The following is a 507,125-nucleotide window of genomic DNA, read 5'->3' as shown; positions in this document are numbered from 1 at the left end:
GCCGCGAGGGGGACCGGGCGGTGGGACGGGGAGGGGACGGACGAGGTGGGTGCCGAGCCGAGGAACCAAGGAGGGGGTCTGGGCCGGGGGACCTGAGAAGGGGGTCGGGCGTGAGGGGGGCGGGGAGAGGAGGGAGCAGGGAACAGAGGAGGGGGCGGGGGAGGGGCCGGGCGATCAAGGAGTGGGCTGGGCTGGGGTCGGGCCGCGCGGACCGGGTGAGCTCGCCCGGGCGAGTCCGCAGGGCTTCTCTCTGGCCCGAGGAGGTGGCTTCCCCTTGCCGCCGATCCTGGGGTCCGGGCCGCCGTGGCCGGGGGCGGGGAGCTCAGTAGCGCCTCCCTGGTGGGTCGTCAGGACAGGCGGGGGCCTCCAGGGGGCGCCGAAATGCTGCCTGGGCGGTCGTGCAGGTGTGGAGGAAGCCCACGGGCCTTGGGTGGGCTCCACGCCCCACGCCTGTCCTCCTGCGGCCGCCCTGGGCAGCTCGACTTTGGGCGTCGGGCGGCATCTTGGATACCCCGTCTTCTCTTGAAGGCCTGGCATGCACCCTCTGGAGGTGTGGACTGTGCTGGGGCCAGCATGGAACCGGGCACCCTCTCCTCTGCTTATAGGCCACCCTCGTGACCAACCAGGGAGGCAGGAGCTGCAGCACCCCTACACTCCTAAGGGGGCGGTTTTAGGCACTGGGGATTGAGCAGTAAGGGATGGAGCCAGCATTTGAACCAGGCAGTCTGGGTCAAAGGGCCCTGCCGGGCCTGCACACCTAGGATGAGGACAGATTTCCCCTGAGGAGGCACGTCCTGGTCACAGGTAACAGAGGTGCGGCTCAGAGGCCTGCCAGGGTCCAGCCACCCTTTACTGCCCACTGGAGTATGTGTCTGGGCTGGGGGCTGCAGAGAGCAGCTAGGGGTCCCACAGCCCCAGGTTCTCATGGCCAGCCAGCCTGCAAGGGGAAGATGCTGGAGTATAAGCGGCCACCAGAGGGGAGGGGCCTGCAGGCTGGCAGGCAGGGAAGGCTGGCTGGAGGAAGCAGTCTTCCTCTTAGGGGCCTGGGAGGAAGCTGGAGGGGGGCAGGCAGCTGAGCCCTCCCCTCCCCTCCTGAGCAGGCCCAAGAAGAGGGGGGCTGCTGTTTTGAGCACTTTGCTGAGAGGCATCACCCTGGTGCCCCCGGATTCTCTTCCTCACCACCGTGCTCAGCTCTCCACAGGGGGGCCTTCCCTGACCCCCTGCTAAGTGCAGCACCCAGCCCAGCGAGGCTCCAGCCCTGCTCTCAGAGCATGTCCGCCCCCTCAGCAGATGGCGGAAGGGCAGGCCTGCGGCCTCGCTGCCCGTGCCTGGCACTGGGGAGCCACAGGTACAGGTCTGATCCTGCCAGCTCCCTGTGATTCACTCCTGCTGGGAGCCCAGGCCCTGTTCAGGCTGGGTACAGGGAATCAGGAGCCAGGATAGGGCAGAAGGTGGGGTGTGAGTTCTAGCCCCTCCCTTGGGCAAGCCGGGCCTGATCTCCCAGCCCGGTAGGGCTGATGGCAACAGGGCTACTGCTCTGAGGCTCCGAAAATGTGGATATGAAATGTCTTTGGAAATCTTGCACCAGCACCAGGCAGGGGGCTGGTAACACACTGCTGCACATGAGGAGGGATGCCAGGAAAGGGCCGGTGGGCAGGGACTCAGAAATGCCAGCCTCCCTGTGTGGCCTCTCCCTGTGGCCTCCCTGGGCTGGGCCCCTTCTGCCCTCCTCGGTTACTCAAACAGGATCCTTGAATGCCACACGTCAGCTCATACAATCCTGTAGCCAGGGGGGCGCCCAGAGAGGACTCAGGTCCCCTCCCCACCCCCACCCTCAGGGAGCTCTGTTGGGGAGGCAGCAGCATCAACTACAAAACACTGGTGGGGCTCCAAGGGACCCCCACCCTCCTCACTTGACAGACTCAAAGTCCATAGGCCAGGCCAGGGGACTCTCAGTGGCTGTTATAGGCTGCATTGTGACCCCCTAAAATTCACATGCTGAAGTCCTGACCCCCAGGACCTCAGAACGTGAGTGGAGTTGGAGATAGAGTCTTTACAGAGGTGATTAAGGTATAATGTGGCCTTGGGGGTAGGCCCCAATCCAGTTTGACAGGTAGCTTTATAAGAGAGGGGATTTGGACACGCAGAGCGACCATGGGTGATCGGGCACAGAGGGTCAAACACATGAAGAGGCAGCAAGAGAGCAGCCGTTTGCAAACCACAGAGAGAGGCCTCAGAGGAAAGCAACCTGCTGGCACCTTGATCTTGGACTTGCAGCCTCTCCGAACTAGAACTGAGGAAATGAATTTCTCTTGTTTCAGCCACCCAGTCTATGGCATTTTGCAGCCCTAGCCAACCACTACCGCGGCCTTCCACCCCAGGGGGCTGTAGTCCTTGGTTTGGCCGGGGAGGGGCCTGGCCAAGGCAGGACCACATGCTTAAACCAGACAGAGAAGTTATTGAAATAAAGGCCAAGTTTTCAGAAAACGTGCTTCCTGTACTTGAGCTGGATGGGGAGAGGGTTGGGCAGGGGGTCAGGCCCTACGTGAGGGCTGTGGGCCTGTGACTCTCAGCACAGAGCTGGGGGCATGGAATGAAAGAGGCGGCTTTGCCCCAGAGCAGCTGCTAGGCCCCTGCTGCACGCCAGGTCCTGGTGGGCCCGTCAGGAGCTGGCTGCAAAGGCAAATCAGCAGAACAGCCACCAAGAAGCTTCGGAAGGCTGGGGTGACTTGGCCGTCTGCGTTCAAAATGTGCTCCGGGCTCCCCTGCTGGCCTTCCAGCCCCCTCACCTCTCACCTTTTGCATGCCGGGCCCTGGCCAGATGCCCTTCCCGTGTGTCTGCCTGGGAAACCCCACCAGCCTTCTCCTCTAACGCGGCCGAATCCCTGGGCAGCTGGCTTCATGGGGTTTCCTCGGGGCTGCCCGTCCATGGCCTCATCTCCACCTGCGGCACCGCAGAACCTGTTGCTGTTCTGGTGTGTGCCCATTGCTGGCCATTCCTGCACGGGGCCGAGATGTGCCCTGGCAGCCGGCCGGGCCCGAGAGCACAGGCTCAGCCCAGCAGCCTGGAGCCCCGCTGGGTCAGCCCCTGTCCCGTCCCGTGTCCAGTCTGCGGGCTAGCGCTGCTCCCTGGTGGCCTGACTGCCCTACAGCCTGAACTGGCCAGCTGGTCTAGGCTGGACATCTTGCCCAGCATTGGCCACCGCCCCCTGGGCCACGCTGTGCCTGTCCAGGTTACCTCACATGCGGGCTGCCTGGACCCTGAGGTCCTGTCTAGGCCCACAGCATTGCCGCCCAACGCCCACAAGCATCCCGCCCACTGCGTCATCCCTGCCGGAGGCCCACTGGCTTCTCCTGCCCACAGAGCCCTGGCCGCTAATGGGGACCTGGCGCCGTCAGCACCTCCTGGCACCATCCCTTCCATGGCCTCTGACCTACTTTCTCTCTCTCCTGGGAGCCCCTGGCCGCGTTGACTGTGACAGCTCTGCTTATCTTCCCAGACTTCCTCCCCATGAAGTCAGCATCGGACTTGACATCACAATCCTGCTGGGTGGGGGTGGGAACACCTGCACCAGCTGCACACCGGCTGCCCGCAGCGCCGCCCTCTGCCCTCTGCCCTCCATCCTGCAAGAAGAGCTTCTAACTTCCCATCAAGTTTGACTGCCTGGAAGAAATATCCCAGGGAGAGTAAGCTGATAAGTTACAAAATGCACATCCCTGTGACCCAGACAGCAACCTCTGGAAGTAGGATTTATTTGCCCCGTTTTACACATGGAAAGACTGAGGCCCTCAAAACTAACCTGGCCTGTTCAAGTTCTACAGAAAGGTAACTAGCTCGGTGGGAGCCCCAGGGCCACACTGGTGTAGGAGAGTCCGAAATATGAGAACAGGGGGCACACAAGGGCAGCCTGCACCCCCAGCAGGTCCTGCCCCAGGCACTCCAGCCAGGCCACCCTCCGGGGCACACCAGACTGTCCTGCCTGACGTGCTCTTGTGGGCCCCATCCAGATTCCCAGAGGCTATACCGCAGAGGCTGGACCTGCCCACCCGGGAAAGCCCCGAGCCTGGGCTGGCATGGAGGGTGGCCCTCAAGGGTGGTGGCCAGAGGGTGGATCTGAGCTGGAAGGGCCAGTCGGGCACAGCCAGCGGAGAATAACACCACAGGTGGCCAAGGATCAGGGCTTCTCGCAGACCTGGGCACCGTGGGAGAAGTGCACCCAGGGGCGGGCCCGAAGGCCAGGATCAGGTTTGGTCTGCACCCCCTAGGCTCCCCAGGCCTGCTCGGGTGACCCGCCTGGGTCGGGTGCTGAGAGGATGCCTGGCATTGTGCTCCGCACCAGCTCATCTAATCTTCAAGGTGACACTGCTCTGCAAGTGAGAAGACCGTCCCAGTGAGGTTAGGACCTGGGCCAGGGTTATCCAGTAGTGGGGGATGGAGCAGGGAATGACACACAGGGCTGTGGGACCCCGAAGGCCGCCCTCGCACAGTCTGGCCGTCCTGTCGGCAACATCCTGGGTTTCTCTCCCCGTGGGGAGCAGGGCTGCCTTGTCTGGGGGATGCTGTTTGCTTAGCAGCAGACCGTGCTGGGGAAAAGGCCAGCTCCCGGGGGGTGAACTCTGCAGAGACTCCGCTCCCGTCTCCGCAGCTGGAGGAAAGCTGGCTGGCTGGCTGGGGTCCTCAGAGGCAGGGAGAGCTCAGTGAGGGCGGTGGGAGGGCCACCTGCACGTGAGCCTGCATCCCCAGGTCGGCAGCAGAGTCCACTTCTGGTTCATGCAGTACGGCCTTGACTCCTCGGGGGTGGGAGCTGCTGCAGTGTCCAGCCTTGGGGCCCCGGGGGAGGAGGACCCTGGGAGGTTCCCAGCCGGTGACATCTATGGCCCAGCATGCAGCCCGGCTGAGTGGCCTTTGGTCGGGTGCAGTGGGAAGTGGGGTGGGGAACACGTGACCCGGTGTCCAGGGCTGCCGGGGACATGGCGGAGGTGATGCTTGCACAGGAGAGCCGTCAACTATGGTCTTCAAGCGGATCAGGAGAGGCTGGATAGCATACCTGGCATGTGCATTTGCCTTTTGATATCCGAGGTCTGTAAAATATAAGAGGAAATTGCAAAGGCTTGGGAGACAGGTGATCTGATTCAGCCACAGGGTGGGGGAGGGCAACGGTAAGTTCCATGAACCGGGGACAGGAGGCAGGGGATGGGCCTGCACCCCGAGTAGAAGGAGAAAGCCTGCTTCTGCCAAACCCAGGCGAATGCAAATAACACCTTCTGGAGGAAAGACGATCTTAAAGATGAAGAATAAACAAACACAATCTGGGTTCAATCCAGAAGTTCTGCCGCACAAACAAAGAATCTACTATTGAGTCCAAAACAAAACCCAAAAAAACAAAGGGAAGAAGAATCAGTAGAAACAACATGCATTGCCAGCCCACCTTAGAGAATGATTGCCATCAGCTACTGCAGAACCAAGACAAACCCGGCAGTGATGGCTGGCCGGAGGACACCGTACGTGGAAGGACAGGTGGGAAGGAGACCAAATAAAAGGCGAGCTGGAGAGCTGCACCCTCGCACACACGGTTTGTGTAGCAGAAGACAGAAAACCAGGGAGGAGGAGGGCATGAACCATGAACTTAGGGCGCGGGGCTCAGGTCAGGGAATCTGGACCAGCTCTCTCCACCCCCTTGACAGATGGAGACACTGAGACCAGAGAGGGGCAGCAGCCTCTGAAGAAGTCCAGGAAAGCAGCCGTTCCTCTGACTCAGGCTCACTGAGCCCTACTGTGTGCCAGGTACTGGCAGGTGCAGGGACCCAACCCCCGGAGCAGAGCTGGGCAAGGGCTCCTGCACAAAGCTCCCTGTGGGCCTAAGGGGGAAGGATGAAGGTCTTAAGAGAGGCATGCCTTTCACAATTTGCAGAACTCAGCCAGGAAACAGAGGGAAGTCACAAAGCCCTGCAGTGGCATTGATGCCCACCTTTAATTGACAGCCTGCTCTGGGTCAGTCGGGACCCAGTTCACGGCATTCCTTGGAGAGAAAGCTAATTGCGCCCATTTTAGAGGTTCAGAGGGACAATCTGCCACTCGAGCTGGGAGTTGAGTGCTGCTTTATCTGAGCTAAAACATATGCACGGTCTGTTTCTAAAGGCAGACTCCCATATCAGGAATCAGAGAGTGCCTGTAAGATCTGTTTTTGTTACGGAAACATTCCAAAAATCCTCAAACAACCAAACCAAAAGATAAACAAGAACACTTTAAACCCTTTCTCAGATGCCTTAAAGTCCCAGGGCCCCCGGAGCTTTGTTTTCGTGTCTGGGGTGGGAGGCAGCTCAGGTCATTTGCTTGCCAGGCTGCCATTCAGGGTGAAGGTGAAGGGACTTGGGCAGACTGTCTAGGTTTAGGGAAATGTCTAAGTCCTGCATCTTATCTGCAGGACTCCTTACAGGAAACCGCTGTGATTTTAGGAGCTGAGATTAACAATTGCATCGAACCCTGTTAGAAGGATAAATACACCAGGGAAGGAAAGGGCTGTCCAACAAAACTCCTGGAACATGTTGATCTTCCAGCTTTCACTCAGCAGCCAGAGGGATCCTTTTTAAATGGAAATCCAGATTTCTTCCTAATTTCTCCCCTCTGCCCCCAGGACCCCCTGGCTCCTGCTCCTGGCTCAGCTCCCTGGGGCAACTGCTCTCTCATTTCTTGAACAGCCAAACATGACCCTACCTCTGGGCCTTTGCTCAGAACTTTCTCCTGACCCTGGACCCTCGACCCTCTGCTGGTTGCATGGCTCTGGTCTCCCTGCCTTCCAGCCTGCTTAAATGTCCAATGAGAGTGACTGTCCCATCTGCCCCCTCCCTTAGGCAAGCTCCATTCCCTGCCTCTCTATTTTTCATGAAGCATCTATCACCACCTGATGCTGTTCTAGATATTTCTGTGCTTGTTCATTTAAGGCCCATCGTCCACGCTGGGATGTGAGCTCCACAAGGCAAGGCTTCATGCTGGACCCCCAATGATTACATGTATATAAAATATGAGTACAGTCATGGAAACTATGTGTTGGTTGACCGTGGTTATGAAACTGTGCACCTCAAATTGGGACTTGAACCCACGTGGCTGGGACTCAGACCCGGCCAAAACCCACAGTCTTCCAACTGAGATCACACACCTGGTTTCAGGACTTAATGAAGCTCAGGTTCTTGATGTCTCATCGCAGAAAGAATTCAGTGAGAGACAAAGTGATAGGTAAGAAGTGGATTTATTTAGAGAGAAACACACACTCCACAGACAGAGTGTGGGCCATCTCAGAAGGTGAGAAAGGCACCAGGGTATGGGGTTGTCAGTTTTTATAGGGGTGGGTAATTTCACAGGCTAATGAGTGGGAGGAGTATTCCAACTATTTCTGGAAGGGGCAGGGATTTCCAGGAATCGGGCCACCGCCCACTTTTTGATCCTTAGGGTCACCTTAGAACTGTCATGGCGCCTGTGGGTGTGTCATTTAGCTGTGCTGATGTGTTACAATGAGCATATACCAAAGCTCAAGGTCTAGTGGAAGTCAACTTGTCCACCATCTTGGACCCATTTGGTTCTAATCAGTTTATGTCATGTCCTCAGGCTGTGTCATTCTTTCAAAGGTTGTGCCCTGCCCCCTTCCCTCCTGTTTCAGTTACACAAAGAGTCTTGGATGGATTGAAACACGGATCTCAAAGGTGTATCTCTGGCAGAGGCTGCTCTGGAAACAAAAGTGGAAAGGTTGAAGCTGGGGAGATCAACACCCTTCCCTCCCCTTGGGGCCCCTGGTGACCTGCTCTGCGGTCTAAGATCCTGCTGGAAGGACGACTCGGTGACATCCTCCCAGATCGTCCTGATTATTCGCTCCCCATTGTCATCATACCTCAATGACTTCTGATGGCATCTCCGTCACTCTGCATATTTGCCCATTTTGCCTTTCCACTAGACTGTGCCTCAGCCTGTTTACTACCCCCCTCCCCCGGGCACACTGGGAAAGCCAGTGTGGAGCCTGAGACCAAGGCTTGCGAGCAGGCGGTTTACTTGGGGGGAGAGGGCCTGGGCACAGGAGCAGGGGCCTGGGCATCGTGCAGGTTCCAGGAGCCCGGTGGGTTGAGCCTCAGGATTGGCCACCCCACTTTCACCCCCAGGGTCCCCCCCTGACCTTGGGTTTTGCATTTGCAAGAGTCTAGCCTTTTTTTTTTTTTCTTTTTTTTGGCCGTGCCACGTGTCTTGCAGGATCTGAGTTCCAGACCAGAGATCGAACCCGTGCCCCCTGCAGTGGAAGGACAGAGTCCCAACCACTGGACTGCCAGGGAAGTCCCTGGCCTTTTTCTTCTGGATGTGCCTGGTGTGAGAGAGGCCTGGGGCAGAAAGACAGCACCCAGCGCAGCTGAGCCTGGCGGGGGAGGGTTATTTGTCCTGCATCAGCTGGTGGCTGCATCTGCAGGAGTAAAAGATGGGTGGTGAGGCTATGAAGAGGCATGAGAGGTGATGGGCATAGACTGGGAGGCGGATGAGGCCAGGGGCCTTGTCCTTTTCATTTTTGTGTCCCTGGTGCCCAAACAGAGCCTGGCAAAGTGTAGGTATTCAATAAATATTTGCTGAATGAATGAATGAAAATGCAAGCCCAGGAAAGTCAATGGAGCGATTTCGATTTGAGACAAAATTGAGTTTAAATCAGGGGTTGTGTATAAGAATACTGACTGCAGCAGACATTAGGGCACAGTGGGGACTGGGGCACACCAGACAGCACCTTCCTGTCAAAAGGTGACAGGGCCCTTCAGCTCCATGTAGGAACATGAAGCTTCCAAGAGAAGCCAGAAATGCACATTTGTGTGTGCGTGTGTGTGTGCGTGTGTGTGTGTGTGTGTAACCTTGTGATTTTTAAATATTGGCAACTAATTCTGATCCAAAACATAAAACATTTGGCAGGACAACAAAGCCCGGATGCAGGCCAGGGACATTCAGAGACCAGCCCATTTGTGACAGCTAACTTAAAACCACAGAAGTTAAGCTAGATTTAAAAAGTCATTATTCAATGATAGAGATTGATGAGTACACAGCAGCAGTGAGTAGGTATATATGCCCCAAATGGGGGAGAGTAAACCATAAAGGAGAAGTTTCTAGAGAGGCAAGGAGAAAATAATGGATAGGAATGTACTACATGCACATGGATTCAGCTGGGATAGGAGCCAGAGCCAAATGGAGCCTTGGTGATCACACACACAGGCCCAGGCCCAAAGTCCAGGGTGCCAGGCTCCCCCCGGCTCCCCCCACCAATGGAAGCAGGAGGGAAGTGGAGCAGGCGGACAGCACGTGGGAGCCATAGCCCCAGGCGGGGGGGGGGGGTGGGGGAGAGGGGGAGAGTCTGGGTTAAGCAAAGCGTGGACAAAAAATGTTGCCTGCCCTATCAGTAAACAAAGGCTGTTGTGGCCATCAAGCCGCTCAGCCACTGCAGCCTCCCCGCCGTGGTACACCCTGAGGGCACTCAGGATGGAGAAAAACAGGACACTGGCCCCAGGTAGCTGAGGTGAAGATCAAAAGAGTGACTTCAATGAGCCCAGACTCTTGCGTCTTCCATACATAGAAAAGTGCTAAATTCATGAACTTAAGATGTCTGGTTTTCTTTAATCAGCAGTAATCTTTTGATGTTTGACTACCTTCATTTTTTGTTTTTGCTTTTTTGCAAAACCTCCTGTATATCCTGGCTCCTCCCTTACCTCTGTCCTTGGAACAGTCCCTCAGAGCTACCTGAGAGGCTGTCTTCTGGGCTTAAGTCCTCAGTAAGCCCACCGAATAAAACATAATTCTCAGCTTTTAGGTTGTCCTTTTTTTTTTTCTTCCCAGTGGACAAAAGTAACAGGGTCACGGGGGCCCAGAGAAAGTTGCTGGCTAGGGGTGGCTGGGCCCCGTCACACATCTAGGTCACATCCTATGGCCTAGCTTTGCTTTTTCAGTGACAGCTTCACTGAGATATAGTTCACATACATATAATTCACTGTTTATTAGCATATTTATCATAATCAATTTTAGGACATTTTCATCACCCGTAAAGAAACCTCTGTCGACCGAAGAAAATGCACAACCTAAAAGTCAGACATCAAAAGTCAGACATCAAAAGATTACTGCTAATTAAAGAAAACCAGACATCTTAAGTTAATGAATTTAGCACTTTTCTATGTACGGGAAGATACAAGAGTCTGGGCTCATTGAAATCACTCCTTTGATAGGCACCTTAGCTATCTAGGACCAGTGTCCTGTTTTTCTCCATCCTGACTCCCCTCAGGGTGCACCACGGGGGATGGGGTGGCTGAGAGCTTGGTGGCCACAGCATCCTGGTGACATTCTTTGTCCACACCTCCTACCCCTTAGCAGTCGCTTCCTTCCCTTCCCTACCCCCGGCCTTAGGCAAACACTAATCTACTTTCTGTCTCTTATGAATTTGCCTATTCTGGATATTTCATACAAATGGAATCATATAATATGTGGCCTTTTGTGACTGGCTTCTTTCACCTTGAGTAATGTTTTCAAGATTCATCATGTTGTAGCCTGTGTCGGTGCTCCATTCTTTTTTTTTTGGCTGCATTGGGTCTTTGTTGCTGCACGCAGGCTTTCTCTAGTTGCGGCGAGCGGGGGCTACTCTTTGTTGCAGTGCGTGGGCTTCTCATTGCGGTGGCTTCTCTTGTTGCAGAGCACGAGCTCTAGGTGCGCGGGCTTCAGTAGTTGTGGTTCGCGGGCTCTAGAGCGCAGGCTCAGTAGTTGTGGCACGTGGGTTCAGTAGTTGTGGCACGTGGGCTTAGTTGCTCTGCGGCATGTGGGATCTTCCTGGACCAGGGCTTGAAACCATGTCCTCTGCATTGGCAGGCAGATTCTTAACCACTGCACCACCAGGGAAGCCTGGTACTCCATTCTTTTTTTATGACAGACTAATATTCCGTTGTACGAACAGACCACATTTTGATTATTCACTCATCATATGATGGACATTTGGGTTGTTTCCACTCTTTCGCTGGCATGAATAGTGGTGCCATGAACATTCATGGACAAGCTTTTACGTGAATACGTTGTTACTTGTCTTGGGTACACACCTAGGCGTGGAATTGCTGGGTCACAAGGTAACTCTGTGCTTAACTGTGTGAGGATCCACCAGACCGTTTTCCACAGCGGCTGCACCATTTTATCCTCCCAGCAGGGGTCAAGGATTCCAGTTTCTGCAGGTCCTTGTCAACACTTGTTAATGCCTGCCTTTTTGATTATGGCCATCCTAGTGGGTGTGAAAGCATATCTCATCCTGGGTCAGCCTGGCTTTATCAGTAATAAAGCTGACAATTTGACCTCTGTTCGACTTCCGTGTCTTGTCTCTCACTTGGTTCAGAATGTGGGAGGGATGTTATTTACCAGCCCCCCAAATTCCATCCACCGCCTCTGTGCCCCATTGGGTCCAACGGCCCCCACCCTCCTTAGGGCCCACTGTCCCCAGTATAGACTCCTGCCTCAGCATCTGAAGACCTAGGTCCATTCATTTCTGTTTCTTCTCCTCCTGAATGAGCTCCTCCGGGGCAGAAACCCAATCCAATTGCCCAGTCTCTGGGGCCCAGTGAATAAATCTCTGGCCTTTCAAGTGCCATGGTTGACTGGTGATGTCTGCCACTGGTAGGGGAGGCGCAGCAGGACACATGTGTGAGGTCGTGTCGAGTCAGGTTCCCAGAAAGCGCCAGCTCCAGAGTCTGACGTTGGGCTCTGTAAAAAGGCTTTCACAAGACCACAGTCATCATGGCAGGATTGAGATCTGAAACAACCACCACATAAAGAATCATGGGCAAGCTGATCATCATACCTATGTTGACATTTCTCCAAAGAAGATTTGCAAATGACCAATGAACAGATGGAAAGATTCTCAATATCATTAGTCTTCAGAGAACTGTAAATGAAACCCACAATGAAATACCATGTTACATCTGCTAGGATGCTATCATTAAAAAATGGAAAATAACCAAGTGCTGGCGTGGATATGGAGAAACTGGAATCCCGTACACTGCTGGTGGGAATGTAAAATGGGGAAGCCACTGTGGAAAACAGTTTGGCTATTCCTCAGTAAGTTAAACATAGAGTTTCCATATGATCTGGCAATTATTTGAAAGTAGGGATGCAAACAGATACTTGTACACTTATGTTCATAGCAGCACTAATCACAATAGCCAAAAGGTGGAAATGACCCAAATGTACATCAGTAGATAAATGGATAAACAAAATGTGGCATACCTGTACCGTGGAATATTATTCAGCCATAAAAAGGACTGAAGTACTGATACAACATGGATGGGCCTTGAAAACATGCTAGGTGAAAGAAGCCAGACACAGAAGACCACATATTGTGTGATCCGTTGATATGAGATGTCCAGAAAAGGCAAATCCACAAGGAACATAAAATAGATGAGTGGTTGGCAGGGGCTGGGGAGGGGAGAATGGGGAGTCATTTCTGATGGGTCCAGGGTTTCCTTTTGGGGAAAATGCTCTGGGACTAGATAGAGGTGATAGTTGCCCAACATCGTGAAAGTCCTAGATGTCACTGAATCATACACTTTTAAAGGGTTAAAATGGTAAATTTCATGTTATGCGTTTTGTTTGTGTTGTGGTTTTTTTTTTTTTTTTTTGGCATGTGGGATCTTAGTTCCTCGACCAGGAATAGAACCCATGCCCCCTGCAATGGAAGTGTGGCGTCTTAACCACTGGACCAACAGGGAAGTCCCTGTTATGCATATTTGACCACAATTAAAACTGATTCCTCCTGCAGCTGCCCACACAGGAGAGTAGGGTGTCCCCAGCATGGCCGTGGCAGCAAAAGTAGAGACACATGGATTCCGGTCAAGGTGGTCAAAAGGCAGAAATGACGGGCGCGGTGATTGACAGGATGCGGGGGGGATGGAGACGGAAGGATCTAGGTTGACCATACCCTGTGTCTGGGTGGGTGGGTGCCTGTCACATGGGTGGGAGGACATGGGAGGAGCAGTTTGGACACAGCGATGTCTGTGGAACATCGGCAGGCAGCTGTGTGCGTGCGTCTGGGCTGGAGGTCGTGTCCAGACTCCTTGGTGAACAGATAGGAGTGGATCCGTGCGGTGCAAGAGAGAGGGGGCCAGGAGCAGGGGCCCCACGTCCTTGTGACTGGGGACAATGCTAGACTACGCCAACCACGCCGCCTCATTGCAGCAGGTGCCCCTTCCCCTCTTGGAAGGCTCCCTGCTGGGTGAGGACTTGTGTGGTCTCCCACCACAGGTGAGGGCGGGGTGGTGGAGGAGGAGCCCCTGAAGGAAACTGCGATGGCCCAACCAGAGAGGTGGGAGGGACTCAGGGTTGGGGTGGCCTCAGGGAACCCCAGGTGCACCTGTGCCAGCTCTGAGACTTTGCCCTTGCCTGCCCGGGCCTCAGATTTCGCATAGATATCACAGGGTAATGAGAGTAGAGCAAAGTGGCCCAGAACTCAGGGTTCAAATCCGCACTCTGCCGGGGAGGAGCTGCGAACCTTGGACTGGCTTTCTACACCTTGGCACTGACATTGGGCGGGTCATTCTCTGTGGTGGGGCTGCCCTGTGCACTGTAGCATGTTCAGCGTCTCTGGCTTCTACCCAGCAGAGACCAGGACCCACCCCGGTTGTGACAATCCAAAATGTCCAGACATTGCTAAATGTCACCCCCCTAGAGAACCACTGCCTTAGACAAATCACTTGATTTCTCAGTGCTTTGGTTTCTTCCTCTGCAAACGCAGATACTAAAGCCCACCTCCTGGGATGCGGTGAGGTTTAGGTAGTGTCATAAATGCAGAGGACGTGGCGCACCGTAAGGGCTCTGTGTCAGTTCAGGCAGTAAGAGGAAGCGCGAAGCGTCCGGCCCAGTGCTGGGGACACAGCGGGTGCTTCTTCTGGTGTGGTTTTGGCCACGGGTTTTGGAGGCTGGCTTTAGGGAAGGCGATGAGGAGCCCAAGGCCGCGCTGGGAGAAGCTCTTAGGAGTCACTTCTGAGCATTCCCGCCGCGATGGCCTGCATCCTGGGACATCAGACACTTGGGAGGTCCCAGCCTGGCTCTGCGGCCTGAATGGAGCGCCCATCCTGGGCCTCCTGCTGCGCCGCTGGCCCCAGCGGTGAGCTTTGAGGCTGGGAAGGAGCAGGCTTCCGTGGCTGCCAGGAGCCCCTGCCTCTCTCGCCTCGGAGCAGCCAGCCGCCAGCTCGGCCAGGAGCTCGCTCCGCAGAGCAGGCTTGCCAGGATCGTCTGTCCTGTCTGTTCCTGGTGACCAACCCCTCCCGGCCTGCCTGGCATGCCCTGGTTTTGGCACTCGACGCCCCACACCCTGGCAAATCTTTCCGTTTTAGGCGGGTGGCCACCCTGGGCTGTCCCGATCCGGGTTTCCCAGGCTTCCCCAGGCGTGGAGCTGCGCAGCTGGGCCCCTGGACCACTGAGCTCTCCAGCTGGGCTCACCTCAGGCGGCACTGGTTGGGTGACCTGGAGCAGAAATAGAACGGGCAGCGCCAATTAGCAGCTGCTCGTGAGCCAGGGGCCGGCATATCCACCAGAGCGGCCCTGAGGACAGACCCTGGAGGGTCATGGAAAATCCCACTCGCAATGTTCCTCCACTGGTGGGAGGGGCTGTGAGGATGTCCCCTCCCCTGGGAACACACCCAGCTTTGCCTCTTGCTTGTCCACAGGCCAAGGGCGAGAGCCTGGGGGCAGGGGAGGCACAGACCCCAGAGATCCTGATTCCATCACTTGGGGGTGGGATGGAGGTGAGATTCTGCATGTCCCACACACTCCCCAGGTGATCTGGATGCTGGTGGCCCTTGCACTGCCCGGCGAGTCGAGGTGGGGTCCCGCCTTGCTCTGTCCCACCCGGAGTCCGGGGTCCAGGCCCTGAACATGCTCTGCACCTGGGCCTGGGGGCCACCTGCTCACCACGCAGCCCTAGAGGCCGGCTGAGGAGCTCTGGCCTCTTGGACCCACAGCAGCTGGTGTGGGCAGAGACCCCTGGCTAGGGGCTGAGGGACCTCTTCTGTTCCAGGCTGCTCTGCCAGCTGCCCCGGTGACCTTGGGCCATTCCCATCACCTTTCCAGCCCACTGTCTTCTGTCCTTCCTCCCCTTTGGGGGACTGCTTCCTGTCAAGAGTGGAGGGGCAGCAGAAATGATGCTAGCTGGGGAGTCTGGGACGCTGGGGCTGAATCCAGCTCAGCCTTAGATATATCGCTGGTTTCTGGGCCTTGAGTTGCCCATCCACAAAGGGGGGTGCAGAAGTGAGGACTCAAAGGCACCTCCATCCCCCGGTCTCTGACAGTCCAAGGCTCCCAAGCTCATTCTTGGTCCCAGGCACACGGCCCTCTGTCTGCTGTTTTCTCTGTACCCTGTGACCTCCCTGGGAGCAGGTAGTAGGAAAGGGCTGAGGCCAGGTACACAGAGCTTGCCTTGTCTCCTGCTTACACTCTGCAGAAAAAAATTCACCCCTTCATTACCCTCTTCCTCTTCCAATAAGGAAACAGGCTGAGGCTGGCATGACCACGAGTCACAATGTGAATTCAGATCCATAGGAAGACGTTTAAAGGATGCTCCTTTGCCAGTCTGCCACCTCCCCCTCGGGGGCAAGTGGCCTGCCAGTCAGGGCCAGCTGATTTCCGACCCCCACTGGCCACCCTCACAGCCAGGGCAGGAATTCCCGGTGAGCTGCAGGCCTGGTTGTAGCCTGAGAGGAAAGTCAGTCTGGGTTGTAGTTGAGAAGTGGGAGGGGCTTCAGGGTCCTGTAAACTGATTTCTCCAGTGTTCACAGAGCACCTCCTGAGTGCTGGAGGCCCCACCCCGAGGCAGGCCCACCTGGGCCCCCAAACTGATCAAAATACCTGACGCTGGTGCGATGCTTGCCCCTCAAGGCAATTCCCCACGTGTTGTCTCCTTTGAAGAGCCTGTGTGGTTATCACGCCCATTTCACAGATGTGGAAGGTGAGGCCAGGAGAGGGGCTGGGATGTGTCCAGGTCACACGGGGTTGGGGCCACCTCTCTGGCCGCACACAGTGTGCGATGCCCATGACTCAGAGGGACACAGGAGATGAGGGGAGAGGAGCTGGGGGAGCTCTGGGGGCTCGGCAGGATGTGGGTCCTGGCGTCCAGGATGGCGGGGTGCCAGAGGGGGCCCGGGGGCAGGGTCAGGAAGGCGGGCGCCACCTCCGTGGGTGGTTAGAGTGAGGAAGCTCAGACAGATTCCTCCTCTGTGGGAGACACACCCAGTCTCTCTTCCCAATTTCTGCCCTTGGGTTCCTCATCCATCCCACCCGGGCGGCCTGTGGGTGCGGTGACTCAGGCCTGTCTCGGCTCCCACAGGCCCTGCCAGGCCACGGGCAGGACGCCCGGCCCAGGGGACGCAGGGTGTGGCCGAGGCAGGCAACCGTGGAGGAGCGTCTGGGGTCAGTGGCTGACAGCGGTGACCGAGGAAATGAGGAAGCAGGGGAGCGGGCAGGGAGGGGGCATGGTCGCACTTGGCCAGGCTTGACAGGCGCTCAGTACCCCGCCTTGGCCGGGAGCCCAGAGCGGGGATGCTGGGATGCAGGGCGATGTGGGCTGAGGGCCCAGCAGGCCGCCCTTCAGCAGCTCAGCAGCTCCCCTTCACTCTCCCTCCCTCCCTCCCCTCCCTCCCGCCCCCACTTCTTCCTTCCAACTCCCTCCCTTCTCCCTTGATCTTAAGAAGAACCCTGTGAGGCACGTGGGTGGGGATTATGACACCATTTCATAGACCGGGAAGGCGAGGCCAGAGCGAACTGGGACTTGCTCAGGCATCTTCCCCCCTCCCTCCCTTCCCTGTCCTACCAAGCCACCTCCTGCCCAAGGGGAGATGCTTCTCCTAGGCTGGACGCTGGTATTTATAAACCATGTAGCCTGGTTGGGGAGCAAGGGCTCTCCCTTTGAGCACATCCTGCCATGGCCAAGATTTACTGGGCCACGGAGAAAGGGATGAAAGTGTTCCAGGCCTTACGTAGCCCATCTGGGACGGGGGGGGGCATCAGAAAGCCCCCGAGTCCCCGCAGCCTGAGGGATGGGGACGGGGCGGAGCTGGCGTGCAGAGACAGCCTGCCACAGGAGCTCACAAATTGCAGCTAAGAGGGGCGCAGAGGAGGCACCGCAGGCGGCATTGGGACCCAGAGAGTGTCGCCGGGCCCATCAGCTGGGAGGGCGCCTGGCATCATGGACTCCTGCCAGAGACCCCTCTCTGCCCACCTTTGCTGGCCTGGGCTTCTGCCCTGCCGGCCACCACTCTCCACACGCTGCCTAGTGTTAAAGGCCGGGGTGGGCTGTGTCCAGCCTTGGGCTCCGGGGCTGCCCCTATGCCAGGGACACAGGGCAGCCTGCTGGACCTGGGAAGACGTGGAGGATTTTGGTAAGGGTGCCTGGAACTCTGTCCAGCCATCTCACTTCAGATATGGACGCATTCCTCCTGACCAGGGACCACCCCAAGCAGCCTCATAGGCTCCTTACTTCTGCCCCCGGCTTATCCCTGGCCTGCCGGGTGGCCCAAATCTTTACTTCATTCTGCGCCATCTAGAGATGGCTGGAAAATGCTGCACCGAGGAAATTAGCCTCCAGCAGAATCTCTTTGCTTCCCCGGGTCTGGGAAGATCTGGAGGCTGGGTGTGGAGGGGGAGGGATGGACGTGGGAAGCCAGGAGAGAGCTGGGAAGGACTGTGCCTGCTTTGCTCGAGGAGGTGGACCGGGGATTCCTGCACAGATGCCCACTCTGGGGCTGTCCCCTGGGGCTCCTCTCCTCCACCCCAGGTCTGGTCTGTGCCCTGCCCAGCCCTGCCCTGGAACATGCAGTGATGGAGGGACTGAAGTGTGCAGACGTCCCTTGGGTGGTGCCATAGGGTCACTTCACAGCAGCTGTGCCCTGGGGCTGCCTTCAGATCCATCACTAGTGAGCCTAACTGCCCCAGAAGGGCTGGTCCCCACCCCCCTGCGATGTCCCAGGGGGATCTGGCTGGGCAGCCACCGCCCTTCTCTGGAAGAACCAGTCACACCTGCAGGTCATCCAGGAAGCGGGAGGATGGGGAGGAATGGCCAGTGCAGACCCCACAGTGCATCCCTGAGCCTTGGGGCTTGTTGCTGGAATCACAGAACTGGGCGGATGAAGACTGGATTCCGGAATTTTAGTTTTGTTCTGGGCCGCTGAGCGTCTGGATGTAAAGGACAGCAACAACACTGCCCTGCTCCCAGTGCCCTCAGAGTGTTTTGTGCCTGTCCTGGCTAGGCTCCTCTCCTTCCGACTGCCTTTCCTCCCCGTGTATCTGATCAGATCGAAGTTTCTGGAGTGTAATGTTCACCCCAATCTTGGAGCTGGGAGGCAGACTCATCAGCCCTCCAGCCTCTCCCAGCCTCCGCCTTCCTCTGGGGGTGCGGGAGTGCTGGAGGGAGCGTCCTGCAGGGCGTCAGCCTCTCCACAGCCGTCCATTCAACCAGCAAATGTTCTGAGCAGCTGCAATGAGCAAGGCTGGGCTCAGACACTGCTTGGGGAACCGCGTCCTGACTGCACCTCTTTCGGAGAGATAGTGAGCAACCTAGGTGTGACACGGGAACCCTCCCACTGGCTGGAGCAGAGCAGGACAGCAGGGCAGGCAGGAGGGTGAAGGAGGTGTTTTTTTGCAGTTTAGCAGGATATAGGTGACATTTATTTTTGGCTATAAAGCATTACATAGAAATAGAGCAGTTTATAGCAGGGGACTTCCTACTTTATTTTCCCTATCGGTAAAAAAATTTGAACACAAATCCCAGTAGGTGCAGAGTAAGGCTACCCTCCTATACCAAGTGATTGCTTAAGGAATATCAGGCATCTAAGTCTCAGCTGGGCAGTGCAGGCGTTCTCCTGGCCACTGTGATTGGTTCAGGGATGGCGCCATCGGAGTGAAGCTCTGGGAAACAGAACTCTCTCTCACTCCCATGGCTGTGAACAAGGATGCCTGTTGCCCTGGTGGCTGCTGGCAGCCAAGTTGTGACTATGAGGGAAGCCAGCCTGAGACCAAGTCTGCCCACAGAGGGGGACAGAATCCAGACCACTGCAGAGAAATGGGTCTGCAGCCCGCAATGGACTGTGTCAAAAGCCTTTCTCATACCTGGACTTTCTAGGCACTGAACCAATCAATCCCCTTTAGTGTTTAAATCAGCTGAATTATGTTTTCTTCATCCGGAAACATCTTAACTGACCCAATGACCTTCTAGAATTTTTCTTTTGGGTCTACACGTTAAACTTTTCCCAATAAAACTTGTAACCTGACTCTCAACACTTAACAATAAATTGTGAACCTTGTTAAAAAAAATGAAGATGGATGTCACCATTTTTTTTTTTAATATCTCTACATTGGAATTTTATTAAGCAATAAAAAGGAAGGAACTACTGATACATGCTACAACATGAATAAACTTCAAAACCGTTATGTTCATTGAAAGGAGCCAGATGCAAAAGACTACATATTCTGTTTAAATGTAATGTTCGTAAAAGGCAAGTCTATAGATGCAGAAAGCAGATGAGTGGTTTCCTATTGTGGGCACAGTCATTGTTTTTTTTTTTTGGATGTCACCATTTTTAATGGTTGTACTGTGTTACACTGGTTGTCTCATAATTCATTTAACCCATTTCATTTGCAGTGGGACATTTAGATTGTTTCCAACTTTTTACTGTTTTCAGTAATGTTAGAGCATGTATGTATCTTCGTTCATTTGTCCAACAATTTCCTTAGGATAAATTCCTAGGAGAGTAGTTGGAGCATCAGAGCATATGTGCACTCACAGGGCTTTTGCTTCATCTTGTGAAATTGTACTTCGCCGATGGGACACCCACCTGTTTACACTCCCACCGACACCACTTCCTGGCACTGTGATCGACATTATCCTTTTTCATCTTTGCCGGTCTATTGATAAGTGGTATTTATTTTTTTACTTAAAAAACTACTAAAAAGTCCCATTTTCGGGTTTCCCTGGTGGCGCAGTAGTTAAGAATCCGCCTGCCAATGCAGGGGACACGGGTTCGAGCCCTGGTCCGGGAAGATCCCACATGCCGTGGAGCAACTAAGCCCGTGCGCCACAACTACTGAACCCGCGTGCCACAACTACTGAAGCCCGTGCGCCTAGAGCCCGTGCTCCACAACAAGAGGAGCCCGCGCACCGCAACGAAGAGTAGCTCCCGCTCGCCGCAACTAGAGAAAGCCCGTGCACAGCAACAAAGACCCAACGCAGCCAAAAAAAAAAAAAAGAAAGTCCCATTTTCATTTGTTCATTTACCACTTGTATTTCTTCTTTGAATATGTCCTTTGATGTATATATTTAAAATATATACTTAATTACGAAATCAGGCTGTTCCCCCTTGGGGTCTTCTACTTCCTCATTTATAAGATTTCCGTATATTAATACTGTATCAGACATGGCATATATTTTGTCCAATTAAAAATGTAATGACAAACCAAGCAGCATATTTAGGTCGTCAAATCAGTTTTTGTCAGATGGCCCCTGCCGTAGGTGGTGCTGGTAGGGCAGGAGGTGTTGAGGTCTCTCCCCAGCGCCCAGGCCACCCCTCCATGGCTAGCTACAAAGGAGCATGCTCACTGACCAGGCTGCTGTGGCATTTCCAGGCCACACAGATTGGTTCAGGGGTGGCAGGTAGGTGATCCAAGTGGGCCAGCAGAGGTGCCCTGTGACCCCGTGGAATGAGGCTCACAGTATGTTACAAAGCAGCTTACATAGTCTGGAGGCAGCGAGTGTTTATTCTTCACAGTGATTGGTTACAATTTTGTTAAATGAAAGGAACTGGTTAGTGGTTTCCTCATATCAATTTTGGGGAACAATTTAAGTTTCGCTTATGATTTGCAGAAGAATAAGCAAGAAGTGACCCAGGTCACGTTAGCCTCGCTTGTCTTGGAAAATAAGCTAAATTGAGCTTTGCTTGTGTGACTAAACTGGTTTTGTCTGCTCAGGGAATTTTCTGGTCTGGTCTCCGTTTGTGTATGATTGGAACACATGTATCCCGTGTGTGGGTCTCAGACGGTTCGATGCATCCACAGGAAACCGTGCACAGCCTTGCACTGGCCCAAGGGTCCCACTTTACAGCCGAGGAGGTGGTGGTAGTGAGCACACGGCCACCGGACCCACCGGTCCTACTACATGTTCCATGCCCCCCAGAGGCTGCGCCCTGACAGAGCGATGAAACTGGGGGTGCCGCCCTTCAAGCCGTGGTGTCTGCCCTGCATGGTGCCGCGGCCCCTCCAAGTGAAGGCGTGGGTGCAGGAGCCAGGGGTGGGAGCGGGGGGCCCCGACTGTCGTCACTCTCAGGGGAGTTTGTGTTCCCTGTTCTCACAATTCTGGCCTCTTCTAGAGGTCCCGAATCCCAGAGTGGGAACGCTTTCAGAAAAGGACACAGCGAGAGTCTCACTGAACTTTAAGTTCACTCACTTGGGGCTCCTTGTGCCAGGAAACTAGCAGGCAAGGAGAGGCGTCTCCGCCTCGCCATGGGGGAGGCAGGGGTGCTCCTGTGTGGTGAGGGCAGCACCTACATGAGCCACCGGGGTGTCTCTCTGACCAGCATTAATGGCATGTGGGCAAGTAGAGCAGCCACGGCCTGAGGAGGGCGCCATCAGTGACCAGCGGCTCCGAGGCCTCTAGGATGAGAGTCTGGATCACGCCAGCAGGTAGGTGACCTAGAACAGCAGAGGCGCTACCGGGTAGGGGCAGGGTTAGGGCTGGCAGCGGGAGGGCGTCTACAGCAGGTGATGGTGGAGGGACAGTCACTGCTGTGGCTCCAGGGTCACGTCGTCAACCTCCTCTTGGAAGTTTAACCAGAAAAGGGACCAACCAGAATCCTGGTGACGCCTTCCTAGCCGGTGAACTTACGTGAAGCCAGCAGATCTGCGTGGGGCAGAGGGCGGGCTGCGGCAGACGCGCTTGCGTCACACCGCCCAGACTCCTCCTGGAAGACCAAGGCTCTCATTCCCCTCAGTTGCTGGCAGCGTCGGCTGCTGATGGCTTGGAGGTAAGTCCCTCCTTGGGACCTGACCTCGGCAGAAGGCACTTCCTCTCCCAAGATTACGCACCTTCCCAGGGGGCAGCCCACATTCAGTGAGTCGTCCGTGCAGCTGTGCAAAGGCTCCACCCGCTCATCTCAACACATCTCTGGGGGCCATCCTTCGGGGTTGGCCCCATGTTCCACTGTAGCCCCTCCCAGTTTAACTTCTCCGCAGTAAGCCACCTGCATGGAAATATCTGTCTCACAATCTGCTTCCTGGGGAACCCAGTCTGCACCACAGATCTTGCCATCCTCAATCCCCACCTGTTAGGCAGCACCCGGTTTTCTCTTGTCTCCTGGCTTTGGCAACGACGTTCCCGGTTGCTTTTTTGTCCCGTCATAGCTACTCAACCTGAAACAATAGCTACAAACCTATCAGTGGACCTGACTCCTCCAAGCCTCAGTGCTGTTCCTTCATTGCTGCAGCATTTACGCTTGCCTTTTCCAAAAAGTGTTTGAGGTAGCTCAGTGCATAACAGAGTGAGAGTTCCGTAATTACATTTTCATGTATTATGAAACAATTTATACATGCAAAAAGTCACAAAGAATAAAACAAACACCTGGACACAGTCCATCTGCCTTAAGAAATAAAGCATAAAACAACTGAACTCTCTGTAAATTCCTCACCGATCAAAGTCCCCACCAACACCCAGAGGCAACCACACTCCTGAATTTAGCTTTTAGTATTCTTTTACTCTAAAAAAAGGGAATTAAGTGGTATCATACCACATGCATTCACATTCAACTTTTTTTCACTCAACATTGCTTGTGAAATCCATTCATGTTGACATGTAAGTAACTTATTCATTTTTACTGTCGTATAGCATTCTCCGGAAAACTATATGTAATTGATCAGTTTTCCCCAGGAGCAACATTGCAATGAACATTCCTGTCTTTGCACACAGGCGAGTCGCCCTAGGGTACACACCTGGCTTGTAGGGTATGTGCACCTTTAACTACAAGAAATTGCTAGATAGCTGTCCCAAGTTATTGAATTAATTCATGCTCCCACCAGCAGTGAATCGCTGCACTGACTTATGCACTGCTCATAAATCCACATCGTCATCAATTTTGGCACTGACAGATTTTTAAATTTTTTGTTAAGTGTGAAATGGTATGTCCTTGGTTTTTTTTTTTTTTTAATAGATGTATTTATTTTTATTTATTTATTTTTGGTTGCGTTGGGTCTTCGTTGCTGCACATGGGCTCTCTCTAGTTTCGGCGAGCGGGGGCTACTCTTCATTGTGGTGCGCGGGCTTCTCATTGTGGTGGCTTTTCTTGTTGCGGAGCACGGGTTCTAGGCGCACGGGCTTCAGTAGTCGTGGCACGCAGGCTCAGTAGTTGTGGCGCACAAGCTTAGTTGCTCTGCAGCATGTGGGATCTTCCTGGACCAGGGCTCGAACCCGTGTCCCCTGCATTGGCAGGCGGATTCTTCACCACTGTGCCACCAGGGAAGCCCACCTTGGTTTTTACATTAGCCTGAATCTCAGTGAAAGGAAGCCTCTTATGTTTGCTGCTCAGGTGAATAAAGGCTCACTCATTCACTCTCTGTGCTCATGCACACGTCCTGTTTGACTCCTGCATGGGTCCCGTTCCTCGACTCCCTCTGCAGGACTCCGGTTTTCACGCCTGGCCTTCTTCCAGATACTCCCTCACATCCATCTCTACCACACGCCCCCGCCTGAACCCATTTCTGGAGATTCTAACTTGACTTTGTTTTTTGATTACGTTGCTCTTGATGCTGACCTATGCCTGCCCACCGGTCCTGGGACTTCACCCTGGCCTGTCCTCCGCTGTGTAACCCCGTCTCCTCACCTGGAGACCAATATGTCCTCTAACCTAGTGCTTGGCTGAGGCCTGACATCTGACCTCAAACCCAACATGTCCTAAACCAACCATAAACCTGGCTGCAAGCAGGCTCACTGCTTGCTTTGAGGTTTCTGTCGGTGGTACTAGTAATCCTTTGCTCAGATAGCCTTGAAGCCTTCCAGTCAATCTTAGTTTCCCTGTAACTAACTCCCTCCCCTGAGACAGTAGACAGGAAAGCATTCGGTAAGTTACGGGGCGCAACCAAACCTAAGATGTTATAATTACATCCAATCAGTCGCTCGCTGACTGCTGTCAATCTTCCGTTTCTAAACTCTACTATCTTAGTTCCACTGCCACCCCCCTCACTGATTCTTGCAAGAAGCTAAATTGAGCTGGGGAAAATCCCCTGTCGGTAGGGCATCCCTGAGGCTGTCAGGAGCTGATCACTGAGGAAGACCTCTGGGGAGGCCCCGGGGCTGTACATTGGGAACAGATCCCTGGGGCCCTTCCTGAGCCCGGCTACGCAAGGATCCCAGGAGGCTTCCTGAGGCTGTGTCCAGGAAGGGGTCCCTAAGGATCCACTGAGGCTTTATCAGGACATCTCTGGAGATTCACTGAGGTCATGAAAGGACAGGATGCCGGGACAGTTCCTCAAGCTGTGCAGCATCGCAGCCCTGCGCGTCTACTGAGGTTCTGTCAGCAGGGGATCCCCAAGGACCCACTGTGATCACCTCAGGGAGATTCTGTGGCCGTGACAGAAGGGGATCCCTGGAGAGCTCCCATGGTTGTCATCCGTTTAACAAACGCTTACTGTGTTAGCTGTAGAAGCAGAAGACACAGGTCTCACCCGCCCAGCAGTATCTTGCAGTACCCTACGGGCTCCGTGGGAAGAAAGACAGGCGGTAAATGTTCCAGGGCGGGGACGAGGGCTGTGGGAAGTCTTTGCTATTACAAGACAGGATAGAAAACTCCGTGTCGCAAGGGATCTGAGAGAGCCACTCACCCTGCTCTGAGGGCCGGGGGTAGCCTTTACTGAGGCGCTGGTTGGCATACGACTGAGATAATACACGTAAAGTACCTAGCACAATACCCTGCGTACAGCAAGTACTACATCAATGTTACTCATCATAAGTGAGGAGGCACGGAAAACTTTAATCAGAAAATATCATCAAGAACTGGCACGCGTCTGTCAAGCGGCTCCCCAAAGCCGCACCGCGCTCCCGTCTGAAATGCCGGTACCTGACCTCTCAGGTTAGGTCTACCGCCGACAGAAATATAATGCAGCCACATACGTAATTTCTAATTTTCTGGTAGCTACTTTGAAAAAAAGGAGAAAGGGATGTGAAAGTAATTTTAGCAATACATTTATTGAATCCAATACACAAAATATTTTACTTCAACGTGTACCCAACATAAAAATCAGCGTCATCATTCCTTCTTTGGTACTTAAGTCCTGGGTGTATTTTACCAGCACGTTTCAAGCGCCGATAGCCGCCCGCGGCCAAGGCTCCGGGGGGGGGAACCTTCACGCTTCAGCCGAAGCCTGGGCCAACCCCCTTCTTCCCCGACCCACCTGCCCCCTCCCTGGGCCCCACCCCTGCTCCTCACAAGCCCCGACCACTTCCTTACGGTTCTCACCTCGCTGCACTGACTGCAGCGGTAAGTCAGCCACTTGGTATTTACCGATCCCTAGCAAGTGCGGGCGACAGACACCTCCTCGACCACCACCCGCAGCGGGGTGCTTTCGGTCTCCCCGTCGCCTCGCCCTCGGGTTAGGACCATTGTCCTGCCGCTTCGCGCAGTACGAGAACCCTGGGCCGAACACCAGGCCTAAGTAGTCCGCTTCCTCCGCGGCACCGCCCCTTAGACGCCTTTTAGTGACGTCAGGCTCCGCCGCGTCCGTCACGCACGCCTGGGTCGGAGGCGGGACTTCCGGCCTCGCAGAGGCACAACTTCCGGAGGGAGGCGGAAGAGCCTCTCGGCTCTACCCTCCGGGATCCCGGACCAGTGAGGGGCCACCCGGGGTACCGGAAAGGGCCGCCGGGGCGGGTTGGCCGCCCTCGGGGTGTCGGGGCTGCGGGTCTGAGGGATGAGGAGAGGCCATGGCCAGCGACGGGGCCAGGAAGCAGTTCTGGAAGCGCAGCAACAGCAAGGTCCCGGGCAGGTGGGTGTGACGGGGACCCGGGTCGGGGTCAGAGGTCAGAGGTCAGCTGGGCGCTTCGGCCCCCTGGGTGGAGTAGGGGGTCTGGGGAGGGGTGACCTGGGCTCTGAGGAGACTTCTCGGGGTGTCCTGGGGGTCGGATCGTGGGGTCTGGGAGGTGACAGTGGCTGCACGTAGGAGCGAGGCCAGAAAGGAGGAGGAGGAGCTGCCGGCAGGCTTGTCCTGAGACCGGCAGGCTCTCTTCTGCGAAACTCCTCGGCCCCCTGGGGAAGCTGCAAGGAACCCACTCGGCTCCAGCCGCGAGGAGTTGGTGGAGTGAGGAAAGTGGCCGGGGCAGTCTGCGCCCGCCCGCGAGCTCGGTTTCTGCAGGGGGCGTGGTGGTTTTGACCCACTTGATTGGCGTTCTCGTCTCTCCTGTGGGCTGCTGCTTTTGCCCTGGGCGAGGAAGAATACTTGAGGCTCCCTGTGGATTTCCATGTTTCCACTTTCTGGCCTCAAAGCCAACTCCTGTCTTGAGTCAGCAGCAGGAAGCAAATTTTTTTTTTTTTTTTTAGTTAAGTGCCTGCAGCGACCTGGGTGCACCCTGGAAGCTGTACAACTCCAAAGTCCTCCTCTGATTGATGTGTCACCCAGCCCAGCCAGGGCCCTAGGAAACATGGGAGACGTGACGGGCAAAACGCCTAGGATAAAATCAACTGCTGGTGAAAATAGATTAGAGATAAACAAACTACAAGATGTCTACACACTGTTCAGTTTGGAAACTAAAGTCTGAGATACTGAAAATTAAGAATTGTGGTCTTAACTCCAAGTAGAACCATTCATAAGCACAGTTTATTTGTAAGTGTTGCATAGTAAACACTGTTGTTTGAGTGATAGAATTGTAAACTTTGGAATGCACTGTGTCGAGTCAGAAAGGTTTAATTTTCAGAATGGTCTGGGAGTTAGCAGTATGAGTTTCTGACTGCTCAGAAAAGCGACTTTGGAGGGGGTCACTGAAGTTGGCCAGGCACCCTATTTTACTCCAGAGGACTGTGGGGTTTTTTTTTCCTTTAAATTTATTTATTTATTTATTTATATTTTATTTTCGGCTGTGTTGAGTCTTTGTTGCTGCGCACAGCCTTTCTCTAGTAGCGGTGAGAGGGGGCTCCTCTTCGTTGTGGTGTGTCGCTTCTCATTGCGGTGGCTTCTCTTGTTGTGGAGCACGGGCTCTAGGTGTGCGGGCTTCAGGAGTTGTGGCACGCGGGCTCAGTAGTTGTGGCTCGTGGGCTCTAGAGTGCAGGCTCAGCAGTTGTGGTGGACGGGCTTAGTAGTTGTGGCTCACGGGCTCTAGAGCGCAGGCTCAGTAGTTGTGGTGCACGGGTTTAGTTGCTCCTCGGCATGTGCGATCTTCCTGGACCAGGGCTCGAACCCGTGTCCCCTGCATTGGCAGGCGGATTCTTAGCCACTGTGCCACCAGGGAAGTCCTTAGGACTGTGCTTGATTGAAGAACAATGAGAGGTTTCATCAAAACCAATGTCAGGGTCCAGGATGATGTGAAAATTCTGGAATAGCAGAGCATAGGAGGTCCTAGCAGTGACAGGAACACATGCTCTAGAACACAGACTCCAAGGAAAGGAGCCACGTGGCAGTAGAACTTTGTGTGTTGTTTCTAGGTCTTGAGATTTTGGTTTCTCCTCCATCTAAATAGATTCTGATTCTTAACAACCAGCTGAGGTGTGAGAATAATCGAGCTCCTGTGTGTAGTTATAATGGTGAATAAACCTTTGGATTGATGACTATGTCTCTTGGGTATTTGTCCTTGTATTGGGTTCAATAGTGCCCCCGCCCCCCAATTCAGGTCCTCGGACCCTGTGAATGTGACCATATTTGGAAATAGGGTGTTTGCAGATGGAATCAAGTTAAAATGAGAAATGAGGTCACACTGGATTAGAGGGAGCCCTAGTCCAGTGACTGGCGTCCTTATAAGAAGAGGGAAATTTGCACACAGAGAGACAGACACAGGGAAGATGGCATGTGAAGATGGAGACAGACTGGAGTGATGCCTTTACAAACCAAGGCAGGCTGAGGATTCGTGGCAGCCAGTAGGAGCTAGGAGAGGCAGGGAAGGATCCTCTCCTAGAGCCTTTAGAGAGAGCATGGCCCTGCCGACACCTTGACTTTGGACTTGTAGCCTCCAGCACTGTGACAGGATAAATTTCTGTTGTCTTAAGCTGCTAAGTTTGTGGTACTTTGTTGTGACAGCCACAGGAAAACAATACTGTCCTCAACTTTCTTCTGTGAAATCCTGCATTCCCAAAGACAGCCTTGCTTTTTCCTTGGACTCCGATGCTGTGCCGTGCCTTAGGCATTTTTGAGAGCAGTTCCCGTGTGATAGTCCCAGACTTGGAGTGGAGTCTTGGAGGCCTCCTGGAGGCTGTCACTGCAGGGGGCAGGGCGAGGAGGAGAGGTCGGCTCGCCCGGAAAGGTTTGCACAGCCGCTGCGTGCCCCTCGCCTCCTGTGGCCTCGTCTCTGGCAGTGCTGCTGTTTCAGGTGACAGGAGGAGTTGCAAAGGTGTGCCCGTTTCCCTGTCAGTAGATGACCTCCCTGTGGTGACCACTGGCCGCATACCTGGTCTTTACCTACCCAAGCTCGGTGCTGTCAGATCCTAGCTGACTTCCAGCGGTCGTGCCAGCTCTTTTGAGTGGTTCCTGTGATTAACTTTTTTTGAGTGTGGGCCTCAACCCCGAGAAACTCAAAGGAGGAAGAATACACCCACCACAAAATATGGAACTGGTAAAGGCTCTTTTGTATAGCACAATCCTTTATAATTAGTAATTCCTTAGTAATAATTCTTATGACAGTAGTGGCTGCTATTCATCGAGCACTTACTATTTGCCAGGTGCTATTCCTGGCGCTCTGCAAGTGTTCGTGTCTCTGGTGTTTTAGAATTTACAAAACACACTCTGTCCTCCAAGCACACTCTGACACTCAATGAGGTAGGCTGGTTTAAAGCCCCTTGGTTGTTTTCCCCGAAATGCCATGCTGAGAAGCTTAAGTGTTTTTGCATGATGTCTAAGGCCCTTTATAACCTGAGCCCGCTCAATTCTTTAGCCCCCATCTCCCGCCCCTCCTTGCTTTGAGCTTTGCCTTCACTGGTGCTGATGGACTTGTAGGATCCTTGCTGTACCTGCTGTGTGATGCCTCTGTCAGTTTCATGCTTTCATAGCTGACCAGAATGTTCTTTTCCTCCCTTCCCTCTCCTTTGCCTGGCTTTTTATTTTTCTTATTTATTTATTAATTTTTTGGCCTCGCTGTGTGGCATGTGGGATCTTAGTTCCCCGACCAGGGATGGAACCCGTGCCCCTGCATTGTGAGCGCGGAGTCTTAACCACTGGACCTCCAGGGAAGTCCCTGCTGGGCTTACTTTTGAAAGATTTTTAAGAACTCGCCTCCAGTGTACCTCCTGGTCAGGGCTGGCCTGTTTTCATGCAGTCTGGACTAAAGTACCCCTTTGTGCGTCACACTCAGTGTTGGAAAGTGCCTGTCTTCTTCACCAGACGGTGAGCTCTGCATGTTTAGGGAGCGTGCCTTACTCATCTTTGCATTGTTACTGCCAAATCGATAAGTGATGGTTCATCCGAACTGTTTTCCAGATTAACCTGGAGAGACTGAGTGATTTGGCCAAGGGCTCACACTGCACGAGGTGGTCTTGCCGGTAGATCCCCCTATTCTGTGCACACCCTGGTCCTTACATTATGTGTTTGGCTGATGCTTTCTTAGAAACTTCTTCTCTGGATGAGGCAGGATGTGTGATATGGTGGAAAGACGTCTGACTGGGAATTGGGTGGTCCAGGTTTTAGCCATCGTTTTCTGTTAATCTCTCTGTGACCTTCACCTTCCTCGTATTGCCCCCAGGGCCATCAGTTTCTGCATGTGTAACCTAGGGAGTTGCATTAGACCTAAGTGGTTGTGACCTACAGGAGGATATGTGCTTGGCCTAACCCTGTTCTCTTAGACGAGAAGGAGAGAGGCCTCTTGGACCAGTTTTGAGAGTCTGATAATTTATTTATTCAGCAAATATTTATTTAACCCAGATTATGTGCCAGTAATGGTTCCAGGTGCTAGAGATGCATCAGTGAACAAAACAGACCAAAATCTGTGCTCTCACAGAGCTAACAGCAGAGTGGGAGAGGCAGAGAATAACTTAAGTTTTTTTTTTTTTTTTTTGGTTGCGCCTCACGGGTTGTGGGATCTTAGTCCCCGACCAGGGATCAGACCAGGGCCCTTGGCAGTGAAAGCACTGAGTCCTAATCACTGGACCACCAGGGAATCCCTCGAGAATAACTAAGTAGAGAGTTAACTGTCAGAAGGTGATGACTGCTATCAAAACAGAGCAGGGAAGCGGGATAGATCTTTCGGGGGCAGGTGCCGTGGGGAGAGTGTCCTGGTGATAAGATGACCAGGTAAGCTCTAACAGAGCAGGTGATATTTGAGCAAGATTTGTAGCAGGTGAGGGAACAGGCCTCCTGGGTGGCCGGGAAAGAGTCGTCCAGGCAGAGGGGTGAGCTCTTGCAAAGGCCCTGGTTCGGGGGCGATGCTGGTGTGTCTGAGGAGAAGCCCGGGGGGCCGGTGTGACCACTGCTGAGGCGGGGAGAGACTTGTGGGGCACGAGGCCTGAAAGGTGGGAGTGGTGGGCCTCATGGTCCCAGGAAAGACAGGGCCTCCCAGTCTTTTCTTCCGAGTGAAGGGGGAGCCTTTGGAGGATTATGGCAGCGGCATGCCCTGCCTTTGGTTTAGCAGGATTCCTTTGACTGCCCTGTTGTAGGTAGACTGGGGGGCCGAGAGGGCCAGGGTGGAAGCAGGGAGACCAGTTAGGAGGCTTTGCGAACATCCAGGTGAGAGGCGGTGGTGGTTTGATAAGAATGAGGAAGTTGATGATAGGAATCAGAAAAGTTCAGCCTCTGACTCTCTGGGCCTGTTCTTTCGTGGGCCATTGACTTGCTTGGCTCCCACGGGGCTGTGGCTTTCTGCAGTTGCACTTAGCGTTCTTGCTACACTTAACTTTAAATGCCAAGACGAAATCATAGCACACTGGGTGTGAGAACGCAGGCAGCCTTTCAGCGTGGATCCGACGCTTGCTATTTTAGCACGGCTCTGCCTGGCAGTGTGCTCTGCTGACAGCAGGGTAGGCGGGCCGCTGGGGCAGGTGAAGGGTGACATTTGTAAGTGCGGTGGCAGCAAGAAAGGCTGATGTCCACGTCCTCATCCTCAGAGCTTGTGACGTGTCAGTTCCACGGCAAAGGGGAATTACGTTGCAGATGGAATTAAGGTTGCCCGTCAGCTGCCCCTGAGATGGAGAGGTTGCCCTGGATTACCCGGTGGTGGAGAGGTTGCCCTGGATTACCCGGTGGTGGAGAGGTTGCCCTGGATTACCCGGTGGTGGAGAGGTTGCCCTGGATTACCCGGTGGTGGAGAGGTTGCCCTGGATTACCCGGTGGTGGAGAGGTTGCCCTGGATTACCCGGTGGTGGAGAGGTTGCCCTGGATTACCCGGTGGTGGAGAGGTTGCCCTGGATTACCCGGTGGTGGAGAGGTTGCCCTGGGTTACCCGGTGGTGGAGAGGTTGCCCTGGGTTACCCGGTGGGCCTGGGCAGTCACATCAGCTCTTGACAGTCTCCGAGATCGGACACAGGTGGCTCCGTCTGGTCTGCGCTTGCTGGCTCTGAAGATGGAGGAAGGGGCCCGGAGCCAGGGCGCCTGGTGGCCTCTAGGAGCGGGGAGCAGCCTGTGCTTTTGGTCAGCAGGAAGACGGGGACCTTGGTTCTGCGCCTGCTAGAAACTGAATTCTGCCAGTGCCCCGGATGAGCAGGAAGTGAATTCTCCCCAGGACCGCCTCCAGAATGGATGCAGCGGGCCGACCCCTGGACTTTAGCCTGGGAGACCCATGCCGGACCTCTGACCTCCAGAGTGTTAAGATGATGGGTGGGAATGTTCGAAGTCAGTAAGTCTGTTACAGCGGCTGCAAGAAAGCAGAGCCCTGCGGGGGAGGTGGAGGGGCGGGGAAGCGTGCCCGAGGGACGTTGGGTGGGGAAGGGGTCCTGCACTTGAGCGTGGGCCGGTACCTCGGCCAGTCTTCACGGGTGGGCTGGGCCCTCACTGGTGAGCTCTGCAAAGCGTGTTTAGTCGGAGGGGTCTTCTCTGTTCCGTGTCCTCTCGGGTCCAGGGGCCAAGTGGAGGCCCTGCTTCTCTTTCCTCAGAAGTTCTGAGCTGCTGCCCCACCTGCTCTCCTGTCTTGTGTTTTTATAGACCTGGCTTGTGTTCTTGCTGGTGCTTCTGGAGTGGCTGTTTGGAGTGTCTCTTTATTCCTAGTTTTCCCTGTCATGAGGAGCCCAGGAGTCCGTGCTCTGGCAGTGACTTTGTGTTTTGTCGGGGGGTGGGGGGGGGTCGGTCTGGTTGCCACCCGTGAGTGGAGATGGTCTTGCTGTGCTGAGCACCGTGGAAGCACCTGAAGGTGGGGTTTGGCTAAATACATAGTTTGTTTTACTTGTTTGCTTTCCAGTGGTCATGTTTCATGTTATGAAACACCTTTTATTTTGTCTGGAAACATTTTGAAAAAATTAATTTAAAATGAAGTCATTTTTTTCCCCTCTTAAATGTTTATCTAATGTTGCAAATCTGGACTCTTTTGGGTTAATTTTAGATGAGGACAAAAATGACTTAAAAAAAAAATCCCTGATGATTTTGGATTTGTTCTGTTTTTTTTAAAATTTAGTAAAATGAGAGCTGGAGGAGGTGTTTCACCCCCCTGAGTCCTGTGAAGGCAGGAGCAGAGGTTGGGGGTGGAAATGAACAGAACAGGCGCCGGGAGCCCTCGCCTCCGTTTTTCTGTTCCCACTGGAGGGGCCCCGCCTGGCCCGCGTACAGCTAGGACAAGGGCAGCGGCTCGGTGACCTGGGGCCAGGGCGTGACACCCGCCCCCGCTGGGCCTTCTCCCGCTCCTGGGCTTATCCGCTCCTCAGTGGAACGCGTGCAGCGTGAGGACTGGCCCCTGCGGGCCCTCTGGGTGCAGCGGGGGTCCCAGCCTTGGAGGGGCTGGGCTGCACGTGGGGGATGCCTCCGTGCTCGGCCCTGGGAGGGCAGACACGACCGACCGCCTGGTTCTCCCGCCGGGGGATTCCGGGGAGAGTGGCTGTGAACCACATCCGCGGGCAGGTGTTGGCTCTGCGCCCCAGGCGGGAGGTGGAGTCGCGGATGGAGATGGTGCTGGCCTTGTACCTGCGCCTGCTCATTGAGCACCTCCCTTGTTTCGCGCTCTTGACACACAGGTTCGGGCCAGCAGCAGCAGGAATGCTGAGGGGTCCTTTACAGACTTCACAGGCTGCAGCTGAGCTGGTGGTGGGCCTGGCCCGGGGCGGGGGGGTGGGACCCGGCTCCTTGCACACGGACTTCCTCTTTCCGGGTTCTCCAGAGGTGAGAGGGGCAGCTTCTAGGTTCACCCAGACGTTCCCCCCCTCACAGAGAGAGGCAGAGGGTCAGGAGGCCCAGAAGGGACGGGGCAGCCTGGGTTCTTCCCATTTCTGGGCTCCGTGCTACAGGGGACTTCTGTTTTGAGTGTCCCTGGTCCTTTTGTTCCCTCATTCTGATGCTGTTTCCTCTTTTGGGGGGAGTCACGAGGAAATCCCAGCCTGAGTGCTGAAGGTGGCGAAGGCGCATGTAGCTGTCGGGGAGTTCAGTTGCTTAGAACGGTGACGGGTTCTCTTACTGGGGTTATGCGGGCTCAGGGCTGAAGCTGCTGTGAGTGTTCCTAGCGCAGCTGGGCAGGGGGCCCTGCGGGTGCAGACCCCGCGGCAGCCCTCGCCTGTCTGCTGCTCTCCGCCCGAGGCCCCTCGGTGAGCGGTGAGCGCGCTGGCTTTGAACTCAAGCATGTTGGCGGAGGGCAGAGCCCTTTCTCTCCGCCGCCCTGTGCGTTTCTGGGCTCCTGACCGCATTAGCGCTCTGTTCCCCGTGGTCCATCCTCCCGGGGTCTGGAGTTCACCGGCACTGCCAGGGTGTTCCGGCCCGGGCATGGCCCGCCGTCTTCCTTCTCACCCGGGCTGCACACTCGAGCTTGGCCCGTGCTGCCGGGGCCAGACGGTGACACAGTTCTCAGATGTGCCCAGGGCCGCTCTCGCCCTGCTCCCTCACACAGCTCGCTGCAGGTTTGCCATGAGCCTTCTTTCCGTGAGCGTTTCTACTAGCCTCAAAGACAGAATGCCCTTGCTGGCGCTCAGGCTCACACGCAGCGAGACAAACGATGTTTGATGCCTGTCTTCCGGGTGGGCTCCTGATCCTCGGCCGAAAGCCCTCGGCAGGGTCAGAGGGCGTGGGCACAGTGCGCGTGGAGAGGCGGGGCGGAGGACGGGGTCTTGGAGAGGGGAGGGGTCCCTCGGCGTCACGGGACCTTGGAGGCGGGAGGCAGCTCCTAGGGGGCGCTCAGCACCTGCTTCTCTTGTCACGTGCGCGTGTTTGCAGGTGGCGAGGCCAGCCGGTTGGGTGGGAAGCAGAAGGGGTCTGGCCTTGCCATTACAGAATGCAGGAGGAAGAGAGCGCGGGAGACCTCCCGGCCCCCCAGTCTTCACCGCACTGTCTCCCTCCCGCCGTCTAGGGCGTGGGGATTGTCTTACGGGGCCGGTTACCGTCCTGGGGTGGCTAGTGCTACGGGTTAGTCTCAGACAGACCGGGGCTGCCGCCTCCTGCACCCCGTTTTGATTCCTTTAGAATTACTCCCTAGCTTGGGTTAGTTTCCTGTGCCAAAACCAGTCATGGAGCCACTACAGCATTTTATGTTCCAGCCACACGTGGGCTCATCAACCACCATGACTGTAAGTGGCTCTGACAGGGCCGGTCAGGCGTGGGACGCTGGGGGCTCCTCAGAGGGTGTTGCCTAGTTACGCCCACTTATGAGGGGATGTGCTCTAGCCTTTGGAACTTAACTCCTTCAGGTTTAAAATGCTTAATCATTCAAGTATTTGTGTAGTAAAGAAGGGAGCACTGAACTAATGAGAACCTACTGTATCGCACAGGGAACTCTACTCAGTGCTTTGTGGTGACCTAAATGGGAAGGAAATCCAAAAAAGAGTGGAGATATATATATGTATACATATAACGGATTCACTTTACTGTACAGCAGAAACTAATACAACATTGTAAAGCAACTATATGCCAATAAAAAGTAAAAAAAAAAAAAAGGGAGCACTGAATGTAGCAACAAGTATCTTGGGTTTTGGGATCGCTGTTCTTGGAGATTAAGTCACGGAAGGAGTGAGTGAAGGGGTCAGGAGGAGAGGGACGCTGGGGACAGCGGGTGGGTTTCAGGTGTCACAGATGGCCCAGGGAGAGAGCCAGGAGGCTGCCAGGGGCTGCACGAGGCGGGGCGCGCCTGTCGTGTTGTACCTGCGTGACTGCAGAGGGTCACGTCCTGTCTGGGGAGGTGGGTGTGAGGCATGGCAGTGGGGGCAAAGCTGATTTTTGTGACGGGCCCGTTAATGTGAGGTGGTGATTTGTGGCCGAGAGCCAGCAGCAGCTCGGCCTGGAGGCCGCTGTTTGAGTGTTTACTGGAGGTGCCCAGTAATGCCAGGAGAGAGCGCGGTTTCGCATGAACTGGGAAGCGAAAACTGGTGGAGCCCTGGGCTTCGGGACGCACGGAGGAGTCTGAGGAGCATCCAGATAGGCTGGCAGGAACTGGGAGAGAGGAGAAGGGGCTCAGTGCGGTGAGCCTGGGGCAAAGTCGACAGGAGAGGGGCTGGGGCGAGAAGCAGCAAGGAGGGGAGAGGTGGGGAAATGGGACCCGGTGACGGCCGGGCTGGCGGGGGTGGACTTTTCCATGTTAATTTCAAAAGACTCCTCCCCCCCTTATTCATACATTGTGCTTTTATGGAGATGTAGTTGACGTATTATATTACTTTCAGGTGTGCAACCTAAGGATTCGCTCTATGTACATATTGCAGAATGATCACAGGAAGTGTAGTTAGCGTCCGTCCCCACACAGTTACACGCTTGTTCCTTGTGATGAGAACTTATACGATTACAAGCAACCTTCGCATCTGCAGGGCAGTGTTATTAACTTCAGTCACCATGCTGTGCGTTACATCCCCAGGACTTATTTATCTTGTAAGTGGAAGTGTGTGCCTGTGGACCCCTTCACCCATTTTGCACCCTGCCCCACCTCTGGCAGCCACCAGTCTGTTCTCTGGGTCTGTGCGCTCCCACGTTGCTTTTTTCTTTTAATTGAAGTAGAGTTGATTTACAGTATTATATTCCACACATTGCTTTTTTCATGTGAGGGGGAAGTTTATTGTCAACATCCTTACTTCTAAGACCTGTCTGAAGAGCCATCCGTGAAGCAGCTTGCTGATTGGATCAGTAATTGCCCGTCTCCACTGGCTTCTCGGCCCCCAAGGAGTGTGACAGGAGACAAACTCCAGGCCCTCTTGCAGAGAGCTTGTGGCCCGGTGGGGAGAGCTCAGTAGGTGGCTGAGAGCTTGCGGGACGGGGCGAGCGTCACTGCCAGGTGGCGTAGCGTGGTGTTGACGGCGGGACAGCCCAGGAGCCCCTTTGCTCAGGGTCCTATAGGGCCACGTGTGTCTGCACTTGACTCTGTGGGCGGGACCATTTCAGATGATGCCGTGGGCGGGAGGCATGGTGGCATCGTTTACCGTCGTAATAATGGCGTTTCATACATTTTCCTCCAGAGTCCTCTAAAGTTAATTTCCTTGGAAAACTTACCCCTTCTGAACATATTTTATAAATCTGGGGAGCATCACTGTGGTTAGAACATGCCTAATGGTAAATCAGTTGCTAATTTAGTTCATCTTTCAGAAAACTGCTGGAGACATTGAGTGATGACTGTGCTTGGAGAGGTTGATGGGCTGTAAACTGAGTTACTACATGATTTGCCTGTTTACTTCATGTGTCTGAAATACAGGGAGGCAGTTAATCGTAAAGGTGGCCGTATAATTTTTCATGTATTTTATGATGCTTAGGACACCGCAGCTTGGATGTATTTCTTTTACTTTTATCTCCTCTCACTCTTTGCCGTTTCATTCATTGTTATTTTCACTCACTGCTCTTTAACCTTTAATGAAAAAAAAAAAAAAAAAGAAGCTCTTCTGGTGTTGTCCCATCAGTCTTTGTTTCAGAGCCAGGGCCTTGGTGTAGGTGGTCCAAGTTCAGACCAGAAAGAAGTTCTCTGGGATACACAGGAGAGAATCACCTTATTGTCAAACCCAGAGGCCTTGCGACATTGGGCTCTCCTTCCTCCTGCCTTCTTGGCTTCTGCTCTGTAACTTAGGCTCATTCCCTCCTTTCTCCTCCCACTTCAGTGCCTACCTGTATCCTAATGACTCTCCACCACGGCGGGAACAGCATCCCTGGCATCTTCGCAGCGCCAGCATCGGGCAGCCCCTGGAGCAGGTGCTCAGCCAGGGTGTGTCGAGTGACTCTAGTGGGGCAGCCTCGGGGTCGTCTGTGACTGGCTAAGATGTCACTGATTCGTGGTGCTCTCGGTGAAGGCCACGCCCCAGAGCTTGGCTGTCCACAAGTAGGCCCTCAGACAGACAGTCTTTGACTCTGAGTTTTTAAAAAGCTTTCCTGGGGGGCTTCGCTGGTGGCGCAGTGGTTAAGAATCCACCTGCCAATGCAGGGGACACGGGTTCGAGCCCTGGTCCGGGAAGATCCCACATGCCGCGGAGCAGCTAAGCCCGTGCGCCACAACTACTGAGCCTGCGCTCTAAAGCCCGTGAGCCACACCTACTGAGCCTGTGTGCCACAACTGTTGAAGCCCGCGTGCCTAGAACCCGTGCTCTGAAACAAGAGAAGCCACGCAATGAGAAGCCTGCGCACCGCAAGGAAGAGTAGCCCCCGCTCGCCGCAACTAGAGAAAGCCCGCACACAGCAACGAAGACACAACACAGCCAAATATAAATTAAAAAACAAAACAAAACAAAAAACATTCCTGGGGACTTCCCTGGCGGTCCAGTGGTTAAGACTCCACACGTCCACTGCAGGAGGCATGGGTTTGATCCCTGGTTGGGGAACTAAGATCCCGCATGCCGTGTGGCACGACCGAAAAAAAAAGCTTTCCTGACTGGTGTTGTGAAGGCAGCCTGGATAGAACCCGGAAGAGATGGTGTTGGTCCCCGGGGCCCATCTCTTTCTTTTGGGAGTTCCTGTATCTGCCCAGTGTCTCCAGCCTATCTTCATGTTGGGACCCCATCCTCCTAGGAGCGCTCTTCCCGGTTCTCTCTTTAAACCTTAGCTTTGCCCGTTCTTTGTCATCTTTCTTTCCCTTACCAGTGGGGGCGTTTTCTGTGCCTTCTGCAGAAGAGGTGACCTTTATGGGAACTCGGGGCTCTCGTGGGAGGCACTTCTAGTTGGGGGCCGCTTCGGGGCACATTGTGGGCGTCTCTCTGCCTGTTCCTTCCTGACCCGTCCTGTGCTGTCCTTTGTCTGGACCCAACCCTCTCACCGAGCTGGGAGCCTCTGTTACATCGCAGTGTTGGAAGCTGTGACGCCTTGTTAGTTCTCAGTCATTCTTCTTCCATCTGAGTCCTTCCCGGCTGCTCAGGCATGTGGTCATCAGGATATGTACAAATTGGGCCCAGAGGACACCGCTCATGGTCCATGCCATTGCCTACTGGTAACAAATTAGTCTTTCTTAAGTTTCGTTTTCTTAGTTTGGAGGATGATAAAAATGTCCGTCCTTTCCACATGAAGTATACTGAAATGTTCTGTGACGGTAGCAGTGCAGACTCTGTTATTTGGGGCGGGAGGGGTGGACTTGGACCTGTTTAAAGGTTTATCGACTGATGTTGGTCATCTGGGCGATGGGTGCTGAAGGTGTGCTTTTGCACCCTGAGCCTTCCCCCCATGCGCACCTGCTCCCCGGCACCTGGGCCAGGAGAGACTGGTCTGGTCCTTCCCCATCCTCGCTTCTCCCTAGCTCGCCCTCCCTCCCTCCCTCCCTCCCTCCTTCCTTCCTTCCTTCCTTCCTTCCTTCCTTCCTTCCTTTTAACACCTTTGTAGAGATATCATTTACGTAACATACATTTCACCCACTTAAAGTGTACAATTCAGTGTTTTTAGTGTATTCACCCAGTTGTACCACCATCACCACAGAGAGAGGCCCAGAACTCATAAGCAATGATTCCCCATTCCCTCTTTCCAGCCCCTGGCAACTGCTAACGTACCTTTCGTTTCTATAGATTTGCCTCTTCTGGATGTTTCATGTAAATTGAATTATATGTGTGGTCCTTTGTGATTAGCTTCTTTGACTGACTGTGACATTTTCAAGGGTCGTCCATGTTGGAGCATCTCTTCTTATGACCTAATAATGAATATTCCATTGTATGGATAGGCACATTTGATTTATCCATTCATCAGTTGATGGACATTTGGACTGTTTCCACATTTTGGCTGTTATGAATAATACAGTACAAGTTTTTTGGGTAGACATGTTTCCATTTCTCTTGGGTGTGTACCTAGGAGTGGAATCGCAGGGTCATGTGGTCAATGTTGGACCTTTTGAAGACCTGCCAGGCTGTTTTCCAGAGCGGCTGCACCCATTTTCACTCTCATCCACAGCGTGTGAGGGTTTCAGTTTCTCTGCATCCTCGCCAACACATATTATCTTTAAATTTTTGCCCCCCTCCTGGCTGTGAAGTGGTACCTAATTGTGATTTTTTTTTTTTTTTTAAATTTTTTGGTCGCGGCTTGCGGCATGCAGGATCTTAGTTCTTGACCAGGGATCAAACCCCTGCCCCCTGCAGTGGAAGTGCAGAGTCTTAACTGCTGGACTGCCAGGGAAGTCCCTCTAATTGTGATTTTGATTTGCGTTTCTGTGGTGGCTAATGACGGTGAGCCTTCTTTTTGAAAGATTTCTGTGTACAGTGTAGGAAGAATGGGGTCGGGGGAGACTTAGAGAAATGTGTCTTGGAGGAGCGCTCCAGGCACTGCATTCCCTGACCCTCTGAATGGCTGTGCCTGCAAACACCTCCCCTCTCAGAGCCAGAGCCATCTGTTTAAAACCCTAGAACACATTTCAGACTTTCAAGAAGGCACACAGGTGAATACAGGGCACGTAGACCACATCCACAGTTGATGCTGTCGTGTTCTTTTCCTGGGCCCAGCTGTTTACTCTCACTTCCCCTGATCGTCACGGTTCTGAATTTTGTGGTTACCCTGCATGCAGTAGGATTTTTGACCACTCATGTATGTACCCAAAAATGATATATTGTCTCATTTTTGCATTTAAAAAACTTCCTATAAGTGGTGTCATACTGTGTGTACTCAACGTTTCACTATTATGTTAATGAACTTTCCCCATCTTGAATCTGGTGGCTGAAGTTCCTTCATGTTTGCTGTGGTTGGTATGCCATTATATGCGTATGTTCTAGTTTGTTTATTCATTATTCAGTTGATAATGGACATCTAGATTTTTCTTAACATTTTTTCTCCTTGTGGTATTATGAACATTGCTGAACCTGTCTCCCTGTGTACTTGTGTAACTGTTTTTCCAGGGTGTGTAGCTGGCAGTGGAACTATGTCACGTGGATCTGCTTTTTGGAAGGACTCATTAGGGTTCAGTGAATTACTGTAGTGTTTTAAAACAGTACAATTTATAGAAAAGTTTATTGGTTAATATATTTTTTAAGGAAAGATTTCATTATTTGAAAGGAGGTATGTGTATTAGTTGCCATTTATTCTTTAAAAAGGGCTTTAGTTGAAGCCTGTTTTTCTCTTTCCCTATGCAAAACCGAATAAAAATGTAATTTTAATAAGATAAAATGAGGTTCCTTTTAGTCTGAGCTTGAACTTTGTTGGAACATTTTCTGCTCAGTAAACACAAGTGGTTTGCCCATGAAGAATTAATGAGTTTCCTGCTGTCCTGGGAGGGAAAGGCCTGCAGTATGTGATAATGTTGCAGACTTTTGTGAAAATGACATGCAAATAGTGGGCTGTAGACCAGACTGCCTGCTGGTTTTGAGCCATATTGAATACATTTGCGCATAATGGAAGAATGCAAATGTTCAAGGAAAGATAGATTGATAGTATTGGTAAATACTGTCTGTAGGTCACTGCAATATTCACACTGCTATTATATGGTTATCTCATTTCATACACATTCTTATTTCCATTTCCGGGATGAGGAAGGTAAAGCTCGGAACAATTACTTGGTTAACGCTCTTATCAGCTTTAAGCGTTGGGACTTGAACCCAGGCCTTTGGATTCTTAAAACTGGAAACTTTCTACCAAGGTCAGGGAGGCATCCATGGAAATTTCAGGAAAGGAACCACGACAGATGGGTGGTGCTTGACCTAGGCAGGCTGATACTTTTTTTTTTTTGGCCAAAAAAAAAAGAAAAAAGAAAAGAAAGCTCCTGGGTGTCACTGGGAAGTCTTGAAGGCTGCGGCCTGAGTCCCTCACGTGTCTAGCAGTTGGGCGCAGGCTGTCACCTGGGGCCCCCGCCAGCGCTGTTAGTTGTGGTGCCTACACGTACGTGCCCTCCACGTGGCTGGTGTGGGCTTCCTCACAGCATGGTGACCAGGAGAACCAAGTGGAAGCTGTATTGCCTTTTAAAAACGTTTCATCTTTACTGAGATTCACATATCATAATTCACCTATTTTAATTCACATACGCCACCATTCACTCATTTAAAGTGTAAAATTCAATGATATTATATTGTATTCAAAAAGTTGTATAACTCTCACCACAGTCAATTTTAGAACATGTTTATCATCTCAAAAAGAAACCCTGTACTCATTAGCGGTCACCCCGGCTTCCCACCCCCCACCCCAGGAAACCACTAATCTTCTTTCTGTCTCTATAGTATGATTTGTCCATTATAGACATTTCATATAAATGGAGTCATATAATAATGTGGGGATTTTTTGATGACTGGCTTCCTGTACTCAGCATAATGTTTTCAAGGTTCTTCATGTTGTAGCATGTATCAGCATTTCATTTTATAGCTGCGTAATATTCCATTTGATGGGTATACCACATTTTGTTTACCTATCCATCTAGGGTGCAGCTTTTTTCTTTGCATGTGGTTATCTAGTTGTCCCAGCACCATTTGTTGAAAGACAGTTCTTTCTCCAGTGAAGGGTCTTGGCACCATTAAAAAAAAAATCAATTGACTGTAAATGTGAGGAGTCTGGACTCTTAGTTCTATTCCGTTGATCTCTATGTTTATCCTTATGCCAGTACTATACTGACTTGATTACCGAATCTTTTAGTAAGTTTTGAAATCTGGAGAAGTGAGTCCTCCAACTTTGTTCTTTTTCAAGAGTGTTTTAACCTGGTCATTCTGGGTCTCTTGAGTTTCCATGTGAATTTCAGGGTCATCCTATCGATTTCTACGCAGAAGCTGCCTGGTATTTTGGTAGGGATTGCGTTGAGTCTGTAGTGAATTTAGAGAGTGCTGTAGTCTTAACAGTATTACGTCTTCTAATACAAACATGGGTATTTTCCCATTGATTTAGGTTTTCTTTAAATTCTTTCAATAGTAGTTTTTAGTTTTCAGAGTATAAGTTTTATACGTCTTTTGTTAATCTATTCCTAAACATATCATTCTTTTTGATGTTATTATAAGTGGAGTTGTTTTTTTAATTTCATTTTTGGATTGTTCATTGCGAATGGATAGAAATACAATTAATATTTGTATGTTCGTCTTGTATGTTGAGGCCTTGCTGAATTTTTTAGTTTCACTACTTTTTTAGTGAATTCTTTAGTATTTTCTGTATATAAGATTATATCATCTTGTTAATTTTACTTCTTCGTTTCTAATCTGGATGGCTTTTATTCTCATTCTTGCCTAATTGCCCTAAGACCTCCAGTACAATATTGAACAAAAGTGGTGAGAATGGACATCCTTGTCTTGTTCCTGATCTTAGGGGGAAAACATTCAGTCATTCACCTTAGGTATGATGTTAGATATGGGTTTTTTGTAGCTGTCTTTTATCAGGATGAGGACATTTCCTTCTATTACTAGTTTGTTGAGCATCTTTATCATGAAGGGGTGTTGAGTTTTGTCAGGTGCTTTTTCTGTGACTATTGAAATCATTGTGTGGTTTTGTCCTTTTTCCTATTGGCATTTTCAGGTTTTAAGCCAGCCTTGCATTCCTTGGATAAATCCTACTTGGTCGTGATGTATAATCCTTTTTTAATGTTGTTGGATTTGGTTTGCTAGTATTTTGTTGAGGAGTTTTGTGTGTATACTTACAGGAGATACCGGTCTGTAGTTTTTTTTTTTTTTTTTGGCCGCGCAGCTTGCAGGATCCTAGTTCCCTGACCAGGGATTGAACCCGGGGCCACGGCAGTGAAAGCGCTGAGTCTTAACTACTGGACCACCAGGGAATTCCCTGTAGTTTTCTTTTGTGATGTCCTTGTCTGCTTTTGGTATCAGGGTAATTCTGGCCTCAGAATGAGTTGGGAAGTGGGTGGGCTCCTGCTTTTCTCCCCTTTACCAGAACAGCTCTGCTTCTGCCTGTGCTGTGTTTCTCTGTAAAAATTCTTTTGAAAAGTTGGTTTACTGCTAAAACACCCCCCTTCACACACAAAATGAAACCTCACAGGACAACGAAACTGGAGCTACATGTGTTAACACTGACACACAAAAAAACCATCTTGAGAGAAAATAAAGCTGCAAAAAGATATATAAAGATGTGTCTATTATAAAATAATATTAACTTAATCTTTACAAACATGCAGAATAATATCATAGGTTGCCTAGAGATGCACAAGTCTGCAGTAAAGGTATAAACACTTGTGTGAGAATTTTAAATGTCAGATTCAGGTTGGTAGTTACCTCATAGGACAGTAGAATTGGGGAGGGTTTCACATCTATTATATGACAAAATGATAGGGTTTTTGTTTTTGTTTTTCCGGCCGTGCAGCGAGGCTTGCAGGGGCTTAGTTCCCAGACCAGGGATCGAACCTGGCCCCCACAGCAAAAGCACCAAGCCCTAACCAGGGACCGCCAGGGAAGCCCCCAAATGATAGGGTTTTGGATGGAGCTAAAGTGACACTGTGGTGTTTGTGTGGGTATTGATGTTCTAGGCGCTTTTAAGTTGGCCTTGCAACCTGCTAGCTGGGTGTGACCTTGGGCAGGCCACTTAAGCTTTCTGTCCCTCAGTTTCTCATAGCCATATCTGCCTGCTGGGTTGTGAGGATAAGAGGAACGAACACACTGAGTTTGGAATGATGCTAAATCTGTTCACCACGGCTGTTATGCTCTCTGTTTTATTGTCTGCCGTATCTCATGCTGAAGAGCAAACAGGAATCTGGAGCAGATTTGGAGGCTGTTGGGAAAGGCTGAAGCTGAACGGTTGGCACACAGTGGGGTGGGCATGGTGTTGTCCCTCCCCCTTCCTGTGTGTTTCTTGCCTTTGGGAGAAGCTCCTCCTCCAGGGCCCCTGCGGGCCCGACGTGACCGCCCTGTGGGCCTTGCCCACCGCAGAGGTGTCCTCACGGGGCAAGTGGAGGGTCACTGCCTTGCTTTCGGATCACAACAAGGACAGGCCTCTTCAGAGCCCCTCCCCTCCTCTGTGGAGTGAGGGCTGGCCTGGGGTCTTCAGGCCCCTCTGTCCTCCGGTGTCCCAGGACCTCGAGGGAAGGTCTGACCTGGCCCTGGCCTTCTGCTCACGCTAGTGACAGGCCACCAGCTGCGGCGTTCATTTCCCAACCATTTCACCCCCGCCCGTGCCTTCAGGGTCTTACCGTGTTGTTCTCTTTGCTTGGCATGTTCTGTCTACCTCACTCTTCCTCTTCATTTCATAGGTCTCAGTTTAAGGGATTTTTCCTCAAGGAACCTTCCTTGTTCCGTAAGACTGGGTTTAGGTACCCTTGTGGCATGTTATTGTAGGAATTCTCATGGGGCGTTATAATGCCCGTTCGGTTTTTGCTATTATAAGTAGACTGCAAGGTCCTTAAGAGTTTGGACTATAGTGTGCTCATCTGTGCCTGCCCAGCACCCATCATAACGCCCATCACAAAGTGGCATTGTCAAATGTTTGTTAAATTTTGCTGAGAAGTTTTAGGATGTAAAAAAGAACATTTTACCTGATTTAAATATTGTGCTGCAGGCACAGGAATGGAAAACTGAATAGAAACGGCATAGGAAACTGAAAAAATGACCTATATATAATAATTTAATGTATTATTAAAGATGATATCCTCAAACCAGTAGGGGAAAGGGTAGGTTGTTTAATAAATTGGAATAATAGGTTACTTTTTAAAGAAGTTTCCTACTAAGTAGTATATAGCAAAATAAAATAAATTTTAGGCGATTGAAAACACAGGTAAAAAATGAAACCACAGAAATACGAAACAAGCTCATATTTATGCAGTCTTAGGTGTTATGGACTTAGGAGTTATGTTTGTGTGCCCCCCCCCCCCAATTCATATGTTGAGATCCTAACCCCCAATGTGATGGTGTTAGGAAGTGGGGCCTTTGGGAGGTGATTATGTCATGAGGGTGGAGCCCTCATGAATGAGATTAGTGTCCTTATAAGAGAGACCCCAGAGGGCTCTCTCACCCATTCTGCCATGTGAGGATATAGGGAGAAGATGTCTGTCTGCACACCAGGAAGGGAGTTCTCCCCAGACACTAAAAGTGCAGATGCCTTGATCTTGGACTTCCCAGCCTGCATGACCATGAGGCTTTGTTTATAAGCTGCTCAGTGCATGGTATTTTTTATTATAGCACCCTGAATGGACTAGGGCAGTAGGGGTGGGCTTTTCCAAGTATAGTCCTCAAAGCAGAACCCTCCGTAAAGGATAAAAGTGTGATGACTTAACATAAACCTTTAAGCCTCCCACATACCAGGAAAACAGATTTGCTACCTGTATTTGTTTTCCATTGCTGCTGAAACAAATTACCACAAACCTCCTGGCTAATAACAACACACATTTATTATCTTACAGTTCTGGAGGTCAGAAGTCTGCACACAGGTCTCACTGGGCTAAAACCAAGGTGTTGGCAGGGCTTTCTGGAGCCTCTAGGGGAGAAACCATCTCCTTACCTCTCCAGCTTCTCAAGGCTACCTTGACTATGGCCTCCAGCTTCTCAAGGCTACCTTGACTATGGCCCCTTTCTGCATGTTCAAAGCCAGCCGTGCAGCCTCGCCCTGAGCCTTCCTCCATGGTCACGATCCGCCCCCCGACCACAGCCGGGGAGGTTTTCCACTTAAGGACTTGTGATTAGATTGAACCCACCTGAATAACGCAGGATGCTCTCCCAAGGTGTGTGCCCTTAGTCACATCTAGAAAGCCCCCTCTGCTGTGTTGTTACCGAGTCTAAGCTGGTACTGCTCGCCGCACAACAGGCCAGTTATCGAGAGAAAAGTTGTTGGGACAGGGAGTAGCGACTTTATTCAGAAAGCCAGCAGACCAAGAGGATGGTGGGCTCGTGCCCGAAAGAGCCAGCTTGCCTGAGTTAGAATTCAGGCTTCTTTTATACGAAAAGGGGAGGGGGTAAAGTCAAACACTTCCTGGTTCCCATCAGCCCCCAGAGAGGATGTGTTCATTTCTTCCTGCCTGCAGTCATTCACAGGTGGGCCTGGGCAGGAGGTTTCCTGTGAGCTAAACAAAGGTATTTTAGCTTAACGGCTCATTACCTGGGAGGCAGGGTTCCCAGAGATGGGCCACTATGTATAATTTAAGCTTATAGGCAACATCCCTTTAGTGATGAACTTGTGATAGAATACAAAAAGGTTCTTCCCTGTGACAGTGTGAGGTGACACATTCACAGGTGCTGGGATTGGTAGGTGACGTTTTTTGGGGCCCTTATTCTGCCCACCTCACTGCCTCAGTGACAAAGGAATCCTCTGTTTACAGAGAGGTTTTTACAAATCAGTGAGAAAAGGGTGAACAGCCCCTTAGAAAAATGGACAAAGGGTCTGAACAGGCAGTTTACAAAAAGAAGCGGCACAGATGAGCAAAATATGTTTCAAGATCGCTCAGCCTCCCCAGTAATCGAGAAGGTGCACAAGCAGCGTTGAGACCCCTTTTCTCCCATCAAATAGCAGTGATTCATGGTCCCTACTGTGGGCCCTTGAATAACACGGGTTTGAACCGCGTGGGTCCACTCACAAGCGGGTGTTTTTCAGGAGTAAATACTACAGCCCTGCACCACCTGGAGGGCTGAAGCTGTGCGCGCAGGACTGCAGGTAGGAGGAACCGTGGACACGGAGGGCCGACTGGAAGCAACGCTCGGATTTTCGACTGTGCGGCGGGTCGGTGCCCACACACCGCGCTGTTCAGGGGCCAGCCGTTTATACCTACAGTCCATACGGGCATCCTTTGTGTCCCAGGCCTGCCTTCTCTGGGACTTCATCCTCTAGAAGTTATATTTGTGTGAAAGTATTGTCCCCAGAGAAGTTTATTGCTGTTTTTATAATCACACACAATTTTAAACAAGTTAAATATCTCACGGTCAACACTGGTTAAACAAATTACCGTGTAACCATATGGTGGGACAGTGTGAAATTAGAGGGGAGATTGTCCAGGGAGGTGGTACTCATTAAGATTTGTAAAAAACTTACAAAACTTGAAAATAATTATAGATTTATGGGAGTTGCAGAGAAAGGTATGGGGAAATCCCACGTGCCCTCAGTATTGTTTTTAAATGTGCATAAGCTGCGTATATTTTTCGTGTGTATCACATAATATATATAAAGTAAATAAATAGATTTAAGTAAATTGAAGAACAGTAATATGGGGAAATAGTTGTGATACATTACTAAGTAAACAAGGTAGGATTTCATTCTGTTTTAAAAAGCTAAGAAGACTTCATCTGTATACTGAAGACCTGAGTGTCTGTGTTTGTCTTTACACACACGCACCCTGCGAGGCTCTGCGTCAGTGTCACGGTGGCTGTCTGTTCCACGTGGACCGCATCACTTAGGAGTCTGACTGCCCGTGGCGTCAACAAACAGGGGCTTGTTCATTTCATGCCATGAAGTCCGAGGTCCAAGGTCGGGCTGGCAGCTCTCAAACCTGCTGGAGACCCGCGCTCTCCCCATCTCCGCCGCCACCCCCCACCCCACTGCCCTTCTTCCAGGGAGGATTTATTTTTAACTCGTGTTTATTTCTCTCGGGGGCGGGATGGCTGAGGCACCTCTCGGCCTCATATGTGTGTTCCGGGCCAGAGGAAGGGGAAAGCTAAGGGCCAGGGGTGTGCCAGCTAAGCGTTTCTCCTTTGTCTCTTTCTGACCGCTGGCCCCGGGTCCCGCGGCCGCCCCTGGCTGGGCGTTGAGAGGAGGAAGGGGCCTGGGTGAGGTCGCTCCGCTGACCAGCGTGCCGGCGGGTTACTCTGTTTCCGTCTCTTTTCCAGATCTACTCTGATGAACACAGACTTTATAGTGAAACCATGAAGTCTTTTAACAAAATTATATTTCTCTTCTCTTTGTAATTCTGTATTCCATCTTTAGACAGAATGGTACCAGAGGAGAACTTCCCGACGGGCGTTTCGTGGTCAATCTTTTAGTCTGAGGGCAGAGGCTGCGGGAAGCCTCACCAACTCCCCTAGTCGATGCCCGAGGCTCTGTGGTGACACCCTTGGGGCCGTGGGTCCCTCAGTGAGGCCCGTTCGCGGGGAGGCTGAATGCCCTGCTTGTGTGCGGGGCGTGGGCTTGCACGGCGCCATTCATTCCTTCCAGACGCGCCCTCGGGACCCTGCGGTGGCCGGAGTTGCTCCCTCGGGCGCGGGTTCAAGGAGCTGGCCTTCTTCCTGAGTCAGTGGGGGGCTCCTGGGAAAGCCGAGGAGAAGCTAATTTGTTTTCCTTTCTTTCTGAATAGCATCCAGCATGTGTATGGCGCCCAGCACCCCCCATTTGATCCACTGTTACATGGCACGTAAGTGACGCCTCAAATCTCGCAAGGCTGTTCTCATCTCAGGCCAGGTTTTGGGGGGCTGTGGTGACCCCCCCCCCAGCTCCTTGGAATTCCCGAGGGGGAGGAAAGTGGCCTTTCACTCAGCCAACACGCATCAAGCAGTTGCTTTGTGTGAGGCGCTGCTGGCCTTGCATAGCCATCCTTGGAGGAGGGCGGACGTGGAAGCCACGGCCCAATGTGGGCAGCCTGTGCGGGGTCGAGGGCTGCCTGTGGGCCAGGGCGGGGCTGGCAAGTCTTTGTGAGCTTAGATCGGGAGACAGGCTTCTTAGAACACACCAAAAGCAACAACAGCAAAAGGATAAATTGGACGTCATCAAAATTAAAACCTTTTGTGCTTCAAAGGACACACCATCAAAAAAGTAGAAAACCCGCAAGAGAAATTTTTTGCAAACCATGTAGCTGATAAGGGTTAATTGACTTCCCCTGCTCTCTGCCCACCGCCCGCAGCTCGCTTGCCCGTGTCTGGGCTCCTCCAGCAGGGGCGGGTGTGGGGCAGGGGTGGCCCTGGAGGACCACACGTGTCGGATAAGCTCCCGACACTCGGTGGGGCCAGTGTTGTGTGTTGTCATGCTGTGGGCATCCTTGAAATTGTCCCGTGTCCAGGTCCACCTGCCAAGGGCCTGGGTCCCGCGAACAGTCTCTCCTGACCCACACCGCCAGCTGCTGCCTTAGGGGGTCTGCGGAGGTGTCGGGGTGAGAGAGTGTTTGTGGGTCAGCGGGGCAGGGCTGTGCACTATTGCTGGGCAGTGCTGTGTGTCCTCATACATTGGTCTGTGGGGCGAACACGCAGCGTGACTCTCCCAGAAAACCTCTCCTCCTTCCCTGTCACTGCATCCTGTGAGCTTTGTCTCATTCTGGATGTCTCTGCATCGTGTTTGCTTTTTCACTTCACTCTCGGCTCGCTTGTGTACCTTTTCACCTGGGGTCTCCTCTCTGACCGGTCTTGGGTGACCACGCTCAGCCCCCCGAGGCGCAAGTAAAAGCTGCCTTTGCTTTGCAGCTTGCTCAAGGCCACACCCAAGGTGCCGACCACGCCGGTGAAGGCCAAGCGAGTCAGCACCTTCCAGGAGTTTGAGAGCAACACCAGCGACGCCTGGGATGCTGGCGAGGATGACGACGAGCTCCTGGCCATGGCGGCCGAGAGCCTGAACACCGCGGTCGTCATGGAGACGGCCAACCGCGTCCTGCGCAACCACAGCCAGCGTCAGGGGTTCCACAAGCCGCCGGGGGCTCTGGGGCCCAAGCAGAAGCCAAAGCCTTCGGTGGAGCCTCCTTCCGTCCCGAGTGGTGACCTCCGGCTGGTGAAGTCTGTCAGCGAGAGCCACACGTCCTGTCCCGCAGGTGGGAGGCGAGGGCTGCAGATCTGGGGCCCATCTTCAGAAAGCGGGGCTGGAGGTCGCTCACCGGGGTGGGGAGGGCCCCATCCTCCCGCGCAGCTAGGGTCCCCGCCCTGGGGCTCCTAGACCCGAGCGGCAGGGGGCCTCCTGGGCAGCAGAGGCAGCACACTTTCTCTGGTCCTCCTGGCTGAGTGCATCTCCCCTGCAGATGGAGTGGCCGGCCGTGAGCTTTCGTGGGCTGCTTGGGGGACCCCGCCCTTGTCAGGACGCCCTGGCTGCTCCCGGGGGTGTTTCCAGGCCAGGGGCCGGGCCAGCTGCACGTTCTGGGGCTGGACCTCCCTCGGCCGCTTCTGGCGATTCCTTCCAGAACACAGACGCGTGGGCTCAGGGCCTGTAGGGGTGGGTGTCTGCTCTTGGGAATTGCCAGCTTTGAATTACAAACTCCGCCAGGGTAAGCTCACGTCTGCATCTCGTATCCACGTGCCTGGCACTGCCTTCGTCACTTGTGCTCTTTTTGGGTTGGAGGGGCTGAGATAGAAAACAGCACAGTTGTTTAACGAGCATCTGCGATGGGTGAGACACTGTCCTCTGGGCTCGGGCTGCCCCAGGGGACAAGCTGAATGGAAGTCCTTGCCCCGTGGAGTGTCCCTTCTGGCGAGGGGAACAGACAGCAGCCTACACACGAGGTGTGAGGAGGCACGAGGGCTTGAAGGTGGCAGGGGCCGGGGGTCAGAACGGAGGTGGGGAGCGGTCCCCAGAACAGGGTGGGGCCTGGGCTGTGGTCCTAAATCGGGCAGTCAGGGCACCCTCCCCGGGGAGGCAGCAGTGTTAAGGAGGTGAGGGGGTGATTGTGGGGGTCTGGGGGCAGGGGGGCAGCGGTGCGGCCGCACACCCTCTAATCCCTCTCCCCAGGGTCTCCTGGGGTTAGTGTGCTCGCCCCTTGCTTACAGATAAGAAAGTGAGATCATCACCGTAGCCTAAGGTTACCTGCTGGTAGTTGCAGAATTAGGTTTCATACTTAGGTCTAGTTTTCAAAAACGCTTTGCAGAAATTAACTTCTAAAATGTTACAGTCTTCTTAGGTGTGAATTATTTCATTTGATCAGTTTTTGTATTGGAATGTGAACTATTTTTCTTTAAAATAGAGTGAACTTTGAAGTATTAGAGCTTAAAAATGGAAGGACATCCAGTTAGGGCTTTTACAGGTTGATGGAAAATTCCTGTGACTCGTGACGGGCACTCTGACCACCTCCTGTGTGCCCGGGCTGGGCAGGTGTCCCCAGGCACCGAGTTCCTCCTGCTCGTGGGCTCTGCAGCTAATGCTGCAACCCTGCAAGCCACAGAGGCGGGACCACGTCCCGGTCCTCTTTGTTCTTCCTGGGCGTCCTGGGCAGTTAGGTAGATGCTGGTGATGTAACCCGAGCTGTCCTCAGGGCCTGCTGCCCATGGGGTGTGGCAGCCACGCCCATCCCTGCACAGGGATGCGGGATGGCCGGGGCCAGGGGCGGGGCCTCTGCCTCAGGTGAGAGACCTGTGAGGTCCATTTGACTTTACTGCTCCTGTGAGCAGCGCTTTGAAACTCTGAATGTCCTGGAACGTTCTACCGCGGGGCATGGTGCTTTTAGAGTGTGGCTTCTCCCGCGGTGTGGCTGTGTCTCTGCCAGCGTTTGTGCCACTGCCCGTCCCAATCGTGAGCCCGCATGGGGAGCAGATGTCACCGTGCGCGGCGCCCGCAGGGCCTCCCTGCTGCCGTCAGCTTTGCCCTTTGGCCCTGGGGAGATGGCGGCCTCAAACCTCAGTGGTGGTGGAGTGTGGGCTCGTAGGCTGGCTTCCCCGGGCCTTTACTTCACCTTCTGGCTGTCCATTTCTTAATGAACGTCTGAGACATCTGTTGCCTTTGTACCTGAAGTCAGAGGCACTTGGCTTGATTTCGGGTACCACTGGGTTAATGGCAAAGCGTGTCATTGGCTGGGAAGGGCTCAGTGGGCATCGGCCAGGCGAGGACTGTCCCCATAGCTGACCGTGACTCAGCCGCGAGCGGGTCTTGTATGGACACCAATGGGTGGCGGTTAAATCACACTCTCGGGGGCCCTGGAGGTGGGACGTTGACGTGTTTTCCACTCACGGTGACAGGAGGCCTGGTTGTAGACCTTACTGTTTCCTTGGGGGCCGCTGCTGTTGCTTTACCTTCCACATCCCACCAGCCCCACCTTCGAATGGGGCTCAGGGGCAAGTGGGGCCATTAGGGTCTGAATAAAGTCACACGGAGCATCTCTACGATCGCAGACAGATAAAAGCGAGCACGTTTATTCCGCGCTGCCGCGGGCCCCGTCCCTGCTCGGCGCCTCCTGCAGACTCCCGAGGCGCACAGGGAAGAGTAGGTTCCCCAGGAGGGAGGGGAGCTGAGTCCCGCCACCTCTGCCCTCCCCTCACCCCTCCAGCCTGTCCTCCCAGAGCCCCGAAGGGGGAGGTGCTCTCAGCGCTGCGCCACGTTTGCAGGCTTTTCTGGAAGCTTTACTGGGCCAGACTCTGCCCGGAGGCCTGGGCCATCTTGCTCCTCGGTACCCTGAGGGCCCCCTTGGGAGCCTTTCCCGTGCGTTTGGTGTAAAGCATGTCACCTCCCTTCTGGCAACTGCTGCCGGAAGCCAACGTTAGCGTGTTCACTCCACGTTTGCTCCTTGCCCCATTTCCTGGAGTTTAGTTTTTACTGTCCTTTTTTTTTTTTAATTGATTAATTTTTGGCTGCGTTGGATCCTCGTTGCTGTGCGCGGGCTTCTCATTGTGGTGTCTTCCCTTGTTGTGGAGCACGGGCTCTAGGTGCTCCGCGGCATGTGGGATCTTCCTGGACCAGGGCTTGAACCTGTGTCCCCTGCATTGGCAGGTGGATTCTTAAATACTGTGCCACCAGGGAAGCCCTTTACTTTAAATTTCAGTTTTGGAAGATGCGATTGCTCAATGGGATTTAGGCCCGGGGGTCTACAGCCTTTCAGGGCCTCTTGCTTGTGGGTCCCGTGCTGGTCCCTGGAGGCTCTTTGTCAAGTGACCTGAGGGCCCTCTGCTCTTTCCTTTGCCTGTCCCCAGTCCCGGGTGCTGGGTGCCGCGCACTGTGTCACTTCAGGCCCTCTTGTGGGTCCTTGTGGGTGGCCCTTCAGTCTGTCTCAGGTCAGTGGTGCCTGGGTGAGGGCTGGGCAAGCTTGCACTCTGGTGGCCCGTCGTCTCCACCTGCAGTGGGGGATCTAGCTTCCTTTGCTTTCTCTGGGTGACGGTCCCTGCCTGACCTCCCTCCTGGGGCTCGGGGAGACCTGGGACGTTCAGACAGTCCTCAGCACCTTCATGGGCTTCATCCTCCCTTCACGTGTGCCTTGGTGGCTTCCCTCCATGCCAGGCCCGGGTGACCCGTGCAGGCATCCTCCCCTCTGCCCGACACCAGCAGGTCCTCGGGACGCGTCACCCAGGCAGGCCCAGACCGCTGGCAGCCCTGACAGACCTGGTCTCCGGTTGTGTGGTTGTCAGTGTCTTGCTTTTCGTGGGGCGCGTCTGTTTCACTGGGGAGCGCCCCTCCACCAGGAGAGCCGGCGCGCTCCATGGGTGTGAGCTAGGTTCATTTTACCCCCAAGAAATCAGGTCCTCGCTGCTCATTGATGGCAGATCCACGGAGCGAGACCAGCGAGGCGTGTGTGAGGCCTCCTGAGTGGCGGGCGTGGGTGTGGGTGTGTCCGGAGCCTCATCTCTGTTCTTTCCCCCTCCCTCTGCAGGAAGCGCCAGCGACGCCGGCCCTCTGCAGAGGTCCCAGTCTCTCCCACACTCGGCGACCGTGGCACTGGGCGGGGTGCCCGAGCCCAGCACCCTCAGCAGCTCAGCCTTAAGTGAAAGAGAGGCCTCCCGGCTGGACAAGTTCAAACAGCTCCTTGCCGGCCCCAACACAGACCTCGGTGAGTCCCCCCGGGGGCGAGGCCACGCCAGCTGTGCCTCGTTTCTAAGGGGGTGCAGCTCGGAAGGCCAGTCTGCTGCCATTTAACGCACTTGCTCCCCGTGTAATTCACCTGGTGAGAGGTTGGTCTGTTGTGTTTCATGCCAGTGGGTCACTAAGACGAGAGCCGTTTGTCCTGAAAGTTTACTCTCGACGTGTTTATTAACGTGCTTCCTCTGGAATTCGATCAGCATTTTCTGATCTTTTCTCCTTAATGCCCAGTTGCACTCTTCTGGCTTCTTAGCACTTTCTTGGGGAGCTCTGCAGGGCCGGCCAGGTGGACGTCCTTGTTCTTCACGGCGGTCGTGGGGCCGGCGATCCGGGCCGGTGACGGACGTCCTGACCGCGGCTGGCTTTGCACCTTCCTGCAGGGCCCAGTGGGTGTGCGTAGAGTGTGAGCACTGCAGGGGGCAGGGGCAAGACAGGTCTTGGGTGGAGGGGCCAGCAGGGGACAGGACAGTCACAGGCGTGGTTCTCGCGGGTCACGATACCCGCTTGGACGCTCTGCAGCCAGGCTGAGGCGTGCTTGCTTTCAAGTTCTGCTGGAATTCCACTCAGATCTGTGTTCTTCTATTTATGGATCTCATCCCTGTTGAGTGCCACTCTGCACTGGGCATTCTGCCCGGTGCCGGAGCTTTCAGGAGGGTGGAGGTGGCTGTAGTCCCTCACAGTCGCGCTCGGCGGGCTGGGCGCCGCGGAGGGCAGTGCCCCGCGTGGCCAGCAGGTGGCGCGTGAGGCCCGCGGAGGGAGGCGGCCCAGGCCCAGGCCGAGCCTGCGGAAGCCAAAGCTGCGGGCCTGGCTCGTGAGGCGGGAGGAGGGCGGCCTTGGAAAGATCCTGAAGCTCGGGAGGTGCTGCTCCGGCCCGGGTGCCGTTCTCACCGTGGGTTTTTTCTTCTTAGTTTTGTTCAGTTTTTGCCTGCATGTGTTTCACAGTCTCACAGCACAGAGATTTGGGCCGGCTGTTCTTGGTAGGTGCAGAGGGGAGACAAGTCCTTTCCCTTCCCCAACTCCCCTTTCCCCCTTTGCCCGGTTCTGGGTGTCATTTTCCAGAGATGGTCTGCGCATATGTTGTGTTAAACTTTTTATTTCGATGTGATTTCAAATTTACAGAAAAGTTGCAAGAACAGCACGAGCGCCCCCATACGCTCCTTGCCCAGATTCACCAGTTGTTTACGTTTTGCCCCATTTCATCTGTGTGTGTGCGTGTGCTTACGTGCAGACATGCTTTTCCTGAACCGTTTGAGCCATCTGCCCTGCGAGTCTTCATTATTTACGAAGAACAAAGACACCCTCTCGATGTTGTCAGGATATCGTTGTCAAAGTCAGGAAATTAAACGTCCACGCGGCACTGCTCGCTACCGCACGGCCCACGTTCACATCCTGACGCTTGTCCCAGTAGCACCCGTGATACCTTTCTTCCTCGTCCAGAATCCACTGCAGGATCACGCGTGGCGTTCGGCTGCCACGTTTCTCTCTCGTCTCGTTAGCTGGAGTGACGCTCCGGCCTTGCCTTGTGGTCTTGGAAGAGCGTAGGCCCTCCTGAGTGGCTTGTTTCACGTTCCCCTGGTGAGATTTGGGCCGGCTGTTTTGGTAGGAGCAGCACTTAATTGATTTGCCTTCTCGGTCCCCGTAGCAGGAGGCCAGGGTGCTGGTTTGTCCTGAGGTCGATGAAGCCAACTCTGATCCCCGCTTCGGGGTGTCTGCCAGTTCTTCCCCCCAAAAGTTACTCACGCTCCTTTGGTGATTCAGAAGTGATTTGTAGAGAGGTACTTGGGTCTGTGTGTTGTTACATACGTTTCTTTCTTTCCTCTCCATACGAATGGTAACGCTGTTCTGCTCGCCTTTTAAATTTAACAATGTATTTCCCGATAGAACTAGGGAGAGGCTGTGGCCTCTGTGCGGGGTCGGCAGTGAGCCCGTCTGTCTGCGGCTGCCACGCCGGTTGTTAGCCGCCCCTCCCGAGGGGCCCTTAGGTTTTCCTGACTTGCTCTCATTACAGACGCAAGAGCTGTTCTTCCGACAGAAGAAGAACACCTGCTGCTCACCCTGACCTGACACTCCTGGGGCATCCCTGGCTGTGGGGAGCTCGGGGAGGGAGAGCTTGGGGGCCTCGGTGCGTGGAAGGCTCGTGCCCCGAGCCCGACGGAAGGGGACCGTGTGTGAGGAGCGGAGCGGTGCGGGGGCAGCGTCACCGGGGCGGCGAGGGTGGGGCTCCCGGGGCAGCTGCCTGCATGGCTTCCTCTCCGCGTGCCCGGGAGCGAGCCTGGTAGCCTCCGGGCCTCAGCCTGCTCGTTCACCTGCAGGTACAGCAGTGGCAGCACAGGTGCCCCCCGCTTTACACCACCTCGCTTTCACGGAAGACCTACTCAGTACCTGTTTTCCCTAACTGAAGGAAATCCGGAGAGGGTTTTTGCTTTCGTGAAAAAAAGTGAAAAGCGAAAATTGCGTTTTCACTTTACGCCGTTTGAGCTTATGAAAGATTTCATAGAAACACTCTACTTTCGGATAGTGGGGGGGAACCTGTACAGATTTTGCTGATAATATTGATACATATGAAGTTTTTAGGAGAGTGCCCAGCACTCAATAAACACTCGAAAAAAGTTAGTTATTTTACTTCTTCTGATTATTTTCATTTGCACTGGCCTGTTTATCCTCTACTTGATTTTTATAACATTGACATATGTGGCCACTTTATAGATGTTTTCTTGGTTACATTCAGCAGCTTCTAATGGTAGGTGGCAAGGAGATAGCTCGTGAAAACAAGATTGCCTGATGGGAACTGCAGTTCTGGGTCAGGATCTGAGCCCCCAGTTAGAATCTTCTAGTGGACTTTGTCATTGGAGTAACTTTTGAAAATAAAATCGTACTTAAAAATAAAGCTTTCAAGACTTGTGAGAAAATGAGTACATATGGATAGATTGAAAGGTTAAAAGAAAATCAAATTCTTTTGTTCGGTTGTGGGATTATGGTTTTTTTTCTTTCTTTAGAATTCTGTGTAAGTATCAACTCTAACACCAAAAAGAGAAAACCAAAGCTTTCAAAGTGAATTACTGTATTTGTATTTAGTGGCAAGAGAAAACACAGCCGGTAAATTGCCTGTTTTTATAAGGCAGTTAAGATAGCTTCGGAAGACAGTGGGATGTATTATCTTCACATTACGTAAAAGACGTAAGTGGCAAATATTTGCTCAGGTTGAAGGAGAAAATCGCTGACGTGAGCAGCGCCTGCCCACAGAAGCAGTCCTGCCTGCAGAACGTCGCTCCGTCCGTCAGAGCGCTGGTTTTCTTTGCTTGGCTTGTGCTCCCTTGTGGGGATGAGAGGAGCAAATAGAACTTAACAGCTCACTCCGCTCTTAGCATTGACTCAGTATTTACTTGTGCAAAGGCTGCCTGCTTTGAAGCCCAAGAAAGTGACACTTGGAGGCTTTCGTTGTGACCACGTGCGTCTGAACCGGCGTGTGAGTTGGCCATCGGCAAAACATGTGCATCCCGAGGCCTGCCGAGTGACCGCCTGGTGGCAGCCGGGCTCTGAGGTCGTCCGTGTGTGACACGCAGCCCTGGCGCTGGATATTCAGACACGAGCACAGAGGGAGTGAGGCCAGGTGCAAGGTCACGGTCCAGTTACCCCGTGAGCACCCGAGCTGGGCTTTAAGATGAAGAGCATGCCGGGAGACGGCTATGGGGAGAAGAGGGGTTTTTCGGGGGGCGGGGGGGCGGTGATATGGAGTTGTTCACTCAGGAAGCAAGGGTTTGAGTTCGATGTCCCTTCAGGGCCCGGGGCTGGAGGACAGCCCTGCCTGCAAGGGGCCCTGATGGCAGGAAGGGGAGGCTGTGCAGCCTGGGAGCCAGTGTGATAGGTGACTCAGCCTCCTGTCTCATCAGCCATCACGGGGGAGTTGGGCCTCCCCTGCAGGGTCCTTGTGACGTCGGAGGTGGTTGATGTGAGGTGCCCACGTAGTTCTTCATCCGGCCAGTGTTCGTAGAGCACCTGCTATTGCTGTAGGCGCTGGGGGTGAACCGGGAACAGCCCCCAGGGTCCCTGCACTCAGGAGCTGACGTTGAGCGTCGGGGACAGACAAGACAGACAGATGCACGCAGTCAGCACTCCAGGAACTGGCCGAAGGTAGTAGGCGCAGTGGAGAGAAAAACAGAGCTGCGGGGTAAAGGCTGGAGCTTCTGCGGAGTGAGCGCTCGGCGAGGATTCTTTAGAGCGAGGGCACGAGGGCACGAGGGCAGGCGTTGAAGACAGAGGAGCATCCCAGGGAGGGGCCAGGGGTGCAGAGGTCCTGCCCTGGGACGGGGCATCTGGGATGGACAGGGCCTGGTGGGGGAGGGGAGGGGAGGAGGGAGGCCGGCAGGGCAGCGAGGGGCAGGTCCGGAGGGCTGAGAAGGCCAGGAGGAGGCCCCCAGCTTTCTCTCTGCACAAAGCCTCTGGCAGGGCTGGAGCCAGGGGAGCGGAACAAGGCTACGCAGCAGTGGGGAGGTGCAGGGATGGGGGGACAGGGAGGAAATTGGGGGGGTCGACTGGGGGAGGGGATGCAGGGCGGGTCGGGTGGGCGTCGCCTGGTGGACGGGAAGCTGGTGGCCCAGGGAGAAGGGGCCACCAGGACTGTGTCAGCTGGAGCCCAGGGGCTGCGGGCGTAGGGGGACAGCTGATGGACACAAAACCGGGGCACGCCCAAGAACGGTGTTTTTTCCCTGGGTGGCAGAATCAGGTACTGGTGAAACAGAGCCAGGGGAGGCAGTGTATCCAAATAACTGCACACTTGCTGTGTTCCGGGTCCTCCCTCTGTGCGGGGCACCGTGCTCCCTATATGTTGACACGCGTGTGCACCGCCCCTCAACCCAGACACACCCGAAGCCTGCCCCCGGCAGCAGCCGGCCCCTGATCACAGCTGGGGAGGTTGAGCCCTGGTGCAGGAGGCCACCCTGCGGCCCCGCGGCGAGGGCAGGGCCGCTGCCGGCCGGGTCCCCGTTCCTCTGCTGAGGGCCTTGCTGGAGGACCGGGAGCGGACGGCGGGGCCTGGCTGTGGTGGCAGGGCTGCCGGCACCCCTGTTCCCGAAGGTCCGGGCGGTGGCCCGCCAGCGCCCAGCGTCAACCGTAGGGCCAGGCGCAGCCCCACAGCCTCGCCGCCGTGTCCCAGCCAGGGACAGTGGAGGTTGCGAGCGTGTGCGCCCGTGCGGGCTTGTCCTGCTGCCTTGTGAAAGGTGCGGGTGGTCCCAGAGGGGCGACAGAATGTGGGAGGGACAAGGTGGCAGCTCCGCTAACTCAGCCTTGCCTCTCCCTGGAGTGTCACTGGGGAGGACTCCCGCCAGGACGGCCACCCCGGGGGCCACTGGCAGCTGCCCAAGTGCAGAGACGCCAGGGAAGAGGAATCGAGGCCTCCTCGCGTGCAGTGTTCACGCTCCCCCGCCGCAGCGTGCCCGCGTCCCGATTCTCAGCGGAGGTGTGGGCAGCGTTCGGTTCTTTGCCCTGGTGGTGCCAGTTCAGCTGGACACGCTTCCTCAGATTCGCCCGGGCCCTGCCGCCAGCCGAGCTTCTGAAAGGTAATTGGAGTGTAAGAGGCGGGGCACCAGGGAGCCCGGCAGGGAGCCTCTGCAGCCTGGTTTTATCTCAGCTGTGTGGTTTGGGGAAAAAGTACTTTCCAGTGAAACAAACAGAGAAGCTTTAAAAGAGGGTTAATGAATTCACCACGCTGCCCGAGCCCTGCAGTCCCCGCCTGCAGCTCAGAACCAGAACCCTGGTGCACACAGTAGGGCCTGGCGCACACGAGGCACACATGCACCAGTGGGAGGAGTGAGCACATCTCAGGGTGAGCCGCGGCAGGATTCGGCTGGGGCCTTCTCCTCGGTTGCTGCGTCCCGTGGTCCCGGCTGTGGGTTGGCTGAGCCGCTCCTGTCAGGGAAGCACAGCCGAGGCCGACTGACTGAGCAGAGTGGGTGCAGCCTCCAGTCGGGGTGGGGAGTCTCCGTGAGGGGACAGGGAGGCCGGAGCCCACGGGGCCAGGCTCTTCTCCCCCACCTTCTTTCCCGCTTCTCCTGGATTGCCCCCAGTTTTGCTTCTCCCTGGTAGCATCTTCTCTGACGTCAGGGGGAACACTGGCAAAGCAGCTTTCGTTAAGAATGTGCACAAGCTCGTTTTCGAAGAAGTTCATCTGTCTTGAAAGGCAGGTTCTAGGTTGGACGTGTCGCCTGAGTTGACTTCCCAAGGCCCTCGCTCCTCCCCCCCGAACCTGTCACCGTTCGTGCCCCCATCTCTGCACAGCGGTGCCCCCTCCGGTGACTCGGGCCCAGCCCCCCCACCGTCTTCTCCTCCCTCCTCCCCACTCCCACCTCTGGGCTGTCACCAGGCCTCCTGCGCTCAGCACCTCCAGCCCACCGCCTGGTCCCTGCCACCGCCTCTCGCCTGATGGTGACAGCCCGTCCCCGCTGGCCCCCGTGCACCTGTGTCCGGCGTTGTGCTCTGCACAGCTGTCAGCAGTCCTTTGGAAATGAGATCCGGATCAGGTACCGTCAGAGCCATCTGGCGGCTCCATCTCAGAGAGTCAGCCGTCGGCCTGGTGACGCCCGAGAGGCCCAGCCTCCCACGACCTGCCTGTCCCCCTCCCATCGTCCCCTCACTCTGTTCTGCGGTCGTCGGGACGCAGCGGCACGTCCGTGCCTGGGCCTGTGCTCTGCCGTCCCTGTGCCTCGGCTTCCTGCATGACTCACTTCCTCCAGGCCTCTGCTCGAACAGACCCTCATCTTCAGGATCTCCCGCATCAGGCCCCCCCGACCCCAAACGCCTCCATGCCTTCACTCCCTCTCATCCTGCCGTGTTTTCCTCGGATCACCTGTCGCCCTCTGCCCCCGACCCCCGGAGGGAGACCTCGGTCTCTTTCTAGGGGTTGGCGGCGCCCAACGTGCGAGCTCAGGGCGGGCACGGGTGGCCGGGCACCAGTGAGATGTCTCCCCCTTACTTGGGTGGGCGCCGTCCTCCCGGTCTGGCTTTATTTTCTTCCTGTGGAAGTAATCACTCGGTAAGTAAGTATTCCTGACGCCCAAATGCAGCTCAACTGCAGCAGCACCCTCCCTGCAGCCGGGACCCTGGCACACGTGCGGACCCCGTGCTGCGCCGTCCCCGCGTCACTGACGCCCTGCCTCCCCCAGAGCCTCTGCCCGGCCCATGGGTGGCTGATGGCCCGAGCCCCCCCACGGAGGAGGGGACTCCGCACGGCTCCTCCCTCTGTGTCGCTCTCGCTGTAGGGTTTCCGCGACGATCGTTCACGGGATGTTATTGAAAGTGAGAGACGTGGGAAAAATAATAAAACCCACAAACCGCAATTGCCGCTGTGTACACTGGCTGAATTTATGACAGTGTGTTTTCTTCTCTCCTCTCATTACCTGTAATCGGTTCTCGCCGAGCCTTCGGAGCCCCCGGCAGAAGGGGCTCCCGGAGCTTGCTTTGTCTTCTGGGCTTCAGGACGGGAGTGTGAGAACTGCAGAAGACGCGCCAGTCCTGACTTCATCACATTGCCACTGCCAGTATCCTCATTTTTTGGGTGGCATTCGCACTGCTAGGTGTGGCATTTGAGCTACGTGTAGTTATCACTCGGCTTAAAATAAACCAAAGTGAATATGATTTGGTGAAAGTTAAGCATTTCATTGAATATCTCTGGTAGAGCAGATCTTCAGTTTAATTAGGAAACCTTTCAGGGGTCTTTCAGGTAACTTTCTCATGGATGATGATTTCCTGCGTATAATCGTAAAAGCAAATGTTAAAAAAAATGTTTGTACGTCTACTGTACAGTTTTAAAGGAGCAGTTTGAGAAATCAATCCGTTACACGTTTGTCTTTTTTCTCTAATGATTTTCTTTGTAGATCAGGACATGAAGTAACCAGCTGAATAATCATGAGACTGTGGTGTCTGTTTTCTGTCTGAGGGATGAGCGCGGAAAAGTGGGCAGAGCGTGTGGGAGTCCGCTCCCTGCCCTGCAGCCCTTTGTGCCTGTGACTCAGCTCTCAGGGTTGCGTCCGTCTCACCACCGGGCCGTGAGTTCCTCGTGGGCCGTGCTGTGAGTCACCGGTCTTCGTGTCCAGTGATGGGGGACAGGACCCGGCGCTCGCTCAGGAAGTGCTGGTGGGGTCCATCGGCCTGCTCTCTCCTGCCCCACGGCCCCTCAGTGCTCTTGGCCTCTGTGGTTCACCAGCTGAGGAGGGGGATTGGTTAGGATTCGTTTTGGCTGAAGGTATCAGAAAACCAGGCTCAGGGGCCTTTAGACAAATAGGGGTTTATTTTTCTCAGCAGGATGTCTGGAGGTAGGGAGCTATGGGCATTGATTTCATCAGGGATCTAAGCTCGTGGCCACAAGGTGGCAGTCATTGTCCTGTGTCAAAGCAAAGGGCAGTCACCATGGCATCTGTAGTCTTGTCAGGAAAGCAGTTTGACCAGAGCTGGGTCACGTGCCCCCTGCCTGGCTCCCGCCCCCCGAGCTGCAAGGGGCGCTGAGAAGGATCTCGTGGGCTCGGCCGTTGGCACTTTGGAATTGGGGTTCTGGTTACAGGGAAGAGGGAGGGGATGGATGTTGGGTGGACAGTCAGCTGTGTTTGCCACTCAGATAGGCACGTGTAAATCTGTCACCCCACCAGGTTTCCGGTTCCTTGAGGTAGGGACTGTCTTTCTTGTATTGTAGCACTTAACCCATGGCTGGTGTCTAGCACTGCCCCGACCACACCGTGGAGACCCAGAAATTGTTTGAATTGTGTTGAACTGTATACACAGTCTTGGGTGTGGAGGGAGCGAGTGAATGAACTTTGAATTTTCATAGTCCAAGACACAGCATTTAGAACGAGCCCTCCTGTGTCCTGTTTTTCCCCCCAAATGTAGCTCAGATTCCAAAGGACCACAAACCAACACATAGTCAGGTGTCTGGTCCTGGAAACTGCAAAGAAAATAATACTTTTAAATTAATTAATTAATCGATGCACAGATCCTATCTTGTGCATTCTGGAAATGCACATCCTGTAAAGTTGCCAGATGAAGCTAGAAAGAAGAGGGTTTTCTGAAGAAGGGAAGTTGGAAGAGATGGTGAGCAATTGGAATTCCCCGTAGGTGTGGAAGGATGCGGGCAACACAGCAGCAGGATTGTTTGACCTGTTTAGAATCAGATCAAGGGCTCTGGGACAGCGGTAGTGGTGACCTTGGTGGTAGTGATGGTGGTGGTGATGATGGTGGTGGTGATGGTGATGGTGGTGGTGGTGATGTTGGTGATGATGGTGGTGATGTTGGTGATGGTGGTAGTGGTGGTGGTGATGGTGGTGGGGGTAGTGGTGGTGATGGTGGTGGTGATGGTGGCTGGCTTTGACTGAGAGCTTACTCTGTGTCAGGTACATGGAAATACGTGGAATCCCTGAGAAGGGGCTCAGAGAGGCCGGGGCACAATGGCTGTCCACTTCACTTCACCCTCCTGGGTTCCTGTCATCTGTGTTTTCCAGGCAGAGGCCCTACTCACTCTGGTGCTTCTTCCTGGGGTGGTTTGGTTGCCCGTCTTCCTAGGAAAATCCCAGGAGCCAGAGTCAGCCGTGCTCCCTTGTTTGGTTACTTTCTTGTGCCGTCTGTCTGGTTGGCGCTTACAGGTAGGAAGGGAAGTTGCACGTGTTAAAGATGAGAAGCAAGAAAGTGGAGAAGAAAGAGGTCGGGTGCCGTTTTGACTTTGTCACTCCCAGGCCCTCTGTGATCCTCAAAGGGCCCGAGTTATCCCTTCCCGGGAGGGAAACACAGAAGTCACATGTGCAGGGGCGGTGGGGCAGGAGAGGCCAGACGTGCAGCCCCGTGTTTGCACGTCCTGGATCCCCGCTCTTGAACTGCCCTGAGGATGGGGCCCCTGACCGTGGCAGGTCAGGAGACTGTAAGCTGAGTCACGCGACAGGAGCAGATGTCTGCGACACGCTCAGGGGCCACGTGGAGGAGCGGGAGCCAGAGCTGCCTGGACAGGGTCGAGTCCTGGTCCCCACTGTGCTCCAGGAACGAGCGGCGGTTTACTTTTCACTTGACGGGCCCAGGGGCTGCGGTCACCTGCTCAGCTCGACCCTGCACTCATTTGAAAGCTTCACTCTGCAGGCCCACGAGTCCCTGGGGTGCAGGTGCTCACGGACGCCGTCTGAAATGGCCGGTCACCTGGCTGCAGGGCGTGCCGGTGGTTGTGGACCTCTGAGCCTGTGCCAAGGATTCTGCCCTGTGTGGCGCCGAGGCCCAAGGGCTGCTTCGCCCTGAGCGGGTTTCTAGTTTGAGCGTAGAAAGGGAGGAAGTGCATTATTGGTGTGGTAATGCCCTCGTCTTGGTCCATTCAGAATGCTGGAACAGAATACCGTGGGCTGGGCGGCTACAGCTGACATTTATTTCTCGTGGTTCTGGAGGCTGAGAAGTTCCGGGTCAAGGCACCGACGGCAGATTCCGTACCTGGTGAGGTTCACAGACGGCGCCTTCTTACTGTGCTCCAGCGGCCGAAGGGGCGAGGGAGCTCCCCGGGCCTCTTTATCAGCGCACTAATCCCATCCAGGGGGACCCCACCTTGTGATCTGAGCACCTCCTACAGCCCCCACCTCTGAACCGTCACCCTGGCAGTCGGGATTTAACATAGGCCCTTTGGGGACACAGACAGTCTACGGCAGCTTTCCTGCTCGCTGAGACGCAGCGCTGTGGTCACCGCACAGCACCACCCTGCCCTCCTCAGGGAGGAAGGCCTCTGTTTGTGAAGGTCTTCCCCACAGGTTTCCTCGCTGGTTCCGTGCTGCCCTAAGCGATCAGCAGAGCGGCCCCATTTTGCAGATGAGGAAACTGAGACTCAGAGGAGGAGGAGGGCCTGCCTGAGGGTAAGCCCACAGCAGCAGCAGCCCTGGGCTCCCTGCACGTTCTCTGCACTCACTGTACCAGGACACAGCAGTCCATTTTTAGAGATTTGGTGCAGGATTAGATCGCACGTGACCAAAATGAGAAAAAGGGAGAAATTCCTGATGAACAGAAGTGCAGGGCGTGGGAGATGAGAGGTCACTCGGGTTGGCCTCACAATGGGATGGGACACAGGAAGGAAGTTAGAGAAACAAGGAAGTGCTGGGTTTTGTGTCGGGAAGTGAAGAAAATCATCTTTATCCTGAATTTGCCATGAGGAGTGAAGCGCTGCCGGGTAAGGCTTTGGTTTTGGTTTTGCGCCAGGTCTTGAGATATTAATACAAACTGAGGCTTTCTGGTGAAATCTTAGACTGTGCTCAAACTGGTCCTAAGGGGAGAAAGTTCAGGCTTGCTTAAAGTGATTAAAAAAATGAAATGCCCTTTTTCTTAGGATAAGATAGTCTGAAAAAATTAGTTAAGGATGTCTTTTTAAATCCGTGTTTTAACCTATGTGTTGTTTTAGGTTCTAGAAGTAAGAACATTATAGAAAAGTCAGCAGCCATGATGGCCAGTCACCTTGCCCCCCATCTCTGGGCTCTTGGGGGACAGAGGACGGTGGAAAACAATCATGTGGGCTTTGGGGTGACATCAGGTCATGGCCATGCTTTGCCATTTACTGGCAGAGTGATCTGGGCAGTTTTTTTCCCCCAAACTTCCTTCTGCGTTAGTTTCCCCACCTGTAAAATGGGTCTAATGGTGCTTGCCTCCACCTGGCTTTGGGAAGCAGTCCCATGAGGAGTGGTCCGTGCAGTGCAGCAGGCTCGCCCTGGCGCTGGTGCGGGTCTCCATCACTGCCTTTCCCAGTGGAGCCTCCCCACCTCTCGCCGCAGTGGCAGCGAGGATGCAGATGCCACTTGTCACCCCGATCCAGTTAATATCACCTCATGCGCCTTTCCCACCTTGCTGCAGTCTTCATAACCATCATTTTTAATGGCTGTATAATGTTTTGAGAATGATCTTTATTTAAAATTGTTATTAAAATTGTGTATCTGTCTAAATCAACATTTAATTTATATGCTTAGTCAAAATCTAGACATATTTAACAGTATTCAAAATACGTACTATAAACGCACTAACAGAAACGTTGTTCCTTGAGATTCTGCAGGAGGGGGAGTTGTGAGAGCACTTAAAGTTTGGGAACTGGTTATGTTCATTCGTATTTTTTGTTTACTAGTTTTTTTTTAATCGAAAAAGCTACATCATGCAATGTTAAAAAATTCAAGTGGTCTCTAAGGGCTTACATAATGACAAATAAATCTCCGTCCCCAGGCCAGTGGCTCCCCTCCTGTTTCTTACCTCCGTTCATAAGTGCTCTGTGTTTATTCAAGTGACTGTATGGGTGGGTGTGTATACGTCGGCCCCCCAACCCCCGTTCTCCGTAAAATACAAATGGAAGCATATTAGTCTCATGGGCTTCTTTTCTCACTTTATACACGTTGGAGAGCCTGAGAATAGGTGATACTTAGCACAGTCATCATTTTATTCACTCGTGTCAACCTGGCATACAAATCATCAAACTCTCAAGTAAAATATTCTTTTTAAAAAAATTGAGGTGCAATTCACATAGCATGCAATGAACCATTTTTTTTTAACTATGTTTATTCTTTTTAAATTAAATTTATTTATTTATTTATTTTATTTATTTATTTTTGGCTGCGTTGGGTCTTCGTTGCTGCGCGTGGGCTTTCTCTAGTTGCGGCGAGCGAGGGCTACGCTTTGTTGCAGTGCGCGGGCTTCTCATTGTTGTGGCTTCTCTTGTTGCAGAGCACAGGCTCTAGGCGTGCGGACTTCAGTAGTTGTGGCACGTGGGCTCAGTAGTCGTGGCTCACGGGCTCTAGAGCGCAGGCTCAGTAGTTGTGGCGCAGGAGCTTAGTTGCTCCGCGGCATGTGGGATCTTCCTGGACCAGGGCTCGAACCCGTGTCCCCTGCATTGGCAGGCGGATTCTTAACCACTGCGCCACCAAGGAAGCCCTGCAATGAACCATTGTAACCTGCACAGATCAGTGGTAGTTGGTGCAGTCACAGTGTTGTGCAGTCACCTAAAATATTCTTAATGAAAACAGAACATCCTCATGACCCCGTAAAGAGAGAAATCTGCACCCCCACGTTCATTGCGGCATTGTTTGCAATAGCCAACACATGGAAACAACCTAGGTGTCTATCAGTGGATGAGTGGATAAAGAAGATGTGATACACACAGACGCGCGTGCACGGTGGGATATTATTCAACCATAAAAAGAATGAAATGTTGCCATTTGCAACAACACGGATGAACCTTGAGGGCATTATGCTAAGTGAAGTAAGTCAGAGAAAGACAAATACCATATGATCTCACTTACTTGTGGAATCTAAAACAAAAACAAAAACAACTGAGCTCACAGATGCGGAGAACAGATTGGTGGTTGCCAGAGGTGGGGGGGTTAGGGGGCAGGTGGAATGGGCAAAGGGGGTCAAAAGGAACAAGCTTCCAGTTGTAAAGTGATACTGTATTGCATATTTGAAAGCTGCTAAGAAGGTAGATCTTAAAAGTTCTCATCACAAGAAAAACACGTTTTGTAACTGTGTGGTGATGGGTGTTAATTAGACTTACTGTGGTGATCATTACCTTATATACCTGAAACTACTATAATATGCCAGTTACACCTCAGTCAAAAATATTCTTAATGCAAAAGAATTGCCAGACGGGAACAAAGACACAGACCTCCTAGAGAATGGACTTGAGGATACGGGGAGGGGGAACGGTAAAATGGGACAAAGTGAGAGAGTGGCATGGACATATATACACGACCAAATGTAAAACAGATAGCTAGTGGGAAGCAGCTGCATAGCACAGAGAGATCAGCTCGGTGCTTTGTGACCACCTAGAGGGGTGGGATAGGGAGAGTGGGAGGGAGGGAGACGCAAGAGGGAAGAGATACGGGGACATATGTATATGTATAACTGATTCACTTTGTTATAAAGCAGAAACTGACACACCATTGTAAAGCAATCATACTCCAATAAAAAAAAAGGAATTATCAGAAATTTAGTCATCAGGAGGTTTTTTTGGTTTTGTTTGTTTTTTGGTGTAACAGTAGTTACATAATTGGGGATTTTTTATGCGTATAATCAACTGAAGAGGTAGGTCTTCCCTTCACTCTTTGGGTTGCCCCTCTTCAGGTCTTCAGGTGTGCCCTGTGGTTTGACGTTATTCAATTACGGATTAAGTCACCTCCCAGAAAACATGATGCATCATGTCGTGTGTGTGCGTGTGGGCAGCAGGACCTTGGGAAGTCCCCTGGTGAGGGCTTTCCCCTTCCTGCTGCCCGAGAGCTGGTCCTACCAGGCGGGCGCTTCTGGAGCCCCGCCTGGGCCAGGTGCGGTGCCCGACTGCCTGCCCTGAGCCCGTGGAGCCGCCAGGGGCGGCCGTGGTCTTCCCATCTTACCGAGTCCCCGGTGGAAGTGGCTGAGTCAGAATGGATGGCCCGTCCTGACTGCAGGGTTCGTGTCCCTGCTGCTCCAACAAGCTGCCTCTGGTGGGGACGGGGGACTTAGGTGCGGAGCAGTGTTCTGGAAGGGTTGGAAAGGCAGTGTGTTCACTTGTCATGATGCTCTCCGGGGTCATCGCCGCGGGTGTGCGCACCACCTAAAAACTCTGTCCGGGTGCAGGACCAGAGAGGTGAAGCCCGCTCACGTCTCCCGAGGCTGTGGACACCTTGGTTGTGACCCTGTCCTTCTTTTCTTTGGGGCTTACGTGCTTTGTCCTTACCTCCTGTGCAGGTTAATGTTACTGCTGTCAGATCCGGCATTGTGAGTGTGCTCGGTGCACACTGCGGGGCGAAGTTTGTTGGAGCAGCCAGTGGTGTTGACCTTGCTCTGTGGTGTGTCCGGGCACTGGGCACGCCCGGGCCACTCGCTCCCTTCCCACTCATGTCCTTGCACGCCCGCCCCTGCAGCTGAGCCCCCTGGGCTCCTCGGTTGTCCCGTGGAGGGAGGGTTGACCTTAAGGAGGGGAGGCTTTACCCCCAGTTTGTCGCCAGGGGCTGGGGTGGGCTGCCGTGGTCATCTGCAACCGGCCTTGGTGGCTTTTGGCCTCGGGGAGCGTGGCTGAGCTAGGCTGTGGTCCAGGACACACCCGGGCACAGGGCAGCAGGCTGCTGGGGAGGAGACATGGCGAGTGGGGCTGGGCCCTGACAGCCGCAGCAGCAGCAGTGACGATAGCACAGTGACACCACGTCTGCCGAGGAGCAGAGCACACCGCGCGCGGGAGCCGTGCGCTGTCCCTGGAGTCGGGCGGCCGTGGCGTGGTCACCGTCTGTGGGCCTCCTGGCCAGCAGAGCCAGCGCTTGGAGCCAGCGGCGTCCGAGGGAGCTTGTCATCGTCCCGAGGCGGCTGCGCTGCAGGGACGAGGCTTCTTTGAAGATGCAGCGGTGGGAGAAGCCAGGGGTGCAGGCGGGGCCAGAGCTTGGCAGGTCGGGCAGCCGTGGGGCAGTGGGAGAGACACTGCGATGGGAAATCCCCTGGCCGCCCAGTGGTTAGCGCTTTCGCTGAGTTGGGGAACCACGATCCCGCAAGCCACTCGGCGAGTGGGGCACAGATGCTGAGATCTCGGGTTCACACCCTGCCTCTGCCGCCTTCACGCCTCTGGTCACTTGCTGCATCCTTGGTCTTGGTCTCCTCATCGGCAAGATCAAGGAGTCGGGCCGATGGCAGCAGAGGCCCGATAGCCTAGGACACAGTGACTCGTTCTGTGGGCGGGCGGGAGCCGCGAGGGTTTGGGGTCTGGGAGTGGAACGATCAGAGCCACACTTTGGGGAGGTTAATCTGGCCTCTTTTCCTTTGTGATAATCCCACTGAAGGGCTGCAGGTGACAACGTGTGGGTGACACTCTGAAGTGTGGCCGCGAGTGAATTAGCTGTGCTTTGAACCCAAGCTGTCTGGAGCTCCCCCGCGCGTTTGTGGGTCCCTTGCCCCCCTCCCTGGCCTGCTCTCTCCCGGGCACCGGCCCTTTCTTCTCTGCACACCCTGCGGTCACGGCCGGCTCAAGCCAGTGAGGCTGTTTGGAGCTGGCCGGTGGCGGGGAGCAGACCCGGACCGTCGCAGTCCCGAGGATCATGGGAGGCCCCATGCAGCTGGCCTGGGGGGCGTGTGGGCTCCTCGGCTCTCGCGGGTCCGCCGCTTTGTCGGACGCTGCGCCTCGATCTGCCTCCAGCGCCCTCCCCGCCTGGGTGAGCCTGCTTCCGTCTGCTGGGCCCACCCTCCCGGGAGCCTCTGCCCGCGGCCTGGGGGTGGCGCTGCGTCCTGCGTGCCTTTGTGAACCCGGCTTTCAGTGGACGTTGGTGAGGAAGGGCAGAGGCTCCCAGCGTTCTAGTTGAAAGATGCTGCCAGCTAGCTCAGTGCTCTGGGGTGGACTTCGTGATCCTTGTCTCATGACCTCCCACCACCGTTAAATTTAGGAACTACCATCAGTTTACATGAAAACGTTCCCTAATCCTTGTGAACTTAAATTTGCCTGTTTCAGCGTATTCCTTAGTTAGCATTTATCTTTTCTTGCTTTGGTTCCTTCCTTCCAAGTCAGTTTATGCTTTTTTGAGCCTCGCCGTTTTGCGTTTCTGCGGTGCGTGGTGCCTTCCGCATTATTGACGGACTCCGTCGTGTCGTGTCGTGTCGGGGCTGCCCGCGTGGTGATCACGTGGCCGCCACCGCATGTCGCTTCAGCATTGTGCGTCTCTCAGGCGCCCGAGGCCCTTGTGTATGCAGGTCACTGGGTTCCATTTGCTTGTCTCTTTAATGACTTTCTCGATCAGACCGTTAAATACTTTGCTAAAGTACACTCTTTTCTTCCATTTATTCGTGGTTATTTCCTCAATAAAATGCATATCGAGTTAGTAAGACATGAATTTCCTTATGTGTGCCAATCCTATCAGAAGTCATTAAAACTTTTCTAGATTTGGGCCTTCTGTACTTGAAAATTCCATCCCCATTACCTAAACCAAATATGAAAGTATAAAATCTATTTAGCAAAGTCATTTTTTGATCTTTCATATACAGGGTTTGCATGGCAGGAACACAGCCTTATCTTGTGGAATATTAACTTTATCTTTGATATTCTTAAGTATAATTTAAAATTACAAGTGTTCAGTGTTTAAAGTTTAGCACGTAGTGTGAATAATCATAAGAAAAACAATAGCATTGAATATTTTTTGATGCCCATCTTGTGCCATGTGTGGCGCTCAGTACTTTCTGTGAATTTTCTTGATCTCTTCTCACAACGACCCTGTGCGGTGGACACAACCTCCCAAGACCAGGGTCAGAGAGAATGATGAAAACCAGCTGTACACCTGCTGTCCTGGTAGCCCAGGGGGTTAAAAGAGCTTATCTTTGTGTCTTTTCGGGAGGGCCTTTATGAGTGTGTGTGTGTGTGTGTGTGTGTGTGTGTGTGTGTGTGTGTGTGTGTGGTCTTCCTTTTTATAGACTTGGGATCAAGCATGTACCTCTCTGTGCATCTCATGATTTTCACTTGTTATAAATGATGTCTTTCCCAAGATAGTAATGTTCTCTGAAAGCACGATTGTTAACGGCTGTGTAATAGTCATTAAAGTACAGCCATTTCTGCCATTTGCTCATTGGTGACACATTTCGTAAGCCATTCCCCTATTATTTGGGCATTTCAGTTGTTTTCAGTTCTGGTTTTGTTTTTTATTTATTGTTATGACTGACCCCAAGGAACACCCCCAATCATAGCTCTGCACACCTTCTGTGTTTCCTTAGCATAAATCCCGAGCCCGGACTTGGTATTAATGGAGGAGCACCGTCGGTCACTCGGGCGCCGTGTCCTCGCGCGTGACCCTTCGGTTCCCTGAGAGTCCTGTGTCGTTTGAGAGCCGCCGTTGACTTGATTACTCTTTGCCCTTTCGTTTCATCCACATCAGTGTTTTTGAATTGAAGTGCCCCGGGCACACAGTAATTTATTTGGACCCTTCTGATGCTATTTCACTCAGAGCCTGCCCTCCTGCCTTCCTTCTGTTGGATTTGCTTGGGTTTTGCTGCTCAAGCCTTTCTAGATTCCTCCTTGGCGGGTGGGCATTTTAACAAGGTTGCAGCCATTTCTTAGTCTCATCTATTCACTCTCTCCCTAAGTTATTCATTCTGTCATCCATTTGTTGATTCCTTCGTGTTTTTGGAGAGCGAGTTTCTTAAGCACCTGCCTCATACTGGGCACTGAGGATGCAAGAGGTATTGAGTAGTCTGCTCCTGGGCTTGTGGAGGGACCGAGACCAGTCGAGTGGGGGAAGGAGTCCCTGACCTTAGTTGGAGCGAAGGACGGAGGTGAGGGAGAGGCGCTGCCTGGACGGGGGAGTAGCAAGGTGTGGCTGGGCCGTGCTGTGTGTGCGCACCTGTGCGTGGGCCCCTGTGGGAGATGGAGCTTGGCAGGTGGGTCCGGCCGCAGCTGGGCGGGAGGGCTCTGGAGCGGCGAAGCAGTTTGGATGTTATCCTGAAGCTCGTGTCATTTCCCTGCTCGCAGTTCTTTCAAAATGTCCCCTTGGGAGAGTCTCCCACCTGTGGTCGGTCCCACCCCCCTCTCTGGCTGCGTTTCTCGCCACTTCCCGTCTCTGCACTTGAAGCTGGTGGCTCCGGTCCAGTCTGTCCCCTGGGCCTCCCAACCCCCTCTGCTCGGCCCGCGCCGGGGCCCCCTTCGCTCCCACACACGTTGGTTGCGAGGTGTCTCTGGGGACCCTGGGCTGAGTCCCCTAGGAATCACTGTGGCTCTGCTCAGGCCTGGCTCAGGGCCCTGCCTGGTGGTTTCTGGTCACCTGAAGAGCAGGCGCTACCTGCTGTGTGGTGTTCAGGGGTGGCGCCTTTATCTCAGCCAAAACCTGTTTTCAGGAAATTCCCCGCTGCGCCCTTCACCAAGTCACATTGCTGGTTTCCAGTGGGACTAGGTGACTACTGAGGGGGCTCGAAGGAGAATCCGTTCATCAGAAGTGAATCCAAGACTCACACCACCGTTACCAGATCAGAGTCTCCTGGGGCCTGTCGTGTCGGGCTCTGCTGTGGGCAGCCCCGTGGGGGGAGCCCGGTTAGTTCCCGGCCTTGAGGTGCGCACAGGTGAGGGGGCGACGCGGCAGGCGCCAGGCGGGCAGCCCAAGAGGGGTTCGGCCAGCCCTGGCTGCAGGTGAGCTGAGGGGGCCCGTGAGCTGGTCAGGCTGGCCTGGCAGAGGCCGCGGGGCTTGGACTGGCTTGAAGGGCTGGCGGGGGCTCAGGTCGGCGACGAAGGGGCCCCCGGGGCTCGGAGTGGCGTCAGCCTGGGTGCACGCACCAGTCACTGTCTCCTGGGGAGCTTTAAAAAAACACAACAAAACCAGTGCCTGACCTCGCCTCTGGCCGGGGCCTCGGAACCCTGGCTCGTAACCCCCGTCCTAGGGCGGAGGCAGCGGGAGTGCTCTGACGGTGTCTGGAGCCTTGCTGTGGGGCTCTGGCTACGCGAGGCTTTGGGAGGTCACGGGCAACGCCAGACCTCAGTAACTCACCATAGCCCGCAGTGTCGCCAGGCGAAGGTCTGCTGTAGCATAGAAGACCTTGTGATTCCATAAATAACACGTGCTTGTTAGGAAAACTTGGAAAATACAGAGGATCGCTGCAGACAGATCAGTACCTGCATCGTGTCTCACCAGCTGAACTGTGGTCCTGCTCTTCCTGTGGTCAGTGTCCCCTGCCTGCCACCTGCGGTCACGTGTGAAGGGTGGGTCCTCTCTGGAAGGTCCAGGGCCTGCCGTGAATTCTCGGGGTGCCGGGGCAGCAGCCACAGGGTTGGGGTGGAGACCGCAGCTGTCAGCTTGGCTTGGGTCCTGGCCACACCACTGACCACCATGTGACGCTGAGCTCGTGGAGAGGATTAAGTGAATTCACTTAAGTACAGCTCTCAGGTGCCTGGCATATAGACAGGACTCAGTAAATGTTAGCTGGGATACTTATTTTTATTCTCGTGGTCACTTCTGGCTCTGCTCTCCTGCTTTCTTCTGAATTCTTGATTTAATTCTATCAGTTAACTGTGCTTTTGGTCCAGGCACCTGCTGGGTGCCACCAACATACAAGGTGAAACGAGACCTGGTGCCGTGACTCAGGTGACATGGATAATGGTCTCGGGCAGCGCCACCCAAGGGGAAGATGTCCCTGTAGCCATGTCTGTGATTTCACATGTTCTTGTAGCCACACCGAGGACGTGCAAAGAAACAGGCGAAATTAATTCTAAGGATTTAGGGATTTCCCTGGCGGTCCAGTGGTTAAGACTTCGCCTTCCAATGCAGGGGGTGCGGGTTTGATCCCTGGTCGGGGAGCTAAGATCCCACATGCCTCGGGGCCAAAAAACCGAAACAGAAGCAGTATTGTAATGCTGCTTTTAAAGTCAATAAAGACTTTAAAAAAATATCTTAAAAAAAATAACTCTAAGGATTTAGTTATTATTCCAATATATACAAAGTATTATCTTAACATATTATAAATTCAATATGTAATCCGTATACAAGCTGTAGATAGTACCGTGGACTCATGTGTTGGTACCGCGTCGGTAGGAAATTCCTGGCGGCGAAGGGAATTTTTTCTTTTGGATTACGGATGTCCAGCAGTCGATTTTAAGTTATTTAGACAGTGACTGTGTTAACCCCCTGAGACTCCAGAGCTTCCGTTGGCTGCAGGTACAAATGCCTCATTTCCTAAGCCCTCCTTGGGTAATACTACTTTTGCCTAAATTTTGGCTTAGAAGGAGGCGGCGCCTTTCTCCCCCGGAGGTCAGATGTCTGACCCTGTTTCCCTGTGGCGGGTGTGGGTGCCTCTGCTCCCGCCCATCGCTGGCTCAGCGCAGGCCCCCTCACCCCCTCGCCGCCGCCCCGTGCGCACAGGCCATGCAGAAGGGCCGGCTCGGCTTTGCCTTCTCATCTGCCTCACGTCTCTGTCCTACTGGATGCTGGTAGCAGAAAGGAGACGTGGAGACATTTGTTTTCCACGTTGGCATAAATTATGCGGTACCTCCTTGCCAGGAAAGATCATGATGAGTTGGTTTTTTTTTTTTTTTTTAAGGAATTTTATTTATTTTTTGGCTGCATTGGGTCTTTGTTGCTGCACCCGGCTTTCTCTAGTTGCGGCGAGCAGGGGCTACTCTTCGTTGCAGTGCGCAGGCTTCTCATTGCGGTGGCTTCTCTTGTTGCGGAGCACGGGCTCTAGGCACGCGGGCTTCAGTAGTTGTGGCTCACGGGCTCTAGAGCGCAGGCTCAGTAGTTGTGGCGCACGGGCTTAGTTGCTCTGCGGCATGTGGGATCTTCCCGGACTAGGGCTCGAACCCGTGTCCCCTGCGTTGGCAGGCGGATTCTTAACCACTGTGCCACCAGGGAAGCCCCCGGACACATTCTTGAACAATTAAAATGCTAATCAGTGTCATTTCGGAATGGAAGAAGTACGATAATCAAGCATCATCTGGTAATGGAGTTACAGGAATGTCTCAGCCCACAGTCACTTGGTTGGTTGATTTCTCTAGCACGCTGGATGCTAAGGAGATTTATTAAAAAATAACAAACCACCCTGAAACGTAGTCATAGTCATTTCTGAGTTGGAGTTTCTCTTTTAAGGAGTTTCCTTAAGTCACTTGATGTGTGAGCTGCACACTGGGTTGATCTGCTTTCCTTTAATCTCTCCCGTGTAAGTGTCCAGCAGTGTCTAAGTGAGGAGGCCTCTCTCTGTCTTAAAGGCTCGTCCCCTCCCCCTGCTCAGCGATGCTCAGCTTTCCTGGGAGTGGAACCATCTGTGACATTTTCACGTGCAGACTGCAGTTGAAGGAGCCTAAAGCCTTTAGTTTCTTACTCCCCTGATCTTGTTAGTTACCACCAGGTTTGTTTATTGAGAGTCTGAGCCGGGCCCATCATGTGTGTAATCATATGTGTAATCCTCAGGGTTGCTCTTTCCTGCCTATAGGGAGGCTGTTGACAGCAATTTCCCGGGGCTGGGCAGCTGTGGGGAGGGGAGCCAGTGTTTTTCTGCTTCCAAGTGTCATACAGGTCGAGGCCGCGGTGTCCAGGATGGCTCCTGGCTCTCGGTTCGCGCTCAGGTAATTGTCGAACGAATAAATGGAAACGCACAGCCAGTTTCAGCTCTGCTTTCCATGTGTGCCTCTGTGTGTGTGAAAGATTAGCTCACCGTGAAACCTGTTTTTCTTCCTTTGCCAGAAAGCAATCAACAGAGACTCCTGCCTTCGTCGCGTTGTAGAGTTGATTGACATGGTTCTTTGTGCCTGGAAAGCAAATTATGTTAAAATGTTCCTCGAGATCTATTTATAAGTTACACGGTTCAGCAGCGCCGTTTGCTTAGAACTAGGTCCCGCCATGTTCTTCATGCACAACCGCTGCCACACAGGGGAGCGGGGCTCCCACGGACCTCGCCCCTGCCTGTCGGCCACTGGCCTCGGGGAGGTGGAGGGTGGGATCTGGTTCCTCACCCTCCGACGCCCCCTTCACGTGGAGGGGCCTGGTGTCCCCGCCCAGGGCCAGGGCAGGCTGTGATCGTGGGCTCGTGTGCAGCCTGGCTGTGCCGGGGTCGGAGTGGGTCTCTGTTCCTGCTGGGCCCTTGACGCTTGATGCCAGGGCCCTGAGAGAGCCTGGCTGAAGCGCCCTGGGGTCCCCGGGACAATAGGCCACTTGCTGCCGGGGCATCGGCAAAGGCTTCACTAGGTCTTGGCTGTCTTACCTGCACAGAACGTCCCAGCGGACGGCATGAGCAGAGTTAAAACGCCTGCAGTTCTTCATGCAAGTGGTGACGTAGGCTTACCCCCTTCGCTCCCCCGACAAAAAACCCCCATCCCCAGACAGTCATTAGGCCGTGTCCGATTCAGCAGGGCTGCCCCAGAAGATAGCAGCGCAGACTTCTCCTGTGCCTTCACTGGGATTAGGAGCACCTTGAGGGCAGGGCTGCCTGAGCCCCTGTGCCCTCCTGAAACATGGCACAGGCCTTCCTACAGCCAGCACTCAGGTTGTAGGTTTTTTTTTTTTTCCTGTTTCAGAGAATGTATGGAGTTGGAACACAGTTGTTGAGCGTGATTCTTCCCTTCTGATCCAGGACTAATAAATGTATGTAAAGGTGATAAAGTAAAAAAAAAAAAAAAAAAAAAAGGCAGCCTTGTGGTTTCTCCAGGAAGCAAGGTACAGGGTCGGGGGATGAAGAGGCCGGAAGCCTTTGAACGGCCTGCTGTTCTCTTAGGTGCTCACATTCTGCTTGTAGCAGCACCCTTTCTCCTGAGCGCTGCCCGGTCGCTGGGGAAATGTTTGTCTCCTGCATCTCTCTGTCCCACCGCCACTGTGCCAGTTCCGATTCTTACCCTCTCTGGCCTGGACCATTCTTGTGTTGTTTCCTCTGCCCACCCACCTGCCACATGTGGTCTGATGGCGACGCCCGTCTGCCTCTGTCAGCTTCCGCTTCAAAGCCTTTGATTGGCTGCTGTGGTTCAGGGGTAAAGTTCAGACTTCTTAGCCCGGGACACGAGGCCAGGCCCTTCCCTGTCTGGCCTTGGCCTGCCCTCTTGCCTTGTCATGGGCTGCTCTCTGCCACTCACTTCCTCTAGCCCATGGGATCGTCTCTGTCTTTGAATGTGCCACTCACACGCACACACATGTGCACACACAAGCCCTGATGTCTGGTGCACATGTCCTGCCTGCCAGGCCTGTTCTGAGTGCTTCATGTATCTAATTTCGTGCTTAAAACAACCTGCGTGGTGGGTACTATTATTGTTCCCTTTTAGCCGAGGAGCTGGAGGCACGGGAACGGCCGGCAGGGTCACTGAGGTCACGCCGTCACCAAGTTCCCTGACCAGGATTCGAGGCAGGACGGGTCCTGTCCTCGTGTGGCGTCCCCCGGCCCCCTCGGCCTCCCTGCTTCTGCTGACGCGGCTGGGCTCCCCCTGCCCCTCCTTGGCACCCCTGTGCCATCTCTGAGTCCCAGGGCAGATGGCAGCTCCCCTCTCATCCTGGTGGGATGCCTGTGCTGACAGCTCCTGGGTCTGGGCGGTGGCCCTGGGGGTAGGGCTGCATCCCGTGGGTTTCAGACCCCACCGTCTGCTCAGTGAGCAGGCACTTAGGCAGCCTGGGGGCATTCTGAGTTTCTCAAAATACTTGTGTTGGACTTCAGCGTCCCTGATGGCCTGGGAAGTGTGGGGACCTCGAGTAGAATGTTCCGTTGAGGCTTCTCTCTTCTGAGCTCCGTGACTTTCACGAAGTCGTCTCTGTTTTTGCCGCTGATCAGAGACGAAACTCTTATAACTGACTTCCCAGCATGGAGAGAGTACATCTACTTAACATGGCTGTCGAATTAATACTGCATCTGGAAAGCCAGGGAAAAGCCAGGTTAAGAGAGTCTTCCTGCATAATTTATGAGAGACTGAGTCATAAAATAAGCATTTACAATGGCCTGATTTGCCCAAGGTAGGGAGCGATAATGCAGCTATTGTTCACAGCCTCTGGCGTTTCTGTGCCTCCTAAGGTCTCCTGCCTCTTAGTCCCCTCCGTCGATTTCTGAGGTTATCTCAGCTTCTCTTTCCAAAGTTGGCTCTCTGACTGTTTGGGGATCAGAGCTTTGAAATTCAGTGATATGTGTGCAGACGGAAATGATGTTATGCAAACTGAATGTGTCGGTATTTCTAAATAATGAAATCTTAAAAAAAAAATCCTACAAATGAACAGATTCATTGCTAACCGTGCTGGGCACGGTGAACTGAGCGGGGGCTGCAAAGGAAAGTGAGACAGGCCCGTTGCCCGGGTGCTGCCAGCTGCTGGAGAGACAGGTTGTGTCCCTGACGGTATGAGCATGGTGCCCGCGGGAGGAAAGGGTCCAGGGGGGAGACGGTTTCCCGATAGCGGGGGGTACGGCAGAGCGGGTGGACAGCCTCTTTCCTGGGAGAAAATACTGCGAACCACGTATTTGGAGCTGTGCGAGGGCGTTGCGGGTGTCGGCACAGCTGCCCCGAAGGCGGGCACGGGTGCAGATGCTGGGGCGAGTGGCTGGGCCGGAGGCTGGCCCGTGTCCCCCCACCCGTCTCCCACCGCCCGGGCTCCAGAGGGCAGGCCCCCCTCTGTCACTGAACGACGAGCAGCCATTGCAGCTTCACCAGCAGCCCTCCCGTCTCCGAGGGCGAGAGGTCCCAGGGCTGCGGCGGGGCTGCGGCTCTGTGTGTCTCCCGCCCAGGCCCTGGTCTGGAAGCACAGAGTCCATCCAGGGCCGTTCTCCGGGCGGACAGCGGAAGCCAGGGGCTGGCGGAAACCCTGGGTGCCTCGTAAAGCTTTCGCCAGGTCACAGTGTGTCACACCCACCCGTGTTCCATCGGGCAGAGGCTAGCACACGGCCGAGGCCGGCCTCAGCGGACAGGAACACACAGCCCTTTGTAGGGAAGCTGTAGTAGAGCCTACCGGGCAGCCGGTTTACAGAGTTCAGGCAGCTATTCTGGCGGCGCGTGGAGGGCAGCGTGCAGGGCTGAGGCTGGACTCAGGGTGAGATAGGCGCTAGGGAGGAGGGCACGCGGACTTAGCGGTGTGGCAAAGAAGTACAAGACACGAGGGGTGTCTCGGAGGGCAGTGGCATCGCCAGGATGAGGGCACTGATGGAGCGAGGGCCCGCAGGGTCAGTAGCGTGGCCATGTTGCTGGTGTTTGGGGCCGGCTAGCTGGCAGTGACCTTGTCGGGCAGGAGGCCACCTGGGGAGGCACAGGTTGGGCAGGGCCGGTGTTTTGACACTGGGTGTGTGGTGCCGTGAGCCCTGAGGTGGGTGAGGCGGCCCAGCGTCACACATGGGGGTGAAGAGGAGGGGTCTGGCAGAGCCTGCCCCCGACCTGCTGCGTGGCGGGGGACATAGTTCAGGAGGCTCTGTAGAGCTTCTCATTTGATTTCCAGCAAATTCTCCAGAGTAGATTCTCTCGGCTACCATTTTGTTTAATAGTGGAGGGAACACAGAGATCAAGGAACTTGCCTCAAGGTCATCCAGCGAGCGAGGCCAAGCCTGCAGTTCAGCCCCCGTGCGTGCATGCCCCCTCCCGCGGGCCATTTTCCTTCTCAAGTAGGGCACTCCTAGTGTCCTCTGGTTGAAGATCATATCTAGTATATAATGAAATTTTGTTTTCTGCAGTTTTTCAAGTGAGTGCACACCCATGGTCTGATTGAGAAAGTAATTAGTATTCATATTAGAGCTCACCAAACAATCCCCTGGTATTTCAGCACCAACAGAGGAGCAAAGCAGCACTGTGTTTGTGATCTGTGATTTATAGCCGCCTGTGCCCAACGGGCTCTGGGCAGAAGGCTATAAATAAAATTAAAATAAATGGAAACAGTGCGCCTATAAATTGTGTTGCAGGAACCTCCAATTGCCTTTTAGAGGAAATCCCCAATAAAATGCTGTTTGGCAATTCGTTTGAAAGAGAAGGGGCCGTAGATCATTGTGGCAGAGTCAGTAAAGTGAAGGACAAGGCTGCATTGTTGGAATATTTTAAATATGAAAACGAGCTGACCCACTGATACTTGCCATTTGGCGTTGGCTACGTTGGGACGTCTCTGGCACGTCCTTGCTAATGGGGTGAAGGCTGTCAGTTGGAAGTGCAGGATGTTTGCAGGATGGGGATGCCAGTCAGTGTTTTTGTCATTCCGTTCCTTTTTCAAGTCACCTCCTGGATTGGGGTCATGGAGGCTGGTGGGGCTGCATTTGAGTAGAATGCAGGGAAGGGACCCACCTGGACACAGGTGCCCCGGGGCTGGGGGGCAGGTCCACAGAAGGAGCTGTGGGCTTGTGCACAGAGAAATCACTTGGTCTCTTTGAAGTCTTGCTGTGTTTCAATGAATGGTGTCTCAGTTACGACCTATGAAAAACGTTAAGTCTCTTTAAAAATAGGTTGTCCATTTTAAGAAAATATTTTAATAAAAGGTTGACTTTAAGAAAGTTGCCTTGATGTTTATTCTGCTGAAATAAGTTATAACTGTATTGTTAATTCCTGGATATCTGGTGCTAACAAGCTATTAAACAAGTCACGAAAGCGATTGGAGAACTCCTTTCTTGGGGAACAGAGAGAGACCTTCCCAGGCGAGCACTTCGATGCTGCGCCTTTTTTGTTCCTCCTGGGCTCCTGCTAAGCCGCATGGGGGTTTCTCTTCCAGGATGAGTTTAAGAGTCAGTGGAGGCCCAGAGAGAACAAAACACACAGGTGCTTTGAGACCTCGCCGAACTGAGAAGGGGTCCCGGAGGCTTGGCCAGGTTTGAGGATGGAGAGTGAATCTCAATTACGGCTGTGATTTGGAATGGTCAGGTTATTGGGAACATATACTCGTGTTAGTCTCACACTATCTCAATCTTATATATGTGCCAACTAGGCAGAATCTAGAATCCCTGCTTGCTGCGTGTAAAAGCACTTACGTGAACTTTTTTTTTTTTTTCCCCTTTGGCTGCTCAGCGCAACTTGCAGGATCTTAGTTCCCTGACCAGGGATCAAACCCGGGCCCCCCGGCAGTGAAAGCCTGGAATCCTAACCACTGGACCACCAGAGAAGTCCCACCACTTATGTGACTTTTAACTCAGTTGACCATACTTCTGAAAAGCTAAGTTGTTTAAACTTGAAGGTCACAGTTCAAGCCCCATTGTAAACACCCTTGAATTGTAGGCAGAGGACTCACAGGGAGACAGACCTGCCTGGGAGGGCTTGGAGACAGGGCCACGGAGACATGGCAGCTGCTAGGCCACCTTTGAGGTCCTGACAGCTTTTCAAGGTTGGCAGCTGGAAGTCAGCCTGGATTGCCAACTCCTTGCCCCTCGCTGAGTCCCACAGTGTGTTCCCATGCTGGGCCCCCAAGGCCTTGCCTACAGGGCTCTCAGCTCCCTGTCCTGTCCTCGGGACTTGACTCCTGGGTGAGATAAGGGTCAAGGAGCAAGTGGGAAAGGCTGAAAGTTCAGGGGAGGGAGGAGCGGTCTGGCTGAAGTGATCAGAACACTTTTTCACGGAGAAGGTGACAGCTGGGTAGAGAAGTTTGAGCTCCTGTAGGTGGAGACGGGGTGGTACTTCCGAAGAAGCATGCGGCTCCAGAGCAGTGAGCGGTCTGGTTCCTCTGGAGCCTGGCCTTTGGGCGAAACAGCAGCTGCAGGCTAAGGGGAGGAAGGCCTCCCTTCTCTGGGCTGAATCAGCTCGAGCCAGGGTGCAGGGACCTGCCAGAGGGAGGAATTGGGCTTCAGTCTCCACTTTACTCCCTCTGCCAGTGCCTTAACTTTTTAAAAAAAAAATATGTCACAGTCTTTTCCTTTTTATAAATTGAAGCATCAGGGACTTCCCCGGTGGTCCAGTGGTAGACTTTGTGCTCCCAATGCAGGGGGCCCAGGTTCGATCTCTGGTCAGGGAATTAGTTCCCGCATGCTGCAATGAAGACCCCATGTGCCACAACTAAGAAAGACCCGGTGCAGCCAAATAAATAAATATTAAAAATAAATAAATAAATTGAAGCATCATTGACCTACAACACTATGTTAGTTCCAGGCATACAGCATAGTGATTTGATATTTCTATACATTACAAAATGATCACCAAGGTAAGTCTAGGCACCATCTATCACTATACAGAGTTATTACAGTGTTTTTGACTGCATTCCCCATGCTGTACATTTTATCCCCGTGACTCAATTTATTTTATAACTGTAAGTTTGTACCTCTTGGTCTCCCTCACCTATTTCACTCCTCCTCACACCCCCTCCTCTCTGGCAACTACCTGTTTGTTCTCTGTCTGTTTCTGTTTTGTTATGTTTGTTCATTTGTTTTTTAGATTCCACATATAAGTGAAATCATGCAGTGTTTGTCTGGCTTATTTCACTAAGCACAATTCCCTCTAGGTCCATCCACATTGTTGCAAATGGCAGAATTTCATTCTTTTTTTATGGCTGAGTAGTATTCCATCGTGTATATAATATACCACATCTTCTTTATCCACTCATCTACTGATGGGCACTTAGGTTGCTCCCATGTCTCAGACGTTGTAAATAATGCTTCAGTGAACATGGGGTGCATGTATCTTTTCAAATTAGTATTTTTGTTTTGTTTGGAAAAATGCCCAGAAGTGGAATTGCTGGATCGTGTGGTTGTTCTATTTTTAATTTTTTGAGGAACCTCCACACTGTATCCCTTAGTGGATGTACCAAATTACATTCCCACCAACAGTGCATGAGGGTTCCCTTTTCTCCATATCCTCGCCAACACTTATTTGTTGTCTTTTTGATAATAGCCATTTCAACAGGCTTGAGGTGATATCTCATTGTGGTTTCAATTTGCATTTCCCTGGTGATTAGCAGTGTTAAGCATTTTTTCATGTGCCTGTTGACCCTCTGTATTTCATTTCTGGAAAAATGTCCCTTCAGGTTCTCTGTCCGTTTTGAGTTTATTTTTGTATATTTTATGAGAAAGTACTCCAGTTTTATTCTTTTTCATGTAGTTGTCCAGTTTTCCCAACACTGTTTATTGAAGAGGCTGCCTTTTCCCTATTGTATATTCTTGCCTCCTTTGCTGTGGTTTAATTGGCCATGTAAGTGTGGGTTTATTTCTGGGCTCTCTTTTCTGTTTCATTTACCTATGTGTCTGTTTTTGTGCCAGTACCATACTGCTTTGATTACTGTAGCTTTGTAGTATAGTTTGAAATCAGGGTGCATGATACCTTCAGCTTTGTTCTTCTTTCTCCAGATTGTTTTGGCTATTGGGGGTCTTTTGTATTTCCATACAAATTTAAAAATTATTTGTTCTAGTTCTGTGAAAAATGCCATTGGTATTTTGATAGGGATGGCATCGAATCTGTAGATTGACTTGGGGAATATGGTCATTTTAATGATACTAATTTTTCCAATCCATGAGCATGGTATATCTTTCCATTTGTTTGTGTTGTCTTCAGTTTATTTCATCAATATCTTATAGGTCTCCAAGTATAGGTCTTTTTTACCTCCTTGGTTAGCTTTATTCCTAGTTTTTTTTTTTTATGCAATTCTAAGTGGGATTGTTTCCTTAATTTCTCTTTCTTATAGTTTCTTGTTAGTGTATAGAAATACAACAGATTTTTGCATATTAATTTCGTATCCTGCAAGTTTACTGAATTCATTTATTAGTTCTAATAGTTTTTTGGTAGCATCTTTAGGGTTTTCTATATGGTATCATGTCATCGACAAATTGTGACAGTTTTACTTCTTCCTTTCTGACTTGGAGTCCTTTCCTTTTTTTTTTTTTTTTTTCCTTGTCTTACTGCTGTGGCTAGAAGCTTCAATACTGTGTTGAATGAAAGTGGCAAGAGTGGACATCCTTGTCTTGTTTCTCACCTTAGGGGAAATGCTTTCAACTTTTCATCACTGATTATGATGTTGGCTGTAGGTTTTTCGTAAATGGGCTTTATTATGTTGAGGTATGTTCCCTCTATACCTACTTTGTTGAGAGTTTTTATCATAAGTGGATGTTGAATTTTTTCAAAAGCTTTTCCGATTGATATGATTGTATGATTTTTATTCTTCAATTTGTTAATGTGGTATATCACATTTATTTGCAGATATTGAACCATCCTTGCATTCCTGGGATAAATCCCACTTGATCATGTTGTATGATTCTTTTAATATATTAGTTGAATTTTTTTTTTTTTTTGGCCACACCGCACAGCATGTGGGATCTTAGTTCCCCAGCCAGGGATTGAACCTGTGCCTCCTGCAGTGGAAGTGCAGATTCTTAAACACTGGACTGCTAGGGAAGTCCCTATCGGTTGAATTTGGTTTGCTATTATTTTGTTAAGGATTTTTGCATCTATGTTCATCAGTGATATTGGCCTGTAATTTTTCCTTTCTTTCTTTCTTTTTTTTTCTTTCTTTTTGTGGTGTCTTTGGTTTTGGTATCAGGGTGATGCTGGCCTCATGGAATGAGTTCAGAGGTATTCCTTCTTTAATTTTTTTGAATAGTTTGAGAAGGGTTGGTGTTAACTCTTCATTAAATGTTTGGAAGAATCCAACTGTGAAGCAGTCTGGTCCTGGACTTTTGTTTGTTGGGAGTTTTTTTCGATAACTGATTCAATTTCATTACTGGTAATCAGTCTATTCATATTTTCATTCTTTTTTTTTTTTTGGCTGTGTTGTGTCTTCATTGCTGCATGCAGGCTTCCTCTAGTTGCAGCAAATGGGGGCTACTCTTCATAGCAGTGCGTGGGCTTTCTCATTGTGGTGTCTTCTTTTGTTGCGGAGCACGAGCTCTAGGCACGCGGGCTTCAGTATTTGCAGCTCGTGGGCTCAGTAGTTGTGGTGCGCAGGCTCTAGGGCGTGTGGGCTTCAGGAGTTGTGGCGCGTGGGCTCAGTAGTTGTGGCTTGCGGGCTCTAGAGCACAGGCTCAGTAGCTGTGGTACACGGGTTTAGTTGCTTCGCGGCATGTGGTATCTTCCCAGACCAGGGATTGAACCTGTGTCCTCCGCACTGGCAGGCAGATCCTTAACCACTGCACCACCAGGGAAGTCCCTATTCATGTTTTCTATTTCTTCATAAATCAGTCCTGGGAGATTGTACATTTCCTGGAATTTATCTATTTCTTCTAGGTTATCTATTTCATTGGCATATAATTGTTCATAGTGATCTCTTATCCTTTTATTTCTGTGGTGTCAGTTGTAACTTCTCCTTCCTTTCTGATTTTATTTGGGCCCTATTTTTTTTTTTTCCTTGATGAGTCTTGCTAAAAGTTTATCAATTTTGTTTATCTTTTCAAGAACCAGCTCTTTAGTTTCACTGAATTTTTTTTTTTTTTTTTTTTGGTCACGCGTGTGGCTTGTAGGATCTCAGTTCCCCAACCAGGGATTGAACCCAGGCCACAGTGGTGAAAGTGCCAAATCCTAACCACTAGAGCACCAGGGAACTCCCTCACTGATCTTTTCTGTTGTTTTTTTTTTTAGTTTTTTTCTTATTTCATTTATTTCTACTCCGATCTTTTTTATTTCTTTTCTTCTACTAACTTAATAGGTTCGTGTGCAGGAATCCTTTCCTGAGCTGATGGGCAGCTTGGATGATCGTCTGTATGCCCAGGTTGGTGCCTGGACAACGTTGCTGGTGAATTGAGCAGCGATTGGGTCGTCTGGATGAGAAGGGGACTGAGTGTGGTGTGCGGCACATGCTTATGAGAAGATGGAAGGAGAGGACAGTGTGGTCGGGGCTAGGGTTTCTGGGGCCGCGGTGTCCTGGTCATCTCTGAGTGTCTGTAGGGCCTAGCGGATGCTGTGTGTGCCTGAGGCACTAGGTGGGAAATGCATTTCGTCCACCTGTTCAGTGTGGTGGCTCTGGATTTCAAGATATCCCTCTCTTCATGCTAACTCTGCAACTTGAGCACGTTCTTGACCTCCCCACACTTTAGTGTCCTTATTTATGAGATGGTCTGAGGGGTGTGGTGACTCAGGGCACAGGCGCGGGGCCAGTTCTGCTGGGTGGAGGAGATGGTGGGGGGCAGTAAAGATCGCTGACTTCTCTGCCTCAGTGTCCACATCTGTCGAGTGGCAGTAATGACACCTGTCTCCTCAGCTTGTTCTGAGCCTCAGTGCTCAGGCGTGCAGCAGCTCTCAGAACGGTTCCGGCACAGAGCAGCACTCGGTAAATGTTAGACGTTATCGTTATCATTATATGTGCTTTTATAGGAATGGTGATAACTACCTTGCAGAGATGAGGGCGGCAGTGGGTAGGAAGTGACTGGCACAGACGGTGCTCTGTGAGCTGTTCACCCTGGGATGCCACATGGTTGAGGCCCTTGGCTCTGCTGTAAAGCCGGCTTGCATGCTAACCACGTCCCGTTATCGAGCTGCCGAAAGGCATTCCCTTGTTACGTGTGCACAGAGGAGCGCACGGTGGCTGCAGCACACGTTGGGAACTGGGTCAGAGCTGGGGCGCCATTCATTCTACGGTTGACTCCTAGAGGCTTCTGGCAAGTTCTCTGTAGGGGGCCATATCATTTACCATCTGTTTTCAGGGTAAAGGGGTTACTATTAACAGCTAAAGAGGGGCACATGGGGAGTGAACCAGGCCAACTGGCCTGTCCAGCAGCCTGGTGGTCTGGGCCGAAGAAGGGCCGAGCCTCCTTTGTATTAAAGAAAGGAAATCGCATCTTGTTCCTAGATGATTCGCCCGGGAGAACCAATGCTGTGCCATAAGCAGTACCTTGCCCCACCCCGGGTCCCCAGGACGGCCCCTCACGTGTCAGTAAGGACAGGACAGCTGCTTTCCGTCCAGTCCTTCAGACAGACACACACGCTGCAGGCCGAGTCATGCCCGGTGAGCATTTGGGGAGGCGTCCAGAAACCCCAAGCCAGGTATCTGTGGGCTGTCCAGCCCTGACGGGGTCGCACAGCCTCTGTGTCTGGCCGTCACTTGCAGGACTGTGGGCCTGACGGGGTGGCCGGCCTCAGCGTGGGGTGACCGTGGAGACGCGCCGGGCCCTGTGTCCAAGGCTGTGGCCGGTGAGCCCCCTTGAACTGCTGCTGAGAACGGGACCCCCGGCCGCGTGCTTCCTCCTCCTCTTCTCTCCCCTCTTTTGAGAGGTTTATCAGCTTAGTTGTGACGAGGGGATGTGCACCTGTCAGGCCTCTGGGCGGCCCCATCTCCCTCCATTTATCCAGCCCCGGGCGTCGCGCAGGCACCTCCCCCGCGCCAGGTGGGGCGGCCGCGGTCACGAAGCTGGGGAGGGAGCCTTGTGGCGAACGGCTGTGCGGCGTGTGGTCAGGCGGGGCCCGCGCTGCGCCGTGAGCGCGGAGGTGGGACGCGGTGGGCGTGGGGCTGGGGCAGCTTGTGCGGGCCGGGGGTGGCCGGTCGGGAGCCCAGCACGGCCCGAGCGGAGTAGGCGGGGTGGGGCCGGGCGGTCCTGGACGGGGTCGCCGGGCACTGGGTTCTGCACGGCCCCGGTCGCGGGCACGACGAAGCCTCCCCACCCACCTGTGAGCTGAGCGTCGCGGTGGCTGACGGTCGAGCACAGCGAGGCCGGGCTGTGAATCCGAGCGACGTCGCGGGCGCGTGGCCCCCGCGTGGCTCCCGAGTGCAGAGCCGGAGAGCCGGGGCTGGGACAGCGGGCCCTGGACCGTCCCGGGGGCGCAGCACCTATGCGGCAGAGGACGTGTCGGGTAGGTGGTGTCGAAGGTCCCCTCCTGCAGTCAGGCCTTGACTCCCGGGTGCTTCCGCTCCGGAGCCGTCCGGGCAGCAGAGCCCCGTGTGGGCCCGGCGCCCGGGGCCCTGCGTCGCTGGTCTTGGATTCCCGCCTCTTCCGCGGGCACAGCTCCCTGGCGTCAGCGGAGAGCCGTGCTGGTGCGCTGACGGATGCCTTCCGGTTTTCTATTAGTGGAGAAAAGAGCATACAATGAGATATCAGGGTTTCTCATGAATTATTTCGGGAGAAGGACCCCACTTTCTCATCTGAGCTGCCTGGCACACGGGTGTACCTGACGCTGTTTCCAGTCTTGGACGTGGGTTCTGAATTCGTCTTTTGTTCCATTGAGAAGATTAAGGGCAATATTTGGTTGAAAAAATTTTAATGAGGCACCTAACGGAGCTATTATTCATTTTGAAACAAGTTGCTGGGGTTACCATAGTAATATTAAACCTTTTATTAAAGATTTTTCTTTTCAGTCTGCCGTCAGTTTTTGGTAAATGCTGATGGGGGAGCTGCAGATCCATGAACCTGGTGTCTGGAAAGAATTTTCTAGCTCTCTTGAGTTAAATCATTCAAGGAGTTTATGTTATAGGAACGTAAAGCTTATAAATCTAGTTTATCATATCTATCATTTAATTGTTCACGCAAGCCAGCTCTTCATGTAGCGGTTTACAGTAATCTCAGTGAAATAACAGTTTTGTGTCACAAAATGAATAATGCATGCAAAGAAATTGTTGAGCTCCTTAAAATCATTATGCTCGAAATATTAGGCTCTTTGATTTGGAAGTGATAGAATGATGATCGTGAACTAGTTGCAAGCTGGGGACGTCAGAGTCTGGCGTTCTCGTGGGCATCGGGTCGCCAGCGCCCGGGAAGAAGGTGTTGGCGCCGGGCCTTCCCCGGGAGGACCGTGCAGCTCGCTGCAGTCACAGTGCAGGCAGCAGCCCGCCGGAGAGCGGGCAAGGTGGGGCTGCGGGCTCTGGGAGGGCTGGGGTGCTGGTTTAGAGGAAGAAAGCTCTTTTTGAAAGATAAGATGCTTTTTAGGCCTCCGTCTGTCTGGGACAAGAAATAGGGGTCTTGCCTTTGGGTGCTGTTGCCGGGCAGACGCCGTGGAGTGGGCCACGAGGAGCCGGGGAGGGAGATCGTGCCTGGTGCTCTGCTCCCTCGCCGTTGCTCGTGTCTCTCAGCCACGCACACGTTCCACGGTGTGGCAGTGGCTGTCCCACTTGCGAGGTGAACGAGCGGTAGCTGCTGCGGTTTTTCGCGAGGATGACGTGCGGGGTGAGCTTGTCCTTAGCGCACCTCCATCCGCGTGGATGTTTCATCGGCCGCAGAGACACAGCCTCCCCACCCGAGCTTTGGGCCTGTGAGTAGATGCACTGCGGGGGATATTGGGGCCGGAGGAGGCAGTTCGTGGGGGGGTGGGGGGGGCACTCCGTTCCTCAGGAAACAGACTCGGCTCTCCAAGGTGGGAGTGTGGATCCATCACTGTCAGCAGGTTCGCGCCACCTCCACCTGCTCTCGCGCTCTAAAACAATTGTTATGAAAAATTTCAAACACACGCAGAGGTCAAGAGCACAGAACAGTGAAGCCGATCCACCTATCACCCAGATTCCGCAATGATCAAGATTCTGCCGTGATCGGCTCATCTGGCCCTTTTTTCTTTTCCTTCTTCCCCTTTGCTGTAGTATTTCAAAGCAAATCCCAGACATCATGTCATTTCACCTTTCTGTACTTCAGTATGCATTCCAAAAAGAAGAAAAACCTCCTGCGATTTTAAGCACATGGTGCTGGTGGAGAGGCCCTTCAGGAAGGCGTTTCCCTCCACCGACTCTGGCGTGGAGTCCACAGCCCGGGGCTGGATCTCGGGGGCATCAGCCTTCCCTGGGAGTCAATGACTCAAGTGATCTTTGGCTAATTGGATGGAAGGCCTCGCAGTTTGGAAAACCAGTTCTGTAGAGTCCCTCTCTCTGTTTGGGAGACCCTGGGTTGGGGGGGCCTGACGTGGAGACATTTGTTAGGTCTTATGGCTCCAGGCTTGACGTTCAGATTTCCGTGTGTGAGGACTATGGTAGATATTCTGGGACGCAGCGTGACTGGACCTGGGATGTCTGGTATGGGTCTAGAAGGCAGAGCACTTCTTTTGGGAGGAGCCTCAGTCCCTCAGGTGTGCACATCCACTGATGTCTGTAAGAGACCTCTGATAGGGCCTGAGGTGTTAGATGGGTTTGGTTGGTATGATTTGTCATCTCCCCCATTTCTGTTTTTCGGAGAGGTTTTTGTACCCTGGGAATTATTAGTGGAGGGCATTATGCTGCTGCTCTGCCTTTTCGTGGAACCTCTTCTCCTCCCACACCCCCTCCCCATTTTACACGACTCTAAGGAGATGCGGTGGCACGCTGATTTTTTCTGTGATCTTAAGTCATGCTCGCCGGGTTTGCTGATGGTGTTCAAGGTTTGTGCTTTTCCCAAGTAGGACTTTTGAGTCCTTCATTACAAGATGTACAAATGACACTGTACTCAAGGCGACCAAGCTCGCTGGTGCCCTGTGTTTTCAGAAGGGACCCCACTCACTCCGGGAGGGGGGGGGAAGTGGGGTTTGAAATGAAAAAAGGTTCAGTTCCAAATGGACATTTCTATATAAAACATTAAAAATATGTAAGGGCCTGTTCTAATAGCTCCTAGGGGAGTAATGAAAACTAGCAGAGCATGAAGGGGGTCTCTGCAGTACACACTCACGGGGAAGACCCCAAACCTCTGCCCTCAGTGGCTGTCCTTCCTGGGTGACAGTCCCATCTTAGGATGAGGAGACGGGAAACTAGTTGGGGGAGTGAATTTGCTCTAAGTTACCTGGCAATGCCTTTGCAGTGGGAAGTTTTTGCTCCTTAAGTGTGGCTCTGAAACATTTCCTTTGAATTCCGTTCTGCATCTTTCACCCTTCTCCCCAAAACCCCAGGGTAGGGAGGGGGTTCAGAAGAGCTCTTTAAGTATGCCAGTGGAACTTGTGGGCCGCTCGCCCCGGGCAGTATAAATCTCGCGGTAGAAGCTTGCCTTCAGGGACCCAGGAGAACAGGGAAGGAGGGCCTGCCTTTAGGAAGGCAATGAGTGCGGACCATCTGGAGTTGATTCTGGGCCCATAAATTGGTCTGTGATTAACTGCAGTGAGTTTTAAAGCAGGTTGTGTGTGAATTTTAAGCGCTCCCTTGCCGAGGCAGCTCCGACCTGGTCCTGGTTTCAGAGCAGGCCGTGGGGTCCTGGGAGCCCACAGTGGGCCCCTGGCCTTCAGCCTCCCCGTCGGCAGCTCGGGCAGACCCCTTAGGCTCCCTGGTACAGATATTTATCGCCTCTGCCTCAGTAGCAGGGGCTTTCAGTTGGCATTGATGGAGCTGTGTGCTGATGTTTGCGCTGTTATTGTATATTACTTTTTTTTTTTTTTTTTTGCCTGTGTTGGGTCTTCGTTTCTGCGCGAGGGCTTCCTCTAGTTGCGGCAAGTGGGGGCCCCTCTTCATCGCGGTGCGCGGGCCTCTCACTATCGTGGCCTCTCTTGTTGCGGAGCACAGGCTCCAGACGCGCAGGCTCAGTAGTTGTGGCTCAACGGGCCTAGTTGCTCCACGGCATGTGGGATCTTCCCAGACCAGGGCTCGAACCCGTGTCCCCTGCATTAGCAGGCAGACTCTCAACCACTGCGCCACCAGGGAAGCCCTGTATATTACTTTTTTATTGCATACTATTTCTGTTGCAAATAGTCGTAAATATTGTTACAGTTTTGGCTACATTATGACATGTTTCTCTGATCTCACCTACGCTTTGGGCTGCAGGGCTGAGCAGTTTGTATTTTGCTTCGGTGCTTCTTTCTGAGTGGGTTTCAGTCCACAGTAACGGGGCCTCCTCACTTCCTTTCTAGACCGTAGACCTTCACGACGTGGTTCCTGAACTCTGACAGCATCTCACAGTTGGCAGGGACCTTAGGGGGACCCTTAACAATGTGTCCCCTTCCCCACCCCGCTGGACACATTCCTTAGCCTCACCTGTAAGGAAAGCAAGGGTGGGCTGTCTCAAAAGTCGGTCGGTTGGGGGCCTCAAATGCCACGATTCATCTAATGCTCCAGGCAGGGCGCCTGATTATTCCAACAGCGGAACATTCTTTCTTGCAGGAGAGAGACTCTGTTGGCAGGTTCTCCCACTGGTCTGGCTCTGGCCACCCAAGTGTGTCTCTGTCCGCCTGGCAGGTGGTCTCTGGATCGCAGATGGTGCTGGCATTGTGCTGCTGCCCCAGCTCAGGCCATTCCCGGCTGTGACCGCAGGGCCCTTTACCAACCTGACTTCCTCCCCTAGATCCCGGGTCTGTGGGTCAGCCTTTCTCCGGAATTATGAATCGACGTGGGAGGCAGTGGGCCTGTCTCTTCCCCTCCCATGGCCTGGGATCCCATTACTCCCCCGGGGCAGCTACCGCGTGCTCTCGGCCCTCCCGAGCCTGCTGTTGACGAAGCCGCAGCCCCTGTCATCTTTGCTAGAGAACCGCTCAGTTGGGTCACCTGTCCTGGGCTGGACGGCCGGTTCAGCCACCTTCTTCCTGCATCCCAGCAGGAGAGGGACAGCCAGGCCTGTGGGTCACAGCACCCGGCTTGTTGGTTGTCTCTGCCTCTCTAAGGGAGGAATCGAACTGGTCCTGCACCTCTTTTTGGGCTTTTACTTCCTCAAGAAAGACTCGCAAAGACACGATGGGGTGCTGATAGGAACGCGGATGCGCCGGCGCTGTGAGCACCGCTGGGGAGCGCCTCTGGCTGGGCTGTTGGCCCTCCCTCTGCGTGGCGGGTTGCGGAACACGCCTGCTCCGTCTTCCTTTAAGTTATTCTTGTTACTCACGCGTGCAGCCAGATGAGTTTGGACGAGCTCAGGTAAGTGACAGCCGGTGGTGCTACTTCAGCTCAGCCCTGCTTGCTCCCCGGGGAACGTCTGGAGGAAGTTAGCCAGCCCGGGAACAGCTGCCATCTTTGTGGGGCTGCCGCCCTCCTTCCCCCGTTGGGGTTCTCGCAGCTGTTCTGTGTGCCTGCTGTGGGGCGGGCCTTGTGCGCGGTGGGCGGCCCGGAGCCCCTGCCCTCCTGGAGCTCGCGGGGATGGCGCGGGGGTGAGCACCAGGCTGAGGACGGCGCGGGGCCCCTTCCCGCCCTCTCGGGAGACGGGCTGCCTGAGCTGCCGGGGTCAAGGGGGCCAGCACTGTGGTTGCTTTCGGGGCGCACCGTTGAGTGTTTTGCCCACCAGCAGCATTGTGGGCTGCATGTGTCAGGGCTGATGCCAGCCTCGTGACTCTGTGTGTGTGCGTGTGTGCGTGTGTGTGTGTGAAATTCACAGTAGAAATATAGTGTGCAGAGCCCTTCTGGGGAGGGATAAAACCAGACCCAAGAGTTTGAGAAATAACCATTATCCCATTCAAAAAATGTACCTGTCACACCCACTAGGGTGGCTCTAATAAAAAAGACGCTAACAGGTGCTGACGAGGATGTGGAGAAGTCAGAACCTTATGCACTGTGGGTGGGAATGGAAAATGGTGCAACCGCTTTGGGGAGCAGTCTGACGGTTTCTCAAATAATTTAACTTAGAGCTACCACATGACCCAGCAGTTACACCCCTAGGTATGTATATACTCAGGAGAATTGAAAACTTACGTCCACACAAAAACTTATATGTGACTATGCATAGCAGCGTTATTTATAGTCGCCAAAATGTGGAAACAACCCAGGTGCCCATCAAGTGATGAACGAATACATAAAACATCGTCTATCCGTACGATGAAACATTATCCAGCCGTACAAAGGAGTGAAGTCCTGACACAGGCCACAGCATGGATGCACCTTGAAAACTTTCTGCTCAGTGAAAGATGCCAGTCGTAAAAGGCCACATTGATATGAAATGTCCAGGACAGGCAGACCCACAGAGACAGAGTTAGAGTGGTGGCTGCCAGGGGCTGGGGGCAGGGGCAATGGGGGGTGACTGCTGATGGGAATGTGGTTTGTTTGTGGGGTGACGAAGATGTTCTGAAATCAGGTGGTGGTGCTGGTCGCCCAACTCTGTGGATGTGCTAGGACCCACTGACTTGTACGCTTTAAATTTTAGGGTATGTGAATTATGTCTCAAAAAAAAAAAAAAACAGTTTGAAATGTACCTGTTGGCGTTTGCTGCGGGCTGTCTGTGAGGGGATGCAGAGGGGCTGTGCCGTGGCAGGGGTGACAGTCTGTTAGGGGTGAAGAAGAGTGTCAGACAGTCAGAAGGTGCCAGCTGAACAGCTGGCATTTCCGTCTCACTGATTGGAACTTGGGGAGGGGCAGGTGTCACTCTGCAGGTCACAGAGCTCCTGCCACCGACCCCTTCCGGGGGGAGAGGGCCTGCTGGTGCCGGCCTGGCAGGAGGGCCCTCGCTGGTTGAAGGCAGCACCGCCCCAGGATGTATGCCATCCAAGTTCCTGGTTCTGCGCTGTTCCACCCCATAAGGACCCAGTGCAGGCAGGCCGGCGAGCGCTCCCCAGGCCCCGTGTGCTGTCGGGATTCAGTGCGGTGGTTGGGATCCCACAGCTTGTCTTCAACAGGAAGAGATGCCGATGGGGAAGGGCTGGGGATGGGGCTTCCGAGGTGCTCAGGTCGGTGGCGGTTGGGGACGGAGGGCCGGGTGGGATGGCGCACGAGGCCCAGCACGGCCGGCTGCCGGGCTCAAGGCTCTCAGCACGGTCTTTCTGCGCTCCGCGTGCCGCCGGTGAAGCGGTTGCGTGGAGCGGCGTGGCCGTGGCCCAGTGGAGGCCTTCGCAGGGTCCACGCTTTGTCGTGCATTTGGCATTTGCTGAGGGCGGGAGGCTTCTTCTTGGGCATGCTGGCCTGGAGGGTGCTTCGTGGGCGCTGTGGTGGCAGCCCGGCAGCCCTCTTCTTTCTTCCTGCCCCCGAGGCCACGGCCAGCTGTTCGGCTCAGGTTGTCAGGGCGCTCAGCTCTCTCTCACCCAGGGGGAGCTGTGGGCCTTGCAGTGGCCTGTGGTCAGTGCGGGCCGAGGGCGGCCTGTCCTGCTCGGAGTGGGCGAGAGAGATCCAGAGGAGAGGGCACCTCACCCCCTGCTCACCCCCTTGGGCGCCCGCCTGGCTTCCCAGGCCCCCAGGGAGCCAGACAGACCCTCCTCTGGGGCCCCGTGGGGCTGCCGCGTCTGCATCTGCCCCGCCTTTGGTCTGTCGATGCGATTCAGGTCCAGCATGTCCCGGCCCATCTCTTTGAGGCTGAGCAGAGAGTCAGGAGACTTCTGGATCGTCCTGTCTGTGGTGGGAGCCTTGTTTACATTCTTCTGGATCTCAGTGGCGTGTGTCCTTGTTTTTTCGGCTGGGGGGCGAGGCTGTGGCGGAGATGACACTGCGGGTGGAAGGCTGGGGAGCTTGTTCTTAGCCTGGCTCTGGGGCCCGGAGGCCCCGCTGGACTTGGAGACTGTCTGTTTGCCTGGCACCAGGGCCCCCAGTGCTGCTCCTGTGGGGAACCTGCTTCCCTGGCAGCCCTGCCTGGCTGTGGGCAGAGTTCTGAAGGGCCTTTAAGGCCAAGAGCATAGCAGGCAAATGTCTGAAGAAAGCCAGAGGCTGGAAGGGGATGACTTGCCCCTTGTTAAGCATCCTTTTGTGTTTTCAGACCTCTTTTCCCTCTTTCCACCTTTGTCCTTGTCTCTCTCTCAGTTCACTGATTTTTTTTCATGCTCCATCTGCACCCCATCCGCAGCCCTGGTCACGTTTCTAAGCTGCTTCTGGTGGGCAGGGATGTTACAGGTCTGCTATAGACAATGCTTGTGTCTCCCAAATTCACATGTTGAGCCTTCATTCTCAAGGTGTTGATGTGAGGAGATCACCTTTGAGAGGTGGTTAGGTCACAAGAGTGCAGCCCTTAGGAATGGGATCAGTGCTCTTATGAAAGACACCCCAGGGAGCTCCCTTGCCCTTCCCCGCGTGGGCGCGCAGCAAGAAGACAACTGGGAGCCAGGAAGGGGCCCTCACCAGCTTCCGAACCTGCCGGTGCCTTGATCTCGGACTTCCAGCCTCCGGAACTGTGAGAAATACATGTCTGCTGTTCAGAAACCCACAGCCTCTGGTGGTGTTGTCCTAGCAGCCTGAGCAGACGAAGGCAAGGCACCGCTAGGGTCTGAGCAGAGTCTCAGCAATGCTGAAAGCAGGTGAGAGAGGTACTTAGACACCTGCCTGCGGAGATGTGCTAATCAGCGTCACATGGAAGTTGGGACGTAAGAATTTTTGAACATTGGAAAAACGTCAGTTCCTTTCATTGGGGGTCTTTGTGCCTTGGTCTGTGACTGTACCACGTGCCTGGCTTTGACCTCCGCCGGGACGTTTCCTCTGGCTGGCAGGTTGCCACACCTCATTTGGGGCTTGTGGGTTTCGCCTGCGGCTGCCTCCAGGTATGGCTGGAGGCACAGAGTGTCCTCTAAGTGCCCTTTGCCTGAAATCTGGATTTCACTCCCCGCTCTGCCGAAACTGGCCTTTCGGAGGTCACCAGAGACGTCCCGTTTGCCCAGTGGTGCTTGAGAGCTGACCAGGAGCCGAGGAGTGAGTTCAGGTTCCGGTGTTGCGGGTGGAGACGGGAGCCTCACGAGGAAAGGTCCCTGTTCCAGCGTGTGCTTCTGGAGCGCGTGCTGTGGACTGGGTCCCAGAGGCACAGCGGTGCATGGAGAGCTCTGCTCGGTGGGCTGGGAGCAGCTGGGGGCCGGGCAGGTCTGGAAAGCACGCCTGTCCTGTCCTTTTCCTGCCTGAGCGATGGCTTTGCAGTCTTTGTTTTGACCTGAAGCATCTTGCACCTGGAAAAGCTTTTCTCCCGGGATTTCTGTGACCCACCCCCCCCAATCTCTGAAGGTCCCCCTGACTCGCTTCTGCTCTGCCCACCTTGATTTGGTGGCCACCGTGCATCATCGAAGTCTCCCACCTCTCTCTTGTAGTTCTCCCTGGCTTGATTCACATCCTCCTGGTTTTCACTCTCCTGAGCTTCCGTCCTCAGTCCCAGTGTCTTGTAGAGATGCCCACTGCGGCATACTTGGTCTTTCTCCGTCTTAAACGTGTAAGGTGTGGTAGAAAGACCACGAGTTTTGGTTTAGAGTCAGGCAGCTGAGTATCATCCCCTCATCTGTAAAATGGGGACAAGAATTGCCCCTCGGGGTGAGAAGCTGTCCCATGGGGATGAATGCTGGCACAGCCCGGTTCTCTCTCCACCCCCCCCTTCTTTTTTTAATTGAAGTATAGTTGATATACAATATTATATTAAGTTACAGGTGTAGAACATAGTGATTCACAATTTTTAAAGGTTATGCTCCATTTATAGTTATCATAAAATATTGGCTATATTCTCTGTGTTGTATAATATACCCTTGTAGCTTATTTTATACCTGATGGTTTGTACTTCCTACTCCCCTCCCTATATAGTGCCCCTCCCCGCTTCCCTCTCCCCACTGGTAACCACTAGTTTGTTCTCTATATCTGTGAGTGTGCTTCTTTTTTGTTATATTCACTAGTTTGTTGTACTTTTTAGGTTCCACATGTAAGTGATATCATATGGTATTCGTATTTCTCTGTCTGACTTACTTCACTTAGTATGATAATCTCTAGGTCCATCCATGTTGTTGCAGATGGCAAGATTTCAATCTTTTTTTTTATGGCTGAATAGTAATCCATTGTACATATATGTACCACATCTTCTTTATCCAGTCGTCTGTTGATGGGCCCTTAGGTTTCTTCCATATCTTGGCTGTTGTAAATAGTTCTGCTGTGAACATAGGAGCATAGGGGTGCATATATCTTTCCTAATTAGCGTTTTTTTTTTTGAAAAAAGGCCCAAAAGTGGAATTGCTGGATTGTATGGTAGTTCCGTTTTTAGTTTTTTGAGAACCCGCTCTACTGTTTTCTACAGTGGCTGGCACCAATTTACATTTCCATCAACAGTGCATGAGCGTTCCCTTTTCTCCACAGCCTTGCTAACATTTGTTATTTGTGTTCTTTTTTTGGTGATAGCCATTCTGACAGGCTTGAGGTGATATCTAACTGTGGTTTTGATTTGCATTTCCCTGATGATTAGCGATGTTGAGCATCTTTTCATGTGCCTGTTGGCTGTCTGCATTTCCTCTTTGGAAAAGTGTCTGTTCAGCTCTTCTGCCCATTTTTTAATCGGATTTTTTGTTTTTTTTGAGTTGAGTTGTATGAGCTGTTTATATATGTTAGATATTAATCCCTTATCAGTCATATCATTTGCAAATATTTTCTCCCATTCAGTAGCTTGTCTTTTTGTTTTGTTGATGGCTTCCTTTGCTGTGCACGAGTTTTTTTTTTTTTAAATAATTCATTCTTTTAATTAATTAATTAATTTATTTTTGGCTGCGTTGGGTCTTCGTTGCTGCACGCGGGCTCTCTCTAGTTGCGGCGAGCAGGGGCTACTCTTTGTTGCAGTGCGCGGGCTTCTTATTGTGGTGGCTTCTCTTGTTGCAGAGCATGGGCTCTAGGCACATGGGCTTCAGTAGTTGTGGCACGTGGGCTCAGTAGTTGTGGCTCGCAGGCTCTGGAGCGCAGGCTCAGTAGTTGTGGCACACGGGCTTAGTTGCTCCGCGGCATGTGGGATCTTCCCGGACCAGGGCTCGAACCGTGTCCCCTACATTGGCAGGCGGATTCTTAACCACGGTGCCACCAGGGAAGTCCCTATGCACAGCGTTTAAGTTTAATAGGTCCCATTTGTTTATTTTTGCTTTCGTTTTCTTTGCTTTAGGAGACAGACCAAAAAATACTGTTATGATTTACGTCAGAAGGTGTTCTGCCTATGTTTTTCCTCTAGGAGTTTTATGGTGCGGGCTTACATTTAGGTCTTTAATCCATTTTGAATTTATTTTTGTATGTGGTGTTAGAGAATGTTCTAATTTCATTCTTTTACATGTAGCTGTCCAGTTTTCCCAGAACCACTTATTGAAGAGACTGTCTTTTCTCCACTGTATATTATTGCCTCCTTTGTCATAGATTAATTGACCATAAGTGTGTGGGTTCATTTCTGGGCTCTTTATTCTGTTCCATTGATCTATGTGTCTGTTTTTGTGCCAGTACCATACTGGTTTGATTACTGTAGCTTTGTAGTATAGTCTGAAGTTAGGGAGGGTGATTCCTCCAGCTCTCTTCTTCTTTCTCAAGATTGCTTTGGCTATTCGGGGTCTTTTGTGTTTCCATACAAATTTAAAATTTATTTGATATACATCTGTGAAAAATGTCATTGATATTTTGATAGGGATTGCATTGAATCTGTAGATTGCTTTGGGTAGTATGATCATTTTAATGATATTAATTCTTCCAATCCAAGAACACAGTATACCTTTCTGTCTGTGTCATCTTCAGTTTTTTTCATCAGTGTCTTACAGCTTTCTGAGTGCAGGTGTTTTGCCTCCTTAGGTAGGTTTATTCGTAGGTATTTTATTTTGATGCGATAGTAAGTGGGATTGTTTCCTTAATTTCTCTTTCTGATAGTTCATTTTAGTGTATAGAAGTGCAGTAGATTTCTGTATATTAATTTTGTATCCTGCAACTTTACTGAATTCATTGATGAGCTCTAGCAGTTTTCTGGTGGCGATTTTAGGATTTTCTATGTATAGTATCATGTCATCTGCAAACAGTGACAGTTACTTCTTCCTTTCCAATTTGGATTCCTTTTATTTCTTTTTCTTCTCTGATTGCTGTGGCTAGGACTTCCAGTACTGTGTTGAATAAAAGTGACGAGAGTGGGCATTCCTGTCTTGTTCCTGATCTTAGAGGAAGTGCTTTCAGCTTTTCACCATTGAGTATGGTGTTAGCTGTGGGTTTGTTGTACATGACTGCTCTCCTGATCCTTGTCCCATTTCTCCTCTCCTCCTCCACTAAGCTAACTACCCCTCTCCACTTCCTGTTTAAATCACAGTTGTAACTCTGTGATTATCTCTTTTACTCAGGGTAAGATTTGGGGGTCATTGTCAAATCTTTACCTCTCTGTCTTGGTATCTAGTTATTGCTGAAGCCTATCTGTTCTTGTTCTTTCAAAATGTTCTTGTGTTGTTTCCTTCCTTCTTTCCTTTCTGTCTTTGATGGGCGGGCCTGCCCTGGTTCAGACCTTTATTATTTTCTGCTCATCCATTGAAGGAGCTTCCAACTAGTCTCTTTGTGTCCCTCTTCCCCTATAACACATTCCATGTACTAGCGGGTGAATCAAACTGAAACACGGCTTTCTCCTCGGCTCTGACAGCTCCCTGCTACTTCCAGGACAAAGGTCAGACTCCTGGTCTGTAAGGCCCTTCGTAATCGGACTCTTAATCACTTGTTCATCCTTCTGCTTCATCTAGACGTAGGAACCTACCGATCCTGAACTGCTGATTGGTAATCTTTATCTAATACTTGTGAATAGTGGTGATTAAAGTGTATACTAAAGTATAAAGTAATCTGATGGCATAACAGATAGCAATGTAGTAACTATTATGATAGTTAAGTAATAACAATGAACAGTAGTTCGCATATTCTTCCTTGTCTGGAATGTGTCTTTCTGCATATTTTCTTTGATCTCAGTGTCCCAGGATGCCTTCTCATCCTTCTGCCACCCAGAGTACCCAAGGCAGTGCCCTTGGGTACAGGTTGATCACAGGCCCAGGTGCTGGTTTACCCTGTTGTCCTGGCATTATTATTAATTATGCCCCCAAGTGTCTAAACAGTGTATCATACGGCCACCCTACCTATGCGTTATGAAGAGCATGGGTTCCAGTGCGTGAACGGTGACGGGCCCACAGCCGCTGCTCTTTAGACTTGCCCAGAGCCCTTATTTCCTGCCCATCTCCCTTGGCAGGTGTAGGGTTTAGCACCTTGTCTGTGCAGCCGTGATGCCAGGAGTTAGGGGTACAGGGGTATGTAAGACACAGTCCCTGTCCTCGGGGAGCCCCTGGTCAGGGCACAGACAGACCTGGAACCAGAAACAGCTTGTGCTGGCACCAAAAGAAGTGTGCACCCGGAGAGGGAAGGGGGTGATCGCTTTGGTGGGGTGGAAGTGGCGGGGCAGGCTGGGAGCCAGGGAAGCGGTTCTGTGGATGACAGTGGACTGCTGGGGAGACACCAAGGATAGGTGATGTTCCAGCCGAAAGCACCCTGGTGGCTCCAGGACGATGAAACGAGCCTGGCTGTGCCACGTGGGTGTGGACCTGTAGCTGGGAACAGAAACGGTCAGTTGTTAACTGTCCCTGGGTCTTCCTCTCATTGCCACCGAGCCTTCCTTCTGTGTGTTTACATGTGAAATGATGTGCAGGGGACTGTGGGATTATGTTGCTTTGCCTTTGTAATTACATTGCACACTTATCTAAAATTAATTGAGCTTATCTCTGACAAGGCTGTCTGCAGCCTTCCTGCCGGCTTCCTGTCTGCTGGGTTCCTCAGTCACATGTGGCATCTAGGAGCGTGCTCGCTGGCCTTTGGGGGTCACAGTGGGGGAGGGAGTCCCTCAGGAGAGCTGGGAGATGGTGCCTCTCTGCTCTGCACTTCCCGGGGGGTGTTTGGTCTCGGGGGCTTCTCCAGAGTGATGGGTGCTGAGCAAGTGCAGGAGAGCAGGAACCGGAAGAGGTCGTGATGACCTCAGGGTCCTAACCAGACACATGGATGTGGCAGAAAGCTCTCTTAGGGGCTGTTGTGTGGCTGCCCCCGTTGATACTCAGACATTATAACGTCAGAATGACTGTACTTGCTGACCCCTTAACAGACTCTGCCTGTTATGAAGTGAGTAGCCGGCTGCCAGGGACTGTTATCAGCAAACACTGATAACCCCAGAAGGTGTGCAGCTCAGGCCTGCTGCATGTGTACGTATATTTCTTTCCTCCCTTTCTTCCTTCCTTCCTAAATTTATTTACTTACTTTTGGCTGTGGTGGGTCTTCGTTGCCGTGCGTGCGGGCTTTCTCTAGTTGCGGGGAGCAGGGGCTACTCTTCGTTGCGGTGCGTGGGCTTCTCGTTGTGGTGGCTTCTCCTGTTGCGGAGCACGGGCTGTAGGCATGCGGGCTTCAGTAGTTGTGGCACATGGCCTCAGTAGTTGTGGCTCACAGGCTCTAGAGCACAGGCTCAGTAGTTGTGGCACACGGGCTTAGTTGCTCCGTGGCATGTGGGATCTTCCCGGACCCGGGCTTGAACCCGTGTCCCCTGCATTGGGGGGCGTATTCTTAACCACTGCACCACCAGGGAAGTCCTGTACGTATATTTCTTACTGCAGAAATCATAGGAGACTGAGGGTCCGTCTTCATCGAGTCCTTCTGGAAAGCAAAGAAGAGAAGCTCAAGCTTCTAATTTGTTTGAAAGGGTTTAGATATTTAACATGAAATAGCAGTAGCCTTTCCTTTAATTAAATGCCATGCGGCATTGGCTGTGGGATCAATGGTATTGAAGGGAAAACAGTGTAATTAGACCTTGTGAAGTGACTGGCAGATGACTGGGGTTCTCTGTCAAGGGTTGGGGTGTGGGTGGAGGGCTGGTCATAGGACGGGCAGAAGAGTGCACGGCGCTTTCCCTGCTGTAGACTTTGAAACACCAGAGTTTTCCCCAAAACACTGTGGGTGTACTTGATTTCCCGTTAGTAGGGAATGGATAGAACTCTCATTTAGTCTGTTGCCTATTATTAGACATTTAGGTCATATCTTTTCTTTTAACATATAAATAACGCCACAGTGACCATCTTTATGCATACATATTTGTTTACATTTTGGAATGTTTCTTTGGGACAGATTCCCGGAAATGAAATGACTGGCTCAGAGGGCGTGAGCATTTTCAGCGAGGCTGGATGTGAGCTGGAGGTGTCTGTCTCCATGACATCGAGTCGTAACTCTGCCTTCAGCCCTGCATACTTGGTGCAGGATGAAGTGTTCCCTGGGCTCCCGTGGCTGCCCGGGCGCACGCGCAGGGCTCCCTGGGCGTCTCTGGGGCGTGGTGTCCTCAGAGTGGGCGCCTTTGTCTTGGGTCCGTCTGCGGGCCTCTCCAGCCATGAACACGCCCGGAGCAGCACATCCAGCTGAGCGGGCCTTTGCCGGGTTTTTAGTTCCTGTAGTGAAGGTTGGGGGCCCCTGGGAGGGCTCTCATTGCTCTGCACCATCCTGTCATCTTGGGGCTGGGGGGGCCCTTCCAATCCAAGCCCCTCCTTCCCCCGTGCAGCACCATTCAGCCTCCTCAGTTCTGATCAAAACTCTGCACACCAAGGTCCATAATTACGTTCCCTGAGACAAAGGGCCCCCCCTTGCCTGGATCCGCCCGCCTGAGAAGGCAGTTAGGGTTATATAGCCTTTAAAAAATTCCTTATCCAGGACTTTTGGAAAACGTCTTTACTGAGATATAATCCACATACCATACAATTCACCATTTAAGTGTCCAACTCAGTGGTTTTTAGTATGTTTGTAGGGTTGTGTAGCTGTCACTATAGTATATTTCAGAGCTCAAAGAGAAACCCTGGGCCTGTTAAGCGGTCACTCCCCATCCTGCAGCCTCCCTCCCCTCAGCCCTAGGCATCCACTAATCTTCGATCTCTGTGGATTTGCCTATTCTGGACATTTCACACAATGGAATCATACACTATGTGGTCTTTTGAGAATGGCTTCTTTCACTTAGTGAAATGTTTCCAGGCTTCATCCGTGTTGTAGCGTCTATCCTTCAGTTGTTTTTGGGCCAAATCATCTTCCATTGTATGGATGGACCACATGTTATGTATCCATTCATCAGTTGATGGATATTTGGAGTGTTTCCACTTTCTGGCTGTTGTAAGTAACGCTGCCATGAACACTCATGTATGCACGTGTTTTTATGTGGCTATGTTCTCATCTGGGTGAAATGCCTAGGAGTGGAATTGCTGAGTCACGTGGTAACTCTGTTTAACTTTTTAAGGAACTGCCAGCCTGTTTTCCAAAGGGGCTGCAGCATTTTACATTCCCCTCAGCATTAGATGAGGGCTCCAGTTTTTCTTTTTTTCTAATTTTAATTTTATTGGAGTATAGTTGATTGACAATGTTGTGTTAATTTCAGGTGTACAGCAAAGTGGTTCAGTTATACATATACATATATTCATTCTTGTTTAGACTTTTTTCTCATATAGGTAATCACAGAAGCTCCAGTTTTCCTACATTGTTTATTCTAGCCATCCGAGTGGGTGTGAAGTGGCATCTGGTTGTGGTGTCGATTTCCCTGATGGCTAATGATTTTGAGCATCTTTTCATGTGCTTATTGGCCATTTGTATGTCTTCTTTGAAGACATATCTATTAAGATCCTTTGGCCTATTTTTAATTGGGTTATTTGTCTTTTTATCATTGACATCCAAGTCTCTTGATACTGTCCATGTTTTTCTAGTTGATTGCCACGAGGACCAGGCTGAACATAGGGATCGGCAGGGAAGCTGACTTTGGCTGGTTGGGCTGTTTCCTGCGGCAGCTGGTAGGGGCGGGGTGGAGGTGGCCTCGAACTTTCCAGATAGGAGGGCCGAGGAGAAGCAGGACACCTACCATGGAGGGTGGAGCTGTTTTCCTGTCATTGCTGACAAAGTGACTTCTGTTTTAATACGATTTGTTTTCCCCTCTATGAACAAATCGGGTATATTCATGGAGGTAAATTATGATTAAAAAAAAGAAAAAGGAAAGGAAGAGGAAAGAAGACTCCTGCTTGTGATACAAGCAAGTAACTGTGTTAAAACTAGCAAAATCAAGCAAAACAAAAACAAATGACAAGGAAAAAAATAAGATTGCCAGGTTCCTTTTTGGTTCGAATACGCACAGTCCTATGTTCCTTTCTGATGATGACATGGCCAGCTTCATCTAGTGAATAAAACGCTTCCTAGAGATTAGTTCTAAAATGGTGTGAGGGAGGAATTTCCTAGAGCACCTGTGAATTAAGCAGTGAACAGGAGATGTGTTATTTGGCTGTTTTGTAAAGCACATGAATGGTTTGTGTGGCAGTAAATGGTGTTACAGTGCGTGGTACAAGGGGGAAGGGGGGTGTGAGTCTTGGTTTCCTTTGTGGGGACGTTGCGAGCAGCTCTTTTTGGTGGAGGGACGTTTGAAAGCAGGTGATAAACTTAATTTTTAGGAATGTGGTTGATCTCATGTAGAATGATTTAGCAGTTAATTGTAGCACAGTTTCTGCAATAAAACGCATCTCTGTCTTTTCATTCTTTTAAAAACATTTCCCTTTCCGGGTTGTGAAATGCAGTGGGGCAGCCAGAGTCTGGAGCTTGGAAGGCCTCGCCATGTGTTTTCTTGCCAGTGGCTTCAGGTCTTTATGTCTGTGAGCAAAGGAAATGGCGGGAAACTCTGGCAGCGGGGGTGGCCCTCTCCCCCATTTTTCAGGACTCTCAGGACTGTGGGAGCAGGTGGTCCAGCTTCTCTCGTGTGGTCGTTACATCCTTTCGGGTGAAGTCGCAGCCTCAGGCACGGCTCCTGCTGGGGGGTGTCCTGGGTGAGGCCAGTGGCGCCCCTGCTCTGTGGTCAGGAGCGGAGCGGAGACCTACCCGCTCAGAACCCGCCCAAGGCCCAGGAATCTGTATCTACCCCTCCTCCGCCTGTGATTCCTATCCTGGTTGGGAGTTAGTTACAGCCCCATAAGTCAGGTTAGGTAATTTTATACAAAATAAAAGTATTGCTGGGCTTCCCTGTTGGTGCAGTGGTTAAGAACCCGCCTGCCAATGCAAGGGACACAGGTTCGACCCCTGGTCCGGGAAGATCCCACATGCCACGGAGCAACTAAGCCTGTGTGCCACAACTACTGAGCCTGCGCTCTAGAGCCCGTGAGCCACAACTACTGAGCCCGCGTGCCACAACTACTGAAGGCTGCGTGCCTAGAGCCCATGCTCCGCAACAAGAGAAGCCACTGCAAGGAGAAGCCCGTGCACTGCAACGAAGAGTAGCCCCCGCTCACCGCAACTAGAGAAAGCCCGCGCGCAGCAGCGAAGACCCAACACAGCCAAAAATAAATAAAATAAAATAGATTTAAAAATAAATAAATAAATAAATAAAAGCATTGCCGTCCTTCATGTGGTCGGCCCTGACTGTGTCCCTCCAGGTTTTCTTTTAGGGCCCCACCTGGGCCCTGCTGCCCCCAGCCCACAGGCCTTGGTTCAGATGCTCCCTGTGGGGAAGGCCTTTCCGTCTGTCTGTCTGTCTGTCTGGTGGACCTCACCCCACCTTTCAAGTGGCCTCGCTGTGCAAAGCCTTTCCTGGCCTGGCATCTAGACTGTGCAGGACTCGCCTCAGGCCCCGAGCCCTGGCTGCCTCTCCTCACCCCCGTAGTCCCCTCTCCCTGGGCTCAGCTCTGTGTCCCCAGGAGGAGTGTTTGTCCATTTCTGCCGGTTCTCATGCCTCTAAACGCACACGCCTTCCCTGTCTGGAGGAAAACCCTTTAGATAAAAGAAAAAGTTATAGCGAGAGAAGTCATTTTGTGAAACTTTCTTATGTGAATTGCAGCAATTAAGGGTCATCAAGATGAGACTCCCAGAGCACTGAGAAGAGCTGCCAAGCAGTTGGGCATCCTTGCCTCTCACCTCCTCCTCTTGCTGCCGAACAGACTGAAGCTGGCTCCTGAGAGCTCAGAGAGTGCAGCCCTCACCATCCCCTACTGCAGCTTGGGCCCCAGGGTCCTGCAGAAACACCTTCCAGAAGGATCCTTTAGCTCCATCACCCTCCTAGCTCTGTCTGTGGAAGGGAAACCTTGTTCCAATTTGCCAAAGGCCAGGCAGGAATGGGACAGGCGTCTTTCTCAGGCTTGCTGCACTTTTTCCTCTCCCGTCCAGGCTTCCTCTTACATAGAGTGGCGAGGGCCACCGTATGACACATCATTTACGTGTCGGTGGCTAGGAAGTTTTCCATTTCTCCGTATTTTCACCTGAGAAGAGAAGCAGGCTTCCCTGGAAAGTTACTTACTTGACTTTGAAAGACTGAGGGTGGTGGGGTGGTCGTGATCTGCTTCCAGGGGCAACCATCCCCCCGTTTGGGGGTTCCTCGTGGGGTGCAGCGGTGTTCCAAAGCGGGTGCTGCAGGGTGCACCAGCCTGGTGGATTCCCGCCTCCGTTCCAGCACAAAGCCTGGCGCACTGGGTGTGGGGTGGCCATGGGGTGACTGGGCGGTGAGCAGGACGCAGGGGCAGCTGGATCCAGGCTCATCCTTTGGCTGGTCCACTGGCTGCCGTGCCCCTCACATCTGGAAGGGGTCGCTGTGCTCTTCCTCTAGCTCCCTAGTCACCCAGCAAGCCCTGCGGCGTTCGCTCCCAATACCGGTGCTTCTGCTTAGGAAACCCACATCCGGTCACAACACCTTGGCAATCTTTGCTTAACACTCCCCGCCGCTCTGCCCCGCCCACGCTGGCCCCTCAGCTCCTCTGAGTGTAAATCCAGGTGGGTGGCACGCTCTCCCAGCCTTCCCTGTATGATGCAGGCCCTGCTTCCCTCTCCAGCCTGATTTCTCGCTGGCACCCCCTCGCGCCCTCCCCCTGGGTGGGTGCATCGTGCTGAGCTACGTACAGTTCTGTGAAGATGTTTTACAGTCCACCCCACCGTGCTTTTGGGTGGGGGGCTTCCTCCAGCTGCAGTGCTCTGGCCACCTTACTCAGTTAGTTTTCTTTCTATCAAAGTAACCCATGCACCTGGTCTGAAAAATGAAGCAGTAATATAAGACTGGAAGCAGCAGTCCTCGGCCCCCAGCCTTCCTCACCCTGCATCCCGTCCCCACGGGCTGTCACTCTGTGTCTTGGTATAAGAAACTGTAGACTTCCCTTTCTGTTTCTAAACACTGCAAATTCTGCAGATTTTTACAGTCCAGCTGTATGTATTGCCGTCTTCCTTTGGACGCAGAGAGGTTACCTCTCATGGTTCCCTTCCCTCTTCTCGTTCCCCACCCTCTCAGTGTAGCTCGTGTCACACTGTTTGGGAAATGGGGAGCCATCATGCTCCTGTGGCTGGAACTCTGGTTCGGGACTGAGCCACCGGTACCTGCCGTGTGTGACTTTCGGCTTTACCCTAGAGTAGTTTCTCTGTGCGGGAGGTGGGGACTCCTGCGTGGCTCCGGGGGTCTGGCTGCCCCCCGTGCCTTGGAAGTGGTCCACCTGCGTTCAGCCGCCGCCGGGCCTCTGGGGTTCTCTGCCATGGATGGGCCTCCCCCTCTCAGGCAGCAGGTTTTAGTCTCTTCACCACTCTGCTGAGTCAGCTCCCTCTCTCTCATCCACGTTCCATCTTCCAGATTTTTGTTGACGTTTCTTGTCTGCTCTCGTCTCCTCCTTGATGCCCTCGTTTTTGTTTATGACATTGTTCCTTTCCTGTTGTGTTGATGAGGTTAAGGCTGGGGGGCAGAGATGAATCTTCCAGGTTTTGAGTTGGCGTCAAGGTGCCTCTCAAGCAGCAGCTCACTGGGAATCTTCCCCGTGTCCCCCTTCTTCAGGGAGGAGCCCACCTCTACTCCTGTGTCCCGTGTCACCTGCACACCTTTCTTGCACAGCATCCCTAAACACTTGCACTGTTAGACTTTCCCTCCCTCCTTCCAGTGAGCCGCTGGAGGGTAGGAACTGGGGCTAATCGTACCCTCCGAGGCTCCTGCAGAGTCGATCGGTGTTCACAGACTGGGTAAATCAACGTGTGTGACGGACTCGGAACAAGGGGAGTGTGGAAGTGGCTTTGGCCCCACGGGCAGCTTACACAAAGGGGTGCTCAGTAAGCTCTGGGCAAATTGCTGGTTTATGAGACTGTCCCGAACCGTGGCTTTCAGGAACAAGAGGTGTGTTTGTCCTGCAGGGCCTTCTGACGCTGGTGACAGCTCAGCTTCTGGATTGGATTCAAGCAAGAGCCTAGGGGACTGTAATATACATGCATTTCTTATTCTTGTCCCAGATTTCAGTACTGCCAAAGTTTTAAAAAATAAGAATTGGGCTTCCCTGGTGGCGCAGTGGTTGAGAATCTGCCTGCCAATGCAGGGGACACGGGTTCGAGCCCTGGTCTGGGAAGATCCCACGTGCCGCGGAGCAGCTAGGCCCATGCACCACAACTACTGAGCCTGCGCGTCTGGAGCCTGTGCCCCGCAACAAGAGAGGCCGCGACAGTGAAAGGCCCGCGCACCGTGATGAAGAGTGGCCCCCACTTGCCACAACTAGAGAAAGCCCTCTCATAGAAACGAAGACCCAACACAGCCAAAAAAAATAAAGCAAATAAATAAATAAATAAGTCAGGAGCTCTTTAAAAAAGAATTAAAGCCAGTTTAAAAGAGATGAGTCTTAGAAAAAAATAGCTTAAATTATGGGTTGATTTTTCTGTTATTCCTGGCTTTTCAGGGGAAAAAAAAAAGGTACTTATAATAAGAGTTCTTTGCATACACCATTTTGTGACAGATTTCTGGTTCAGTCTCAAATGTGATATTTTACATCCAGTTAGAACGAATGAGTCCCAATGGCTGCATGGTTTGGGTTCACAGCCCAACCCGCCAAATAATTACATCAGTAAGCGTAACAGACTCGTGTTCTTGCATTTGTATAATATGTCACAGTGCTTTCTCATGTATTGTCTCTTACAGAAATTCTGTGATTTAAGCAAGGAAGGTATTTTTATCTTGCTACAAGTTTTAGAGGAAGAAACTGGGGCTCAGCAGAGATTAAGAGTACTGACCAAGGCCACACAGATTCTCATTGGCCATGCTGGGCCTTGAACCCAGGTCCATTGAATCCACAACTAGCGTTTGTTGCTCTCTACCTCTCTGCTTCCTTTCGTCATGGACTGTTTGCAATGTCAGTTTCCCAGGTGGGAATTTTATTGAGAAGGAAAGACTCACAGTACAGATGAGTATGGAGTTGTGATATTGGTGTTGTTTTCATAAAAATGTTTCCAAATTTTATTTTTTAGAAAGCAAATGCACTATTGTAGAAAAAATGCTATTTGTTTCTCATTCATTTTCTGCTTATTAAAGTATTTCTTACATTTTAGTTTTCTCTCCTAGACAGCTAGTGATTTTGCAGTCTGATTCTAAGAAGTATGGGGACAGAGAGCTGAAAGAAAAGCCAAAACCACGCTGTAAACGTAAAGACTCAGGCAGTTGAAATAAAAGGTGGAAAAAGATATGCCAGGGAAGTGCTAATCGTAAGAAAACTAATTTGCTTATAATAATACCAGAAAAAATAAACATCAAGACAAAGGGTTTTATTAAGACAAAGAGGGATGTTTCATAACGATAAGAGGTTCAACTCGTTATGTAGAGGTACCTTTCCTAAATGTGTGTGTACCTAATAACACAGCTTCATAATGCATGAAGCAAACATTGACAGGAATAAAGAAAGAAATAGAACAATTTCCAATCTTAGGCAGAAATTTTAACACCCCTTCCTGAGTAATTGATAGAATAGGTAGAGATAAAAATCAGTAAAGGGAGATATGAATAGTGCTGTCAACCAGCTGGATCTAATTGGTGTGTAGAATACCACATCCACCAACTGAAGAATGCACATTGTTTTCGAGGACATATGGCACATTCACCAAGTAGACCATATGCGCTGCCAAAACAGGTCGTGATAAATATCAAAGGATTGAAATAACACCAAGTTCATCTGACCAAATGCTTTAAATTAGAAAGCAGTCTACTGTGATACCCAGGAAATCCTCAAATATTTGGAAATTTATCAACATACTTCTAAATAACTCACGGATCAAAGAAATCACAGGGAAAATTAGAAAACGTTTCAAACTGAATGATAATGACCATACAAATAAAAATGCATATGATACAACTAAAACAATGCTTGGAGGGAAATCTATACCTTTAAATGCCTATATTAGAAAAGAATAAAGGTTCAAATCAATGATCAAAGCTTCTACCTTAAGAAGCTAGGAAAAGAGGAAGGAATTAAACAAAACCAAAATAAAAGAAGGGAAATAAAATAAAGGTGGAAATCAGTAAACTGAAAAATGTACAAACAAGAGCAAGAATCAAGAAAATCTAAAATTAGTTTTTTGAAAAGATCAATAAAAACTTGTAGTTAGACTTGACCAATGGAAAAAGAGAGAAAACACAAATTACCAGTGTCAGATATGAAAGCGGAAACATCACTACAGACCCTACAGACATTAAAAAATAATAAGTGGATACTGTTGACAACTTTATGCCAATAAATTCAAGAATGTACATGAAATGGACATATTCCTTGAGAAACATGGCCTAACAAAACAGATGCAAGAGGCAATTGGAAACTCTCATATCAGTTTAAAACATAAATTTGTAATGAAAAAACCTTCACATGAGGAAAGTGTCAGGGTCAAATGGCTTTTCCGGTGAACCCTATCAAACATTTTAGGAGGAAATAATAGTGATTCTCCAGAAAGTCTTTCATTTCAGAAAAGAGAGGAGAACACACTTCTGAGCTCATTATATTAAGGTGGCATAGCCCCGATACTGAAACCTTACAAAGACATTGTAAGAAAAAGAAACTAGAGACCAATATTCCTGATGAATAGACAAAAATGTCTTTAAAATATGTTAGTTGACTTTTGCTTCAACCCGTGGAGGATTAACTGTCAAAGGAATTGCTCCCCTGTTGTAACAACTGGAAAACTGCCCCCAGTACTTGAAATAGCTGCCTTGGGACCTTGTGGAACAGGTGATGCCGGAATGGGACCCTGAACGAAGGGGAACAGCAAGGTGAGCTTTACATTTGCTCCTGTTTACAGTTGGAGGCAGTTGGCAGGCTGCAGCGCAGCTGAACCTGGCGGTCTTGCCGAGTTGAGGACTCAGGAAAGGGGGTTCCCAGAGGCCGGGACAGAGCGTGTGGAGCAGAGTGCTGGACAGGAGAGAATGGCCAGAGGTAGAGCCCAGGTGTCGGCAGAGCGTCCCTTCAAGTCCTTGGCGGAGTGCTGATCTGTTCACGGGTGGGGTGAGATTCCATGAGGCAGGGAAAGAATCCCCAGAAAGCAGTCAGTCAGACAACCACCAGAGCTCACGCAGGCGTCGGCTGTGGGGTGTTGCTGGCCATCACTTGCTGCCAGTACCGGGACTGGGAAGTCTCTCTGGCCAGTAGCTGAACGTGGGAGAAACCCTGTGTGCTCAGGGCCCGTGTGCTGGAGAAAACACGCTCTGCAGGGCCTAAGTGCAGGAGAAAGCCTGCTCAGGGGGAGGTGGGAGCTAAAGGGCGCTGGGGACCACCCTCTGCAGGAGCCTGGAGAACCTGGACCAGAGCAGCCCTTTCTCCTCGACGGTCCTTCCTTCACCCTCTGCTGAAAAGGAGAGCGTCATGCCAGCTGGCCAAGGAGAAATATTTACAAGACCCAGTTCCATGATCAGAGAGGCAGTAAATTGATAAGTGGCACATCTGGCATTCAAAAAAAAAAAAAAAAAAAAAACCCAGGCATGCAAGGAAGTAGGAAAATATGACCTAGAATCAGAAGAAAAATCAATCATTAGAAACAGACCCACGAATCAATAATAAAATTATTACGAACAACCCAATAAAAAGATGGGTAAAAGATTTCAATATAAACTTCATAAAAGGTATAAAAATGGCCAGAAAGCACGTGAAAATCTGTTCAACGTGCAACATCATTACTCATCACAGAATGATGGCTAATTAAAACTGTAATGAGATACCATTTAACATTTAGTAGAATGATGAAAATTAAAGACCGACGTAACACTAAATTTTGACCAGGACGTGGAGCAGTGAAAACTTTCATACATTAATGGTGGAATGTGTAAAATGGTACAACCACTTCGGAGAACCACATGGCAGTTTTTTTAAATAAAGTTAAAGATGTATCTGTCCTGTGACCCAGCAGTTGTGCTGCTTCATGTTTGCCTGATAGAATTGGAAACATACACCCATAAAGCAGGTATCCACAGGAATGTGCATAGCAGCTTTTTCATGGAGGAAAGCTTGTAAATAACCCAGGCATCTGTGAGCAGGTGGGTACCTAAACAAATGGTGATGTGTTCTTAGCAAAGAATACTGTCCCTGCTTGTAAAGAAGGAACTACTGCTACACGCATGACTCTGACAGACACATCATGAGCAAAGAGGTAGGACACAAATGAGGACATCCCGTGTATAGTATTTACGTGAATTTTAAGGACAGGCAGAGCTGATCTATGGTGATAGATATCAGAAAGGGGTTAGCTTGGAGTGGGGGGCAAGGAGGCACTAGAAGAGGGTGAGAGGAGTGTTTTCAGTCTTGTTGGGGGGCTCTATTCATTCTTTTATTGTGTATAAATTACACTTCAATTAAAAATGTGACACCTCCCCCCCCCCCAAAAAAAAAGAAATACCTCTAAAGGGCTGGAGGGAGGAATTGGCCTTGCATCTCTCCAGTACTTACTGCCAAGCAATTGCAAGGCACTGCATCAGGACAGACAAGCAGGAGAATCATGGGGTCTGACCTCCAGGAACACATAAGCCCCTTCTAGGAGGTGAGACTGATGCTCATGGCGTGGCCCTGAAAGTGGGCGGGCTCCGGGCTCCAGGCTCCGGGCTCTGGGCTCCAGGCGGCACTCACAGAAGAGGGAAGTGAGTGAGGGCTGGAGTCGTCAGGAAGGTGTCCTAGATCTGGAAGAGGCTGAGCTGGGCCTGGAAGGCTGGGTGGATTTTGAAAAGTTGGAGGTAAAGGTGGAGATGCCACAGGAACTTTGTAGAAACACAGCAGGGTAGACAATGAAAGGTAGGTCTTCAGCATCCTCGAGCCCGCTCCCTGAACCCCTCCCCAAGTCTGGCTGTGCTTCTCGATTCCTGTGTGTGCTGGCAGAAATACTCAGTGTGGCTACATTCTCTTCTCTGTTCTCTTCATAATTTAGAGAAGTTAATTCTATATCCACCCACAGAAAGATACCCATTCTTTTCCATGGCAACATTGTCATCCAGTGGGGATGTAACAGGGTTTTTAATCATCTCCCTATTAATAGACACTTTGTTTCTAATTTTCTGTTATGATTGTACTCAGATGAACACCCTTGTGTATAATCCTTGCGTACCTTTGCAGACATCCTTGTTGAATAGGTTTCTTCAAGTGAAGTTGCTGCTCAAGCATTATACACCTTTAAAATTTGACCAACACAAAAATTATATCAATATACACTCTTACCAAACTATAAGAGAGTGGCTGTTTACCCAGAATCTCATCAATATTGGGCATTATTTAAGATTCTAACTTTTTTTTTTTTTTTTTTTTTTAATGGCTGTGTTGGGTCTTCGTTTCTGCACGAGGGCTTTCTCCAGTTGTGGCAAGCGGGGGCCACTCTTCATCGCGGTGCGCGGGCCTCTCACTATCGCGGCCTCTCTTGTTGTGGAGCACAGGCTCCAGATGCGCAGGCTCAGTAATTGTGGCTCACGGGCCCAGCCGCTACGCGACATGTGGGATCTTCCCAGACCAGGGCTCAAACCCGTGTCCCTGCATTGGCAGGCAGGTTCCCAACCACTGCGCCACCAGGGAAGCCCTAAGATTCTAACTTTTGATAAGTGTCTTGTTTTAATAAGGTAGTTCTTTGATCACCATTAAGGTTACGTGCCTAGTTTTGTACATTTATTAGCCATTTCTGTCTCCTGTGAATTTTCCATTTTTCTGTAGATTGATCACTCTTACTTTTTTATGTGTTCTTTACATATTAGTGATGTTAACCTTTTAATATTTTATGTTGCGTGTGTATTTTTCAGATCTGTCATTTGTTTTTTTTAGCGTAGTTTCTTTCACTGTACAGTCATTTGAAACTTTTATATAGTTAATTTGTTAAGCTTTTTATTTATAGTTTCTGAGATTTGTGTCTTGCTTAGGAAGACCTTTTTCCCATCCCAAAGATAGCAAGATATTCTCTTATATTTTCTTGTATTTAAAAAATCATTCCTTTATACACACACGTTGCATTTAGATCTTTGGATCTTTAATCATCTGGAAATATGTTTTTGTATGGTAAGATATATGTTCTAACTTACTTCTCTGGAAATAGATACTATATTGTTGGGACGTCATTAGTTGGTGGGCCCCTTGATTTGGAATGCTCTTTTTATCACAACTACATACAGGTTTGATGTGAACCACTTATTCTGTTACACTTATCTCTCTCTTCATTTTAGTTTTGCTCTTAGAATCTTAATGTCTTAATTATTGTAGTCCTAGTATACATTTTCTTATCCGTTAATGCAAATTCTTTTACGTTATTATTTTTGGAAATTTTATTGGCTGCTCTTATGCATTTGCTCTTCCAGATGAACTTCAGGTCGGCTAATTAAGTTTCAGTCTATCCTGAAACTTACATGCAGTCTATCCTGTTGGAATTTTGATTGGCTTTGCTTCGAACTTAAAGATGGACAGTTGACAGCATTGTAATTTTGAGTCTTAGATCCAGTCTTCTGTGTCTTCTTGTTTTTATCTCCTAAATTTCTCTTTGGTCATTGCCCTTCTCTCACTGTCACCATCCTAGCCACCATCACCTCTGCCTTGGGCTTCCTAAGTAGCCCCTTAAGTGGGCTCTTTGGGGCCACTGGCCCCTCTGATCCTTTTTCCACACTGTGGTCAAGGCTTTGCGTAAGCTGTTCCCTGGGCCCAGAATATTCCCCTTCCGGCCCCCTCTTCTCTCAGTTGATCTCTCCGCATCTCTAGGTCTTATTTCAGTTCTCGTGTCCTCAAGGAGACCTCCCTAACTGGGTACACCTTCCCACTGAGGACTTCATTGTGCTGTTCACCTCGTCTTTTAAGCACTTAATCCAGTCGTGATTTTACATTTGCCATGACCTTGGAGTGGGAGGTGAGTTCCCTGCGCCTGGGGGCTGTGTGGTGGTCACTTGAGTAATTCCCCTACCGCTGGCCTCGTGCCTGGCCCCGTGGATGTGTTCCTTAAATACTTGTTAGTGTCAGTCATTGAGCTCGGTGTTTTCCTCTATTTCTTTATGTCTTTAAGTAAAACCCTATAGTTTTCTTCATGTGGTGTTGTGCATTTCTTGTTAAGGTTATGCCTGCCAAGTTTTCTATTTATTTTTTTCTCAGTAGTGGCAAGCTGTTGATTTTTGTCCCTTGCATCTGCCCGTCTTGCTGAACTTAGAACCCTGGTTCCTGCCTGTCTCCTGGTGCTGCCGGCCTCTCTGCTGGCTTCGTCCTCAGGCTGGTTGGATTCTAGGTGGCTGTCGCAGTCCCCAGCCTGACATCTGACCCGAGCAACATTCAGAGGAAGCAAGAGAGGGTTACGTCCGACACATTTCCCAGGAGCCAGGAGGAGCTTTCTCAGAAGCCCCCAGCTAATTTGCTCTCTCTTCTCAGTGCTTCAAATAGGGTCCCAGGCCCATTGCCGAATCAGTCACCGGTGAGGGCGTGGCTTAGCTCCATACCAACCAACCCGGTCTAAGTTTAGAGTGAGGCGGGTGGGTTCAGCCTCCCCTGGGCTGCTGGGGGTGGTCATTTTGCATAACCAGGATTCTCCTGGAAAGGTGGAAGGGGCGAATGGGCCCGGGGTGAAAGTCCACACCTGACATCTGTCAGAGCAGTCCTGTTACTTCTCCCATCCACTCATTCCAACAACATAATAAAGTTATAAGATTTCCTGATGTGGAACCATCCTTTCATTCCTGGAGTAAATCCTACTGGTGTCTGCTATTCTTTGGATATCCAGTTGTGTTTTGATCTAAGATTTCAATCTTGTCTGTGTTCCAAGAAGCCTTCTTAGCAATGCAAGTTAATCGTGGGGAAGGACTCTGGGACGTGAAGGTCACTTGGTTCCTGTGCTGCCATGGCCAAGTCACCTAACCTCTCTGAGACTGTTCCTCATTCATCTTGTAGGATTGCAGCCCTAATGAACTCAGGCTGTTTGGAGGATCAAATAATATACATGAAAGCTCCTTTTAAACACCAGAGCTCACACAAAGTCAGAACTGTGTCTCATACTGTCTGTTTAAGGTACCATTTTTATGAGTTTCTTTCATGAAGAGAGAGAACATTAACGACTGAGATTTCTCTCGGCTTTCTTCATAAACGATCATCAGAAAGCCAGGCTCATGCAGTCAGAGAGGCCCTGGGAACATGATTGGTAAACATTGCATTATTGGTGTTCGGATATTAGGTTCCTGCTTTTCATAATATCCTTAGGGAACTGGGGAAGATTTGATATTTTCTGAGATTGCCGTAAAATGCAAGTTATCGCTGGTACTGTTGCCCAATTATTCTGTACTTATTTTACTTAGACTTTAGTAATTGGAAAAAGATTAGATGCCAGGACTTTGTATTTTGTTGATTATATTACCAAAGTCTTCTCTTTAATCATTTCTTTTATTCCTAGTATTAATCATTAGCTCTGAGCTGTTAGGTGGAGGACCTAATGGTGGATTCCTAACTTAAAGGAAAGAAATAATTACTTCAGTTTCTGTGGCATTGACTGTTATCTATCTACAAATTGAAATGTGTTCTCTAGCTGTTCAGAGCATGTGATGGAGACACTGGAGGCGACCCAGAAGGTCAGACAGAATTCAGGGGCCCTTATCCTTGCCCCACCCACCCTGGCCCAGGCTGTGCCCCATCCTGCCCTTCGTCCAGGCTCCTCTGCCCCTGCCAGCCCTGCCCCTCTGTGACCCCCCCCCCCCCACCGTAGGTGTTCGTTAGGGCAGCAGTGACTTGTACTCTTTAAACTTGATTGTCCTTGGTGTGTGTAATATGGCTACATCCTTATCAGTGCTGTGTAGACACAAGCGTATCTCTATGAAGGAATGTCTTTCAAAACCAGTCCTGGGAAAAACACCTCACGTAGGTCTTCTTAAACAGTAAGTGGTGAGAGTGACATGGGATGAAAGAAAGATGTGAAGTTGGGAGGGGGAGGGAGTGAGAGAGAGAGAGAGAAGGAAGGAAGAGGGTGGGAAGGAAGGAGGGGTGGAAGGAAGCCGAGTCCTCTGGACCTCACCTGTCTCGGTGGCTGCAGGGACACTGGGGTGCATTTAGCAAACACGTGCTAAGGTTTCAATGTAAACAGGTCACGTTTAGCTTTGCTTGAATAGAGTGGAAACTTCTCTCGTCTGTTGAGAACAATCAGTCTGGAATTTTTATCATTTAGGTTCAGTCTGGTTTCATTTACGGGGCTCTTTGCCCCCTGGTAACTGGTGGAGGGTGTCACCACACAGTGGAAGGTTTGCTTGCTGTTTGTAACCCTGTTCTTCCCTGTCTCTTTTTTGTCAACAGAAGAATTACGGAAGTTGAGCTGGTCCGGGATCCCGAAGCCCGTCCGTGCCATCACATGGAAGCTGCTCTCGGTAAGTCCTCCCGGGCCTACCTGCCCGTGCATCTTCCTCCTGCGAGGCCAGGCTCCCGGCCCTGTCACGTGCCCTGTCTGTGCCGCGGTGATCTGGGCCTTCGCCGGGGCTGCGATGGCATTTCCCATCCTTTGATTAATTTCAAGCTTGGTTTGACAAGGCTGGCAGAAAATGAGGATAAGTCATAATTTATGACAGCTGTATTCTTCTCTGATTTTATTAGTTTTTAAATCTTTGTGGTATTTCCAAACCTGTGGTATAGAAAAGTTCCAGCATAGAAAATTATTTCAACTCTGAGGATCCAAACAGGGAAATATGTTTGACTGAGGATTTTTTTTTTTTAATGTTAGTAACCACGACATTAGAAACAGTTTGTGTTTGTGTGATGGAGGCTGGAGTTGTGGCTTGCTCACCCCTAGTGCTGAGCTGCCCGTCGTGGAGGCTTCTGGAGAAGTTCGGGTGCTGGTACTTCACCTGAGTCAATGTCAGAAGTGAGCTTGGCCCTGCTGAAAACTTCAGAATAGTTTATTGACAGCTTTCTTCCCGCTTTCCTTTTTTTATTATTTTTGGAGCTAAGTTAATAAGGACCCCTAAGAGTTTACTCTAAATTGGGTCTTTCAGTATTTAAAAGACTCTTTCTTGCTAATGAGTCTTGATAAATTTGCAGCTTAGTACCTCGTAATCCTAATTGCACATGCAGCTCTGAATGGTGAATATTTATTGATTAAATATTCTCCTGACATTAAAATTAGACCTACTGCAATTGCTTATGTTGTTTGGTGTTTTTTATTTGAAGCGTTTGTATCCTGTTTTCCAAATGTCCTCTAAGATAGGTTACAGGAAATTTGGATGAAAATACCTTTAAGAGCCTCTGTTGCGGTTTTGTCTTTGTTAAGGGTGTGCTGCACCTGGTGGAGAGTCCTCCGTGAATTACGCTGTCCCGTCCTCTTTCCTTTCGTTCTCAGCCTCTGTGGGTCATGGTTTAGGCCCCCTCACGTGCTGCCCGGTGATTGACCTGGAAGAGGGCCAGCTGGGACTCAGTGGACAGAGGTGCAGAAGAGGAGATAGCACGGGCTCCACTTGGCTGATCTGAAGGGATGGGGGGGAGGTGGGCAGAGTCTGTAACCAGGAGCGCTGGGGATGCGGGTGACAGAAAGTCCAGCCTGCTCAGGCACATCTATTCACTTACCCACCACTGATTACAGGGGCCCTTTGCCCGGAGGCAGAGGGGAATTAGACACTAGCCCACCATAGTGGGTTGGGGTGCTTGGGTTTGGTCAGGGGTGCAGCAGGGTTTGCTCAGGGGACCACAGACTGTGGGCTGTATGGGATGCAGGCAGGCACTGTGGGCGAGAGGAGGGCAGCAGTGTAAGTGCCGAGGGCATGCGTACTGTGGGGAGGCCTTCACTCCCAGGGTCTGCAGGTGGTGGCGGTGGGTGAGAGGTGGGGGAGAAAGGACAGAGATGAGTGGGACACTTCTGGCTCTCTTAGGCTTGCGTTGATGGCTGAGTTAAAAAAAAAAAAAGGGTTGGGGTCAATGAGCAGAACCTGTCCTTCCAAAGGGGGGGACACCAAGAAAGAGGGGGCCGTTCCAGGGCAGTGCAGACTCACGCAGTGCCAGGCTGGGCTTCTTGGAGAAGGTGGGATGCCTCTGTGGCATCTCGAAGGGGGTGTCAGGGCTCCTCCGGAGAGGGAGATGAGGAGGTCACGTGGCCTGGGGCATGCAGCAGAGGCAGGACCAGCAGGGGTCAAGGCCGAGGCGAGCCGGCTCCCCAGGAACCAGCAGCCTGACCCCTTGGACGAGGGAGGGGATGGGGAGGCACGGGGAGCTGGAACCGGGGGAGGCCGGCTCTCAGGGGCCACACCCTGAAGGCTTGAAGTGGGGGGCTGGGCGGCTGCGTTTCTGGTGAAGCCAGGAGCCTCTTGCAGGGGCCGTTGGTTGGCTTATCCGTTCATTTGATCAGTATTTATTGAGCGTTTTCCGTGTCTCAGGCACTGTGTGTGGATGCCAGGAGGTTGCAGGGAAGCGAAAACGACCACGTCCTGTCCCTCACGGGGCCTGTGGAACAGGATGGAGTCCCTGCCTTCCTCTGCTGCCCCCAGGACAGAGCTGGATCTCACTGCACGGAAAGGAGCCTATCTTCCCAGGAGCCCGCGTCCCCAGTGCGCTGCTATCTCCAGCTCTCTTCCTTTGCTTTTTCATTTGTTTTGCAAACATTTATTGAGTGCATGCTGTGTGCCAGACCGTGCACATGTGAGAGATTCCTCTGGAAGCGGTGGTCTGTGCCCCTTGGAAGGGGGTTAGAGCTGGGGCAGGGAGAACGGGAGGGGGAAGAGGGGGTCCAGGGCTGCAGGTGTGGGTGGGACTCGGGCAGTTGAGGAGAAAGCCAGGGTGGGCGCTTTGGAACTGTGCTCACTGACCGTCCAGGCCCGTGCGGGCGAGCAGGGGTGTCACCCCAGCCTGCAGGGCTCCTGGGCTGCACGTGGTGCAGCCACGGGGGCAGGGAGGGGGCTCTGGGCACCCAGGGGCAGGGAACCCAGCGGGTTGAGGGGTGTTGGTCAGACCCGGGTGCGGACAGGCGGAAGGAGGTCGGACCGTGGGCGCCGTCACCTCCTGTCCTGTAAACCGGACCCAGGGGCTTGTTTCTGAGGCTTCTGTTTATCCCACGGGTGCTCCCGGCGCGGTCAGCCTCAGCGCGTGTCCTGTGGCAGGAAGCTCAGGCGCACGGTGAACCCTGCCCCTCACGCAGCCCGGGCCCCGCAGGTGTTTCTCGTGGGTCTGCCCTCGGCTGGGCGCTGTGCAAGTGCCAGGCCCAAGGGCGTCACGGGGATGGTGGGGAGAGAACCCTGCGGGCTCCTGGGCCGCGGGGGAGGGGGGCGTGTGGAGGAGGGGTCTCCGCAGTCAGGGCTGCCTCTCGGTCGTTCTCTGTCTCTGAGGGTCTCACCCAGCCTGACACTCCTCTCTCCTGGGAAGCATCTCGCAGATGTTTGGGCCCATGAAACAGGTCCGAGCCTTGGGTGGACTGAGGTGTCAGGGTTGGTACCGACTCCGGCTCGCTGTGACACGGGGTCCGCTGAGCACCCACCCCAGGCTCGGCAGCAGGGACGTGGCAGTTTCAGGTCACCTCTTGACCTGTGTGGCTTTCCATTCTGGGTCCACATTTGTGTCACCTGGGCAGCTTGGGAAGTACTGCTATCTGGGTTCCCCAGGGGTTCTTAGGCGGGCCCGGGGTTGGTGACCGCTGCTCCAGGACACTCCGGCCCCACGTGGGACAGGGCAGGGCACCCCCGAGCCCGCTGGCAGACAGGGCGCTGAGGGCAGCGCACCTGGGCGGAGGTGCTGGGCGGGGGAGCGGCTGGGCCTGACTCAGCCGGATCGTGCGGTCCGGGGCTCAGCTGCCGGGGCGGAGGTGGGTGTCCCAGCCCCCTTGGTGTCCAGGATCAAGAGTTGAACCCAGGATCGGGAAGAATTTACGCTCTGTCCAGTTTAGAATGACCACCAACCACAGCTGAACTTGAATATGAGTCTAGTTCAAGACCTGGCTAACGAATGACGTTCCCGACACGTTCAAGATTTGTCGTTAACATGATTCTGGTGGCTCGTGGACGAGCACTGTTCTTAACTGATGAGTAGGAAATGCTGCTTTAATGAAGAAAGATGGGAAACTTGGCTCTGGTTGCTTATGGAGAGCTAACACGTGCTCTAGAACTTTCCATTAAACCACCACTGACGCTGGTTGACATTGATATTCCATGCAAGCCGTGCAGTAACTTTTAAAAATTAATCCTGTAGACACTGATTTATTTAAAACAGATAACCAACCAGGACCTACTGTATAGCACAGGGAACTGTGCTCAATATTCTGTAATAACCTGAATGGGAAAAGCACTTGAAAAAGAATGGATACATGTATGTGTATAACTGAATCACTTTGCTGTACACCTGAAACTAACGCAACGTTGTTAATCAACTATACTCCAATGTAAAATAAAAACTAAAAAAATTTAAAAAAATTAGTGCTGTAGAAAATCATATTTTTGACTCTTAAAAATAACTATTTCAGAAACATTGAACAACAACAAAGTAAACACTTGACATTTATGCTAGTCAGTAGAATGGTTAGAAATGATCAGTGAAACTCTGGTATCGTCTTTCCTTCTTTCAATATATTGAGGTGAGTTTGCACGTAAACCCAGCGGGAGGGAGCGGTTTGATGTTTGTGTCACCGGGACAATTTTGATATAAGTATATGCATGCATTGTTTTACATTTATGATTAGTGTTTTTATAGCATGCTAATACAGCAATTAAGTTTTCTGTAGTTCTGTCATTTAAAATTCAGTGCATACTTGAATATATTTCATTTGCATAATTTCCAGTCTTGCTTAATTATCTAGGGGCCTCAACTTGCATATGTGTGTTTTCCTTTAGGAACGGGAGCGTCAGGAGTATGTGTGGGGTTTTTTATTGCCCGTGTCCCCGTTTTGATACCCTTGCCTTTTAGGAGTCCTGTTTCGGTACGTTAGTTAACGTTTGGGGGTGGCGAGAATTTCTGGGTACTCATTCACATTCACTAAGAATCCTTTGATGGCACCGCAGGTGATCTGCATAAGGCTGTCCACTCTGACCCCGGCTGACACGGGGGTGGCCCCACTGCTCTGGCCTGGCACACATGTCCATGCCCCTCCTGTGCCAGGCTGTTTCGGGCTTGCCCAGAAGCAGTCAGGACATGCTGCCCTGTGTGCTCCATGCGGCTCTGTCACCTTTCTCAGGGCGTCTGTGTCTGTCTCTCTCCACCTCCATCCTCTCCTCCATCACCAAACCCAACCCAGAGCAGTACTGGGCCAGCGCAGCCCTACTTCTCATCAATTAGCTCAGACACATCCTCCCCTGCCCCCAGGGCAAGGGCGCTCCTTGGGCTGTGACGGTGTCCTTGCACATCTGTTGACATCATTTGTTCATCCACCAAGTATCTGTGGAGCATCTGTTGTGTCCAGACAGTATCCTGAGCCGTTGGGGGCTGTCTGTGAACAAAAGGGGTGACGGTTCCCGCCCCGATGGAGCTGGCGTTCTAGTGGGATGACACAAGCAGTAAATGCAACAAGTAAGCTTCACGGTATCTTCCAAGGAGCTGAGTGCTACAGAACAAAACGGGAGCAAAGTAGGGGGGCTCCTGAGGGTGAGGCCGGCGGCCGGGGTGGCGACCTGGGAGCAGGCACTTGGGGGAGGGGAGGGACGTGGCCACGCAGGGTCTGGGGCAGCGCGTCCAGGTTCATGGGTTCTTTGGAGAGGGACGTACCAACTCCAGCAGCGCGTGGGCCTTCGGGACGCGGTGCAGACCAGGCAGCCCCGCTGCCTAGAGCCGTGCTTGGACGGTGCGGAGGGCGAGCGGCAGTGCCTAGAGGCGTCCTCGGCCCCGATGCCAAGAGGAGGGGCCGCTCCTGTGGGAGGGCCAAGCGGCGCCCGAGCTTGGAGCCCAGACCGAGGGCGTGGGAGCTGGCCCTGCGGAGGAGGAGGAGGAGGAGGGCGGGCGGCTCCATCAGGCCCGGCAGGTCCTATTCAGACGCCGTGGCTCCTGCCGTCCGCGCCGCAGCCTGTCCTCGGAGCTGAAAGATTCTCTTGTAAACGAAGGTGCACAGCCGAGTTCCCATAACGTTGTACCCACAGGAGCACCCTGCGGGCTGGATGTGGCCTGTGGGTGGTAGTTTGCCGACCCCGATGCAGAGGAGAAGGGCCCCGGGCAGAGGGAGCAGCGAACTCAGAGGGGCCACGAGCCCGGGTGGGTGCAGGGCGAGGGAGGGGAGAGTGTCCCCCGGCTGAGAGCTGGTAAGGGCCGGGCCGGGTGGGCGGGAGGCCTGGCGGGAGCAGGATGAGAAGGCGGCAGGGTCTCTGGGGCGTGGTGCTGGGTGGTCTGGTCCTTTGTTTCCACAGCAACGCTGGCAGCCGTGTGGGGACGGCCTGTCGGGTGGGGAGAGAGGCAGGGCCTGGTCCACCGGCAGCCGGCTGCCGCAGCATCCCTGCATCCCGGTGCTGTCAGGGAACGCGTGTGCGTGACAACGTGGTGCCGGGGGACTCGGTCCCCGTTTCTGTGAACGAAGCCGGATGGCCCGAGGAGGTAGGGCCTCAGGTGGGCCGGCTTTGCCTTCAGTCCCTCGCCAGGTCTGCGTGCCTCTGGGGCCCGTTTCCTCACCTGGGGACAGGGTCGGCATCGGCCTGTGTGCGCCGGCGAGGGTTAGAGGCAGGTCTGTGTGTAGCCTGGTGGGGAGCTGCCCCTCCGTTTCCTCACCTGTGACTGTGGCAGTTTTAGGACAAAGAAAAAGAAGTAAACCCTGGTAACCGTTACTCTCCGGGAGGTGACAGAGACTTGACGTGGCAGTGAGGCCAGCCTGGGCGTGGTCGATGCCCCCGGTCCCAGACGGATTCTCTGAAGCTGTGACTTCCCTCGGGGGAGCAGGGCTGGGAGCCCAGCAGGAAGGGGGCCCTGTGTTGGGGTGCCCCTGGGCCGGCGTGTTCCGGGTGGCGCTGGCTGAAGAGGCCGCGTCCTGAGCCGCTCAGGTGGGTGGTTTGCCGACTGGCATGTGGAGGCTCTGGAGGCGGGCCCGGCACTCCGTCCACACTGGGGGGCTCCCGTTTGTTTTTGTCGCTGGTGTAATTACGTGAAGCGATCTGCTCTTTGGAACACAGATGCCTCACTTGACCAGAAAAGAGAGGCAGGTGGGAACTGCGGCCACTCCTTTCCTCGGTAGTAGGGCCGCTCACTATCTGACTCTCATGTATTGTCAGATGGACCTGCTGCTCTGGGAATGGGCCCCTTTCCGACCAACGGTAATTAATTGAAGCCATGTGAGGGCAGGTGTTCTCCATGGCGGCTCCTCCTCGCTGTTGGGGAAGGTGGAGGGCAGGTGACACCTTGTGCCAAGGCTACTGGGATGTAAATTGCTACACCTCCTGGCAGGGTCACTTGGAAAAAAAGGCATCAAGAGCCTTAAATATAGCCCGTATTCCTTGGAGCTAACGATGCACTTGTAGAAATTTTACTGCTCACGACCACATATTTTAGAATACTGGACAATTGAAATTTGTCAAAACGTTCAGAAATCGAGGAAAGGTTAAATAGAAATCCGTATAAGGAAATATATATGGTGGAAGGCTATGCAGCCTTGGGGATCAGTGGTTTTAGAGCCGGGGTTGGCAAGCTTTTTCTGTAAAGGGCTGCAGAGCAAGTGTTTCGGCACGTGTTTCAGTGGGTCACATGGTCTCTTTCCGACTACTCAGCTCTACCTCCGTTGTGTGCAGCCATACACGTGAGCAAACGGGCGTGGCTGTGTGCCGCCAAAGTTCTGTTTATAGAAATGGGCAGTGGGCGGGCGTTTGCCGACCCCTGTAGTGGAACAATACGACGTGACAACGGTAATGCGGTCATGATTTTAAGTTGAAATACATAAGCACGGAATGTTGGAGAGGAAATTTCCTTAAAAAGGACTAGGCATTAAAAGTAAATTGGGCTTCGTTAAAGTGAGGAACTTCTCTTCATCAAAGGACATCATTAGTAGGGAGAAAAGGCAAACCACGGGGAGGAGGAGGAGATGCTTACAACAGGACTCACGTCAGACCATGTATGGCAGGTCCTTATGAATCAGGAGGAGAGAGGGGGACCACCTGACAGGGAAAGGAAAGGGGCTGCACTCAGATGACGTACATGGCATCCTTCAGTCCACTGGAGATGCAGGTGAAAACTACATTCTGATAGCTACCTCGGTGAACCCATCAGGATGGCCAAAATGAAAAGATGTCTGATAGCAAGTGTTGGTAAGGATGTAGGGCAGTGGGCGTTCCCATGCACTTCGAACGGGAGTGTAATCACTTTGGAAGATTCTTTAGCAAAATCTGTCAAAGGTGTGCCCACCTAGTAGTTCTGCTGCCAGGTATATACTTAACAAAATGCGTATCGTGCGTTATAAAGGCAGGTACGAGAGTGTTTATCACAAAAACTTGGTAGCAACCCAAATGTCTGTTAACAGAACGGATTTCGTACATGGAGATATTATGCAACAGTGAAAATTTTTTTATTTCATTGTTTTTTATTTTTGGCTGTGTCAGGTCTTTGTGGCGGCACGTGGGATCTTCGTTGCAGTGTGCCGGCTTCTCTCTAGTTGTGGCATGCGGGTTTTCTCTCTCTAGTTGAGGCATGCAGGCTCAGTAGTTGTGGCGCGTGGGCTTAGTTGCCCCGTGACATATGGAATCTTAGTTCCCCCACCAGGGATCGAACCCACGTCCCCTGCATTGGAAGGCGGATTCTTTACCAGTGGACCACCAGCGAAGTCCCACAAGAGTGAAAATTAACTACTGTTTTCGTGTTACAAAATGAATGAATTTTTCAAACATAATGCTGAGTTTAAGCAAAGAGGCAAAAAAAAAAAAAAAAAAGGTTCTATGTATATAAAGTTCAGAAATAGGCAGAATTTATCCAGGTGTCAGGAGTCAGGGAGGTACCTCTGACACCAGATCAGGAGGTAAGGGTCAGTGGTTGGAAGGCTCCCAAAGGGCCCTGAGACAGGTTCAGTCTATGATAATTCACACACACTTTTTGGGAGTGCACGTGCACACACACGTTATATTTCAGTACGTGATTATTAAAAAGTTTAAATGGTGTGATCCAAATGTGATAAAACAAATGTGCTTGAGTGTGTAATCTGTAATACAGGACACATGCTAATGGAGATGCGTTAGAGAAATAAAGGGGATGCGTGTGCTCACACAGCTGAGAAGATGTGGCTGGACTTAGGTTGATTTCATCATCAAGGCGACTGAGTGCAGCTCTTCTTGAGTCAGCTCTTCATGGTGCACCTGCAGCTCGTGGTTCTCCCTCGTGGTCACAGAGTGGCTGCCGCAGCTCCAGACTGTGCACATTCTCTCTGATTCACAAGCAGCAGCAAAGAAGGCCCCGGGCCTGGCTTTTGTGCCTGCATCGGGTCCCCCCTTTACCCCTGAGCCGGTCGGTCACTGGCTGGTGGAATGGTATAGCTGTTTAGCTTATTAGCCCATCAAGACCTGTCCTGAAGGAAGGGGATTACCCACCTTCAGGTGGCACATGGGTTGAGACTAGGACGATGCAGTTCCCAGAGGCTCTTCAGGGCTCTCTTTGAACAAAGGATGCATAGATGTTTAGCAGTAAGCACGGTGACGTTGACTTTGGATGTGGAAGCGCTTTAAAATGCAGAAAGCACCACAGGGGATGTATTTGTTCATTTTTCACTCATACATGAATGCACTCAGTGAAAACTTGGGTGCCTGCCATGTGGCTGGCACAGTGAGGGGCTGGCTCTGCGGAGCCTCGTGCCAGGTGCTGCTGGGACGCTGCGTAAGCAGCCTCCTGGAGGGTCGGGTCCAGCCTCCGGAGGGAGTGACGTTGAAGGGACACTCGAGGGATGAGGAGGGACACTCGAGGGATAGGCTTTAGAACGTTAGGAAGAAAGCAAGGAGAAAACCCTTCTTACACGGGACGCAAGGACCACTAAATATAAAAGAAAAACTTTGTCCATTGGACTTCATGAAAATGTGAAACTTCTGTTGTTTGAGACATAAAAAGGCAAGCCACAGGCTAGGAGAATATAATCACAGGGCATATATTTGACAGAAAGACTCACGTCTCGAATGTATACAGCACTCATAAAACTCACTAAGAAGACAAGCAACTGATTAAAAAACTGGGTAAAAGATTTGAACAGACGTTTCACCAGAGAAGAGAAGCAGTGGCATAGGGGTTTGTGAAAAGACGCTCAACATCATGAATCATTCGGGAAATGAAATTAAAAGCCCTCCACAGAGTGACTGATATTAGAGGTTGACAATACTGAGTGTCAGGGAGGGTGTGGAACGTCTGAGATTCTCAGGCATTGTTAGTTGGGATGGAAAATGGTACCATCCTTCTGGGAAAGGATCCGGCAGTTTCTTAGAAAACTAAACATACACCTACATTATGACCCAGTAACTCTGCTCCTAGGTATTTACCCAGGAGAAATCAAACTGTATATTCATAAAAATCTTGTGCAAGAATATTTATAACAAGCGTTATTTAAAATAACCCCAAACTAGAAACAACTCAAATGATCAGCAGAGAGTGAATGGCTTAACAAACTGGTAAATAGCCATACCCTGGAAATTCCACCTGGGGCGAAAGAGGGGGTCACTGTTGGTTCCTGAAAGAATCTCGAAAGACAGCAGGCTATCATATGGTATTTGTCTTTCCCTTTCTGACTGACTTCACTTAGTATGATCACCTCTAGGTCCATCCACGTTGCTGCAAATGGCATTATTTCGTTCTTTTTTATGGCTGAGTAGTATTCCATTGCATATATGTACCACATCTTCTTTATCCATTCATCTGTTGAAATCTGAAATATGGCACAAATGAACTTATCTACAAAACAGGAACAAACTCACAGACATAGAGATCAGACTGTGGTTGCCAAGGGGGAGGGGGGTGGGGAGGGAAGGACTGGGAGTTTGGGGTTGGTAGATGCAAACTGTTACATATAGAATGGATGAACAACAAGGTCCTACTGTAGAACACCGGGAACTAGAGCCATTCTCCTGGGATAAACCATAATGGAAAATAATATAAAAAAAGAGTGTTGGGCTTCCCTGGTGGCACAGTGGTTGAGAATCCGCCTGCCAATGCAGGGGACACGGGTTTGAGCCCTGGTCCGGGAAGATCCCACATGCCGCGGAGCAACTAAGCCCGTGCGCCACAACTACTGAGCCTGTGCTCTAGAGCCCGTGAGTCACAACTACTGAGCCCGCGTGCCGCAACTACTGAAGCCCACGTGCCTAGAGCCCGTGCTCTGCAACAAGAGAAGCCACTGCAATGAGAAGCCTGCGCACTGCAACGAAGAGTAACCCCCGCTCATCGCAACTAGAGAAAGCCCACACGCAGCAACGAAGACCCAACACAGCCAGAAATAAATAAATAAAACAAATAAATTTATTAAAAAAAAAAGTGTCTATAGGTGTATAACTGAGTCACTGCTGTACAGCAGAAATTAACACCACACTGTAAATCAACTATACTTCAGTTAAAAAAAAGCCAGCAGGCCGAGTGAAGGAAGCCTTGCCCCTAGGCACAGGTCCCCATGATTCCACTTACGGGCGATTCTAGGGCGGCAGCCACGACCCGTGGGGAGGTGGGGGTGGGGGGGGACCGCAGAGGGCACTGGGGCGGTTTTGGGGCAATGACACTGCTCCAGTCTTCACGGGGGCAGTAGTCACACAGCTGTACACCTTTGTCAAATGTCATGGAACCGTTTCCTGAAAAGAGGCACCTTCTGTTTTATCTCTGGTGTGGCGGTAATGTTGACTGAAAAAGTAGAAAGTGTAAGACAGGAGTCTGGGCTCTTCATGGCCACGCTTTGCTGCCTGCTGGACCCTTTCTGAGTCTGTATTGGGCCTGCGGCTGCCAGAGCCCAGGAGTCTTTAGAGAGAGGAGAAAACGTGCATGAGAATTTACGCATATGTGTGCATACACACACACAAGCATATGCACGTGTGTGTATATGTGTACGTGGACACACATATACACACATGTATGCACACACACATGTATATTGTAGGGCCTACACACTTCTGAGCTCTCCGTGGTGTCCAAGGCATTTAGAGAAGGGGGCTTTCATCTCTCAGCTGTGCTATAGGTCAGCGTGGTAAATGCCAGCCTGCTGCCCTGGCTCCGGCCCACTCTTACGCGGCTGCAGGTGACGTTCCATCACCTCGGTGGAGGCTGCAGGTGCCTTAGCCCAGACCGCCATGGAGTGCCGTCTTCCATGGGGCTCAGCTCACTGCTTTTCTTTGTGTCTCTTTCTTCACAACTCATTTGTCCTCCCCTCTGTGTCAGATTTCAGAGCGCCAAGCTCGTTTAAGATGTGAGCCTTTTGACTACAAACTTCTCACAGAGGCTCCAGGAATTACCATTAACCATCTGTACTTTTCTTGTTTGTTTTTTTCTCCCGCAGGGTTACCTTCCTGCCAACGTAGACCGAAGACCAGCCACTCTCCAAAGAAAACAGAAAGAATATTTTGCTTTTATTGATCACTATTATGATTCTAGGACGGATGAAGTTCACCAGGATACATACAGACAGGTGGGGATACTTCTCCTTTTTCTTGTCACTTGAACTACTCGGTGGCGTCTGCCTTCTTGGAGGAAATGCTTTATCTGGCAGGTTCCTGATTGGGTCACAGGTCTTTATCTTCTAGTAAATAAATAAACTTGAAAACAAATAATGGTGAATTCCCGCTGATACTAGCACCTTGCGCATCTCCAGTTCCTTCTGCAAAAGTGGGAAGGGTGCTCTTAATTGGAGCCACAGAACAGGTAGCCCAGACCCCTCGCCGTGCACTGAGATCCTGCCCCCGACCCCTGCCCCGCCCTGGGTGGAGGGTGTCTTGTGACTCAGCGAGCGGCCGTCTGACCGGAAGGTCAGGAGCGGACATTTGTCTGGGTCGGGTCAGACGTATGAGTCCCCTGGGCCCCGCGGGTGCTGCACTCTGCTGCTGTCAGGGACGTGATGTAGGTAGAGGAGAGCCGTGCTGCTCGGCTCGGTTCTGGAGACACACAGTTCAGTCCATAGCAGGGGTGTAGCCAGCTTACAAGTTTGCTATTTAGTTTAATACAAAATGGGTATAATTATGGCTTCTTGACTAGTCAGTTGACAGTGCACATGATGGGAAAGATACTTAAAATTCATTTACGGTTCATGGTGTATCCAGAATTTGCTGTTAGAATCGCTTGAAGCCTTTATAATTCTCATCGTCTTTGCAATATGTGAGAATTCAGAATGGTTTGTGCTGCAGTTGAACAAAGAGGTGGTTAGGAATTGGTAGCACTGCCTCGTATTCTGACGTGAACTTCTGATTTTCCTGATGCGTGTCAGTATTGAGTATTTCCTCTTGGAAGCCCGACCTCTAGGTGAATGAGAGTTGCTGAATTTTTCCCCCTCAGATGTGGGATACCCACATCTCCTTGTCAGTTTGGTGTAGCGCTGTATAAAGGTCCAAAGACAGGCCTTAGCGCTGATTGCTAATCACAGGTTCTTTAAGTTAAATGGATTGCTGAAAGGCATCTTCCCCACGCAGACACGTGGCAGCTCTGCAGGAAGAGTGACTCGTTTGGGGGCGGGGGGAGGGAGATGGGGACAGGGACCCACTTCTGTCACCTTCCAGGGCGGGGCCTTCTCTGCCTCTGGCCCCTGCTGCCCGCACTGGGGCTTGTCCTCTGTCTCCCACCCGGGCGGCTCCCAGGTCACATGGTGCTGCCACCCGTCACTCTGGGAAACTGATTTGTGATACAGATTGCATTTGGATTGGCTCAGGGAAATACTAGCTTACCTGGTTTGTTTTTCCACTTCACTGGTTTTAGGGAATGGGTACATTTGGTATTGTGTTGCATGTATTTTTGCTGTGTGTGTGTTTTTTTTTTTAATAAATTTATTTCTTTACTTTTGGCTGCGTTGGGTCTTCGTTGCTGCGCGTGGGCTTTCTCTAGTTGCATTGAGCAGGGGCTATTCGTTCGGTGCGCGGGCTTCTCATTGCGGTAGCTTCTCTTGTTGCGGAGCACGGGCTCTAGGTGCGTGGGCTTCAGTACTTGTGGCACGTGGGCTCAGTACTTGTGGCTCGCGGGCTCTAGAGCACAGGCTCAGTAGTTGTGGCGCACGGGCTTAGTTGCTCTGCGGCATGTGGGATCTTCCCGGACCAGGGCTCGAACCCGTGTCCCCTGCATTGGCAGGCAGATTCTTAACCACTCCGCCAGGGAAGTCACTTTGCTGTGTTTTTATTCCAGAAAAAGACGTCCAAAGGATGACACGAGCATCTATTAGCAAGATTTACCAGGCTGCATTCTATTATGAATTTCTTAAGGGAAAGTTAATTAAAAATGGGTTGCATACATCTTTATTCAGTTACTGTGATAGGTAATAAAAAGCTCCTGTGTTATTGTGAATCCCCCAAATGTTCCTACATTACTGTAATTGAGCACAGTGTAAGCTGTGGCAGTGTTTCCCGTGGGCCTGCTTGCTTTGTGCTGAGCGCACACGCCTCTTGGAGGTGGGCCCTGGGCCGTCCTGGCGCGGCCGTTTCAGGCGCTCTGTTCGGGTCAAGGTGGAGCCGGCCTGGCTTTGGGGCTGGGGCACCCTGGTCTCTCCCTGCTGCGCGCTCACGGTGTTTGACCCATGAGCTGACCTTAGCCGGCCGTCTGCCCCGAGGGGTGTGGCCCGGCCTTCCCGCAGCACTGGGCGGCCGCAGGAGGCCGGGGTCCCCGGTCTGCCTCCCTGTCCCTCTTCTGTCCTCTGTTCATTTGAGTTCTGTGTTTACTCTCTGGGGGAAGATGTCCCGTCCAAAGCACACAGAGTCGGTCAGAACTAAAGGTTCATCTGTGTGTCCTCCCCGCTCTGTGGGTGCTGCAGACGTCGCGGCCGCCCGAGCGGCTCAGTCCTGTGTGGGGGGCGGGGCACGCAGAGCCGGTGCTGGTGTGCACCGTCCTGTCCCCCAGCAGACGCATGACGGGCAGCTCTTCTGTTACGTGGGCTGTGCTGGCCCGCGGCGTGCCGGGGACAGACGTGTGCCCACGTGACTCTGATGGCATGGGATCAGTGCTCTGAGGGTGACCCTAGGGGACGCCCTGGTCAAGCGGGTGAGAAGGTTCTGGGCTCCTGCTAGTGGCCAGCTGCAGCCTTCCGACCCCACCAGACTGGAATGTTCCCTCCTCCTTGTCCTCTCCCTCCCTCTGCCCCTCCTCCTCCTCCCCCCTCCAGGTCTCCTCCCCTCAGCTTGCTAGATCCCTCCCCGCGTTGCTCAGTGGGCTGGAGAAGGGTTATTTCTTGTCTTCTCTGACGCCATCTCCTCTCCTCTCTAACTGTCCTTCTCACTCTCCCTGCTGCCTCGTCGTCCACGCTCCCTCAGCACTTCAGTCTGCTGGCCCCTGGCCCCTGGCCCAGTTCTTACCCTGGGCAATCTCATCCCCTCCCTTGGTACCGCTGACGGGCAGCTGATTTCCAGGCTCTCCCCCGAGGGAAGAGTTCAAGGTGGGAACCTGTGAGTGCGAGAACGATTCCCACATCTCTGAGCCGTGCAGCTGATGGAGCTCTGGGGGCTGTTGATCCACCTTCTTGTTGGATCTTCCCCAGTAGCCCTTTGAGGGACGTGGCAGGTGTCTAATAGGTGAGGATGCTGAGCCCCAGAGCCTGGTGAGGGACCCAAGGCCACGGTGCTGGCGAGGCAGAGTGAGGAGACTCCCAGGCCCTTGGATCTCAGAACCCTCGTGGTCACGGGCAAGGACGGGGGATGAACCTGCATCGTAGGCTCCCCACGGCGTTCAGATGTGCACGTCTTCCCTCGGCCTGTTTGGGCCATTTTCCTGGGTTGGATGGGGATGGTGATAGCGTTGGCCACTGTGGGGTGCTCGTGTAGGGTGTTGGGGGCCGGCCCGGATGCCAGCTCAAGCCCCGAATGATCTTATTTGGTTGCGTCTTGAACCTGCAGGTGTGCTGCTCTGCGGTACGGGGAACTTTGTTATGTCTCTCATGTCGGATGGTGGTCAGGCGGGGATCAGCTGATTCTACCAGAGGTTTTTAAATGCGTCCTCTGAAAAGTGCCCTGGGTCCCCCAAGGATTTTGTAAAGTGGAGAAAACTGTGGCTGGGGTTCGAAGAAGAAGCTGTCACAGTTGAACACTTGTACACTGTTGATGTGCTTGAATTGCTCCCCGTGTCAGAGGCTGGAAATCAATGTTTGCTAATTGCTATGGATCCTGTTACTAAATAGCCGAGGGCCTGCTCTGTTCCTAATCACGCAGCTGCCACTGTTGGGTTGGAAAGCGTGGAACAAGCCTGTCGTGCTAGGCCGGGGGCGGGGGGGGTGCCCAGGCAGACGGAACCTGCCTCTCCTCCATGGGAGAACACGTGACACAGAATTTGTCTCCTCAGAGAGAGCAGACCGAGACCCAGAGCAAATCCGTTGCTGTTATTAAGGATCACCCTTTAATCGTAATGCCTGTCATGATGTTCGTCATCTTTTAAAATAGGTGTGTCTTTCTCCTCCATCTGCAGATCCACATAGACATCCCTCGAATGAGTCCTGAAGCATTAATACTGCAACCCAAAGTGACAGAGGTAAGAGCTGGGATCTGGAAGTTCCCTTTCTTGGAGGGAGATGGGTGCCCACCGTCCTAGTGGCTCCACCCACGGCAGGTGTGGGGATGGCCCCTGGGGACAGAATCGCCAACCGGAATTGCTAACTGTTCTTTAAATAGTTTTATTGTTCAGTACTGGTGTGTACAAAAGAACGTAGTTGGAGTGTGTATGTAGTTGACACTCACGAGTCCACCACCCAGTTTAGGACCGAGAAGCCCACTCGAGTGAGACTGATAGTGTGGAAGCCACCTGCTGTTCTCACTTGTCTCCAGGCCCCTCCCAGGAGATGACCTCTCTCCTGACTTGTATCTGTGATTCTTCACGCCTTTAATACATGTCACGTGACACGGGGAAAGCCGTGTTCTGGAGCCGGATCATTCCTCTGTGTAGTCTAGTCTCTGCAACTTGGCTTTTTTCATCTACATTATTTTCTTAGATTCAGCTAATCTCTGTGTTATTTAAATATTCCACAATTTCTGTTGCTTTTTTTCCTGTCGGTGGACATTTGGGTTGTTTCTACGGTTTGCTATTGGGAACAGTGTTGCCTGGAAGCTTCACGTACAGTCATGCAGGTGCCCCCTGGCGGGGATTTCTCAAGAGCTTTTACGAAGAAGGAAGATTGGTGCAAGGTTGGCTGTCAGCCTGTTAAACTTTCCAGATGACGTCAGGATGCTCTCCAGTGGGTTGTCCTGATTCAGCTCTCCCCTGTAGAGGACCAGCCGTCCTGGTGCTCACACCCCTGCCAGGTCTGGGTGTTGCCAGGCTTCTCAAGTTCTGTCTCTGGTGGGCATTCTTCATTTTCCTTTCTCTCATCACCCGTGGCGTAAGCATCTCTTCGTGTATTTATGTGCTTCTGTGTCCCCCTTCTGGGAAATGCTTGTTCCCACCTTTGCCTGATTTCTTGGGTGGTTGATCTAATTGTTGGTTGTTGATCTTTATATATTAAGGATTCTAATTCTTCGCAGTTTGTGTATGGCAGATTTCTCCTCCCACTCTGTGGCTTGTTTCTGACACTTTCTTCTTGATGGCTGTCACAATCGGAAGTTCTCAGTTTTCGTGGCATTGAACTTACCCATCTCTTCTATTAGGGTTAGCTTCCTGAGGAGATCTTTTCCTACCCAGACATCCTCAAGCCGTTCTCCCTCCCTTATTTTCACCTCAAAGTTCTGAAGTGTTAGCATTCACACCTGTTTTAATTCATCTGTATCCGATGGCTGTGTGTGCTGTGAGGTGGGAATCCAGTTTAATGTTCTCCCGTGGTGGCCAGTCCAGCTTGTCTCGCACGTTTGCAGTGTCTCTCTGTTCATGCCATTTTCACATTTGCGGAGATCTGGTCTTTGTTTTGTCCCAGTATTCGAGTTACCTTTTTCATTCAGCTTCACCCTAAGTCTCAGTATTTGGTAGGAGGTGTTCACACCCCCTCTTCCTCTTCAAAAGTGATCAGGTCATCTTAAGGCTTTGCTCTTCCACGTAAGTCCCAGAGTCAGGGGGCCAAGGTTTTCTCTCTCTCTCTTTTTTTTTAATATTTATTTATTTTCCTTATTTCTTTTTGGCTGTGTTGGGTCTTAGCTGCGGCACGCAGAATCTTTTTGTTACGGCGTGTGGTCTGCTCAGGTTTCTCTGTAGTTGCGGCGCTCGGGCTTCTCTCTAGTTGCGGCGCTCGGGCTTCTCTCTAGTTGCGGCGTGCGGGTCTTCTCTCTCTAGTTGTGGTGCACAGGCTCCAGAGCGTGTGGGCTCTGTAGTTTGCGGCACGTGGGCTCTCTCGTTGAGGCACGCCAGCTCAGTAGTTGTGGAGTGAAGGCTTTGTTGCCCCGTGCCATGTGGGATCTTAGTTCCCTGACCAGGGATCGAACCCGCGTCGCCTGCATTGGAAGGCGGTTTCTTTACCACTGGACCACCAGGGAAGTCCCCCTCTCTCTCTCTCTTTTTTTTTTAATTGAAGTATAGTTGATGTAGAATATTATATGTCACAGGTGTACAATATAGTGATTCATGATTTTTACTCCATTTATAGTTATAAAATACTGGCTATATTCCCTGTGTTGTACAGTACGTCCTTGTAGCTTATGTTATACCTAGTAGTTTGTACCTCTTAAACCCCTCCCCTGTAGTCCCTCTCCCCACTGGTAACCATTAGTTTGTTCTCTATATCCGTGAGTCAGCTTCTTTTTTGTTATATTTACTAGTTTGTTGTATTTTTTAGATTCCACGCTTATTGGTTTTTAACGTCTGTTTGACTTAAGATTGGAATTGCACAGAATCTATAGGTCAGTTTGGGAGAACTGACATCTCTATGAAATTTAGTCTTCATTTTCATGAACATGCTAATTCCCCATTTTTTAGGCCATTCTTTAATGCCTTTCAGTGAAGTTTTAGAAGTTGTTTCATAATAGGTCCTGTGTACATTTTATTAGATTTATTCTTAGTTGTCATATTTTTTGTTGCTATTATAAATGGCATCTCTTTAAAATTGAATTTTCTTATTGTTATGAATGTTTGTTTTGCGTCTTGATTGCTCCAGTAAATGCACTTTTAAACTTGGATATCTCTTGTCTGCGCAGGAAGTTTGTTAAAAAGAAATCCAGGATTATTAAAGCCAAAGTGCTTTAGATTACAGAACACAAAAGGAGAAAATTAGTTTTCCACAGAAGTAGTCATTTTGAGGTACTTCTCTTTGACTGTCCTTTTCAATAGTTGTGCTTATATCTGGAAAACAAGAGATCACATATTATAACCTCATTTTAACGTATTTTTCTTTTTAGTGGAAAACAGAGTCTGCCACGCGACTTTCGGTTTATCTTCACTGTTGTATTTTTCCTGTCACTTGACGACTCCTCGTAGAGCTGAGCCTGTGGGCTCCTGGTTTCAGAGACGGTATCCAGCCACTGCCGGCTGGTGTCTGCTGGCCTACTCGTGTGTGATGTGCTGGGACCTCGATCCCAATGGAAGCGCCTCTGCAGTTGCCAGGGGCAGGGGGAGGGGACGGGAGACTGACAGCAAAGGGACACGAGGGGACTTCTCGGGGCGATGGAAGTGCCCCGGCAGCGGGGCTCCCACGGCCCCTCCCTTGGCTCCCATGCACTCCTCCCGGAGCTGCAGACCTGCCCAGGGCCCGGCTCGGGGGCAGATTGTGTGTGTGTGAGGAAACCTTCTGGAAGTGTTGGTCTCATGTTAGAAGCAGGCAAAGTCAAGTTCTGGTTTGCGGCATCGCGGAGGTTAGGCTTGGACACACTGAGGCTGATCCATGACAGCAGTGGTTTCCCCGGACGGGATCCTGCTGCCCCCTCGGTGGGGAGGTCATCGGCAGTGCATCGGCTGCTCCCCTGTGCTTGGCTTTCTCTTCGTGGTCCAGGTTGGGGCTCTAGCTCCCTCCGTCACGCTTGCATTCCAGCAGCAGGAATGAGAAGACACAAGACACGAGGGAGAAGAGCAGCCCCTCGCATAACATATGTGTCTGAGAGAAGCTGCTGTAGTGCTTTGGCTTGTATCCTACGTGCTTGTCCTTGGCTGTACAGAACCAGGAAACGTGACTCTGATTTCAGTTGGTCTTGTGCCCCTGTAAAGTCTGGGCTTCGCATGACTCGGGAAGAAGGGTTTCTGCCGTAAGCGTTTCCCCCAGTCTGTCCGCGCTTTGGTTTATTCGTTCAACAGGTGATGCCCACTTCTGCTCTGGATGTCTTTTCCTCCCCCCACTTCCCCTTCCCCTCCTTCTGCCCCCCGTCCTCCTTTTCTCCTGTCAGCATTATTGATGGCTAATTGACACACAGGAGAATTCACCTGTGTTAAGCATACAGTTAGATTAGTTTTGACACCTGCGTGTAGGAATGTAGCAGCCACTGGAATCATGGTGTGGACACTTCTGTCGCCCTGAAAAGTCCCCTCTGTCAGTCTCCCATCCCCTCCCCCTGCCCCTGGCAATTGCTGATCTGCTTTCTATCCCTAGAGTTTTGCTTTTAAAGCATTTCACAGAAAGGGAATCAAACAGCTTACAGACTTAGTGAGTGGCTCCCCTGACCTGGACAGGGCGTGGACATTCACTCCTGCTGTCCACGGCACCGCCGAGCAGGGCCGTCTTCCGGGGATGTGTGTGCCCAGTCACCAGTTGATGGGTACTGGGGTCCTTTCCAACTCTGTGCCATTACAAAGTACATTTGCTCTAAACCTTCATGTATAAATCTAGGGAAGGCATCTGTGTTTTCCCCTCTCTGGTAAGTGCCTAGGCGTGGAGTTGCTGGGCCGTATGGTATGTTTATACACTTTATAAGAAACTGCCAAACCCTTTTCCAGGGTGGCTGTGCCAGTTCGCCATGCTTGAGACGCCTAGTTGCTCCACATCCTTGTCAGTTCTTGGGATTTGCCAGTCTTTTTAATTTTAGCTATTTTAAAAAACAGGTGTGTCGTGGGATATTATGGGGTTACACTTTGCATTTGTCTATTGACTGTGGATGTTGAGCATCCTTTCATATGATGATTTGTCACGCTCAGATCTTCTTTGGTGAAGTGTCTGTTGCATTTTTCACTCATTTAATTGCTTGAAAAACCTTTAGCCTGCCTGTTCCCTGGCCTCCCTTGGACCCGCTGAATCAGACTCCTGGGGTGGAGCCTGGAAATCCCCATCTGAAGGAAGCCCAGCCGGACGTAGAGGCCACCGATGGTGGGAGGGTCTTTGCGGAGGTAGGACCCCCTGGGGTAACCACTGGAGGCTGCTCCGCCTGACCTCCCCAGGGACCTGGGACATGGGGCCCAGCTGCTTCTGTGTTGGAGCTGCCCCCCCCACCTGTGCTCTGCTCTTCTGTCTCCGCTGCATCTGAGCAGACCTGTCTGTCTCGTTTTCGGTCCTAACGCATATGCCTCAAGCGGCGCACGGCACAGAGCAGCTGTGCGCAAGTACTTGTTTCGTGAACAGCTGTCTGGATTCCTCCTCCTCTCACCTGTGACCTCAGGTGTCTGGTTCGGAGACGCTGTTCCCAACGACCCTGGCTGATGTCCCAGCCCCTCTCTCCCACTTTCACTCCCACTCTGTATGTCTCACGGCGCTTGTTATCCGATCGGATTTGTCTTCTTGTTGATGAGGTCTCACTCCACCTGTATGTCAGCTCCCTGGGAGCAGGGCCATGGCTTGGGTGCCTGGAGCATTGCCTGGAGCCTCATGGGACTTAGGAGATTTTGTTGAAACCAGTAATTAACCTTTTTATCCAACGCTGTTATTTGAAAGTAAAATTCGTAACTTTTTTGCCACTTGCTCTTTTTATCCTCTGTCCGCTGTTGAATAAACTCAACCTATTACTTGGGAGAATACGGATTGTGACCCGAGGCCCTCTGGCCCCTGTGATTGGTGCAGGGAGCTCATGGGAAGAAGCTCTTTCAGATTTCGCAGCTGGGCCTTTTCACTTGATAAGTTCATCATCTACCGGGTCACTTCTCCTCTGTAATTGTTATATTATCTGCCCTCTGGTTATCTGCTTCTTAGAGCAGTTTCACAAATTAGGGAAAGTAGATGCTTTTTCCAATTAGCCGTGGAGAAGTGATGTCTCATTACATTTAAACAGACACAGAGGATAATGAAACACGCAGGCCTTTTAGACACATTATCTATGTACTGTTCTTCCAGTTGGAGTTTTCCGTGGCCCTGAAAGATGGTCATTTTCCAGGGGGCAGGTGCCAGTGGGGCACAGATGTGTTCACGCTGGACTCCTTCCCCGACTGTGAACTTTCTGTAGACAGACTTCCCGACCAGAGCCTTTGCGTGGAGAAGCGTGGGCCCCGTGGTGGACGGGAGGAAGCCCGCTTCCGAGGAGCAGGCGTTGCCTCTGTCCGCGAGGATCCGGGCCAAACTGAAGAGGGTTTTGGCATTTGCACGTGCCGTTCCTCTGCCTGGGGGCCCCTCCCCAGCCTACTCTGCTCGGCAGCCCGCCGAGCTTGCCAGCACCCCCTTTCCTGCCCTGGCCGGCCCACCGCGCCCACGTGCTTCCCGCGTGTTGTCACGTGTCTCTGTCCCCTTAGACTCGACCAGCCTTCACGCTGGTGTTGGCCCCCTCTGGTGCCTAACGGACATTGGTGGGCTTGGGTGGGTGAGTCAGCTGTCTTGCTGGGATTCCGGCCGTGGCTCTCTCTTCTCACACTGCAAGCTCCCTGGGCACGGCCTGGGTCTTTCTTCTCCTGGGGCGTGGCATGTAGCATGGTGAGCGCTTGGCAGATGTTGGCGGGACGCATGCGTTAAACATGCCCTCCTCCCGGTGTGAGCGTTCTACACCGGAAGGCCCTGAGCCGGGGGCGCCGCCGGGGCTCAGTGCGCCACGAGTCCGCGTCTTCTTTCTCCTCCTCTCTTCGTTCGTCTCATAATTCATCTTTTTTTTTTTTTTTTTTCTTCAGAGGTGGGGATGCATTTGTGAGAGCCTGAGAGATACATATTTGTTATAGAATCAGTTCATTAAACTCTTCTGGTATATATTTTGGGGATCTAATCCATAGAGCTTTCCTTTTTTTTCTCCTTTTGGTTTTATGGTAAAATATGTCAGAGCAGAAAGATTTCTTTAACATATATGTCCAATTTAAAGAAAAAATTAAAAATTAGCTTCCATGTACCCACTGTCAGGCTGAAGAAATAGAGCCAGACTAGTGTCATTGAGGTCCCTTCTCTGTCCCTCTGCAGATGTGTCCCTGTCCCCCAACAAGTAACTGTTCCCTTGAATTTTGGTTAATTATTCTCTTGCGTTTCTGTATAGTTTTATGACATGAGTTTATGTGTGTGTGTGTGTGTGTGTGTGTGTGTTTCGCCTGTTTTTAATCTTTGTTTTTAGTGGAACTGTGCTGTCTGTACTCATTTGCCATCACTCTTTATATTACAGAGTTAGGGTTCTAAGCTTCATCCACCGATGCTTGTCGTGTAGTTCATTTTCACTGCTGTGTACTATTCCCTCCTGTGTTCTGTGGTTTATTGATCCGGTCCAGTGTTGATGAGCGTCTGGGTTATGTTCGTTCTTTTGCTTTTTCTTAGAATGTTGCCGTGAGCATTCTGAGTCCCTGTGCACAGGTCTGAGGGCTTCTCTGGGGGGTGTACCAGGGAGTGGCCCCAGGGGCCGGTGGTGAGTGCCCAGTGCCGCCCCCTCCCCTGCCCTGGGAGCTGTGAAACCGAAAGGCCGTCTGACTGCCTGGGTCTCAGGGTTCACTTCCGAAGCCTTCACTGCTGTTCACTTCCGATGCCTTCACTGCTGATCACGTTAAGTATTTTTTCTTAGGTTTCTTAGGATTAGGCCTTCTTGTGTATTGAGACATCCTTTCCAACCTCACGATTTCAAAGAAATCTTATATTCTAAGAGTTTTAGAGTTTTGCCTTTTACCTTTAGGACCATAATCCATTTGGGATTGACTTTGCACGGAGTTTGACACAGCAGCCCCATTTCTTTTAAAATCCCCCACGTGGATAAGTGGTTGTGCCCCTTGCCCTCATGAGCTATCATACAGCAGCTGTGTGTGGGCTCCTTCTGGGCTGTCATCTCTTCCCCTGGTCTGTCCACCCACCCCTGTGCCCCCTTCATCCTGTCTTGGTTACATGGTCTTGATGTCTGGTAGGACAGGCCACCCAGGCCTGGTTCTTGTTTCTGGGCTACTCATGACCTTTTGCTTTTGGAGGTAAATTCAAAATCGTTGTATTTCATAGAAATCTCAGAAATTACATAGAATCTGTTGAACAGTTGGAGAAAATTAACACTTTGTTTTTGCATTTATTTCTTCTGATCTTCTAAACAACCGTACCTCCTTAAGTATATTACACAACTTACTAAATTTATTCATAGATACATTTTAAGCAAATAGCGTTTTTAAAATTTTTAGTGGCGTTGTCTAATTTTTTATTGACAGTATATGGAAATGCAGTTGACCTTTGTAAGTTAATTTTGTATCTGGCAAACTTACTAATCTCTTTCATCAATTCTAGTATTTTGTGTGTAGATGTATTTGAGTTTTGAAAGAAGTTAATCATATTACTTATGAATAATGATAGTTTCGTTTTTTTCTTTCTGTTCTGTATATACATGCTTGGCTTTTTTTTTTCCCTGCTGGCCAAGACTTCCACTACAGTATTGAATATTAGTAGTGAAAGCAGGCATCCTGGTGTCATTCCGATTCTAAAGTCTTTTAACATTTCTTCTTTTTTTTTTTTTTTAATTCTTTTTAACATCTTTATTGGAGTATAATTGCTTTACAATGGTGTGTTAGTTTCTGCTTTATAACAAAGTGAATCAGTTATACATATACATATGTCCCCATATCTCTTCCCTCTTGCATCTCCCTCCCTCCCACCCTCCCTATCCCACCCCTCTAGGTGGTCACAAAGCACCAAGCTGATCTCCCTGTGCTATGCGGTTGCTTCCCACTAGCTATCTATTTTACGTTTGGTAGTGTATATATGTCCATGCCACTCTCTCACTTTGTCACAGCTTACCCTTCCCCCTCCTCATATCCTCAAGTCCATTCTCTAGTAGGTCTGTGTCTTTATTCCCATCTTGCCACTAACATTTCTTCTTTTTTTTTTTTTTTTTTAATGAGTTTGTGTCAGGTGGTGGTTTTACTTTCTTTTTCTTTTTTTTTTTAAACTTTGCGTTTATTTATTTATTTATTTATTTATTCATGGCTGTGTTGGGTCTTCGTTTCTGTGCAAGGGCTTTCTCTAGTTATGGCAAGCGGGGGCCACTCTTCATCGCGGTGCGCGGGCCTCTCACTATCGCGGCCTCTCTTGTTGCGGAGCACAGGCTCCAGACGCGCAGGCTCAGTAGTTGTGGCTCACGGGCCCAGCCGCTCCGCAGCATGTGGGATCCTCCCAGACCAGGGCTCGAACCCGTGTCCCCTGCATTGGCAGGCAGACTCCCAACCACTGCGCCACCAGGGAAGCCCCCTAACATTTCTTCTTTGACTTAGGATATTTACTGTAGATTTTATAGATACCTTATGTTAAGGATGGTGCCTTACTTTTCTCATAGTTTTAAAATCCTAAATTACTGTTGAGATTCATCATGTCCTTTCCCACGTGTCATCTGAGAGGAGACTAGGTCTTTGCTCCTTTATTCTGTTGATATGGTAGATTTTATCAGTGGGCTTCCTAGTATCGAGGCGACTGTACATTCCCGAAATAAATCCAAATTGGTCAGGATGGACTTTTTTACTGCCTCGTAGGATTAAGTGTGTTAACATCTCACGTGCCGAACCGCCAGGAGGGGAAGCCTGGCCTCTCTTTAAATGGAAAAATGCCCTCTGACCAGTGTCTGATTCCTCAGTTGTGCTTTGATATGTTGTCCCATCAGCTGTGCCGAATATTTGGTCTGGTGACGTGTGTGACACTGTGATGTTTTGTTTGAAGGTGTTGTTTCTTTTCTGTACTTCAGTTTTGAGTGTGATGAAACGTCTGTGCTTTGCTAACCTATCAAGACAACTGGCTTGAGCACAAAGTGTGGGATGTAAACCCCCACATTTGAAGGAGGTGAAGGTGGAGTGATTCACACACCAAACGTGGCGTTGCTGCTTGCTTCAGGGAGTGCTGCATTATTAATTGTGTTGTAAACCTATATTCAGTGTACACTTTACGTGATATCTGGGTGCCTATTAATCTATATTTTAGATTTGTTATAGACTGTTATTCTTGTTTCATTCATCAGATGCTATAATTCGTACGGGGGAAGGTTCCCTCAATCCTGTTGCAAGCATTTGTGTTGTAAATATCTCTTTCTTTCTGAGCCCACACGGCTCCTGGATTTCGGGAGATATAAATCCCACAGATCTTCTCAACAGAGCTGTATATTTTGCAGCTCCTCTCGTAGAAATTAACTCCACAGTGCTCTGTACGCTGTGAAGTCGTGTTGCCGATGCATATGGTAGAATTATGATGTTTTCACATTTCTGAAATCACATTTTTTTCCTAAGTAATCATGAGCACAGCGACATTTTCAATTTCAATGTATTTCCTTTCTTAGAATGCAAAACATCTCAGCTCCCCGAGTGCCCTGAGTTGCTGGCATCCTGGTCCTACCTTGGAGGCATGTGGAGGGCCTGTGATAAGGTTTACACAGTGAGGACACAAAGAGCTGCCAGGAGGGGGCCTCCTGAGCCCCTCCCCAGAGCCCTCTGTGGGAGAACGCTGGAGTTTTTTAGGAAAAACCTGGCATGGCACTCAGGTTTCTGAAGTTGGGCAAGCAAACTGGGGATGCCTGTCGCATTTTCATTTTTTTTTTAGCCCTGATGGTAATAGTAGCAAGTATTTTTATTATTGTCGTTGAGTATAAATTGTTCTGTAGAAAGATACTTCAGGAAGAGTTTAAAATTTGAACGACTTTTAATGAATTCCTTCTCTCTAATAAAGATAAGAGTGTCAGGAATGTCAACAGAACTTTAAGAGCGAATAATAACCAGTGAGTATTCATTGCTAGAGCTGTCTTGGATCATTCTGTGTTTTCATTAAACACATCCACACACGGAGGGCATCCTTTCTTTATTGGCAGATAATACCGCTACTTAAACCCACAGCACATTCATTTAAATGTGAGTTAATGTGCTGTGACAGATCTGACCCCCTCTCCGTGTCTGTTATTTCTTGAACTCCCCTGCTTCTGCTAATAGTCTTGTGCAAGTGAATGCATTGTTTTCACCTTTCCTGTGACAGCTGTTAATAAAATACCTGGATTTTGGACACACGGAGTCGTGGGGACCGTGGCCCCTGAAGAAGCGCCAGTGGCCGACTGCTGGGCACGTGGTGACCGCGGTGGGCTCCGTCCTCGGCAGCGTGTGGTGGAGGCCCTGGGGCACAGAATCCGTTTGTGTGGTGCCGACCCTGCTCCCGCTGTGCGTGGCCTTGGGGAGGATGACCTGGAGGCAGGGCCGTCTGTGGGGACACGAGTTTGGACGGGACACCGAGCTGCTGAGGCCAGCCGGCTCACGGTCTGGGAAGCCTCTCCTTCCTGACCTGGGCCTTCGGGCACCTTGCGGGCAGGAGGCCCGCACCCCCGGCTGGCCGGCACCCCTCCCTGGTGCACCTGTGGCCCGGCTGCCTCTGCCGCCGCCTTTCCCCTGGGCCCGGGGTGCTGGGCTGACTGCGAGGTGAAGCCCCGCGGCCCCGGCTAGAGGGGGCTCGTCCTTGCAGGGGGGCTTCAAGGAGGGTGCAGGCTGGGCTCCTGCCGCTTGGCCCGCCCGGCCTGTGCCATCCCAGGGTCCCACTGCGCTCCGGCTGCCGGCTCCTATGCCCCTCCGTCTGGAGTCCTGGCCCGGGGCTGCTGGCTTTTGACCCCTGATGTCAGTGACCCATCACCTCTTCCCACTTTGTCTTGGGGGACTCAGAGCAGCTCTGGCCTCTGGTCTGTCCGCTGAGCCGGGCCTGAAGTTGCTCTGAGGATCCGGGCATGTCGGGGCCCTTGGAGACAGGCGTCCCGGCAGTGGGCTGGAGCCGGCTGTCCCCACGCTGGCTCTCCTGGGGCTGTGCCCGCTTGGTGAGGTGGCCTGGGTGGCGAAGGAGGAGTGGGTGTCCTTTGTGAGGTTCCTCTCTGTCGTTGTAGCTGAGACTCGGTATCAGAGGCCCTGGAGAATTGGATGGGACCCGGGGAAGGGGGCGGGGCAGGAGGAGCGAGTGTGCTTCCCGCTGGCCTCTGGCGCTTCCGAGGGCAGACACCCCAGGGGACCCTGTGTGTAACTCGTACCCCTTAAAGCATGTTACAGTTTGAAGACACCTGCTTGGGGAAAGCGATGCACAATCAGTGGCTTATGTTTTGTTTTGTTTTGTTTTTTTAACCAGTCTGAGAGCAAAAGCTTAGAAATGGCTCGATGCCTTCATTCTTTGCAAAATAACCGTGCCGTTGTTTGATGCAGGTGTAGAAGTCCCTCAGCACAGGCCCCTCTGCGCTGGGGCCGGGGTTGTTGTTCCTCCGTCAGGGTCTCCGTGTCTGATCTGGGGAGAGCTCGTTATGACGGCGGCGAGGACAGGGCACAGTGACCTCAGGGAAGCCCTCCCTTCATGCTGCTGCCCGAGTGCTCGCACGGTCGGAGCGCCTTCCCGGGCTGCGTGGCGGCCTTGCTGGGAAACGAGCCGAGGGGCTTCCAGAGGGAAGCAATGGGGACCCCGGGGCCCACGGGCCTGTGGCAGATTAATGGGTGGGGGGGTTTTTCAGTGACGCTAAGTGACTTTGGCTGGAATCAGTGCTACTTTTTGTGATTTCAAAGCAAAAGCAAAGCACGCTCCTATGAAGTGATTTAAGACAAAAGGTACAGAATAAATCAGTCAGTGAAAAGGAAACAACAAAGAAAAAGAAACGCTGCACCCTTGCAGCTCGGCTGTGGTTTCCGATGGCAGGTGGCATCCTCCTAATTGGCGTCACAGCCTGGTCTGTCGTGACTGCCTCTCTGCCCACAGCCTTTAATGAGTAAGTTAACTGTGCCGCCAATGGGTTTAGGCCTGTGCCGGGCGTCCTGCAGCAGCCCTGTCTCCCGGGGCCACTGAGTCCAGTGTCCCGCTCCCGTCCCACCGGCACCCGGGAAGAGGGTCCGGGAGCAGGGATGGGAGCGGACGGAGCCTGGAGGCTGAGCCAGCCGGACAGCTCAGGGCGGGCACGCAAGGGGCAGATGTCGGAACACGTGGTCTTGGCACGTGGGTCCCCGAGGCTGGAGCTGAGGGGGCCCGGGGTGCAGCCAGGGGCACGAGGGCACCTCGCTGCCTTGCGGATCCTGCAGCCCCTGCCCCCAGCCAGCGCCCTCCCTTCAGCCCCCCTCAGCTATGGGCAGGTCAGGACTCGGGGTTCCCCCCTGTCCTTTTGGATTCATGTTTTCCCAGTGTCACCAGGCATCCTCTCTGTATGGAGATCTCTTCTACATCATTACAGTCAGTGGAGTTTTTTCCTTGGGAGTCTAGGCGGGGCTCATCTGTCTGTCAGCTTCTGCCTGCCCCTCAGCCGGATGCTGCTTCCTGTTCGGGGCTGGGGTGGCTGGTCCCAGAGCAGGGCTGGAGGGGACGCCTGGGCCAGGGGACTCGCCCGCGAGGGCAGGTGTGGGGGCCTGGGGCAGGTGGTTGGCTTGGCTGGGGTGGAGCCTGCCGCAGCCTCCTGGTGTCCTCAGCATGGCAGGACCGTTACTGTTGGAAGAGAGAGGCTGAAGGAGATTTAAGCAAGTGGTGTACCTTTTCTTCTCCCTTTCCCACCCAGAGACGCATAAAGGACGGGAGTTTTTCTTACTTTCTAAATTAATAGCTACTGTTATAGGGAAATAATATGCAAGAAGGTGAGAGGCTCTAGGTGCAGCCTCCTGGCTCTGATTACGTGAGGAAGTAGGAGTGCTTGCCCAGAGCAGATGGCAGGTGAAGGGCACGCAAGCGTCAGAGCCGCTGGGGGTGTTATTTATTGGCATCGAAGCTGTGAGGGCTCCAGGTCTCGGTAGCGGCCGGGTGCCTGTGTGGCGTTGGGGCAGGAGGGCATGGAGACGGCTCGCAGGTGGCATGGTCCCCGGGGAGGGCGCACACACCCTCCTCCTCTGTGGGATGGACCTGGCGCTGGCGGACAGTCGCGAGTGCTTTGCCTAGCCTCCTGCGGTAGATTCTGTTCACTCCCGGTCCTTGACTTGTGGCCTGGAAGCAGGGGGATCTGTGCGTGGATAAACAGAGAGTTCTCTGTACGTGGAGCCAGGCCATCTTGCGAAGGCCGCCGGCCCCGAGCCTCAGCCACGCGTGGCGTCTGAGCCCTGCGCCGTCCAGCTGCCTCTTGCCGTGGCTGTCTGTCTGTCTGCTCTCTAGAAGGCTCCTCTTGCCTCCTTCCCTCTGAACTCCTCATCAGCCTCACAACCCTGTGTGCCGTCGCCTCCTCTCCGAAGCCTCCCTGCACCAAATGCCCCCACCTCCTTCCCCTCCACGGAGCTGAGTCTCCCCTCCCAGGCCATTTCCCGTCTTAGACAAGTGGGGGACCTTGAGGTCCTGACTGGTTGGCATCTGAGGAGCCAGGTCTGGAGCATTGCTTGATGGAGAAACAGAATGGGAAAAGCCAGTCCCAAATCCAGGAGACACCCCGGGTGTCGTCTGTCCAGAGAGACCCCAGGCGGGAAGGTCCAGGCGCCCCTGATGGCAGAGAGCTTACAGAACAGAGGGGAGCGAGGGCTGAAAACGGAGGGTGGGGGACCTTACTCATATACACGTCCATTCAGCCAATGGAGTTCCATTCAGCTACATGCCAGGACCAAGGGCACAGAAGTGAGCGAGATGGAGGAAGACCCTTCCTTGGGGGGGGGAGGGGCTCTGTGGAAATGGGCGGGGAAGAGGATCTGCCGCCTCGATAGGGCGTAAAGGATGTTGTCTTCCTCGAGAAGGGTTTGAACTAAGATCTTATGCTGAAAATCATGGTGGCCACGGGAAGTTTGGGAGAAGGGCATTCCAGGCGGAAGGAACAAGTAAGTGCAAAGGCCCCGAGGTAGGGACAGAAGTGGGCGCAGTGTGAGGGGACCTGGTGGAGGCCACGGGGGGCGAGGACAGGGCAGCACGTCCGGCTCCTTGGAGTCACGGCTAGGAGTCTGCTTTTTCCCTCAGAGTCAGGGAAGCCCCAGGGCTGGACGTGTGACCTGACGTGTTCGCATCTCAGCAGCCCCTGCGCCGCTCCATGGGATGGTGAGTACAGGTGTCAGCAGGGCCAGCAGCCAGGAGACCGGGGGCCCCTGGGCCTGCCGCGGGGGCCTAGGTGAGGGAGGGAGGTGCGTGGGAGGCACAGTGCTGTCCATGCGATCTAGGCCTGACCTCAGGGCCTGATGGCCCCAAAGCCCGTGTCTCTGTGGTGGCAGAGCTGGGATTTGCACCCGGTTTGCAGACCTCCACGGACGTGCTCTTCTCGCCGCCTCAGCCTGCCTGCCGCCTTAAAAACCACTTGCGTTTTATGCTTGAGCCACCTGGCCCTTTATTTACACATTACTGGGGTTAAAGTTGTAAAAATATAATTTCCAGGTTATCCAGAGAGATCAAGCAGAGTTAAATCTAAGTGATTTGAACTGACAGCTTGCCTTAGCTAATAGGAAATCTGAATTCTATATTTTTCCTCAAAATAATACAGTGCACCCTTTCCACGTGCCTTAACATCAAGGCTGGCGCCGGCTGCCAGAGGCCTGGGTGGCTGATTCCGCTCCTTGTGGACGGTGCCGTGGACGTGCCTGACCTCTGCCTGTTCCCTGAGGGGGACGCTCAGCCCCCGCCCCCTCCATGCCCTGCAGCCTGGCTCCGGGGACTGAAGGTTCTGGGGTTCTCTCTTTGGGTTCCTTGTGGAGTGTTTGGGGGAACTAGTCCGTCTCAGGACAGCCTGCTCTGGACTCCCCACAGGAGAAGTTGGGCCAGTGGAGGCTTTGCTTTGGGCCTGAGTCAGGAGCCCCGGCCAGCCCAGCCCCCCTGCAGCTGTCTCAGGCCTTTCCCGGCACCAGGAACAGTCCATTCCAGTCGCCTGCACAGGCGCTGAATTGTTTGCACTGGGCAAGACTCCAGCGCCCCAGCCACTCCTCCCAGGGTAAAGCTGGCCACGTCATCTGTGCCAAGTGGCTTCTCTTGGTGCCAGGGCCGCCGAGGGCAGAATGGCATTCATGCTTGTGAGCAGGTTTAGGAGTGTGTGTGTGTGTGTGTGTGTGTGTGTGTCACAAGCCCTCTGAAAGTGTGGGGCTTAGTTAACGGCGGGAGTGCTCCACGGCTTAAATTACCACTTGCCAGGAGGATGAGATTGCAAAGGAGGAGGGGAGGTCTCTGTGCTCCGAGCTCTGGCATGTCCTGCAATCCACATGCGCACGCGCGCTCTCTCTCTCTCCACACACACACACACACACACACACACACACACACACACACACACACACACACACACACACACACACACACCCTGCTGCATGGACGGCTCCCTGCTGGACCTCGGGCAGGTCCAGATCGATCCGATGCAGACTTTCCTCGCCAGGAGGAGCTCATAGTCTTTTCTGTTTCTTTCTTGCTATAAAACGATAATTTCTTGGTCTGCTCTTCTTTTTGGATTCATGTATGAAAACAACTCTTCCACCCTAAAGCACAGCAGTGCCGGCCCTGTCTAGGCTGTCCAGGCCCCCGTTTAGTCAGACCAGCAGGGCGGAATCCTGGCTCTGCTGCCCACAGGCTGTGTGACTTTGGGGAAGTTGCTTAACTCCTCTGTGCCTCAGTTGTCTCCTCTGTATTAGTTATGTCTTGCCGCATAACAGCATTACCACAAACCTAGCGCCTTAAAACAACACACATTTATTCACATTTGTTGTCTCAAAGTTTCTGCGGCTCAGGAGTCTGGGCAGGTCTTAGCTCAGGATCTCCGCAAGCTGCAGTCAAGGTGCTGTCTGGGCCACAGCCTCATCTGAGGCTCCCCTGGGGAAGGATCTACTTCCAAACGCCCCTGGCTGCTGGCAGGATCTGGGGGCTTGTAGGCTGCGGAGCTGGGGGTCTCGGGTTCTTGCTGGCTCTCGGTCCCCCTCAGTTCCTCGGCACGTGGCCCTTTGCACGTGCAGCTCACAGCTCAGAAGCCGGCTTCCCAGAAGCCAGCAGGGGAGGGCGTCTCCTGGCCGGCTGGGTTATGATCTTCTGTGACGTAATCCTATCCCCTTGGCCGTATTTGGTTGGTTAGCATCCGGTCACAGGGCCCCGCTCACACTCCAGGGAAGGGACCACACAGGGGCGGGCGTCCCGGGAGGTGTGCAGGTGGACCCCCTGCCTGCCGGTCATCTTTGGCGGACGGTGCAGCGTTGGATGGAGGTCTGCCGGGGCCCAGTGAGCGAGGAGATGCTCAGCCGACCTTCGCTGCCCGTCCTGCCCTCGCGTGGCCAGCCGTCCGGGTCTCTCCTGCCTGTCGCTGCTCCCGCCTGTTGCGTGTAGCCCCCGTCCACCCTCCCCTGCTCCTGGCCCGCAGGGCTCCAGGCCCCTACGGAGCTTCCTGACGAGCGGTCCTGGGGTCCTCCTGCCGGCGGGGCCTGGGCTGAGCGCGCCGTACCCTCCCAGCCTGTCCGCACCCAGGCCGCCCCCTGCACGCGCAGCCCTGCCGCCCGTCCCTGGGCTTTCCCCGGGTACACGTGGCCGGGCGGGGCCGTGGCTGCTGCATGTCTGACCTGTGACTGAGAGGTGCTGGGGCCCGGAGGGGGTCCCCCCTGCAAGGGCCCCGCCTGCCCGCCACCCTGGCCGCGTCAGCGAGGGTGCTGAGCCCGATGCTGGCGCGCGAGGACTCACGGCTTGGCGCTGTCTGTGAGAGACGGCACGCGGTGAGCGTCGGTGGATGATTTTGGTCTTTTGATCTTACTTAAATATTCAGTCTGGCTGGAAAGCTGTTGACTTAAAGTGACAGATGTGTGTGGATAGAGAGCGTGAATGTGTTGCGCGCTCAGCAGACGTTTACCAGGTGCCCCTGTTACAGGTGCTGGGCCGCACTGCCGCCTGATGAACGGGTGGGTCCGTCGTGGCTCATTTGGAAGGACCCCAGCGGATGAGTGCTAGGGTGGGGTTTGGGCGGGGGCCTGGGATCTGGGGCTGCTCGTGCCCCGGTTGACCTCCCCCGTCTGGGCGCCAGGCCCCTCGCTGTGAATGCCGGAGCGGGTGACTTGTGGGTGTCTAGACCACAGGCCCGGTGATGTGTAGGAATGTAGGCAGTATTGGGAGGGGTTGACCTCCTTGGGTACAAACATGCTTGGCTTTGCAAGGTCGGCCCATTTGGAAATGATGTGAGTCATCCTCTGTTGGCACGCTCGCTGGTCCAGCCTGCGCTGGTGGGAGGCCCGGGAGGGCGGCGAGGCCTGGCCCAGTGGCAGGAGCCCGGGGTCGGGGGAGCCGGCGGTGGGTGTGTCACTGAAGGGAGGCGGTTCGGCTCAGCAGGGACGCTTTGCCGGGTGGGGGACCGGGGGAGGCTCACAGCAGGCAGCACTTGGCTCTCCCAGGAGGCTGGGGGGCGCAGGTGGCAGCACAGTCTCCATCGAGGGGCTGGGGCTTAGCTGGGAGCCAGGTAAGCAGGGGAGGGACAGGCTGTCTAGGCAGCGAGCATGGCAGGAGGTGACAGCCTGGCAGGCTCTGTGCAGCTGGAATTTGGGAGCCGGGCGGAGAGGAGGAGAGGACCGTGAGGCAGGGGCTGGACGCGGGGGCGCCGTGTGTAGGGGTGTGGAGCCAGAGACGCTCTTTAAGCCATGTGTGCGTACACGTGTGTGCGTGCGCGTGGCTGAGGGCGCTGTGTTGCGCCTGGTGAGATCCCTCTCCTGAAGGAAGGTGGAGGAGAGGGTGGCGTGAGTCATGTAGCGGTCGGGAGAGAGGAGGCCCCCGGGTCGTCGGATGGCTGGCGGGGGTAGGGGTGACGGAAGACACTGGCCTCCGGATGCCGATCGCTCTCCAGGGGTTTAAGAAGACGTCTGTTATGTCACTTACGTGTGGAGTCCAAGAAGTAATACACGTGAATCCATAAACAAAACAGACTCACAGACATAGAAAACAAACCTATGGTTACCAAAGGGGAAGGGAGGGGGAGGGATAAATTAGGAGTGTGGGATTAAGAGGTACAGACTACTGTACGTAAAACAGACAAGCAACAAGGATTTGCTGTATAGCACAGGCAGCTGTATTCAGTATCTTATAATAAACTATTCAATATCGTGGGAAATAATCTGAAAGAAAATCCATTAAAAAAAACAACCAAGCTCAGAGATGCAGAGAACAGATTGGTGGTTGCCAGAGGTGAGGGTTGGGAGTTGTGTGTGTGACATGGGTGAAGGGGCTCAGAATGAAATAAAAAGTCGTAGGGCTGTAATGTACAGCTCGGAGAGTACAGTTAATGATATTCTATCCCGTCTTCGAAAGTTGCTAAGAAACTAAATCTTAGAAGTCCTCATCACAAGAAAAAAAATGTATAACGTGTGTACGGTGATGGATGTTAACTAGGCTTATTATGGTGATCATTTCACACTATAGTATTTACAAATATTGAATCATTATGTTGTACACCTGACACTAATACACTGTTATATGTCAATTATACCTCAATAAAAAAAACATATGCGGGAAATTTGGAGCATCCATCCATCCATTCCCTCCTTCCCTCCCTCCCATGCACCCTTCCATCCCCCCACCCTTCCATCCATCCATCCATGTACCCATTCATGCACGCGTCCACCCACCTGCCCATCCATCCCTCTGTCCCTCCATCCCTCTCTCCTTCACTGATAGGCCGGCTGCTGCTGTGCTGGCTGACCAAGTCCAGGGAAGCCACACGCAGTGGTTACCCAAGGGGCTTGGAGGAGCAGAGAGCATCTTTTGTGGGAGCCAGCTCGTGGGGTGGGACTGAGCCCAGGGGTTGGTGACATACTCCATATTGCTTGTGAGTCTATACAAAATTAAGATAACTGGAATTTTACAAAAAAATTAAACCTATTGGTATTTTAGTATTAGAGATTGAAAAGTATTGATAGTGTATATTTTAAGAATGTGTACATTTAAAAGTTTCTGCTGTGTTTACTTTTTGCTTCACCAGCTGTTCAATTTTCTTTCAGATTTTTGAAAGGATATTGTTTATATGGGCCATACGTCACCCTGCCAGTGGATATGTTCAGGGGATAAATGACCTTGTCACTCCTTTCTTTGTAGTCTTCATTTGCGAATACATAGGTAAGATCATATCATGATGTTTTCTTCTCACAAACATTAAACATGAACTTTAGTGGCCTTACGATGTTGCTATGCATAATTATACCAATACTGAAAATTGCTGTTAATTTTACTGTTATTAATGACAACTAATATTAGAGAATAATAGTTTTCTCATTGATGCCAGCTTTTAAAAGGTCTTTAAATCCACATGCCCAACTACTGAAGACATTAAGATGCAGTTATTATTATTAATATCTTCTTTTTACTAATGTAAGAGGAGAAATGCAGTATATATGGGGAGTGTAGTTTTGTGTTAATGGCCATCAGAGCACCGGCTTTAATGGTTTGGATTTAAATGGGTAAGGTTAAGGTGACAGAATATCAGTTGAATGTTTTGCTTATAACCTAAAAACCAAATCTTCTTTAATTGCATTTCTGCAGCAGTTCATCACCTTTCTGCTTTTGATATACTAGTAGCATTTAATTTTATGGGAATATTAATTACATGCAAAATAATTGGTTTAATGGGCATTTAGGTTGGGTTGTGATGTTTCTCTCTGAGTACTGCATATTTTTTCTTCCATTTATGTTGCAGCAGCCAACTGTAATATACCTTCACCTGGTTTATATTTCAAGTTTAAAAACAATTCTGATAACACATGTGCAGGATCTACTTTTTAATTCATCTGTGGATAAAATCTAAATGCCACAGGAGGGGTTTACTCTTCAGTTGTAGCATTTTTACTTAAAACTGATATTACTTTGTCTTCATGTGAACCTTCCTGCCTTGGTGTTTGTTGGTTTTTTAGGTTGTGTTTTAGCCATTTCAGTTTCTGGTCAGCTTCGATTCCATCGTTGCTGTAATCTGGAGAGTGAGGTTGACTCCAGGGCATCTGATCCCCTGAGGATGAGAATGTACCCACTTGGTCCATTTTGTGGCCACCCCTCTCCCAGCACTGACGATTTCATGGGAGTCTCTTCATTGCTAAGCAACCAACGATCACGGGCTGCTCCCCCATCATCTCTTCAGCAGGGAGAGGTCGCTCCTGAGAGCGCTCCTGCCTCTCTGCTTCTCCCTCTCTCATTTGACAGATAATGAAAATGTTCTTAACGATCCTAGAACAGTAGGACCTCTGTCAGTAGACTTCAGAGCTGTTAATTGAAAGAAGAAGTTCAACTGAGATGTGATTAGAGAACTGATATTCCATGTTAAATAGACCATTTAATTAATGTGGTAAATAAGTTTGCCTTAATGAGTCTAGCAGCATCTTACGTTGTAAGACCCAAGCGATCCGTTGTGTGTTTGTCTGAATGATCAGCAAGCTAGGACGAAGGGACATGACCGTGATGTTAATTGTCCAGAAGAGAGAAAAGCTGGAGGAAATAGAATCTGTGTTCAAGTGGTGCCTTCAGTTAGAGACTCAAAGAGACTCCCCTTGCCTTCCGTAACCCTCACCACACACACTCACACACACATGCACGTGCACACACACACACACAAGAAGACACACACATGCACACACACATACACACACACACAAGAACACACATGTGCAGCGGCCCGACTGGCCTCCTGGGGCTGCCAGCAGCCCAGGTCTCCTCCGGGGCACCTTGCCCCGCTGTCCAGGGACACAGTGTCTTCAAAATGCAAGTTTGGTGCACGCACACGTGCACGCACGCTTGGGCACACACAGACACACGCACGTGCACCACCGCCAGCCACAGCCTCTCCAAGTAAGTGTGGAACAAATCCCCAACTAACCTCGGGATGGAGCCCATGGTCTTGGGTGGGCCCTGGAGGTGCCTGTCCCCCCACGAGGGACGGCTGGGGACGGAGGTGAGGAGAGCTCTTGGGACCCCGGAGGCGGGGTCACGATGTGCGGGCTGTCCAGAGGCGGAGGCGGGAGAAGATGGCCACGCAAGCGGTGCTGAGGCCAGCGGGGGGAGCCCAGGAGCTGAGTGCCACTCCGGGAGGGTGCCGCGTGCTCGTGCTAGTGCTCGGAGGAGACTGTCGTGGAGGAGGGCTCCGCGTGGCGAGGTGCGGCTCCCGGCTGGGAAGCGCAGGGTTGGGTCCAGTTTCTTTCTCTCCAGGCTCCGCTGAGCCCGGGGGTCCTGATGTCTCGGTTTGGGCTGGAAGGAAGGAGGGCCCCTCTAGCCTTGAGCCGGCCGCGTTTCCCACTGCCCTCTGCGTTGGGGCCCCCGACGGCTGCTCGCTGGTCATCCCTCGCTGGTGTCTGTGCCTGTGTGTCCCCATCAGGCCGGCCTGGGGACGGGGCGCGGGCCCACGGCAGCGCCCAGGGAGGACAGCCGTTTGGGCAGAGCTCCTCTGAGTCTTTTCGCCGTGTGTTGTATTTATGTAGTTCAGAGCACATTGTGTATAAAATTGTTTCATGCCTTTTCCCCATTTAACCTTGTAACTAAGCTCATCCCTGTATTATTAAGAAATCTTTGTAAAGATCGTTTCCACCTCCTGCACATAATATTCTGCTGAGATAATGTAGCGTAATTCATGAAACCATTCTCCTGTTGCTGGATTTTTTTAGTTTTTTTCCCCCAGGCGTGGCGCAAGTTTTAAGTAAAGCCTGTAGTTTTCAAACAGAGGCTGCCATATTCCTTTGAGCAATGTTAAATCTGATTTAAAATTAAGAACCATTATTCCGTCACCTTGAATCCCACAATTTAAGTAGAGACTTATATTTTACCGGAACCAAATAGTTTCAGCACAGCAAAAAACGAAGAAGCATCCCCCCCTCCCCATCCTCTGTGCTACTTAAATTTAGAAACTACTCTGGCGCTTTGGACCAGCTGCTCGGAGTGACTGAATGACGGTTGTGCGCATGGGAGGAATGACGGTGACGCATTTTGGAAGATGAGGAGTATTTTACAATTGATTTTCATTATCAGCACGTGTAAGCTCTGATTGATTTGATTTGATATGTCATTTTCTCGTAAAATAAATTACTCTTGAAAGCTAATACGGAAAGTGACTGGCATAAGCAGTGTATTTACGTATGAACATTATGGGTATTTATTTTTATGTTCCTGTTTGTAAGTCAGAGTCTCAAAAGCACAGGTTGTTTTTAAACAGGTTAATTTTGCCCAGAGAAGACATTTTAGCACGCGGTTCCTGGAGATTGGGATGCGCTGGAATTGGATTTGGTGTGCGGTTGGCAAGGGGCACAGAGGAGAAGCGATGCCAACCAGTCGGGACACAGAGGAGAAGTCATGCAGGGAGTTTGCTGTCAGCTGAATGCTAGTGGCGCCGCCATTCTTTTGCCTTTTCCACTGTCAGCATGAATTGGGCTTCGAGTGACAGGGAGAGAAGAGCTCTTGCTCATTTCTCATTGATAAGTTACAGTTTTAGAAACAGTTGTTTCAATTTTCCTTGTTTGCATTTAAGTTTTCCCTCATTGCACTTTGTTTTTTCCATGTGTTACGTGAACCAAGGCTGCTTTTCAATGCATCCTCACCTGGCTTCCTTCGGTGTTCCTCACACCTAATGTACCTTTGGGGTCCACAGCTCGTCTCAGAAACATGTTAAAGACAGAAACGAGCGGATCTGCATACAGGAGGCTTCCTGTGGCAGTTCTGTTCCATGTGGGGGAAGTGGAGAGCAGAGGGCCCTGGGAATGCCAGTGGGTCAGAACCAGCGGGTGGGGCTGCTGTTTGGCAGCCCCTGAAATGACAGGAGGGGGCTGTATGCTTGCACAGCCCGTGACGTGTATGTAGTCAGATTTTCTATTTAAAAACGTCTTGATGATGGTCAAAGTAATGGACTTACTAAAAAGTTGGAAAACTCATTAACAGTATAGCTCCTTGTCCCAGAAGCCGTCATTGGGACGTTTTACTAATTTCCTTCTGGTCTTCTGTCAATATACTTTTTACATTGCAGCAATTATATTATGCATGCACATTCTAGTATTGCTTTTTGTTTAATATCTAAACATTTCCCAAAGTCATTAAGCACTTAAAAAACCTCTTTTTAAAACATAGTGACGCACTTCTTTCAATAATGAGTAGGAAAACTAGGCAGAAGATCAACAAGAAAGAAAGAAAACTAAGCACCTGAAAACCCCTAGACCTAACAGACATCTACAGAGCAGTGCACCCGTCACAGCAGGATCACATTCTTCTCCAGTGCACACGAAACATTCACCAGGAGAGACAATATGCTAGACCATAGAACAAGCGCCAATACATTTGAAAGGATGGAAGTCATACAAATTGTGTTCTCTGACCACACAGACATTAAATTAGATATCAGTAACAGAAGGAAATTTGAAGAATTTGACAAATATGTGGAGATTTTAGAACACAACCATAAAGAAGCAATGTGGGGACTTCCCTGGTGGCACAGTGGTTAAGAATCTGCCTGCCAATGCAGGGGACACGGGTTCGAGCCCTGGTCTGGGAAGATCCCACATGCCGTGGAGCAACTAAGCCCGTGCGCCACAACTACTGAGCCTGCGCTCTAGAGCCCACGAGCCACAACTACTGAGCCTGTGTGCCATAACTGCTGAAGTCCGCGCACCTAGGGCCTGTGCTCCGCAACAAGAGAAGCCACCGCAATGAGAAGCCCGCGCACCGCAATGAGGAGTAGCCCCCACTCGCCGCAACTAGAGAAAGCCCGCGTGCAGCAACGAAGACCCAACACAGCCAAAAATAAATTAAAAAAAAAAAAGATTAAAAAAAAAAGCAATGTGTCAGAGAAGAAATCACAAGGAAAATTAGAAATTACTTTGAGATGAATGAAAATGAAAACGCAGCATACCCAAACTTATGGCATGCAGCTACAGCAGTGCTCCAAGAGATATTTATATTAAAAAAGGACATCTCAAGTCATTAACTTGAGTTTTCAATTTCAGAAACTATAAGAAGAGCAAGTTAAAGCCAAAACAAACAGAAGGAGGGAAATAAAGGCTAGAACAAAGTAAATGAGGTAGAGGATACAAAAACAGTGGAGAAAAATCAATAAAACCAATGTTGGTTCTTCAAAAACATCAACAAAATGTTGGCAAACCTTCAGCTAGACTGACCTAGGAGAAAAGGGGAGAAGACTCAAATTACTAAAGTTATGAGTGCTTTTAGAAATAAACAGCACTAAGGAAATACTGTGAAAAACTCTCCAAATTCGAGAATGTGGATGAAAAGGAGATGTTCCTAGAAAGGCACAAATTACCAAAACTGACTGTGATGGTTAGTTTTGTATAAACTCGACTAGGCTGTGGTGCCTACTTATTTGGTCAAACACCAGTGTAGATATTGCTGTGAAGGTATATTCTGGATGTGATTAACATTTAAATTAGTAGTCTTTGAATAAAGCAGATTACCCTGCATAATATGGGTGGACCTTATCTAATTAGTTGAAGGCCTTAAGAGCAAAGATGGAGATTTCCTGAAGTAGAGGAAATTCTCCTTAAGACAGAGAAATCCTGCCTGAGTTTCCAGCCTGCTGGCCTGTCCTACAAGTTTCAGACTTGCCAGTCCCCATCATTGTGTGAGCCTGTTCCTTAAAATAAGTTTCTCTCTCTCAATATAATGTAATATAATGCAATATAATATAGTGTAATATGTACATTTATTTATCAATATCTATATGGATATATACAAGAACAACGTATATAGGAGATTAAATTAGTAATTTAAAGAATTCCAACAAAGGAAAGCCTAGGATCATATGACTTCACTGGTGAATTCTACCCACATTTAACAAAGAATTAACACCACTCCTTCACAAACTCTTCCAAAAATAGAAGAGAGGACATGCTTTTCAGTTCATTCAGTGAGGCCAGTATTATCCTGATACCAAAATGGGAGACAAAGGTATCACAAGGAAAGAAAGCCAGTGACTAGTATTCCTTATGAAGATAGATGTAACGATCCTCAACGAAATACTAAGAAACTGAATGTAGTAACATAGTAAAAGAACAAATGGGATTTATCTCAGGAATTCAAGGTTGGTTCAACATAGGAAAAAATCAGTCAGTGTAATACACTATACTAACAGACTGAAAGACAAAACAATGTAATCATCTCAGAATGACTGACACAGAAAAAGCTTTTTGACAAAATCCAACACCCTTTCACGATAAAAACACTCAACAAACTGGAAATAGAAGAACTTCCTCTCTAATAAAGAGCATCCATGAAACACTCACAATTAACGTCATGCTTAATGGGAAAGACTGAATGCTTTCCCCTTATGATTAGGAGCAAGGCAAGGATGCATGTGCTCCCCACTTCTGTTCAACATTGTACTGGTTCTAGCCTGGGCAGTTAAGCAAGAAAATGAAGCAAAAGACATTGAGAATGGAAATGAAGAAGTAAACTACCTCCCTTTGCAGATGACATGATCTGTATATAGAAAATCCAAAGAAATCCACTAAAAAATTATGAAAGCTAACAAATGAGTTCACCCAAGGTTGTGGGATATAAGATCAAGGTAGAAAAATCAGTTATGTTTCTATACACTTGCAATGTACAATGCAAAAATGAAATTATGAAAACAATTCCATTTACAATAGTGTCAAAATGAATAAAATGATCTAAATTTAGCAAAAAGAAGTACAGTATTTACTCTGAAAACTAGACAACATTGTGGAAAGATATTAAAGAAGATCTAAATAAGTGGAAAGACATCCCATGTTGTGGATTGGAAGACTTAATAGTATAAAGACGGCAGTCCTCCCCAAATTGATCTAAAGAGTCAGTGCAATCCCTGTCAAAACTGTAGCAGAAATTGAAAAGTTTATCTTTAAATTCACATGAAAATTTAAGAGACACAGAATAGCCAAAACAATCTTGAAACAGAACAAAGTTGGAGGATTCACACTTCCTGATAGCAAAACTTACTACCAAACTACAGTAATCAAGAAAGTGTCATTCTGGCTTATGGATGGACATGTAGATCAATGGAACAGAATTGAGAGTCTAGAAATAAGCCTTCATATTTACAGTCAGTTGATCTTTGACAGTGACGCCACGACAGCCCAATGGGGAAATGGTCTTTTTCAACATATGGTGCTGGGACAAGTAGATATCAACATGCAAAAAAATAAAGTTCCATCCCTGCCTCTCACCATACACAAAAATAAAATGAATCATGGACCTAAATGTAAGAGCTAAAACTATAAGACTCTAATAAGAAAGCATAGGAGTAAATCCTCATGGCCTTGAGTTAGGCCATGGTTTCTTAGATATGACACCAAAAGCAAAAACGACAAAAGAAAAAAATAGGTGAACTGGACTACATGGAAATGAAAACTTTGAGCTGTAAAGTCTCAAGAAAGGGAAAAGACCTCTGCAGAATGGGGGAAAATATTAGCAAATCATCTACCTGGTAAGAGACATAGCCATTATATATAAAGAACTCTCATAACTCAATAAGATAATCGAAGTTTTAGAAACAGACAAAACATTTGAATAGACGTTTCTCCAAAGAAGATAGACAAATAGCCAATAAGCATGAAAAGATGCTTGACATCATTAATCCTTAGGGAATGCAAACCAAAGCCACAATGAGGTACCACCTCACACCCCCTAGGATGGCTGAAATCAAAAAGACGAACAGTAAGAGAAGTTGGCAAGGATGTGGAGAAATTAGAAACCTCATGTGTTGCTGGGGGCGTCACACTAGCCGAGCAACTTCGACCAACAGTGTGTGGCATTTCAGCAAAGAGTTAAACCTAGAGTTACCGGCAAAAGCCTGCCCAGGAATGCACGGGAGCACTGTTCATTTCAGCCAGTGAAACCCAAACCCCAACCCAAGTGTTCATCAGCTGATGAAGGTGTAAATAAAGGATGATCTACCCGTACAATGGAGTAGCATTCAGCGATGAAAGGGAACGGAGGACCGAGACACGCTGTAACACGGATGGCCCTTGAAAACATCATGCTCAGCGAAAGAAGCCAGCCACAAAAGGCCACATGCTGTATGATTCCGTCTATATGAAATGTCCAGAATAGGCGAATTTGTAGAGCCGGAGCATAGACGAGCGGTTGCTTGTGGCTTGGGAACAGAATTGGGGGGATGGGGGTTGACTCGCTGGGCGCAGGGTTTCTTTTAGGAGGGACGAAATGTCCTAAAATCAGGTTGTAGTGATTGTTGCACAGCTTAGTGAATATATTAAAAACCACTTTCACTGGCTGAATTGTGTGGTATGTAAATTGTATCTGAGTAAAGCTGTTGTAAAGCAAGTAGAGGTCCTGTCTTTGTCTGTGTGGGCTGCTGTACGAAGTTCCACACACTGGGTAGCTTATAAAGAGCGAAGTTTGTTTCTCACAGTTCTGGAGGCTGGACGTCTGCGGTCAGGGGCCGGCACGGTTGCATTCTGGGCGCCTCTCCGCCTGGTGCACAGCCCGCATCTTCTCACTGTGTCCTCGCGGGGTGGGAGGGGCGAGGGAGCTCTGGGGGGTCCCTTTTGTAAGAACACTAGTCCCATTCATAAGGGCTGCACCCTCACGACCAAAGCACCTCCCAAAGGCCCCACCTCCTAACACTGTCCTCTTTGGGGTTAGGGTTTCAGCATTTAAATTTGGGGGGAACACAAGCATTCCGGCCCATATCCCACTGTGTGGTGATATAATTTGGCTGTTTTCTGTTGATGCACATTTGCCTGGTTCCTGCTTTTTCACTGTCATGGCTACTATGCGTAGTATCTCAGTAAGTAAATTCTTGATTGCATTTTGGAGTGTTTTCTTGGCATGTACTCTTAGAAGAGCCATTACTGACTCAACGGTTGGGTATTTTTAAGTCTTGATAACGTTTGCCAGGTTGTGTACCAGAAAGATGTTTGAATGTCTGCTCTGCAGCCGCGTCAGGGATTGCCATCTCGCTCTGTCTTTGGGGTCTTCTGAACATTATTGGTAGCTCCTGGCTGGAGACAGGACCTCCGTGTGCGTCTGTGTGCTTATACGCGCACGTCACTTGTTTGTAGATATGTCAGTGTTTGCCCGTGAGGCTGTTCCAGTGTGGGCCAGGGCTCCACGATGTTAAGGGACTGGGGGAATTAGCTGAAGGGCCAGGAGCAAGCAGGACACTCTCCAGCATTGACGTTTGAGTTTTCAACCTGCAGGAGCCGTATTCAGCAGGCCTAATTAGGAACTTGGAAGAGACAAGGGTGCGTGTGTGTGTGTGTGTGTAGGGAAACAACACTGGAGTGGAGCCTGGCGTCTGCAGGCCTTGTGCCCTGTGTGCGCTAGTGTGGCAGGAACGGGTGTGTGACCAGCAGCCTCTCTGGGGGGCGCTACACACCGGGTCGTTTGTCCCCGGTCCCTGAGGCTCACGCTGGCCCATCTGGAACGAGGTGGAGGTGGAGTCAGTTGGGGCAGTTTTGTGGAAATGCAGTGCGTGCACATGCGGAACACGCGTTGGCATCAGCCAGGTCTCTGCTACACTTCCACCAGCCGAGGAAGATGCTGGTGTCTCTTACGAACGACGAAGCAAAGCCTATACAGTCGTCAGCCACCCAAAAGGCGGCCAGTCCTCTCTTTGGCCTGTGGGCCTGTTTCTGGGACCTTGCTTTCCATCAATTTGATCCCACTGTGTCCTCACCTCGCTCTCCAGTCAGACCCCGGGGGTCTACAGGCTTTTCCTCCGTTGCCAAAAGTGATGGCTTAGGTGCAGCCTTTCATGTGTTAGGCGACAGTCCCCAGCATTTAAGGAGCGCTTGCTCTGGGCTGGTGTGCTGGTGAGCGGGGTATTCTCTTAGGACCTGGGGCTCCGAGGCCCCAGACCCATGAGGTAATCGTCTTGTTCCTCCTGGTACTTAGGTGGTGGCTCCCCTTCCTTGGAGTGACAGCCGCTGTCTAGCTGGAGTGTCATAGGGTTGTGGGGTAAAGAAGGGGTTCTCCCCGACCCCTCCCCTAATTCCCCTCAGCTAAGTTCACGGTTTAATTAACTTCACTGTGCATTTCTTTTCATTCTAACGACAGCCTTCTAGGGTAGGCATTACTGCTTTGAGTTTAGGAAAAAGGAGGCGTGGAGAGGAGTTATGTAACCTGCCGAGGTCCTGGCGTTTCGGATCTGGAATCGGTTTCTCTGCTCTATCTGAACAGCCAGGCCGGCAGCGCTGCCCCGCGGATACCTCCTAAGCTGCTGGCAGCCTGGCTCTGCCCACGGCTGGCCACGAGTTCCTTGATCGTGTGAGTTTTGTGCTTGCTGCTGGTTGTTAAGTCAAGGATTAATTTCCCCAATTTGTAGCTTTTCTTACTGACACGGTGCCGAAGTGCTTTCTTACGTTCGGATATGATTCCCAAGGCTGAGGTGGTAGAATTTTATCCTCCTTAATTGGGACCCTTTGTACAGCCTTTTAAAATCCTTTCATCAGAGAACAAGTTCTATTTCCTTTCCATTGGAGTGCAGTTTCACGGTTGTTGGTTTTTTTTTTCTTTCCCTGATTTATTTCCTTTCTTTTAAGTGGTTTCTCTTCACTTCTTGTTTTAAATTGCAGTCATTGCCAAAGGGGTCCTGGCTCTGGCTGACAGGAAAAAGCTAACAAACACATTAGTGGGATCCTTTCACTTTTTACTCTCCTAATATAAAATGCCACATAATCTGACATCCGGAAGCTTCAGCAGTTCAGCCCAGGGCCTTCGAAAACGTTTGACTTCATCCGAGTCGTATGAAGGCCAACTCGGAGGCTGAGCCTTGTGTTCAGAGCTCGCGGCCCTGGATCCTCTGCCCGGAGAGACCCCTGCCCCACACTCTGCATAGTGTTTCCGAAGTGGACCCTGTTTCCTGGGCCTGGATTCAGAATCGCTACGTGATAATTAAAGTCCTGCAGAGGGGTGTGGGCTGAATGGAAGGCTTTGCATTTACATTTGAAGACTCTCACTCATCCTTTCTCCCCACAAACTTTAGCTTTCTCCTCGAATTTTTATATCTCACTGTGTTAGAATCAGGAATTTGCAGAATGTTTCTTACGTAACACGTACCAATTCCTGTCTTCTTTGTTTTTCAGCATCTTTAAATGTTTCCCTTTTATCAAAGGTTGTTGTTAAATCACCGAAACCCTTTTCGGATCAAATTTTGTTTTGTTACTATTAATTGAACAAACCCATACACGCACATACGTCTTTACACACACAGGCCACGTGCTTATCCCCTCTGAAGGCGCTGCGTGTTACAAGACCTGCTGGTGGAGTGTCACAGCTTCTTAAAGCGGGGGTTGCTCTCTGTGTTGGGTTCTGTCCGTGCAGCCCAGATGGCGGGCAGCATCGGTGAGACCCCCGTCTACTGGGTTTGTCCCTCACTTTCCGTGGCCCCCTCCCTGCCCCCCACATGCTAAAGCCCCCCGGAGGTGGGGGGAGGAGAGGTTGTGAGCCAGGACGGGGTGAGATCTGTTTTCCACTGACGGTGACTTTGAGGCGTGGGCAGCCTTTGTTTTCAAGCTGAGAGGCAGTGGTGTCAGCATAGTTTTATTTTTCCCTTTTGGTTGTTCTGTATTGTTTTGAGAGGAAATATTGGGAGACGAGTGGTTTGGTGGCGGCCATCGATTCCAGCTACCTGCACGTCCTCCCTCCAGAAATCTTTATTTTCTGCCTAAGACCAATCCGCCATCTATCTACTCCTCTCTCTGCGCTGTTGGTGTCCATCGCCGGGTCTAGCAAGTGACATTCTTTCCACGACCATTTTCTCCAAAGAAGCACGAGTCAGGCCAGATTCCAGCCCTGGGTCCCTCTGCGCGGCGAGCATAGGCGACGTCGGGGCAGCTGCTGCCGGCTGTCCGGTGGCTGTGGTGGGCTCAGGGGGTGGCACAGCCCTGCTTGGCCTCCCTGGCCGGGGGCTTTCACGAGTCCAGCACAGACAGCTTGAAGTCTTGCTGAGGATGGCTCCTCCACGGCCTGCGGCCAGGCCAGGCTTTTGGGTCCCATCTGGTGACCTCCACTGCCAGGCGGAGGTGTGGACACTGGGCGGGCAGAGCATGAGACAGACTCGCGGTGATTATGGCTCTTCCCGTCGGGTCTGGACGAGGTTCTGTTGGTCAGCCACTCAGGCTCAGCCAAGGGTCCCTGGATGAGGGGACGGAGTGTGAAGCAGGCCTGGATCACGGACCTCTTGTGGGCGTGGACACCAGCCAGTGGGGCAGAAAGGTAGCCTTGAGCGTTTACTGACCGACAAAGACTGTATTCACCAGCCCTTCTGACTGGGCGTGAAGAATCGTCAGCTTTAAACGCCAAGTGAAAACGGTTACTGACCAAAAAGCAGAATAACAGACATTCCTCATAGACTGATTAGCTAGACTTGTCAAAGACTGGAAGTGAAAAATCGTTCTCAGGATGAATGCTTTACCCCTCACGAGCATAGCATTGGGTCTTCTCGGTTGGGGACAAGTAGGGTTCTTCGAGGGATGCACGAGGAGGATGAGGGGCTTTATTCAGGCTGCTGGAGTGTCCTGTGTTGTCCTTAGTTTTGAGGAACGGCGTGAACCTCTGTGAACCATTCGACCCAACTTTAGTTTTCGAGTTTCCTGTTTGAGTATTTCAGACTTTGTGTATGGGTTGAAGTTTGATGATTTTTATTCCATTCTTCAAAGAGCAAGGAGAAAATCTACTTATTTTTGAAAAATAGAATAAAATCCCATTCTGTCTTGCAGCTACTATATAGGTCCATTGGACCTTTTTATAAATCTAAGATATATTGTCAGATCATAATGATCTTAATATTTTCTGTGTCTTAAAATATTTTGCTATTGTATCATCCCAGGTATTATTTTATTGTTACTCATCAATTATTCCTAACTACAGTTAAAAAAAAGGACTAAAATAATAAGAGGATGGAAGAATGGGAAGATGGAATCATCTAGAAGACTGATGTCACTGAGAAATAAACCATCCCTTCTGTGTGATCCTTCAGTTTTCTTATTGTGTTTCCCAAATGATTGTGTTATCTTTCAAGAAGGTATAAAAAGAGTCCGGAGACATTTTTGTAGTCTTTTCTTTTAAAAGCTTTTATTGAACATAGTAGAGAATTAGAATTTTTTATTTTTTTTACACCTGTAATGATAAGGAGAGGAAAATCGGCAGAGGAAGGCATTTCCCCATTATTAGATGAACTAGGAGATGCACGCAGAGGGATGCAGGGCAGCTCTTTAGATGCAAATGATGGCAGTGAAACTGATCGTCTAAGCAGAATCGCAGATTGTGAGTCTTCAGCCGAAGGTGTCTTAGATGAATTATCTCAAACTCAGGCATCAGTGACTGAACAATGTAGCTCTAAGGACATGAAGGAAATGTGGTTTCTCATCCACCTAGTCATTCAACAGGAAGGACTTCATCACCTAAGATTTCGTGACAAGAATGTGGACCATCCCCCCTTTGCCAAAAAGGGGAGATGTTTGTGGACCAAACTTGGATATAAACGGAGAAATGCTGAAAGCAGGTGTGTCTGCAAGAGGTGATTGGAATGCAGGCTGCCCCATGTGCTGTTCACAGCGAATATCAGTAACGGGGCCGTCTTTTTCGTTGTGCTTTTTTCTTTTACCTTTGTTTTAGGTGTTTTTCCCATTCTTTATAAAGATGTCTCACTGACTTCTGAAGGCCCCGAGCCTCACCACTGTTGTTTGTTTCTTTGGGCAAGTTTCAGGGACTCTTCCAAGGGTGGTTAGAAACGGCTACGGTGGCCACACTCTTCCAGCTGCTTAGCTAAGCCATTAACGTCAGACGTCTGAGTTTTTGCTTTAGTAACAAGAATTGAATGATTTTCAAGAAGGATTCAAGCTGCATTAATATTTAAGAGCCTTTTTGAATCCAGGAAGTGCCTGTGGATCTAATATATACAAGCACACGTCCATTAGGAAGGGCGGCCGCACGCTTGGCTCCCCGTCTGCGGAGGTTTATTCCAGGGGAGTGCGTCTTGCTCCAGCACTTAGCTTGTCAGCCTCCCAAAGGCATCCGCGCCGAGAAGTCATGCTTTCTATCACTTTGCTGTCTTAAATAAATCTGTGTCCCAAACAGCAGGGAAAATCCATTTAATTACTTATGAAACTTTTCCTTAAGGGTGAGTGAATTATGGGGAAGAGATGAAGTATCTGTCATCGGTCACCTCATTTCAGGGCCAGATAGGAGAGAAGTGCATTTCGTATGAAGATTAGCGTGGGTTGGCTGGTGAAAGCAGAGAGAGGCCCGCAAAGGCCCGTCCGCCCGGTAGTGCGGGTGGGAGAGCGTTGTGCTCCTGGGACCGACGGAAGTGAGCTTGAGTGGCGGTGGTGGCGGGGACGGGCGTTGAGCGGGAGCCAGAGGACTTGCGCAGGTGTCACAGCAAGAGTGTTAGGAAGGAGGAGAGAGCCGATGGCAGTTACCGTAGTGATGGGGGCGGGCTCGGAAGGGAGCTGCCCACTCCCCGTTTCGCTCGTGCGCTGCTCCCAGCCTCCCCCCAACCCCCATCATCTGATCCGCCCCACCGTCCATCGTGATGTAGTTCATGAGCCTCGTCGCCCACTTTGCAGAATCTGCCCCAGCGGTCTTCGCCGGGGGCAGAAAGCAACTGTGTTTTCCCTCCACCTGACACAACTTTGCAGTTTATATGTTGGAGCAGAGACCAGCTCAGAAGATGAAATGGTCTGTAGCTGCGGCTTTAAATGTTCAACTGTCAAGGATGTAAGTACAGGATAAGGGAGGGTGCTGCTGGCTGGCCAGGACCAGAGCAGGGCTGTGATGAAAAGGGGAGAAGAAGTCAACTCTCCCACCCCTACTTGTGTCTTCTGTCTGACCTGTCAAGTGATCAATTTCTTCACCCACCTGCCTGCCTACCTACATTCTGCCCACCTGCAGGTACCTGTCTCTCTTTTAGTGGGTATAATTCAGTGGCTTTTAGTGTATTCAGAGTTGTGCCACCCTGACACTAATTCCAGGACATTTCCATCTCTCAGAAAGAAACCCTGCACCAATGAGCAGTCATTCCACATCACTCGCTCCTCCAGCCCCCGGCAACCAGTGATCTACTTTGTGCCTCTGGATTTGCCTATGCTGAGCATTTCATATAAGTAGGATCATACGTTTGGTGACGGGCTTCTTTCACTTTGCGTAATGTTTTTGAGGTTCATCTGAGCTGTAGCATATGTCAGAACTTCATTCCCTTTTAAGGCTTAATAGTATTTCACTGTATGCATAGATCACCTTTTGTTTATCCATTCATCAGCTAGTGGACATTTGGATTTTTTTCCCTCCATTTTTGGCTGTTATGAATAATGCCACTGTAATTATTTGTTTACAAGTCTTTCTGTGTGGACATGTTTTCAGTTCTTTTGGCTATATACCTAGGAGTAGAATTGCTGGGTCATATGGTAACTCCATGTTTAACTTTTAGAGGAACTGACAGACTCTTTCCCAAAGGGGCTGCAGCATTTTCCATTCCCCCCAGCAGTGCATAAGGGTTCTGATTTCTCCACATCCTTGTCTACACTTGTTAGTGTCTTTTTTATTTTAGCCATCCTAGTGTGTATGAAGTGGTAACTTGTGGTTTTGATTTGTATTTCCCTGATGACTGATAATGTTGTGTGTCTTTTCACGTGCTTATTATTTTTAATGTGGTGGGATTATATTTGAGGCTGATTGGATTCATTAAAAATCTTTTGAACTTTAAAATTTCTTTTACTAACATTAAAGTTTATATATGCCATGCTTTTAAAAAATAATAAACCTTTTTTTCACTTGATGTTCTCTAATCTATAATAACTTGACTGAAATTGGTCTCAAATTTTATAAAATGAAGATACTTTCCTTTTCATTATTATTACTTTCATTTTTTTTTACAGGAAAAAGTATTCTCCGAGAAAGTTGGGTGCAAAAATTTGATTTATTTTCTTATTCACAAAAGCTGAAAGTGTAGGTTGATTTTTCTTTTAAGGTAGAGATATAAGTTTGTAGAGAGTAGGTTATTTCAATTTCTGCCATCTTGTGCTTGAGAGAGATTAAAGGAAAAATTTGAAATGAGAAGTCACCTCTTCTAACTTTGCAACTTTATGCTTTCAGCAACTGATCCTCTTCAGAATCTGTGGGTTGGTTGTGACTTTGGTTCTTAAAGGTCAAAATAGAATCCCCATCTTCTGGTCTCTTTGCAGTTTCTTTCTATTCCACAGACTTTCATAAAATCACTCACAGTGGTAGGTTTTTGGCATACCAAGGTGTGTAAGACATGGTCTTTGCTCTTAGATAGTTTAAATTTCAGAAGGGATAAATGGTGTTTTATTATATTCATTCGGTCCGCAGTTCCTGCTGGAGAGACAAAGGTGATGCTGATTGTGGTGATGGTGGTGGTGGTGGTGATGATGTTGGTGATGGTGATGGTGATGGTGGTAGTGGTGCTGGTGGTGGCAGTGGCTGCAGCCAACTTCCTTTGTACCAGGAGCTTTCACAGAACTTTCCTTATTATTACATCACTACTCCCTGAGGTTGATGCTCTTATCATCCCATTTTGCAGGTCAGCAAACTGAGTCACAGAGAGGTTGATCAAGATCTTCAAACTACTGACTGTCAGAGCCAGGATCAACCCCCGGCCGTCTTCTGCTGTGTGGACAGCTTTTCTGTTTTATGGGGAAAGGGGCAGCCAGATGGCTGATATCAGAAGCCCCAGCCACCGGGGCTGTGTCCTCATGCTTCTGTCCCTTCCTCTGTGGGCCCGTGTAGGGACAGAGTTCATGGGGTCCCCTCTGTCAGTGCAGACTCCTCACTGATGAATATTGCCTCCTGCTTCCTCGTGTGGGTTTGGGGCCCCGTCTTTCTGTAGAGGACAGAAGGACAGCTGAGCCACGGAGGAGGGGATGGCTCGTCCACGCGCCATCAGCTCACGCTTGGTGGCAGTGAGCGTCCTCTTTCTGACTGATGTGATGTTTTGTACACTTTGGATGAGACGTTGCTTTTCTGCTCAGTATAGAAGTGTGACCTAAAGTACTTTGGAATGATCTTTATCAGCAGTCGAAGCAACACTGCCATTCTGTGTAATTCTAACTGTCTGGATTGAAGAGCCATCTCATTAGTGGCCCTGTGTTAGTACGCACCCTTCTTTCTTATCTTGCGCCTTAGAGATGTGAACACAGCTTCCGAAAATGAGGGGCTGGAGTGTTTTTGTTGAATCGACCCAGCAGCTGCATTGAGGCTCATTTTCTCTGCCAGGCAGGCCAGCGTCAGCTAGTGCACCACAGCGGCCGCCCGCTTGGTCCAGCCCACGTGACAGGCACCTGCCCGCGCCACTGTACTCTGGACGCGCTTGGCACCAGCGACGTTCCCGTCCTTGCCCGCAGAGCGTGCTCTGTCGGAGGGGGAGCAGCCGGGACACACAGTGCTTCTCCCACAGGAAGCAGTGTGGTCGGTGGCCTGTGGGGGGCAGGGGAGGTGGTGTCCTCGACACACAGGGGCCCGGGCGTTGCCCTCCCTCTGCCGCTCAGGCCCGCGGGCCTGGGCTGACCCTCTGCCTTTTCATCTGCAGGGCGGCACTGGGATCAGAGCAGATGGGGCTTGAGACCAGAAAGCCTGGTGGAGAGCAGGGGGTAGTGCTGGATGCTGGGACAGAGGTGCCACCTCACCGCGGTAGGTGCGCAGGGAGGGCCTCAGGGTGACAGACACGTGGGCCCCATTTGGTGCGTTGAGAGATTTCCCAGGCAGTCTCACTCTGGGACGAAGGTGCTTCATCCACGCGGTCAGCGCCCTGCACAACGTTTTCAGCATGACCGCATCGCCCAGGGCGAGCCCGGGGCCTCCCTCCAGCGTCGTCGGCTCGGCGTGCCGGCCGGGTCGGGAGGTGCCTTCTGAGCACGTCACTGGGGGTTTCCTGCAGGGCGATCACACCTCCTGCTCTTACGGTGGCAGGACGTGGCCCCGCTGGGTCTGAGAGACAGAGCTAAGCTGCAGAGACAGGCCCCAGATGCCTCCTGCAGGCCCCGGCCATCCTGGTGGCGGTCATTTAAGTTTTAGCGCACGTCCCGGCCTGTGGAAGGCACGTGCGTTGTTCACCATTTGCCCGTGTGACTGTTGTGTTGCACGGCCTGGGTTTCTTCCTGTGTCCACTCCAGCGGGTGCGACCTCTCCGCCCTCCCTCCGTCCCCCCTTCCCCTCTCTCTCCTCCCTCCGTCCCCCCTTCCCCTCTCTCTCCTCCCTCCGTCCCCCCTTCCCCTCTCTCTCCGCCCTCCCTCCCCCCCTTCCCCTCTCTCTCCTCCCTCCCTCCCTCCCCCCCTTCCCCTCTCTCTCCTCCCTCCCTCCCCCCTTCCCCTCTCTCTCCTCCCTCCGTCCCCCCTTCCCCTCTCTCTCCTCCCTCCCTCCCCCCTTCCCCTCTCTCTCCTCCCTCCCTCCCCCCTTCCCCTCTCTCTCCTCCCTCCGTCCCCCCTTCCCCTCTCTCTCCTCCCTCCGTCCCCCCCTTCCCCTCTCTCTCCTCCCTCCGTCCCCCCCTTCCCCTCTCTCTCCTCCCTCCGTCCCCCCTTCCCCTCTCTCTTCTCCCTCCCTCCCCCCTTCCCCTCTCTCTCCTCCCTCCGTCCCCCCTTCCCCTCTCTCTCCTCCCTCCCTCCCCCGCTTCCCCTCTCTCTCCTCCCTCCGTCCCCCCCTTCCCCTCTCTCTCCTCCCTCCGTCCCCCCTTCCCCTCTCTCTCCTCCCTCCCTCCCCCCTTCCCCTCTCTCTCCTCCCTCCGTCCCCCCTTCCCCTCTCTCTCCGCCCTCCCTCCCCCCTTCCCCTCTCTCTCCTCCCTCCGTCCCCCCTTCCCCTCTCTCTCCTCTCTCCGTCCCCCCTTCCCCTCTCTCTCCTCCCTCCGTCCCCCCCTTCCCCTCTCTCTCCTCCCTCCGTCCCCCCCTTCCCCTCTCTCTCCTCCCTCCGTCCCCCCCTTCCCCTCTCTCTCCTCCCTCCCTCCCCCCTTCCCCTCTCTCTCCTCCCTCCCTCCCCCCTTCCCCTCTCTCTCCTCCCTCCGTCCCCCCTTCCCCTCTCTCTCCTCCCTCCCTCCCCCCCTTCCCCTCTCTCTCCGCCCTCCCTCCCCCTTCCCCTCTCTCTCCTCCCTCCGTCCCCCCCTTCCCCTCTCTCTCCTCCCTCCGTCCCCCCCTTCCCCTCTCTCTCCTCCCTCCCTCCCCCCTTCCCCTCTCTCTCCTCCCTCCCTCCCCCCTTCCCCTCTCTCTCCTCCCTCCCTCCCCCCCTTCCCCTCTCTCTCCTCCCTCCGTCCCCCCTTCCCCTCTCTCTCCGCCCTCCCTCCCCCTTCCCCTCTCTCTCCGCCCTCCCTCCCCCCTTCCCCTCTCTCTCCTCCCTCCCTCCCCCCTTCCCCTCTCTCTCCTCCCTCCCTCCCCCCTTCCCCTCTCTCTCCTCCCTCCCTCCCCCCCTTCCCCTCTCTCTCCTCCCTCCGTCCCCCCTTCCCCTCTCTCTCCGCCCTCCCTCCCCCTTCCCCTCTCTCTCCGCCCTCCCTCCCCCCTTCCCCTCTCTCTCCTCCCTCCGTCCCCCCTTCCCCTCTCTCTCCTCCCTCCGTCCCCCCTTCCCCTCTCTCTCCTCCCTCCCTCCCCCCTTCCCCTCTCTCTCCTCCCTCCCTCCCCCCTTCCCCTCTCTCTCCGCCCTCCCTCCCCCCTTCCACTCTCTCTCCTCCCTCCCTCCCTCCCCCCTTCCCCTCTCTCTCCGCCCTCCCTCCCCCGCCAAGTCTCTCTCTCTCTCCATCTGAGGTATGTGGATAATCTGTCTCAGGCCTGGGGGGTGGGCCGGGGACTGCAGCCCGGGAGCGTGGCCGGAGGTCCTGACCGCAGCCGGGCCCCTGCATTCCGACCCTGCTCAGCAGCCTGGCTCTTCTCTCCAGTGACTTGGCTGCTACCTGCCGTTCTGTTGCTAACCTGGGGGACCCGGTTATTGAGCTTTTTCTTCTCAGGAGGGATGCGGGAAAATTACCAGGGCTTTCAGAATCCTGCTCTCACTTGATAAACTTGCCTTTAATGCCAGGCGTGAATGAAGTAGGCTGCTCTTTGTACCCTTGCATAAACGTGGTGTTGTCTAGGAAACAGCCTTTGGAGGGCTGCAGGGCCAGAGGGCCAGAGCATCAGAGACGATTGGGAGAGATTGACCCGGCCGAGCAAATAAAAACAGCAAACCGCCTGCCCTCGAAGAAAACATTTTAGGTGACAGAGAGAAAACAAGAAATGAAAGCTCTTTAAGTAGAAAAGATTTTCACATACATTTTAGCTCTTAAATTGGCAAGTGAGGTGGCATCCATACTTTTTCCCCGTTTTGGTCAGTTCCGTTCCAGAGCAGGACGTGGACAGACAGGGGCAGTTGTATCCGATGAACTCTCAGGAACCTGCCAGGAGCGTTGGTTTCGTATGTGGTCACGACTCTGCGATTCCCCATTCTTGGTCCTGCCCTTCACGATTCCCCACGTGCTGCACGCCCTGGGGTGGGCCCTCCTCCACCAGCCACGGTCGCAGTCACAGTCACAGGCTTTGCTCATTTCCCCCTCGCTGTGAATTTCTAACTCTCGTCGCGTGTTAGCCGATAGCCGTTTGTCGGAGTCTGTTCTGTGCCCGTGGCTGCTGCCCAGCTCGGTTGGGGAAACCTTTGACTCAGGCGCAGAGGTGCCTCCTGCCTGTGGTCTTTGCCCCTGTGGGGCAGAAGCTGCAGCTTCTCAAGAAGGAACAAGAATGGTTGTTTAAACTGAGCCCATCCCTGCTGCTCAGAGACCCCGTGAGAGTGGGGGAGACCATGCCTTTCCAGCTGGAAGCAGGGTCGTCTCCAGACGCTGCCACGCAAAGGTGCTCAGACACGAGGCAGAGAGCCCAGGAGGCGCGTCACAGCCAGGCCTACTAACGCAAAGTCAGCCCCACGTGCTGGGCCAACACCAGGACATGCACACGCACACCCACCTGCACACACGTGCACACGCACCCACGTGCACACACGCCCATGCGCACACACGCACCCACGTGCACACACGCCCATGCACACACACCCACGCACACACCTGTGCACACACATGCCCATGCACACACACGCACCCACGTGCGCACACACACCCATGCACACACACGCACCCACGTGCACACACGCCCATGCACACACGCCCACGCACACACCTGTGCACACACATGCCCACGCACATACACGCACCCACGTGCACACACGCCCACGCACACACACGCACCCACGTGCACACACACACCCATGCACACACACGCACCCACGTGCACACACGCCCATGCGCGCACACGCCCATGCACACACGCACCCACGCACACACACACCCATGCACACACATGCACCCACGTGCACACACACCCATGCACACACACGCCCCCACGTGCACACACGCCCAGGCACACACACGTCCATGCACACACATGCACCCACGTGCATACACACCCATGCACACACACGCGCCCATGCACCCACACACCCATGCATACACACGCCCCCATGTGCACACACGCCCATGCACACACACGTCCATGCACACACATGCACCCACGTGCACACACCCCCATGCACACACACGCCCATGCACACACACGCACCCATGCACACACATGTGCAGAGGCAGGTCACACTGTTTTGGTCATGTGAGCAGTTGTGCAGGGTTCCCTGAGGGAGCAGGCGCCCCGGAAGGACCACGAGCTGGGAGCCTTTTGCCTGGGGTTCTCTTCCCCGCGCATCTGTCAGCCTCAGTGAGGGGTGAAGCTAGAGCTCTTTATAAAGCGTGCCCTCTATGTGAGACACAGGCATCTCACCGGACGTTCTGAGTGAGGGTGAACCCTCTCGGGTGGCTCTGAGGCCCAGCCAGCCCGAGGGCCCAAGCAGAGGCTCTTGTGGACATCAGAGAAATGACACCCAAGCGGTGATGGCCCGGGTCCCATAGGACACGTGAGCCCTTGGAAGGATGTTGGCTTTTGATCTGGAAGAGAGGGGCTTCGCAACAGAGGGCTAACGTGGCGTCACCTGTGAAAGGTGGCTTGGGACACATGCAGGGGACGGGGTGCAGGGAGAAGCTGGGTGGAAGTCAGGGAGGCCAGTTAGGTTGTTGACCTAATCCGAGGGGAGGCGATGGCGTGGGCTCAGAGCCAGGTGGCGGCGAGCCGGGGTTGCATCTGGCTGGTTTGAAGGGTTTGCTGAGAGATTGGATGGAGGTGAGAGAGAGAGGTTAAAGATGACCCTGAGGTTTTCCCTCACGAATGGGAGGGGATGGAGTCGCCCCTTCCAGAGAAGGCCACGGAGATGGACCAGGAGCCCGGTCTCGGGTGTGTGTCGTGCATGTTGTCTGTTAGACACCCCAGTGTCCCTCTCATGTCAAACACCGCTGGTCTTTGCTTTCTCCTTCCTGGGGAGCAGTTGATTTGGGCCCTTTTCCAGGTCTTGGTGTCCAGTGTGAAATGCAGGCCTCTTCTCCAGGGCAGGTGGCCACGGCCCTGGCTTCTTGGCATGCTGCCTCTCGCTTTCCCGCCCGAGGTCAGAGCCGGCCCTGTCCTCCGAGCTTCCCGGTCTGCATTTCCAGTAAGGGCTTGGGGATCCGAGGCGGCAAGTCCCAGGACCCCTGAGACGAGAGTGGTGCATCTTTTATCCACTGAAAGAGTCACTGTAGACAGGCACAAACGATGAATGGATGTTGACGTGGGTGCTGACAAAGGAGAGATGCATCCTTGCATCTTCTAGGTGCTTGTGTATGTGAAAACTCCCCCCTCAGGAGTTCTGCTTCATTTCTCTCAGGGTTACAACTGGAGTTTCAGTTCTGTTCTTTCTCTCAAGAGAGCTTTCTGCTGGCTCACATTCCTTGTAAACATCCAGGATATGGTTTTGTTGTGAGAAGTGTGTGAACCTGCCTCCGTGCAGGTGGATGTGAGCATTTGTGGGTATTTGTGGGTAAAAGCAACGGAGCAGTTTTGTAGCTTTCGTTTGTTCCTGTACACAGCCTCGGGCCTGCCTACTGTTTGCTTCTCTGCTTTAGACTTGTCGTCTGCAAAGCAGAGGCAGTACTTTCAGCCTTTTGTCTCGCTGGGAGGCTAATGATTGAGTTATATATATAGTGGCGTGAAGTCTTTGAAATAAAATCACAAAGTACATGTGCATTATTATTATAGCTCTAATGGTATTTATATTTAAATCATGATTGCAATAATAATACACCATTTTGCCAATAAAACACAAAACCACTTCAGAAGAACGTTCTAAAATGATAGCGTTTTCTGGGACTGGTCAGCAGTGTCTAATTTGGGGCCTTCACAATTGGTTTCGTGATTCATGTATTATGTATTTCCAAAGAATAATCAAGGGTGTGCAGCATTGCCCAGGGCAGTGAGTATGGAAAATACACAGTTGGTGCAGTTGGCCTAAAAGAGCAATTGGCCGCCTGGATCAACAGGGTTGGATTTCATACGGGCTAGGGGCTCTCAGCAGCCCTTCATGCTGGTTCTGAGCCCGTGAAGCTTGACTTTGTGACAATGCATCATCAGGGCCGAGGGCCTTTTGTCAGCTGTCCAGTTACGGCAGAGATGTACGGTGGGTGAGCAGCTCAGTGGGGACTGAGGGTTTTTTCCCAGATGCATACAGAATTCATAAACCTGATTTATAACCACTGGAATTTGTGCAACTCAAGCAGAAGGATCAGATGCGGAGCCTTTATTAGTGGGAAATGTCTCTCTTTTAGTCGCTCTGGTACTCCAGTCCCTGTGGATGTACAAGGTGGTGAGTCTGGAGGCTGTGCCGTCTGCAGAGAAATGGGAGACAGCTGTGCCCCCCTCCTTTCATCTCCCGGGGTATTACATTTAGCTTATTGGAGTTGGACCAATTACTGCATTAAGAGCAGAAGTCAGCGAGAGGCGGCCCTTTATTATTAGTTTTTTTATTTTATTTTTTTTAAGATTTTTTTTTGATGTGGACCATTTTTAAAGTCTTTATAGAATTTGTTACAGTATTGCTGCTTCTTTTTTTTTTTTTTTAACCTCTTTATTGGAGTATAATTGCTTACAGTATTGCTTCTGTTTTATGTTTTGGTTTTTTGGCCACGAGGCATGTGGGATCTTAGCTCCCCGACCAGGGATCGAACCCTCACCTCCTGCAATGGAAGGCGAAGTCTTAACCACTGGACCGCCAGGGAAGTCCCTGTTATTAGTTTTGAAATTAAGAGTGGTCTGCTGAGCCACACGGCACAGAGAGGTGGTGTCCGTGGCCGGTGCGACCAGAGCACGTCTGTGTCCACCTGCAGCCACTCCTGCCTCTAGAGCTTTCTCCTTGGCTGGCTTCAGGACGGCCCCTCCTGGTCTTGCTGCCCAGGTCCTCCCCCCTCTCTTACATTGGGACATTCATCTCAACTAAGGAATCAATATTGATAGATTATTATGACCTATATTTAGTTTGTACTAATGACCGTTTTCTGCTCCAGGACCCCGTCCAGGTCACCACATGACATTTAACCGTCGTGTCTCCATAAGCTCCTCTTGGCTGCGACATTTTCTCAGATTTCCCTTGTTTTAATGACCTTGATGGTTTCAGTACTTGCCAGGTTATTTTGTAGAGTGTCCCTAAATTTGGGTTTGCCTGATGTTTTTCTTGTAGTCAGACTAAGGTTGTGGGTTTGGAGAGGGAGCACGAAGGAGCAAGTGCTGTGTCATCACATCAGGGCGCATGCGGTGACAGGGGTGATCACCTTTGGTGCTGACCTTGATCACCTGGCTGAGGTGTATTCATCAGGTTTCTCCTCTGCAAAGTTCCTCTTTTTTTCCTCTCCTTTCCTTCCTGTCCTCTTTGGAAGGAAGTCACAATGTGCCCAAACGTAAGGGGTGGCAGTTATGCCCTACCTCCTGAAGGCGGATCTCTACATAAATTAATTGGGATTCTTCTGCATGAAAGATTTGTCTGTTTTCCCCATTTGTTAATTTATTCAATCATTTATATCAGTATGGATGCATAGATATTTATTCTACATTTTGGGTTATAGTGCGATGGTACTGCATTATTTTTTTTTGAATTTTATTTTATTTATTTTTTTATACAGCAGGTTCTTATTAGTTATCCATTTTATACATATTAGTGTATATATGTCAATCCCAATCTCCCAATTCATCACACCCTCCCCACCCGCCCCCTCCACTTTCCCGCCTTGGTGTCCGTATGTTTGTTCTCTACATCTGTGTCCCTATTTCTGCCCTGCAGAACGGTTCATCTGTACCATTTTTCCAGGTTCTACATATATGCATTAATATACGATATTTGTTTTTCTCTGACTTACTTCACTCTGTATGACAGTCTCTCGATCCATCCACGTCTCTACAAATGACCCAATTTCGTTCCTTTTTATGGCTGAGTAATATTCCATTGTATATATGTACCACATCTTCTTTATCCATTCGTCTGTCGATGGGCATTTAGGTTGCTTCCATGACCTGGCTCTTGTAAATAGTGCTGCAATGAACATTGGGGTGCATGTGTCTTTTTGAATTATGGTTTTCTCTGAGTATATGCCCAGTAGTCGGATTGCTGGGTCATATGGTAATTCTATTTTTAGTTTTTCAAGGAACCTCCATACTGTTCTCCATAGTGGCTGTTATCAATTTACATTCCCACCAACAGTGCAAGAGGGTTCCCTTTTCTCCACACCCTCTCCAGCATTTGTTTGTAGATTTTCTCATGATGCCCATTCTAACTGGTGTGAGGTGATACCTCATTGTAGTTTTGATTTGCATTTCTCTAATAATTAGTGATGTTGAGCAGCTTTTCATGTGCTTCTTGGCCATCTGTATGTCTTCTTTGGAGAAATGTCTATTTAGGTCTTCTGCCCATTTTTTGATTGGGTTGTTTGTTTTTTTAATATTGAGCTGCATGAGCTGTTTATATATTTTGGAGATTAATCCTTTGTCCGCTGATTCATTTGCAAATATTTTCTCCCATTCTGAGGGTTGTCTTTTCATCTTGTTTATGGTTTCCTTTGCTGTGCAAAAGCTTTTAAGTTTCATTAGGTCCCATTTATTTATTTTTGTTTTTATTTCCATTACTCTAGGAGGTGGATCAAAAAAGATCTTGCTGTGATTTATGTCAAAGAGCGTTCTTCCTATGTTTTCCTCTAAGAGTTTTATAGTGTCCAGTCTTACATTTAGGTCTCTAATCCATTTTGAGTTTATTTTTTTGTATGGTGTTCAGGAGTGTTCTAATTTCATTCTTTTACATGTAGCTGTCCAGTTTTCCCAGCACCACTTATTGAAGAGACTGTCTTTTCTCCATTGTATATCCTTGCCTCCTTTGTCATAGATTAGTTGACCATGGGTGCATGGGTTTATCTCTGGGCTTTCTATCCTGTGCCATTGATCTATATTTCTGCTTTTGTGCCAGTACCATATTGTCTTGATTACTGTAGCTTTGTAGTATAGTCTGAAGTCAGGGAGTCTGATTCCTCCAGCTCCATTTTTTTCCTTCAAGACTGCTTTGGCTTTTCAGGGTCTTTTGTGTCTCCATACAAATTTTAAGATTTTTTGTTCTAGTTCTGTAAAAAATGCCATTGGTAATTTGATAGGGATTGCATTGAGTCTGTAGATTGCTTTGGGTAGTACAGTCATTTTCACAATATTGATTTTTCCAATCCAAGAACATGGTATATCTCTCCATCTGTTGGTATCATCTTTAATTTCTTTCATCAGTGTCTTATAGTTTTCTGCATACAAGTCTTTTGTCTCCCCAGGTAGATTTATTCCTAGGTATTTTATTCTTTTTATTGCAATGGTAAATGGGAGTGTTTCCTTAATTTCTCTTTCTGATTTTTCATCATTCGTGTATAGGAATGCAAGAGATTTCTGTGCATTAATTTTGTATCCTGCAACTTTACCAAATTCATTGATTAGCTCTAGTAGTTTTCTAGTGGCGTCTTTAGGATTCTCTATATATAGTATCATGTCATCTGCAAACTGTGACAGTTTTACTTCCTGTTTTCCAATTTGAATTCCTTTTATTTCTTTTTCTTCTCTGATTGCTGTGGCTAGGACTTCCAAAACTATGTTGAATAATAGTGGCGAGAGTGGACATCCTTGTCTTGTTTCTGATCTTAGGGGAAATGCTTTCAGTTTTTCACCATTGAGAATGATGTTTGCTGTGGGTTTGTCGTATATGGCCTTTATTATGTTGAGGTAGGTTCCCTCTATGCCCACTTTCCGGAGAGTTTTTATCATAAATAGGTGTTGAATTTTGTCAAAAGCTTTTTCTGCATCTATTGAGATGATCATATGGTTTTTATTCTTCAGTTTGTTAATATGGTGTATCACATTGATTGATTTGTGTATATTGAAGAATTCTTGCATCCCTGGGATGAATCCCACTTGATCATGGTGTATGATCCTTTTAATGTGCTGTTGGATTCTGATTGCTAGTATTTTGTTGAGGATTTTTGCATCTATATTCACCAGTGATATTGGTCTGTAATTTTCTTTTTTTGTAGTATCTTTGTCTAGTTTTGGTATCAGGGTGATGGTGGCCTCATAGAATGAGTTTGGGAGGGTTCCTTCCTCTGCAATTTTTTGGAAGAGCTTGAGAAGAATGGGTTTTAGTTCGTCTCTAAATGTTTGATAGAATTCACCTGTGAAGCCATCTGGTCCTGGACTTCTTTTTGTTGGAAGAGTTTTAATCACAGTTTCAATTTCATTACTTATGGTTGGTCTGTTCATATTTTCTATTTCTTTCTGGTTCAGTCTTGGAAGTTATACCTTTCTAAGAATTTGTCCATTTCTTCCAGGTTGTCCATTTTATTGGCATAGAGTTGCTTGTAGTAGTCTCTTAGGATGCTTTGTATTTCTGCAGTGTCTGTTGTAACTTCTCCTTTTTCATTTCTAATTTTATTGATTTGAGTTCTCTCCCCCTTTTTCTTGATGAGTCTGGCTAAAGGTTTATCAATTTTGTTTATCTTCTCAAAGAACTAGCTTTTAGTTTTATTGCTCTTTGCTATTGTTTTCTTTGTTTCTATTTCATTTATTTCTGCTCTGATCTTTATGATATCCTTCCTTCTACTAACTTTGGGTTTTGTTTGTTCTTCTTTCTCTAGTTCCTTTAGGTGTAAGGTTAGATTGTTTATTTGAGATTTTTCTTGTTTCTTGAGGTAGGCTTGTATAGCTGTAAACTTCCCTCTTAGAACTGCTTTTGCTGCATCCCATAGGTTTTGGATTGTCGTGTTTCGTTGTCATTTGTCTCTAGGTATTTTTTGATTTCCTCTGTGATCTCTTGGTTATTTAGTAACGTATTGTTTAGCCTCCATGTGTTTGTGTTTTTTATGTTTTATCCCTGTAATTGATTTCTAATCTCATAGCGTTGGGCTCAGAAAAGATGCTTGATATGATTTCAATTTTCTTAAATTTACTGAGGCTTGATTTGTGACCCAAGATGTGATCTCTCCTAGAGAATGTTCCATGTGCACTTGAGAAGAAAGTGTAATTTGCTGTTTTTGGATGGAATGTCCTATAAATATCAATTAAATCTATCTGGTCTGTTGTGTCATTTAAAGCTTCTGTTTCCTTATTTATTTTCATTTTGGATGACCTGTCCATTGGTGTAAGTGAGGTGTTAAAGTCCCCCACTATTATTGTGTTATTGTCAATTTCCTCTTTTATAGCTGTTAGCAGTTGCCTTATGTATTGAGGTGCTCTTATGTTGGGTGCATATATATTTATAATTGTTATACCTTCTTCTTGGATTGATCCCTTGATCATTATGTAGTGTCCTACCTTGTCTCTTGTAACATTCTTCATTTTAAAGTCTATTTTATCTGATATGAGTATTGCGACTCCAGCTTTTTTAAAATTTCCTTTTGCATGGAATCTCTTTTTCCATCCCCTCACTTTCAGTCTGTATGTGTCCCTAGGTCTGAAGTGGGTCTCTTGTAGACAGCATATATATGGGTCTTGTTTTTGTATCCATTTAGCGAGCCTGTGTCTTTTGGTTGGAGCATTTAATCCATTCACGTTTAAGGTAATTATCGATATGTATGTTCCTATGACCATTTTCTTAATTGTTTTGGGTTTGTTTTTGTAGGTCCTTTTCTTCTCTTGTGTTTCCCACTTAGAGAAGTTCCTTTAGCATTTGTTGTAGAGCTGGTTTGGTGGTGCTGAATTCTCTTAGCTTTTGCTTGTCTGTGAAGCTTTTGATTCCTCTATCGAATCTGAATGAGATCCTTGCTGGGTAGAGTAATCTTGGTTGTAGGTTCTTCCCTTTCATCACTTTAAATATATCATGCCACTCCCTTCTGGCTTGTAGAGTTTCTGCTGAGAAATCAGCTGTTAACGTTATGGGAGTTCCCTTGTATGTTATTTGTTGTTTTTTCCTTGTTGCTTTCAATAATTTTTCTTTGTCTTTAATTTTTGTCAATTTGATTACTCTGTGTCTCGGCGTGTTTCTCCTTGGGTTATTCTGCCTGGGACTCTCTGCATTTCCTAGACTTGGATGGCTATTTCCTTTCCCATGTTAGGGAAGTTTTCGACTATAATCTCTTCAAATATTTTCTCAGGTCCTTTCTCTCTCTCTTCTCGTTCTGGGACCCCTATAATGCAGACGTTGTTGTGTTTAATGTTGTCCCACAGGTCTCTTAGGCTGTCTTCATTTCTTTTCATTCTTTTTTCTTTATTCTGTTCCACGGGAGTGAATTCCACCATTCTATCTTCCAGGTCACTTATCTGTTCTTCTGCCTCAGTTATTCTGCTATTGATTCCTTCTAGTGTATTCTTCATTTCAGTTATTGTGTAGCTTATCTCTGTTTGTTTGTTCTTTAATTCTTCTAGGTGTTTGTTCTTTAATTCTTCTAGGTCTTTGTTAACCATTTCTTGCATCTTCTCGATCTTTGCCTCCATTCTTTTTCCGAGGTACTGGATCATCTTCACTATCGTTATTGTGAGTTCTTTTTCTGGAAGGTTGCCTATCTCCACTTCATTTATTTGTTTTTCTGGGGTTTTATCTTGTTCCTTCATCTGGTACATAGCCCTCTGCCTTTTCATCTTGTCTGTCTTTCTGTGAATGTGGTTTTTGTTCCACAGGCTGCAGGATTGTAGTTCTTCTTGCTTCCACTGTTTGCCCTCTGGTGGATGAGACTGTCTAAGAGGCGTGTGCAAGCTTCCTGATAGGACTGACTGGTGGTGGGTAGAGCTGGGTGTTGCTCAGGTGGCCAGAGCTCAGTAAAACTCTAATCCACTTGTCTGCTGATGGGTGGGGCTGGGTTCCCTCTTTGTTGGTTGTTTGGCCTGAGGCAACCCAACTCTGGAGCCTACCCGGCTCTTTGGTGGGGCTAATGGCGGACTCTGGGAGGGCTCATGCCAAGGAGTCCTTGCCAGAACTTCTGCTGCCAGGAAGTACTTGCCAGAACTTCCTTGTCCTCACGGTGAGGCACAGCCACCCCCCGCCTCTGCAGGAGACCCTCCAACACTAGCAGGTAGGTCTGGTTCAGTCTCCTATGGGGTCACTGCTCCCTCCCCTGGGTCCTGATGCGCACACTACTTTGTGTGTGCCCTCCAAGAGTGGAGCCTCTGTTTCCCCCAGTCCTGTCGAAGTCCTGCAATCAAATCCCACTAGCCTTCAAAGCCTGATTCTCTGGGAATTCCTCCTCCCGTTGCCGGACCCCCAGGTTGGGAAGCCTGACGTGGGGCTCAGAACCTTCACTCCAGTGGGTGGACTTCTGTGGTATAAGTGTTCTCCAGTTTGTGAATCACCCACCTAGCAGTTATGGGATTTGATTTTATTGTGATTGCGCCCCTCCTACCGTCTCATTGTGGCTTCTCCTTTGTCTTTGGATGTGGGGTATCTTTTCTGGTGAGTTCCAGTGTCTTCCTGTTGATGACTGTCCAGCAGTTAGTTGTGATTCCGGTGCTCTCGCAAGAGGGGGTGCGTCTGCATTATCTTTTGTTGTTTGGAATATTTCAGCTTTGGCCATTGGCTCTGTTTCAGTTGGTGCCTGGGTCCCTGTGACATACCCGCATCAGTGTGTGCGTGTGTGTGTGTGTGTGTGTCTGTGTCTGTGTCCATTTCTCCAAGGAGTCCAGTCCCTTTGATTGGAGAACGGTATTAGAAGCCAAGATCTGTATGAGTGGTGTGCTCTTGTCAAGTATCTTTTAAAGAAATTATAAATAAGGGAAAATACCTTTCACGTTTGTCTTCATTTACCATTACCTGTCATCTTCATTTCTTTGTGGAGATCTGTATTTCCCCCTTGTATCGTATTCTTTCTGGCAGAAGAGCCTTCTTTAGCATTTCTTGCAGGGCAGCTTTTCTTTGTCTGAAGAAGTGTTTATTTCACCTTGTGAAAGGTGTTTTTCACTGAGTATAGAAACCTGGGTTGACAGCTTTTTTCTTTTAGTACTTTAACGACATCATTGCTTTGCCTTTTGTCCTGCATGGTTTCTATGGAAAGTCTGGTATAGTTATTATTTTTGTTCCCCTTCTTAGGATTTGGTAAAATTCCTTGGCAGTTAACCAAGTCCATCATCCTAGCGTCCTAGTCTAGTTAAAATGCCATCTCCACGCAAGGATGGACACGGGCGTTAGAGCCGGGCAGAAAGGCCCGAGCTCCGTCCCTGCTCAGCTGTGCACGGGCTGTGGCCTTGCTGGGTTTGATGTCTCACCTCTGAGACAGGGGAGTAGCTGCCTGCTGCTTGCTCTGGGTCAGGATGAAGTAATGTGATATGTGATCAAGATATGTGATATGTACTCCAGGTGGAAGTTCCTCTTGGTTGGGTTGTCTCAGTGCACATCAGTTAAATCAGTGAACTGAGGCTTCACCCAGATGAGAAGCCACATCTATTTCCTTGTTCAAGGCCGAGGATTGTGGCTCACGGCGTGCACTCCCGCGCCCAGCCTCACATTCCCCCCCGACTGGCTGTCACTGCAGCTCCTCCTCCCGGAGCGCAGCCGGCATGGTGCTGTCTCTGAGCGTACCACTCCCTTGTTCAGACGCAGAGCCCCCCATGACCCCGACTCGCCGCCACAGCCTGACTTCTCCTGCCCACCCGCTTCCGCCTGCCGTTCTGAGAACCTGCCCCATGGTTGTACTGGCCTGTAGGCCTCGGTCAGCCTACTTCTTTTGGTTAAAACCCCATTTCCGAGAAACAAAAACAACAAAAACCCAAAGACAGCATTTAACAGAAAACACGTTATGAACCACACAGCCCTGGGGGAGCACTTGATGCGCGTCTGCCTGCTGCCGGGCCCGTGAGCGTTTGCAGGAGCTGAGCCCTGAGCCTGGGCCCTAGGGAGCCCTGTGGACCATGCTGTTGGGGAACGGGTCACAGGGCAGTCCCTGACTGTGACAGATGTGGTGGGTTCGCTGGGTCCCTGAGCGGTGGGCAGGGCAGCCAGCCTAGGAGGACATCAGGGAGGAGGGCAGGGCATGTGAGGTCCGGTGGGGCGAGGTCCTGGGACCCTGCAGCCACCACGAGGGCGTCATGCTGGTGACTGGTGGGGCCAGATCCAGAGCAGCCACAGGGAGTCTCCGTGGAGAGCCCTGGGGGCCAGGCCAGTGGGCCTGGTTTATTGTGGGGACCTGGGGAGCTGTGGGAGAGTAATTTCGTCAGGAGAGTGAGGTGGTTGGATGTGTGCAGTTTGGAAACTATGCTTATTTATCATCCAAGACTCCTCTTCCACGAAGCCTTCTTAAACCTCCTTCTCCAGCAGGATGGACTTTCCCCTCCTTGGATGCTAGCATGCTGCGTGCCTCTCTCTCCATTCGGGCCCTGGGAGGCCAGCTGACCATCCGGTCTTCAGCCAGTGTGTCTCAGGCACCTCTTTGGTGCCTTTGTGTGGGGTATCACTCCTGGGGCTTTCAAGCCTACACTTTATTAGGAAAGACCAACGATAACACAGATTTCTACACACTTACTTGATTACAGTGGTGATGGTTATTCCAGAGGAGGAGAAAAGGCCTGTGTGAATGCATTTAATAGACAGCAGGCCCACCCAGGCATCCAGTGAGTCCCCCAGGCTTGCGGAGCACTGCCCCACCCATGGTAGTAACGCCATGAGAGCAGGGTGACGTGCAGATGGATGACATGCTGTCACATGTGGCCTGGCATGTGGCATCGGTGGAAAACCCCATAGTCAGTCTTGAGTCCTGCCTTTTCCTGTATCCTCCCTCAGTGTTAAGTCCCTTGAAGGCAGCGGCTGTCTCTCTCTCATCTCTGCCTCTGTTGCAGCCCAGGCTGTGGGCTGAGGGCCAGAGCTTAGGACACAGAGCCGATGGGTTGGAGGAGGGGACGGAATTCTCAGCAACTAGACACGGTAACGTCTTCATTCAGCTGCTGGTTTGGACTAAGTGGAAGGGGTCATCTGCCCATTAGGGATCTAATTGAAAATAATACTGAGCAATTTAATACAGTGATTTCTTAACATCTTTGGCATAAATTAGCAAAATGCTTCAGAATGGTACATCCAATTGAAATGGAGCTGACAGTATCCCAGTGAAAGATAAGTAGATGCTATTGGAATATCCAGGGAGGAGTTTCTGATCAGCTCCAGGGATGAAGGGGTTATCCTTGTAGTGTTCTGTTGAACCACAAAATGTTATTTATAACCCTTGTCAGGAGCAATTAAACTGATTGATGATTAAGAAAGTTTAATAGTTGAATAATAAGATGCAGTTCTTGACAGCTATTTTTTCTCATTTTGGAAGCATATTTTATGAGTCTAATAACAGTGTGAAGGATGGGCCGCAGAGTATATTGTGGTGCAATTATGTGGTGGTGATATAACATTCAGTCTGGTGTTACATGGTATGTTACTTATAAAAAATTAATACACCAATTATGATTTTTTGATTTATTATTGAAGCAGTTGGTTAACACTCACCCCAAGCAGGGTTAATTAGTACATATTGATATATTTGATCAAAAATACACTGATGTTGAACTGGATAAGAAAGGTCAATCAAAATAAATTATTTTCTCGCCACCCCAGAATGGTATCATGACTTTAGTTATCTTTCATCCTTATGTGAAAAGGTGGCTTCAAACTGACCAGAAATGTTTGCTTTGCTTGGTGGCGCCGTAAACATTCCATGCCGTCGACGGTGGTGTTTACATTCTCACAGCAACCTGCACTTCTCTCCTTGCCTGTGGGGTTTTTTTGTGACGGTGTTTATCCTTATGAACCATTTCTTACGTCTGTGAAAAGCAAACATATAGTTGAAAAAATTCTTCTTGGAAATAAGCGGCGATGCTGCAAAGTAGGAACCACAAATGAATAATAAACTAAAAAAAAGTCTAGCGTCCCAAGTAATGAAAATGCAAATTGAACCAATAATGTAGTTCTATTTTTGTCTATCAAATTAGCAAAGATTAAAAAAGATAACCCTCCGTGCTTTTCAGGTGAAGTGAGATTGACACCCTGTAATCTTTTGGTGAAGCAGGCTTTCTGGAAAGCGCTGGGCGCATATTGAAAGGCTTGGGCGCCTCCTTGTCTGGAGGAGACAGGAGAAGGGCACGAGGATCAGGGCTGGGGTGTTCATCATAGAGCCCTCTGTTCCTGTGGAGCCTCCGGGGGAACCCAGATGTCCAGCCGCGGAGGACGTGTAAGCCAGTTGTGATTTTCATGCGTTCTCAGTATGTGAAAATGACCAGGGTATAAACAAAAGTAGCAAGACATAACACTTCATATTTAGTCTCAATTCTGGTTTATTAAAACAAAGTGTGTATGAATGAGTGTTATGGGCTAAATTGTAACACAGTGAACTATACCAAGATGTCAGCTGTAGCTGCGTCGTGCATTTACGGATGCTTTGCCTTTCTTTTATGTACACTCTGTATCCTCCAAGTTATTTTCAAGCATCATGTGTTGTAACAAACGTGCTGTTGGAAAGAACGCTTCCCTGGAATAAGCAGACAGAAGAAGGCCCCTCTCGGGGGTCAGCCTGGCCGCCCCTCAGTTGACGGACATGAGCTGGGGTGTATCCAATGTCTGGTCCCGCCCTAAGGTGGTGATGTTGGGAAAGCACGTGGAAGCTGCCGTCCGCAGCCTAGGTGGGTGTTACGTCGGTGAGGCCGCGTGTGCACACGGATGGGGAGGGGCCGAGTGGTGCGACTCGGGGACCAGGGGGCTCTGGCAGAGGCACCTCTCCTCAGTTTCAGATGAGCCTCCCGTGGGGAACACTCTCCGTTCTCCGGGATCTTAGATTTACGTGCTCTCTGTCGCTGACGAGCCGGGAACAGGATCGGCCTGGAAGATAAACAGAGGCCAACAGATGGAGGCCAGAGTAGCCCCTTGAATGTGGACCCAGCCGGGCTGGGGCGTGAGCTCCGTAGGGATCCTGGGACGGGGGCGAGCAAGTCAGGTCCCGGTGGGGTCCGTCCTGCACGGGAGAGGGAGAAGGGCTCTGCCGGGCCCCGCATGCCCCTTGCTGTTGCAAGGAGAGACCTCCTTGAGGAAAGGGACAGCCACCGGCCAGTGATGTTCTGGGAAAGCCTCCCTGACAAATGCCCCGGGCGGGTCCGTTTGAAGAAGGGGCCCTTGTGGAGGATGGATTGGAGGCGGGAGACCCAGGCCATCCCCTGCCCCCTGATCGTGGCAGACACCCCCCTGAAAGGGCACCCCACATCTCCTGCATTTGGAGGGGGCTGGTCCTGCGTCTCAGGTTGGGCACAGTGTCCTCAAGTGGCAGGGGATGGGGACACGTTGGGCAGCCCAGGGGTCCTGGGCTCCTGCAGGAGGGTGACAGGCAGGGACAGGTGCCGGGAGGTGGTGGTGCAGTTGTGACGAGGGCTTCCAGCCCCAGGGCGTCGGGGTTCCTTCTGTGCACCTAACTGCCTGCCCTCCTTGGGTGGTGTAGAACCAGAGGCTTTGAAACCTGGATCGAGTCCTTCTGGTTCCCTTTGTGGCTGGGGCCTGGCAGCTGGCTGTCCTGTTCCCAGGGCCTGTGCCAACCTTGTCACCGCCCCGCGCCCTTCTCAGCGCGTTGCTGGCCCCGCAGCCTCATCTGAATCCCATCCACCCGTGGGTGCTTAGCTATCTGTCGTCGAGCTGCGGCGGGACGAGGGCTCCCTGTGGGCAGGGGTCTCTGCGTGTGCGGGCACAGAGGACCCCCCGCCTTGGGTGGCATTCTTGCTGTCAGGGAGCTGTGATTTATGGGCACTTTGAACTGTTTGTCCTTGCCGCCCAGCCTGCCCCTGTCCGCAGGGCCCTGGAGGGGATCAGCTCCGCGGGTGTCATGGGCAGCGGGCCTGCCCCGGGTCGCCGGGCGCTTCTCTCTCGGGTTCCCAGGACGGCAGTGGGCTTGGCCGCTCCTCAAGAGTGAGGTCCCGTCTTTGCTTTACCTGTGGACGCACTGAACGTGGGGGAATGAGCATGCGTTTCTCGTAACAAGCACCCTCACTCCTGACTGCACTGAGAGCGCTGCTTCTGTGGCTTGTGGTTCTCGCGAGGCAGAGCTGCAGCCCTCTGAGTGTCCGAGTTCTTTCACGAAATCTATGCAGGAGGAATATGTTTTCTCCTCTGTACCTTCTTTCCGCCCGACTGAAGCGTGAAGCTTTTCCTTTAATCAAGTGTGAAGCGAGCTGGGTCTTGGATGTGGCTCACAGAGGCGGCCTCGATCACGAAACGTGTCCCCGTCTGTCCCGTCCCCCACCCCCAGACTGCGGCGAGGCGGGACATTCTGGTTGGTTCTCACAGTCCTGGGCGGGTTAGTACTCTCCAATTCACACGGTGAAGGAACAGAAACAAAAGGACCCTGAAACTACGGGAGGGATGGATGAGGCATCTCTTAGGGCGCCCGTAGGTCCAGCCGTCCCCGCCAGCCGTCCCCGCCTCTGTCCGCGATCGCCCTGGCAGCAGTGGAGAGCCAGCGGGCACGGGCAGAGGGCAGAGGTGGGCTGGGCCGGGATAAGGCGGGCACGGGAGCGCCATGCACACCGGGGTCCAGCTGGGACGCCCCACGGGGCTGGCCCCGCACTGTCCTGAAGGTAGGAGCCGATGCCCAGGCCTTCGGGCAGCGCCCAGGCTGTCCCCCTGATGCCACCGCATGGGCAGGGGACCCTGGAAGGGAAAGGCTCACCTCCTCACCCCTGTGCGAGGGCCTCCCGTCTCCTCTGTCTGTCCTTCCTCCAGTCAGTTCTGGCGCCCATGACCTCATTTGACCCTGACTCTGCTTGTGTCAGAGCAGACCCAGACCCCCGGGTGCCTCCACCCTACCGCCTTTTGGAAGCAGCCTGGCGCCAGGACTGCTCTGGTTGGCGTGTTTTGTGCTCTGTGTCCTTCTGAGCATCCGCGTGGGCGGGGCTTTGCAGGCTCTGCTCATTCTCGTGGCCTGAGGTCAGAGTGTGCCTTTTGATTTCAGTTGGCCCCTTGTCCTTTGAACTGACTTTTCCACCCAGCCTTTTCGGCGCTGCCCCCTGGGACCTCTGAAGGCCTCCATTTTGTCAGCAGGTCCTTTTGGATTTTTCTGCCGCAAACATAGACCCGCTACTGTCCCAGAGCCCCGGTTCCCTGTCGCAGAGGATGGTAACAGAGCCTGAAATCTGGATTTCCCGGGAGCACTCGGGGAAGGAGGATCCCATAGGCGACAGGCCGCCAGTGACCGAGCCGAAGAAAGGCCAGGATCTGAGCTGTCCTCCTTTTAACCACGCTCCTCTCACCTGCGCTTGTTGGCGGTGGCACGTTAGCTAGCGCCATGACAGGCCTCGTGTGCCAGCTGCAGGGTTGGACCCCTATTTAGAAATCTGTGTTTTCTTGGCATCTTTTTGATATTGGGCTCGAGGACCCTCAAGCCAACCTACAGTGAGCGGGTCTGGGCAGGCTCCCGCTTCGTATCACGCTCTACAGCTGCAGACAAAAGAATGGCCAGCCTCCAGCTAGGAGAATAGATTTCCTCAAAAACAAAACAGAAACCTTGGACCAGGACTGCTGGCATGAAGAGAATTCAGTAGAGCCCGTGGAAAATGACAACAGAGTGATTAATACAAATCAGGCCTTTGAGGCTTTGCTCTGACAGAGGCTTTCCGCCTTCATTTTCTCTGTAAATAGTGTTAGCTAGTTGGTGTTAGTTCATCTTTTATCCCAGGCAGCTTTAGTATTGAATTGAGTCTCCTAACTGCCTTTGATCAAACAGAGGTTCATGGTACCAATACATTAACATAGTCTAACTTTTTAAAAACAAGTTAAGCATTTCAGAAAATGTGGTAAATGAAGGTCAAGCATCATCTAAGCATTTTTAAAATTTTGCTCCCGTGTTCAAGTTGAGTAATTGCTGTAGATTCACTCTTGGGTTCTACCTCAACCAACTTGTAGGGACGCCAGTGCCTTCAGATTGTAATGCATATCTGTATGGTTTTATATTCATGGTACATTTAGCTTTTCAAGCGGCTCAGGACATTTTTAGGCCCGTCCTCAGCGCTTACAGCCCCATGAGACCAACAGAGAGACTGCAACAAGTTATACTTACAGTGTTCATGCAGCTCCCTGATTTCTGTACAGCTTACAACGTTCTGGGCCTGCACCCCTAATTCTGCATCTTGTAATCCCAGCACAAACATGACAAAGGAGAGACTCAGGCGTTTCTTCAGGCAACTGGGTCGATAGAGACTCGGGAGAATTTTAACCTAGTCCTTCATTCAGTTCAGCATTCTGCCCCCCAGTCCCCCGTCCCTGGACACTGGGGGCCCAGGGCTCTGCCAGGGGCCCTCCACAGCAGCACGTGGACTGACTTCGTCCTCGTACACGCCCGGTACTAGACGGGAGGGGCAGACACAGCGCCGTCGCCTCGTGATTACAGAGGGGCCGACGGGAGCCTGCACAGCTTGCTAGCCAGACAGTCTGGGCAGTGTGTGTACGTGTGTGTGGATTTTGACAGACTTACCTGGATTGTTGTGATTTGGGCTGCTGAGTTTCTTGTGTGTTTCCTCAGGGTAACTGGGTGACTGGGCTGGTGGGCACACATCCCGAGCCTGCTGGGAGGCCTGGGCTCTGCCCCTGAGGGGTGCTCGTAGTGGGAGGCGCAGGTGTCTGAAACCCCAACAAGGAGAGCCCCGCTCCCGGGGGATGAGAACTCACCCCCTCCCCGCCCCCCTTCCCACGCCTCACGGCCCCCCCTGGGAACTCAGTGAATCCAAAATGGGTTTAAGCAACAGCCACAGAGGTACTTGTGGGAAAAAAGTCAAACTTCACCAGGACATAAAAAAGTGCAAATTATACCTCATTTTACTGAACTGTTTGTACCTTCCCAGTGAGCAGAGGTAGAAAGAAGGAACCGCTGATGAGAGATGGCGGGGTCCACAGTCTCGGGTGCCCTGGCTGTGGTATAAATTCCGAACGTTCCTTTAAAATATTTTACTAATATTTGTCGGGACCCTGAAAATGTTCTTACCTTCCCTTCACCTACCAGTTTCATTTGAGATGTTTATATTAAGCAAATGATTCTCAACGTGGATCAGACCCCTTATGCAAACACGATGCTCATGGCGGGGGGGCTTTCCTGATAATAGTGAAACGTTCCAGATGACGTCCAAAGCAGGGATGTGGTTAAGGAGACCGGTAGAGCACCAGGTCCTGACTGTTTACCAGCATCCTATAACATCCCAAAGAGTGTGTTATAAAGTGGAAAACCCTGGCTGCAAACGTCAGTATCCCTATATACACATTTATATTTACAGTGCAACCATAGCCATAGAAAAGCTGAGTGAAAAGTACGTGTAGAAGGAACTGGAATAAAATTAAACTCAGGTAGCCTGGAAGCGTTTTACACGATAGACTTGTGCCTAATTTCCCCCTTCATTTACAAGTTTGAGTTCTTCAAATTTTCTTCTGTGACTGTGGATTAAAATGATTGGTACCCGATCATCATATCCCCACCCCCACTCAGGATCTCGCACATGCCCTGGGCACCACCTGGCGTGCTCAGCGCCCCTCTCAGTGCCCACACTGGCCTCACGGTGTGCAAGGCCCGGGCAGGCCGGGAGTGCTCGGGCCGTGGCCATTGAGAGCCGTTCGGTCTCTGGCCAGGTTGCGGGTGCTGAGTGAAGGGCGCCCCCGTTCCTCGCCTCTGCCTCCCCAGTTCCCGGTGTGCTTCGGGGGAGTGGGAACCTCCCAGGGTGAAACCCAAGGGACCAGCCGTTGGGGGCCCCTTTGGGGACCTGTGCCTGCATTTGCTTTTCCTCTTTGATTCCAGCGTGCACAGGGCAGTGGCCGTGGTGGTGGCTCAGGTGGCTCTGGAGACCGTTCCCCAGGCCTAGGCCCTGCACTGGGCCGCCTGCAACACACCTTCTGTCTCTGGACGCTTCTTAGGGCAGGGATGGAGAGCAGGTGTGCTGTTTGCAAAATAAATGTCGGTCTCAAATAAGAAGAAGGAGAATTTAATTTGTTGGACATTTCTGCAGTCAGGCCTTTTGCAGACCTTCTGGGCACCCAGCGGCCCCAGTGGCCCCCCCAACTGCAGGGACCTGTAGCATTTGCTGCAGCCATGAGCCAGGAGGCCACCTGACCAGTGGGAAAGGAAGGACCCCATATTTTAAAGGAGTTCCGAGGGTTCTTTTCTTGGGAATGAATTTCTTATTATTGACAAGTCGGAGAGCCACACAGTTGATTATATAATTTTGAACAGAAGTTTGCTTCAAAAAATATTGAAAGGAGCCCATTTTGCTTTGATCTTGTGTTGTAATCCATGGACATAGAAAAGCTGTCTGTCCAGGTTGTGTTTTGAGCCTCATACTTTCTGTGATTAGATTCCATGCGGTTGGGTTAGTTACAATGCAAGCAGTTTTTAACTTCCTGTTCAGGGTCCATTTGCTGAAGGTAACAGAGGGAAGAATGGGTTGAAATGTAACAATTCTTGATTGATGGGTCATCAGGGGCATTGCCAGGGTGACTGAAAGGCTGGTTCCTGGCGAGGCCATGCCTGGTGAGTGAGCACAGACGGCCTTTTACGCAGACATGTTGGAACTGCTGCAGCGGCCGTGGCCACGGACCCCACTGCAGTCTGCGCGTGAGACCCTGATGTCGGGCACCAGCAAATGCCATGCCCCCTGTCGCCGTAAACTGCATCACAGTTGGGATGTCAGTAGCGTGAAAACATGAGCGGAATTTTGGAGTTGATGTGTCTGAATGATTTATTGAGGACCAGGAGTTGTCAATGAAAGCAAGCTGCTCATTTGCGAATGGCCCTGGCCAAAGTCACCTTGTTGGAACTGTCAGTGAAGGCTGGGTTGTCCATCAGGTCGGGCCGCAAACCCTTCTAATGAGCCAGAGCTTAAGGGCCTCCATCACCCCAGCAGCAAAGGTGCTCACAGTGTGACTTCCTGGGAGTGCACGTCTGGGCTTTCATTGTGTCATTAGTAGTAAAGTGGAAGAGCACCTTATTCATCCTGACCTGGGGGCCCGGGGGGGGCCTACCCGTTCTCACGGGGAGTTGGGCTTGCACCATGGAGCCCCGCTCCCCAGCCAGACCGCGAGCCGTGGCAGGGCAGGGCCCAGGGCCCAGGGCCCCCGTCTCAGCGCCTGGCTCACCATCTGGGCACAGCAGAGCTCTGTGGATGTTCATGGCCTCTAGCCTATTTTGTCAGATTATTTTTCAGAACCTGTTTATCCTTCTCTTAGTGGAACTTCTGTGTTTTGTGTGCTCCCTGTGGCTCCTGAGTCTGTTTCTCGTTACCTGTGTCAGCGGTGGGTATCTTAAACTTTGAAATGTGACCGATTTTATAGGTGAGCTCATTATATTTAGTTGAATTTATTCATAACTAGTGCTACTGATCATTTCTTTATGTTTTAAAAAATATATATTTATTTATTTATTTAGGCTGCGCTGGGTCTTAGTTGCCGCACGCAGGATCTTTAGTTGCGGCATGCAGGATCTTTAGTTGAGGCATGCATGTGCGATCTAGTTCCCCGACCAGGGATCGAACCTGGGCCCCCTGCATTAGGAGTGTGGAGTCTCACCCACTGGACAACCAGGGAAGTCCCCTTTTCTTTATGTTTTATTATTTTTTAATTATTATTATTATTTTTAAAATTTATTGATTTTATTTATTTATTTTTGGCTGCGTTGGGTCTTTGTTGCTGCGCGCAGGCTTTCTCTAGTTGTGGCGAGCAGGGACTACTCTTCATTGCGGTGCGTGGGCTTCTCATTGTGGCAGCTTCTCTTGTTGCGGAGCACGGGCTCTAGGCACGCGGGCTTCAGTAGTTGTGGCACGTGGGCTCAGTAGTTGTGGCTCACGGGCTCTAGAGCGCAGGCTCAGTAGTTGTGGTGCACGGGCTCAGTTGCTGTGCGGCATGTGGGATCTTCCCAGACCAGGGCTCAAACCCGTGTCCCCTGCATTGGCAGGCGGATTCTTAACCACTGCGCCACCAGGGAAGCTCTCTTTATGTTTTTAACTGACTTTTTCATAAGTAAACTTTTCAAGTATTTTCCTCATTTTTACCAGGCTGACTTACATATTTTTCTTGCTGGGAAATAGCTCTTCATAGATTGTTTGATATTACTCCTTGGCCTGTACTGTGTTGCAGACGTTTGTCCAATTTGTTTTACTTTCTCACTTTTTCACTTACAACCGTTTTACATTTGAATATAGTGACGCAGACCAGGTTCTCCTTCTGTCCTGGGCTTTTCCCTGGGAGGGTCTTTCTCTGAGCTGCGCACACACACGCAGAGTCGGGGTTCCATCATCAGCCTGGGGGAAGTGCCTCTACACGAACCTTCTGGGGCGACTTTCTGTCCCAGCGTAGCACCCCCGAGCTTTCCTCGCCCCCTTTCTGAATGCAGTTCACCAAGGCTTTTGGGAGCAAGCAGGGTCTTGTGTTGGTCAACCTTTCCTTTCATTTGGCTGCGTTAGTAATGGTGAGGGAGTGTTTTGCTGATTGATTTAAAGACCCGTTTATCCTTTGAGGAATTATTTTTGACTTAATTAGATAAAGGGAGTAAATCAATTGAATGAATTGATTTATGATCAATTTGCGTTTGGCAGATGAGCATGACTCCAGGAAGCTTATCCTCTGTATGAATGACAGCTGTCCGCCTTCTGAAAGATGAGTCTCTACAGAACCTGCTTCTGATTGGAAACACGGCATCAGAAAGGTCTTAACCAAAAGTCTTCCACTCCTTTCCTCATGAGGGAATACTGAGGGGCTTAAAGCCTTTAATTCAGTGAATAGATGTGAAAGCTTTCGTCCTGTGAGCCTGATGAGAGAGGGTCCAAGCTCCACTGCATCTCAGATGAGCACTGTGGGTTTAATGGTCTGTGTGCCCCTGGGGAAGGCCGTGTGTGTCCTGCTTATGACTCTGGGAGCGCGGAGAGGGCGGGAGCCCGTGAACCTGGGGCCCTGGTTTCCTGAGAGAGTGTGCCTGCGATTCTCAAAGGCGAGCTGCAGCCTTTCAAGGGGGCCTCAAGATCAGAGGGAACTTGGCCTTCTCAGAGCCCCCTGAGCTTCTGCGGAAAGGAGGCTGTTAGTGCAGGCTGTATGTGACATCGTTTGGAAGAATGCCTCCTTCAGTTTGAAGGAATTCTCCTTGGTTGACTTGTTGTTTGCATAGCCAGTAGTGGAGGCAAGTTAGACTTTATGTATAATCTTAAATTCAGCAATAGTTTGGATAGTTCCCTTAACCAGAGCCATTGGGTAGTCTTTCTCATTCTCCATAGCGTGCGTTGGCATAACTTTTACTGTGTCTAGGTCCAGTTGTTGATGCAGTTACTCCTCCCTCCTAGGCTGTCGGCTCTTTGGTGGCAGGCTGTTCATTCACTTGGCGGGTGTTTTTGGGGCGTCTGCTGTGTGTGGGTGGAGGGCCTGGGGACACGGAGGGCGGGGTGGGTATGGCCCTGCTCTCCAGGGGCTCTTACTGCAGTGGGGGGACAGAGCACACAGGTAAAGCAGTAGGGGGTGACACAGCTCGTGACACGCGCCGTGGAGGAAATGCCGCGGGGCGTTGCCGCCTCCTGGCCTGCCACCTGTCCTCTGCAGCAGGTGGTCCAGCGCCTGGCATTTCACGGTGTGGAGTTGATCTGTTCTCTGGCAGTGACTTTACCAGCGGGGGGACATGAGTGGTGCGGCCCAGGATCTCATGTGAGCCTCCGTGGCGGCTGAGGTGCACACGCTCTGTTTGGGAGCATCTCCCCCGCCTCTGGCCTTCTCTTCCTGTCCACAGTGCTGTCCGTCCGTCAGGTCCCTGCGCCCCCCCATCCCCCTGCGTGAGACGCCGATGCACAGGTGTCTCCACGGCTCCCCTTCCCGCTAAGGAAGTCCGGCTCTGGAGCCTGTCGCCGGGGCCACGGAATCAGGGTCCTCACCGCCTCTTGTGCAGACGCCCGTGCAGCTTCCCGGCTCTGCCTCCTGAGGCCCCTCCCTCACGTCACCGTCTTTCCCGTCACGTCACCGTGTGCTCTGTTCTGCGTCTTCCCAGGCCCAGTTGGGATGCCACGTCTCCCCTGCTCACGCCTCCCCGGGGGTCAGGGACTCTGTGCTCTTCTGAACCTGCTGTGTCTGCCCCTTGTCCCTGCTCACTCTCCAGTTGGCTGGTTCTTTGTTCACAGGCACGGCCATGTGAATTGCATCTCCCTGGACATAAGTCAGGTCAACAAATGTTATCAATAAATAAGGTCGATAAACAGAATGAGTGAGTCAGCGCATCCGTGGACGAGTGTATCGGCGCCCTCTCCCTCCAGACTCTGCGGGTGGTTCTTGGTTTCGTCTTCACCTGCCAACCATCCCCACATTTTCCTGCACGTACAAGTGCTCAGTACAAGTTAATAGAATCAATTGGTATTTCCACCAGTAGCGTTTCTGTTACCAAAAACTCCTACTCACAGAATTATGAAAAAAATCAAAGATCCCTTCAATTTAAAAGAATGTTATGAGATTAAAAATTTTTCTTTTGCCAAAAGGACATTATGAAAACAAGGGTCACTAAAGATACAGAAATTTCCGTTCACTCTTGGGCTCCTTACCCACACCACCACTGCCGTTTTCCCGTGTTGCCGAGAGGCCCTTTCCCCTGGGGATCAGATACCCGCGTTGTTTTAGGAAGAGACAAGTAGCTGCCCGGCCGCCCCGCTGTCCTGTTCCCGAGAGCGTGCCTTTCGCTTGGGGCTGCACATCTGTGAGACTGGAAGCCCCGATGGGGGGTGCGCTTGGGGTGGGGTGGGACGGAAACAGAGCCTGTTGCTGCTGAGAGGAGGTCGATCCGTGTCACTGGGGTCCCTCTCAGGGCCGGAGGTTGACAGTTGAGCGTGGCCCAGTGGTGCCGTCTTGCCTGACCAGGGGGCAGCGCGTGGTCCTTGCTTTGTCCTTGATCTGTTACCCTTGTCTGCTGACAGCCCATCCACCCACGTGTGCCCGGGGCTGTGGGCTGCTGGTCTTCAACTGCGTCACAGAATTGGGAATTCTGACAGGGTGTAGTCCGTGACCTTGCGTTGAACATTATGTATATTAGAATTAAACATTCCTCCTGCTCAGCCAGTCTGATCATAGCATTCGTTCTTTTTGCCGGGCTAAGGAGTTTCGTGAATTTACAGTCTTGAGTTGTGACACTTCTCTGGCCAAAGCAGGATTTTTCCCTACATTGGAGCCCAAATCTATGTAGTTAAGTGCTGGAGTCTCCATCACCAAAGTGTCAGGGTTTCAAATTTAAAACTCCCAAGTTGAGCGATGCAGCAGATTAGACAGTAGAACGGTTTCAGCTTGCTGATACAGAAGGGACTATTTTTGATTACCAGCTAAGCTTCTAATTACGTGAAGGGGTTTATCGCAGGGTGCGTGCCCAGTGGGTGATGGACGTAGTCGTAACAGCAGTGTTGGTCCCCTCCCTGCCCTCGCTGTTCCCCAGCAGGGCCGGCGTTCTTCCCCACACCTCGTGCTGAGTGAGGCCGCCCTCCAGCCCGCGCTGGCGATCCTGGAATCCCGTGATGGTCCCAGCGCTGTTTAAACTGAGCAATTTCCCCTTTCCAGTTAGCGAGGAGGCCGTGGGAATCCCGCCCCCAGCAGACGGAAAGCTGGGTGAGCTTGTGCGGCAGTCCCACGGGGGCGGGGACGGGGGGAGTGTTTCTTACGCACGAGGTCCTGCTTTTCTAGAGCTGTTGCCGTGCAGGGAGGTTAGGGACCAGGGCTCCTCCCTCCTCTCCACACGCAGTCAGAGGCCCCGGTGCCCGGCCCGGCCCGTCCAGAGCGGCGGCGACACCGAGGGGACCAGCACAGCCTCTGGGCTCTGCCCTTCCCGGCCCGCCCTCTGCCCGCAGGCCCCGTGTCTGTCGGGTGGACGTGTTCTCCTCAGCGGGCTGTTTTCAGATGAAATGGCCCCGGCACCAGAGGACGCGCCGTGGAAACTCAGAAGCGACACTTGGTCCGTCCGTCCGTCGATGGTGGCGGTGTCCCGACTGCCTGGTGGGCATCCTCGTCATCACAGTGTCCTAGCGTTTTGCACTCATCAGCCTGCCTGTTCCTTTATCCACTGATGCTCTCTATCTCCTGGACGTGGAAACACGGGCAGGACATTTCTGCTCTCTATTTGCCTAAGACAGGTTTTGGGATATTTCACAGCAGCAATTATATCCCTGTGTGGTTTTCTCCTGACCAGGCTGAGTACCTTCCATTCTTTTTAAATTTATTTATTTATTTTTATTTTTGGCTGTGTTGGGTCTTCGTTTCTGTGCGAGGGTTTTCTCTAGTTGTGGCAAGCGGGGGCCACTCTTCATCGCGGTGCGCGGGCCTCTCACTATCGCGGCCTCTCGTTGCAGAGCACAGGCTCCAGATGCGCAGGCTCAGTAATTGTGGCTCAGGGGCCCAGTTGCTCCGCGGCATGTGGGATCTTCCCGGACCAGGGCTCGAACCCGTGTCCCCTGCATTGGCAGGCAGATTCTCAACCACTGCGTCACCAGGGAAGCCCCTTCCATTCTTTTAATAGTTTCCTGTATCTGCCCATCTACCCACCTGCCCACCTGCCCAGTCTGGCAGAGGCTGGCTAGCACTGGCCCCACCCACTGAATGCCAGCGGGTCCCCTCACTCTAATCATTCCGACCCCCAAACACCCTGCAAGCTTCTCAAACCATTTACAGTACCACCACCGTTGGGCACTTTTTCTCTAGGGTTATTTACCTGTGGAAAAGACAGACTTTAGTTAAACTATCCCAATGGCTTAACCAACATTTTTTCCCCTATTGCTAAAATAACTGCATTGTGAAGACGGATGTTCTCTTTTTACCCTGTACCTTTCTGTAGAGAATAAAGAGTGATAGCTTCCTACCCCACCAGCCACACCCCGGGGCATCCGCGGTGCTCCGCGGCGTCCCTCTGAGCAGTGTTCTCTGTGTGCTCGTCTACACAGATGTGCAGCGGTGGAGTTTTCCTTATACATGGAGTTGTTGGTAAAGATGGGATTGTTTTACAAATTGCTTTTTAAACAATCATATGGCAGGACAGCATTTTCAAAGAATTTATTTAAATCATCCCCTAAAGCTTTTCTATGATCTAAGAAGACAAGTGAGATTATTTTTAATTAAATGTCTGCTCTTACGTCCTGTGCCTTTATATTTGGTTGTGGTCCACTTGGGACTCCTGATCTGCTGGCTGGGGCTGTGGCGGTCAGCGCCTTTTCTGCCTCCCCCAGGTGCCCCTTGGGTTAGCCTGTGCACTTGTCGTCCTCCCTGGCACTCTAGGGCTCTCTGGGGTCACCTTCCTCAACGTGGTGTCCCCGGGGTACAGGGCCTGGCCCCTGAAGGGAGGTGTCGTGGATAACGTGGGGAGGAGGGCTGGGTGCAGTGTTACTCGTGCCAGCGTTACTGTTTGTTTGTGATTAGAAGATAAACGCAAGACAGAGAATCTAGTCCGGTTTTTGATGAAACAGTTTGGTTTACATTCCGTTATTTTAAATAACGTTTAAATGTTGCCATGGTGAGTCCCCAGCGGTCCTGGCTCCCAGCCCTGCAGGGTGGGGAGGGGGGAGGCTGTGTGGGCCCTGCCCCGCCCTGTGGGGCCCTGTGCTGCGCCCCCCTCCCACGTGGAACATCTTCACGGGTTGTGTCAGAATAGGCCAACCCCCCAGGTCCCAGGGGCGCTGCAGAGCCACTGCCCCGGCCACAGCCACAGCCACGTTGTTATTTAGGCCTCACCTCCGTCTGCTGCTGGCCTGGATCTGTCTGCTCTCCTGTACCTGTCAATTGATCATTTTTCCCTTTGGGTCATGTTTCTTCCTTTGAACCCTGGGATGGCCCGGGAAGCCTCACTTCTGTGGGTCTCTCTCAGTGGTCTTGGCTGACGGCCTTTCTTCCGGCCTCTCCGCTGTCACTGAGTGCCACCTGGCGTGGGCTCCATGGCCGCCGGCCTGTGCAGAGTGGGGCGGCTCCGTGTTCGGGTTTCCTCGCCTCCTGGTCGCCCCCCACCCCGACCCCGCGCTGTCCCAGGCAGTGAGTGAGCTCTGGTGGCAGGTGTGCACCCTTGGGTCAGATGGTCTTGACCCCGAGAGCTCGTCCCTGCCCCGTGGTGTGGGCTCTCTGGGGGGTTAGTAGCTTAGCCTCTATCAGACCGAGCCTGTACCACACCTGCCCTTTTGTTTGTGGTTTGGTCCAGCTGGGCCCCCTCGGAACCACCAGTGCCCCGTTTCCTGTGCCCCCCGCCAGGGGCAGTCACCGTGTTTCCTGCTCTTGGGCCCGTCCCTCGGCTCTGACGGTGCTGCTCTCTGTGCTCCTCTAAAAAAAACACGGTGGGTATTTATCTCATTCTGACGATAAGGGTCATTCCGATTCTCTCGGCTTTTCGAAGACAGATTAGCATAGGGGCTCTCTGAGTTAAATGCCATTACTTCGTTACATCCAAGAGTACCAAATGGCCCATTGTGAGAAATGACACCGATATTTCCTGGGATAAAATAATAAGCCAGCTGAACAGACGAAGAAAACTCACCCAGGCTCCTGCCCACACCCCGCGGCAGCTCGCACCCTGCGGACCCGGGCTGAGGCAGCCCCGCTGCTCGTGACCCAGGAGAGGAGCCTGAGGTCTGGGAGGGCTTTAGTCCCCTGCTTGCCTTTTCTTATAGCTGAGGAAGTATCTCAGTGCTTTGAAGGCCCTTGAAAGAGAGTGCGTGGATGGAAGACCTCCAGAGGAGCCCTCTGATTATTGTTGACTCGGTTCCCTGAGAACGGAAAATAAATCCAGCTCTGCTCTAGTTTGGGGGCGATGCTGAACCGATTTTCCCAACGAGGAGGTCTCCGCCCCGACCAGGTGACTTGCACTCCTGTCTGCGAACTTGATCTTGCAGCAGGAAGGGTGTCGTGACGGGCGGGACCCGGTGCTGGGCGGCCCTTACAGCGCAGGGCAATGAACCCCAGGGAGACGTGGTTTCCCCATCTGTGAACTGGCGGCGATGACACCTCCCGCCTCGGCTGCTACGAGAAATTCCGGAGCCAGGCCATCTGCAGAATCAGGTGGGCCTCCATCCCAGGGTGTGCTCAGGGCGTGTGGGCGTAGGGTGCCTCCTGGGACCGCAGAGTTCCGAGGCCGGGCGCCTTGCTGGGCCAGCCCGGCGGGCAGAGCGGTGCCCAGTGCAGGAGGGAGGCCCCCAGCCCCGGAGGGGCGCAGCTGGGCTGGTGCAGGTTCACGGGTGCACTTGGGCAGAGGGGATATCAGGGCTGGCCCCGGTGCACTCTTCATCCCAGTCCCATGTCACAGGGAAGGGGACAGGGCCGCCTGGGTCTGCCTGCCAGGGCCTTGGCTGAGCACACAGCCTGGGTCCGAGTAACCCACCCCTCCCCCATCACCCGGCTGACTGTCTGGTACCTAAATGTTTCCGTTTTCCATTTTTAAGTTGTTTTCCCCTTTAACCCACCAGCTTCTTGGGGGCGTTTGTTCCTCCTCATCTCTGTGCCCAAGGGTCCGGAGTTTAGGGACCCAGGGAGGGCCTGCTGCCTCTCGTCACTTTGCCCCGACGTGGGGATGACCCAGTGACCACCGAGGGGCGGGGGATAAACACAGTGTGGCCCATCCATACAGTGGAAAGTTATTATACCATAAAAAGGAGGGAAGCACTGTCACAGGCTATGACACGGTGACCCTTGGAAACATCGTGCTCAGTGAGAGAAGCCAGACACGAAAGGCCACGTGTCTTGTGATTCCAGTGAGATGAGATGTCCACACAGGCATGTCCATGGGGGCAGGACGCAGACTGGTGGCTGCTGGGGGCTGGGAGGGGCAGGGGCAATGGGGAGTGACTGCTAATGAGGTCAGGGTTTGTTTGGGGTGATGAAAATGTTCTGGAATTAGATCGTGGTGATGGTTACCCAACCCTGTGAATATACTAAAGCCCACTGAATGGTACACTTTAAAAGGGTGAGTTTTACGGTACGTGCATTGTATCTCAATAAAATAACCCTCCAAACCAAACCAAACCAGCAAAAACTCGTTGAGTGAATGAGGGAGCAGATGAAGGAAGGCAGGTAAGAGTGCTGTTTTCCTTTGCCCAGAAGGACAGACGTGCTTCCAGGGAGACGCGGTGATCAGGAGTTGGATCTGCTTTGTGGTCTACACGGCCGTGAGGCTGTGCCCGGTTGGATGTGTGTCCGGGGCCGTGGCCTCCTGTCTGGGCTCCTGAGGCCCCCCACAGAGGCCTCAGTTGGTTGGTTCCCCCACAGGGTGCTGGCCTGGAAGGACCCCCCCTGTTTTTACTTTCTGATTTCCGCTGTGAACAGAGGACGGAGTGGGAGGGTGTTCCCGGGCCGCTCTCCCAGCCCAGCACCTGGTGGGAGTCAGGCCGTGTCGGGCTGCTGCTGGGGAGGCGATCGAAGCCCGGGTGTGAGGTGTGCGCAGGTGTGGAGGGCTGGCCTGCTCTGTGGGAGCGGTTACGAGCCCGGGCTCCGGGACGGATGGCGGGTCCATACCCTGACCCCACTCCTTACCAGGCCGCCACCGGGCCGGCTCGTTGTTCCTCTGTACCCCATTTCCCAAGGGGTGCAACGGTGGCTGCAATAGAGTTTATGCATTTAAAACATGAAGAAGAGTGCCTGGCATCTGATAACCACTCAGTAAATGTTAGCAGTTATCATTGTTATGATTATTGTCATTTTTACCCGCTTAAAACTTTCTAAATATATTCCGGGCTGAAATGTTTCTTTTCGTAAAGAACATTTTCCTTGCAAAGTTGCCATGCACCTTTGCAAAATACAACAAAAGTAAATAAAATTAAAAGAATAGGATGCACAATTTTTAAAACATTTATGAGTGTTATGCTGGATGATAGCAATTTTTATAAGGATCTAAAGTTAATTTCTTCAAATGTCTGATAAGCCATTTCAATTAGGCATCTGTTTTACATTTTAAAGCTTTTAAGTTATGCTTTCTCATTAGATTTTTTATGCTTGGAGGAGGAAATTATTTAGAGCACCATTGCCTATTCTTTCTTTCAAACACATCTGTGTTTTTGCTTTCTTGGTGTTTGCTCATAGCATAGAAGTATTTACGCAGTGTGGTTTTGGGAACTCTCACCTTGGAAACGGGTTTTTAGAGGGGTTATTACTGAATGAATATGTGAATATATGAGAAGCAGAATTTTAGAGATCTTAGGAAAAAACCTTCAGACCTCAGTTAGGAATAAGTAATAAATTGATATTTTAGGTCCTCTCTTATGAGGATGTGAAATGCCTGAGAAGCAATGATTTACAATATGTTAATTATGTTAATTGGAGAGGATTCAGAATATTAATTATCTGCAACTAATTAGGTATTAAAATTGAGAACCATTAAGTGAAGAGGTGGAAGATGCCAAGTCGTCTAGCTAGAGCGAGGAAAACGGGGCGGGGGTGGGGAGGTGGGTCCTGCCGGCAGAGCGCACATCCTCGTTCGCCCCGTGGGCTAACGGCTCCCTGTCTTCCCCCTGCCCCGCGGCACAGATGATGAGGACGTGGACACCGCTGACGTCTCCTGCGTGCCTGCGGACGCGCTGCGCAACGTGGAGGCCGACACGTACTGGTGCATGAGCCGGCTGCTGGACGGCATCCAGGTGAGCCCCCCGGAGGCAGCGCCATCCCGCGGCGTCCCTCTGGCGGAGTTCATACTCCTCAGGGTGACTGTGTCTGCGGGCGCACACGTGCCTCTGGAGCTGGTTGGAGGGCACAGTGCAGGGCTCGGAGGGACCAGGCCCCCCCTGCAGAGTCCGATCCCCGCGGGTGTTCCACCCCCCCGCCCCCCCGCCCCACTCGGCCGCCGGTGACTGTGGTTCTGCCCCCCCAGCACGGGGTGTCGTTGACGAGCCGTTTCACTGTCTGCGTGAACTGTGTTCAGAGGAACCCGCTTCTTAAAGGGCATCAGATTTGGGGCTTCCCTGGTGGCACAGTGGTTGAGAATCTGCCTGCTAATGCAGGGGACACGGGTTCGAGCCCTGGTCTGGGAAGATCCCACATGCCACAGAGCAGCTGGGCCTGTGAGCCACAACTACTGAGCCTGCGCGTCTGGAGCCCGTGCTCCGCAACAAGAGAGGCCGCGATAGTGAGAGGCCCGCGCACCGCGATGAAGAGTGGCCCCCGCTTGCCGCAACTGGAGAAAGCCTTCGCACAGAAACGAAGACCTGACACAGCCATAAATAAATTAAAAAAAAAAAAAAAGTAACAAATGTCCAAGTACAATTGGGGTCTTTAAAAAAAAAAAAAAAAAGGGGGCATCAGATTCAAGGCCTTGGCTCCACATCCGTGACACCGGGGCCCGTCAGCCACCAGCCCCACCATCCCCGCCCGCCTCGGGTCAGGGATCTCGGCGCTCGAGGACCAGTGACGCTGCTGGGTCCCAGAGGGAAGCGTGAGCTGGGGGGCATCCTGCCCCCCGTGGGTGGGGCTTCTGCTGGACCTGGTGTCAGCTGGGCCCCTGGCTGGGATTCTCCCTGGAAAGCCAGAGTCTTCCGGGGCCTGGGATGGTTTTATGGCATCATCCATTCCCCTAAATCAGGGGGAAACTCAAACACAGTGCCTGGGGAGGAAGACGTTGGCAGGTCAAGAGCAGGAGGACGGGCTGGAGCCTTGCGTGTGGCGGGAAGTGGCCGCGGTAGGTAGATGGCCCTCGAGCCATCTGTGGGCCATTTTAGGGTTGTCTGGTGCCCACACAGCTTTCCCAGACGCTTGCCTGGGGCCGGGGCTGCACCCGCTCTGGGGCGGGAGAAGGGATTTAGGGCCGAGCTCCCAGGCTCACCACGGGGTGAAGGGGAGAGGTGTGAGTGCTGCGGCACAAGGCATAAACCACGCTCCGACGACACGCATGCGGGGCAGAGTGGGACCTGGAGGGGGACCGTGAATTTGCCAACAGAGGAGGGGAAGAGCCCGGGGCAGGGTTTTGGTCTGATGTTCGTTCTGGTCACTCACGGGAGGACGGTCCAAAGACGGCCGCCACAGGACGGAGGCTGTGCGGGGGCCTTGGGTTCTGCCAGGATCCCTTTGTCCCAGGTAAGGAGGGCCCTTCCCCCTGAAGAGAGAGGACTGGCGTTGCGGATGCACTCGTCACAGGCGTCTCCCACCAGCTTTGGCTTTTCCTGAGCTGTTGTCATAGCAGGCATTCCTGATGCCGCCCACTGGAGAGGCCTCAGCTAAGCTGCTTGATTGGAAATGGTCCAAGCAAGGCTTTTCTAAGATGTCATCTAAAGACTGACTGAGGCCCTGAGGTTTAATTTGAATAAATCAGCTAGGACGATTCTGTTGAAGAAAACTGTGTGGGTTCCCATTCCCCTTGATAACTTAGGAATTGACAAAGAGAACGCAGAAGCCCTTTCTGGAGTTGAACAGTAGAAAGCTTGTATCTGAGAGCCCATCAGAACGCCTCCTGACTGATTTTGTATCTTGTAAAGAAAAATGTGCCTGCTGGCGACAGATTTTGGCCCCAGCATCAATTCATCATTTCCCTACTCTGCTAATGTTCTCATATTTTTCAGTCTTTCTCCCAAAACTTAAGACTCTTTTCCTCCTTGGAAAGGAGATTGAATCATAATCTGAAACTTTTTATAAATTTCAGATGTCACTTTTCTGATCATGAGTGATGGAACTTCTGCTATTTAAATACAAGATTATCCGGCTTCTATTTGTAAATAAAATCAGCTGTACAATGAAACCAATGCTGGCTTTTCATTTTTCACCCGAGATTTGTTGTCTGATGAAATGGTTTCTTGACAGGGGTGCTGCGTGGAAGGCATAATGCTTCTCTGGCATGTGTGTGTGTGTGTGTGTGTGTGTGTGTGTGTGTGTGTGTGTGATTAGCACGCACGCCAGGCCAACGGCAGCTGTCTGTCTTTCTGTCACATGCTCACGACTGATTCCACGTGATCCTCACGTGAGCAAGCGTTCAGCGATGCCCATTACCAGCATCCAGGGAGTCTGGGGGGCTCTTCTGTAATTCCCTTAGATGAGGCCATCCCCCATGACCCTGTGCGAGCTCCGTGGGGGACTTTTCAGTGTGTGCAACTACTGTCGCCATTGTGGTTTGGATAAGTGTGAGGACATGAACTGACTTAAAATCAAGAGGAAACATGGACCAGGTGTCATAAACCCATTGTATGCTATTATAAATAACATATTTTTATGATAAATGAATATTTTCCAAAACAAAAATGTTTAGTGAGAAGAAAGGCATGGTTTTACTTTACGTGCCTTGACAGAAGACAGCTGAATTCTCATATGTGTTTCTCCAGTCACCCTGTTGTAATATGTTTTTTTGGTTGAAGTATATGAAGAAAACCCAGCCTCTCACAGGTATGTAGTTGGAAAAGGGAGAAGTATTTTAACAGCCCTTTCAGATGATTGTGGATGTTTTCCCTTTAATACTGTACCACAGCCGAACAGGTGGTAGTTTCTTAAAGGTCACTTGCAGTGTGAATGTGAAGAAAATCCTGGATGCCTGAGGTATGTAGATCTTCTAAACATTGGTGCGTTTCATCATACAGTATCAACAAATCACCTTTGTTAGTGTTACCACCGTCTCATAAGGAACTGTCAAGCCCAGAGTGGTGGATAAAAGTTCTCTAAAATTCAGATTTTGGCTTAAAAGTGCAAATATTATTATTGGCAGCAAACACTGTGAATTGGTTCCCTTGAGGTGACAGGGTAACTTTGTTCATTTTTGAGAAAATGTCTGCCAGATACCCAAGTTTGAATAACCAGTTTGCCTGTTGGTCATTCTTTCAAGTACGTTTTCTCTTGGAAAATGTATCCAGTTCTGCTCTCAGCTCAGAGAATTGCACCAAAAATTGCTTTTCTGGAAGAAATCAATGTTTTTGGGTGCACGTCTCCAGAGCCTTACATGTTCTTCCCATTTTTCCCATAGAATACTGAGAAGATGTTTATCAAGGGTCAAGATTTAACCCAATACTAATCATAAGATTAGGAACTTTTCCTGTGTCACCCAGGACATCCTTAAGTGAAACTGCCTCTTTTGAAACCACGAATGTGTGGCGTTGAGTACGGTTGTGGACGCTGCCTTGGTCCATGCCGCGAGCCAGCACTTCTACTTGCCACCACTTCTACTTGCCACCACTTCTGTAGCATGACAGCAAATGCCAACACGGCGACAGAGGTAGATGATGCCTCAGTATCATTGTGAATGCAGTTTGGACCTCACAGGCTGCTTGAAAGGATCCCAGGGAGCCCAGTGGTTGGCTGAGCACCGTGGGCGCTGCAGCCCCGCAGGGAGAGATGCTCTCAGGGAGAGGCCCCCAGGGCGAGCTCACAAGAGGAAAAGTACAAGACGGAGAAAGTGCGCCACGAGTGAACGTCGGCTGGCACTGGGACTGGGGGAGCTGTGCCCGGGGACTTGGGATCCTACAACAGTGGGTCTTTCTGCCCGTGTCCTGCTCCTTGGATCCTGGGCATCGTGAGTTGACTGCATGTCCAGGGGCCATTGGGAACGTGAGGTGGAGGGCCCTGACGTGGGCTTTCCCGTCTCGTTGGCAGGATAGAGCCACACTCGGGTCTCGTAATGAGGTCGATTGTCCTCAGGTATGACGTGAGGAGTCCAGCCAGAGATTTAATTTTTAAAAATAATTTGGTGGGGGAATTCCCTGGTGGTCCAGTGGTTAGGACTTGGCACATTCGCTGCCATGGGCCTGGGTTCAATCCCTGGTTGGGAAACTAAGATCCCACAAGCCACGCAGCGTGGCCAAAAAAAAAAAAAAATTTGGTGGGCCATTATTTCTTCCAGTGGTTTCACGGATTGTGTCTTTCTAATGCCGCCTTTGGAGGTGATTTTTGGTTAGGTCACCAAAGGCCGTCTGAGCCAGTCCAGCTGATGGGCTGCTGCTTTACAAAGGACCGCCTTGTGACAGGCCAGCAGGACCTGGGCCTTGGGGCCGAGGAGGAGAGTGCCCGTGGACTTTCTGAGGAAGGAAGCTGCTCGAAGCCTCTGCTGCGGCGCCGGGCAGGGCAGGCCCAGGTCCCAGTCCAGGTGGGCGAGCCCTTCTCTGGCTTCTCGGGGATTATTCTTGGGCCTTTGCCAGCCTTCTCATTTCATGAACGACATGATGCCAGGGTTGTCGGGGAGCTGTCACCTCTTGAGTTACGGCTTCCACACTTGCCCGCCCTGCAGTTGTACTATTACTCTCAGATTCATTACTTAGCAGGACAGCCTCTTTGAGTAGAAAAGAACTGTTGCCTTTTATAATTAGTCATTTACATTTTCTTTCCTTGGGGAAGAATGACTCAATTCTAAGAAGTGGTTGCTGTCGTGCAAGGGATGGGAATATTGGGGAAAGTGACGATATTATCTTGGAACTTGCCAGAGAAAAAGGCCGGAAATGTGGTGGTGTAGTGACTGGCGGAGAAAGGCCGGGAACGACCAGACCTGTGACTGGGGGCTGGAGGGGACACTGTCTTGCGGGGGGCGGGGTGGCCCCTCAAATACAGCTGCTGTGAGTTAGCCAGGGGGAGAAAAGGGACGACGTATCACAGGGAACCAGAGCCTGCACAGGGAGCCCTTGGAGAAGGTTCTGCTCTGACAAGGAGAGCGGCCCGCGGCGCGCTCAGGAGGTGGCCCAGAATCCTCAGAAGGGGCCAGAACCTCGATCTGTCGCCACCTGTCAACCAGACTCCAAGGAAAGAGAACAGAGGGCCGGCGCGTTGCTTGGGAAGGTGGTGGAGAGGATGCTTACGTGGCCTTGACGTGGCTTTTGTTGCTCACGTCAGGAGTCTCCACCTGGAAAGGGCAGCGGAGCAGCAGGAGGAGGGCGCAGAGCCAGACCTCGTGCCCAGCCCGCGGGTGGACGGTGGATGGCTGGGGCGCCCCCTCCACGTGGCGCTTTCCCGTCTCACGTCCAGATGCGTCACGCGCGGGGTGGAAGCACCTTCAGAGCTGAGATGTTAGAGCTCCAGTCGATAACAGTGAGGACTCTTGGCAACATTTTAGAAACGTTTATTAAGTAGACGAGAATGTGTGGGTTACTGGGCTGAAGCAGAAGATTCATTAAGAGTGAGTTATTGTGCGCCAGTGTAAAAATGAAGATTAAAAAAAATTCAATTTACAGTAGCATTGAAAACAGTGAAATCCACGTTGTTGCCTGGATGAATCGTTCATTCCTCTTAATTACAAAGCAGTGCTCCATCGTGTGACTCTATCACAGTTTGGTTAAACATCCTCCAGTTGGTGGAAGCCAAGGCTGTTTCCAGTCTTTGGCTGTTAGGAGTGAAGTTTCCGTGAGCACTCATGTAGTCGTCCTCTTGTTGACGTGTATTTCTTGTCTCTTGGGTCAATACTTAGGAGTGGACTTGCTGGGTAATGGCGTAGGGCTATACTTAGTTTTTGTGAAAAACATCCAGATCTTTTCCCCGAATTGGTTATGCTATTTCATAAACCCGTCAGCAGTAAGGTCTGGCTGCTCCACATCCTCACCAGCGTTGCACAGCCCTAATTTTATTTCTGCTGGTTAGCAGTCCTCTCTGTGTGTGTGTGTGTGTGTGTGTGTGTGTGTGTGTGTGTGTATCTGTGTATCTATATTGTTGGGCTGCACTCCACAGGCTTGCAAGGCCTGTACTTGCCCAGCTTTAAGAGTGAAGAAAGAGCCTGGAGTCAGCAACAGGGACATCAGCGGTTTAATGGACGGGGGAGCTTAGCTCCTGGAGCAATGCCTCACCACGTGCAGCGGGCGGTGGGCAGGACATGGCAGCTGTCTTCACTCCCGGGAGAAGGGGACTTGCCAGTTTTAGGGGGAATTGACCTCAGGTGGGCTTGTCAGTTACCAGGGAAACCAGCAGAGAGGCACGCCCCTCATGGCCCCTTTGATAAGAACAGTCACTAGCTGGGGCCTGGGGCAAGTATGAAGGAAGGTCAGTCACATGAGCAGGTGTAGGTGAAGCAGGCGCTGGTCCAGCAGGGATGTACAGAGAGCAAGAGAACAGCCATCCTGAGTGGCCTGACCATACAGTGTCTATATATCTATATCTATATATCTATACCCATATCGAGAGAGGGAACGAGAATATTTTTTCCCAAGTTTGTGGCTTGTCAATTTACACTTAAAAAAAAAAAATTATTTATTTATTTATTTATTTTTGGCTGCATTGGGTCTTCGTTGCTGCACGCAGGCTTTCTCTAGTTGTGGCGAGTGGGGGCTACTCTTCGTTGCGGTGCGCGGGCTTCTCATTGTGGTGGCTTCTCTTGTTGCGGAGCACGGGCTCTAGGCGTGTGGGCTTCAGTAGTTGTGGCACGTGGGCTCAGTAGTTGTGGCTTGCGGGCTCTAGAGCTCAGGCTCAGTAGTTGTGGCGCATGGGCTTAGTTGCTCCGTGGAATGTGGGATCTTCCCGGACAAGGGCTAGAACCTGCGTCCCCTGTGTTGGCAGGCGGACTCTTAACCACTGCGCCACCAAGGAAATCCCTCAATTTACTTTTAAAAAATGTCTTCTGCTGAGCAGAAAATTTTAATTTTGATGAATTCTAATTTATTGTTTTTTGTGGTAACGGTTGTCTGTGTCCTAACCAAAAAGCCTTTTTCTACGCCCAGCATGCCAGGGTATTCTCCTATGTTTTTCTTCTAGAAACTATAATTTTAGTTTTTACTTTTAGGTCTGTCATCTAGCTTGACTTAATTTTTCTGTATGGTGTGAGGAAGGCACCATGGTTCTTTTTTAAAATATAGATTTCCTAGTTAACACAGCACCATTTGTTGAAAACAGTTTTGTTATGTTTCCAGAGTAGATTGCTTTGGCACCTTTTCTGAAAATCAAATGACTGTATACATGTGTGTCTATTTCTGGACACTCTGTCATGTTCCATTAATCTATTAATGGGTTGTTATGCCAGTACGTACTGTCTTCACTACTGTAGCTTTTCTTGGAGTTCGGTAAAGTCCTCCAAGTGTGTTCTTTTTTAAAAAAAATTATCTTGAGTATTTTTGGTCCTTTGCATTTTTATATAAAGTTTATCATTAGCCATTTCCTACCAAAAAAGCCTTACGGCCTGGGATTTAGAATGGAATTATATTTTGAATCTATGTGTCAGTTGTCCCAGAATTAACAGTATTAACAGTGTTAATTTATTCTAATCCATAAGCATGGTATAGTTTTAAATTTATTTAAATGTTCTTTAACTTACCCTAATAAACATTTTGTAGTTTTCAGTGTATGGGTTTTGCTCATCTTTTGTTAAATTTATTTCTAGTGTTTTTTTTTTTTTTGATGCTCCTTTAAATGGTATAGCTTTCTTGGTAAATTTTGTTTTTTTGATTTTTACTGATAGTTTGTACAAATACAATTGAGTTTTGTAAACTGACAGTTTTCCAGTTCCTATTGTTGTGTAACAAATTACTCCAAAACTTCCTGACTTAGAACAACTGTTTTATCACTCTCACAGATCCTGTTGGTCAGGATTTCAGTCAGGACACACCACGAATCTCTGTCTGTGCACCACGGTGTCTGGCGCCTCGGTGAGACGGCTTGAAGGCTGGCACAAGTTGATGCCTAGGGACTGGAATCATCTGCAATCTCACTCTTTTAAGTGTGTGGTGCCTGGGCTTGGACGACTCTAAGACTGAGGCTGTAGATTGAGCTGCCCACACATGGCCTGTCCATGTGGCTTAACATCCTCATGGCACAGTGGCCTTAGGAAAGTCAGACTTCTGACATAATGGTTCAAGGCTCCCAGTAAGACTTCTAGAAAGCAAGCTGTAAGTTGCATTTTTTCATGACTGAACATCAGAAGTCGCATAATATCACTTCCACTCTACTCTTTTGGGTAAAGAAGTCATAAGCCTACTTTAAAGAGAGGGAAATTAGACTCCATCTCTTGATGCAGGAGTGTCCTGGTCACATCATAAAAGAATATATGGGATAAGAGATATTGTTGTGGAAAATATATGCCACACCGTGTTTCTTGTAATCTTGCTAAATTCACTTATTAGTTTTAGGAGCTTTTAGGTAGATGCCTTAGGATTTTCTATGTGCACAATTATGTCACCTACAAATAAACAGAATTTTACTTCTTTCTAGGTAGTATGTGTGGCTTTTATTTCCTCTTCTTGCCTTATTGCATTGTCAAGGACCTCAAGTACAATGTTGAACAGAAGTGATGAGAGCAGACATTTTTACCTCCTTCCAGGTATTGGTGGAGAGGGTGAAACATTTAGGTGCTCACCATTAACTTTGATGTTAGCTGTTGACTTTTCATAGATGCCCTTTATCAGGGTGGTTTTGACAGTGCGAATTCCACAGACAAGGAGTCTGTATTTTTAATAAACATTCTGCCTTATTTTGGTAGGTCTTTTTCTTTACATTTGAGGAATACCAGTATATAAAGGGCGAAGAGATTGAGGATAGAATTTGTAAGACTTGGTGGAAGAAGAGCTGGAAGACAGATCATAGTTTGCTGAGACTTTTAAATAATTATGAATCAGTATTTTGCCAAATGCTTTTTCTTGTGTTGAGATGGATGGTCATATGATTTTTCTGACTTACTCTATTAATGTACTGAAGGACATTGATTAATTTTTAATGTTAAGCCAGCTTGCATTCCTGAGATAAGTCCCACTTTGTTGTGAGATGTTAGTCTTTTTATATGTTTCAGGATTCTCTTTGATATTTTATTTTATTGTATGGTATGTAATATATTTTAAAAGAGTTTTACATCTCTGTTCATGAGGAATACAATTGACCCTTGAACAACACAGGTTTGAACTGTGCAGGTCCACTTACACGTGCTTTTTTTTTTTTTCCTCAATTAAATACGGGTAGTACTGCATGATCCAGGGTTTGCTGAATCCACAGATATAGCACTGCAGATACAGAGGGCTGACTATGCGACTTGAGCATCTATGGATTTTGGTATCCATGGGGGCTCCTGGAACCAACCCCCTTTGTATACCGAGGGATGACAGTATTGTCTTCCATTTTCTTTTCTTCTGTGTATTCTCTTTTTCTCTTTTGGCATTAGGGAAATGGTGATTTCATAAAATGCTCCTGTGATTTCTGAAAGAGTTTGTGCAAGATTGGTATTGTGTTTTTCTTAAATACTTGATAGAATTCAACAGTGAAGCCATCTTGGCCTGGAACTTTCTTTGTGGGAAAGTTTTAAGTACAAATTCAATTTCTGCTCTGGGTAGGGCTTCAGATTTTCTGTTTCTTTTCTTGTCAGTTTTGATAATTTGTGTATTTTAAAGAATTTGGTCATTTTAAACAATTGTAATTTATTGACATACTGTTGTTTACAATATTCCCTAATTCTTTTAATGTCTATAAGGACTAAAGTGATGTCTTCAATTCCTAAAATTGGTAATTAAACTAATTGATATGTGTCTTGAGATCTGTCACATAGTCTATCTTGATGAATGTTTCATGTGTCCTTGAGAAGAATGTGTGTTCTGCTTTGTTGGGGAAGTTTCTGTAAATATCAGTTAGGTCATGTTGGTTGATATGTAGTGTTTTTCCTGTCTTCTCTACCCTTACTGATTTTCCATCTGCTTTTTCTATCAATTGCTGAGTGAGGACTTCTGGAATTTCCAACTATAATGGTTGATTTGTCTCTTCTTTTAGTTTTGTGAGGTTTTGCTTCATGTTGTTTGAATCTTGGTTATTAGATACACACACATGTAGGATGATTATGTTTTCTTGATGAATTTATATGCTTATTGTTATGAAATATTCCTCTATTTCTGGTTATATCCCCTGTCCTCGATTCCAGTTCCTCTGATATTAATATAGCCATTCCATCTTCCTTATGATTAGTATTTCCTTGGTGTGTCTTTTCCATCCCTTTGCTTTTAATCTATTTGTGTCTTCTTATTTAAAGCACATTTCTTGTAGACAGCTTATAGTTGGATTTTGCTTTCCTACCCTTTTAGTGTGTGTTTAGTTCATTTACATTCATGTAATTATTTATATGGCTGGGGTTTTCGCTGCCATTTTGCTATTTATTTTCTATTCATTTCATCTTATTTCCTCCCTTTTTTCTCCCTTCTTTTGCATGCATTGGGTACTTTTAAAATTAATGGACCCTGTTTTTTAGGGCAGTTTCAGGTTTACAGAAATATTGAGCAGGAAGTACAGAGAGTTTGATATACTCTGTTGCCACCTCCTCACACACACAAGGTTTCTCCTGTTATTGACATCTTGCGTTCGTGTGGTGCCTTTGTTACAGTTGATGAGCCAATATCCATATGTCATTATTAACTAAAGTCCATAGTTGACATTGGGGTTCCCTCTCTGTGCTGCACATTCTGTGGGTTTGGACAAATGTATAATGACATGTATCCACCATTATGGTATCACACAGAGTAGTTTCACTGCCCTAAAAATCCTCTGTGCTCCACCTGTTCATCCCTCCCTCTCCCTGAACCCTTGACAACCACTGGTCTTTTCACTGTCTCCATGGTTTTGCCTCTTCCAGAATGTCATTTCTGTGGAACCACACAGTGTGTAGTCTTTTCAGACTGGCTCCTTTCACTCAGGGAGACTTTCCTATTATTCTTGTTAGTTTTCACTCTGGCTTATCGGCCATCTCTCCTCCCCCCACCTTTCTTTCAGTTAGTGGTTACTTTTTATAGCACGTATTTATAACTTACCTAGACTCCCTTCAAATACTGTTGATCTTGGCGAGACAGCAGTGAGCGGTGGCTTGAAGCGAGATCTTAGTTCCCTGCCCAGGAAGTGAACCTGGGGAGCCTGGGTGAAAACCAGGAACCCCAGCCACTAGACCAGCTAGGGCTAGAGGCTAGAAGCAAAGCTGCCGTGGCGTTTGCCCCCGTTGGAAAATGCATTTCTCACGGAGGCAAAAACTGTAAAAACAGGTACAAAGTTTATTATTAGAGACACAGCACGACAAGTGGGAGAGCACACAGAGAAACAGTTTGCTTAGTTAAGACAGAAGCAGAGCAGAGATGCACACCCGGAGAGGAAAGGTGTGGGCGTCCCCCCCAATGAGGAGGAGCCCAGTAAAGAGGCGGTGAAGTCATTCATATAGGGCAGTTCTTCCGGGTCTCTGTTTACCTTTGGCCAATCATCTGGTTTCTTTTTCCACACGTGACCTGCTGTAGGCCCCTCCCCAGCATGCGTGCGCAACTTTTTTCCAAGATGGGGTTTCAGCCCAGAGGCCTATGGGACGGCCTTAGCATCCCCTGTTATGGGGTGGTGCCCTCTCCTTTTTGACCCCCAAGGAGCCTGTCTGCGCGTGTGCAGTCGGGGAGGTTTCCTTGACCTCAGGAATGGTCATCTTATCTCTTTACTCCGGCAGACCTCAGCTCCTGCTATTAACTTTGGCCTTGGAGTGTCTGGGGAAACAAAGCTCCAATTTTCTCCGCCTGACAGACTCCAGCTGTCCAGCCCAGGGGCCCATCTACCTCTACCTCACTGTTACACCACCTGCTGCTGCTGGCAGGCCCGTGTCTGAACGCAGGCATTCAGCATTTCCCCGTTTCCCCCGCGGTTTACAGGAGGAGCGCTGGCCGCTCTGCCAGGGCTGGGGGAGCCTTCAGCCTTCACCACGTCCCATGTCCGATGTCACCGGGGAAGCTGGGGAAGGGGTGGGCGGGCGGGCTCACTCTTGGTGTGGACGCTGTCTGGGCTCCTTGAGAGATAGCAACTCACTTCACACCCCCAGTGCCTTGGGAAGGAGCCGTTCCTCACCATTTTACAGATGAGGAAACAGAAGATCAGAGAAACTAGGCTCGCGGGTGGGAAAAGAGTTGGCTTGATAGATTTTTACAATGCTCTTCCATCTGAGAAGCATGCCACGGAGCTCTGTCCTTGTCCTCGTCCTTCTCCCCTCTTCCCAGAGACCGTGGCGAAGACGCGGAGGGTGTGAGTTTACCCACTGCCGCTCAGCTTGGAAGGACAGCTGATGTGATCGATGACACGATCAGGGCACAGAGTGAGTTCCATTGCCTGCAGTTCCGGGTGAGAGCCGATCAAACAAACGAGCTCACGGCAATAAGTGACAAGCCCTACGTTCAAGCTCACAAAACCAAGCAGTACAGTTCGTTGAATGCAGCCCGGACAGCCTGGGTTGACTGCGTCGCCACTGGGATGCGCTCATGGCTCTCGTGCCCAGATTCTGGCTTTGGTCTTGTAGCTGACCTCTTGCATCCTCTCTGGCCCCTTCTGTTACGCCCCACCTTGCGGCCAGAGTCATGTTTTCCAAATGCAAATCTCGTAACTGTGGTGGCTCCCCATTTCCGTGTCAGTAGCTTCCTTCTGTAGCTTTGCTGGGGTCTCACCCTTCGCTCCCCACGTGGCCTTCCAGCCTCCGAATGGTCTTCTCCCGTCAACCCCAGCTTCCTTGCGGCCCCTCCCGCCACACTGGCCTTCATTCCACGCCTGGAGTGTGCCTAGCTTCCTTCTCCCTGCGTCTCGGCCCGGGCCTCATGTCCTCTGCACGCAGAGGTCAGGTCAGGTCCTCAGGTCAGGCCCCCGTTCTGTGCCGTGACGGCCGGGCTCCCCAGGGCACAGCGAGCCCCCATGCGCATTTGCGTGGCCTGCGTGATGAACGTTTGCTTAACGACCAGACTGTCATCTCTGGACAGAAGGCCCGTGCTGTCCTCCTGCCCAGCTGTGTTGGGAGGCCCAGGACTGCCCCTGGGTCCTGTGACTCCCAGCATGTAGCTGTGCTCCCGGCCGTGATTCCTCCCAGCGCAGTCGTGTGAGGCGGCAGTGGCCAAGGGAGAAGGCCCAGGGGGACCCAGGCGCCAGCTGCCCGGAGTCCTGCCCTGGTGGAGTCGCAGGAGACGCCTAACTCCCCAGCGACGAGTTGGCATCGTCTGCCAGGAGCTCGGTAGAGGCTCTGCGCCCGGGGTCTGTACCGAGGCTGTTCACATAGGTACCTCTGCCTGGCACGGACCGGCAGGAAAGCAAGAGCTCGGCGTAAACCACAGTGCTCAGCTGAGGCCAGCGAGCCATTCCTGCTGGTTCGGGAGAGGTGGGGACACCCGAAATCCTCGGTCCCAGGCGCTGGCTGAGGGAGGGCCGACCTGGCAAACGGGCCTGTCTCAGGATGGCAGTCTCCGGCCTGCTTTTCCGCACCGTCTCTGCTCCGGCCTCGGGGTATTGTCTCACGCACGAGGCACGCAGGCAGTGTTTACCGCACAGAGGGAAGAGCTCCCAGTCTGCTGTGGTTCTGTCTTGTATGGATTGATGCATCAGTTGCATGGATTGGATCATCAGGGTGCCTGAAATGGGGCCTTGTACCGCTGAGTTGTTCCAGACGCAGGTCCAGGGCGGATGAAAGAGGCACGTGTGGTTTGAGCCTAAGAAAGCAGCTTTGTCAGAGTGAGACTGGCCAGGACAGGGGGGTGGGACTTGCTGAGGACTTGCATCTCTGGTCTGGGGGCACAGCCCCTTGTCAGAGGTAAGAGGGAGTCTCAGTTCTCTGGGAGCTGGGAGTTCTAATAGGCGGGTGCTGGGGTCCTTCCGGCGAAGCCGATATGAGTGTATCTTCCAGCTCTTCTCTGAAATGCTCCTTCAGAAGAGTTGATTCTGCTTGTCAGCTGAAGAGCGCGGAAAATGCTGTTTGTTATTGCTGGAGGGTGAGGCGGGAACAGCAGCATGTGCGAGGCAAGCCTGGTGTGCATTTTTTGATTTTTTTCTGTGAAAAGGTAAGCAGAAGGGTAAAGTCCGTCTGCTGCGGACTTCACTTTCTGTAAAACATTTCCCAAAAGGCCGTTGTATTCTTCAGATCTTCCTTCCTTCCCTCTGACCCATAAGTTTTACATATTCTATCGTTTCTTAAAGACACAAAATCAAATCTCAGTTTGAAAGGATATGCACGTTTACTTTTCATGGAGTATTGTTAATATTATGACTGTTACTATTTCTGTAAATATACCACATTCTTATTTACTTCCTATTTTGCCTGCCTAGTCATACATTTATTCAGCAGACGTTTTCTGTGCCAGGTGTGTTGCCGGCGTGGGTTTGGATGGCATGGTGGGGGTGGCGCCCCTGCCTGAAGCAGGCAGAACCCACGGTCTGATCAGGGGCGCTGGTGGAGCCCTGCTGGGCAGCCTGAGTGCCAAGTGCCTCTCCTGAGGCCACAGAACATTCTTTTCCCCTCACACCTTCCATCTCAGCCTCTGGCTCTGGAATGTCCTTGGTGTACCCTTCAAAGGCTTCCTGGCTGCTAAGCGGGGCCGTCCTCAGCCGACCACACTGTGCCCCTTCTGAAGGCTGGTCTTCTCTGCCCCCCGCTCCCTGCCTAAATCCAGATGCCAAGGCCACACCTGTCAATCTTCTCAGGTCCTTTCACAATACAGATTTTTTTTTTAATACTCTCAGGTGTCATTCTTTTCTTATTATTTGGATTTTCAAGAGAAGTCATCTCCCCTACCTAGGTTTTGAACAAATTGAGAAATAAAGTAGTGGCAGATGGTCAAAGAATAACTTTTATTTCTTCTAAATGAGAAGCTTGAAATCCTGTCTTAGTGTGAGAGCCAAGTAACCTGGCTGACTGAATCCCAGGATCATTCAGGCTGACCCACCCTGTCAGAGCCAGTGCTGGGCCTGGGCAGGACCCCCTCACGTGCATCAGAGCTGTACCAGGAAGCAGCCTTCCGGGAGTCGGGGCGAGCAGTCTTCTTGGGGGAGCAGCCTTCCTGGGGTGGGAGCAGCCTTCCTGGGGGAGCAGCCTTCCCGGGGTGGGAGCAACCTTCCTGGGGGAGCAGCCTTCCCGGGGGGAGCAACCTTCCCAGGGGGAGCAGCCTTACCTGGGGGAGCAGCTTTCTTGGGGGAACAGTCTTTCTGTGGGGAGCAGCCTTCCCCCGGGGGAGCAGCCTTCCTGGGGGATCAGCCGATTCTGAGAGCTGGAAGGAGGGCTGAACCTACTGGCTGTTTAGTCTCCCAGGCTTAGCAGTTGAAGTTGCCTTCTTGGGGTGAGTATTTCTGGGGATGGAGATAGTGCAGGAGAGGCACCAACTGAGTTCCCTCCACTTGGAAGCAGACCCCGGGTTTGAGAGTGCTTCCTTCAGCTGGCTGTTTGCATAACCATTAGGTCCCTTCTCGGCCAGGGGCATGGCCCGCCTTGGAGCCCACAGCCCATCGGGACAGGCCAGCCCCCAGTGGAACCCCCGCTCCTTTGAGGATTCTCCTGGGACGCCGGGGAGAGAGCGTTAGAGCCTGGTCCTGATGGCTTTGAAACGTGTGAGAATTGAACATTAATTCGATAATCTGTAAGGCCTCTACCTAAGGCTGCAAAACCACTCTTAGTTTATTTCTCATCCTTAATTATGTCCTGCTTGACTGTTCACCTGGCTCATCAGAAATTCCACCATGAGGTGAAATGCCAGTGTATAAGCTTCCAACTACACAGCATGCCCCAAATTCGAGTATAAATCTCCTTGTGTTACCCAGTTTCAGAGAGAAATTGTCTTAAAGGCCAACCCTCGTAAGTTCAAGTCCAAAACCAGAATTTCTGTTGCCCGTTAATGTCTAAGTCTGTGAAAGCTCACGACTTGTGCTTACCTTGTGCTGCTGCCCTGTCTCGGCCGGAGGGGCGCCCGGTGTCTCACCGGGACACGCACGGGCCTTTCAGGGCCCAGAGGTCCTGTCCATTGAGCGCCAGCCTGTGAAAGCTCTCGCTTCACAAGACTTCGAAGTGTGGCAAAACCCACAAGCTTGTCGCCGTGTCCAGAGGACACATCACGCCAGGCCCCTGTGGCAGCTGCCCCGGGAGCACCGTCCCCCTGCACAGAGCAGGGCGCACGTGGGACCTCAGCGTTGCTCTGAGTCGGGGCACCGCACGGAGCTGTCCTCGGTTTTGCCCTCGCGGGGATGTGACAGTTGGATCCAGAGGCTGTCACTTGAAATCGACTTGGGAGAAACCTCAGCAAGAAGTTGGGTCTGAGTCTGCTCATCTTCTGTTTCTGCGGGAAAGAGATCCTCGTTGCCTTGTAGGCATTTTACGTTCTGTGTCATCGTGGCTGCCACTCCTGCTCTAGTTAGGAGGGGTGTGCGTGCGTGTGTGCGCACGTGCGTTAAACCCAGAGAGTGCCGACCGTGCCGGGATCGGAGCCCTCCACGTCTGACTGCTGAGCCGTAGACGCTGCTGCTGGTGTGAAGGTCCTCCTCTCCCCCATGCTGTGTCGTTGGAGCCCCCCTCGCAGGTCCTGGGGCGGGTGGCACCGCGAGTGCTGTTCCCACGTCCCTGGGGCCTCCCCCGTGCCTCCCTGAGGACAAGCCATCCTCTCCCAACACCGGCCCAGCAGGAGCCCCCCTGAACCGCCGGGGCCCGAGGCCCCGCGCGCTCACTCGAGTTCAAGGACCCGCAGGCGCAGCGCGTCGTGGCTTGAAACAACACACGTTTGTTACCTCATCGTCCTGGAGGCCATGTACCTGGGGTGCTGGATCAAGGTGTAGATCAAGGCGTGGGCAGGGCTGCGTCCCTTCTGGGGCTTCAGGGAATAATTGGCTCCTTGGTCTCTTTTGAGCCTGTGTTGCTTGGGTGGTGGCGCCTTTGCCTGCCTTCCACGTCCGCAGTGGCGAGTCAAGCGTCCTCGCAGCTCTGACACTGACTCTCCTGTCTCCTCCTCCACCTTCAAGGGCCCCGGGTCACACTGGGCCCACCTGGGCCATCCAGGCTGCTTTCCCGGGTTCAGTCCCTTGATTAGCAATCTTTGTCCCCCTTGCCTGGCTCCAGGAATGTGCCCTGGACATCTCTGGGGGGTCATTACCCTGCCTTCCATATCATGCAGTGTAAGTGCATCACTGCAGGAGTCCAGTTGAAACCCTCATTCTGCAAATGGTCCCTGAGCGCCGGCAGAGGCTCCTGAGGGCAGTTCTGTGGGGATGCCCTGGGGCGGGACACGGTGGACACCACCTTCTCCTCCGGCTGATTTGTATTCTCAAGTGATGACAGTGGGGCACCCGGCCTCCTGTCCCTGAGCCTTCATGCACCTGCCACACACAGTGCTTCCTGAAGCCTCAGAGCAGTCCTACAAGTCGGCATTGTCGTTCTCACTTCACAGATAATGAAACTGCAGCCCAGAGGGGTGGTGTGACTTGCCAGGGTCACACAGCATCTAAGTGATAGAGCTGGGCTCTCATTCCGCCCCCCGCCCAATGCCCACACTGGTTTTCTTGTCTTAGTTTATGAACTTCTTCACATGAGTTCACTGAGACTGAGGTCCCATGTTCACTCTGCGCTCACGCAGTGACCACGTCCTTGGCCCTGGGACGGCCGGCGTGACGCTGGTACTGCCAGGTCGCTGTTACGGGTCGGCTCCCCTGCAGCGCTGAGGGCTCTTTGCCCCTGTGCCAGCCAGAGCAACTTCTGGCAGACTCTGGCCCTCAGTGAGCTGTCTGTTCAATTTAAATGTAAATGTCTGCGTTTACATATAGACACGCCCCAGTAAACGTTCCTGAGATTGGTGTGTTCCCCTCTGACATCAGGGGGTGTCGGACTTCACCTTCTGGTTCGTGCTGCACACTGGTGGTGTAACGCAGCCTAATGCCTTGTGCGTTGATCACTTTGTGAATCGGTTATGTTGTGAAACTGTTCACCTTTGTTCCCGCTGCCTTTTTCCCCTTTGGAAAGCGGGTGTTATTTTCCATGCATATGATATTCCTTGTTATTTTTCCCTTAGGATAACTACACCTTTGCTCAACCTGGGATTCAAATGAAAGTGAAAATCTTGGAAGAACTCGTGAGCCGGATCGATGGTAAGCCAGCTTCCTGGGCTCCCCTTTCCCTGCGGGGCGGGGGAGAAGGTGGTGGAAGGCTCAGGACTTGCCGGCCATCAGCTGACAGGATGCCGTCCTCGCCCAGCCCGTGGCCCCTGGCTTGCGCCTTCCATGCATCCTTCTGAGGCCACCCGCCGCTGGAGCAGGAGCCGCTGCCATTCCTTTTACGAAGGCGATATAATCAGAATTCAGTGCCGTCACTTTGCAGGAAGTAATGAGTGCGTCCTAGAAGCAGGCAGCTCTTACTCCTTATTAAGCCCGGTGATTGTCATAATCTGGGTGACAGCCGGCTTGTTTATGGCCGTCCTCTGGCACACTGTTCCTGCCTCTGCACACATTTTGCTATCAAGGATGCTGGCGTAATTTCTCCACGGAATCCAATTAATTACCGAGTCTGAAAATAGCATCTTTAATATTGTAGAAAAATTATAGTATGTGCTCGGCCATTTTAGATTATGCTTTCATGTTTAAGTGGGGGCTTTGAAATACTTTCTCCCCTCATCCTTAAAACAATTCCCCCTATGATGTGCTGACTGTCATATTGCAATAGCAGAGTTTAATTAAAGTTGAGAGATAATGCTGCCCATTCCAAGCATACGCTCCTGATAGTTTGTTAAATTAATGAGCAGAGCATTAACAGAGGGACACCAAGCAGAACCGGGCGTGGATTTGTGACACCAGCTGGCTGGTCAGTGGTGACGTGCAAAGAAGACACAGGCTGTGTCCTCGGGAGCCCTGTGTGAGCTTGGTGGGTGACTTCACTGAACCTGCAGAGAAATCGTACTTTGCTTAAAACGTAGACACGCCGCCCGTGTTCCAGGGCTGCCTTCCAAGGACAGGCATATCGCGGTGTCTCTTCCCCTTGCTGTACCTTCAGCAGTAGAAAGTATGTCGGTAATCATCTTCCCAAGAAAGGCACTTGGTTTGGGAAATGATTGAATGACATTATAAAATGGAATCATACAAATTATCAACTCCATTCTGTTCCTTGATTGAATCTGATTTTCAGTTGTATCTAATGGTTGTTACCTAATTTCCATATTATGAAGTTCTACACAGTTCTTCCACTGATACTTTGATTCAGTATATTTAGCTGCTTTGCAGCTACCTATTCAAAGTACTGTTTTTGGCTTATCTAACTGCATTTATGTACATTTATGCTTAACTTCATGGGGAAATCTTTGTTGGACGCTCTTGGGTTTTTTCCCTGCTAGCAGTTTCACACCTTTCCCCCAGCCTCATTTTGTTCTTTGAAATACAGTTTGCAGGAGCTGTGAATTACACTTCCTTAGCAGTTCTTCTTTTCCTCCTGTGTCTCTTAGAAGGCAGATTTTGTATTTTTGTGGAGGTTGGAAAGTTGCAGTCGGTGCTTATTTGTTCCAGGGCTGCAGTCTGGGAAATAGTTTAGTTGATTTTCTCTGGTGCTGTGGTTTAGAAGAAGCACATCACAGGTTTGCTGGATGATGGTTTAAAAGAACAGCAGCAGCAACCAGAGGAATCCCAACCGGATCTGGGCTTTTCAGTAAATCCCGTTTTTATTTTCCTGCAGCTTCTGAGGAGGGCATTTTCATCCTGTGGTGGTTTTGTTTAAATGATTAGTTCTTCACAACATAGGAGGCTCTTTTTGGTAATCGGTTAGACTTTGTAATCTGTTTGTAACTATTCTTCCAATGAAACCTGGAAGAACTTGTGTGATGGCTTCAGAAGAAGAATTCCCAGACTTTTCAAGCAGGAAGTATCAGAATTGACAGAGTTTGGGCTGTTACCCCTCAGCAGCCCCGGGGAGAAGTGTCCATAGGCCCCCTTCTCTCACTCTCCTCCTGGAGAAAGAATTTGTGGTCTTGGGACTGTGCAGGGACGGCAAGGATTTTATTAAAGGCAGGATACACTAGGAAGAAAATATTGCTTTAAAAAAACAAAAAACAAAAAACCACTGCCCCATTTTTGCATTTCAGGGCAAGGACAGCATTGATTTCAGAACTTTTTGGCAATTTGGTGAAGGAACACAATTTCATGGACCTGTTATTAAGAAAGCTGAGTTTTTATGGGCTTGACCCAGATGGGAATAGTTTAGAAAAGAGCTAAATTGCTACACAAGGAAAAGTGAGAGGAATTTTGGAGTTCCAGTAGTAGTGTTGTAAGTCAGAAGAGAATGGAGAGGGAGAGGAGGGCAGAGGCCCAGGGGTACAGGAGGGCAGCAGCGAGGGGAGGGGAAGATCAGGAGAGGGTCAGGGTCACTGTCTTATTTTCTAGCTGTGACAACTGGCTAAAGGATTTCTGAAAAGTACTCTTAAGTAGTTTTCTATTTTGAGTAGTGTGGTACCCTACTCTGTTACCCCCAAATCTTTAGAAAAAGTCTGTTCCCTAGACAGGAAGGTGGCGTGACTGAAGACAGAGGGTCGTGTCTGTAATGGAGGCTGAGCAGGAAGGTGATGGGCAGCAGCCTGAGAGACGGCCCAGTGGGTGGTAGTTGTCTCGAGAGAGGTAAGCTGGCTAGTGAGAAGCCCCAGGGGAGTCTGTAATCTTTGGTGCAGAGCTTTCAGAACTTCCCATAGAATGAGAGATGGAGCCTTGAGCCACTGAATTGGCAACGTCAAAGGTGAGGGTAGGAGGACCTTCCACTGCCAGTGGTGGTGGGCTGGGTAATTCCAACCAGATTTCTCACTGAAGAGACCTAAAAAATGGATAAGATTGTTTTTTAAAGCCAGCAAACAAACAAACAAATGGGGGGTGGTGAGGAAGAATGAAAGAGAAAAAAAAAGAAAACAAAGAAGGTAAAAAGAAAACAAATTTCGTAAAAGCATTGAACTGCTAATAGGGAGACAAGAACTTCCTGGCCAGATTCTGGAAGAATGCTGGAACCAGAGAGATGAGCCCAGCCCTGAAGGCCACTGTTGTTCTGAGGGTTCTTGCTAATCCAGAAGAAAGAATCCCAACGTGATTTGTAGTTTTGACAGCTTCATGGAGGGAAAGGATCAAACCATAGCCTACCTGAGGACAGGAGTGCAGAAAATGCCCAGGTACTTTCTGAGACCCAGAAGACCAACTGTCAGGGTGGAACTGAAGTGAAACTGCCCTTGTGCAGTCTTGCAGGCCAGGTTTACATCACCTGAGAGGACCAGGGTTGTTTGAACCTTGATTACGGCACTTCTCTACTGGAGTAGAGTGCTTGGGAGAAGCAAAAAAAAATCTTTTCTGGAGGAAGTTACCAGAAAGTTGTTCCTCAAATTGTTTCTGCTTTTTTTTTTTCCCCACATAAAATGATCTACACATAGTCAAAGATACACACACATTCAAGACTTCTTAAGTGAGAACAAACAGAAACAACAGATAACAGAAACAGGCCCACAAGATGTTAAGTTTCTGTAATTCTTACGCATAGACCATGAAACTATTCTCCTTACTATGTATGAAAAAATATAAAAAAGAGAATCTTGAGAATGTTTGCCATGGTAGTGGGAAACTATATGATTTTACATAAAAGATTTGAAAAATACAATAACCAAATTAAAAACTCAGTGGGCAGATTTAACAAATTAGACATAGCTATAGAGAAAGTTAGTGAACTGGAAGATGGGTTGGAAGAAAATAGCCAAAACAAAACATGGAGAGATAAGAATATGCAAAATATAGAAAGTAAGAGGTATAGAAGGTATGGTTAGAGAGCCTCATATGTACTTATTTGGAGTCATAGAAGGAGAGGAGGGAGAGTGAGTAAGAATCTGAAGAGAGAATGATTCATTGTTTTCCAAAAGTACTGAAATAAACCAATTCACAGATTGAAGAGCCCATTGAATCTTCAGGAGAATAAAGAGAAAACTGTACGTAAACACATCATAGTAAAATTCAATTGAAGACTAATTCTTAAGGCAACGAGAGTAAGAGATTATTTTCTAAGAATGGCTGTCTGAGAACTGTCTTCTCAACGAAAGGACAAGAAGATATGTTCAATGTGCAGGAAGAATGATAACTGTCACCGTAGTGTCGACATCCAGCAGAAGTACCCTTCAAGAATGAATTTGAAAGTCCAAGAGGCCACCTAAATCTGAATTGTTTCTCACTGCCTCCAAGAAGCTGTGTAATCAAGAAGGAAAGCAGACAAAGCACACACACCTACCCTTGCAGCATAAGCAGGGGACCACAATTACTGTGAACTTCAGAGCCCTTGGAAATCGGCAGGTCAGCACCCCATACAGCCTGGGGAGAGTCAGGTGGTCAGTGGGAAAAGGAGTGGGTATATGGGCAGCTTAGGAGTAGAACCAGATGAAATCACCACAGGAAGACGAAATCCCACCGAGAATGGGAAAATACTGAGACTGGGTCTGAGGTCTGGGAGATCAAAGCACTGGCTCTTGGGAAATTGGAAAGGATTTGGGAATTCTGGATGAGTGTCTGCTACGACCTTAGCAGAACCCATTTCTAACAGTTACCTGCCTCTACGAGGTGAATTCTTAGGTCACATTTTTTCAGCGAGGGCTTGCCTAGGGATTTCTTGTTTCTGTCAAACTGCGCTTTATTTTGGCCCTGGAGCAGAGCAAGCCGCTTCTTGTGCAAATGTGTTACTGCCATAGGCCGGTCAGCCTCCAGCAGGCCACCTCGTAGCCCAGCTGAGGGACATGTGGTGTTTCTTTGGGGCGCTCTGGCTGCGGGTGGGCAGATGGAAGGATTGAGTCTGGGAGACCAGGGGCAGCAGCTGCTGATAATCGGGTGAGACAGAGCTTATCCGACAAAGGCCAGCGTGCGGCCTTGAGGAAGGGGGTGGCCTGGAGTCAGTATTCACGTAGCTCTCATTCGTCCAAAAAGCAGCCTCAGACCTTTTTTAAAAAAACATTGATTTCTTAATCTCTTATCAAATGTAGTTTCTTCTTCTCTCTTGGGGAGAAATAGCTTGAGCCCTCGGTGTTAGATGTGGTTCCCGGTCCTCTGTTCTTCTGGGGCCACCTTGCACGATGCTCAGACTCTTTCTGGGAAAGGCTGTGCACAGAGCTCTCGTTCAGAGAAACGCCAGGCAGCATCAGCGCTTCCGTGAGACCACCCACCATCGTGTGGTCGTTCGTGTCCAAGCCTCAGGGCCTCCAATAGACAAGGACTGGTTGGTCGGTCTTACTGGCTGCAGCCCGCAAACACTAGGGTCTTCACCATGTCCTCGGGTTCTGCTCACACACGCTGGAGCAGTGGTGGGCGTGTGGGGCCTGCGGTGCTTGTTCCCTGTGCCTGCAGACCCTGGAGAGGACCCGTAAGCAGAGGGGTGCGCGTGCGCCCTGGGCGAGCAGGTCTGCCTGCCACGCGCGGCAGGATGCTGACGTCCAGGGATGGGTTTCACACTGGGTGCTGTGCCGTTTCACTCTGACCTGTTTCGCACATCCCTGTCCCGGGCAGGGGCCAGCCTCCTGCGGTGCCCCGACTCCCTCTGTGTTGCTGCTGCCTCCCCGCTTCCCCTTCCCTCTCCCGTCAGCGCCAGTTCCCTCTCCTCTGCGGGCTGCCGCCACTCCTCGCCTGCGTGCACGCGCTGTGTCCTCTGCTGCCTCGGGGTGGGTTAGAGCTGAACCCTCTCGCGCAGTGTCCGAGCACACAGCCTGGCACCCGGAGTGCGACGAAGGTGCGTGTGGGCCAGACTCTGAGTGATGGGGGTAAAAGTCCCCGATGGGCGGAAGCCAGGTACCACTGTTGCTGGCCAAACAGACCTAACCCTAACCCTAACCCTAACCCTAACCCTAACCCTAACCCTAACCCTAACCCTAACCCTAACCCTAACCCTAACCCTAACCCTAACCCTAACCCTAAGCCCCAACAGACAGCCTGTAAACCTCAGCAGCTCAAGCAACACACGTTTGCGTCTCACCCACATGGCACATCCTTTGTGGTTTTGCCCAGGGCTCTGGTCTGTGTTGTCCTCACCTGGGGACTCAGGCTGATGGAGCAGCCGCCTTCAGGAGTTTGCTGGCCCAGTTCCTGTGATGGAGGGAAAAACTATGGGGATTGTTCACAGGCTCTTTGTGCTTCCGAAAGAAAGTGGTCCCCGGTGCTCGGCTGCATTTCATTGGCCAAACCAAGTCACGTGCTGCAACAAAAGTCAGGAGGAAAGGAAAGGGCCCTCCTGCCTGGGCCGGGCGAGCCTGGCCCCGAGACTGGGGACAGAGTAATGAGTGAGGCATAGAGAGAAGTTCAGAGGTAAGAGCGGGTGCTCTCAGCATTTCTGTTAAATCAGTCTGTTCCCTACTTATGAAACAATTTTTGTACATAAGATTAACAGTTCACACCAATCATTGAGTAATTTACTGCTTCAATAATAAATATACGTTAACACACCATGGGCTGATAGAATTTCAACGTACAAAGTACTGGAGGAGATTTTTCACTCCAGATTACACCTGGAATGTTTACACATATTTGAAAGTGAGATTTCACATTTTTGCCGTGTATCCGAGTGACGCACCTTGTACCTTTATTGTCCTTATGTCTGTTACATCTGATGTCAATCTTTGAGGTTGCATGATCCCTAGTTGCCCCCAAGTTCAGCCCTTGGGCTCTTCGAGAGGCTGCAGTCAGAGCCCCTGTGACTGAATCCGGGGGCTGGGCCCCCTGTGGGGCAGCCTCACCTTGGATTCTATGCTCATGCATCTTTTGTGACATAAGATAATGTAAATGGAATATTTTTGCTATCTTTTGATTGAAAACACCGTGAGAACCTGTTTCAGTTTTTTTTTTTAATAGATCCTTATTGGAGTATAATTGCTTCACAATACTGTGTTAGTTGATGTTACACAACAAAGCAAATCAGCCGTATGCATACACATGTCCCCATATCCCCTCCCTCTTGAGCCTCCCTCCCACCCTCCCTATCCCATCCCTCTAGGTCATCGCAAAGCACTGAGCCGATCTCCCTGTGCTATGCTGCTGCTTCCCACCAGCCAACTGTTTTACATTCGGAAGTGCATGTATGTCGATGCTATTCTCACTTCACCCCAGCTTCGCCCTCCCAGCCCATGTCCTCAAGTCCATTTTCTATGTCTACCTCTTTATTCCTGCCCTGCAACTAGGTTCATCAGTACCAATTTTTTTTTTTTTTTAGATTCCATATATATGTGTTAGCATACGGTATTTGTTTTTCTCTTTCTGACTCACTTCACTCTGTATGACAGACTCTAGGTCCATCCACCTCACTACAAATACCTCAATTTCATTTCTTTTTATGGCTGAGTAATATTCCATTGTATATAGGTGCCACATCTTCTTTCTCTGTTCATCTGTCGATGGACACTTAGGTTGCTTCCATGTCCTGGCTATTGTAAATAGTACTGCAGTGAACATTGTGGTACATGACTCTTTTTGAATTATGGTTTTCTCAGGGTATATGTCCAGTAGTGGGATTGCTGTGTCATATGGTAGTACTATTTTTCATTTTTCAAGGAACCTCCATACTGTTTTCCATAGTGGTTGTATCAATTTACATTCCCACCAACAGTGCAGGAGGGTTCCCTTTTCTCCACACCGTTTCCAGCATTTATTGTTTCTAGATTTTTTGATAATGACCATTCTGACTGGCGTGAGGTGATACCTCATTGTAGTTTTGATTTGCATTTCTTTAATAATTAGTGATGTTGAGCAGCTTTTCATGTGCCTCTTGGCCATCTGTATGTCTTCCTTGGTGAAATGTCTATTTAGGTCTTCCACCCATTTTTTAATTGGATTGTTTGTTTTTTTTGATATTGAGCTCCATGAGCTGTTTGTATATTTTGGAGATTAACCCTTTGTTGTTTCATTTGCAAATATTTTCTCCCATTCTGAGGGTTGTCTTTTCATCTTGTTTATGGTTTCCTTTGCTGTGCAAAAGCTTTTAAGTTTAATTAAGTCCCATTTGTTTATTTTTGTTTTTATTTCCGTTACTCTAGGAGGTGGGTCAAAAAAGATCTTGCTGTGGTTTATGTCAAAGGGCGTTTTTCCTATGTTTTCCTCTAAGAGTTTTATAGTGTTTGGTCTTACATTTAAGTCTTTAATCCGTTTGGAGTTTATTTTTGTGTATGGTGTTAGGTAGTGTTCTAATTTCATACTTTTACATGTACCTGTCTAGATTTCCCAGCACCACTTATTGAAGAGGCTGTCTTTTCTCCATTGTATGTTCTTGCTTCCTTTGTTGTAAATTAGATGCCCATATGTGCACGGGTTTATCTCTGGGCATTCTATCCTGTACCATTAATCTATATTTCTGTTTTTGTGCCAGTACATACTGTCTTGATTACTGTAGCTTTGTGGTATAGTTTGAAGTCAGGGAGCCTGATTCCTCCAGCTCCGTTTTTCTTTCTCAAGATTGCTTTGGCTATTCGGGGTCTTTTGTGTTTCCATACGAATTGTAAAATTTTTTGTTCTAATTCTGTGAAGAATGCCATTGGGTGTTTGATAGGGATTGCATTGAACCTGTAGATTGCTTTGGGTAGTATAGTCGTTTTCACAATATTGATTCTTCCAATCCAAGAATATGGTATATTTCTCCATCTGTTTGTGTCATCTTTGATTTCTTTCTTCAGTGTTTTATAGTTTTCTGAGTACAAGTCTTTCTCCTCCTTAGGCAGGTTTATTCCTAGGTATTTTATTCTTTTTGTTGCAGTGGTAAATGGGAGTGTTTCCTTAATTTCTCTTTCTGATTTCTTGTTGTTGGTGTACAGGAATGCCAGAGATTTCTGTGCATTAATTTTGTGTCCTGCAACCTTACCAAATTCATTGATTAGTTCTAATAGTTTTCTGGTGGCATCTTTAGGATTTTCTATATATAGTATCATGTCATTGGCAAACAGTGACAGTTTTACTTCCTCTTTTCCAATTTGTATTCCTTTTATTTCTTTTTCTTCTCTGTTTGCTGTGGCTAGGACTTCCAAAACTATGTTGAATAATAGTGACAAGAGTGGACATCCTTGTCTTGTTCCTGATCTTAGAGGAAACGCTTTCAGTTTTTCACCATTGAGTATGATGCTTGCTGTGGGTTTGTCATATATGGCCTTTCTTATGTTGAGGTAGGTTCCCTCTGTGCCCATTTTCTGGAGAGTTTTATCATAAATGGGTGTTGAATTTTGTCAAAAGCTTTTTCTGCATCTATTGAGTTGATCATATGGTTTTTATTCCTTAATTTGTTAACGTGGTGTATCACATTGATTGATTTGCATATATTGAAGAATCCTCGCATCCCTGGGATAAATCCCACTTGATCATGGTGTATGATCCTTTTAATGTGCTGTTGGATTCTGTTTGCTAGTATTTTGTTCTGGATTTTTGCATCTATGTTCATCAGTGATATTGGTCTATAATTTTCTTTTTTTGTGATACCTTTTTCTGGTTTTGGTATCAGGGTGATGGTGGCTTTGTAGAATGAATTTGGGAGTGTTCCTTCCTCTGCAATTTTTGGGAAGAGTTTGAGAAGGATCGGTGTTAGCTCTTCTCTAAATGCTTGATAGAATTCGCCTGTGAAGCCATCTGGGGTCCTGGACTTTTGTTTGTTGGAAGATTTTTAATTACGGTTTCAATTTCATTACTTGTGATGGGTCTGTTTATATTTTCTCATTCTTTCTGGTTCAGTCTTGGAAAGTTGTAACTTTCCAAGAATTTGTCCATTTCTTCGTGGTTGTCCATTTTATTGGCAAATAGTTGTTTGTAGTAGTCTCTTATAATCCTTTGTATTTCTGCAGTGTCAGTTGTGATTTCTCCTTTTTCATTTGTAATTTTATTGATTTGCATCCTCTCCCTTTTTTTCCTGATGAGTCTGGCTAAGGGTTTATCAATTTTCTTTATCTTCTCAAAGAACCAGCTTTTAGTTTTACTGATCTTTGCTATTGTTTTCTTCGTTTCTATTTCATTTATTTCTGCTCTGATCTTTATGATTTCTTTCCTTCTACTGACTTTGGGTTTTCTTTCTTCTTCTTTCTCTGGTTGTTTTAAGTGTAGGGTTAGATTTTTTATTTGAGATTTTTCTTGTTTCTTGAGGTGAGCTTGTATTGCTATAAACTTCCCTCTTAGAACTGCTTTTGCTGCCTCCCATAGGTTTTGGATCGTCCTGTTTTCATTGTCATTTGTTTCTATGTACTTTTTTATTTCTTCTTTGATTTCTCCAGTGATCTCTTGGGTATTTAGTAGCGCACTGTTTAGCCTCCATGTATTCGTGTTTTTTATAGTTTTTTCTTGTAATTGATTTCCAATCTCATAGTGTTGTGGTCAGAAAAGATGCTTGATATGACTTTCAATTTTCTTAAATTTACTGAGGCTTGATTTGTGACCCAAGATGTGATCTATCCTGGAGAATGTTCCATGTGCACTTTAGAAGAAAGTGTATTCTGCCACTTTTGGGTGGGATGTTCTGTAAATATCAATTAGATCTATCTGGTCTGTTGTGTCATTTAAAGTTTGTGTTTCCTTATTTATTTTCTGTTTGGATGATCTGTCCATTGGTGTAAGTGGGGTGTTAAAGTGCCCCACTATTATTGTGTTACTGTCTATTTCTCCTTTCATGGTTGTTAGTATTTGCCTTATGTATTGAGGTGCTCCTATGTTGGGCACATAAACATGTATAATTGTTATATCTTCTTCTTGGATTGATCCTTTGATCATTATGTAGTGTCCCTCCTTATCTCTTATAACAGTCTTTATTTTAAAGTCTATTTTATCTGATACGAGTATTGCTACTCCAGCTTTCTTTTGATTTATATTTGCATGGAATATCTTTTTCCATCCCTTCACTTTCAGTCTGTATGGGTCCCTAGGTCTGAAGTGGGTCTCCTGTAGACAGCATATATATGGGTCTTGTTTTTGTATCCATTCAGCCAGTCTGTGTCTTTCGGTTGGGGCATTTAATCCATTTACATTCAAGGTTATTATTGATATGTATGTTCCTATTACCATTTTCTTAATTGTTTTGGGTTTGTTTTGTGGGTCTTTTTCTTCTCTTGTGTTTACTGCTTAGAGGAGTTTCTTTAAAATTTATTGTAAAGCTGGTTTGGTGGTGCTGAATTGTCTTAGCTTTTGCTTGTCTGAAAAGCTTTTGATTTCTCCATCGAATCTGAATGAGATCCTTGCTGGGTAGAGTAATCTTGGTTGTAGATTTTTCTCTCTCATCACTTTAAGTATATCCTGCCACTCCCTTCTGGCCTGCAGAGTTTCTGCTGAAAATTCAGCTGATAACCTTATGGGCATTCCTTTGTATGTTAATTTTTGGTTTTTCCTCGCTGCTTTTAATATTTTTTCTTTGAATTTAATTTTTGTTAGTTTGATTAATATGTGTCTTGGTGTGTTTTTCCTAGGGTTTATCCTGTATGGGACTCTCTGTGCTTCCTGGACTTGGGTGACTGTTTCCTTTCCCATGTTAGGGAAGTTTTCAACTATAATCTCTTCAAATATGTTCTCAGACCCTTTCTTTTTCCCTTCTTCTTCTGGGACCCCTATAATTCGAATGTTTGTGCGTTTAGTGTTGTCCCAGAGGTCTCTGACATTGTCTTCAGTTCTTTTAATTCTTTTTTATTTATTTTTCTCCTCGGCAGTTATTTCCACCATTTTGTCTTCCAGCTCACCTATTCGTTCTTCTGCCTCAGTTATTCTGTTATTGATTCCTTCTAGTGTATTTTTCATTTCAGTTATTGTGTTGTTCATCTCTGTTTGTTTGTTCTTGAGTTCTTCTAGATCTTTGTTAAACATTTCTTGTATTTTCTCAATCCGTGCCTCCGTTCTATTTCTGAGATTCTGGATCATCTTTACTATCATTACTCTGAATTCTTTTTCAGGTAGATTGCTATTTCCTCTTCATTTATTTGGTCTTGCAGGTTTTCACCTTGCTCCTTCATCTGTGACATATTTTTTTGCTGTTTTATTTATCTTTTATGAGTGGGATTGTGTTCCTGTCTTACTGGTTCTTTGGCCTGAGGCTTCCAACACTGGGGTTTGTAGGCTATTTGGTAGACCTGGGTCTTGGTAGTGAGATGAGGAACTCCATGAGACCTCACTCCGATGAATATTCCCTGGGGTCTGAGGGTCTCTGTTAGTCCAGTGGTTTGGACTCGGAGCTCCCACCACAGGAGCTTCGGCCCAACCCTGGGCTCGTGAGCCAATATCCTGCAAGCCTCCTGGGGTGGCAAAAAAGAAAAAAAGAACAAAAAAAAAATTAAATTAGACTAGGAAACTAACAGATATGTTAGGAAGAATATAAAAGTAAAAATATAAATGAATCAACAACTGGAAGGTACATCAGTACCACGATAGTAAAAAAGAGGAGAAGGGAAAAGAAAAAAAAGGTGTGGGGGGGAAAGGCCTTGGCTGTGGAGGGCGGGGCCTAAACAAGGGTGAGGTTTGGGGGGTGGGCGGGGCCAATGCTCAGGACCCATAGAGCTGGAAAAGGCCCTGGGGACTATGGGTGGGGGGGTGGGCTTAGGCTCAAGGAACAGAAGGGGCCCAGGCGTGCCCCCCACCCCTGGTCTCATGGGGCAGGGACCTCCCCTGGGAGCCCAGCAGGCTTCCTGGGCTCGAGTGGGCGGGGCAATCACCCTCCGCTTCTCTCCCGCTCTTCCTGGAGAGTCCCTCCCACCTGCCTCTCCTGATCTCCCCGGCCTCAGGGGCGCCGATCCTGTCTGGCCTCTACTTCTCCTCCCCCCTCAGTCCCCCTACGTCCTACTGGTTCGCTTGTGGGTTCCTTCCATCTCCTTGGGTGCCAGAGTCCCCCACCAGCGGCCGGCAGGTACCCTAGTTGTGGAGAGACGGTAACTCCGTGTCTTCCCACACCGCCGTCTTGACTCCGCCTCCCCTATTTCAGTTTTAAAAAGGAACATTTGAAGATACTCAGCCTCAGCAGACATGTAGATCTGGTTATATCTATGCTTGGTTTTTCTCAGAACACTTAAAATCAGATCTTAAAGAATTGCTTCACAGACTAGTGAGTTTTCCCGTGGGGAAAGAAACAGACACAGAAAGGGACTTTGGTGCATAGTTCCTGGTGGGGCAGACCCAGCGGAGGGGAAGTGGGAGGAGACAGGCGCGCCCACCCCCTAAAGGCCCGTGACTCCTTTGCAGGCCAAGGTCTGCTGGGCTCTGCCCTTAGCTGTGGAGGGACCATAAAGCTGAGGCCCCGGTGGGCCAGGGGGAGGTGGAGAGACCTGGTCATTAGTCAGCCAGTCTGGACCGGATGGCCAGTGAGCATAGCCCAGAGGGAGTTCTCTCCACACTCTAAACTGTCCTAGGGCTGCTTGGGGAGGCCAGAACCACCAACAGAAATGCACCTTCTCAGGCTTATCCAAGCTCTGCTTTCCCTTTCCTGTAGAAAAAATGGGGACAAATCCTTCCTACCTAATCTTAGCAGTGTCAGATTTAGCAAAAAAAATATGGAACACTCAGTTAAATTTGAATTTCAGATCAATAATGAACCATTTTTTGTTCGTTGGATGCAATATTGGGCACATACTGAAATCCAGAGTTCACTGAGCCTCCTGTATTTTATCTGGCAACTGCACAAAGGGAGAGTTCAAAGTTGCGTCAAGTTGGGATTTAAACTTAGTCCTAAGCTTGAGGCTGCCCTCTTCTCCTAGAGGTTACAGGTGGCGATGAAAATACGGCTCACACATGATGGGGTCATTTGAAATTAAAGTATACACATGTGCACACACACATACACGCCAGTAGATACACACACACCCTTACACATATATGCACACACATGCACCAGTATACACACTCCCCCACACCAATACATACATGCACGCACACTCACACCGACACACACCTACACACCAACACACGCACGCACCAATGTGCACACACCCCTCTGCGCTCATACGTGCCCACTTTAGATGTGGTTCATTTTCTGGGCGGGGCTGCCGTGCTTGAGGTTAGTTACTTTCCCATGCTGCTGAGGGGCAGACTGACCTCGTTACACATTCCGGCCACCCGACACGTCCACGGAGGGGTAGCCTGTCTCCCGGGAGGGCTTCTTGTTTATGCCAAAGGCTTGGATTGACTTGTACACCAGCTGAGCTTATTTGACTTTCCTCAGTGCAGACATTGTGATGAGGCTGGTCACCAAGTGATTTTTTTTAAGTGAAGTTACTCCTCTTCATTTGGTTGGATCAGTTTCTGACTTATTAATCATTATTCTCTGAAAGGCTGGCTTAGGGCCCCTCGACCGTCTGGTGAATATATTCACAGTCGCCCTGGGGATGGTTGGATTTTTTTTGCACTGACCGTGGATGATGACCTTCGGAGATGTGTTGTGTGTGTCACTCAAGTCCTTGCGCACAGCCGCGCTGGGCTGCCCGTGTCGCCCGGGACACTCACCTGGTTGATCCCTGCCCATGAGTGCAGGCGGGCTTGTAGGAGGTTCCTGCCTTCCGCCTCCTAACAAGATCCGCATCTTCCTCCTCTCTGGTCCACCCTCCACGCTGCTGCTGATGTGACGGCAGTTGGACCTCGGGACTCGCGGTGCAGTGGCCTCCAAGGCCCTTCGCAGTTTGATCCCACACCCCTTCATCCTCCAGCCAGCTTTAGGCCGTGCTGAAGCCTGGGGCTGTTTATTTTTCCTTAAGCACGACATGTGACCTCAGCCGTGCTGGGATCCCTGTTCATGTTGTTTCCTTTGCCTGGAAGCCGCGGCCACCCGCCCCAGGCAGTTAGGCACCCCCCCATTTGCTGTGCGTGGCAGAACAGGGCAGCGCTCCAGGCTGGGGCGGGGTTTGACGGGTGGAGGGAGGGCAGGCAGGTGGGGTAAGTGACAGATGCGACTTTGGCCTTCAGGGAGCCCACGGTGGAGGAGGAGACCCACTGCAGGACCAGGACACGCTGACGCAGCCTGGGGAGGCTCAGTGGCCCCGTGCTCGCCCACCCAGTGGGCCTGCTGCCGTGGAGGGTCTACGGGACACCCTTCTTTAGGCCGTAGCCCGGGAGGTGCCATTGACAGTCCCAGGAAGATGTCACTGTCACCCTGGCCTGGGGTGGCACCAAGCCCCTGGGGCCCTGTAGTTTTCCTCTGAGATGTCCTTCATGGTTTGGGGCCACCACCAAATACTCCACGGCCAGTCCGCTGTGACAGGGCTGCTGGGGGCCCGGAGCGTGTGTGCATCCCTCCGCAGGGCGTCTGTGGTGCGCTGGGTGGGGTGGGGGCCGGTGTACGGTCTGCAGGCCTGGATGTAGACGGCAGCCTGCCCGCCCCCCGGCCCCGTGCTCCTGTGTTTCCCGTCCTTCCTGTGAGGCCGTGGAAACCCTTCCCTTGGGGGGGTCGTCCTGGGTGCTAAAGGGCAGTGACAAGCTGGGGGCACGTAAGCTGGTGGGAACCTGAGGGACAGGTTGACCTCCCACTAGGGGGTCAGAAGGAAATTAGACGCCAGAGTTTCCGTCCCCTGGTGACAGGGGCTGCTGGTCCACGAGCAGACATGGGAGGCAGGCTAAGGAGCCGAGGAGAGAAGGTGGGCCCTGCTTTGGGCTCCTTGGAAACCATTCCTGAACGTTTCTGGCTTGTCCTGAACCACCGCTCAGCACAGGGCAGGACTCTGGAGGCCGGCGTGCGTTCAGATTCTGGTTCTGGTGCCCCAGCGGCGGGTGTGGGTGGGGAGCGATGGCCCCGCGGTGGCCACGGTTTCCCTGGGACTGAGAGTCAGCGCAGGTAAGATGCTTAGGATGGTGCCTGGCCCGTCATGAGCCCAGCCGACTTTGTACCTGTAGCATCTCACCATCATTTTTATCACCTGCGTAGCAGGCGGGTCGCGGTGGGTGGGCTAGCACTCCTTTGGTGGGGTTAGTCTGGGGCCTCTGCTCCCTGGGCAGGCGCCTCTGTCCACCCCCGGATGCCCGTTAGCGTGGCCGATACTGACCCAACGCAGGGGGGCCAAGGGGAGTGCCGGCTGTCATTATTATTAAAATTTACACTCTCACCCTTCGGGGAAAAAATGCCCGAATGCACTCCTGGAGAATAGTTTTATCTCGGTGTGTTAAAGGCTTAATCTGCGTGTACATTTTCCCTTCCCTGTGTTTTTAAATTTAGGTTAAATGCGATTTTAATGAAATTTCTCTGAAAGCTGTCTCGACTACATTGTAAGGTTAAAATTGACTTATTCTTTCAAGATAGAATTCAGTTACAGCAAGTAAACTAGATTCAGCTTTATTACCATCCAAGTGAAAATATTTTTATTACTGCTACAATGTAAGCCGTCGGAGAGCAGAGGATAAATCAGCGGAGGGGCCCTGGCCCATGGAATATTCAGTGCGTGACAGTGGGAAATAACAGGCTCCCCTCCCCCGCTTGCATCTTCATTAGGCCCCGGAGTGGCTGATGGGAGCCGGGAAGGATGGCGATGTTTCCTTTGAGGCGCGGGGCGCTGGTGGCGGGCAGAGCACACGCGTGACGGCAGTGCTGTCAGGCACGGGAAGTCACGTGGGCGCGGCGACTCCTCTGTGTGTCCCTCAGCAGCCCGTCTCCCTGTCTCGGGCCAGGGCTTTTCCCCCATGGCCAGCGTCCTTATTCCGGTGGCTCCGTGCTGTGCCTGCCTGAGGCCTTTGGACAGCAGGTGGCCCATGGGTTCTCACTCTCCCAGGGCGTGTCCGGCTGATTTAATGTGCCTTCAACTGAAAACCCACATGGCTATTTGTTTGCATTTTTGGGAAGAGGGATCTATTACTCAGGCCAAAAAAATCAAAGGAGAGGAAGTTTCCCGTAATCTAAAAAATAACGTATCACGACTAAGCCCTGGGTCTAGTTCAGCCTCCGTCACCGACTCTGAACTTGGTTGCTGCCTGCTACTGCTGCTAATAATAATAATGTTAATCATAACGGCAGCTGGCGTCCATTAGGTGCCTACAGCGTACAAGGCACTGTTCTCGGCTCTTTCGCTGCATCACTGTGCTGGTTTTTCACAGCGCCCCTGTGAAGTGGTGCCTGACCATCCCCATTTTGAGAGCCCTGCCCCTCCTCTGGCCCCAGTTTCCCCTCAGGCCGGATGATCTCCATGTGGCCTCCAGCTCTGCCCACCCTGCGTTGGTACTGAACAAGGGAGAGCCCACTGAGCTGTCTCCCAACCATGTGGGGGACCCGGTGGTATCCTCGGGCTCTGAGTCATGCTCGTCCCCGCCTGCACCCCAGATTTCCTTGGGGAGCAGCAGCCTGTGGCTGCACCGTGGCCGCGCCTACCACCAGATCCCCCATGCTCCGCCCCTCTGGGGACTCCTGGCAGCATCTCGCGCCCCGCGTGTGCAGGGTGTGCTCCGCGCCCGTGGGTGGGTTAACAGTCAGGCGTTTGCTGTGCTTCCTGCACAGGGGGGCGCCCTCAGCGGCCGTGGCTTCGAGTTGCTTCCGTAGAGTTTGAAGATGAAGCTCCCTGTGTACAAAGTGCAGGTTTGGGTGGGAGTTAAAGCAGTTTCCGTGTTGGTTATTCTAGTCTCTAGATGTTTGTTGCACCACATGGGTTTCCTTGGAGGCTTTTGTTTTGCCTGAGACTCTCAGGTCCCCCTCCTCCTGCCCTTCAGTCCATAGGATGGGCGGTCGGATGCCTGGGAAAGCTCGTAATATGTGCCAGTGTAGCCCCGGCTGCGGCTACATCATTTGTAAAAGGGATAGCAAAATGCTGCATATGCAGGACAGACGAGCAATTCCTGGCTGAGTCGCTGAGAGCCGACCCTCTCGTGGCCGTCTGAGAACTGTCCGGCCTCAAAGTGAGTCCCCACTCCCACCCTCCCCCGCCAACCCCACTGCTGGCCGAGCTGGGCCTTCCTCACTGGGACCCGAGGGCCTCTCAGACTTGCTGGCTTCTCCCGCTAACTGACCTCTGTGCTGCTGTAGAGACAGCGCTTTCTCTGTGCAAGAGCCTTGATCCCAAGTGACCATCTTCACAGACATTTCCCACCACCCCCAGGGGTGTCACGTCATCGGGGGAAGGGGCGATGCCTGCCAGAGAGCTTGGAAGGACTCGGCTCCACTGTGCGGGAGGGGCTGTACCGGCCCGACGTGAAGGGTCAGTGGCTCAGGGGTCCCAGGGCTCAGCACCCCTGTAGCCATGCTGGACGGCCCCGCCCTCCACCCTCCGTCCCTGCCCCTGCCAGCCTTTGCTGCAGGAGCCCATTCCCAGAGGCCTCCCCACCGTCGTCCTAGGACCTGGGGTCAGGCCTGTAGCCGCCTCCAGAGCCTGAGTGGTGTGTGGGGAGAGTCGGGCTGGGCCCTGTCACCTGGGACCCTGCTTGACCCTCTCTGGTTCCCTACTCCATCCTTTCTAGGCCTCCCTGTCTCCCAGCCCTTTGTGGTTTCCTCCCAACTTAAGCTTGTTTTCAGGTCCTCCCCCCGAGCAGGTGGAGAGGGCTCTGTTTCCTTAAAATCAAGGGACAACTCTCCTCCCACGTCTGGGCTGGCAGGGTCCCAGGAGGGTCTTGGGGCTGGCGGCCGGCAGGTGGGACTGCACTGAGATGCCCCCCAGGACGGAGCGGGGTTTTTAAGACCTGGAGCTGAGGCGTCGGTGGCTTTGACCATTGAGGACGTTCTGTCCTGTACGAGCAGACAGAAGGTTAACAGTTGCTCCGGGAGTTCTTCCTTCCAGGCCCGCACTTAGCACCGGCTCGTAGAAGACTCCCCGTTCGCAGGCGGGGCCCTCGAGATGGCCGGGCCACCACCAGCCAGCCCACTTCACGGCCCCGGGAAGCGGGCGAAGGTGGGCTGGGGCGGGGCCGGCCCCTCGCGGGACGAGGAGGCGGGTTGGTGCTTGTCTTAGAGATGCTGCACCTGCGGCTTGGCCGGCCCCTCTTCCTGGAACCACCCGGAGGTGCCGGCACGGAAGGCCGCGTGGGGATTACTGGTTCACCTTCGGCTGCTCGAGTGCGGGCCTGTTTACCTGGGAAGCGGTGATGACCACCCAGTGGGTAAGGAAAGGCAAGCACGCGAGGCCTCCCGAGCAGTGAATTAGCTGCTTTTCTCCTTAATGATGGTATCTTTGTGACCCTCCACCCGAGACTGATGTTCGAGGTTTATTGCCAAACCCAGACGAGTTGATTAAATTGTAAGTAGAGACTTCCAAATAAAGCGATTCTCCTTGACCTTAAGAAGAAAAAGTTGTCTTGGTTTTGAATGTAGGCCATCAAGTCTGCTTTTGAAATGATTCCCCGAAGCCATTTTTGTTCATGGTTACAAGCTGCTGGAGAGAGTGTGGGTGGCTTTACCTCCCTTACTGTAAAGAACCAACGTCCCTCTGAAATCAGGACGGGAGGCCGCCCCGGCAGCCGGGCTTTTCCACGCGGGGCTTGGTGGAAGGAGGACAGTTTATTGCACGGGGGTCAGACTCCTTTCCACAGTAATAAACCATAGGCCCTTTCAAGAAGGCGGAGGAGGCACGTGCTGTTTCTGTGAAGGGGGACCTGAGATGGGCCCTCTGGGCCCCCTGTACCTCAGGCTGTGGTCCCTGGCGGGCCCACCCTCAGGGTGCTTTCCCTGGCCCGTCCGAGCACCAGCTCCGCCCTGCAGACACGCCCCCATCACCGCGCAGGGGACAGTGCAGTCCTCCGTGCTCTGCCGGGCCCGGGTCCCCCCGCACAGAGACCCCTGGTGTCAAATCTGCGGTGGTAGCCCTCCTGTGTTCTGGGGGGTGGGCAGGATGGGGAGGGCCGGGGCGCGGGCACAGGCTGTCCAGCTGCTTCCCGAAGCCCCCCACTCTGTCCCAGCACCCCCCTCCCCGCCTCTCTCCAGGGCCCAGGGTTGTGGGCTCGCCTCTTGGCTCCACGTGGCCTGGGTGCAGGCTGAAGCTGGCCAGGCCATCGGGGGAGCCCGCTTGTCTGTCTGTCTCTGTTTCTCACGCCTGTCTCTCCGCCTTTCTCTGGCCCTCGAGTGTTTGCCCCCTTCTGTCGCTGTGCGGGGTGCCGGGAAGGAGGAGAGGTGCGCGCAGGCGTCAGAAGCCCCTCAGACAGCCTCTTAAGCCGCCCTGGTCCAGGCTGGGGTCCCGGACAGGGGGTGCCAGTGGTCTCCGCCGGGCGTTGCCTGGGAACAGCCCCGCAGCCAGCAGCGGTGGGAGCGCTGGGGCGCTGGGCACTCAGCCCGTGATGCTCTGCCCGCAGCAGGCACTCGGTGCGTCACCCGTCCCCACGGCTGGTGAGGTCAGGGCTGACGGGACCTGCACCTGACACACGGGGACCGAGGCCGCCAGGAGCGTTCTGCTCAGGTCACACAGATGCAGTGTCCCTCCGTCCACTCTGATGAAGTGTCTATTGACCCTGGAGCCCATGCTTGTCGCCCCTCGGCCCGGGCTCCTGAGGGCCCCTAGTGTGTCCCTGCGTGTGCGTGTGTCCACGTGTGCGTGTGACCGCTCCAGTCTCTGGTTGGCGCCCTGCCGAGGGGGCTCTTAGCACCCCTCCTTGGAACCCGTGACAGCGACGAGGAGACCCGCTCCCCCCGTCTTCCCCAGTGCGTGGCAGCCAAGGGCCCTGAGCTGGACACTCGTGCAGCCGGCTCTCTGGCGCGTGGGGACACGCTGGCACCGGGCGGTGAGAACGCGGACCTGCGGCTGTCCTCTGCAGCTGGCACCTGTGGGGCACCGGAGACCAGCAGGCGGTTAGGGGCTGGGGCGAGACGGGCACAGAGAGCCGTTGTCACAGAGCTGCCCGTCGTGTGTACCTGGGAAATGACACCGTGTGACGGGACTCAGGGCTGAGGGGTGTGGGTCCCCACATGGCACCTGGGGAGCCTGGAGGGGGTCGCTTTGGGTATCCTCACATTGTCAGCTGCGTGGGGAAGGTGTCTCTTCATTTGATCTGCGCCAAGCAGCCTGAGGACAACCAATGCTTTTAGCTCCATGTTAAATGGGTGCCTTACCGGGGTGTGCGGACACCGTGGCCCACCTCCTTCTTACACTTGGATGCCTCCCTCCTGATTGCAAGGAGACCTGCAGTTCCCTCTTGGCGCCCTTATTCTCGCTGTCTTCACACTGTCCCTGGGTGTGGGAAGCACTCCAGCGGGAACGACATCCTGGCCTGCGACCACACGTGTACAGGCGTTCCAGGTGAGCAAGGTTTCCTGCGGCACCACCCGTGTGGGCTGTTCTGCGTCGTTTGCTTGCTGACAACAGCAGCGGGAGAGCCAGGGCTGGGAAGAGCGGCTGGGACAGGAAATCCAGCCATGCTGGGGGGTCTCAGCAGGTGGGGTGGGGGCGGGGAGGGCTGGCTCCTTCCCGGGAGCAGCCCGGCCCCTGGAATGTGCTGAGGGTCTCGGCTGTAGGCGGGCAGGGTCAGCCGAAGGCCGTTGTCTTCCTCCTGCTCATACCCTGGGGGAGAGCGGCCTCTGCTTATCTGCCACTCAGGCCCCTGCAGAGCCCCGCCTGGCCTCCTCACTTCAGATGCCCCCGGGCTGGCCGAGCAGCTGAGGGTTGAACTAGGGCCGCCAGGAGAGTCTCAAACACCCGTCTCCCTGGTTCGATCCTTCCCTGATTCGCAAGAGCCCAGCCCTTCCTGGTAGCACGGGGCTTCCCGGCTCATTAACACTGTGTGCACTTGCGCGCTGGTGCCCGAAACCCTGGTGCACCCCCTTGTCTTAGCACTGGGAGCCCTGGGGGGGCCTTCGGAGAGGCCCCCTGAGCACTTGCTGGCCTGTCAGCCAGCCTGGCCAGGGCAGCCCAGACCCTGGTGTGGGTGCTGGCCTCCTGGCGGGCAGATGCCCAGTATTCACGCCCCAGGCGCCCCGCTCCGCACCATGGTTACCTGGCTGGCCGGCTCACGCCTGAGGAGCCCAGGTGGATGTTTGGGGAGAAGCTGCCTTCATGGCGCCCACTGTTGAGTCTTTAGTTTACGCAAGTGTCCCCTGGGAGGAGGAGCCCCACCACTCACTCACCCCGAGGGCCAGGCCAGCAGCGGCTGCGTGTGTGCAGAGAGCACCCAGCCATGCAAACCTCAGGGCCCCCAAAGTGTCACAGGCACTCTCTAGAAGTCGAGGTGAGGGCACTGAGGAAGGGGGCTCAGCTCCAGGGTGGAGAGAGGTCAGAAAAGGCTTCAAAAGGGCAGTGATGCTTGAGCTGGGTCTTGAATGTGGGGAGGTACGGACCAGCCAGTACCAGGCGTGGGGAGTCTCAAATCCAGGTCAGACTCAGACACATATTTTTTGTGGCGTATTCTCAGTCTTAAAGTGCATCGGGAGAGAGGGAAGACTTCTGGGAAAGCTGTACGTCTTCGATTTCATTGCAGACTTGGGTGGTGTCAGGGCTGGCCTCCTGCCCACGGCGAGCTGAGATCTGTCCACAGTGCAGCTCATTGAGATCTGCACGCCTCACCAGCCCCGCCCTGTGTCCCCTCTAGAACCTTGTACGGGTGTGGGGGGATGGAGCCGAGACCCATCCACCGGATCTGGCGTCGCACCCACTTCCTCTCTTCTCTGGGCGTGGCCAGGGCTGGGGGCAGGGAGCCCTCATGTGGCTTGTGGAGTAGTCGGTGCCCCGCGATGTGGGCTCCGTCTCCTGCACTCTGTGGAAACAGCCCCAGTTTGGGGTGTTTGTTGAGATGCTCGTGAGCACACCTGTGAAGGGAGCATGATTTCATACCTCGTCGCTTCAGTTCTGTGTCGCTCCAGAAGAACTCATATTTTGAATGATGTTACTGTCGAAAACATAGGCCTTAACACCTCTCTAGGGATGGAAAGATGGTGTGGGTGGTGTCAGATGAACGCTATTTCTTTACAACCTGCTGGGAGGCTTCATTCCATCCCACTCTCGTGTTTATGCTGGGGTCCTGAGAGTGTGGTGGTGTCCCTGTCCCCAAGGCCAGGTGTGCCTGGTGTGACCTCCTCCCGGGGGTGTACTGCCCACTTTACAAACGGGTGGCAGCCTGTAGGGTCCGACCCGCCGTCACCGCCACCCCCCTTCTTCCTATATAACAAGCTAGCGACCCCGCGGCCTGGCCTGGGTGTTGAACTAGCCTTGGAGGAGTGATCTGGGGAGAACGTATTTGCAGTTTGGCCCCTGCCCTGATGTCTGTCTGGATCTCAACCCTCAGGGTCGTTTAATGCTGGAGGAAGTCCTCTGCTCGTACACCAAGTGCCACGTGGGTGCCCCCCAGCACAGTTCTGCCACTCCCTGCCAGGGTGAGCGTCAGACCCCCGTGCAGGGCTCAGTTCTCCGGGAGGTGCCAGCCGCACGCCCGTGGTCCCCAGGCCGCCCGCACTTGTGACCCATCAGTGATAAAGGCAGCGGTTGCTGGGGCCCCAAGGCCTGATCCCTCGCTGGAGCAGCTCACAGAGCTCAGGAGAGCCGGCCAGGGAAGAGAGGTGCGGGGTGAGGTCGGGAGGGTCCCAGGGACTCGGCGCTTCCTCTCGGCCCTGGAGTTAGGGCCTGTCGCCCTCCACAGTTCACGTGTTCACCCGCTGAGCCCGTGCGTCCGGAGTTTTTACTGGGGCTTCCTCACGTGGGCGTGATGGGCCGAATCACGGGCCCCCCTGATGGAGCTCAGTGCCCAGCTCCTGTCGTGTCCTGAGGTCCGGCCTCTGCGAGCCCCGACCCTGAGACCCTGGGACCAGGGGCTGTCACCTGTGGCCCCGTCAGAACACGCGTGTCCCCTGTGGCTGGAGGGGCAATGCGTCTGCTGGTCTCAGGTCCTGGCAGAGCCCCTGCCCAGAGCCTGGCCGCCTTCCCACTGTTTGTCTAGGTCCCCGTGTCCTGAGTCCGCTGCCTCTGCCCCTTTGCTCACTGCGCTGTGATGGCTGAGCAGGGTCCGTGGGGAGCCTGACGTGGGCCCGTGGCCCGAGGCCTTGGGAGCCGCGCCTGCTCTCGGGTGCTTTCTTGAGGCGGCTGAGAGCAGGCTTCCTGTTCAGCAGAGGCCTTGTTCGCCTGCTCAGAGCTTCCCTGGTGGATGTACTTCTGGAATGAGACTTAGCTGCCCTCCCTCCCTCCTCTTGGTCTGGCACCAAGAGAAAGGCTGGGAGGGGCCTGGCACCTGTGTCACATGCCCACCGTATGGCAGCCACTACCCCGGGACTCTCCGGAGAGGGTGCTGTGAGGGAGCTGGGGGCTCTCCCCGTTCCAGGGAGGGCCTGGAGGCGCTGAGAGCCTAGAGAACCTTCTGGAAGCTGACCTGGGATCTGAGCCCAGCTCTCCTGATGCTGTAACCCGAGGTCTCTCTACTGTTCTCCAGTCTGACCCGGGCTCTGCTCTGCCTGAGGAAGAAGACAGGCCCGCTCACTGCGTGAGCGTGTTGTGTGCGTGGGGAGTGGAGTCACGGGTCCTGGGTCCTGCGCTGCTTCCTTCACTCCCTCCGTCTGCCCGCCCGGTCACCTCCCAGCTCGGGCCCTCTGTCCTCCTGGTGGCCTCTGGGGGTGGCCCCGGCAGGTCTGTCTGCAGCGGGGAGCCCTGGACGCTTCTCCCCCAGGAGCTGCTGGGCTGGGCGTCATGCGTGTCGTCCTCCGTCCGGCTCCTTCCTCCTGCCCCTTGGCACAACCCTGCGCCCCGGGTCCTTGGCCGGGGGCCCTGGGCGTGCGGCTTGGCCCTGCCCGTTTGGCGCTGATGCTTTCTTCTAGCTGTTTGTTCTTACCGTCCATCAGCCCTGGCGAACGAGGAGGGTGGGTGAGCCCAGAGCAAGGCCGCCTTGGCTGCAGAGAGGCCCGCGTTCACTGTCAGAGGCTCTTGTTTTTGTCCTTCTTTATCTTTTTAACTGATTAGGGGTTTGAAATCTCCACCCCCCCACCCCAAACCAAAGCCTGTTCGGGCCTCGCCCAGCAGAAGTGGGTTGGGGGGTGGCTTGGGGCGGTTTTCCTTGTCAGGTATCTACGGGTGAGCAATTAGGTTCACTCTTGGGGCAAATAAATCTAAGCAGTGCCTGGCCCTGCGTAAACAGTGCCTATTCTTTGTGCCAAGTCAACGGGATACATGTTTTTTTTCCTTTTTAGCATAAATCTTGGGACACAATCTGTTTGTGTAGTTTATTTTTGTTTTTAATGAAGAAGACAAGGTGTTGCAGCAGAATTTCCAGCCTGCAGACGTGCTGTTTCAGGTGCTGGGAGAAGCATCCGGAACGTGCTGGGCGATGGGCACTTCCTGTGCCCTTGTGGCAGTCTGCCTCAGAAGGCCTTGATGGAGAAACGTCTCCTCAGCCTGAAAGATGATGATAATTACATCTGCCTGCTCACTCATTCCACGTCCCCTCTAATTTCCAGTGAAATGGAAATTTCAAATGCAGAATTACTGCTAACCGAGTTACCTTTACCAGTGACAGAGCATCTGCTCACAGTTGCTTATAAGAATCTTTCCAGCACATACATTTGCGCTCCGATGTATATAAATGGAAAGTAATGGCTGGAGTTTAGGCGTCCGTTTTTCAACACGTTCAGAGCAGGAGGCGGCCTCCCCGGAAGTTCACTGTGTGCGTTAGGAGGTGGGCGGGGGCAGTGGCCATATCACTCTTCATTGTGGCTTCCGGAGAAGCCAGGTCATCAGTGAGAAACGGCCACCTCCACGTGACCAAGGAGTGCCTCCCGCGGTCCTGGGATGGCTGCTCCTGTTGGCCTCGAATCAGCTGGGGTGGCCTGGTCGTGGGTCGGCGCCTGGCGGCCGAGGCTCGCATCCCCACCAGGTGGGCCCGGGGCTGCCTGCTTCGCTGCTGTCGGGAGCTCGGGCCTGCGTCGGGCAGAAGAGAAGCCCAGGCCCTCAGGACACTCAGAGTCGGTAACTCTGGTGAAATAGACAACTCGGAGGCTCCAAGTTGCATTTTCTTTCTGTCTCTCCTGCACGTTGCTGAGCTCGTGGAGGGCAGGACGCCGGCCACGTCTCCTCTGTAGCTTCACTGTCACAGGCGGTGGGGTACATGGAGACGCCCGAGAGCTTCCCGGAAAGAGCCGATGAATGAGCAGCCTCTGCCCGTGTCCTCGTGGGGTTGATGCTGTGGCCCTTGCTCTGCAGAGGCCCCGGCCGTGCCCAGGGTGCTGGTACCCGGCGATACCGGGCGGGTCTGTGGGCCCATTTGGCATCGTGGGGTCATTTCAGGACGTGGGGGGGGACAGTCCTGAGTCTGCCGCTGCCGCGTGCACCCCGGATGGGCCACCTCGCCTGCTCCTTGCGTGGGCACAGGTCCCGTGGGCGGGAGCTGGCCACTGGGCTGTTGGTCCTCGCGCTCCGGCTGGCATGGGCTCCGCTGGCCGAGCCTGAGACGGGGTGGCATCCGCCAGCGCCTCGTGGGGCGGGCCTCAGGTGGGACTGCCGGAGGAGAGAAGGGGTTTATTTTTACTTGTTTGGTTAGGTTCCTTCAGTGACAGATGTTCCGGGAATAAGTGTTTAATTTTGCAAATCACTTTGCTCGCCAGTTCACGTTACAAAGGTGTCGCGTGCCTCCCGGGCACTTGTTAGAGTTGCTTGTTTTCCCCGCTTGTAAACGGTGACCTTCTGCGTCAGCCGAGGAGGCCAGTGGCACTGCGGGCGCAGGGACGTGGCTGGGGGACTGCGGGCAGCTCGTTCCACGCCACCGCCCCGCCCCCGCCTCCGAGCGCGTCCGGCCCCGGCCGTCACTCCACTTGACCCGCGAATGTGCCGGGCACGCGCCACACGCCGGGCCTGGCTCTGTGCCAATCCCTGGGTCCAGACAGGGTCCCGCCCCACGGGCACCGCGGTCCAGGGGGACCCTGAGGAGGGCCTTTGACGGCTCGTCAGCTGGCGGGCCAACACCCAGGGCTCCACAACCCGTGAAAAGTCACCTGAATCCGCGAGGGTGAACTCGGAGCGGCCCCGCCTTCCGGATTATCAACACCCGGCGAGCGCCGGGTGTGGGGTGGCGTCGGCGCCCCGCGCGGGCCTGGGCAGGAGGCGCCTGGCCCTGCCACCCGCTGCTCTCTGTCCTCGGCCCCCGTGTCCCGTGGAGTTTAAGTGGCTAGTGAGTGGCGGGTCCTGGAGCCCCTGATCGTCCAGGCCTGTCCTGGGAGCAGCCCCTGCGGGTCCCCCTCCTTTAGGCGCTCTGTATTCAGGAGGCGGTTTTCTCTTCGGAGCTGCCACCGCCCTTCCACCCGCTCTGCCCCCACTTCCAACTGCGCTCGTGGAAGCTCACTCCCCTGTTTCTGTGTAAAAGATCCTTGTTCAGTAAATTGATTCATTTTCTGAACTGCCAGTTTCCAGGTATTGATGGTATTTGCGTTTCCCGTTGGCCGGAGTGCTCGCGTCGGTGCCCAGGCCTCGGCAGGGGCTGCCGCCCTTGGGGAACGGGCACGGGGGGCCACTCAGGGCCCCACGGAACTTTCCAGCTTTGTAGATGCTGCTGTTTTCAGCTTAGAAATAAATCTTAATTCTTTAAAAAGAACAGGACGTCCCATCGCATTGCTGGAAAGCTCCGCAGTATCTCATCGTGGAGAAATAGGAGGAGGGGGATGGCTGAGAAATGGGCGGTTTATTCACACGTTCAGTTACCCATTTTCTAACTTGATTCATTCCCTCATTCATTCATTCATTCACCCGTCGTCTGGCTCACGCTTACTGGGCACCTAGTGTGTCCCAGGGCTGCAGGTGCGGAGGGGTCTCAGGCACCACGCCTGCTGTGGAGCAGCTCACGTCCTGGGGCGGGCACGGCCCTAAGCAGCGAAGCCCGGGCAGTGTGACACGGGGTCCAGGGAGGCTGGCGCGGGGGGAGGGACTGGGGCAGCGCCCGGGTGGGGCCTCGCCAGGCACACGGTGTCACCCGAGCGGGCGCAGTGCTGGGGGGCCGAGGGCCGAGAAGGGCGGTTCTGGCCCAGCTGGTCCTTCTTTGTCTGCCAGCTGGTGTTTCTCAAACTGTGGGCCATGTACGGGGCCCTCATGACGCCTGGAGAGGAACCCCGTCATGGTATTAGGTGGCCCCCGAGCTTACAAGCTGGGCACACGGGGAGGACACTTCCCCTTGCAGACCCCAGGGCTCTCCTCGGTGACAAGCCGTGTGGCTCGTTTGTGCCGGGGCTGCCGCCGTGGAGGCTCCACCAGCTCTGCTGTGGCTCTGCTCCCACTTCATTCCCCGCTGGAGCAGGAGGGGACCGTTTTGGGCCGTGAAGTGAAGTGAACAAGTAAGTGTATTTAATACAACACAAGCTGATTAGAAGCTGTAGAGCGGACCACAGAGCCAGCCCTGCCCTGCGTGGGGAGCCTCTCCTGGGACGCGGACCCTGTGTCAGAGGCTGGAGCCCCGTCTTCCTCTGTCTCTGGGGACCCGGATGCCGAGTCCTTGTGTAACTTGTCCCTGAGAGGGCTCCCAGCACAGGTGGGTGGCTGGCACATAAGAATCTTCTGGAGACACAGAAACTCAGATCCCGCCGGGAAGATTCTGATCCAGAAAGTCGAGATGCACCCGAGAAGCTGTGTTCTAACAGCCGCTGAGATGAGGATGACGTCTGGGAACCCCTGAGGTCACTGTCCGCCCACACAGCAGCCCTCTGAGCTGGCCTCGCGCTTCCCTGATCCCCTGGCTGTCGTTTGTTTGCCGCTTCTAGAACTTTCATTGGGAGAACTGAAGGAGCTGTACACTTTTTTCAGGGTTGCCTCTCAGGGCAGGCAGGGAGCGGGGGGTGAGACCAGAGGAGGAGCCAGTGACTCCGGGCATGTGCAGACACGGGGCCGTGGGCCACACTCGTGGGTCCTGTGGACAGAAGTCAGGGTGGGCACGTCCCAGTCCCCAGTCTGGATAATTAGGCCATACTTGCCTGTTTTATATGGCAGCACCCGTCCTCCCCTGGCCCTTCGAGTGGCTCTTCCCAGGGCAGAATGTGGGGAAAATGGGGCAGTCACCATGATCCCCAGAGTCTCTGCTTCCTTGGAGGGGCACTTCCAGGGTCCCAGGACCTCGGAGCTCCAGTGAGCTCTGAAGCCTTTCCCGCGGGTTGTTGAGAGCCCAGCAGAGAGGCCTGGGCGGGGAACGCTGGGGACTTGAGCCGTGGAGCGCCGTGACGGGGAGAGACTCTGAGGCTGGTGGGAGATGGCGCTTCGGGCCTGGTTCTCCCCAGGGGCCCTGCTGTCTTCACAGAAGCCCCAAACCTGGGATCCAGGGATGGGCCCGCCTGCCCCCTCACTGGCCGGGCCCGGGAGCCCGTGGGACCCAGGCTGGCACGAGGTCGAAGCCGTCCCCTCTCTCAGGACTGCAGCCCGTATCTGGTGGACCTGCCTGTGGGCCAGACGGGTGAAGGTCAGCTGAGCCCCGCCATGTGCCCCCAAGCGTCCGCCGGCCTCTCGGACCAGTGCCGCCATCTGTAGGGCAGGACTGGGCCTGCCCGTGTTCCTGGGGTGGGGCTCGGGGCATCCCAGACGGGGCGCACACTCTGCCTGCGGGGGCTGTCATGGTCCTAGTTACCGTTACCGCCGTCACCACCCGTATTCCTTGAGGAAGAGAGTCTGAGGTCTTGGAGTGGAAGTTCCTTTTCCTTCTGTGCTCCTTGGGGGCGGTGGCTCGGCTGGTTGGAAGGGTTCCGAGGTGGGCCCGGGGCCTCAGGGAAGGGGCAGGCCTCCGGGGGCTCTCCTGACAGCCGCGGGGCCTGTGTTTGTCCCTGCAGGGCAAGTCCACCGGCACCTGGACCAGCACGAGGTGAGGTACCTGCAGTTCGCCTTCCGCTGGATGAACAACCTGCTGATGCGCGAGGTGCCCCTGCGCTGCACCATCCGCCTGTGGGACACGTACCAGGTGAGTGGCCCTTGCACCCCCCCCCCCCACCTCCCGCAGGGTGCCCGCGGCGGGAGCCGGGCCAGGTCCTACCTCCACGAGGGGCCGGGCCGTGTCCTCGGCACCTCACCTCCTGCCACCTTCTGCTCTGGGTCCGTTTGCTGTGCTCGATTTTGCCTTCAAAGCATCCTCTCCACTGAAATGCGGTCTTTTTAAAGTCCACTTCTGGCGTTCTTGTCATTTGACTAGATGTAAGACAGGGAAAAGAACTTTCTGTAGTTTTACCTGTAGCTGGATTTCATCCCGCTGTGCAGTTTGCACTTTGGCCGGGGCCCCGGGGCAGGTGTAATTCCAGCGAGACTCTGAGCTGCATCTACCGGACACACTCACGCTCAGGACTCACACCTTGTCTGTGTTTTGAGTCACTCATGATAAAGATTTTAAAAAGTCCCTGACAGATTTATTGCGCTGTGAAGTTTCCTCCTCTCCACAGCGTTTTCTGGAACAAACTACCTTTGTTCCCTTGAGTGTCAATGTTGCTTATTCTAACGCCTCTCCAGTTTCTTGGAGATGTTTGCTGCGGCTGAGGCCATGCCGGGGGTTCCACGCTGGCCTTTCCTCATCCCTCGCGGCGACCAGGCACCTTGTGTGGACTTGGAGTGGCGTCCCCTCGGAGGCTGGCTTTCCTTCTTAACTCCGGGAGGCAGGGTTTTCCTGCACTGGGCGCCAGCCCTTCATGGGCCTTGGACTGGGCAGCTGCCTTTGGAGGCTGGGAGAGGGAGCCCCAGGCCACGGGCTTCTTCGTCGGGCAGCAGGAGTCCCAGGTGCAGGGTTGGGCTCCCGTGCGTTGACGTCCACGAAGACGGCAGTGGGGGCCCAGGGCCCCGAGCAGGCTGGAAGGGCCTCGCCCCCTGGCCTCCTCATCAAAGGAGCCCTTGGTCTAGATGGCGCGATCGTCCCATGGGATGGGGACCTCGAGCTGCTGCCCTGCTGGCCCCCATGCCCGCCAGCCTTGAGTTCTGAGCACATTTCTCCCAGGTCATCGAGAACAGTAGCCCAGAGCTTTGTTCCTCATGCTGGCCCGTGTGCCTGTTTGCCTGTGTGGCCGTGTGCCCGGCGTGGGGTCTGTGGCTGTTTTTGTGGCTCTGAAGCCCTGTGTTTTGACTTTGCTTTTCCTTTTTGCAGCTGTATGTTCTAATGGTGTTGGCTACAGAAATTACGACTGGTCAGTAGCCACATCCAAATCCCCCACTTTGGTTTTGCTTTTGTAGGTACTTGACAGCTACAGAATTTCTAGCCACTCACATTTCCTGGGATGTAAAGCCTTTTTTGGGGGGGCTGTTTGGTTAAAGTGGCCATTGGCCTGGTGCTATCGATCAGGTCTCAGTTACGTCGCAGGAAACAAAACTTCATATCCCGTAAATTTTGAACGCTCTCCACTAGTGATGGGTTACACTGAGATCCTGACCCCCCTCGTTAAACAGAGTTCCCTGTAATACTGTCCCCGTTATGAATAAATTAGGTATTAAGGCGGTCGCATTTCGAGGAGTAGAAAATGGATCTGCGCGTCTGTGGTCCTGCCCCACTTCACTGAAACTCCTAATAGATGTTAAAACTTCAAGCACAATTGTGGCATCTTTATTGAGTTAATTTTCTTGAAATTAAATTTTGTTATGAATCGACTCATTTGTACCATGGACTGATTGTTGAACTGACAGTACCCTCATCATAAACCTTTTCATATCTTAAAAATTGGGGGTATTTCTGTTTTACAGGCCCAAGTAACCATGAAATTGTATTGCGTCTTTTGGCAATGAAAATACATAGTAATCATAGGACGGCCATCGGGTGATTACTCTCCCTTCAACTAGGGTGTTTATTAGCTGGGCCATTACAGGTTTCAGTAACTCTTTAATCCCTTACAAGGTAGCTTAAAATCCTCTTGGGACACGTGTCAACAAAAGGCTATCCATAATCTGTCCCAGGCCGTGGGCTAGATAGTGGCACAAAAATGAATGAGGGGCATTAGTTACAAGGAGGAAAAAAAGGCAATTAAAAAGCGCAGATCATGCAGAAGTAGCCCGAAGAGCGGGGAGGTGAACCCTGCTCCCTGGGTGCGTGATGTGCCCCATACGAGCAGGGCGCTGGGTGCGGGCCGCCGTGGAGGCCGCTGTGGCTGAGCAGCCGGTCCAGCTCCCAGAGGGAGCCGGTGGGAAGGGTGCGTCCCACCCGCCATAGCTGGAGCCGACACGTGGATTTTGAGGACCTCAAATGAGAGAGAAAACTCTGGGCCCGTGTGCTGTGCTGTGGGTCCACGGCCGCAGGGCTGACTGAGGCCGTCGGGGCAGCCGGGATGCGCTCCGTCCCCCCCGTGTCCTCCCGGCCCTCGCTTCCCGTCCCGTGGGCTCCCCTCCACGCCCCCGCTCCGTGTGGAGGAGGCGTGGGCTCCCTCCCTAGCGAGCGAGAGCCGCACGGGGCTGACGGGAGAGCACGCGGGTGTTTCCGGGCCACACCTGCCGCCTCCTGCTGCCACCTGGACGGTGAAGCCGAGCCCGGCCCTCTGGGTCCGGCCGCGAGGGCCTGGGGGGCCAGTCCCGGGCTGCGGAGGGCTGGGGCAGCAGGCCGGAAAGCAGCTCGGCTGCGTGTTGCGGGGGCTTGGACTCCAGGGCACCCTGCCTGCTGGCGGGCACCGAGCGGCGCTTCAGCTCTCGCCCCTCCGCACTCAGAGCCGCTCTGCGCCCTGAGCCTGCGTTCCAGCCTCAGCGGGCCTCCCTCGCAGTCTTTGGTTTCACGCACCTTCTCTGGAATTGCTTCCCTGTGGAAAAACAGCCACAAATGCGGCTTCTATTTTATTGTAACGTGGATGGGCCCCGGACGGTGGCTGTGGCTCGGGGCTCGTGGGCCTCTGCGTCCCTGCGAAGCCCAGGGCCTGCTCCAGGGCTGCTCCTTGGGCGTCCCCCGGCAGCGGCCGGAGTCCTGGGGAGCGCGTCCCTCCCGGCCGGCGCCCTGGGCGCAGAGGTGGGTCCTAGGGCTGTGCTCCCTCCCCGCGTCCCTGGCTGCACTTTATGTCTGGAGGCCTGGTGGGCACAGGCGACTGACTCCAGGGACCGCCACCCCCAACCCCCGGGCCAGCCCCTCCCCCGGCAGTTCCTGGGACAAAAGCCGCCCTTCTGTCTGAGCCGCTTGACCTCCTCCCAGACCAGGGGAGTGGGTGTGCCTGTGCGCTGTTGAGGAGGGTCCCTGGCCCCCCAGTTGCTTGCTCTCTGGGGTGTGCACCAGGGCTGCAGTCCCACCACGCGGGCGAGGACCGCGTGAGCTTCTCCCGGCGTCGGCGGTGCGGCAGCCCCGCTCCCCCACTGTGAGCGGGACTGTCCTCCCCCCCCAGGGGACCTGCCTGGGAGGAGACAGCCAGAGGGGTCGGCACCTGCTGATTTCCTGAAAGATGAGCGATCAAAGTGCATTTCCTTGTTTGTATTTCTTTTTTCCTAAATGGCATTAGAATGTCGGCCAGCTCAAGGTTGCTTTAGCTGTTCGGGGTCTTTTATGGTTCCATACAAATTTTAGGTTTGTTTTTCTATATCTGTGAAAAATGCCATAGGAATTTTGATAGGGAATGCCTTGAGTCGCTTTGGGTAATATGGACGTTTTCACAGTACTAATTCTTTCAATCCACAAATGAGGAGTGTCTTTCCATTTATTTGTGTCTTCTTCAATTTCATTCATCAGTGTTTAGTTTTCAGTGAACATATTTTTCACTTTCTTGGTTAAATTTATTCCAAAGCATTTTATTTTTGATGCAGTTGTGAATGGGATGGTTTTCTTAATTTCTCTCTCCAGTAGTTCATTGTTCGTGTATAGAAATGCAACCGAATTCTGTATGTTGATGTTTTTTTTATCCTGCAACTTTACGGAACTTGTCTAAAGGTAATGAAATTATCTCACAGAGGTATCTGCACCCTCATGTTCATGGCAGCCGAGATATGGGACAACCCAAGTGTCCATCAATGGATGAAAAGATAAATTGTGTGTGTATACACGTATGTATGTCTATATATACATGTGTACACACACACACACAATGGAACATTATTCAGGCTTTAAAAGGAAGGACCTCGTGGGCGTGGCCGAGGTGGCTTAGGGAAGGTCTAGGGGAATAGGCGGGGCAGCCGTAGGAGGGGACACACCCGAGTGCAAGCCAGGGAGAGAGGCCCCAGAGCAGCAGAAGGCTCTAGGATGACGGGACCACCCAGAGGGGGGCCTCTAGGCACACGTGGGCTTTCCACACTCGAAAAATATGACCAGTGTGACCGAGGAACTGAATTTCTAGTTTTCATTTTAGTTCACTGAGATTTATATTGAACAGGCCCACCCAGCTGCATGCAGCACTGCTCTGGCAGGGACTGGTGGAGACAGCGGGTCAGGACCCGTGGGCATCGGGCAGCAGCGGGCAGGTCAGGACCCCTGGGCATCGGGCAGCAGCGGGCAGGGTCAGGACCCGTGGGCATTGGGGAGCAGCGGGTGGGTGCAGGACCCGTGGGCAGCAGCGGGCAGGTCAGGACCCATGGGCATTGGGCAGCAGCGGGCAGGGTCAGGACTGTGGGCATCGGGCAGCAGCGGGCAGGTCAGGACCCGTGGGTATTGGGCAGCAGCGGGCAGGTCAGGACCCGTGGGCATCGGGCAGCAGCGGGCAGGGTCAGGACCCGTGGGCATCGGGCAGCAGCCAGCAGGTCAGGACCCGTGGGCAGCAGGCAGCAGCGGGCAGGTCAGGACCCGTGGGCATCGGGCAGGAGCGGGCAGGTGCAGGTCCGGCGGGGCAGTGACTCGAGCCAGCCCTGGGGAGAATGTGAGGAAATGGGCTTGGCTGGAGCCCCCTGTCCTCCAAGAGGTGCGGCCGTGCAGGGAGGGGGCCGCGGTGGGAAACCCCGGGCATTTCCAAGCTGATGGGCTTGTCGGGAGAACCAAAGAGGTGGGCGCGCTGGGTGGTGGACATCTCTGCCCCTGTCCCTCCTTCCCCGGCGCCCCGAGGCCGATTCAGAAGGGTGTGCTCCGCTGGGACCTGTCTCGGAATGAAAACGTCAGCAGCTTTCTGGAATGGAAATGTGAGAGCCAGGCTCTCAGAACAGTGATACCTGTTCTCTACATTCTAGTAACTTCCTTCCTTCCCATTCCGGCTCTGACTGAGGTCTTCCCATCACTGGCTGATACTCGGGGCGTGAGCCCTGGTGGAGCCAGGGCCCCGGGCCAGGGGAGGGGGCGTCACAGCTTCGTGTCCATGCAGAGGTTACGACACGTGTGACTTCAGGAATGGCAGTGGCCCCCGCCCCATCCCGAGGACTGCGGCTTGGGTAGGTGAGGGCGTGCTGAGGGTCCCCATGGAGGCTGACGTTTCCCACAACCTAGTGATTGTGTTAGAAGAAAAGGAAAAACTTCCTTTTGCCAGGTGAGTGTTGCAAGGTGGCTTCACTGGCTTAAAGCATTTATTAAATTCCTTCTTAGTGGCGTCTAAAGGCCACTGGAGTTCTAATTAAGAATGTATACGTACTGCTCGTGTCCCCGAGTGCGTCTTTAGGGGCCGGCTGTTGACACAGGGGAGGAAACGTGGACACGCACACTTCGGGGCCTGGCTGGCGAGCGGCTCCTTTTCTCACTGCCCCTCCCTCCTGGTGCAGGGCCGTCTCACACGAGCCTCAGAGCAGCCTAGGCTGGTGCTCCCGGCCCTTGGCCCTGGCTCTTGGCGCACATGCCGTCAGAGGGAAGTGGCAGGAGGGCATTTTCTACCAGTAAAGCTCCAAATCGCTCTTCTGTGGCCACATGGAACATAAGGATTTGTTTGGATGTTCCACGTAAGCCCCGTGGATACTGTGACCTCTGGGACTCTGGCAGAACGTCCTCTCCATCCTAGCCCAGCGCTGCCCTCGTAGCCTTGGGCAGGTCCAGGGTCCTGAAGCTCAGCTCCTAGGATTGCTGTTGGGACTGAAGGAGGAGTTTCTAACGCAAGGATCGGCAGACAGGTCCTGTAAAGGGCGAGGCAGGCAGGATTTTGGGCCCGGGGGCCATGTGGGCTGCACAGCTGCGCCGCTGTTGGGGCCCAGGGGCAGACGCGGCCTCACCAGCCAGACTCGTGGGGAACTGGGTGCTTCCCGCGCGGAGCTTAGAAAGTACCGTGCACACAGTGGGCGCTGGGTAAGAGCCCTTTTCTTCCCACACCGCCGTCGCCGGTGTTTTGTAAACTGTAGAGCTGTACAAATTCTGGGTTTTATTGCCGGGCTGTCACTGTTATCAACCAGTTTTTACCGAAATTGGAACTGGGGTCTCGGAGCTCGAGTGACTTGGCCTCTGCGTCATTCCAGCGGCATGTGGCCCAAGCAGGGTCCCACCACCTGGGCCCCAGCCATCGCGCGTCCCCGGCCCTGGCCGAGCACTCTGCCATGTGCGGGGACAGTGGGGCTGCGGTCTGAGGAGCTGGCACCCTACAGCTCCCTGTGTGTGAAGGGCAGGGGACCGAGCTGCAGCCTTCCGCTCTCATGCGGTGGCAGGGCTGTGTGTCGAGCTCCTCCAGGGTCCTGGGGGCCTAGCTGGGCCCTTTCTGAGATGCGGCCCCGTGTCTCACAGCTCCCGGCCGCGCCAGTCAGGGGCAGGGGGCAGGGGGCAGGGCAGGCCCTCCGGGCCCGTTGAAGGCCAGCTGCCAGCTGCTCCCTGACACACGAGGGCCCCTGCTGGCTGCCGCGGAGCCCTGCATGCCCCGAGACCCTGAGCTGGCTCTGATCCTGAGATGCCTCGTCTGCTGCGGCAGACGTGGCCTTTTGCACCATTTTAGGTGAAGTCTCCCCATTGGTGCAGCCTCCCCATCCTTGGAGGCGGTGAGCGAGCTGTCGCCAGAGGTGAGGCCGCCCCTGCACTTCAGCAGACTTCCCGGCCTCCCCGGAAGGAGCCCGGCGGTGTGGGACCCCTGTGGCTGGCCGGGCCCCGGCGTCACAGTCAGTGCTCGTTTGTTGGGCGCCTGCTGTGGGCCTGGCCCTGTCCTCGGCGCCGGGGCCCCAGCCACGGAAGAGGTGGGTCCTGATCTCACAGAGCCCGCCTCCCGGCCAGGGAGCCCAAGCAAACCCTGGGAAGAAGGTGGGCCTGGCTGTGTCGGGGGAGGTCGCAGGGCTGTGCAGCCGGGGGTGGCGGGGGGGAGGGAGGTGGTCCGCAGGAGGTGGCCCTGCAGGGCCGCTGCTCTGTGTGACGGGAGCTTTGGGAGGGGCTCTCGGGGAAGAGCATTTCAGGCTAACGGCGTCCTGAGAGCCCTGCCGGGACAGGGGGCGTGTGGAGAGGCCCGCGGGCTTCAGGCGAGAGGCGCGAGCAGAGCTGGATTTGCAATAACCGGGCACCGCGTGTGACTGTGCCCGATGCCCAGGCATCTCCAGGCTGGGAAATCTGGTGAAGGGTACAGTACGGGTGTTTCCAGACTTTATGTACACCCTGAAGTTTGAAGGTGGAGTCAGAGGGATGGGCTGAAGAGTGAGAGACGAGGCTAGGTCGGGGGATGCTTCTGGAAGGGCCTGCAGTGGTGCCCGCTGCCGGGTGTCCGTGTCCTGCCCTCCTGTGGGCACCGCCCCCTAGTGTGGGCTGCAGGTGGTGACTCACTTCCTACAAGGGGATCCAGCAAGCGTGTGAGGATGTCACCTCTGAGACTGTGACCCCGTCTCTCTGCTCCCACCCTGGCTCGCTCCAAGGGGAGCTGCTGCCACATTGTCAGCTGCCCAGAGGGGAGGACCCGAGGCTGCCATCAGCCACGGGAGCGAGCCTGGGGACACGAGATGACCACGGCCCCAAGCTGGCCCTGGGCTGAGCCTGTGAGAGGCCCTGAGCCAGAAGACCCAGCCGAAGCCAGGTCTGAGCCACGCAAACAGCAAGATAAGGGATGCTTGTCCTGCTCCGGTTCATGGAGTTTGTTAAGCAGCAGGAGATAATTAATGCATTCGTGTCTTGGTGGCAGGAGATGGTTCAGGTCGCGTTTACTGGGTTGGGCAAGATGGGGTGGGATAGACTGGAGAGGGCGTGGGAGGGAGGAGTCCTGTCGGGCTTCCTGTGCTGGAGATGCCTGTTGGCCCTCGAGGGGAGGGGCCCTGGGCAGCCGGCCGAGGCCTGGCGCTTGCTCCGGAGACTTGCAGGCAGGTGGCAGGAGGTGGCAGCTGTCGGCGGAGAGGCGGGCTGTGGAGGCCCGCGGCAGATGAAGCCCTCAACTGGGGCCTTTGAGTTTTCAAATCTGTCCTTGATGTCCACACAGAGTGAGCACGGTGTTGGTGCCCACTAATGCTTTCAGATGAAAAAAAATTTTTTTGCAAAGGTTGGGAGGCGGAGGGGGGGGTGTGCCTTCCCAGAAATAATTTTGAATTTGGAGTTCAGCCTGTCAGTCCATGGAATTGCATTTAAGTTCTCATTGGAAATGCAAGTTAGTTCTACTAATAACACTTTTCTAAGCCCAAAGGGGGCGTATCTTCTGATGTCCTACGGGCATCTGTCTTTCCTTCTATCCGCCCTTCTTTCCCTCCCTCCCTCCACCCAGCTACCTGCCCACCAAGTACAATGTGAACCCTGGTGCACAAAAAACAGGGCGGGGTGGGGCTCCGGGACTCCACTGAGACACACGAGGCAGCATCCCTGCCCCCTAGGGGTCCGCAGCCTGGGGTGGAGGTGGGCGCGTGATGTAGTTACAGCCCGGGCAGGAAGCGCTGTGATGGAAGTAATGAAGTGGGCGCCGGGGACTTGGGGGCACCGCACTCTGCCCAGGGGTGCTGAGGAGGCTTCCTGAGGGGACCTTGAGGGTCGGAGGGTGCACGGAGAGTTCTTGCGGAGGACGGAGCACAGAGCCGGCTCGGAGCGAAGCAGGGGCAGCTTGCACGGGAGGGACAGCGTGTTCCAAGGCTGGCAGAGGCAGGTGGGCACGGCTTGCGCTGCAGGGTCTGTGCTGGGTGTGGTTGTTCCCGGGGTGTTTGGGGGCCGGGACAGAAGAGGGGCCATGAGGGGCGGCAGGCCCACGGTCTCATCCGCGGAGATGGGCCGGCTCTGTTCCCAGATGGTGACTTGACCTCTGCAAACCTTGGTTTCCTGTCCGTAAAAGAGAACAGAGCCTGCTCCCGTGGCCATGCCTCTAGCCCCACCTGTGATGCTTACCTGGCGCTGTGGCCACACCGCCAGTCCCACCTGCAGCATGACCCGTCACTGTGGCTGTACCTCTCATCCCACCCGTGCAGAGTCCCCATTGCTGCTGTGAGGGCCGCCTCGGGGCTCTGGTGAAGGCGCCGGGCGCTCAGCTCTCGGTCATGGTTCTCGCCAACCCCACATGCTCCCGCTGGGCAGTGGCGGATGGAGTCCTGGGGCCCAGGGGCAGAGCTGGCGGGGCGGCCGGGCATCCTGCCGAGGTGTTCGTGTGGGCGCGGCGGAGGGGCCAGGCGTGCAGGAGGGCCCGGAGCTGCAGGCTCTGCCCCGTTGCTTGTCCAGCCTCGTCTTGGGGTCACTTCCACCTTAGCGACTGGTGCTGCGTTCAGACGATGTGCAGGCTTTCCCGAGGCCCCATCCTCTGTTCCGTGGTCCTGCCTTTCCAGGGGTCGTTGGGACCTGCTCTTCGGCTCCTCTGGAAGGTGGCCCTGGGCCTTCACACTCCGCGGTACCCTCAGGAGTGCGGGTTGCGGTGCCTGGTGGTGGAGAGCACGCTCGGTGCAGAGCCCATGGGGTGCCGAGCAGCGTGCCAGCCGCATGGCTCTCCTGAACCTTCCAGGGCTCTGCAGCGCGATTCTCAGTGAACCAGGCAGCGGTGAGCCTGATGGATTGGGTTAATCTAATTAGACTGGAGAAGCAGGTCTCCTTACAACATACTTTTTCATAAGCCCATTAAGGTTTGAGGTCGTGAGCATTTCACGTGGGCCCCCCTCCAGGAAGCAGGCATAGATCACTGTCAGCCGGGGAAGGGTGTAGAAAGGAGCATATTCAGTGAGACTGTGCTCCCTGCTAAGTTTGTGGGGAGGAGCTGGAAGAGGGCTGTACCCCCTCCTCCAGAGCGGCATTAAAACAGTGGCCTGGGGATTTAGAGGTAGTATTTAAGAAGTATGGAGAACGTCCTTAGTGACGCTAAGACTTTCTTTCTTCATATCTCCATCAGGATGGGTTTATCAGAACTTATTCAGGGCTTGGGGACTGTGGCGATGTCTTCCCTCTGCAGGCCTGGTTCAGGCTGAGTGAGACCTGTGCCGCTCAGTCCTTGCTAGGGGTCTGCGCGTCTTGTCACTTCCCTGTAGGTGCACCACCGACCCCCGGTCCTGGCAGGCTGTGGACTCTGGGACAGGCCCCCAGTCCCTTAGTGACCAGTTAGATGCACCCAGGGGATGACCAGGAACAGCTGGTGAGTGACCGAACCACAGAGACCAGCTGAGGAGGGAGAGACGCCTGGGGACACACGAGCTGCCCACGTCTAAGGGCCGGGCCTGGCGTTGGCATCCGACCTGGTCTTTGGGGCTCTGGGTGAGGAACTGGGATGCGTGGGCAGAAATAGCGGGTTAGCATCCAGAACGTGTTCCTGCTGGCTCTGCGTCTCCCTGACACGGTGCCCCCGTCTCCCAGGTTCCGGCTCCCGCGGAGTCACAGCGCCGGCCGACGCTGCCGCGGGCGATCCCCACATCCGGCCCCCGAAGCGGGGCTGCTGGCGCGCTGGCTGGGTGTCCAGGGTCTCGCGCGCACGCGTTGCGGGTGCGGAGGCTGGAGGCCGCGCGGGGTCACGCCGAGGGTAATAGCGCTGTCGCGTTCGTGCTCGGATTAAAAATGATGCGCTGATGAACGTTTTATCTGCACCGTGACCTGAAGCAGCTTGTCGGACGTCCTTTGGCCTCTGGACAGAAGGCTCAAGGAACTGGGGGCTGTTGGAGGAGGCCCAGAGGAGACAGGATGTGTCCCGATGCAGTGGCCCCGGGCGCACGGAGCGGGCAAGGAGGCGTCCGGCCTCCAGCCCAGCCCCACCGGCTGCAGACCATGGGCGTCCTGACGGGGCTGGGAAAGGAGTGACGATCCCTGAGGTGTGTCTTTGTGGCCACTGAGCTGGTCACCTGCACTGGGCGTGGCCGTCCAGCCCCTCAGCACCTTGGGCGGCAGGAGCGCAGAGGAGGGGAAGCCCCAGGCAGGGAGGGGAGGCCAGGCCAGCGTGTTCACAGGGCGCCGGGATGTGCCCTCAGGAGGCCGCTCTGGGAGCTGGCAGCTGTGCGGGTCTTGGAGCTGGTGGCGTTTAGAGGGTCTCCGCGTGTGCACACGCCCTGGGCGGCCGGCTCTGGGAGACGCAGGGGAGAGCGCCCTCCCGCCCGCCGGCCATCAGGCTGTGGCATGGCGCTGGGGTCCCTCAGCCGTGCTCAGGCTCTGTCTTCTTTTTGCCGCAGAATCTACTGATGCCCTTTGTTCACCTGCCCTCAGGAGGCCCTCTGTTCAAAAGCCTGGGCTTTGCCCCCGTCTGGTGGCTGAAGGGGCTGTGCTGGCATCGTGCGCTTGCCTCTTCCCCGGGCCCCTCGGGCTGGGCTTCCCCGTAGGTGTGGGTTGAGGGCAAAAGGAAAGACTCGTTCACCTGTGCCTTAAATGAAAGGCTCGATTGCTGTCAGCCCAAGGGGCGAGAGCAGGAATGAGAGCCCAGCAGAGGAGGGGCCCAGCTGAGGCCACTGCCCAGGCAGGAGCTGGCTCCCTGCGTGTGGGCGAGACAGGAAGCCCAGGGGAGGGCCTGCGACTCACATGGCGTGCTTGGACCTTCCGTGGTGACACTTCCTGGGGTCCGCAGGCCCAGGCAGCGTTGCCCTGGGAAGGACAGATTTCATCGTTGTTGGGCGAGGAGGGGTGGCATCGGCTCTTTGCTGGCCCTCGTTCACAGCCCAGATATGGCCCGGCCCCTCTGGGCTCTCTGGGTGGGCCTGCTGGGAGGTGGGGACCAGCGAGGGGCCGGGAGGTGGGTGCGCTTGCTCTGCCTCGACCCCTGCCCCTGGTTACACAGGCCTCCTTACCAGGCGGAGGGCAGAGGGCAAAGGGCAGCGTAGACATGGCATCTCAGGTGCTTGTGATGGCGGCTGCCAGGCATGAGGCGGGTGGGACAGGCAGAGTCACGGTAGGCACTGGGACACCTCCCCCCGCCGGACCTTGCTCGTGTGCCGACCCCGTGCCCTTGCAGGACCCCCACGTGTGCGGGGACACTGAATGAGAGTCGCCGTCCTTGCCTGTCTCCTCCCCCGTGAATGCCCTGAGTGGGGTGGCGCGGGGCCGTCTGGTTCGCTGACCCTGGCGCCCCGGCAGGGCACCTGCTGTTCTTTACTCAAGAGCAGCGTTGGGGGTGAGGACGCCTCGTGGGTGTGCCGGGGGACACGCGCTGTGAGCTCCTGGCAGACGTCACGGCCGTCCACGCAGGGGCGCTTCTCCTGACCGCTGTGCCCTGGGTTTACAGACTCGTCTTTAAGGGTCTAGCGTTGCCCGGTAATTACCCTGATTTTTACGTCCTCTGGAAGAAACTCAAAATGTAAAAGTTAGCCTGCGGATTGCCTTCTGGAGCTTGGCCTGGTGCATCCCAAGTGTGGGGAGTATTCTCAAGGTTTCCAATCCAATTTTCCGGGACCTTTTGTTAACGACCACGAGGAGAAGGCTGGGGTGATCACTCAGTGCTGCTGGTGGGCTTTGGCTTCTTCCTGGGCCCTGGGAGCCCAGGCTTCATGACATGAGGACGGTGTCCTGGGCCAGCCGTGGGCTTCCTCTCGCTGTGTGAGCATCGAGCTTTCCAAATGCTAACCTAGCTGCTCCGCAGACCTCTCTGTACTTAACCGTGAGTGCAGAGAAGGCTGCCGAGCAAAGTACAGGCCTGCCCTGGGTTCACTGAACATCAAGGCTCCCTTGGCTGGCACCAGTTGCATTGCTGTAGATAAACCTTAGACCGTGATTAAATTCCCAGTTGGCCTCCTTCACTGCTGATTTTCTAAAATTTTATATTCTTTTATTTCACCCTGAGAGTATGTTGCAGAAACTTCTTAGAGAAAAGAAACTCTCTGACATAACTAGCCGCTGTGGGGGCACGCTAGTGTTCCTTCTCCATCTTTTCTCAGCAATTTTTTTTAAACGTAATAATCACGTATTATATACAGTTTTGCTTTCTGCATTTGTTATACTGCCCCATCATGACGTTTTTTTTTCCCCCCCGTATTAGTTCCTAGTCCTTACAGCCATCGCTTTAAAGGGTTGCATAACATCCTGATAATATCCTGCCCTGTGGATATATTATCGTCTGCTTAAAGGTGGTGGGTCAGACTTGCAGTGTAATTATGACTGTGATGTGACCTCTCTGTGCTTAGAGCTTTTTCTGTATTAATAGTCCCTTAAGACAGATTCGCAGGAGTGGCCTTACGGGGTGAATGGGCGTGACGGTGTTCAAGGTACTTGATGCGAATCGCTCTTCAGGGGCATCGCGTGGGTGTCGTGACCAACAATACGTGAGAGTGATGCTTTCTTCACCCTTGTCGTCATCAGGCTTTTTAACTAACGTTATTTTTCTTAACTCGACTTAAGCAATAGATGGTAATCCCTCGATTCTGGTTTTATTTCTGTGGTTACTGTTATACTTATAAAGTTTCAGATATATTGATCTTTAGTAGCTGCTGTGCTATGTTTTAAGATAACCTTTTTCTCGGTCCATGGTTTCTCAGCGGGACATTCTTAAACTGTAGGGAATCAGTTGAGTGGGCCCATCGCTGCCACTGGCGTTTGTCTGGGCCCGGGGCTGGGACCCGCAGGACAGGCTGTCGGGAGGGGCGGAGCAGAGGGCAAGTGAGCCCACCGCGGACGTGCAGCCATTCCCCAAGTGGCGGCTGTTTACTCCATTTTTGGAAGAGAAACCCGAGGTTCGAGAGGCCGCGATTCGTTCTCTGCGGGTCTCTCCCGCTGTCTGTGGCCACTCCGGCTGCCCTCCCTGTGCGCCCAGCTCCTGTTGCCTTGTTTATACCCCGCACATCTGCTCCCAGGTGCGGCCTCATGGGCTCTTTGCTGATGTGGCCGAGACCTCGCGGGGCAGAGGCGCTGGCCCCACTCGTCGCGATTCCGGCCGTGCTGCTCCCCCCCGTTCTCAGGCCCTCGGAATCCAGGCGTTCCTGTCCCCTTCGTCCGTGTGATAACAGGACAAAGGCGCCTCGCCTCCCATTGAAGGCCAGTAGCAGGGCAGGCGACAGGCGCCTCCCGATTGCTGATGCCGCACCGTGATGCCCGCGCTGCGGTGCCGTGGGGAGACCGGCAGGGGTGCTGCCTTCCTGGTCCTTTAAGTCACGCTCCCGCCCGTCGTGACCGTGTGAACAGGGAGGCGGGCGGTGTGTTTGGCACAGGCCTGGGGAGTGTGTGCGGGGCTGGGAGCCCTCGGGGCCGGCACCGCCTCTCTTTGGGGACCAGGCTTCTCGGCCAAGCACGTCCTCAGAGCCTCCCTCCTCTGGACACTGGCCGCCTGTCCCCTTGTCCCCATGCCCCCGGTGGCTGTCCCTGCCCCCCCGGCCTTTCTGCTCCCAGGGCCGCACGTCACCATGTAACCGCGCTTCAGAGCCTGCGGGGGCTTCCTTTATCCAGAGCAGGCGAGGCTCAGAGGGAGGCCAGCCCAGGAGAGCAGGTTTCTCGAGGGCTGGGCCTTGGCCGCATGGGTCTCTGGGTTCCAGCGTCCAGAACAGCGTCTGACACAGACATGCTGCTGTCAGTGTCTGTTAAACCAAGTGGCGTAAAGGAAATGACACTGAGGACTCGTGTGTCCGTGCTTGAGCACCTGCGGGAGGCGTGTGGGGTCAGAGGAGGTTGGGCCACTGGCTGGCCTTTCCCACCGCCCTGCCCACGCTGCATCGCGAAGAACCGGCTGTCATGGCAGGGCTGTGGCCGCGTCCCACGCTTCCCTCGGCCTCCTCGTAGCAGCCGGGTGCAGTCGGCGCCCTCATGGCCGCCTTCAGGTGAGGGAATCGGGGCTCAGCCAGGGCAGTGCTCTGTCCAGAGCCACCGGCCGGTGTAGCGGGCCTGGCAGACAGGCCTGGCTGCGGGGTACCTCCACTGCCCATCACCCCCGCTTCCTGCTTTGTCGTGAATCCACGTACTGGGCGTCCGCGTGTTTGACGCGTGGAGCCCGTCCTCTGCTGGGGAAGGAGCGGTTGGTGGAGAGCGGTGACAAACGGGGTGGGGGCGGGCAGCAGAGGCTTTCCCGGGTGGATTCTCCCGACCTCCCCGCCACGCCCGTGCCCACTCCCACTCAGCCTTTGAGAAACCTTGGCTTTGCAGCTACTTTTCATCGACATCATTTGAGCTGCAGATTTCAGGGTTTTTTTCAACGTTCCACTTGAACATTGAGTTATGAGTGTTTTCACCCCCAACTCGAGCACATCTGTGTCCATCCCCTAGAGATGCTTGCTCACCGCAGGGATTGGACGATCACGTAAAATGTTTTAAAGACTGGAAAGAGTTGCAGATTTCCTAAAGGGTTTTTTTTTACCCCTTGCTGCCCAGCACGTCAGAATCAGAGGCCTCCTCTTCCATCGTGAACTAGTTCGAGTGACATGCAGGTGCTGTTTTTACCTGAGCCCTGGCAGCACGCCACGTGGTGTCCGGTCCGGAGGTGCCTGCCCTGCGGAGCCAGCATGCGTTTCTGGTTTTTATACTTTACAGTAACAGGAGGCATCTTATTATTATTTTGAAGACTGTGTTTGAAGAGGACCCTCTGTGACTCACTAGAGTGTGGGTCCTGCATCGAGTGTGGCTCTTCTGTGTCCTGTGACCGCTCAGCTGCCGGGAAGTGTCTGCTCCTGGCGCAGAGGCCTGGGGGTGGGGGCACCGTGAGCCACCTGGCCTCCAGGGATGGGGCGGGAGATGGCACACCCTCATCCCTACGTGGGACTCTGGGGGCTTGGGACGCTGGAAGCAGATGCTCATTTGGGCGGGACTGGGGCAGTTCGTGCCCGAGGGTCGGGCGCGTTCTCTGCACTCATCCGCTCCGTTATGACTTCAGACCGGGCCGCCGGCAGCCAGCGCCCCCTCCCCGGGTCCCGAGCACGTGCCGGAGGGCTCCCACAGCCGGGCTGCCGCTGCTAAGGGCTCCTGACTCTGTTCTCGGGAAAAGCTGCTGACGCTTCTGCAGGCGAACAACTGCCACATTACATGGCGGGGAAGTGCTGTCAGAAAGGGGTGAACGATTTAGTTATGAACCCGCTCAGCAGCCTGTGCTTTCTGGACGCTTTTCTGCTGTGGAGTGTGAATGGCGCCTCTGCCTTCCACTGGCCCAGAGCCTCTCAGATCTCAGCTTGGTGGCGACAGAGGCGGGCTGTCGTCGACATTTCACTGTCGGGGGTGCTGTCTTTGCCCACTCGAAATATACCTGCAGCGCCCCTAGAATGGCATTCACGGTCACTGAAAGTAGCTGTCGGGATCCCTGGAACGTGAGTTCCTGGAAGGCACGAGCCTGGTTTTCGTCCCTGACGCCCTCGGCCACGGTCCTCTGTCCCCTCTGGAGGACCTCAGGGACGATGTGCTTTAGGACTCAGGAGGGCCCGACTTGTTCCCACAGCTGCTCCCCCCGTCCCACCCCAGCTCTTTTCTTTGCCTGCGGTGGCCCCGCTTTCCGTGGCCCCGAGTGCCCGGGGCTGTGTCCTGTCTGTGCCCTGGCTGAGCGCCCTCTGCCCTCACAGAGGCTCTGCAGTGAGACACGAGGATGGCTCAGCCCCTCGGAACAGTCCATCCACAGCGTTGACCTGTCTCTCTCCTAGAATTTTATACACGTGGAACCCTCGCAGGATGTGCTATCTGGCCTCTTTCACGCTTTATAATTATCTTGAGATTTATTCATGATTTTGCATTATAAGTAAGTTCGTGCCTTTCAATTGCTGAGTCCTCCTTTGTTGTAAAGGAGTCTTTCCTTAAAATCGCTACTTCCTCCCCATCTCGAGGTTAGGAGATGTGACAGGGAATGTCCTCAACCCTCTTTTCTTGGCCGTCAGACAGAACTTGTGATGTTCTCTCTGACAGCGATTCTCAGAGCCTGGTCCCTGGGGCGCAGCATGGCATCACCTCGCTAGAAACGCACGTTCTCGGGCTCCACCTGACCCGCTGCATCAGAATCTCCAGGGTGGCCCAGCCACCTGTGTCCCAGCAAGGCTGAGGAGACACCGGCACCCACTCAGGCTGGAGGCCGCTGCTCTGGGACTGCGGGCAGGTCAGGACTCGGTCCTGGTGGTCACGAGGTTCAATCAGAGACAGCTGGTGGCTCCTGGAACAAAAGCGTCTCATGTCCCAACTGGATTACGGGGTGTCCTTCCCGCTCCTTTCTGCTCCGTTCCCACATGGGGGCACCGTGGATTCCTGACACAGTGTCTGGTGGTTTCTGTTGCCGTCAAGATACAAAATGTAGAAATAGGTGGATGTTATGTTATTAACGCAGAGAAGAGCAGGAAAGTTCCGCCGTCCCTCACTGTCCTTGTGGGCGAGGAGAGGCACCTAGAGGCGTCCCGAGTCCTGAACGGGACCCTTCATCTGCCCTCGGGCCTCTCCCGCCCGGTGGCCCCTGCAGTGCATGGCGTGGCCAGTCACCCCAGCCACGCACCTGGCCTCGTCTGAGACCCGTCGCTCTCAGCCTTGGGTGCACGTTGGAATCGCTGGGGCAGTTTTAATTCCAGTGCCTCATCAGACCAGGATCTTTGGTGGGGGGCGTCCAAGCAACAACAGCTCCTGACACCCCACCTCGCTGAGCTCAAAGTTCAGCCAAGGTGGACCCTGTCCTGGACTCTCCCCTTCCCTTCCTCCCCCCCTGTTGCTCTTGCGTCTGAGATAACACGTGACTTCTCCTCCCATTTCCACCACCAGGCGGCGCCCTCTGTCCCCGGGGTGGTCACAGAGCCTCCTGCAAGCCGGTGCTTGTACTCTCTCTGCCGTCTCTCACCTGCCCTCTGGCCCAGGCGCAGGACCAGACCATTGCGTTTGGTGGCCCTGGGGGCCGTGCGGTGGCGATGGATTAGCCGGTCCCCTTCCTCTGCTTGGAGTGGCTGCTCTGGGCCACCAAACCCCCTCACCTGGACAGCTCGACTCAGGCAGCCCTCAGGTTCCCTCTGGATTAGGTGCTGTGCTGGTTACCTGTTTCTGGGAAGCAAATTGCCCCAAGCTTCATGGATCAAGATAACAATTGTTTGTTTTGCTCGTAGACACGCCATTTACCCTGGATTCGGCAAAGATGGCCCTGCTGGGTGGCCTGGCGGGTGGCTGGAGAGCGCCCTCTGAAGAGGGCTGCCCGCCTGGCTGGCAGGTTGGTGTTGTCCCAGCAGGAAGCTCCGTTGGGCCTGGGGGCTGCTTGGGCTCCTTCTGGGCATGGCGGCCGGGTTCTGAGAACCAGGTGGCCTCCGAGGCCGGGGAGTGGCCAGCACTGCACGGCCCCTTCCACGAAGGCCCACCCAGATCAGGGGAGGGAAGAGTCTCCACATCCCAGTGGAGCTGGGGCGGGTTCTGGGGGAGCTAGTGGCGGGGGGGGGAGCTTCCCAGGGTGGCGGCAGCAGTCGCCCCTGTCCGTACCAGCTCTGCGAGGGCCGGTGTGTGAGGTCGCGGGCGAGTCCTGGGGCCTGCGTGTGGTGGCACGCGGGAACGTGAGGTGGCCCCTTGGAACTGCACACGCGCTGCACAGCCAGGGGCGCCGTCCGCGTGGTGGCGCCGAGCGTTTGTTGATCTGCAGCGGCTCTCTGGCAGGCGACGGTGACACATGCTGCTCCAACAGGACCATTGGCTCCTGTCCCGTCAGTGGGAGTAAAGAGTCGGGTTCGCGCAACGGCCCCTGTACGCCGAGCACAGCCCTGCGTCCGTCCACAGGCCAGCGCTTTCCATTGGCACACAGAGAGAAAGTGGCCGAGCTCCTTGGAAAACAAGATCCTGCTGGATCCGCGTGTAAAGCAGATGCACCCAGGGCCCCGCGTCTCTGCCACCTGCCTCCACCCCCAGCCCTCAGGACCCTCCAAGGCCTGCGGCCTGAGACCTGAGGCCCAGGCCAACCCCACCCACCCCCGTATCGGAAGCCAGCTCACCCCTTTGGGCCTGGTCGTCTTTCTGAGGTGGAGTCAAGCAAACCTGAGTTTCTTCCTTTCAGTTTATGAACTTGCCCCGGTGCCTGGGACCAGTCTGATCCAGGCCTGCACACCTGTTTGGCCGAGGAGCACCAGAAGCGCGTCCAGCACCTGCCCCGAGGGGCCAGGGACGCCTCTGATCCCCTGGGCCCTGGACCAGCAGGCTTCGAGCAACCCGTACTGTGAGCGGGAGCTTCCGGGGGGCGTGTCTGCTCCGTGATGGCCAGCAAAGCAAGCAGCTGCCCACAAAGAAACATCTAAACGTGCAAGAAGTCCAGATTATTAACAAAGTGTTGGGGGTTTCCCTGGTGACTCAGTGGTTAAGAATCCGCGGGCCAATGCAGGGGACACGGGTTCGAGCCCTCGTCCGGGAAGATCCCACATGCCGCGGAGCAGCTAAACCTGTGCGCCACAACTACTGAGCCTGCGCTCTAGAGCCCACGAGCCACAACTACTGAGCCCGCGCGCCTAGAGCCCATGCTCTGCAACAAGAGAAGCCACTGCAATGAGAAGCCCACGCACCGCAACAAAGAGTAGCCCTCACTCGCCACAACTAGAGAAAGCACATGCGCAGCAGCAAAGACCCAAGGCGGTCAAAAATAAATAAGTAAAAACAAAAACAAAAAAAAAAGTATTACAAGTTTTAACTTCTTGAATGTTAAAAAATGGGAATATATATGCAAATGCAACTTAATCAGCCCATTCGAGCCTTTCAGCATTCAGCAGATGCGTGCTTTTTGTTGGCAGGCTTCCTTCTGCGGGGTGGACACATGGCGCCTCCCCCGTCCTTCTGCGTGAACCCACAGCCATGCCCTGTTCCAACGGCTGGAAGTTTCTAATTGTCGGCTTTTGTCTTTGCCTTTCACAGGCTGCTTCCTGAAGGCCTACTGTTTGGCTGTGTTAGTCGATAGAAGCACGTGCTATCAGAGTGCTGACGGCTTACCTTCTCTGGCCCTGGGTTCAGATCTTGACTCCTGTGCTGTGTAGCTGAGTGGCCTTGGGTGCATCTGGCCAGGCCTGAACCTCCGGGCCCTCGGGATGGGGTGGGCGGTGGCACCCTGCTCTCCGTGAGCCTTGGGTTTCTTCTCTGGGAGGTGGTGTGGGCCAGAGCCCGACTTGTAACCACACCTCCCTTGGTGTCTGGCCTTGGCTGATGAGGGACCCTCTCCGATCTTCAGCTCCCCAGCTGTGAAAGAGCGCTCTTCATGGTGCCTGCCTCCCAAGGCTGGTGGGGCTCACCTCTCCTCTCTGTATTTCTCATGCTGGGGTCTGCATTCCGTCCCCGGCATCCTGCCTGTCTGGTTTCTGACATCTCCTCCACGTGGTGCCCGTTGAACTGGCCCTCGGTGGGGCTGGCACAGGGAGTGTGCAGCATCCCTCCCTCCTGCCTCTGGGCTGAGAGAGGCCCCGAGATGCTCCTGGAGAGCTTAGGGAGATGTAGCCCAGCCCAGCCACTTGCCCGGAGCCCCGTGGGAGTGAAGTGAAACCTCGTCCTCCCAGGCAGAGAGACAGCAGCCTGCAGGGAGGGACAGGGCATGGATGCTGCTCAGCTTCTGTCACAGCCTCCTTGGGGACCCCTGGAAGTGTTTGGGGAGCACAGTCTCAAGGAGGAGCCTGGACGCCCTTCTAGCCAAGCCTGAGGAGGTTGGGTGTGACTTGTGTGGTGTGTTGGTTTCCTAGGGCTCCGTGACCAAGCACCACACACTGGGGGCCTTACAACCACAGACATGTATTCTCTCACAGTCTGAGGCCAGAAGTCTGAAGTCAAGGTGTGGGCAGGGCTGGTTCCTTCTGGAGGCTCTCCTAGCCTCTGGTGTCCCCAGCAGTCCCCGGCATTCCGTGGCTTGTAGACGCATCACCCCAGTCCTTGGCTCTGTCATCACAGGGCTTTCTCCCCTGTGTGTCTGTGTCCGCAGTTCCCTTTTCTGATACGGACACCTGTCTATGACTTCATCTTCACTACATCTGCCGAGACCCTGTTTCCCAATTAGGTCATGTTCACAGGTCCCCCTGGGGTTAGGACTTGAAGATCTCTTTTTTGGGGGACACAGTTAAACCTGTAACAGATGGGCTGTTCTGGCACCAAGCGTGGCGGTCGTGCTGGGTGAGGAGAAGTGGCCGGCCCGTCCCTCCCTCCTGGTGGGCGTGCAGAGTGGACCAGGGCTCAGTGGCCCTGGGCAGCTGTGCGGGACCGTCTGGCTGCTCCCTGCTGGGCAGCTTCATCCACGGACGCCACGTGTGCTTAGTAAACACGGGACCAGGGACATGGAATCGCTGTCCAATGTCTGTATGGATTGAGCTATTCAGCTCAGTGTGGTCCATGTCAGGAAGGATTAAATGCTTCAATCGGATGATTTCGCCTGATAGCATTTTAAGTACAGAAACGGTAGTACATTTTCAGGGGGAAAAAAAAAAGTCCTTTTCTTATTGCTGTGAATGCACTGTTACCAGTACACCTCTGTGGCTTTGTGGCTTTGGGGGCCAACCCGGGCCTGGTCGTGCTCAGCAGTGGGGCAGAGCTGGGCCCCCTGTACTGTCACTGTCACCGTAAAGCCGAACCCTGGGCGCACCCAGGTTTTCATAACTGAGAGTCGCCGCGAGGGGCTTTGTCTTCGTTATCCTTGGGATCTCCGGCGTGATAAGGTGTCAAGGATGAGCTGCTTTTAATTAAATTTCACAGAGAAAAAATGTTAACTCTAAAAGTGTCTTTCTTTTCTGCCACTGACAGTGTCTTTTGAAAAATGTACTCTACACATTAATCTCCGTCATTACGAAGAGACCGTTCTAAAGGATGTATCAGTGCTTTGAAAAGGAGCAGAGTCTCAATTATAAATTAAGGGTGTTTGAATCTGTCTCTGGCTCTTCACTAACGTTAGCCCCGGCCTCAAAGTTGCGCGGCACAGATGTGGTTTTTGCTCAGGTGGCGGCCTTTCTCCCCAGGAGGTGAGCAGAGACCTTGCAGGGCCTTCTCCCGTCCCCTGGCCAGGTGCGCCTGGACCTGCTCCAGAGCAGGGGGGTCGAGGAATAAATGGTGTCCAAGATTTCATTTCTCTGCTGTGCTTCTCCGTGGAGACCTAGCAAGGTCCTTCAGTTCAAAGGGATGGATTGATTGGATTGATTGGATTGATTGGATGGATCCCTGGAGAAGACCTAAGGGAGCATGTCCTCGGATTTCCCCTCTAATTTTAGGGGCCGAGAGATTAAAGATCTTGAAGTCTCTACCATTCCCCGCCCTCCAGCTGCACATTAGCAGAGGGAGGGAGGGAGGAAGGGCCCAAGGCTGCTGTGCCTGGAGCCTGGTCCCCGGATGCCACCCAGGCTTTCTGTTGCCCAATCTCATCCCTGTTTCCTGGTGCCAGGAAGCAGCCAGGTTTCGGTGTTGCATTTGGTCCGGGGGCTCAGGGACCCCTGGCCACTTCTGCATCCCTCTTGGAGTCCGCGGCCAGCCCGCTTGGCTGTGGTGCATGGGGCAGGGGAGGGGGGATGGTGGTAGGTAGAAGGATTGTGGAGAAATGCTGAGCCGCATTTTGGACCTGCCGACTTGGAGGACCTTGGACACATCTGGGGACCACGGCCAGTGGATGACTGGACCTAGGGACCCAGGAAAGGAAGGCCTTGTCTGCGGCCACCCTGCGCTGTGAGGTGTGGGACACACAGGGCGTGTGCTTTCGGCAAGCCTGTGTCGTTGTGATATACGGACACGTTGTGGGATCGGAGCCACCAGCAATTAAATAAGCCAGGGCTGCACGTAGAGCACACAGTCACTTCCCAAAAAGTCGGCGGTTTTGTTGAAAAGAGAAAAATGCCCCCAAATGCACGAAAACAACCTCAAAGCCACCTCCCGCCCAGTGCAGGAAGGTGGCTGCCCTGGAACCCCTGAGTGGGACTTCGGCGAGGGCTGACCGCTGCGCCCCCAGAGCCCCAGCTGGGTCATGGCCCAGCCGGTGGAAGAGAAGCTCGCCCGGGGCAGCCCCATCCCTGTTCCCGTTCCTTTGGTGACCGACTCGCCCGGCAGAGGGAGGCTGCAGAGGGAGGCTGCAGCGTGCAGTCCCGCCTGCCCGGCTGCTTGGCGTTCCTGGAAGGGAAGGGCGGATTTGGGTGGAGTGGTGAGCATCCACAGGATTCCCTGCCATGGCTACTCGGATCTAGGAGGGCCGAGCTTACCTGGGGTCGCCGACTTTCCTGAAGCTCCCCTGACTCTTCCACGGAGCAGCTGTCCCCCTGGGGCGGCGAGGAGACCCCTGGCCCCTGGATGGACTCGACCTCAGAGCACATTGGTGTGTCTGCTCTCACCCTGGCCCACTTCTTCATCTGGTTGTTTTTATCCAGTTTTAAAGCTTGTTCTGGATAGGTGATGGCAAAGCTTTTTGGGGCTTTTTTTTTTTTTTTTTTTAAATTGGGTGGCACTATTCCTGCAGGCCTCCCTGCCTGCATTGGCCCGCCTGACACCAGCCCGCTTTAAAGCCTCCTGCTAACCTCCTTCCAGGAGTGTAGAAGCAAAGGAAGGCCGTTGGAAGGCGAATCCCAGTGCCGTTCTTCCAGGTGTTATTTTATTTTTAAAAAATTTTATCTATTTATTTATTTATTTATTTTTAAAAATTTTATTTATTTTTGGCTGCGTTGGGTCTTCGTTGCTGTGCCCGGGCTTTCTCTAGTTGCGGTGAGCAGGGGCTCCTCTTCGTTGCGGCGCGCAGGCTTCTCATTGCTGTGGCTTCTCTTGTTGTGGAGCACGGGCTCTAGGCATGTGGACTTCAGTAGTTGTGGCACGCCGGCTCAGTAGTTGTGGCGCACGGGCTTAGTTGCTCCGTGGCATGTGGGATCTTCCCAGACCAGGGCTCAAACCCGTGTCCCCTGCATTGGCAGGTGGATTCTTAACCACTGCGCCACCAGGGAAGCCCCCCAGGTGTTGTTTTAAATGAATAAATCCTGCCTCCTCTTTCATTCATCCTAGTGATGAAGAGGTGAGACTCGGGGGAGAGAGGGCCTGCAGAGATGGGCACAGACATACACAGGGTAGACGGGGCCTTTCTCCCTCCTGAGAGGCTTCCCTTTGTGTGACCGCAGTGAACTCTGGACACGGTTGGCGCACAGAGGGCCAAGGAGCCAGCTGAGAGGTCCTCGGGGTTGCTTCCACAAGGCCAGGCCTGTCCCGCACTGTCCTGTCCTATCCAGCCCAGGATGGTGGGGAGGTTTGTGTGCATCCTCAGGGGTCAGGCCAGAACAGGCAGAGATGCTGGGGCTGGAGCCAGGGCCTCAGGAAGGAATGGTGGCCGTTTATGCAGTAACTCGGAAGAAACCGATGAAAACCACGCGGACGCGCACACAGCCGCGCTCTGCTCAGCATTTGACCAGCCTTGAGGCTCTACTGGGTCTGCCTTGGAAGGTGGGGGGAGGGGAGAGGCACCTGCCAGTCTCGTCTCCCTGGAGCACAGTTGTCCATCTGTCTGTCTGTCCATCCATTCATATTTGATGCTCTGGGCACTTGTGTGGGTATTTGGACCTGTCCGAGTGCTTGTGCCGGACGTGAAAAGACAAACGAGAACACCTTGTGCCTTGGGGGCCTTCAGGTGCCTGGGGGACAGTGGGTAGGTGCTCCTTCACCACAGCCAGTAGAAGGTGCTAGGCAGGGACTGCCAGGGTGGGTGGCTCAGCCGTCTAGGCCACAGGCAGGCTCTGGTCTCCTGGCTCTTGTTTTCTCAGCTGGCCAGCAGTGGGGGACCTTGTGGGCAGAGGTCTGGGTGCCAGGCTGCAGGGGCAGGTACCTGCTGTGTGCCACCACCACCTTGGGCGAGGCATTCCGTGCGTGGCCCGCCATCGGGGAGAGGACCCTGTCCTCCCAGGCCCCCTCCTCCCCTCTGCCAGCATCTCTGGGGGTGAAGCAGACATCACGCTGGGCCGTCAGGAGAGCCAGCCTCGCCCGGGCACTGCGCCCCTTCCCCGGAAGTGTGCACAGCAGGACACGAGACATTGAAGGTGAAAGGCCTCCCGGTGTGGCCGTGGCCTTGCTGCGCCCTGCAGCCTCCCCTGTGTCTCACAGGGACTTAAATATAGGCTCTTTCCTGGGCTTGAGTGATCCCGAATCATGTCATCAAGTGGAATCTGCAGGGTAGTATTTACATACCTGTAACGTCTCTCAAACCCTGGGGCCAGAAACTCCAGTGGTTGCTCTATTCATGGACGCCTGTTGCAGTAAAATGTGGTAATTGTTGAATATCTGTGGAAATGGGTATGATTGTGTCCTCTTTAATGAGCTAACAATTTCATGCCGAAATCTCAGCAGCGCTATTGTTTAGAATAAAAGGAGACATGCAGATGAGGCCAGGGCTCAGATTGTGGTGTGAACAATGCCGGCAGCCTCTTTATTGGACCCATTAATTAATTCCCCATCAGCCAGTTTCCCTGGGAATGAACTGGAAAAATAATTAAAATGATACATGGGGTAAGGAGTTTAGATATTCAAAAGGTGAAGGCGAGAATTAGTTTAATACATAATTAGACATATTATTTGTGACTGTACATTTTTTTAAGCGTGTTTCACTGAGGCAGTGGGGTCCTATTTTTAGTCCTGGATGGCTAATAAACACCATTTGGGACTGTTTTTCAACTCATGAAGGCTCATAAATTTTCTTAATGACATTAAGTGGCTAATTATATTGTACATTGTTAAAATAACTCCAACTGCAAAATCAAATAATACAACAAAAGTTGCAAAAGCAAGTTTTTAAAGGAGTTAGTTTGACTAAATTACCAAGTGAAATTCTGGATGTTTGCACCAAATTGAAAGAGTTTCAGCAAAGAATCTCCAGGTTCACGTGATTTGTGTTGTAAATTTGATCCAGAGGACGAACCTCCCTCGCCAGCCTGCTGTTGATGAGAGTGGTCCAGGTGGGAGGTCCCCCCCGCCAGGTCCTAGCTGACCGCCGCGTCCACAGTTCTCGAGAGCAGCCTAACCCCACACAACGTTCACTTCCGCTGTCCCGTCTCAGCCCAGGTTGCAGTGCTGTGTGTGTCAGGCTCCGTGGATAGCTGTCGAGTCCACCCTTGAATGGTGCAGACGCGTTTGAGTTCCACCAGCCCTAAACTCCTGGTCAGCATCGGCCCCTTCCTCAAGAGCCACCGCTGGGAGGAACCAAAGCTGCCCTGACCGCCCCAGCGCCGTCCACCCAAGTGGTTCCCTGTGATTCCCTATTATTGTGAATTACATGCTGAAGACGGCCCAGCAATTCCATTTCTGAGAATCTTAGGATATAAACATTTCTTAAAATTATCGATGTTAAGTTTGAACCCTATACTGAGGCTTTGTTGTTGTTTTTTTTAATGGGCAACTTCAGACTCATTTTAGAAGCCAGTCTCCTCAATGATTGGAGGAATGACCATAAACCATAAATGAAAAAAAATAAATACCCCTTAATGAAGAGTCCACGGTGGCAGCCACCATCGTAAGCACTTGGTGTTACACCTTGGCTTGTGTGGCCGTCGGGTAACTGTGCCGGGAGCCGGGCCCCGCCTGCATCGTCAGTGGGTCCTCCTGAGGCTCAGGGCCGGCCCGGCGCTGCCCCGAGGTCTCCCAGCCACGAAGCTGCTGTGGGTCGGCTCGTCGAACCTGGTCTTCCCGCTGGACTTTACGAGGCCATGGCCGTGCGTGTGGCCCTCGGTCAGTCCCTGCTGGTCCTCGGCTGCTTTTTGGTGGCAGTGCAGGACTGCTCTCCTCCTCACTCCACGTGGAATGCTGGGCGCCCCGGTCTTCCCTAGGCCTGCCCCGCTCGGGGGTCAGCCACACCCCACTGTTAGTCGTTGCTTTCATAGTCAGAGTTAAAATGGGAAACCCTTAGCTCAGGGTTGGAGGGAAAGGGTTCCACCCTGCCATTTCCATTCTTTCCTTTTAAATGAATCTCTGTCCATTAATCATCCTGTGATTTGATCTGTCAACCCAGAAACACTTGCTCATGCTTTATAGCCGTGGCTTGTCGAAGTTCTGGGAAAGAGGAAAACAAATAAGCGAGTCCTAGTAAATGAAAGTTGTGTCCTCGTTTGAATTTCCGAGTCCAGAGAGCCCGTAGGATGCGGACGTCAGTCTCTCCCTCCCTGCCGGGGAGGAACGTGTGCTCGCTGTGTGTCACGCGGGGCTCTGATGAGAAGCCAGCGGCGTGTTTGGCTGGGCTCAGCCTTCCTCCCCTGAGACCGGCTGCCTCTTTGGGTTGCAAATTACACACTCAGCTCAGTGCTGGAGCCGCGCTGCGTTCCCGTGGTCTTTAAGAGCATTGCATGAAGCATCACGTTTCCAAGTGGATGAGCACGGTGTGGGTGCTCAGAGACCTCTGCGTGTGCTTGCTCGTGGAAGGCCCACCGAGGCGGAGGCGTGCGGGAGCGGGGGGCCGCGCTGAGCTCTGGGGACAGGAGGGAAGGGGGGACAGAGCCTGGAGAGGCTGCCCAGGGGCGGGGCAGGGGAGGGAGGCTGCCCAGCTGTGCAGCTGTCGGAGGGACTGAAACTCAGGGTCCCTCGGGCAGGCCCCCGCTTCTCCTCAGTGGCCCCTCTGCCTGGTTCACTGCTCTCCAGCACGAGGCTACTGTGTGATTCTGAAAATAAGCCCACGGAGCTTCTCATCACGGCCGTCTTGGCTCCAGCAGTGCGGTGCCTGATCCCACACTTGGCTGGAAGCGACCTACCACGTTGGCTCAGCAGGGTGGCGTTTGCACCGGTTTCAGATGTCGGGGCCCTCGTTTCTCTGCACCTGCAGCGCTTTGCTGGACCCCATTAGTGCTCCTGCTGTTCTGTGGAGGCACCGTCTTCACGCGTGCCACACACACGAGCTGGGAGTCCTGGAGGGTGGGACCGGCCGGCTGGGCTCCGTGCGCCACCCCGCTGCACAGGGCCCGGCACGCCGGCATCCGCAGAGGGCTGCGTGGGAGGTGGGGGGGGGGACCTGGCACCCCCGATCGGATTTACCTGGTGTCTTGTAGGGCACACCTGTCAACACCTGCCAGACCTTGTTTCGGGGGAGGGTAACACGGCCCCGTCTCCCAGTCCTCGCTGCTGTGCCTCTTGGGGCTACAGCTCATGTCTGGTTCAACAGAGCAAGCTCTGTCCTGCCAGCTGGGGGCCGGGGGCCGGGGGCCGTCCTCCCAGCTGCAGTCAGGCCCCGCACTCCGGCGTGAAGGACGGATGGCTCCAGGCAGCTTCTTGGTCCTGGGGTCAGATTTGAATGTAAAACTGAAAAGTTCTAAATTTATTAAAGGCTTTCTTTGGGGGCTGGAAATATGCCATAGATTTTCTATCCCTCTCAATTCTCTCTTAAAATTTAATGCTGCCATAAAAATGATGGATAACAAATTATTCCAGGGAAAATGATACTGAAAGACTCTTCTAACGGTTGAAGCAGAAGTGTAGACTTGGCGAGGAAATATGTGTGACCCAGAAAACTCACAAGGAAATAGGAAATCATGTACTTTGTGGAAACCACAACTGCATAATGTTGTTCCAGGCCGCAGAAAACAATTTTTATTCAAGGTATTGAAGTACTGAGTCTATTTTGTGCCCTTGGCACCTTTATTAACATAGTAACATCATGCCTTTCTGGCTACTTTCATCGAGTAGCCTTTCCTACTTGGAACATCACAGAATCCCAGCAAATGAGCAGGAAAGACCAAACTTTAAGGCTTAAAGTCAGAAAGTTCCCATGTGACAGCCTGTGTCCATTACTCTCTCGAACCTTCCTTGGCCCCCTCAGTGCATCCTTCCAGAGAGTTCTGCCCACACGGTTTTGAACTGTGTGAGGCTGTGATTAAAGCCACGGATGGCGGGGCTTAGGACTGCCCCACCCGGACACAGTGATGGTGGCGGGAAGGCGACCTGACAACCAGACCGCAGGCCGGCAGGAGGGAGGAGGAGTTGTGTACAGACCAGACAGACACTCAGACCCCACCGCAGTCTGAGGAGAGTTAGTGCGGGGCACACCGCCCTTTGTTCCTTGGTAGGCCTTGGGAACATCATTCCATGGTAGGTTTTTTTTAAAGAACATAGTATTAAAAGACAGCGATTCAGACTTGACTTCCTGACTGTTTCACACCAGAGCAGTGGGAGTGATGGTGCTGATGGTGTCATGGTGCCGATGCCCTCGTACCTCCTAGACCAGGCATCCAGGCCAGGGTATGGCTTAAATGGAGCCCCAGGTAGCCGCTGGCTGAGATGGCCCCGATTGGCGCTCGTGGTCACATTTGTATTCCCCTGACATGTGTCACCACGTCTATTAGGAGAACTTAGGGGAAGGCCTGGCCAGTATCAGTGATTTCCAGTTGGAAGTGTCACCGTGACAACCCCGGAGGTGCTGGAAGCAGGCACTTGGTTAATTCTGAGTCTTGACCCTTCCCAGGCAACTCCACAATCTTTCCTCTGGAGAGAAATAGGCTCATTTGGGAAATGTCTCTCATTGTTCCTAAGCTACATCCACTCAAGTGAATACTTTACTTTTTTCTATAGGTTTGGAAGAAGAGATGCACACAACCTGTCTAATACTGTCTCTTTACACATTGTAATGTTAGCTTCTTTAATCTGCTCTTTTGATAGCCGGTTTCTCAGGGAAGAGGCAGGACCCTATAAATGGTGCTGCCTCAGTTCTTTTGTCCTCTTGGTCCCGTAAATCTCAGAAACTCCATGCCACCTGGGCAGCTGTCCCACTACCTTCCTGCCTAATCACCTTCACTGGCACCTCTCTTGCCCGTCAGATAAAGCCCAGAAGCCTCAGGCTGGCTGTTAGGGATCTTTACCGTGCAGCCCCATCCTACACTCCCAGTCCCGTTCATCAAGACTCTGGGGAACATCTACTGCAGGTTAGGCCTGGGCCAGCCGGAGTAGCGGGAAAGCACAGACGCGAGTGAGACGCAGCCCTTGCCACCATAGAGCTCACCGCCTGCTGGAGAAATTAGACTGAAGAGAGGGGGACAGTGAAGAGCCCAGGTGCAAACCCAGGAGTTCCGGGGTGGCTCCAATCCCTATATCACTTCCTGGGTGGGTCCGAGGCAGCCTTACAGCATGCTGAGCTTTAAATATGGCGTATCACACGATCCTCAGATCACCCAGAAATGCTGATAGACTATCCAAAGCAGACTTGTAAGTGCATGAAAGCTTGCAGGAAAGCAGGGTCATCCCAGAGGCCCAAGAGAAAATACATGGGAAGGGGGAGGGGTTTTTTGCCAGTCTTTAGGCCTGGGTTTGAACAAACACTTGGAACAAGAGATCGACCGTGTGCCCCTCACAGGTAGGGAATGCAGAGCTAAGGCACTTAGGTAAGGCCATACTGAAAGGCTATACTCTTGGGCAAAGGATGAACTAGAAGGAAAAAAATCCATTTGCCAGCCTGGGAGACAACTGGGTGCACCTCTGTCTCAGCCTGGGCTCTCAGGTGGGGGTGAGGGAAGGGATGTTCCTCCCTGTTAACTTTTTACTCAGGGCCACGTTTAGCATTCGAATTGACAAGAACTGAGCAATTAGCATAGAAAGATATTAAAGGCTATTAATATCAGTGGAACGCCTCACATAATTATAACTGGAGACTTTAATTTTTCTGTCTCAGTGATTGATAAAATAGGCCAAAAATCAGTAAAGATAAAGGAGATACAGAAATATCATCAAGCAACTTGCTTGAGCTCATTAATAATCCAACAACTAGGGATATCCAGCCACATTCTTTTCAAGTACACAGTGACCAATAACCACAATAGTTTATTTCCTGGGCCATAAAACAACTCTGAAAATGTAAAAGGATTGAAATTATAGAGAGGATGTTATCCAACCATAATAGAATTAAGTTAGAAATCAATAAGAATGATGTCTACAATTCTCCAAATTTTTGAGAATTAGGCAGCACACCACTAAAAAACCCTTGAGTCAAAGAAATCAGAGGGAAATCAGATAATATTTTAAACTGAATGAGTAATAAAAATGTAACATTTGAATTTGTAGTATGCAGCTAAAGCAGTGCTTGGAGAGCTAACATATTCCTATAAATGCATACATCAGGAAAGAAGAAAGATTTAAAATCAGTAATTTTAGTTTCCACCTTCAGAAGATAGAAAAAGAAGAGGAATTTAATTCCCAAGGAAGCAGAAGGAAGGAAATAACAATGAAAAGGGCAAAAATCAATAAAATAGAAAATGGGCAAGCAGTAGAGGAAATCAACAAAATCAAAAGTTAGTTTAATAAAAAGTTTAGTAACACTGAAAAATCTCCAGCTAGGCTAATCAAGACCAAAAAAAAAAAAAAAAAAAAAAAAAAGAAAGAAAGAAAACAGAGAGAGGAAAAAAAAAAAGGACCAGTATCATGAATAAAGAGGGGCCATCACTACAGATACTACAGATATTTAAAACTTAGCAAGGGAATATTATTCACAACTTGTAACAGTCAGTCAAGTTAACAACATAGAGGAAAAGGACAGATTCCTAAAGGATACAAATGATCAAACTTTGCACATGAAGAAATAAGAAGCCTGAAAAGCCCTGTATTCATTTAAGAAATGCCTTTCATAATTAAGAACCTTTCTATAGTGACAACTGCAGGCACAAATGACTTCACTGGTGAACTTTCAAATACTTAAGGAAGAAATAATACCAATCTTACACAAATTCAGAGCATAGAGGAAGAGAGGACACTTCTCAGCTCTTTTTATTAGTCAGCCTAACTGAGATACCAAAATGAGACAAGGACATTGTAATAAAAGAAAATTATAAACCAATACCTTAATTAACAAAGTTGCAAAAATCTTTGACAGAGCATTAGCAAATTGAATCAAGTAAATTATAAAAATAACAGTACATCACAATCAAGGGGATTTATCTCAGGCATGCAAGGTTGGTTTAACATTCAAAAATAAATCAATGTAATTGATCCCAGTAACAGAATAAAGGGGAAAACTATAAGATCATGTCAAAAGATGCAGAAAAAGCCTTTGATAATTCAACACCCACTCATGAATAGAACTCTCAGTAAACTGGAAATAGAAGGAAGCTTCCTCGATGATAAAAGGCATCCAGAAACCCTACAGCTTACATCACATTTAACGGTAAAGTTATCAAATGCTTTCCCCCTAAGTTGAGAACAAGGCAGAGATATTTGCTCTCACCACTTCTATTCAATATTATACGTGAAGGTCTAGCCAGGACAATCAGGAATGAAAATGAAATAAAAATTACAATGATTGGAAAGTAAAAAGTTAAACTGTCCTTATTGATTACATATGTAGAAAATCCTAGAGTCTGACCAAAAAAAAAAATAAAAGAAGAACAAGAACTAATAAAGATGCTGAATACAGGTTAATATGCAAAAATCAATTGTATATCTATATATTAGCAATGAAAAATTAGAAGATGAAATTTAGAGACCAATATCATTTATACTAACATGAAATTCATAAAAATACTTACATACAATTTTAACTAAAGATACTTAAGATTTTTACACTAAAAATTGCAAAGCATTACTCAGAGAAGTTGAAATACTTGGTGAGATATACACCATGTTTATAAGTTGAAAGACTTAATATTAAGATATTAATTCTCTACACATTGATCTGTAGAGTCAATGCACTCCCAATCATATTCTACCAAGCTTTTTTGTAGAAACTAACAAGTTTATTCTAAAATGTATATGGAAATACAAAGGACCTAAGATTGCAAAACTTACATTTTGTTAAAGAAGAACTAAGATGGAGGGGTTAAGTCTTGATTTCAAGATGTACCGTAAAGTGGCAGTAATCAAGACAGTGTGATGTTGACATAAGACTAAATAGTAGAATAATGGAACCAGGTGAAGTCCAGAATAGTTAAGAGGCACACAGGGAGGAAGTATTTATCATACACATATTTGACAAAGGACTCCTATCCAGGGTATATAAAAATTCCTGTAGCTCAATATTACAAAGACAAATAGCTCAATTAAAAAATGGACAGACGACTCAGACATTTCACAAAAATAGATGAATAGCCAATAAACACTTGAAAAAGTACTCAACATCATGAGTCATCAGAGAAATGCAAAGTAGACCACAGTGAGAGACCACTATACACTCACCAGAAAGGCTAAAATTAAAAGAATTGACAGTGCTAAACATTGGCAAGTATGTGAAATCTTATATATGGCTGGTGGAATGTCAAATGGTAATGCCCCTCGGGAAAACTGGCAATCTCTTATAAAACTAAGCATACATCTGCCCTCTGATCCAGGAGCTCCATTCCCAGGTCTTTACACAAGAGAAATGAACATTTATGTTTACACACACACACACACACCCCTTGTAGGAGAGTGATCAGAGCAGCTTTATTCATATTAGCCCAAACTGGAAACAGCTCAAACACCTATCAGCAGGGGATGGGTCAACAAATTCATACAGTGTGATGCTTTTCAGCGACAATGGAATGAATCTCAAAGACACCGTGTTTGCCAGCGAAAGCCAAACACCAGAGTGCGTACCGTGTGAGTTCATTTATACGAGGTTTTGGAACTGGCGAAATGGATCAGCAGTGAGAGAGCTCCCAGCCGTGGGTTTCCTGTGCCTCCCCTGCAGGATGCCTGGGAAGGGTGCGTTCTGTATTCATAGGGATGTTGTTGATTCCGCTGGCGCATTTACTTGTCGAAACTCATCGGGCAGTGTTCTTAGGTTTCTGTATTTCTCCTTATGTAAATTCTACATCAGAAAAAGCTAATAAAAATTTTAAAATACTGGCTAGACATACTCAGTTTAAAAAAAACTGTCCCCAAAACCATAAAACGAAACAAAAACGGAGTCAAAACATGAACCCAGAGTAAGTGGAACACCGAAGTCATATTTTTTAAATCTTTTGAGCTTGAGCTTTAATTTTGAGGCCTTACCGAGTGCTTGGGACAGAAGGAAACGTTCACCACAGGCAGTGAGGCGAAGGAGAGAGCCCTCTGAACAAATCAGTCACCCCCAAAGGGCTCTGTCCTCAGGGTCAGGCTGCTTAGCAATAGCTCCCGCCCTGCCCCAGGACCCTCGTGCCAAGCTCTGTGTGAGTGTGTGTGTGTGTGTGTGTGTGTGTGTGCGCGTGCGCCTGTTACCAGGGAGGGTTTAAGGACCCTCTGCGTAAGTGTGAAAGACAGAATATCACACTTTAGGGAGGACTGGGGATGTAGAGCAGTAAGAACCATCATATACACTGGAGGGGGCGGGCGGGGGGGAGTGTAAACTAGTAAAAAACACTTCAAAAAATCAATTGGCTTTTCCTAGGAAAGTTGAGGAGATGCATTCTTCTCCACCCAGGTATTCCACTCCTGGGTTATATGTACTCAGAGCTGCGCTGTCACTAGCCACGTGTGGCCTTTTAGATGAATATTAGTTAGAATTTAAAGAACTGAAAAATTTAGTTCCCCAGTCCTATAGGCCAGCTTTCAAGTACTCAGGACCCCGCTGCGGCTGGCGGCTGCCGACTGGACAGCGCAGACGTAAGACGTTCCCATCGTTGCAGAATTCCGCACAGCACGGTGGTTCTCAAAGTGTGGTCCTTGGGCCAGCATCAGCGGCAGCACTGGGGAGCTCGTCAGACATGCAGGTTGTCGGGGCCCCGTCCCAAAGGTCCCCTGGATCAGATGTGCTGGGGGGTGGGGCTCCGTGTGATTCCGGAGCCCACAGCGGTTTGAGAACCAGTCATCTAGAGAGACTCTTACAAATGTGCACGAGGATTCCAGCAGTACTGATTTGTAATAGCCAGAAGTGGAGACGAGCCTAAAGACCCATCGGCAGTAGTGTGGATGAAGAAATTGTGGACTGTCAGCGAGGCACGGAAAGTAATGATGGTCTGCGGCTGCATGAGGCGACAGGCATGTATTTCAGGGACATAGTGTTGAATGAAAAAAAGTCCTCGAGCCATACATACCTTGTGCTACATTTATCTAAAATGCAGATCCAGAAGGAAACAACTGTGGTGCAAAGATAAAGGAAGTCAAGGAAATGATAAACACACAGTTTGGGATACTGTTTACCTTCGAAGGGTTAGAATCTCAAGGGAAAGGGCTGGGCTGGCTTTGGAGAAAGTTACCTAGTTAGAGGTTAGTTTTCTTCTTAAACAATGGATAGTAAACCAAAGAATTCTTGTTCTGTTGGTATGCTTTTATTCCCATATATGTAAAAAATATTTGGTATTAACTCAATATTTAGTTAAACAATTTAAAAATAGTAAAATATCAAAGTATTTGGCTGGTCATGAATTGAGTTTTTCCAAAAAGTAAAATTGAGCACCAAAAATATCATTTTAAATACCCACAGATTCAATGAATATTTAATTCATGTAATCTTAAAGTATATTTGTCAGATTTTGTTTGAATTTTCCTTCTTAACATTTATTCCTCCTTTGGGGACATAAAAGGATTAGAAATAAAATGCTGGGCAAAGCTCTCCCGATCAAACTCGAGCAGAAGCAAAATAGGAATGATAATATTAAGATTAAAAAGACTAAAAGAAATTGTATTGAGTTAATTAAAGACAGCCATTTTATTATAGCAAAACAATATTAAATATATATGTCCTAAGTCATGGAGATAAGAAAACATAAAGCCAGAATCTGATAGAAAGATTACAGTTGTAATGGAGAACTTTAGTTCTTTCTTATCAGTGTACGAATTATCAAACAGAAAAAAAATAATGGCCAAGGATCTGAACAGTATAATTTTCATGGTCAAATTAATATTTATTCACCAGGAACCCAGAGATGGGAGAATAGCTGGACTCTGTTTAGAAAAGGTCACACTAACATCTGCATCCATGCACATGGATACACGTGCATCCTCCATCCACATACATGTGTGCTGGTGAATGTGCAAAGCAAAGGAATCTTCATTTAAACAGTGAAGTTAAAATCGTATTCCAGGTTAAAAATTTTCAGCCCACCAGTGCCCACTACACGCCGTGACTCAGTAGCCCGTGTGAAATATCTGATGACCATGATGTGTCCATTGAGCCCGTGCCCTCCTGTCAGCCGTGTGAGCAGCGCGGGGCCCAGGCCAGGGGCTTGATTAGTGTTCCTTTTCCTGCAAATTAGAAGGGTAGCCCCTAAGTGTGTAGAGGGAACATGGGATCTCTTTGTATTATTTCTTGCAACTGAATGTGGATCTACAGTTATCTCGGCAAAAGGTTCAATGAGAAAACAACAATGTAGGCCCTTGTCCCTCTGTACCACTAGTATATATGCAGTAATATTTGTAAGAGGGGTAATGTTATCCAGCGCCCACCGAAGGTGAGCCGTCAGCCGGTAGTGACTGACCCGTAAGCTGGTAAGAAAGGCGGGCAGCCAGCAGGGAGGTGAGGACGGGGCTGCAGCAGGTCGAAAGCAGGGCCCAGGAAGGACACATACAGGGGCTATTTGTTGTTCTCTTGCCAACAACACAGGCTCTTCCCTGTTGGCCCAGGAACCATCCGAAAGTTAAGCTGGAGAAAATAGAAAATGCTGTATCCACAGGGCCTATCCATTGTAGCACTGTTTGTAATGGTGAAAGGCCCGAAGCCCCACAGATGTCCGTCAGCACAGGGCTGGTTGACACTCCCAGGGGTTGGTGCACCCCACAGGGGTGAGGAGGGATGAGGGGGCTTTCTGCACGTGGCTGGGGGGGGGTCTTGGCTGTACTGTTTACTGGGAGGGGCAAGGCACAGACAGCATGCGTGGGTGCCCTCACTTGTTGGTTGGTTGGTTGGTTGGTTGGGAGCGTATGAGCAGACACACAGACACACACAGATGGACAGACACACACACACCTTTTCCTGAGTGCACACGTGTTTACTTATATTACAAACAAAAGTCAGTGAAAGGGTAAACCAGAACCTAGTGGAAAAGGTGTGGTCTTCGTGGGGAGGATGGGTGGTGTGGAGACACAGGGATGCAGCCCGACTTCTCCAAATGCACCTGGTTTGAGGTTTTTACTGTGGAATCATGTGTTGCTTTTCATAAGTGTAAAACCAAACTAAACCTAAACAAGTGGGCCTTAAAAAGCAAGGACAAAATTAAAAGGTAAAAAATGAACCTAACTCTATATTGTGTTGGTGGCCTAATCACACAGAGCAAAATTACTTTGAATAGACTTTTGAGCAATTTGCACGTACAGTCCTAGTAGCATATATTTCAAGCACAAAAAGAATTGCAAAAAAATTTAAAAACTCTACTCAGTAATCATATTGTTAGTAATAACATTAGTGCTATCTTGAAACTATTGTTTGTATACACACATTACACATAAATACATACATTAGGGTAAAGCAAATAAGTAATTATGGTAATGTTATAGGAACTAAGATTTTTAACCTAAAAGAGAATCAAGCATAAAATCAAAGAAGGAAAAACGCTATAATCTTAAATATGATTTAAGACTCAGTATGAACCTGTGATGTATTCTTCTCTTTAATAGAAATAAAATCACATCTTCTAGCTTCCTCCAATGAAAATTATTGGGTCCAGTGATCAGCCCAGTGTAAAAAAGTACCCTGTGGAGTCTCCATACCATTTCCCGTGAAAAGGAACCAGGGCTCCTTAGGAAAAGGCGCAGTCCCAGGCCTCGGGCGGGAAACGTTCAAGATGATTCTGGAGCATCTCATCATAAAGAAAGCAAGTGGCCTCTCAGAGACTTCTGGGGTCATGTCAGAAGCCCAATTTAAAGGGGTCAGAAATGGGAAAATTGAACATCAGGAAGAATTATGAAGGCAGTGGATTAAAATAAACCAAATATGTTAAAGTCTATGAATTCATCGTGATTTCTAAATTAAACCCTCACCAGCTCGCCTTTGAAGGTTGCTAGGGCATCACCTGATAAACAAAAGGAACGATTCAAGCAAGTATTGTGCTTTTCTGGTAATCAAATAGTTTTTGAGGAGAAGTTATTCCTTACAGAAAAAAAGCGGATATAAATGCAGAGGGAAGGAAAGAATCACATTGTCACCCTAATGATATAACAGCTTAAGGACACTCGCCAATGGCTTTGAAAATCTTCAGAGGTGGCTGGCAGGGAACTTTCTAACGCATGGATCCGTCTGGCAAAACCTGGACCCGCTAATCAATCGTAGTGTCGTGAAGGAGAGACGCAGAAGCCACGAGCCTCCTGATGGGAAGCATGAAGGGTGCGCTGCTACATCAACTCCTGCAAAACAGAATTGCGTCCGACTCCGCCCCAGCTTCAGGGTCTAAGTCCAAGCTCACAGGACATCCTGGGGAAGGGGACACGGGCGCCACTCGCCAGCCGGAGCCCGAGTGGGAAACACCCACAGAACAGATGACCTGCTTTTCATGGGTGACTTGTGATGACGGGGATTCCCTTAGAATATTCCCACAGCATGTGGGCGGCGTGGGGATCGGGTAAGAGATGAAACAGGTTTGGCCACATGTGATCGTTGTGGACCCTGAAGAATGGGTACATGGGCTCCTTTATTCTGTGCTTTCTAGTTTGGGGAGTTTTTGAAAAGTCTTATTATAAAATGTTTTTAGAAATCACACCCCATACACACACCCTCTCACTCTGAAGGCCTGGCCTGGGGGAGGGAGTTTGGAAGGAGCAAGGCCTGAAAGGATGTAGAGTAGTCCTGTAGTCATGGCGGCAGGACCATTGGACACGACAAGGGGACAGTCGCATCGTGTCAGACTCTTTCTTATTTCTTAGTTTGCCGCAGTGTCTGTGTAATTTTCCTTGTTTTAGCTCACAGGAAATTCTCTTCTCTGTTGTCAATGTTTTCTGCTAAATCTGGGCATTCCCTAGAGAACAGCTATTAGGTGAACGTGGATTCTTTTTGTTCAAATTAGTTTCAACGCAATAACAGTCCTCGTCACAGCCGTATTTACAAGGGGGCTGATTTAAGTCTTGACTCAAGGCTGGTGGTCTGAGGATGTTCAGTCATTGGGAAGCAACGAGCTTAGTCCGTAACTTGGGACTTGATCGTGGCCTTCATTCATTCACTCGGTATTTTGATCATTTTCCAAATACCTGCTGTGTGTGGAAACACTGCGCTAGCTGCTGGGGGAGACCCAGGCAAAGGGAAGGCAGGTCCTCGTCCCCAGAAGCTCCCAACCCAAGTGGTTCTCAGACTTCACTTTGTGTGACAGCCTCTTGGGAGCTGGTTAAGAATGAAGGGTCCAGGCTTGTGACCGAGAGATTGAGATTCTGCTTCGTGCTGAGAGCGGACGTCTGTGGGTCCATCTGAGCCTCATCCACCCGCCGGGCCCCAAGGCACATCTGATGCCAAGCACTGAGCTGGCATGAAGGGCACAGGTGACGTGCGGCCCATCCCCTGCCTGCAGGGAGCTCCACGTCAGCCGGGGGTGTCTGGGGACCAGCTAAGCTCGCGCCCGCTCGTTTCAGACGGTGTCATCCCGTGGAGGGTGTGCGTGGCCCCCGTGGACCTCCACCACCACCGTCTGCTCCCACGTACTGCCCTGGCTGAGTAACTTTGGGGAATGCCAGTCAAGGAGATGGAAAAGCTAACATTTTGGCTCAAGTCAATGTCCTTTGTTGCTTTGTTGTAGCAAATGAGCGATCTTTCCCCTGTCCAGGCAGACACGGGGCCTGCAGGGGCCTACAGGCCATGCGTTCCTCTGCTCTCAGAATCCTCCTCATTCGTTTACTACCAGAATGAGACTTTACAGAGAACTGCTCATGAGGCCGATGGCCCTGTGGGGGAGTGGACAGAGGCAGGCATCCAGAAACGACCCTTCCGGGAGTGGACTCTTGGCCCTCGGCCCCTCGGGGTCCTGCCTTCACAATGCAAACCCTGGAGCCTGTCCCGACGTCCGAGGCCTGAGAAGGTGTCTGGCTCAGCCCTCCCTTTCCATCGAGGTGCCTGAGGTTCGTGTGGAGCTAAGCTGTCTGTCCATCTTTAACAAGTTTCACACTCGTGCTCACCATGAGATACGCATCGGGGTGTCGGCCTCATTCTCTGACCCTGTCCGGGCGCAGGGCTTTGTGCTGTGCACCTAGACACATCACCCTGGCCTTCCTGGAGCTCGTCCCGAGAGTAGACACGCGCTCTGCGCTCCTAGACGAGCACTTGGCAGCCGAGGCAGCGCCGGAGCTGGGACCAGGTCAGCTGCCCTCTCCAGGAGGGCAGAGGGGTCCCCGTGGGCCAGTGTCTGCACAGAGGGGAGGGGTACAGGAGCGGGCTGCACACGCGTGTCCTGGTGTGTTGTGGGGACATGGCACTGAGCACGGGAGGGAGGCTGCACAGCCCTCGGAGTCAGGCAAGAGAGGCCGCAGGGCAGGTGGCCGGGGAGGTGCGGGCAGAAGCAGGGGCCTTTGAGGCCTTGAGAGCTGGAAGGAGCCTCAGGAGAGAGTCGGGGAGGAGGCCAGGGCTGGAGCTGCGGCGGAGACGGGGACGGTGAGGGGGGGAAACCAGCTCCCGAGCACACGCTCACCCCACAGGCAGGGTGTGCCACCTGAGCTCTCCCGGTGCCAGCCTGTGGACGGGCACGTGTGCAGGCCTGCCTGTCCGGCGAAGGGAAGTGCCCGCCCGTCCTGGCAGGGCTGTGGACGGACAATTGGCTTGTTCACCGAGAGCTGCAGCTCACCCACTCACTCTGACCTTTCTGCTCTCTTGGCTCAGTCTGGTCTACAGAGAGAATTGAAGCTTTGCGTTATTAACTGGTGTGATGTCATTTCTTACTTCAAAGAAAAAATAATCAGGACCCACAGCAGGATCTTCTTCCTTTTAATTTGCCAGGAACATCCTTGACAAGCTTTAAACAACAGTAGAGATTATCAGGTTGGACAGGGTAGCAAAAACGCCTGTAAGGCGGTGCCCATAGTCCAGACCGTGATTCATGGTCTCACAAAGATGCCAGGCCATCAGGGATGCAATGTTTAAATTTGGGAAATGGGAGGGGCCGTAAGAAGGACAGCTGAGGTTAGTGACAATGCGGTGCTGGCTCTGGCCCCTGCAGTTCTCCAGAACTTGTATAATTCATGAAGTTTTGACAGAGCAGCATTCAAAGGATGTCTTTGATTTCATCCATAAAGGAGCCAGGCGTGTGCAGGCAGCACAACACTTGTGATGTGAACTTGTGGTGCGAGCCCCCCCTCGCCTGATGTCTCTTGGAGGTGACAAGCGGCCCGTGCTCCAGGGGGGAGCCGAGTGGCACACAGTCTGCTCTGAGCGCACGTGCTGGGGGAATGGGTGTCTGTCCTGAGGCCTGTGCCAACATATTTAAATCAAAGCCATTGTTTGTTTGGCTCTTAACTGGTTTTCGCTGGTGTGTCTTGTCTGCATTTAAGGATCAACTTCTCCCTTATGGCTCTGTGAGCCGTAGGAGCTTGTTGTTTCTGTTGTTGATTAATTGAATACCTAAACCAATCGTTCGTCGTTTAAAAGGACCTAGGAACACAGCACTGGAGAATGCCTTTCAAAATTGAAGATGGATCATGATCTGGGTGATGGTTAATTTTGTGTGTCAACCAGGCTGGGCCACGATACCCAGCTATTTGGTCAAATATTATTCTGGATGTTTCTGTGAAGGTGTTCCTGGATGAGATTAACATTTAAATCGGTGGACTCTGAATAAAGCAGATTGCCCTCCATCACATGGGTGGGCCTCGTCTAATCAGCTGAAGGCCCAAATGAAACAAAGGCCAACCTCCCCTGAGCAAGAAGCAATTCTGCCTCCAGAAGGCCTTTGCAGTTCAACTGCAGCATCAGCTCTTCCCTGGGTCTGCAGCTTGCTGGGCTTCCCCAGCAGATTTTGGACTCTCCAAGCTTCTATATTCAGTCTCTTTATACATATGTATGTGTGTGTGTATATATACACATATATATGTATATATATATAAATGTGTGTGTCCTGTTGTCCCAACACACACACATCCTTTTGGTGCTGTTTCTCCAGAGAACCCTGATACATCATCAACAAAGGAATAAACATTTCTTAGGAATGTAAAAAAATATTTCAGTATTCTTTGTTATCTTATGCTTTTTCCAGCTTTAAAATGTTCATTTCAGTTGGAAATTGCTGACACATCCGAGCGACAGCAGGTGGGTCACCTCCCTTTCCCAGACCAGCCCTCCCTGTTGGATGAGCATGCAACCAGTGACTCCCGGAATGAATTGGACTGGCCGTGACCTTTGTCATTTAGCCATTTGGAGTGTTCTCAGACGTGGACAGACACATGCCTGAATTATCTGGCAAGAGATAATAGATCAGTCACTCTGAGGCCGGCTGGATGAGCACCAGCTCATTTATGCCTCAGGATTTGGCTGCATAATGAAATGTGATTTACAGTTCCATTACCAGCCCAGGCCCCAAACATGAGGGCGTTGGTGTGAATTTTAAGATGGCCGTGCTCTGCATTCCTGGTAGGTAATTGTGTAATGCACTGGCCTGGTGATGAATATTTCAAAAGAAATCATAGCAAAGATTTTGCTTGCACAGCTGAAGTTGGTGCACTCGGATCTGCACAAAGAATGGGAAACCATTCCTGTCGTTTGAATGGCCTCAGAAATCCATCTACATAAATACATGTACATAGGAAAATCTCCTGTGCCAGAAAGCCATTCGGTTTTATTTCAGTGCCAAAAATTATAAGCAAAGTTTAATGATGCGATTAAAGGTGAAAAATTTTTCCTTTTATCACAATTTCTCTATTATAAAAAATAGAAGGAAAGCTGTTTCTGTGCCTGATTGCCTACTTTTTGAAAAGTGTACGCCATATGTAAGTCATTTGCGTTTAGTTAATCGTGTAGTCATTTCAGACTTTCATTTTGTCATTTTATAAGCAAAACTAGATCCACTGTGGAACCTGACATGCAGTTTGAAGAAAACTCATGTTAGGAGCACCCGGGTTTATCTTCTGCCTCTGGCCAGCAGCTGGAGGAGAGGGGAGAGGCCGGGTTGCCCCAGGGACAGCTTTTCTGCATTAAGTTCTCATCCTCTGAGCGTCTCTCAAAAATCAAGCCTTCTCCGTAAGAGTGTAAACATGCCAACAGCCCCGCTGGTTTAAGGGCAGAGGAAAGAGTCTCAGAAGGAAGGTCAAAGGGAAGACGGAGGGCAGTTAGGGGCTGCCCCCCGCCCCCTGTGCCTGTGGCCCTGGGAGGAGACATGAGCAGGGGTTGCCCAAGGTCGTGGAGATCAGAATCCACCTGAGGCCACAGTCTGAGTGACAGCGAGGTGGCTGGGGCCAGACAGATGCCCCAGGCTGGGCTGGAGCCACAGGAATTAGTGGTCCCTCACCCAGTGACCCCAGAAAAGACCATTGCAATTTAGTCCCCAGTTTGTTTCTTTTATTTTAATTATAAAAAAGCCTTTAAAAAAAAAAAGACTTTATTGGAGTATAGTTGATTTAAAATGTTGTTAGTTTCTGCTGTACAGCAAAGTGAATCAGTTACACATACACATATATCCACTCTTTTTTAGATTCTTTTCCCATATAGGTCATTTCAGAGTACTGAGTCGAGTTCCCTGTGCTGTACAGTAGGTTCTTATTAGTTACCTAAATTTTAAAAAGTCTTAAGTATACAGAAAGTGTAGCTAATAATCCAGTGAATGCCTGTGTACTAACTACACAGCTCTGTCAAATCTGACAGTTCGTTTTTCATTTTTGTTTCAGATCATTTATTACTGATTTAAAAATTAAATTTCACATTTGTCATTGAAGCTTCCTTCCTTATTCTCCAGAGGTGACCACTACGTTGAAATTGGTTTTTATAATTTCTAAACATGCTTTTTTTCATTTTCACCACATATATATATATCTATAAACAATACTTACGATCTTGATGAGATTCTGAAGCTTTCTATAAATGGCATCACACTTAAATATTCTTTTGTGACCTGCTTCTTGTGTTCAGCTTTATATTTTAATGCTTATTCATGTTGATGGATGTAGCTGTATTTCATTTATTTTCACTCTTTATAGTTTCACACTGTATGAATATGTTATAATTTATCCAGTCTCCTGTTGAAAGACACGTGAGTTGTTTCTAAGTTTTTTGCAGTTACAAACAGCGCTCAGTCCTAACATTCTTGTACGTGTCTCCTTGTACCCTGGTGTAGGAGATGCTCTGTTTAGGACAGGACTTTTCAAACATCTCGATACTACCAGGCTCTTGACAGCAGTTGCATCCCCCCACCCCTCCGCCCAGCATGCGCAGAATTCCTTTCCACCCACATCCTCTCCTATACTCTGCAGTCCTCACAATTTCTAGGCTTTGCCCATTTGAAAAACAAGAACTGACATCTTTCTTTTACCTGTCTTGCTCTGCACATCCCTGGTTACCAGTGAGTATGGGCAGCTTTTCCTATTTTTACTGACCACTCGAGGTCTGTTCACATCCTTGGCCCATTTTTTTAATTAGGTAGTTTGTCTTTTTCTTATTGATTCTTAGGAGGATTAAAAAATATGTGTGTGTGTGTGTGTATATATGTATATATACACACATATACACACATATATATACTGGATACTGGATACAGTCCTTTGTCAGTCATATATGCACTGCAGATATCCTTTGCTAGTCTGTGCCTTATACATTTACCTTAATTATAGTGCCTGTGTCAAACATAAGTTTTAAATTTTTGTGTTGTCAAATTTACTGATTTTTTAAAAAATTGATGCCTATGCTCTTAAGGTTTTGCCTTTGCAGGTTGCTTTGTAATCCACCTTGAATTGGGGCTTACGTATGGCATGAGGTAGGGACCTAATTTTACTTTCTCCATATGGATAGCCAGTTATTTCAGTATCATTTATCAAATAATCCATCCTTCCCCAGCTGGTCTGCCTACCCTGTCTGCCAAAGACAAATACCCACATTACCACGGGCCTGTGCCTGGGGTCTCTGCTCCCCTGGCCCACCTGTCCTAGGCCCAGATCACGTGGTCTTCATCAGTCTCACAAAATGTCTTGAGCGTGGATGTAAATCTTCCCCTTATCTGTCCATCTGTGGGGTTGTCTTGCTATTCTTGGCCCTTTGCTCTTCAACATCAACTGTAGAATATGCTTCATGTTCCACAAAAAAACATGGTTGGAATTTTTATTAGAAATACATTGATTTATAAATTATAATGGAAGGCAATTGACATCTTTTCAGGTTTGAAATCTTTGTCCATTAACCTAGTGTATCTGCCTGTTTACTAGGTTTTCTTTGATGTCTTTCAGAGAACTTGAGCATCTCGCCCACAGCTGTCTGGCACTTATTTGGTGTGACGCATTCTTGGGTGCTTCCACCTCTCTCCCAGGGAAAAGCCTACAGGCATGGGCCCCACACACCCAAAGGCTGCCCACCTGCCTGCAGTCCTGGCCTGTCAGGGTGTCCTTTCCTCTCCTCTGTCTGCCCTGGGAGGGGCTCTGAGTGCCGGGGGTCCCCTGCAGTGACGTGGGCATCCATCATCCTGCTGCCTTCTTTTTGGAGCGGGGTTTGGGTTTGCTAGACGTAGTTGCTTGGAGGTAATAAAAATCTTAAGACCTGAGATTTCAGATGTCTGATCTGACTGGAATGGGATTGGGGCTTTTAAATGGTCATTTTCAAGTGCATCTGGGGTCTTACGTGAATTGTCTTTTCCTCAGCTAGAGAGATGATTTTATGATTTTTAAAAATGGCGTTCGTTATAGGACCAGTGTTCCTCCTTGACCCCCAGAATTCCCAGCCTCAGAATCCCGAGGGTGAGCATTTTAGGAGGAGACTCTGCTAACAGGCTTGTTCTTTAGAGGTGATGGGCCGCCACGAAGGCAGAAGGCCTGCTTGTCGTCCTGGTGTACCGCTGAGTGGCCTTTCCAGCTCTCTGGCCTCCTTTCCCTCCCCAGTCGTCTGGAGCCTGGGGAGATGGGAGATAAGGATTTGCAGCCTGGGCCCTGTGCGGTGGCGGCTGGAAGGCCTGGACTGGAGCGTCAGGCACGTCCCTAGAGCCTGCTCTGAAATGGCCGCAGCACGTGCTTCCCAGGGGGTCGGCGCCGCGGTCAGCCAGCAGTGGCCCCTGCCCAGGGGGCTTCCCGAAGGCTCATCCTCTTCCCTTGGAGAGCTCTCTGTGTGCTCGCCGTCTCCTCCCTGGGCTTGTTTGGAAACGGCCGGTCCACGTGGCTGATTTTGCACCAGTCGGGAAGGTCCCGATTGCATGTGCCAGATCCCAAAGACGACGGAGACCCCCGTCCTGAGTGGGCACGGGTGGTAGGCCCTGTGACGTGTGGGCGTCCGCTGCGGAGAGCCTGCCTCCTAGGCTCGTCCCACCCGGGCAGCCGACGGTGGTGTTTATTGTCAAGGTTAAGCTTCATTAGAGCAGAAGCCCAGTTTCCATTAGGGTACGAAATTTTTATTTATTAAATTGCTATTTTAATATAATTTACCAAGTCATCGAAGACAAATAATCCACTTAAGCGAAGCTGTAAAACTCCATTTTCCCCGAACGCTGTGTTCCTGTGAACGCGTGGCTTATAGTGCACTCTGCTCGCCGGCCGGGGGTACCTTATGGGGACGCAGGATTCACAGCCCAGCCTCCTGAATTCCGAGTGAGGATGGGTCCCAGGGCTGGCCTGAGGCTGACCTCTGCACTCTCCGGTTAAATAAAGGTTGTTAAGCAAATTAAGAGGCCCCTCCATCACAGGATACAGCGAAGGCTGCTGGTGTATTTTTCAAAAACGTAACTGCAAAGGAAGAGAGACTATCGTATAGGAGAAATCTCGAGAAAATGTAAATCGAGAGAGAGAAGGGAGCAACATCCAAGCAGGCCTTCACCCAGGGGCACCTGCCAATTAATTTCCAGGGCCTTCTGCCTGGTTGTAATGAGCCTCAGGCAGGAGACAAACCTGGAGCCTGTCCAGGGACTGAACAGGTGCTGCTGTTCGCCTTTCTTGGCCTTGGCCATGGAAGTTAAGGAAAAAGGAAGGAAAACACCTCCCTTCGGAATATCTAACCACAGACCTGCATTCACATGAGTTTGGAGTCCCAATTCGTATTACTTGTCTTACAAAATTTCAAGCTGAAAATTTGGTTGAAAGTAGTCTTGGGATAGTGGTGCCTTTAGGCTCTGGCAGAAGCAAGCACAAAGTTTTTTTTCCCCAAAGAAAACCGTTTTTGATACACGCCTCAAAGAATTCCAACAGATAAAAGTTCCAAGGAACATGTCGACGAAAAATTAATAGTCAATCTAAGAAAGAAATGGAGAATTTTATTCGAGCCAACCTGAGGATAATAACCTGGGAGACAGTCTTTCAGAAAGCTCTGAGGAGTATTCCTCCCGTTAGAAGTTAAAGCACAGTTACATACATTTTCGAGAGAAGGAGTAATACTCCATCAAATGACGTATTGACAGTTTACATAGTCCAGATCTGCACGTACAAGGCGAGTAGTAGGTCATCCTGACCCCTTACAAGATTAAGAAATGTTATCTCCTAAGGAGTTACCTTGCTGGCGCCAGGAGAAAATTGCTCTCTGTGATGGAGCAGGCATGCCCGTGTCCTTTGGGAGGTCTGGTTCATGTGTAGCATAGGTGCACAGTGCACACTAAAGAGGGGTAGTGGCCCAGACTGGCAGAGAGAATTTTATGTTAAAACATTTTTTGTCCTGCCTTAAAAATAATTTTATTTCATCAAACATAAGCTCCAAGAGGGGGAAAATCACTAAAGTACAAGGAAGCAGGCCACTAAGAGCAAGACTCAGCAGAGAAAACAAGCTGCAAGAAAGAGACCTACAAAGACTACCGACTTTAAAGTTATCTGAGTTGTGCTAGAAAATAAGTTTAGCATGTTTAAAGTGATAAAAAGGAACATAGTGAATGAAAAAGAAGGAGGAAAGGGGAACTCATAATTTACAAAGCAGGTCTGAGAAAAGAAGCAAGTTTCAAATTTAATAGGTGAGTTAAACAGGAATTGTGATACAGTTGAAGAGATGACTAGTAAATTGGAGGAAAGATTTGAAGAAGGTAATTCTCCCAGACAAACAAAGAGATGGAACATATAAAAAGAGAGGTTAAGTGAAATGGAGAGCAGAGTGAGAAGACCTCACACCTGCCTAACCTGGGTTCTGAGAAAATGCAGAGAATGGCAGGGGGCAGATGGATGTTTGATAGGAGATAATGGATGAGAGTTTTCCAAAACTGATGAAAGCAACCCATTCTCAGGATATCTCTAGCAGAATAAATATTATAAGGAAAATGCAAAACATCCAAGACAAAGAGGGTAACTTAAAAGCAGCTAGAAAGAAAAGTTTGATTTCCTACAAGGGAATGACAAATAGATTGATAGCATTAAACAGTGGAGGCCAAAAGATGTCATTTTTAACATCTTTAAAAGTAATAACCAACAGTTCTATCTTTCAAGAATGACAATGAAGTAAAGACATTTTTAGATGACAAATGAAAGGGTTTACTGCCAAAAGACCTCTCATGAGAGGATCTTCTAAAGGTTGCATTTCAAGAAGGATAATGATTTTAGAAGAAATGTCTAGATGCTGCAAATGCAGCAGAGGTTCAAAGAAAAATAGAATATTATGAGCAGCCTTGAAAACTTAGGTGGCAAATTCCTACAAAAAGAAAAGTTTTCTAAAATTTTTAAAAGTCTGAAGTGTTTTATAATCATATGGAAATTGAATCAGGAATACAGACCTTTCCACAAAGAAGACATCATGCCCAGCCCATTTCTAGCCAACTTTCGAAAGACAGATATCCCAGTCTCGTACAGACTCTGAGGAGAGAAGAGGAGGAGGAAAGAGACAAACACAACCTTCACGATTAAAGTAGACAAGGATGGTTCTAGAAGGGAACATGAGAGGCCAGTTTTCTGTAAGTGTGAGAGCAGAAATCCTAAACGAAAGATCAGCAAACAGGGCCCAGCTGTGATTAAAAAATGTAAGGTACTGTGACCAAATTGAGTTTACCGGGAGTGCAAGGTTGGTTCAACATTAAAGAAACTCTGATACTAATGTAATTCACCACAGTCACAGATTAAAGGAAAACAATCTTATTGTCTCAGTTGATTCAGGAAAAGCATCTGATGAAATTCTGTAACCATCCATAAGAACTCTAGTAAATTAGGAATAGGAGGGCACTGTCCTAACCTGCTATGCGTTATCTACACAAAGTTCTAGTGCAAAACAGCTTCCTTCTCCGGCACGAAATGTGCAAAGCAGCGGTCAGTCACCTCCCCGGGCTCGTGTTACCTGACCCTCTGGCAGCACCTCACACTCTCCTGTGACTCCTCCCAGCTCCCTGCTCGTTCCCGTTCAGCCCTCAGTGTAAACGTGTGCCTGGACCATGGGGCCACCCTCTTGCACTTGTAACAGGGAAGAGCCAATTCTGATTACATGTTGCATCTGTTTCTTTTACTTTAACCTTTGTTTTCCGCTGCTTTTGTTCACTGAAAGGATACTGTCTATACATAATGGCCTGCCTCGGGGAACCCTGCCCCCTGAATGTTAAACCAAAGTGCCTTTGTTCAGGGAAACATCCGGACCCTGTTCCACCTGTGGATGGCTGGCTATAAGAAAGAAGAAATCAACACATCCCCTCCCTGAGGCTGGCCATTATTCCAGGTGATATTTGCAAAACTTATGGCCTTTTCACTTTACTTCTCATCTCCTCCCCCTCTCTGTGCTATAAAAGAAACTGGCATCCAAACCCCGATAAGATGGTTTTACAAAGACACTAGTCTGCCATCTCCTTGGTCTGCTGGCTTTCCAAATAAAGTCATATTCCTCGTCTCCGATGTATTGGCCTGTCGTGCGGCGAGCAGAGCCAGCTTGGACTCGGTAACACACCCTGGACGCATCTGTCCCACTGCCTGCCTGACGGCTCCACTCGGATGCCTAGCAGGTGTGTGTCCACAGGACAGACTCACAACCTTCCCACCAACACACTTTCTCCTGCACCCTTTCCCGCAAACCTTTCCTCTTCTTAGGAAACGGCGGCTTCCTCTTTGCACTTGTTCAGGCCAAGGATGTTGGTATTATCCTTGGTTCCTCTTTCTCTCCTACCCCACAGGTCCCACATTCATCAGCCTATTTTGTTGGCTCAACCGTCAAACCATCTAGCATCTGACCTCTTTTCACAGCTGTGCTGAACCCCTTGTCCCGACTCACTAACAAGTTGGGATTTTATGATTTCCATGGTCTCCTATCCCATCTCCCTGGGTCTGCCTCTCCCCACCCTGCCCGCTGCCAGGTCTGTCCTGGCAGCGCGGGGAGCAGCGAGGAGGGGTGCAGGTGACCACTCGGGGGGCACGCAGCTGACCCCACGCTCCGGTCAGCGTCGTTTCCGGGCAGTGCCCGGGCCGGACGCCTGCTCTGCTCTTGCCTTTCGTTCGGGGCTGAGTGATCGGCCTCTGTGGGGAAAACGGGTCCCTTCTCACGGGGTGCGTAGAATGGGGGCCCCTCGGACTGACCTTTTATCGTTGCTGCCCATCATCCGTGCAAGAAAGCAAACGAGCACCCGGTCGCCAGGCACATCCGCTGTGTCCCGCTGCCCGATGAGAGAGAAAATTGTCCTTATTTTAATGAGATGAGGATTAGAAACGAAGGCCTTGAGTAAAAAAGCGAGCAAGCCGGCCCGGCTCCGTATTCCTGGCCGGCCTGTCTGGGCTGCACGCTGACCTTCTCGGCTGTTCTCTCTTGCAGTCGGAACCCGAGGGCTTCGCGCATTTCCACTTGTACGTGTGTGCTGCTTTTCTCGTGAGATGGAGGAAAGAAATACTGGAAGAAAGAGATTTTCAAGTAAGTAAATGCCTTTTCAGAAGAACCCGAGTGTGATTTCCTGCTGGGAGAGAGGTGTATTAGATTTAGTTCACAGGGTCATTTGTGGAGGAGCTTGGGGACGGGCTGCCTGTGGTCACCGCTGACCTGCCGCCTGAGACTCCACGGCCGAGGGCACAGATCACATGGGGCCTGGGCTCTGCCGACACTGGTCTTATTAAACGTGCTGTCATGGACTCTGGGAGATGCCCCCTGAGCCGGCCGGTGTGTGTCCTCAGCAGAATGGCCAGGGGGCTCCTGGGAGCCTCCTGGGAGCCTCGTGACAGCTGTGGGGAGTGGGGCATTAGGGAAGGGGCTGGCCGCGTGATCAGATGGCCTGGCTGCCCGGCACTTGGTAGCTGTGTGACCCAGGGGTGGTTGCTTAGCCTCTCTGAGTCACGTTTCCTCGGCGGTTCAGTGGGAGAGCTACACCCGCCCCCATCCATCAGAGGCTCTGTGCTCGACCCAGGGGCTCGAGGTGGGCCGAGCCCCCACCCCGTCCCCGCCCCCATGTGTGCCTTGTGCGGTGGTACTGTGTGTGGTGTTGACCCCTGGGAGGGCGGGCCGCCTGGGGTGCAGTGAGGAGACACCAGCGGAGGGGACCAGGGACCAGGCTCTGCCCCTCACTGGCTGGGGGTCACTCTCTGGCTTCTTCACCTCCTCGAGCCCCTCATCTTTCATGTGAGGGGATAGGGAAGGAGGCCCTTTTGTCCCAGGCCACAGTGTGGTGACACTGGGCAGCTCGCTTGGCCCGTGGTCCCTCAGCTCCCGTGTTTGTCAGACGCTCTGAGGACCCTGCACCACCCGCTGAGGGCCGTGGGGCTACCCAGCCCTGCCGCAGCGCCCGGAGGCTTTCCATCTCGGCCACCAGGAGACGGTGGATGGGGAGGGCCTCTGCCCGGGCCAGCAGAGCCCAGCGCCCAGCCTGCCCCGCCCCGAGGTGCTAGATGGGGAGACCTGGTCCCTTTTCTCATCCCGGCTCCTGCCCTTGCTGTCAGCACGGGCCCGGCCGTGCCCGCGGGAGCTGCGCTGCGGGAGCCTGGCTCCAGGGCGGCCTTCGCCCCCGCCCTGCCTCTTCCCACCTCCGGTCACTGTCTGTGAACTGGGGAGAAGGCAGCCTCCTGCCCTGCCCCCTTGGGCTCATAGGAGGCCTGCGGCCCCCCAGGTCACTCTGCGTCCGGCATGTGGAGGTGCCGAGGGAGCCCGGCGCCGGCCTGCGTTGCCGAGTGAGGGGGGGGTGACTGCGGGCGGCCGACGGGGGCCCCCGAGGGCCTGCTGTCCATGGAGGTGCGGGAGAGCCCACAGGCCGGCCGGGCCGTTGGTTGGAAGGGAGAAGGGCCCCGCCTCCCTGGTGACCAGGCCAGCGTCCACGCCTGCGCCCGGCCAGCTCTCACCTGGACGACAGGTGATGCAGGTGCCCGAGTCCCCCAGGCTGACGGTGGCTCAGGTGTCACTGCCTCAGTTACGCTGGGGCTTCTCTGGTTGGGGAAACGGTTCCGGGAGGCCCCAGCTGGACATCACTGCCGTCGCAGGGCCCGCACCTGGTGGGGGGTGGTGGTTCGGAAAGAGTGTAGGGGGTGCGCTGAGCCCAAGGCTCATCATTGTCCCAGGAACCGCTCGTGACCCCCACCGCTGGGCGGCCCCTGAGCCTCACGTGCCCGAGAAATGGCCCTTGCCCGCCGGCGTGAGTCCTGGCTGGGGACAGGGACCTGAAGCTGGTAGTGACCTCGTGCAAAGGGTCTTGCCCTCCGTTTCTTCCTCCTGCTCTGCAAACAGAGACGGTGCTGCCGGGGTCCAGGGCCACTAGGAGCAGCCCTGGACGCCAGGGTCCCTGAGCTGGGTGGGAGGAGATGCCCGCGGGTGGGCAGTGCTGGGCCGGCTCTGGCCCTTCCTGGGCCGCCCCGCTTGGCCTTCCTGTCTTCCCGGCCCACGCACAGGAGCCCATGGAGGGCTGCCCAGGGCTCTGCAGTGTGGCCGCCCCACCTGACGTGACTGCATCCCTGGTGGCCTTGGAAGACGTGAAGACGAGCCCCTTGCCCCTCGCTCTCGTGTTGCTGTCTGGCCAGAGACGCTGCCCTGTTGTAACTGGAGGGCGCTACTGGGTGGCTGGTTAGAACGCTTTGCTGGCCTCCTCAGGGCCCTGCTCTCTTAACGCGAGGTTCACCGAGGCCGGGGGACAAGCACAGCGCGGCAGCCGGTGTGCCAGCACTCGGAGGAGCCATGAGGTTGGTTCTCCCCCAGACTCAGGACGGACTCAGGCCTGGGTGTCATGGGGTTGGATGCAGGGCGTGTGTGAACACGCTGCGTCGTGGGGAATGGAACTGATGGGAAAGTAAACAAGAAGAGAAGACAAACTAAATAAAGCGCCTTTGGCGCCCTGGTGGGCACGGGGCAATTGCGTGTGCCATTGTGGCACTTTAGGAACATGATTCTGTGTGCACGAAGACAGCTGGAGGGTCCAACAGTGGAACATGCTTGGAAAAGGCTTGAAAGGCCCTCACTCTCTGCAGAATCGTGATTTGCCCCTGGGGAAATGCACACCGCCGTGTCATCTCTGTGGGAGCAGTCATTTCCTGAGGGGCGTCTTCAGGAGAAAGACGGAGGCCTCCTAGTGTTCAGCACGCCCAGCGGTGTGGGTGCTTTTGGCGGGGGGGCATGGGCTTGGCTCCCTGCGTCCAGTTCCCAAAAGCTCAGTGAAGTCGGGGTCCTGCCTCTTCTCGTGTGCTTCGGCTTCTGAGACCTGCCCAGGCCAGGGGTCTGGTTGCGTCCAGTTCTGTGGACCTCCGGGAGGGCCGCTGGGTCGTCTGGTTGGAGGGAGGCACCTCCCGGAGTGGACGGTCACTCCTGCCCTGAGGTCTGGTGCCCCAGGGACCTTGTACTTTTCCCCGAGGATTCGCTGTCCCCCGGGCAGACCTTGTGCCATCTGTCCTGCAGGTGACGGGTCCCCAGCTCTGCCCGAATGCAGCCCACAGGCGCCGCACCCTGGGTGTCCGGAGCCGGCCTCTCCCCCCAGCCCCCTGTCCCCACCCCGCCAGCCACGGAGGTCCCCGCCTCAGTGCCCGCAGCCTGATTCTCCCAGGAATCTGCCTCTTTCTAACCAGATTCTATAGGGCCTGTGGGGGAAGGAGCCCCCCTGTGCCCAGTCTGTGTCCCCTGGTGGTGCGGCTGGCACGCTGACCTGGTCCCTGCCCTCTGTGGGGTGCCCCACAGTAAGAACTTGGGGCCCAGAGAGGGTGAGCAACCAAGGTCCCCCACTGCCCCCCTCGGGTGCATGTGGCTGAAGATGCCTTTGAAGGGCTGGGCTCAGGTCCTGAACCAGAGCTGCCACGTGCCCCTGATTGCTCCTGCTCTCTGACAGGGATGCAGGTGAGCTGGGGGTGCTGGCCTTACCGGGCTCTTTGGCTGATTCATAAGGGCAGCTTATAAAACAGTTGGTAATGAGCGACCCTAGAAAATCATTCTAGTTTATCCCCCCAGAGTCTGAGCTGCTTAGTTTGTCCTGGTGTCCCAGGACATCGGGGGTCCGACAGCCCCCGTGCGGCCCCCCTGGTCCTCATTCACAGCCCGCAGAGCCTGGTTCGCCCTGGCCCTGCTGCTTGGTGGGGAGGGAAGCACCCAGGGGGGATCATTCCTACCCCACTGCCTCCCGGGGGGTGTGACCCGGCAGCGTGGGTGCAGAGGTGCTTTGTGACATCGAAGTTTCTCCCCACGTAGGAGCTGGCATCGTGCTTCTGGATTTAGAAGAGGCCAAGTCCCTTAGATGCGAAAGAGGCAGCAGCATGCAGTGCTTTGTTTTTCAGAGTAGACAAAGCAATTAATTTATGGTGAACAGAGCGTGGAACTTCCAGTGAAATCAGGGACCTTCTCTGCGGGGACCTCGGGAGCTCAGAGGTCTGTAAATATTTCTGAGAAGGTAATCGGCTGCTGCATATTTGTTGATGAACGACGAGCCTCACGGGGAGAAACGGCTTCCCGTGCGTGCGTGGTGGCCGCCAGCCCCGGGAGGCTGTGAGCCCGGGGTGAGGCCGGGTGTAGGGCCCCGCCTGGAAACCCCAGCCGGTCCACGGAGGGGGCTCAGTGTGTGAGTGGCGGCCGCCGTGCCCCGCACCCCTGGCTGGGGGGCCTCCTCTCGCCCAGGCCCTTCCCCTTGTCTCCTTCGATCGCGGGTTGCCGCTCGGCGGGGACCAGGTGGGGACAGGCAGGGGGAGGCGTCTGTCTGCTCTGATGTCCCCTCAGGCCCTGTGCTGTCTGTCATGAGACTCCGTTTCCACCCACGAGGGGCTGGGCTGGCTGGGGGTGTAGTGGGTGGGGACAGCAGGGCGTTGTGTATTGTGAGGCCAGGAGTCAGGTGCGGGAGCAGGTTGGGGCGCTAGAACCAAGGACCCGGATCTAGAGCGGATCAGGTACCGGCCTGCGCTGCAAGGGAAGTGAGTCAGTGAGGCTGGGGCTGAGCGTGCGGGCTCGGGGTGTGGCTGGTGATCAGGAGAGGAGCCTGAGAGGGCACGAGGGAGCCAGGCGGCTTCCTTAACAGGGCAGGGGAGCCAGGGGTGGGAATGGGACCCGGTGCAGTAGGAGGCGGGGCCGTAAGGCTGGAGGAGGAGCCCTAAGGGGGCGGGGGCGGACTTGGGGAGGGGAGGTGGGGGCGCGGAGGGGTGGGTAGACGGACACGCCCACAGGGTGTGAGGCACGTGGAACCCAGAGGGACCGGTGGGCAGCCCACGCAGACTCGGGGACAGCGAGGTTGGCAGTCTTCCCGTTGACTTCGAGGGGGAAGCGGCCACAGTCTGCAGCGCGGCCTGCGGCTCAGAGGTGCCTCTGCTGTTAGACATTGTCTGGCAGAGGCTCTGGGGTGTTGGACGCGGTGGTCCACATCTCACTTTGTCAAAGTCTCCCTCTGTCTGCAGGTTAAACCTGAGTCTAAAACTTTACAAACAGAAAGACGTCGAGTGGAGCAGCCGTGGGAGGCGGCTCAGAATGCTTGATCAGGATAAAAAACGAGGCCGCTGTGGGTCTGACGGCTTAAACGCTCGGGGTCGGATCTGAACTGTACAGAGACGCATCTGTGTTTAAGAGTTTGTGGAGCATTTACAAAATTAATCGTCTGATTTAGACCATAAAAATTGTCAAGATCTGGAAAACCGGAATAATACGGACCGCACTTGCTGAGCATAATCCTTTAAACCTAGATAATGAAGTTAAACCTGAGTAATCAAGCGTTTGGAAATGAGAGAGCCCTCTTCAAAATACGTGGGTCAAGATGAAAGTGATCCTGTAATTATAGAGTAGATTTAAAAACATATGGGACCTTATAGACTCCTCTTTACTGTCTGTAAAGTTCACATTTGCAGTTCTTGGTCCCCTTCTTCTATCAGTGAACCTCAATCAGGCCCATCACAAAATACTCGAAACGCCCTAATAATTGGTGACCTGCAAAGGGAAAAAAAAAAATGTGCGGGGTGTGGCCTGTGCTGGGCTTGTAAACAAATTCATGGGTGAAATGCTTTTTATTATTTAAAAACATTTTTTTTAAAAGCCTAGTAACTCTTTAACTGAAGAAGTTAGAGATGGAAAAGTCAAGTCGGCTTATGATAAAAGGCGGTGAAGGGACCAATGATAAAGTAAATGGATGGCTTAGGAAGTGGGTTGATGAGTGGCTCCTCACGCCCTCCCCGCCCGAGCCCCGCAGAGCCCGCCTCCCTCTAGGAGCTGATGGAAGCCCAGGCCCAGGGTTTTTACTGGGGCAGGTGGCGGAGGCACCCTCTGCCCACCAAAATTCCAGATCCCGGAAGGACAGCCAGTGCTCACCTTGCAGCCAAGCTCCAGATGCCAGCCAGCGGCAGCCCTGCAGCCAGGCCCCCCAAGGTCAGGGCAGCTGTGTTCACTCCTCCCTGCTCACTGTTGTAACATCCTAGCAGTAAACCGGCGGCATCAAGGCACAGGGGGGTCTTAGGAGATTCAGTAGCTTCTCCTGAGTTTAATAGAAAGGTAGAACCAACCCTACTCTTAGTAAAGTAGAAATAAGAGAACATTCATCTTGACATGCTAAAGAATATCTCAAATCGACAACCTCAAATACCTGGGGAAAGACCAGGGAGTGTCCCATAAAATCTGCAGTACCCTTCTGTTTCTGCGGGTTGACGACTAAGTGCTCAGTGAGGCCCCCCTCGTCCTCCCCCATGTGGCCCATGCACACACACACACACACACACACAGAGGCGCACACACACACACACCATGGACATGAAAAGTGGATTTTCTAAATTTATGGACTCTTCAAGGAGTAGCCAGCATGGAACTGGTGCTGGCCCTGAGGGCAGCTGCTGGCTCCTGCTGGGGGGGTGGGCAGCCCCCAAGTGCAGACAGCCTGGCACAGGGCACCAAAGAGAACCTAGAGCCTGAGCAGGTGGATGTTGAGTGAGAAACCCTCTGCGTGAGTCAGGACCCGTGAACCCAAGCGAGCAAGCCGGACACACAGAGCTGGGCGTGTGGATTCTTGCTTCTCTAAGACTTGGCTCTGAACGGGACAGGAATGAAGGAAAGTCTCCCTGGAGAATTCCCAGCCACAGCCTCAGCCTCCCACTCAGTTGGGGCTAGAACGTATATGACTTTGGGGACCGAAAGACCCCAAATTATTGCAAATGATCCCAGGTGCCTAAGCTGAGAAAGTGCCAGCTCTCTCTCAGGTGACACGTTTTAAGCTAAGCCTTGAAATAGTAAATGTCTGTATGTCTGAAAGATCATAAACAAAATAACTAAGAAGAAAATGTCACGTGGGAAAGACAGTGGGTGGAGATGATCAGAACAGTGAGACAAGCTGTCCAGGAAACCTGAGATGTCCTCCGATCATATGTGAAGAATTGAAAGTTGAAACAGATGCTACCTGTCGACTTAGCGATGCTCTTTAAAATGCACTTTCTTAAAATCGGTGAAGTTGGCATAAAGCAGGCCTGTTCCTTCATTCCTACAAGGGGTGTAAGATACAACCTTTCTGGAGAGCTGTTAATAATCTATGTCAAGAGCCTTACCTTTGATCCGGTAATTCCGCTTGCTTATAATTACGGGAAAACAAATCGTCAAAAGCCTAAATATCCAACGTTGGCAGAAGAGTGCCCTGGATTATCATATGTTGCTGGCTGAAATATTTTCTAACTACCAAAAATCACATCTTCAAATAATAGTCACTGATGTTGGAAAGTGCTCTCAGGATATTTCTCTGTGGGGGGAAAAGTGTGACCCGAAATCACACACATCTATACACGTACATACACACACACACACACACACACGTCTATATATGTCCATACATGTAAAACACACACGTCTATATATATATATATACACGTGTATAAACACATACATGTATACACGTGTAAGATGCACACATGATCTACACATGTAAACAATCTGCATATGTATATAAAATATGTGTACATGTGTTCAACATTACAAATCTATACACTACACATATAGGGAACACACCTACATGTGTACATATATATAAAATGCATATATATATTTACATGTATATATACATGTAGAAATGATCCCAAGTTTGCTTGTCTTATATGCACAATAAAAAGACTTAACAGGGACTTCCCTGGTGGTCCAGTGGCTAAGACTCCACACTCCCAATGCAGGGGCCCAGGTTCAATCCCTGGTCAGGGAATTATATCCCACATGCTGCAACTAAGACCCAGAACAGCCAAATAAATAAATAATTAAATAATTAAAAAAGACTTAACAGAAGCAGGTCACAGTGTTTGCGTCATTTAGTTTAGGTTAGTAGAATTATGGATATTTTAATTTTCCTGTTTGAATGTTTGTTGTATTTTCCACGTCCTCTCAGTGAGTGGTCAGCATGATTTTCTCACTCGGGTTAATTCCCGCCTTAAGCAGGTGAGACCCCTTAGTGAGATGCCTGGCTGGGGGCCCTGCTCAGTGACGCTGGGCTCCGAGGTCCCTGAGTGTCCTCTGGACGTCTCAGCAGGTGTCCCACCGCACCGGGATCCCCGCAGACTCTGTCCCTCGGCTCACACACATGTGCACATGCAGACACAGGCATGCACACCACGTGGTCCCCAGGGGCGAGAAGTGTGTCCGTCTCACGTGAGGACTCCCAGTGCCCACTGGTGTGCTCCCGCCTGCCTGTGGCGGCTCGGAAGCTGCGCACAGTGCCCCAGCTGTCCCCTCCCTTTGGCCAGGTGGCCGTGATGGAGGGTTCTGGCCCCGCCTGGTCTAGCCCATCGGTCATCCTCAAAGCCTGTGTTGTACTCATTGGACCAGGCTTCTTTCTGCCAAGTCATCGGTTCCTTATCATCAGAGAAGGGGTTAGAAGAGGTCATTTCTAAATAACCATGCCGGATTTGTGTGCAGACTGGGCTGGATTCCAGTACATGACCTTCAAGCCCCCTCCCAGCTGGCCTCCCCATCTCCCGGCCCGGACCTGCGCTCAGCAGGCCACCCTAAATGCACCTCACCGCAGACTTCTGGGATCTTTGGTAAAGAGCCTACTAGTAAAGCCATTAAAAGAATCTCTGGGGCATCTCTGATTTACAAAGACAGAAAGAAAGACAACAAGATGCAAAGCCTGATCTTTGAGGAGACCGAGCCGGGCTCGGCGTGCAGACGCAGGGCCAAGCGACCTCACCGCTCACCTGCCCTCACCCATTACGTGTCCTCCGGCCTGGACGCTGGCGCCCGGTGTGCTCGGCCTCTGGCCCAGCCCCGTGGAATTTGTTTGCTTTGCCAGAGGCCTCCATGTAAATGCTCGTCAGCTAGAGCCTTTGTCAGGTTGGACTTCCGGGCCTTTGAAGATCAGCCGCAGCTTTAGAATTACGCGTGGAAGTGGGTGGAGTGGAGACAGCCTGTGCTCACACCTGCGGGGGCCGTCACCCCCGGCGAGTGTCCTCTGCCCCGTGGGTGTGGGGTGTCCACGACCGTGAGGTCTCGGGGCCTCCGACAGGATGGAGGGGCCGCCTTGCGCGCCTTTGCCCGTCCCAACTCCATTCCTTTCCTTCGCTCTGAAACCAGTTGGCAGAGTTGGCGGGACCTTCCGGAAGATCCTCCTGCCCTCCGTCCGTGGGGACCCCTGGGGGGGGCCACCCGACGCCCCGTCACTGACGCCTCAAGCGTGGGGTCACGGCCTCGCCTCCAGCGCTGTCCTGCTCGCCTGCGTTTGGAGCTCCAGCACCTCCTGGGCAAGTCCGTTGCTGTTTTGATCCATGGTGCATTCAGTCCCCCGAGGCAGCTAATTAGTTCCCTGGCGTCATCCCCTCCGCTGGGTCAGAGGAATGGCCCCGGGGCAGGGTGTGCGTCTTTGTCAAGGGGCACTGATTTTCCTCCGCCGGCCGCCGAGTGGCCTTCCATGGGTTAACCTCCAACGGTTTGTATTTCATCTTGTGTTCATTTGAAGCAGCAAATGTCAGGAAATGTCAACGTAAAGATCAATTGTCTCTTTCTTCATCATTTCAAGACATTTTAAAGACAAAATTGGGTCAATTGAAAACTAATCTTTCGGTGGATTGTGCTTTCCTCTGCTCCCGTGGGTGGCATGCGTGCTGAAGTGTGGGTGTGCGTGGCCGTGGAGGTGGATGGAGTGTCAGCTGCTGGGACCTTTCCTGACTAGGAGCTCTAGGGGTGCTGACCCCTTGCCGCGCAGTCTAGTGTGACGTCGTGAAGCTCTTAGGAAAGAGGGCTCGCACGGTGCTGGGTGGGTGGCAGGGTGGGTGGTCCGCCTTGTGGTCCGTTGGAACAGTGCGGTGCCCGCGGCAGCACCTTCTCTGCGGGGCAGGAGGGGCTGGGCCGCGGAGGGAGTGACCGTCCATGTGCCAGGCTTGCCGATCGAGGTGCCCGGTCTCGGAGAGTGCCAGGTGCGCGTTGTCTTTGGGGCAGGTGGTCCTCACCCCCTGCAGTACCCCCCGCGCGCAGGCCTGGACTCGCCGATCTGAGGGATTCTCCTTGACGCCCACCCGCCCCTCCTGCCACCCCAGTGTCCGCGACACGTTTCTGTAGTTCTCCGTCTTCCCCAAGGACAGGCCCCTGCAGGTGGCGGTGCGCTTGGCAGTCTCAGCGAGTGACGAGTGGGAGGGGAGGCAGGGGCTGGCTGTCCCCACCCCTCGCTGGGTTCCCGCCCCCGCCTCCACCCAGCCCCCTGGTGGCCCCTGCCCTCCCACGGGTCGTGTCCCTTTAAGAACTGCCCTCTCCACGGGCGTTTGAAGAACAGCGGTGGGAGCCTGTGTCCCACGACCGTCCTCAGACATGGCTGTGCTCTTATTAAATCAGCCCTCACTGCGGTGGGTCCTGCTCCCTCCGGGGGATGAGCACGTGGAACCCGAGCCCGCGGGGCCCCGCTGGGCCTGGTGGCCCCGGGGCTGCACCCAGGCCGCTAGCTGCCACCTGGAGAGCCCACGTGCCGCTCTGCGTCCGCGCGTCACCAGGCCACACCTGGCCACACCTGGCCTCGGGCCCGAGTGAAAGTGCACATCCCTGTACGGACAGCCTGAGCCGGCAGTGCCCGCGGGGCAGAGCCGGGGGCCCGTCCGCACCTGCTCCCTGTGCCCGATTTTCTTTTTCTTCTTGCGGGGATGCCGTGATGAGCGCTGTCACCCCTTCGGTGGTGATTCCCAGGCTCTGCGTTGCTCGCCCCGTCACCACGGGCTCCACGCGCTCCTGAGCCACGGGCGTGGCCGGGGTCCAGTAGGAGTGTTAACGAGAGCTGAGATGAGACGGTGTCGGCTTTTTAGTTACGCGGCCCTCATTGAAGTTCAGATCCTGAGGATTCTTGCATGGCGGTCCAGCGGTTTCCCTTCGGGTGTGGCATTTCCATCAGTTCTCGGAAGACCGCTCAGCAGAGGGTTTTCGAACAGAAAGCGGAGAGGGGTGGGTGGGGTTGGCACTGTCCCCACGTATTCTTGCCCAACCCCGGTCATCACAATTTTTTAAAAAATGTTAAAGCTACTTATGTATGTATATTTTTAAAAGACGGAAAGTTCTAAAGGCCTTTTCACCAAAAACAAGCCATTCCTTCTCCCCACCTTCCCCTCACTTCAAAAGGTGCCAGTTTCAATCTTAGGTTGTCTTTAGTTTTGGTGTTTTGTATTTACCTGTGTCTTTCTAAATAGCTCTTTCTTGATTTATTTAAATAACGACTTTGCAAGCAGAAAGGGAAGGTGCGGATTCGCTCTTGCGCCCCATGGCCCCCGGCTCCCAGCGTCCTGGTCAGAGGGTGGCCTGGCCGGGCTGCCCCGCGTGGGGGCCAAGTGCCGCTCACGGGAGTCAGTCGGTCCCCTCCTGTCACCCTTGGACTTAGCAGTTGTGTCCCCACGTTCTCTGCGAATTCTTCACAGGTTCACCCACCCCCTGTGGTTTGTCGGAAGTGGCAGCTTCTCCAGAAATCCCGCGAGCGGGCACTGCACGCAGCGTCCTCCCGGTGTCCTGCCCAGGGCGCTCCCTGCCCCCTCGCTGGGCTGGTGCTCCCGCAGCCCGATCCCCTGCCACCCGCAGAGTCCAGGAGCACGGCGGGGAGTCAGGGTGAGGGTGTCCCGTCCTCCCTCGGGCACGGGACGGCGTGGAGGGTGGAGCCGGCCCCTCTGGCCGTTGATCACGCCGCTCATGCCCTCCTCGTGCCCAGCGCTGCTGCTGAGAAACGTAGTGCCATCTGACTCCGGGCCTTTATCCCCACCTTTCTGCCCACGGCCCGCCTCGGGGGGCTTTTGTCTGTCCCCCGCTTGAGGCGTCTGGTGAGGTGTCTTTCTGTCATCCTGCCAGAGTGGTCATTGGGCCCGTTCAGTCTGCAAAACGCCAGGTCTCCATCTCTGGACAGTTTCCCGAGCTGTGGACTCACGCCATGTTTCTCTTTCTGGGATCCTGGTCAGTAGTTGGCGTCCCGGATGGCCCCTGGCCTCTGAGCTTCCCGTGTTCCTCTGTGTCCATCTGTCCCATCATGTCGGGGACCTGAATAGACTGGGAGCTTCTGAAAGCCCAGGTCCCTGGCTCTCAACCCCAGAGGTCCTGATCCGGGGGACTGGGGCCCGCGGTGACGCGGAGGCGCCACCACGCACGGGTGCCACGGGTGGGTGCTCCGTTCCCTCCGGCTCCAGTGTCCCGTCCTGCTTACCTGGGTGCACAGGAAGTGCCGTGTGTGTTTACGATCTTGCTGGAGGGGAGTGTCCTTGGCAGGTGGAAGTGTGTTCCTCTCGAAGTGCGGAAATGCGGAATCTGCTGCAGGGGCCGGGCCAGCAGTGAACCCACCCCGCGTCCTCCTGACGGCGCTGTGACACACACAGGGGTGTGAGCTCCGCGGCTGGGCCACTGCTGTTTCCCGTAAGATCCACGGCCACAAAGCGGACAAGAAACTCCTCGGCCTGCCGCTGCCTCTCTCCTGGCAGGCGGGTGGCGTCTGCCTGGGCTGAGCCCTGGACACACGGGGAAGCCGGAGGCACTGCCTCGCGGGGCAGGGACGCTGTGGGCACAGTGGGGCCACCAGGCCTCCTCTGACAGACGAGGCTGGAGCTGGGCCCTTGCTGTCCACCTCTCCCGGGTTCACGCGCTCTTCCTCTGGCAGAAGGCGCTTCTGGCCGTCAGTGCGGAGTGACCAGGAGCCGGCTGCCAGCGCCCCTCGGAGGGCTGCGCCTCCCTGGGGGTCACCCCAGCTGGGGGTCCAGAGTCAGCTCGCAGCTCAGACCCATAAGCTCTCGTCCTCAGTCTGCAAGCGGGCCTGGCCGGGCCGAGGGTGGCCGTTTCCCACGCCCCAGCCGTGTCGGGTGGCAGCGTGGCGCTGTTTGTCAGGCCTGGGAGAATCTTCAGGATCTGTGGATTATCTACATGACACATTTTGAACCAAGGCCGCAGCTTCCCTGGGCTGGCCATCGAGTTCACGTGGAGATTCAGCCTCACTCAGGACCCAGTTTGGGCGCAAGCTTGGGGCAGGGCGGCCACCGCAGTCTCAGGAAGCAGCGTGTGTTCTTTGCGACTTGGAAAACATGGGCTCCAGAAGGTGAAGTCAGCACACATTCAGGTGACGTCTATAAAAAGTAACATCCTGTCTATTTCATTCACTGTTCATCTTCATTTAAACGTGACGATGCTTGAGCATAAACGTGGGTTAGACTTCGTCACTTCACAGCAATCCCGGCACACACAAGGACTTCTTAGGAATCGTAGCCGATCTTAAGTGAATTGCTTGCCGCTAAATAATTTCAAAATAATAATTTTAAAAATCCTTTTATGCTGTATAAGAAAAAGTATATTTAGTGTGAAGTTTGGCTGCATTTTAATTGCTTGTTATGTGGCGCCTCTGAAAGTCCCTGGGTCCGAGGACCGAGCAGGTTGTGAGCCCGCCCTGCTGAGGGCTGCTTGGGGCGGCCGTCCCCAGGCCCCGGAGCCTGAGCGTGACACAGGTCCCCAGAGTTTGCCCAGCAAGGGCTGCCCGCGGTGCAGGCTTTGGCTTTCACTGTTGGGTGCCTCTGAAGGCCCAGGCAATTCCAGGTGGTGAGGCAAAGTTGGGATCTGCTGGGGAAGTGACTCTGGTTCTGCAGGGCTGCTGTTTAGGACCCCTGGGAGCACTGGTGGGTCCTCCCTCCTCTCCTGTCCCCTCCCCCTCCCCACCTCCACCTGCCCTCCCTCCCCCCTCCCCCATCCTCTCCCTCCCTCCTCCCTCCCTCCCCCTCCCTCCCTTTCACAAAGGAAGAATTTCTCTTTCCTGGTGGAGAGTGACATTCCAACCCCAGCACTGAGGCCCTTTCCCTCCCTGGGGCCTGGATTGCATCCTGACACAGCCCACTTGGTCTGGAGGTTTCCCAGCCGAGCCTCCATCAGGACGGGCCGGCCCTGCAGGTGAGGTGGAGGGCAGCTGAGAGCATCTCTCTCCCTGCTCATTTCTGCTGTGAATTAGTCTTGCCATTAAAGAAAAAAATTACACCCACCATTCAAATCATTAATTGAAAGGCCCTTATTATCTCATTAACGGTGTGTGATACCTAAGGTAGATCAACTTGGAGAAGCTCATCTGTTCAGTCCCTGAAGAAATGTAATTACCTCTCGGGCCTTATTAAAACGTCTTCCTCACAGCCCCCCTCGGCTGTGACGCGGTCCATCCTGCACCTTCCATGGACACCCGCATGAAAACCCCAGCGTGGAAACACCACCACACAGGCCTGGGGGTGGGCCTGCCGCCCCGCGTGGATGCGCTGGCCGGGGTGTAAGGGAAGCGTGCGTGGCTCTTGGGCCAGCTGGTCGGCGGCACTCTGCCTCCCCAGATGCCGATGGGCCCCGCACTGCTTCGAAGGCTTCCTGGATGTGGGCAGGTCTGATTCAGGATTTTCCGGTGGCAAAACTTGGAGGGATGGAGCCGACCCTAATAGGCTTAGCAGCCACTTACATGGGCTGCCAAGGTGGAGAAGCCTGTGACGCTTCCTGTAAACCTGGGACAGAAAGAAATCAAACGTCCCTCGGCCGTGTCCTCTTGCCGAGCCCGGGATTAGCTGGGATAGCCGCTGGCTCCTGCGCTGCCTTGTGGAAGGAACCCCTGTGCCTCACGGTGGTTCCGTCCTCTCTCCTGGGTCCTCATCTAACCACGTCCTGGGTTTCCACGTGGCCATCGCACACCCCCAGGCCCCCAGGGCTCTGTGCCGGGGAGGGGTTGCCGTATGGAAGGGTGCGTGCTCCGTTCATCCTTCAGGACGTGGCCGTGTGCCAGCACCGTCCTGATAGGGCCATCCGGGCTGGAGATGTTGGCCAGGGGGACCCGTTTAGGGGCTGCCCAGGTGGCTGGGTGGAGTTGGCAGAGCAGGTCCCGGGCAAGAGCAAATGGTTTTGGGGGCCTCAGATTCCCCCTTTCAGGCTGGAAAACGAGGCACAGAGAAGCGCAGGGACCGCAGGGCTCGGGTGCCAGCTTCCTGCGGCTCCCAGCCATGGCCACCCCTCCCCAGCCCCACTGTGGCCACAGCCCCGGCCCAGGCCCTTCCTGGGAGGTTCCGGTGGGTGGCGGGAGATCTCTGGGGGATGGGGCTGTACACACGCCCCCACGGACCCAGAGACTTGGGGGACAAAGAGCCGAGGTGACTCAGTAGTCCTGGGCTCGACCCCTGGCCACCACCCCCTGTGTGACCCCGAGTGGTGGCCACTCCCCCCCCCCCCATCCCGGGACCAGGTCCCGAGAGGAACTCAGAGAGCAGCAGGGGGTGGGGACTGTCTAGCACACCCGGGGCCCTGGAGTGGGGACTGCTGCCGTCCAGGCGCAGTGGTGACCGGTGGCACGCTCGCCCCCCGCAGGCCTGGCTCACCCATTCCGGCCCCTGGAGGGGGTCCAGCGCAAGGGTAACAAACTCGGCCACAAGGTCCTGGGATCACCAAGTCCTCTCCCCTCGTGCCGCATAAATAACAGAGATGAGATGAAACTGATGGAAGTGCTCGAAGAAATCTGCCTTACGATCCACTTTCAATCCTAAAAGCCCTTGATCTGTACAGAACGTTCATTTTGTTACCCTGATTAGTTTGAGGATTTTCAGGGCAAACACGATAGTATTTCTTAATTCAATTTCGGGGTGTTTGTTTTTTGAGATATAGCACACAGAAGAAGTTGCATTGATCTTGTAATTCCTCATGCAAAGAAACAATATTTGCTCTTCTCTTATTTAGCGTGTCTGATCCTCAGCTGGGCCGGCGGGGGTGGAGGGTCCAGCTGGACGGGATGCGGGAGCTTTGCAGACACCCGGCCTCCCGCCCTTCCTCGCGCCCCTCGCAGCAGGCAGACGGGACACCTGCTGCCTCTTGTCAGGGAGCTGAGGACCCCACCATGCCCCCCATCTTTCCTCCTCTGCTGGGGCAGGCTTTCCTGGGGCTCTGTCTGCAGGAGCTATGCTGCCCCTGTCCCCAGCCTCACACTCTGCGCCCGAAGCAGGGACCCCACCCTGCTGAGCACCTCCAGCCCCCGGCGAACCTCACAGCCGAGACCAGAGTGTGTCCCTGTGTGGGGTTCAGCGTCTTCCTCTGAGGGATGGGGACCAGCACCCGCTCTCAGGATTGTCACGGATGCAGGGGGAGCACAGGTGCTCGTGGAGACTCATCACTGGTGTCACTGTCACCTAAAGGATTCCTAGTCCCCTGTAGTTCTGAGGCCCGCTATCTTAGTCAAGGAGTTGGGAAGGTAGAGCATCTCAGGGTCCCCCCAGGCCCCCCGACCCTTACTGAAGGAGAAGGCCCAGAGTTACAGCCTGTGAAAGTGACAGCGGAGGTACTGGGCCCCGCCCACTGCTCTCTGTGTGCTTTGTGTGTTCCGGCTAAGGACACACGCCCCACCCCAGGTGCCCTCGGCCTTGCATGGCAGTGGGTCAGGCAGCGGACCGCGGATACCTGCAGCTGGGCGTGACGTGGGTGTGTTTTCCTGGAGAAGCTGCGAGAACCATGTGTCTGCAGTGCCCCCCCCGCGCCCCCCCGGGGCCCTGCTTGGCACGTCGTCCCTTGGGGGGGCGAGGGCTCCAGCAGGTGTCTCCTCTTCCCGTCCAGGCCGGCACGTCCTTGGGGAGCCTCCTCGGGGTGTCAGTGGACAGCTGTGTGCGTCCCAGCTGCCTGTTTGGCGGGAGCCTAGAACCCACGTGCGGCCGGCTCGGGGGGCTGTGGCCATCCCCCCTGGTGGCCCAGCCTGGATTTGGGCCCCTTGGCCTGGAAAGACCCTCACGAGTCCCACACCGAGCCTTTGCCAGAAGTTGACCTCATGTGTTTCACTGCTGTGTGTCCACACTGAGTCACCCCTGGGCTCATCAGTGACCGATTAGGAACCAGGACTCAGGCTTCCAAAGGCCACTCCCCCTGGCGTAACTGCTGGGGGGGGGGGTGTCTGGGGCGGAGGTTGCTGGTTGGAGCATCTCAGAGGATACAGTTGGCACTGGCGTGGTAGCGCGTGCGGCCACACGTCCCACACACCCTATCCGGGGTACGCGCCCGGGACCCACGTCGCCCAGGCACTGAGGTGCCCTGGAGGACCCCAGCTCCTTCATCGCTGTCATACCGGGGTTGCCACCCTTCTTGTTCTCCGCAGGGAGCTTTGAGACTGTGCTCCCACGGGGTCCCGATAGGGGCCGTGCGGAGGGTGACCCATGGGGACAGGTGTGAAGCCACCTTCCCCAGGGATCTCGGGGCGACGGGCCAGCCCGTCTGCAGACTCCCTCATCTGCTCTCAGCCACTTCCTGTCCGGGGGTCAGTGCTTGCCGTGGGCCTGCACTGGTGCTGCCGTAGCCGACGTGCACGTTTGTACTCAGGCGTTGCTGCGGGGGAGAGGCTTGGCTCTTGGTGCTGGTTTTGTTTTTGTTTTTAATTTAATTTATTTTTATTTTTGGCTGTGTTGGGTCTTCGTTGCTGCACGCAGGCTTTCTCTAGTTGCGGTGAGTGGGGGCTACTCTTCGTTGCCGTGCGCAGGTTTCTCTTTGCGGTGGCTTTTCTTGTTGCAGAGCGCTGGGCTCTAGGCGCGCGGGCTCAGTAGTTGAGGCACACAGGCTCAGTAGTTGTGGCTCGTGGGCTCAGTAGTTGTGGCTCGCAGGCTCTAGGGCGCAGGCTTAGTAGTTGTGGCTCGTGGGCTCTAGAGAGCAGGCTCAGTAGTTGTGGCGCACGGGTCTAGTCGCTCCGCGGCATGTGGGATCTTCCCGGACCAGGGCTCGAACCCGTGTCCCCTGCACTGGCAGGCGGATTCTTAACCATTGCGCCACCAGGGGAGCCCCCAGTGCTGGGTTTATGTCTCCAAATAATCCCGTTGGAATAAACCTCATTCCTGCTGGGACGTGCACGCCAGCCTGTGAACATGTCGCAGAGTCAAACAGCGTGATGCCTCCTGTGACGTGGTTGCCCTTGGTTAGAGTCGCACTCTTAAATACCAGTCTGATTCTGCACGCCCTCCCCCCCGCATCGTTAGGTGACACCTCTGTCACGCTGGAGACAGGGCGGGAGGAGCAGCCACAGCGCCCCCAGTGAAGCCCAGCGACTCTTAAGGCGATTTCTCCTCCTTGGGAGCAGTGCAGATAATTTTGAGCAGAAGTTGAGCTGTATGTACTTAGAAACCAGTGGAAATAATCAGATCGCACAGGCGCTGAGTGTGTGTGTGGAACTGTCGCTTCTTTCCTGGTGGCCAGTTGGCTCCACCTGTTTTAAGCTAGGTCTCCCGGGTCACGTGGGGCGGTTCAGGAAGCGAGCTGTTTACCTGGAAGCTTCCCTGGCGTGGCAGCCGGCCAGGCCCTAGGGAGCTGCCCCTGCCCGGCCTGCCCTCCACCTGCAGCCCGGCAGCCGGACATGGTGGCCCTGGGGGTGGCCCTGGACGCTTCAGTGTTGCTGCCCTGGGCCTGGGCTGGTGGCGGGCCACTTGCCACGTGGTTCTTGGTGCCGAGGTGGTGCGTCGGTCCTATGAGAACTTGGCCCCCCCCCCCAGAAAAACACATGCTTCTCCCGACTACCAGCCAACAGGCGGCCCTGAGCGGGCGCTAGCTGGAGGGGGCCTGGGATTCAGCCTCCACGCCCGGGGTTAGGGCCTTGATCAGGTCCCCTGTCCTCACCGTCCTGCTCTCCCGAGTGAGAGGCCCAGATCCCAGCCCTCCTAAGGGCTGCCCCGTGTTTCGTGTGTCTTTTGCAGAGCTCGCTGTGCTCTTTACGTGTAACATTTTAATCCTTGAAAGAGCTCTGCCAGAGGGCGGGGTTGTCCCTACATCTGGGGTTCAGAGATGGACCGCCCAGGGTCACACAGCTGACCAGACCCCAGGGCAGTCCAACTCCATACCTGGGCTCCCAGCCACACCCCAACCCGCCTGCCCAATCGCAGGCACCACGATTCTGCAAGAAGAAATGGGGCTGAGAGATTGGTACCAAACACCTCTTTCAAGGTGTAGGTTCTTCCTTTGTTGGCCACGTTTAGTATTGGGGATTGGATTAGTATTGGATTAGTATTAGTATTTAGTATTGGATTATTTTTTTGTGCTGTGTTTTCCTGGGGAGGGAGGGAGGGAGGGAGGCAGGAAAGGAAGGGAAGGGATCGACTTGGCTAATAACTTAGTTTAAAGATTGCAGTTTATGTGTCAGATTCCACTAGTTCCCAAGTAGCACTCAACTGGATAAAACATGAATGTGACTGAAATTTCTGTTCTATGAAATGGTTATCTGGCACAGAATGTGTTCACATTTTTATGCATCAGTTTGATCAGTAATGGTGCTAATGGAACATAAGCCTCCTGTGTGCTAGGCCCTCTGCCAGGCGCTGGGAGCACGTACGGAATCTGGTACAGCTGTGGCCCCACAGGTCAGGCTGAGGTTGGCTGCTCATGGGACTAGCTGGCTTCCGGTGGGAAGGTTAGAGCCACAGCCTACTTTCAGGACCATCCCAGGCGTTGTTCTGTTTACTTTTTTATCTGTCCATTCTCCTACCTGCCCCTATATCCATCCACCCATTTATCCACTCACCCACTGATCCATCTATCCATCCATCCATCCATCCATCCACCCACCCACCCATCTGCCCATCTATCCATCCACCCACCCATCCGCCCATCCACCCACCCACCCACCCACCCATTGATCCATCCATCCACCCACCCACCCACCCATTGATCCATCCATCCACCCACCCATCCATCCATCCATCCACCCACCCATCCATCCACCCACCCATCCACCCATCCACCCATCCATCCACCCACCCATCCACCCATCCACCCATCCGTCCGCCCACCCATCCGCCCATCCATCCATCCATCCATTCATCCATCCATCTATCCACCCACCCATCTGCCTATCCATCCATCCATCCATCCATCCGTCCATCCATCCATCCATCCATCCATCCACCCACCCATCCGCCCATCCATCCATCCATCCATCCACCCACCCATTGATCCATCCATCCATCCGCCCATCCATCCACCCACCCGCCCATCGATCCATCCACCCACCCGCCCATCCACCCACCCACCCACCCATTGATCCATCCATCCACCCACCCATCCATCCATCCATCCACCCACCCATCCATCCACCCACCCATCCACCCATCCACCCATCCATCCACCCACCCATCCACCCATCCACCCATCCATCCGCCCACCCATCTGCCCATCCATCCATCCATCCATTCATCCATCCATCTATCCACCCACCCATCTGCCTATCCATCCATCGATCCATCCATCCATCCGCCCATCCATCCACCCACCCGCCCATCGATCCATCCACCCACCCGCCCATCCACCCGCCCATCCACCCACCCATCCATCTACCCACCTACCCTCCACTCAACATTTACTTGGACACATGCCCTGCTGCTCTCAGTCGAGCACGGTGGCGTTCCGGAGGCCTGCTGGGCCTAGTCTGTCCGAGCCTTTGCCCTCAAGGAACTGAGTCATATGGTAAAATCATATAAAGGCCCTGAGGGTGACCGTGCTGTGGAGACATCATAAGGAGCCACACACCTCCCCAGAATGTGGCTGTGGAAGGAGAACACCCGAACCGAAGCCTTGGCCTCCGGGAGATGCTGCCTCTGTCTCCCGGGGAGGGCGCCACGCCAGTGCAACAGGACCTGGGAGCCAACTCGTTCCCCACCCCCAGTCCCAGCTTCAGCCCAGCAGTGTCCCTTCTGTCGCTGAGACCCTTGGTGGAGCAGATGAGGGTAGGGGGCAGAGGAGAATCTCCTCTTTAAACACCTTTCTGAATTGATGAAGACTGAAGAGACACTTTTGCCCCTAAAAGTCCGTAAATCTCAGGTCCAGAGTACTTGATGGTGACCCTTTAACATTCCTGAAAACAAAAGGAAAGTGTCCTAACGCCAGGAGATTTACAGCCCGGGTCTTACTGGAATCAGGAGGTAAAAGCCCTGCCGTGCAGCTAGTTCATTAGTTTTGAACAGTTTCCAGGAAGAAGCTTGCATTTTAAACCTCACCGTCGGGGCACTTGTCCTGTAGCTCAGTGGACGGTGTCCCCCTGGAGGGATGTTTACGCAGCGCCCAGTGTCTGGGAAGCAGGGGCTTGAATCACAGAGCCGGGCCTGGGGAGCCTGGGGTCCCTTCCCGGCCGCCCTGTCTGCAGGGTCCCCTCGGCCCCGCATGCTCTCTGCTGGGCGTTCTGGACCTGCACACGCAGGAAGGGCCCTGCCTGGAGGAACCTGCCCAGGGCTCGGTCCCTGGGGCCTGGCAGAGACCGGGAGGAGGCGCGGGGGCCTCGGCATCCAGGAGACACGGGAGAGCCTCGCGGCTCACTGCCCCGATGCGTCCTCCTCCTCTCACGTGTGTCCTGCTCCGCGGCCTCCCCGGCCTCCCGCCAGAGTCGGCCCTTTAGTCGGAGGTTTCCGAGGCCCCTGCCCCATCGCTCCGGGTCAGGCCAGATGCCCCTGGACGGAGGGTCTCGGCATCGTGTACTTGGAGGGGTGGGAGGCGCAAACCTTTCGCCAGCACCCAGGGTAAGGGTGTTCTAAAATATCACTGCCTTTGGCTTCTTTCGTAGAAGAAGAGCCCGAGCCGCCCAATCCCCATCCCTCCCCCTCCCTGCAACCTTCCTGAGCCGGGGCTTCTGTCTCCTTCCGGGGCTTCTGTCTCCTTCTGGGGCTTCTGTCTCCTTCCGGGGCTTCTGTCTCCTTTCGGGGCTTCTGTCTCCTTCCGGGGCTTCTGTCTCCTTCCGGGGCTTCTGTCTCCTCTTGTAGGTCAGAGCCTCGCACCAGGGCTGCCAGAGGCCCTCGGTGGAGCTGCACATTGTAAGTGAGCTGTAAGGGGACGTTTGTGACCCAGAGTTCCTCTCCCGGAGTTTGTCTGCTCATTCTAGAAGGTTCTTTCCCCTTCTCCCCAGGGGAAAAGGCCCTTTTGCCTGCAGCATAAAGGCAAGCGGGGGCGGGGGGGGGTGAAGGGCGGAGTAAGGCAGCTTCAGCTCGCCCAGGGCCCACCAGCCCCACCTTCCAGGCACCGCTGGGGGGCTCAGGAGGTGATGGCAGCCGGGAGGGGCCCCCAGGAAGGTGAGCCGCAGGTGCAGGGGAGCCTCGTGCCCACCACTGGCCAGTGCCCCTCCTCGGGACCTCCTTCTTGGTCCCGTGGACGTGGCCCGACCGGCACATGGGCCCCTACACGCTCAGCTCCTGCGGACTCTGGAGCGCACGGGTGTCGCTGTCAACCAGGTCACTGCAGGGGGACGCGTGCAGGTGCCCAGACACGACTTCAGTGGCTGAGATCCTGGGCCTTGGAGTCAGGGGAACGGAGCCTTTGGTGCAGCCGAAGCCCCGCTGTGTAGACGGGGGTTGTAAGGGAACTGCGGGGGAAGGGGCGCGGACGTTGTAGGCGCACACCAGCCGTGGGCTCTGTGCATTTGCCTCGTTCTCCCAGCAGCACCACGAGGTCAGTGCTGTCGTCGTCCCATTTACAGCTGGGACGGGTGAGGCACCCAACTCACCCCCTAGCGAGGGCAGTGCTGGCGATTGGCACAGGTGGCCTGGGCCCAGAGCCTCCACTCACGCCCCCTGCCGAAGGGCGGCTCGGGCGGGCTGGGGAGGTGCGGTCCCTCTGCCGAGGGGCCAGCGTCGTCACTGACGCCACCAGGTGACTGCTGGGCCCTTCACGCAGGGCCTGAGCCGGGGGACACCTAGCAGGGAGGCCCTCACCTGCCCCAGGTCGCTGTGAATTCACTTGTTCAAAGTTTCGACAAGTTATTGGATTGTTGGCAAACTGATTCTAAAGCTTATAGGAAGGAGGCAAAAGACCCAGATGGCCCAGACAATATTGGCGAAGAGCAAAGATGAAGGATGACGCTGCCCAGCACCCAGATGGACCGTGAGGCTGCAGACAGCAAGATGTTACCATGTGCCCGACGTGCAGTGAGGCCAGACAAACCGAGACGTCGGCGTTTGGAGTGAAGAAAGGTTTATTACAGAGCCATACAACGAAAACGGCTGGCTTGTGCTCAAAAAGACTCCAAAAACCCAAACTCCCCAAAGGGTTTCAGCAAAGCGTGTTCAAAGGCCAGGTGAGGGAGGGTGTGGTCGCAGGGTGTGTGGCGAAAGAAGAGACACGCAGACCACTGGAACGTAATAGAGAGCCTGGAAATAGGCCCCGTAAACGTAGTCAGCGGGCCTTTGACGAGGGGGCAAAGGCAACACAACGGAGCAGAGGTGGCCTCTTAGCACGTGGTGCTGGAACAGCTGGCCGTCCCCGTGCAGAAAGCTGAGTCCAGACACAGACCTGCCACCTTCGCTAGATGAACCCAGCGTGGATCACAGACCCTCATGTAAGACACAGAACTTACGAAGCTGCTGAAAGTCGACCTAGGAGATGACCTGGGTGGCCGTGGACATGGTGATGCCTTTTTAGCTACAACACCAAAGACGCGATCCTGGTAAGCTGGACTTACTCAGATGAAATCTTCTGCTCTGCGAAGGACAGTGTCAAGGGCGTGAGAAGACAGAGCACAGAGTGGGGGGAAATATTTGCAAAACATGTCTGGTAAAGGGCTGTTATCCATGTAAAATGCCCCTTTTGTGCCTCCAGGCTCCTCCCAGGAGCCCACCAGGAGGGCCTGGGTGGCTTTGAGTCCACTTGCCACCCTCAGAGGTGATTGTGTGCACGCGCGGGGCTCTCACGCCCCCGTGGTTCTGGGCACTCTCCCCACATCTCACAGGGTGGCCCCAGCACGCGCTGGCATGAAAGCGGGCCTTGCGGGCTGAGCCACGCTGCGCGTTTTCCCTCCTGGCCTCCCAGGCAGCGGGAAAATCAATGTGAACATACTTGGACAGCTCGGGAAATTTAATCAGCTTTACAATGTGTATGACAAAGAAAATATCATTTTGCTGGTGAGTCTGTGAAACCAGCTCTGCTGCAAGTCGATACTACCGGTGGTCCGGATGCAGCCTCTGCGAGTGTGGCTCACGGTCATGGAACATCCTGGTTCCGTGGGTCCAGCTGTGGCCCTGCTGGTGGCCTCTCTCCCCAGTGGGCGAAGGGCTCGTGTCTCAGCTGTCATCTGGGCTGAGAGCCTTCCTGGGGACTGGGGGAGGTCACCGAGGCGGTGTGCCTGGAGGTCTTGGTGGTCTCCGGTGGGCTTCCTGGAAGGCCCCCACCTCCCTGGGGTTTAGGAGGACCCTGAGCTCGTGGGAGCCGTAAGGCCACCACGTGGTGGCTTTCCCAGTGGTCTGTCTCTCTGAGCGCAGCCACTTGCAAAAGGGAAGAGCAGTGTCTCCACTGGCCGGCCCCAGGGCTCCTTCTGGGCCCCCTGGCTGTTTCGGGGCAGGCTGAAGAGTGGTCGGGGCCCCGAGTGTCCCCATCAGGCTGAGGCAGCCCATCTCATGGGACCCTGTTGTCCCCTGTGCCACCGTCAGCCCAAGCTTTTCCTGTCTCCTTGGGCATCTGCCAGTTGTGACTGCGTGCCGGGCGCTGTGGAGGGCGCCCTGCTCCAGGACCCGGGGCTCTGTTGCCTTCCTCTGAGGAGTGGGGGAGTCACCATCTGTAGACCCTGGAGATAAATGTCCCCTTTAGGGCCTTTCTCGGGAAGGAAGATGCCCCCGCCCCCCCCCGCCAGGGGCCCTGGGCCAGCCTGCAGCACATCTCAGCGCTCAGGTAGGGTGGCCGGGGATGGGCTCTCGGGGTGCACGCGGGACCTGACGGTCGTGGGACGCGCCAGGGGACACCCTTGGAGGAGGAGCTGAATGTTGGTGTCTCTCAAGGGGAGCGACCAGAGCCAAGCCACAGGGACCCTAGTCTGCGGGTCTGGGCTCTAGGGCCAGCATCAGTGCCAGCTGTTCGGTGGCTTGCGGAGAGCAGAGTCGCTGGGGGACGGTTTTCCTTTTCAAGATGAAGCTGGTGTTGCGGCCGTGCTGGTGATGGATTGGGGGGTGGGCTGGGAAACCAGGGGGCCCCGCGGTCATCCACCAAAGGGTGGTGGTGGGCTGGGCTGGGGTGCGAGCGAGGCAGGGCGGGAGGGCCCAGGGAGCCGGGGTGGGCTGGACCTGGGAGGGAGGGCTCGGTCCTGGGAGCACGGGTCTTACTGCTGTGGCAAGGGCACCGTGTGTGCGGGCTGCGTGCCCCCGTCTGTGGAGGGAGGAGGAGAGAGGGGACATGTTTAGTTTGGGAGCCCTTACGTGGTCGTGTGACGGCGAGCGGCATACAAGTGCAGAGGGGTGCAGGCAGCCACAGGACATGCAAGGACTGGGTTCAGGGACAGCTGGGGGGGTGGGGACACGGGTGCGGGTGACCCTAGCTCCAGGGAGGGCGGCCGCCCGCCCTGAGAGGGCTGGCAGGGGGAGGGTTCACCAAGGAGACTGGCAGGGTGGCCGGGGGCATGGGCGGTGATCTGCAGGCAAGGTTGGGCAAGGGGGTTTCAGGAAGGGGGGGTCAATAGGGAGGACCGACACTGGGGGGACACTGGACATGGGGAGAGGGCCACATGTGGGGAGCCACGTGGACTGGCACCGCCGGGCCGACGCCGTCCCTGCCCCAGAGCCCGGCAGGGTAGCCCCCGGGGACGTGGGAGGCTGTGGGAGCTGCCGCTAGCCTGTGCAGGCAGCACCCCCAGGGCTGGGGGGCGGGTTCAGATGGCAGCCCGCAGCAATCCCCCGCCCCCAGCCTCCCTCTCGTGACCCCCTCCTCTGATTTCTTGGGGAGTAACAGCTGGCGCCACCTCCAGGCTCCCGAGCCTTCTGCACGGCGCCTTCCCTCTGCCCGTTTGGAAGGGGCGTCTCTGCTGCGTCTAGATAAACATGGGCCTGGGGCCTCTCCCCGCTAAGTGGGCATCCTTCCCGACTGGGCGTTCTCGAGGGGCCTCCATGGACAGCATCTCCATCTCTCCATCGCACCCCGTCTGCGACCAGCCGCCCGGCCCTCCAGCCCACGAAGCGGAGAGGTCCCTGCGGGATGGAGCCGGCTGTAACTGCCGTGCCAGGATTTTAAATATCCTCTGTGTGCTGATCAAACGCCTCTCAGCCGTGCGCATGAAGCGCAGAGCTCGCTCGATTGGGGCGCTCATGTCAAGCTTGTGTTTTCAGTACCCAAAGGTGTTTTCTCTTTAGAATCCCTTTTTTGACAAAGAAATATGAAATTAATTGCAAGGAAAGCACACCTCCCAGAGTCCTCAGAATATCTCTCTCTGTGGTGTCACCTTCCATATCCTACCTTATGGAGGGCTGTCACCAGCCAGTGGGTCAGCCTGGCAGCTGGCTGTCCATCCCAGCCAGCTGTCACCGTCCTTCTATTTTTAGCCCTGGTTTGGTCCAGAACTTGACAAGATTTTCAAACTAATAACTGGATTGTCAAAGGAATCAGCTGTCACAGGACCATCTGGGAGGGCGGGGAGAGGGAGGGAGGCAGGAAGCAGCCCCAGGGGGCCCAGCACGGCCCTGATGGCCTCCAGCTGCCCAGCCCCTCCCGGAAGGTGTTAGGGCCCGAGCCTCCCCCCCTCCCCGCCCCCCGAGACAGCAGGGGCTCTGTCTTCCTGGACGCCGGGGTCCGAATCTGGTGGGGACGCAGGATTGGACGTGGCGAGTCAGGCCCCCGAGCGAGCCGGGCGGACTGACCTTTGCAGGGCCGCCTTCACGTCTGCTGAGCGTCAGGTTGAGTTCTGTATTCTTTGATCTCCTGGCTAAAGGGCATCGCGTGTGATAGGTTAAAAATAAGGGAAATAAGGGTGAACTTTTCATAGGTAATTTTCATACTAGGGCCTCTGGGCCCCTCCTGGGGCCGTGGCTGGTGCAGGAGGCGGGGTGTGCCAGTGGCGCGGGACAGGGCCTTTGTAGCATCATAGCCCTGCTCGCGCCCAGCATCCTCCTGCCCACCCAGGAGGCTTCCCGAGGTCTTATCCTCTGGTCAGCTCTCAGCTGTAGGAGGAGGGACCAGGTCAGAGCCTCGGCTGTCTTATCTCCAGCCCAGGGCTGCCGGGTCCCTAGGAGGTGTCCTTTAAGTGATGGGGGGAGAGCAGGGGGGCACATTTGAGGGGGGCAGCCCCCTCTGAGCACGTGGCCTCTCAGAGAGGCAGGGTCTTGCAGAGGTCAGGTTCAGGGCTCAGGAGGGTAGCCCTGGAGGAAGCAGCCCTCCCAGCGCCAGGCGTCACTAATCTGTCACTAAGATTCCTGGGGTCCCAGATTCCTCTTTCCCAGGTGGGCGTGTGGGAGCCCCGGGATTGGTCGTAGACATGGAGAGGAGGGGTGGGAGCCCCGGGATTGGTCGTAGACACGGGGAGGAGAGGTGGGAGCCCCGGGATTGGTATTAGACACGGGGGGGGGAGGGAGGGAGCCCCGGGATTGGTCATAGACACGGGGGGGAGGGGGGAGCCCCGGGATTGGTCAGAAGGTCAGCGTGTAGCCTGGTGCTTGGCACAAAGTGAACTCTGGGCCCAGGGCAGCTGGTGGTTGACCACTGACTTGAGGGACGGCCCTGGGACCTTCTCTTGAGTGGTGACCCCCGAGGTTCATGTTTGTCCTTGCCTGTAGCAGCCATCGCCACGCAGGGGACAGAGCCCGGCCTGCTCCTGCAGACCCCGTCGTGTGGCCCAGGGCAGGGTCCCGTCTCCCCACGCCGACGGGAAGGTCCTGGCCGAGGGAGCAGACAGTGGATGGAGGCGCAGAAAGGAGAGAGCCGCGGGCTGGACGGTCACGCATGACTCCAGGACCATGTGCCAGATGCACGCCAGCTTCCCGGCTCATGGCGCCGTGCCCGCCCCGTCCCCCACCCCCGGGGGTGCCCAGGGAGGCCCGGCCAGGAGCCCCCGAACCATCAGAATTGCCCGGCAACCCGCTGCTGTCAGCGCTGCCGGCAGTCGCCGCAAACCCGCTTCAGCGTAATTTAATCTCGGCTCCTTTTTTTCTTCCCTTTTACACATGTACTGACCAAGAACAGGTATTTTATGTTGAATGTGGATTCAAGCCCCAGCAGCCCCTGCACAGGCAGGAATACAAACGACCTGGCCTTGCACCGGCTGCCGGGCACTGGGTTTGGGCCTGGACCGTGACCTTTGACCTTTGGAGCGTGTGGTCCCTGGAGACTCGCCCGGGTGGGCAGGGGGGCGGGAGGCTGGCCACGTGGGCCCAGACCAGCACATCCGCCCACAGAGGGCAGGCCCGGGCGCAAGGTGCCGTGCAGATTCCAGCTGCAGCCGCTTTGTGTGACCACCACTCTCGTCGTCTGAGGTCCTGGTAGCCGGGGCCACGGCCACGACCATGACCACAGCGAGGGTGGTGGCGGCCATGGTGGCAGCTCCCGTGTGCCGGGCGTCCTGCTGAGCTTGTGTGCGCTGGGTCCTCAGGTCCTCAGCACAGCCCTGGCAGGAGCTGCCCGGCACCTCTGAGGCGGTGACGCCCCCAGGGCCCGCCGGGTGTCAGTGGGATGATGGTGACGTGGAGATGATGGTGACGTGGAGATGATGGACCACAGGGCCACTCCTGCATTGAGCATGGCTGAGTCACTGCCCCTCGGACCCTCGCAGCCTGGAGGTCACTCCTGTCACTGCCCCCGCCCGGCAGACGCAGCCTTGGCTTCCAGAGTTCCCGGCCGCCTGTGCTCTGACGTCGCCCAGCCTTGCGGGGACAGACCCGCCTGCTGCGCAGGTGCCGAGCCACCCAGGCCCTGGGCCAGGCTTCCTGCCTCCCCCGCCTCGGTCTCCTCGCCTGGAAGGCTGAGGATGTGGGAGAAATGCCCGAGGCCCCAGCCTTGCCCACCCCAGCCTGCATGTCCCCACGGCCACCCCGGGTGGCACCCAGGGCCACCTTTCCGCGGCCGGTCGGGGCTCCCCAGTGGCAGGTTTGCTGGCCGAGCTGCACAAATTGACTGTTGGAACGTGGTGGCGAAGTGAATTAAACCAATTAGGCCTGTCACCTGCCCACGTCAGTGCAGGGTTACTGTTTCTTCTTCTCAGTTAAGGGGAGAAAATAATCAGAGTTCGCAACTGGGCCTTCAGCCCCGTCATGATTAATTCACTCGTCTCTGCGCGTGGCCAGGCTGTAAACTCCTGGCCTCGGTGTGCTCTGCCACGTGCACGGAGCCGGCCTTGACCTGGGAGCCTTGGGGTGAGTCCTGTGCCCGAGGGTCCGCAGAAGGGGGCGTGCTCGGCACCGTCGCGGCCGCTGCCCCGGAGCAGGGGGGCTGTGTTGGGTGTAATCAGAGCTGCGCTGTCCGCTGGAGAGGAACGCCCGCCACGAGGGAGGGCTTCTGGGAGCCTCGCAGAAAGGGGAAAACCAGCGAGATTAATATTTTATTTAACCCAGTACGTCTATAACATTATCTTTCAACCTGTGATCAATATTAAAGTTAAGAAACATCTCGCAGACTTTTGTTCAGACCAAGTATCTGAGATCTGGAGTGTGATCTACCCACATCTCCACCGAGACCCCCATAGTGGGGGGACAGACGGGGGGCCGCGTCGAGAGCCGCCCGCCAGTCACGCCTGGCCGGACCCCTGCGCAGGGCTGAGCGTTGTTCGCCTCGTAACCCTTTGTCTGGCCGCCGAGGGCAGAGCCGGCCGTGTGATGGCGCGTGTGCCCTGACGCAGAGGCAGGTGGAGTGAGGGGACCTGTCTGCCTTGCACCAGAGCTGCTCTTCCCGTGATCGACTATTTGGGGCCGTTTTGATGACACGCAGTGCCTTTTGTATCAGACATCAGAACTGGACGATCCAGTCCACAGGCGCTCCTTGAAGTCCCCTCCAAAGGGTCCCACGCGGCTCCCTGGTCGGGGTCCTAGCCACAGCCCGTAGGTCGACACGTGCGGCGTGTTTCCTTCCTCAAGATGCCGGCGCTGCCTGCTCTGAGCTCTGCCAACAAGCAAACAAGCTCTTGAGCTTGTTTGCCAAACTCCCTGGCGTTTCCCACGGATAGGAATTTATTCGGCACAAACGCCACTACTGCTGCCGTGACGATCACCACCACCGCGAACAGTGATTGAAGACTAATTGAATAATAGCAGCAGCAGGTGACACTTATCCTGTGCTTTTTATATTCTGGCGCTGTTGGGAGCACTTTGCACAAATTAACAACCCAGAGAGGGAGGCACGTTATTGTCCCCATTTACAGATGAGGAAACCGAGGCACAGAGAGCCAGGAGACCGGCACGGCTGAGTGGTGCAGGGCTGGATTTGAGCCCCGCGTTCAGCTGCCTTTACAAGTGTGCGTGCCTTTAGCTGACTGTGCCCTAGCGACTGTTCACAGGTCGGCACCGCGTGCTGTGTGCTTCATGTCGGGGACATGGGAACACGTGGTGCTGTTGATGTCACAGAGGAGACGGATCACCCCATGACGTAGGTGAGGACACCAAGGATGTGCCTCCAGGGTTCTGTGGGGTCGTGATGGGGGTGTGCTGGGCTTGGACCCGCCTCCTCTGTGTCTGGCTGTGTGTGGCCTTACTGCTGGGCTCACGGGAGCCTCTGCAGGGGGCCAACCAGACAGAGAACCTGGGGCCCTGAGACGGGACCCCCTGCCCACCTTCCTGGATGCCACTGTGTCACCATTTCGTCCTTCCTGGGAGGAACAAAAGAGGTAGAGATAATCATACTTTGCAGATGGTAACGTAATTCCTCTCTCTGGAAAAATGAAACTGTTTTGGCAAGAAGTCCCCAAAGCCGTAAACATTATTTGCTGTTTAACGTTGGAAGGCTCACCTCTTGGAACCTACCCAGAGGCAAAAGTCAGAGCGGGAAAGACCCTGTGGAAAAGATGTCCCCGGCAACAGCCCAGCCCAGGGCCCCGCCCTTCACCCTGCCCCCCGCTCCCCCCACTGCCGTCACCCACAAGACGACGCCTGCAGGGCTACCTGTGGCCGGGGTGGTGCTGGCGGGGCCTCCGCAGGGGACTGCCTGGCAAAAGGGACCACCAGCCACGATCCACATGCTTGCGAGGTGACATCCAGAGTGTCCAGAGGACAGTCAATCTGCTTGTCATACCGAGACCCCGGGCAACCCGGGATTCGGGGCCTCTGCCCTCTGCGGGGCCGGGTGCTGCGGGCCTCCAGACTCCGGGGTGACCGTGACCTTGCTGGGGGCTGAGAGCAGCAGGCCTCCAGGCTGCGCGGCGGGGACGGCACCATCGCTACGGTCCCTCCCGGCCACCGCGGACAGCACGTGCCAGCGTGGGAGGGCACGATGACACAGGCCGATGGAGGGGGCGGGATGCCCCGGGCCGTGGCTTTGTTGCCGTGGTGGCATCTCATGGACGTGGGAAGAAAAGAACCACGGGGACGCGACTTGTCTTTGATTCCTCACAACCTCCGTGTTGTGAGCAAACCTTCCTTTAACTTTTGTGCTGCAGACGTGGTCGCAGCACTGTTTACAGAGAAGTTAAGATTAAAAATGGAATTGCCCTCCCGGGCTGCTGGACCGGGCCCTCCCTGCCACCATCGCAGGGGATGGCGGGTCCCCTGGGGTGTGACCCAGTGACAGCATCGTGACCGATGGCCCTTTTCCCGAATGATGTGGCTAATAGATGTGCCGTGGCTCCCAGGTCGGAGGTGTCGCTGCCTAGCTCATAAATAAGACAGGCCTTTTAAAAAAAGAAATCTGCATTTAAGGGCGTGTTCGGCTGTGTCCCCTGCCTCTCATAAAGGTCACCCGGACAGATTTTTCCTTCTTTAACGTTGCAGGCTGCGGACCACCAGGCATGTCTATTCTCTCTCCGTCCACCGAACCTGGGGGACTAAATTAGATTCTGAAATTGAGTGTGCAGTAGGGTTGCTGCGTTACTGCAGTGGGAGGGTATTGCTTCTCACCTTGCAAGTAGCGAGGTCGTGATAATATGAAGCGAAGTGGATTAAAAATAAAACCAAAGGTATTTAGTTACGACCTGCTCGGAATTGGACTGGCATCCGTGTAAGTTGCATCTAATGGTGAAAGACAGCAGATTGATGTTGATACGTCCCCGGGGACGTTCTGCCAGTGAAGTTTGCTCCATGAATTCAATTTAAAGGCCCCCAGAAAGTGTCCAAAATGCGAAAGGAAATGGGACCAAGAACGGAAAAGCAGCAACAGGGAAGCCGCACTGGCGGAGAGTCCCGACGCGTGGCTCTCCACTGTGGAGTGGGGAGAGGGCCGTGCGCTGGGAGGGGCGTCGTGAGGACAGCAGGCCTGGTACAGGCTCCCGCATCGCCGAGCGCCAGGCACGGGTGGCCCCGGCGGGAGCTGGGGCCCTCGTCTCGATGGGGAACCCGGGGCCCCGAGGTGGTCAGCGGCTGGCCCAGCATCCGGGAGGCAGCACAGCCAGCACCTGAGCCCAGGCCTGGCTTCTGGGTCTGAGCCCCGAGGGCCCCCCGCGGCTGGGCTCTGGGCATCCCCGCCCGGACAGCCCTGGGCCCCAGAGTGCCAGGAGGCTGGGGGCGTGCGTGCGGCCCGGCTGTGTCGCGCTGCTGGCGCTGCCCTCCGCGTCGCAGCAGGCCTGGGAGCCTCCCGGGGGGCTTCCTCCTGGCTGCAGGGCGTGGGGCCCTCGGGCTCAAGCTGGGGGGGGGACACGATTCTCGGGGGCTGGGCGGCCCCCCCGGCTCACCCCGCCGTGGGCCTGTGCGTTTCCTCAGGGCTCCTCCCGCGGGGGCCCCCTCCCCGACAAGCTGGTTGCCCCGTCTGACCCAGGCTGTCTCTCTCCCCCCAGGAGCTGCTGCTCTTCCTCCAGAACCTGCCCACAGCCCACTGGGGCGACGAAGACGTCAGCCTGCTGCTGGCCGAGGCCTACCGCCTCAAGTTTGTCTTCGCGGACGCCCCCAATCACTACAAGAAATGAGCCCGGGCCCACCGCCGTGGCCTCCCCCGCCCCGGGCAGCACACCCCACTGCCGGCCGGCTGAAGGCCACGGCCAAGGAGAGGCCTTGCTGGAGCGGCTGGCCGGGACGTGGTCCAGGGCCCGGCGAGGGCCGGGCGGCCTCTGTGTTCTGAGATACCAAAGAGAGCCAGGGAGGGTCCTGGCCACGCGGGGCCAGAGAGGGGCCGGGCGTCCCCCTCTCCCGACCCTGGAGCATCCTTGCCAAACGCCCACCTCGTGGAGCCCCGAGCCGGGGCGGCCTGAGAGGCAGACCCTCTCCGAGCGGCCCGCTGTCCGGGTGCCGGGGGCAGAGGGAGGTGGCAGCCATCTCCTTACCTACTTGGAAATGTAAACATTCTATTCTGTTGAACGAAAGAGAATAAAACGTAGACAAAGTCATAAGTGAAACGTTGCACTAACCTATGAAATCTCTGTGCTCTCCCAGGCCTCTGACAGCCAGCTGGATTTCTGTAACTTCGTCACTTTAACTTTGCCGCGTACTTGCTCCCTTGGCTTAAACGTGGCTGGAAGGCAGACGGCGAGCCTGGGGAGGCTGTGGCTGCAGCAGCTGGGAGCAGAGCGCGGCCTCTAGAAATTGCCTTACTTTCCATCCATGACCTCTGGAAACAGAGAACCGCCCCGGCTGGTCTGTCAAGGAGCCTGCGCGGGCGGGAGCCCTTCCGCTGGGTGATGCGGGGCGTCGGGCGGACGCTCAGGCTCCAGCCACAGCCTCGCTCGCCTGGGCCACCTGGATAGGTGGGTCCTGACGCTCCTGCACCTGCACCCACACCGCAGGGGCCGAGTGGCCCAGGCCCCTCTGCTCGCTGCGTCTCCGGGTGTGTTGTGGACCTGATCGCTGCTGCTGTGTGTTGGTCACTGGGGCCGTGAGCCCAGCTGCAGAAGGTGCCAGACCCGCCCTGCCCTGGGCTCTGCCGGGGCCCGTCCTGCTTCCCCCACATTGCCTGCCCCGGCCAGAGAGCACCTGTCACGGGCATGTCGCCCGTGGTGACGTGGACACCCCCGTGGAGCTCTAGGCCAGAGCCACAGCCACACAGGAGACAGGCTCCTGACCTCTGCCCCAGACTTTCATTCACGCGCAGGCATCTCTTCCCACCACCCGCCAGCCCTCCCGGGGCAGCCCCGCCACCACCCGTCTCTGCACAGCTCAGGTGCCAGGTGGCTGCCCAGAGGCTGTGCAGCCGAGGATCAGAATACACAGACGCACGTGTGTGATGTGTGCGTTCCTTATTTTTGGCTCGTTACGTGTGCGTGGAAATCAGCACAAAATACTGTGCAAATGTCAGAAGCCCCCAAATGAGCAGAGGGCCCTGCTTGCCACAGAGCAGACGGAGAGCACCCCGACTGGCCGGTCCCTGCCCCCCAGCCTGGCATCAGGGGTTCCTCCCCGCGCAAGGCCCCCGGCCCGCTGCTGCTTTCCTGCCGGGCGTCCAGCTCCACGAAGGCCCGTCCTGCTTAGACCCCGGGCACTGCCCACCGCGGCTCGGATAGTCTGTGCAGCCCAGATGCTGGGGACACAGAAGATGTCCGCTGCAGGCAGTTGGTTTTTCAAATAGGAAGCATCTGCGAAGTTCAGTGAGGCTCTGTGCGTGTTTCCATGTGTATGTAAACCTGGAACTGAATGCAGGGGGTGTTGACGGGGTCCTTGGAGCCTGAGCCAATCAGTCTGAAGTGATTAGAGGCTGTTCTGTCTGGAATACAATGTGTGAAACACGGAATAAAGATGCAATGAAAATCCAGCCTTGGCCTTTGATTCAGGGGCTCTCCTGAAGGAACAGGGTCCCCTGGCCGGATGCTGGGTCACAGTTGGCTGTCTGGTCTGAGGCCGGGTGAGAGCTGAGAGCCAGGGGCACTGGCCCAGCCCTACAGCAGCCGCTGGACAGTCCGAGTTCTGGGCCTTTCCATACAGGCCGTCTGCAGCGTGCCAGGCCTGGCGTGGGGTGCAGCACCCACAGTCTTGCTGAAGCCCATCAGGGCCTCGTGGGGAGCTGAAGGTGCAGGCAGGCCAGACTCAGACTCGAGCTGAACCCCAAGCCCAGGCTGCACCGGCTGGGGGTCAGGATCCAGGCCGGCCCGGGACAGGAGGGGCCTCCCCATCTGGCCGCGGTCTGTCAAGCGTCTACTTGGGGCAGGCACCCGGGTCTGCAGCCCACTCCTCCCCACTCCTAGGACCCAGGACACGTGCATCCGCCCTGCACCCCCGCCCGGGGTGTCCAGCCCCCTCCTCAACCAGCCCCCTCCTCAACCAGCCCCCATCCTCCCGGTGGTTGGTGAGACCAGGCCCCGTGAGCCCTGGTTTCTCAGGGCTGCTTTTGTGGTGCTCTGTCCTCCTCTGGGCAGGTGACGTTGGACCCCCCCCCCCCTTGGAGCTCTAGGCCAGAGCCACAGCCACACAGGAGACAGGCTCCTGACCTCTGCCCCAGACTTCCATTCACGCGCAGGCATCTCTTCCCACCACCCGCCAGCCCTCCCGGGGCAGCCCCGCCACCACCCGTCTCTGCACAGCTCAGGTGCCAGGTGGCTGCCCAGAGGCTGTGCAGCCGAGGATCAGAATACACAGACGCACGTGTGTGATGTGTGCATTCCTTATTTTTGGCTCGTTACGTGTGCGTGGAAATCAGCACAAAATACTGTGCAAATGTCAGAAGCCCCCAAACGAGCAGAGGGCCCTGCTTGCCACAGAGCAGACGGAGAGCACCCTGACTGGCCGGTCCCTGCCCCCCAGCCTGGCATCAGGGGTTCCTCCCCATGGGTGGGCTGGAGCCCCCCGGGCTGGGGGGGATCTCTTTACCTCTCCTCCCCGCACGAGCCTGCGTCGAGCTGGGTGGACCCTTGCACACCCCCGGTGCCGGCTCGAGGCCGCAGGGTGGAGACACGCTGCCCACCCCCCTGGCCACAGTCAGGAGGCGGGAGATGCCAGGCTGCAGGTCTCAGCCCAGCAGTTGGTGACGGCTGTCATTTGCTGTCGTTGTTTGTTGGTGTTCGTGGCCTAGCGGTTTGCTCCTCAGGCCCACTTTGGGGTCCTCGAGCCCCCAGGGGTGGCCCAAAGCCCAGGGGTCCGAGACGAGCCCCTGCCCCTGTGCGTCTCGCCCTGCCCGGCACCAGGAGGGGCCCTGCCTGTGGGCCCCACGGCTGAGAGGGAAGAGCGGGAGGCCGGGCCCTGGGGAGGTCTGGTGCCAGGGAGGGTGGGGCTCTGGGCGTGGAGGCCGGAGAGGTCTGAGCGATTTGTGCTTTTGGAGGGACTCACAGGGGGCGGGCGGGAAGGGCTTTCTTGCCGCATCAACTGCGAATCTGAAATGGGAGCATGCCCCCTGTGTTTGAGCAGCCCGGTTCCCCTGGCCACGTGGAGGCGTCTCTGCAGGAAGGCGGGTCCCGGCTAAGCTGCAGCGAGCCTGGGACTGCGGGCCCGTCCACCCTGAGCTGGAGGTGTCCGCTGGGCCTGCAGCCCGGTGGGTCAGCTCTCAGGGCTGGTGTTCGGTGGAGTCTGCTCGGAGTGTTGGGCAGCTGGGCCCTCCCTGAGCCTCCCCAGTCCTGCCCGACCCAGCTGGCCCTCTCCCCTCTCGTCCCCTTCCCTCTAATGCTACCCTAGCCCCATGGGGTCTGCCCCTCTCAGCTGCAAGGCCTTGTCTCACCAGTCCTGTAGCCTCACCCCACCCAGTCCCTGGCATGGAGAGGATCTTAACAAGAATGGCCGAGGGAGTGCTCGCAGCCACTCTGTGACCATGTGACCATGCATGAAGCATCTAACCCTTGAGCCCGTTCCAATGACAAACCGAGGCTAAAAAAACTATATACCCAGGTAAATTCCAGATGAATGGATTTAAATATTAAATAAATCCCCCCAAATACTCAAAATAGAAATAGATATTTTTATAACCGGGAACGGTGAAAGGCTCTCTGAGCACAATGCCAGTGGCAAAAACAATAAAGGAAAAGACTGATGATAAACATCTATAGTATGCACCACGGAGAAATGCTGCAACGACCAGCAGAGCTCAAAAACCTCAATAAACAAAGATAAATGATAACAAGCCTAGCAAACATACCTGCAAGCTAGGTGAGACAGGTTGAAATTCCTTAATATCTACCGAGTGCTTGAAAATAACTGGAAATAATAATTCTTGGAAATAAAAATGGGCACAGCACAGAAAACAGGCGATTCACAAAAGGAAGAGATAAAAGTGCCTGACAAGATGGTCACATCATTCATAGTTTAAAAAAGTGAAACACAAGTCACAAAACGTCTGACCAGCTGAGTGACCCTGGCTAAGTTTGCGGTAAGTTATTAACAGCAATAGAAAACCAGTCCACTCTTTCAGTCTTCCTATTTTTTCCGAAAGATTTGGCAATGATTTTTGTTGTTCTTACTTTAAAACCGTGATGTATGCTAATAACAGCAGGCCACACAGTGCAAACCTAGGAACAGTGAGTTGTCACAAGGCCGACACCAGGAGCCACTGTCACCGTCAAGTAGCACATGGCCCGTACCCACGGTGTCCCCGGGTGCCCCCTCCCCAAGCAGGACGCCACCCTGACTTCTGACAGCATCGTGTGGTTTTGTTTGTTCCTAAACTGCATTATCTGAAGGAATCACACGGACAGACTCTTGCAAACAACTTTTCTGTTAGTGAACGTATCCCCGTGGTTGGGCGGCTGCGGTTCATTTTATCTATTGCTGTCGTTTTCTCTCCTCTGAGTGGATCACAATTTACCCATTCTGCTGTGGGTGGTGGACACTGGAGTCGCTTCCGTTTCGGAGCTGTTATAAATACTGCTGCTCTGAACATCTGTGTGCGCGTCCGTCGGGGGGACACGTGCCGGTTCTGTTGGGCGTGCATCTAGAGGTGGAATTCCACGGCCACGTGGGGTGGGTATCTTCCACTTTAGCAGATGATGCCAAACTGTTTGCCAAACTGGTTTTCCAGTTTACGTTTCCACCGGTGGGTTATGAGGGTCCTTGTTTCTCCACGTCCTCACTGCCAGCTCTTGTCGTGGTCAGCCTTAGCCATTCTCAGGGGGCTCATGTTACCTGCGTCAGCCCGGTCCCCACTCCTGCTGAGAGTTCACACGGCCTCTCTCACAACTCCTGCTGTACGGTGGCACCTGTTTCCTTCCTGCCACAGCCAAAACAGAGACCTGCTTAAGACGTCGTGTTGTCCGAATATCATAAACATTTTCTCATATAATTAAGATTCTTCAAAAACATGATTTTAATGACTGCATAATATTCTGTAGCATGGATTAACATAATTTGTTTATTCCCTTCCTGTACGTCAAGTTGCTTCCATTTTTTTTTCCTGTCGCAAACGATGCTGTGACACATGTCTGCTTTTCTCAACACTTATCCATCGTAGGTTTCTAGTAGTGGGATTCTTCGGTCGTTATTGCCGAATGGGCGAGTCGGCAAAATGACCACTGCCCTCCCATCCTTGGTGGCACCCACTCACCTGGTTTACTCGAGAACGTCTCAGAAAATACAAGTTTAAGAAATTATTTTAAAACGTAAGGATAACTTTTAGAAGAATAGAAATAGAGAGTATAACTTCCAGGAGAGGAAAAAGAAAGCTAATGAACAAAACTGATCGAGTCAAGAGAAGATAGGAAAGGAGTTGGGGAGAAGCAAAGAAAAAATAGGGTAAGTAGGAAATACTAACATGGTCCAAGGAAGTTCAGATATGCAAGTGATCATGATAAAGAAATTACTTAAACTCACCTATTGAAAAAGATTCACATTATACTTTTTAAAACCCCCCATAAGATCCAACAATATACTATTTACATGAGATACACCTAAGACACAATGGCACAGGATTTGAAATAAGAGGATGAAAACAATAAATGTGAGGGAGATACTAACCAAAAGAAAGTGTGGCTGAGAATATCTATATTCCCCTAAAAGATATTTGAAGAGCATTCACAAGGACAAAGGGTTGTGTCCTATGATGAAGAGACGGCCTCGGTGAGTCATGGGCCTGAGTTAATAGGGCAACACGACCCCAACAGAAAGCAGAAAATGACCTTTCCACAGCATAAACGGATAGGTTAACACATCTCTTACAGAAAATGTGGACCAAGGGAAGAGAAAAGTTTTAAAAAGAGAGATTTAAATAAAAATGATGGTTTGATGTAATAGAATTTTGCTCTCCCCGAAGAGATTACACATTTATTTCCGGCACGTGAAAAAACATTTACAAATGTTTGGCCTTTGTAAGGGAGATTCCAGTAAACCCAAAGCCTCGGCCGTATACAGACCTATATGTTCTGTCCACAATGCAATGATACTAGAAATCCAAACCAAGGAGAACATTTAAATGCCAAAGCCCCCATATACATATACATAATCATAAAAATAGAATCATACTGGAAATTACAAAATGATAGTGAAAGACTAAAATATCAAAACTTGTGGGGTGCAGCTAAAACAGTAAGTAGACGAGACTTTATAGCCTTACGTGTTTTATTGAAAGACAAATATTTAGAAGAATTTAGCTCAACATTCAACTTAAGCTGGAAGAAGAATAAGAGAGCAAAAGTGCAAAAAAAAAACCCCATAAGGATTAAAATAATAAATATAGAAGCAGAAGTTATTGGAGTAGAAAAGAAACACAAATAATGGAAAAGACTGATAAAACCAAAGTTAATTTTTAAAGTAGACTAATAATGTAAGCAGGGATCTTTGTTTTGCAGTTGGTTTATCTCCAGCGTAAGAAAGAGCACTTATACATAGTAGGGATTAAATAAATGTTTGTTGAATGAAAAACAGACAAATATTTCTAAGGGATAAAATTCAACCATATTAACCCAAAAAAAAGGAGGCAAACTGCAGGTGCTTAAAAATCATAAGCAGCAGAGAATGAGAAGACAAGCCACTGACTGGGAGAAAATATTTGCGAAAGACAAATCTGATACACGACTGTTATCCAAAATACACAAGAACTCTTAAAGGGCAACAGTAAGCAACCGGATTAAAAATGGGCAAAAGAGCTGAACAGACACCCTCACCAAAGAAGATACACAGATGGCAAATAAGCACTGGAAAAGCTCCACGTCCTGTGTCATTGGGGAAATACAAATTAAAGCAGCAGCGAGACATCACTTACATACCTATTAGAATGGCCAAAATCTGAAAACTTGACAACACCCAGTGCTGGTGAGGATGTGGAGCAACGGGAGCTCCCCTCATTGCTGGTGGGGGTGTAAAATGGTGCAGCCACTTTGCTTTTATACGTTTAAAAAAATTCATTTTATTGAAGTATAGTTGATTTACAATGTGGTGTTAATTTCTGCCGTGCAGCAAAGTGACTCAGTTATATACATTCTTTTTCATATTCTTTTCCATGACGGTTTATCACGGGATATTGAATATAGTCCCCTGTGCTCTACAGTAGGACCTTGTTGTTTATCCAGTCTGTATATAATAGTTTACATCTGCTAACCCCAAACTCCCACTCTATCCCTCTCTCACCACCCCCCTTGGCAACCACAAGTCTCTTCTCTATGTCTGTGAGTCTGTTTCCGTTTCGTAAATAAGTTCATTTGCGTTATATTTTAGATTCCACGTACACGTGGTATCATATGGTATTTGTCTTTTTCTTTCTGACTTACTTCATTTAGTATGATAATTTCTAGGTCCATCCATGTTGGTGCAAATGGCATTATTTCGTTCTTTTTTATGGCTGAGTAGTATTCCATTGTACATATGTGGTACAACCACTTTGGAAGACAGTTTGATGGTTTCTTACAACACTAAACATACTCTTACCATATGATGAAGCAATTATGCTCTGTGGTTTTTACCCAAAGGAGTTGAAAACTTATGCCCACACAAAAACCTATGGACAACTGTTTATTCATAATTGCCAAAACTTGGAAACAACCAAGATGTCCTTCAGTAGGTGAATGGATAAACAAACAGTGGTCCATCCAGACAATGGAATATTATTCAGTCCTAAAAAGAAATGATCTATCGAGCCTTGAAAAGATATACAGGAACATTAAATGCATTAGTAAGTGAAAGAAGCCAATCTAAAAAGGATACATACTGTATGATTCCAACTCGATGACATTCTGGAAAAGGCAAAACTATGGAGACAGGAAGAAGACCAGTGGTTACCAGGGATTGGCGGGGTGGGGTGGTGGTGGAGGAGGGGCGAATAGGTGGAGGACAGGATTTTTAGGGCATTGAAAATCCTCTACATATGATACTCTGTTGGTGGATACATGTCATTAGACATTTGTCCAAACTCACAGACTGTCCGCCGTGAACCCTAATGTCAACTGTGGGCTTGGGTGATGTTGACGTGTCCATGGAGGTAATAAATGTACCCCCTGGTGGGGGATGCTGATAACGGGGGAGGCGCTGCACGTGTGTGTTGGGGGGTACGTGGGAAATCGCTGTACTTTCCTCTTAGTTTTGCTGTGACTCAAAAACTTCTCTAAAAAATGTAATCTGTTAATTTAAAAAAATCATAAGTGCCTCCTGCGAGCAGCTATGTACCTATGAATTTGAAAACCTGGATGAAATGGACAATTTTGAGAAAAAATACAAATTACAAACATTGACTCGAGAAGGAAATAAAAACTGAGTAGATCAATAATCGCTAAATACCTTGAACAGGTAGTCACACGTCTCCGTTTCCAAAGGCCACATGCCAGATGGCTTTACAGCGTGTTCTACTAAACCCCAGTGACCAGAATTTAGCAAAACAATGCATGAGGTGGAGGCCCCAGGCACAGCTGGTGGGGGGAGGGGGATGGGCTTGAGGCCTTGGCTGCACCCAAGTGGCCATGCCAGGGTGGCCTGCGTGTTTACAGCTGTGAGGTTGGCTTTTGGCTTCTGCGGCCTGGGCAGGGGCTCTGGGTCCCGGAGGAGCTGAAAAGGCTCGCAGTGGGGCTTTAACCGAGGAGCGGCCCTGGGGTCTGGGGAAAGTGGGGTCTGGGCCCCGGGGAGCAGCTGCTGGCTGCAGCCTGACCTGGGCCCACACCCAGCAGGGTTGGGGCCGGGAAGCAGCCACAGAGGGGCTTATGTGCTGCTTTTAACGTTTCCTTTATTTTTTTCCATTGAGTCTGCAGGCTAAGAGGCCACAGGCCCCCAGGACCCCTACGTGCTTTGGGGTTAATAATGCAGCTTTTATCTAGAACTCATTAGGGCTGGGCTGCCCCGAGTTCACGTGGTTTTGAACTGGATTCAGGTGTCATGGAAGAAAATGAGGACCTCGGAGTGTCCCGGTTAATTACAACCTGTGACCAGGGCCTTAGCGTTCAGCGACCCAAACTGGGGGTCGAGTTATCTTACAAACAAATAAAAAGAACGGGGGAGGCGCTTACTGCCCAGAGAATACGGCCTCTTCTTGGATGGAGGTAGAGGAAGGGCTTGGCGGGTCTCAGCTTGGAGGGAAATCAGGAGCCGGGCTTGGGCAGAGCCGAGGAAGCTGAGAAGACCGGATGGAGGGCGGGCGAGGAGAGAGGTTTCCAGGGGAGACCGGCTCAGACCGAGGTGGAGAAACGCCCGAAGCCAACGCGGAAACTTGAAACTGAGACACACCCGGATGCACATCAGCGAAGGGGCGTCAGATCTGGACGGAGGAGACCGGCGGGGAGGGGGCGGGGCCTCCTCCCTCCGAGGGGCGGGGGGGAGGGGCGGATGCAGCAAGTCCGGGAGAACAGCGGCCAGGCCTGTGGGCGCTCCTCTGTCTGTCTCTGCCGCAGGGACGGATGTCAGTCGGGGAGCAGCACCGAGGAAGGTGGCTGGGGTCACACGTGCTGGCCCCCGCGTTCACCAGAGCCAGTGCCTTACATCGGTCACCCTCCCTCGCCCCCACCCACCCCTTTGTTTCTTCAGAGCCTGGACCACCATCTCCACGACCACTAGTTCACGAGCTCCGGGTGGTCCCCACCGGGCCTCTGATTAGTCCTTGATAATATTTTAGGAGCGAATGAATGACAATGTTTGGGGCCTCTTGGAGAGGCCAAGGGACTTCCCAGGGCCCTATAGCCAGGGAGGCCTGGGCTGGCCTGGACCCCGGGCCCCGCACAGTGACCCCCCCCTGGCAGGGATTAGGAGTCCACTCCAGGGGTCAGCACCTGAGGGTCAGAGAGCAGAAAGGACATCCAGGCTCACCCAGTGAGTAAGAACAGTGGTGCCTGAGCCCAGGGAGACCTGACCCCAACCCACTCCTCCCCAGCGGTGATCCGCCTTGGTCGTCCCAGTGGAGTCAAGGCCGCAGGGCAGAGGTGGCCACAGCCTGCCCTTGGTCTCCCGGGTGACAAGTGGTAGGAAGCTGGTCCCTGCTCCCCTCTCCAGCCTGGAATCTCTTAATAAACTTTCAGTGGCCACCATCCTCACAAGGCCACTGCTGTCTGGGGATGCTAATGGTGAGAGGGACCCAGGGACAGCCGCCCTGACCGGCTATTAAAAATAATTGGCCACCCACAATGCGAAGAAAAATGTGTTCTCCTTCAGTTTGGCTGGAAAATGTGAATTATTCTCACGTTGCCATAGAAACCGAAAGAAGTTCCTGGCATCTTTCAGATATTTAGTTTTGTGAGCCCAAGGATGACCCCCTGAGCGCTGCAGAGCAGCAGGGGGCTGCGGGAGGGAAGGGGAGAGAGAGATGGGGGCAGAGGGAAGGGTGGGGAGGAAGAGGGAGGGACAGAGAAAGGGGGGAGAGACAGCCGTGGACGGGGCTGGGGGAGCCTGAGTCCCTGCCGGGAGAGCGCCCACAGGGCAGTGACCACAGAGGGCAGCGCCCCGAGCCCTGGGATGAGAGGCCGGGCTTCTGTGGGGAACCTGAGGCCCTGGGCGGTAAGGGACGGTGGCCGACGTTTGCTTGGACCCCTGAGTCTGGTAGCTCCACATCCTTCAGGGTAGCCGCCTGCCCTCCCGGGCTCAGCGCTGGTGCCCCCCCCCCCGCCCTCCCTCCCCGGCCGCTGCCTGCAGCTCCCCTTCCGGCCCCAGTGCCCTGCAGTCTTGTCCGGGCACCTTCTGCCTTTGCTGGGACCCTCCCTCTGCCCGGAATGTCCTTCTCCGGCTGGGAAACCCCTGTGTGTCTTTAAGTGTCTAAGGCCCACTGTCAGGGTCTCCACACATGGCTCCATCCCTGTCCCTGGAGACGCCCCGCCCCGCTTCCTTCTCCAGATGCCCCACCTAGCGCTGGCTCCCACACTTGCCTTAGGTGACAGCTGGGGACCTGCCACCTCTGTCCCCTCATCCTGGCAGGGAGTGGCCTCAGCCTTGGCCGCCCCAGGCCCAGGCGGCTCCTAGGGAGGAGTCCGGGCGGGGGGTGGGGTGAGCTGCAGGAGCCGTGCAGGAGGGCCCCGCCAGCCGTACGGGAGGCCCCGGGCCCACAGTGCCAGGTGGTCAGGGTTCCCTGCAGCTCCTCCAGTGGTGACAAGGCTCCTGGCCACGGTGAGCTGGGGTGGTGGCCAGCCGTGCTCTGGTCATCCCCAAGTGGACGTGCGCTTCGTCTGGAGGCTGTGGATGGAGGGAGTGGGCCTCCTGGGGGGTCTGGGCGCAGAAAGGGGGCGTCAAGGTGGGCACGGTGCGGCGTGGGCGTGGTGGGCGTGGCGTGGCGGGCACACCTGCCCAGCTGTGGCCGCCTCACTCGCTTCTGTTCTCTGCTCACAGCTCTGTGAAGACCATTTCCTGCTTTTATCCCAGTTTCAAAGAATGTGCTTAGAAAATGTCTCTGGCATTTTGCTAATAGCGGTGGGAAGAATGGAAGAAATGATCAGCCTCCAAAAATCACGACTTCAGATTGAGCTGGTTAAACAGCAGAATTTCCGGATCAGAGGCAGGTGTGAAGATGTAAGAAACACACCGATCCCTGATTTTCAGAGGTGGGGGGAGAAGGGCCTGCCCTGGGGCCTAGGATGGGTGTGTTCTGGGGGGCGGGTGTTGCCGGATGAGAAGGGTCCAGGTGTGCTCTGCACGTGACTTCCAGTCTTCTGTGTCTCTGTGTCCAGAGGTGATTTTTCCACCATGAAGGTGGTGGAGGCCGGTAGCGAACTGGGAAGCAGAGGAGGGGGAGGTGGGGGGCCGAGTCCCAGGAGCTGGGGGTGGGACGGTCTCCCCAGTGTCTCTGAGCCCCGCCTTCTAGGGTCCTTTCAAAGGATCCCGGCCCCCCTCGCAGCTCCTGCACAACTGTCTGGGCCGCCTGGTCACTTCTGTCTGTTCATCCAGAAACGGGGTCCCTGTGGCCAGCAGGCCTGCATCCCCTCCCTCATCTTTCCCTGGACCCAGGGCCAGCAGGAGAGGGGCAGCACAGCCCCATTATGCTAACTCCTTTGCCCTTTTTACAGAGGAGGAAACTGAGGCCCAAGATGGTGGGGGAAGGGTGTCCGGTGACTTACTCAAGGTCACACCGTCAGTGGTGGTGGAAAGACCACCTGGGGCGGTGGGTGGGAGTGGCCGGCGGGCTGTGGCCCGGGCTGGGGTCCAGCAGCCGGTGGGCTTTCCCCCCTCCCCCGTGTGGGTGTTCTCACAGGGTCCTGCCCCATGGGGAAGCCGAGTCCCGGGCCGCCGAGTCTGACACCCGCCCCGGGCTGAGGGTCCCGGCCCTGCGTGCTCACCAGGGCTGCCGGGCCAGAGCCGGGAAGCTGTGCTCCTGAAAGATTTCCGTCGATCTGCCAAATTAATGTGTGTGTTCTCCACATCGCGGGAGACGTAATGAACTGTCAGCGGGCCGAGAGGACTAAAGGAACCACTAAGATGTCTTTTATGGTGTCATTACATCTTATAATAAGATTTACTTGTCAACTTGAAGTGTCATCATGTAGTCATTTATTTGGTAGCCTAAGGAAGACGTGTGGTTCAAGGTTCCGGCCGTAATACCCTGGAACGGTGAGAGCGCGCCCTCCCACTCCACACCCTTCCGCCCCTCGGGGCTCCCCGGGCCCTGCGGGAGGGCGGTGGGCACCCTCCTTTACGTCTGACCAAAGGCTCAGTGATTTGGGTGCAGCCGGAGTGCTGGGCACGGCACAGCGCAGCCCCGGGGCCCTGGGTCCCGGCTCCCTCTGGTCCTCTGCATCTAAGCCTTGCTCACGCACGCCCTGCGTCCAGCCCTGAGCTGAGGCCGGGGACTTGTCACACTTGGTCTTTGTCCGGCTCTCAGCCTCGCGGCGTGAATGATGCTGATAGAGGGCTGGACACGGGTGCCCTGGGGGCTCATCCTGCCTGGGAGGGTCAGGGACGTCTTCGCTAAGAATGGGACCTTTCAGCTGGGCCTTGAAGGATGAGTAGGAGTTTGTTGGATAGAAGAGGGCATTCTGGGGAGAGAGAAGAGCACAGGCAAAGGTGAAGGAGGGACCAACTGGACGTCCAGCCTGGAGAGGAGCCTGGGGGTGGGCAGGGAAGAGCAGGAGAACAGGCTGCAGAAAGGTTGGGCGCAGCCCCTGGGGGCCTTGAGCACCACGCTCGGGGGGAGTTCATCGTGTAGCAGCGGTGCGGACAGGGCAGTGGCACGTTCAAGGGGTGTCTCTGGCGGAGGGGAGGGGCCGCCCCGCCTTGACCTGAGACGGGGGTGCCTTGTGAGGAGATGCTCTCAGGCGGGGTGGGGTTGAGGCTGGGTCCTGGACACGTGGCCTCGGAGATGCCTTTTGGGTGAAGGTGACTGAGGGCGTTGGGTAAAGGGACTGGAGTCTGCAGGGGCCCCAGGAGAGACATGCACATTGGGGTCCCAGTGCCTCCATGGCGTTCCGTCCACAGGGCGAGAGCTCCCTGGGAGGGAGGGAGCGGAACCTCAGAGCTTAGCGGGGGGGCGGGGCTGGGGTGACCAGCGGGGCCTGGGCTTCCCGCTCCTGCACCCAGAACCTGCGGGAAGCTGCCCGGCCCCTCCCGCGTCTCCCCCAGGCCAGGAGGGTTTCCGTCCAAGCTTCGTGTGGGGCCTCTGCACGGGCTGCCCAGGGCCCAGGGCCCCCGCGGACCCCACTGCGGGCGCGCCGTTCCTCTGGCCTGGTTTCCGTGAGGGTGATTTTTGCTGACCTGCAGAATTTCCAGCGGAACAGAGCAATGCTCCGCTCAGCCCACTGAGGTCATTAATTTATGTAACCCGGCAGCTTCATCAGAGAGGGTTGTCACGGTAACGTTAACAAACCGTAAATACCTGCTGGACCCGAGAAGGTGACCACTCCATCCGCCTTCCTGGGGCGGGAGGGGTGCCCGCCGAGGGTATTTCTCCTCTGGTGGCGCAGCCTGGGGGGCTCGCTCTCTCCCTGGGGGCTGCCAGCTGCTGAAACAACATGGATCTGTGGGAACCAGTCACAGTGACGGCTCTGCGGGGCTGCCCTGTCCCCGTCCTGCTCTGCGGGGCTGCAGCCCTGGTCTTCTCCCTCCCTGGGGGCTTGGGCGTGGCCTCCACTTCTGGGGGGCTCAGCTGAGGGCAGGTGAGAGCTCGCCACTCGGGACCCAAGACCTCCAAGCCCCTAGGCCAGACCCTGTATTCTAGGCTGGCCTCCAAGGCGGTCTCCCCTGCCCACCTCATCCTTTGGTTCAGATCAGCCTTTCCAGTGGCCTGAATCCTCAAGCACCAAGCTTCTTCCTAAGGTGGCCTTGCTAAACCGGCCCCGCAGGATTCTTGCTAAAGGCAGGATTTAGATGCCAAGGGCTGTCTAAGCCATCAGAGGAACCTGACTAGTTCGGTCAAGGGGGGCATCTTCGTCAGGAGGCAAGAGGGGGTGGGCTCTGGCCCGAGGGGCAGTGGTTGCCTTGACAGAAAGGTCCGTGGGTCAGTGCACAGCCCGGGCGCAGAGGCCCAGCACACACGGGGGGAGGGGCGGCTGCTGGGGCATGTTAGTTACCACTGGCCCTGGGGGCAGAGCTGCTGCCACCACACGGCCAAAGGTCTGCTGAGGACAACCATCCTTGCAGGGGCCTGAGGAGCCAGCCAGCCTTGCACCCCGACCCCAGCCTGCTGGCTGGCCGCCCTTGAACCACCCCACCTTTCCCAGTGACACGGATGGATCCAGAGCTACAGGGAGTGAGCCGCCCGCCCGGCCTGCACACCCTGAAGCGGGCAGCCTAGTGGCGATCCATCACTGAGGACTTAGCTTCCTGAGTCATGCTCCCGAGTTAAAAGCATCCTGAGTTCTCCAGGATGCTTTTCACACATAAGCGTCGATTTATTGCATGTTTTCTAGAGGAATCATGTGCTGAGCCAAAAATGAATTGTCACCGACTTTCAACAGGCCAGTGATATAATTCATGGGCATTGAAATACCCTGAAGTGAGTAGCCCTTTAAGAAAGAGCCGAAATCGCTGTTTTATTGTCCTCTTAGTTCGTTATAATTTTCAATTTCATAACATTCCAATTACCGGGTAGTTAGGTCTAATCAGGTCCCTCCTAGTAGCTTCCCCCCGCGGACCCCGCACTCCCCCATACTCCGCTGTTTGGCTGCAAATCCCAGCTCTGTACCAAAGTCTCTCCCTATGGCAGTAGCTCGTATAAAGTCTGTCTTGCCGTTTTTAACAAGTGTCTGGTGAATCATTTATCTTTAACATTGTTCAAGGCCTCCTTTCCAGCCACTGTCCTTCCCTGTTTCTGTATCATCCCATTTCCCCCCATCCTGGGCCCTTCCCACAGCATCCACACAGACGGAAACAGCCCACCCTAGAAAGCCCTCCTCGGCCTCACCCATTTCTAGCCCATTCTACCCCGTGTCTCTGCCCCCTTTGCCACGGAAGCCCACTGGCCACGCTGCTGTCCTGCAAGCACACCAAACACTGCTGCCCCGGGGCCTTTGCTTGTCCCTCGGCCTGAAGTGTCCTCCCCAGACACCTGCAGGGGTCGCCCCTTCATGCCCGTAAGTTCTTTGCTCAGCGTCACCTTCTCAGGGTTCTGTGACCCCTGGAGGAGGCCCATCTCTGTCCCCGCACGCTCTTTTCCCCGAGCGCCGGCAGCCACCTGGCCTGTTGTCTCTTTGCTCCTGGGTCCTTTTCTCCTGCCGGCTCACTGTCAGGGCCCAGGGCCAGGCACTCAGAAGCCACTGACTACGTGTTTTAGGACTGGACTGGGTTCTCCCACTTGGGAATTTCATGGGGACGTGGGAGAGTATGTCCGGTGGCAGCAGGGTTAGATATGGGACCATCTAGGGAGAAGCTGGGGTGGGGAGAGGCCCTGAGTCACCCCTCATGGACCACGGTGGAGGGAAGAAGAATGCCTCCTTGGGATCAGAGTGTCCCGTGGGCTGGCAGCCTTGTCAGGTCCTGAAGACACTCACAGTAGCTCATGTTCAGCCAGGAAACCCCAGTGACTGCAGAGTCCTGACAAGTCTCCATCCCTGGCAGCCTCTGAGCTGACGGGACTGCATGTTCTCGACCTCGGCAGACCTTCTAGGAGATCAGCTCCCACGCGGCCTGGACGCTGTCCCTGAAGTCCCCTCCTTGCTCATCCCCTCCTGCAGCCCCGCCCTGCAGCTGGAGGCCAGAGAGCGCTCCCCGTCCCGCCATCTCCCCTGCTGGAGGGCTGGGACCCCGCCTCACGCACCTCCTCTTTTCCAGCCTCATCCTGCTCCATCCCCTGTCCCCCGACTCAGGTCCCTGAGTGCCAGCCACCCTGGCCCCACCTGTGGTCTTCATTCCGGACCCTCCACCCCCTCTGTCCTGCCTGGACCAGGGGAGACCCCTTTGTGTGAGCATTGCCAAGGGCTATTTGCCCTGGGCCCGCCAGGGTCACCCCTACCCCCGGAGCACCCAGATGCAGCATTTCCTTAATGATGCCATATACTTAGGGAGATGATCCAATTGTCAGTCCCTTACTGCCGAACGGGGACGGGAGAGAGCGCTAGGTTTCCCCCTTGTTTATTTTATCATTGGCTATTAAGCTCAACTCTTTGCTAAAGATTTCATTAGGCATCTGGTCAATTCTTTTGGGACTTGTCTTCAGGGAGGACGGTTTCTGGCTCGGTAGGGCTCTCTCTCCACACCGGCTGCTTCAGAAGTCATCTGGGCATCGGCATGGCCTCAGCCTGTCTCCGGGACAGAGCTGACGCAGGGACCACGGCCCTCTGAGGACGGGGGCCGGGGGTGGGCACGAGCCTCTCAGGGCTTGTGGATTTATTCACATGAAGCGCCTTACGAACGTCTAAAAGTGAAATCCTATTTAATTGTACATGTCAAGGATCATCCTTTTTCGGGGTTAAATCTCATGAACCTTGGGCTGACTTGTACATGTGGGGACGGTGCAGGATTAGAAATTGGCTCAGGCTTTGGAGCCACACGGATAAAGGTTACATTTTCATCTCTGCACTGACCAGCTGTGTGGCTTCGGGCCGGTTCCTTCTCTCTGGACCCAACTTCCTCATCTGTAAAACGGTGTAACACTTGGGCTTGTTGGATTGTGTGGGGAGGGGCAAAGGGGTCAGGTGTGTCAAATGGTAGCTTCTCAGAGATGGTGATGGTGGCCCCCTTTGTCGGATATTTGGTCCTGTGGTTTGTCACCAGGACGCCAGCTGAAGGGAATACAGAGTGGGTGACTTTGTGTGGGTACACGGGGTGTGTGGTGTGTGTGTATGTGACTATCAAAAATGATTTCAGGAGGTGATGAAAATGTACTAAAACTGACTTACGGTGATGGTTGCACAACTTGGTAAAATAAATCATTGAGTTGTACCCTTGAAAAGGGTAAATGATATGACATGCAAAATACGTCTCAGTAAAGCGACTTTTAAAAAGTGGAGCGGGGGCAGGAATTCCAGATTTCCAGATCACGATGGAGGTCTGAACTCACAGGCTTAGCTCTTTTTCCACCCCAAATCTCATGTAAATGACTTAAAAAGGTAAAGATAAACAGCAGCACTGGGGAACAGGAAAAGATGAATTAGTGGATCAGAAATCCTGAGAAAATCCTGCAATCCACAGCATGGATGAGACGGACTGACGCAGATATAGGGCTGCCGAGAGAAGTTTGAGCAGGCAGCCCAGGCACCGGAGGAATGGCTACTGATTTCCCAATGTCAGCCTCCAAACCCCCGAACCCCCAGAACGTGGTGGACAAAAGTGAAAGAGAAAGTGTCCATGGAAAGTGAGAGGGAAGGAAGGCAGAGGGCTGGGGAGCTGGCTGGTCCCTCGGCCACAGACGGGCAGCGTGGAGGCCGGGCTAGATGGGCAGGATGGGCAAGTGGGAACGATTACTCCATGAGGGCACCACGGCTCCCCGCACCACGAGCCATGGGTCAAGCCCAGGGCCAGGCTTGGTAAAGTCACTGACGCACGGCCACACTGCTGTTTACATGCCATCCAGGGCCGCTTTCCTGCTATGACGGCCAAGCTGAGCAACTGTGAGGCTGTAGGGCCTGCAACGTTGAAAATATTTACAGAAAAAGTTGTCAACCCCGATTAGAAAGAAAAGCATGGTGGCAGCTCCCAGGGCCACTTCAGGCCACTTCATCAGACACGGATAAAAGATATACTTATCTATAGAAAGAGTGGTTCCGCAGGGCAGTTAAATCCTCGAAATCACATCTCCAACATGACCCGGTGGTCAACTAATCCTCGATGAAACAGGATTAATACAGGAAACAGAAGAGAATTGTACATTTCTAATTAGCATCTGCCGAGAGACTCAAAAGGATATCGTGTCCGTGAACCGTGAAATAGGAACTCGGCACAGTTTTTTAATTGGGGGATTAAAGAACAAGAAAGAGATCTTTGAAATTAAAAAACATGATTACTAAAACGCTGAAACTCCAAAGAAGCTGTGGATAACATGGCTGAAACCCAAACTGGTGAATTAGAGGTGAAGCCATTTAAGTCTCTTGGGGCAGAAAGAGAAATGAAAGATGGAAATTGTAAGAGTTAGGTTGAGAGACGGGGAATATAGATCCAGGAGAAGAAATATCACGCCAGTGGGGTCCCAGGGGAGAGAAGGGGGGAAAAGTAATTAAAGAAATAAGAGAAGAAAATTTCCTCTGAGATGGGAAAAGGCTTGAGCTTTCAGATCTTGGTTGTATGAAGAAGGAATCATGGGAGAATGGCACACTCTACATATATCCATACATCCTGGTGAAATTTATGACGACAAGGATTAGAAAGACCTCGAAGATTCCAGAGTAAAAGAAAAATAGATTGCTTAAAAAAGGAATAAAGGTCCACTCCTGCTGGCCATTCTCATCTGCACTGGCTCCAAAGTTGTGAAGAAACAGGACTTCGAAACTCGAATTCCATATCCAGATAACATATAGTTCCATTGTGAGGAGACTATACATGTGTTTATCTATTTTCGGGGATTTGAAGAGTATATCACAGCTGTTCCTTCTGGGAAAAATATAATTGTGGGGTAGCATCCAGTAGAATGAGAGAAAAAGACAGGGGTGGCATTGGGGCACAAGAAACAAGGGTGAGCAAACAGACAATTAAAACGTAAGTTATGTCCAAATAATTACTGAGAAAATGACATTTAATGCCATTGTTAGAAAATAATTCCCCAAATAGACGGGACATAATGTTCCAAAGTAACTGGCATAATGTGAAAGAAAATTAACAACATTCTGGAACTAAAATTCTGAATGACTGCAATAAAATCGTGCCAAATGTCTTGTCACATTCAAGTGGTAGTTGATGGATACTGATTAACTTTTAGAGTTGATAGAAATATGTGTGTTAATATTTTATTGACTGGGACTCTTTGGGTTGCATGGAACAGAAACCCAACTCAACCCAGCTTAAAAACCATGAATATATTGTGAGGACTCTGGGATGTCTCATAGGACCCAAGGGGAGGATGCAGTTTGGAGCTCAGAACAGAAGGAGCTGGAAATTCAAATGTGTGTCTCCACCCTTCACATCTTCTCACCTCTGCACGAGCATCCTTCCCTCTGCACCAGCATCCTTCCCTCCGAGCCAGCATCCTTCCCTCTGCACCAGCATCCTTCCCTCCGAGCCAGCATCCTTCCCTCTGCACCAGCATCCTTCCCTCCGAGCCAGCATCCTTCCCTCTGCACCAGCATCCTTCCCTCGGAGCCAGCATCCTTCCCTCTGCACCAGCATCCTTCCCTCCGAGCCAGCATCCTTCCCTCTGCACCAGCATCCTTCCCTCGGAGCCAGCATCCTTCCCTCTGCACCAGCATCCTTCCTTCTGAGCAGCTGGGCTCCTCAGCTGCTCAGACCCACGAGGGCAGAACACAGCACTGACGGCATCTGCACTTTGCATCTTCCTCCATAGGCACTCCACGAAATGTCAAGTTCATTGTCTCAGTTCCAGCTCCCAAACCTCTCGGGAAGACTCTCATTGGCAGAGCTCATGTCAAGCGCCCACTCCAAAATCAACCAGCTGGGGCCCCAGGGCAAGATCAGGTGTTTCCAGGGCTGATCCAGACACACAAAGAGGTCAAGGAGGGGATTCGCATCCTAGAAAAGGGGTGGTGCTAGGGCACGCAAGCCCACTCACGACCACCACCATCCACCCCTGGGCTGCCTGGCACAAGCCTCCTCACCCTCACACCGCCCCCCTTCTCTCCCGTGAAAGCTCCACCCACTAGGACGCTGGTTGGAAATCAGGTCCAGGAATTTGGGGCATTCAGGTTCCCGGGCAGCAGCGGCCGGAAGGAGCAGGCGCTGGGAGGGGCCTCGAGTGCCACCTGGTGTCCAGCTCCTCGGGCCAGAGCCAGAAGGGGCGTCAGCAGCCCCAGCTGGGGACCAGGGCGCAACAGTGAGCAAAACAGCCGTTCCCACGTCTCCAGGCCCACAGGAGAGAGAGACACCCAGCTCAGACTTGTCAATAATCACGTGGCTTTAAATGAATGTCCCAGACCCTTGGGCACCCAAGTCGACGTGGACACACGCATATTTGAAAACCTTGGCCTTTACACCAGCAATGCACAGTGTGTCTCCCACGTGGAAGGATGTCTCCTCACTGCTCTTTTGGGAACTCCTGGAGACGTCCCTGGAGGGGACGGAATAGAGCCAGGCTCTGTTTGGAGGCTGTGGTGATTCTTATCTGACCCCTTTGCACCCGCTGTTCCCTCCGCCTGGGACGTCCCTTCCCAGGGTCACCCCTGTGGCTCCTAGACTTTGGTTAACCTGCTGCTGCATAAACAAACCTTAAACTTGGTAACTTAAAGCAATGGCCATTTTATTGTCCCAGTTCTCCTGTTAGTGGGCTCTGAGGGCAGTCACCCTGGGGGGAGGGGGCTGGAGACCACCACCGGAACTGGGCAGGTGTGGAAGGGGAAGGCGGTGGCCCAGGGGGCATGGCCACTGTCCCCAAATGGGACATCCACCCCAGGCTCCCAGGCAGCCCAGCCTCCCCACCCCAGAACCTTCCCCCCAGTTTTGACGTCTACCTCTTGTCCCTCTGTCCCCCTGCTTTGTGACTCCCTGCCACCTTCCCCTCCGCCCTCATGCTCCAGAGAGTTCCAGAACACACAGGGGGGCCACGGTAACCCTCTCCCTGCATGAACTGAACACGTGAGGACCCTTTTGGCAGGCGAGACTGTGCAGGATGAACCCGGCAGAGAAGGTCCCTGCCGCCCCCAGAGCCTGCCCCCGGAGCCCAGCAGCACCCAGAGCGGCCCCCCCGGCCCCTCCACAGACACCTCCTCTCCAGGAGGAAAACTCCATTGCCTTGAACACCTCACCCTGAGGATGCCAGGCAGCCAGGCCATCGGCAGAGAGAGGGCTAGAGAAGGAGCAGAGTCTGATTCATTTAATGGGGCGTCCAGGGGAGAATATCTCGGAGATGGAGCGAGCAGGCATTTGAAAAGCACAGCGATAAAGACATTAAATCACGCAGAGCAAATAGAAGTGGCGGCTTTGCTGATAAATACTTAAGCTCTGAAACTTTCAAGAGGAAGTGGCCGGGCCCGAAACAGACTGGAGCGAAGGCTGAAGCAGAGATGGGGCTGCAGGCTGCTGAGGGCTCTGGATCCACCCGCTCTGTACGTTTCCCTCCACCGGTGGGATCATCCCCCTCCAGGGAGACCTCGTGGCCTTTTGTTGCTAAGACGATCTGACAGTTATCAGCTGCCGGTTTATTATCAGGCTGCCGTCTGCTTTTCCTGTGCCGTGGGGACACCCACCGGGGATGAATCTATCTGGAGGGTGAAGACGGGGGCCAGAAGCTCAGACCCCCCCAGCCGGGAGAGCCTGGTGCCCCCTACACGTTGGCCACCAGCCCCCTTGTTTCCTCTGGTTTCCGGAGCTTCCCAGTGGAGAAGACTCAGCGCTGATTCTCATCCCATCTTAGGGAGGGTAACACTGAGGCCCAGCCAGGCTGGGCAAGGTGACCACGGCCTGACAGACCTGGCACAGTTTCCCTTCCGAGGCAGCCTGTGCCCTGGCAGGGCAGCACCCACCGTGGGCCCGTCTCAGATGTCTTCTGCAGAGGCGACCCACCAGCCCCCTGGGCAGTGGAGGGCAGACCTGTGTCCCGAGGAAGGCCAGGAGTGGGAGGGACCGGGCATAGAATTAAGACGTCTATAATGAAAGATGGGGGGGACTTCCCTGGCGGTCCAGTGGTTAGGACTCCGCACTTCCACTGCAGGGGGCACAGGTTCGATACCTGGTCGGGGAACTAAGATCCTGCAAGCTGCGCGTCACGGCCAATAAATAAATAAGTAAAAATAATGAAAAATGCGATTGATCACGAGTTGGTTTCAAGTAAGGAATAGGACAGACCTGGGTTCCAATGCCAGCCCCACTGCCGCCGGCTGTGTGATAGGGTTGGGGGTGGTTTCTCAGCCTCTCTGTGCCTCCATTGCTTCACCCGGAAAAGACAATAATGAAAGTATCTGCTCCCTTGGGGGGCCGTTGGGAAGATTAAACCAGGAAATGGAGTTTAGCCCAGTGCCTGGCACATCGTAAATGCTTAACAAGAATTCTCAGCTCTTGTTATTTATACTCGTCATCCCCTGCTTGCAGCAAATTATCCCCAAGTTTAGCACCTTAAGACATAAGACACTATTCACACCAGCCAAGACATGGAAGCAACCTAACTGTCCGTCGACAGAGGAGTGGATAAAGAAGATGTGGCACATATATACAATGGAATACTACTCAGCCATAAAAAAGAGCGAAATAATGCCATTTGCAGCAACATGGATGGACCTAGCGATTGAGTGAAGTAAGTCAGACACAGCAAGACAAATATCATGATATTGTTTATATGTGGAATCTATAAAAAAGGCTTACAAATGAACTTACTTACAAAACAGAAGTAGAGTCACAGATGTAGAAAACTAACTTATGGTCACCAGGGGATAAGGTGTGAGGAGAGGGATAAATTGGGAGATTGGGACTGACATATACACACTACTATATGTAAAATAGATGACTAATAAGGACCTACTGTATAGCACAGGGGACTCTACTCAGTACTCTGTAATGGGAAAAGAAGCTAAAAAAAAAAAAAAAGAGTGGATTTAGAAAGACATAACAGATGTTTATCATCTCACGGTGTCTGTGGGTCAGGAGCAGCTTGGCCGGGTGGTTCTGGCTTTGGGTGTCCCGGGTAGGAAGCTGCTGTCGAGATGCGGGTCGGGGATGCTGCCCCCCGAAGGCCCCCACGGGGCTGGGGATCCGCTTCCAAGAGGGCTGTTGGCAGGAGGCCCGAGTCCCTCACCACGTGGGTCCCTCCAGGGGGAGCTGACTTCCCCAGAGGGAGTGACCCAGAGCGAGGATGGGGGAAGCAAACCTCAGAGGTCACCCCCGTCTCTCTGCCGTATCCCACTCATCAAAAGGAAGTCTCCAAGTCCAGCCACACTCGGGGGAGGAGATTAGTCTCCATCTTTCAAAGGGGAGAGATCTAAGAACTTGGTGGACGTATTTTAAAGCCACCGTGTTATCATCAGAAGAATAAGACCAGATCTCTAGGGAAGGGGGGCAAGGAAATTGTCTAGAAAGGCCCATGAAAAGAACTAGAAAGTAACTAAAAGCAAGTTGCAACATTCTTGACTTTCTGGCCAAGAGCAAGGCTCCCACTGCCCTGCTGACCCGGGTCTCCCCGTTGGGGGGGACACCCCACCAGGTCACCCTGGACCCTCGGGCCAGGCAGCCCCGCCCAGGAACTGAGCGTCTGGGGAGGAACCGGCAGCCAGGCCTCCTCGTGGCCTGTCCCTCCCTGTCACCGTGCCCCTGAACCCGGACACCACGGGGACGCCTGCTCTGGCTGAGAAGGGGTCCCACACGGGCACCCAGGCTCCAGAGACACCGCCACCACTGCCTTGAGGGCCCCGTCCTGGGGGGTGGGGGGCAGGGCCTTCCAGGAAGATCCCTTGGGCGCCGGAGGGGCAGCCCCACGAGGGAGGGTGGGAGGCTGCTCTGGGGGAAGAAGGGGGGGCGGGGAGGGGGGACCAGGGCAGGGGAGGCCTAACGGGGGTGGGGAGGCTGCAGGAGAAAGGGGAGGAGAGGGGAGGGGAGGGGAGGGGGAGAGGGAGGGGGAGGGGAGAGGGAGGGTGAAGGGGAGAGGGAGGGGGAGGAGGAGGGCAAAGGGAGGGAGGGAGGGAGGGAGGGAGGGGGGAGGAAGAGGGGAGGGGAAGGGGAGAGGGGGAGGAAGAGGGGAGGGAGGAGGAGGGGAGAGGGAGGGAGGGAGGGGGGAGGAGGGGAGAGGGAGGGGAGAGGGAGGGAGGGAGGGGGAAGAGGAGGCAGCCTGTCCCCTCGACCCTGGGTGGCAGCTCCTCTGTGGCCCCAGGGAGACCTAATCAGAGGTGACAAGGAGTCAGCAGAGGTCCGGGGGGAGGATTTTGAACCCTGGATTTGCTTCCCCTGTAGTGAACCTGACCCTTGGCCTGTGGGTATGTTGTGTCCTAATGAAGGTGGGATGCCACCAGATTGACACATTTAAACCAGAAAACAAAGGAAACAATTTCTACAGTTTCTCCACAATGTTCAAAGTCATGCAATACACCTTCTCCCACATGGTAAAAGTTTACAAAACGTCATGATCAATATCCCAAAGCCCCTTTTGAGGTTTCCTTGGCAAAAGACAATAGCTGCGTACCTGGGGAAAAGCCCCGGCCCTCCCGTCCAGGTGTGCGGGGATGGCCGGGGAGGGGCTCAGGGCCCAGCGCAGTCGGTCGGGTGTGGGAAAGTTAGTTTCCATAGTGACAAGAAGCCAGCTTTGGGCTGCTCACCAAAGGACAGATGGGCAGAAAGGGTATATTCTCAAAGTAAAGGTTTGTTTGTTTAAAAAAAACAATGTTTTGTCAAGAAAAAGCTCAGGGAGAGGGGACCTCCCTCTCCCTCCCTCTCATCCTCCCCTCCCTCTCCCCCTCCTCCCTCCCCCCCTCCTCTTCCTCCTTGTTTTGCTACAATTACTTTCCTTTCAACCTGTGGGAAGGCTGTTGGACAGGATTTCAAGAAGGACTCGGTGATTGGGTGACGGTCCGTGTCACCCCCACCAGGCCTCCTCTGCTCCGTCCATCCATCGCCTCCAAGTTGAAGGCAGAAGAACTCAGACAACAGGCAAAACGAAAGAAAATCAGTGGAACCTTCCAATACTTCGTACTTAGATCAGTAGTGAGCCTAAAATATTCCGCACACACAGAGGCCTCCCAGCTGGTGGTCAGATCAGCCCGTAGAGATGCGGCCCCTCGGCTTCTCCGAGGGAACTGGGCTGCCAATTTCCCGCCCCGCCACCTGCCACCCAGCAGGTATGTAAAGGGATCGTGAATCACTCAGGTAAGGGTGACAATTTCGACAATGACAGAGAGACAGATGCCAGTCTTCTGAGCTAAGGACATATTCTGAAAATGGTTTTGGCCTTTGGGAAATATTTGCATTGTTGTGTGTTTATCTGTTTATAAAATTCATACCTGCCCACTTAAAGCATTCTGGAAAATACTCTCTAATCATTGGAAAAATCTTTATGTGAAAACTTTCAGTGTGTTTGAGCATATTTGTGTGCATGTGTGGTGTGTGTGTGCGCGTGTGTGTGTGTGTGTGTAGCCCACGAGAACAAGCACAGACATCTCAGGGAAGATGGAAAGTGTACCAGCCACATTCCAGAGGATCTCATGTATGTGGTGGGGTCCACGGTGAGCCCAGCCAGCGAGGTTCACCTCCTCTGGTCCCACGGCTCTTTGTGAGACTTTATCATCATTGATGTTGTGAAAACAAAGCACAGAAGTAACCAAACTTAGAACCAGACCTTCACCTCGCAGTATCACAAGATTTCCCCCCAAAATAGAGAAATACAATCGGATTACACTCACTAAAAGAATATGTTTAATAATATTTTAGTGAAAATAAAATGTTTTCAGTACTGTTGATAGAATGGAATTTTAACGTTACTTTAGCAATATGTTACTTCATCTTGATTTCAATGTTTCTCACTTCCGTTAGAAAGATCTCAGAATGCACTTACACGTGTGTAGTTTATAAGTGAATAATTACACTTCTGTTGGTGCATTGACTCAGATATGTTTTTTGACGAGAAGGGGGACCAGATTTCGGAGGCCGCAGGTGTGTGGGGCAGGGGGGTGACAGTGTACGCTCTGGGCCCAGGTGATCCAGTTCAAGTCTGGCGGGGCCTTTATTTCCTCATCTGGGAGGTGGGGATGCTACCAGGCCAGCCTCAGAGACAAGATGAGAGGAGACGGTTAGAAAACTGTCCTCAGCCCAGGACCTGGGAGAAGTCTCTGCAGCCCCGTTTACAGTGCAAAGTGGATCTTAGTATTTCTTTGTTAACAATCTAAAAGCAGCTAGCCCCGCAGACTTGTGTGTACCAAGCCTTTTGAGGTATTAAGGCCTGTTTCGGGTCTATATATTTTGGTTCGTTGATGTAACCCTTGGCTTTGTGTTAGTACCCAGTATCTTCGTGACTGTTGCTTTAAATAAATATTTCAGTAGCTGGTGGGGAAAGTTATTAGCTATTCCCTTCTTTTCCACATTTCCTTTACAATGATCTCCTGAGAGTATTTCAGGATCTACTTTAGAACAATGTTGCTGAGTTTTGTTATTGTTTTTTAATCAGGACTTCAGTTGGGATTGGGCCAAATATTTGAAATGTTTTGGGAGAATGGATATATTTACAATGTTCAGACTTTCCAGCAACATGGCATGCCCTTCCATATACTGATGGAATTATTTTCTCAGTAGAACTTACAGTTTTCTTTTCACACAACTGCTGAATATTTCTTATTGCAGCTGTTTCTAGGTGTTACTTTTTTTTTTTTGATCTGTTGCTATTTTGAGTGGAATCTTTTTTTCCCATTATGGATACCAACTGGTCATTGCTACTCTGTAGGAAAATTAGAGGTTTTAAAATATTCATTTCAGGACTTCCCTGGCGGTCCAGTGGTTAAGACTCCAAGCCTCCACTGCAGGGGGTATGGGTTCGATCCCTGGTCGGGGAACTAAGATCCTGCATGCTACACAGCGCGGCCAAAAAATAGAAATAAAAAAAATTCGCTTAGAATCTGGCCAGTTTGCTAAACTGTCATTAATTGTTTATGCTTCTCTTTGAAAATCACTTCTCTTGGGTTTTCTGGGTGTTTCTCTGGGTATCCTTGGTAAAACTTGAAACAGTTATTGCTTCCTTTCTAGTCATTATACCTATGAGGTCTGTTTTATGCTTTGAAGCATCCGCTAAAACTTCAGAAAACGGCAAAATAATAGTGCGAACGTAGCTTCCTTGGTTTGCACCTGTCATTAATGGGAATGCCTCTGGCACATCCCTGTGAGGCATCGTGTGGAATGCTGGTCCCTCTGGAGAGGCCCTGGTTTTCCAAGAGACTTCATAGCCTTGAACGACTGCCTTCCGGGACATCTGTGGGCCCAGGGTGGGGAAGGCAGAAGTGCCTCCTTATTGGACCATCCATGCGACTGGTGTGTGTTCTGATGGGCTCCTATTCTGGAAGCATCCTGACTTGAGCTGAGCCCCCCGCAGTTGGGCCATTTGTCGGCATCAATAGTCGTTTTGTTCAGTTGGCTGAGGTTTCTTCCCTTGCACTGGGGGTGGGTGGGTCCCAGGTGGGTCCCACCCCCACCCCGGCTCGCCTCGCCTCGCCTCGCCTCGCCTCGCCTTCTCAGGAGCTCTTGTTGATTATTCTTTTTATATATATATATATAAATTTATTTGTTTTATTTTTGGCTGCGTTGGGTCTTTGTTGCTGCGCGCGGGCTTTCTCTAGTTGCGGCGAGCAGGGGCTACTCTTCGTTGCGGTGCGTGGGCTTCTCATTGCGATACCTTCTCTTGTTGCAGAGCACGGGCTCTAGGCGCGTGGGCTTCAGTAGTTGTGGCACGCAGGCTCAGTAGTTGTGGCTCGTGGGCTCTAGAGCGCAGGCTCAGTAGTTGTGGCGCACGGGGTTAGTTGCTCTGCGGCATGTGGGATCTTCCGGGACCAGGGCTCGAACCCGTGTCCCCTGCATTGGCAGGCGGATTCTTAACCACTGCACCACCAGGGAAGCCCCTGTTGATTATTCTTTCTCTCTTCTTAATCTTTGACCTCCTACACTGTGACCAGCCCACTCCTCCCCTCACTTCTTAACCCTCTGTACCAGGTCCCACCACAACCATTGCTCAGAAGTCACCAGTGACCTCAGGACCCCAAAGCCCATGGGCATCCTCAGCCCTCCTCTTAGTTAAGATGTAATATTGGGCGCCATCAGATAACAGGACCTCTTCCCCTGCCCTGACCCTCTCTTCCTGTGTCCTGCTCTTGTATCTCCATCAATCACCTGGCAGCCCTCTTGTGGCATCTGTGCAGGTGCATCTCCCTCTACCTGGACATTCGTTTTGGAGTCTCTCAAACCCCTCCTCCCCAGATCAGGTGTCCCCTCCTCAGGCAGCGCATGCTGGCCCTCAGCAGAGTCGGAAGTCCCCAGCACCTGCCCAGGTGTGCAGCGTTGCGCTTACACGTGCAGGTCTCTGCTCCCCGCTGTGTCCTGGGGACAAAGCCGGTCACATAGCAAACCTCGCCCTTTCTCCAACGAGGAAAGGGACTTGGCACCTCCAGTAATAAGTGAGATTGGCCTGTGGTTCCCTTGCTCTCCTGCTGTTTAAGGTTAAATGTTGTTACAGCACAAACCAGGGTACTTTTTTTTAGTGGTCGGCAGCTATTTATCTGGCACTGTAGGGAATCTGTTATTTGAAACCATCTGAACCTGGAATGATTTGGAGGTTTTTATATTATATTTTTACATTTCCTTGCATTGTTATTCTTTGTTGCATTAGTCTAGACTTTTCATAATTTATATTTTCCTAGGAAAATGTCCCATTTCGTGAGGATCTCAAAATATCTTAACATAAAAGTATACACAGTCGGCCCTCTGTGTCCGCAGGCTCAAAATATCTTAACATAAAAGTATACACAGTTGGCCCTCTGTGTCCGCAGGTTTAGCAAACGTGGTTTCAACCAACTTTGGATAGAAAATATTTGGGGAAAAAAATTCCAGAAAGTTCCAAAAAGCATAACTTGGATTTGCTGCAGCCATCAACTATTTACATAGCATTTACTGTATCAGGTAATGTAAGTAATCTAGAGATGATTTAAGCCATAAGAAGGATTGTGTCAGTTATGTGCAAATACTACACTGTTTTATATAAGGGACTCGAGTGTTTGCAGGTTCTGGTATCTGTGGGGGTCTTGGTACCAAACCCCCGTGGATACAAAGGGGGGACTGTATAGTATTCTTGTAATTTATGCATTTTTGTTTTTCTTTCTTACTTTTAGAATTACATTTTCCAGAGATTTATGTATTTTCTCACACAAGACAAAACAGCAGAAGTCATCATAGTAATCTATCGGTACTTTTTCCTGCTTTTCTAATTCAGTAAACTTTGCTTTCTTCATCCTTGGTTTTTCTTGGATTTGTCTTATTTTCTCTCTGATTTCCAATTACATGGATGTACCTTAATTCGCTTACCAGTCCTGGGTGAGGACATTTAGGTTATTTCCAGTCTCCCACTATTTCAAACAATGAAATGTGTTCTACTTGAATCTCACACACATGAGAGCATATTTACAGTAGAATTGCCATTAATAAGCTGTATAAATTTCTAATTTTAATAGATTAATTTTTTCTCCAGAGAATTTGTACCCATTTACATTTCCATCAGCAGTATATTTGCTTCATTTTGGTTAGTATCACATTTAACCCATACTCTGTACCAGGCCCTTGACAAATTTTAACTCAATCCTCAGAACAACCCCACTTTACAGATGAGGAAATTGAGGCTTAGTGAGATTAAGTAACGTTTTCAAGTGTATTAAAAAAAAGAGAAAACTCAGTGAAGAAAGTGAAAAAGTGAAAGTGAAACTCAGACCAAGACATTCTGGCCCCAAAGTTCATGCTCTTAACCAGCACACTGAGCTGCCTAGTTTCTCACACCCTTTTCATCACAGAGTTGACAAATGTCTTGATCTTTGCGAATATGGTAGGTAAAAAAGTCTTCCTTACTTGCTATAAGTCTTCCTTATAGCAATTCCTTACTAGGAGTAAGGTTGAGCATTTCTTCAAATGTTTAAGAGGCATGTGCTTTCCCCTTTCTGTGAACTGTTTGTTCATAACTCGTCTATTTTTTCATTTGGGCTGTTGACCTTCTTATTGATTTATAGAAGCTCTTTACATATTAAAGTAGCTAGTTCCTTCTGTGATATAAAATGCATATATCTTTTTACTCTTTTACAGGTCTTCTAATTTTCTTTATATAGTTTTTACAGCATATAATTTACAAATTTTATGTAGTCAAAAATTTCAAGTTTTTCTGCTGTGTGTTTACATATGCCTGTTTTAACAAACTCAGAAGGCATGACCAACTTGAGATTTAAATAGTTCTCTTATGTTTTCTTCTAGTACTTTTGTAGTTCTGTTTTTCACATTAAATCTTTGATTTATCTGGAAATTATTTTCCTGTAAGATGTAAGGTAGGGAGTCAACTTTTTTCCCAGACATGAGTTGTTTTGTAATTCATCTTCTCTTTTAATTAGATTTCCACCTTTATCATATAGTCAGTTCCCACATGTATTTGAGATTTCCTTTCCCCCCTGTTGATCTGTGTATGAAGGCAGCTGCACCACAATTTAAAAAGTATTATAATTTCAATGTATCTTACTATCTAGTCACTCATTCCTCTTTTTCATGAGAACTTTGGGATCAGTTTATCTAGTTCCTCAAAACACCCCAGTTGATATTTTTCTTGAGGTTAATTGATGTGATACCTAGACTTCATATCCAAAAACATGATTTGCACATATGTATTTTTAAGTTATCTTTTATATTTAGTTCTATTTAAAATTTTTCTTTTTTAAATAGAGCTTGCATATTGCTTAGGTTTATTTCTAGGTATTTTAATCTTCTTTTCATTACAGCTTCCTATGAATTGTGCTGTAATACATAAAAGCTATTGACTTCTATATACAAATTTTATGTCAACATCTTTGGTGAATTCTATTGTTATTTGTAATAGTTTTTCAGTTTATTTTCTTGGAATTTCCAGATATATAATCCTATCATCTGTGAACAATAATAATTTTATCTCTTCTCAATTTTTATATATCTTATTTCTCTCTTGTTTGTGTTGGCGAGTATCTCTAGGATAATATTCAGTAACAGTGGCAATAATAGATATCTTTCTCTTGTCTTAACTTTAATGGGAGGATGTTTATAAGTATTTTCCTATTAAACATAATGCTGACCTTGGAGATGAGATAAATATATTTTGTCACATTAAGTATCAATCGAGTCACTTTTGAGAAGTTTTAAAAGTAAAATAAAGATGTTGAGTTTTATCAGTGCTTTTCCAGCATAGAGATGATCATATGATTTGTGTTTGATCTGGTAATATAATGAATTATATTAATAAACTTGCCTATATTGAAACATGCATTTATGGAGGGAGGTGAATTGTGTTTCTATTTTACCTTGAATTGCCTAAAGGTTTTTCTTTATCATTGTTGATGCTTTGTTGTTTGGTGTATGGTATTCACAGATGCTAGGTCTTCATTGTGGATGGCATCCGTTATCATTGTAATGGGCTCTGTTTTTCTTCCCTTGCATGCTTTTTGTCTTGAATTCAATCTTACCTGATTTTAAGAGTTTAAGATGGAGAACCCTGTTTTATTTTTTCTTCATGTTAATCCCCACCCCCCCAACCTTTCTGAATCACTTTGTTTTAAGTGTGTTTTTTTGTACATAGTAGCGTAGATATGGATTTTTTGGTGACCTAATCTTAGTCATTTTGTTTTCTTTTTATCAGTGAAAAGCACACCCTTTGAGACAAGCCATCAGGATTAGCAAAGGGTTCCTTGCATCACCCCCCATCACTGCCTGGCACAGTTTCCCAGGGGTGACCACACATGGAGTTTCCAAACAATATCTTTTTAGTCATTTTCTTTTATTATGTAAGTTTAGCTAATATAAGTTTCAATATATAGATATATTGATAAAATAGTTTTCTTTTAATTCTGTCATGATTTTTAAATTATGCTTTCTGTTTAAACTTTAAATATCTTTTTCTATTTTTTTTTTGGCTGCATTGGGTTTTCATTGCTGTGTGCGGGCTTTCTCTAGTTGCGGCGAGTGGGGGCTACTCTTCGTTGTGGGGTGCGGGCTTCTCATTGTGGTGGCTTCTCTTGTTGCGGAGCATGGGCTCTAGGCACGCAGACTTCCATAGTTGTGGCACGTGGACTCAGTAGTTGTGGCACGCGGGCTCTAGAGTGCAGTCTCAGTAGTCACGGCGCACAGGCTTAGTTGCTCCGCGGCATGTGGGATCTTCCCAGACCAGGGCTCAAACCCATGTCCCCTGCATTGGCAGGCGGATTCTTAACCACTGCACCACCAGAAAAGTACCAAACCTTAAATATCTTGTACTGTATAGTCTATGTTATCATATTTTTTTCTGTGTCCCTATTACTTTTGATAATTTAGTATGTGTATGTTTTGTCTGAGTGGTTACATTTCTTTTTTATTGAGGTAAAATTCACATAACATAAAGTGAACCATTATCCATTTTTAAGTGTATAATTCCGTGATAGTTATTATTTTTAACTGTGCATTTATAGACTATTCATAATCATTCTCCATTTGCTTTACCTCAGCAGTTCCTTTACACTCTTAAAAACCATCAAGGACCCCAAAGAGCTTTTGTGTATGTGGGTAATATCTATTGATACCGTATTAAAAACAAAAAACTGGAAAATTTGAAAATATGAATTATTTCACTGAAAAATCACAATGATAAACACATTGCATGTTAACATAAATAACATTATTTTAATGAAGTATAACTATATTTCTAAAACAAAGAAAAAATTAGTAAGAAGATTGGCATTATTTTACATTTTTGCAAATCTCTTTAGTGTTTGACTTAGAAAGACAGATGGATTCTCACATCTGCTTCTGCATTCAGTCTGTGATAATAGATTGTTTGCTTTGCATTTTGAAGAAAACCTGGCTTAACACAGATATGTAATTGGAAAAGGGAGGGATATTTTAACAGTCTTTTCAGATAATTGTGGGTATTCTTCTTTGGCAAGTGGTGGTTTTTTAAAGGTTGGTTGTATTGTGGAATCTGAAACCATATCAGTGACCTTTTTGTACTCTGTTACATTAAACCCTACTTGTCTATTTTGCATTTTGACTGGATCATTTAGCCCTTTATGATTTTGTAACATCATGCACTGTGTCATTTGGAAAATGACCTGAGTTTTGCAGATATTCCAAATGTTGACACATTACATTATACATTATCAAAAAATCACATTTGTTAAACCTAACCAAGGAGGTGAAAGACTTGCACACCGAAAACTACAAAACACTGCTGAAAGAAATTAAAGAAGACGCATTTATAGATGGAAAGAGAGCCATGTTCATGGATTAGAAGACTGTATTGTTCAGATGTCAATACTACCTAAAGCAATCTACAAATTCAACACAATCCCTATCAAAATCCCAATGACTTTTTTTTTTATAGAAGTAGAAAAAAAATCTTACAATTCATATGGAATCTAAATCCAACAGCCAAAAATAATTTTGAAAAAAAAGAACAAAGTTGGAGGACTCACACTTCCTGATTTCCAAACATATTACAATGCTACAGTAATCGAAACAGTGTGGTACTGGCATAATGACAGACAAATAGACCAATGTAAAAGAACAGAGAGCCTGTAAATAAACCCTTGTGTATATGGTCAAGTGATCTTCAACAAGGGTGGCAAGACCACTCAAGTGGGAAAAGAAAGTCTCTTCAACAAATGATGCTGAGAAAACTGAATGTCCACATGCAAAAGGGTGAAGATAGACCTTATCTTACAACAAGTACAAAAATTAACTCAAAATGGATTAAAGACCTAGACATATGACCTACAACTACAAAACTCCTACAAGAAGACATAGGGGAAAAGCTGTATGACATTGAACTTGGCAATGATTTCTTGGAGATGATGTCAAGAGCACAGGCAACAAAAGCAAAACTAGACAAATGGAACTACATCGAACAAACACTTTTATACATCAAAGGACAAAATCAACAAAGTAAAAAAGGAGCCTATTGAATGAGAGAAAATAGTTGCAAATCATGTATCTGATAAGGGGTTAATATCTGGAATATATAAACAACTCCTACAACTCAACAACAACAACAAAAATCAAATCATCCAGTTTTAAAAATAGGCAGAGGACTTGCATAGACATTTCTACAAAGATGATATACAAATGTCAACAGGCATATGAAAACATGCACAGTATCATTAATCATCAGACAAATGCAAAGCAAAACCACAGTGAGATACCAGCTCACACCCATTAGGATGGCTACTATTAAAAAAAACTACAACAACAGCAGGAAAAAAAGTATTGGTGGGAATGCAGAGAAATTAGAACCCTTGTGTACTGTTGGTGGGACTGTAAAATGGTGAACTCACTATGGAAAACAGTATGGAGTTCCTAAAAAACATTAAAAATAGAAATATCATACGATCCAGCAATTCCACTTCTGGGTATATACCCAAAATAATTGTAAGCAGGTTTCAAAGAGATATTTGCACACCCATGGTCATAGCAGCACTATTCACAATAGCCAAGAGGTGGAAGCAACCTAAATTTCCATTGATGGATGAATGGATAAACAAAATGTGGTCTACACATATGGTGGAGTATTTTCATCCCCCCAAATGAAGGAAATTCTGTCACATATTACAACATGGATGAATCTTGAAGACATCTTGCTAAGTGAAATAAGCCAGTCACAAAAAGACACATATGATTCCACTAATATGAAATATTGAAAGTAGTCAAATTCATAGAAACAAAATAGAATATTTGTTATCAGGGGCTGGGTGGGGGAAGGGGAGATGTTATTTAATCGGTCTAGAAGTTTCAGATTTGCAAGATGGGAAAGTTCTGGAGATCTATTTCAGAATAATATGTCTGTACTTACTGCCATTGAAGTGTGCACTTAAAATTTGTTAAGATGGTAAACTTTATGAGTTTTTTTTTGAAATTCACGTTATTTTTTATTGATTGATTTATTGATTGATTGATTGCTGTGTTGGGTCTTCGTTTCTGTGCGAGGGCTTTCTCTAGTTGTGGCAAGCGGGGACCACTCTTCATCGCGTTGCGCGGGCCTCTCACTATCGCGGCCTCTCTTGTTGCGGAGCACAGGCTCCAGACGCGCAGGCTCAGTAGTTGTGGCTCAAGGGCCCAGCTGCTCTGTGGCATGTGGGATCTTCCCAGACCAGGGCTCGAACCCGTGTCCCCTGCATTGGCAGGCAGATTCTCAACCACTGCGCCACCAGGGAAGCCCTATGAGTTTTTTTTTACCTCAATAAAAATAATAAAATTTGTTAATATCACCACTGATCTCATCAGAAAAATCTTTAAAAGTATTGAGAAGCTATGATTTCATGATGTTGGTCACAAGTTTTCCAACATTATAATTTTCCCACACAAAAAATTTTATCATTGGCAACAACTACTGTCAGTTGTTTTCCTTGAATGACAGGCTTGCTTCATTTTTGAACAAAGAAAATATCACCCATATCTGGATAACCATATTTTGTCAGTGTTCTCTTAGGTAAAAATTGCATTCCATGAAAAAGGAGCTAGTTCAGCTCATAACTCACATGTTTGTGCAAGAGCTTTTCCTGAAGGTGACAGCAGTGCTCAGTACATAGCTGAACTGCTTTCTGAATACTTCCCGTTTTGTCAAGACCATCTCCAATCACTTGGGCTGCTGTAACAAAATGCCCTAGATGGGTGGCTTATAAACAACAGAAATTTATTTCTCACAATCTGGAGACTGAAGGTTTGAGATCAGGGCACTAACTGGGTTGTGTTCTTTGGTGAATGCTCTCCGCCTGGTTCATAGACGGCGTCTTCTCACTGTGTCCTCGTGGGTGGAAGGGGCGAGGGAGCTCTGGGGGGGGTTCTCTTTTATAAGGACACTAATCTCATTCATAAGGGCTCCACCCTCATGACCTAAACACGTCCCAAAGACCCCCACCTCCTAATACTATCACTTTAGGACTTCAACGTACGCATATTGGGGAAAAACAAACATTCAGACCATAGCACATAGACGGTTAAGAATATGTGCATTCAAGCATTGGAACCTAATAAAATTAATTTTTTTTTTTTGCTGCTCTTCAAGGACACTTTTTCCCCTGCAAACACATGGCAGTAAATAATACAATAGCTGCTGGTACAGTTGGTGTCACTGCCTCGACTGTGCTGAGGGTCATGACAGCCTTGCCTGCCACTGATTGTGCACCATCAGTGCAAATGTCAACCCAGTTGTTCCAGAATAAATGATGAGTTTCACAAAGTTCTTCTGCAGCGTGAAGATTTCCTCCCACTCGTGTTTGCTGCCGAGAAGACCCAGAAGAGAAGATCTTAGGTGTAAGGTGGTGCTGATACGGGACCAACGCACGCGGATAGCATATCTGTGTCTGTGGATATCTCTGTATGCAGGGCAGAGTTCACCTCTGCTGACGAACTGTTAACTCAGTCTCCATGTTTGCAGTTAAATATTTACACGACGAGTTACCGTGGTGCTGGGCAGTGGAGGGCTGATTTTCCGCCCAGCGCTGCCAACTCTGCATGGCGCTATTAGTCTCCCCGTGATGCCCGTGTCTCCAGCTAGTGAAAAGGTAGCTCCATAAGATGCCTCAGTGGCTTCTTAATTTTACGTTGAGAAATTGTAACGCACAATTTTGGCTTTTAAAGCTCCCATCACACGTTTAAAACATTCCATCCCTTTTTTCTTTACACTCTGAACGCCTGGCCTCAAGATGATGCTGCAGCTTTGCCGATACCATAATACTATGTGAAAGTGTTCTGTTGCATAAGACACAGTAAACATTTATAAAGAAGAGGAAATAGTTTTCACCATGTTTTTGTTTCTTACTTACTTACACTTTCACCCAGTTTCCTCTCATTCATCATTTTCAGCATTTTTCAACATGGATGGTAAAAATGGGGTCTGAGAAAGTGAATCTCCTCCTCTTCCTTAAGCCAAAAATTCATCATTAAATATAAGAAAAACTTATTATAAATAAATTTTAATTTTAAAATAGAATATTATTAAATTCTAAAGAAGGCAATTTTGAAAAAAAATTTTAAATTTGGAAAATTTTCCAAAAAATTAAAATATTTTTGTAAAAACAAGAAAGAGAAACAGATTTGAATTAAGGGAAAAGGAAAATCCTTCTAAGAACTGGTTAGCATTGTCCAACAATAAGGCAGTTGTCCTTAGGAGGAGTGAGTTGCCCATCGTTGGAGGTAATCAAGCACTGACTGGACAACAAGAGGCTGGGATACTGTGGAGGAGGCTCATGGTCCAGTGGGAACTTGGGCCCAATGGCTTTGAAGGTTCCAGAGCCCTGGTGGTCTGCCTTCTGTGCCCGCCATCCACTGCTCCTCCTAAGGTCTCCGGTGGCCCCCCCATCTCCAAATCTGTGTCTTCCCCAGAGCCTTCTCACTACTCAGGCTTTCTGCACGGCCAGAAGACTTGGAACAAGCTCCACTTTGAGCCCCTCCCCCTGGTTTGGGAGACGCCAAGAGCTCTGGGTTCCTCCTTTCACTCCGCAACCGTGGAGCTCGGTGGCCTCCGTCCTCCACCCGAGCCGTGGGCCTTCCCCCAGCTCGGGCCTCGGGCCTCCTCCTCCTTCCTTCTGCACTCCTGCGGATATCTCAGCTTCCCTCTGACTGGCGCTTTCTGGGTGGCTGCAGGGGCTCTGGACACCTCCCACCAGAGGGGGCGGGGCCATCATAATCTTCAGCACCGATGCCCGCCGCGGTGCGCACCCTAACTCAGCAACCCTCTCGGCCGCTTGCAAGGGGATGCTCCCTCCTCTTTGCAGCGCCAAGGAATTGAGGCTCCAGGGCCCTCGGGAATTTGCTCCCGATTCCCCCGGCAGGAAAGGGCAAAGCTGGGGCTTTGGCTCGGGTGGTCTCCCTCGGAGGCCTGTGCTTGGAATCTCCGCGCATCTGCTTAGAAGGATGTGTAGGATCCGCAGAGGCCGGGGAGAACATTCCAGGCTGAGGAAACACCGCAGTTGAGGCAGGCAGGGCGGAGCACGCCTGGGGAGTGGGCCCCATTCAGCTCAGGGCAAGGCCCTGGGGCCCGCTGGGCGGATCAGAACAGGGGGCGAGGGGTCGCGGGCCTCGTGGTAGGCAGCAGAGGGGACAAAGGGACCCCGAGGGACAAGCCCTGGGGCATCCAGGAAGCAGGACCTGGGAGGCACACCTTTGGGGCTGGAATCCCGCGCTGCTAGTGCGGCACACCGCTAGGGAGGGACAGGCACACAGACAGGGTTGTTCCCCCTCGGGCCTTGGAATGTTTTTCTTTCAGAGCACGGTCTTCCCTTTACAGGATCTGAGCACCCTGCCCACACGTGACGGCCAGAGTGGGGTTTCTCTTGCTTTAGCAGTGAGCAAAACAGCCTTCAATTCTCAGCGTGCATTTTCATTCAAAATGCGCGGTTGCCATAGCAGAGTTCAGCGACCCAGAACTTGGGCACACGTGCCAGATGTCAGCCTCTCCAAGGACATGACAACGACAGCTCTCTGGTCCAGAGACCCACGGGCGCTGCTCGGAGCCAGGGCCAGAGGTGACCCAAGAGGCTCCACCGCAGGCACATTCAGAGATCAATGAGGAAGCACAGAGACCAATGGGCCCGAAGCGCTGGGTTTCAGAACCACGGCAGCCCTTCCTCCCAGCTGCCTCCTGGGCTTGGGCCCTAGCACAGGGGACCCCTAACGGAGTGCCTGCATTACTTTTTTCTTCAAAAGAAGGAGTCAAAAGATAAAGGTTCATTCCTATCTTTGACCTCAGAGACTTGGAGGCTAAAGAATAATTCTAACAACATAAAGGCAAAGTCTTATAGAATTAAAAACAGGATTGATCCTTTCAAAGTCACTGGTTAAGAATGAAAGCCCCAAATGACCATATCAACGCACAGAATTTTTAAAGAAATGAAAGAACACAAGAAATAAGCATAAAACCAAAAAAAAAAAAAGCATAAAACAAAGGTATAGAAGATCAAACATATTCATTTGGGTCATAAATAAATAGATAGGCGTAAGGTCTTTACTAAAGGAAAAAACATTGTCAAATTGGGTTTAAAAATATTCAACTACGCATCCACCCATCCATTCATTGATGCATCCATCCACCCATCCATCAATCCATCCATGAATCCTGAAGGGGATCCTGAAGCAGCCCTGTGACTTAGCTCCAACCCCACTCTGCCTCAGTCAGAGGCAGTCTTGATTGCCCAGGGAACCAGCGGAATACACACTTACCCTTGCTTCTGGTAACATGAATCTATTCACCCATCATCCATCCATCCACCTATCCATCCATCCACCATCCATCCATCCATCCATCCAGTCATTTATTTATTAAACACTTCCTGAGCATCCTTCTGTGTTAGGCCCCAGGATTCAGAGATAGTTCTGCTGTGGTTCCTTGAGTCTTTCAGAGCCTACTTGGTGAAGACCAATCTGTAAACAGACATATTGACAAATGTGGTCAGGGTAGTGGGGGTCCAATGAAGGGCACGTCTGCTGGGGAATCAGGAGAGCTTCCTAGAAGAGGTGAATTGTGTAAGCTGGGCCTTAAGAGATGATTGAATGCTGGTCTGTGAGCAAAGCGGCTGGGGAAGGGACCTTGCACTCAGAAGGAACAGAATGCATACATACCGTCGGCATGGAGTGCAGAAGGGACCTGAAGGCGGGGGCAGGGAGTAGCAGAAGACAGGGCTGAAGAGGTTGGGGTTAAGAGACATATCCTGGGGTCACTGGTTTCAGGCTGAGTAGTTTGGGCTTTATCTTGTGGGCAGTGGAAAGCTCTGAAGTCTTTAAACACAGCGTGATCTGATGACATTTGCCTTTTATAAATGTCACTGGGATGGTGACAGTGTGGAGGACAGCCCAGGGGAGAGATAGTGGGCCTGGGTCCTGGCATGACAGTGAGTGTCCCAAATCCTCAGCATACTAGGAAGACACATCTGGCAAAGCCTGTGAACATATGGGTCAGGTGGTTGCTATGGAAACATCAGATGTCTCCCTTCCTATGTGAGCAGGGTGGGTATGGAGCAGACCAACAATTACCTTGGGTTTATAGGCATGAAGGTGGAGCTGGGCTGCCCTAAATGAATATTGCCAGTGAGATATGTGTCACCAATCTCCTCTGAGTGACACTTTGCCCAGAGAAGGCCATTGTGTCAGGGATGAGCAGAGATGGAGCTGCCCTTTTCATCCTGAGGGTGAGATGGGAAGGCACTGAGTTCATTAAGGCTGTTTAGGTCAATTGCACCAATGGGACAAGTGACCTCACATAAGTCTGAGATGCAGCAGTGACGTGACAGCAGAAATGTGTGACAGAGATTGAGAGCAAAAGAGTCTCTCAATTCCAGAGCAGGAGGATCCCTTTCAGGGCACCTATGGCAACCTCATTTGATGGATGAAAAAAATAGTAACAACAACAACAAAATAATGATAATCATGATGGTGGTGATGATGTTGATGACAGTGATGGTGATGATGGTGGTGATGGTGGTGGTGATGGTGGTGATGGTGGTGGTGGTGATGATGGTGGTGATGATTGTGATGGTGATGGTGATGATGATAATGATGGTGATGATGTTGATGGCCGTGATGGTGATGATGGTGGTGATGGTGGTGATGATGGTGGTGATGGTGGTGGTGGTGATGATGGTGGTGATGATGGTGGTGGTGATAGTGGTGTTGGTGGTGGTGATGATGGTAGTGGTGGTGGTGATGACTATTAACATTTATATTGTGCCTAATATTTTCTGGCCACTACTGTAAACACTACTTAAATTAACTCATTTAATCCTTACAAAAGCCCTATGAGGAGATATTTTCATTCCTGCCTTTCATGTGGGGACCCTGAGGCACAGAGTGGCTAATGCATCTTGCCCCATGTTACACAGCCCGCTAAGGCTAGACAGCACCGGCATTGTCCTGATCCAGCAGTGTATGCTGGACATAGAAGGCATTTTGGAAAAAATTGTTAGCCCTCAGACAAGGGTGGGAAGTGGGATCGTTCTAAGCGACTGGTCGTTCTGCAGAGTGTTTGCCCTTGATCCGTGCCTAGGCTGGGTACCCAGGCGTTGTGTGGAAGGTGGGACGCAGAGGCAGGGAGGATGGTGCAGGCTTAGAGCTGCTCCAAACCACATGCATTCTGAGTGGTTCCAGGGCAAGACAGAGCGCTTTGGGCTCAATATAAAGGGGACCTTTACCCCTACAGATCCAGGGTGGGAATGAAGAGATCATGTAGGGATACTGTGAGCTTCTGCCTTCAAAGGTGTGCAAGGAGAGCCTAATGATCACGTTCTAAGGGTTTGGGCTTGGTGACTTCTGTGGCCACTTTCAACTTTGGGATTGTATTGTCCCCATTTCACAGATGGGGAAACTGAGGGTCCGTGGGTGGCTTGTCCATGGATGCTCTTTCCATTTAGCCACTGCTCCGAACTGGCAGATGGGAATGCTTCTTCTCCACCTCTCATGTGTCCATGTGGAGGGACATCCTTTTGTGTAACACTCCTGGACCCAGATGGGGAAGGGAGTGTTGTTCTGCAAACCTAAACCTCTGGGGGCTGGGGTCCTGCTTAGCCTGACCTGGCCTATGCCAGGAACTCAGGGACCAAGTGGCTCATAGGTAGGGCATCCAGGCAGGGCATGGGGTCAGATGCTGTGTGATCTTGGGTAGACCAGTCACCTGCCCTGAGCATGGGTTCCTCACCTATAAAGCTGAGCTACGTGAGGATGAGGTACAGGTTGCGGGAGCTCATGGGTGTTAGTTGAATGAATAAATGTTGGCTGGGAGATGCGTCTGTACTGCAGTGCCCTGGCTGGGCAATTTCCCCCCAAGGACTTTCTGCTCCCCGAGGCCCCCCAGGGCATCCCAGGCTGAGGGGCTGGAGGGTCCCCCCTCAGAGTGTCCAAGCACCCTGGCTCCTCCCTGGGACGGGCACCTGCCTGAGGGTCTCTGCTCCCCGCCTCCACCCCCCGCTGGCCCTGTCCGTCGTTTTCAGCTGTGGGTGTCCATTCTTCAGACTTCCTGGCTCCTCTGTGCACCTAAACAGCTGCTGCTATTTGTTCTGGGTGATTTCCCTTATTTATTGCCGCATTTTCGGGAGGCACATAACTCTGTCTTCCAGCCATTTTACTGCAGCCTCTTTAAATGGAAACAATTGATCAGGCCTTTGCTTTCCTCCTTTTGTTGCAGTCCCTCCTCCCCAGCTGCCTCACCCCACCCCTTCTCTTTCAAGCAGCAATTAAATTTAAATCTATTTTCTCTAAAGAAAAAAATTAATCACAGTCTCAGGCCCAGGAGTGTCCCAGAGTCAAGGGGATGTGGCAGGACACACAGGGCTGGACAGAGGGCAGCTGACTCTGCCCTTATGGGGGGTGCAAGTCCCCAGCCCAGCTCCGGCCCAAGGCAGATTTTGACCCCGTTGGGCGGAGGCCTTATAGGTCACAGGGAGTGTGACCAGTGTGTCACAGGCATCATGGTTCGTCATGGAATGCAGTTAAATGGGCCGTGGGTCAGGCAGGATGCGCAGGTGGTGCCCTGGCCTTTGAGATGGGGTTGAGGTCATTGCCTCGGCTAGTCTCGGGGTCCCGTGTCCATGTCCCAGGCAAGGAGCTGCCAGAGGGGACGCATGTGTCATGGCATAAGGATGGTGAGCTTCTGGTCCCTGCTCATCCTTCCCTCTTTTTTTTAGCCACGAGGAAGCTGAGGGCCAAATCTGCAATTGAGATTCAGGAGCTACTTGTGACTGGAGTCACATTCTGTCCCATCGAGAGTGTCAGGCTGCCTACCCCGCCCCCTCCCCGTCACCCTGGACTCCTCCCCCGTGGCCCCATCACAGATGTGGTCATTGCTCGTCCTGAGTCCATATGCACCTCCTCTCGTCTGCCCGGAGCCCAGTGAGCCAGTGACCACCCCCCGCCCTGTCCCGGACGTATGGAGAAAGGAAGCAGCCAGCAGTGCCGCTGGGGAGTTCACGTCCTGTCTGGAGACCCCTAGGAGCGGGTGATGCAATAGACCAGTCAGCCCAGTTGTTTCACGTGGCCAGTTTCTCAGGCCCCTGAGCCGCCCGTGGAAGGAATCACGCAGTCTGTGTTCTGGTGTGTCCGGCTCTTTCACTCACCCTAATGTCTGTGGGCTGCTCCCACACTGCTGCAGGTGCCGTGGGCTGTCCCCTTTCACTGCCGAGTAGGTCCCTCTGTGTGGACGGAGGGCAGGTGGTTCACTCCCCTGTCGATGGGCGTTGGGACTGTTTCCAGTTTCTAGCTATTATCATGATTTCTTTTTTGGTGACCATATACATTCTCTTAGGTATATTCCTAGGAGTGGAATTGTGGGGTCATGTGGTAAAAGTATGCTTAATTTCAGTATACACAGTCAAACAGCTTTCCAAAATGGTTTAACCATTTTACATTCCCACCTGGAGGTGTATGAGCGTCCCAGTGGCTCTACATCCTCACCAATGCTCCTCACTGTCAGTCTTTCTTTTCTAACCCTTCCAGTGAGTTAGAAACTATATCTCATTGTGGATCTAAGGCAATGAGTTTGAGCACTTTGCCTGTTCTTATTGACCACGAGTACATTTCTTTTTGTGAATTGCCCATTCAAGTCGTTTGTCCCTTTTTAATTGGATTGCTTTTTTGTTATTGATTTATGGCTGCTCTTTATGTATGATGCTTATGAGTTCTTTGTCAGAAATGTGTATCATGTATATTTTTCCTGATCCGTGGATTGTTTTTCACTTAATAGTGTCTTTGATGAGCATAAGTTTAAAATTTTGATGACATTAAATTTATATATTTCTTTATGATTACTTCCTGTGTCCTCTCTAAAAAATATTTGCCTACTCCAAAATAGTGAGGATATTTTCTCATGTTTTCTTCTAGAAGATTCATATTTCTACCTTCCACCTTTTGGTCAATGATGCATCTTGAATGAATGTGCGTGTATGGGGTGAGGGAGGGATCAAAGTTTATTTTTTCCATATTGTCAGCTAGTTCCACGACCATGTGTTGAAAAGACTCTCCTTTGTCTGCTGAATTGCCCTGGTGCCTCAGTTGACTATATATGTGTGGATCTATTTCTGGACTCTCTTCCATTCCATTGATCTATTTGTCTGTTTTGCACTAATATCACACAATCTTAATTATTGTAGCTTTATGGTAAAGAGAGTGTCCTCCAACTTTATTGGGTTTTTTCCAAAGATTTTCTTGGATATTCTAGGCTTTTTACATTTCCGGATTAATTTTAGAATTACCTTTTCAATGTCTGTAAAAAGCCTGCTGGGATTTTATTGGGATTGGATGGACTCTATAGACCAGTTTAGGGAGAACTGATATCCTAACAAAATTGCATTTTCTAATCGATGAGTATGGCAAACCTATTCAGGTTTTGAAAACATTAATTCCCCTCAACATGTTTTATAGCTTATAGTGTAGAGATCTTCCATATCTTTTATTAGACGGATTCTTAAGCATTTGATATGTTTGATACTATTATAAATGGTATTTAAATTTTTCATTTTCCAATTGTTCATTACTAATATATAGAAATAAAATTAGTTTTTGTATATTGACTTTACATTTTGCAATTTTGCTAAATTTGCTTGTTACTTTTAGTAGCTTTGTCATAGATTCCTTAGGCTTTCCATATACACAGTCATGTTGGCTCATATGGACAATTTTGCTTCATCCTGTTCAATCTTTTTGCCTTTCATTTCTTTTTTTTACTTTCCTACACCAGCCAGGACCTTCCCAATGATGTCAAGTCGAAGCAGTGAAGGAGGACATCTTGCCTTGTTCCTAATCTTAAAGTGTTCAATATTTCATCATTAAGTATGATGTTAGCTGAAGGGTTTTTTGTAGGCACTCTTTATTAGATTGGGGAAGTTTGTTCTGTTACATTTTGCTGAGAGTTTTCTTTTCAATCATGAATAAGTATTGAATCTTCTCAAATGCTTTCTCTGCATCTGTTGAGATGATAATATTTTTTCTCTCCTTTATTCTGTTGATTTGGTGAATTACGTGGAGTTTTAAATGTTAAACCAACCTTGCACCTTAAATAAGTCCCACTTGTTTATGACACACACACACACACAGGTTTTGGTTTTCTAATACTTTGTTCAAACTTTTTACATGATTTTATTGTTCTGTAACTTTACTTGATTCTAATTTTATACCATCTGACAATCCTGCTTTCTAATTGGAGTGTTTATTCCATTTACATTTAATTAAGTTACTGATAAAGTTGAGTTTACATCTACTTTCTTGCTGTTTGTTTTCTATTTGTGCCATCTGTTCTCTTATTCTTTACTGCTTTCTCTTGGATTCACTGAGCATTTTAAAATATTCTATTGTATATCCTGTCTTGACCTTTTAGTACCTCTTTCCTTTAAAGTGATTGTTCTGGGTATTACAACATAAATCCTTAAATGATTACAATCTACGTTGCGTTAATATTATACCACTTCAAGCACAATTATAAGGACATTACAGCAGTGTAAGTCCCTTTAACTCCTCTTCCTCTTGTGCTATGATTGTCATATATTTTATTTCTACATGTATAAACCCCATAGCATGATGATATCATTGCTTTAAACAGTCAATAATCTCTGTTCATTCATTCTGAATTCATATTTTCATTCATATTTTCCTCTAAATTATTTAACAAACTTATAGTAAAAATTTAAAGTTGTCATGTGCTAATTCCAACATCTGGGTCATCTGGGCATTTACCTCTACTAACTGTTTTTTCTCTTGATTATTGGTCACATTTTCAACCAAGATTCCAGCTGACCTGGGGCTGGCCTCACCTCTCATATGTTTTTGTTCCTCTCTGGTTTCAAATGCATTGAGGGTGGGGTCAGGCCCTTTCCTTCTGCAAGTACCAGGAGACCATGTGGATCTCTTTTTGCCCTCAGCCCCAAACTCCAATTCCTCTTGCATCCTCCACGAAGGGAGTGATCTCTGTGGTCTTATCAGGAATTGAGCTCATTGGGAATTAGCTACAGGTTTTTTTATTTTGGCTGCATTGGGTCTTTGTTGCTGTGTGCAGGCTTTCTCTAGTTGTGGTGAGTGGGGGCTACTCTTCGTTGCAGTGCATAGGCTTCTCATTATGGTGACTTCTCGTTGTGGAGCACGGGCTCTAGGTGCACGGGCTTCAGTAATTGCAGCACGTGGGCTCATTAGTTGAGGCACGTGGACCCTAGAGTGTGTGGTCTTCAGTAGTTGCGGTGCATGGGCTCAGTAGTTGTGGTGCACAGGCTCTAGGGTGCTCGGGCTTCAGTAGTTGTGGCTTGTGGGCTCTAGAGCACAGGCTCAGTAGTAGTTGTGGCACATGGGCTAAGTTGCTCCGTGGCATGTGGGATCTTCCCGGACCAGGGATCGAACCCGTGTCCCCGGCATTGGCAGGTGCATTCTTAACCACTGTGCCACCAGGGAAGTCCTAGTTACAGCTTTGATTAGTTCTGGTTCAACCATGGTTTCAACTCTTTTGAGAATAAAGTCAGACACCATCTCATCCCCAGCAGGGCCCTGGAATCTAAACATCATGAAACTTCAAGATCTTGCTCTGCTTTCCAACCTCACCCCCATCTGCCTCTAACTTAGCATTATCAGGTGATAGAGATTATTTTTACCTTTGGGTCTCTTTCAAATTCCAGTCTGTCATCTAAAAAAGAATATATATATAAAATATATTATATATGTATATATGTATGTGTATATATAATATATGTATTGTATATGTATATGTATATACATATATGTATTATATATGTACACACATTACACATATGTAATATATTACACGTATAAATGTGTAATATGTATATATGTGCATATATGTATATATTATATATGTACATGTAATTATATATGTAATATATATGTATAATATATATGTATAACTGAATCACTTTGCTGTACACCTGAAACTAACACAACATTGTAATTCAATAAAAATTTAAAAAAAAAAGAAAAAGAAAAAAATTCCAGTCTGTCACATAAGCCCACGGTGCTGAAAGGGGTTGGCTGGTTTCTCCTTGAGCCTCAAGTGTCTTGGCCTATGGCAGGCAGAGGAGTGAGGCCCCAGCCTTAGTAACTACCCCAGATATGATGGCAGGCATTGGTCTTCGCTCACTTATGAAGGCCTTGTCTTTCTCTGAAATTTGGTTCATTTCGAGGTTTTTTTTGCATTTGTAGCTCTTTGAAGGCTTATCAAGTATGATTCTGTAGTTTATGTGGTGTTTTCTTGCTGTTTCTGTAGAGTAATGGTCTTTATTTTCTACATCAACTAGAAGCAGGACTCCACTGTAGACATAGTTTTTGGTGCATTTCAGGAAAATGGGAGACACCGCCAAGCAGAAAAGTAGGAGAAAAAAGACTCATGAGCACTGATGGAGGGTGCGTGTGACCCTGAGCCTGTGGGAAACGGGTCCCCAGGGGCCCATGCCACCACTCCTTCAGTCCCCAGCAAGGCAGGGGGCTGAGCCTGATCCTTCCTCAGACACCTGGGTTACCTAGGTCCTAGGTCAGCAGCAATGCCAGGCTCCTAGAGGAAGAAAATGACTCCCCTGTGGAGGACGGTGACCCGACTGGAAGCCTTGCGGACCCCCAGACGCTGAGACCACGAGCATACGAACTACCTCACTGTGACGATTTCACCAGCACGCCAGGAAAGCAAATGCCGTGAGCAAGAGGCAGCAAAAATAACACAACAGATAACACAGCCCCCCGGATTGCAGGCACTGGGATTCTCGGATTCAGAATGTGAAATGGATATGTACAAAATGTTTGAAGACGTGAAAGCTGGAATCTGTCAGCGAGGGCAGGACCCTGACTGAGGCGGTTTTGTATGTTCAGCCAGAGCAGGGCTGTGGCCCAGAGGCCTCACAGGCTCTCCCTGCAGGGGACTCTGCACCTAGGTGACCTGGGGGGTTCTAGGGAGGTTACCTGGGAGGAGGATACCTGGGGGGTAGTCACTTGGGGGGAGGATACCTGGGGGGGAGTTTACCTGGGAGGAGCTTACCTGGGGGGGGAGGTTACCTGGGGGGAGGTTACCTGGGGGAAACTCGGAGGTCCTCTGGCAGATGACTCTATCCCTAGGTGACCTGGGAGGGGTCACATAAAGTCATGTAGTCCAAACTCTCCATTTTCTGTAAGGAGACTGAAAGTAGAAGGACTCATCACCGCCTCCAGGCTGGGGCAGGTCTGGGACAGTGGTCTCCTGACCCCGAGGCTGGGAGGCCCAGGAGCACTGTGCCCAGGACTTGGGCCTTGGGGTTCTACGTGATGCCGGTACCTAGCTGAACTCCAGTTGTGGAGCATGAACCCCAACACGGGGAATGGGAACAGCCTCTTGGGATCCCAGCAGCCTTTCTGGAGGAGGGGCTATTTGAGCAGGGCATTGAGGGATGCATAGAAGGCCGAGGGGGAGAGTAGCATCATTGGCTGAGTAGCGGCCACATGCCATGTGGAGCATTTACAGGCATCATCTTGTATGGCATAGCACAGTGTTCACTGCATCGTCCTTGTGGCCAGGCAGCTTAAGTTCAAGTCCTGACTCTGCCACTTACCAGCTGGTGGTCCTGGAGAGGTCACCAGCCAGCTGTCCTCCTGTGACGTGCTCAGCTCCACCTCCTGCCCGCAACTGAAGACACTCAGGATGTGTGCCCTTGGGCCAGCCTTCGGGTTCTCTGAGACTCACTTCCTTGGGGGAGACACGAGGAGCCCACCCAAACCCTGGGGGACTTTCTGTTCCCAGACTAAGCTCCCTGCCTTGCCTGCAGCTGCCTGCGCCTGGGGCTCAGCAGGTTGCATCTTTGATGACACTTCAGCGAGAAACCCTGTGTTCTGGGGCTGGACACAGGCGTCCTCTGCTGGACCATGGTGACGGCTTTACATCAACACGCCAAGTTGTCAACTCCTCGACAGCCCCACCAAGTGGGGCTTAGTCTCAGGATGCTGCCCTCGGGGAAATCCTGTAAACTGCCACCTGCCCCTCACAAGAGGAGGCAGCCTCGAACCCAGGCCTCCTTGGCACCAGGGCTTCCTGACTTCCACGACGCAGGAGTCAGCGGGACTGTGCCGGGTCTGACGGGGGGGGGGCGCAGTGCTCTGGAATGGGGGTGGGGTCTCCTAAGTGCAGTGTGGCTGCAGCTCTCAAGGAGAGAATCTTGGAAAGAGTCTGCAGAAATGCAGATCTTCTTGCTTCTCGCTGCTCTGAGGGACCCCCAGGCTGTGTCCCGGGGCCCAGGGGTCCTGACGGATCTGGCCGCTGTCCCATCTCTAGCAGCAGCTCCTGGCTGGCCCAGTGCCGGGCAGATTCACATCCTCGGAGGTTGTCTGACGGTGTTTTGGCTTCAGGTGTGAACGAATCTGACACTGGCCAAGCCAGAGTTCCAGCAAACCCAATGCAGATACTTGTCCTGGCAGGTTTGGGGGGCATAGAGGGGAGTGAGAAGGGCCCCCAAACCCCAGAGAACCGAGGACATTTCCCAGTGGAGGGGAGGTCAGTATGGTGCGGAACGTGGGAAATTCGGCCCGGCCGTTTCTACCGGCGTTAGTTGTCTCGGGCCAGTCATGTGATACCCAACACTCAGTTCCCCTCCCGTCAGATGGAAATAATGCCTTTTGTTCTGGTCTAAATTAGCAGTAAGGGCTCTAAAGCAGCCCCCACAGAATTTGGCCCCGATATTGTCTTTTCTGTAATAATGATGATACCAACACTATTTTACTTTGCTATTTTATTCAATGCTCACAGCTCCTTATGAGGAGAGCATGGCCCGGTCTTTCTTGTGTCCACTTTACAGACGAGAACACTGAGGCACAGAGGACAAGGCATGCAGCCGACGAGGGGCAGAAGCTCATGGAAACTTGGTGTTTGGGGTCCTGGTGCTGCCTCTTCCCTCCAGGCAGTGACGCCCCATCATACAGCCCTGAGTCTTGGAGGCACCACCAGAAAGCAAGCCAGTGCTGGTGATGCGGAAAGCTCAGTCTCTCTACACCAGTGCCGAATCAAATCTCGGAGAGAGAGTTTTGGGTGGAGTAGAAAAGAAAAGCTTTACTGCTTTGCCAGGCAAAGGGGAACACAGTGGGCTCCTGCCTTGAAAAGCTATGTGTCCCAACCTGGGAGGATTTTTTTTTTTTAATTTTTAATTTTTGGCTGTGTTGGGTCTTCGTTGCTGCGCACGGGCTTCTCGTTGTGGTGGCTTCTCTTGTTGCGGAGCACGGGTTCTAGGTGCGCGGGCTTCAGTAGTTGCAGCATGTGGGCTTCAGTAGTTGTGGCTCGTGGGCTCTAGAGCGCAGGCTCAGTAGCTGTGGTGCACGGGCTTAGCTGCTCCGCAGCATGTGGGATCTTCCCGGACCAGGGCTCGAACCCATGTCCCCTGCATTGGCAGGCGGATTCTTAACTACTGAGCCAGCAGGGAAGTCCAACCTGGGAGGATGTGATGAGGAGTTTTATAGCAATAGTTCAAGGGTGGGGTTGCTGACAAGATGAGGGCGTGTGCAGGGTCTGAGGTGGTCGGTCTCCTAATCTTGAGGAGCTTCTCTGGTCCCTTTAGTCTCGCCTCAGGTGGTTTCCTGGCTGCTTCTCCCTTGATGGGCAACTGTTCAAATCTGCCCTTTGGAACTCAGGGAAGGTCATGGAGGCTGGAGTCTTGCCTACAAGAAACAGAGGACAACAAAAAGCCTTCTGTGCCCAGAAGCCCACAGGCCACCCTCCCCACCGCACCCCCCCCACCCCGGTTTTACTGGGACCCAGGAGGTGGCGTTGTTGTCTGAGCCACGCAGACAAGAAGAATTCCAAAGGAGGCTCCGGAAGTATTGCATCTCTGCTGCCAGATTCAGTCCCGGTTCTGTTTGGACTTGATCCGTTTGGGGACAGACGAAGGAGCCCTTGGGGTCACACCAGCTGCAGCAGCTGTCATGACACGAGCCGAGACAGGGCCATCAGAAGAAACTGCTTCTCCTGAGAAGTCAGAGATGTGGGGCTGAGTCCCTGCCCGGAGGGAAGCTCTGGGGCTGATCAACCTTCTGTCAGTTGCCGTTGGTGCGACGGGAAAGGGGCTCAGACAGCTGATGGGTGGCAAGGATCTGGCTGCGGGGCAGAGTTTGGAGAAGCAGGACCTGAGGCAGGACTACTTCCTCCTCTTGCTGCACCAGCCCACGAGTCTGATTTATTTCTGCAGAAGTGCATTCGAGGGTCGAGATGTACCAGGCAAACAAGCAATGAGGATGCCGGGATTCGGGGCCATCCTGGGCTCGCAAAGAGCCTGCGTTCTGAATAGACCTTTTGTTCAGCGCGGCCATAATGAAGGGGGGGAATTGGCAGTAGATGCCCAGAGAGTGCTCTAAGTGTCCATTCTAAGTGGAGCATTTTAATCGAACATCCGTGTAATTTATTTGAATAAAAATGTGTGTTCTTTCACAACCCAGCTCTCTCCCCAGTCTTTCCATATTAATAGACCATTAATACTCTATGAATGGGTGATCATCTTCTTGGAAAACAAATGCAAGGGCATAAAAGGGAAATCATGGTTGGTTAAACTTCAAAACAAGTGATCGCTGGGGAAGGGAGACCTGTGTTCTAGGCTCCAGCTTTGGGAGAGGGTAGGTGGCTGGAGCTGGACCAGGAGACTCATGGTGGGTCCAGCCACCGCCTGAGCCCCTGAGGCCCCGCTGCACGCCCTGACCTGCAGAGGGTGCCCTAGAACCCCTGTGGCTCACGGTCGCCCACGAGGGCTGGATTTGGTGTACAGTCGGCTGCCCCAAGCAGGGCCTGCCAAGGCAGGTACAGGTGAGAGGCTAGCCAGGAAGGGAGCCTGATGGGTTGGGTTCCCACCATCAGGTATCTGGGGGGTGTCAGGGCCAACCCTGTGCTCTCTTGGATTACAGATGTGCAGCCACACCTGTCCCCTGTCCCCTGTCCCCAGCAGTGTGGGCTCTGTTGGTCCAAAGAGCCTCCCTGGTTTTCGGACCTTATGGTGGCGGAGGACCCCGGTCTTGGGCTCTGATGTCCTTTGCCAGAGACTTCCATGGATCCAACTCTTTTTAAAAAAAAATTCTTTTGTCTACTTATTTAGTTTTTATTGGAGTAGAGTTGATTTACAATGTTGTATTAGTTTCTGGTGTACAGTAAAGTGATTCAGTTATACATATATATAAATACATATATTCTTTTTTTACATTCTCTTCCATTATAGGTTATTACAAGATACTGAGTATCGTTCCCTGTGCTATACAGTAGGTCCTTATTGGTTATCTCTTTTATATACAGTAGTGTGTATATGTCAATCTCAGTCTCCCAATTTATCCCTCCCCCCTGTTCCCCCTTGGCCTGGTACCCGTAGGATTGTTTTCTACATCTGAAACTCTATTTCTGTTTTGTAAATAAGTTCATTTGTACCACTTTTTGGGATATAAACGATATCATACGATACTTGTCCTTCTCTGTCTGACTTGCTTCGCTCAGTATGACAATCTGTAGGTCCATCCATGTTGCTACAAATGGCATTATTTCATTCTTTTTTTATGGCTGAGTACTAGTCCATTGTATATATGTACCACATCTTCTTTATCCATTCCTCCATCAATGGACATCTAGGTTGCTTCCATGTCCTGGCTACTGTAAATAGTGCTACAATGAACACTGGGGTGCATGTGTCTTTCCCTGGATCCAACTCCTGTGAAAAGTTCTCTGTAACTCTGGATGAGACTTCCCACTCCTGGACCTCAGTTTCCTCACCTGTAAACTAAGATGGCTGTGTTACCAAACCAAACTTGGGTCTGCTCGGCCGTGCACCCTAAAGCCAATCTACTGACACGAGGTCGTGCATGGTGAAGGAAAGTGTAGCACTTATTGCAGGCGCCAAACAAGGAGTCCAGGCAGCTAGTGCTTAAAGGCCCGAACTCCCCGAAGGGTTTCAGGGAAAGTATTTTGAAGACAGAGTGAGGAGGGGGATTGTGGGGTGCGTGATCAGCTCGTGGACTTTCTTCTGACTGGTTGGTGGTGAAATAATCAAGAGTCAGCATCATCAACCTTCTGGTTCCAACCGGTCTGGGGTCTATGTGCTTTTGGGCAGCAGACAGTTAACTTCTCCCACCTGGTGGGGGTTTCAGCATCTGCCAAACAGCTGAGAGGATGCGACTCAGAATATCATCTCTAGCCTTTGAGGAGGAACTAAAGGTCCTTGACTTTGTTTAATGGCTAAACTATTATTATTTTGTCTTGCTTGACTGTTTTCCTTTGTTACTGCATTTTCTCACTTTTCTGATTAAATTTATTCTTTGGAACTCGGGGAAGGCTTAGGAGGCTAAAGTTTTTCTGCAGACAAGAGGCGGGTGGAGGACATGGTGGGTGGGGGGGTGGTTCTGTCCTGGGAAGGCCCCATAGGGTGCTGCTGGGTTACATTTGGACTGGATGATGCATGCATTCATTGATTCCACAATTAAATCAAGCTACAAGCTAAGCAGTGGGCTGACATCTCTGCAGTCAGGATTTTATGAGTGAACAGATTAGTGTTTGAGGTAAGAAGGACAAATTCAAACTCACTTGTCATGTTTCTCGCTAGCCTGATGTTGGTCAACCTAATTATTCACTTGGAACAAAGATGTGTCTGTCCATCCATCCAGGCTTCTGACGGCTATCTGAAGCACCAGAGTGTCTGTAGTCCCATCAGGATGCAGCCGCGACCCAGCTGTGCATTTGGACTGAGGAGGTGATTTATTCCTTTCCACTGGTCCACAGCTCTAACCGAGCCACCAGCTGTGCAGCGCAGGGAACACCCAGCAGTTCAGTGTGATAATGTCTTGCATGCTGTGTCAGTCTTCTTCCCAAGCATTTATTGGGCATCTGTGGGTGCCAGGTGTGGAGATGGGGCTCCGAGATGGGTAAGAATGGAAGCGCCAGCTTCCAAGGCGGGGAGCCTGTCTGCTTTGCTAGGACTGTATTTTCAGCACCTAGGACAGTGCCCAGTGCCCAGTGAGTGCTCAGTAAACATTGTGAATGAATGAATGAATGAATGGATAAGACCCTGTCCCTGCCCTCTAGGCTTTCCAGTGTGGAGGAGGAGCCGGAGAAGCTGGTGACCAGGGTACAGTGTGATGCATGGGCTGATGCTCAATGCCCAGGTCTCAGCTCCTCTCCTCCCCTCCCCTCCCCTTCCTTCTCCCATTCCCCGTCCCTTCCCTTCCTCTCCCCCTATTTCCCTTCCTCTGCTCCCCACCCCGACTATCCTAGTTGCTCCCTCTTTGAGGCTCCCGCCAGATTTGGTGTCCAGCTGTGCTCTGTGCAGCCCTGTGCATGGTCACCATTCCTGTGTGTTCGTCCCCTAGAGTGGGACTCCCCAAGGGCCTGTCCCATCTCGAATTGGCTTCCTTGGCCCCAGCACATGGCACAGAGTCAGAATGAGAGCTATACCAAAGATCTGTCTAGGGAAGGAGGTGGCCAGGGAAGGCTTCTTGGAGGAGGGGGTACGCATGTGGCATTTCACATACCACCAGTCGGGGCTGATGGCAGCATTTCAGGCTGCACAAGCCTTTCTGGGGGTTGAGCACAGGGCGGTGCTGAGCAAGCTGCAGTCGCCAACCATGTTTGGATTTATCCATGCGCTCTCGTTACCACTGCGCAGGGGGCGTCTGATCTGGCCAGGAATTGCTTTCTGCAAAGTGACACCCTTTCAGTAGGGGAGGGGGAGGGACAGGGAGCAGGGCAGGGGGTGGAGGAGGGTCCTCTCCAGCCAGTTTCCCTGAGACTCGGGGATAAGATGGTCCTCCAGGTGGGCTTGCCCAGAAGCCTGGCATCTGAGGGTCCCAGGATGCTCTGGGGGGCTGGGCCCGGGCATCATCCTCGGACATCACAGCAGTTCTCTAGGATGAACCCCACAAGGATGAAGGGACATTCAGGGAGGCTGCTTGGGGCCCCCAACTGGTGCTTTGACACCAAAGTCCAGGGGCATTGGCTGCACTTCTGTGAGTCCCGGCCTGGAGTGGACATTTGGGCTGGGGACAGTGTGTGGGTACTACACAGAGTATGAGAGCTCAGCAGTGAAGCTGTGTCCCCGGGTGCCATCGTGGCTGGGAATGCCACTCTGGGCTACGGCATGGCTGTCTCTGTATGAGCATTCAGAGCATCAGAGCATCACGGTCTGATGTGGGTGGATGAGGGCTACTTCCTGTGTTATGAGGGAGCCAGGAAAAGCAGCCTCCAGCTTTGCAGCCTCTCTGTATCCCATTCAGGCTGATGCTGCCATAGGGACCTGTGAGGTACAAGCCCTCCTGCTATGGAGAGGGTGCCCGGCACTTAACACCTCCTCCCTCTGCAGGATAGGGTGTCGGGGAAGGGCCCTGGGACCACTGTGTGCCACCTGCAGGGAGATCATCCCAAGGTCGGTGCCCCCGTGGCAGCCTGGACTTCTCTGCTGCCCAACTGGGCACAGGAAGGCCTGGCCCAGAGAGACGGGTGGGTGTGAGGGTCTTTCTGTGCCTGGAGCTTGACAAAGTTTGGGGGTTCAGTCTTTCCTTCCTGCTCTGTCTTGCCTGGTGGCCTTTGCATCGACCCCAGGCTGCTTTAGGGCTGGGGTTAGATTAGATTAGATTAGAGGCTCCTAATGAACCTGGCTGACCCCTGACTCTGTCTCTTGCCAGCTCTGTGGCCTCATCAGGTCCCTTCTGACCTCTGGGCCCCGTTTCTAGTGATGGCAGGTCTCGAGCAGAGCAGAAATCATACCTAAAATGTCACTCGTGGGGGAGTCAAAGAGCCCCCTGCTGATGGTCTGTGGTTCATCAGCCAGTGTGTGTCCTTCTCAACACCCCTCCCAACCAACTCTTCCCTGGATCATTAAAATAATCTCCTCTCAACTGTCCTCAAAGGCATTAAATAATGATAACAAGACGGCAAACTGTAGAGCTGCCCAGGGATGGTGACAGACGTGAACCTACATGGTCCTCACGCAGCCCCAGGACCCCCGGGCCATCAGTGTCCCCACCTTCCAGATGACTGGGATGACACCTGCGCTGGTTTCTCTTAGCATCCGTGCCAGATCTTTCACCCTTTAAATGTGGTCCCGCACTCCCGAGCTGCAACGGGGGGTGGGTTTGGTGGACGCCGTGAACACTCTCAAGACGGCCAGGCCTCAAACCCGCCGGCTCCTCCATCCAAGCCCTAGTCAAGTGTGAGCCGACCGGTCTGTGATTAGGCAGCCCTGAAGGGTCTGCAGTGGCCACGCTCCCTGCTGCAGGCAGCACGCCTCTCCTGGAAGCAATAGCTGGGGATGTGTTGGCTCCATTACCAGAATTTGGAATCAGCTAAATTATTCCAGTTTTATGCCATCTTTACCAGATGCTTCAAAAAGAAAATCTGTTAATTCCAATGATGGTTTAATCATTTTCATCTAATTTATGGAATCGTAATAAAGCTTTTGAAGTTCTTCCTGTTGCTGGTGAAACAACGTTGCTTTGGTGAAGCTGGTGTCATGGTAAAACCAATGTTCTTTGAACAGACTCAGAGACATAGAGAACAAACCAGTGGTTACCAGTGGGGAGAGGGAAGGGGGGAGGGGAAATATAGGGGGAGGGGAGTAGGAGGTACAAACTATTGGGTGTAAAATAAACTACAAGGATATATTGTACAACACGGGTAACGTAGCCAATATTTTACAATAACTATAAATGGATTATAACCTTGAAAATTTGTGACTCACTATATGGTACACCTGTAACTTACATAATATTGTACATCAACTATACCTCAATAAAAAAATAAGGAAAAAAACCAATGTTCTTTGTAAATTAAGTGCAGAAATGGGCTAGGGTTCTGGTGATGCATTCAAACAAGCTGTGATGATCTGCCAACCAAACAGAAGTGGTAGCTGTCAAAATTTGCAGCTGTTATGTGTGTGCCCAGAAAGACTTGAAATAAACAACTCTGTGATCAAGTTAATGTTAAATTCTAAAGAACCTACAGTTTAATTTTTTTGGCATGGTAGAACTTTATTTCCTTTTTCTTATTATCAACCAGATTTGAGAAATGTTTGAGCCTTTGCTCAAAATATCAACTCAAGTGTCCTATAATGGTACTAAACTTTTTTTTGTAAATAAATCCTCTCAATGTTGGATGCAGTTGTATAAAATCAGTTGGAAATGTTTAATTGAAGCATTTAATGGATGCAAGCCACAAATGTCAGGAACATTTTTCACCAATTGTGGTTATTGCAAACAAAACTTGCATGCAGGAAGACAGTGAAATTTATCCCTAGAGGAGCCAAGGGGAGTTGGACATGGCGTAGATGAAGCTCAGTTCATGAGTTTTTTTTAAATTTCACTTTTTAATTAATTAATTTATTTATTTATTTTTGGCTGTGTTGGGTCTTCGTTTCTGTGTGAGGGCTTTCTCCAGTTGCGGCAAGCGGGGGCCACTCTTCATCGCGGTGCACGGGCCTCTCACTATCACGGCCTCTCTTGTTGCGGAGCACAGGCTCCAGACGTGCAGGCTCAGTAGTTGTGGCACATGGGCTTAGTTGCTCCGCGGCATGTGGGATCTTCCCAGACCAGGGCTCGAACCCGTGTCCCCTGCATTGGCAGGCAGATTCTCAACCACTGCACCACCAGGGAAGCCCACGAGTTTTTATTTTGAGATTCTTATTTAAACCTTGGCATATCTTGACACACAGGAAGAATCTTTAAATGAAGCCGCTATGTTTATTTGGATAAATTGATGATGTGGGCAGGAATGGAACCTTGTGCAGAAGGCCCCGGACTAGGATTTTACAGTATCTACATTTGGTGAAACATCAAAAGGATCGTGAATAGAGACGATGTATTTGACATACTTTGTCGTGAAAAAATATGCATTGAAACACGGTACACTGAATGGAGGCAAAAGGCAGGATTTGTGACAACTTTGCTGCTGGAATCTCTCCACATTTCAATGCCAAAATGTTAGAATTGCAAACACTCTCCATTTCACAGAATTACTCTGAGCTCACCAGGTACTTCAATTCCTATAGAGATATTTTTAAATAAAAAATATGGCCTATTGAGAAGAGTCAGATGGAATGTTAACAACTTAAAAACACAATTTGAAGACTGTTACATGCAATTATAGGAAATATTTAAGGTGACATTATGATATTAAAAATACATTCTTCTGAAAAAGACTACTTACCCAGTATGGATATGTAGAGGAAGGAAAATGACTAAAGGAAGTAAGTATGTACCAAGAATAATTTTATTTTGGGAACTATATTTAATATCTTGTAATAACCTATAATGGGAAAGAATCTGAAAAAGAATATATATATATAACTGAATCACTTTGCTGTACACCTGAAACTAACACATTGTAAATCAACCATAATTCAATTTGAAAAAGTAATTTTATTTTCATTTTTAATATTTAGATAATAAGATAAGGAATTTTAGCTCCTAATGTAGCTAGAGATCTCTATTTTTTCTCTACTCTCCCCAAAATTCTGTCATTTTTTTCATATTTCTTTTTCTTTGTTGTTTTAATTAAATATTGAGTAAAATCAAAATAATATATATCCAGTAGCTGTAGAGTACCCAGACATCACTGAGCACCCTGGCAGTAGCACGACCTTAGGGAATTAGATGTGACCTTTGCACCCCTGGGTTTGTGCTTGCATCCTGCCCATCCCCCCTCCCCTGGGAAGTAACCGCTGCCCCGAGTTTTGTATTCATCATTCTCTTACTTTGCTCCTAAGTTATACAAGTGCGTGTCTGTCTACAGTGCATCTCTGGTTTGGCGTGTCTTGGGCTGTACATAAGGGGAATCAAGGGCATTCGCTCTCTGACACTCCATCCCCGAGAGCCCACCCAGCCGTCCTGTTGTCCATGCCCTGGTTCCTGGGATCCTGTTGCGGAACCAGAACAGAAGTTAACCCGTCCTTTCTCCTACTGATGGACACTTTGACTGATTCTAGGTTTGTTTGGTTTGCTTTCCTATCGGGTACTGAATGTTCTCAGTCACTCGTGGGAGAGTTCCTACAGCGTACGGCGTGTACCCCAGGTGTGTGATTGTGAGCCTGTGAGTGCGTTTTTAACTTCACCAGGTGATGCCAACCTGTTCTCCGAGTGGTTGCCCACTGGCAGAGCAGAGATGGGTGTTCCTCATCCTACTCAACACTTGTCATCAGAGCCTTACATTTCTTTCTAGTTTAGTTGGTGTGAAAAGACATATTATTGTTTTTGTAACTTATATTCTCATCATTTTTTAATGAAGCCAACATTTAGTCTCAAGTGTTCATTGCCCATTCTGATGGGTCTTTGTAAAGCATAGCTCTGCTTACGGCATCTCCTCCCCTCCCTCCCCCAGAAACCCTGGTTGTTTAATACATTTATGTCATGAAGCATTCCCTTCTGTTCAGACTCACTTCTCACTCCTTAACTTACACTCTTGAAACTGTCCCCTGAACTGGCCGTTCCCCAGGCGCCGTGTTCTCTTTTTTCTCCAAGCCTTTGCCCGCGGTGTTTGCTCTTCCAGAAACCTTCTTCCGGGACATCTCCCTCCTCATCCTTCAAGTCTCAGTTCAGGGTCTCCGGCCTCCAGGAAGCAGTGTGTGTGTGTGTGTGTGTGTGTGTGTCCCCGTGTGTGTCTGTGTGTGTGTGTCCGTGTGTGTGTGTCCGTGTGTGTGTGGGGGGCGTGTGTGTACTGGGCTGTGATATAAAATGAGTTTTGTACTGAAGATCACTGTATGAGTTTCCTGCTGCTGCTGTAGCAAATGACCACAAATTCAGTGGCTTAAAACAATCCACACTGATTCTTTCTCAGTCCTCCAGGTCAGACGTCTGAAGTGAGACTCACTGGATTAAAATCAAGGCCTTTCTGTAGGCTCCAGGGGAGAACCTGTTCCCTTGTTTTTCCAGCTTCTGAGGCACCTGCATTCCTTGGCTCACACCCCCTTCCTCCCTCTTCAAAGCCGGCAGCGGAGAATTTCTCTGACTCTTATGCTGTCACATCTCTGTCTGACTGTAGCCAGAAAAGGTTTTCCAATTCTAAGGACTCATGGGATGTGATTGGACCCCCTTGACTGAGTCACGATAATCTCCCCAGTGAGGATACTTAACTCACACCTGCAAAGTCCCTTCCACCATGTAAAGTACCAGATTCCCAGGTTTGCGGGGTTAAGATGTGGACATCCTTGGGGACCATAATTCAGCCTATCATAGTCATGGTCAGAAATATTCGGAAGCCACGAGGCCAAGTGACCCCGAAAGTCCTTTCAAGCCCAGAGCTTCTGTGAGTAGAACCGCAGTGAACCAACCAGCAGCCTCTGTGGTTTGTATCTGCTCCATCTCTTGCCCTGTTACCCATTTCATGGAGAATAACAGAAACCTGCTGGGTACAGCACTCAATTAGCCTTAAACCCAGACCTTAAACCCAGACCTTAAACCCAGACCTTAAACCCTTAAACCCAGACTCTCAGAGCCTCCAGGGGCTTCCTGAGCCCTGGGAAGCTTCCTCGTCCACAAATGAAGACAATCCGGCCAGAAACGGGAGAGCCTTGCCCCTGGCCCCCCACTGCAGGTGAGGCAGGGTTTGGACTAGTACCCGGCTGCCCTTGACGCCAGGCCAGGGCGAAGGCAGTGGGGTGGTGGAATGTTCTGGAAGCAGGCTGGCCTGTGCCCAGCCATTCGTTAATTGGATGAACTTGGCCCGGCTGCTTCCGAGAGTCTCAGCTGCCCCATCTCTAAAATGGGAGTAATCAGGCACATCTCATAGAATGGCACATCTCAGATTCTTTGAGATAATCTGTGTAAAGTGACTGGCTTACAGAAGGAGCTAAAAAAAAACAACAAAACAAATCCGAGTTCCCTGTGGAGGTTTGAACTATTAGCCCCATTTCTCCATGCCTCCCCGCCACCTCTGCTTCCACACCCTGGCCATGCCTCGTCACAGGGGTCCTCCCCACACCTTGACTTGGGACTTGGCAGGTGACATATGGATACAAGCGATGGTGTGCCAGTTCTAAGCCTTCAAAGGCCTCACGTGCTTCTGTTTGCCCTCTGCCATCGCCACTAGAAGACCACACCTTGGCCAGCCTCTTGGGCCCAGAAGGAGGATGAAAGTGTGTGGTTGTCCCAGGTCCTGCTGTTAGAACAGAACCCCCAGCCTGGGCCAGACAATCCCAGCTGACCTGCAGACACAGGAACAAGCCCAGCCAAGATCAGCGGGGCCACCGAAGCCCACCTGTAGATGCCTGAGAAATCCACGCCCACTGCTCATGCCCTGCTGAGTTTGGGGGTGGTTGTTATGTAACAGTAGCTTACCGCTACATCCCCCATTCCTATTCATTTCAGTTTCTTCAAACTGAGAAGACATTTCACTATTATAATATTTTAGAATCAACTGTGTCAAGAGCCCCGCCCAACGCCTGAGGAGAACACAGGTCACTCCTTTGGGTCTCTGCTGGGTTAGCCTCAGGGACTTTGGTGGCTGAGGCCCCCTCATCTACATGCCCTCAGCCTGTAGTGGGGTCATGAAGTATCTGCTAAGTCAGTGAGCCATGGGCCTGAGCGACTCATTTTCACTTCTAATTTAATTATTGATTGATTCTGCCTTGATGGCAAAAAGGTCTCTGTGCAATGCAATTAGTTCCTTGTACTGAAGCATTTTGATTGTTTAATGATTGTCTCCAATACAGGCCAAGCATGCAGCCCACTTTTAATTAAACTAATCTGTTAGAAGAGCCAGCCTGCTACCTGACCCGGCCGATTTCAGCCACACGGTGGGGAAAGAGCTGTCCAGCTACCTGGACACAGCCTGTGGGGTCCAGGACCCTGTGTGGCATTTATGAGTCATGATAACATCCCGGAATTGAAATCCCAGGGAGATCAGTCAGCTTAACAGCCCTGTCCCATCCCTTGTTGCCTTTACAAATGTAGGGTTGTCACCGAGCTCTCACTGCTCCCAAAGGTCACAAGTCAGGGGACCCCTCTGTGGCATGAAGGGTCGGGCCAAGATCAGAAAGAGGAGCACAGGCTTCGGGTCAGAGTCGAACGTCTTGCTTTGTCCTTCAGCAGCCCTGGACCCGGGGGAAAGCTATCAATCTCTCAGCGTCTTCATCTATAACATGGGGTAACAGCCCAGGTCTGCAGCCCTCAGCTGAAGCTCTTGAGGCAGGTGGGTTTCCATTTCACAACTTTTCTTCTGGATTTTGGAACAATAATCCAGTGTGGATTACATATCACTAACCTGGCCAGTGGGTCCAGGGCAAATACCGCAGAATCAAGTTTGTTATGTTAGCAGCAAAATGTGAGTCCTTAAATAATGTGGTAAACAGATTATAAGTGGTCTCTTGAGAATTCAGTTCAGATTTTGTTGCCAAATAAATTGTGAAAAATCTTTCGGGTTTTAGAGCTCTTTGGACTTTGGGATTTGGGGGTGAAATGATAGATGCATATCTGATTCACAGGTTCTTGTGAGGGTGAAGTGAGATCCCAGGGGCAAATTGTCACACACAGTGGAGGGCACTTAGAAAGTTTTCAGTAGAGTGTCATTTCCTCCCATCCATTCCCTCTGGGTGGGCCAGCCCTTTTGGGGGTGTGGAGACACAGCAGACACGGACCACATCTCCAGATGGATTTGGGTGGATGTTCTAGGCTATAGTAACTACTTTGCCAGGAGGAGGTATTTACTTCAAGACATACGGGAGACAACATCAAATGGCTGATGGTCACTGGAGGACATGTACCTCCCCATCAATAATTCAAAAACTCCAAATTAAAACACAATGAGATATTCTTCTTCAGTTCTCCAGTTTGTAAAATTTTAAACACTGCTGATGTCCAGGGCTGATACAGCAGTGGGAAACAGCTTCCTTATACTATTGATGAGAATGAAAATTAATCAAATAGGCACTACTTTTTTTTTTTTTTTGGATGGATTATATTTTCGTTTCCATCAAAATTCAGCATGCATTGGATATTCTTGACTCTATAATCCACTCTGGGACTCCACCCCACAGAAAGAAATGCAAAGACCTATGTGCAGCAGGACAGTCATGGCAGCATGGTTTGTAATTCCAAAATAGTGGAAGTGACTGAAATGTTTATTGATGGGGAATGGGTGCCTATATTAGCTGCATTCATATTGTGGACTATTACGCAGATGGTAAAAAGAGTGAGGTAGATCTACACTGGAATGAAAGGACGTGAACCCCAGTCTCTCGCCTGTAAAATGAGGGTTTGAGTTGCTCCTCCTACTGAGGGTCACTGGAAAGGCTATAAAGCTTTTGACACAGTGCCTGCCATAAAGAAAATGCTCAAGACATGGGTATTAGCTGTTTTCTTGCTGTTTGATGGTGGACTCATAGGTGCTGGCTCATTGCCATGTTGGATTAGCTCTGTGATCCTGAATCCCTGGCTCCGTGTCTGTCCGTCAACTTAGGCTGAGTTCTGCTGCAGCGACAAACAACCCTCCATCCGTGCTCATCATGAGGGGCTCAGCTCGTCACCCTGGGACCCCAGCTGAGCCCCCTCTGGGACGTGCTGGTGTCAAGGAAGAGGGACAGAGAGAGCGAGAAACCCTACAGAGGCTCTTAATGTACTTGCACTCACATCTCAAGGCCAGAGTGAGCCCAGGGCCGTACCCAGCCCCAGTGGGACGGGACGCACAGCCTACTGCAGAACGGGCCGTAAAATTCTGATGATGATACAGCCAACCACACGGAGTCTGTAAAAAGTAAACCCACACCCCTTTCCTGGTTGATTCTGTGGGTGCTGAGGGGTGTGTGCAGGGTGCCCGTGGGTCCCTGGCTCGCAGTAAGAGCACCCCTTCCTTCCTGCCTCCTTTCCTGCCTCTGGCCTTTCCTGCCTTTAAGGACCAACACCAGCTCTTGTCAGATCCCCACGTTTTAAACTCATGAGGAACAGGTAGTGACATCTTTGAAGATATTTCTGATCTTGGTTTAGGTAAGGATTTGAAAATCTCCAATCAGCTTATTCTGACTCTGAAGATAGAGGAAAAAGTAACAGACATCATTCATTTGCCCCGAGGCTGGGTGTTTGGGGATCTCTGAGCGAGGGGAGGTGTCCTGGCCCCAGGACTTGGGGGAGTGGGGAGGCCCAGGGCCTGCAGGAAGCCACTCTGGTCAGCTTTGGGCTGCCCTCGCACCCCTGGGGCCCCCTGGAGGATCCTGGAGACCCAGGGGTGCCCAACGTCATCACAAGGGTCCTGATCAGAGGGAGATGGAGGGTCAGAGGCAGAGAGGAGGTGTGGCCATGGAGGCAGAGGTCGAATGAATGGGGTCACGAGCCAAGGAACGTGGGGGACCCTAGGAGCCTGTAAAGGCAAGGAAATGGGCTTTCCCTGAGCTTCCAGAAGGAACATGGCCCTGCCAACCCACTTTGGACTTCTGATCCCAGCGCTGTAGGACAATAAACCCATGTAGCTTTAAACCTCTTGGTTTCTCCCAGAGGCCACCGGAGACGAATAAAGGAAGGTCCAGCCAGAAGCGGGTCCAGGCGAGGCTGGCTGGGCCGGATCTGAGCAGAGCTGGCCCAGCTCCCCAGGGCCGTGGACACGTTGCCTCCTGTCTCAGCCCGGGTTTCTCGTCTGAGGCGGGGATTGCTGGCTGCCTGGCCCTGCTCAGGGCTGCTGCAGGCTACAAGGGGTCGTGAGCATCACGGTAACTTTCCAAGGATGAGGCGCTTTACCTCCGGGTCCCGGCTAAGATGAGGGCTGGGGCTAAGAGGGCCAGGCTGTTACTGGCCGGTGTTCCAGCCCCTTCTGCTGCTGTGGCCCTGAGCCCTGCTCTCTCTTGCCTGGAGAACCAGCACCTTCCCATGGGGGCCCCGTTCTATTCTCTCCTGTCCCCTGCCATTCCTCAGGAGGGGGCCACAGAGACTTTCCTGCCCCCCACCGATGGCGTGGCTCCCTCTGCAGTAAAACCGCCCCCTTGACTCCCTCTGGCCCGAGTGGGGTGAGGCCCAGGCCCCTTACCCATGGTCCCACCTGGCTGCCTATCATGCTGTGCTCTCTGCCTGGTCCCGCAGGGCTTTGCCTTCCCCCTGGAGTCGGGTTCCCTCCTTTGCAGACCTGTCCTAGTTTGTTGTATGCCCAGCGCTGTGGTTCTCTCCTTCTCATGGACGTCTGTCCTCCTAGGCCGTCAGCTTCTCAGTGACAGGGCCTGACCATCTTAGCTCACCCTTGCATCTCCTGCACACAGTACGGGCTCCGTGAATAGCTCTTGAGTGAATGAATGGCCATATTTCTGGACTCACCTTTCTCTACTTTTAAAAAAACCTGTGAATCCCCTTTGCTTTAGGACCAGGCATCACCGACTCTGAGAAGCCCCGCTAGATTGCCCCAGGCCTGGATGGGTTGTTCCCACAGCCCCGCACCAGCCCCTTTGGTGTCGCGTGCTTGCCTGGGGGTCTTGGTTGCTTCTACCCCCGCGGCCCACGCCCTCCCCGCCCCCCCGGCCCCCCACTGGCCACGGCCTGCACACAGTAGTTGCTACAGGTGCATTTGCCGGGTAGTTCACTGTTCATTCAACATGTATTTGCCAGGTGCCTGCTTCGGGCCAGGGAGGGACTGCTGTATGCCCCAGGGACCCCGCTGTGACCCAAACAAGATGCCTACCCCCTCGGTACCTTCCCTCTAATGGCAACAGCGGGGCCTCTGCTGGCGTGTGGCATCAGCAGACGCTGCCCAAGTACAGACATAACTTCTGTTTTGTCACTGTGTCTGGTTGTAAAAAGCTGCATTTTGATATATTTCCACGGGTTAAAGATTTAAGATAAAATCAATCTGCCAGGTCTGAGTGATTGGCGGGGTTTGAATAATGCCACTTAATAGACAGTGTCAAGTGGAAGTCGCTGCCTTTGCCAGCAGTGGGCTGGCTGTCCTGCAGCCCCCTCTGCTTTGGAAGCCCAGCCTCGGGTCCACCCGACAGCCCCTAGGCCAGCCAGGTGCTGGCCTCTGTCCCTTGTGTCACCAGGAAACCCACTTGCCTTAGCCCATCCAGCCTTCCCTCCACCTGCACAGAGCCAGTCTCTGCAATGCCCACAAAGGCCTAGAGAAGTCCCCAGTCTTGTCCCGTCCACTTTCCTCCTCCAACTAGTTCTTTCCATCTTGAAAGTTAGCGCAGTTCTGAATTTGAATCTGGGGCCACCAAGGGATGGACACGGCAGGCAGAGGTCAACACGCCCTTTCTACAGTTTTTCAAAACCAAACCCTTAAACTAACTTGGGAAGAATATTGTGCCTGGTCGTGGTGCCCAAACTTTGGATGAAAATGAAGGAAACGAGGCGTGGAGATGGGTTTGCGGGAGAAGCAATGGAACCTGCTCTCCTGAACGGAGCGCCATCCCAGGCCTCAGTGTCCCCGTCTGTCAAAGTTGGTGGTGGGTGGGATGCTCTTCAGGCCTTCCCTGCCCTAACCGTCTGTGATTGGTGGCTCCCATGGGAGGGGTGACTGGACAGAGCTGAGTTATAACCAGGGACTCTGGAATGACCGGGAACAATCTTGCCCCCTGTGCGAGCAGGGGACCGCTGGTGGGGCTGGGCGAAGCAGGCTTTCTTGCTGGCTCAAGCTCTGGCCTGACCCAGCCCCGGGGGGTCAGCCTTAGGGCCCAAATGGTTCTCCAGCCAACTGAGCTGGAGGGTTTCCTTTGTCTGTTTGCCTCAAACCCTGACCTGATTCCGAGGACTTGTCAGCCCCAAGGGAGGAGCATAGAGGCGGAAGCGGGCACCATGGCTCCCATGCCCGATGGGCAGCATGGAGGTGGGAACAGGAGGGCCCAGGTGGGAGCCACCTGGAGGCCCGTCTTTGTGCAGCGGAGAGTGTCACGTGAGAGGTGCATCTGTAGGTACTGAGCCAGCGGGTTCCAGCCCCTGCTAAACATCAGGATCGTCAGGGAGCTTTAAAAACCAGTCCCTGAGCTTCATAAATCCAGATCCTTGGATCGAAATCCCTGCATTCAGGCTTGGAGAGCTGAGCCTTTTATGTCCCTCTGTGAGGGGCTTGGAGCCATGTACCTGCCCAGCCCAGCTCGTCCCGCTGTCTGTCATTGGGGCACCAGCCACCTTGACTTAACCGGGAGTTTATCCTCTGTCATGCCCTGTGCAGGGCACCAGGGATGCAGAGCTGGAAGCCGGTCCTTGGGCATCTGACTGTGCTCTGGGGCTGAGATTTAAATACTCAAATGGCTATAATATGGGGGGTGAGGCCATGGTGGAGTGGCACCAAATGAGGGTTGACCGACCCTCTCCACCAAGCGCAGGCTCCTCTGAGCCCTTTTCTTGACGAGGCCTTGGCCCAGGCCTTTAAGGACTGCAGACTCCTGTCCCAGCAAGAGACGTGAACCCACACTGGCATCGTTTCTAGCAGCTCAAGGCCCCTTGGGTTCCTGGCCGGGGAAAACTCCGGGCTGCCACTGTTCCCAGCACTGGCAGATGGGCCCTGCCTCCAGCCTCCGTGGGAGGGGAGGAGCATTTGGATCAGCCCTAGATGGCAAACCCCGGTGGCTGTCGCATGGACCACCTCCCTGCTTTTTGTAAATTTCCACTGCTCTGCCTCTGCTCCAGCCCGGCTCCACCCTCGTCCTCCCTTTAAGATGCCCAGTCACCTCTGCACAGGTTGAAGGTGAGCTCTGTGTACTCTGGACCCTCCTCTCTATTGCAACAGATGGAATGAAATCTGTTTCCGTTGCCTTCATCTAGTGCCGGCCCTGTTCACCTCTGCTGGGGTTCAGGGACCCCTCTCCGATGAGTGGCTTTGGGACAGGCCTGGGTTTGGAGGGCCAGCTGGCATGTTCACGTCCTAGCAGTGAAGGCCCTGTCCATGGCGTCCCAATGGAGGCATCAGTTTCCCTAGGCGTCAAAGCCCTTGGTGAACTCACTCCTTTTCTAGACCTGCCCGTAGTTTCAGTCTTTCAAGGTTGGAAAGATTTTCAAGCTCATTGGGGTCAACCGTGCTCCGCGTCTTGAGAACCCTCTGTGGTAGCCAGCAGCGATCTTCACCTTTGTTCTGCTTTGTTTTTTACACCCCATCTGAATGCTTACCATGGGGATTATTCTCCCATGCCTACATGGTCCCCAGGGGGTTGTCTGGGACCCCAGCCCTTTCCCAAAAAAGCAGCATGGAAGGCATTGTTATAGATGCCGTGGACATCTGTGGTTCAGCCCCTTTACCCCCTCTGGTAGCAGAATCCCTCTCTGGGGGACTCACGACTCTTAGTCCTTGTAATTCAAATAAGCTGTCCACCTCCCGTATCAGGATGAGCAAGACACCCAGGGCTGGCCAATCAGAGCCCACGGTAATTGGCTCAGAGAAGGGCACGTGACTCCAGGCAGGCCAATCAGAGTATGGCCTGGGACCTTTTTTCCAGAAAAATTAGAAGGACACTTGAAAAAAGTTTAGTGTTAGTGGTTGTTTATTGAGCATCTACCGTGTGCCAGGCATTGGGCTAGGGGTTTGCGTACATTGTTTGTAATCCTTACAAGTACTGTACCTGTAGTAGTCATGGTTCTATCTTTGTTACAGGTGAGGAAATCAAGGCTTGGGGAGGTTGTGACTGTCCTGAGGTCATCTGACAATGTTTGCAGAGCCAGGCTGGGATTTCAAGCCTGTTTGCCTCTTTGTGGCTTTCAGACTCGCTTAGTAACTAACGCTGCCCTCCAGGGTGCCAGAACGTCCACGCCCAAATGAGAAAGTTCAGTGATACGTACATATGAAATAAATGTCTTCAAGAACCACGTCTGGAATCTTAACAACTCTCAAGGCCATTTCTAGGTATTGATCCTAAGAAAAGAATCCAAAGTCCACACAAAGACTTAGGAAGAGTACTGTTTATTCATCACAGAGTAATTCGTGAGGGTGTGAAATTAGAACCTGCCTAAATGTCCTATAATGAGGAAGTGATTAAGTAAATTATGCAGCCAAAGATGCTTACAATGAGTTTGCAATAACATGGGGAAATGTCTAGCATATTAAGTGGGGAAAACAACCAGGTAAAAAAATTTTATTTGGAGGCTGATCTCATCCATACAAAATTAGAGATCGAAAGATAGATATATTTTTTAAAAGATTGAAATAGGCCAGTGTTTCCACAGGGCTTTTCTCTGGGTGGTGAGATGTATGCTTGCTTTTTATTCATAGTTTCCAAAATTTCCAAAATGAGTGAGTATTGTGTTTACAGTCAGTGCAGAAGAAAAGATGATACTAAAAATTCTGGTAAGGAAAATGTCAACAGGATTTTCATTCTCAACTGAGCTAGTAATATCCAACCCCCAGGCCAGAGGCAGATAAACAATAAGGGCAGTTTGCATTGGAGCAAGGTTTTGGGTTTACAATGTGCTTTCCTGTATGTGACCTTTTCTGGTAAGCAGACGATTTCTGTGTGGTAAACAGGGCAGGTTCTTTTTCTCAGCCTCATTTTCATTTTATTTTTTTACTGTCATGTATATCATACATTCAAAAGAATGCGTAAAATATAAATACAGTTTACAGAAAGGTAACAAGACAAACACCCACGCATCTACTGCCTAGGTTGGGAAATAGAATATTCTAGTACATTAGAGCCTCTGTGTACTCCTTCCTAACCCTATCTCCCTCCTTCCCTAACATCTGTGGGGCTCGGGGCAAGAGTACAAACACAGCCCCACACACCATATGTCAAAATATTTATAAATTATAAATCAAGTTAATGAACTGTTAAATAAAAAATGTTCTAGCCTCTTGCTTTGATAAATATACCTTCATAATAACAAAACTGAAAAGATGTATAGAATTACAGGTTATTTTTTGATAACTGAAAGATGGCAAAATATCAAAGAGAACTGAATTTAATTATTATTGCAGATGCCTGAGTGTTCTGTTGATGGGCCAATAATGCTTGGATGAGTAATAAAACCAAAACATGCATAATTTATAAATTATTGTATGTTTATTCTACAAAATTTATTTTCTTGCCTTCATTTCAACACTATTGCTAATTATGTTGTTATAATTAAGATTTTTCACATAATTTGCATTTTATTGACAGTAGTGACAAATTAGACACCATTTCTTGAGTCATTGTTGTTCTTAGATAAGTTTTTAAAAATTAATTTCAGTTTGGAGAAACTTTTTGATCTGCCGAGGCAGTAGTAGCTGGGACGGTCAATAAAACCCTTAAAGACAGGTATTGAAGGAAATTAACCAAATTTCTTTGAAATTTTACTTATAAGGTTTAATCATTGTAATGGGATTGAATATTTTCTTTTCTTTTATTTATTTTTATTTTTGGCTGCGTTGGGTCTTCGTTGCTGCGCGCCGGCTTTCTCTAGTTGCAGTGAGCGGGGGCTACTCTTCATTGCAGTGCGCGGGCTTCTTATTGCCGTGACTTCTATTTTTGCGGAGCACGGGCTCTAGGTGCACGGGCTTCAGTAGTTGTGGCACGTGGGCTCAGTAGTTGTGGCACACGGGCTTAGTTGCTCCGTGGCATGTGGGATCTTCCCGGACCAGGGCTCGAACCTGTGTCCCCTGCATTGGCAGGTGGATTCTTAACCACTGCACCACCAGGGAAGTCCCCCTTTTTTTTTTTAGGGATTGCATATTATACATAATCATTAACACAGGAAACATCCTATTTTAATTTCATCATATAAAATCACAATCACTTCTCTCACAGTTTTCCTCATGTTTCATTGTCAATGTCAAGATTCCTGCAACATTGCAAAGAACATATATCAAGCTTCATTCATGTTCCATCTAATTCTACATAAATGTAAACAGAGAAGAGTTACCTAAGGTTGCAAAATCATTCTCAGCTTCCGTGTGTGACACTTACCTGTGCCTCCTGACTGGTGAGACCTTCGGAAACAGAAATGCTGTCCAAGGAGAGGCAAGAAAGTGGTCCCTCAGCACTACTGGGCAGGATGCCCTCCTAACAACCGAATTGAAATGATGGATATACAACAACTTGATGCCAAAAACTCAGCCTCTGTGCATCGGGGCTGGATGGAATCTCAGAGACAGTTTTGGTTGAAGCAGAAAAAATTAGCTTTATTACTTTGCCAGGCAAAGCGGGACACGGTGGGTTCTGTGCCCTGAAAAACTGTGTGTCCTAGCCCGGGGGATTTGGTGAGGAGTTTCATGGCAATGGTTCAAGGGTGGGGTCGCTGATAAGGATCAGGGTGTGTGCAGGGCCTGCACTCCTTTAATCTGGCCTCAGGTGTCTCCTGATGAGTTTCTCTGGTTCCTTTAATCTGGCCTTTGGGACTCAGGAAGGTCATGGAGGCTGGAGTCTATTCCCTACAAACAAGAAACGGGGGACACAGAAAGGCTTCTGTGACCAGGAGCCCCACAGGGTCCTGCTTGGTTTCAAACTGACCACATCCATGTTATTTGAGGGAAGAATTCGACAACTAGACTTTCCTCCCGCCCTGTGCTTCCTCCTCCCAGACCTTTGTCTCTGAAATCAGTGTCTGCCTCTGACAAGAGGGTAGCATAGCCCTGCACCCTGGTGGTAGAGCCAGGGAGGTGGGAAGAGCTTCTCAGGGGGTTTGGGGCACAGGTCTGGCTGGGATGGAGTGAGGGGTGCACCCAGGGCTTCTTTAATGAATGACTTCTGGGGGATGTTTCTAACATCTGGAGCCCCCAAAGCAGTGATCCCAGAGCAGGGACCCCTCTGTAGGGATCCTTTGGAGGAGAAGCCTGACTTGTCTCATTCCTTCCTTGTCTTTCTGGATCATCCAGGACAATCTATCGTGAAGTACTGAAGACCCTCAGGGCAGCACATGTGTGACATCTAAGGAAGGGCGTGTCATCCCCTCAGAGGAAGAGATGCTAACAGCCTCGAGGCTGCCTGCTGGTTTCAGCTTCCCTGAGGGTTTGCAAGTCCCTCTTGGGAAAATCGGTGGGCGAGGCCTGAGCTGCGGAGTGGCCCGTGTTTCTGTTTCATGGTTTCTAGACCAAGTGCCTGCAGAACGTGGCTGTGGACTGCCCTGAGTGCTCTCAGACGTCCTGCAAGCAGAGGGTGGCAGGGAGGTGGGGCTCCTTCGGTGTGTGGCCAAGCCCAGCTCAGATCATGACTGGAGCCAGTGTCTGTCCTTAGGTTGACAGGACAGGAGGGTCTGTGCATCTAAGCCTGTCTATCTCTTGGGTTGGACCATCCCAGCCTGGACTGTCGCCCTCCATGCTGCTCTCCCATCTCTCTCTGGGGTTCTCTGCATGGCTCCCTCATTTTCTGAGTCTTTTCTGAGAAAAGAAGCAACTTCTTTTCTTCTTCTATGCTTTGGCTTTGCTGGAGCCATCCACCAGTAGCTGCTTGAGGACCAACGCAAGGATGTTAAAGTTTGAGCCCCTGTGTGTCTGAAATGTCATCACGCTACCTTCATGCTTGTCTGAGTGATTTCCTGGGTAAAGAATTCTAGTTGGGGACTATTTCCCGTGAGAATTTGGGAGGCTTCGCTTCACTGTATTCTGGATTTCAGGGTTGTCGCTGAGATGTCCAAATCCATTTTGCTTTCTGATTCTTTGCATGTGACCTGTTTTCTTGCCCCTTTTTGGCCCCATGTGCAAGGCTGAAGAATCTTCCTCGTGTGGCCTGGGTTCTGAAATTTCCCAGTGACGTGCCCTAGTGTGGGTCCATTCTCATCTGTCTGTGTTGGGCACTCAGTGGCCTTTTAAATTTGTGAACTAATGATCTTCCTTCCTGGGAAATTCTTGGGCCTTTTTTGTTTTTTTTTGAGCTTGCAAACCAGTGTTTTATTTTACTGTTCATTGCATTCAATGGGTGGAGGAAAAAATAAAAAGCTGTCTTGTTTCCATTCTGAAAAGAAGTCAGAAGTCTAAAACCAGTTTCTTCCTTTTACACAATGGGTGCTCCTGCGGGCAGTGGCCGATCTGACTTTCCCCTTGGGCCTCCTCTGCCCTGGTGGCCGTGAGCAGGGCCTCGTGCTTCCGAAGGCTCCTTTCCCAAGTTGATTTTCCTCCGCCAACCTGAACTCCACTAGCAGCTAAGGAGACTAGGAAGACTGTGAGCTCCCTGAGGGCGCAGAGGGTCGGTTTTGTTCATCCCTGGATCCTCAGGGCTTGTGTGCTGCCTTGCAAATAGTAGGCATCAAATGTGAACTCCCTGCCTGTGACCTGCTGGTCTCGGAGAGTCTCCCCGAGAGGCAACGGCAGCTCACCCTGGGGATATGGGCACCGGCGGCAGCCACCCCTGGGAACTCAGTCTACCATGGGGACCCAGGTGCTGGCAGTTCCACAGAGGAATCCTCCCTCCAGCCCACCAGCTCCAAGACCCAGTGCAGGGAAGCTCCAGGCCAAGCAATTAGTGGGGCAGGGACACAGCCCCACCCATCAGTAGACGGCTGCCTGAGACACGCCCCTCCCCACCCCAAGCCCTCAGCCACCTCTGGACAGAGCCGGCCCACCCTCTCTTGCCTTTTAAATGATGCCCTCCCCTCCATTTTCTTTGGAACTCCTGGTTTTCTTTCCTGGATGCAATATCTCTCTCTCTGAGGATACAAAGGGAAATCCTCTTCTTCCTCAAGCCTTGCTTGCTCCCTGGGGACCTTTCCTGTGTTTAGTTTTGATGCTGAAAACTCAGCCTCTGTGCACCAGTGCTGAATCGAAACTTGGAGACAGAGTTTTGGCTGAAGTAGAAAAGAATAGCTTTATTGCTTTGCCAGGCAAAGGGGGACACAGGGGGCTCGTGCCCCTCAAAACTGTGTTCCAACCCGGGAGGATTTGGTGAGGAGTTTTATAGCCATGGTTCAAGGGCGGGGTTGCTGATAAGGATCAGGGTGTGTGCAGGGCCTGCACTCCTTCAATCTGGCCTCAGGGGGTCTCCTGATGAGCTTCTCTAGGTTATCAAACTGTGATCTTCTCTGGAATGAAGAATGCTAACAACTTCCATTTGTTGGGGGTTTTAGTTCTATAAAGAGCTCAAAGATATTGTCATGTGTATCCCTTGAGGGGGAACCAGGACCCTGCCCCAAGGCTGCACTAGTGTTTCCTGACTGCTCCTCCCTTGTCTCTGCATCGCCCCCCCTCTGCCCCCCCCTTCCCTGATTAGCAACTGTTTGAAAGGCTTCAGTGTCCAGGAGCCCCACAGGGTCCTGCTGGGTTTCAGTTTTTGCGTCTGTATTCTGGGCTGGAGGCGGATGTCTGCTATTCCTTGGCGTTCAGCTCAGAGTCAGGAATGAGGGTCCAGGAAGCATGTGGAACCTTCAGTGCAGGTGGGGCTGGTCAGTGTTGAGCCTCACTGCAGGGTGATCTGGGTGGATTGTGTTTGAAGGGACCCCTGATGTCAGCAGTTATTGGACTTTCCTCTTGGGCTGGTTGGATTCCCCACAGTGGATCTTCCAGGCTCCTTTCTGGAGGGAGCAGGGCTGGCTGCCAGTCTCTGCATGGTGGGGGGGATTTCTGCATTCAGAACCCCGTGTTCGTGCCGTCCTGGAGCCCATGCCATCAACTCTGCGGGAGTGCCCGGTCCAGAGAGTAGACCTCCAACCTTCTGCTGGGTGGACATGGCGGTCACCAGCCCCGGGGTGCGGGGAGGGTGCAGGATTGACTGCTTCTCACACGGCTTCCCCCAGTCCTCTTCATTTCTGTCAGCCCTCCCTTCATCTCAGCTTCCAGAAGTGCCTGCTTTCTCAGTTTCTAGCTGTGTTGGTCTGATTGGTCCTCGAATTTCCAGGCTGCATGTTTGGGATTTGGTTTTCTCAGGCCAGCTAAATCACTTACCAGCCACAGGCTGTTCTGCAGTTTCTAGCATCTTGCTTTGGAATCTTCTTTCTTGTTCTATACCTTAAAACCCCTCCTTACTGATGTTTTGGTGGAGCACTGGGAGGGAGTGAAATACTCGCCCGCATTCTAAACTTCACCTGCCAAAAGCCCACTTGCTCTCACGGAGAATCCTAATGAGGATGAGGCAGGTCCAGAGCTTCTGGTGGTGATGTCCCTGTGACACAAAGGGAGCCTGATGGACAAAGGAAAGTGGAGCCAAGAGATGAGAAAGGAGACAGACTTCTGACAAGGTGCTGGGTCCAGCCACTCCTGAAGCCACCTCACTGCTTCAGTGTCCCACAGATGTGCACCATGGAATCTTTTGTTTGTGATTGTTGTTTGTTTAGTGTAGTTTGGCTTGAAATTCTGCCAGGTACAACTGAAAGATCCCTGACCCATACTTTGTCTTCTCTAAATTTTATCTGCTGGCTATGCCGTCTGCCCCCCTTCCTAACCAGGCATATTCAAACAGCACCTTCTCAGAGAGGCCTACCTACTGAAACAGCACCTGGTTCTCTTCTGTCTCCCAACCCCCTCCCCCCCGACCAAGCCAGGACCCCTCCAAAGATACCACATACACTCAGGGAGCTGCAAATGATATGATAAGATGGAAGGGCAGGGGTTGGTCAAGTATGGCCCGTGGACTGAATCCGGCCCGTAGTCTGTTTTTGTCAATAAAGTTTTATTGGAACACAACAGGGTTCATTCCACTGTATATTGTCTATGCCACTTTCACCCTGCGATGGCGGAGTTGAGTAGTGGTCTGCAATGTGTAAAGTATTTACTGCCTGGACCTCGATGGAACTAGTTTGCCGAGGTCTAGAGTCTAGTGGCTAAGAGGACGGCAATCAGACAGGCTTGCGTTCACATCTCGGCAAGGTCACCTATGCACTGTGTGATCTCGGGCAGGGGATCTAGCCTCTCTGAACCAAGCCTCTCTGCATCTTCAAGCAGGTGCCCGCCTCGTGCTTGTCGGGGAGATTCAGTCCTGCAGTAACAGATGTGTAACCCAGACGCCTGTGGGCCCTCAGCCCCAGCAGTGAACTTCCGTTCACACCCAAGGCAAGTTTCCCGGAACGTCCATCGGCCCCATGTGGGCGGGGCCGCTGCCCTGTTTGCTTTGGTCCCTCAGTGTGTCGTTCACTGAATGAATTGATGGAAATGACCAGTTGGCCTGGCCTCCCTGTGCCCCTCACTGCAGGCCTGAGATCTGACTCCTTCCTGCCCACAGGCCTGGCGCCCCCAGGGCCCGGGGATGGGGGGGAAGAGAGGCAGGGTTCACACCCTGAATGCCTCGGCGAGACTTGACGGGGACAGAGCTAGATGGGGCTGTGGGCAGCAGTGTGGAGAGTCAGGAGCCGGGCTCTGCAGGATGCGGGTGGGGGGCGGTCACTGGCCAGCGTGATGTCCACAGCAGGCTTTGAGCTGCACCCACTCACCCCAGACAGCCATCCCCAGCCGCTAAATAAATAGTGAAAACTACTTGCAAGCCTGGAACCCCACAGTCAGCCTGTCCCTCCAATTTCTAGCTCTGGGCATCTCCCTCCTTGTCTGCCGGGAGGACCTGCCCTTGGTAGGCTGTGCCTCGGTGAGCATGGCTCTTCCAGGAGACCAGGCAGGGGTCCCTTGGTGGTGACCAAGGAAAGCCTAGGGTCCCCATGGCCTTCCCACCAGCCATGGAAGGTTCTAGGTGTCTGACGCCGTGGCTCAGTGGCTCAGCCTCCTGGGCGTCCTGGCCGCACGGGGCCCTTGGTGGCATTGGCACCCCAGTCCCCCAACTTTACAGCATCAACCTCCTGGGCCCAGAGCACATGGTCCCTTGTATGAAGAGTTTTCCTGGTGTGGATTGTTCTTTCTGTTTGCAGCTCTCTCCCCGGCCTTTTCCTAGGGCAGAGAGGGTGCCTGATTGCATATGTAAATATGCTTCATTCTTTGCTGTGTTAGCTTCCTGTGGCTTTAATTTTCTTATTCTTTTCTTCCACATAAGACTGAAATCAGTTTAAGCAAAGAAATTATTCATTAAGGGAATGGTGTCAGTGTTTGGTATTGGAACCACCTGAAGTCAATTAGGGATCAACAGAATAAATTATTCTCTCTGGGCTGAAAGCAGGAAGTGGGAACTGGGAGAAAAAGATCTCTCCTTAACTCATGGCAGGGAAGAGACAGGATTTTAATAGACCTGGGTGGCTGCATGTTAGCAGCTCCACGCTAAATGGCCGAGGCCGGCGGGGGGCTGGTTGTCCACACCCATCCGCAGAGAATGGAATCTCAGCTAAAAATGGGCTCCAAAAGGGAAACCCCAAAGGGACAGGTGGGCAGGCACCTCAGGCACAGAATTTAAGGGGGTTGCAAAACTCAATCATCAAGATAAAGAATTGTTCAGTGCAATGTTTTAACAAGTGTTAGAGAGGGTGTGGAGAGATTGAAACCCTGTGCAGTGTGGATGGGAATCTTCAACGGCGCAGCCACTGTGGGAAACAGTATGGAGAGTCCTCAGAAATTAAAAATAGAATCTCCATATTATCGTGCAGCTCCACTTCTGGGTATAAACCCAAAAGAATTGAAAGCAGGGTCTCAAAGAGACATCTGCACTCCCATGTTCACTGCAACATTATTCACAAGAGCCAACACGTGGAAGCAACCCAAATGTCCATCAGCAGATGAGTGGATAAACAAAGTGTGGCCTTTACATCCAAGGGAATATCGTTCAGCCATAAGACAGAAGGAAATCCTATCGTTTGTGACAACGTGGATGGACCTGGAGGACGTTACGCTGAGTGAGATAAGCCAGGCACAGAGGGAAAAATACTGTGTGAGTCCACTTACATGTGGAATCTGAAATAGCCAGACTTACAGAAGCAGAAAATAGAATGGTGGTTGCCGGGGCTGGGGGAGGGGGAGGGGGAGGGGGAGGGGGAGGGGAGGGGGAGGGGGAGGGGCTGCCGGTCATTGGGTACCAGGTGATGGTCACACACCAGAGCTCTGCTGTGCACCATAGGGCCTGCCCTTAACAGCACTGTATTGTGCACTTAACATTTTGTTTGACGGTAGATTGCGTGTTAAGTGTTCTTACCCCCAAAAACAGAAGAGACAAAAATCAGAAAGCAAGGGACACAAGGAATCTTTGCTTTTTGCTATTACCATGAACATGGGATGGTTTCACAGGTGTTTGCTTACGTCCAAACTCATCAAATTGTATTCATTAAATGTGTCAATTATATTGAAAGCTGAGCAAAAAAAAAAAAACATTAAAAAAAATCAAAATCAGTGCAAAATAATCTACAATGGACAAAATGTCAAAATTTTAAGTAAAGACAGCCTGTTGTTGTTTGTTTTATGACCTCGCAACGGGGTCACGTGTTTCCAAGCCACCTGCGACTCTGGGCCTGGCTGCCCTTGTGTCCCCCTGTGTCACTTGAGTTTATGAGGGTTGACAATGATGTGCCAGCAGACTGGGCAACATGGGGCTTTTTTTTTTTTTTTATTAAATAATTTATTTATGGCTGTGTTGGGTCTTCGTTTCTGTGCGAGGGCCTTCTCTAGTTGCGGCAAGTGGGGCCACTCTTCATCGCGGTGCGCGGGCCTCTCACTCTCGCGGCCTCTCTTGTTGCGGAGCACAGCCTCCAGACGCCAGGCTCAGTAGTTGTGGCGCACGGGCCTAGTTGCTCCGCGGCATGTGGGATCTTCCCAGACTAGGACTCGAACCCGTGTCCCCTGCATTGGCAGGCAGATTCTCAACCACTGCGCCACCAGGGAAGCCCAACATGGGGCTTTACATAGAGCCACGTTCTTTGACTGTAAGGTTTTTATTCACCTTTCTCACTTGGTTCAAGATATGAGGGGACGTTCTGGTAAGCGTGTGTACTGACGAAATGTCACCCCCTCGGCTGGCCTGGGCCCAGGCTGGTCTCTCCCTTCACTGGCTGAGCACTCTCGGGCCTGCCCCAGACCTCTCTGATCCTCAGGGCCTGTAATTAGGAAACCTGGAACAAAGCATCACGGACCGAGCCGCCACGGGATCAGACGACATGACAGATGGGAAGCATCTCGGCAGCGTTGGGCCTCCGTGCAGCACGGGGTCCCTTCCATCTCCTGTGATCACCCACACAGGACAGGCGAGGGTGGTGATGGCAGTGGAGGTATTACTGGGCCTGGGGTCTAAGCCCACCATGCTCAGGCCCGGCTTGGACCAGCCACAGAGCCTGGCCCCGGGGTGCTCAGGAAAGGCCTCCTGATGCGCGGGCCACGGGGTTTCTGACCTCATGTGACTCTCCTGTCGCCTCCTAGAGAGCTGGGCATTCAGCCACACCTCTGAGCCCTGGGCGGCCCATGCGGACACTGCCCACAGCCCGTACCTGTCATGTGTGGGAAGGTTAGGAGCCCTGAGGTGTCCAAGTGAAAAAGAAAAGAGGCCCAGCAGGCAGGGCCAGTGGGGATGGAGGGGACTCAGAGGGATGGGGGGAGGCGCAGGGGGCTGGAGGGGATGCAGGGGGCTGGAGGGGATGGAGGTCAATGGGGGATGCAGGAGAATGGGAGGATGCAGGTGGATGGAGGGGATGCAGGGGGCTGGAGGGGATGCAGGGGGATGGGATCCCGCGGGAGATGCTGCCAGAGGCTCTTCGACTGGGAAAGCCCTGCCCTTGGGTAGAGGGAACCCAGGAGGATCCCCCCATCCCCGGCCTCCAGCCCCAGGCCTGGCTCTGGTCCCCCAGGGGCCTGCCCAGCCTCGAAGACTCAGGGGGGCCTGAGGAAAGGGCGAGAGGCCCCCCACAGTGGAAAGCCTCCTTTGGGCTGGAGCGAGTCCCCAAACCAAAGCAGTCAGGGGAGCTTGTGGTGTGTGTGTGTCCGCACGTGCTCACATGTGTGTGTATCTGCACACACACACGTGCGCGTGCCCACGCATGCCTGCGGGCTTCCATATGCGGGAACACGCAGGTGCCCACAGGCATCTGCCTTTGTCCACCTGTGTGCCTGTTTGTGCTCATGCACGTGTGCCTGTGTGTATCTGCGTGCACAGGCACACGGTACCCGCACGCACACGCACACACGTGCAGATGCATGTGCTCATGTGTGTGTTCACACGTGTCCTCACAGTGCACACACCCACATGGTGCTCACCTGTATGTATGCATGCACACGTGCGTGTGTGTGTGTGTGTGTGTGTGTGTGTGTGTGTGTGGTATCAGCACTTATTCTCTCCTTCCCCTTCACTCAGGGACCTGCCGGGCTGGCCGTAAGACCTCTATTTGTCGGTCTGGCCTCCTGGACTCATGCAGTTTCCAACCAAAAGTGCACCTGCTTTGGGCACCTGCCGCAGGAAGAGGCTCGGATCTGTGAGGCTGTGGGCCCCTGGAGGGGGCATTGCCAAGGGAGACGGAGCCTTTGGAGCACGAGTGCATCTGGGGGAGGCTGACGAGTTCCTTCTTTCCTCCCTCCCTCCCTCCCTCGTTCCCTTCCCTGACAAGTGCTGGGTAAGGGTGAACTGCTATAACTTACCGTTTGTCCGTGGGATGCCTTCCACAAGGACCTGCCCGCTACATTCCTCTTACGATTCAGAATCACAAAAGAGTGCACTGATCTTGCGAAAACAGCCACCTTCCATTTTATTCCAAATGCAAATTAAATACAAAAAGTATTTCTCTGGGAATGTAAATTGGTACAGCCACTATGGGAAACAGTATGGAGGTTCCTTAAAAAACTAAAAGTAGAGCTACCATATGATCCAGCGATCCCACTCCTGGGCATATATCTGGAGAAGACTCTAATTTGAAAAGATACATGCACCCCTATGTTCATAGCAGCACTATTCACAATAGTCAAGACATGGAAGCAACCTAAATGTCCGTCGACAGATGAATGGATAAAGAAGATGTGGTATATATACACAATAGAATAATACTCAGCTGTAAAAAAGAATGAAATAATGCCATTTGCAGCAATGTGGATGGACATAGAGATTACCATACTAAGTGAAGTAAGTCAGAGAAAGACAGATATCATATGATATCACTTACATGTGGAATCTAAAAAATGGTACAGATGAACTTATTTATAAAACAGAAACGGACTCACAGACATAGAAAACAAACTTATGGTTATGGAAGGGGAAGCAGGGAGGGATATATTAGGAGTTTGGGATTAGAAGATACAAACTACTATATATAAAATAGATAAACAACAAGGGCCTACTGTATAGCACAGGGAACTATATTCAATATCTTGTAATAACCTATAATGGAAAAGAATCTGAAAAAGAATATATATATAAAAAAATATATATGTAAATGGAATCACTTTGCTGTACACCTAAAATGAACACAACATTGTAAATCAACTATACTTCAATAAAAGAAAAGAAAGAGTATTTCTCTTTTTGCTCTGGCCTCCAGTAAACTCTTAGCTAGATTTTGGCAACTTCTGAAGTTCGTTGAAGTTTTTGCATTTTTTATTTCTTTGCTCATCTATCGATTTTGATATTTTGAAATAGCCTAAATGAAGATTGTTCCTTGTAATTCTCAGCCTCAAACCCTTCTCAGAAATACTGATTATACACATCCCCAGGTCCTTCTTACAGAGAAACAAGTAAATAACATGCAATTATTCAAATTCTGGTTGTTTATAGACGGGAAGGGCGAGAGAATGGCTGTTGTCCGGGTGAAACGGAGCCCCAGTGGACTGTGGAGGGTTACAGCCCAACGCACAGCACCGGCCCTGCCTTCGTTTTATTCACCTCTAAATCAACATTAGAAGTCTCCGAACTACCAGGAGGAAAGAAAAGACTTAAAAAGACAAAGTATAATCCAGGAAAGCAATGATTTCTCGGGCTATTTGTCACTTCAAGCGCAATACATTAATAGAGTACTGTAATAAGAAGAGCTACTAAAAAATGATTTATTGATACTTTAGACCTGTTTAAACAGGTTAATGTCAATACAATTAGCTCCTGGATCAAGGCAATCCCCTGTAGAGGGAAACTTGATAAAACAGTATTAAGCGCTACTTCATCAAAGATCGGGGAGGGGCTGTGAAGACTTTAACCACAGCGAAGGGGAGAGAGAAAAGCTCTTCTACGGTGTCCACCCTGAACCCCCTCTGTGGTCCTCTCGTCCCCAGGACTCCACGGGCCGGAGGCCGGGCGGCTCTGAGAAATGGTCAGTTTATCTGGAAGGCACGAGGCTCTGCTATTTCATGCGTGGATGACTCTGAGCATCTTGGGAGAATACCCAGCGATTGTTATGCTGGGAAAATGGGCAGGGGATTGAGGGGGGCCGCCATGAGCCCCCAGCAGCGAGCAGCGCTCTAGAGGCGTGCGCGGGATGGAGCCTGGTCTTCCTTGGTCCAGGGGTGCAGCTGGGAGCACTGGGTGGGCCTTGCGCCCGGCCTGGCGTGGGGGGCCCTCCGTACTTGCTGAGCCCCTCAGCACCCACCTCTGCTCCCAGGGGCCACTCTTACGGGGAGCCGGACCGAGGCTGTGTGGCCTTCAGTGTCCCCTGGCCGGTCATCAGGGTGTTCCCGCCACCATGTGAGCTGGGACGGCCGCAGTGTCACCACCCCCATCCTCAAAGAGGCGTTGACAGTGGCAGTTCCTCTGCTAAGTTAAGAGGGCACAAGGTAAGAACGCAAATGGCACTGCAGTGCGTGTGGTGACATTTCCGTCCCCCTGCCCTGTCCGTGATCCGTGCCACCTCTGGGGTCGTGTCCTTGGCTCCACAGATCTGCGTGCAGGACCCTCTTATGGACACAGGTTCTGCTGCTTGAACCCCAGGGCTCAAGAGAGAGGGTCCGACTGGGCCTCTGTGGACCACCACCCACCACTGGTCCTGTCAGCCTTGCCCGGCTGGAGTCAAGTTCTACAGATGGGGTGGTAATGGTGGGCACTCTGGTCCAGCGGCTGTTTCCCATGATAGAAGAAGGGACAGTTTGGGGCAATGTAAGTGCCCGAGAGAGAAATCTCATTAATGTTGGTGGAGCCCCTGTGACCAGAGCCCTCCTGGCAGGGCCTGGGGACCCACAGGTACTTTGGGATGAATGAATGAATGAATGAGCGAGTGAGGAGACACCATCTCAGCACTGAGAGGGATCCAGCTCCGGGGTGCTCTCCGCCTCTGGTGAAGGGCAGGAATCCTCTCCACAGCCCACCTCCTACCCCAGGTCGGAATCTCAAGCAACTTCCCTTTATTTGCCTGGCACAGTCAGCTGCCCGTGGGGCGGGAGGACAGAAAAGCAAGGCCACGTGCCCCTGTTCCCATGTGAGGGCCTGGGAGCCGCAGCCCACCCTTGTCCTGCACCGGCCAGGACGCCCCAGGCCCGGATCCCCCTCCCTCGGTGGGGGAAGAAAGGCTCTGTCCTTTCCGGGGCCCGCTGGCTCCTGGAACAAGGAAGCCAAGATGAGCATGGAGACAAAAGTGGCCCCCGCTCCCTGGGACACAGCGGACCCGCTGGAAAAGGTCCTCTTGTTCTCTTCTCTGCCAGGAGCCCAAGAAAGTGAGGCCCTTCCTTTCAGTTTTCAGGACCGATTGCTCCGAGTGTTCTGAAGACTGTCTCTTCCTGAAGCGAAATTCTCCTCCTGAAAATCACACATCACAGGATTTTCCAGTCCTTTCCCATCTCTCGCCTGAGGCCCTGAAGAGCTTTGCCAGCCCTGGTGGCCTTGGCGTGACCGTCGACAGCTGTTACCCCTGTCAGCTTGGGTGCTGCTGTCCTCCCAGCTTTTCTGAGGCCCAGCAAGCCCGGGCCGGCTCAAGGCCCCCGTGCACCCCTGAACCGTGGCATATAGAATCTCATATCACCTCTGGGTGCTCCGGAGCAGGTGGCTTCAGCAGGGAAAGTGATGGCCGCAGGGTCGGGGGGAGGGCGAGGGGGTTGGGAGATGCTCTCCCCCACCATCACGACACTTGGAAAAGAGAAATAAGCTTGTTTTCTGGGAGGGAAACAGAGGCCTGCCCAGAATAGGTGAGACCTGGAGAGGCAGCCTTCTCTCCGGGTAGAGAAGGAAAGGTGAGTTCCTTGGCAGGGTAGCCAGTCAGCAAGGACGAGTGGGGTCAGACTGCTCCAGGCTGTCCCAGTGTGCGCACTGCCCTGGGGGCCTTGGCTTTGGGTGTTGAGGCTTTCGATGCTGTTGACCAGATGGTCCTTGAGGCCGAGGTGGAGGCTCTGGGGTCCTCACGATGCCCAGCCATTCAGTCCAGAAATAGCCTGGACTCCCTTAGGGGCAGAGTTGGAGCCCCTCTGCTTCCACGGGGGGCTTCCTGGAGGGAATGGTGGTCTCCTGCACGTGGAGGAATCGGCAGCTGGTTTCCAGTCCTCTGCCCTGTTTCTGGAGGGCTCACCCACCTTGGGCCACCTGGCAGGTGGAAGACAGCTTGTCCCCCCCAGGACCAGCCCAGGGCTCTGACCGCTCCTGCTGTCAGCATCCTGCAGGGGTTCACCCACTGCTCTAACCAGGGCATCCATGGGAGGAGGGACAGGAGGCTGTGTCCACCACCCTCTTCCCAGCACAGGGACAGTGCACTGCGTATGGTTGCACTCAGCAGACCAGAGGACCGGAAAACTGCCTGCAGTTGATGGCCTCTGTGCTGGGTCTCAGGAACCTGGGTGACTTCAGCTGAGGGGTGAGGGAGCAGGGGGCCAATGTGGGTCTGTATGTCCAAGGCGAGTGAGGGGGACTGGTGGGGACCTAGACAGGTGGCTTGTGTCCCCTCCTGGGAGAGCCTTGAATGCCATGGGAGCGTCCCCACAAATACCTTTGGACATTCACCATTCTTGCTTTAAATGGCGACCCTGGAGAGGCAAGGGTTTTTGCCCAGAAGGGTCAGTTCTTCAGGATGAATGGATTTGCCACAGGGTGAGGATGGATGGCGGGGAGAGTCTGATGTCAGGAGACCCTGTCAGCAGCCCTGGGAAGAGGGATGAGCTGGAAGCAGAGAGAGCTGACTGCCTGGGGGCGGGTGTCCAGAAGAGGAGGGGTCAGTTCTGTTTCTGAAATTGTCGCCTGGGTGACCTGAGGCTGGCAGGGAGCGGGAGAGGAAGCTGCCCCGGGGGAGGATGTTGTGTTTGGCTGATCAATTGCCCAACTGGTGAGCGTTCATCAAACACCTTCTCTGGGCAGAGTTCCCTGGACAAACCAGACTTCTATAGGAGCGGCCTTCTGGTCTACCCACCTCAGGGGCATTTTGCCAGGGTGGCTGCCCTCCCCCCATCAGCCCTGGCATCTCTCTGGGTACCAGGATGCAGAGTTGGGGGACACAGGCTGGACCTTGCAGAGGGGCCCCTGCCTGCTGAGTGGAATCAGTTCAGCCCAATACCCTCCACCACTTGGAATGTGGATTTCACTCCGGAGAAACTCATCTGAAATAGATAATTTCTCTCCACCGCAGGAGGGATTTATTGGCAAAACTAGCCATCTATTAACATTATCTGGGGACTCTGCACTGGTGAGAATAGATACTATAAATCTTAGTTGTATAAAAACCCAGGAGCTAGAAGGCTTTAGTGGACAGCAAATAGAAAAGTCCAGGGAGTTCAGGCCTGTTTATTTTACTTAGAGGGAAAGAACATTCGGTGCGCAGCCAGCCAGGAAATGGGTTTTGGGGACGGCCACTTAGCCTAGTTGTTGGCCCTGAAACTGTGGGAGTAATCGCTGCCTGCAATTAGAGCGGGCGGCTCAAAGGACCGTGTTCTGTAGCCGGTGGTGGAGGCTTCTGGAAAAGGAAGGCTTGAAAGCTCAGGCAGGTGGCCGTGGGGCCTGCTGGGGAGGAAGATCCTGGCGACAGGCTCCAGTCCCCAGAGATGCGTCTGATTAGGGTTAGTAAGAGCACTGTGAAACCAGTCGCCCTGGTGTGAGCCGGGGGCGGGGGTTGAGCAGGTGCCCAAAGCTCCGTTCATCCGATGCGCTCCGCCCGTACTTTGCATTTTGAGTGGCTGGGAGCAAGCATGGGAGAAATGGGGGGCTTTGTCTTTACATGCATTTCCTGCTGCATCCCCAGTGCCTGGGACGAGGCTGGGTGTAGGGAACCCCCCCAGCCCCTGCTGGCCGACCCCAGACCCACCTCTCCAGCCTCTCAGTCCTGAGACGCTCCACATCCTTTAGTGGGTTTTCTCTCCACTTCGATCCATCAGCACCTGTTTCTGCCGATGGTAGTCGGACCCTCAGCAGATCCGCAAGAGTGAGGACCCACGTCCCTGGCACCTGGACACAGGGGCACCCGGGAAGCGTGAGTTACGTACGAGGTGGAGGCGTGAAGGGCGAGCAAAGGGAGCCTGGCCCCCCCTCCCCATTAGGCACCGAGGACCTGCCTCCCTGACAGGGGATGTGGTCGTCCCAGAGCCCTCGGCTGGGGACAGTGACCTCAGGGCCTGGGGCCCCGCAGAACCCACTCGCCACGAGGGCACTGGACTCCCCCTCCCCCTGCAGGTGGGGTGGATTGGGATCGGCCCTGGGTTAGCCTTTGCCGTGGCCTAGAGGAGATCTAACGCCCGTGCTTTGGGACAGCACGCCTGCATCTCAGTCACTGCTATAGACCGAATGTGTCCCCCTCAAATTCATATGGTGAAGCCTAACCACACCCCCCACCATGTGATGGGGCCTTTGGGAGATGAACGGGTCACAGGGGAGATGCCCCCATCATGGGATTAGTGCCTTATAATGGGGCGGACACAGCGAGAAGGGGGTCATCTGCAAACACTGTGGAAGTCGGCTCTCTCCCCCAGGCGCCAAATCGGCCCCGCCTTGAACTTGGGCCCCCCAGGCCCCCACGGCAGGGAGAAATAAACGCTGTGTGTCAGCCCTCCAGTCTATGGCATTCTGCTGCAGCAGCCCGAGCCGACGAAGCCAGTCACAGGCCTTTTCTGATCGTGTCTCTCGCTAACGTGCCCTGAGTGGCAGGGGGACCATGGGGAGGCTGTGCTTGCAGACAGTAGGGAGCATCCTCAGCGGCCGGAGTGTCCAGGTGGGTCGCCATGCTCTTCCCGCCGATGGGGATCGGGGCTTGGCTCCCGAGACCCTCCACCCAGGCCTGGCCTCAGGCTTCCACGGCCATTTCAACGTCCCCCTTCTGAAAGAACAGCATGGCAGACCGGTGCCCGGGTGGCAAGGCTGGGTTGCCGTCCTTCAGAAACATCAAGAGAGGACTTCCCTGGTGGCGCAGTGGTTGAGAATCCCCCTGCCAGTGCAGGGGACACGGGTTCGAGCCCTGGTCCGGGAAGATCCCACATGCCGCGGAGCAACTAAGCCCGTGAGCCACAACTACTGAGCCCACGTGCCACAACTACTGAAGTCCGCGCGCCTAGAGCCCATGTTCTGCTACAGAGAAGCCACCGCAATGAGAAGCCCGCGCACCGCAACGAAGAGTAGCCCCCACTCGCCGCAACTAGAGAAAGCCCGCGTGCAGCAACGAAGACCCAACTCAGCCAAAAATAAATATAAATAAATAAATTTTTTAAAAAAAGGAAAAGAAAGAAACATCAAGGGAGTATCCTTCCAAATCTCCCGAGGGATGCTGGAGGATCGGAAAGCAAAAACAAGTGGCTTTGTCCCTTTGTCCACTTCTCCTCCCCCCTCCCCCCACCATGACCTGCAGACGTTAGGAACAGGCACAGGGCAGTGGAGGGGGTGCTCCAGAATCAGGGTGCCAGCCGGGTCTGGGGAGGCATCACTTCTCCGGGCCTCCGTTTCCCCACCCGCAAGGGCCTGTTGATGCAGAGTCTCCAAGTTTACCCTCGGGCATGGATGCTGCAGCTGCCTTGCTGCCTTTGAGAAATGGACGTGCCCTTTCCTGGGTGAGAGGGGCCTCAGAAAGAGGCAACGGTAATTAATATTGATGTGGCTTCAAATGTTAAAAGTTAGAATTAAATCCAAAACAGAAGGAGAGGGTCGTAGGTAACCAATTAAATGGCGACTTCTCCACTGCCCCGCACCTGATTTGGAGGCGGACCGGACCTTGTCTGGCTCTGCCAATTAATCTGCCCTCACCTCCCTGCGCTGGGGACCTCAGGCTTTCTGCAAATTGCAGGGAAAGGCGAGATCGGCCGGTGGCAGACACAAGACCATCTCCCGTGGTGCAAATGCCAGGGACGGGGAGGCTCCCGTCAATTTGCAGGGCTGAGGCCTGGGAGAGGAGAGGCGGGCTGTGGTATCCCAGCTGGGGCGTTAGGATTAATGAAGGGGGCTGGGAAGATGAAAGAGCGCCGGCATCTGAGATGAAGGCCAGCGGGTTTCGCGAGTTCTGGATAAATTTCAAAAAGCAGAGATTGCGGGTGGTGAACTAATTACCTTGCACGAATGGGATCGGAGATCGTGTCTATGCAGCTCGAAATAGCCAGGTGGAAGGAGAGATGGGCGGCCCGCTGGGGCAGGTTGATCAGGCAGAGGGGGTGAGGGCCGGACCCCCATGTCTCCCCCATTCCAGTCCTGTGGCTGAAAGGCCACATTCGGACCCTCATTCTTTAATATCCCCAAGTAAGAAATCGGTGGGTTTGTGAGGACCCCTAAGTCGACTAGGATTTGGGCCTGGAGGGGGCACAGGGATTGGGGTCTCAGTCTTGGAGTTCAGCCCCGGCCCCGTCAGGTGTGAGCCGCCTCCATGCCGGCACACGCCTTCACGTGGACGACCCACTTCTCATGACAACACAGTGGGGACTGTTCCAGAATCACATCCACGTTAGTGATGGGGAACCCGACACTCAGAGGGGCCAGGTGAGGGCCCTGAGGTCACCCAGCTGGTCAGTGGCAGAGGCGGGGCCTGGCCTGAAGCTCACCTGTACTCCTGACCACTGGGGACCACTGCTCCCACTGGGGACCCAGCAGACGCTGGCTGTGACCGTGGGCCATCAGGGAAGGTGGGTCCTGAAGATGGAGTTCGCCGGGAGCTGGAGGGTTGGGAGGAGAACGTACATCCCAGGCAGAGGGAACAGAGTGGGTGAAGGGTCCAGAGCGGGGCAGGGATGGGGCAGCTCCGGGTGGCAGGTGGGGCGTGTGGGGTGGGCGCTGCAGGGGGGAGCCAGGGCAGGAAGGGCCCAGTGTCCTGTATAAGAGGCAGGGCCCAAGGTGCCCCTGGGGTAACCTGAAGTGTTGGGAGTCAGGGCAAGCTGTGTGCTTTGGAACGCTCTTCCCAGGGTCCCCTCAGACTGGAGGTGGGTGAGGTGGGCCAGGGCTGGAGACCCACACCTCGGGAGGGATTTAGGTGACCGAGTTCGAAGGACGCGGTGGCTGCCCTAGGCTGGGGCCGGTATTGGCATCTCCATTTCACAGATGGGAAAGCTGAGGCTCATGGCTTCTGCATCAGTCAGCTCTCAGTGTGTAACAAGCTACCCCCCCCCCCACGTTTAATAACTGAAAACGGCAATCGCTTCTTATTTCTCTGTGTCTGCAGGTCTGCTTGGCTGGCCTGGGCCAGGCTGGGCTGGGCTGGGCTGACTGGGCTCGATCCTGCATCGGGGATCAGAGGGTGGGCCAGCTGAGGTTTGGCTGCCGGGGACAGCTTGCTTCTGCTACATCTGGTCTCTGGTCCGGCAGCAGGCCAGCCTGGCAGCTGGGAGGGAGTGGAGGCCCGCAGGGCCCCTGAGGCCAGGCTCAGAAGGGGGTGATGTCACTTTTGCTGGACGCTTTGGGCCAAAGCAAGTCACAAGGCCCATCCAGATTCAAGGGGAAGCTCCGACTCCGCCTGTCCTGGGAGGAGCTGCCAAGTCACGTTGAGAGGGGGTGTGTCCAGGGAGGGGTGGGCATTTGGGCCAGGGGTGCAGGCAGTAGGTTCTGTAGAAGCCCAGAGGAGGGACTGTCAGATGCGATTGACTGGTCAGGGAAGGTTTCTTGTGGGAGGTGGGACTCTCCAATCTCTACCCACCAGTGTGTTTTATAAAGTTTGGTTTCTTTGCTAAAATTCAAGGCTCATTAAACTTTTCTTTAAAACTTGGAATGGCAGAAGGCAGGCTGCTTCCCATGTAAGATGAGTTTATGAGCAGGCCAACTGCACATTCATAATTAAAGGAATTTGACAAGAAACGAAGAGGACTGGTTTCCACTGGAGGTGTGGGGAGTTAATTACCGGTTTGTACTCTGCCATAACGGGCGTGTGTGAGAAATCTGAAGTGGGGACGGCTGGGAATTTGCTGGGAAAATGCAGTGAAATGTATGTGCCAATACTGATTTTGTCAATTGAGGTCCCTGCACTAGACATCTTAGAGATGAGAAAAGGTGTTTTGTGCTTGGTTTCTAACATGTTCAGAAACCTCTTTCCATGAGGCTCAGAGACAGGACCCCTGGCAGCCCCTCTGGGATGCAGCAGGGCGCTGAGGACATTCTAGGTGGACCAGAGGTGGTGATGGGGCCCTGGACTCACACAAAGAGGTCTCTGTGCCGTCTGGGTTTCTCTGGCCCAGTGACCACATGGAACAGCCACTGGGCTCTCTGCTCCCATATCCTCCCTCCAGGATGGCTGTCCCTGCTCTTGCAAGAGAGCCAAGGGCAAGGATGCGGCACTCAGGGCGTCTGGTTCTTTCTGACCTCTCCAGGCCACTCTCTCATGCTCTGGCCCTCACCCACTTCTGGGCTCTCCTTCATCTTGAGCTTCTACCTTTGCTGGTTCTGCTGCCTGGAATACACTGGAACATTCTGGAACATTCTTCCCAGTCCCTCCCTGCTTCTCCCACCCCAGGAATGTTAGGCTGCAGACCCGACGTGTATTCATGTGGATGGACTGCCCTCTGTGATCATCCCTGGAGGGACGGTCCTGGACCCGGCCTCCAGCGAGGAGCCCTCCAAACCCAACCTGGTCAGCCCTTCTGCAGGTGACCTGTAGATCGAGGGCATGAAAGTAAATGCTTCTGGCCAGATGCAGCTGAGTTTTGGAGCCATTTGTTATGCAGCAAGGGCTGACTGATGAACCTGGTCACACCCATGTACTCTTGCTGTCTCATGTGACATACCACTTCCTCCAGGAAGCCTTCCTTCACCCCCAAGGTCTGGATGAGGTGTCCCCACTGCGTGGCCCATCCTGGCCCTTGTCCTGCTGTGTGGTCACTGTTTTTCTCCCCGTCTGTGTCTGGCTCCCAGGGCCTGAGTGTGGAGCTGGGCTCGTCCCCTTCCTGGGTCTGACAGCTGCTCTGCCCTTTGCCAGCCGTGTGCCGTGGGCGAGTCACTCACTCCCCAGCCCCAGGTTTCTCACAGAACAATGGGGATGATCGCCCCAGGTGTCAAAGTGAGGTGTTGGGTGAGCGCAGGCCTGGCCCAGAGCCTGGCGTCGGGGGCCTTGACAAATGATGCTCGCCCTTCACTTCGCTCCCCACCACCCGCAGCCCCGCATCCGCACGGGGGGTCACCCTGTCCGCTGTCTCGCTGAGCCTCAGTTTCCTCCCCTGCAGAGAGTGGGAGTGGCCATCACAGCTACCTGTGGTCACCAGGGTGCAACGGGGGCTCTGCTCTGGGGGACCCCGCCCGTAGGTCACGGGTCTCCACCACCTCCCCCGCCGGCTGGACTTCATCTTCTTGCTGCCCTTCCTTCCAACACAGACAGGGCTGACCTCCTGGTCTCCGCTGCAGGCCCATGCTGACCTGGGCAGATGAGAAGCCCCGCTCCCCTAGGCCACCACCCAGGCCCCCCTGAGCCCCACTCTTGGGAGGGTGAGGGCCGTGACCCTTCCTGACTGGGTGCATGGGAGGGAGAGACACCACACAATCCGTGCAGGGATGTTCTAAGCTGCAGGAACCACGTGATGGAGTGACCAGGGTTGCCTCTCCCTGGGCAGGTCCACAGACCTTCTCTATGGCCCTGCCCCACGCACAGCCTGGCCTTGCAGGGGAGGGGGCCGGTCACCTCAGCCCCTTCCAAGGCTCCTCCTCCGCTTTCTCTGCCTGGCCCTGGGCCCTGGAGGAGGTGGCTGGGCTGGAGGTCACTGCCCCCAACCTGGGCTGGCGCGTCCCACACTGCTTGGGGGACCCCTTACCCAGACTACGCGTGTCTGGGACCCGCAGCCTGGGCCACCTGGGCCAAGTTACTCATTTCTATGCTTCAGGGCACTTGTTTGTAAAATGGGCTCCTAAGGGCTCCTCCCCAGTGGGGCTGGAAGGAACGAATCAATGGGTTAAAAGTGCTGGGAATAGCATCGGGCACGGAGTGGCTGTGACATGGGTGCTGTCTCTGTAACTATTGTCCCGTGTGTATCATCCTTGCGTTTCCTGCACCCAGTGTGGTGCACACACCCTTATGTGGGACCCACTGGCTCCAGACACCTGAAGATAAGCTGTGATGTGTCACACAAGCTAGATCCTACTAATTTCTTAAAATGCTTGTTTCTGGGGTGCACAGGTGATTCATGCTCACCATATGTTATCTGGAGGGTAGACTAAGTAGCCCAAAGAGGAAAAGCGCCCGTATTTCAGAGCCCAGAGTGCTCACCGTTACTCTCTGCAATCACCAAGCCACCTGCATTTCGACACCCAGGGATGATAGCTAAGATTTTGCTGAGTGCCTTTTCTGGTTTATTTTTTTCTTAAGTGCCCATGTGGACACGCACAGAATATACACCTATGTTGAAACCTTAATTGCAGACAATTTGAGGTTACATTGTTTACTTTATAACGTCTTTCAAACTTTTATCACGTCACATGCGTCTGTCTGCAGCTGTCCGTCTCACGGACGTGCCATTTCAATGGCCCCTCACATGTTACTCTTGTAAAGATGGTGGAGAGCACGATCTCACAGGTACATTTTTATGCAAATCCATGAGAATGTCTCCAGGGAAAACTCTTAGAAGAGCATATATATTTTGGGATAAAAAATATGTATATGAAAATACCTGTGATACAAATTGTTCGTTTGGCTTCCAAAAAGCAGCGGTGGGCCGAGGGCCACTGTCCTGCACTCCTCTCTTCCATTAGGGTGGTGGGTTCTTGGGGGCTGGCTTTGGCTGGGGTGGGGAGAGGGGGGCAGTGAGTCAGGAGCCCTGAGGGAGGGTCTCCCGCTGCCCACGGCCTGCACAGGCCCAGCTGTATCTCCAGTCCCCACAGGAGCCATGGAGGCTGGATGCTCCCAGAGCCCCTCCCCGTGCTGAAGGCTCCAGGTGAGAGCAGGCCTTTCCCTCGAGGCTGGCTGACATGGGAAGGGGTGAGGCAGTGGGCCTCTGCCCCCACAGCAAGCCGTGTGTGGTGTGTGGAAGAACTGGCATCATTTCAGACCAGCCTCTGACCCAGTTGCCTCCCTGAGACCCACTGGGAACCAAGCCCCTAACTGGAGGCAGGACTGGGGGTCTTGGCCAGGCTCTGCCCTGACCCACCTGGGACTCGGGATAAGCATCCCCACCTAAATGCCCGGTCACATAGGTCATTGGGCTGCTCCCGCCGGCAGCCTGGGTCTGTCTTTTGGGCCTGTCTGCCCTCTTTCTGCAAAGTTGTTTCAGACACAGATCAAGTGGTCTTTTGGGGTCAGGATTAGCCTGTTTAATGTTGACAAAACCTGCTTAGGTTATTTGTCCCATTTTACAGATGAGGCGACTGAGACGACTGAGGCTCAGAGAGGCCCAGTTGCTCGCCCCATAGCCTCTGGCTGGAGTGGGGTTTTCCACGTGGACTCCCTGTGTCTAGAGACCCCTTTATTTTATTTTATTTTTTTGGCTGTGTCGGGTCTTAGTTGCGGCATGCGTGTGGGATCTAGTTCTCTGACCAGGGATCGAACCTGGGCCCCCTGCATTGGGAGCGCAGAGCCTTAGCCACTGCACCACCAGGGAAGTCCCTAGAGACCAACTTTCTGATCCCGGGCCTGAGGTGGAAAAACTTCTAAGCCCCATTCTTGTCCTGCAGACACAGGACCTGCCACGTTTGTGCAGCAAGCTGGAGCAAACTGCACGAGACTGGAGACCATGGTGAAATAGCCATATGTTTTCATATTGTATAATTTTAAGAAAAAAATGCAAAGTAGTAGTAGACAGACTGAACATTAAAACTTCAAAATCAAACCCTCTCAAAAATTAAAAATCAAAGGCAGACACATGACCTTCTTCATGGCAGGTTTTTATTTGAAATGGTCTCAGGCAACTCCTGAGTGCAGTTCGTCCAAGGCTGACTGCCAGCCCTGCTGCTGCTAAGAGACGCCGGCGAGGCCTCCAGCAAACGGCCGAAGATCATTGATTGCATTTCTCAGCTGGGCAGAACCTCATTCCTCACCATTAACCAGAATCTGGATCATTTCGTGTCTAAATTGAACTCCAAGGGAACACTCCGTCTTCCAATCTAACAGTCGTCTTTTTCTTTCGTTGACAAATATAATGTTGGAATTTTGGGTGATAATGCAAATGGATTTTGAATCTAATTGAACTTTTTATATCAAATATTTCAAAATAACGATGACATTCTTCTCAGCATCCACAGATGTCGCTCCCAGAGTCTTACTAATTCTTCTTTGGGATTCAAATTATAACCCTCACTAAACATCGTGGGTGAACATTTCTGATGGTTTTGCTTCGAATCCATCAAGTCTATCATTAAATGTTACCATATTTTCATATAGTTCTTGCAATTTTCAAACAAGTTCATTTCAGTGCTCAAGAAATGGCAGTGAAGTCAGCCGTTTTTGAAGCCAGTGACTTTACTTCGATAAATCAGCCAAAAAATAAAATCTATATTTTAGCCCTAAGCTCTGGACTGAACCTCCCCTTGGGCGCCAGCTTCTCTGCCTTGAGGGACCAGTGCGGGGCTCTGACCCCATGTCTTCCCAGAAAGCTGAAAACAGCTGGTATTTACTAAATTCCTCAGTTTTATCATTTCAGATGTACAGGCAACTTTTGCACGTAAGAACTTGAATTTGGAGTTTTCAGAACAAACTTTCCTACTTCTTGTCACTGCAGCTATGATGAGATGAGCTTAGTGTTTCCACAATGTTTTTTTTTTTTTACAAATTTATTTATTTATTTATTTTTGGCTGCATTGGGTCTTCGTTGCTGCATGCGGGCTTTCTCTAGTTGCGGCGAGCGGGGGCTACTCTTCGTTGTGGTGCGCGGGCTTCTCATTGCGGTGGCTTCTCTTGTTGCGGAGCACAGGCTCTAGGCACACGGGCTTCAGTAGCTGTGGCACGCAGGCTCTAGAGCGCAGGCTCAGTAGTTGTGTCATGTGGGCTCAGTAGTTGTGTCTCGCGGGCTCTAGAGTGCAGGCTCAGTAGTTGTGGCGCACGGGCTTAGTTGCTCCTTGGCATGTGGGATCTTCCCGGACCAGGGCTCGAACCCGTGTCCCCTGCATTGGCAGGCGGATTCTTAACCACGGCACCACCAGGGAAGTCCCTCCATAATGTTTTCCATAATGATGATCATTGACGTGGAGAATTTCATTCGCCCAGCAGCCGGTTGGGTCCTTTTTTTTTTTTTTCAACACAGATGGTGTTTTTTTAAAAGCGTTTTTCTTTAGGGATTGATTTCTGCAGTATCCAGTGACAGCCCCGAGCCCCTGGCTTTGTTGCTTTGACACAGCTGGCAGCATGACTGTTAGCTGTCCCAGTGTCCCCATGGTTTCTGTGGGACCCCTCCCATTCCAGGTGAGACACTGCAGCCGTCAGCACCCCACGGGCAGGGGCTGGAGAGGAGGTGGTGGGACCTGCTGACCTGGTCTTGGGCCCGGCCCAGGAGTGTTGAGAAACCTCGGTGGTTCCAGAAGCTCTGGTATGGGGCCTCTGATGCTGTTTCTTATTTCTCTGAGAAAGGAGGTGAAACCAGACAGAAAATCCCTTCATCTTTCCTCCCCTGAATCTATCAGCCTCGTATCCTGGACCCGTGTTCTATTGGATGAATGGCCCAGACCCCTCCCTGTATCCAGACTCCCACCCCTCTGGTCTTCTCGTGCTCCTCCTGCATTACCATCTTCTACTTGCTCCTCTGGGCCAGGATGGCTAACATCCAGCTCCCAGGTCAAAAAGAAATCCTCCCTTGACTCTGACTCTGAAGCGCTCCCCCCTTCTGCCCATGGTTCCCACCTCCAGTCAGGCACCAGACCCCCCTACCCCGCAAGCGACACCTCCATTCCCAGGCCCCGTCCTCCCCGAAGGTGACTGTGACCCTGACCTTTATGCCATCACTTACTCCTTGCCTTCTTCTATCGCTCTGTCATCCGCAAACAGATTTCGTAGGTATCTTCAAATAATATGGTTTAGTTTTGCATGTTCTAAGCATTTATGCCAATGAAATGATAGAGTACTTTTGTGTCTGGCTGGCTCGACCCAACTTTATGTTTTAAACTTTATGTTTAATCTCCAGGGCTGTGTGTAGCTGTGATGCATTTGTTTTTATCACTGATACTGAGATGCTCTCATCTACTTGCTATTAAAGAATATTTGGGTCCCGGTACATTCGTGAACATTTTTCTGTTCGGCGTATACCCAGGAGTGGAATCCTTGGTCGCAGAGCACATGTGTCTTTACATTTCTCAGACAATTCTGTTGTTCAGGGTGTACAGCATCTTAGGATGGTCCCCATTGTTCTACATCTTCCCCAGCCATTTTAGCTCTTTCGGTGGTTTGTGGTCGTTTCTCACTGTGGTTTTAAATGTGCATTTCCCTCATGGCTAATGGGCCACCGTTTTCTGTGTTAACTGGCAGCTGGGGCTCTGCGTTTGTGCTGTTCTTGTTCACGTGTTGGGCCCATTTTTGGACTGGATTTGCAGGGGTTCTTTATATACGTCAGATATGAGACCTTTGTCAGTTACGTGTGTTCCAAATACTTTCTGCCACTTGTCTTGCCTTTTCACTCTTTTACCGGTGTTTTTGGATGTATAGAAATACGTAATTTTTATGTGGCCAAATTCATCCAATTTTCCCTTGATGGTTATTGCATTTTGAATTCTGTTCAAAAATCTTTCCCCATCTGAAGGTCATGAGGATATTCTCTTATATCATCATTTAGAAGCTTCATTAAGTGTTTCGATTATCACACTGGGATTTCAGTCTGCATGGAATCACTGTTTGGGTGCCTGGGAGGTACAGGAGTCCAGTTCTTTCTTTTCCTGTGGGGATACCAGTTGTGCCAGAATCGTCTCTCTCCTTCAATGCGCTTCAGAACCATCTTTGTACTAAATCAGGTGTCCACCTACCCGTGGCCTCTTTCTAGGCTGGTTACAGGCGCTTCATCTTGGCATCTGGCAGAGCAAATACTCTCACGTTTTCCTTGCTTGTCAGCAATGTGCTGGCTATCCTTGCCCTTTGAATTTCCATGTCCATTTTAGAACTAGCACGCCGAGATTCACAGACATGCTTTTTGGGATTTTGATTAGTATTACAGAGAATTTATGTGTGGGGAGCATTAATCTTGTGTCCACGAATAAATGCAAATTTTATTTTCTCCACTTTAAGAGATTCTTTAAAACGTCTCAATCGTGTTTTATAGTTTCCTGAATCAAGACCTTTTACATCTTTGTTAGATTTATCGCTTCTTCATATTTTTAGATGCTATTGTACATTTTTTCCCTGAGCATTTCTCACGGAGGTATAATTTGCCTACAACAAATTACACGGAATTTAGAGTACAGTTCAATGAGTTTTGACATATACATACACTCAAGGTAACAAGATCTCAATCAGGAAGGTTCCCTAGTGCCTCTTTCTGGGAAATTGTCCCATCCCTCTTGCTGAGACAACCACTATTTGGATTTCCGTCACTGTGGATTAGATTTGCCTGATTTAGAACTCTGTATAAACGGAATCAGACAGTATCTACCCTTCGGTGTCTGGCTTCTTTCATTCAACGTTTGTGAGATTTATCCATGTTGTTTTGTGTATCTGTAGTCATGCCTTTTTATTTCAGAATGGCATTTCATTGGATAAGCATACCATAATTTATCATCCACCTGTGGATGGTTATTTGAGTTATTTTTAGTTTTTGGCAATTATGAACGAAGGTGCTGTAAACATTCTGGTAGAAGTCTTCGTGTGGATGTGTATTTCCGTTTTCTTGGTTAAATATCTGGAAGTGAAATGTCTGGTTTGTAGGATGGGGGTGTGTTTAACTTATGAGAAAATATAAAAGAATTTTCAGAGTGGCTGTACCATTTTATATCCCCACCAGCCAGTGTTTGAGGATCCCAATCAACTCTGTCCTCACATTTGCTGTTGTCTGGCGTTTTACTCTCACCCTTCCTAAGTGAGAGTGAAGTGCTATTCATTGCGATTTTCATCTGTATTTCCCTGATGACTAAATAGTGTTGAGCATCATTTCATGTGTTTATTGGCCCCTCATATATCTTCTTCTGTGATGTGTCTGGTCAAGTCTTTTATTCTTTTTGAAAGCATCTTTAGAAAGTTGTATTGTACATGCAATAAATTACAGTCACTTTAAGTGTACCACTTGATGCATTTTTGACAAATGTACACATGAATGTATGACCACCACAATCAAGAAGATACAGACTATTTCCATCACTCCAAATCCCCTTCTGCCTCTTTGCAGTCAGTTGCCACCCTAACCTCTGACCCTAAATCTCTGATCTCCTTTCTAGTACTAGGGATTACTTTTGTTTTTTCTAGAACTTTATATAAATGGGATCCTACAGTAGGCATTTTTCAGTATCTGGATTTTTTCATTGTGTGATTATTTCAGATTTACCACGTTGTTGCATGGGGGCTGTATCTTGTATGTTCATTCATTTCTGTGGGTTTTTTGGTGTTTGTGGTATTTGTTTTTGTAGTATTCCATTGTATGTTTATATCATAATTTGTTAGTCCGTTCACCTGTTGGTGGTCATTAGGGTTGTACTCAGTATTTGTCTCTTATGAATAAAGCTGTTATGAACATTTATGTACAAGTCTTAGCAAGTGTTTTTGTTTATCTTAGGTAAGTACTAGGCATAAAATGTCTGAGTCATAGGGTAGGTATATGGTTAACTATTTAAGGTATTTCAAAGTGATTATAGCATTTAATGCTACTACCAGCATTGTGTGAGGGTCCTGGTTACTCCACATTCTCTCCATTTGGTATCATATTTTTGCCATTGCAGTGGGTGTATTGTGGTACCCGATTGCTGTTTTAATTTGTATTTCTCTGGTGACTAGTGATGTTAAGCGTCTGTTTGTGTTCTTAGTGACTATGTTTTATCTTCTTTTATGAAAGGTCTTTTCAAATCTTTCTTCCATTTTTACTTGTCTTCTTATAATTGAGTTGTAGGAGTTCTTTATACGTTCTGGGTGCCAGTCCTTTGTTAAGATATATGGTTGCAAATATCGCCTTACAGTCTGTGACTTGCCTTTTCATTTTCTCTGTGACGTTTTTGAAGAGGAGAGATTTTGAATTTTATGAAGTCCAATGTATCAATCGCTCCTTTGATGTTTGTGCTTTTTGTGTCATAGCTAAGAAATCTTTGCTGTCTCATGGTTGCAAAAGTATTTTTCTACAACTTTTATAGTTTTAGCACTTACACGTAACTCTGATTCATTTCAGTTAATCATAACAGTTACAAGCCTGTTGTCTATGAATAAAAACATTTTGCTGCTTCTTTTTCAGTCTGGATGTTTTTCATTCCTATTTCGTGCCTCATGGCACTGGCTAGACCTCCAGTACAATTCTGAGCACAAATGATGGAAACAGACTCCTGCACTGTTCTCAATCTTGGGGGGATAGGGTTTGGTTTTTCATTATTAAATGTTATGTTAGCTGTAGGTTTTTGGTAGGTGCTTTTTATTATTTTGAGGAAGTTCCTTTCTATTCCTAGTTTGTGGAGAATTGTTGACACAAATGGATGTTAAATTGTGTTCTATGCTTTTTCAGTATCTCTTGAGAAGAGCATATAATTTTTCTCCTAGATTCTGTTAGTATGGTGAATTGCCTTGATTTTTTGGCCTTTGAATGCTAAAACAACCTTGTATTTTTGGAATACAGCAACTTTTATATTTCGGTGGATTTGATTTGCTAAGATTTTGTTAAAGGTTTTGCACATATATACATGGGAAATATTGGTTGGTAGTTTCCTTTTCTTGTAATGTCTTTATTAGGATTTAGTGATTGGTGATGCTGGCTTTACAAAATAAACTGTGAAGTAGTCCCTCTTCTTCCATTTTCTGAAAGTAATTGTGTAGAATTGGTTTTACTTTTTCCTAATTGTGCTGTACAGTTCATCAGTGAGGTCATTTGAGCCTTGAGTGATTTTGGCGGTTAGATTTTTGTGAATTTAATTTCTTCAGTAGTTAGAGGGCTATTCAGATTTTCCATTTCTTTTTGAGTCAGATTTGGTAATTTGAGTCTTTCAAGGAATTTGTCTATTTCATACAAGTAGTTGAATTTATTGGCGTAACTTTTGTTCATAATGTTTTCATATTATCCTTTGAATGATTGTGAGATCTATAATTATGTCACATCTTTCATTCCTGATGGCAAATTTATGTCTTTTATCTTACAGTCTTCATCAGATGTACTAGATATTTATCAAATTAGTCAATTATTTCTTTTTTTAAAAATTTATTTTAGTTATTTATTTTTGGCTGCATTGGGTCTTTGTTGCTGCGCGCAGGCTTTCTCTAGCTGCAGCGAGCAGGGGCTACTCTTTGTTGAGGTGCACGGGCTTCTTACTGCGGTGGCTTCTCTTGTTGCAGAGCACGGGCTCTAGGTGCGCGGGCTTCAGTAGTTGCAGCACTCGGGCTCAGTAGTTGTGGCTCACGGGCTCTAGAGCACAGGCTCAGTAGTTGTGGTGCACGGGCTTAGTTGCTCTGCAGCATGTGGGATCTTCCAGGACCAGGGATTGAACCCGTGTCCCCTGCGTTGGCAGGTGGATTCTCAACCACTGCGCTACCACGGAAGCCCAAGTCAATTATTTCTAAGAACCAGATTTTGGTATCATCGATCCTCTCTATTTGCCTTTTTCCAATTATTTCTGCTATCACCTTTATAATTTCCTTCCTTCTAATAATTTTGCATCTTATATATTCTTTTTCTCTATCTTCTTAAGGTGAAAAATAGGATTATGGGCTTTAGACCTTCCTAATTTTCCGACATAAACATTTAAAGCTCTTAATTTTTCTTTACATGCTACATTAATGGCATCCCATACATTTTGATAAATTCCTTTTTATTTTTATGAGCATAAATTATTTCCTAATTTCCCTTGGAATTTTGGCCCATGGATTATTTGGATGTATATCATTTAATTTTCAAATGTTTGGGTATTTTCAAAATATCTTGTTCTGTTATTGGTTTCTTTTTATTTTTATTTATTTATTTTTAAATTTATTTTTGGCTGCCTTGGGTCTTCATTGCTGCGCGCGGGCTTTCTCTAGTTGTGGCGAGCAGGGGCTACTCCTCACTGCGGTGTGTGGGCTTCTCATTGCAGTGGCTTCTCTTGTTGCGGAGCACAGGTTCTAGGTGCGCGGGTTTCAGTAGTTGTGGCACATGGGCTCAGTAGTTGTGGCTCACGAGCTCTAGAGGGCAGGCTCAGTAGTTGTGGTGCACGGGCTTAGTTGCTCCACAGCATGTGGGATCTTCCTGGACCAGGGCTTGAACCCATGTCCCCTGCATTGGCAGGCGGATTCTTAACCACTGTGCCACCAGGGAAGTCCCTGTTATTGGTTTCTAATTTAATTCTGTTTTTGTAAAATTTCTGTTTTAATATACTTTTAATTCTTTTAAGCATACTGAGACTTATTTTACGGTCCAGCATATGGTGTTTCTTGGTAAATGTTTTATGTGTATTTGAACAGAATATGTATTCTGTTGTCACCGGGTGGAGTGTTATGTGTCACTAGTCTAGCTGGTTGATAACATTGTTTAAGTCTTCTGCTTAAACTTACTGACGGTCTGTCTATATGCTCTATGAATTACTGTGGGAAGAGCATTGAAATCTCTAATTATGATTGTGCCTTTTTTCCTTTCAGTTTCACCAGTTTTTGCTTCATATATTTTGAAATTCTGTTATTTGGAACACTCACATGTAGGATTATTATGCCTTCTCAATGAATTGATTCAGTCATCATTATGAAATGCCTCCCTTTATGCCTGGTAATGCCCATATTCCTTATGTTTCCTGTTTGGCATGGCATACATTTTCCATCCCTTTGCTTTTAATTTTTTTCTCCTGTGTCTTTATATTTAAAGTAGGTTGTTGTAGACAGAATATTGTTGACTCTTACTTTTCCATCCATAGTGACAATTAATGTAATTGTCCCTATAGTTGACTTAAACCTACCACTTTCCTATTTGTTTTGTATTTGTCCCACTGATTCTTTCCTTTTTCCCCCTCTCTTTTCCTGCCTTCTTTGGATTAATAATTTTTAACTGATTCCATTTTACCTGCATTAGTGGCTTTTCGACTGCGGCATTTATTTATTTTTAATATTTAATAGTTACTTTAGGGTTTACACTACATGCCTTTAAGTCACCAGTCTCTACTTTTAAGTGATAACACACCACTTCACCCAGAGTGTAAGAACCTTGCAGCAGTGTACTTTTCCTTTCCTCCTTCTGTCCTTTTACAATAGTTGTCCTATGTATTTTACATCTATATATTTTATAAAACTCCAAATGTGTGTTTTATTTTAAATAATTTTTTTAATTTAGAAAAAAGGGTTTTTATCTTTACCGATATAGTTCCCATTTCCACTGTTCTTCATTCCTTTATGTGGACCCATGTCTCCGCCTGGAATCATTATTCACGCAAAGAAGTTTTTATAAGTTTTCTTTTTTAAGTGTAGGTCTCCTGACAACAAATTCTCTCAGTTTTTGATCATCTGAGCAAGTTTTTATTTGGCCTTCATTTTTATAGTATTTTTTGCTGGATATAGAAATTTAGGGTGACTTTTTTTCTTTCAGTGCTTCAGAGACGGCATTCCATGCCTTCTGACTTGTGCAGTTTCAGATGCTGTGTCTGCTGTATTTCTTCTCTTTTCATAAAGGTCTTTCCACCCGCCTCTGGCTGCTTTTAAGATTTTTTTTCTTTATCACTGGCTTTCAACAATTTTGGTTTAGTTTGGTGGTGACTTTGTATGGTTTTCTTTGTTTTTATCTTGAGCTGCTTGCATTTGTAGATTTATAGTTTTCATCAAATTGAGAAAAGTTAAAAATTTAGTTCTTTAAGTAATCTTTTCCTCACTCTCTGTTTCTGCTCCTTCTGGGATTCCAAATGCAGGCATTTTAAACTGTGTTATATTGTCCCAGAGATTACTGAGGCTCTATTCAGGGTGGCTTTTTTTGAGTCTTTTTCCCCTCCATGCTTCATATTGTATAGTTTCTATTGCTATGTTTTTGAATTAATTAATCTTCTGTTCTCCACTATGTAATGTACTGCTAACCCCATCTAGTGAAATTTTTATTTGAAAGATTGTATTTTTTGGTTCTAGATCTTTGCTGTTGGCTCTTTTTGATATTTTCCATTTTCTCTTCATGTTCATGTTGTCCTTTAAATAGCGGAGCAAATTTAAATACTTAAAGTAGCTGTTTTTAAGTCCTTGTCTGAGTGATGGATGTTTTCCTATGAACTGTTTTTTTATGTTGATAGTTTGCAGGTTTTGATTGGATGCCAGGCTATTTGAAGCTTACGTTGTTGACCGTTTCCCTTTGGTTGTCTTCCTTTAACCAATCAATGTTTGCTTTGATGGACAGTTAGATCACTTGGGATCCAGTTGATCTCTTGGAGGGTTTTTAAAAAGAATTTATTTTATTGAAGTATAGTTGATTTATAATTTGTTAATTTCTGCTGTACAGCAAAGTGATTCAGTTATACATATATACATACATATTCCTTTTTATATTCTTTTCCATTATGGTTTATCACAAGATATTGAATATAGTTCCCTGTGCTCTACAGTAGGACCTTGTTCATCCATTCTATGTATAATAGTTTGCACCTGCTAATCCCAAACTCCCAATCCATCCCTCTCCCACCCACCCTGGAGGGTTGTTTTTGAGTTTCGTTGGTGGAATCTAGAGTAGCCTTTATTGGGGAAATTTTAGCCTTACTACTACATTGTAACCCTTCTAAGGTCTTCATGGATCACTCCAGTCTTTCTACTCTTGAAGGATGGAATTAAAATATCTCCCATTCCTGTGTGGGGTCTGGGAGCTTTTCACTTTAGAGCACCCAGCAGACTGGCTTTGTGCTATTTTACTGTATACATGCAGAGACCAGTGTCCAGCCAGAGTCTCCACCAGATCCTTATGAAGGTTCCTGGAGCTCTTTCTCTGCTTGGCTTCTTCTCTGATAATCTGCCTTGCAAATTCCAGCTGCTGCAGCCTCCCCAGGCTCCCCTTTCTCTCTCTCTCCTCACTTCATCAAGAAGTCTATGTTCTGCCCCAAGAAAGCCAGGGAAGTCTCAGGACTTAGCCACATTTGTTACCCTATCTCAGGGACTACCGTCCTGCACTCTCTTTTGCTCCAACTTTTGTATATTTATATATATACAGATGTATATGTATGTACATACATACATACATTGCCTATATACGCATATATATTTATATACATATGTATATTTATATACGTATGCATATATGTATATGTATTGTATATTATATATTTGTATATTTATATACATATGTATATTTGTATAGTTTGAGAAGTTTTGAAGTTGGTTAAGGTGAGAAGGCAAATTCTACACTAATTACTTTTCATGCCCAGTGAGGGAGTATCTTTGGCTGATTAAAAATTTTCTCTTTATTTTTTTCATCAGTTTGATAATGAGGTGCCCAAATGTGGGGGCCGTGTGTGTGTGTGTGTGTGTGTGTGTGTGTGTGTGTCTTGATTGGAATTTGTTGAGATTCTTGCAGCTGTAGGTTGCTTTGGGTCAAATTTATAAGATTTTCAACAATATTTCTTCAGTTATATATTTTATATCCCTCATTACCTTGCCTTTGTCTTTCTGGGACTCCAGTTCCTTATTGGTTCTTTCTTTTTCTGGTATTTTCCCCCTCAGTTTCCAGAGGCTCTGACACCTAACTAACGCTGACTCACTAAGACGCTGTTTTCTGCGTGATTTCCATCCTGTGTGTGCCATATCCCTGGGAAGAGCTGGGGAAATAGACTCACCCCGTGTGACTGTCCTCTTTCACGTGTGGTATCTCCATCCAGTTTCTGTCGAATTTTGTTTGCTCTCCTGTGATTTCAGAAAGTTGCTTTATACATTTTCCCCAGAGTTTATAATTGTCATCAGAAAGAGGATTAGTTTGAAATAGGCTTCTCCACTATTACCAGAAACTGAAAAGCATATGCATGTTATCTGGAAAAAATTGTTTTCTGGTATGTAGAAATAAAATTGATGTTTAATATTGATTTATATATCTTGCTGCATTAGAAAAATGTTATATTAACTCAAATTACATAGTGCACATTCCTTTGCATTACATTTATATTATAGCATCTGCCAATAGTAAAAGTTTAGTTTGTTTTTTATTTTTTATTTTGCCAGTCCTCACATGTATTATTTATTTTCCTTGACTTAATGCGCTGCCTAGTCCTACTGTTAAGATACTGGATGGAAGTTGTGATAACAGGCATTTTTGTCCCTTTCCTGTTTCTAAGCCAAGATTTGAATAAGTCACCATTAAAAATATTCCACTTCTGGGCATATATCCAGACAAAACTATAATTCAAAAAGATACATGCACCCCTATGTTCATAGTAGCACTATTCACAATAGCCAAGACATGGAAACAACCTGAATGTCCTTTGCCGATGAATGGATAAAGAAGATGTGGTTTATACATCTACAATGGAATATTAGTCATAAAAAAGAATGAAATTATGCCATTTGCAGCAACATGGATGCAACTAGAGATTATCACACTAAGTGAAGTAAGTCAGACAGAGAAAGACAAATACCATATGTTATCATTATATGCAGAATCTAAAATATGACACAGGGAATTCCCTGGTGGTCCAGTGGTTAGGATGCTGTGCTTCCACTGCAGGGGGCCCATGTTGGATGCCTGGTCAGGGAACTAAGATCCCACATGCCGTGTAGTGCAGCCAGAAAAAAAAAAAAGGACACAGATGAACTTATTTATGAATCAGACTCACGGACGTAGAGAGCAGACTTGTGGTTGCCAAGCGGGAGGGGGTTGGGGGAGGGAAGGATTGGGAGGTTGGGGTTATAGCAGATGTAAGCCATTATATATAGGATGGATAAACAACAAGGTCCTCCTGTACAGCACAGGGAACTATATCCAATAACCTATGATAAACCATAATGGAAAAGAATATTAAAAAAAGAATGTATATATATGTATAACTGAATCACTTTGCTGTACAGCAGAAATTAATACATTGTAAATCAACTATACTTCAATTAAAAGAAAGAATAATACTTAGTGTAGGTTTTTTTGAAGACACACTTCAGATTAAGGACATTTTATTCTATTTTAAAATTGATTCAGTTACTTTTTAAAAAAAATCATGAATGAATGTTGAATTTTTAAATCACAGTTGCTTTGTTTTGAGATGATCATGATTTTTCTCCTTTAACTGTCAATGTGGCAAATTATACTGATCAATTTTCTAATGTTAGAACAAATTTACACTCTGGGAATAAACAGATTAGGTCATTATGTAGTTGTTATCCTTCTTAGATAATTATTAACACTGTGCTAATACTTCATTTAGGATTTTTGCATGTATGTTTGATGTGTACCTTTCATTTTCTTCTCCATACTATCCTTGTCAGGTTTGGGAGCAGAGGTATGCTAGTCTTATAAAGTGAACTGGGAAATGTTCCTTTTTTCTCACTTTTATCTGAAAGAAGTTGTGTACGTTTGGAATTCTTTCTTCATTCAATGTTTGGTACAACTTTCCACTGAATAAATTTTTGCCTAGAGTTTTCTTTTTGGGGAAGGTTTTTGTATCACTGATTCAGTAATTTTATTATTTATGGGATGATTTTGATTTTCTCTGTTTTCCTCAGGCAGTTTTTTAAAAAAATATTTATTTATTTTCCTTATTTATTTATTAATTTTTGGCTGCATCGGGTCTTAGTTGCGGCACAAGGGATCTTTGTTGAGGCACGTGGGATCTTTTCGTTACGGCGCTTGGTCTGCTTGGGTTTCTCTCTAGTTGCGGCATGTGGGCTTCTCTCTAGTTGTGGTGCGTGGGCTCAGTAGTTGTGGTGCGTGGGCTTAGTTTCCCCTCGGCATGTGGGGTCCTAGTTCCCCGACCAGGGATCGAACCTGCGTCCCCTGCATTGGAAGGTAGATTCTTAACCACGGGACCACCAGGGAAGTCCCCTCTTCAGGCAGTTTTGGTACGCTGTATTTTCCTCGAAGTTAGTTATTTTCATCTACATTGCCAAAAATTCTTATCACAAAGGCAGGTTCTGCCTGCAGGTTCTGTAGCCATCACCTGTTTTATTCCTAATATTGGTTTGGTGTTCTCTCTCTTCTCCTCCCTCTCTGTCCCTTTTTCTTCATTAGATTCATCAGACATTTATCAATTGTGTTTGTTTTTTCAAAGAACTAACTGTTGTTTTTGTGACTCTCCGCATGTACACTTGTTTTCTATTGCATTACTTTGTTAATCATGTGGTTCAGTCTTCTGGGTCTTTCCTCCCTCCCCAGCCCATCCTGCTTGATGTAGCAATTATAACGATTAGGGATTTGCCTTTTTTGGGTACATTTGTCAAGTTTTGCTTTACGTATTTTGGGGTCATGTTTTTAGGTGCAAACTCAGGAATTATATATTCTTGGTGAATTAAAATGTTTATCAATATAAACAGCCAGTGTTTGTCTCTGGTGATCTTTTACCCTCAAGTTTATTGATACAATATTGATATTCATTAGCAGCTTCCTTTCAGTTAGTGTTTACAGATATACTGTTCCCCATTCTTTCCTTTAAACCCTTCTGTTTTCTTATGTTTGGATGTGATTCACAGAAACAGCATATAGGTTTTTTTTTTTTTTAACATCTTTATTGAAGTATAATTGCTTTACAATGGTGTGTTAGTTTCTGCTTTATAACAAAGTGAATCAGTTATACATATACATATGTTCCCATATCTCTTCCCTCTGGCATCTCCCTCCCTCCCACCCTCCCCATCCCACCCCTCTAGGTGGTCACAAAGCACCGAGCTGATCTCCCTGTGCTATGCGGCTGCTTCCCACTAGCTATCTATTTTACATTTGGTAGTGTATATATGTCCATGACACTCTCTCACCCTGTCACATCTCACCCTTCCCCCTCCCCATATCCTCAAGTCCATTCTCTAGTAGGTCTGTGTCTTTATTCCCGTCTTCCCACTAGGTTCTTCATGGCCTTTTTTTTTTTCCCTTAGATTCCATATATATGTGTTAGCATACTGTATTTGTTTTTCTTTCTGACTTACTTCACTCTGTATGGCATATAGGTTTTTAAAAATCCTGCCTGACCATCTTTGACTTTCAATCAAATGGTTAAGTCCGTGTGTTAGTCAGCATGGGCCACCCTAACAAAATATCACAGACTGGGAGGTTTAAACAACAGATATCAATCTTCTCACAGTTCTGGAGGCCGGAAGTCCAAGGTCAAGGTTCCAACAGATGTGGTTCCAGGGTAGCTCTCTTTCTAACTTGTGGTTGCTGCCTTGTCACTGTCCTCAAACAGACTCTCTCCGGTATGTGCACGTGGAGAGAGAGAGCTCTCTCTTCCTTTTCTTAAAAGACTGCTAGTTCTATGGGATTAGGGCCCCACCCTTAGGACCTCATTTAACCTTAATTACCTCCTATAAGTTAAATCTCCAAATACAGTCACATTGGGGTTTAGGTCTTCAACATATGAATTGGGCGGGGGGTGGGGGTCACAATTCAGTCCATAGCAGTCCATTTACAATTAATGTGATTACTGATATTTTAAAATTGTTTCCATTTTTACTCTGTGATAAATATTTGTTACACATGTTCTAGGTTCTATTTCTCATTTCCTTGCTTTCTTTTGGACTGATTTGAGTTCTTAAAAAATCATTCCACATTTTCCTCTTTTAGTTTAGAAATATGCACTCTTCTATTTTAGTGATTACCTTAGAAATTGTAATATACATCGTTGGCACATCAAACTTTAACGTTAATCAATGCTTTTACCCACCTCCTGGGAAAATACAAGAGTTCTAGGACAATTTAACTCTTCTTATCCTTTCCTGACATGTACGCTGTAGTTGCTGGGCATTTTAATTCTATATCTTTATTTATAAACTTACCAGACATTATATTATTGGTATGTACAATCAATGTGTATTTAGGTTTATTCCCCTGTTTACTGCTGCCTTGCGCCTGGATTATTTTCTCCTTTCTGCTGAGCACCCTTCAGAATTTCTCTTTGTGTAGGTTTGCTGTTGGTGAGATCTTTGTTTTTGTTTGAGAGTTCTCTTTCCCCCCACCCCCTTCTTGTAGAATGTCTTAGCAGGGTATGAATTTCTAGGATGACAGTTAGATTTTGGCACACTGATGTTACCTTAGTTTCCTTGGGCTTCCTCACTTGCTCTGGAGAAGCCCAGCCTGCAGTCTAAGAAGGAATCCATCTTTTATTTATTTGTCTATTCTTTAGACTTTTTCTTATATTTGGAATTCTGCAGTTTCACTGTGAAATACTAAGTGTGTTTGTTCTCTATTAGTTCTGCCTGCAATTGTCTGGGCTTCCAGAATTTGTGTGCTGACACCTTTCATCAGTTCCAGAAAATTCTCAGTCTTTATCTTCCTAAATATTGCCTCTGCTACACACTGTGTCTTCTCTCCCTCTGGTACCCCAGTTAAACATAAGTTGGATCTACTCTTTGACATCATCTATGTCTTTTACCATCTACTTTGGTCCATGTTTTTTTCCTCCTCATCTTCCTTTTGAATAGTTTCTATTCACTTATCTTCTAGTTTGCTAATTTTTTCTTCATCTGTGTCTGGTTTGCTGTTAAACCCTTCCACGGAGTCAAGTTCTTAACTTTTGTTTGTTTTTAAATTCTAAAAAATTAATTTGACTCTTCTTTTAAAATCTGCTATGCTTATTTTTGTTTTGTTCTGTTTGGTTTCCAGTTTCTTGATGAGATTTTCATGCTCAACTTTTATCTTCTTGAATATAGAAAGCATAGTTGTTTTACAGTCTATGATAATATCTGGACACGCTTTAGGTCTGTTGCTCTAAACTGTGGTTTCTCCTGGTTTTCACTCAGGGTGTCTGGTTATCTTGGTTAGTTTTCTGGTGACTGTAGTTGAACAAAAGCCTTTCTGGAAATTATTTGGAGACATAAGATGATAGCTTCCTCCAGAGAGGATTTCTATATTTCCTTCTAGGCTCCTACGTGGAGTCTAAGGACTTCTTTTTTTTTTAACATCTTTATTGGAGTATAATTGCTTTACAATGGTGTGTTAGTTTCTGCTTTATAACATAGTGAATCAGTTATACATATACATATGTTCCCATATCTCTTCCCTCTTGCATCTCCCTCCCTCCCACCCTCCCTATCCACCCCTCTAGGTGATCACAAAACACCGAGCTGATCTCCCTGTGCTATGCGGCTGCTTGCCACTAGCTATCTATTTTACATTGTCATATTTTTACCCTCTAAATGTTAGAATGCTCTGGCCAGTTCCTCACCCTGCTCTTCTTTACCTGTGCCCATGTGCGTGGTCATCTCCTCTAGTGCCATGGCTTTAAGTAACTGGATGTATGTCTGGCAACCCTACCTCCAGTCCTGACCTCTGCTTTGAGATCCTGACTTGTGTATTCATCTCCTCTTTGCATTCTTCTCTTGATGGTCTACAGCCATTTCAAACCTAAAATGTCACACACTGAATTCAAATTCCATCTCCCTATTGACCCACTTTTCTTTAAGTCTTCCTTGTTCTGTCCAAAACATAGGAGATAATCTCAATTCCTCTTCTCTCATACACGACATCTGCTCTAATGGCAGAGCTGTGGGTCCTACCACGGAGACACCCTCCAAGTCCAGGCTCCATCACCTTTTTACCGGGTTGTGCAGGAGCCTCCTAAGTGGCCTCTCATCTCCATACCTGCCCCTGTGTTGTTAATTCTCCATCCAGCAGCCAAAGGGCACATGCCTCTCCTCTGCTCAAGATGGTCCAATAACTTCTGCTTATGCCTAGAACAAAATCCAAAATCCCCGCTGTGGCTCACAAGGTCCTACCTGATTTGGCCTCCTTTGCTCTCACTCACTCTAGTCACACTGGCTTCCTGTTATTCATTAAAAAGTCTGTTACATCATCTCAGAGCCTGTTCCCTCTTTCTGGAACGCTCATCTCCACGTCATTCCATGGCTTCCTTCACTTCATGCACATCTCTGCTCAAAGGGCAGCTCCTTAGAGAGGACTTTCTTCATCGCTTAAGCAAAAGAGCACCCTTGATGTGTTATCTATTATTGTATAACAAATGATCCTGAAACTTAGAACAACAGTAAGTGTTTATAATCTCACACAGTTTCTGTGGGTCAGGAATTTGGGAATGGCTTCACCCCATCTTGAGACCCATTATGAACTTGTATTGAAGACGTCAGCCAAGGCTGTGGTCACCCCAAGACTTGACTGGAGCTGAAGGACCACTTCCAAGATGGCGCCCTCGTTTGGCTGGAGACGTGAGGTTTCTTGTTAGCAGGAACCCCCCCACAGGGATGCTTCCGTGCTCTCATGATATGGCAGCCGGCTTCCCCCAGGGTGAGTGACACAAGAGAGTGAGTGGCAGCAGCAAGGGCACTGACTTTTAGCCACTGTCATTTTCTCAGTCATTTCTGCAGTACGCCGTGGGTTACATGCGCCATTTCTATTTGATGTGTGAGGGCAGCACACAGGGCATGCACTTAGGAGGTGAGAATCACGGGGGGCCATCTCGAGACTGGCTACCGCACCCTATACCTCTTCAGCCTTTACCCTGCTTTATTTATTTTATTGGCCCTATATCCACCCAAATTAAATTTCATTGATTTGTTCCCTGTTTGTTGACTGGTTAGCACACCGAACGTTTGCTCCTAGAAGGCTGGGTCTCTGTCTTTCGTGCTCACCCTGGTGCCTACGATAGCGTGTGTCTCGTAGCAGGTGTTCTAGAATTACTCTCTGAATAAACAAATGAAAGGTTACTGAGAGCCTGGAGGGGATCCGGGCACAAGCAAGAAGAAGTCATAGAAGTGAGGAACAGGCGAGGAGTCAGGAGTTGCCAGCAGATCGAGAGCCAGCAAGGGCTGAGCCAAGAAGGTTCTGGATGAAGCTGTGAACAAGGGATTGGAGGCCCCACTGTAATTTGGGACTGAAGGGCAGTCGAGGGCAGAGATGGGCCAGAACATTGATGATCATTGTAGAAAAGCTGAGCTATTTTCTTTGAAATCAGGGCAAAGTTCATAGTGCTTTGGTTTTATTGCCATAGAGGAGCAGGCAGAAACTAAACTGGCATGAAAGATCTCATTTAGTAATAATAATAGGACTTCCCTGGTGGTGCAGTGGTTAAGAATCCGCCTGCCAATGCAGGGGACACGGGTTCGAGCCTTGGTCCGGGAAGATCCCACATGCCGCGGAGCAACTAAGCCTGTGCGCCACGACTACTGAGCCTGCGCTCTAGAGCCTGCGAGCCACAACTACTGAAGTCCACGTGCCACGCTACTGAAGCCTGCGCACCTAGAGCCCGTGCTCCGCAACAAGAGAAGCCATGACAATGAGAAGCCCATGCACCACAATGAAGAGTAGCCCCTGCTCTCGGCAACTAGAGAAAGCACGCGTGCAGCAACAAAGACCCAACGCAGCCAAAAATAAAAATAAATAAATAAATAAATTTATAAAAATGTAATAAAAAAAATAATATAATACTAAAACTACTACTAATGATGATAATGATAATACCCCTTTTTTTAATGTCCATTTTGTTCTTATTTATACTGTCTTTTTATTTGCTGATACTTTAATTTCTTTTCTGAGACTTTATTTTTTCATTTGTTTCAAGTGTGTTCATAATTGCTCATCGAAGCACTTTTATGATAGCCACTTAAAAATCTTTGTCAGAGAATTCTAACATCTCTGTCATCTCACTGTTGGCCTCTACTGATGTCTCCTTTCATTCAGTTTGAGATTGTCTTGGTTCTTGCTATTACTCCTAATCTTCAACTGAAATCTGAGCATTTTGTTAGTATGTTATGAGACTCTATATCTTACTTAAACTTTCTGATTTACCTGGCTGTGTCTGACACTGTTCTGTTAGGGAACGGTGTGGGGAGCCACCCCCTTACCACTCAGTCCAGGTGGAAGTGTAGGTTCTCTACTCACTGTTGGTACTTGAGCGTGGGGCTTGTTACTCTTGAGAAGGGTTTGGAGACCTGACTCCCTGCTAGCCTCCACTGAGACCAAGATGATAGTGGAGGAGTTGCTTTCTTACTGCAAGATGGTGGGATAATACACTTTTGATGCAGTGCACAGTTTATGACATCCACACGGGAAACCAGAATGGGCCTAGAGGCGACATGCAGAACGAGATTTATGGATTTGTCACAATGCCGGGTGGGCGAGTGAGATACTTGAAAATGCAAATTGTCAGGCCCAAGTTCAAATGGCTTTGGGGCTGAGATGCTGTGACTGACAGAGCAGATGAGAAGTTAGTCCATTCGGGTAAGTGTTTGCTTCTAGTTTATGGCTGGGAAGAGCTGCCTAGAAGCTATTCTTGATGATAACGTAAGTATCTACTTCTATAATTTTCAGAAATTAGAATTCAGCCTGTGTCACAAAGGACATAGCACATGTGATGAGTGCCAGCCTTGGGAGCTTTTCCATGGGAAAGGACCTGATTGCCTGGATCACTGTTCCTGATGGGTAAAGCAGATCCACGTGGTTTTGTGCATTTTTAACTAGTGATTAAATGGGATTTTTTGAATTTATTTTTCTTCCTATTCAAGCTAGTTAATCAAATAAATAGATTTTTTTTTTGGAGCAGTTATGATATTAGCAGAGCTGGTTAAGCACTGTGGAGAGATGACAGAGCCTGCGTTCAAATTTCAGCTCCTTCACTTTCTAGCTGTGTGAGCTTGGGCAAGTTTCTTAACTGCTCTTTGTCTCAGTTTCCTCATCTGTAAAATGGGACAAGAGTTTATCTCTCATAGATGTGTTGTGGGGATTAAATGAGTTACATAGGTCAAGCTCTTAAGGGAGTACATGGCACACAGTAAACATTAGATAAGTGATAAGTATTATGTAGAATATATGTGTGTGTGTATATATGTGTATATATACATATATATATGTATTTTTTTATTTTTATTTTTTTGAGAAATGATCTGTGTCCTCAGGGAAGCAGTGAGATACCAGACAGAGGGCATGACTCAGGACCAGGACAGCATCTACCCTCCCTGATACCACTGTTAGTTGCCTTCGAAGTATCCACTTTACCCCACTTTCTTACCAACAGAATCATGAACCCATTGGGGGTGGAACTGTGTCCAGCTTGAAAACAACAACATCAGCAACTCTATTTTCTATCTTCCCTTGTGGCCCAGGCCTTATGACCCAAGTTCTCTCTGATGAGATGTGAGAAGTTACTGGTTGGGGCCTTTCTTCCTACCTAGAAAGCAGGTGTGATGCTGGAGCAGGAACAGCCGATTTATGACCAGTGGACAAGCACATGGGAAGTGTGTGAGTTCTCTGGGGCTCCTGTTACAAACTGAGGGGCTTCAAAGAACAGATGTTGCTTCTCTCACTGTTGTGGAGGCTGGAAGTCTGAGATCAAGGTGTTGGGAGGCTGGAGCTCTCTTTGAAGGCTCCCAGGGAGAATCTGTCCCATGCCTTTCTCTTAGCTTTTGGGCCACCAGCCATCCTTGGTTTGCAGCTTCATCACTCCAGTCTCTGCCTCTGTCTTCACGTGGCTTCTCTCTGTGTGTTTGTGTCTCTTCTCTTCTTGTAAAGACACCAGTCATATTGGATTTAGGGCCCACGCTAATCCAGGGTGGCCTCATCTTAACTAATTACATCTGCAATGGCCCTATTTCCAAACAAAGTCACCTTCAGAGGCACTGCGGGTTAGAACTTCAACACCTTTTGGGGGAACACCCCAGCCCTGCCTCAGAAATGGCCCTCATACTTTCATCTTCTAGATGAAATGCCTGTAGCTTGGAGACCACAGTCATAGCTACAGTGGCAGGGCTGGTTGTGAACTCTGGTCGGTGACCTCAAAGTTTGAGCCCTTCCCCTGAGCGGCCTGTCCCCTGGGAGCCTGAATCCTCTACACTCCTTTGTTTGAATCACTTCAGTGTCTTCCTGAGGCTTTTAGATGTTGAAACACTACGTCCTAGTTGGTAGACATCTACAGGGAAGTTCTTGGTCCTCTTTTACAGGCTCTTTGGCCTGTGGTTGGGTGTGGCTCCTGCTGGCCATGTTTTCACTTTGCCCTCTGGGCAGAGCTGTTTGGTCTGGGGACGATGGTCATCTGACCTAAGCTGGGCCAGTTAGATCCTCTGGGGGCTTTGAATTTACAGAAGAGACCTAACGTCCCAGACATTATAACATGTTCCCTCAGGTGGGAGTCCCTCAGGTGCACTGACGCAGCCCAGCCACACCTGGCCCTTTGCAGTGCACCTGCCCAGCCCAGGGGTGGGCCCCGTCTGAAGGTGCTTGTCCAGCAGGGCCCCGCCATCCTGCTCTGACTCGTCCACCTTTGTTTTCCTCTGTCCATCCCTGTCCTGCTCTGTCCCCCTCCTGCTCTGCGGTCCCTCCTCCTCCCCAGACATTAGTGCTCTGGGCAGGTCTGTGGGAATAGACTCTCAGGAGAACGGCCTTCCCGCTGGTGCTGGTGGCCGTCTCCCCGACTCTGGCTCACATGGGAGCGGGGTGTTGGACGTGTAGGGACAGTGGCAGCTGAAGTGACAGGTCCCTGCTGGACCTCATCCAGCCATTTGTAAAGACCCCAGACCCTCATGGCTTGCAGACCCCTGTTACTTTCCTAAACTTCGGTGTTGAAAATCTCTCCTTTCCAAGAAGCGAAATAAACCCTGACTTGACTTATTTAGTTGGTTAATCTATGCTAAAGCCATCAGAAACGATTTGTTGATTGCCTTCAAGGAGAAATCCCAGAAGGACGATACTATCAACTTTTTCAACAAATCCCGTATTCAGTCTGGGAAGGAAAACTTTTTTAAGGTAAGAGTCGAAAATACGAATTTCATACTAAAGGAAAACTGCTTTATACCCTCCTTATATTTGAGGAATAAAGTGATTTGATGAGTGAAAAATCTCCATCAGCAGCAGTCAGACCGGCAACTTGATTCCTGCATCCCAGCCCCAACAGGTACCAGCCCAGGACCGCGCATGGGCAGCTGGGGCAGCCAGAGCCACATGTGGTGATGGGGCTGCCGGGTGAGGAAGGGGCTGCTGAGGACGGAGGAGGAGGTGGTGCTGAGTGGGTGGGGCCAGGGTCCCGGGGGGCGGTGAAGTTTGGGGCGCCTGGGTGGGGTGCGTGGTGGGCAAGGAACCCAGCAGACAGCGCTCGGGCAGGCGCTCAGGCCTGGGGAGGCGGTTGGGAGCTTGGTGTGTGGGCAGCTGAGGCCAGTGATGTGGCCGGAGGACCCTGAGGTGAGCCCAGCTTTTCACCGGGCGCTGCTGCTGAGCTGTCGTCCCGGGCGGGTACCGTGACCCCTGCGCTCAGATGCGCTGCGTGTACAATAGGGATGATGACCGCTCTCGCTTCGTGCAGTTTCACGAGACTTGGATGCGAGTGCCCAGGGGTCATTAAGGTCCCTCTGCGTGTCCCTCTGTGCGTGTCTTCAGGGAAAGGAGCATAGGGAGAAGCCGGGGGCCTCGGGATGGAGCCCTGGAACCACGGCGCCAAGGGGAGGGCTGGGGACGCCACTGGCCGAGCTCCCACGGGCGGAGAAGACCCTGTTGGAGAGGGAGCTGGACCACCAGGATGGAGGACTGCTCCACGGAGCCCCCAGTGGTTGGCAGGCACACGTCTGGACCAGATCCTGCAAGTTGAGCCCAGAGAGCTGCCGGTGGATGTGGCAATACGGAGGCCTGCGCTACCTTGGGAGTGAGTCCTGCCTGGGCTGGGGGCAGGGAGCCGGATGGTGACGGGACGGGACAGCAGCTGGGTCCTCCAGAGAACCGGGCCAGTGGGAGGTTGTGTGTATGTACGTGCACACATGTGTGGGGGGGCGAGGGGGGGGAGAGAGGGAGAGGTTGATTTAAAAAAATATTTTAGAGCGTCTTTATTTTTTTCTTTTCCATTATGGTTTATCACAGGATACTGAATATAATTCCCTGTGCCATACAGTAGGACCTTGTTGCTTATCCGTCCTATATATAATAGCTTACATCTGCTAACCCCAAACTCCCACTCCATCCCTCCCCCGCCCCTGACCCCCTTGGCAACCACTAGTCTGTTCTCTGTGTCTGTGAGTCTGTTTCTGTTTTGTAGATAAGTTCCTTTGTGCCATATTTTAGATTCCACATATAAGGGCTATATGGTATTTGTCTTTCTCTGTCTGACTTACTTCGCTTAGTATGATAATCTCTAGGTCCAGTCATGTTCCTGCAAATGGCATCATTTCGTTCTTTTTTATGCCGAGTAGTATTCCGTTGTATACATGTACCACATCTTCTTTATCCATTCCTCTGTCGATGGACATTTAGGTTGTTTCTGTATCTTGGCTATTGTGAATAATGTTGCTGTGAACATAGGGGTGCATGTGTCTTTTTGAATTATAGTTTTGTCGGGATAAATGCCCAGGAGTGGGATTGCTGGATCATATGGCAGCTCTATTTTTAGTTTTTTAAGGAACCTCCATACTGTTCTTCATAGTGGCTGCATCAGTTTACATTCCCACCAACAGAGTAGGAGGGTTCCCTTTGAGAGGCTGATTTTAAGGCATTGGCTCACGTGACTGCAGGACCAGCAAGTCTGTGGTCCGCAGGGTGGGCTGGCAGGCTGGACACCCAGGAAGAGGTGCTATTGCAGTGTCTTGGGTCCAAAAGCTGTCTGCTGGCAGAATTCCCTCCTCTTCAGGGACCTCAACCTTTTTTTCTCTTAAAGCCTTCAACTGATTGGATGCGGTCCACCCACATATGGAGGATCATCTGCTTTACTCAGTCAGCTGTTAACCACATCTACCAACTACCCTCACAGCCACATCTAGACTGGTGTTTGATCAAATGTCTGGGCGCCTTGGCCTGGCCGAGGTGACGTTGAAAGTGGACCACCCTTGATGGTGGGCAGGAAGGCTGGATGGGAAGGGAAGGGTCATGTGAGCATGTTGTGAGCACAGAGGAGAGAGCAGAGAAGAGAGCAGAGGAGAGAGAGCCCTGGCTCCTTCCTGGTGGAGAAGCAGGAACCCGGGGCAGTTTGCTGAGGCCAAGGGGAGGCTGCATTGGCTCCAAGCTCCAAGGTCAAGGGGCGGGGACGCAGGACAGCAGAGAGGCAGGCACCCAGGGCTGGCTTCCTGGAGGTGGGGTTGCCAGGTGGTGAGGGAAGGGTGAAGTGCCGGGTCGGTGGGCTTTGGGAGTGGGTGGGAGTGGAAGGGATGAGACCACGTCCTTTGGGCCACCCGAGCGCTGTCTCTCTCCCAGGGCACGTCCCATGCTCTGCCTCACAGCAGTTGGTTCTGAGACCCCCTGGCCCCTCGGCAGGCAACCTGGGCCAGCTCGTAATCTCAGCGCCCCAGAGGTGTCTGGCACACAGGGGCTCAGGGACTACTTGTCACCTGATGAGTGAGTAACTGAGCCCCCAGCCCCCTGGCTGTGGACCCCTTTCCGCAGTAGGGCCTCGAGTGGCTTGTGTGCCTGAGCACCAAGTGCCCCGATGAGAAACAGTCGGGGAAGCTGACTGACTGTCCCCAGTGATGTTCCACCCTCGTGGCACTGACCTTTATTCAATAATCTTCCTACGTTGTTTTCCAGGGTAATACGGCTGCAGGGAACACCCTGGATTATCAATCCGGATGCACTTCTCTGATTATTCCCTTAAAATAGAATCCCAGACACGTGTGAACAGGATTGCCTTTTTTCTAGGGGATCAGGTTGGGATTTTGTCAGTGTTGAGCATGGCCGGGAACCCAGGCCTGCCTACCTCCTGTCCTGTCCATCGCTCCTTGGCTCTGAGATAGGTCAGAAGGGCCAGCCAGATGGGAAATGGAATAAGTGCATTCACCCCTTGATACCCCAGGTTCCCTGGCAGGTCGGAGCTCAAAGCTTAGGCCTGAGACTTCGACAGAGACCCCTGTGTCCCTCCCCCCCCCCAGGATTCGTGACTTGGGAGCTGGTCACAGTCCAGCTGCTGGATGGTAGGTGGCCTTGGGCCAAAGGCGTGTGTTGAGTGTGGCCATGGCTACAGCTGTGCTGAGGCCAGGCCCCGAGGCACTGCTCCCTGCCGGGGTAGGGGGAGAGGGTGGGAAAAAAAAGGCATGGTGGCCTGGGCCTCAGGGCCAGCTTGGGCTCAGCCCCTTCCCTCCGCCTGGAGGGGAGGGGACGAGAAGGCAGAGCAAGAATTAGGAGAAGGGACCCCACCCATTAGTAAATCCACAGGAATCAGTCAGCTTGTGCTGGTCCCCAGCCACCCGTAACTTAGAGGCTAAAACAACATACAAGCATTTAGCCCATGATTCAGCAGGTCAGGGTTTGGGCCGGGCTCAGCTGGGAGGTTCTTTGGGCCTCTCGGGGCCTCCCTCCAGCGTTGGTGGTCAGCCTCAGGTCAGCGGGGTGGCCCTGCTCCTGGGGGTCAGCAGGCTGTCGGCTGGAGCAGTGGGTACCAGGCCACGTGTCCCTCCTTACCCAGCAGACTGGCTCCCGGCCACCAGCAGGTTTCCAGGAGAACAAGTGACTGCTTGAGGCCTGGGCTCGGACTGGTGCACTGTCCAACCCTTCCAGCTTGTTCTCCGGGTCCAGTGGGTGGAGAAAGGCTGTGCTTCCTGGTGAGAGGAGCTGAAAGTCACCTGCGCAGGAGCACGGATACGGGGAGGGAGTTAGTGTGGCTACTTTTGGAGAAGATCTACCAGGGACCCAATCTATGCCACAGGGTTTGACCAATCAGACGAGCATCTTGTCCTTCATTGTGGGAGGAAGGAGAATAAGGTGGAGAGCAGCTCCTGCAAGACGGTGGAGGGCGCTGCATCTCACCTCCTTCCTCCTACGATCTTCTGGGCATCCTTTCCACGCCGGAACAGAAAGAGGGCCAAACTCTATGCCTGACACTTAGCCCCCTCCTTCTGGAGTGCCGTCTTTCCACAGTCTCCACTGGGAAGCTTCTTTCCTGTAGTCAGTTCTGTTCTAAAATATATCGAATCACCTAGATACTGAGATGCAAGCGTGTCCAATCTGCTGGGATCAGTCTCCCACAGTCTCCACTGGGAAGCTTTCCACAGTCTCCACTGGGAAGCTTCTTTCCTGTAGTCAGTTCTGTTCTAAAATATATCGAATCACCTAGATACCGAGCTGCAAGCATGTCCAATCTGCTGGGACCAGCACCCGGGAGGAAGGCTCTTAAATCAATTGGAAATCACTTCCATGTAATATGAGTGGACACGGTCAGGGAATAGAAATCCCTGCCAAACCCCTACTCTGAATAGGATGAAAAATTAGATTCATCTGAGAAAAGTAATCAGCAGGCGCTTGTGTGCCCTGTTGGAGATCTCCAGGGGGACAGAGGAATCATGGCCTGGTGCGGAAGAAGGACCAGGGCTGCTCAGGCTCCCAGGCTGGTCGGCCACTCAGAGTGATGAAACTTGGGCTTAAACTTCCTGGACCTTTGTTTGCTCAAAGCTGACGCAAGGATGATAAGGCTTGCCTTGCTGGGTACGTGCTGCACACATACCAATAACATGTGTGCAGACTTTCACGTAGAGAAGGGATGGAAAAATGGCAGCCATGGGCACCTCTTCCTGGAAAAGCTCTGATATTTGGGGAGCCATCAAGGGTCCCTTGGCTGTGGTGGGCAGGGCACCTCCATGATGCTGTAGGCTGGCCTTGGGTCTCATGTAACTCATCTTACTGCACAGCCACAGCAAAGCACATCAGCATTCTGTATCTTGCTTTATTTCCCTTAATATTGCAAGCATTTTTCACGTGGCCAGATCTTGCAACATTAAAATGCATGATAGCTGTGAACAGTAAGACTGCACGGGCCAGGTCACTATTTTTTGATATTTAGTTTGCTTCTAATTGTTGTTAGAGGTCATGTGACAATGGAGTGATGGAGCCTTCCTTCTCCCCCTGATTTTGGATGATGTTTAGTTTTTGTCCAATTCCCAGAAGTGGTGTGAGGGCTCCACTGCTTCTTGACCTGTCCGTCCAAATTGCTGTTCCTAAGTCCGAACCAATTTGGACTGACATCAAGGACATATGACCACATCGATTTTATTCAACGCTTGCCAGGATTAAGACTCATTTCTCAGCGTTTTTAAAGTGGATATAAAATATGACCGCATTATTCTTTTTGAAAGTGTGGTGGTTTTGTGATGCGTCAGCTTGGCCAGGTGAACTACACTTCCCAGAATTCCCTTCGCGGAGGTTCTGGGCGGAGTGGTGGGTGGGTGAGGGTCTCACGTGAGCTGCGGAGGGAGGCGTGCGGGGTTCACACGTGTGACCCCCTTATCCGCTGGCCTGACGCCGGGGCATGGGGGCTGCTCCTGGTTCCTCCAGCTCCTGCGGCTTCTGGTAAAGGTGTGCACGTTCAGGTCCACGACGAAGGGCTGGATCCCGAGGACACCCACACTGCCCAGGCCAGAGGCAACAGAGGGACGTGGGTTCCGTCCAGCCTCTGGGCTCCCCCACCTACCGCCTTCTTCCCTCCGCGCCGCCTGCCCTGTGGACGTTAGCCTCCCTTGAGAGACCCCTTAACTAGCTCCCACCCTTGGGTGAGGTCAAATCCCTGTAACAAATCTATGTCCATCTCCCCTCCTCCTCCATCTCTATCTCCATCTCCATCACCATGTCCATGACCATGTCCATGTCCATCTCTGTCTCTGTACTTACTGGTTCTACTTCTCTGATTGGACCTCGACTGACACAAACAGTATCCTTATTTGTGATTAGGCAGTACGTGGGAAAGCAAACAGGACATGTTGGCTGACCCTCCTGGCCAGCCCGTGCCCAGCTCTCCTCTCCAGATGTAATTAGACTCGCTGTTTCTTGTGAATCTTGGAAAGTGAGTCCATGCGCAGGCAAGCTTATGTGTACCTGGTTATTTTAATTTCCACACAACTCTGCTTTTCACAAAAATGGCAGCACATTACATCACTGTTTTTGCTTTATTCTCTTGATAACGTGTCTTGGAGATGGAACCATGGTATCATGGACAGCTGCCTCGTTGTTTTTAATGGATGCCCAGTATTCTCTTACACGAGTGCATCATAACTGATTTTACCAGTCACGTACTAATGGGCTTTTATGGTATTTCCAGTCTTTTGATATTACAAACAGTGCTATGAATAATATCTTGGTAGACGTGTCATTTTGCATATGTGCTAAAATACCAGTAGGATAAATTTCTGGTTGGTGTAATTACTGGGTCAAAGGGCAAATGTGATGGGTGTCGTTACTCAGAGAGATTGAACCAATTAGCCCACTTTTCTGGATCACCTCTGGTTACTTCCTCATTCCTTTTCTCTTCTGTCTGCCCCCCTGTATTGCAGGCGTCACAGCCTGGAGACTATTTTCCCCAAATCCTTTGGAAGCATGGATCTTGTTTATTATCTGCCAACGAGGCCACTGGTATGAAATTCAGAAGCCCAATAGAAGAAGCTGATGTCAACGAGGGTGTGACATGTGGGTTTCCACAAAGGCTGGGTGAGTCTGCCAGTGGTTTTCAGGTGTGGCTTCCTGCAAAGACCATTCGTGCACAGCTGAGATCTGCAGTGGGGTTCCCCACAGCTTCTGCTCTCCTTAGATTCCCAAACGCTCCAGAAGCTTCCCTGACCCTTACTCTTCCCGACAGTTTTGTAAGCCTCTCATTGCCTGCATGAAATCCCCTCTTGTTGAAGTACCTTTGTTGTGTGTCCCCTTTTCCTGGCCAAACTCTGGCTGATACATAATAGTATTTGGTATCGGTGCCCGGCCCATGGCTACACCTTCTAACCACAAAGTACTTGGCAACATTTTGTCCACATTTGATGGCATCAAACTGAAAACTATATCTCACTGTAGTTTTAATTTCAGAAGTGTGTGTGTGTGTGTGTGTAAGGTTGAATAGTTTTTATATGCTTAGTACCATTTGTATTTCCTTTTCTGTAAACTGGGTTCATATCCTTGGATTATTTTTCTGTTGTCCTGTTGGTCTTCTTATTGCTCTGAAGAACCCCCCTTTTTTTTTAAAAAAAAAAGAAATAGCAGTTGTCTATGACGTATGGACCTAGAGACTGTCATACAGAGTGAAGTAAGTCAAAAAGAGAAAAACAAATATCGTATATTAACGCGTATATGTGGAATCTAGAAAAATGGTACAGAGGAACCTGTTTGCAAGGCAGAAATAGAGACACAGATGTAGAGAACAAATGTATGGACACCAAGGGGGGAAAGCAGGGGGCAGGGGTGGTGGTGAGACGAACTGGGAGATTGGGATTGACATGTATACACTGATACGTATAAAACAGGTAACTAATAAGAACCTGCTGTATAGCACATGGAACTCCATTTCGCAGTACAGTAGAAACTAACACAACATTGTAAAGCAGCTGTACCCCAATTAAAAAAAAAAAAAGAAAAAAGAAATAGCAGTTGTCTATGACATAAATTGCAAACCCTTTCTCCAGTTTATAGTTTGTCTTTTGATTTAGTTTATACATTTCTTGACATGAAGATTAAAATAATTTTTATGTAATCGAACCTGTTTTCTTTTATGGACTCTGGGATTTGTGCTACCCTTAATGTGGCCAAGGCCGCACCACCAATGACCCCATGGGCTTCCCTAGGTGTCTCTGCTCCCTTGAAGATTTTGACCATATTAATTATATCCTGATCTCCTGTGTTCTTACTCATTTTCCCACCTTGATCTGTCTTGGACTAGGAGATATGCATGAACATTTCCTACCCAAATACATCCCTGTTTCCTCTGATCTTCTCTGAGCGCCTGCTCTGGGAGTGACTTGACATTACGATGATGAATGTCCATAATTGCAGACTTCTTTGTGGATGGCACCCTCTGCCATTATAAAGTGCCTTTTTTGTTTTGTACAATGCCTCTTGTCTCCAAATAAGCCCTCTCTGATGTTACTGTTGTCCCTGCATTTTTATATGCACTTGTCTTGTACACATCCATCTTTAACCTTTCTGAGTCACTTTGTTTTCAAATAATCTCAGGATGCAGCCTGAAGTTGGGCTTTCCTCCTGGTCCAGTTTAACCCTCTAGTGAAGCAGGGTATGTCTGAGGTTCCTTCTGTTATACTTTCCACTTCTGATTGTGCCTTAAGACCGTTTTTCACCATAAGTTCTTGGTGTCCTTCACTCTGTTGTGTCAGCTAATTTTTATTGTGTGGAAGTTTGTTTAGTGACTATCTTATAGTCTGAACTTCATATATTTGACTCAATCCTTTACTGACTCCACGTGATGAGAAATTATAGAACAAGTCCAACTCAACCTTCTCTGCGAACTTTACTTGGGTTTCTTTTCAAATCTCAGAGTTTACCTTTACACTTTCCCACATCCTTACACATCTAGGAATTGATTTATTAGATTTAAATATATTTTTGTCTCTGGTTATGGCAGGGGAGGAAATCTGTGTCCTTATACCACCTTTTGAATAATTTGTCCTTTCTCTTCCAGCTTTTGAAGGTACAGTATTTCTAAACTGCTCTCATATTTAACCTTTACATTTTCTCTGGTAACTAAAACACCATATTTGTTTTAGTTTTTCATTCATAGTTAACACTGTAAACATGCTCACTGCTGCTTCTTTTTCTCCACTTTCTCCTTTTGCCTCTTGGTTGGCCAAAGTTGTCTTCTGGTTGGTTCTTCAGGATGAGCTCATTTTAAGGATTTTCCTCTAGATTTTGAATTTTCAAAACATATCTGTCTTTTGTCTTTATATTTGAAAGATACAGATTGGCTGGCTGTGAAGCTCTTGGGTTCCAATTCCCTTTTCAGGACTTTGTAGGCATTCATCGTCTGGATTCCAGCGCTGGGTGTTGTCATGGTAACAACTGAGGCGGGATTAATGATATTCCCTTTTATGTGACTTGATTTTTCTCTTTGGCTGCTGAAATAATTCTTTCTTTATCTTTAAAATTGAGCAACTTTGCTAACACCTTTGCCAGTTTTTTCCCCCGTGACATGTACCATTCCATCCGTAGACACAAGTCCTTTTTTCTTGTGAGAATTGTTCTTGAATGATAGTAAACTTTTTCTGTTATACTAATTTGCTCTCCATGTCTGTGCTTTTCTCCCTCATCCTCTCAGTCCTTGTGGATTTCCACTTCATTTGCTTGCTTTTCTCAATCAACTCTCATGTCTATTACTGTGTTTTCCTCATATTTGCATTTGTCTTTGCACCACATTCAGCTGGGTTTACATTTTAGGTGTCGTTCTATGTTTTCCTTCTACTTTTTTCCTGAACGCTGTCACTTTTCCGCCCATCTCTTTGTTTTCTCTTGATACTTTTATCTCTGCTCTGAGCTCGTGTTTATAGAACTGATTCTCTATTAAACATAACATCTTTCCTGATCATGGTGAAATATGTGGTATGTGCTACAGACCAGCAAAAAGTCCCCTGAGGATGCAGGTTGTGTTATTTGGGTTATACTTCTCCCTGGCCACACTGGGTTATCACTTAATTCACAGCACCGCCTCCTTCCTCTGTCTGGCTCTTTAAGAAATGGCTTCCTGTAAATAGGGCATCTCAGCGGAATCCCTGGTTCAGTCCCTTTTTCCTACTTCTGGAAACCTACAAACTTGGCCCATGGATGCTTGTGTCCCAGGTCTGTGTCCTGTTCACTTTGTCCAAAGCTGAGTGGAAAGTTTCCACTGTGGCTTTGGCTTCCCCCCAACATCTACCCCCATGGGCCTTTCTTGGTCCCTTTCCATACTTCCGTGTGATTTTTATTGCATATGGCAGTCCTTCCTCATACACTGAGGTTCAGGTCTATCGATATGTTTCTGTTTCTTGTTTTGTGCTTTTTGGTTCATGTCTAAAAGGAGGAGGGGGAAACAACTGTCTTTCTCTTGCCATTTAAAAACTGCTTTAATTTTTATTTCAATTTGCATTGCATTGATTACTAGTGAAGCTAAATATTGATAATGTATTCTCACTCTCTCTCTCTCTTTGTTTCTGGCTGAGCCGTGGGGCTTGTGGGATCTGAGTTCGCCGACCAGGGATTGAACCCGCACCCCCTGCAGTGGAAGTGAGGAGTCCTAACCACTGGACCGCCAGGGAATTCCCGATAATGTATTCTCAGTACGGAATTCACAGAAAACCCAGTATAATAAAGCACAGTGTAGCACTGAGATTGATCTTATTTACGGCCATTCCACAAGTCTTGAAACTCTGAACTTGCCACAGTGGGAAACAGAATTCTAGCGCTTCTTCTCAACCATGGAGGCACTTATAACAACAAATAGGGTTCATGTGATACGGCCTCTGTAAAGACAACAACAGAGGGATTTGTCACAGTGACTAAACCACACTTGAATGAATTCAGTAGTTCTCTCGAAGCAACCTAACATCATTATGTACATGACAACCTCAATGACATGCCGAGGCCTCATCAAGAAACTGATGAGGCTCCGGGAACGTTTCTGCCTCTTGGTCCTGGTTCCCTTTCCCTGTCCTGACTCTGGGTCCCACGCAGGCCCTGCCCTGTGCTCCCCACTCTCCCAGGCTCTGTGACATCGCAGTGGACGGGCCATGTCCAATGAACCAGAGCCTCGATGCTCATGGTGAAAATTCTCAGAGTCCTCCACAGGCTCCCAAGTTCACACTTTCACCTGGAATCTTCCTCGGCCTCCCATGTCTACTGACCCCGACCCCGTGCAGAGCTGAGCACCGGTGCAGCGCCTGCTTTTTGGGCTCATCTATTCCGAGCACACAGGTGCTTCCTGGTCTGCATGGCAGCCGAGGGAGGGTTTAACCTGCTCGTGTTCTTTTGGCAGGTCCAGCCCGTGTCCTGCCTCATGCCTCCCGTGGTGAGGAAGCCTCTCCTGGGGTGTTTCCTGCGTCTCACGTCACCACCGCCCCAGGCCGGGCCCCTGGGTTTCATCCCTGATCATGTTTTGTGAGATGTGAGCCTCACCTGTCACTGGTGCTGCGTCCTGTGTTTCCTGCAGCTTGGCTTCCGTGACCTACCCCTGCAAAATGCAAGTGTCTAGAATCACCTTCCATAGAAGCTCAGAGAGCACGATGTGGATCCCTGTTTTGCTGGATGCTTCCAGGGCTCTGGACCTGCCTGTGCTCAGGGTGGGATCTGAGAGGCGGCCATGTTGGACGTTGGGGTGCAGGCCTGGGGATCATGGGCCCAGGCTGCAAGGGGGCCCTTCTCCTGGAGGGGTCCCCGTCCAGCGGGCAGACAGGTGGTCCTGGTCATGTGACACTGCATGGGCATCTGTCAGAGTGGAGGCTGGGCCACGGGGCTGCTGGCGCCCATGCTGACATGGTCAGGCTTGCTGGAGGATGGATGTCGGGGGGAGGGGGCGGGTGTAGAGATGGGACAGCGGTTTCCAACTGTGTTTGCAGAAAGGCCTGAATCAGGGCAGCTCCACGGCCGGCGCGGAAGGCCAGGGAGGCCCGGGGAGGGGCGCTGTGCTGAGGACGGGGAGGTGACAGGGCTCGAGCTCAGTTGCATGGTGGGGAGGGTCCATGTGTGTGACTGATTCCTCTGCTTTCCTCCCAACGGCTGGCTTTGGTAATAGAGACAAGGGGAGGGTGCTGGGCAAGCAGCATCCTCTGGCCTGCCCTCGGCCAAGACGGTGTTTGTGCAGAAACTCTGCTAACTAGACACGACCTGACAGACCCTCAGCACCCCGCCGGGTGGCGATGCTCTGATAGGGCAGCTGAAGCTTCTGTCGTTTGCGTTAGAAACATCCAGAACAGGGTGACGGTCCACAGATTTACAGTAAAGCAGGAGGGAGGGGGAAAGGCAATGGCCCCTCTGTACACAACCCTCATCCAAAGCCCCTCCCAACCCCCTGCCCAGATATCAGGATACAGGAAAGATTTGAGAGAGGTCCCTCAGGGCTCACTGTTAGTGACAGCGAAGGGGGCTCAGGACCTTGTCAACCGGGCTCTTTGAGGAAAGAACACCATTTCCCCATCACCACAGAGCTTTCAAATTAATTTATTACAATTTGAGGGAATGCATTAGTTCTCATACACTTGTGATTTAAGCCTTGGCAGGAGCAGCCCGGGCAGCTGGGAGCTGGGGATGGAAAGGACCGGGCCCTGCCCCCTCCTCCCGCCCCCACTGGCTGCGATACCCACACCTGCAGGGGCCTTGTCCCCGTCCCCCAGGCCCAGCTCCAATCACGCCATCTGGATTCCGGGGCAGGTGCTTCAGCTGACCCAGTGTGGCCGCTCCCAGCTCATGTCACCATCCGGGCCTGGGTGTCCCTGTTGGTACAATGTGTCTCATGGGCTAGATTCTCCCACTTGTTTACTCACCACTCCCTTGATGTCTGTGCTACGGAGGAGACTAAAAGCAAAACTCTCCCTGTGGCCTGAACCCCAGCAGTGGCCAGGCGATGGCCCCTTCCCACTGGAACAGGTGTTAAAATGATACGACCAAGGCTGAGCCGCCTCCCTGTGGCAGCCCTGTTCTCGGGGCTCCTGCTGGGACCTCCTTTTGATACCTGTGTGAACTTAGATCAATGAGGGAGGAAGTGTCCCTCTGAGTCCCAAAGAATTTATCCTTGGGTTTCACCACAGGTGGATGGAGGCTGGGGCTGCATTTCTCTGCATCCCTCCATCCCTGCCAGGGAGGCCTCCCATTCTCCGGCTGGAACCCAGCACTGTAGAGCTTGCAAAGCTCAGGAAATCACACAGCTGCCTTGATCACAGGCAGAGGAAAGCCAGCCCTGGGGGGGTTTGAAATTCTGCCTTCAGGCAGGAATGTGGACACGGTCTGGGTGCTGTGATGGCCCCGTCCGGTTAGATGCTGCACTCCATGGGGGTTAGGGGGGTGTGAGGCCCTTTTAGTCTCTGATGCCTGCATCTCCCTGGGGCAGCCTAGCCCAGAGAGGGTAGCCCTCCCCAGGATGGGGAACCGAAACAGGTGGGCCCTCACGTGGGCCTCGCTGTCTGATGGGGGAGTTGAATTTAGTCAAGGAGTCACACATGTAAAATTCACACTGAGCCAGGGCTGTGAGGGGGACCTGGAGCCATGGGAATAGGATGGGGGCAGGGCAGGAGTTGTCAGGGAAGCTGCCAAGGCCCCTGATTGGGAGAAGACCACTCCAGAGAAAAGACGTGGTGTGTGCCAAGGCCCTGAGGCTGCAGAGGGTGCGGTGGGTCAGGGACGGAGCGGGTGCTGGCGTGGCCCATCGCGGGCAGACGGGGGAGCGGGGACAGGTGAGGCTGGGGGCTTGGCCTGCGGGGCTGGCTGCCAAGTCGAAGGTTCCGTCTCCACCCTGAGAGCTCTGGAGGCTTTGGACGGATGTGAGGAGGGACGTCCCAGGGTGGGGTTTGCATCAGAGGAGGTCGGGGCAGGCCAGAGCAGGCACTGTGGGCCAGGAGAGGAGGCGGGGAGGCATCCCAGCATCGGCCTTGACGTCCCGCCAAGCGGGGTCCAGGCCCAGCCTCTGGGTACCCGCCCGGCACTGCTTATGTCGTCGGGCAGGCAGGGGTTACTCCCAGAGATGCCTTCCCATCCCGCATACGCAGCCTCTGCTGCAGCCCCAGCTCCGAGGAGGGACTGGGGTGGGGGACTGCGAAGGAGGGAATGAGTGAGTGGTCTGGGGGGGCCTCCAACTGGCTCAGACCATAAATCCCGTGCTCTCCTCCCTCGGAGCCCCTCAATCCCTCTCTCCCCTGACAGGAGCACGGGGGTGGGGACTGCATCCTTTCTCCCACCACACAGTAGTTAAACCCTCCCCAAAGGTTACTTGCAAAATGATGAGAAACTCGAGAACAGGATCTCTGGGAGTTCAGGCGGCAGCCTCCCCTGGATCTGGGGCCATAAATCTTCTTTTCCAATTGCAAACGATGTCTGCGGTATTTCATAATTGGTGAGATGAAGAGCCCCAATTTTCCAAGAATGTTCAGGAATAACTCAGTTTTAAAGACCACGTCCTAACAAGTGGAATGGGCCGATTATTCCAGGGAACGTTCCGAGAATCGTTGCCACACGACGTAGGGAAATATGCTTGAATTATTGCTGAAAGTTTGCTGAGAGAGTCACGCTGCCCGTCGCCAGGAGAGACATTAATGCCCATTTATTAAACACGTTTTTGAGGTTTTATTTCCATAGAGGGATTTGTTTCATGTAACATGTCCTGTGAAGGGCTTACAGTGCGGGCCAAATGCAACCCTTCCCTGATTCCCCAGGGGCTGGGGGTCGCGCCGTTGAGGGCAGGCCCCGTGAGGGTGAGGGCCGGCCTGGGGCAGATCAGAGAAGAGAGACTCGCACGTAGTGGGGACCGAGAGGAGACATCTGTCCCAAGGGCTAAATTGGTCTTTGGGCTGCAGGCACCTCTTACGCTCCCTTGATCCATGGGGTCAAATGTTCACTGTATCGGTGGAGAGTCCAGGGGCGGTCGTGATTTTCACAGAGGCAGAGAAGAGCTGGCGTATCAGGAATGTGAGACTCTCGGGGCCTCCAGAATTCTTGAGTGTTGTCCCACTTTCATGGGGTTCTCTAGAGATGAGCAGGCCAAGAGGCTCCCTGAGAAGGCAGATCGAGTTGGTGACACAGCCAGGCTGCACGGTTTCCTTCCCACCATGGTAGGCCCTCCTGGCTGTGCTGTTTCAGTCCTGGGTTTGAGATTTGTTAAAACACTTAGCGAGGCCTGTTTACAGGTGGAGAGTGGCCTGTGTGGCCTCCACTGTGAACAATGTGAAGGGCGCAGTGCAGAGTGGAGTAATGGCTGTGCTTGAGCAAGCCATACCTGAAGGTGTCATTGCTTGAAAGTTTGCTTTGCCAAGGAAAGATGCTCCAGGAAGGCAGGCAGATGCTGGCAGTGCCAGGCCTATGTGCATGGATGGGTCCTGACTTGGGTCTCAAAAGACAGAGAAGCCTTTGGCTCTACCGTCTAACGGGGCCTTCTAATTCCCAGTTTTCTATTACACCTCTGCCCAACATGGAACTCTGGGCAACTCTGAAGTCCTTTTAGGAAACAGCTAAGAGGGAGCTTGGCTGGCATGTCAGGTTAAAGTTGGCTTTGGAACTGATGGCCGGATCCCAGCCATGATGACATCAAAGACCATCAGAGGGGCTGCTCTGCGGAGGCACCTTGGAGCTGGCTTTTGGAACATGCCAAGCTCCCTTGGTGGGGAGTCTGGAGGGTGCCCACAGCTCCCAGGATGCTGGCCTCGGCTTTCCCCTGGACCATCTGTGCCGATCACCCTCTCCAGCCACCTAATGTTCTCTGCAGGAATCCCCGCTTCCTGACCAGCTCTTAGGACTGAAACTGATCTGAAAGCTTACAGCCTCCAGAAGACCCTGGGCAACCTCGTTACTAGGTTTCTGCTGGAATGAAAGGCACGGAGGCTCTTTTGCGTTCCTGTGGCTTTGCTTGTGCTGTCCCCTCTGGAGCCGGCACCCCACGCTTTTTTCAGGTTCATCTCCCCACATCCTCCAGGACTGTGCCAGCTCCCTCCGCCCAAGGCTGGGTGAGGTGCTGTGTCCACATTTTCATGGCCCTGGTCTTCACCACCAAAGCCTGAGAAGGGCAAGGGTCTGCCCAGGATCGTGTATCAGCTAGGGGCAGAGTAGAGGGGAACCCACGTGTGATGGGCAGAATAAGGACCCCAGAGATGTTCAGGTCCTGGTCCCCAGAAACTGGGAGTGTTTCCTTACATGGAAGAGGGAGTTTGCAGATGTGATTGAGTTAAGGACCTTGAGATGGGGAGATGGGCCTGGGTTATCGGGTGGGTCCAGCGTCATCACAGGGTTCTCATGAGACGGAGGCAGGAGGGTCAGAGTCAGAGAGGAGATGTGGTGATGGAGGCAGAAGTCAGGGAGTCAGAGAGATCTGAAGATGCTACACTCCTGGTTCTAGGGTGGAGGAAGGGGTACCGACCAAGAAACTGAAAAAGGCAGATTGTCCCCGGGAGACTCCAGAAGGAGCCAGCCCCCAGTGTGCCCCTTGACTTTGGCGACCCAGGTCAGACTCAGGTGGCCAGAGCTGCAGGATGACACGTGGGTGGTGCCGAAGTCGCCGAGTTTGGGGTCCTTTGTGAGGCAGCCGCGGAAGCCTGGCCTGTGCGCTCCTCACTGCGTCACTCCCTGCTGCCCCCTGGTGGCTGTGCCCGTCGTCCTGCCCAGGCCTCACGGCGAGAGCAAGGCCGACCTGTCTCCATTGTTCTTAGAAGGTGGGGGGCATGGGGGCTCCTGGCTCCAGTAAGTCCAGGAGCAGAGATTTGAACTCAGACCTGCCGGAATCCCAGGCTCATGTTACAGCTGAGGGAGGAAAGGTGCAACTGTGTCCTGGACCCCACGGACCCCACCCGGGGGCAGAGGGGCTTAACACGACAGGCATTGATTCCCTCATAGTTCTGGAGCCAGAATCCACAATCAAGGTGTCGGGGGCCACGCTCCCTCTGGAGGCTCCAGAGTAGGGGGTTCCCTCCTTGTCCCCTCCAGGTTCTGGTGGCTCCAGGGACTCCTGGGCTGTGGCCCCATCGTCTGCCTCTGTCCTCACGTGGCCTCCTCTTCCCACCCTGTGTGTCTCTTAGTACCTTATAAGGACAGTTGTAGCTGGATTTAGGGCCCACCTGAAAACCCAGGACTCAGTCACTTCTGCAGACTGGCTTTCTGAATAAGGTCACATTCACCGGCCCAGGGATCAGGATGTGGACATGTTATTTTTTAGGGTCACTGTTCAACCTACTCCAGACGGGTGCTCAGGGCGTGTTTGGTGAGGCTGGGAGCTCTTTGGGTTCTGGGCACTGAGGCTCTCGGGACGGGGTCAGGTCCCCTCCAAGGCTGTTGGCTCAGACCTAGGGGCGTGGAGTCAGGCTTCGGGGGCGACGCTCCATCCAGGACCCAGTGTGGGGACGCGAGCTTAGTATTTCAGGGAACGGTGTCTGCGGTCAAAGGAGCGGGAAGCAAATGTGTCCTCGGGGATCAGACAGACCCAGTCCCGCCCCATCTCCGCTGTGTGTGTGTGGCCCCTTGGTCACCTGAGCCTCTGTTTCCACATCTCCGAACTGGAGTAGCAACATAGCCTGTTCCACTGCGTTTGTGAGGATTTGATGGAATCAAGGCTCTAAATCGGCCAGCTGGCCAGTGACGCACAGGTGCACACGCAGATGCACAGGAGGGGTACACGCACCGAGGCACAGAAGATACACACACCTGTGCTCTTCCTTCCCTTTCCTCACATGCCCATTGCCCGTCACACAGGCTCTTCTGGGCGTTTTCCTCTCTGCCTGCTGCGTGGTCACCTTGAGGAGGGCAGGCCCTCAGCCTGGCTGGTTTCAGCATCCCTCACACGCCCACCTGGTGGGCGACAAGGACGGAGTGGGCACTGTGGTCCAGAGGCCATCTGGGTGCAGGGATGCACGTGGGGCTGCTGGGTGCAGGTGTGGTGGCCAGGACACCGACCAGGTGAGCCAGGCGGCGAGGGGGTCCGTGGGTACAGGCCGGGGTGTTGTGGCTCGTGGGAGAATGGGAGTCCTGGAGAAGCTTCCAGGGGGTTGCTGGAGAGTGCCGGGGGGGGGGGAGTGCAGGCAGGTGGCCGCGGGGGTGTGGGCAGCCCTCCCGGGCACCAGGTGACCGTGGTCCTCGCAGAACTGTCCACAAAGCCCCACGTGGTGGTTTTCCTGATTCCAGCCCCATGGCTTTGCGGGGTGGTAGGGATGCCATCCTTGTGCCGCTGAGGAGACAGGGCTCAGACAGTGACCCACCAGGGGCACAGCCTGTCACTGCCTGGCAGGGACATGCCCCCTCCTTCCTGTAAGGGCCACTGTGACCAGAGGGCTTGTCTGGATGGGGCCCCCCGCCATTCTCCTGTCCCAGGCCTTGCTCACCAAGGGCGGTGCAGCACCCGCCCCGGGAACTTGCTAGAAATGCAGAGCGGCTGCGTCGGGAGCTCTGCGGATGGACCCGAGGTCTGTTTTTCTAGGCGGGGCTGCTGGGTGCTCCAGTTCGAGACCCCTGCTCCGAGCTGCCTGTCACGGCTGGCGCCCAGGGCCCACCGAGGACGCTAAACCGGTGTCCTGCAAGCCCCCTTATCTGCGGCTTCTTCCAGCTCCTCGGGCAGCCCCGGCCGAGGCCTGGAAGCACTGCAGTGATTAACAGCTTTATCTTGAAACGCCATTCTCTCCCTGTCCAAGCCAGGAGAGCTTCTCATGCAGTCTTCTCCAGAAAACAAGAGCTTTGCACTTCAACTTGGCCTGGGGAAAAGATTGGTTCGAACATGTAAAAAGGAAGAAAAGGCAGGTGAGGGTGTTCCCTCATTGGCCACGGTTCTCTGAGTCCAGTCACTGAGGTCCACGTTCTCGCAGTGTAGACACAGGTGGGTCCGACGGTGTCCCTCCCCTTTAGAAGCTGAGTCAGGGCCCCCTGTGCACACTGGCCTGCCTGGCATCTTCCCGCCTTCCTGGGATGCCTTTCCTTGGCAAAGCAATCCTTAGAGCGAGGGGGCCTTCGGGTACAGCTGCTGCCCCATTCTGCACTGTGCCCTTCCCGTTGCTGGCTGACTGCCCTGTTCACAGTGGAGGCCACTCTGGCCACCGTCCACCTGCTAGCAGGCCTTGCTATGCGTTTTCACAAAATCTCAAACCAGTGTCTAAACCCTGAGAGGATTCATTGGAACTCTGTAGTTCTGTTAGTTTTCCTGTTGAAAAATCAATAGATTTGGCCATCCTTGAAAGTAGGCCGTCCCCTAGAAAGGGGCCAGTGGTCTCTGGTTCATCGTGGTCACTACTGTTCTCTGTGCTCCCGCATCTGGGTCAGCCACTGTCCTGGGCTCCTAGGTCTGCCATGTCCCCTTCAGGAGCCTGGTGGCCGAGTTGGTGGCTCTGGTGCAAGGCAGGAAGCCCTGTAGCTGGGGGCTACAGCGGAGCTGCAGATGGCGTGTGGGGAGAGGGAGGGTGGGCAGGAGGGGCGGGGGCTTCTTGGGAGAGGTGAGGTGTGGCAGGGGCGGGGGAGGACACTCTGAGGACACTCTGATGGTGCCGGGGAGACTGGATCAGGCCAAGTGCCCGTGTCTGTGAAGGTCCTTGACTCATGTAGTGGCAGGTCATTGGGTCCCTGGTGTGACGGCAGGATCATGGCCTTGGGGGAGGGCGACAAGTGGACCTGGCTTCAAATCTCTACTCTGCTAGTTACTATCTGCGTGACCCTGGATGGTTATTCACCTTTCCTGAGTCTCAGTGTTCTCATCTGTAAAATGGGGCCGATACTACTTTATTTATTTACTTGGATGTCTGCAGATACCTTTATATGGGGCACTCTTCAAAAAACAGATCCTTTCTATGCATCAAATATTTTATTTTATTTTTTTAATTTTAATTTTAATTTTTTTTTTTAGCCAAGAACAAAGAAACTTATTTACTTAAATGTCGGCCAAACATCATAATTAAAGTACACTGGATTTCGTTGTTTTCAGGACTGGACCCACTTCCCATACTCTCTTTTTTTATTATTAATTTTTATTTTATATTGGAGTATAGTTGATTAACAACGTTGTGTTAGTTTCAGATGTACAGCAAAGTGATTCAGTTATACATATACACGTATCTCTTCTGTTTCAAATAATTTCCCCATCGTAGGTTATTACAGAGTATTGAGCAGAGTTCCCTGTGCTCTACAGTAGGTCCTTGTTGGTTATCTATTTTAAATATAGCCATGTGTACATGTCGATCCCAAACTCCCGATCTATCCCTCCCCCCGACCCTTCCCCCCCGGTAACCAGAAGTTCGTTCTCTAAGTCTGTGAGTCTGCTTCTGTTTTGTAAATAAGTTCATTTGGGGTCGATACTACTTTTTTTTTAAATTAAAAAATTATTTTTGGCCATGCCGCGTAGTAGGCGGGACCTTAGTTCCCCAACCAGTGATTGAACCTGTGTCCCCTGCAGTGGCAGCGCGGAGTCTTAACCACTAGACCGCCGGGGAAGTCCCGGGGTCGACACAGCTTGAGAACTGTGGTGCGTGATGTATGTGAAGGCCCGAGCTTGGTTCCCCAGCGTTGTAAGGGCTTCCTCCTCTGTCTCCCTCTCCTTCCCTGTATGGCAGCGAGGACAAGACGCCTCGTGGTCCGCCCGATCCTCAGCACAGAGGTGACCAGGGGTCGGTCCAGGTATCCTGACCTGGAGTCTCCCGTGTCACCCTCCGTGGTCCTCTGGTGGACGCGGGGGTGGTAACCTTCTCAAGACCCACACTCACTGATTTTCTCCTTTGAAACCACCCAGATGCCAGGCCAGGAGCTCAGGTGGTGCAGACAGCCCGTCCACGGAGGGCCCTGGGGCTCGGGGTGTTTCCTCACCTGTGGGAAGGCAGGTGTGTCTGCTGGTTTAACCAGCACGTCGGAGGGGTGGCCAGCCCCCCGAGGCCCAGACTTGGATGGCTCGTGCTCAGCCCCCTGCCTCCTGGGCCGGGAGGGGACAGCCTCTCTCCCCCCTCACCCCACCCTGGCTGCCACTCAGAGATGGATTGGCCTCAAAGCCAGAGCACAAAAAAACAGATAAATATTTATTCCAGAAACCCTTGTGATGTCAGGTTTTATTGTAAATACATTTGGTGAGTGACAGGCCGATAAATCTTGCCTGTGTAAGATGCTCCCTGCTCCGAGCCCTGACCCCTGACTGCTTGTCATGATGGTATGTGGCTCTGTCATCCAGATGCTGCCCTCCCTCCCCGTCTCAGCTCAGTCCCCAGCAGGGGTCCTCTTGGTCCCCTCCTGCCTCGACAAAGACCCCTTTCCCCCCATTCCTGCATAGGAGTGAGGCTGCTTTGGATAAAAAGACACCAAGGTGGGCAGCTTGTTTTTAACCCCCACTACTCCCGCCTGGAGCCAGGAGCCAGGAGGTCGCCGGTCCCCCAGGTGCGTCCTGTGGGGCGATGGGCTCCCGAGATGCCCCACATCATCACTTCCAAGGTCCTCTTGGAAGCACTTCCCGCCTCCCTTCTCTGGGGGATTCCCAGCCCCCTCAGCATCCAGCAGCCCCGTGGTCACGGGAGAACCCTGAGGGGAGAGATGGGCTGAGCAGAGCTCCTGGATGGGGCTCCAGAGACAGCGGCTGCTCTGACTCAGATGTTTCTTGGGGCACAGTGCTCTCCCACGACATACCTGCATTTGCTCTAGGAGCATTCGTTGAGAACCTACGGAATTCTAGGCCTATGATGCACGAGCTTCCACGAGCACAGCTGGTTCATTCATGCAGCAAGTGTCTACTGTGTGAACGACAGGGCTCATCCCCTGGGCCGGCCGGGTTCTGCCCTCCTGGAGCTGACATGCGTGTGCCCAGCCTGTAGGTAGAGGCTTGTTGGGGGGGCCTTGGGGTCTGAATGCTGGTCGAGAGGGGTCTGGAAGCAAGCCAACATGAGGGTGAGTCCCCCTGATGAGGAGCAAGGAGGGGGCTGGGTCTGCAGCCTGGGGATAAATGCTGGCCTCTGGACCACCCAGAAATGGGTGATTCTGTTTTCAAGACCTGGAGGGGAACCTTTCCATCTTCTTCTCCTTTGAGGACTTTGCAGGGAAGAAAAGGAAAGCTCTGTCACCTTCAAAGTGAAGAACTTTGACAACTCTGCAGGTCTGACCCAAACACATTAGAGCCAGGAGTGTTTGGGGGCAGACAGAGAGCCCCGTAGGACGTGGGTCTGGCGGCTGTGGGCATGTGGGTGGGTGGGTTATACTTGAAGCCCCTTTTATGTCCCCCCAACAACTCCTTTCTGCCCCATCTCCTGGAAGCAGTAACACGAACCCCAGTTTGGCTGGCATTCTTTTTATTTCTCTACTATGTACATATCTGTACATAAACAGTATCTGGTATTGTTTGTGTGCTTAACATTGTATATGAATGAAATCTACATGTTCCATGATTTTTTTTTTCCTTCAAAATCGATCCCAGTAATTCATTCCTTTAAATGGCTGCACAGCCTTGGCTATGGCTTAGGCCTCCATTCCTGCGCTGGTGGATATTTTAGTCATTTCCCACCATTGATCATTGCAGACGCAGTTGCCGTGCCCATTGCTGTCCCCCTCACCTGAATTTATGTGGCAGAGTTCTGCGGTGGGAAGCTTCTAGAGATGGGTCGGCTGCATCGTAGGGTGTGTAGGCCTCTTTGCTAGACACTGCTGGTGGTCACAGCTCACATGACCCCATTTTCCAGATGAGACAGTCAAGGCACATGAAGGCTAAATAACTGGCCCAAGGTCTCATGGCTGAGAACTGGTAGAGCCTAAACGCAAAACCCAGGCCATCCCGCTCGGGGCAGAAGAGAGAAACTGGAGGTTCTGTGGCCCCGGGGCCTGTCCAAAGTCCCCACCCACTTTCTGTGCCACCACCACGAACACAAAGTCGATGCTGCTACACCCCTCAACTGCACGTAGTGTGGTCAGACCGAGCCCACTGCCCATCTGGTGGACGCCATGGTGGTGAGTGGGCACTTCCCTGGTGGTTAACAATGGTGGGCATCCTTTCACGTTGAATGTCTGTGATGGTTGGTTTCATGGCTCACCTGGGTTGCGGTCCCCACTTATTTCATCACACCACACCCAGGTGCTGCTGGGAGCGTGTTCTGTAGATGTGGTGGATCTACGATCAGTGGACTTGAAGTGAAGGATGACCCTCGATTGTGCAGGTGGGCCTCACCCAATCAGTCGAAGGCCTTAGGAGCGAACGCTGAGGTTTCCCAGGAAAGAAGAAATTCTGCCTGAAGACCGCAGGACCTGCTCTTGCCTCGATTCCCACCTGCTGGCCTGCCGAGCGGATTTCAGACCTAATGGCCCCATAACTGTGCGAGCCAATTCTCCAAAAGAAAGGATATAGACTTCCTACTGGTTCTGCATTTCAGACTGACCCAGAGGCTGCTCACATTTTCTCTTCTGTGAGTTGCCTGTGTATCTGGCAAATGCTTCTGTGAGTTGCCTGTGTATCTGGCAATGCAATATTGCAAATGCTGATACCTGGTCAGTTATGTTAGTTGAAATAGCATCCCCCAGGCTGTGACTTACCTTTATGCTGTCTTTTTGAGAACAAAATTGTCTTCCTTTCTGGTTTGTGGGTTTGTGTGTGTGTGCTGTTAATAAATCTCTGCCTTTAGGTCCTAAAGATATTCTGCCATATTTTCTTTTAAAAACTTCTGTAGTTTTCTTTTCACCACAGAGGCCTTTCGCCCACTAGAAACGGACGCGTGTGTCGTGTGAGGTAAGGGTCATGCGGGTGCAGCCCCTCCTGGGGGTTACCGATGACTCATCACGTGCACCTGCGCTGGTCTCCGAATTGCGCACCTTGGATTTCCCGTCAGTTCTACACAAGCTGTGGAGCGTGTAGCCGCGTGGGCTTGGTGATGTAGGAAAACACTACCCAGGAGAGGATACTAGATTCTACAGTGTGTCTTCTTAAAGGAGACTTTCTCCGACCGTATAAAGTATTTATGCTGGAATTTCAACGTGGCGTGTTTGGAGACCTAAGAGGTTTTTACGAGATTATTGACAACACGGCGGCTCTTCCCTTGGAACACGGCAACACCGTCTGCCACCATCGCCGCTGGCCCAGTGCATCCCCAGCGAGGAAGCAGGAGGCCTGGGTTCCCGCTCAGCATGCACAGCCCAGCCTGACTTGCTGCAGGATCGGCTGAGGATATATCATTTGAACTTACGAAAACAGCCTGTTCTTGCCGTAAAATGTTTCAGCCAAGCCTCCAGCCCCACACTCCACAGGACTGTGTCAGGGTTCAGATTTTATAGATTTTATTTTATTTTTTGTACATGAACACTCAATCCAGCGACATTTACAGAATAATTCATTTGTTCCCTACTGATTTGTGCTTTGCCTTGCTGTGCGTTTGGCTGATATTGACTGGATGTTGGATGTCGTATATGGAAAATTGTAGAAACAGTTTTAAGCCTGGGGTCTTTATCATCTTCCTCTGGAGAAGGTGTCCCACGTTTCTGGCTGGAAACAGGGGCACTCAGAGCCCAGGATCCCCTTCCTCCTGTCTCGGAGACTGAGTGGTCAGGAGCTGGGCTCTGGTCCCTGGGACTGCTCAGATCTTTCTTTGCTGCCAGGTATTGGGGGAGGATGGGGGTCCCTATCACTCTGTTAATTTCAGGTTTTCACTGACATGTGAGTCTGCTTCTGTGCGGTGTGGCCTGTTCTACTGGCTTATTTCCTGCCCCTGTGTCAGCATTACACCCCTTTAATTGCTCTGCCCTTTGGTGGGACAAAACCCATCCCCTGTTTCCTAGTTCAGGATTTCCTTAGCCGATTCTGAGCCTTTCCTCCTCCAGGTAAATTCTAAGGTGAGCTTAGCAACAAAGCAACCTGTTGAAGTTTGAATAGAGTTGTGATAAAAGTATGCCTTGGCTTTGGAGACACGACGTCTTCCTGATGTTGACCCTTCCCTTGCGTGAGCACAGTACACTTCCCAATTTAATCACTTTGTCTTATGTATCCTGATTATATGTTCTTTAAAAAAAAGAATAGATTTTATTTTTTAAAACAGGTTTAGCTTTACAGAAACCTTGAGTGGAGAGTACAGAGAGTTCCCATATACCTCTTCCCCATTTTCCCTATTTTTATAACCTTGCTTTAGTGTGGTACATTTGTTACCATTGATGAACCCATAGTGATACATTATTATTAACTACACAAAGGTTCACTCCATGCTGTACATTCTATGGGTTTGGACAAATGCAGTAATTCCATGTATCCATTGTTACAATCTCATATAGACTAGTTTTCCTGCCCTAAAAATCCTGTGCTTTGCCTGTTTGTCGTTTATTCTTGCCCCCCAACCCCTGGCAACCGCGGACTCTTTTTTACTGCATAACTTTGCCTCTTCAGAATGTCCTGTAGTTGTAATCATACAGTCTGTAGCATTTTCAGATTGGCTTCTTTCTTGTCTTATTGATTTAGTTACCGATACTATTGCATGTTTAATAGGAGTGGTGAGAGGAAAAATTCTTGCCTAGGTCCTGATCTTAGCAGGTAAGCATCTAGTTTCTCAATATTAAGTATTATATCAGCTATAAGTTTTTTTTTGCACATATACTTTATCAAGTTGAGGAAATTCCCTTCTGTTCTTAGTTTGCTGAGAGTTTTTATCATGAATGCAGGTTGGGTTTTGTCAAAAGAGTTTTCTGTATCTATTGATATGATCATTGATCTTTCTTCTTTAATCTGTTGATGTGATGGCTTATATTAATTGAATGTATACCTGGAATAAATCCCACTTGATTGTGGTGTGTAATTCTTTTTACACATTGTTGGATTCAATTTGCTAATATTTTGTTGAGGGTTTTTGCATCTTTGTTCACAATGTGTATTGGCCTGTAGTTTTCCTTTCTTGTAATGTCTTTATCTGATTTTAGCATAAGTGCAATGGTAACCTCATAGGAATAGTTAGAAAATTGTCCTTCTGCTTCTATTTTCTGTAGGAAGTTGGAGAGGATTGGTATCATTTCTCGTTTATATGTTTGATAAAATTTACCAGTGAAACCATCTGGGCCTGGTGCTTTCTTTTTTGGAATATTATTAACTACTGATTCATTTTATTTTAATAGATTTAGATTCAGATTGTCTCTTTCCTCTTGTGTGAGTTTTGGTGGCTTTTGTCTTTGAGGAAACTGGCCTATTTCATCTATGTTATCAAATCTGTGGGCATGGAGCTGTTTGTAATATTCCTTTATTATCTTATGTCAATGGGATCAGTAGTGATGACTCTTCTTTCATTATAGACATTAATAATTTGTGTCTTCTCTTTTTTCTTTGTTAGCTTGGTTAGAGGTTTATCAATTTTAAAGATCTTTTCAAAGAATCAGTTTTTGATTTCATTGACTTTTTCTATTGCTTTCCTATTTCCAGTTTCAGTGATAGCTGCTCTAAATTTTATTATTTTCTTTTCCTTGCCTTAGGTTTATATGGGTTTTCATTCTTTAGTTTCCTTAGGTGGAAGCTTAGATTATTGATTTTAGATTTTTCTTCTTTTCTAATATGAATTCAATGCCATAAATTTCTAACAACTGTTTTCATTATACCCCACAAAGTTGATCAGTTGTATTTTTATCTACATTTAGTTCAAAATATTTTAAGATTTCTCTTGAGACTTCTTTTATGAAGAAGACTCAGGTGTTGTATAAAAGTTATTTAATCTCCAAATATTTTGAGATTTTTTTTCAACTGTCTTTCTCTTATTGATTTCTAATTTGATTCCATTTTGGTCTGAGAGCATACTTTATATGATTTCTCTTCTTTTAAATTTCTTAAGGTGTGTTTTATGGACCAGCATGGGATCTATCTTGGTGAGTATTTCATGTGAGATTGAATAGAATGTGTATTCTGCTGTGTTGGATGACCTATTCAATAAACGTCAATTAGATCCAGTTGATTGATGGAGCTGTTCAGTTCAACTGTATCTTACTGATTTTCTGCCTGCTGGATCTGTCCATTACTGACGGGGGGTGTTGAATTCTCCAACTATAATAGTGAATTTATCTGTTTCTTTTTATCAATTCTATCAACTTTTGCTTCACATATTTTGAAGCTTTGTTGTTAGATGCATACATGTTAGTCCTTGTTATGTTTTCTTGGAAAACTGACCCCTTTGTCATTATGTAATGCCCCTCTTTATCCCTGATATTTTCCTTGTTCTGAAGTCTGCTTTGTCTGAAATTAATAGTTTCTCCAGCTTTCTTTTGATTAGTGTTAGCATAAAATATATTTTCCCATCTCTTATAATCTATCTGTGTCTTTATATTTAGTTAATTTCTTGTAGACAACATAGTTTGGTCTTTTTTTTTTTTTTAATAGTCTGAAAGTCTGTCTTTTAATTGGTATACTTAAATCATTCACATTTGAAGTGATTAGTGACATGGTTGGATTAATATCTACCATGTTTGTTTTCAATTAGTTGCACTTGTACTTCGTTGATCTCCCCCCCCCCGCCATTTTCTGCAGTTTTAATTGAGCATTTTATGTGATTCTATTTTCTCTCCTCTATTGCTATAGCAATTATACTTCCTTTTTAAAACTTTGAGGTGGTTGTCCTGGTGTTTGCAATACACTCTTACAACTAATCTAAGTCTACTCTCAATAACACTAAATCACTTCGTGGGTAATTCAGGTAACTTTTAACAGAATATTCCCAATTACTCCCCCTTATCTGTAATATAATTGCTGTCATGCATTTCACTTATCCATATGCAATCATCTCCCAACACATTATTTCTGTTATCACTTTGAACAGTTATTTATTAGATCAGGTAAGATTAAGAAAAATAAAAGATTTTATTTTACCTTTGTTTATTCCTTCTCTGAAGCTTTTTCTTTCTTTCTCTTGATCTGAGTATATGGCCCATATCATTTTCTTTTTCTGCAAAGAGCTTCTTTTTATATTTCATGCAAGGTGGGTCTACTGGCAACAATTTCTCTAAGCTTTTGTTTGTCTGGAAAAGTCTTTATTTTTCCTTCACTTTTGAAGGATAATTTCTCTGCGCAGAATTCTAGTTTAATGTTTTTTCTTTTAACACTTTAACTATTTCACTTCACTCCCTTCTTGCTTGCATGGTTTCTGATGAGAGATTCAATGTAATTCTCATTTGTGTTCTTCTAAAGGTAAGGTGTATTTATTCTCTGGCTTATTTCAAAATTTTCTCTTTGTTTTTTGTTCGTTTGTTTTGTATTTTAAATATGATATGCCTCGGTGTAGATTTTGTGCTATTTATCCTGCTTGGTGTTCTCTAAGATTCCTGGATCTGTGGTTTGATGTCTGTTATTAATTTTGGAAAATCCTCAGCCATTGTTACTTCAAATATTTCTTCTGCTTCTTTCTTTCTTCTCTTTTTGATATTCCCATTACATGTATCTTGCACCTTTTGATATGGTCCCACACTTCCTGGGTGCTCTGTCTTTCTTTTCATTTTTTTTTTTTCTTTGCATTTCAGTTTGACAAGTTTCCATTTACTTATCTTCAAGCTAACTGACTCTTTCCTCAGTTGTGTTCAGCCTACTGATGAGATATTCTTCATTTCTGTTGCAGTGCCTGTGATTTCTAACATTTCCCTTTGATTCATTCTTAGAGTTTCCATCTCTCTGCTTAGAGTACCCATATGATCTTGCATGTGGTCTACTTTTTCCATTAGCGTCCTTAACCTATTAATCATAGGTATTTTAAATTCTTGATCTGATTATTCAAAAGTCTCTGTCATATCTGAGTCTTGTTTTGTGTTTTTTCTTACCTTTCAGCATGACTTTTTGATGTTGTTTTTGTTCACATCCAGACCTAATATATCAGGCCAGAGAAGCTGAGGTAATTAGGCTTTTAGTGTGAGGTTTTATGTTAATCAGGCTCTTCCAAGAAAGAAAAGAGGAGGGAGTACATTCCAACTTATTTTATGAAGCCAGTATTACCCTGACACCAAAACCAGACAAAGACATCAAAAGAAAAATAAACTACAGACTAATATATATTCCAAATATAGACACAGAAATTCTAACAAATACTAGGAAACAAGTTTAGCAACACATAAAAAGTAGAGAACATGGTCAAATGGGATTTGTCCCAAAAGTGAAAAGCTGGTTTAACATTTGAAAATCAAATAATATAATATGCTATGTCAGTAGCATAAAGTATAAAAAGCAAAAACTACGTGGTCATCTTGATAGACACAAGAAAGGCCTTTGACAATATTCAACACTGTTGCATAATTTAAAAAAAACCTCAACAAACTAGGATAAGAAGTGGAATTCCTCGACCTGGTAAAAGGCGTCTGGGGAAAAGCCACAGCTGACATCATAGTTAATAGTGAAAGATGGAATGCTTTCCTCCTAAGTTTAGGAACAAGAAAAGGATGTCTGCTCTTGACAGATAGCTTCAATATTGTCCTGGAAGTTCTTGGCAGAACAAGTAAATAAAAGGCATACAGATCGGAAAGAAAGAATTTGAACTATTTCTATTTGCAGATGATGTATTTCTTGTATATAGAAAACCATAAGAAGTCCCCCACAAGCTGTTAAACTAATAAGCGTGTTCACCAAGATTCAGGGTACAAAGTCAATATATAAAATCCATTTTATTTCTATACTCTTGCAAAGAACAATTCAGAAATGAAACTAAGAAAGTAATTTCAGTTAAAATAGCATCAAAATAATAAAATATTTAAAAATAATTTTAACAAATAAGCGCAAAATGCATAGCCTGCTAACTGCAAAACACTGTTTTGCAAAAAGTGAAGAAGACCTAATAACTGGAAAGAAACCCCATGTTCATGGTTTGGAGGCATTAATATTGTTAAGTTGGCTGTACCCCCAAAATAGATCTAAATGTTCAATGCAATCCCCAAAATAGTCTCTATTGCCTTTCTTGTAGCTATAGACCAGCTGACCCTAAAACTCACACACAAAATCAGGGGATCTAGAATAGCCAAAACTATCTTGAAAAAGAATAACAAAGTTGGAGAACTCACTTTCTACAATTTTGAAACTTACTGCATTGCTACCATAATCAAGACAGTGTGGTACTGGCATAGGGATAGACAGGTAGGTCTGTGGAATAGATTTGAGAGTCCAGAAATAAACCCATGTATCTATGGCCAGTTGAGTTCTGAAGAGAGGGCCAAGACAATTCAATGGGGGAGATGAATAACTTTTTCAATGATTGATGTTGAGACGCCTGGATTTCCATGCATGAAAGTATGAAGTTACACCAAAAATTAACTCAAAATGTAACATAGATAAAAATTAGCTCTTAAATGTAAGAGCTAAAACTATGACGCTGTTAGGAAAAAATGTGGATGTAAACTTCATGACTTTGGACTAGAGAGGCAGTGGTTTCTTAGATACTACATCAAAACATAAGCAAAAAACCCAAAAACCAAAAAACAAAAAGCAGAAATAAAAGATTAGTTGGACTTCATCAAAATTAAAAACTTTTGTTCTGCACAGAATACCACCAAGAAAGGGGAAAAGGCAATCTACAGAATGAGGAAAAATATTTGCAAATCATAGGAGGGACTTGTATCTAGAACATATAAGGAACTTTTAACTCAGTAATAAAAAGATAAATAGCCCAATTAAAAATGGGCAAGGATTTGAATAGACCTTTCTCCAAAGAAGATAAACAAATGGCCAATCAGTGCATGAAAAGCTGCTCAGCATCATTAGTCATCAGAAAAATGCAAGTCAAAATCACAACGAGTTACTGCTTCAAACCCATTAGAATGGCTTTAATAAAAAAAGATAGATAATTTCAAATGCTGGAGATAATGTGGAGAAATTGGAATCCTCATGCACTGCTGGTGGAATTACAAAATGGAACAGCTTCCTTAGCACACAGGCTGTCAGTGTTGTGAACTAAATGTTTGTATCCCCTCCCCATTCATACCTTGAAGCCCTAATCCCTGAGGTGAGGGTATTTGGAGGTGGGGCTTTGGGAGGAAAGTAGGTCATGAGGGTGGAGCCCTCATGAGGAGATGAGAGCCCTTGTAAGAAATGACAGGTGAAACATGCTTACTTTCTCTACCTGTGGGGACACAGTGAGAAGGTGGCCATCTGCAAACTGGGCAGAGGGCTCTCACCAGAGCCCCACCCTGATCTGGGACTTCTCAGCCTGCAATAATTTCTGTTGTTTAAGCACCCCCCCCAGTCCGTGGTCCTTGGTTAAAGCAGCCTGAGCTAAGAGAGGCATGTTCTCAGAGGATAAACAGAACTGCCATATGACCCAGCAATTCCACGGCTTGCTGTATCCCCGAGATCAAGGAAAACAAGTGCCCACACAGCAGCTTATACACAAACTCTGAGAGCAGCATTATTCATAACAGCCCCAAAGTGGAAAAAACCTCAGTGTTCATTAACTGATGAATGGATAAATCAAACGTAGTATGTTCATAAAATGGAATATTGTTTGGCAATAGAAAGAAATGACGTACTGTCATACTACAGCATGAGGAACCTCGAAAACATGATGCTCAGGGAAAGAAGTCAGACACAAAAGGCCACATATTGTATATTTCTGTTTCAATGAGATGTCCAGAATAGGCAAATCTATATAGAGAGAAAGTAGGTTAGAATTGCCTAGGACAGGGATGGGAGGGGGAGAAGTTGGGGTAAATGGGAGTGACTGGTGGTGGGTGCTGCATTTCTTTTTTGTCATAATGAAATGTCCTAAGTGAATGCAGGATTTATGAATTGTCTCAGCAGAGCTGTTATATAAAACATGAAATGATATGGTTCCTAAATTATGAAGATTTTGTTCCTTCCTTCCTAATTTAATGTTTATATTTGATTAGTTTCCTTTGTTTTGGTTTGTTTTTTGTTTTTCTTGCTTGTCAAGATATTTAGGCAAGACAGGAGAGAAGCAGTGAGAAAGGGCATCCTTGCCTGGCTGCTGCCTCTAATGAAATGGCTTCTACAGTTTGCTGTAGGTTTTATGAAAGTCTGGATCACCTTAAAGAAGATGCCTTGTATTCTTTGCTAAGCATTTTTGTCCTGAATTTTATCACATGCTATTTCGGTATCTATTTAGGTGATTGTATTTGTTTTTCTTAATTCTGTTATTTTGGGGTATCCCAATAATAGATTTTCTTATGGTGAGCTGCTTCAGAATTCCCATGATCATGCTTGGTAATGATATACAGTGCTACCTATGAATTGCTGGTATTTTTTTTTGTATTTCCGTGTGAGATAGCTTTACAATTTTCTCTTCTTATACTATCTTGTCCAGTTTGGGTGTCCGAGTTGGATATATTTCCTTATGTTTTTAAAATAAAATTTTATATATGGTAAAATTAGATTTTATTGCATAGAACAATGCATTTTGACAAAGGCATAGTCATTTAAACATTACAATGAAGATACAGAAGGGTAGCAATAGCCCCGAGTGCCCCTATGCTGCTGTTTTGTGATCAATTCCTCTCTGTTCCCCCCAACGCTGACCACACCAGACCTGTTCCCCATTCCTAGACTGCTTTTTCAGAATGTCATAGAAATGGAATGATACACATAGCCTCACGAGTCAGACCCCTTTTACTTATAGCAGAATGTGGTTCTGTCACCCATTTGTTGGCGTTAGTCAAGAACTGGTTACTGTGTGTTTCTGAGTGTATTTCTTTGTACAAATAGTTGATGACTCCATTGAAATGAATTCTCAAGTTTGGTGTAGGTTTCTGAGTCTTGACCAGGTCAAAGAACTTGTCTTTGTCTCTTTGTTTGTTGAAGGACATTTGGGTTGTTTCCAGTTTGGGGCTGCCATATATTCTTACGTTCAGATTTTTGTGTGACTCTAAGTTGTCATTTCTTCTTACACCAAGGAATGCGGTTGCTGGGTCATTTGAAACTGTATGTTGAACTTTACAAGAAACGGCCTTTTTAGAAGAAAGCTCCTCTTTTCCATGGTGGCTGTACCATTTGGCATTCCCACCAGCAGTGAGTGAGAAATTCAGTTGGTCCTTCTGCCACCTAACTGCCCCCTGACATTGTAGTTTTTGTTGTTGTTGTTGATTTGGTCTAGTTTTAACAATTCCAGTGGGTTGAGGTGGTATCTCCTTGTGGCTTTTATTTGTATTTCCCTAATGATCAGTGATGCTGAGCAGCTTTTTGTGTGCTCATTTGCAACTCTGATATCTTCTTTGGTGAAATGTCTGCTCAAAAATTTTTGCCTTTTTTAAAATTTGGAGTGTTGTTTTCTTATTGCTGAATTTTTATGGTTCATATATTGCAGATACAAGTCTTTTGTGGGATATGTGATGTGCAAATATTTTCTCCAAGTCTGTGGCTTGTCTTTTCATTCTCCTGTGTCTTGCCTAGGTCAAAAGTTTTTAATTTTTGCAAAGTCTCATTTACATATTTTTTTCTGTTATGGATCGTACTCTTGGTGTTGTATCTGAAAATTTTTTGCCTAACCTTACCTCACAAAGATTTTCTCCTCTGCTTTCTTTGAGAAGGTTTATAGCTTACATTTTACATGTAAGTCTTTGATCCTTTCTGAGTTAGATTTTGTAAAAGGTGCCGGTATGGGTCAAATCCTCTCTCTTTTTCTCTCTCTCTCCTCTGGCATTTGGATGTCCAGTTGTGGGAAAGGCTCTCCTTTATCCCTTGAATTGCCTTTGCATCTTTGTCAGAAATCAATTCACCATATTCATGTGGGTCTGTTTTTGGACTGCTCTGTTCCATTGACCTATATGTCTATCCTTTTACCAATACCACATTTTCTTGATTACTGTAGCTTTATAGTGTGTCTTGAAATCAGTGAGAATCCTTCAACTTTGTTCTTTTTTTCCCCACAGTTGATTTGGCTATTCTAGTTCCTATGCCATTTCCTATTAATTTGAAATCCTTATTAACTTTTATTTGTTTGATATATTAATTCCTTATAAGTTAATCTCTCATAATAACTGTAGATTTGGAAAATTCTCCTACAAATTCATGGTTTTTATTATTTATTCTTCTTTTTACTATGTGATGTTCCTTTTTAATCCCTATTAAACCTTTTTGGCTTAAATTATATTCCCTCTGCCTTGTTACATCCCTTTCTTTTATGTAGTATTTTTCATGTATGTATATTTCCATCCCTTTATTTTCAGCTTCTCTGTGCGGTTTGCTTTCAGATATGTTTCTTGTAGTCAGTAATTAGCTATGTTTAAAAATCCAGTATCGTATTTTGGAACTTTTACTCCATGATTTTAAACCTTTTGCATATATTGAGAGTCCTTATATGTTTAGAGTTATATCCAGATTATTTTGTTTGTTTTTTTAAATCCTTTTCAGTTCTTTTTCATTTTTGCCTTCTATAGGATTAATAGTACTATCTAAATTTGTTCTTTCTTTGTTGGTTTGGGTGTTATATATTTTAATTATATGATTTTAGTGGTTTTTCTTTACATTTTTTAATATTAATATTTAACTGTACATTTTTTCTAGGGAAATGCAGGTACTTAATGCATGCTCCTCTTTCTCCTGTCAGTCACCCGTAAACCACTGAAAATCAGTTCTATGTAAATATATTAACCAAGAGTTTATTTCCCACTATTAGAAAAGGGAAAAATTTATAATGTATTATATATCCATCCCAAACTCTCAACCAATTTCCTAGACTGTATCTAAAACCTGGAAAAGTACCTATATAAAACTAAAAACCTAGCATATTAGGATATAAAATGTTTAAGCATCGCTTCCAGGTCACCAACACTTGCTATGGTTGTTGACAAACCACTGCTTTGCAGGCAGTAATATATCTCCTTTATATGCTGTTCTGCAAACATTATGTTTGTCACACAGCATGGCAAATCACACACAGAAATAAATAAACTTGTTGGAAAAATGCAGACTAAAATTCTTAATAAAACTCAAGGCCAGTTCCTTCCCAAGTGAGGTAGAGACTTGAAGCTCCAAGTCAACTGAGAAGAGGGGTGGATGAGGGTGGAGGTGGTTACTATATCCTGGTTGTGGAAGGGGTGGGCAAAGGAGCAGGGTGAGGAAGGGTCTTTGGGACAAGTCATCAGACTCAGGAGACCTGTGAAGGATTCTGTACCATTTAGGGGCTGCTGTAGAGACTTCTGTGGAAGGGGGCTTGACAAATCTTCAGAGGAGTTGGTCAACACTTTTGGATGAAACAATTGCAAAATGCAGTCTTACTTCTTCCCTTGATGTTGACTTTCATAAATTTATTTATGTGGGGTTCTAAGAGATATCAGGCTGCTTGTTTCCTCCTTCTTTGGAGGGTGCCCATATGTCACAGTGAGATTCAAGGCTAATGTTTGACACTGCGTCAGCATGGACCTCCTGGAGTGATGCCTGTCTTGGGACCAGCAACATCCCAGGTGTACATCCCTGCCCTTGGCATTCTCCTTAGAAGGAGGAGCCATTTTTTTTCATGTGTCACTAAGAAAGAAACATGCCAAAGGTAAAGGGTCTGATTGGAGCCCCCTGCATAAACCTGGGACCCCAAAGGGCTGCAGCCTTGCTGTAAATGAGAAAGAAACCCACTGTGTGGAAAGAGGGAGCAAGGAAAACTGCTCTCTCCTCTGAAATTTTAAACCAAGTCTACATACTCAGGTTTACAGTTTGAAATCAAATCTTAACCATACATTTTAACCTCAAGTGGTCATGGGTCAGTAGTACTCTCAGGTGCCTGGCAGGGCAAATGCAACTTCTCCCTGGGAGTTGTTTCCAATCTAGACTAAGAGTGGTCATAAGTGATTTTCAACTCTCACAGGTATTCTAATTTCAGAAATGTTAAAGGATGAAACAATGCACAAAGAACTGATGAAGCGCAGTGTGTGTGTGTGTGTGTGTGTGTGTGTGTGTGTGCATGTGCACATGCATGTCCACATCTGTATATCTACATAAATCACGTCTCTCTAGGTGGCATTCAAGGTGAGTTCCTCAACGTCCTCTCCAATTCACTAATTCTCTCTTTAACTGCGTTCTGCCTCAAATGTGTTCCTTTTATAGCATATATTATTTCAAGAACCTTAAATTTTTTCCCTAGTTTTCTAATTGGTTTTTTTAAAATGCCTGTCATTATTACTTAGATGCCTTTTTCATTTTTCTATAGTTTCTTGTACTTTTAAGCAGACATTCTCCCTCATTTCCTTCTGCTATTTCTTTAAGCACTCTAAACATAATTCTTTCAGTCATAGACTAATTGTTCCATGCAATTAGCTTCATCTGGAGTTGCTTCATGTTCTGATGATCGATTTTGTTATCAGTTAGGACATTCCTGTGTTGAGGGTGAGAGGAGGTTTTGGCTTTTCCCCCCACACCCCATTTTTCTGCTTTTGTGTTTGTCCCTCACCCTGGAGCACCCCCCAACCCCACCCCAAGTCCTGGGGGGCCTCTCTCCCTCGTGGTGCATCTCTCTCTGGTTCTTCCTGTTTCTCACCATCAGCTTCTTGCTGGGCCCACGGATTCTCTCCTCTTTACGTCTCTCTTCTCTTTTGTTCAAGCAACAAGTATTTTTGGACACCGACTTTGAACCAACCTCTGTCCTATCTTCTCTTTCCTTCTTTTAATGATCATTTTATGGAAATGGATCCTATTTTATTGATTATTGTTTATATTAAGTACTTTTATGAGTTCTGCTTTCACGTACAAGAAGGAAATGGATCCTATTTTATTGATTACTGTTTATATTAAGTACTTTTATGAGTTCTGCTTTCACGTACAAGAAGGTTAGTGGAACGGTGTGTACTTCTATGAAGAGGTTCTTCTCTCTTCTCTGAGCCTTAATGGATTTACTACTTTACTTTCTGTTAAGTCACTGTCCTTCTGTTATAATGTCAGTTCCTCATTCTTGTGCAGCACTTTGCAACCTGAAAATGCTTTCTTTTCCATCAACTCAGGTATCCTTTCAACCAGTTGCCATGGGCAGTAGATGGGGCAGATATTCATCCTGTTTTACAAGGGTAACCTGAGGCTCAGAGAGGTTAGGTCTGTCCCAGGGCCACCCAGCCAATAAGAAGCCAAGCAGAAACACAACTCAAACCATCTCATAATTTAAACACCTGCATCAGACTCTTGAGATGAGACTCAGAACATTGCCTGAGCAGGGGTCACATCTTCTTTCTTGGTATCCCTCCTTGGACCTAGCACATGTCTGGTCATGTGATATACTTACATAAATGAAACATTTGATGAAAGTGCCTGGGAGAGAGTGGACTTTATGTATCTCAGGCAGGGACTGTGGCTGAACATGTCCTGCAGAATCCTGCACCCCTGCAGGCCCAAAGGATGACCTGCAGGACCTGGGAAGACACATGCTTACAGAAGTGTGTGAAGGAGGACGGGCTGCTGCTGGCCCTCGTTCTCTAGAGAAGGAGGATTTATGCCCCAGCCCTGGCAAAGGGGCTTCCAGGACCACTCACCACATTCACGTTAGAAAAAAAGATATCGATTCACATTACTGAGTTGACTGAAGGCAGAGGCAGTATTTATTTGGAGCTGTGCTCCTGATGTAATAGCACTTAGATTACAATATTTTCTGTAATTACTTAAAAATGACAATGCATATTGAGTGAGTGATAAATCAGAGGCAATTTAAATAATGTCACCAGGAATCAAGGAGCATAAATCCTGTGGGTTTCATCCCAGCCAACGAGCCATTGCTTCAAAGGGTGGGCAGTGTCTTGACACTCAGCACCATCGGGGGAGGGGCCAGGGTCCCGGGCTCTGACCTTGGCCTGCGGTGTCTGGTCCTCCTGACCTGGCCACTCTGGGCGCGGCGGGCCAGCACAGGCTGGAGCCTGGAGCACAGAGGAGGCCGGGCTGGTGCCGAGGGCTGTCCGTGTCCTGGGGCAGCAGCAGCGGCAGGGAAGAGGGCTCTGCCAAGAGTCCTGCAGCTCAGGAAGATGACGGCCACCTGAGCCCCTGGCCTGATGCCCAGGCTCCCCTATCGCATCCCCTGCTCACCCTACGCAGGTGCAGCCTCCCTCGGAGCAAAATGCACACATTTACAAGCGTCCTGGGGCTGCCTCCAGTGACAGTTTGGTTTCTCCAGTAGCTTAGTAGGGCTCCACATGGGCTCTGGGCCCCCGCTCTCTGCAGAGGTGGAGGGGGTGGTGGTTTCCTTTAGGGCTGAGAGGTCATTTGCTGGATGGGTCTGATTCCAGTGGATGGTGGGGAGAAAGGAGGTGATGTTTACTGAGCCCCAGTCATGAGCTGAGCGCTCCCCTGGCTGCCTTCTTTATGGCGTTAATTCAAGCCATGTGCTTGCAAATAACAGAAGCAAACTCGGGTCACCATAAGCGAGAAACAGGAGCTGGTTATGGGGATTCTTGAGCATCTCGTGTGATGCGGGGAGGAGCGTGGACTGGACCTTGGAAAGGGGGAAGGGTCAGACCAGGGTCAGATCAGGGTCAGGTCTGGGTCGGACCAGGGTCAGATGGGGAGAAGCATCCGTGTCTCTCCCCACTTTCTTCCTGCTCTTCGTGTGCACGTCTGCTTTCATCCTCCTCTTTCTGCAGTTGTGACCCTGCTCCTCTGGCTTCTTGCAGCCCCCGACCTGGTGGTACAAGTCCAGCCCCTGGAAGACAGGGATTGTTCTTGGGCTCAATTCCGCATTCCCAGGGAAGGGTCAGGGGCCCACCCCAGTCCCATCAGGGTAGCGTTGCATTTACAAAACCACTGCCTTTGTCCCACTGGTGTGGACCAACTGACATCCGAGGGGTCCTAGGAGCTGGCACACACTTTCAAGGGTGCCTCCGACATGGATGCCACTTCACTGCGTTACTCAGGGTGGCATCTTACGGGTGTTACCAAGGAGGCCAGAGAACAAATTGTGCCCAAAGTGAGACAATGTGTAACACCCCAGCAGGATCTGAACCCACAGCTGCTGGGTCCAAGGAGCATGGTCTGTCTGCTGCAGCACCGCACCCCCGACCATGCTGCTCTGACCTCTAGTTGGAGGATGTGGCACAAGCAAAGGGCTAGGGGCAGGCCGGCCAGCACAGCAGCAGCTTTGCCAGCTCCAAGTTGTTTCCTGGAGTGTTTCACCTCTGGGCTGGTTGGGTAGAGGTGACCCTTTATCCTGCTGGTGGCACTGTGAGGGTCCCCCAGACAGAGCCGTTGGCAGGAATGTTCGGCTCAGGGAACAGGATGGGATGGGGGATGTGTGTGTCCACTCTGCCTGGGGAGGAGAATCAAGTGGAAATGAAGACAGGTACCCAGAGCAAGGAGAGCATACAATTCAGTAATGAACAAACGAAGAAATTATGTAATTTTTGTACCAAAGAACCCAGATTGGCTTCCTCTGTCCATCTTACTGGTGAAACGGCTGGCTTGCTGGCCACATAAATGCCCCTAGGACTCAGAGTTTTCACCCAAGATGGTTCAAGACCAAGTCTGCAAGATGCCAAGTCAAGAACATCTGTAATTCCCTTCAATCATCCAGATTAGTGTTTTCCATTTTTTTCTCCCACTGTGACACCAAGTGTCCGAAAGCACTTGGAGGTTTCACTCAAGTCTCCATTCCCATCATGGTACCTGGCCCCCCATCGGTACAGCAAATACAGCATTACTAAAAAGGAGTGAATAGCAGAAGGTTTAATGGCCCTCAAAATCAAGGTCAATTTCCGTCTTTCTAAGTAACTTGGGAATTGTTTTTCCTCCAGTGTTCACATTTTCTAAGCTCCTTGATATTCTAAAAACATGAAACTGACTCTGATTTTGAATCAAGCTTGTTAGTCTTGAAAAGAAAATAGCCATGCCCCAAATTGAGAGCTAACGTGGTCTGGAAGTAATAATGAGGGGAGCCTGACCGAGGAGGTGCCTCACTTCTCCTGGTACCAAGACCCCACCCTCCTTCAACCTCACCCTCAAGTGCATTTGGATTTGGAAAGACCCACGTTCAAGTGGCAACTCTGCCTTATACTGTGTGTCCTTTGGTGAATGGCTTCACATTCTGGGTCTTGGTTTTCTCATTAAACACTAAAAAAAGGATATGTTCGGGTCTACATCAGAGGATGGTTGGAACAAAGTGAAATAGCATATGCTAAATAGCTGTACGCTTTTGAAAACCCTCTGTAAATGTACTCTCTTTCTTAATGACACTAATAATTACAACCTCTATTCGTTCTTCTCCCAAGCATTTATTTGGAAACTACTGTGTGCAAATTCCCTGTGTCAGATGCTGGAGGAAGGAACTGGGTTGAAATTGTGAACTTGCAAAGTTTATAGTGTTTTTCTTGCAGGCTTGTTCTCCTGGAAACAAAATCACTATTCAGTACCTGGGACATTACAATAATACATTTTAATGAAAACTTAATTAATTTGAAAGGATGGCTTTGTTGGAAGTAGAAGGAAAGAAAAATCATTAAAAATTGGCAAAGAGAGAGAAAAATGCTTTTATATAAGTCCATAGGAGACACATAGCGAGACAATGAATATTTCTAAAGTAAGAAAACATAAAACTTGAGTTCATAAAGTTATTTCCTTAATTTGGAGGGCTGTTTCAACTTGTTCCCTGATAAAAATAAAAGAATCAAGCTGTGCAGCTTGTGCAAATGAATACGGAAATCAATGGAAGCTTTTTTCTTTTTAAACTGTGTTCCAGTGGGGTTCAACGACGTGGGTTCATCTGGGGCTTCCAGCATTTGTTTGGTTTGGTTCTTGTAGTTCTCGTGGAAAAGCACAAATCTCAGGACCAGAAGCTCAACCAAGTCCCTACAGCCTGCACACCACTCACTGGGCCCCTTCGCTGTTCAGACGTCTTCAGGGTCTCTCAGTTGCCTTCTGGGTCCAGCGGGGGCAGACAAGAGGGGCTGCTTGATGAGTGAAAGAGGCAGACCATGAGTAAAAGAGAGGCTGAGCTCCATTCCTGGCTCTGCCACTTACCAATTTGAATTAATTTATTAATTCTCGTATCCCAAGCAGGTCCCAGTCCCAACGGGAGCCTCGGATTTCCCATCTCTAAAATGGGTGAGTTCAACTCCAGCTCTGACACTATAGCCCAAGCTCTGTCCCCAGCGCTATGCGGCATCCGCCATGTTTGAAGAGGGAGGGGATAACTCTTCAGGGCCACGTGGTCGGATGCACAAGTCTCCCCCACCCCCATCCGATTCTTCAGGGTCCCCTAAATTGTTCCTGTTCATCTCTCTTCTGTTGGGCCCAGGGTGTGCTGGTAAGTATTTAATGGCCACTCAACAGGAAAAAGAGCCTGGATTTATGAGGTTTGCCAATTTCCATGGTGTAGATACTCCACTCTGACCCATTGCAGGCTACCCACGAGGTGCCACTGGATGCTGAGTTGGGAAGGATACTTCTCACCTTGAGCTGTGCAAGCTGGCTCCAGCCCACCACTGGTTAGGTGTCTCTCAGTGACGGGAACTCCGTCATTGCTGGCTGACCGTGGAGGTGGGTCAGATGACAGGAGCTAACAGTCATTGTTGCTGTTGAACCAGGCTCCCTGCTCAGTGCTTTACATAGATTGTCTCATGCAAGCATCAGCAGAGCCCCAGGATTTGATCCCTTGGCACAGATGGTACATAACCTGCCCAAGGTCATGCAGCCTGGAGGAGGTGCTGTCTGGATGAACTCAGCCTGTCTGACTCCATAGCCCGGGCTTTCGGGCAATACACTACCCTAGATTTCAGCCTTGGTGCTTTCTGCTGCAGACAATTTTTCCAACCTGCAGAAAAATGCCTTGAAACATCAAACAAGTCCATTTACATTTGGTTCCTTTATTTTCAACTCATTTATCAAATTTCCCGACGATTATCACGCATCTCTTTAATGCACCTGACCCATTCATAAACATATTGGTAAACATACTTTGATGGTGTTTTTCTTCACTCTGAGAACTTGCAGTTACACGCCATTAAACGTTTTCTTTCTGTTTTGTTCTTGGGTTGGTCCCATTAACGGGCTAGAGTGCAGACATATGGGTCTTATATAAAAAAAGTGACTTTGGAACAGCTTTTCTGTGATTAGGGAGAGAAACAGCCTTAAGTAAAGGGAGCTATTTGGAGCAGAGAGGTTTTTAATTAGGATGATATTCTGGTGCTGAGTGACAGAGCAGTTCTTGAATAACAGAAGCAAGGACAGATTTTCCTGAGAAGGGCATTGACATACACCAGCCTGCCAAGCTGATTTTTCAGGGAATTAAGCCCTTCACCCAAACTGGCAGAGACATGAAACATTTGTCCAACTGAGCACAGTACAAAGTGCTTTGAAACACAAACAATTATCTGGAGAATCAGGCCACTTGCATTCAAAACTGGGTAATTTGTCCTCATCAGCGGCAGTAGTAGCTACAAAGGGTTTGATTCTATGGGCTACTCTCCTTGGCCCTGGACAGACTGCCCCCAGGGAGATGGCAACCTCATGCCACTGAACGCAGTTTTAAATAAACTCATGATATGGAGGCACAGATTTGCAGACATCACTTGAGGTGAAATCAGCTCTCTGATGGTTAGCATAATGTAGCAGAAAGAGCATTTTCAACAAGTCATGGCACTGTTGTTTTCATAAAAGCGATAGCTACTCATTAAAAAATTCAAGCTGTATAAAGAAGAAAGCAACAAATGACCTAAAATCTTACTACTCAGAAATAATCACACAATTAACGACGTTTCCCGTTATCTTATCTGTCATTACGTACAAACAGCCCACACATGGTGGCATAAAACAGGGACTATCTTGTTATGCTCCTGGGTTCTGTGGGTCAGGAATTGGGACCGGGGTGTGTGTCTCTTCTCCATGGCGTCTGGGGCCTCAGATGGGGAGACTCCATTGGATAGGAGTGGCTTGATGGGCTGGGCGCTGGAATCTACTAGAGGGGCCTTCGCTCAGATGTTTGGTGCCTGGGCCGTGAGGACTCTCACCAAGGCTACCAACCTCTCCAAGTGGCTGAGGCTGTCCCAGTGTGGTGGCTTGGTCTGCAGAGGGGGCGCCCCAAAGGGAGGACCTGGAGAGTGAGTGGTCCAAGAGACCATGGCAGAGGCTGTAAACCTCTTTCTGACCCCCGTTGGATCACACTGTGTTCTCTTCATCAGGAGGGAGTCCCTGAGGTCAGCTCAGTTCAAGAGGAGGGGGATTAGAGACCACTTCTTGAAGAGGAAGGAACAAGGTCATATGCCCAGAGCATTTGGGATGGGAGGCATTACCATGTTCATCTTCGAAAAATTCGCTCTACCGCCAATGAGCATCTTTCCAGATAACTCTTCAGGCTTGGGTACAAACGCATGATGGGTAGGCGGTAGCCTCTATAGCAGGTGTAGAATCTGCAAAGGTAGATTTGTAGAAACACTTTCGTAAGAATGGCATTATTTAATCATGCTTTCAAAATCACGAATTCATAAATTTAACTCCTTTGCCATTTAACAGAAGAAAAAGAAGCTGATACAAAATGGTAAGATTTGCTGAGCTTCAGATCATTTTTTTTTAACCACAAGAGATATTAGTTCCTCAATGATCTCTCAAAGAATAAGGAAATAAATTATGAAAACCATTAAAAGCATGGAGTCATTATTTTTTAAGATACACTTTTTTTTCAATTTTGGACAGTAAGAACTAACTCACGGCTAGAAAAAAAACTCTGTGATTCTAGTTTTTACACATTTTTTTGTTCTCCCTTGCCCCCTTGCCCAAGTTTTGTTGCTTATATTATTTTTATTTTGTCAGGGTTTATGACATTGCCATTCTAGTGCAGCTGTGTTCCTTAAGTTGTTTAAAAGTCTTAGTTATGTGTTAATACGGACTTGGAGATCGGTTTTTGATGTATGTGTGTAGGTAGATATGTAAATATTTATGTTCACGGTCCCTCCCTCCTTTCCTCCCTCCCTCCCTCACTGTGGCTTCTTCCTTCCTAATTTCTTTTCTGGCTTCATCTCTTGGTCGGATGCATTTTATCTGAGTGATTTTCATCAAGAAGGGCTCATAGGGGCATTAGTTCCCAGATTCTTTGAAAATATGTTTGAAAATATGTGCATCGTGCCTTTGATCTGCAGTCACCTCCATGGGGGTAAACTGCTCCTGGGTTGCACACACTCCCTTCCCCTGTGCAGTGTGCGAGGCTCCCCTTCCTCAGCTCTGGAAGTGCAGTGTTCTGCCCATGTCCTGGGGTACCATTTCACCTGCTCTGTCTCCTGGCTGCACTTAGAGGGCAGGTGGTGCTTTCTAACGGGTGCTCTGAGGCCTGAGGATGTCGGGGGCAGTGGAGAAGCGGTAGCTGGGCCAGAGTGTGGTCCTTGGGCTCCATGTCATGGCCTCAGTCCCATCCCTTCCTGCCCAGGGCCCTTCCTGCCTGAGCTGGCCTCCACGTTCTCTCTGTAAGCCCTCTTCTCTGCCTCGGTCCTTGGCGCTGCATCTGGGGCTGGGCAGGGAGTGGATGAGGTTGGGGGCGTCTGGAGCCAGGAGCTAAGATCTAGCCGTGGGACAGTCTGCCCCAGCTGGCAGTGGACAAGCTCCACATAACACCAAACAGAATCTGAGACCAGGGCTTCCAGCTTTGCCCGGTGTGGGTGGTGTGGGTGTCACGGAGTCCTCAAGGTGGGGTGGAGGCTAAGGCAGGACAGGACTTAGAGGTTCATGACACTCTTTACCCCTTAACATGCCTTTGGGGTGGATTTAAAACTTCATGCTTCTCTGTGCCTCCGTTTCCCCCTTTGTAAGATGGAAAACGTCATAATCCTCACCTCGAAGGGCACAGGGATGGGGCTGCAGAGTGCTGGATCCCATCTCCAGTGGGTAGTTGTCATGGTTACCGTGTCAGGGTTGGGAAGCGCCATCACCTGCATTGTTACTCTGGCGCCCTGCCATGGGACCCTGCTGCCACAGAAGGGGACCCCCCGTAGCTGTGGCCCCCTCACTGCTCCTCCTTCCTGCCTCTCCCTGGCCTTAACTCTGAGCTGGGCCTTTCAGTTCCTTCCCTCTTGGGGCCTCTCTCCCCAGCTGGACCTTGGTGTCAGCTGTTCTCCCACGCTGCCCCCAGCCCTGCCGTCCCTGGGTTCCGCGCCCTGCTGGCGTCTTTGGTCTTAGACACACACCCTGGGCAGCTGCGTGTTGGCCTTTACTCTCATGCTGCCCATCGAGACCCTGGCCTTTTCCACTGAGTTTACAACATTAAATGATGCTCAGGGCCCAGGCCCCATTGTCCCCCCATCAGCCACCTTATTGCTATTTTAAATGGTTTCTACTAAGCGTCTCTAACCGGCTGCCCATAAAATAATGGAAGGAAAAGTATTCTCATTAAAAAGGAGTTTATCTGGGTTGTAAATGCGGGGCCGCTAATTGGGCCCTAAATGCCACGGCGGGACTGTTGATTACTGCTGATGGAGAGAGCTGTGTGATCAAGGCTCATGTCACCTCAGGCCACTGGAGAAGGCCGTACTGGCGCTGCCCTGCCGTGGCTTCTGGTGGGAACAGAGGGGCCTTGTCCGATTGCTCAGAAGCAGACCCTTGGCAAGCGGCTGAGGTGGGGAAAGAGCCTGGAACCAAGTCAAGAGGAGCTGGTGCCCGAGCCACCTCTCATTCCCGGAGCTCAGGGCACAGGGCCTGGCCTGGCCACGGTCTTGGTGACTCTCTGTAGGGTGAGGGTGAAGCCCAGTTCCTCTCTTGGAGGCAGGGAGGCTGGGCAGCTCCTGTGGGTCCTGGGTCAGAGGGGTCTGAGTACCAGCCTCGCTTCTCCCCACAGGAGCGGTGCCTCCGCCTCTCTGTGCCCACTTCTTCATCCCCAAATTCCAATAAAAATGCCCAGCTTGTGGGGCCATTGTGCCGGTTATGGGCCAAGCCCAGTGCTTGGCAAGCAGTAGGCACTTCACGAATGGCTCTTTAGCTGTAATCAGTAGTAGCTTTTCCCAGCCCTTCATTCAACAGGTGGTTTCAGAGCCTGACCCAGGGGCCTGCTTTGCTGACTTCAGGGGACATCACTGTCCTGTGCATTTTATGTTCCAACGGAGGCCACGGAGAGTCAATGAGCAACGGGCAAATGGCCAAGATCGTGTCATGTCACTGTAGGGGCGCTAGTGTGCTGGGTGAGGGGACAGGTCCATGTCACTGTAGGGGCTGTTTCAAAGGGACCTCTATTAGAGATGGCACTTAAACCCAGACCCCACAGAGGCTGGGTTGTCATTACGACACGGGTCCTCTGCTTGGGTCACCCGGCCCGGGAGAGCCTTGTCTGGAGCCTTTCCGACATCCTGCTCCTCCAGCCCCTCCCATCAGGGCAGCCAAACAAGGATCCCACCTTTGCTTGTCGTTGATGCAGGATCCGGATCAAACGGTTTTCTTGCCCCTCCTCCAGCGGCATGTGCGTCTCCCCTTCTTCCAGAAGCAGCGGGTTCTGCTTGTTCTTGAGGATGGTGGGGGGCTTTGGAGTCATGGGCTGTGCTTGGAGCTTGTTCTCTGTGGCTGTCCATCGTCCCATGCGCTCCTGTTGTTGCGGGGACCCTCCCCCGTGGCTCTGGCAGCGCCCATTGGAGAAGAGCTTGTGGGTGAGTGCAGATTTCCTTCGGGTCTCGAGCGCCCAGTGATTCTGAACTGACACCTGGCCACGGGCAGCCTTTAGCCTACCTCTTCTTGTACGGCGGCCACGGCGTACCACCTGTCCACGGCGGCCACCTCTTCTGCCCAGGCTCTGCTACTGGGGGAAGTTTGTTGTTATTTTCTAGAATCGTCGTAATGAAATAGACTGGATATCTTTTTATTCCTTCAAGATTTGAGACTTGATTGATGCCCCAACATTTCGTAAGTGTTTGACATGTGTGCTTGAAAATAGAGTCTATTCTGCATTTGCTGGAGACAGGGCTTGATTTTGTTAGTCATGTTCTTCAAATTTTTTTCTATCTTCACTGACATTTTTCTGCCTGTTCTTTCAGTTTCTGAGACATGTATTAAAATACCCCATTTGATTGTGGGTTTGTCTATATCTCCTTGTAGTTCTGTTGATGTTTGTTTATTGTTTCTTGAAGTTCTATTCCTAGGTGCCTATAAATTTAGAATTTTTTTTAAAGGTTTTTTTTTTAAATTTATTTTTATTTTTATTTTTGGCTGCGTTGGGTCTTCATTGCTGTGGGTGGGCTTTCTCTAGTTGCGGTGAGTGGGGGCTACTCTTTGTTGCCGTGCGTGGGCTTCTCATTGTGGTGGCTTCTCTTGTTGTGGAGCATGGGCTCTAGGCGCGCAGGCTCAGTAGTTGCGGCACGCGGGCTCAGTAGTTGTGGCTCGCGGGCTCTAGAGCACAGGCTCAGTAGTTGTGGCGCGTGGGCTTAGTTGCTCCGTGACATGTGGGAGCTTCCCGGACCAGGGCTTGAACCCATGTCCCCTGTACTGGCAGGTGGATTCCTAACCACTGCCACCAGGGAAGTCCTAAATTTGGAATTTTTAAAACTTCCCAGTGCTTTGAAAATTTTATCATGAAGTGTTCCTCTTTATCTCTACATTTTTAAAACTTACAGTCTATTTTTTTCAGTATTTATAAATTTATTCAAAAAATTAATTCATTTTAAAACAAAAATAGCAGTTTAGACAAATCCGAGAGTGATTTTTTAAATTAATAAATCATAAAATAGACAATTTATGGCTAGTATTATCATGGCAAGGTAAAATACAGAGGTAAAAAATACACATGTTTTTTTCCATTACAAAGGAAATCTGTTAACAGCTACAATAATTTCAAATGATAATTAATGAGAAACAACTTTACGCTAACACATTAAAAAAATCTACCTGAAACTAATGACTAAGTAAGAAAAATTAGATAATCTGATTAGAATAACAGTTAAGAATTAAAACAATTGACATCTAAACATGCTCCATTTTTAGATGATTTTGCTTTTAATTTTTATTTTTTATTTAAATTAAATTTTTTATTTAATTTTATTTTTTCTTATTTATGTGCAGTCTACTAGCCCACTTTAACATTAACATAGTTTCACAGCTGTGGTAGGATTTGGTAGGATATATGTATATCCTATGTATATATACATATATATACATATACTGAGATATATATATATATACACACACACAAGTGTATATATATATATACCTTTGTATCAGTATATGTGCTATAGAAATGTCTTTTTTCAACACCATGTGGGTACTATTGGGTCTTGATTATTTTTTATCCGGCATGTGAGTCTTTATCTTTAGTTGGACAGTTTAATGCAATTACATGTGATGCTATAACATGGATGAACCTTGAGGATGCTGTGCAAAGTGAAATAAGCGAGTCGCAGAAGGCAGATGGTACATGATTCCGCATGAGGGACTGAAAATAGTCAAGTCCATAGGAGCAGAGAGTAGAATGGTGGTTACCAGAGCCTGGAGGGAGGGGGAGATGGGGAGCTGTGTGCAGTCAGTGTAAAGTTGCAGCTATGCAGGATGAATTCATTCGAGAGCTCTGCTGAACAGCACAGGGCCTGCAGTCAGCAACACGGCATTGTGCACTTACATACTTAACCTTAATTTCTGAAGACTATTTCCACTGCATGTAGCATTCTTGGTTGGCATTTGTCTTCTTTTTAGCACTTTTAAGATGTCATTCATTATATTTTAGTTTTTTATTGTTTCTGTTGAAAAGTCAGCTGTTATTTTAATATTGGCTCTTTGAAAAAAAATCCGTCTTTTTCTCTCATTAAAAGAATGCTCTTTGTTTATGGTTATAAGCAGTTTTGCTGTGATATAACTTGGTGGGGATTTTGTTTTATCTTTTCTGCTTGGACTCTGTAAGGCTTCTTGTTTCTGTGGCTTGATGTCTTTCTTCAACTTTGGAAAGTTCTCAGCCATTATCTTTTCAAATTTTCTTTCTGACTAATTCACTCTCTTATCTTCTTTTGAGCTTCTGATTACACGTATGTGAAATCGTTTCCCTGTGTTTTTTCTATTTTGTACCTGTTTTTCTATATTTGCCAAACTTTTGTACCTCTGTTTTTTTATTCTGGGTATTTTATTTTGACATCTATCTTCTATTCACTAAATCTCTCTTCACCTGCATCTAATCTGCTCTTAGACCCATCCACTTAATCTTATTTTCATAGTTGGATTTTTCAGTTTTAGAATTTCCATTTTTAAAAAAAGGAGTTTCCACTTCTACGCTGAAATTTCCAATTGTGTCCCGTGTCCCCTTGATCATTGTGAACATAGTTATTTAAAAGTATTTGTCTGATAAGATCTAGGGTCCTGGTGATTCTGCTTCTGTTTTCTGTCATTTCTTCTGGTTTTGTTTGTGTCATCTTGACTCTTTCTGTGTATAGTTACCATGTGCAGATGTTGTCCTTTTCAGGTTGTTTAAGAAATCCGTTGAGGCCTGGATGACGTCTTCCTTCAGAGATGATTGTTATTTCTGTCTGTTGCTGTTCAGCACTGGTGTCTGGGGTCACTTCAGTCAACTCCAAGTGCTGAGAGGATAATATGTAACCTATATCCCCTGAGAAAGCCATTACTGGATTCTAGGGTATTTGGCCCTTTGGTGTCCCAGCCAAAGCCAGAGGGGGCTCACCAGGACCCATTCCTGTGGTCCCAGACCCTCGAGGGAGTAAAGCACAGCTTAGCCTTTCAGCCCCAGGGAAAAGCAGCCACAAAAATAGGCTTGGTTTCCATTTTCCCACAGATCCTGGCCTGCTGATTTTCACTATTTTGTTAGCTCTCTAATGATTTTTTTTTGTTTTTATTTTTTTAAAAATCATAAAATGTGTAGAATATAAAATTTCCCATTTAAACTGTTTTTAAATGTACAGTTCAGGGGTATCAAATACATTCATAATGTTGTGTAAACATCACTACCAACCATCTCCAGAACTCTTTTCATATTGAAAAACAAACTCTATATCCATTAAATGATAACTCCCCATCCACCTCCCAGCCCCCGGAAACCACCATTCTACTTTCTGTCTCTATGATTTGGACTACTCTAAGTATCTCATGTAAGAGGAATCATACGATATTTGTCTTTTTGTGATTGGCTTATTTCATTTATCGTAATGTCCTCAAGTTTCATCCATATTGTAGATATTGCAGAATTTCCTTCTTTTTAAGGCTGAATAATATTCCATTGTATGTATATGCCACATTCTGTTTATCCATTCATCTGTCAATGAACTCTTGGGTCGTTTCCATGCTTTAGCTATCGTGAATCATGCTGCTATGAACATAGGTGTACAAACATCTTTTTGAGACCCTGCTTTCAGTTCTTTTGGATATATAGCCAGAAGTGGAGTTGAGGAACTGCCATATTTCTACAGCAGGTGTGCCGTTTTACATTCTCACCAGTGGTGCTCAAGGGTTCTAGCTTCTCCACATCCTCTCCAATGCTTGTTGTTTTCTGTTTTCTTGAAAGTAGCTGTCCTGATGGGTGTGAGGTGGTATCTCATAATTGTTATTTGCACTTCCCTAATGATTAGTGATGTTGAGTATCTTTTCATGTGCTTATTTACCATTTGTGTATCTTCTTTAAAGAAATGTCTATTCAAGTCCTTTGCCCATTTTTAAATGAAGGTTGTTGTTGGTGTCGCTGAGTTTCATGAGTTTTCTGTATACCCTGGATATTAGTCCCTTACCAGATATATGATTTCCAAACATTTTCTCCCATTCTATGGTTTTCCTTTTTACTCCGTTGATTGTGTCCTTTGATGCACAAACTTCTAAAATTTTCATAAATTCCAATTTGTCTTTTTTAGGTTGTTGTTGCCTGTGCCTTTGGTGTCATATTCAAAAAAATCACTGCCAAATCAATATTATGTACCTTTCATTCTATGTTTTCTTCTCTTGTTGTTTTAGGTCTTATATTTAGGTCCTTGATCCATTTTGAGTTAATTTTTTGTGTGGTTTTAGGTAAGGGTCCAAATTCATTCTTTTGCATGTGGATATCCAGTTCTCCTAGCACCATTTGTTGAAAAGATTATGCCTCTAAACATTCACAGTAAAACCAAACTCTCAGTTTCACTCAGGAATTTCCTTAGTGAAGCAGTGAAAACTACTAGTTTTATTAAATCTCCCTCCTTGGCTACACACTGTGTTAATATTTTGTGTGACCAAATAGGAAGCACACACAGAATACTGTGATGTGCGCTGAATACAGTGGTACTTGAGTTACAAGCTAAACTAGCCCCTGTTTTCACGAACATGGTTTTTACTTGAAAGAACAATGTGATGGACAAACTAGGCATATTCAAACTTGGGTGTTCAGCAGACATTTTCCCAAAAATGAAAGAATTGAGCCTGTGACTTCAAGGAAAAAAACTGACAGTATTAATCATAATATTATTGATAAACTTTGAATCTTCAAACAAAAATTAGGATTTAATAACACTTGCATCTGCTACCATGAGTTTGCCAGCACCCCAGTGCTTAAAGGCTTCTCTGATGAGATTCATGGTGATATTAATAAATGTGACTTCTTGATATTGGATAATAAAATACATCAACATTTAGAAAACCTGCATGGCTCAGTGAAGCAATAATTTCCAAATGGCCAATGCACGATGTTGTAAAACTACGTGTGATTAAAAGATCTACCTGAAGTGCAAGATTCAAAGCTTCTGATCTGGTACTGGTTAGGATGAAGTCATCATGTTTGGTCTCTTGTTTCTTGAGCTCCTCATTGATGCTAATGTGTAGCCAAGGTAAGAACCCCTTCCTTTTCCAGTCTTTTAATTTACAAATGGGGTGAACCAAGGCCCAGTGAGGGAAAAGGTGAGCTCAGGCAGGGCTGGGCGGACTCGGGCTCCCTGTTCACCATCAATAATTCTGGGGAGTAAAGAGAAAGGCATTTTGCTGAGCCTCAGAGGCAGGCTTTGATCTGCTCCAGGGGTGCAGAGGGCGGGACTGAGCTGGGGAGTGTCATCGCGGGACAGAGGACAGCAGGCAGGGCCCGGGGGTGGGGCAGTGGGGGAGCAGCCTGCCAGAACCTCACGGACCTTGTCTCCCACAGCAGACCCTTCTGTGGAGCTGGATTCTCTGGCTGATCTAAAGGGTGGGGGGACATGGCGCCCATCTGGAGGGGTTGAGGGAGGCTCTCTGCAGAGGTGAGCCTAGACTTAAGGGCTGAGGTTTGTCCTGGAGTCAGCCCAGTGCGGGGATGGGGTACGGGAGATGAAAGGGACGTCCCATGCCAGGGGCCAGCCCCGTGCCCAGATGGAGTTGGCAGATGGCTGGAAGGTCCTTTCTGCAGCCGGGCCAGGCCTGGTCTTCAAGTGTGAATTGAGGCTCAGGGACCCCCGCTTTCCCTCCTCCCTCACGGTACACCATTCATCAGGAGCTTCAAGTGCCAAAGCCCTGAACATGGTCTTGAATATTTTATTTAATTGTATCTTCACAAACCCCACCAAGTGCCACTGGGGCCCTTTCATGGCTGATGAGGAAAATGGGGCTCGGAGCTGACCAGGGATTTGCTGGCCAGAGGCTGATCCTGGACATGAACCCAGGTCCACCAGGCTCCAAACTCTCCCACAGCCCACGCGCCTCCCCCCTTTAGGCCAGCTGTCAGATGGTGGAGGCTTGATTGGGAGCATAACAGGGAGTGATTTCAGAAGAGGCTGCTGGTGGTTATTTTGGGGATATTGGGATGCAGCTGGGATATAAGCGTCTAAAATATCTCCTGTGAGACGGAGCCGGGCCCAAAGCTCTGCGCCCTGAATTTCAGCCCTGATGAGGGTTCAGGCATCCTCAGGCAAAGCTAAACCCACCCCCAGGAGCCCGGGCCTTCCCTGCCGGGTGATGGCTCTCAGCCCCAGGCCCATGGTCTGGGCTTAACTGCCTCCTGTGGGCTCCTTCACGTGTTAATCACGTCATGGTCCTGCTGTACCTTTCAGCTCCTGCAGGTAAGTGTGCTGTGATTCTATTTCACAGACAAGGCCCTGGGAATGCAGCTGACAGGGGACAAGAGGAAATGTGCAGAGCACTGATTTTGTCCATGGAGAGCACAGGTACCAATAAAAACTGAAAGAGACCTTCCTGGTCCTGGGACTCAGCTTCCGGGTCTCACTTCCCCAATGGAGGAGCCGGGCAGCCCACACTTGAATCCATGTCTCTACCTACTGGCTGTGTGACCTTGGACAGTGACTTAACCTCTCTGAGCCTCCTTAGGTTGTGGGAGAACGCACCCCTGTGCATGGCCTCCTCCGGGCGGCAGGGGTGCTGAGAATGGGCTTGGCCGTCTCTCCTGCACCCCGTGGAACCCCGCTCAGAGCAGGTCTGTCCTACTTGATTGAAGATTTTGAGGGAAACCCTAAGTGCAGAGTACGTTGTAGGTGCCGAGAAGTCTAGAAAAACTTCGATGAGTTAAATCTCTGCTCTTAAGTCCTTTTTAAATGCTGTTGGGTACAAAGAGAAAGGATGAGTATCAGTGTGGCCGGCAGAATAACACCTCCAAAGATATGCATGTTCTCACCCCTGGAGCCTGTGAATAAGTTGTCACCAGGCAAAGGGGAATTAAAGTTGCAGATGGAATTGGGGTTACCTGGATTATCTGGGAGACTCCAGTGTAATCAGAGGGTCCTTGCAGGAGGGAGACAAGAGCATGAGGGTCAGAGAGCAGCCTGAGAGGGACCTGACCTGCTCTTGCTGGTTTTGGAAACGGAAGACGCCAGGAGCCAAGGAATGCAGGTGCCTCTAAAAGCTGGCAAAAGGCAAGGAAGGGATTCTCCCCGGAGCCTCCAGAGGAGCCAGCCCTGCCCACACCTTGACGTTAGTCCCGTGACCCATTTCAGACTCTGACCTCCACACGTGTCAGGGAATAGGCATGTGTGTTTGTTACTGCAGCGATAGGAAACTAACACTGGGGGCTGGATCTTTGCTGAAGCCGAGCTGCCCTGGGGGGGTTGCTGATGGGTGGCGGGCCTGTGTGCGCCTGGGTCTCCATACTCCCGGGCTTGCAGGGGGCAAAGCACATCCACAGTTCCCAGCTGCCCGGTGCTGGATGCCACCCCGCCAGCATGCTGTGTGTGTCCTGCACTGAGCCTCACCTCATTTCATGCTCCCTGGGTTGGGGCGCAACTGCCCCCAGTTCACAGCAGAGGCAGCTCCAGCTGGCGGCTCTGTCCCCCCAGGGCCCCCTTCTCCAGGGCCGTGTGCTGGTCA

General features: G+C 51.2%; 1 protein-coding gene across 2 annotated transcripts; it reads left to right on the top strand.

The window, feature by feature from the left end:
- The first annotated feature begins 25,833 nt into the window (after window positions 1–25,833).
- Window positions 25,834–339,075, top strand: TBC1D22A (TBC1 domain family member 22A). 2 transcript variants are annotated; one of them, XM_061204252.1, is made up of 13 exons: window positions 25,834–26,044; window positions 48,858–48,914; window positions 49,954–50,294; window positions 54,045–54,221; window positions 118,509–118,579; window positions 130,585–130,713; window positions 134,673–134,735; window positions 154,269–154,383; window positions 206,083–206,192; window positions 224,208–224,283; window positions 253,748–253,875; window positions 304,511–304,606; window positions 337,176–339,075. In XM_061204252.1, the coding sequence occupies exons 1-13, from the start codon at window positions 25,983–25,985 to the stop codon at window positions 337,302–337,304; spliced, it is 1,554 nt and encodes a 517-aa protein (XP_061060235.1). In that variant the 5' UTR covers window positions 25,834–25,982; the 3' UTR covers window positions 337,305–339,075. The 2 variants fall into 2 exon arrangements, with proteins under 2 accessions (XP_061060235.1, XP_061060236.1); XM_061204253.1 differs by lacking the exon at window positions 48,858–48,914.
- Window positions 339,076–507,125: the final 168,050 nt, after the last annotated feature.

The sequence above is a fragment of the Eubalaena glacialis genome, chromosome 11, assembly GCF_028564815.1.
Source record: "Eubalaena glacialis isolate mEubGla1 chromosome 11, mEubGla1.1.hap2.+ XY, whole genome shotgun sequence".
Classification (NCBI taxonomy): Eukaryota; Metazoa; Chordata; class Mammalia; order Artiodactyla; family Balaenidae; genus Eubalaena; species Eubalaena glacialis.
The sequence above is the reverse complement of the archived record's forward strand: the minus strand, read 5'-3'. Positions and strand labels throughout refer to the sequence as shown.

Coding starts and splice junctions, on each gene's coding strand:
- TBC1D22A (XM_061204252.1), top strand. CDS start 25,983: ATGGCCAGCGACGGGGCCAGGAAGCAGTTCTGGAAGCGCAGCAACAGC. Junction 26,045..48,857: donor AACAGCAAGGTCCCGGGCAG/GTGGGTGTGACG, acceptor CTTTCTGAATAG/CATCCAGCATGTGTATGGCG. Junction 206,193..224,207: donor GGCTGCTGGACGGCATCCAG/GTGAGCCCCCCG, acceptor TTTTTCCCTTAG/GATAACTACACCTTTGCTCA.